At 39.2% G+C, this 576716-nt stretch overlaps 3 protein-coding genes, 6 long non-coding RNA genes and 1 other non-coding gene across 28 annotated transcripts; 5 read left to right on the top strand and 5 right to left on the bottom strand.

The window, feature by feature from the left end:
* Positions 1-164695: 164695 nt before the first annotated feature.
* Positions 164696-352352, bottom strand: LOC140697383 (uncharacterized). 11 transcript variants are annotated; one of them, XR_012074356.1, is made up of 6 exons: positions 352073-352352; positions 336308-336562; positions 307906-308083; positions 296345-296389; positions 169561-169641; positions 164696-166261 (listed from the first exon to the last, which is right to left on the bottom strand). It is a non-coding gene; the product is annotated as an uncharacterized lncRNA (long non-coding RNA). The 11 variants fall into 11 exon arrangements; XR_012074355.1 differs by having other exon boundaries at positions 296350-296389; XR_012074359.1 differs by having other exon boundaries at positions 296350-296389; positions 307992-308083.
* NPSR1 (neuropeptide S receptor 1) lies at positions 198866-336267 on the top strand. Of its 3 annotated transcripts, none has more exons than XM_006201884.3 (9): positions 198866-199042; positions 232538-232670; positions 293232-293335; positions 302606-302699; positions 308913-309114; positions 319958-320034; positions 329863-329949; positions 334791-334971; positions 335845-336267. In XM_006201884.3, exons 1-9 carry the CDS (start codon positions 198899-198901, stop codon positions 335933-335935), a joined length of 1113 nt encoding a protein of 370 aa, XP_006201946.2. In that variant the 5' UTR covers positions 198866-198898; the 3' UTR covers positions 335936-336267. The 3 variants fall into 3 exon arrangements, with proteins under 3 accessions (XP_006201946.2, XP_015092737.1, XP_015092738.2); XM_015237251.3 differs by lacking the exon at positions 335845-336267 and adding an exon at positions 335607-335698 and having other exon boundaries at positions 198899-199042; positions 334791-334970; XM_015237252.3 differs by lacking the exons at positions 293232-293335; positions 302606-302699 and having other exon boundaries at positions 198899-199042; positions 335845-335935.
* Positions 278639-279380, top strand: LOC140697554 (uncharacterized). Its single transcript, XR_012074703.1, has 3 exons — positions 278639-278723; positions 278993-279029; positions 279199-279380. It is a non-coding gene; the product is annotated as an uncharacterized lncRNA (long non-coding RNA).
* Positions 318269-318371, top strand: LOC116278829 (U6 spliceosomal RNA). Its single transcript, XR_004188187.1, has one exon. It is a non-coding gene; the product is annotated as a U6 spliceosomal RNA (small nuclear RNA).
* A 138-nt stretch (positions 352353-352490) lies between the features above and the next one.
* Positions 352491-384045, top strand: LOC140697382 (uncharacterized). Its single transcript, XR_012074354.1, has 4 exons — positions 352491-352568; positions 356208-356267; positions 383035-383147; positions 383818-384045. It is a non-coding gene; the product is annotated as an uncharacterized lncRNA (long non-coding RNA).
* LOC140697553 (uncharacterized) lies at positions 367439-372783 on the bottom strand. Its single transcript, XR_012074702.1, has 2 exons — positions 372716-372783; positions 367439-367609 (listed from the first exon to the last, which is right to left on the bottom strand). It is a non-coding gene; the product is annotated as an uncharacterized lncRNA (long non-coding RNA).
* Positions 375518-460127, bottom strand: DPY19L1 (dpy-19 like C-mannosyltransferase 1). Of its 5 annotated transcripts, none has more exons than XM_072964686.1 (23): positions 459567-460107; positions 446942-446966; positions 446217-446304; positions 444838-444975; positions 441426-441546; positions 440639-440732; positions 428704-428761; positions 421193-421284; positions 417395-417494; positions 415247-415324; positions 407230-407316; positions 405076-405135; positions 404433-404513; positions 399771-399872; positions 395255-395326; positions 393260-393309; positions 390364-390388; positions 389283-389402; positions 387267-387441; positions 386411-386510; positions 385126-385251; positions 378112-378299; positions 375518-376743 (listed from the first exon to the last, which is right to left on the bottom strand). In XM_072964686.1, the coding sequence occupies exons 1-22, from the start codon at positions 459862-459864 to the stop codon at positions 378143-378145; spliced, it is 2247 nt and encodes a 748-aa protein (XP_072820787.1). In that variant the 5' UTR covers positions 459865-460107; the 3' UTR covers positions 375518-376743; positions 378112-378142. The 5 variants fall into 5 exon arrangements, with proteins under 5 accessions (XP_072820787.1, XP_072820785.1, XP_072820788.1 ...); XM_072964684.1 differs by having other exon boundaries at positions 378118-378299; positions 459567-460106; XM_072964687.1 differs by lacking the exon at positions 407230-407316 and having other exon boundaries at positions 378118-378299; positions 459567-460106.
* A 2397-nt stretch (positions 460128-462524) lies between these two features.
* On the bottom strand, positions 462525-483000 carry LOC140697552 (uncharacterized). Its single transcript, XR_012074701.1, has 3 exons — positions 482870-483000; positions 481241-481346; positions 462525-462586 (listed from the first exon to the last, which is right to left on the bottom strand). It is a non-coding gene; the product is annotated as an uncharacterized lncRNA (long non-coding RNA).
* A 147-nt stretch (positions 483001-483147) lies between these two features.
* Positions 483148-505559, top strand: LOC140697381 (uncharacterized). Of its 2 annotated transcripts, none has more exons than XR_012074352.1 (3): positions 483148-483285; positions 485798-486035; positions 504999-505559. It is a non-coding gene; the product is annotated as an uncharacterized lncRNA (long non-coding RNA). The 2 variants fall into 2 exon arrangements; XR_012074353.1 differs by having other exon boundaries at positions 485777-486035.
* On the bottom strand, positions 490354-567852 carry DPY19L2 (dpy-19 like 2). 2 transcript variants are annotated; one of them, XM_031674310.2, is made up of 22 exons: positions 567335-567852; positions 564040-564064; positions 562633-562720; positions 560562-560699; positions 551040-551160; positions 548244-548337; positions 543872-543929; positions 542124-542215; positions 540075-540174; positions 526930-527007; positions 526081-526167; positions 522868-522927; positions 520319-520399; positions 518202-518303; positions 517082-517153; positions 514658-514704; positions 506354-506378; positions 503356-503475; positions 502322-502496; positions 499567-499666; positions 498099-498224; positions 490354-492415 (listed from the first exon to the last, which is right to left on the bottom strand). In XM_031674310.2, exons 1-22 carry the CDS (start codon positions 567711-567713, stop codon positions 492265-492267), a joined length of 2319 nt encoding a protein of 772 aa, XP_031530170.1. In that variant the 5' UTR covers positions 567714-567852; the 3' UTR covers positions 490354-492264. The 2 variants fall into 2 exon arrangements, with proteins under 2 accessions (XP_031530170.1, XP_072820784.1); XM_072964683.1 differs by lacking the exon at positions 503356-503475.
* Between the last annotated feature and the right edge of the window lie 8864 nt (positions 567853-576716).

Below are 576716 nucleotides of genomic sequence, written 5' to 3'. Positions count from 1 at the left end.
GACCTCGGGGCAGTGAAAGGTGGGTATGGATCGGGGTATGAGGAGAATTGATTTGCTCTCATTTAGTAACCCCATCAATAAAGCAGAGGGGCTGATTCAGCAGGCAAAGGAGGGTCAGATTTTATGCATGAAGTGAGATTCTTGTAGACAGCTTGTCATTCGGCCTGCCATCTTATTTCTGTCTTTTCTTTTCCTTGTCTTCTTGTGAGTTCCTTGGATCTTTTCATAGAATTCTGTTTTGATTTATCTGTTCTACATTTTAGTACATCTCTTGGTATAAAATTTTAAGTGATTTTTCTAGGTACCAGGTTGTACATACATAATTTATCAACAGTCTACTAATGTTGACATTTTTAGCAGTTCATGTAAGCTGTAGGAGCCTTATCTCACTTTAAGTTCCTTTAGCCTTTCCCATTTAAAATCTAATGCCTTACATATTTCCCCTACACACGTCCATAATCACATCAAACAGAGCTACGCTTTTTACTTCACACATCACACACAATTTAGAAAACTCAGGAGAAAGAAAGTGTAGGTACTTATTCATATTCACTCTCCATTATTCTTTACTCTTTCCTGATTTCCTACATTCCTTGCTTTATCCTTTCTTTCTCTTTCAAGAACTTTTTTAGAATTTTTTTTTAAGGTAAGTCTGTAGGTGACAAATTCTTTTAGTTTTCCTTCATCTGAGATCTTGTCTTGATTTCTCCTTCAGGCCTGAAGACTATTTTTCCTGGATATAGAACTTAGGGTTGACAGCTCCTTCCCTTCAGCACTTGCAAATTCTGGTGTGACTTCCTCCTAGTTATTCTGATGGAACTCTGCTGTCATATAAATTACTTCTCCCCTATAGATAAGGTGTCCCTCCTTTCTCACTGCTTTCAAGATTTTTTGTCTTTAGTTTTTAGAAGTTTGATTATAATGAGTCTTGGTGTACATTTCTTGGAATTTATCTTCATTGGGTTTCACTAATTTTCTTGAATCTAGGTTTACGTAGTGTGGGAAAATTCGGGAAATTTTTAGTCATTTCTTTGAGTATTTTTGTCAGCCCCAGCTTCTTTCTCTCCTTCTTCTGAGACTCTGATAGCATTCATATTAGATCTTTTGTTTTATCCAAAGAATATTTGTTTTATTTCAGCCTATTTTTCTCTCTGTTATTCAGTCTGGATAATTTCTATTGTTCTGCCTTCCTATTTGCTGATTGTTTCTTCTGTCCTTTTTATTCCACCGTTGAGCTCATCCATTGAGCTTTTCATTTTGGGTTTTGTATTACTCAGTTTAAATAGTTTATTTAATAAATAATTAAATAAATTTTCCATTTGGTTCTTCTATGTGTCTTCCATTTACTGCTGAAATTTTCTTCTTTCTCATTTATTCCAAGTGTGCTCCAAATTATTCACTAAACCAATTTTATAATGGCTGCTTGAAAATCCTTGTGAGATAATACTAACATCTGTGTGATCTTGGTGTTATCATCTGTTGATTGTCTTTTCTCATTCAAATTGACATTTTTTCTTAGTGTGATAAGTGGCATCTAATTGTATTTTCGGCATCCTGGGTATTGTGTTATGAAACTTTGGATCTTATTTAAATTATTAAATTTTCTGTTTCAGCATGATTCCACTGACACCAGGCTAGTGAAAGGAGTTTCCCCTTTGTTACTGCCTTATCTGATCTTCATTTGACTGTGATTTAAATGAGAAATTTTTACTGTGTTAGACCACTAAGACTTTGAGATTGTAACAGCAGCTAGTATTAACTAGCCTAATACTTTAGGAAAACGTATTTGTTTATCTGCTGTGTACACATCACGGAGGCATTTCTCCATTTGTTTTATTAAGGGGCACAGTGTAATGTGTGGGTAGGAGATGTGGGGATGGGGGTGGGGGGTTTAGAGTGAGGGGACAGCAGCTTCTTTCTGAGCTTCTTCAGGGGTATTTAGTAAATATTTTTCTACGCTCTATGTGATTATTTTCCTGGACACTCCCCCTGCCCTCAGGAGAAAGCAATCTCCAATTGTACCCTGGTGAGGACTTTGCTTCCTGGGATACTATTCTGCCGTCGGGCCCAGTGCAGCAGCCCTTGTGGTCTGAAGACAGAATGGTACACCCCGCATTGAGGAATGTCCTCTCTTCACTGCAGAATCCAGCCTGCTGTTTGTAATAAGCCCTGAAATCTGTGTGCGGCAGGTGCTGCTTACTTAGGGACTGTGTCGTGAAGCACAGTCGTACTGCTGTGGCGCAGTGGAGCGGGGAAGACCGTTCAGTGACACAACCTGCTTCTCTCTCCCACTCAGATCCTGGTTCTAGGAGAAGGGACCCAAATCTGCTCCTCTCCAAACTAGATTTTCCTCTTATCCCTGATTAAAGAGAGAGAGAGAGAGTAAGGTGACTGCCCATCCCCTCTCCTGAGGCTGGGGTCCAACCATGAGCAGAGGGCCCTGTGCTTCCGAGCAAGTAAAATTAGGTAGAACGCATTCTGTAACCTCAGAGAGTATTCAGCAGTAAAGTGTGTGCTTAGCATGCACACGGTCTTTTTTTTTTTAATTTTATTTTTTAATTGAAGTGTAGTTGATTTAAAATGCTAGTTTCAGGTGTACAGCAAAACAATTCAGTTATACATGCACATATATTTTCAGATTCTTTTCCATTATAGGTTATTACAAAAAATTGAATCTAGCTCCCTGTGCTATACAGTAGGTCCTTGTTGTTTATCTATTTTATATAAAGTAGTATGGGTCTGTTAATCCCAAACTCCTAATTTATCCCTTCTCCCTTTCCCTTTTGGTAACCGTAGTTTGTTTCCTATGTTCAGGAGTCTATTCCTTGTAACCAGTTATTCTTAGATATGCGTGCTGTGAGGTGACATCACATTGGAGGTTTTGAAGTCAGGCCTGCTTGTTTTCAAATCCTATCTCCACTTCCTTCTAGCTAGTTAATGTGAGTATCTCTCGACTTCTCTCATCCCCAGTTTCCTCAGCTCTAAAATAGGACCTGTAAGACCTGCTTCTCAGGGTGGAATTAAAAGAATAACATGGGAAGCACTTAGCTCTGTGTCTGGCACATAGTTGATGCTCAATAAATGTTAGTTTTCAATCCTTTTCCTTTCCTATTCCCATGAGGTCTTCTGGGTCGAGCACAGACACAACTCTTTCTTGTGGCCCTGCCTGCTTCAGTATGTACATTTCTGGGTGTACAGCTCAAGACTTCTTTAACTATGGTTGTACAAACTTAATAGCAAATAACTTTGGCCACTTTAGTCAGTTATGCCCTTGAAAGATGCCCCAGTCCTGCTCCACCACATATGCCATTGGATCAAGACAGACAGAAAGCAACAGAATGGACAAGGCACTAGACTTGGCGTCAGAAGCCCTGGATGCGAATCTACTTTCTAGCTGGAGTGTTGGTTAAATTAGAAATCTCTCCAAACCTCTGTTTACTTGTATGGAAAACGTCAGTGATAGTTTCCACAGAAAACTTTGTGAAATGCAAAACCTAGCATAAATATAAAGTATTTCGGTACGCTTCCAGGATGCCATTTTTTTTCTTCCCGTTTGCCTTGTTTTTCTGTATTGTCAGGTGTCTGGTGCTACATGCATCTTCCTTTTTTTTTTTTCCAATAGAGGTACTGGGGATTGAACCCAGGGCTTTGTACATGCTAAGCACACACTCTACCACTGAGCTATACCCACCTCCCTTCCCCAGGCCCATTGAGCAGCTGTGTTTTGCAGATTAAGGGTAGTGCTTTGGCTGGGTCAGCCATCCATGCCCCTGGATTCACACCATCTTTCTTTGCTCACTTCAAGAATGCTTTGACTTCAACGTATGCAACCTTAAAACATCCCCATCAAAGCACAGCACAGGGAGAAAGTACTATCTTTCCACAAGATTTTATGTTTTGTACACTTGTATCCATCCATCCACAGATCCCCGATGTGGTTTATACATCTTTGCTGAGGTTTAGCAAAGTCTCACCCCAATCCCGTGCTGGCCATTTTAACAAGAAGAAAAGTCTAAAAGTTAACAGAGCCGACAGACGTGAAGTACAATGTATGAATAAGTTGTCAGAGATATTGTTACCTGGGGAGTCATCTGTTTGAATTTTCTGACTTTACTTAAAAAGCCTAACCACCTTGATGTTTGTTTAAACTTGAATTCGATTCCATTAAGGGGTAACTTTCCTGTTGTCTCACTTATATGTTAACAGAGTTTTGTACATTTGAGAATATATTTTCTTACAGTCGGAGACTTCTGGACTTCTGCTTTATTTCACAGCTGTCTACACTTGAGGCCATGTTTTTGGACATCGAACTTTGAATTTTCCTGCCTCCAGCCTCTTTGGAACCAACTCAAGTTCTCCTGCAAAGCTATACGGGGGCTCACTCGGCGAGCACAGTACCTGTTTCCAAGGAGGAACACTGACTTTTGACAAGAGAGTGAAATAACATTCTGGAAAGCTCATGTTCCAACTCTGTTCTGACTCATTAGTTCTCTCTACGGGATGCCTCAATGATCCAAATCATCCACCCGCCTTCAAACAGGCTTTCATTTCTGGAGTTGAGTTTGGTTCCTCGGTGTGTTTTCTCTGCTGTCTAGCGAGCTTTGCTCAGTCTTTGGACTTCGACACAATGCAAGCTCGTGTTCAACTCCTGCTTCTGCTTTTTTTTTTTTTTCCTTTCTTTTCTCACTTGGGGCTCCTGAACTAAATGGATCCTGCACAATTTAGCTCATGCCTTATTGCAGCTGTTACCACTCTGCTCCGAAAAAGTTTTCCTCATATTCGATTACTTTGTCACTCAGGCTTATCGTTACGTTGACATATTATTCACTCCTGTGTCTCATTACCTTAGCATTTTGATGTGCTGTTACAAAACAGCAAACGTATTTGATGTCTTGAAGTCCTGTGTGGAAAAAAAGAAGGGTTTATTTGTAAATTTGTCACTCTAACTGAACACTTCGCAAATCTGTTCTGCCATCATTTCCTTTCTTTTGATTCTGTTTAAGAAGCAAAGAATGGTACCTTTCTGGGGACTAGTAAAATTCTTTTACACAATGATAGATATTCCAGGAAGAAAAAAAGTCCACTTATCTCTGTTTCCTTCCTTTGCTTTCTTGCTTTCAAAGGCTTTGGTGGGATGCTGATAGTGTATGAAATTGGTCAGGATTTATTTTTAAATTTCTTTAACCAAGGAGGCTTTAATCGCTTCCCTGTAAGAAAAATTCCATATTCCATTAAGTTTTTACTAAGGGGAACCGTGTCTTATTCTACCTTTAGGTTTAATTTTCCTGATTTCATCCTGTTGTTTCTGGTTAGATCCTGAAGGCATTTTTTTACCTGGTTCTTTGTTCACTGAATTTTAGAACTGGAAGAAAACTTAGAGGCTGTCTTGTCCAGCTTCTCAATTTTTCAGATACCAAAATTCAAGGTGTCACAAAACTCGTCTTAGCAGAACTGAAACCAAAGTTCAGGTTTTCAGATTCTCAGCCCAGGTCTCTTAACCTCCACGATGTTCAAGGACACTGAGTATTTCCTGTGTTTTGCCCAGGTTCTGTGAATTCTCTTCTTAGAATGTGTCACTTGGATGTGCCTCAGGCCCCTCAATTTGCTAACTGGTTTAATTTCCCTTTTCAGGGATAGGGCATTTAAAAAAAATTTTTTTTATTGAAATGTAGTTGATTTACAATGCTAGTTTCAGGTGTACAGCAAAGTGATTCAGTTATACATATACATACATACATATATATATATATATGTTGTTTTTTTTTTCAGATTCTTTAGGGGTAGGACATTGGGATAGCTAAAGACTGAGAAGGGTGTTCATTGATTCAGTTACTTCTTGAGGCCAGGAATGACATCACATTCATTTTGGTAGTTCTGAGTACCATTCCTTGTACATAGAAGGTTCTCTATAAATACTTATTGAAGAAGTGAATGAATGAAAAAAAAAAACACCGCTTATCTTAACAACCTGTGTGAACTATGAGGCATGTGAAAAAGGAAAAAGATTTACTGACATCAGCGAAAATATAATCTTGAAGCGGAAAACACAGGTGGAAAGTAACAAAGTAAGAACTACATTTAATTGCCAAAAATGAGAATGCTATAAAAGTTCAAAAATGAAAAATGAATACAGCCAGAATCAATAAAAATATAGAGAGTGTGGACAGAGGAAACATCAAGACATGTTATGGAAAATGGGGATATGTCTTCAGTTTGAAGGGACTATCTTCTTGACAAATAAAGAAAAGGGTAATAAAGGGAAAATTTACTTTCAACAGAGGAAATTGAGAAATAGAGAAAAACACCTATAACCTAGGGAAAAGATGGAGAGAGAGAGAAAGCAGAGATTGTGTGACCAATTCAAGTAAATTCATGAATAATAGATCCATAGTTTTTAATTCATAGTTTAAAAATATAAATTATTTTATTATGTAAGTTTTAAGAGCATCTCATGAATGCACTCCAGGGCCTTTGTCTCACTGCTGAGAATTTCTATTGAGTAGGACAAATAACTTTCTCAAGTAACTCATTTATTATAAGCTGAAATTCTCATTAATTCTTTAAGTGAATTGGGGAGGGGCAAGTGCATTTCTTTGCTTTTGATTCAAAACACGAAGTTACTACTGAATTTGGTAAGTGGTTTAGATTTTTTAGCCACATATGAAGCATCTCCTTAGAAGAGACAGAATACTGAATGGCTTCAGTACTGAAGTCTGCCACCCTGGGGGGCCTGGGGCTTCGGGTGATTCTCAAGGATGGTAACACCCCTTCTCTAGGGGCGTTAACTTCATCATCTCCATCTGAAAAATGAAAATTCTATCCCAAGTCCTGCTTCTCCTTTGGAACAGAGGAAAGGCACTGGACGGAAAGCCAGAAAGCCTGGGCTTTGATTCTGGCTCTAGGCCTGGAACAATGGCATTATACTTCCTGAGGCCTTGGTTTCCTCATCTGCTAAATTAGAGCTATATTCTGAGGCCTCTTTCTCTCTCTGTATTAGTTAAGGCTCTTTGGTTACAAGAACCAAAGGAATTCACTGAAAGATGGAATTAGAATCTACAAAGAAGTCACACAGCCAGGCTTCAGAAAGAAAACCTAGGAAGAGTCAAGGTTCAGAGGAGGAGGATGTAACAGCCCATCCCCTGAGGATGCTTCATAAAGATGCATGTCACCCCCACATCACACCACTTGAGGTTCAGGTTCCCAGTACCAAGCATTTGATTGTCCAACACATTCCTGGGCAAGGGGTGGACCTCTAACCCTGGCAAGGCCTAGCCAAGGCTCTCTTCCCAGAAACTGGATTTCAGGAAAAGTGACTGAAATAACACAAAGGTAATGAGAGATGCTCCCAGGGAAGTCAAGGCTGCAGCTTGTAAGGACCAGGTCCAAGGTCTTGTCTCCCAGTGACTCTAACATACTTTTCCTCCCCCAGGACACACACATTTTTGCTAGAAATAGTAATCACATTTTGTGTTAGACAATGTTCTTCCTCCATCAGATACAGATTTTGGAGATGCTTTGGTCATCTATTGCTGCCAAAAAACCATCCCCAAACTGGTGGCTGGCTGAAGACAAAAACCATGACCTTGGCCATGATACTTTGGGTCAGGATTTTGGGGCTGAGTGGAGATGGCTTATCTCTGTTCCACATGGTGTCAGCCAGGGAGGCTGGACCACAGCTGAGGCCTCCATAATGGTCTTCCTCCCGTTCCTGGAGGCTAGTGCTGTCAGCTGGGGAGCCCCAAACTACATCTGTGCTTAGTTTCTTGCCCTGCCCAGCCTGCTTCGCTACTCCCTTACACACAGTTCCCACCTTAGTCCCTGCATCCAGGGAGCATGTCTAAATCCCTCGGCCTCTAGGTCTTCACCCGCACGTGAGAGGAGTAGGGCTCAATTGGGTGTCGAGGTCCTCCAGGCCGGGCTTGGGCAGGCTGCCCTCTCCTGCTCCCCTCTCTTTTTCTCCCTGAGTGAAAGGGGAGTTTTCGCTAAATCCTGAAACCCATACTGTCAACAAGCAGCAGAAAGTACATAGTCTTTCAAGTCACCAACATCTAAATTTACTTCTGGCTACAGGGCCTTAGACCTACTCCTTAATTTTTCTGAGCTCCAGTTTCTCCATCAGAAAAATGGGGATACCCGTGTCTACCTCAGATCATCATTATGAGAATTAACTGCAATAAAATATGTTTCAAAAACATTTAAAATAAATAAATAAATAAAATATTTTAAAATAAAATACCCGAGGGCCTGGTACATAGAAGGTGCTTAAGAAATATTCTTTTTCTTTTTTCTTTTTTTTTTCTTTTGCTCAATGGCTCCATCCTTCTGGGATATTATATTCTCCTTGGGACAGAACAGATCAAAAATCCCAGAGCAGTGCATTTTCCCATGACATGGCTTGATGAGCAACTCTGCTTAAATGGTGTTCCTGGAGAGTATGGTGATTCGGTGTTGAGTGTCAACTGTTGAGATTTGATGCTGACTCTTAACCCAGGGCTATGGTAGGGTCCCGAGATCCATGATTCCCTAGTATTAAAGGAATAAAAATTATGTAATTGGAGTTGTTTTGTTTCCAAGGACACAGAATTCAACAAAGAAAAACAGATGAGAAAAAGGATTTCAACCTTTGTCGTATTCTTTTTTTTAAATAAATATTTCTTTTTTATTTTATTTATTATCGTATTATTTAATTATTTTATTTTGGTGGGGAGGGGAGGTAATTAGGTTTATTTATTTTTAGAGAGGTACTGGAGATTGAACCCGGGACCTCATGCATACTAAGTATGCACTCTACCACTTAAGCTACACCCCACCCCCACTCGTCATATTCACTAAAAGAAACATAGGTCTACCAACCCCATTCCTTCCTCAGTTTAGGCTCTGCAGGATTCAAATCAAAAGCTAGTTCTCACTCCAAGTTAAAACTTCATTAAATGATGTGCCTATTTGCTTCAGAGTCAATAAAATCTCAAGACTAAACTACAGAAATGAAAACCACAAATCTGTTCACTTATTTTACTATCAGATTTCATACCCACTAACTGATAATTCTTTCTTAATTCTTAACACTTTGAATGTTTTGCCAATTAACAGCGAGCCTGACTCCTTTCTTCCTACAGGCAGCAAGCCGCAGTTGCATTTAAGTGAGGGTTCAGACTGCCTGGCTCCATGGTTGAATTCATCCAATCCTGGTGCCATTGTGAAGAACGGCCTTTGAGAGCCATTTTCTATAATATATCTCTTGGAGACACTGCCTTCTCACTCACATGGCTCGCCTGACCATTTGCGTTCCTTTCCTTCACGAGAGAGCCACAAGCCCTGATTATTCAGTTGTGAGACTGCATGGGACTTGCAAGATTGTTCCAGGATCATTTGTTAAGCACCGAGCCTCACGCACCAGGTAGCAACTTGAACCAACTTCCGAAGCATTTATTCTTAACTTACACCCATTGCAGACTTCCTCCGTGAGTTAGATAGCATGCAGCAAGGGAGGTTTCACACAGACCTAAGACCTCACTTAGTGAACCACAGAGAAGTTACAGACTGGGGCAAGTTTTTGTACATAATTGACATTGTCACATCCATCATTTAAGGAACCTTCATGCTTCTTAAATCTCTGCTCTACTTTAGAGACAATACCCAGAAAAATAAATAAAAGGGACACTATACATATTCAGCCACACTAATAATCAAAGAAGTACTAATTAAAATAACTGCAGTATTTCTGTCCATTAACTTGGCAAATTTACATTAAAAAGGGAATTTGTGGAAATGGGTACCAGCACACATTTCTGACCTGGGTATAAATTAGGACAACTATTGAGAAGGACAGTTTGATGGCCAAACCCTCAAAAAGAAATTATGTGACCACTTCAAATAGTTCCACTTCAAACAATAACCCTAAAGAAATAACCAGAGACATGTTCAACAAGCTCTTGGCAAAGATGTTATTGAAAGTGTCATCTTGAACAAAAAAATTGAGATGAAATGACCAACACCAAGAAATTAATTCAATAAACAGCAACACATCCATTCAATGAAATACCATACACCTGTCAAAAGTAATTTTTCAGAAGAATAGGTGAGAAAAATAATTGTTACAAGAAAAAAAATTACATAAGGGCACAATATGGTGGCCATTTCATTTAAACTAATCAGAAGGGGAGAAGGTATATCCCAGTGGTGGGGCACATGCTTAGCATACATGAGGTCCTGGGTTCAATCCCCAGTGACTCCATTAAAAAATAAATAAACCTATACCCTCCTCCAAAAATAGTAATAAAAATTTTTTTAAAAAGTAATCAGCAACACATTTATATATAAATATTCTCTGTGGGTAAGTATACATGTATACATATGTATGTATCTGTACATGTATGTATGTGAGTGTAACACAGCATCTCTTTCCAAGACCACATCACTAAACTGATCCTGTTTCCACTCTGTGTCCCTCCAGTTAATTCTCCATAAAGCAGTGAGGGTGACCTTCTTAACCAGATCATCTCACTGCCTTGCTTTAGATCCCTAACACCTTCTTTTTACCAATACTTTCAAGGCCATGTGTGGTACGACTTCTTTCCATCTTTCTGGCCTCTTCTCTTTAACTCTCTGATTGTAACTGAGGTTAGGTGCAGGGGTGGTGGACCAACTTCCATGTTCCAGAGTTGACTTTTTTTTTTTTTAACATATAATCATTACATGTTGTGTTGGATCCCGGGATGAGAGGGACCAGGAGACAGATTACGGAGGAGGGTAGCAGAAGGAGCCTCAGCATCTCCTCTGAGGGACAAGCCCCACTGGGGAACAGCCAGAGTGCAATGTACTTTTTTTTTTTTTTTAATATTGTGGCAGAAAAAGCAGAGGAAATACAGCCGGGAGACCACTAGCTGGAAATAGTTGAAGAAAGAACTTTGCTGGCTTCTCAGCCTCTGAATAATTGTAAAAGAAAGAAATCCATCATTGGAAGCACCAACTTACCAAGCACTTACGAGGTGTCAGCTTTACCGCTAAGTACTTACCACACATCACCTTGTATAACCCTTTAACATATCACAGGAATAATCATTAATCCCATTTTAAGGATGAGGCAACTGAGGCTCAGAAAGGTTAAGTTACTTTGTCATAGTCACTTAGCTAAATAGCAGCAAGTTGGGATTTGAACCCAGCTTTATGAGCTGCTAAGCTCATGGTCTTAACCATTTGGTTACACTGACTCCCAGTGGAGATGGGAGTGGCAGAGGTTTGGCAATACTCCCTGGGAAGAGGCAGGGAGGGAGGTGACCTTCTCTGAGATAGGTAGTGACCATGAAGACAGAGGAATGGGAGTGTCACTAATACAGGGAGGTGCTAGCTCATGCTTGAGCCAGGCACCTGTGGGGTGTGGACATCTGAGGCAGGGAAAGGGCCACAGTTTCCAGGAAGCTACTGGAGAGAAGGGATTGCAGGAGAGGAGAACTGTGGTTCTTGCTGCCAAATTGATGAGCTGAGCTTAAATAGGTAGTTTTGTGTTGTTCTTACCTTTTAAACCGTGCTTCTAATACTTGATTTTTGGCACCTCTTGTGTTACAGAATCAACATAAATATCTGTATTAAAAGAAGGGGGGAAACCATAACCTCCATGGATTCTACTTGGGAACATAAGAGAATAAATGCTCCAGCGTGGCCTCCTGCCCTGTGCGCCACTTTGTGCTCATCCCTGAGGATGGGAGCTGGAGCCCAGCCTAAAGACGTAAGGAGAGGTTTGGGCAGCTGTAAAGCAGAGCTAAATTGGAGAACCAGGAGTCTACTCATTTAGGTTAGGAAAACATATTAATAATTCTTTCTGTGCAATGAGAGTGATGGGAGAGGATGAAAAACCGGAGGCTGAGTGGTTCTACCTAACAAATGAATAGGAATTTTGAATGTTTCCCCTGGTCAGCTGACATGAGAGAAATTTATGACCCTGGGGGCATGGAGATGAAAGAGTAGAAGAAAGATCTTAGTACAGAGAGTCAAAGTGGATCCCAAACCATGAGCAGGCATAGCTGGGACATTGAGAGGAAGATACCACCTTATTGGTGGCATCTCTTTCTGGTTGTGAAAGCCAATGGACTTACACCACACGGTTGTCTGGTATTTAAGCTGTTTCTCATCCTGTGCTTTTGTAGCATGTAAGAATTTCAGAAGCTCTAAAGTCAAATGTGCAAAAAAAATCCTTTATTTTTTTCTAAGGTGAAAATGATTACTATATTTTTGTTGAGCCTCCATCTCAACCAGGGCCAGAAAGGTAGGCTAATTCAATTTGATAATCAAGAGGTTTCTCTCTCTAGATTTGCGTCTTAAGTTTCAAGAGACTTAATGGAGCCTCAATTCATCAGGAGAGTAGGGACATGCATAGTAGGGATTGCATTTAGTTGCAAATATGAGAAAAACCAATAATTAGTGACTAATAATAATCAGAGATGTGAGTTTTCTCGTGTAATAAAAAGACTGGAATCAAGGAGTCCTGGGCAGAGAGGACAGCTGTAGGATGCCGTCAGGGACCTACGCACTTCCTGTCTTTTCATTTGCGTGTGGATTTTGTCCCCACGCATGTCTTCTCGTGGACACTAGGTGCCTGCTTTGTCTTCAGCCCCTTGTTTCCATTCCAAGAAGAAAGAAGAGGGATAACCAAGGTCAAAAGGCACATACAAGCTGAACTAGTACCTTTAGGGAAAAGTTTCCCAACTTCTGCTTGTATCTCAGTGGCCTGAATTGTGTCACCTAGTCATTCCCTGCTTGAACAAAGTTGGAAAATGTAACTTTTTCTTTAACATTTCCAAACAAAATGGTTGTCTGGTAGTAAAGAAGAAGAGATCATGACCATTAGGCAGGCAACCAGCCGTGTCTCTCAGGAGCATCACACGATCCACATCAGCATCCTTTGAACACTGTTACTCCTCAGCCCCCGGCAAACGGTCTCTATTTCCACGGACATTTACTTTCCTTCTCCACTGAGACATAGTGGTCTGAGATTATCATGGATTTTGTGCTGGCATCTGGGTGGATAGACGGGTGATATTGCTGATTTGGGCATCCAACACAAGAGGGGACCCAAATGCCCCATTTCAAAAGCAGCTCATTTGAGTAAGAAAACCTCAGTAGTGTTTAAGACAGTCTCTTTGATTGCTACTCTTCAGACCTGGGCACTGCAGTAACACTTGCAATTTACTACAGGCTAGAATAGATCTAAATCCCATGGAAAATCAATTGTTTCCTCATTTGATACTTACAGATAACTTTTAGCATTTAATTAACCTCAGAACTGCAAACAACACTCTGTAAAGTCTATGTCTTTGAGCAGAACAGTCTTGATGATGTCCTTTTGTTCTGGGATGTGAGTTTCTTTGGTCAAAAAGACAAACACATGACCCATTTTCTCCAGCTATTGAAAAGCAGGTCTCCAAATAATTTAAAGACAAAATGAGGCAAGTTGCTTCTGCCCTCTGTCGAGATCAGAACCTGATTTAAAAGGAATAAATCACTATTCTTAATATCCTAGTGATTATCAGTCTACACATTACTCCAAACTTTCCTTAAGCTACTGTCTGCTGGGTCAAAGGAACACTTTGGGGTCAATACATCTGTACTGTGCTTTGTGAATTTCTTCTGGGTTAGTGATTACTGAGGCTCCTGTAGGATTCTCAGGCAGCCTGGCTGTCCAACATCCAGCACTTTCTTCTGATAGCACTGGATTTGCAGCAACTTCAGAGAATCCTTCCCAAGAAATGGGTGTCTCTGCAGGTCCTGGACGACGACACAAGGGAAGACTGTCCTCATTCTTAGAACTCAGAAAGGAGTAGGATTCCTCTGGGAGGGTCTGGGGAGCTGTGAGGACTTGAGAGACTAAAACAACCACTATTCACCTCTTTGCAGTCACAGACTCCTCATGAAACCCACACATCCTCTGCCCTGACACACAAATGCTCTAGGTTCCCCTTTTGAGTATTCTTTCAGGGGAGTCAAAGAATGAGTTAGGGTCAGGTTGAAAGCCCATGCTCCTAGACACTTGCTCTGGCAGGACGTGTGACCGTGTCTCACCTATCGTGGCATAATTTGAAGTGCAGTAAGGAAGAAAGGCTAAGAAACAGCAGAAGACAACACGTGGAGAATAGGGTCTGACCTGACTTCTGCCCTCAAGGCTTCTGATCTTCAGAACTACAGCTTTCACCCCTCCCTCAGTGCCCATTCAGTCCCAGATGCCGGGACCAAGCCGAGCACTTGGTCTGCTCCATTCATTCACCTGGGGTCTAGATTTAGGATCAAAGTCTAGGAACCAAGCTTGCCACACTCTTACGAACATGTCCTTGCCGTATATTCTGTTTTTCAGGCCTGAGTCTCATCTTTTGCCCTTTTGAAGTTTTAGAGTCCTGTCCCCACGATGTGAATGGGTCTTGGATTTTTTCCTATAACCCATCTCTAGACTTTCTGTGCTGATGGCCCTAATTACAGGCTGATTACAGTTCTTATTGCTTCCAGATGACTCCAGGGGAAGGTGCCACCAGTGAGCAATGGACATTTCTTAGGTCCTATGGAGTCTTTCAGGTTTAAGTTGATTAGTGAAATAGATGCTCTGCTGATCCCTTTGTACCTGCTGTCCTTCCCTTCATGAAATGTTATTCTGTCAGATTCTGTTGGAGGCAAGGTCATAGCTCCTGTCTTCAAGATGCTTACACTCCTACTGGGTAAAAAAGAGACATATAATGTCACATACATCGTGAGACTAAGATAAACAGTCTGAAGATTGTGATACACAGAATTCTCAGAGGAGAAAAACAAAAGAAAACTGGCTTTGAGCCAGAGGGCCCAGGAAGTCAGGGATTTGAGCAGAGTCCTAATGGATGGTGATATTTCCCACAGGACAGCCATTCTCAATCTTTTCTGTTATAGACCTTTGAGCATGTGATGAGATGGGGGGAAAAAAGGGAGCTGTGGTAAAACCAGCTCAGAATTAAAAGTTAAGGTCCTGGATTGCAGCCACATTATCAGAGTGACCTGGACAAGTAATCTATCAAAATGCATCTTGATTATTTTATCTATAAAATATCATTGAAGGAGATATGACTGGATAATGATTCAGGTCTCTACTTGCTTTAAAATTATATAATTCTGTGATCTAGGTCATCACCATGGATAGAGCCATACTTAGGTTGTTTCAAAGAAATAACACTCTCCTATCAAAAGACAAAAATAACCTTTCTACCTCATCCCCCAGACTGTAAAATTATTGGAAAATATGTGATACACACAGTGAAATTTTAATGAACCTATCATTTTGCACATATTTGAACTTCCATCATAATATTGAAGGCTGACTTTTGTTGAACAATCAATACTTGTCAAGCAAGTTGCTAAGTGCATTGCATACATTATATCACTTAAGCTTTGCGTTAATTCAATGGACTAAGTGCTATTGTTGTTATTTCCATTTTACAGATGAGGAAACTAAGGCTTGGAAAGATCATATTACTTTTCTAAGGAATCTCAGTTGGATTTGAATTTAGATATTCTGACTCCACAACCCAGGTATCCCATCACTGCTGGGGCTTATTTTTCCAGTGGAGTGAGATTTTTCCTAACTAGCTTCTAATGTTTCTTTAGGTCACAGATGCTTTGAAAAATCAGTTGCATTTCCAGTCTGTAAACTTTCATCCAGAAAGATAAATATATATACACTCACAAATACATATGCACACTTACACACGAACACATACAGATCTCTTTTCTATACACATCAGGATCCTAGAAACTCTTTTGTGGTCTATTCCAAAGACTTCAGTTCAAGTTTTCGTGCTGAAAGCCAAGAATAGCTGGAGTAGATGGTGGAAGGTCAGGATTAGTTGAGAGCACAGGTGCCTTGCTCCACCCCGGGTTGGAACAGGGGTAGAGGTGACAGAAGATGCTAACACAGGGTCACCCCACGAGAAACCATCAGCCTGATGAGGTGGCGAATATGCCACTGTTTAAGGGGCAAGGACCTTGGGACTCACTTTTGAAAACAGGATCCTCTTTCACCAATCACTTTTTTTTTTTAACCATGAACCTTCTTGGCTTGTCCCCAAGTACAGTGCATCCCTAGAAGTGACTTAGGCCTTTCAAAACCAATCCTAGCAAATGGTATTCTCTCTGCTCAGTTTTCCTTAGAATGAGACGTGGTGTCAAACTTAACTGATTAATAACCAACACCCTAAGAGTAAAAATTCTCAAGTGAGGTGTAAAAATTTCAGCTCAGTTTTGCCTTCCCACTCAGAAGAACCCCTTAGAAATCGAGGCTGAAATACGCGTCCTAAGAAAACATCTTCTGCTTGGTTTTCCGCCTCTCGTCTGGTTCGTGGCTATGAGTTTTTGTTTAAGGCCAACGAGGTGCAATCTTTGCGAGGGAAGGGTGACATGTTTGTCCACTAGGGGGAGACTTGCCCACACTTATAACGGACAATTCTCGGGGTGGCCTTTCCCTTGCTTTAGGTAAGAATTGGAACTTGATTACCGCGGCAGCTCATTTACCACGTTTCCTTGGCTAAGCAAGGCATTTTCGTTTGATTAACAACATTTTCTAGTTCATGTTCAACTTTCAATTTGGGAAGCGATGAGGAGGGGGCGGGGGATGATTATTATGCAGAGAAGGTAGTGACTTCCTCCTCTTTCCGTGACCTCCGAGATGCGCGCCTCCAGCTGGACCCAGGAAGGCGCCAGCAGCCCGTGCCTCGCGCGGGAGAGACAGCGCAGCTGCCGCGTCGCCAGCTCCGGCGTGGGCAGCGCAGCGGCCCCAAAATACGCACCCTGCAGCCAGCCCTGCCGGTGCCTTTTTTAGATCGTTTCCGGCCAGGCTGACTCAAGCAGCCAAGACAGCAAAGTGTACCTGAGGCGATTGCTGATGGTATTCACACATCTTTATTTTCTTTTCTATTTTTTCTCTCCTATACTCTGCCCGACTTCATCCCTTTCCATCACCTCTGCCAACTTCAGCCTCAGGCCCCAGAGCCGCCCTTGGCAACGGCCAGTCCTGTGATTGGTTCTCAGCAGCAAAGGAGCTGGTGACTCCGACCTTGTCTGAAGGTTACTCCCCAAGTTCTTGAATTTTTGAGCAATGTGCATCCAAATTATGTCTGGAGTTGTACCTGTTCTATCAAGATTTGCAATGCACACTTGCGCCTCCACGCTTCGCTGAGTTTTATTTTTCAGACTTTCAGAAGTCATTTGAATTGAGAGAGTTTTTTCGTCATTAAACTAGAAGGTGGATGGCATGAATGTCACATCCTGTGCCCACCATTCTTACTCCTCCTTTCATTGAATTTGTAGCAGGCATACACACTAGAGGACAGTCAGGGGGCTGATCTATATTTCTATTTTCTTTTATTAACCTTAACATGCGGTAGTTGACTCAGAAGAGAGATTATCCTGATGTGTGTCTAGTTTCCATATCTGAGGATGTATTCCTAATTTAATATCTACCTAATAACTATTTTTTTTACAGTTGTTTTAAACCAGAAGAAACTGTAGGTATTTTGTCTTCTAAGAGGAGAAGTGTAGTTCATATCAGTGTGGAAATTAACCCAGTCAGCTGCTACCTTCCCATGGCAGGGAGGTGGGGAGGGAGGTTCAGAGCAGCAGTCCGCGAGAGGGGGACATTGGTAAGTGTGTGGAGAAGGCATGTCTTCAGTGTTTGGCAGAGTCATCAGTGGTGGCAGCAGCTTCATAGACAGCAGTCCTGGGTCCCTGCTCAGACCTCAAATTTCCAAGTAACAGCAGAGGACTTTTACTTTTGCTTTCCCATCCCAATGAGTGATAGCAGCTTCTTGATCTTAATCTCTGAGTGCCTCTAGCCAGAGGCCTGGAATTTGCTTGAATTTCTGTACAGAGAACAGTTAAGCTCTTGCCTGCCCTGGTTTCATTCCACTTTCCAGACAGCTGGTTGACAATTCTAGCTTTCCCAAACACACTTATGAAGGAAAGATTGTTGTTTCTGAAGAAATAAGACCAGAGAGAATCTGAAACAAGGGACACTAGGCAACTTGGGGGGCTGAAAACAAGAGGGATTTGGTGCTAGTCTACAAATGGAACAGGGATACTCAGTCAGCTTTACATAGCCTGTTTCCAGATCACTGGCAAATAGACACTACCCCACTGCCCTGCCTCAGACTAGAGTCATGGTCATGGTCTCTAAAAACCTGAGCGTCTGACGCCCAGACATTAACATTTGGGGGTGCTCCAGTGAGAAGGCCACCTATGTCATTTCTTTAAACTACATGCATTTGTTATTCTGAATTTTGACTATTTTTCAGTGAATGAGAGCATAGATTTAGGCCAGTAGTTGGAGCACGACATAAGGTGGAGGGGTTTCAAGTCTGAAGGTCCTGCAGTCTTGTTGGAATAGTACAGCAGGGAGGAAAAACTTGATGCCCCAGGAATGAGTGGAAAGTTGTAAGAGCCTAGTCCTTGAGAAGATGAGAAGGGATGGCTGGAAGGGTGTGGAAGAGACGATGTGAAAACCAGGATTCCGGAGCAGCAGAAAATCAGAGCAAAGTGAGGAAGATTAAGCAGCCCAGGAATTAGCAAACCTCTCAGGGAAGACTGGACATTTAATAGGGTGTGGACATTAATAATACTGATGGCTTAAGCAAATCTTCGCTAGATCTTAAGGGGCAGGTGACTCATTTCACATCTGGGTTCATTCCTGTCTGAAGGGGAAATGGACCATTTTTTTTCTTTCTTTTTTTAAATTGAAGTATAGTCAGTTTGCAATGTGGTGTCAATTTCTAGTGTACAGCATAATATTTCAGTCAGACATACACATATATATATACACACATATGTATATTCCTTTCCATATTCTTTCTATTATAGGTTACTATAAGGTATTGAATATAGTTCCCTGTGCTAGACAGTAGACTCCTGTTTATCTATTTTATATATAGTAGTTAGTATCTGCAGATCTCGAATGGAAATAGACCATTTTAAGCTGTTCCTAATTAAAAATTTGTCTACTCAATGTTTTCACCTTAGCCTTGCCTTTTTTAGTTTTGTCTTTTTTATATATAGTGTATGTGCTGGCCAAATTGGCCCAAAGGAAGCCCCTTCCCACAACTATTTATTGAATGAATAACTAAACTGGACTTACTCACTATCTCTTTGATCCTGCTGGAACACCCTATTCCTGCAGTCCATGTTTTCTTGGATCTGCACTTCTGTGTCCAGGGTTATGGTTATTTGTGAAGTTGTTAATATTTTCCCCACTAACATGTGAACACACTGAGGACAGTAACTATATTTTATTCCCTTTGTTTACCTAGAATGGCCTGGCACATTATCATATGTACAGGGAGTAATCAGTAAATAAAAATTTGCTCTTAATTTAATTTCCCCACCCAAGTGTTAGGACTCATTAGTGCACTGACAAAAACCAACTGGTGTCCTGTTACAGGGCGGCCTCCTTCTTTAGCTGTGGAACCACCTCCTAAGGAGCCCAGATTGCAAGTAAATACCTTCCTTTATCACTCCACTTTCATGATTAAGAAATTTTTTCAAACTCAACTGCCTTCTTCACAGCTTTTGCAGAAGCACACATACCTGCAAAGGCACACATGGCACATAAGCAAGTATGCACTAACTCACATGCGTGCTCATTTGCACATGCACACACACACTTTCTCTATATATACTAAAACTGAATCCTGATCAGTTTTTTTTAAATCAGGTTTATTGTGGTATAATTTACATAGAGTCAAGTTTATTATTTTTAGGTGTATGTTTCTGTAAATTTTGATAAGCACATTGTATGAGTTAGGTTCTCTAGAGAAACAGAACCAATAGGATAAATTAAAAATATTTATATATATGAAAGGATTTCTTTCAAGAAATTAGCTCACACAGTTGTGGGGCTTGACAAGTCCGAAATCCACAGGGGAGAGCCTATAGCCTGAAAATTCTTGGGCAGGAATTGATGCTGTGGTCTTGAGGCAGAAATTCTTTCTTTCTTTTTTTTTTTTAATTGAAATAGAGTTGACTTACAATGTTGTGTTAGTTTCAGGTACACAGTGAAGTGATTCAGCTATACATGTATGTGTCTTCAGTTTTGTTCTTAAGGCCTTTCCACTGATTGGACGAGGCCCACCCACATTATCAAGGATAATCTCCTTCACTTAAAGTCAGCTGATTGTAGGTGTTAACCACATCTACAGAATACCTTCATGACCACTCCTAGATTAGTGTTGTTGAAGACCTGGGTACATAGCCTAGCTAAGCTGACACTGAAGACTTACCAGAGCTGGCACGTAGTTGTGTAAGCACAACCATAATGAAAATACAGAATGGTCCCCCCATCCCGGAGAATTCCCGCATGCCTCTTTGTGATCAGTCCTCCCGGCGCCACCCACCCCCAGCCCTGTCAACCTCTGATCTGTTTTCTCCCTGTATTTTTGTCTTTTCCAGAACATCGTATAAATGAAATCGCACAGTATGTGATCTTTTGAATTTGGTTCCTTTTGCTTAGTGTGATGCAAATGAGATTCACCCACATTGTTGCGTGTATCAGTAGTTTGTTTCTTTTTACTGCTGAGAAAGTTCCCTTGTTTTCCCTTAGTGCCTTGATTCTAAATTAGTTTTGTTAACGGGAGAGGTATTATCTCTTATAGTTCTCTAAATCAGGCACATTGCAGAAGTTTGGAGATATACAGGCATGCAGATTCAATAAAAAGACTGGAAAGTTTTCCTAGACATAACCCAATGAGAAATCATATATGAAGCACAGTGCCCCACCCCCATGCCTGCCCAAGTATTTTTTCTTGGGAAAAAAAAAAAAAAGAATGATTTCATTGACCACATAGAGTCAAGGCATTTTCAAAGCATCAGTCATCGTAATCTTTTTTTTGGCCATATGGTACAGCAAACTATTTCAGGACAGACTCAGTTGACAGTGATTGTCATCATGGCTAAAGGCTACGCCACAAAATCAGATCAGGAAAGGGTTGGATTCCTGAACTGGTCATGAAGATGCTAAAAGGCATAACACTGCTGATCAGACCAGACATGGCAGATGGTCAGACATGACAGACCTACATGTTACAGCATAGGTGTCAATCACTCCACGTAAAGTGGAAGTGTGACTTTCAGCCACATGATCTGACATAACAGAACTCCCTGGGATCTGTGCTCAAGAAGTCAAGGGAAGTCGAGGCTCTAGTCTGGTCCAGGTGGGTCAGCCCCTCTGTATTTAGTGGACCCTCAGTCTGCCATGACTAAACTCCCTCCCTGTCTGTCATGTAGGAGTAGAGCCTTTTAGATGGAATCTGGAGCAAGATCTGAGCTATGAGCTCAGTACCAGAGCTGTCCTCCTGTTTTATATTGTTGATGTGCTGAGCGCTGGGCTCGGGTCCTCCTTTCTCAGTCAACACATACTTATCCAGAAGTTTCTATGTGCCCCTCATGGTGCTCAGCCCTGGGGATATAAGAACAAATAAGAGTCTCCTGGTCCCTATTCATGGAACATAAATTCTGTTGTGGACACGTGTACAATCAAGTAATTGAACTAACACCTGAAAAATCATAGACTGTGGTAAGTCCAAGGAAGGAAACAGATGAGGAACAGAGGTTCAGAACATTCTAGATGGGTGGCAAAGAACTCCTCTCTGAGACTTTTGAGAAAAGCCAGAAGGAGGATTGATTTTGGGGGAGAAAGTTATGGACAGAGGGAGCAGCATGTGTAGAGGTCCTGATGAGGCTAGGTGCAACTGGAACAGACTGAGCGAATGTGAGAGGGACGTGGGACCGGTCAGAGCAGGTGTGAGATCATTAGCAGCCTGTGGGCTGTGATAAGGAGTTTGGGTTCCCTTCAGTGAAAGGGGAATGCTTTGGAGGGTTCAGAACACAGGGGTCAGATGATCTGATTTATGTTTTAGGAGGGTTATTTTTGCTGCTATGGCAGGGTGTATTACAGTGAGGCAGGACTGAGGGGGGCAAGAGCAGTTGGGGTGCAGTTGCACAAGTCCAGGTGCAAGGTGATAGTGACAATAGAGGTAAGAGGGATGGCGGAGAAGATAGATTGGAAACTTGGGAGGGACGGATATGCCCTACTAAAGGACTGTGAATGGGGAGTAAAGTGAGGCAGAACATGGACTGATTTACAGATCAAACCTCGTGGTAAAGACTTTTGATGTTTAATTAAATGTGGAAAACTGGCTCAATCAGTGTTTGGAGCTCGACAAAAATGAATTACTATTTTGGGATTCAAATATGTAATTACTAAGATTTAAAGTTATGGGAATTGATGAGCTTACTTCCCCAAAAGAGAAAAGAGGGCTCCATACAGAACTTTGAGGAAAGGCAGTACTTTATTCAGATAACAACAACAACAAAAAAAGAGACCAGGGATACTGAGGCTAGTGGGATAAGAGAAAATCCAGGAGAATGTGATGGGAAGGAGGTCCAGAGAGAAGGGCTCCGACAATGAGGGCGTCATCTGTGGGGTTGAATTCTGCTGAAGGAATGAAGTTCTAGAAGCTTCCTTTGAAGCTCAAGGGCAGCTTCCTTGAAGAAGGGAGAGATGCCAGAGCCTGAGGAGAAGCCAAAGAGCAGCTGGATAGGAAAATCCCTATCAAACTGATCCCACAGGGCCCCTGAGAACCTGTGATTGAGGTCCAATTTTGTTATTGTTAACTATGGCTTAAATCAGTGCCATTTGTGATTTATAAGAAACATATGTTTGGTCATTCAGATGACCAAGCTATACTTCTTATGTACATTTGGTCTTCATCCTTGTTCCTGGCTCATAGCTCCCCAAACTTGGGGAATTTCTTGAGCAATAAGAGCGGTGGAATCATCTTTTGTTATAATCTTTGATCTCTTGCCCTCAGTTCCCGAAATTATTTCAGAGCCATAAAGGTGAAATGGATGTCTTGTTACTCATAACAAGACCCTTTCCACCACAGCTGGGTTTCTGTTAATGAGTGACTTTTGTAAACACCTAAATATGGGGGGAGGGGTTGCTGGATGCTGGAGGGGACCAACCCCAAGTAGAGGGTTGAAACTTTCAGTCTCATCTCCTAATTTCTGGGGAGGGGAGGAGTTGGAAGTTAATCAATTACCAATGGTCAATGACTTAATCAAGCACATTTATGTAATAAGGCTTCCATAAAAACTGGAAAGGAAGGGGTTTGGAGAGCTTCCCGGTTGGGGAAAAAGAATGCTTCTACATGGCACCATGCTGAACCTCAGCTCCAAGAGGACAGACTCTCCTTTGTTCAGGAACTCGTCTTATGTTATCTCTTTATCTGGCCATTGATACATATCCTTTAATATCTTTTGTAATAAAACAGAAATCTAATGAGTCAACTCGCTTTTTGAGTCCTGTGAGCAGCTCTAGCAAATTAATGGAACCCAAGGCTGGTGCTGTGGGAACCTCTCATTAAGGGCTAGTTGGATCTGACCTTAATTCCTAACTCTACCACAAGTTGGCTGTGTATTCTTATTCTATTCTTAGGCAAATTGTTCAAATTTTCTGAATCTCAACTCCCTGATCTGTAAAGCAAGGTTGATATTAATATTTATCTATATACTTATTCTAAGTTATGCATTAACTAAGATAAGTAAACAATTTTGAAAATTGCAAAGTTACATGCAAGGTTAGTGTAGTAGGAATGACTCCTAGTCCACAAAGAGATGTGTAGGAAAAATTGTGTTTTATAATTTTACTTTATATCATTTAATTCTGAATCTGAAAGGGTTGAAAAATCAACTTCAGCCATTATTCAACTTCTGTCTCCTCTCACTCTAATAGTCAAGATTCTTAAGATTTTCCATAACACCCCAACATTGCTTTGGTACCACAGATCCCACTGGTTACTATGGAAACATATGATTCCTCCATCCCAGCATCTTCTGTGCCACACTTGAGTGAGGTACAGCCTCCCCAGATAAACTCTGCCATCATCCTCCTAGAGGGGCTCCTGCAGGGGATAAAGCTCAGGCCTACTTGAGGAAGGAAGGGACCCCTTTTCCTCCTCAGCCTTGGCCAATCATCCTTCTCTTTCCTTCAAAAAACTTCAATTTCTGTGCCCTCCTTCTGGGACTCTTCACATTTTCTTCTTAAAGCACTTCGGCTTTTACAAATTTGAGAAAAGCCATTACCTGAGAATCTTCCTGTTCTTTTTTGCTTTCAGTTCTATTGAAACTCCTAAGATAAGGATGCTCCAAGGGACCTGGATGTCTCTGGGGAAAAAATTAGGAGTTGGGAAAGGACAACCAAAGCTATTTTAATAAACCGTGTTCCATGACGGTTGCTTTTACTAATTTGCATGGGATCTCCGGTAGTCTTGTTGGACCACCTGCTTCATAAGGGAACCGGCCAATTCAAGACCTTGGAAAACATTGGCTTTAACCATACAGGAGATAGATGTGAAAGTTCCAATTCTTTAAAAGAAGATGCGTCTAAATACCAAGCACTGAACAGGAGAAACTGGTCCACTTGTGAATGCAGGTACTACCTTCTCTCAACTGGGAGAAGTGCCAAGTAACTAGGCACCATTCGAGGGATCAATACGTATTAACTGAGCACATAAATGGATACTTAAAGCCAACTTCTTCCAAGAATGGCTGTGGAGCAATGAAGCAGATTTCCTGATGAGGGCCTGGTTGTCATGCTCAGCCAACCAAGGAAATGAGCATCACATGGACTAATTGTTGGAGTCAGTCCTACTTGACTAGACAGTGGTCCATTTGGCTGAGCACACAGTTCCATTCTCACCCAAGTTTCTGTGCCTGAAGCAGCATTAATAGAGATCTCATTTAAAGCACTGGCCTGTGAGTTCAGAACAGTGACAAACTGAGTGTCACTATAGGATGTGTGCAATTCGTCAACATAAAGTCCCCAAGGAGATGCCAGACTCCAGCAGAAAAGCCATTTTCCAAAATTACTATGTAATGATGAAAATTTTTGCTCATTATTCTAAGATCAAAATAAGAAACCTTGAAATATTACCTAGTTTTATTTCCTGCCTCCACGGAGCCTGAACTTACCACAGCCTTACCGATGTTTATCCCAAATCTCCAAACAAAGGAAGTCTGGTGACATACAAAACTCCTCCCTTTGCCTGCTGCCATCTCTGTCTATATACACAAAGGTTGTAAAATCTCAATTTTCATCATCCCAATTTCTGATCATCTCTACTCCCTAAAATTTCCAGCCCACTTCCTCTGCTATTCCCACTCTCGTAATTTTCAGCTCCCCAAAACAATCAATCTATTAACCTTAACACACTTTCTCCGTTAATCTCACATCCTCACTTCCCTAATTATCCCACTTCGGTTCCATAGATCATGATAATCACTCTTGTACCTGATCTCAAGACTACATCACCCCACTTGGAAAACACAAAATCTGGTTAAATCTCCATTTATTTAAATGCCTTGAACCAGTAAGTCTCCCAGCTTTTGTTAAGGAACTCTCTGTGCTTGGGGCATGACTCCATTGCCCTACAGACAGTTCACAACTCTATTTTAGCCTTCACTTTCTGTTTGTGCACAGCCTCAAGGTCAGCCAGAGGTGAGAGGTTAGGACTTTTCTGAGATTTTTTTTTCTGAGCATGTGCACAACTCTGCATATGTATGAAGCCTTTTAGATTCTGTAGAATATGTCAAAACTTTTCTTTTGAAATCTCATTTCCAAGCTTCTCTTTTTAAGTGTTTTGATCAGCTTTCCTTTTAAGTGTTTCTGATAGTTATTACACCTTAGGCAGCTGCAATATTAAACAATAACCACCCGTTGTTTTGAAAAAAAAAAAAAGAACATGCTGGTAGCAGTGAGCAAACTCAAGTCAGGTCAAATAAAGACAAGCCCTGTGAGCTGGGGCTCCTAGGTAGCTGTCACGCAAGCCAGATGACAACAGTTCTTGGGAACGGGGCTTTTCTCGTGGCTCCTGACCTGCTCTCCCCCTCCCCAGTGGCTTCTGGGCCACTGCTGGGTTTTTACGGAACTGGGGAGAAGGAGATGAGAATAAGGCAAGTTAAAACATTACAGAGCTCAGTGTTCTTACTGAGATTTGTCTGTTTTTCTTAAATAAACATTCCTCAGATTTCTGCAAACCTTTGATTAATTTTCAGAACTCTGAGAAAGTTAAATTTGATTTTTGCAAGTGTTCTCATTGCTTTCGTGGAGGAGTGGAAATTTGGAGAGCCTTACATTGTCATTCTGAGCACAGTATTACTTTTCATATTATGCAAACCCCATGCTTATCTCCCATCTTAAAAATTAAATCCCTTAACACCACATCCTCCATATTTATTCTTCTCTTTCCATTAAAGAGGTACTGCCCCATATTTCTTCTTCTCTTTCCACTAAGACTACTTGAAAGAATTGTCTGTTCTTATTTTCTTCTTTCTCTCTTCCAGTTCACTCTGTAATCACTGCAGTCAAGCTTTTGTCCTGACTTTTTTTTTTCACTATAAAAAAATCTCTTATCAAGGCCACCCATGCCGTTCACTTGACCAAACTCAATAGTAATTTTTTTAATCTCCATTCTACCCAGTCTCTTAGTCAAATTGTTTACGAATACTCTCTCCTAGGATCTAGTCTGAGACCTTCCCTCTTCTCCTTCTGCATAGTCCCATGGGAATTTATATCAACCACATGCTAACTTGTAGTAGATATCACTAAAATCTGAACCATGAATTATAGAGAATAAGATCTATAGTTGATCAAAGCATTGGGGTACAGAAATGTCAGTAGGGTTATTACCAGAACGGAAACTATGGGAACTCTGCTCTGTGATGGCAGACTAGCAAGAGGCTTACTGACACACCAGGCTTCTTGACAGAAGTTATGAGAACGTTGACATTAAATGGACAGGCCCCAGGATCGTGTATATATAGATACCACCTAGAAACCGTATATAATTTAGCTGATACATTATTGTCCATTCATTGTTTTCAGGAGTTGGTGAAGCTCTTAGCCAGAAAAAGCTACGGAATTATCTTTTTTTTTTTTGCCTCCAAAGCACAGCTTTCTCTTTTCTATTAATCACGTTCAGATTCTCTTCTGTGTATGCCACACTCTGTGTTTCCATATTAGTTATGCAGGCCTTTGTATTTTAAAACGGAAAATGCTCAGCCTTTTCACCTGCAGTTGCTGAAAGTTCAGAAATTAAATGCCCGCTAAGCTCCTTCATTCAATACAAAGTCCCTCAGGGGGTGACCTTGAGAGTGTGGTTCACGGTACTGCAGGCCCGGGAGGCGATCGGCACAGACTCGTATTTGTTGACTGAGTGCCTGCTGCCAGTTACGTGTCACTCGGAAACGCCACTTGAGTTCTGTCTCACGTGCTCACAGACTGTGGCCACTGGCTCCGCCCTCCCCCGGGCGTGCCGAGCAGCAAGCGGGGACTCGTTTTGGTGGGAAGACTAACTTTCAGGTTAAGTGTAAGATCAAAAGGATCAACAGCAGAGGCTCTGGGCTTAAAAAGACCTGAACCGTGGTGAGAGCACTGTTGGGGGGGATCCATTTCCTCATCACAGTGTTGAGGTCTCAGGACTCGTTGATCCGTAACGCAGGATCTCGTTCCTTGTCCTGTTCAGTTCTGCACCAGCAGAGGGCTAGTCCCTCCAGCTGCAGTGCCTCACCCCCTGTGGGTACTGACTCCTTTTATCTGCTTTCACTCACTGACTCCAATTCCTGTCAAGGAATTCTCTTTACCGCCTTTTTTTTTCTTTTCTACTGCCTTCAACAGAACAGTAGAGTAAGTAGTAACTATTTCCCATACCCAATGTTAAACTGTGAAGCCATTGCTCTGAGTTGGAGAATGCTCTTGAGGCATTACTGCCAGAAGGCCACTTTAAAAAGCAATCATGGCCCAGAAACATAACTCTTCTCAGGAGCACCCATCCTGTCTTATTTTTTCTGGGTCCTGGGCACAGTTAGCATCCTGTGCCCAGTTTCTGTGTCATCCTAATCAGACCTCTGAGGTTGAGAATTGGTAGCAGCAGATTGCTAAGAGTGTTATTTGGAAGTAGACAATCCTTTCTTCAATCCTGTGTTTGAAAATTCAGTCAGTTTCATCCCAGGAACCCACTTGAATATGTAAGCTCTATTTTCATGTTCATTTGGAGGAGACATATTAGGTAATCATTAATTCCAATCAAAACATTCTTTCTCTGTAATCTGTTTTATTGTTTTTAACTAACACAAAGATAGATTTTAAAAGTCGTTTAAGCCTGTCAAAGGAAAACATAATAAACTAGATAAAAGAAGCTCTCTTAGATGTATTAATATCTGAAGTCTTCTGAATGCATGCTACTAGATACAAGTTGTATTTTAAGTAGCCGTAGGTTACAAGGACGGGGACTAATGAATTGTAGAGGAAGGTAATTAACTTCCTGCAGTCCATAGAAGCTTGCTTTGTGAGACCCTCTCTGACATTTACTTAGAGAAGACCGGAACGTCTGATTAGCATTGTTGAGAAAACTGCCCACTTCTCTTCTATTTTCAGACTCCTTTCAGACTGGGGGTGTAGCGATAGCAGACTGTGGAAATTTTGGAGTGGATCAGAAAAGGAAGCTTGGCATGTCAGAAGCTGTTTTGCTATTAACCAGCAGTGGTGTTAGGGACAAGTCATTTAAACTCTCTATGTTACAGTTTCTTTATTTGTAAAATGAGGGGGTGACACACAATGGCCACATCTTATGATAAATGATCCAAGCATTCTCATCCAGAGAAAGGCATATGAAACATTGTAGGATGCTCCACAGTTCACGAGGGTTTAAATAACATTTAAAACAAAAATCAAAACTGAACAAACTTTCTGACCCAGATAACTTATTTCTCTGACTTACTAGAGCATTAAGAAAGGAGAATGACAGATTTTCCTTAGGCAACTGACATATTAAACATGCTCAATGTGTGGTTTGAAATCAAAACACAGTTTAATTTTTATCTCCCACCATCCTTTTAAACATTACCCCCTGGTGATAATCTTTTACCTGTGGTAATCTTTCTTCGGCAGGCTCGTGACTTTTTCTTCACTCTTAGGAAACAGTGTGACATTTGCTTGAAGTAGCAATCACTCTCAATTTGGAATATTATGAAGGCTAGCTCCTTAAAGCCATCAAAATGTCAAAATTGGAATAACACGTTCTTCCCTGTACCAGTGTGGACCTGCTTCTCGGAACAGAGAGCCTGGTCCTGCTAACTTCCCCTACCACTTGTGTTACTCTTAGCGAGGTCTTCATGAGGAAGGCTTAGAAGGGTAAGAGGTGTAGGGAAAGTCTCTCTAGGCGGATGGCGTTGTGCTTTATGGGCCCCACAGCTGGTGAAAGCTGTTTACTGATTCTCCCATAAAGTGCTTTCAAAGACCCCTTAGAGGTTTCCTATTGGAACTCTCTTTGTTGCATTTTCCTCGACTCAGGCAGGAACATGTTTAATCTGAGTTCCCAAATGAGACTCCTTTCTCAGCCCTAGGTCACCTGTTGTTATGCTCCCAGCTCCTCCGCACCACCCCCCTTCCAGCTTCTCTTCGCTGAGGTCCCCTTACTCCTCCACTGGACAGGACCTTGGACAGTTCCATTCCCGCTTCATTCTACCCACTCCTCTCTCACTGTGGGAAAACTATATCCTTTGCCCCTACAAACCCTGGGAAACCAGTCTAATCTCAACGAAGCAACTGTTCAGGCCTCCTCTTTTCTTAAGATTTCTGGGGCAATTCAGACCACATTCTAGAGCTGTCTTTACCTTCTCAATTGTACATCAGAGACCAGTCTCTTCTATGTTTCTTAATAGAACAGAATTTCAGGCGACAGAATTTCAGCACTGTCTGAGCGGACATCTTGGAGACCACCTGCTGCCTATTCTAAGGGCCACTGCCTTGTGGGTCTTTAGGCTGGTGCCTCATTTTTGCCTTATGATGCCATACATGCTCCCCCAAAGAGAAACATAGGGAAGCAGGAAAGACAACAGCAAAAAAAAAAAAATCTTTCTTCCCTGAATTCCTCCCCAAAGCTTCTCTCTGATGTTCTATACACCTTTGAACTCATGCAAGTGTCCAAAAATTTAGGGATTTCTATTAAGTATAAATTCTGCATTTGAGAGTGGTGGGTAGGTTTGTCTCTACCATTTCAATCCAATATTTATTGTATTGGTGCTTCAGTTGAAACTAATTACAGGAAGATTCTCATTCTAACATCCTGTGACAATGACATTAAGCTCAGGGCTGACACACTACTAGAAAAAAAAATTTGAAAAGGTAATGAAACAATGGAAAACATTTTAATTACCCTAACATAAACTTATGCTTTTATTTTGGGGTCAGTAAAACCATACTTCTTCTTTTATAGCTGTAATTTCATTGTACATATGCTTTTACAATGTATTTTTTTTAACTTATTCCTCACAAACATTTTGTAAAATCATGCTTGGAATTTTAATGTGTGCATATTATCCCAGATAGTGACATGCCATTCATTCATCAGAGACCCTTTGAATGTCTACTCTGTGGCCAATGCTGGTTCAGGGGGTGGGGCTGCAGAGTTAAAAGAACTGAGTAAGCCCTCTGTTTAGGGAAGTGCAAGTTATTATGATGCAATATGGTGTTTGCCACAAGATACTTAACCCATATGAAGTGGGAGCAGAGAATGGAATGTATTTTTTTTTTAAAGGAAGTTAGGAAGGAATCACAAAGGAAGCATTGAGTTGAGATGTTTATGGAGGGTGTGTGGGAGTCTGTTAGGTAGGCAAGCAGGAGGAAGTCACCCTGGTGGATGGAACAGTTTGTGCAAAGGCTTGGAATTTATTTTGATCTTATATGAGGTGTGAGTGTTTTCTTTTTTCTTTTTTTTTCTTCAAAACTGTTATTGAATTGTTCTAAAATTACTCATTAAATAATTCTTCTTCCTCAAGAATAGAGAGTTATATTGGAAAGCTAGCTTTATTATATATTAAGTTTATTGCATTGCTTGGTTCACATATAATCTCTCCATGCAGTCCAAGGACTTACATTCTTTTGGGAGGGTCAGTACCACACTTCTTAAAGAACTGTTGCTTTTTAATGGTTACCGAATAAGCTAATCTACCTTCATAAATTCTTTGCCAAGCATTCTTTTCTAAATTGCTCTAATATCTGCTTAAAAGAACATAGCTCTTTGATATTTTTAGATATCAAAAATATTTTTGATATTTCAAATACTTTTAAGACAAATTTGCTTCAAATTTTTAGCTGAATCAATCATCAATTTTATGACATTCTCTCTGCCTTTGGCTTTAGACAAAAATCTTACACAAAAGACTTTAAGCCAAATCCTACAGATTTTGTGAAAATGTTTTGCTGCTGTGATTGCTAGTGTTTTCTTTAGGTTTATTTCTTCACACAAGCCTAAATGCATGACTTTCATAATCTAAGTAATTTCAAAATATATTTTTAAAAAAATAAAAAGCCTGGGGTTTAGTCTGAAACTTCCAAATGTGTAATTTGATCTATTGAGCAAAATTACTGGATAATTGCCCACTTTTGTACTTTACATATGGAGGCATTCTTATGAGCATTCAAAGATGGTTAGGCCATTATTTTTATGCTTGGTGTTAGGTTTACATAAATTTAACTCCACAGATTTCTTCCTTTCCTTGCTGTTAAAGCTCAGAAGAAAATATATTCCCAAATAACACATACAGTGTAGTGGACCTATTCTGGCCAACTTTTGGGTTCATATGTGCCCCCAAAGTACCTTATCAACAGCCAGGATGGGTCCCTGGTCACTGACTTGCATACAAGGAGAGTGAGGGGGAGGTATGTCACACATACTCAAGAGTTTTTCTCTTATTTTGGAAAGTGGGTAAGACAAAAGTTTTCAAAAGATATATACTGTGCAATAGGTGGACCCAAGCAATACTGCCAAAATGACAGAGTGGCTTTGGAGCTTCAATACTTCTGCTCTGAAATAATTCCAGAAATAGTAGCCTTGCCTTAGACATAAGCATTCCTGCAAGGCTCGTGTCAAGCATCATCCTTGAGTGGCCTTGGAGGTAACTTACCCAGATGTAGGGAGATGAGAGTTTGAAAGAGCATGATATATGTCACACGATAGCAGAGAGCACCCCCCAAAACTCCAGTGAGACTAACTTAGGGGCTCCCTAGTTTAATTGGATGAGACCTAGAGGGGGCTCAAGGTCCTAGGAATTCCTCTGGGTTAATAAACAGGGAGAAAGGTGCTATTAAAGCTATCATTAAAGGAGTTGATAATATTTGTTTCTACACAGAGACTAATGAGATCTGGTGGAAAACGAATTACATGTAAACACTACTTGAATAACTTACGCTTAATAAACATTAACTGAACTACACTGGTCCCTTTCACCAAGTTCTGTAATTCTAAATGATTTTGGAAAGATAATTCAAACAAGTAACCTTAGAATGTTTTGAGAAACTGGCAGCATCACATAGTAGAAAACACACTGAATTGGAGTCAGAAGGTATTGCTTATACAAGTTCTTTCACTAATTTGAGGCACTCATTTCACTTCTCTGGCCTCATATGCCTTATTTGCAAAATGAAGAAGTTAGGAAATGTGCCACAAAATTACACCAGTCTCATATACGACTATATATGCAAAATCCTTCAGTAAAATGCTAACAAATGGAGTCTAGCAGTGTATTAAAGAATAATGCACCTTGACCTTGGAGGACGCTATGGTCTGAATGTTTGTCTAACTCTAAATTCATATGTTGAAATCCTAACCCTCAAAAATGATGCTATTAGGAGGTGTGACCTTTGGGAGGTACTTAGGTCATGAGATTGGAGCCCTCATGAGTGGGATTAGTACTCTTAAAAAAGAGACCCCACAGAGCTCCCTAGCCCTTTTCACTCTGTGAAGGCACAGCAAGAAGACACCATGTTTGAATCAGAAAGCAGACCTTCACTAGACACCAAATCTGCCAGCACCTTGGTCTTGGACTTCCCAGGCTGTAGAACTTTGAGAAGTAAATTTCTGTTGTTTATAAGCCACCCAATCGCTTGTATTTCATTACAGCAGCCCAAACAAACTAACACAGAGGGTTTCCTTCAGACACAGAAGAAGGGTTAAAGGTTACGAATTCTGTTAATGGAATTCATTACATAAATAGTTTAAAGGAGAAAACCATAGGGTTATTTTTATAAATTCCAAATTATATCGGGCACTATTGAGCACCCATTGTGATAAACAAAACAAATCTCTGTGCATGGTAGATTCCTCCTTATCTGGGTAAAAGCTAGAAACCAACAACAAATATCAATGAAGAGCCTAAGGCAATCTTACTGCAGTTGGAACCAAGCCTAGAATGTCCCCTGAGGTAGGCAGTCTGCAAAGATACCACTCAATGGACACATCTCCTGGTAGTCACACTCTAGTGCAGTCACTCCTACGTTGAATCTAACCAGCCTGTGACTCTCTTGATAAGTAGAACACGGCAGAAGTAATGTGGTGCTAGCTAGAGGGCTATGCCTTAAAAAGACCTGACAGTGCACACTTCTGTGTGCTTGGAAGCCATCCACCCATGTAAACATCTAACTACTCTTCTGGAGAGAGAGGACACTGGGAGAGGACCTGGAGGATGAGATGCCACATTGGAGAGAGACTCATGGAAGGTTACAGGCCTGTGAGTGAAGAAGTCAGAACAGTAGGTAAAACCTGCCATTGTGGTTTTGTTGTAGTTGCGAGGAGAGGCGAGTTCATGGTCCTACTACTCTGCCAACTTGATTCAATCTAAAAACTTGCATTTCAGTGACTGCACCGAAGGCTAATCAGCTACAGTGATAAAACCATCAAGACATTGGTATAAGACTAGAAATATAAATAAGTGAAACTCAATAGGGAACCCAGACACAAACCCAGACATCTAAGGGAATCTAAGGCATACACACACACACACACACACACGTAAGTGCATACACATATGTGCAAAAGGAAATCAAATTGATGTAAAAAAGGTGAATTGTGTACACAACACAGGTTGTTGCTTGGACAACTAGAATTCAAATGTACAAAAGGAAAAAAAAAAGACTTAGATTGTCCCCATCATAAATAAAAGTAAATTCTAGACAGATAAAAGATTTTTAATGTTAAAAACAAAACTCTGAAAATACTAGGGAAAAACAGGCAAATATTTTTTGTACTCTTGGAATGTGACAGCAATTATAAGCAAATAAAAAGTTCAGGAACCATAAATGATATAAAAAAATTGACTAAATAAAAATTAAAACTTTGGCAATATAAAATTATACTACAAACAAAATTAGATGATGAACTGAGGGAAATATTTGCAACCCGACTGACAGAAAGATGGATAATGTCCTTACTATACAATGTTCTCATAAATCATTAGGAAATGATGAGTACCCTGTAAAAATGAGAAAAGGCTATGAATAAGCATTGTACAGAAAATGAATAAAAATATCTCGTGAAATCATTACTAACCAAAAATGCAAATTAAAAAACGAAAGATTTATTTATTTATTCATTCATTCATGCCAATGTTAAACAGTTTAAAGAATGAGAGCATTTGCTTTAGGAAATGGTCACTTCTAATTGTTCTCTGGGGTTCAAGATCACTTTCTTAAAAACACTTTTTTATTGAAGAGTAACAGACAGTGAAAAATGTTCAAAACCTAAATGTAATTCTTCTTAAAATGTCATGAAGTAAACATCTCTATAATCAGCATCTGGTCAAGAAATAAAACCTTACCAGCATCTCAAAAGTCCACTTCCTGGCCGCCCCAATACTACCCCTTTCCTCTTCCAAGGTAACTAGTATTCTGATTTCTAGCTTTCCGGTTTAGTTTTATCCATCTTTGAATTGTACGTTAAGTGGAATCATTCTTTTATATCTGCCTTGTTTCTCTCCACCTTATGTTTGCAAGATTTATCCTTGTTATTACAGATAATTATAATTCTAATATGTTAAATGTTGGATAAAATTTCGCTGCTTGAATATATACAATTTACCATTCTACTCTTGAGATCCAAGGTGCTTCTAGTTTTCAACCATAATGAATAATGATTCTTTGAACATTCTTGTAGGTGTCTTTTGTGTATACGCGCAAACATTTCCGTCCATTCCATACCTAGGATTGGAAATATGCAGAGGGAACATGTATTTTCAATTTGAATAGATAATAACAGACTGTTTACCAAAGTTGTACCAGTTTCCATTTCTACCAGCAATGTGTAAGGGTTCAAGTTGTTCCATATCGTTGCCCATTTTTTTGGTCACTTTTTTTAACTTAAGCCATTCTGGCTTGTATATAGCTTTAATTTTCATGCTCTTGATAACTAATGAAGTCAGCACCTTCTCATGTATTTATTAACCATTTGAATAAACTCTATAGGCAAGAGCCTATAGTTCAAGTACCTTGTCCATTTCGCCTTGTTTTTCATCCCGAGTGTAGGAGTTCTTTATGTATTCTGCATGTAAGCCCTTTCTTTTAAAGATGTCGCTAATATCTTTTTCGATTCTGTGGTTTTCTTTCTACTCTCTTAATGATCTGTTCTAAAAAGAAGTTTCTAATTTTAATATAATACAGATTACCCATGTTTTCTTTTATACTCCAATTCCTCTGTCCTGCAAGTCATGAAAATCATCCTCTATATTATCTTTTAGAATTGAGCTGTTCATTTCAATAGCAACTAACCACATGTGGTTAACCTGAAGTTAAATTAATTGAAATTAAACAAAATGAAAAGTTTTGTTCCCTTGTTCATTCTAGCCACGTTTTAAGGGCTCAGTAGCCAAAGATATAGAAAAGTCCCATCATTGCAGAAAGTTCTGTTGGTCAAATATGTTCTAGAAGGTCATTTTGTTTTGCCTTTTGATGTGATGGCAATAAGAATGTGGGTGGGAAGCTTGTGGGAAGAAATGTGAGAATGCTAATCTTCTCATCTTTAGCAGGAAGGCAAATGATGTTCCCTAAAATGAACACAAGTAGAAAAATTTGTTTTTATGACATTTTGCCATTTAAAAAAATCATGTATTCTCTTAGCTTTGGAAGGAATCTTTTAGAAAATATTTCCATTGTGAAGAAATATTGAAATAAAGACTATTAATTGTTTCTGTGTAGCTCATCCCTTTTCCTTCCACTAAATTCATATACAAGTGAATTTATAGTTAATTTTAATTATATGTTTATAATTAAATTTAATTATATCCTGAGTTAGGATGACCTCCGTTAACAAATTCCATCAGACCCCTGTTTTCCTTCCTTTGACCTCAGCCTCCTTTTCTTTGTTTTTCCTTCTGCTATTTCCTTCTATTCCTCTCTCTCTTCTGAACCTTGACAGAACCACAAAGCTTGCAAAAATAGCTCTTGAAAGAACTGTTCTGTAAGTTGCTTGAATGGGATTGTACCAATGATTCTGAGCAACAAGCATGAGAAACCACAACATTCTCTACCTCTAGCAACCACAAGTTGTCAGCAGTAAGAGATTTTTTAAAAAAGCAATCCAGGGAAAACCACAAGGACACATACCCCTCCTTTTCTTCTGTAAAACTCCAGTCCTGCTTTGGTCTGGGGAGTTACCTGGTTTTCAGGTTCTTCCTGATATGCATCAACTAATAAAGACTGTCCTTTATTTGAATCACTTACATTATTTGTTTCCTTAACTTCATGTCCTGGGGCCTGAAAAAATATCAACTTGGGAGTAGAATGTCTGGTTTTTCCCAGAACACAAAGATGCCATCAGAAAACCCCCAAGTGTTGCTTATAGGGTGCACATTTACCAAGCTGTGGCAACTTCGTCATCAAAAAGCCTCAAAGCAGGTACCACTTAATAACTTTTGTTAAAAGATAGCTGTAAAGTAAAACAATGACTGCAGTAGTATATGCTTATTTTTTATTAATTGTAACACACGTGTGATAGTTGATACAGGTGGTTAAGTGTTGTTTCTATGAAGTATATACTGAATTTTTATTTATGTGAGCAAGAATGGGTGCATTTTGGGGAACTGAGAGCAATCAAAATATTTCTGGGAGAAGAAAGGATTTTATTAAGAATAGGGAGAACTGAGGGAACCTGGTGCTCATACACAACAACCAGGTGGAAAAAGAATTCCAAAGAGTACATCAAAGATGCTGGGCAAGCCAGAGGACCAAGGGGAAAGCAGACTGCATAGACTAGATCCTCATCTCATTAATTACAAAATCCTGGGTAGGGCTTTAATCACAGTAAGATGTGAATAAAGCATACTCAAATTTCTAAAAATGCTAACAGACTATATCAAAATTATGAACAAATTTCAGAAGATCGTGAATTTTGCACTGTAGCCCAGGGTACAAAAAAGCCAAACTTTTCTTTTGGTGCAGGGAGAGTCGGTTGTTCAAAGGGATGAACTTGAAAAGTTCCATTTGCAAGTGAGGGTTGATTGCAAAAAGAGGGTCTTAGGGGCACCCATCTGGCTTTGAAAGAGCTTGGACACAACCAGATCTTGTGCCATGACCAAGAGTCGGTTATTTAGTACTCCGGAACCCATCATCTTGGCAGATTTCTGGGAGATTGTACTTTCTTTTCAGGGTAGTAAGATTACTATAATCCTGGGGAGGTATAATATAAGTACAGAAGAAAGTGAAGAAATAAATCAGAATCACAGTATCATCACTTTCGTATTAGGGTAAGTAAAACCTTTAAAAATAAATTTTAAAACCATTCTAATACTCCGTGAATGTTGTCTGTTTTCTAGGTGATTGATTCAATTCGAAAGTTGACAAAATAGACTCAACTGTATTGAAATGTTTTGGAGAATTTGGTTAACGACATTTGAAATCAAGGTTAAACGATTTAAGAGAATTCATGAAATGTGTAAATGTTTTGTGTTTGCGATGTTTGAAGTTTTAGAAATGTGGTAATAATATATAGATGTATAGATTTTATCAGACTGAAAATTCAATAGAGAAGCCAGAACTAGAAATAGTCTTCACATTCAGGTTTGAAATGTTCACAAAACAAAATATGACTTTCAACACAACAACAGATATAATGAAGGGTTAGGGATGAGGAAGTCTTTGCAGTGATGGGACAGCCTTGAATCCTCATTACAGTGACAGTTACTTGGCTCTGCAAAGATAAAATTTCATGATACTATACACACCCCTAAAATACATAATTTAAGGTGAGAATGTGTAAAAAGTGATAAAATCCAAATAAGGTCTGTACCTAAGTTAATAACATTACATAGATGTCAATGTCCTGGTTTTGACATTTTTTACATATTAAAGTAAGATACTATCATTGGAAGAAGTTGGGTAAAGGAAATTCTCTACACTATTTTTGAATCTTCTTGCAAATCTTAAACTATTTCAAAATAAAAATATTATAAAGAGCATATAGAGAGATAATAGTTATTGCATTAAAACAGGCATAGACTATCTTATTGGTGCAGACAGGTGGGTCCGCTGAACCGGGGTCAGCTTCCCATCGTCCCTTCGTCTCGTTTGGGTGTTCTGCCTGTGAACTCAGGTGTTGGCATGGCATAAGGGGTAGGTCGTGCTGAGTCTGATAAGGCAGCTTATTATTTTTTAATTTTTAATTGTTATTAGTATTCTGGTAGGATTTAATGCGACAGGAAACAGCTATAAGCATAAACACCACAAAACAACCGTATATAGTAATTCTTCCCTCTGGTTGATGCCTCCTTGAAAAATTAATCTTCTTGCATCTCCCTAGATCATTTCTCCCCACACAAAAGCTTTTTGGTTATTAAGGATGCTACTCTTCCATTTAAAACTACCCAGTTGTTTCCCCTGGCACTTGGATAAAAAATATTAGTCTCCCTACAATGTCTCAAAGACTTATAAACCCTGCCAACAGTTGACATTTTTAACCTCATTTTGTAAACGCTCCCTCTTCCTCAGAGCACCTTAGCTGCCTCAGCCCTTTGGCTGTTCCTAGCACACCCGCGGCACCCTCCTGTCCCTGGGCTTGCATTTACTGCTCCCTGGGCCATGTGGTCACATTCTACTTAAAGAGACCTCACTTGGCCCTCTAGATAGACGGAGTCTTTATAGAAAGAGTCTACTTAGGTAGCCAGCTAGAGTCTATGCTAGACCACTTGTACGTTTTTCTTAATAGCACTTATGACTAACTGATATGATTTCTGTATCTATTTATTTATTTTTATCCACCTGTCTTGATCCACAGAGCCTAATACATAATTGATGCTCAATAAATACTTTTGAATGAATAAATGAAAGCTCCTATTCCTGGTGCTTATTCTGGGAAGTGTTAATAGGGGTGATGGGCCTCATTCTAATTCTTATATTTCAGGGCAATTTGATATTCTATGTCTAGTATAAGTTAATTTTGTGACTGAGTTTAAAAAAAAAAGTATGCCCACATACACGTACACTTATGCTTGGAAAAATAGGTGACTACAAAGGTCTTTACAGCTTTAATAACCTCTGAGCCTAGATTTTCCAAATTGTTCTCATAAGGTTTAAGGAAGGATGCATGGCACAGCTTAGCTCTAAACGGTAAGGTATCAAGGTAGAATCAGTGGGTTCCATTTTTCAATTATGAATTAATGTAGAAGCATGAATCATAGTCAGTGTCTACGAGCCTACCCAAGGATCCCTTAATAGACAGATTAATATGTGCACCTGTGTTCCTGCCTTTAATTCCTACAAAGAGTAGGTCAAGGACATCAGTTACCTCTGGACACCAGTCAGGCTTGGGAGAAAATAGAGGTGATAACATTTTGGAAGGTAGAAGTGCATACTGAGGGAGTGTGATGACTGTTTGCAGATTAATTCTTTCCTTCTCCAGATGGTCTCTACATACAGGGGAGCAAAATATTTGCTCCTATATCTTGGCCCTCACTTTGAGCAGAATTACTGTTAGGTTTGAAAGATGTGACTTACCTGCCTGAGGTAGGAAGATAAGAGCTCAAATAAAGTGATCATTAAATTTTTGGTATGTCTTTTCCTTTTCCATACATATTTAGGCATTTTGCAAAGATATAGACAATATACCAAGACAAGATTAAACCAGAAGATGAAGAAAGGGCCAGAGAGGCATGAATATGCAATGGAAACAGAAGTGAGGGTTAAACAAAACTGTGCCTCTCAGAGACCCACGCTCCTTGCAAATGGGGTGCAAACATTGGCTGTAACCTTCCACAGATCTAGTAAAGAGAAACTAAATCAATGACACTTTTTGTAATATTTCAAGCATAAGTTAAATCAAATCAATTGTTTTGTCAATTCACAGCTATTCCCCATGGCAAAGCAGAAAAGGATTTCTGAAAGCTTTTGTAAAGAAGATGCTATTCTTAATCTTGCCATGATGTTTAACTTCATTTCTTTTAATGTAGGGCAATGGCATAACTCCAAGATGCAATTAGGTTGAAACAATTATCTGGCAATGGGAGTGATGGTGGAGTGTGAAGTGGGGGTGGAGGCTGTGAATAACACTTTAATATAAATACATGTGCCTTTAACATAATCATATACATTTTCTTTCAGTCATTCCAGGATGGAAGTTGGCAGGCATATTTTTTTTTTTTTCCTATACCAAATTAGAATCAGCCCCCGGGACTGAGGGAAACAGAGCTGGGGAGACTGGAAGTCGAAAGCCAGTAAGAATGATTATTTCTGCCTCACTGGTCAGGCATATTTTGAGCAAATGAGTCAGCACCGTGTGAGAGGGATGTTGGGGCTAGACTTTATCAGAAGTTACGTAAATTTTTCAGAGTGACTAAAACTGATCTGGCTAGTTATTTAAAGCTTTGGGGAGGAGGACTGAGGAGATAGGAGGACTGAACTTATTCTGTGACCGGGACAGCTCTGACTGGGCAATTTCTCTGTCCTCGCTCTCTCTGGAATGCCCTCTTTCTGGGATTTATAAGTATCACTCTCTTAGGTATAAGTTGCTCATATTGGCCAAAATCAAGCTGTCAAACCATCCTTCCATATCAGATCAGTTAGTCGCTCAGGGCATTTGCTGGCCCTAAGGGGTAAGGCTATCTTGGTGATGTGTTGTGATTCTTTACGCATTGACTAAGCACATAGTATGCACTTGATATGTACATCATTCTTAAGGAAATGGCAGAGATCAAAACATATTTTCTGTCCTTGAGACATTCAAAATTTAGCAGAGAGCCTAAATTTGCTAGATGGGTAAATTCATAGGCGAGGTGTTAACTGTGCGAGAAAGAGTAGGAGGCTATGAAGGGATGGAGATGGGTAGAAGAGACATGCAGGGTGAGAAAGCGACATGGGGGCATGAAAAAGCCTGGTGAGCAACAGAGTTGGATGAATTTGAATAAAGAATAGTCTGGAACACTGTCAACGCCCAGAAGAACCTATTAGTTTTTAAAGAAACACTTACCTGTACTTTAATAGTCCAAAAAGTAAGCTTTGGTGCACAAAGAAATCCTCAGAAATAAAAGCAGACAAATGCTGTTATAAGATTGAGGCTGGCTAATCTAAGTAATATAACATCGTAATGTGATATATGATATGATTGATATGATAAGATACAAAGCCAGGAATTCCTAAGGAAGAATGTGTTACAACTGCTAGGTCTACCTATTTACTGTTTTTTGTTTGTTTGTTTGTTTTTTAGTATATGTATGTATATATATTTTTTTAAGTTGAAGTTTTGTCAGTTTACAGTGTTATCTATTCACTGTTACCTGTCTTCTGTAGGTACAGCCCTGGGGGGATCTAAGGTTAATATGTTATGTCATCAGGGTGTTGGTGCAATATTACCGGCGTAATTGAGGAGATTTCAGTGAAGAGACTATTTATAAAGTTGTGGTAGGGCTAGAGGAAACCAGCAAGGGACCGTGAGGGCCCTGGGCCGTTCACATTTGGGGGCTGTTACTGCTCTGATCGCTGCCCGGGCAAGGGGATGGCGTGGTCCTCAAACCCCAGGAGGAGCTGTGGCTCTGGGTGAAGGCAGGTCAGCAACAGTCTGTGGCCGTCGATGGAGGGACAGACCCTCAGCCGACCTGTGACCCACGAGGGAGCTGACGGAACACACCCCCAGGCCCTCCCTCCGCTCGATTTCCTGCGCATGTCTCCTCGTAACCTGAAACCAGAGGGCACGGAGGCCCAGGTGCAGTCCCTAGAGTGCAGCCTCTCAGGGAGCAGGCAGAGAAAGATGGAGAAGGACCCTGGAGGAGAACGCAGGGCCATCCAGCCCCCATGGGGAAGGCCAAAGCTCATCTTCCTCACAGCATCTTGGGGGGGTCCCATTTTATTCACCTTCATGACATCTTTGATTATCATGACACCGTGGGGGTGCATTGCCGGACACCTCTGCAGAGCTTAAAGGGTCAGACTCCCCACGTTTCAATAAGCTAGGCATTCCGTGATACAGAGTTGCTGCACGCTCTAGCTAACTCATTCCCCTTCATCCTAAGCGCTCCTGTCCCATAGGCAGTGGGCTGTCATGATTTTCTCAAGTGCTGGTGACGTGTTTAGGTACAATATCACAAACCGGGTGGTGAATCGCCAGATGACAAGGAAGCTTCCCAAGACAGGTGGCTCTTGTTAAGTTACTGCAAATCTATTTGTCTCCTTTACCCCAAACCAGCATTCGCCCACCAAACCCCTAAATCCCAAACATTTCATCGACCTGCAAGGGGATAAAGAGTAACCTGTCTTTCATTATAAGGCAGCTTATAAATAAACCTCCAAATAATATATTCAGAAGTGTGCTTCCGAGGTTAGTATGACATGCCAGATGTGGGGAAGGGCGTTTTCTATGAGAAATGTGTTTTGAGAGAACAAGGGAGCGGAGGAGGGTTGCCTTGGAGAAAGTGTTACTCGTCTCAGAGGCCTCTGGCCAGGATACAAAGAGAGTAAGGTGGTTAAAGAAACATTCTCACCTTCAGAGATGTTCACTCTAGTTTGGTTTGAGTTTTAATATCTTAAGGGTGAATTCTTAACCATGACCTCTCTTATATAAGAAATTTCCACTATTATCTTCAAAATAAAGTCTGGCTTTGCATTTCTATGATGCTGGGCCAACAGGACGTAAAACATCAACACTCATTGCAGTTCATCCCCCCACCCCCAAGAGTCTACGTTCTGGGCTTCAGTCCTCCTCAGGCACCACGGCCAGACCCCCTCCCCATCCGGCTGCCAGGAATGGAACCACGTTCCGGTGTTCGGGGAAACCACTGCCTCCATTCTCTTCCATGCCCTGGGACTCCTTCAAAGGCACTCCCTCTCGCTTCTTCTATGTAGAATAACCTCAGAGAGTTTAGATTTTCTTAAACACTAGGAAGAGGCCCTGCTCTCCAGAAAATTAGATTTTAGAGTCCTGCTACATGGTGAGAATAAAAATTTTGAGTAAACAAGATAAAATACCTCTCATCCTTTCCAAATCTTTCCAGACAGAAAGAACAAATGCAAATTAATATCCACAAAAGTTCTCCTGCCATGGTGGTCTTCCCCAGCGCCCTCCATGCTGGGTGAGCAAGAGTGCTGGTGTCTGCAGCTCTGATGAGCATGAACTGTAAGGCACCATGCTAAGCCTTGGGGTGACAGAGAGGACTCGTATCTGCTGCTGCCAACGAGTCTGTTGTCTAAGGGGCAGAAGCCATGCCCACGATGACAATACCTGGGATGAATGCTATGTTGGACGGAGGTCTAGGTGAGAGGAGGGGACTGCCCGGAGCCATCTATCAGAGGAGTAGCAAAGATGGGGGATGTAATATTTGCACTCCAGATGATGTCAATGACCAAATGATTGACTCAGCAGAATTGTTCAGGGACAGAAAGGACAGCTAAAAGTTAGCAAACAAAAAAGACCCAGCTTTTCATGGGAACAAGAGGTGTCACTGGCCGAGTTCCCTAGGAAACAGACTCTGAATCAGATTTGCCTGCAGAAAGGTTGTTGGGGAGGAGTCAGTACAGGAAGCACACTTGTGGGGGATACAGACGCAGGACTCAGCAGAAGTTAAACTGTAAGGTGGTTGTAGCAAAGGCCTTGGTAGATGTCACGGGGACCTCTAGAGCTGGGATGGCTCTGCAGAGGGGTCTCATACTGAAGCAAGGGAGCCAAGCCTTTACAGGTCCTCAAGTGTCAAACATAGGAAGGGGCTGTTCATGGCAAAGGCAGTGGCGGATGTAACCTTGGGAAGGAAAATTCCCTTTGGCTAAAGGCAATGCCTGGGGTTCCCTTAGCAGGCAACACTCCCCCAGCGAGAGGAGGGAGTGCTCTGTCCTGAAGGAGGAGACCTGGGGAGCGGTGACCCATTGCATCCACTCAGCAGCCAGAGACCAGCACTGCTGTGTCATGTCTGGTGGGACAAGAGAGGACTGAGTATCAGTTAGGGTGTGCTGGGCCGTGCTGCCGTAACAGGTACTCTCAAGTCTCAAGACAGACCAAAACTTGCTTTCTTGTGCATGGCATTCTTTTTCGAGGGTTGGGCAGTCACTTGTAACTTAGGGATTCTGGCTCTTGCAGTCTATCCAGAGGCACAGTAAAAGAGAAGGAGGGAGAAAGGAGGATCATGTGAGGGGCTTTATATCCTGGTCTGCAAGTCATGGACCTTGCTTCCTCCCATGTCCTTTGGGTGAGATCCAATCACACAGGCACAACTTAATTGCAGCAGAGACTTGGGAACATACTCTTCTACGTGTCCAGAGAAAGGAAATGGGGCTGGTAGTATCTAGCCAATCAGTGGCTCAGGCAAGCTTGCTCTGTGCCCAGTATAAGGCGGGATCACTGGGTAGCATGGCTACCTAGCATCCAGCATTAAGCAGGACAATTCAGGATTTTCCCTTTGTTTATAAGTGTGAATACTTAAAATTATCTTTCAGATTTGTTTTCTTTAGCAACACTGAGAATTGCTCTAACATTATAGAAGCTTTCCTAAAACTTGGAAAAAACTGATCAAGCATACATTGCAAATTATTTATTAAAATGAGCCAAGCAATATTTCTGAGCTACGAACAATGTCCCCTTTCTGACTGTAGTTTTGATAGTTTTGTGCAGAACATCTGTCAACCTAGAAAGGTAGGAGGGATGCTAGGGTGGGGGTCCCTAGGGTGGGAGGGGTTCATCCACAGACTCTTGCACTTTTCCGAGGAGTTTGGACATAATTCTGAGGGCAATGGTTAAGTCTGAAGCTTCCAGCAGGATGGTAACCTGATACCTCCCATCTGGTGTCACGTAGAGGCAGGCAACACACAGTGATTAGGTCAAGTCTGATACATGAGATCAGAATGTGTGTTTGCCAGAAATGTATTTGTATGTGTACTTTAAATCAAGATATCAGATTATCACTATTTATAACAATTCAACTTAACCCAAAGGAGAATTCTTTGTGTAACCCTCTTCCTTGAGCTACTTCCAGAATTAAATTTAATCAAAGGAAGCCACTTCTTTTCAAGAGAGAATTTCAAAAGTGTCTGCCTAGCAGGCAGTCCTCTGAACAACTTTCTCCCTCCATCAGTGAAGAAGGCGGGATGTTTCACCCTCTTCCAGACAGCCTTTAGGAATGTCTTACCCTATTTGGAAACCCAGGACTGCAAGACTCTTCCAGCAGCGATTTGATTTCTAAGGAGAGGCCAGGTGAGCCTGTGTCTTGACAGGAGGGAGCGATGATTCCTGAATCGCAACATTGGCATAGCCCTCAGTGACCGGCTTCCTTCCACTCATTAGACTTAGCTGGAAATGAACATCTGGCAAGAAGCTCATCCATGTATTCCTCCTTCCTCCCACTCCTGAAGAATTCTGACTGGGGCCAGCACTTTACTGCTGTTGGTTCTATATTTTACTGCAGGCAATGACTGCCTATGAGCAGGGGCCTCGCCTTCTACGCATTGTTATATGCACCACAGTATTTGGCGGCGCTCCTCGCCCTCTGCAGGGGTTACATAACTGTTTGTCACAGGGGCCGGAGTGGGAGGCAGGCTTGTTTCCTATTGCTACCTCATGGGGTAAGATCACGTATCGTTTTTTGGCCTCATCTAGAAGATGGAGAGGTTGGACGTTCTCTAAGCACCTTCCAGCTCTCAAGTTTCTGAATACAATTCAGTCTGGGGAGAGATGGTGGTGTGATGCCACTTCTGGAGTCTGGGAGATCTGTATTTGAATCTCAACTCTGCTACCGGCTGGGTGACCAACGCATGTCACTCAAGCTCCCCAAGGAAAACATTTTCAATTTTGTGACTTTCTGGTGAGGAATGTATGGCATTTAGGCAAAGAATCTGACTCACCGCAGGCATGAAACACACACAGATTTAATAACATGAGACTAGGAGTAATACTTGACTAATACTAGATGTCACCAAGTCCAGAATTTCTAAATGCAAATTAATGATGTTGGTAAAAGTATCTTCTGGTTTTTGGTACCTACTGTGGCTAGACTCTGGGGTTGATGCTGGGGACGAAAGATGCCTAAGTTTGCTGAGAAATCAGACAATTAAATAGATGGGTATAATCAATTATAATGAAATGCAACAGATCAATTTTTCAGTATTATCTTCAGAAAGCCAGGAACAAAAGGCAAAAGAAAGAAAACAGTTCTGAAAAGTAGGAACCATTTTACCAAGAGGAAAGCCAGAGCACGGTACTTTTTAATTAAATATTTGAACAAGACTTTGTAAGGCTGACCCTGGCTTAGATTTCCCTAATCCAGTGACGCTACATGTGCTAGTGTGTGTGTGTGTGTGTGTGTGTGTGTGTGTGGGTGTGTGTATGTGAGAGAGAGAGAGAGAGAGAGAGAGACTTTGTGTGTCTCTGAGTATGTGTGACTTTGTTTGTGTGACTGTGTATGGGTATGTGTGATGGTGTGTGTCCATGTCTCTGTGTGTGTGTGTAAGACCCTGTGTGTCTCTGAGTGTGTATGACTGTGTGTGTGACTGTGTGTGTGTGCGTACGTGGTGACACGTACTCACACACTTGCCCCTTTCTGGCAGACACGCCCGGGTTCTGTGGCATGTTCCCACAATCCCCTGGCAGGAGGATCAGCATCTGCCATCTTCTCACACCAAGAGCAGCAGAGCACATCGATGTAACAAGAAAACGCCCCCCTCAATCAGCTCTGGGTAAAGGACAGATGACAAATAACTATATTTCTAAAGCTGGGAACACTGTCTGCATCTTCCAAGCGATGCTGGTAAAAGCTTCACTCGCTTGTAAATACAGGGACTCAGCTGGCACAAAGAGGTGGATTTTCCCAGCGAGGTGCCCCTAAATGGCACCTGCCTGCCTGAAAAAGACTCATGAGGCACTGAGTTAATTTAGCTGTTGTTTATACCCTGCTTGGCCCCCTAGCTGGGTCCAGCCCTGGAATATAAATGTGGGCTGAGGCAGCAGGCTTCATGTACAGAAGGTCTGGGCATCGCAACCCGCCCTTTGGGACTGAGCTGATGAAGATCGTGGGCGGGGCCTCAAAGAGCTCGCCAAGCTGCCAGCCCTCCATCTCTGCGGACTGTGGAAGTCTACCGCCGACCTCGTGCTTTGGGAACTTTGTATGGCTGGGTGCTATTTGGAGACATGATTTTATTTATTTGTCTTCACTTTCCTCTCTTTCCTCTCTAGCCCTTTCACACAGACTGTTTGTGCTTCATTTGCACAGATAAGGTATGTGGCTGGACAGAAAGCCAAAATCACAGGCAAGAATAGCTGGTGTTTTGTTTATACGCATTTACAGAGAGTCTAGGAGCTTGGGGAACAAGTGACAGGGATGAGGGGCATTCAGTGGCAGAGGCAGAGTGACCTGGAGAAGCAGAAGAGAGAGTCTGGCTCACATGTGTCCTCCCCCAGAGTCCACAAAGCCCTGGGCTGCAGGAAGAGACAGTGGAGTACAGCTGTCCTGACGCAGTGGGGTTCAGCCTGGCTTCCAGCAGCACCTGGATGAGGGGACAAGACCCCAGAAGGGAATGCTGTGTGCAGTGTCTGAGCAGAGAGCCGTAGGTGATGTTTCCAAAAGATGCAAGCAGAAAGGGATGACTGGCATCTCCAGCATGACCCAGGTGTGCCCAGGACCAAAGACCAGATGTCCCTACCCATCACTCACCAATCCATCCAGGCTTAACCCTGAGGATGACCAAGGTCCAGTTTCACAATAGGCCTGGTGTGAGGGAGATGCTGGAATAAAAATCGGGCTGGCTTCTATAAAATAGATGCAATTTTTTTTTGCATACTTGAGTTTGTGGGCTGGCATTTCTAGCTACTCCATATGGATAACTAATTTCCTAGATTAACAATTGGTTTTTACTGTCTGCTTTGAGGCTGCTCTAGGAAACTCTGCTCTTCACACCAGGAGAAGGAGACCCCAGCAGATCCAAGAGTTGTCCTGGGACTACAAGGACTATGTGAGCTCCACCTGGTGGGCGATGCACTGATCTTCCCTTCCCTGAGGTGTTTGCTTTTGTTAGTCAGTTAGGACAGTGCATCCTGAGGGCACAGTACATCTCTAGCTGCCATCATCTCATTCAATTTCTGTTGGTTTTTCTTTTGGCTTAATAACTTTGATCTCTGTGATATCAGGGTAGCACATGTGTGTGGGGTCAGGTGGGCACAGTTCCCAGAGACTGCTCTCTAGAAAGGCCTGGGGAACCATTTGTCTACATTCTTCTCCTTCCTCCCTCCCTCTTTCCTTCCTTCTTTTCTTCCTTCCTTCCTTCTCTATTCCTGTTTCACTCCCTTCCTTCTTGCTTTAATTTTTTCCCTTTTTCACAATTACCGAGAAGCCTGCAATAGAACATATTCTGTGATCTGTGCTGGCAACACAGTGACAAGCAAGGTGGGCCTAGTCTGTCCCCTTTTGGAGTCTCTGTTTCTGTGGGGAAATAGAGATAAGTAAACAGGCAGTTACTGTCCTGTATCATGAATGTCCGTATATAGCACCCAGTGCTAAGAATCTCAGAAAGAGGGCAGGAAACTTGGTCCTGGGAGGGGTGGGAACCAAGAAAATCTTCCTAGAAGAAATAATTACAAAACACTAGCCAGATGTAGGGGGTTCAAGGTAGAAGAGAAATGTTAGGAAAGAGAGAATGGCAGAGCTGGGAAGAGAGGGAAAGCGAAAAGTGTTACATGTATTTTAAAAAATAAATATATATATTTAGTGAACCTATAGTGCTTACTACTATAACCAACCTTATGGAGTAGATCGTATAATTATCTACATTTTACAGATAAGGAAACTGAGGCACATGGAGGTTAAGAAACTTGCCCAAGAAGTTCAGTGTGGCTGCCCCTGCCATAGAGTGACTGCCGGTACCAGGGCGTCACAGACATTGTCGGGTCGGTGGCACCAAGAGCCCAAACAGCAGGAATCCAGAAACAATGTTCAATAGATTGACTCCCAAGGTGGGGCCTCAGTGGAGAAACAGGACCCTCTGATGAGGACCGCTGAGTACTGCTCTGCCCTAGGCCCTGGGCCCAGCAGAGTCAGTTCTCTGCAAAATTCCCCTTTGCTCCACGCACTTCTCATTCCCTCGATCCCTTATTTATGCTAGTGGTTTGCTGAGCAAGGCTTTTTCACAGAGAGAATCTAAATGGGAAACTGCAGTCAAGACTCTACCCAAATATCATACACTTTGAGTAAAAGAATTCTAAAAAACAATCCTTAACTAGCAGATACATCAGGATCCTCTCATGAATAAATTAAATAAAGCATAGTTCAGATAATGATAACCCACTTGAAAATAATTTATGTTTCAGATTTGGTAATCCTGGCAGCCCACCCCAGTGGTAACCCACGTTCTCTGTTTTCTTTTGTCTTACGGCTCCACCCCCTCCCCCTTTTCTGGCTGATGTTCTCTTGCTTTGCAATTTCCCTGACTTATTTATTTCGTTTACTTGATAAGGTTTGGTGAGATGAGGACACATTTAAAAATAAAATCTTGCAAATAATATTTGGGTAACTTTTGAATGTTGTGATCGTACGCCTCTATTGGAAGTTTGGGGATGGTGCTGGACACAAGTAGACAGGTAATACGAAACTCTACCAGAAGTTCACACCCTCCATCCCTCTTGATTGACTCCATATGCTACGGCAACAGACTGTTTTTAAGTTGTGAGTCCTTGGGTCATTCATGGAATGATTCTTCCTGGACACTTTACGCCGGAAGAAAGAAGTTTCCAGCTTTGTATCATCTGGGAGTCTGGTCCATTTCCTCCTTTGTTCCAAACTATTTCAGAAAATTTCTTCTCTCTTTCCCCTCATTTGTGATTTAAATAAGCAATAGTACCCAGAGGCTGAGTAAAGAGAAACAAAAGAAGAAATTATAGCTTCACTAATTTGTAGAGTGGAAACTCTACTTTGAATCACTAAGAAGGAATTAAGAGATATATACAGGGCTTGGAAGTTCAATCCTAATGCTCTGTTCCCTGTGCATTTCTGTGCTCTGTCCCTCAGCATTCCTGTCTGGAGCCTCCAACAGCATCCAAGGAATATGGTAGCCCAAGCAGTGGTGGTCCCCCAGATGGGCTCCCAGCCAATAGCCGGGTCGACCTCGGCCTGCGTGCTGCTGCTCCTATACAGCTGTACCCACGTGGCGGTCTCAGATCAATGCTCCTTTCCTCTGCCTCTTTCTGGCCCTTCTGGGATATGTCCACTCCAACCAGAGCAGACCCAGACCCAGGTACATTTATCCCTAAACCCAATCCTTTGGAGCACCTGATGTCCAAGCTCATGGGATCTGTCGCACAGGGCAAGTTCCAGGCATGCTTGAAGCCACTCGTGTGTATTATTCCACTCTCTCTTTTCACCTTGCCCTGTGCCAGTCTTCTTTCAGGACTGGGCTCATGCCTCAGTTCCCCGGACAAGCGCTCTTGATCTCTACTTAGACCAGTGCTCTGTCCCATACCCTGGAAGTATGCAAGGTGGCCATGTTGCTGGCAAATTTCCAATAACCCTTTTCTCTCCGTGGTGACTAGATGCTGCTGCTCATCATCTCTTGCACAAACTGCTGTCTTGTGAGCAGAACAACTACTCCTTGGAGCCACGATCTGACCATCTGCTTGACTTCTTTCTGTGCTGTATAGCACCCACCACTCAGAATTCTTCTTGGAAACAAGAATTGTCTGGGTCATAGTTGAGCTCCTCCTTTAAGTTTTAGACACTGAACAAGACCGTCCCCGTCCTGCCAAGTTTCCTCCCTGGTCCCCCAGTACACATATTTCATCCTTTTGCGACACGTTTCCCAAACAAGCCTTCCAATGTCCCAGCATGCCCTGCACTGGCACTCCATGAATGACGGCTGCCCTGGGCTCTTTGGGAAAGAAGATAATTGGATTTAAGATTTAGTTCTTGCCTCTCTTACCTTACCATCTAAAGAGGCGTTTGTTATCAAGACTTGTTTGGTGGAAGATGGAGCAAGAGCAGTGGTAAGAAACTCCAGAGACCCTCTGGACCCGGGTGAGGGTTTGTAGAACCAGGCTTCTCAGTGGGACATGCTCATTCTGTCTGTCCTGGGGGAAGACAGTTCCAGAACTCTAGAGAACTCTCGTTTTGTGCTGAGTGGAGTCAGTGGGAACGGAGCAGGGAGATTTTACTTCTCTTACCATCTCCATTTGCACCTCTATGCAAGCCACTCAAGGTAAACATAAAATCTATATAAAAGCAGTGTGATGGAAGCACAACTTCAAACACAACAAATTCCCTGCTGTCTTTTGAAATGTCGGTTTATGATTCTCCTGCCAGGCTCCCCAAGTCTCTCCTGGAGAATGCACTGCTCCAATCTTTTCCTTCCTTTCAGAAAATGAGTCCTCCAGTTTCATTCTGCCTGGAATTCATGCCTTCTTCACTTGAGAAATTCTTCATTTGCCAAGTCCCTGCTCAAAAGTCATCATCTTTATAAAATTATCACTAATCTGGGTTTTCGCCTCTGTTGGGGGGACTTCCACAGACTTTTGTTAATATCTCCACGATGGTGCTTTTTATATTTATTTTAATGTATTTTGCTACAGGGCTATATTTTATAAACTTTGTAACCCCAGCAGTTTGCAAGTGCCTGAGGACCTAGTGGGTACTCACTTTTTAAAATGGTGACTGAAACTGGACAGGACACTCTCATGCCCTTCGAGAGACTGTATGAATTTTTCCTGTATCATATTTTGCCTCTCACTGTCACTTGGCTCATCCAGTCTCTGAACCTGGAATGTTTCACTCCCTCCTCCTCTGCCTGGTGAACTCCTGCCCATCCTTTAAGACTTGGCTTGGGCATCACCCTCCAAAACTTAGGAAGACTTCCTTGACCCATCCACGTAGTTTTAGATACTCTTTGTTAGGAGTTTCCATAGAACTCCGTGAGCACACCTGGAGCACTACTGTACATTGTTCTAGATTATCTACATGTGACTGCCTCTTTTGTGAGACAGTGAGCCTCAGTGGAGCTCAGTTAAGCAACAAGGAAATATTTATGGAATGAATGAACAAGTAGAAAGTTTTTGTTGACTACCACACTTGGCCCCTACTCTTAAAATTCTAGGAAAACCTGCCCACAGGAAGGACCACTATCTTGAGACAGTTTTGTAAAGCTCTGATCCTTAACATCTCCCAGTTAGAAATCACAAAGGAAGCTGAAGGTAGGAGCAGGATTTCCTTCTGGAACTCTCAGCCCTGCCTTTGGGCTTCAGCATTTACAATTCTAGGCTTGAATTTAGAAGAAGGCGACTAGATTGAATTGTGTCACATGCTGCCTGCACTCAGTTGTAGTTCAATTATAATTTATGGATCACTTTGGTCATCGGGGACCATTATCATAACCAAATGCCATGGCCTTATTACAGCACCTGCACTCATCCATCTTGCACAAATGGACAGTCAGACACTAAGCACCCATTGAGAAGGCTGTTCCCAAGCTGTACAGGTTAATGCTGATCTCTGATGAGTCCCAGGTTATGCCTCTGGTCTGACATTATAATTTGTGTTCCCCTTTTAGGGAAGAGAGGACAGCACAACCTGTTAATAGGATTTGCATAATTTTTTTCACCTTCTCAGGTTGTTTCAACACCCCTCTCACTTCCCTCTAAAGACTAAGATAATTTTTTCCTCTTTTATTACATTGGTTTTTCCTCTTTTCAAAAATCTGGCTAGAGTTGAGAATCAGTTCCTATTGTGCCCTATATTTTATTGTCATCTGAAGATGGGATTACTTGTGGGTTTTTTCTCTTCTTTAAAACCAATCTATAATAGCGAAAATGAGATTTTTCAAAACCAGTTTATGGAGGTATTAGTGGCATATAAAGAGCTGGGGTTTTTTTGCAAAAACTTGATGGATTTGGGGGTACATATACACCCGTGAAACCATCCTCACTGTCAAGGCCATACATATACTCATCAGCTCCCAAAGACTTCTCCTGCCACAAAAATAAGATTTATGGACTATGTAATAGCATATAGAGATATTATATTTATCTAAAATACTAGTTCTGTATTCACAGGGGAACAAATCATTTAATTAAGAAATAGAGTCTCTGAACTAGGAATAGACTTACCATATGACCCAGGAATCCCACTCCTGGGCTTGTATCCAGAAGGAAATCTACTCCAGGATGACACCTGCACCCCAATGTTCATAGCAGCACTATTTACAATAGCCAAAACATGGAAACAGCCTAAATGTCCATCAACAGGTGACTGGATAAAGAAGATGTGGTATATTTATACAATGGAATACTACTCAGCCATAAAAACCGACAACATAATGCCATTTGCAGCAACATGGATGCTCCTGGAGAATGTCATTCTAAGTGAAGTAAGCCAGAAAGAGAAAGAAAAATACCATATGAGATCGCTCATATGTGGAATCTAAAAAACAAAAACAAAAACAAACAAACAAACAAAAACAAAGCATAAATACAGGACAGAAATAGACTCACAGACAGAGAATACAGACTTGTGGTTGCCAGGGGGGTGGAGGGTGGGAAGTGATAGACTGGGATTTCAAAATTGTAGAATAGATAGACAAGATTACACTGTATAGCACAGGGAAATATACACAAAATGTTGTGATAGCTCACAGAGAAAAAAATGTGACGATGAGTGTGTATATGTCCATGAATGACTGAAAAATTGTGCTGAACACTGGAATTTGACACAACATTGTAAAATGATTATAAATCAATAGAAAATGTTAAAAAAAAGAAATAGAGTCTCTGAGAGGTGTTTTTTCCCCTGTAAACATTAACAGATGATTTGGAATATGACGTAACAGACATTTTGCAAGTTGATGTGTCTTTCTAGGAAGTTATGCCATCCGAAAATCATTTCCTGTTTTGTTTTTAGTTAAAATGTTGCAGTCTGAAGCTAAACCCATGATAAGCACTTCCCAATCCCATCGAACGTGTTCCAAGTGGCCTTGTTTGGTTGTAAAGGATGGAGGCTAAGCTCAGAATAACTCAGAAATAAAGGAAGCTTTATCTCACCTGGCAGGGAGCTCAGCCTCATTGCACCTCATGAGAGCAGGGCTGGAACTTGCTCAACTACACAGCCTCTCTCTCGTGGCACCTGCTTCTCACTGCACTTCTGCTAAGGGCTTCTCCATCGACTAATTGGCATCTTTGTGCCCCGCTCTTCTTGCTTTGATGTTATACATGTACACCTTGAGTTGCCATGTCCTCAACTCAACATCATGAGTTTGATTTACCATCCACCTCTACTTCTAACCCAGGTTCATAACTGCCAAATTCCAGATTCCCAAAGAATGGAACGTGAGCAGCCCAGCCCATCTTTCTGAGCCAGATCTCACAAGTGAGTGGTCACAGGCCAGTCTGTACACGCTTCTCTTTGAGTAAGACGTTCAGCGTTGTTCCAATTGGCTGTGACAGTAATAAGGTAACATAATATGAACATGACCTATTTAAGCAGAGGGTCTGAAGATGCAAAGTGCATTACAACAGAGGTGGCTGAAGCATGCATTTATCATTAGCATTTGTTTAGGTAGGAAAACAGTGTTTGTTTGGGCCTATATATCTTTTCTACGTGGGAAACAAGGACAGGTGTAGTCATCACTCCCCATGACTTTCAGAGCGTTAAGATCCTCCAACCAAGCAGTCTCAAGAGACTCATTTAGAAAACAAAACAAAACAAAACAAAACAAAACAACAGAACTGGAACTCCAATCCCAGTAACTCGCTTGAAAGTGACAGAAGTGCATTTCAAATTAGCTTTAAAGCCAGAAGAGGGTTTGATGCCCACACGAATCAGTCACAGGAAGGAAGGGGTTACAGCTGACCTCAGAAATTCCTGGCTCCGGGCCTGGAGGCCTGTCTCCATCTCTGACTTTTGCATCTCTGCACATTGGCTTTATTGCTCCCAAACCAGTTGAGACTACGTGGATCATCTATCTGCTCAAGGCTCTCCCACGTCCTTGAAAATTCATGTTCAGAGGTGAAAGGGGATTGAAGAAATCCTGGGGAAGGATTCTGATTGACTCAAAGCTTAATTACACACTGTATCATCAGAGTTCTTAAGAGAAACAGAATGAGTAGGATGCATATATAAGTACACATATTGTAGAGAAGGCTGGTGGGCTGGAACTCAAGCAGAAATTAATACTGCAATCTTGGGGCAGAAATTCTTCTCTGGGAAGTCACAGATTTTTCTCTTCAGGCCTTCAGCTGATTCAGTGAGGCCTCCCCATGCTGTCAAAGGTGGGACAACATGCTCATGTTAGGTGTTAATCACATCTACAAAATACCTTCATAGCAACATATAGAGTGGTGTCTGATTAAATAACTGGGTACTATAAACTAGCCAAGGTGTCACAGAAGACTAATCATAGAACATGCCCGCCCCTTTGTTCAGTTAATGGGGCAACAGGGAAATTGGAAGAATTCAGATCATTTGCCTACCCATATAGGTCTTAGGTGGGGACTCAAGCAACAGAAATAAGATCGGTACAGATATGAACACCTGTAAACTCGTAAACCACCTCACTAGAAGCCCTAGAAGCCGGGCAGCACCGTGGAATGTGAGAACATGGGGACGCTTGCCCCGCTCAATTTGTAATGGCAATGCAGTCTCAACACATGCTTTGTTTTTGCTTCTTGTCTTGCCCTTTTGACAGTACTTTGCTTCTCATAGTCTCCAAGGATTAATGAAATGTGCAGGAGCAACAGCACAAATAAATTCATAATGCAAAGTATTTATTATCCATAGATCACACATACATTAATAATTGACAAAAATTAAACATTGTGACAATTTCCAAGCAGCGTTTGTGATTCGTGCCACTTTTTCTCCAGGTCAGAGTTAGCCATCACCAAGTCATCCAAAGGACGTATTTTGAGTGCAGCTGGATTACCGTGGTGGTGAACAAGCTAGTTAAAACCCTTTATTTCTATCCTTCTTCCCTTTATTGCTTATTAATCTACATATCTACTTGAAACGGAAAATAAGAGTTTAAGTGAATTGCCCAAGGCAGAGTATTCTGACTTCTAGTCCAAGGCTACTTAAAGGTTCACAAACCCCCAGCATCATCATCATCTGGGAGATCGTGAGAAATGCAAAGCGCTGGGTTTATTGAATCAGGTTCACTGGGCCATCAGAACCACTGAACCAGTCTTGCTGAGTGTGGCATTCCGGAATCTGTTTTAAGCAAGCTCTGTAGGTAACTCTTATAAACCACCAAAGTTCAAGAAAACTTAAAGCTACTTATCTTTACTTAGTCCATGTATGTTAGATATTAATAAACCTTGCTTTAATTTGACTATTTCACTGTCCCAGATCCTCTCAGAAGAACCTCTTTCTAAAACCCTGAACCCCTCTGTTCTGTGTTGGAAGGCTTCCCGATACACCAGTCGGTCGGCATCTGCACTGCTCTAAGGCAGTGGTTCTCAGTTGGAGGTGATTTTGTCCCAGGCGTTTGGCAGCGTCTGTAGACATGGTTGGTTGTTATGACGTGAGCGGGAATGACACTACTGGCATCTAGTGGGCCACGGCCAGGGGCGCTGCTAACAATCCAGGAATGCGCAGGATAGCTCCTTAGAATGAAAATTATCCAGCAGAGAATGTTGATACAGTGCTGAGGCTGAAAAACCCTGCCCTGGAGAATCCTAAACAATTGATGATCGAGACGCCTCAGGATGACACTTTGACTTGCTCTCCCCCTTCTCCACCCCCCACATTATTTATAGCCACTTAGAAATGGCAATGTTTGCTTGCTAGGCAGAGAAGTATTCTGATTTTAAACTTGATTCAGCAAAAGAAACTGCCACTTGACAGTGGAATCACAATATATCACTCTACACTCATCCATTATCTCCCTAATTTTTTTCACATAACGAATGAAGCAACATCCTCATTAATATTTTACATAGCTATGTTATACACTGAATAAAATGCATGCCCTTTAAAAGTCATAATGTCCCCACCAGGACTTGTATATGATATTGTACAATTTTTCTTGAAACAGGGATCTGGCTTGGAGAATGACTTCAATTTGTTTTCCAGACACATGTGACATAAATCACTATTTCACTGACTCTGATCACCGGACCATTGCTGGCCTGCAATAAATGTTTCCCAGCCTGCAAACCTTTACCATGGAAAGTTCTTATTTTTTAAAAGTTATAAACTGAAATGATGACCTTTGACAGGCAATGAAACTTGCAGCATTACTTGCTGAAGTTCTAATTTTCACTCTATCTTGGCAATAAAATAAATAATTGAATAGAGAAAGTGTAAGATAAATAGTGCCCATCTTAGCCCGGTATCACCCAAAGCAGAGTCGGAGGTAAAGGTTTATGATGAGCAGTTAACTGGAGAATGTGATTGCAAAGAAGAGAAGCAAGGGATGGGGGAATAAAGCAGGGAAGGAGGGAAATTCAACTGCACTAGAAGCTGGCTACACCGTACATTGGCCACTCAGTGGGCAACTGGTCCCTTCATACCATGAGCCTTTGGGAAGCCCCATGAAATGTATCTCAAACTCATCAGCTTGGGTAAGAAAGAGGGAAACAGTTCTCTGTTAGCTGCCAGTCTAATGGGTCAGGGTTGTTGTACAGGATGCCTGCTTATTTGTGAGTGCTCACTGTTCTGGGGATGCCCAAAGATAGGAAGCGATAGGGGCTTAAAGCAAAAAAATACTAGGTTGCACCTGTCAAAAATTTGTGGAAGACTGCAGAACTTGCCCCTGAAGAGGTACCTACAGTGAGAGGTGAGGCCAAGAGTACTAGAAGAGGTGAACAGAAGGTGTTTGCAAAAGAACCCTTTAATGATGTACTTATGTGAGTTGAGCTATAGTACCCATACATCTGTTGTATAGAAGATGAGTGTATAGATGTCTGAGACACGTGCTACACCCCTGTAAGTATAGGTACGCACACACAGGCATACATACATGCACACATATCATGTACACATACAACTGATAAGAATAAATAAATAAATATCTGTACACATGTTAAGTGCTTATATAATATTTGATAATGATAATGATAATGGAGATTTTCAATATTTTTCTTGTCTAAGCTTAGCATTGCCTAGAATGTATGGTTACTCTTATTTTGACCTCATTTGAAGGGAGTTACCAGTTGACACTGAAATACATAGCTACTCTTCTTATCAGAAGTTCATGACAAAGTATGACTTTCCACTGGCTGCGAGCTTCTTGAATTCTTTGGATAAGAAATTCAATATTGACTTTTTCTGCTGTTTAGACTTAGAATCTGACTACTTCTATTTCAATCCTGTCTATATAACATAACTAGCTGTGTGACCTTGGGCAAGTTACTTAACCTTTCTGTGCATCAATTTCCTCAATTGTAAAATGGGGACGATAAGAGCACCTACCACATGAGATTATCATGGGAACAAATAGTTAAACATGAAAAGCCTTCAGCTTGGGGCTTGGTACATAGCAGAAGCTCCCAGTACCTTAGCTATTCCTAGCTGATAAATGTTAGCTTTCATTATTGTTTTTATACATGCATATCAAAAGCATATGGAAGAGAACAGAGGAAGAGAGAAGATGGAATTAGGTGGCCTAACTTTTCTTGCATCATTTCCTACCAATAAGCAATTTCCAATGTATTTGTAAACTGAGCAAACACTTTAAATTGCATGTCTTTGGTTTGTTTTAAGCACTTGCCTATCCTAAGTTTTATTCAGAGATAAGCTTCTAATGTATTTTAGAGGGCATTTAGTATGTCATTTGAGAATTGCTGAGTCACACTAGGGAGTTACTGAATGGAACAAAGCCTTTCAAGTAAAAATCCAAGAAATGTTAAAAGCTAAACGGGAGCTAAGTGACTCTAGGTGAGTGGACTTGGAGATCACACTTGTGGCCAGAGGGTAGGAAAACCCTCAGATAAGACAAATCAGAAACATTCTGTGAACCTGCTCTAAGTCCTATTCTAATACTAACTGTACGAAGCTAGGTAGGAGAGTCTCTAACTCGAGGAACTCATAATAGTAATCCTGCTACTTAGCTTTACACCAAAAGTATAAATAAGGTATGAATGAACCACATGCATAAACCTGCTTTAGGTGTAGAACAAAATAAAATCGACAGATCAGTAGAAGTGCTGTATAAATGGTCTCAGTAAAAATTCAGCCAAATTGATTCTTTGGTACAAAGAATATGATTCAAGGAGGATTATACAGGGTTTTAGAATTAAGGCTTCAGTGTGTCTTGGTTCCCATTCACTATTAGATATAAAGGGCAGCCTGGGAGCCAAGTCTAGGCTAAGCCCTATTCCCCTAGAGAAAGAACATTAGTCCAGCCCAAGTCCTTGAAGATGAGAGGAAGACTCAGAGGGGAATTGGGAAGCCGGCTGTTAAAGAGTGAATGTCGTAAGGCTCTTACAACTGGAATGCTCACATTCTGTCTGAGGGAAGAAATGTCACATTTAACTGAGCACCTACTATGCACCAGTTTGCCAACTTCTTTATAAGAAATGTGTCATTGTTTCCATTTTATATTTCCAAAGACCTCTAACATTCCAGAAGTTAAGTTAGCCCTCCTTGAAAGATTATAATGATAGTAAGTAGCCAAAGCAGAATTGTAACCCCTACCTGTCTGGCAGTGCACATCATCAGACTGCTTTTTCCTCTGGGTGTAAAAAAGTGAACACCAGCTTGCCAAATGCACAATTGGCCTATCACGGCTAACAGGTCAATGACCGTGTGAGGTCATGCGCAGTGATTTTGTGCCAGCCACTTCTGAGCCCTGACGCTGATAGAAAAATGCTCTTGATATTTCAGAGCCATGAGTTTGACAGGGCAGATGGAACAGCTGATATCAATTAGAAACATAAGTTAGGATTTTCTGGCCAACTTAAAAATAAATTGTATGCATAGCCATCCACAAGTTGGAGTGGGAGTCATTTACTGAATCAAGTAATTGCCTCTCAACGGCTATCGCAAGTTAACTACCTAAGGCAAGTGAGACAAAACACCCTCGAGAGAATTGTGTTTGTTTATCCTGTTTAAGTAGGCTTTTAACTGTGGCATGTCCCTCTGCTTAACCTCCTTGACCTTTAAAGTCGATTCTATACTTATTACTCATGTTGACAATAAATAATACAAGGCAAAGAATTGATCTTCTACTAAAGGTAAATTATGTGAGCGGAAAGAGAATGGTGACGACAAGTCTCTCCATATTGTCTCTGTCCTCGGCTATATACCAGGCTAAGCCCACAGGTTCCTTGTTTTCCAGAGGTATTGGGGTTGGAACAGACTTCCTGCATCAGAGTCTTAGAAGATTGTCACTGCTCTGCAACCTTGGGGAGACCCTTAACCTCTCTGATCCAAGGATCCTCATTCAGATGTAACTAGCATTCATTTACACACTTTGAAAGGGGCAGGAATTTTCATTCATATCCTCGTTTACTTACTGTATGCACCCTGCCGCAGATCCTGCCAGGCTGGTGGTAGTGTCCCTGCTCTTCAGATGAAGAGACTAAGGTTTAGAAATGGAAACCGTTTTGCCCCAGGTTACAATAAAGAACTCAGGTCAGCCGACCCCCAGTTCCATGTGCTGCCTGCTGTATAGTGGGTTGGTCATAGTCCTCTCCACCCTGGTAAAATTAGAATTTTCTGGTTTCAAATTAGTAACAATCAGCTGTTAAGACTGTGCAGACTTGATCTTCTGCTTAGTGAACTTTGCTCTACCAGCAATCATCAACAACTTTGATCTAACCTCTCCCCCTCCCCATCATAGCCAACTTCCTCCAAGGCCTTTCTTTTGATTCTCTGTTCTAAACTTTGCCTCTCTTTTCTCCTATTCTCCATCCCACTGCCTTCATTCTGAGACTGTCTCCTTGACCTCTGTGAAAACTTTCCTGGGCCCCCATCTCTTCCGCCTCCCGCCAATCTACTCTCTTTGCACCGTTGGCGGCTTGGCTTTCTATATTACAATTCTCTCTGCCGTAAGTAACCCTTGACTCACTCTCCATGAGTCTTCCGGGGTCAGGTCTTGTAAAGCCTGCATCCCGTCTCATCCCAACCCCAACAATAAGTCAGCTGTCTTCAGGAGTCTAGACACCCTGTGCAGCTTCACGCCTCTGCACGGTTATTTCTGTCTAGAACTCTAGTGTCACCTTACCAAAGAAAGAATTTTCTTTATCCTCGACAGCTCAGCTACCTAAAAAACTTTCCTCCCCCTCCTTTTCCTCCTTAATAACACCCACCTCCCCCTTTACTCAGATCTACTACTCACCCACAATTGTTGACTTAAACGGAGATTGGAGTGAAGAGTTTCCCCACAACTGGCAAGCAAGGTGAGTAACATAATTCTCTTAAAACCAACTACACAGGATCAAGGCAGAGAAATGCAAAGTCAACTTGAAGAGATAGAACAGTTTCTAAGCTTGAAAGATTGGGTTATAATAAATCTGAAACCCTTGGGGCAAGATTTGCCTTGGAATTCAGACAGTGCTTTGTAATCCAATGACTATACCATATGTTCTACATATAATACCCTAAGCAGAATGTGTTGTGAAAATCATCAGTGTTTGTGCAATGAAAGCATGAACCTCACACTAAGAAGCATAAGTAAAGATTATAGTTTCATGTTATCTCAGGTCAGAGTTGCCCTCAATTTACTACAGCTTTTGGTTTTCAGAGCTTTGAGGGTTTCAGAATTGTGAGTTATGGGTTATGGACTTGAATATCTCTAAATAAAGACATTCACCATAAGAAAGGGAAGAAATCTACCATAGAAGGACAGAAGAGGGAGAAGCATGGAGCCCTTGCGAGCAGAAGGCTCTTCAGCAAGAGGAAGGCTTTCTTCTAATCTGATCCATTGTCAAGGGCATCTTGTAAAAATTTTTTTGAAGAAGTGTTGGGCTGTCTCAGCTGAGATCATTAAACAGCTTACTCCTCTGAACAGCCTTAGTCCAGTTCCCTATGTCCCGAGCCACTGGATTTTTATCAATCTTGGCATCTATAAAATACTTGGAGAAGACAGTATGCTTTTCATAACGTTAAGAATTCCTATTCCTGTGATGTGTACACACACACACACATTAATTTGGCAAATATGTACTGAGAATCTGGATGAGCAGATGACTCTAAGCCTGGCCCCGGACCACATATGGTGAACCTGCTGACATGATAGATGTGGTTACCCTGTGAAGTATCCTAGGAGCCAGGATGCTGGGTTCCCTATAATGCTTAGGGCCCAGCCTTACTGATGCAAGGTACCTGGGAGGTTCCTTATCTTATTTAACTGTCTACATTAGTCATGCTTATTTTAATTATAACAGGTGTCATTATTCCACAAAACTCAAGGTACAAGTAATGGCACTTAAAAAAAATAGTTCCCTTAGTTTAGGCAGGAATTGGCTTGCTCCCCACCTCTTCCTTCCTGACATTGTCAAGAAAACAAAAACCAAAACCTTCTGTAGAACAATGTATCTGTGGAAGAGACTGGGGGGATGAGGGGAGGGGTTTAGCAATCTGCTTTACACGAGTAAGAGTAAAGGTCCCTGTTTGCAGTTGCTGTCACCACCATACAAGGCCACTGCCACTCTCTGACTTTCCCCTCAGCTGTTCCAGCTCTGCTCCACCTCAGCAACAAAGCTCGTGAGGCCCTGCAGAGGGAGCAACAAAGCTCGTGAGGCCCTGCAGAGGAAGGCGAGTTTCCACGAAAGAGATTCTCTTTCCTTTTGCCCAGGCTCCCAAGCCTCAGGCCCTGAGTGCCCAGTCCTTGGAGAACCCACCCACCCACTGGCCACTTTAGCCTCAGGTCTGTTATCCGAGGTAAGCTTTACTCACGCGCTCCAGGATGTTCTTGGAAAAGAAACTGCAATCTCGATTTCTCATCTTAACACTTAAGGAGATACTTTTATTTTAAATTCTTAAAAACACAAATCTTACCACCTACCCACCTTGGAAAATAAATCTAAATTCTTTTATAGGGCCTGGGGTCCTCAAAGACTCAGGGACATTTTTTTATTCAATCATGGTCTGTTCTTTTTATGTCTTAGGGGGAATGAATCTGAGAATGTATTTAATTTTACCAACATGCCTGGAATCATTGTTGTATTTATGATGCTGGAAGGAAACAGTTGCCATAGTCAAATTAGAATCATCAGAGGACGACAATAAAAGGACTGTTTACAAAGGGATAGGCAATTGGTTAAAAAAAATCATAAGGTATATGAGTTATCTATTGCTGTATAACCATTTACCTTAAAACTTAGAAGCTTAAGACAACCACAGTTTATAAACTTGCAGTTTCTGTGGGTCAGAAATTCAGGAATTCAGGAATACCTAACTACAGCTTAGGTAGTTGTATCTGGCTCAAGAAGCCTCGTGAGATTGCTGTCAAGCTATCAATCAGCCAAGGATATGGTCTCATCTGAAGACTTGACTATGGATGAAAGCGCTGCTTCCAAGCTCACCCACAGAGTTGTGGGCGGACCTTGATGCAGGGTCTCCCACAGGGCTCCTCTGGAACATGGAGCTGGCGTCTCCCGGGCCACGTGGTCCAAAAGAGAGTGACCAGGGAACGAGTCATAATCTTTTTTTAACCTTATCTCAAAAATGACATCCTATCTCTTCTGCTCTATTCAATTTGTTAGAACTGAGACAATCATTCTAGCTCACAGTCAAGAGGAAGGGGTTATACAAGGGTGTGAGGACTAGGAAGTCCGACCCAGGGGGCCATATTGGAGGCTGCCTACCCTACAAGGGATTGTGAAATATTCCAGGGTTAGCCGTAGCTGAGCTGTTTCCATCCCTGGGGAAAAGGGACAAGGAGAGAGTAGTTTACAGAACTTAGAAGGATAGAGTTATGTGGAGAGGGCAGCCTTGAGAGATATTACATCCTTGGGTCAAGAGAACAGATACCTTCAGATGACCCCACAGGGAGAGAGCAGGTGAAATAAATACTCTGATGCCTTTTATTCTCTCTCCATCTCTTGATGGACCTCTAGACTGGCAGAACCCAATCAGATGCTCTGAAGCAAGAGAGTGCCTAGATGTGGTCCCTACAGGTCAGCCTGAAAGGGCAGAGTGTCTCTGCAGGGAAAAATAGAAGATACCAGAACATTATACTAGCATCTGGAAAATTTCCTGTTAGGGACATTTAGGTCCCAGGGAACCTGTATTTAAAAGATTAACTTAGTGTAGCACAGGGAACCATATTCAATATCTGGTAATAACCTATAATGGAAAAGAATCTGAAAAAGAAGATATAAGTATTTCTGTATGTAAAATATGTAATCTATATGCATCTGAATCCCTTTGCTGTACACCTGAAACTAACACAATATTGTAAATCAACTATAGTTCAACAAACAAGGTTAACTTGAATCATTATTTACTTTACTTAAAGCGTGAGTTATCTTAACAACTGCATTTTAAATTCCTGGTCAGCAAGGATGGAGCCATATTTGTCCTTGAACATGATGCATGGATTTGCCTGTGCCAGCACAGGTTCTCAAAAATCATAGTATTTGAGAACTGGAAGGAATCTTAGATTTTATTTAGTAAACACTTTTTATTTTAGGGATGAGAAAATTGCTGAGATGTTAAATGAATTGCCTAAGATCACACAATACTAAGCCCATGTGTTCCAACACTACCTGTAATTTACTAATTCCTTAATAGTAATGATAATGATAACACTGCCAGTCTAGAAGCTTTTAAAGTTTACAAAGAGCTTCCGCCCACATCATCTCATTTAAATCTCACAATAACCCTGAGGTACTTGGAAGGTAGATATTATTTCCATTTTACAACTCAGAGTGACCAACACAGATGTTAGCTACATTCAATAGAACAAAAAGGGCCGTAATAGGCATAGAAAACAATCTGGAAGTTTGGGGCTTACTGAATTCAGCTATTCAGTCTCATCACATAGGATTATCTCCTCTAATTGGCTAAGGTAATTCTCTAAACTGCTCGATGAGAAACCAAGATAGGATTATCCTGTATGAAATGGTGAATGTAGACTGAGGTAGATCTCAGGGAATCTTCTAAGAGGAGAAAGGGAATCAGGCAGCCCTGCTAAGGGGTTAGCCTTCTCTACCACTGATGGGAGTTCTTCCCGTGCTTCCTGGTGATGTATCTACAACGTCCTCCCGGAAGCAAAGCCTCTACCCTATTGGGGCAATCTACACAATGAACAAAAAACCCCAGCAGGCTGGGTAGGGGGGGCAAGAAGACGGTCTTGGGCAAAACTGTGTAGAATTTGCAGCCTATACTACTGTTCTAGTTATCAACAGCTATTCATCAAATCCCAGAACTTAGTGGCTTAAAATAACAACCCTTTTTATTATAGCTCACAATTTCATGTGTCAAGAATTCAGGCAGGGCTCTGTTGGGCAATTCTCCTGTTTCACTTGGCAATGACTGGAATGGTTCGGTGATATTCAGCTGACAGCTGGTCTGGTCTGGAGGAGTCAAGGAACTTCATCCACATAATCAGTGTCTTGATGGGGATGGCTTCAAAGCGGAGCTCATCTCTGCCACACTCCCTCTCCGTGTGCTTTCAGGGCCCTCTATGAGGTATCTCCAATAGTGGAGTTGGATTTCTTACAAGGCTGTTCAAGACTCCTGAAGACTTAGCAGGCAGTTGCTAGCCCTTCTTCAAGGCGAGGCCCAGAACTACAGCATTAGTTCAGCTGTGCACTTTTGGTCCAAGAAGTCACAGGTTGACCCTATTCAAGGAGAAGTTTAACTGACCCCAGCATCTGGTGGGAGCAGTGCCAAAGAATTTATGACCATCTTTTAATCTTGCACAATTCTCACCATAAACTGCTCCCATTTTCTACATTTTTTTTCATAGTTACTCCCCATTCCAATGTTTCCACAATGATAATCTGAAGGAAATAATGAGAACACAGACCAGGGGTAAGTAATTTTTAATCCTAGAAAATGCCCCGTCAGTTGGGACGACTGATCTCTCTAGTGTAACTGACGTGTGTCTCATTTCACCGACCTGGGTTTAAGTGATGTAATGTATTCATAACCTTAAATACAATGCTCTTCGTCCCTCTAACCAGCCACTCCTCTTGCAATTGTTTACAGATTCTCCATCCCAGATATTTCAAGAGTCCTCAGGCTTGTTTGCCCAGGTCTGTTGCTCACCTCTCTTTGCCAGGAGCTTGGGGCTATCTTTCTAAGCAGAATTTTGCTGGAGTGGCTGTTGCTTCTGTCAGTGTCTCGGTCTCGATACTAGTTCACTTTGATCCCACCTCCTGCAGCAATGTCTTGGCACACTTTCTTAAGGGAATGCATTACTGCTGTTTCAATCCCCATGATGCTATGAAAGAATGATCCTTTCCAAACGAAAAGGACAAAGCTTCTCCTTATTTTTATCCTTACACAAGACGTGTCCCATTGTGAAGCAGCCCAAGCGTCCATTATTACCATACTTTTTATTTCCTACACAGGTCCCCCAGGGTTGCTGATGTAACCAGAGACGCTGGCCCTGGATGAGTTCCAGCACCTGCCTGGCCACATGTTATGTTCGAATTCCCCCTTCCAGACTTTGCTCAGACAATTGTGCTCCCAATGGATCAGGGTGTAAATTTCCCCTTTACTTATGGTGTGTTCTCTCCCAGGACCGTTACCTGCCCATTTTCCCTCCACTAGCTTCTGTTAGGACTTGCCATCCCCTGATTCCCTACTGCCCTTCCTGTAACGTCTCATGTATGTCTCTATGTCCTGGGCCTCAGTGTTCACAGGGTTCCTGACCTTTTTTCTTTAGTTTCCCCTGGGGACCTCTCTCAGGCTCTAGATCAATCAATAAATGCAAACAGGTACGTGATGTGTGTATGCACGTTTGAGGGTGAGATATAGTGTCTAAATCCCTTCGACAGAAGCATCTTTGTCCCAGTCCCTGTCCCCTAAAAGCTTTAGATTCTTGGGTTCCATTCAAACCATGTATTTCCACATTTGCTTTACCTTTGCCTTGGCTACAAACATGAATTGAGAGAAAAATAATTTCTGCATATATTTCCAGTATAAAGATACTTCTCTTTCTTCTTTATTTCTCAGGGGACTAAACCAAAACCTGGTGTCCCTCGAAGTCCATTCTGATTGGTCTGGTTACGAACACAGGTGCTGAGCATGGAGTAGGGCCCACCTGCTGCTCCTGCCCAGCCTGGGGTGGAGAACGGTGATACAGGGGTTGTCCGATTCTTTTAGAGACTGAAGTCTGGAAAGTGTGATTCCCAGTGTTCCTCCTTGATTCTCAAATTTGGTCACTCCTGTGAATGGGAAAGATCTCTTGTCCTCCAGGGGAGGATTTGTACTGTCAGGAGTTACCACCACTTCTGAGGACGATCACAACATCTTGGAGACCCTAGAACATACCACGGGCAGCATTAGCGTGTGAGTTTGCCCCACGTCCCTTCTTCTCCATCACACATGGAGACAGCATAAGATGGGACCCCAGCACAGTGTGAACTGCCTCCTAAAGTCATTAAGTCTTATAAACAGTTAGATAATTCTAATCGTACATTAATCATCTGTGTCTGATTTATTTCATCAACATGTCACTCAGTTAATTACCATTACACGTTTCTGAGCTTTTGTAGCATGGTAAATGTACTCATTATGAAAAGCTCTGGTATTTGGCACTGAGTGTTCTTTTGCTTTGTGCTTTTTTTTTTTTTTTTGGTATCTTTTTTTTCCATCAACATCATCTCTCCCCTTGTCACTCTCACTTGTGCAAACATCCTGATCTCAGAACCAAATTAGATTCTGTAAAACTCCCCAAGCAGTTTCAAAGAAGAAAGGAAGGGGAAACTGATGGCAGTTAGAAAAGAAATAAAAGGGCCTTTAGAAAAGCCTTGCCACAGCCCTCACCGCAACCCCCGTACTGTCTGCTCGCAGAATGTTCATGGTAGGTTCCAGTGAAGCTTATCAATGTTGTTTAAAAATTTTTTTAAACAAAAACAATGAAATAAATTTTTTCTTGTTATCAGTGCAATACACACTCATAATAGGAACTGTGGAATTTCCAGATAAGGAAATGGAAAATTTTAAAAATATCATCAGGACGTAAATTCTGTTAACACTTTGGTGAATGTTCTTCCATGTTTTTTTTTTTCTGCGTATATAAGTCAATATGAGGGCATGTGGATCACACTATACATTGTTTGGTAACCAACCTTCTCATTTGACAAACTATCTTGAATATTTTTAGTGTCCATGTGAACAATGTTTTAGATCTTCAGTTAAGATAAATTACAGCATTTCATTTTACGGATTCACCATTGATTATTCCACTGTTTACTTAATGATGAAAATTTAGGTTGTTCTATTTTGTCAGTCTTACAAATACTGCTATGTGGAAAATGCTTATAAATACATCTGAAAATCTATAAAATCAACACCAAACCCCTACTTGCTATTTGGTCTGAGAGTTTGCACATTTTAGGAATTTTGATACATAGCACAAGTTCCCTCAAAAGTGGGTTCAGGTTGCCTTGGGTAGGAGCAGTATACACAACGAACATGATTACTATTTCTAAGCTTTGCCCACCAAATGAAAACTGGCATTTGGTTGCTCTGTAATTCTTAAATACCTGGTTAAGTTGAATGTTCCCTACTCCGTATTTTATTATTTTTATACCTTCTTTAGTGAATTGTTTTAGCATTTATCTGATAAATATTTAGATATTTATCTAATTACTTTTGAATAAGATATTTATCTATTCAAAAATACTTATCAAATACATAATATGTGTCAGATGGATTTTTTGGTCATTCTCTTTTCCAACTATCTGTTAGGATGTGTCTAGCAGTCTTACTGATTTGATTCAACTCTTTATGTAGTGAGAATATTACCACCCCTGTCTCTCTTATATATGCCATTTTCCAGGGATTTTTTTTACTGTCTTTAATGATTTTATGGGGTTTTTTCCCTTATGTACAGAGCTTATATTTTTAATATGATCAAATACTCAATGTGTGTGTGTGTGTGTGTGTGTGTGTGTGTTCATACTTAGAAAGGTCTTTACCATGAATAAAGAAATAAAGGAAAATGGGGTGTTCAGAATCATTAAGCTGATGCTGTGGCTTCAAAGATTCTTTTATTAGATGTTAGAGATTGGTGTGGCTATAATTATTTGGAAAGTAGCTTAAACATTATTACAAGCTATTCAGAAAGCTGTTGATTTCTGATAGTTTGATGGAGTCTGAGATTGGCCTAATTAATATTAAGAATGAATCTATATTACATTCTTGGAATTGTAATTACATTTGGGTAAATGTCTTTACCTCATCACAGTCCCTCTGTCAGCCTGATCTAATTCCACATAAAGTGAGAAAATGGAATGGAATAAAATCAAATTTGTAGCATTATGGAATACAGAGTTCATGAGTTTTGCTAAAAATTTCTTAGCATAACCTGTTCATAGTGTAACCCACTTATTCAGGAAAGCCTTCCCCTGACCCCTAGCATAGAGTAGGTCACCCTCTGTCACCTTATTGCGGCTCCTCATTCCTCTCTTTCAAGTTACATATGGAAATGGCAATTACTTAGACATTTGTGGAATCACTGATTTAATGTTGGCCTCGGCTGTGCCACGAGCTCTGCCAGGTGCACCTGTTTGGCTGATTACTATAAGCCCAAGACCTAAAACAGTGCTGGTACTGAAGAGTGTGGGTGCTCAGAAGTATTGAATAAATATACAAATGGGCCCTTTCTTTGTGGATATGGGACCTCCATCTCACCTTTTGTGTCATGTGGAAGAAAAGAGAGGAGAAGAAACTGACAGTTTACTCTTTGGCTTAACTTTGCTGAAAGAAGAGAGAATGAGCCACAGGTGTGCGATGGCACTGCAACTGGCAGTGATTCTAACCAGACCACAGGGTGCTGCAAACGAAGGCCCTGGGCCAAACCCAGCCATGCCCATTCATTTGCACATTGACTATGGTTGCTTTCCTGCCGACTCCCGAGTTGAGTAGTTGCATCCAGGCTGCAAAATTTGAAGCATGTATTATCTGGCCTTTTACAGAAAATTTTCTGCCCCCTGCATTAGATGAGTGAGTGGGCTTACTCCGGTCATAATTCCCAATAGTCATATTGGCATTACTTCTCGATTCCTCTTTTGTACTGCATTGAGGAAATCCATGATCGCATGGCTTGAGCCCACTGTGTGGACTTACCTAGTGAACAGGGGAGAGCGAACTTGCCAGCCCAGGATGTGGCTGACCTAGGGAGGCTGGGGACAGGCCTAACAGGCTCCTTTCTGGACCTGGAAAGACAGGAGAACTCTATGTAGGGCAGTAAATCTAGCAACAAAAACCTAAAGGCTGAAAATTTCATATGCCAAACTTCTGAGCATTTTAATCTGAGAGAGTCTTTCTCTTACAGAAATGTGCTGTTTGTGGAATTTAAAGATCCTGAAAAGACTGTCCTCACTCTCAATACAAACTTCCTACCTGTTAGTACTGGGTCCTGTTGGCTACACATAGGAGCTTGTCCTCAGGTCTTAGAGGCTCTTGGAGTTCTCACTCTAAACCCCAGGGGCATTTCCCATGCAGGGAACTTTCTCTTTCCTCCATGTAGCTACTCAGTATATCCACTGGACCTCCTAAAACTGCTACCTCTTGTTTGGATTTTAAACAACCACGCCTGATGTGTGACATGATGGAAGGCCAGCAGAAGTGTTAGATGGTGCCAAAATCTCACCAGTGGAAAGATGCCCAGAAAGACCCATGTGGCTTTTATAGGCACAAGGAAACCAGGCAAAGGAAAGCTAAATAATTCTCTTTTAGCTATATTTTGAAACCCAAACACTAATTCTAAGGTCTGGTAGATAAAACTGGACTATGTGGCTTAGACTAAAGATTCAATGCAGTCTTCCATTTCCCCATTTGAAAACAGTATCTGAGCTGATTCAACACAACCTAATGCTCTATCACCCCCAACAAAGTTCTAGAGGCGGTGGATGTAGCAAGAGATAGACAGCAAGAGAAAGTACCAAACCTGCCTGGACTTCAGCATGACATAAGTCCATAACGAGGTTAGAATGTCAGAGAAGAAGAATGTCTGAGGCGGTCATAAGATAGTGGGTATCAGGTCAGGTTCCTACTCACGCCACCCTGATGTAGGAGGGAAAAGAAACAATCAGCTACTCCTGACCTTCTGGTGCCCAGTGATTCTATCCATTGGAAATAGGGCCCATTAGATGTCCTGGAGCCTGGCTTTTGAGATCTGTTTTCCTCCTACTTTTGGAGGAGCAGGAATGGAGAAGAGTTAATGAAACCATTTCCCCTCCCATACATGCCTGTACTGTCAATCAGGAAGAGGCTATTTCTTTGAACTAAAGTTGCAAGGGATAGCAATAAAAGGAAGAGGACTTGATTTCCATCTATTATTCACAGGGACCTCAGGGGCAGAGTGACTCACCAAAGACAGGATTCAGATGCCCCTGGACATTGGGGACAAACGTTATTTTTATATCACTCCTTTAAGTGAGAGGAAAGTGGGACACAGGACAAGAGCATCTCTGGGGCCCTCACTTGCTGACTCTTTGATGTCTGAAAGGCTGGTAGAGGTAGGGAAATTGCCTTTAGAGGCAGCTACACTGACAGTGAGGCATAGTCACCAATAACCTGAGCACAGAGGAGGAAAAAATCTACACAAATCACGAACTCAAACATGAGGACATCTTACAGCCGTAGAATATAGAAACTTATATTTCTGAATAAGTTCTGGGAGTCAAGACATCAGGAAGATGGAGAGCCATGTTCAAGAGATTTGGCTTTAGGGGGAAAATAATGCAGGTTAGCTTGACATCCCCTTTGGGAAGAGTCCAATCCCAAATGGTTAAAAGTCAAAACGTTTTGGTGTTTGAAGTTAACTCTTAGCTAAGGAACGTAAAGAAACTGCCTCATAACCATAGCTAGTATGGACAGTAGTTCCCCAAACAGGGCCAAAATGGGATTCACAGCCTAAATGCCCTTTAACTGCAACCAGCTACTCACCCATAGTGGACACAGGGTCAATATTTTGTCCCAAGAATCCCATGTTTCTTGTTAACTTTTGCCAGTAACAGGGCGCTTCTGGGAACAAAGGAGCCATGTAAAATAGATCTTTGAAGAAGAAGAGGAAAGGGAGGAGGTGGAGGTGTCTATCTGCCTTATGCGGCAGAATTCGTTTGGATTTGCAAGTCTTCTTTCTTTCCAGTGGGGTATTGGGAGATGAGCACCCCATGTCCCTGGAAGCATCCTCTCCGCCAGGACTGCCTGGCTCTGCTGGCTGCCCGGCTCCGCTGGCTGCCCCGCCACACAGACCCTCTCACCCAGGGTATTTCCATAGTGTGCTTACCCTCAGCGGGGACCACAAGGTGGGAATATTTGTTTGACTGTTTATTGCACAGATACAGAATTTTTTTTAACTTAAGAGCTATTTTTTGCTCAGCAATAGAGTTGATATGATAATGAAAAATAATAATTGCAATAAAATCATCTGTTTCACAGCCTTCTCTTTAGGCCACAGTGGATACACCCTCACGAACTCTGCGTGAAACAGGCACAGCCAGCTCTGCTGAATGCCAGTTTTGGGGTGACTTTTCTCCTCCAGGCTTTTCTGATGAGTTGAGTGTGGACATCCTGGGCTCCTCACGATCTTCTCAGTGCAATGGTTTCTTTCCCTTGGGTTTTCATATTTTTAAATTTATTTCTTTGTCTGCGGAGGCATATCTTGAAGAAATTTTTTTCAAGGTAAACCCTAGCATATCTAAGATTATCTTTCTGTCGCTTCCACATATGAAAAAAATCGGCTGTGTATAAAATTCTTCAGACACAATTATTTTCTTCAGAATTCTGCAGCTGCTGCAGTCTTGCCTTCTAGTGAAGTCAGTTCCTGTTTTAGAAAACCCGCAATTTTTGCCTGGAAGCTCCTGGGAGTTTCCTTTTTTAAAACGAATTCATCTTATTCAGATACTCTGCTAATACGTATTTAGGTGTGCACCTAGTCTCCTCAGCTTGGTCTGGTACATGTTTAATATTTTGTATGTAACAGAATTGGATTCGGGGGGGGGAGTCTATTTCTTTCTCTTGGTGCAGTTTATCTAATTTTTGTATTATTGCTTCTGTTACAATGTCCTACTTTCTTCCTAGAATGACACCTATAATTTTATATGATGATTTTTGTTGGCTGCTTCTGCTTTCTCTTGCTTTGTCCTCCTTTTTAAAATACACGTGATTGCTTTTTAATCTTGTCTGGCCGTAAGACTACCTGTTTTTCCAAAGATTAAGTCTTTAGCATGAATGCCACTTTTCCTTTTGCTGGGATTTTTTTTCTACTGTTCATTTTTGTTGTTGCGAATTTACTCATTTTGGGGGAGGGGCTGGGTAATTTAGGTTTACTTATTTATGTATTTAATGGAGGTACTGGGGATTGAAACCCAGGACCTCCTGCATGTTAAGCACATGGTCTACCACTGAGCTATACCCTCCCCCTGACTTGATTCTTGTCTCTGAAGCTTATCCCATCTCGGCGCCTAGAGCAGAGAGGGTAACTGTTCTTAGCCCCAACATCTGTTTACTTAGGTGCTGGCTGCATGTTCCTCTTAGCTCTGGGTCAGCTAGATCAAAGATTGGCCCAGTTTTTTGGCTATTAAGAATAAAGCTGTTATACACATTTGAGGACACATTTTTGCATGAACACAAGATTTCATTTCTCTGGGATAAATTCCCAGGGGAATAATTACTGAGTTGTATGGTTGTGGCATGTTTAGTTTATTAAGAAATTGCCAGGCTGGCTGTATCATTTTACATTCTCATCAGCAATGTAGGAGTGATCCAATTTCTGTGCATCCTTGCCAGCATTTGACGTTGTCATTATTTTTCATTTGATCCATTCTTATAGACATTTAGAGATTTGTCACTGTGGTTTTAATTTGAATTTCCCTAATGGTTAACGATGCTGAATGTCTTTTTATGTGTTTATTTGCCATCTGTATACCTTCTTCAATGAAATGTCCCTTTATATCTTTTGCCCATTTCCTAACTGAACCACTTTATGTATTTTTTTTTGAGAATTTTAGGTACTAGTCTTTTCTCATATATATGGTTCACAAATATTTTCTCTCTCTCTCTAACTTGTCTTTTTTATCTTCTTGAGATAGGTTTTTCACAGGGCAAAAAATCATTCATATCGATGAAGTCTGATTCATCCATATTTCCCCTAATAGATCATGCTTTTGCTGTTAATTCTAAGAGCACTTTGCCTAGCCCTAGATCATGAAAATTGTGTCTGTGTTTTTTAAATAGAAGTTTTATGGTTTTACACTTCACATTTAAATCAGTGACCCATTTCGAGCTTTTTTTTTCTCGTATTAGGTGTGAGATCTAAGTTGAAGTTCAGTTTGTCGCCTATGGATGTCCTACTGCTGCAGAACGTGTGTTTAAAAAGTTATCCTTCCTCTATTGAATTGCTTCTGCAACTTGGTCAAAAATCTGTTGGAGATATTTGTGTGGATCTATGCTTGCGTTCTCCATTCTGTTCTGTTGCTCTGTGTCTATCCTTTTGTTAATACTACGTAGTCCTGATTATTCTAGTGATAAAACAAGCCGTGAAATTGGTAAGACAGATTCCTCCTACTTTGTTTTTCTTTTCCGAAAGTATTTTCACTATTCTATTCCTTTTGCTTTTTCTGTATAAAGTCTGTAATAATCTTGTCTATATCTAAAATCTTACCTAAATCTAAATGTAAATAAAAAATCTTGTTGGAATTTGGATAGGAATTGCGCTAAACCTATGTTATCAGTTTGAGGATAATTGACATCTTTACTGTGTTGAGTCTTGCAATCCAATAGCGTTTCTATCTCTCCATTTATTTAGATTTTAAAAATTTCTTTTGTCAACATTTTGTAGTTTATCACATACATGTCCTATACTTGTTTTACCAGGTTTACACCTATTTCTTGTTTCTTCTGAGACAGTATTACGGCAGGTAGTATTATATTTTTAATTTCAGCATCCAGCACGTTTGTTCATAAAAGTGGAATTTGTCTTTAAGGACTCATGTTCTCTAGTTTGCCACACTTCCCATCACTTCCCACCTGGCCTCTGACGATGTTTTTTCCATGTTAACTTTGTGGATTTCCAGTAATTTGGACAGAAAACATTCCTGAAAACTTAAAATTCAGGATAGTAGATTTTTTCCTGTATATGACCCCACCTAAATCACTTTAAGTTAGAAGAATGTAATCTCTAAAACTTAACCCAAGAATTTTAGGTAATAGAATTAACAGCCAAAATTAACCGCGGAGAGCCCTCCCCCAGCCCCACCCAGCTCCTACCTCTCCAAATCTGAGTACAGAAATCCCTTCTCCTCAGTAGGGCTACCTCTTGGGCAGGACACCTTTAAAATGACTTTCTGGTCATTTCTGGCAGTCTCCCAGGCTCCCCATTCTACAACATTTGGATGTTTTTCTACACTTGATTTGGCAGAATTAAGAGACTTTTTAAAAACATTCTGCAGATGCTATATACCATCTTTTTTTTTTTATATATATACCATCTTTTGCACTGATGCTTCAGCTGAAACATAACTTTTATTTTTAGTGTTTTCTTCAATTTTTAAATAAAAATTTAATAACTTTAAGTAAATTTACCAAGTTGCTCATAATCCAGTTTTAAAACATTTCCATCACCTCAATAAGATCTCTCATGACCATTTATAAACTTCCAAATTCAACATTCCATTAAATATGCACATGTAAATGGACAGTGTTAAATTTAATTTTTTTTAAGTTTTTACTTATCTTGCCTCATGTATTTTGACATTCTGTTGTTAGGTGTATATATGCTGAGGAGTTTTATGTGTTCATGTCTTTGATTCCTGTTTCCTTTGTGTTCTGCTGCTTTTTTTTTTTAATGCATCTTTAGTGTTTATCATCAATCCTTATTTAAGCCTCTTTGGCCTTTCTCCCTGCTGTGGGGGAGTTAGTTCTGCTTGTCTTCTATATTAATATGATTTCTAATAATATTCATTCTACTCTTTACTATGTCCAACCAATAGATTCACTTACTGGATGTGGACGTTGGGCTCCTGGCATTCACATTAGGAAGCTTTATTTCTATGCCACCAAGTGTTCTTGGCAAGCATGTCTCCCCATGTTGATATCAAATCCCCTCTGTTCCTTGTTCCCTGGTGGCACAGCTACCTGGGACAGGCGTCGTCTGAGAGTACTCCTTCTTTGATTATTCACTGAGGATAATTATTGCTGGTTTTCAGAGATAAGAAAACATCAGTGATGTGTTCTCTAAAAGCTCACGTCTGCCTCTCGCCTCTAACCCCTGCTCCTCTGAGATGGGGCATGTTTCTGAGGATTTGAGAGCTTGTTTGTTTATTCCTCTTCTTCATCTCATTATGTCCTTGTCTCAAGTTGATATGTCTGTCAATGCTTAATTCTCGTTATTACATCTTTTAATAATAATTACAGAAAATTCTGTATTTTTCTTAAACCATTGTTTAAATGCAGAATTATTACAATATTTCTGAGGAGGGTTTTTCTTCTAGTTAAATTATTTTTAAATGGCAGGGTCTCTAAAATAATGACTACCTAGTTGATGCAGGACATTTTTTGATTTATCTGATTTTGTGATATTATACTTCATCTTGGAACAATATCATAGCTTCCCTCTGGGAAGCATAAGAATTAGAGAATTTTGGTTGCAGGCAATGGGAATCAATTCTCAATAACTTAAACAGAAAGTAACTTATTGGGAGGAACCGACAGAAAGCCTGGACAGAGGATCCGGCTCAAAAACAAGATGGAAACCAAGGCAACTCTCTGGCTATGCACACCAGAAATGGACAGTCTTAGTGCGGCTGCTGAAATGAATGTGCTCCAATGATACTATTTGATCCTCAATCACTCAGCTCAAGATTCAAAGTCCTTCCTTGCATGAGAGCCTTCGCCTGGCTTGGGAAGGCCAAGCAGGGCATGGTGGTTTACCTCACTAATATTGTGAATCACAAGGGGAAGAAGTTTCCCTAAGAGGAAAACAGAGTGCAATTACCAAAATAAAAGCAGGAAGAGGCAGGACTGTGAAAAACAGCAGAAGTCCACTACAAGTTTTTAACTAGGCATCTCAGTTTTAATTGGAGGGAGCCATGCTACGTGGTCTTGGTGAATAATTAAGGGAGAAGAGTGGAGGGCTGACACTTGACTCTGGAATCTCCCTCTCCTCTAGGATTATGCTGGCAAATAACAGTTTCTATCATCTTGGATTTCTTTATGTACAGTTAATGCCACCAGTTGACACACATCCTGTAATCTGTTTTACCTGAGTGCACTTTTCAGTAACTTTTGTACTTGTTTTGGAATTGTTACGCTTTCAAGATATAATCTTAACATACCCATGTTTGTCATGTAGGCGCCATCATCTGTGATGTCAGTGACCAGTGAGATTCTCAGATCTTTGGGTCAGATGCCCAGGAATGGACACAGATGCTCTAAACTCCCCTTCTCCTCCTTCAAGACAACATCACCTCCTCAGAAGGTCCTCCTTCCACTGTGTTATCTAAGTGAGTCATTATATCTGTCCTCACTGTTTAATTTCTTTGTAGTCTTTATCACAAGTTGAAATTATTTTGCTTATTTGTTTACTTGCTTATCTTCGGGCTCCCTTGGTGAGAACAGGCACCATGGCCCTCTCACTCACCTTGTATCCCCAGCACTTAGCACAGGACCCTGCACACAGGAGATGTTCATCTTACTGGAATGCTCATGCTGCTGCTGGTTAAATTTGAGCCCCCAGTAGGCAATGCAGAATTTAAAACATTTCATTGTATTTGCTGAGGTCATGCTGCCCTTCTATGCTTTATAAACAACTATCTAGCACTTTATACCCCTCATTTTTTCATTCCAAATTCCTCAATAATTTGACTTCACAAAATAATCATAGTCAGTAGAATCATTTGGACAAATTTTCTTATTGCACTCTGCACTGATCAAAGTAAAAATAAATGCCCTGACATCTTGGAAGAGTGAAATGTATTATACACTATCCATTACTTACAGGAAATAATGATTGTGACTTTAGTCTCACCTAATTACTGTCTGAAGATACTTCTATAGATAAGGTGAAAATTGTACCCTGGAATTTAAATGGCATCATTTGACATTTCAAGTTACTGACATTTTTTAAAATTAATTATAGTGTCAAGGTAATGCATGTGACTCCATTTCCAACTACTTACTTTACTGGGATATATTCCACTCAACATACAGATTAGAGACCTGGTGGGGTGACAGTGGAGTCCCACAAAACTGTTTATGTAACAAGTTATTTCAACTACATGATATATTCTCATGTGAAGTAATCCAAAGATGTGAAAATATGGAATTGTAGAAAAGATTATAAATTGTTTGTTTTACAAATGATATCATCTATTAAAAACTGATTTGCCACAAGAATTTCCACCTTCTGAACAACTTATTGCCTAATAAATAATAAGTGACTAACTTGCTTGAGAGGAAACTTGTAAATGAGAGGAGAAAAATACCACCTAAATTAAAAAAAAAAACAGCGAAGGTCAGGAGTTAATGGTTATTCATTCCTCTAATCAAGTAACATTATTTGAAGACCTGCTAGGTGCCAGATGCTCTTAGGATCAAAAATCAGATGTGAAGATAAGTCATGAGCTACACAGGCGCTCATGCAGATTTTGTGCTGCAAATTCAGTATCCAAAATCATGTAGTTACGTCAACGGCAAATTTTTCGTTTTGCTTTGATGGGGAAACACAATGCACATTGTGTTCAACTAAGACCCAGCTCAGATTTGCTAGGGAAGATAAAGACAGGCCACTCAGATGGAAATGGCCTGAGCTCTTCCAGCCACCAGCTGCCTTTGGTCACAAAGAAATTTGGCTTTGTGGGTATTTCAAACCCATGTGGACACGCAGTTTTTCTCTTTCTCTCTTGGCATAGGGTAAAATGTTACAAGAGTTCATCTGTTCTAAGCCTAGATTTGCTACCCAGAGGTGATGTCATTTTGTTGCATGCTTTATGTGTGTACATGATATGTAGAGGGCGGCTGTAGGAGAGAACATAAATTGAATCAAACTGTATTGTGTATGCATGTGTGCGCTCGCATGGGCGTGTGCGTGTGCACAGGTGCTAAGTTGCTTAGGGTATTCATATTCACCTAGAACCATTTCGAGGTCTCTAGGTAAGTGCCAGATGTCATAATGTCATGAAACCCAATAAGAAGGCAGATCACATTGTTTAATTAAATTACCCAATTAAGGTTTTTTGTTTGTTTGTTTTGTTCTGTTTTGTTTTGCCTTCAATTCTCCCTGAGCCTCTTTTAATAAAGGCGCCTACTGCTTATTGTGGGTTGTGGGGTTTTATAGTAGTTGGAGAGGAATTGCTAAGGAAGAGATTTTAAAAAGATGTTTCAAATTAGAGATGAATTTAGTCAATGTAAATCTTTCTAGTGTTTACTCCTTGAAATTAAGCTCCAAAATTCCCAGTAATTCTTCAATGCTGCTGGATTATAATTATTATGGGGAGGCAGAAGATGTAAAGATTATTTTTGACTAAGGAGCTGGGGAATGCTTCATGGAGAATTTGCCCAGCAGAGAACTTGCACTGTATTATTGCTGCAATGTGATGTGATTTTTCTAAAACTCGTTTTTGAGAGAACTCAATTTGTAAGAACTCACTTTTGTATTAGAAGTAGAAGGAAAATTATAGACAAAAATAGTGTAGCCCCTACTATTTATAATAACAAAACTAAGTGCTAGAGAGGGAAAAAGGACTTATCTATGATTATAAGTAGTTACTGGTGGTGTTGGAACTCAGGCATTCTGTGCTGTGACGCACTTTGCAGCTACGTTAAATGAAAGTAAAAACACTGGCCATGTGAGGAACAGTCTGGCATCACTGAGTGGCTTCCCCATTATGTTTGGAGAGCCCTATCCAGGGTGGATCCAATATGATCCATTTTTCTCTGGTAGGTGAAGAGGCTTCTGTCTATATATGTGAAGTTGCATTGATGTTATGAGACCTAGTTTACCAGCTTCGCTTCTGTAACAACTTGGTTTAAAATTACAGCAGACATTTTTGCAGCCATTCATCCTGTGCTCTTCTCATCAGCCAAAATTCCTGACTAGTAAATTTTGGAATAATTAAGATTTACCCTAGGGAAAAGACTTATGTTTTGACTGGAAGCTGAATTCATGCTTGCTTTGTGAGAGAAAAGCATTGCGTATTTAAAATGTTTAGCAGGACTACTACATCCTTTTTTTATTATTCATGATTTTTTAAAAATGCACGTTATATATTTACTATGCACAAGGTACTGTGGTGGGTCGAGCATAGTAATAATTAAACACTTAGGAGTGAAAGTGCATAGGAAGTTTCCAGCACATGGTAAATATTCAGTAAGTGCTACTTTTTTGTACCTCAAAGTTTTCCTGACATGTAACAGTCATAGTACAAGTTTTAGTTCCCCCTTGTATTCTGGTTTTCCCTGAAAATTATTAAAATATAAATACAACAGCCTAACAGCTGTCAAATTATATATGCTGTCAACATTCCTCTCTTAAACAAATGCTCTCTCTGGGATTGAATTCATCATCTTGATTTTAGAAAACTTTGTCAAAAACAATTCAAAGGAAATAAAAGCTATCACCGTGAGAATGAAAAATTAGATAAACCCAAGACTTGGAGTGGATATAAAATTTCCTGTACCAATTCTACTAAATTGTTTAGAAATCTAGATGAATTGGTAAATTTCTGGGAGAATATAAATGGCTAGAATTGACTCAAGAAGCAGCAGAAAACTTAATAAGTTAATAAGGAAATTTTAAAAGTTGTTTATGAACTATTTCCAAAAAGATGCTAGACTTAGATCATTTTGTAGCTCGACTTTCAAATTATTAAGGGATGTAGTATCATCCCCACGATATTAAATTGTTCCTTTGTACATTGTATATATTCAGAGTAAGTTAGAGTTTGGGGCTTTTGGCGAAATTATGGCCAGAATTTCCATGAAGAGTTAGAGAGAAGACATAATGTCCTGGTGTGGGAAGAGGAGCTTAATTAACATTATTTTTCCCTCAATAAATAATGTCTTTTTACAATTTTTGAAATACATATATTCAAAAAATTTGAAATATGCACATCATATATGTTCAATATTTTGAAATATATATATCCCTCCTTCCCATTACAGTGCTATAGAGACATATATCACTATATATATATGACAAATATAATATTGTAAGTCAGTATCATAAGTAATATCTACTTAAGTTGACTTACAATATTATATTAGTTTCAGGTGTACAACATGAGGTTCGATATTTTTCTGCAATATGAAATTATCACCATGGTAAGTCTAGTTACCATCTGTCACCAAACAAAGTTTTTGTATTACTGACTATATTCACTATGCTGTGTATTATATCCCCATGACTTATTTATTTTATAGCTATATATTTGTACTTTTTAATCTCTTTCACCTATTTTGCCGTCTCCCCATCCTCCTTCACTCTGGTAAGCACCCATTTATTCTCCATGCCTGTGAGTCTGTTTCTGTTGTGTTATGTTTGTTCATTTGGTTTTTATTTGTTTGTTTGTATATATTCATTTCTTCTTTATATTCTTTGTAAGTATATATTCTATACATATACATATATTCTTTGAAAACTAGAGTGTGTAATTAGAAGAAAAGAATACGTGTACTTGAGGCAGTTGGGCATCAAATAAGTGATGTGAATGTGAAACCATGGAGCTGATGGCTATTAAAACGAAAACTATGAAACTGGTCTTCATTTGTCAGTCTTGGGCTGAAAAGGAAGGCAGAGAAGTCAGTTATAAGCTTGGTGAACCAAGTCTTCCTCAGTCAGTTCCAATGAAACCTAACCTTAACTGGCATTTAATATGCTTCCACATGCCCAGAAAGTTTAGACCTACGAAGTTAACCACGGTTTCTGAGCAACTCCCTCAGTTGTGTTAAACATAAAATGTATTTGACATAAATTACTACCATAATTGGGATTAAGGAAAATTAGAGTTATGACATCTCATTTTTATTTTTTTGTGACTTGATCATGTTACTCATTTCCCTATAAAATTCCTACACTGTCCATAAGAGTAATTAAAGCTTTATGTGAAGTGATAAAAGGCAAAAATGCATTGGAAAAAATACATATTATACATATTCTTCTATATATATTCTATCCTTTGTAAGTATGTATTCTTTATATATATTCTTTGTAAATATATATTTTTTTCTTCTCTATATATTCTTTTCTTTTTTATTCATTATTTATCAGTGGACACTTTGATTCCTTCTGTATCTTGGTTATTGTAAATAATACTGCAGTGAACATTAGGGTGCACATATCTTTTCAAATTAGCATTTTTGTTTTCTTCAGATGAAAATCCAGAAATGGAAATGCTGAATTGCATGTTAGCTCTGTTTTTAATTTTTAAGGAAACTCCATAATGTTTTCTGTAGTAGTTGTACTAATTTACATTCCTGCGGAAAGTGCATGAGGGTTTCCGTTTCTTCAGGTCCTCGCCAGAACTTGTTATTTTTTGTGCTTTTGATAATGACGGGTGTGGGGTGATATCTCCTTGTGTTTTGATTTGCATTTCCCTGTTGATTAGTGAGTCTACTGAGGTGATCATATGATTTTAATTCTTTGTTTTGTTAATGTGGTATATTGTATTGATTGATTTGTAAATATTTAAGCATCCTTGCATACCTGGAATAAATCTCACTTGATCATGGTGTATGGTTTTTTTATATGTTGATGAATTCAGTTTGCTAGTATTTTGTTGAGGATTTTTGCATCTATGTTCATCAGTAATTTTGGCCTGTGATTTTCATCTTCTATAATGTCTTTGTCTGGTTTTGTATCAGGGTAATGCTGGCCTTGTAGAATGAGTTTGGAAGGGTTCCTTTCTTTCAATATTTTGGAATGGTTTCAGAAGGTTAGTATTAACTCTTTTTTAGATGTTTATAAAGCTGTCCAGTCCTGGACTTTTGTTTGTTGGGAGATTTTTGTTTACTGATTTAATTTCATTTAATAATTGATCTGTTTCAATTTTCTATTTCTCCTTGATTTAGTCTTGGAAGATTTCATGTTTCTGGCAATTTCTCCATTTCTTTTAGGTTGTCCAAATTCGGCATATAATTGTTCATGGCAAACTCTTATGATTCTTTATATTTTTGTGGTATCAGCTGTAATTTCTCTTTCATTTCTGACTTTATTTGGGCCCTCTCAATTTTTCCCACCATGAATCTGGCTAAAGTTTTATAAATTTGGTTTAACTTTTCAAAGAATTAGCTTTTAGTTTCATTGATCTTTTCTATTTTTTGTTTTGTCTTTATTTTATTGATTTGTCTCTAATTTTATCATTTCTTTCTTTCTGCCTTTGGACTTTGTTTATTCTTCACTTCCTAGTTTCTTAGGTATAAAGTTAGATTGTTTATTTGGAAGTTTTCTTAGGCCTGTGTTGCTATGAACTTCCCTCTTAGAACTACACTTGTTGTGTCTCATAGATTTTGGAAAGTTCTGTTTTCATTTTCATTTTATCAAGGTATTCTTACTTCCTCTTTGATTTCTGTGTTGACCCATTAATTGTTTAGACATGTATGACCCTTAAATTGAATCGTCAAGGTCAGACCTACATCTTCACATTTTTGCACGCTCAACCCTTAGTACTATGAATTGTAGGATGCCCTAAAAGACTCTTCTGTGCTTTAAAACAACTGGAAAATGTTATTGTGAAGACTTCTTTTCCTATAACACAAAAAAGAAGCTGTAATCAACCATTTTTCAGGTAGTCCCACAAAAATCTATTACTGTATTTACATTTTGTATGGTTTAGAAAGAAGGGAACTCCAGAATAATGGAAATGGAATAAACAGCTTGGGCTCAAGGGGTCCTCTAACCCAGCTAGGTTCCCACAAGGCTACTTTTTACCGTGTCTTGTGTTGAGCTATACCCTAAATAACTACTCAAGTGCCCTATGTTAATCATAGTAAAGCTCTATAACTTTGCAACAAACCCTTTCTTCTGCTCTTTCTTACTTCTGCCAGGCTTTACAAAGCCGTGTGGTTCGGAAAGGACACATATCTTGCAATAATTATTTTCTCTGGGTTCTTTAATTCCTAACTAATTGAATTGAAATGCCTATTATATAAAATAGGATTTTATTTGGTTACAAGTGGCATGAAATATGAAGAGCTTTATTTGCCTCATGTAAGGGCAGAAGTCCAAGTGTAAGGCATCCAGGGCTGATATGCTAGCTGAACAATGCCATCAAAGATTCAAGTTACTTTATCTTCCTGCTCTGCTGTCCGCAGCCTGGTGCTTTTATGCTGATGTCACAAAACCATGGCTTCACTGCTAGGTATCATGCCTGTGCTGCAGGAAGAAAGGAAAGGGAAGGAGAAAAGAGGTGGCAGAGGGCTCAGAGAACATGCCATCTGGACCTGATCCCTTTAAATCCACTTCCCCAGGTGTCTAATCTATAGACTTCATGTTATATCTCATTGGCAAAAAAATGGGACACAAGGATGCTGCTAGCTTCTGGGAGGCTGGAGGTATATTTTCACTTTCCCATTTTGATTGTAGATAAAAGCAAGGGCTATCAGAATGGCTTTTCAATGGTCAATCCACAGTAACTGCCCTTCTTATGTTTGAGTCTGGAGACATATTTGCTTAAGGTAAAAAAAAATGAAGACTATGTTTCTTCCTCTCTGTTATATGAAATACAAGAAGTTTAGAATGGCCAGTACATGTTGGGATACAAAAGAGACTTATCCTGGCCCACACTGTATGTCAGACTGTAAGGCTACAGGGAAAGATAAGATTAGCACATTCATGGGAAAAATAGCAAATACTCATACCAATGTCTTCTGTCTCCTCCAATAAAACTCCTGCTGGATCCCTTGGTCACATGGTAGTTATGAAATTGTGTTGGGCAGGGAACAGAATTAGCAGGAAGGGGCAAGTGAGGTTCAGCTTGTGAAATCATTGTGAAAGTCTCTTTCTCTCTTCAAGACAGGCTTCATGGAAGACTTGACCTAAGCAGAAGGGCGGAGCGGAGAATGAGCCTCCTCTGGCACAATGTGTACTGCGGGCTGAGTGCTCTTCTAAAAGTCTTGCAGTCACTAACTCATGTAATTCTTAGGACAGCTCTTGTGATGGACACTATTATTATCTCTGTTTTACAGATGAGGGAACAGGTTTCTACGAGGAAGTTAAGAAGTTTAAGAATCTTACCTGGGACCTCACAAATGCCAAGTGGCAAAGCCGGGGCTTGTCTTCAGGTGGGTCCGGCTCCTAGACGGGCAGTGTAACCACACCCCTCTGCTGCCTCGCCTGCCACCCAATTCCCTGTCATTGTGCTGGGCAGACGTTCCCTGCACTTCTTAAGTTTACTCAATAATCTCAAGAGGACCCTTCACCTATGGGAAATCAGTTCTAGTGGCCATAACCCCTTGAAGTCTGTGAAAAGACCTTTCACTCTGTGAAGGCAGGAAAAGAGCTTAATGGCATGAGCTAAGGTGCTTTTGACTAGACTTGGAGAATGTAGAGGTCTGGCCACGTCACTGTAAATACGTTCATTTTCTGAACCACCTTTTCTCCCTTGGAAAATTTAATAATAGGATGAGATGATACATCAGGGCTTTATGGTTTTAAAGTTGGACGGTTCTGTTATCTGGTAGATGCTTGAAAATGTTGGGTAGGGCCATACCTCAGTTATGCCTACAAATACTGATAATTCATCCTGCAAATAGGTGTGCATAAACACGTATCCTGCATTTCCACCAAAAACAAAAGTGTTTCCTGATCCAAATCTATAGAATGATATTTAATGAATATTTGCACAACACGGAATTTGGTAAATACCAGTTTTCTAATTGTACAGTGTCACTGAAACTTGATAAAATGTGGGGACCTTTTTAAACAAATGGAGCTATACTTTAGGTGTATGGTTCTTCATGGGAAGTGGCTCTTATTTGAGAGACAGAAATTAGATCCTTTCCTCAAAATATACATATGTACATACACATACATTTTTCCCACAGAACCATCAAAGCTTACCCAAGTCTTCTAGGTTAAAAACTTCTGCTTTATATGTTTTTCTTGGTGAAATTGCGTATTTTGTTTCTGAGCAGGTGTAATTTTGGATTTTAGGCCCTTTCTCTCCTCTCTAACAAATGCTCAGATTCACCCTACACCCACATGGGTTTCTAAGTACAATCAGCATAGCAATACATATGTTAAAAATGTTGTTTTGTTAGACGATAACCTAAAATAAAGAATATTAAAAAGGGAAATCTTATTGCAATGATATTCTCAACCTGCTAAAATAGTTACTTGTCTTACTTTTAGGATTATGAGTTTTACTCTAACTTATCTCAGCCTTCTCCCTATATTTGGCACGTTAGTCTGTCAGTTTCTTACTGATAATAGTTGTCAGTACATAATTGAATAATTATGTTTTAATTTATTCAAAATTCTACTAAGTGCTTCATATTGTCACTCATATATATTAATACCATCTGAAGCATAATATAACATTGTATTTACTAATCAAAATATGAAGAATCACAGAGCTGAAAAATACAAAACAACACCACAAAACTGAGTTCTTGCCTGCCTGGCATATTAGTTTGGTAGCACTGCCATTTCAAAGTCCACAGACTGGGTGGCTAAAAAAACAGAGCTTTTATTTTCTCACAGATCTAGAGGCTAGAAATTTGAGATCAAGGTATTGGCAGAACTGGTATCTCCCTCCTTGACTGGTAGATGGCCATTTTCTGCTTGTTTCTTCATTTGGTCTTTCCCTCTGTGCCTCATTTTGACTCAGTTACCTCTTTGAAGATTCTATATCCAAACATGGACACATTCTGAGGTGCTGGGGGTTAGGACTTCAACATACACATTTTAGGGGAAGGAACACCATTCAGCCCATAACTTCTGGAAATGGAGAAACTCTGCCACTGAAAAGTCCCTGTGATGAAGAGGAAGGGCCAGGTACAGGATAAACAAAGGAAGTTTGCATACATAAGGCAGGATTCTGAAGGGCATTGTTCAAGTTGGTCCAGGAGAGGATTCTGTCTCTCCCTTGAGATGGGTCTGCATGGTTCTGGTTCACCCCACAGAATCCCAGGCACAGGTCTCAAAGGTGAGCCACGTGGGGCTCCACAGGGTCATAGCCCAGGCACTTTCAGATGCACATGCTTGAGATTTGGCAGATTTTTCCTTTCAATGTGTTAATATAAAATTCTGCAATTTCCTAATGCTTGGAAATCTCTTGCCAAAACAAACTATCAAGATAACTTGTTAAAAATTAAACAATCCTACTGTTTTTTCCCACAGTTAAATCATATACAAAGACAGAAAACTCAGTTTAAAGGCCCAGCTGAGTTCCCCACATCAACTTCTCTGGGCCTTGGTTAAGTCCCTTCCTTTCATTAGGTTGCTCAGTTGGAGAACTAAAGCTCACAGCACACAAAGTCTTTCCTACTTACAATGACCATGATTTTGGTGTGGAGATTCTGATAGGCAATTTGAAGGAAAAAAAGATTTCTTTGTTATTGACTGATCAGAATTCTCTTTTATTTGTTCCAAAGTACTTTAATTCTAATTGAAGGCTTAAAATATCGTAGTACCTTCATTTTGAAGATGGAAAATAAGGAGACAGAAGAAGTGTATCATCTGAGCACGAAGAAGTTAGTCTTCAGACTTGGGTCTCACTTGTTCTTTCTTATTCTCTAAACTTTGCCGTAAATGTTGCAGTGGTGAAGAGGGTTGCTTCTTTTTGCAAAATCTTCGAGTCAAAAGTATCACACACCTTTTGGGAAAATTCAGGTGGTAAGAGATAGCCGGCTACATCCTTACAGCAAAAGACTGATCTTATTCATCAATCTCTCTCCAGCTGCCCACATTAGGTCAGTCTTATGCATAGAACGTGGTTGGCAATTATTTATTTAGTGATTAAATTTCTGATGCTTATCCAGTTGTATCATTTCTTGGGTGTCAAGGAAATTTCCATCTCAAAGGAAAAAAATATAGAGATGCACACAAATATAAGTGAATGGTATTCAGAGCAAAAAAGATTTACCCTACAGTGGCTGACCATATCTGCTAATTAACCAACCAGTTAGCAAGCAGAACTTGGGGAAGAGTCTCGCCTCTACTGGTGTTTGAAATTAGCATGTACTTTGTTTTCCATAAAACAGTTTTTGATCAGATAAGATAATATAGTCACCTCCTATATTTTCCCACTCTGGAATGTTTTGGTATACATGCAGCTTAAACACTCATGCTCTGAATCAAATCCTCCACCTTTTTATTTCTGTACAAGTACTTGAAATGCCCCAAGCAGAGAGGTTTGAAAGGTCTTAAAAAGAGGCCAGGCAGGGTCAATCTGGTTTCAAATTTCAATGTGGGAAACTTGCTTGCTAAGGGAGTGAGATACTTTACAATCGAGCAACTAAGAACTGTGGGCCCCCAGGACAAAGGTTGGTAAGCACAGGAATTGAGACCAGTTTCCTTAGCCTGTCCGAGGCTGGATGCTGTTAAAGGAAATCTAGGGATGGGGTAAAATAGTAGAGAAAAAAATGAAGATGGAAATTCACTCAGACATAAATCAGATTTTATTTGAGCCCCTAGGCTACTGTCTCTGGAATCACCTTGTTCTTGTGGACAGATTTTATTTCTTGTTTGGCATGTTTTAGCCCTCTGGCCTCCATTTCAGATGCCTCCAAATCTGGTTGCCATGACAACTCATGGTTTTGGGTAGGGAAGGAATCCACACACAGCCTGCTGCAGCCCTTCTATCTCAGGTCCTGGGGGCCCTGGCTCCACTTTTCCAGCCAATCTGGCACAGGGGAAAGAACATGATGTGAGAAAACTCAGGCTCATGGGAATAACCGCTCCCAACACTCCAACAGTGCCCTATAAACTTTCTTTGGAAAGGGAGCTTCAGTAGAATTGGAAGTCAGTATGTCAATAACATATCCACTGCTCCCAATTTGGGGCAATGCAGTCTTTAAATATTCAGATATTCACCTATTTAAAATGCTCAGTTCCATCAGTTCTGGATGGATCTTGGCACAGTTGCATTTCAAGCCAGGCTATGAGGATTGGGAGACTACATACACTGATCCTCTCCAGAGTCACAATTAAGCAAAAAAAAAAAAGTGGTTTTGGATCATCTGAAGAAAGTAAATTTTTTTCTATTTCTTGAGTAGCCCATGAATTCTCACGGGTAGAGGTGAGAACAGTGGCTTGGAGTTTGCTGTGATGCCACTCTGTGATTTATTTATTTCAGAACCAACTTACATGTGTAATTCTGAGCACTCACTGTTCATGTTTCTACTCATGACAGCAACTCACAAGAATGTATTAGTAGGAAATACTTGTCCCTTCTTTTTCATGTTTCTTTATAAGAGGGATTTTTCTCTACCTTCAAAACATGGAGAATGTTAAAGCCATGCTTCTGAAATCCTGAGCTGCTGCTTATTCACTTTTCTCTAGACTAGGAATGACTTTTCTGATGAGTGAAATTAATGAGAACCTGTCTATCTGGCCATACTTATGTGAGGCCTGGTTCATGACATGGAAAAGACAACAGAGAGCCGTCTTTGGTCTTCTCTATTCTGCTAGTGCCTGAGATTTTAGGGCAGGCTGTGGTCCTCAGCGTAAGTAACTGAATAAATGAGCTCTGAGTCTGTTCAGACCCAAGTCTCTCTGCAAGTTTGTGTCAAGCTCTACATTTGGTCTAAGTTTAGGACGAGATCACAGAAACCCTCCTTTATGTTCCTGGGTGCTCTCCATTTGAATGTTATCCAAGGAACTCTATGCTTTAGGAGTTATTGGGCCTTCATGAATAATGATGCTTTGATCCTGCACTTGGCTGCTCTGATTTATTGGTTCTCTAGTCAGTAGGATCTGGCTGGAAGGAGGCCCCAGTCTTCCATTAGGACATAACAGGTTTTGACAGTCCACAGAAAGTATGCCTTATCCTCAAAAAGGCAAAATGCTTCTGAAGATTTCTTCAACAGAATGGAAGATATGGCTAAAATTCCCTGCTCATCAAAATTGCAGGAAAAGCATGGTGGCTCAAATCTGGAGAAATTAAAATTTGAGAAGACAGTCTGTGGAAGCTATCACAGAATTTGCTACTTTCTGAGAACCAGTGTTATGTTTTATTAATAGAACTGGAGAGAGATTCTGGAAATGCTACTTATTATTTCTAAGGCATATTTAAACACACCTGGATTGTCAAGGCTTCTGATGTGAATGGTAGTACAAAGCTATGTAATTGAGATGATTAGAAAAAATTAGAAAAATGGAGATGATTATTAGTGACTATATGATTTTGTGAAGAGCCTTTGCATCAGCAGGAACTTCTCCTTTCTGACCTTTTTTGTGGTAGTTTTGCATGTTTGTGGTCTCATTTTTTTCCATTCCTACTTTTCTTTTGGATGCTGTTTAATATTTAGGATCATTCCTTTCTGTCCATTATCCTCTCTTCAGTGAAGTTTCTTTAATGGATGATGGGAAGGTTGGCAGAAGAATGATCCATGTGTCTTGTTTCTCTTTCATTTACCAAGATCCTTAACTTTCACTTCTTTCTTTCTTCCTTTCCTTTCACTCCATTGCCTCTGAGGCATATCACACCTTCTCTACGTATCTGGTTCATCCTCAGAAGCAATGCTTCTCCAAACCTTCCACTTCTCATCTCATAGCAGGAGGTCCAGGGAATAGAATGTAAGAGAAAGAACCATTCGTGGTCCATGGCTGGAACCAGCATGTAAGAACTCTCCTATGTATAATGCTGTGCCAGTTGTGTTGGCAGAAGATGTGCTCTACCAGAGACTCCTCATGGATGATTAAAGGAGTTAACAAAAAAGAAATAATCAAAAATCAGTAACAGAACCTCACATCATGTCTTAACACTGTTTCCTACACAGGAGAACTACCTAAGACATTCACGTGCTGCATTATCTTTGCCTGGGATTTGAGATGCAGTTTTGTGGTTTTTTCCCTGAACGGCTCACATTCTTAAAAAGTTTGTTTGGTTGCCTCGGAATAGAATTCTCAATGGTCCCAGCTGCACGACTGGGTAATTCAGGAAGCTGACCTCGGTGCATCAAAGGCTCCCAGAATGCACTGCTGTTTCTATTACTATTTGGAATAGTTGACCATTTTCTCTATCTTAGAATGGGAAAAAAGATACCTATCAGAGGACTTGAAGAAGTAAAGTATTTTTCCTTCTTTCTTTCATTCACTCAGGGAGTAGTATACACACGTGTCCTCCCTGAGAACCTTATTAAAGCACGATCTTCATTTAAACAAAGATGACTGGACAAAAATTCAGTGAAAGGATATACAGTGAGGATTTAACACATTTTTAATTGTACCACCAAAACAAGATGGGAATGTGGGTTAAAAATAATATGTAAACATTATGAATTCTGATAAAGTAGGCAGAATACACCTTTTAAAATGTGAGAAGGAACAGAAAATTAGGAAAATAGAATAACGTCATTGACTGATGTATAGGTCATGGAAAGAGTCAACAGATACTACTTAAAAGAGTATGGGAGACTAGAAGGATAAGGAAGTAGCAGAGAGGAGATTGAGGGCAGTATAAACAGTACTCTAACAATAGGAACCTTTACAATAAAAATACCTATTTTCCTTAGTACCAAAAGCAATTGAGATAAAGCAAAGGGGACAAACAAGACATAGAATTAAAGCTGAATTGGTTTTGAATTTAATGTAATAAATTTCCAATGAGTTTTTTTTTTTTAAGCCTATCAAGTCGATGCTAAATATCACACAGGAAAATAAACTCAAGATGAGATAGGGCTTTGCGTGGAGACCAGCCCTACAGATACTAAAACAAACTACAAAGCCTCTATAATTAACACAGTGTGGTGCTGGCTCATGAATATACAGGCAAACTAACACAATAGAACAGACCAGGGGTTATCAAATCGCAGCTCACAGGTCAAATACAATTCACTACCTGTCTTTGTAAATTAAATTTTATTGAAACACAGACATGCTCATTCAATTACATATTACCTATGGCTGCTTTAATGCTTGTTAAAGTGTTGAGATGTTGTGTGACTGGGACTACAGGGTTCACAAAGCCAAAAATATTTACAATTTGGTCTTTTACAGAAAAAGCTCCCTGACCCCTTGAGTAGACTATTCAGAAACAGATCCACAGATTCAACTACACAGAAAAAGCTACTATATGATAAAGATATGTCAAATCACTTCAGCATTGATAGTTTTTTTTAAATAAATGGTGTTGGACAAATAAGTAACCATTTGGAAAAAGGTAAAGTTAGGTTTATTTGCTTTACATACCTACAAACTCCAAATGGACTAGAGATCTAAATTAAGCCTCCCCGCCAAAAAAAGTCAGAAGCCATGAGTGCTAGAAGAAAATACAAATGAATTCTTCTCTAATCTGGGTATAAGAAAAGGTTTCCTAATTATGACTAAAAATTCAGATGCATGAAGAAAAGACTAAGTTCAACTACCTAAGAACCAACAAGGTTTGCATGGCAAAAACCTTACAAGCAAACTCAAAGAGACAAATGGAAAACTGGGATAAAACATTTGCAGCTTGTATCATAGATAAAAGCATATTGTCCTAGTTTATAAATAACTTCTAAAAATTAAAGTAAGAAAATTTCTCTAGATACCCCAATAATCATATACTTCAATAAGGAAATAACACTTATATGGTATTGTGGCCAAGAATATGTAACCTGAGTATAATAATTAGAAACATCAGACAAACCAGAGATGTGAAAAATTCTATTTGAAAAAGGAGACAGGGAAATTGTATTCTTTAAAGTGTCAATGTCTTAAAGGACAAGGAAAATCTATGGTATTGGTCCAGATTGAAGGAGGCCAGAAGACATGTGACAATTAAAAGCAAAACGTGCCCCTAGGCTGGATACCGTACTGAAGGAAATGCTATAAAGAATATCAGGTCAATTGACATCAATGAAATACAAGTTGTAAATGAAACAAAAACATTATGGTAAATTTATGGAATTGGTAAAAAGGTACATGATTGTTTTTGTACTATTTTTGTATTTTTATTATTATAACTTTTCTGTAATTTTAAAACTATTTCCAAATAGGAAATTTTTAAAAACTGATAAGGAATCCATATCAGTGTTTTGGGGTTGGCTTTCTCTTGCCATCCTCTTCCCCACCCTTTCAAAAATGAGGAATTAGCGGGATATAATACTCCAGTGAGTAGCGCTTTCTTAGGGTGATACACAAAAACAAACAGACCAATGGAACAGAAAAGAGAATTTATAAAAATACCAAACACATGGCCACTTGATATTTGACAAAGGCGGTATTTCAGTGGAGTGAGGAAAAAAGATTAACCTTTCAATAAATGGTGCCAAGTCACTTGGATATTCATTCATATGAAAAAGAAGAATAAGGAGACTGAAAGGGGCAGGAGAAGAGGAAAAGGACTGGAGATCCCCAGGCTCACACAACAGAAGAAAATCAATTTCAGGTGGATTGTCATTCTGAATGTGAGAGGTACAACAAAGTGTAACGAATAAACATAAAACATAAACACTCATCATAAAGGAAATAACTGATAAATTGGATCACAATAAATTTAGCAAATTCCGTTCATCACAATTCATTTTAAAACGTCTAGCTAAAGACAATGTAAGCTGGGTAGCAATTGGCCTCCTTCAATTTCCTCCACAAAAGATACAAAACAACTTCGTAACTATGGAATTTCTACATACAACCATACCTTCAGCGTTAATTGAAGACAGGGAATGTCAAAACTGAAAAGTAGTCATGGGTGGAAAGAGAAAAATCAGCAAATCCCCAAGTATAATCCCTCATGCTCCCTCCAGCTCCCTCCCTTTTCCCTCCAGCAAAGGCAGAACTAGGCAAATGTGGGGAAGAAAAAAGAGGAGGGCTAATAAGGAAGACTGGGAGTTACCTGGATCAGTCACTAGAAAAATTAGCTCAATCTGAAAAGACTGAAAATATTCCAAGGCGTGGACTACAGGGCAGATACTTTTAAGTATAGGTGACTTCAATGGCCAGGCCCCTGTCTGATTTAAAGGGGCAGATGCAATGTGTAAAGGGACAATTGTTATTCAAAAGAGTAAGCCTGATTGAAGGACAGCCTTTGTATGCACAGGTCCTGGGACAGAACAAAGGGGAAAAATACCCTTTGGCAATTTGGTAGTGAAGGGGAAAATAAGAAAATAGGAGAAATATAAAGACAAGACAAGCGAGAACTACAAAACCGGAACACTAACAAACGAACTAAAACAAAGCAGTCCACTCATGCACCCGGGCTTTGCTGGGAAGAGAGAAATGGATGCCATTAAACTAGGAATCTTGTAAAACACCAGGATATAATAAAAATTAGCAAACAGAAGAAAAGCACACAGAACTACTGCAGAAAATAAGGCATGAAATACCACATACGTCAAGTAAGGGAAAACACTCCCCAAAAACAACCATGGAGCTGAATATAACTTTAAGTTTTAGTCCAAATAGAAGTAAATGAAAAAAAATAAAGAATTAAATGTAGTCAAGCATTTGAAGAAATGAAAAGTCACCTTTTTTTTGGAATGAAAAGTACAGTTTTTATTATGCTTTTAACAATGTTATATGCAATCAGTTTTCTTTTTTTAATTTTCTTTTTTAATGAAGTGTAGTTGATTTACTATGTTAGTTTCAGGTGTACAGCAAAGCGATTCAGATATATATATATATATATATATATATATATATATATATATATACCAGATTCTTTTCCATTATATGTTATTACAAGAAATTGAATAAAGTTCCTTGTCCTATACAGTAAGTAGGTCCTTGTTTTTCATCTGTTTTATAAATAATAATGTGTACCTGTTAATCCCAAACTCCTAATTTACCCCTCCCCTGCCTTTCCCCTTTGGTAACCGTAGTTTGTTTTCTATGTCCATGAGTCTATTCATGTTGTAAATAAGTTCATTTGTAATATTTTTTTTAGATTCCACATGTAAGTGATACCATAGGATAGTTGTCTTTCTCTGTCTGACTTACTTCACTTAATATGATAATCTTTAAGTCCATCCATGTTGCTGCAAATGGCATTATTTCATTCTTTTTTATGTCTGAGTAGTATCCTGTTGTATAAATATACCACAACTTCTTTATCCAGTCATCTGCTGATGGACATTTAGGTTGTTTCCATGGCTTTGCTGTGAACATTGGGGTGCCTGTGAGTTTGTCATATATGACTTTTATTATGTTGAGATATGTTCCCTCTATGACCATTTTCTAGAGAGTTTTTACCAAAAATGGATGTTCAATTTTATCAAAACGTTTTCTGGATCTATTGAGATGATCATATGGTTTTTATTCTTTAATTTATTAATGTGGTGTATTGCATTGATTAAGTCACCTTGAATCAAAAATTCTAAACTTAAACCAGAATGGACAAAAATAGGAAAAAAAAAAGTGAGGTGACTGAACTCAGAAAAGCAGTGGAAGAAAAAGACAAAATTTTCTTAGAAATGAAGAAATAAATTGCAAGAGCCCAAGGAAGAATAAACTCAAATAAAAATTTAATAAGAGGCACTGAATAAAGGTGATAAAACAACCAAGAATATAAAAATTACATTATGAATGAAGTAAAAAATTAAAGTCAAAAAGAAAGTAATAGAAATGAAAGACTGGCAGAGAAGCAATAATATTTACATTACTGGAACACATAAAGAGGAAAAATAATGGAAGAGAGTTAATAATTAAAATTATAATTCACAAAAACTTTCCAGAAATAGTAAAACATCTGAATATACACATTAAAATGCTTCCCTGCATACCTGGGAAGATTAAACCAGAATGACTGACTCTGAGACATAGCCTAGTAAAATGATTAGATTTCAAAGATAAATTCCCTGTGGTCTCCAGGCAGAACGATAAAATATTTACAAAGGCAAAGGAATTAGACTAACAGTTCCTTTCAAAGTTAGCATGAAAGCAAGGCAGCAATGGAGCAGCACTTTGAGAAAACTTAGTGAAAGAAAATGTGAAGGGTTCTATATCCAGCCAAGCTCTTCTTCAAACATCAAGAGATATGTAAACAGTTTTTAAACATAAAAGAACCTGGGGAACACTGAGCTTATCCTCAAGTATGAGGAACATAGTACGGATGAGTTTTGTCCAAAGTGATTACTGGGGAAAACTCAGCAAGAGAACTGAAGTGAGCATTATAAAATACATACATGTACGTATGAGAGTAATTGTGCTTGGATTGGATTTTTAAATAGGTATAGGTGCAAAGGTAATTACTAACAAAAATATAAATTTTCCTAAATACCAAAAATAGGAAATATACACATACATATATATTATATATTATTTATAAAAAGTAAATATATGTATATAAAACACATATGCAAAAGAATACAAATCTCATAGAGAAAAAAAGCATAAAATATAAACCAAAATACACAGAATCATAAAACATTATGATAGACTTGAGAGAAAACATTGGTCATAACAAAAAATAAATATTAAACAAATAAGACTTCCAGTTTGGTTCACAAAATGTAACCCAACTTTGTGCTGTATTTAAGAGACACACTTAAAATGATTCAGAAAAGCTAAAAATAATGGAATGGACACACTTATACCAGGCAGATGGAAACAGAAAGACAGCAGGGTAGCTGTGCTAATATCAGATGAAGAATTCAAGTCCAAAAGCTATGATATGACAAAGATGGAGACTTTTTAATGACAAAGTCTGCAATGCACAGTGAAGATGTAACACATGAATATCTATGCATAAATGAAGGAGCAATCTTTATGAAACGGAACTACAGAAAGTGCAAGGAGACATAAAGACACACTTATGATAGAAGACTTAAATATACCTCTTTCAGGGTAAGACAGATCAAGAGGACAGAAATAACTAATGAGACAGAAGGGCCAAACAACATAATCGAATAGATCACGTGGATATATATCACACCCTCCACCACAGTGATAGAGGTGGCATATTCTTAACTGACCATGGCACGTTCACAAAAACTGATCATATTATATATTGAGAAATAAAGAAAATGTCAGTATCTCCCAGAAAGTAAAAACAGTGCCAGCAGCACTCTGATAACAATGCAGTACAACTAGAATTTACTAAAAAAAAACAAAACTAACAACAATAAAGGGAAATTCTCTTCCACCTAGGAATTTTTAAAACTTGCTATTGAAACCTCTTAGGTGAAAGGGGAAATGCAGAGTGAAATGGAAGAATTTTTAAAAACGACAGTGACTATCACCACGTGTCAGAAGCTATGGTAGGCATCTGAAAGAGTGGCCAAATGAAAACTGATACTCTAACCACATTTACCAATAAAACTGAAAGAAGACAAATAAGTGAATTAAATTCCTAACTCAAAAAACAGAAGTAGAGAAGACAACAGTAATACAAATTTAAAAAAGACACAAGGGTGCTCCCAAAATAGTCCCTTCCTGGTTTTTAACTATACAAATGAATATTTTCAGTAGTATCAGAGAAAATAACAGTATTTGCTCTGAAATGGCAACCTGGTCTTTTAGTAATTTCTGTTTCGTATATTTGTTCCTCATACAATCACAGCGGGCCTGAGCAGCATTTTCTCTAATAGTCCTTGTGGTCTCAGCCTGCCCTATGAAGACATTATCAGATGTGCAACTACTGCCTAGTGAAACAGTGACTTTTTAAATCTAAGAATGATGATATGTTTGGGAGGTTTTGATATTAACTGAACTGCTATGCAATGACTTTTAGGGGAAAGGAAGAGCAGTTCAAGAGATTCAGAAGGGAGCCTTTTCCCTTTGCTGTTTCTTTTTTCCTACACTTGTCTTGTAAGACAGCAAGGAGTTAGAACGAACCTTTTCATATGCCAGTCTGGGTAAGTGGACTTACCCAGAATTGAAATGACAACAAGAGTAAAGCTACCCCAGTGTAGTTAACTACAGAAGGCACAGGTGTCGTCCAATACGGATGCAAGGATCATCATCCAGCCACAGAGTCAAGAGAACGGCTCGCGCCTGATCGAGCACAGGGATTTCTTTGTGCCCTAAGTTTTAGTCTCATACCTTCTTGAAGAAGAAAAGCCACATTTGAGAATGATCATAAAGATGTGCATCTTAGTTAACTTCGCATTAGTGTAAGTAAGAGGAGGAGAAATTGGGGAAAAAGGGGAGGGAGGGAGGGAGAGTGGGAAAAGGGAAGAAAGGAAACCTCTCTGTATCAGCTCTTGCTAAATGTTTTTGCATATGTTATCTCATTTAATATCCCCCTACGTGGTGTGAGGAACATGACATATCTCCTCCCTGTTTTAGATTTTAAGGCTCTGACTCTGAGAGATTCATAAAGTCGTAAAGCTAATAGATGACTGAAGTACAATGTAAATTCCTATTCTTTTGAGTCCAAAGCAGGATACTCTTTCCATAACTCTGCCTTTGTATCTTTCTCTTCCTCCTATTCTTCCCTTTTTCACTCAGTAAATATTTACTGCCTGCCAGCGTGCCAGGGACTGTTTTAGGCACTAGGGCAGAGCAATAAGCCAGACAGACAACAGTTCTGCTCTCACGGAGACCACAGTCTAATGGAGGAGACAGAAAATGAATGGACACATAACAGGAGAAGTATCGCATCATAGTACGTGATGGGAAGATTATTAAGCTGGCATGCTAAGAGAGAGAGTGGCTGGGGTTCTGCTTTAGACTGGAGGACAGGGCAGATCTCTCCAAGTTATTCCAGGCATAGACCCTCATGAGGAATGAACTTGTGTGTCTGAGGAGCAGAAGGAAGTCTAATGGCTCTGATGTGTAGGGAGCAGGGGCCAGCGATTAGAAATGAGGTCAGAGAGGTTAATGGAAGCTTGATCTTGTGAGAAATTGTAGACCAGAATAAAGATTTTGGCTTCTATTTTGAAGTGGGAAACCTTTGAGTGTTTTAAACTGGAATTTGTTAGAACCTGCTTTATGTCTTGAATTGACACCTGAGCAAGTGGGATTATGATAAAGTCATTGTAAACCATCTCCACCCAAATGGTGGAGCAAAGGAAACTCCCACAGATAGTATCTTCAGTAAAATAATGGGCACTGCTCGGGAATGCCTTCATGAGCTCCCAGGTCTAGGAAAGGGCACCGGCTGCACACACATACAGACAAATCAGCCTAAGCCTGCTCTCAGAATTATCCAGCAAACACTTCCTGTCCAAAGGACTAAGCCTCACTTTGAGGGACTAGTGATAGGAAAAGGATTAAAAATTGAACAGAAGACAACAAAGGTGGGGTTAAGGGGAAAAGGAGCCCAGAAGAAGCAGATCCCAGGAAATACTGAGCAGGAAATTTATCCTAATTAAAGGTCTGAGCACTGTCTTGGAAGGTGAGACCTTTGAGTCCCTGATAAACACAAGGACGGAGGCAGAAAACCTCCCTGAACTAACTAGATCCAGCTCTGAGGGGGGAGGCTGGTGTACACTGAGACCATTCATTTGGTTCTTCTCAGTAGCAATAGGGAAGCTCTTGAATCGTGAAGCTGGAAAATCAACCTGACCCATCCCTTTCCCATCACAGGAAAACCTATCTCAGTTAAGCATGGAAACAAAGAAGGAATATGACATAACCCCTTACAGAGTTATAAAAAAATAGATGAAAATATACTGAATAACATACTGATAGACAATGAGAATGTACCAGAAATGTGACCACAAAGCAAACAAAAACTGTAACCATATTTCAAACCAAGTTAAAAGAAATTGTAAAAATGACTGGAGCTTTAAAATTGGCACAAATCAGAACTAGATGAATTTAGAAGTGATATAGTCAGGCAACAGGAAGATATGAAATGATTTGCTGCAACCTGGATGGGCCCAGAGATCATCATTCTAAGTGAAGTAAGCCAGAAAGAGGAAGAAAAATATCATATATCACTCATATGCAGAATCTTAAAAAATGACACAAATGAACTTATTTATAAAACAGAAACTGACTTATAGACAGCAAACTTACGGTTACTAGAGGGGGAAAGGGGGTGGGAAGGGGTAAACTCAGAGTTCAAGATTTGCAGATGCTAATGACTATATATGGGATAGATAAACCGTAAGTTTATACTGCAGAGCACAGGGAACTATATTTAATGTCTTATAGGAACCTATTATGAAAAGGAATATATGTATGTATATGTATGACTGAAACATTATGCTGTATACCAGAAATTGACACAACATTGTAAACTGACTATACTTCAATAGAAAAGAAAAAAATATTAAAAAAAAAAGATATGAAATGAGAACTGACATAACACAGGAAAGGACTTTATAAGAAAAAATTCTGAAATGAAGACCAAATGAGAAGGTACACAGAAAGGAATAGACATCACGGAAAATATAACGGGGCAAATATGGAAAGTAAAGAAAAGTGAAAAAAATCAAAGGGAATTTTTTTAAAGGAATAAAATAGATTTGAGGGAAGGTGATATATATGAAGGTCCAGGAAAGGAGATCAGATATTCATATAATTGGAGACACCGAAGAAGCTGTGGAACAGAATAAATATTTTAAAAAAGCATAATTCAGGAAACCTTTTCTAAAATAAAAGAAGCCTTGAATTTTCACATGCAAAGGGCACATCATCCTGTACCTTGGAAACATAGCCCAGAACATTCAACAGAGAGACATGTTCTAGTAAAAATAAAGGACTTTTAAAAAAGAATCTGAGAATCCAGGCAAAGAGCCACATTATGTATGAGGGAAAGAAAATCAGATTTGGATGCTATCCTGACAGCCTCTCCTTTTTTAATGTTAAAAATAATGGAAAAACATGTTTAAGGTATTCATGGGAAAATACGACCCAGGATTTTATATTCAACAGAAGTCTCCTTTAATTATAAAGGCCACATTCAAACAGCTAAAAGAATATGGAAGGATGCTGTGAACATTGATCCCATGAGCTCTTCCTGAAAAATCTACTAGAAAATGAGCTTTAGACAAACCCAGATGATTGAAGAACCTTCAGCTCAAAGTCTGAGGGTGACTACTGAATACATTCAGCTGCGAAACTAAATTAAAACACAGGTTCCTGGTTACCAAAATATTGAACTGTTTACACTTTGACAATGTAGAGATAAACAAACTAACAAAAATGTGTGAGGAGAAGGGGAAGATTCATTGAAATGTAAGAAAGTTATTGATTGTATTAGGTGCATGAGCTGGGAGAAAAATGATAACCTTTGAAGCTGATGAACAGGTCATAGAAGTTAAATATATGTAAAATACTCTCATTAACACTAGATAATACTAGGTGACTAAAATTGTACAGTGAGGAAGAAGGAAGAAAGAAGGAGAAAAAAGATTACCAGTAAGTTCCATATTGGTCATACTGGTAAGTGATACTATCCAAGGAAAGGGAAGACTAAGCGTATGCTATAAAGGTTAGTAACCATTAGTATAAACATACAACCTTTTCTAAGCACACGCACACAACCCTTCCTCACAAAAGAGAAAATAAAGCAGGCATACAGTGAAGAATTTTATTGTATTAATAAATATACATGGTATTATCTCACCAACTAAAGAACAAGATTTTCAGACAAAGCAAAATCCAACATTATGCTTTATTCCTGAAATGCACCTAAAATAAATTATTCAGAAAGGTTAAAAACTAAAGGATGCTCAACTATTTACCAGGGACCTTCAAAGGAAAAGAAAATAGAGAACTTAACCTTGTTACCAGATAAAATAGAATTCAGATAAAAGAGTATTAAATGAAACAAAGAGGCACACATTATACTGCTAAACCCCACAAATTACAATGAAGATATAATAATTGTTAATATCCACGCATTCAGTAACAGCATCAATTTTCATAAAGCAGAAACCACAGGGAAAAGAGAACCAGAACAAACACACACTGAAAACAGAAGACTTTAACAGTCCTCTCACAGACAGAGAGCCCAGACAGAGAGAGATCAAAGATGTAAAACTGATAAGGATATAGAAGGTCTAAAACAATTTATTAATTAGTATGGAATTTGTTGATCTATTTGAATAATATTCCTTCTTTTCAGTTGCATGTGAATTACTTATGAAATTGATCAAATAATTGGTAGGCTTCAAAGAAAATTTTAACAAGTCCCAGAGAACATCTGAAAAAATACGTATGTACATTTTATATACGTAAAGCATTCCTGTGCAAAACTGGCATTTAATAACAAAGTAAGAAAACAAAAATGTCCTTTCATATGGATAATAAAAAGAAATAAATGACCAGCTTGGTAAGGGCTGAGACCACAGAAAGTGAATGACTGTATTAAATGCTTTGGAGACAGAGAAAAGGGATTTGCTGATGGATATGATAAGAACAGTAAATATAAAAAGCAATGAAGGACAGGTCCTAGATTCTGGGCTTAGCAAATGGGGGATCAGTTATTATTGAGGTGGAAGAAACTGGAAGCAAATCTAGTGAGGCCAAGATGGTAGTAGTAGAACTCAAGATTCTATTCTGATCATGTTAAAAATGAGCTGCTTCCTTTGGGAATTAGACATACTCATTTTTGTTGCAGGCAGCCTATCAGATGTTCCTTTTGGGCACATTCAATAATCTTCCTTAAAGGAGTTCTGGTCAACACATTTCGCTCCATCTCATCACTTCCCCCAAGTAGCCTAGGGTTGCAGTGTTTCAGGGCCCCATGTATACTGCTGATCTCAGCAGCTGCCCAGCTGGCCCACCCCTTGGTCTTGCTCTCTGGCTTGGCTGGTGACTTCTCATGCCTTCTCCTCCTTAATGGCATCTCTGCAGAACATAAGAAAAGCACATTGCAACGATACAGCATTAGCTCTTGTTAATTGTGAAGCTCTCTTTTGTTTTCAGTATCAGACACTTTACATCTGCCTTCCCTTCTTCACTTTGGCTTTCAGCAGCTTTTTGGCATCTATTTGGAAATGTAAAAAATCTTGTTACCTGTTAGTGTTGGAAACAGGTGAGCTAAGATGAATATCTTACTGTTACCCAGAGTTAAATTTGATAGCTTGCTTGTCTGCTTTTCTTGAGACAGAATCAGTTTTATTTACTTCCTTGATGTTTGGTCATGTGTCATGAAATCCAGTGCAGATTCAAAGGCCAATGATCTGAGAAAACCAGGACAAGAACCAGAAAGGAAAAAAGGGAGCCTGCACTCTACTACTTGGGATAGTAGAGTGGTTTCTTTTCTTTTATTTCCTTAATTTATCTTTTCAAAAGGCATCAAGAATATTTCTTCATAATTCAGTTTTCTAGGGTACACAAGAAATTCAGTACTTTCCTTATTAACATCCGTGTCCTCAGGTATATTTCCAACGCAAGCCAAATGTTCTTCAGTTGTATCTTTTGATTGTTGCTTCCTTTCTAATTATTGTGATTTATTTTTCAAGAAATTCGTAATTCTTAAATGGATTTCCATTTATTATCTTCCCATTACTCTGATCTTGAATTTTTTTCATTTTTTTTGCCATTTTCCCCTGCATCATGAGGCAGCTTCTTAAATTTGACCTTTATAGCTCTTATTCACGATGCTGAATTTCTAATTCTGTCTTCTAATGGAGACAGCTGTTGAATTTGTCTAGTTTCCTTATAGCATCCATGTCCCTTTGAATTTCTATTCTAATTTTATCTCTTCTCTGATAATGGCTTTGTGTTCCTGCCTTGTAAAGCTGGGTTTGTTCATAAAATCATTTTTTGTGATATGATTTCCTCCAAGTCTTTAAAATGATGAGAAGCGACTTATCTGGATCTGGTGTTGGCCAACAGTCAGGTTCTTGTGGCTTGGCTTTCCCTTTACTTAATTGATTGTCACTTTAAAATATCTGTATTTATTCTTCTTTCTTGGAAAACATACACTATTGATGATAGGATATATAAAAATCTTGAATGGCCAGGATGCACTGTGGCATTTTTCCAGAGGACAATATAGCACAACATCACAGTGTCCACCTGTCACTGTCCGACTCCTTGTCTTCTATCTAAGCGTTGCAACTGCTGAAGCTATTTGACTAAGGAACGTTGGAGTGGAGTGGGGAATGATGTCTCTCACTACTTCAAAATAATAACTTACTGGGGCAGAGAAATAGATGTGCTGCTTTCAGCAGATAAAGGTCTGAATTTCTGATCTGAAAGCAAAGATGTGAGCGAGAAATTTCATATTCTTTGTACTTCAGGCAAGAATATTTCCCTTCCCTTAGGTGAAAACCATATGCCAATGTCTCTTTCATATTCTAATTCTTATTTCTGCTTCATATGCTTTTAATTAATGAAAATGCTCCCTATGGTCTGGCAATATGTTGACTGTCAGCCTTAGTTTTAGATGTAATTGCAAATTATAATCATTTCCTGAGTTCCCATAGGTAGTCCATTGGGAATTGGGTAAAATTGAATTAAAGAAAGCTAGCCAAATGTTTTAACATAATAGTAAAAAAAAGTATTTCAACAGAAATATAGGATTTTCTTTACACATATATCTTATACGGTAGAGAAAACTTGAAAAACATAAGAGAAAACAGGCAGATTACATCAGTAACACTTTTATTTACTAAATTAAATTTGCAACATATAATATTAATAAAATAAAATACCAGAGATGCAGGTATTAATCCAGTGCTGTAAGCACATTGTTATAATTTTCTGGGAAATGGAAACAGAGCTTTTGAGATACATGAGGAGAAACTGAAAAGAACTAAAATAATAATAATAATAAATCATAATACAGAAATTGTAAAGAGGGACTTAAAACCAAAAATTAGAGGCTTCTAGACACCTCCTGTCATCCATAGAAATTATTAGGAAATAAGAAAAGGATATTTAATCCATTTTTTAGCTTTATAGAGGTGTAATTTTCATACATTAAAATTCATGTGTTTTAAGTGCACGGTTTGAAGGCCTTGGTAAATGTACACAGTCTTGCAGCCACCAGCATTTTCAAGCTTAATGATGTTTCTACCACACCCCAAAAGCCCCTGACTCTCCTTAGCAATCAATCAAGGCCTCCAGCACTGACCTCTGAGAACCACTGCTTGGTTTCCAGTCACTATAGTTTTACCTTTTCTAGAATGTTATCTAAATGAAATCATACAGAATTCAGGCTTCTGTGACTGGCTTCTTTTGCTTCCATGTTTCTTAGGTTTATCTATATTGTTAATGTTTTAAGAGTTTGTTCTTTACTGCTGAACAGCAGTTCACTGTATGGGAAGCTCACATGTTTATCCACTCAGCAGTTCATGGACGTGTGCTCTTTAGAGTTTCAGGTTATCATGAACAATGCTGCTACAAATACTTGCATAAGCTGATCAGCAGACACGGATGTTCATTTCTCTCGGGTAGTGAAATTGTTGGGTCATATGGTGAACTTATATTTGACTTTTAAAGAAACTGCCAACATGTTTTCCAAAGTGGCCGCACTGTTTTACATACCAGTTAACAATAAAGGAGGGTTCCAGTTTCTCCACAATTTATTAACATTTGATATCATCAGTTTTTCTGTGTTAGCTATCCTAAAGTTGAGAAACACACTCAAAGGCAAAGCATGCTTGCATGGTCTCTCAAAGCTTGCTGGGTTCCCTGGGGTCTCACACACACACGGAGTTAGCAGTCAGCCGGGTGTGCATGGAACATTTATTATCTGTTCTACAGATCTCTTGGCTCTCATTACCAAAATCTCCCGGTAAATTCTTAGTTGCTTTGCAACCTACTCCACACTAAGTCCACACACTCTGTCTGATAAAGTGATAGGTTTGAACTACCTAAGTGTGGGAGGTGTGGAAATGGCTATATCGTAAGAAGGCTTACAAACTCATCATTACTTGCCAATGAAGCGTCAGTCAGTCATTCCTGAGTAAACCTTTAACTGCCTTTGGTCAGTTCCCTGTGCCCTGAAATTTTTGTTTTTAACATCTTTGTCCAGTTTATTCTTGTTGTCAGGTGAGTGGGAATCTTTTCTCCTCTGCTCTCCCCTCTATATTACCTACCGCTACCTGAAATAGCATCGTTTGTCCATTTTTGTGAAGCGGAAAGAGTTGTGTACACACACACACGCACCCACACCACACATCCTTACCTTAAAATGATCTACGTGCCATGTTGTATCTGCCTCAGCCAGGCTGTGCAGGTTTTGAAAAGCAGTGAGGCTGAGGCTAAGGAAGTACTGGAATTAGGTGTTTTCAGTGCATGACCACAGGCTTCACACACACGTGGTCAGGAGAAAGAGTGGAGGAGAGCAAATTAGAGCAAGAATGATTTTACCTTGAGTGTGGGAGAGGAGTCAAGAGGAATACGAAGAATAAAAATGATGAATAATTTCGTTATCTGTGGATGTCTTACATGTTATTTTAGAGATAATGATGGTCCATTACTCTTTGTCTTCAGTTATGATTCTAATATAAAAGAAGATGGCCAAAAGTAAAATTAAGAATAAAGAGAAAGTTCCTTTGTTAAATATTTGAACAGGCCAGAGGGAGAAGTTAAAGAACTTTCTTTTCCTTCAGCGAATTTTGAGTAGACAAAATAGTGTCCTGACAAGAATTGGAATCAAATTAAGATAAACCTGACAAGTATCTGATACTATTTCCGGTGTAAATGACTATAAATTACATCAGGCTATAAATTGTGAGAAGATTCAGGATAGTAGTACTTAGCAATTACTTACACCTACGACTAAGTATATAATGGATTACTATGACAGTACTAGTTACAGTTATTTCCTACCTATCTCAACTTATTAATATGCAAAACACATTCTGTATTAGAATTAGTTAGTTACTCCTGGATCAAAAGAAAGTATTATCTAGCCAGTATGTGGGTTTTAAGAGAAAAAACTGTATATAGGCAAAGCCTTATTATTGTCATTACGTATTATGTGCTGCCTACCTCTTTTAGGCTTTGGCCACTGTATCTTGTGCTTTTTCATAAAAACAATTCTGCTTCTGAGATAAATGAATCTTCATGGATAGGTTAAAAATGGGCAAATCACTATGTACCCTGAGTATTCTCAGAAGGGTAAATTTGTATGTAGGTCTGACAATGAAAGGAAAATTATATGTGTAACACACAGTTGGCCCTGATAATAGATACCAGGAAATCTAAGCGAGGCCATTCTAAATGGAGAAGAAGGGTGACTCTCCCACCTGCGTTTTTTTTTTTTTTGCAATTCTTTGCTGATTATGGCTGGAATTTTACTTTCTCATTTGTCTACAGATTTTTCATTTAGTTATATTAATGATATACCTAATTCCCAGTGCTTTATATATTTTGAAACATTTTCATTTGATTTGTTTGATCACAACTCTGCTGTTATCCTCAGCACACAGATGGATTTCAGAGGCGTGAAGAAAGAGAATTACTGAGTGGGTGTATCAGTCAGCGGCCAAAAGTAAAATTAGGTAAAACCCAGAAGTTGTGCTCAGATATATTTTTAAGCTAAGGGAAATGGTTTTTTGTTGTTGTTGCTTTTTTTGTTTTGTTTTGTTTTTTCTGTCTTGCACGCTGATGCAAGCTCTAGAGAAGAAGTTTCTTTTATAGTCAGAAAAATGGAGACATTCAGAATGGTCAGTAAGAGGTATCTCCTTTCTTGAATGCATTGTTAGATGCAGACACACTAGCAAGAGATGACTCGTGCTAAAGATTAAGAAAATTAAGTCCTGGGTAACCATCCACAATGAGGAGAGGTCATTTTAGAAAATTCACAAACTTTTCATTTGTTTCTGCAGTAGTGTGTCCATGTACCTGTCTGATGCCTTTACCAATGCCTAATTTGACTATAGTTTCCTTTCCATGTATGTTTATTCTCCTACTGAACTATCAAATTACTGGAGGCAGAGTTTATGTTATGAATTTCACACAGCACTTACCATTATGCTTCGCACACGGCAGTTCACTGCAAGTTCACAGGACTTGTTTGTTAAATGAATTAATTACACAGCCTTATTCTTGTTTTTATATTATAATTACATTTCTTTGGTTTATTGACAAGAACTGACAGTTTGGATAAGCTAAGAAGAAGGCATACAATAGAGGGACAGACCATAACGAACTGATGTGATATGTGGGGGAAGAAACAGTGACATCAGGGAAAAGAACGAAAGTCAGAGGGAGAACTGGAAGTCACAGGAGGAAGGATGGAGTTATTCAGAAAAAGCTACGAAAGGCACTGATTGGACTTGACCTGGGTTAGAGAGCAAAGAAAGGTATAGAGGGAGGGCAGGGAAATGCAGGGAAGTGAATAAACTTGAGATCTATTTGGCTGGATATAAGTGATTGGGATAGGGTGGTGTCAAAGAATGACCCAGTTTTCCAGTTTGCACAACTGGTTGGAGAAAGGCACTATTCACGGAGATGGAGAATATCCCTGTCTCTCTAGGTAATGCTCTCACCACTCATCCTGAGATTTAGGCTCCTGAAAGAATGGGGTGTAAGTGGAGTTGTGCAGGGTAACAAGATGCACTGGGAGGCTGCTCTGGACTTGAAATATTTGTCCATTCAAATCTTTTGAGCTGAATTAGACCAGTTGTATGTCCTGCTCCCACTTTGAAAGCAGGAACCATGAAATTAATAAAATCATTTAGGTTTTACAAGCTGTGGTAGTCTCAGAACCTTATACAGGTGATTCCGGGCTACTGAACAAGGACTAATTCCAGAAACACCTACACGCTACAAGCACGTTGGGTCTTGACTTTTTTCTATCCATCCCCTCTTATACTCAGCCCATCACTTGTAAGTTGCAACATTCGCCATGTCCTGGTTACTACTCCTGGCCTCGGGTGGTCTATGTGATTAACGCCGAGTTCTAAAAATTCAAGGGCAGTATTTTCTGTTTTCCTGAACTGATTTATGTACTTTTTCTAAGTGGAGCAAAAATTTATTTTAAGAAACATTTTGAGTTTAAACAGAGCTTAATTTTTCCTTCTGGTTGGTCTCTACATGTTTAGAAAATGTTTTGTATTTTAGAAACCCAGGGTATAATAAGAAATGACTCATAAGTTCGTAAGATTTGCCTCCTTGTCTGGAAAAGCCTACTGACTGACTATACCAATATGGTCCTTTTAGAGGAACTTAGATCTTTTATGATTTGACCTCAGGGTACAGATGGGGAGTAAAAGTGCAATAGACACCGGAACTATGTGAAAGACAAAGGCTTCTTGGAATTCATCCATAATTTATTCCATAAACAAGCATGGACTACCTACTCTGTACCTGGCATCAAGGATACAAATCTGAGTAAACAGTATTTTTAAAAGTCAAGAAGGAACATGCCGTCTCATAGGGTGGGCACGTGCCATTTATTGTGACCCCTCCATGATATCTCAGTGATAACCCAAACGGAGCTGAGCTTTTGTGTAAGAAGTGGATCAGAGTAGCAGACGGAAAGGTTCAAGAATCCGACCAAGAGAGTTTCAGATTGCCAGGCTTGAGCCGCTCTCTTTAAGGCCCCTTCTCAAAAGCTGTCTGAATCAGAGTCCCAAACAGAATGAAATTTTGGCTGGGTTCAGGTTCAGATCAAAAGATATTTGGAATGCTGATTCAATAGCTATAAAAATAGATTTGTTCCAGCCCAAATTAGTTCACTATTTTTGTTAAAATTTAAATAGTTGAAGGGAGGAAAGAACACTTGGGTTTGTTTTGAGGCTTTCGAGAAGGCAGGGCACACAAGGGGGCTTTGTGAAGTGGGTTGTGTCAAGCCCTCGACGGCAGGGAGGGCAGACAACTAGACAAGGGAGAGCACAAAGCGGGCAAGCACACGGCTTCTCAGGTTGGTTTTACTCTCAACAGACTTGAGAACAAAGCAGAGCAAGCCTGCCAAATTAGCTGGCACAGAACATTAAACCAGGATGAGGAATTTTTAAAGGCAGAAAAGACTTTTAATCAGGAGGCCGTACCCTGAGGGAGATCAAAAGCCCAATAGATACAACTGTTATGATGGAACTTAGTGCTAAAAGGGTCGTTTGGATAATTAAAGCCTCGTATGTGTCTTCTACTGCCTCCATCCTTAGATGCGCCTGGACAGAACAAAGGCCTCTGTCCACATAGGGACCCTGTTACAGGGCCCATACTGGCTGACAGTATGTAGTCTGAGGAGGAGGACGTGTTGGCCACCAGTGACAACACAGAGGTTACAGCCTGGCAGCCCATGGGCCAGATTTGACCTGAAGATAGGCATTTTTTGACCTGTATAGTGTTTAAGATTCCCATGATGTAGTGAAAAAAAAAAAAAAACCCAGTTCTATGACTTCCATTGAGAAACCAGACCTGGAAACTCTGGTCCTAAACTGCGTCCTCGCAGCTGCTGGCTGGCTCTGAGTGGCATCTGTCCCCTTTAGATGGGACATGAACTCTCTGGTTCAGCACAAGCCTAGTGCTTGAATTACTGCTTATTTTCTAAGTAATAACCTCTATATCCATGTCTGCATACAAATGGGAAACTAAACAACTGAAAATGAAACAAAGAAGATCATACAACCTTTCCTACCCTGGGGTCCACTTCACCTGCCTAGTCTCTGCTGCAACATCTGATTCTGTCACTGTTGACCTAAAAAATGCTTCGCTAGGAACTTGCTGGGATTGTATGGAAGATGCCCATGAACTTCACCCTTTCAGAAAATAAAGCCTGATAAAATTTTTACTGTGTTTTTGCCGGAAAGTGCTTGTTAACCTCCTATTTCCTTCTTGGCTTACTGACATGAGATGAGTGTGACAGGGAAGAGAGAAAAAGGTGCTGGAGGCAAACAGTCTTGGTTTAAATTCCAGCTTTGCCAATAATCATGGGTAGACTTGAGTGAAGTCACATTCTTGCCACAGCTTCCTCAGCCCCAAAAATAGGTATAATAAAAAATTTTTCACACAATGTGATTCTGATGATTAAATAAGGCATGACATAGAGTGTCTAGCACATAATGACTGCTCAGTAAATGACATGCTATCAATTACGATCAAATGATTTTATATTCCAGCTCCAGATTTAACCAAGATTTTATGACAATAAAATTAGGTAACCTGAAATAGGTCAGGTGCAAATGGGCTCTGCTGCGTAGCTATGTAGCCCCCTCAAGAATGTAAGAGAAATAAGATTGCTTGTTCAGATTAATAAAATTAGTAACAGTGGATTGGAGCAAGAGTCAGCAAACTTTTTTGTAAAGCTCCAGACAGGAAATATTTTAGGCTTTGCAGGCCACAGGGTGGCTGTCACAACTATCCCTCGTAGCATGGAAACCACCACAGACAACACAGAAATGAATGAACGCAGCTGTGTTCCAGTCAACACTGTGTTTATGGGCACTGAAATCTGAATTTCTTATCATTTTCACATGTTCCAAAGTAGTATTCTTTTGATTTTTTCTAACCATTTAAACAAGTAAAAACTATTCTTGGTTCTTGGGCAGTCCAAAGTCAGAAGACTGGTTGAAGCCGATCATGGGCCATAGTTTGCCAACTCCTGCATAGAACAGTAATACAAAAAATCATAATAAAAAACATTCTAGCTTACAGAGATAGAATTCACTTAAGGCTTTGTATCTAAAGAATCAGAAGCAAATTTTGGCAAAGTAAATCCTATCAATACCTGCCTAACCCCGAGCTCATCTGGAAGGACTGGCTGCCCGCTCTGGAAACTGAAGTGTCGGACTCACATGGCCTGATATGCTGATCAGTGTTCAGATCGTGCCAAACTCCCCTCACTCACCAACGGTCCTCCTTAAGCATATTTGCCCTTTTTTTTTTTTTTTTTTTTTTGCTTACAGGGAGGAAACATACTGGTCAAGCTGACCCAAGTATCTATTTTGTTTGACAGCTATTTCTTATTGCCAGTGTCTAAATTCTGATTCTGAGTTACTCATCAATCTTTTGTAAGTCCTTTTATTTTTTCTTTAAGCCCGAATCAGCATTTCAAAATCCAATTAACTCAGGGATATATATGAGAGTGTTTTTATGAGCCTACATCATGGCTGAGGGCCAGGTCCTCCACACTGGTTAATTTATGAAGCTAATCTCACTATAAAGGTCCTTTCCATGTGGCCAGCCAGCCTTCCAGAGTAAGACCGACACTCACGCTGTGCCACATCCTCTCCATCCCAACTTCAAACTCTTTAGAAGGTTGGTGTGGGGATTCGTTGAGTTACTACGCGTAATCCTGGTACTTGGAAGTGCTCCGTTAGTGTTCACCATTATGCTGCACATGACCACGATGATTGACAGCTGTTGTCCCTTTACCCTGGTATCTTAATTATACCCTTTAACAGGCCTCACTCCTTTTTTATGTTCCTGATACTAAGAGATTATAATTCATTTGAATGGGTTGCTAGGACAGAGCAAATTACATTAGACTATCTTGAATTCTTTAGCTAATTTAGAACTCCTCCAAAATAGCTCATCCTTCCACAGGGTGTCAAAAAGTGCTTTCTGCTTATGATCAAGGTCACATTTAGAAGAAAAGGAAAGGGCCTCCAATGCGTTGAGCGCTTACTCTCTTCCAGAATCACTAGGCTTTAGCATTTTTTGAGAATCCTGTAGGTTGGTGTAGCTATTCCCTCTGTATCGACAAGGAAAATGAATGAAATCATGTTCCTAAGGTCACAAAGCTGGGATGTCATGGCTCCAAGGTTTGAATCGGAATCTCTCTCTTTCTCTTCTTTTTAAAACAGTATGGTTCCATTTATGCGCACATTCTTTGTGCTACAATTGTCATATAGATTACACCTAAATATGTTATAAACTCTACCGTACAATGCTATAATTTTGCTCTAAACTACCATTGTCTTTTCAAAAAATAAAGAAAGGGAAAAAGCTAATGTTTGCATTTATAATCACACAGGTACCATTTCTGATAGGAATCTGTGTCTCTTTGGCTTCATGCCTGAAGGTTGTCTGCTGCAAGATGACAGGCAGCTCTGTCAGGTCCCCAAACTCTGATTCTCTGTCCTTTAGGCTTAGACATAAGACTGTTCTACTACAGTACAAACCTTCGCCTGTAGAAAGGGACAAAAAAATAAAAAATAAAGAGTCAGTTGCCCACAATTTTAAAGTAGTATTAGGAATAACTACTATTTACTTAGGGCTTATCACATACCGGGATTCCACTCAGAGCTTTACAGGGACTTTCTCATTTAATTGCATTACTGTTAATAATTAGCAGGAAATCTCATTAGCTCCAATTTGTAGACAAGGAAACTGAGAGAATGATAATTTTCTCGATACAAAAAAGCTACTAAGAGACTGAGCTGAGATTAAAATGCGGGTCTGTCTGCCTGCAGAGCCTGCATTTTCGCCAAGATGCCTCCCATTATTTTGTGTTCTGTGGTTGTAACTACAATTATTATATTCCTGTGTACTTACTCAAATCAAAGAACACAAGATTCATCTTACAATACGCTAAGCAATGCTCTCACATTACCATATATTCACAATCCTAAGGTAATATCAATTATAAATCAATTATAAGGTGACTTCCAATTATTTCTGATAGAAAGATTCCCCCAAAGAGGTCTTCAGTTTTTAGCTTTTTTATATATACATAAACTTTGGGCTTTTTTTTTTTTTTTTTAGTGGAGGTACTGAGGACTGAACCCAGGACCTCCAGCATGTTAAGCATGCACTCTACCACTGAGCTACACCCTCCCCCAAACTTGGGATCTTAGATTAAATAATTACCTCATTATTTTCAGTCTATCAACTTACTTATGCATACCTATGCATATATATTTAAGTTACCATAGAAAAGCATGGGTTAATTTAGAAATTTTTTTTTCTTAGTCTTGCACTTAATGAAATGATTTTGTTCAAATTTTTCATGAGCATCTTTAACACCAGAGCTGCATCCACACTAGAACCGCTTTTTGAGTCATCTAACATGGTTTTCCAGAACACATTATCTTCATTTCCATATAAGTAATTCGACATAGGGCCCATTTTGAGGGTTGTTTGTTTGTTTTTGAGTATGATGGTTCCACTGTAAAAATTTTCCCAAGCCACAAGCATTCATTTTTAAAATTTAGGAATTTGTTTTTAATTTGTCATGTGATCTCTTTGACTTAACAATGAACTGTATTGCGTTTAGGTACCTAAAAAACCTTTACAACAGTATCTATCACTGGCAACAATGAAGGCAAACCCCAGGGCTAATTATTAAACCTATCAACACTTCCTTTTATCCGTCTCCTTTTTTATTTTGAAACAATAACACACTTAGAAGTACTAAAGCTCACATGATTATTTGGAGGCTTAAATGAGACAATGTGTGAAGATGCTCTGCACCCAGTAGGAACTCAGTTATTGTAAGTTCCAGAAACCAATGCACTGCAAGCAACTGCCGAAGGCAGTATTCTGACTTCTGTCCTTTGGGGCTACGGCCCTTTTGCCCTTGTTGGAATCACTTGATGAACTATCTCCTTTATCACCGAAAGACTGAGAGACAGTGCACTCAGCTGGCTTCCAAGGCTGCTGCCTGCTCGCAATCTGGTCACGGTAACTTTTCTTCCAAAATAGGTCTTAAACTGCTCCTCTTGGTTTATTTTCCTTTATTTCTCAATAATAATCATTAAAATAATAATAATAATTTTTCTGGTCTAGGTAGACAGATACAATCTACAGGCTATTTTACATGTCTTGTGGTATTTAAATGCAACAATGAGATTGCAGCTAAGGTATCATTAGCTCTCATTTTCTAGATGAGAAAATTGACGTGCAGAAAGTTTCAATCAGTTTCTCAAGTTCCCAAAGCGAGGATCAAATGTCTGTCATATAAACTCCTTTGCATTCAAAAATGAGTCCTGTTGGACAAAACCCACGGGGACTGCAGGTATATTCAGGAACACTGTGCAGTATACACACCCTTTCCCTTTTCTCATTGTCAAAATCAGATGGAATGAAAATTAAAAGTTATAATAAAAATTATATGAAATGGATTAAGACAATGCTCTATAATTTTCTACAGAGAAACAAAATACTTTGCTGCCCAAACAGCATGTTCTCTGAATCACAAAGTGAGGGAAAATCCCCAGACAAACCCAGTCAGACCTGGCCGTCTGGGCCTCTGGCTTTTGAGCATTATTTCTCCATCAGAAGACCCTTTACCTTTGTCCATCCACTTTCACCAAACTTCTGCGCACTCTTGAAGAGCCCAAATCAAAAGTCATATCCTCTATCAAGCCTTTCTCTACAACCCTAGACATAGGTAGATGTCCCTTCTCTGTGCTACCATGGGTCTGTGAGATCCCCGGATGCTGGGACAAACATTTATTCATTATTTGCCCTGTGCCTCCACTCTACGTGGTGGAATCCCCACGTGGTAGGTATTTGACGGAGTTCTCCCCAGGGTCACACATATGGTCTGGGAAAGACTTATCCACGCTCAGCTCCAGGGGTGCCTAGATTGTCTTTACCAGAGAAAATCATCAGTGTATCCCGTATCCAGTCAACATGTTTGATCCTTGAAGGGCAGGTGGTCCAATTCAGGTCAACAAAACATAAGACATTTGCTACAGGTTTCTAGAAAGAACAGAAACTTCCTTGCTCTTCAGGGAGAGCCAAAGGAAAAGATGAATTCTCATCCTCTGGACTCTCAACCCTCTTAGGTAACCTCCAGACACTTCACACTCAACACCTGCCAAGCAGAAGCCGCCACTCTAATCCTGCTCCTCCCCCTGTCTCTCCTGCGTTTGTGAACAGCACTCAGAGCATCCAGGCACTCTGGGACCTCCTGGTCATCATGGGTTTCTCCCTCTTCCTGACCCCATAATTACTCAAACGATGTCTCACCATCATTCCTTCTAAATATTCCTATAATTTCTCACTTTATTCTTCCTTCCAGCAAAATTCCACACCAATGACCACTTAAGGCTTCCATACTCTCTTGCCTGATTTTAGGGACATAGTGCCTATTTTTCAGACTTCTATGGCTAATTCTACTGTCTTCTTCACTGGGTCCTTTAACTTTGTCTAACCTTCAAATGTTGGAGTAACTTAGATGTTTTCAGGTATCAGTTCTAGTGAAACTTTTGGTCTTTTCCAGTCTTTCAACCCACTCTCTGGGAGACTTCATTCATTACCTCCAGCTTTAAGGATCAGAAGTATGTTAAGAAGTTCCAGCTTAAATACCAGAAGTAAAGAAGTTCTTGATTTCTATACTTATTCTCTTCTTGGAGTTTTACTCTTAGGTATCCACTTGTTTACTTGATGTCTCTATTATAATGCATTTCAATCGGCATATATTTAATATGTTCAAAATTAGACTTTTAATTTCGTCTCACCTAGAGTAAATTACCACCACCTTTCATCTGACCACTGCTGTAATATCATAATTGTCTTCTCTGCTCCCTCTTTTGCAGCATTTTTACCCAATCCAGTCTTCAAACAGCACTGAGAATGGGGATTGCTTTAAAACCACTCAACTCCTCATTGCTCTTCCAACAAAATCTGTGTTCCCTACCTTGGCTTGCAAGCCTGCTACATGTTCTGGCCTCTGCCCACCTTCCCAATCTCAGTTTGTGCCATTCTACCCCTTGGGTTCTAAGGTGAAGCCACACTGGTCCCACACACATGAGTTTTGTCCTGCCAGAGGGCCTGAGTGAACTGTTATATCCTTAGCCTGATAGGCTCCTCCCACCACTTGCTGCATGGCTCCGCCTCTCATTCTTCAAGCCCTAGTGTAAATATCACAATTTGGGGGATGAGTCCACCTATCTCTCTAAATCAGTATCATTCCCACCTCATTATTCTCCATCCCAGTTTCCTGTTCATTTCCTTCTTAGCTTTTTCTTCTGTGCAATTACTAATTTATTTATTCCTTATTATCCACCTCCTGGACTGGTACACATCACTGCGCAGTGCACTCAGTGCCAAGTCACTAGGCCGTAGGGTCTCACACTTTGGAGCGAAATCTTAGCTCCAGTACTTACTGTCTGTGGAAATTAAGCAAGATTTCTAACATTCTCCATGCCTTAGTTGCCCCATCTAGGAAATGGAATAATCATATGTAAACTTACTGGAGTAAATGAAAATTAAGATAATACACCTATAGCATTTAGAACTGCATTTAGTACAAAGTAATTACTACTAGCAGTAGTACTGCTACTCCTGATGATGATGATAGTAGGAAGTGGTAGCGTTCAATAAAACTGTTGAATGAATGAATGAGTGAATAAAGGTTCAGATTTATACTCTTGTGCAACTACAATGTGTCAGGCTTCGTGCTATTTGCCACCAGCAAAAAAATAATGACTCACTCAAGGCTCAGATGGTGGTTAGCATTTTTTAGCAATAAAATCTTTTAAAATTAAGGTGTTTACATTGTTGTTTTTAGACATAATGTTATTATGCACTTAACAGACTACAGTCTAGTATAAAAATAACTTTTATATGCACTGGGAATTTTTTTAAAATTGTGTGACTTGCTTTAATGTGTTATTCGCTTTATTGCAGTGGTCTGGAACCAAACTCACAATATCTCTGAGGCATGTCTGTACTTTGTTATGGACCCAAGGAACATGGTTTGCATGGGAAACATTTAGGAGATGCAATCCAGAAGAAGCAGGCGACAAAAAGCCACAGGGAAATATTTACAGAAAGTTCCATGTTCAACTAGATAAGAGACCAGATGTTACCACAAACTGCTCCATGTTTGAAAATTTCTTCTACAGAGTTCTGGCCAGGAAAAATAGTTGGCATCTTCTTGAAAACACGGGTAGTTTTAATACTGGCAATTAGATACCTCAGTTTCTTTCAGTTTTCATGTAGAGCTACCACTTCTGTCAAGCCAGATGATAGCAGGTTTGGTCATGTTTCAACACAAATTGGAAATGTTCAAAGAACATTGAGATTGTAATTCCCAGTGAACCTTTCAGTTTTTGTCCTTGCTTCTATGACCTAAATTATGTTCAGAAAAGGAAAGATAAAGTCGTTATCTTTAACCATATGCAAATTTAGAGATCGTCTAGGGTGGACAAGTGAAAACTTGTCCTGGAAACATAAGGCTTCCAGGCAACCAGTTATTAAATCCTTTGGGTTAGAGTCAAGCCAGACGTAAGAGGAAGAAGAATTCTCTAGCAAGGATTTAGGATTAGTCTCTGTGAACGAAAAAGGAAAGAATATTTGGCTTACTCTTATACCATGTAAAGCAGCGCAGCCCACTGAAATGGCCCGGGCTGGCGTGGACAGCAGGCCCAGATGCTGTTGGCCCACATAGGCTAGTCTGTGCCACAGTAACAAACAAGCCCCCAATCTCGGTGGCTTCACGAGAACAAACATGTTTCACTTCTTCTTCATGTTATATTGCCAGACAGGTAGGTCGTGGGGCTAAGCTCAAGGACTCCAGCTGATAGAGCCTCCATGTTAAAATATATTTCCTTGATCAACTAAGCAGTATTTTTATTCAATGTATGTTTATTGAGTGACAGCAGTGTGCTGGATCTAGAGATACAGCGGAGAACATAGCAAAGGGCCTGGCTGTGTGAGCTCTATATCCTAGTAGCTTTAGGCATATTCTTTAATCCTCAGGAGCATCCCCATGAAGAAGGCAGTGTTATCATCCCCATCTTATCAATGGGGAGACTGAGGTATGGAAAAGTCTTACACAGCCAGTAAGTGGGAGACCTAGGGTTTGCTCCTTGGCAGTCTGACGCCAGAGCACATACTTTTACCACCATGCTTTGCTGCCACTGCTGATGCCTAATGAAGACAGACATGCTTTTCTGTTCCCAACAAATGAAAAAGGGAGCTAAAGAAAGTGGATGTGTACTATGGTTAAGTCAGATGGAGAGCCACATGCTAAACTATGCGCCACATTGTGCCGTATGCAATAGCACTAAGGGCCTCAAAGCTTCAAGGTTTCTACTAGCTCTGTTCATTACACGGATGGGGACGTTAGCTCCTAAGGTAGTGAGTTCAAGGGTCTGCTTGATAAGACTTGGCTCGTACCCTCAAGCCCACATTAGGGCGATGCAAGCTCTTGGCACCCACATGGCATACACTTGGGTCCCAGCCTAATACCTGTGACCTTGGGCAACTTGCTTATCCATTTAAATCTTAGGTTCCTTTTTACATACGAGTTAACAGGACCTTACCAGGCACTAGTTCAGGAAGCTCGAAAGAGTGAGGATTACGTATGGAACAGGAGGATGTTGAGAGGGTTATGTTCACCTTAACGGCCCACAATCCTTTTCCTTTGCCCAGGCTAACAAGTGCATATCCCAAGTTTCTCTCCAACATCTGCTCTGTCAGGCTTCTAGCATTCGTCTCTGTTCGAATCACATTCTGTTTAATTAACATCAGAATCTAATCCATGATCACTACAGGGGAAAACATCCACAAGGCAACACTCCTTTGCATCCCTGGTGGTGTGTAATCAAAAAGAGGGTATTGACTGAACCTGTGCCAAGTCCTGCTAGACCAAGATGTAATCAAGGGAACATGGAAACTCATATACAAGCAACCCAACCACCATGATTAAGAGAATTTTCCTTCAAAGGCTATTGGTCCCCTGAAGGAAGAGTATCAAGCACTACGACAGTGAAAATTTAGGACATTTTGCTCTCAAGGGGCTCAATTATTTCTAAATATATTTTCAAATAAATGAGACTTTCTTAAACCATTTATCACCATAGCAACTAAGCTGGCAGAGTTGGTGGGAGTTTTAGCTTCTATCAACTGTGAAATATGCTTGTTGCTTGCAAGTCTGGAGGAAAAAAAAGTGCTATGTTGAATAAGCAAAGCGATAAATTCATGAAGACTCACAGGAAATTAATGAATAAAGGGATGGTGAAAGCATTTCTAAAGAGGTACAATCTTACTCTGAGAGTTTAATAATAAAAATCCATTAGACAAAACCTCATTATGCCCCCAATTTGATTCTCTCTTAAGTAAAATAATCCTCTTAAAATACAAATATTTTTCTCTAATCATACATGCCAGCATATGTGGGGCCTAAAAGGCTGTGGCCTGGAGATCAAGAGATTTGGGTTCTAGTCTCAGTGCCAATGCTAATTAGTACTGGGCGTTGATTAAGACTTCACATGGACTGTTTCCTTTTCTATACGATGAAAGGATATGAGATTCTGTTATTCATCTTAGATAAGTGAGGTAAACACTAACTTCTAAGACTTCATTATGACCTTTAAAAATGTCTTTCTCTGCACAGTTGTGTTTTTTTTTTTTTTTAAGTTCTGGGAAATGAATCAGGTTTTCCAGCTCGTGGACTACATGCATGGGTAAGACCCTGACTCCCCACTTGTCTTTGCAGAGTTTCAGTCAGCCAAGGGGAAGGCAGGTTGACCACTCCAAGGCATTTCTGAAGAAGGGTGGAGGCGGTTATTAACATGTACCGCACAACTTGGCATTTATGATGCTTTTATATGTTATCTCCTTTCATCCTTGCAACCTTGTATGTTAGGGATCGTGATTCCCAGGATAGAGCCAAGGAAAGAAAATGCTTAATCTACCTGCTCATTGCCCCACTACCAGCCAGTTATGGAGCTGGGGCTTTAATTCACATCTGCTGGACTCCAGAGACAGGACTCCCCAGGCTGCCTCTCCTTTGAAACCAGCTGGTTCAAAGGCGCAACGCAGTGGAAAGAGGCTTGATCAGGGAGTGGAGACCTGAGCTTAAGTTCCAGCACAGTCACCTACAGCTGTGTGGCTTCAAGCAAGTCAGTGCTGTCCTTGGGCTTTAATCTTTATCTCCAAGAGACTGGTCCACGTGGAGTGACCACTTCTTGAGACAATGGGCATCCTCAGATGAAAAGGGATCAGAAAGGCATCCAAGAAGGAGTAGGAGGGTGAGAGCTGCAGACCCACCAGGGCCGTGGGTATTTACTGCAGGAAGGCAGAGAGGTGACCACGTGTGGGAGAGCAGGTTCAGCCTTTTGAAAGCAAGGACGAGCTTGGGTGGCACAGGTTTTGAAAGGGGTTCATTCAGCATTCACAACTGGAAACAAAAGTCAGACACTGAAATAAAATAAACTAGAAAGGAGCTTTCTGGCAGCTGAAGCAAGGGTTAGGTTGAAAGCAGCAGGCTGCATTCAGCTGTCTCTATATGTCTCTGCAGGTGAGTTACTTTCAACTAAACCCAGTGTCCACACACGAGAGGGGCAGAAACTACTGGAGAAGTAGACCTTGCTTAAGTTTTCTAATACTGTCTTTTGTGAGTTTTCCTTTACAAATTATCTCTTAAATCATTGATAGCATTGATAGAGTATGTTCATTGGGATCACCCCACTTCCTTCTGTTTCTGTGCCCTCCAAGGGAACAGTCAGCTGCAGTAAAGAGAAGAAAATACTGCCAACCCTCACCTTGTTCCCACACCTTTTCATCCAGGCTTAGTAACTCTACCAAACATAAGCCCAGCTCTAGCTCTCTAACTTGTAAATTAGAAGCCATTGGATGCATTTCATTAATATTATGCTCTGAATGCAAGTAGAGAATGCTTTGAGAGGAATAATGTAGTACCAAGGTCAAGGACCTGGAATCAGCCAAAGGTGGGTCCAATTCTGACTCCATTATCTACTAGTCATGTGACCTTAATAAATTACCTAACCACTCTGTACTTCATTTTCTTCCTCTGAAAATGACTAGGGAAATTTTAACCACTGTCAGTTTCCCGAAAGTAACTGTAGATCTCAAAGCAAAAGATAAGACAAGGAATCAAAGATGAGAATTCTGGGCAGAAGTTGGGGAATAAAATTCAAAGCAGGTTGAAGTCTCAGGGCCAGAACATGGATGGCGTTACGATCTTGGGTATCTAGAACCCATCCATGGGTGTCCAATTATCAGCCAGTTGCAGAAGTGTTAGCAAGCCTGATGTTGTAACTGTTCACATTGTGACCAAATCACTGGGACCAAGGAGGAGAAGAGGAGGCAAGAAGTCTTCAAACTGTGAGAAGCAACAACAAACGCTTCCAAAGGTAGAATGATAAAAAGAGGACTATGGGAAGGAGCTCAGGTGCAAGTTGCTTTAGGAATAACCCTGTTCACTGGTACATTCCAAGGGGCTACGGAGGTGGAAGAAATAATGCAAAGCCCTCCAGTTCTTCTTGTTCTTTTCTTAGCTTTAATGTCACGTATGTCAAATATGACACTCACACGGTTCTAAACATGGCATCCAGTCAGGCACCCCTCATGCCTGAATCAGGAAGAAAAAGGGAGGCTTTTGTGTAGTGCTCTTCTGAAACTAGCAGAATCAGAGAAGGTGCGATAGCTCTTCTTCCTCCCGCGGAAAGGGGCGCTCTGCCTCCGGCCTTGCGCCCTCTGTTGGTGCTGGGTGAGAGCGCATCACTCAGCCTCCTTCGGGTCCTTGCCGCTTTCTCCTAGGCAGCTATACTCCCAGGCCTGGGTGCTCTGGGCCAGGATGTCCAGAGTCCTCCACCCAGACCCAACAGCGGTAAACCGGATGGATAATCCAAAGAGAGGCTACAGCAGCATCTCTGTATAGTCGTGGATCACTCTCGTCCCTGTGGCTGGGCTTTACACTAGCATAGTTAATAACCATTCACCTAGGCCAATTCCGAACGCAAGTTCTTTTTTTTTTTTTAATTTTGTTCTACTTTGTATCTTTTTCATTTTTATTTTTGAAATAATTCCAAACTTAAAAAATTACAAACATAATGCAACATACTCTCATACACACTTCATCCAGATTTAGTTTCAAGAAGCAAGAATACACAAAGAATTCTCATGTATCCTTCCTCCAAATTCACTACTTGTTAACAATTTGCCACACTTGCTACACTGTTCCTTATCTCATGTAATTTCATACATATATATGTATATGTAATTTTTCCCTGAACCATTGGAGAGTCAGTGGCGAACATCATGCCCCTGTACTTTTAATCTGTATGGTATATATTTCCTAATAACAGAACATTCACTTAATTATTACAGTAAAATTATCAATGTCAAGAAATTTAGCATTTACGCTGTACTATTTTTTACTCCACAGTCCATATTCAAGTTTTGCTAATTTTCCTAACCATCTCCTCTGTAGCATTGTTTTTCCCAAGAATCATGTTTGCTTTTAGTTGCTGTACCTTGTTCGTCTCCCTTAACCTGGAACTATTCTTTCATCTTTCATTGTCTTTCATGAATAACACTGACATTTTCAGAGAATACAGTACATTGCACATTTAAAAAAAAATTCTTTTCCAGTTTGAATTGACTGTGTTTCCTGATGATTCAATTCAGGTTATGCCTTTTTTTTTTTTTTTGCAAGAGGTGTCAGCTTTATCCCTCCCACCTTGTCCCTTTTCTTCCCCCTGCTCTACAGCACATTCTCTCTAGAAGATGGAAGGTCCTACCCCATCCAACCTCTTTCTCTAAGCATAAATTCCATAAGAGAGAAAAGAAAATAGAACGTGAAATAACTTTGCTTAAAAGACCTTGGTGAGTTGGGGTTGGGAGAAGAAGGCAGTAGCTTCCAATTTAAGTATGAGATTTCCAAACGCTTTTAAGAGGACGATTCAACAGGAGAGAAGAATGTCAAATTGGACTTACATCATGCCTTGGATGGTCTACCAGGGAGTGATGACAAGTGTTAAAGAGGAGACAGTCAATGTGCTGTGACATCTATGATGGTACATAACCCTGGACTAATTATAAAGCAAAGGTCTATGCAGGAAACCAATTGGCATCTCTTCCAAGCAACTTGGAAATCAGCAAGAAAATGTAACTCTTATTTTAGCTGTCATTAAGTTGGGAGCAGGAAGCTGGTGGACAAACACATATGGAGGGGCATAAAAATAAAACTTGGATGATGCCAGGAGAGTGGTAAAATGAGATGGGATTATATCGTCTTAGAAGCTTATTCAGTTTAGTGCAGAAAATTCCCACACAGAATCCCAGAAAGATGGCCCATGCATGATGCTGTTTGGTTACAGAAAACTTAAAATGTTATAAGACATCTAATTTATCATAGGTCCACTCTAGGACAAGAATACCTGGTCATTTCCATTGAGAGTGATAATTTGATCACCCTTACTATGCACTCCTCTCTAACTCATGTCTGTCCAAGAGGCCATGAAAATATACTAGAGATCCCTGGATCCTGGGCAGGGTACTGTTCACAATTCAGAACTTCAGAATTTTAGAAATTCTGGAGAGTAAGCAAATGGGGTAAAGCGATTGGCAAGCTCTTATACATAGTATCATATACAAAGAATAATACAGCTGGGAAACAAGTGGGTGTAAATACTTAGCAGAATTCTAAGCTAGAAGGGATATGGGTGGGAGGCAAGAGTGGACTCTGAGAAAGAAAGAAATCACCTTGATTCAAGAAATGTTCCAGGACTGAGACTACAATTCTCACCCCAAAGTTATATGCGGATGTTTTTCTGAGGCTAGAGGAGAGGGGGTGTGGGAAAAGGGGTTTGCATTAGCTTCTTTGAGTTTGCACATAACATACTGAAGATTCCTTAGCGTGGCTATGCCATTCCTTTTCTACTCTTGTAGGTAAGAATAAACAAATAAACCAGCAGATGAAAAGATACAGCTGTTCAAAAGAAGGGGACTAGAGGTAAGGGACTGGGGTAAATATCAACTTTGTAATTAATATTTTCAATGAGATTCCAGATGACATTGTAGAAAGAAGATGTTAGAAAAGAAATATCCCATATCGAGAAAATATTGTTTCATATAATAAACCTAATTCCTACATTTTAAAAAACACTATAGAGGCAATCTCTAGCAAGTTGGATAGTGAACGAAACTGAGAAGCTGATGAAAACTGAGCACAGAACATTGTCTCCGAACTCAGAGATAAAAGACAAAGATAAGAACATAATAATAAGCAAAACAACAAAAGACTGTGAATAATGATCCAGGGGATCCAACACACGTGATATATGTAGCACAGGAGGATGGAATGGAGGATAAAGAGAAGCAAAATCAAAGAAATAATTGAATAAAAGTGTCCCAAGTTGAAGAAAAATTCAAATCTTTACCAGAAAATGGATTCTCAAATATCAGACGACATTAATGATAAAAAGAAAAGAAGTTTTCCTTTTCAACAGAAAAGAAGTCAGTTACAGAGGGAAAAAAAAATCTCAGGATAAAACAAAACCTCTACTGCACTGAATACTAAATGAAAGTGGAACATTTCAATGAGATCCTCAAGGAAAAGTTTGCATAGCTTTTTAGGGGAAAGAATTCTATATTTGCCATTCTATAGTTTGTGAATAAAATCATTAAGATACTCTCACATGTGCAAGGACACATTGCCTTCATGAAAATATTATCCAGGAAATAATTGTTCCACTTAAAAATAATAATAACAACTCAGGAAAAATAAAGATGCAGAAGAAAAGAATAGATATAAAATAATATAACTACTTAGAACTAGACTTATTGCCCAAATAATTATTGTAAATATGTTTTCTCCCCATAGGAGGCATGGTTTATTTTCTTTTTCTCCTTAAAAATAAGTACTTTTTAAATCAAAGAATAACGTGTTGCTTTAAAATACATAAACAGAACACATAAAGTTAACATGCATTCCCTGTTTCTACTACCACAATCTGAACTAAAATCCATTAGTAACCATGTTCTTTTTATTTTTAAGTTTCAATATGGTTTTGCAACCTGGTAAAAGTGTAAAAACATTTTTTGAAAAACAGTAAATAAAATTAACACAGTTGTTCCTAATGGTAATCTGGATGTAAGATCCCAGATTATCCTAATTAAAATTACTAGGAGGAGGAGGCAAAGATAAATCATAGATATAGCCTACATTTTGCAGTTCGCCTAGTGGACATGAATGGATAATACTTCCAATCACAATACGGAAAATAGGCTTAGAGAACTTGATTTCTTATTGAAATAGAAACATCGAAATGCTAATTACTGAATAGCTAATATATAAATATAAAAAGATGCTAGAAAGAAACACCTATGTGATATGACAAAAGCTGTTTAATTAGAAAAGTTCAGGCCCAGTACCCTGTCATCACGGTGGATTTTATCTTCAGTGGCCAAAGCCAAAGAGTTAAAAGTGACACTGATCTTGACTGAACTGGTGGGTGGGCTGAACTTCAAGGACGTACATGGCGGTCACTCCTGGCATGAGAGTCAGTGTGACATGGAGTCTGGAATGTGTTGGTCCTTCTCGGACCTGCTCCCTTACTGCCTCGTATGGCCTAGTAAGAGGCCCTATTCTAGAACTGCGTATTAGCAAATTAGCCATTATAAAGAAATTGTTTTGCTTAAAACAAAACAAAACAAACAAAACAAAACTGGATACCCATCAGGGAAATAGGGGTGGAGTGTGCAAGTAATATTTGGTGTGCACTCTGAGCTATGCAGAGATGTTGCTGTAGTGTCTCTTCAAATACATAAGTCACACTAATCATTTCAAAATAAAAGGGCTTAAAGTCAGCTTGAAATTTCTTCCTTTAAATGTAAAGGACCCATGTTTCTTTAGGTAGAGGAATGTGGATGCGAGCATCCTCTCTCTTTGTATTAACACAAGACAGGCTCTGATGCATCACTTGGTCAGGGAGAGTTCAGAAATCAGAAGCTAAGTTTAAGAATTGCTTAACTGCTAAAAAAAGACGACTTCTAGAGACAGATTTCCAATGATGGCCAAGAGAGGGATAAAAACATAACTGGTCACAGCAATAAATCAAATAACAAGTAGGAACAAAGCTGTGTAATTCAAATTGATGCACATTTTTTACATTTTTCACATTTTTGCAATTTCTGGGAACTTCTTTTGTAACCTTGGTTTAGATACACAGCTATCCCCAATGCTTATTCTCAGGAAAGTTTCAGATGTAATTATGCATACACTAGTGTGAATGCAGAGCGTCCTCTCTGCCAGAGGCCTTGGCACTGTTAAGTCTCATTGGTTATCGCAGAATTGAAACTCCTGGAAATCCTGAGGAAAATTCTAAGCATAAGCAAAGTGAGCAAGAAAAGTATTTTGAAGAGCAAGAGATATTTTCTGATTGAAAACTTATTCTTCGCATGGAGGTTTATAACAGCTTTATTCATAATTGCCAAAACTTGGAAGCAACCAAGATATCCTTTAGTTGGTTAATGGATGATGAAGCTTTGGTACATCCAGCAATGGGATATTATTCAACACTAAAAAGAAATGAGCTATCAGGCCATGAGAAGACATGGGGAAACTTAAGTGCATATTCTATGTGAAAGAAGACCATTTGAAAAGGCTACATACTGCATTATTCCAACTATGTGACATTCTGGAAAAGGCAACATTATGGAGACAGTACCAAGATCAGTGGTTACCAGGGATAGGGGAAGAGAGGGATGAATAGGCAGAACACAGAGGATTTTTAGGGCAGTGAAACTACACCATATGATACAAGGATGGATACGTGTGCCATGATACATTTGTCCAAGCCCATAGAATGTACAACACCAAGAGTGAATCCAAAAGTAAACTGTGGGCTTTTGGTGATTCTAATGTGTCAGTACAGGTTTATCATTTGTAACGAATATATCACTCTGGTGAGGGATGTTGATATTAGGAGAGGCTGAGTGAGGATAAGAGGTGTGTAAGAACTCTGCATTTTCTACTCAATTTTACTGTGACTCTAAAACTGTTCTAAAAAATAAAGTCTATCTTTAAAAATTTCAAGCATCAGCAAGTGATCAGGAAAAGTGTTTAGAAGAGCAGGAGCTATTTCTAAAAGCCTCTGCATTTATACCACTGGTAGCTACCATGCTAATACCTCACAACTCAGAGCACAGTCATGGTGGCTGTGGTCAACATGAGTTAGTTTACTTTATTGGTTTATTAACATCAGCTGTATAACCTTCAGCACATCATTTAACTTGTTTTCTCTCTCCTTTATGGGATTGTTGTAACGATAGAAGAGCATGTATCCTGACAGACCAGTTCAGTGGACTAGCTATTGTGATTTTTGTCACTGCTTAATACATCCCCGAGAAATTTTACAGGCAGTAGAAGGGAGATTTGAAAACAGAAGAGAAGAATTGATGGTTTTTAGTACCCACAACACACACGTATATGTACACACATCCCTGTCCTCTGGCTGGCTCATTGAAAGCCCGGTGCATTTATGGCAAAGCCTTCCCACCGCAAAACGCCATCATATGTCAGATCTCATGGAACAGTTAATGGTTCATAGTGGGAGCCCTAGCACTTTAGTCCTCTGTTCCCTGAGATGTTAATCTATTCATCAGTTTATGTAAAGGAACCAAGACAAGAAATAAATGAGAAAAAAAAAACAGCAAAAAAAGGAAGGAAAGAAAGAGGATATGTTAGGAAATTTGTGCATAAATAATAAAAGGGTGGTTTGTACAATTATAGAAAAATGAGGTGTGGGTATAAAACATTTGACCTACAAAAAGGGATTGTTTTCCCCTTCATTAAAGCTTTTGTTGTTGAAGTTTGAAAAATTTTTTAAAGTTTAACAATATTTACTAATTATCATGCTCCAGAATTTGCATCTATTTTTAATCTTTTTAAAATACTGTGCTTTTCGAAATCAGGACTATTGTTTGACAGTTTTGTTATTCACATTTCTCCATGACTTGCCCCAGCCAAGGTTCATCTTCTGCAAAGGCAGTCAATTACTGAAGGGGTTCTAACCATGCCCGAGCCCAGCCCAAATTCCTGTCAGATCCCGCGTTCTGGCCACATTTGCAGGATGCCGTCTTTCTGACTTGAGTGCACAAAAAAATGAGACTGCTTACAGTGAGCTTTCATTCTACTTGAAGGAGGAATAACAAGTAATCTGGATAATTTCTGGTAGATTAAAGTTCTATGAATAAAATAAAACGGTGAAATGGGATAGAAAAGGGGAATGCAGGCACAAGAAGGAAGCTTTTTGAAAGTGTAGCCAGGGAAACTCTACGGGAAAGTGATACTTGAGTAGAAACTTGAGTGAGGAAACAGTATTTCAAGGAGAAGATTTTCAGGGAGAAGAACTCCCTTTAATATAAAAACCCAAAGCAGAAATGAGCCTGAACTGTTCCAGGAGGATTAAGACAGCCATGCTAGCTGGGAGCACAGGGGGTGATGGGGAAGTGGTTCAAGATGAGGTCTGGGAATCAGGCAGGAACAAGATCATGCAGGGCTTACAGGCTACGCTAAGGGGCATGAATTTTATGCTGAATATAAAGGAAAGTCATTAAAGAATTTTACAGTGGGAAATAAAGTTTTCGTATTTCTGTTTCACAAAATTACTCTGATATATAATAATGAATTCCAGGGGCAAGAGATATGCAAAAGACCAGGAAAGAGGTTATAGCTGTGGACCAAGCAACTGAGGATACAGAGGTGGAGTGTCAGCATTGAAAATGGCGCAAAGTTGTTTGCTAAGGGAAACGTTTCAGAAGGGTTTGGAATAGACACCGTGCTGAGGAACTCATGGGTGATTTACATTATTATTATTATCATTGTTATTATTCAAGAAAAGATATTGAATTTTATGCAATATATCTTCAGGATTAGTGGAGATACTGTTATAATTTTTTCCCTTTTGATTATTAAAAGTTATTTAATATTAAGGAATTCTTGCATTTCTGGAATTGCACTTACTTGTCTTGCTCTATTAATTTCTTCAGAGAGCTACTGCATTTTCTTTGTTAATACCTTACTTGTTGATTTTTACAGTGATAGATGTTCACAACTGACTTGTAATTTTTATCTTCATGGGATTTTTGAAGCAGTATTCATGTGTGCTTAAGAGTTTAGAAACTTTGGATTTTTTTTATGTCTGGATTAAAACATTTTATACGGCTTTAAGTAACCAGTTTCTTAATAGTTTGGTAGAATTTGCCTGTGAAACTCTTTGACCCTGGTGCTTTTTGTTTAGGTGTAACTTAATAACGACTTTTTAAACATCTTCTGTGGCAATTAGTCTGTTAAGGGTTATTTTTATATCTTCCAGTCAATTTTACTAATTTATATTTTTCTAGAAATGTATCATTTTTAGCTAGGTTCTCGAATTTATTGTATAAAATTAGGCTTGTTTCTCATTATTTTAATTTCCTCTATATTTTTAGGTATTTATTACCCTATAATATTTCATATTTTTACTTTTTATTTTATTATTTAAATTTTTTCAGAGCCAGCTCTAAGATTTATGTATATGTTCTTTTTCTGTTTTCTAATGTAGTTTTTCTTTTTCATACTTTGCTAAATCTAGTATTTAGCTCTCCTTACATTTTTCTATTTTCTTTAACTTCTTACTTCTGGCTAAATTCATATACTTCCCTTCTTTCTTAGTTATTGGTATAAGTAATTAGTACCCCAAATTTTTCTCTGAATATTGTTTTAGCTGTATCCATAACTTCTAATGTAGGGTGTTTTTACTAACATTTCTTTTCAATGTTCTGATTTTTTAATTAAGTATTTTTTTAACAAAAAGTTCTTGATGGAATTATTTTTAGTTTCCAGGTGTATTACAAACTTCTAGATGTTATTTTAATTTTCCAAGGATTCTGGTTTTGATATTTTTTCTATTTTAGTTTTTAAACTAGTTTTGTTGAATTGTGACCAGAGAATATTGTCTGTACCTTTCTACTTTGGGGGCTTAATTGATGCTTTATCTGTGGTCTAATACATGGTCAATTAATGTAACTGTCTCATGGACTCTGTTTTCTGGCTCAGAGATCAGTGTGTATTGTTTAAGTAATAATGTAGGTTTTATATCCGTACATATGTTTAATCTATTTAAACTGCTGTGGACTGAGAGAGGTGAATTAAAACCTCTGTCTAATGTGTTTCTGCCCATTGTTGCTGGTATTTTTAAAATATATATTTTGCCTTATGAAGGTTGATGCTTTGTTCTCAGGTACATGGATATTCAGAAATGTTAGATCATTACCATGGATTTTAACTTTCACCATTGTAAAGGGCTTTCATGTTTCTCAGTTAATGCCTTTAGTTTGAATTCAACCTGTGAGACACTAAGATTTGGACGTTTTCTTTTTTTTTTTTTAATCTGCATTTGCCTTTTATGCCTTTGCCTATTCTTCTCATTTTTGTCCTTTCTCAGCCATTCTATTGAGTGTGCCTCTTCCGTGCAGTGCACCTTCCTGTGCTGCTTGTGATTCAGTCTGATTGTCTTCTCATTTTAATGTGTGTCCTATTTAACTTTTTTGCATTTGTTTCTTTTATTATTTTATGTCTCAGCAAGTGATGTCTTTCAGTTTTTTTCTGTTTCTTTCTGAGTATTTGAGAAGTTTGTAGCTGCTTTATTTAGATATTATATTGTCACTTAATTCTCTATTTATGTAAGTAGTACCTGCTGATTGTCTACTAAATATGCAATGACAGAATTAGCATACATTTGATTCTACTCCCATTCCTAAAATAACATGAATGAGTTGGAAATATCCCAGTTAAAAATTTCATCTGTGAAGAAAATTTAAGATCTATTTTTCAATCAAATAAACCTAAAGTCCAGTGTTATCAAAGAAAAGTAGAAAACCAAGTCTTAAAATAAAGAACAGAGAAGCAACTTTCCTCCACACACTGCTTTGGGAACACACAAGCTAGTGGGGGTCTTCAAGTAAAATTTTCCATCCCTTGAGCAGTTACGTCCTTTCCAAAGTATCCCTGGACTAAAAATTCAATTAAGCTCGATTTTTCTGGGTAATAAGCTAGTTTTCAATGACTTTTGAATTAATAGCTTTTCTGTAATTGGCAAGAAGAAGAAGACTTTGTGGTAGAGGAGTTTCAAGAAATAAAGACCAAAACTAAATGGAAGATTTCCACTTGCGTCTTCCTTTCCTTGTTTTTCCAATGAACACGTGGTGATTCTTGGTTTAGAAATTTATCTGAACATTATTGAGTGGAAACAGAAGTAACAAAAGTATATATAAATAATCCTACATATATAATAATATGTATAATATCAATGTAACATGATAACCAATACTTATTGAGCACTTTCCATGGACTGTCTTTTTTAATACACAAATAAACCTTATGGACAAGGTCCTATTAGCACCTTACATATGAGAGAAATGAAGCTTAGAGAAACTGAGTAGCTTTATTAGTGATATGTTTACAAGTAGAGCTGTCTCAGCTTCCCATTTTATAGTTCTCTATTTGGTGACTTGCAATTTGTGTTATATAAAAACTGAGACAAAAAAGTCTTTGAGACACTTGTAAAAGCATCAATTTTATTACCAAATGTATATTCACTTAATAATTTTTTCCATTTCTGCTCCCTTTCCAAAACTTCACCCCATAATTATAAAATAGATGGTAGAAATCTAGCCAGAATGTTCTTTGTTTGAGAGCTAAGCTTTCCAGTGCAAACTGTCCATTGTTCCAGGACCGACTGTTTCCTTCTTTGATGGAGATTTGAATGAATCATTAGGAATTCTCCAGATATGGCTTTTATTGGTGCACACATGCCAGCTGCGTCTTCCATTACAAAGTTGCCTTTGGGATGCTTACCTTCCCAGCTGAGCAGCAGTCCCTCTGCCCATTCCCTCAGCTCATAATCATGGTGTTTTACAGGAAGCCGACTGATTTTAGCATTTCTTCAAAGTATTTCTATTGAAGTTTATTTCTAGCTCATTGGACACACAAGACTATTTCTTTGGCTGTCACATGTAGTGTGGCTTAAAACAGGCTTTTCTTCCTTTTTATGAATCTGCCATATTTTTTTCTTCCTCCATGGAAAATCTGTAGACATGGTACCTTTAAAAGTATATCTCCCAATTCTCCTACCTACGCTTCTAGATATATTCCCATTCTGTGCAGAAGAGGGGCTGAGGTAAGGATGGAGTTGTCAGATCTCTAGGAATACCAATTTGATTGTTCCATGGGGTGGGGGACAGAATGCACGTAGTGGATATGTTTATTTACCTAGATCTGAAAGTGTGCATGCCAAGTCCAGATTTATATGATCAGATGACATGTGATTTATCCTGGTAATTGATAATTCAGTCAGCCACAGAGATGTATGGGGATGTGTGTCTCTTCTGGTTTGGGAGGGAATGTTTCCGACACCAGAATGGGAATACTAATTTGAACACTCGTGTTATCTATCCTTCTGTTGTCCACGTTTCTCCTAAAACTTTGAGCAGAGAGTTAAAATCTCCAAATATAATTGGGGATTTGTTTACGTCTCCTTTAGTTGTGTACTTTGAAGCTCTATGATTAGGTACATAATATTCCAGGTTGTTATGCCTTCTTGATGAATGGACCCTTTTATCATTAGGAAACATTCCTTTTTACCTCCCGTAAAACACTCCTTTTCTTGAAGTCTATTCTATCTGATATGAATATATAATGTTTCCAGTTTACTTTCAACTAGTATTTGCATGCACATTATCTTCTTCCATTCTTTTACTTTTAACCTTTCTGTACCTTTAATTTTAACTTGTATCTATTGTGGGTTGCATATATGGATCTCTCTTTTTATTGAATCTGGCAACCTTTGCATTTTAACTGATTATTTACTCTTTAATTAATAACATAATTATTAATAAGATTGGGTTGAAGTCTACCGTTTACTGTTGTACCGACTACTACTTTTCTCTACTTAACTCCTATCTTTTTGTACTTTTCCTTATCCTCTGGTTTTTAAAAAATTAACTGAATACTTCTTAGTATTCTATTTGATCTCTTCTATGGTTTTTTGACTATTTTTATTTTCTTTTTATTTTTAGTGACTTCTCTAGAAGTTACAGCAAGTATCTTTAACTTACCATTGTCTGTCTCAAATACCACCTCATATATAATATAAAATGCTTACAACATGTTTCCTTTTGCTTTCTCTCTTATGTCTATGTATATAATAAACTCCACAATTCTTTGATATTATTTTTGCTTGAAACAATTATGAAGAAATATTTTATTGAGCAAAAAGTCATATTTATTTACTTATTTAGCATTTCTAGTGCTCTTGATTTTTTTAAAATGTGGATCACAGTTTCCATGTCATGTCATTTCCTCTCAGCCTCAAGAACTTCCTTTAAAATTTCTTGTAGCACAGGTTTGACAGTAAAGAATACTTTCATGTTTTGTTTATCTAAAATATATTAATTTCTCCTTCACATTTGAAGGATTTTTTTTAGGAAGGGTATAAAATTCTGAGTTGACAGCTTTTTGCTTCTATTTCTTTCAGTACTTTTAAGATGTCATTTCATTATCTGTTTACTTGCATTATTTCTGATAAAGAGTCATCAGTATTTCCTATCATTGTGTCCCTGTATGTAATGTCTCTTTTCCTCTGACCATTTTTAAAATGCTCTTTTTTATTTTATTTTATTTTGAGAATCTCTGTTCTCTTTTAATTTGAATAAGTTGACTGTGAATATGCCTACGTATGAGATGAAAGAGAGAGAGAGTGAGAGAGAGAAGTTATTGTTAAGTGTGGAATGCTTCCAAGCTTTACTGTACACAGCTAAGTATTTGGCCAAAGACATAAAAGGATCTCTGAAGACTTCTGAAGGTCCTCACTTTGCTGTCACCTTCTTTTCTGTACACTGTACTGCAAACTTCAGTCAACTCAAAATCCTTCATATCTATTTTCTCTGCCCAGCAAGCTAAGCTTGCTGCCCTCTGGGCAACACTTTTCACTGTGGAAAAATAGACACTTGTATATTGTCAGTAAAAGTGTAAGTTGACAGAAATTCTTACTGAGTGCAATTTTACAATATCCATTACCTTAAAAATGCCAATATCCTTTGACCTTACAATTTCACCACTGGAAGTGAGTCTCAGACATACTTGTACATATATAAAGTGATATATATGTTTATGTGTGTAAGATTATGCTCTGCAGTATTATTTGAACTTGCGAATGACTGGAAAAAACCCAAACTTTCCTATATTGGCGAGTACTCTTTAAATCACTGTATCTTCATACATTAGCATGCTATTCAGCTTTATAAAAAAACAGGACTCCCTTCATGCACTATATAGAAAGATCTCGAATATAAATTTGGTGAAGAAAGCCAGGGGAAGTACAATTGTATATAATATGTGTAAAAAAAAGGAGAGGAAAGAAAAAGAATATTCTTTTGTAATAACTTGTATTAGCAAAATAAAATTCTGAAATGAACATTAGAACCCTTGGGAAAACATGTGAAAGTGGAGAGAAATGTATAGATGAAATATTTTATTATTAATTATATATGCATTTAAAATTTTTAAACTATGAAAATTGTACTTATCAAAAATTTTAACAAACACATTAAAATCGGTATCATAAATCACTAATACATGCACAAAGATACATCTAAGAGGATTCGAGATGGTGGCACAGGAAGATCTTGAGCTCACCTCCTCCCACGGATACAGCAAATCTGTAACTACATACGGAATAATTTCCTCAAAAGAGAACCTGGAAACTGGATGAACAGAGCCTCCACAACAAAGAGAAAAGGACAGCAGCAAGGTGGATAGGAGAGGCAGAGAAATGGCCTTACCAAGGGAGAAACCATACCCCAGCCACAGTGATCCACAGTCAGGAGGGTTCACAAAGGTAAGACTCTCTGCCCTGAGGAGAGAGATTCTAGCTCCACATCAGGCAGCCCAGCCCCCAGATCCTGCCCAGAGGAGATAAGCCCCCAAAACACCTGGCTTTGAAAAACAACAAAGATTATGTCCAGGAAAACTATGGAAGTGCAGGGAATGGAAAACCCTCTCTTAAAGGGCTCGTATATAGACTCACTGTACCCCCAAACCAGGGCAGAACCTCCAGATTGAAAAGCTCATGGACCACAGGTGAAGGAGATGCAATAACTAAACTTTAAGCATCTGCTAGAGAAACACAAACCATCTGGGATGCCACCTGGGGACTGAGATGCTGGCGGGAGCCATTTTACCATCTCAGGCCACCTTGCTAATGCTGGTTTAATTGCACTGTGGTCAGATCAGGCCTTCATACTTTTTTACTTTGAAGATACTATAAAGGTTTTCTTTTTGGCCTACAACATGATTAACAGGATTAATTCTCTGCTTACAGGAGAAGACCTTTGTTATATATATATATATATACACTAAATGAAACCTTACAATTTTTAAGTTCCCTTGTAATCTCGCCTAATATTTAATCTTTGATCTTTCACAGTTTGGAACATATCTTTTAAAATCTTTAACTCCAGTTATTATCTTACTACTTTTTTGGGGACAAATATTTGAGACAAAAATTTCCATGCTATATAAACCATTACATGAACGCACCTGCTCTCTTAGGAATCTGACCTCAGTGAGAACAAGCAATAGCTTAGCAGGGAGGCAGATTGACAGACACTTCAAAGATAGAGAACACTGTTAGTATTCTTTCCTATGTGCTCCTTATTTTTTTGGCCAAATTTTATTTCCACCCAGCAATATATAAAAAAAAACAAGTTTTCTGTGCTTTAACATATGACTAATTTATTTCAAATAATTATCAATTAAATATAATTCCAACACAATGAGAACCCTAAGTACAAAGGCTCCAAGAATTTCCACTTGATTTTAGCATATTTGTGTAAATGACCAACCTTTCTTAACAAAGATTTTCAGAAGAATGCACTTTTGGAAGGCAGAATCATGAATTGAAATATACTGCAAATAGCACTTGTGATGTCAAAGCAACCAAAGCTGCCTTGTGTATGCGGATGTCAGAGAAAGAACAGATGGTTCACACCACTTTTTTTAATCACACCACCACTTAGAGGGCATTATCTTTGACAATGACAGGCACAAGTACAGTCAGTGTTACTTTTGCCTATTATGTGAATGTCCTCTTTGTCCAGAAAATAACCTTCAGTTGAAGCAACACTGAAGCAAAAAGTCAATCCCGGGTTCTTCTAAAGTCAGGTGAATGGAGACAATGTATGGCTATTGATGCATCTGCAAGCAGTGTAGGCTTTGGTTTGTACAAAAGGTATTCTATATATCTTGTCAAGAGTATTGTGACTTTTGTTGAAATGGTTTCTGCAATTATAAATAGCCACGCCTGGTAAAAGATCTTTCCATAAAATTATATAATGTTAGATAGGATGGGAATACTAGAGGTCATCTAAAATGGTATCAGTTAAGTTCATTGTAAGAAACAGATGGCAGGTCTAAAACAGAGTAATTCCAGCAGAGTTTTTAAAAGACAACAAAGTACAAAGGCAAAGTAAATACGCAGAGACATGATGAAGGATGGTAGAGTGCCCTGGGTTTAGTAATAGTGAGGCGTTCCTGCCACCCCTAAGCCTGAAGAAATAAGGGGAGGAAGTGGTTACTTGCACGGGAAGGGATACCTACATGGAGAGTACCAACTCAAAAAGAGTTGTGAACTCAGCTGAGGGACATGGCCAGCTTCATAGTAGTACCTCACGGGAGCTGAGGGAATAAATACCCAACTTCACTCTCCCCGCTTTCTCCCGTCTCCTGCTGGGTCTCCCCATAGTACAAACCTAACTGGAAATCAGCAAGTAAAGGCACCTGTAGGTGTTGTTTATACAAATCAACCTCCTAGGAAAAAGAGCAGGGTGCCGAAGGCTGAAGACGGACCTAGGAAGGGCAACAAAAAATATACAGGACATGATCAAGTGATCTAAACTTTCAGATTAAGACTCTCTGAGTCCCAAGTTGATGAACTGACTTGTTCATGTACAAGGAATTTAGAATCAGAACTAAAACCATAGGCTCACTCTCAGCCTAGTCCTCATGTGGAAGCTGGCTGAGTCCTGTTCCAAAATATCTTGCTTTGGGGTAACTGTAATGATTGGAAAGAATCTGATGAGACTCCTGGATCAAAAAGGCAAAGTAGGCACATGCAGTCTTTTCTCACTGTGTTCTGGTGATCAGTTGCTGTGTTATAAACCAGTCCCAGAATTCCAGCACTTAATGGCAACAGTTTTATTATGCTCATGGATTCTGTGAGTCAGAAATGTAGACAGAAAGCAGCAGGGGTGACTTTTCTTTAATACCCAATGTTTGGGGGCTACCTGGGAAGACACAATAGATATGACTGTGTACCCAGTACAATGACTACAGTAAAAACACTGACAATCTAATATTAGCCCAAGTATGGAGGTACTGGGAATCTCACACATTGCTGATGAAAGCGTAAAAGGGAAATGATTTTACAAGTGTTTGGAAATTTTCAATAAAATTAACTTTACATCTTCTTTATGATTTTACATTCACTCAAAGGAATTTGCTTAAAAGAGAGAAAAAACATTTGTGCACAGAAAGTCTTTTACAAGAATGTTCCTAGTAGCATTTTTGTTGTGATTGTGGTTGTTTTACGTTAAAAATTAAATGGTTTGTTCTCTTAATATGAACATATGCACAGCTGGTACATTTGAGAAAATTTAGAAATTTTCCTTCTTTATTTTTTAATTGAAATATAATTGACATTTAGTATTGCTAGTTTCAGGTGTCCAAAATAATGATTTGATATTTGTATATATAAAGAAAAAAAATCACCACAACATCTAGCTAGCACCCATTACCACACATAGTTGTAAATTTTTCTTGTGATAAAAACTTTAAAGATCTATTCTCCTAGCAACTTCCAAATATGCTCTATATACATTACTATCAATATAGTCACCATGCTGCACATTACATCCCCATGACTTATTATAAAGTTTCTACACCTTCACGCATTTCACCCACCCCCACTCCCCAACCTCCACACCCTCTGGCAACCATCAATCTGTTCTCTGTATGTATGAGGTTCGTGTTTTTCTTTTCCCCTTAGATTCTGCATATAAGTGAGATTATATGGTATTTGTCTTTCTTTGTTTAACTTATTTCATTTAACATAATGCCCTCAAGGTCCATCTATGTTGCTGCAAGTGGCAAAATTTTCTTCTTCTTTTATGGCTGAATAATAATAGTCCACTAATAGCAGTTTTACTCACAATACTGTACAACTAGAAACAACCCAAATGTCTATCTGCAGGAGACTGAATAAATGAATTGTGATATATTCATACAATGAAATATTACTCAGCAACAATCAGGAATATACTACCGAAATATGCAATAACATGAATGAGTCTCAAAAACATGCTAAGCATAAGAAGCCAGACATGAGAGTATATACTTTTAGGTTTCACTTAAATGAGGTGCTACAAAAGGCAAAACTCATCCACGGTGCTAGAGATAAAGATGTGGCTACTTCTAATGATTGTGGGGCACGGGTTGAGCCCAGAAATTTGGGGGATGATGAACATACATATGCTATCTCTTGCTTGGGGGTAGGTAGTGTTGCATGAGTATATACAGTTGTTAAATCTCACCAAACTATATGTAAATTAGACTTCAACTGAAATAAGAAAAACCAGTGAGTTAATTTTCAAATAGTAATGACAAAAGAATATCCCCAGAGAAAATGTATCTTTAGGTTGACTCTGATGAAATGGCCACTGAGGACCCAGAACAATCAATTCTAAGCCCAACCAGTCAATCATTCAAACCAATAAAGGTTCTCTGAGATATGAAGTGACTCACAACTGGTTTTCTTCCCCACGTACATTATTGGGAAGGTGATTAAAATGTTCTAGCAAAATAAGAGCATATGAAAGAGAAAGACATGGTATCTTAAAAAAACAGTGCATCTAAGGTAGGGGAGTAGTGGAAGACATCTCCCCAGTCACAGTTTTACGGTTGTGTAGAGAGTGATTTGTGCAGGTGGGAGGACGAGGAAAGAGGATTTCAAAAGGGAGGTGTCAGGAAAAGAGGTGGATTCTTGCGACATACGGCTTAGAGCAACTTAAGGAGGTGATAAATGTTCATTGTGTGTGGAAGAAAAAAAGAAGGCAATCAGTCTTAGACTTGAAGGAATACAGCCCCTATAAAGAAGTTCGGAATCTGCTGTTCAGTAGATTGAACAGTAAACAACTGTGGCCATTCTTGTGGTATTTAAAATAATTTTGCCCTCAATTTTAGAAGGATCTTCTAGAATCTAACATCTTCATTTAAAAAAAAACAAATTCACCAAATGCTTCAGTTTCAAATCAACTTCTTTTCCTTCTGTTTAATTCGTATAAAAATAAATTTCACACCTTCTTACCAAAAATATTATATTATGTAAATTATCATCCCATTGTTATCAAAATCATTTCTCAGACTATTTATCTAACCATCCATCCTTCTGTATGTATATATGCACAGAGAGCAGCCTTGAATCAGGCTTATCTAATGCTCATTGTATTTCTCAGTGGTGGAGTTTGGGTGATTTTTTTAAACTCTCATCCTTCTAAATTTTTATAATGATTGAATTTTTACAGTAAGAATGTATCATTTCTGTAAAGGCAATGAAGAAGAAGCTTTAATAAAAGAATCTTCACCAAAGCGTGAGAAATACATTATAGCTTAACGCTACATCGGATGCTGTCATTTTCGCAGGGAAAATTCAAAAACCCATCTGCACAAGGTGGAAGCATGGGAGCTGGCAGGCTGCTCATCCGTCTTCACTGCTGTACTTACGGCCTCAGAAGCTTGGCCATTGCCCTTGCAGCTATGGCCGACTCTCTCCCTCACTCTTAACGCCTCCCCTTGGAAGAAACTGTCATGATCACAAAGCACTGCAGCCAGTGCGCTTGGTGCACGGAAACAGCTGCTTAGTTGTTTTGCCCTCCGCTCCAGTGGAATTCAGAGAGAGACAGGAAACTATCTACAGGAGCAGAAGCAAAAGGGCCTCCATCAGTTATTATCCTAGTGAGGTTCATGTAACAGTAAGAATAAAGCTTGACATAATCACATAAGAAAGTTAAGTCCAAAAAAGAAGGAAAGAAATGCAGACAGGTGGTGGGGGGGGTTGTCACAACCAGATGCTTGTTCATTCAATGTGTTCCATCCTTATTTATCAACTATTAGCTTGTCTGACACTGTGCCAGTTGCTGGGTATGTAGGGTGGACAGAGTAGACCTGTTTCTTGCCTACTTGTCATTTTGGTCTAGTGGGGGAAAGAGAAAATAATCAAGTAAGTAATTGAAAACCATGGTCCATGCTTTAAAGGAAACAAACAGACACAGAAGCAACCTAAGTGTCCATCGACAGATGACTGGATAGAGAAGATGTGTTGTATATATGCCATAAAAAGCCATAAAAAGAACAAAATTTTGCCATTTGCAGCAACAGGGATGGACTTGGAGGGCATTATGCTAAGCGAAATAAGCCAGACAGAGAAAGACAAACAGTGTATGATATCACTTATATGTGGAATTTAAAAAATGCAGCAAACTAATGAATATAACAAAAAAGAAGCAGACTCACAGATGGAGAGAGCAAACTAGTGGGTACCAGTCAGGAGCGGGGAGGAGGGGCAGTATAGAGGCGAGGGAGTGGGAGGCACAAACTTTTGGGTTTAAGACAGGCTCAAGGATGTATGGGGAATATAGCCAATGTTTTGCATAAAAAATTTTAAAAAACACTGTAAGAAAAAAATGTCTCAAGTGTATTCAACTCTTTTCCATAAAAGGAAATATGAGCTGCTTTATAGGATCCTTTTTATGCCATCTTTTTTAAAATTCTTTGAATCATACCCTCACATTCCGTATTTGTTTCCATTTATTTTTATACCAAGGAGTACACAGAGGAAAAAGCGTCAATTAATACTGACTCAAATTAATTCTTTTTCTTAAGATTTGTCAGCATAGCTATAAAGGGCAATTCCAAGCAATTTATGAATGTATTTTTTATTGGTACTCCATAAGGGCAATTTTGTTAGGGTAGATGTTTCCATTAGTCTAACTATAAAACCAGAACAACAAAAACCCAGAAGAAATATATGGTGCCTTAAAGTATGAGTGTTTCTACAAGAATACTGACTAGTATTTTGAAGGGAGTCTTTTGGGTCCAATAAAAAACATGTAGGACTAATAGCAACAAAGGAAAGAATCTCAAGATATGATCATCCTGAATTAGGGTAGGCCCTAAATCCAGTGACAAGGGGTCTTCAGAAGAGAAGGGAGAACACAGAGAAGGCCACGTGAAGATGGGGGTCAGTGTCAGACTCAGGCTTAGAGCCAGCAGAGGCTGGAAGGGAAAAGGATGGATTCTCCTGTAGAGCCTTCAGAGGGAGTGTGACCCTGCCCATACCTTGATTTGAACTTCTGGCATCCAAAACTAGCAGAAAGTGCACGTCCGTTGTTTTAAGCCGCCCAGTTTGTGGTCATTTGTTAGGAGCCCTAGGAAAGTAATATGGTTGGCAGTGTTTCCACCTGTTTTCCTTTCTCTGATCCTTTCTCTCTCAGAATGACCTAGAATCAGCAGGCGATGGAAAGGGAGAGATGACAAGGCGGCTCTCCAGAATAAGAGGTTTGGATTAACCCAGCCACCCATCAAGGGGACACCAGCATTGTCCCAAGGGCACAGCCCAAGGCCACCTAGCCCTGGTTTATCAAACTCTCTTGCCTGGTGTATTTCAAAGAAATATTGCGTTCTCTATCTCTAGTAAGTGCTTGGCTCTTGAAAAACTCTCTCTTTTTAATACTCTGTGATCCTGGTATTCCTGTTTTGCTATCATTTAAACAACGTATGTTAAATCTCTCAGGAAAATGGGTTTTACTTTTGCATTGTTTTATTTTGTTTCATCCATCTTCCCATCCCCTTCAGGATGCTGTCCATCTTTGAATTTAGACCTATCCAGACAAGACTCACCTCAGGAAAAAAGATTTTGGCTTTAGGAACTTAGAGGAGGGTTTTCAACTCCAGTTCTCTGAAGTGGCTTCTACCTCCTTAAAGGAGCAGAAATCACTTTTAATGCAACCATGGACCATTCTACGTGAAATCTTCTTATTTCTACTGGCTGTGCTCCTCTGGGGACCCCCATCAAGAGGTGCTTCCCTCTGCAGGGACATAAAAGGGGCGTCAGACACATCTTCTCAGCTCCCTGGGGAGGTCTCGTGTGACTTGAGGACAGAACTGCACTCTGTGGAACACAGTGAAGGGGGTCAGGTGGGTGGAGTGGGTGGAGTCTGTCCAGCAGGACTCTGACTGTCTGACGTCCTGGCTGGAAGGAGGAGCTTCGCACCAAGAACAGGGCAGCAAGCAGAACCAAGAGCGGAGAGAGGGAAAGACAGCAAGAAACCAGCTAAAGAAGGAGCAGAACATCATTGTGACCTGGGCTAAGGAGCCAGGACACAAAGGCAGACGGAATGAGAGCAAGAGAAAGGAGGTGCGTGTAGTGGGAAAGGACTGCACAGACAGGACGTGGAGGACAGCTGTTGTCCACAGCCCGGACCTTGGTACCAACTTCCATGTCCCAACAGCAGGCCAGCTGGAGTTCAGGCGACAGAGCCACAGCCCACATGTGTCCAATGACAGGGGCTTGCTCACCCACCTCTGCAAGTTAAGTCTTAACCAGACCAACTGTTAGAACCTTAGACAGAACGTGACCTTTAAGACAATGCAGTAAGATGCAAGCTCACCTAATTGTCCTCAGAAGTTTTGGGCCCAACTACCGTTGGCACCACAGAGCATCATCAGTCCCAGCCCCATCAGAGAGAATATTCTAAACTGCTTACTTTTCCTTCATTTTTTCAGAAGTTCCCAAACCTGGCTACACATCAAAATTACCTGGGAGAGCTTCTTAAATTATAGCTTCTCAAGCCTTCCTTTACCTGAGTACCTGAGAGTAGGGTGTAGAAATAGACATTTTGAACACATAGTCCCATGCACTCTGAGATGAACTGTCCAGTGGAAACTGGGTTTGGGGAACCACTGTCCCTACTGGGATGGGCTTGAGAGTGAGGCCCTGTCTCAGTCATGCTTTCACACTCACCTCCTGGTCCAGTGCATGGAACGTGAGAGCCCCTACAAGTGCTCTCTGGCCTGAGCTGAACTAATGAATGCACATCCCAAGTGCAGTCAAGATGCTTTGGGGAACTCCTGCAGGAATCAGTCACACCAACTAAGGGACATTCCAGCGGAGAACTGAAAGATAAGTAGAAGATTGCAGGCAAACTTGGGGTGGAAGGTAAATAACTTCCTAAACAAGAAGTGATTACAAAGAGGGGATATGGAAGAAGTTGGGGGACAGGCTCTTGGGGACACCCCGCCCTGCTCTTCCTCACTAGGCACTAAAGTATGCGAGGCCGACTCAGCCAGGAGAGTCCCTGGGTCCAGACGCAGGGGCTGATTGTCAGAGGCATGTAATCTATCTCTTTGACCTCTTAAAGCCTCATGCATCTCCAGTGCCAAATGACACTTTCTTACTGTAAAACCTTTTCTTTCTTTTTTTTTTGTTTTGGCTCTCCAGCCCCATCCTCCTCACTTGTTGCCTGCCCTCGGCCCTGTTCTCTGACTTTTCTCTCCTTCCCTCATGGTGCCCAGAGTCAGTCTCCTCTCTGTCTAGGTCTCTGTGGTCCCTTCCTGAAAATCTCAGCTCTACCACAGAAGGGAAGGGAGGAGAGGGAGGAGGTTGTGAAAAGGGGAGGAAGGCAAGAAGGAAAGGAGAGGAGGGGAAAGAGAGAGGAAGGAAGGAAGGAAGGAGAGGAATGAATCTTTATCAGGCACCTGTTCTGGGCAAAGTGCTTTCCTATAAGGTCTCCTGTTTAATCCTCATGACCAGCTTGTGAGATAGTTATTACTAGGACCACTTTCTACAGGTGCAAACCAGTTCAGTATCACATGCCCAGTATCACACAACGATTTGCTTCTCCCGTGTAGATACCTGCTAAAATGATTTGCCCCAGAAGACACAATTTCACTAGTTGCCTCCGATCATGTATTACCAACTAGGTTTGTATTTTCTTGTCACCAGCAGTGATTATTAAATGCTAATATTCTGTTGTCTTAGAATGCAAGGCTGCAAGAGAAACATTTCCAGGGTCAGTTCCTTGTTGATAAATATACTCAAGGAAAATTTTGAAGGCTTTTCTCTATCCAGAAGCAACTGCGACAGAGAGAAAATCCCCAGTAGAGTTTTGACTCACTTCCTGGTTTGAGAGCTTCACTCTGGCTGGAGGCAGAGATTCAGTGAAATTCCTCAGAGAGCAGAGTATACTGGCTTCTACCATCTCAATCAATTATTCTTTAAGGACTCTTTTAGAGAATGATGTGTTTCTCTCAGAAAAAAATGTTCCATTCTTCCAATTGCCTAATAAAAAATGGGGGCAGTGGGATCAGCCAAAATATGATACGATGCTGAGTATGGAATGACAAGACAGGCCAGTAGTCTCTCGCCTGAGAGGATGAAAATGATAAAGAATAAGCTCACACATCTCATTCCCCCACAGTCACCAACGCCACCCCCCCCCCATCTCCATGGCATCCTGTCTGTACTTCCAAAAAGAGTGCCCGTCGGCTCCAAACACACTCCCTGCCTACTTGCCTGTCTGACACATATCAAGTCCTCAAGAATTCTTTTTCTTTTTTTTTGAAGGAAAAGGAGACTTTTTAAAATTGAAGTGTAGTTGATTTACAATGCCATGCTAGTTTCAGGTGCGCAGCAAGGTGATTCCGTTATACACATCATTTTTTCCTTCTATATCAATGATAGAGCTAACCCGTTTCTTCTTGGTATGACTGTGTGAATAGCTGTAAAGAGAAGGAAAGTAGAAATTGTGTGGTTCAGTCTCTGATGCCTTTCGCATACTCTCTTTCCCTTTCTGTTGGCTGGATACATATAATGATGAGGCCCAAGGGCTCCCTGAACCCTAAATAGGGGAGAGCTGCCTGTCATACAGAAAGACTCATCTCAGACCACAGTGTAAAGAAATACACTTTTTTTTGTATTTGGTATTTTTTTGTTTAGGTAACGCAGCCTTCTAAATCCGTAACAATAGGAACATGGGTAATAGATTAAATTTGTAACAAATATTATTCTTTCATACACCAACACGGGGTTCTGCCACACTGCTGGAATTCTAACCCGTAACTTTGTAAATCAATGTTAATTCGGCCCAGCTTAAAAGTTTAAGTCTTGGGAAGTAGTCTGAATCTCACCTAAGTTCACAAAGAAACCCTTAAAGCATTTTAAGTAGGGAAGTGACAAGATTAGATTAGAATGCCCAATAGAGCAAGATCAAAAGCAGAGAGACAAGATTGCATGCTGTTGGTGGAATCTGGCCCTGGCAGTGTAGACAGAAAGTGGCAGATGTGTTCAAAACACATCTAGAAGGGAGAAGGGGAAAAGGCAGTAAAGAATGAGTAGTGTGAACATTTGAGAGATGAGTAGACACAAGAGCCTGCTAAGGAGATGCACAGAAAGCATCTTGAGAAGCAGGAAGGAAACACAAGGTTGTTCTGCACAAGAGAGGGAGCCCAGGAGAGAGAATTTCCAGGAGTGGGTTGTATAGAGAGAGAGAGGTAATGAACGCTGAAGGGCAACCGAGCCAAGCATGAAAAGGTGCCCATTTGATTCAACAGATGACACCCAAGCCACAGCACAGTGAGGCCATGGTGGGGATCACTAACCCGCATTATTGTAGCTTGAGAAATGGATATAGCATTTATAATGGATATAGGAAATTAAGAAAACTCTTTCAGGAGGGTTGGTTATGGCAGGAGAAGTAGGGGAGTAGTCAGAGAAAAACATGGATGGAAGGAGGTTTTTTTGTGTTTTTTTTTTAACTTGTTTTAAATGTGAAAAGAATTTTTCAAATGCCATTGGGAAGGAACATGCAGAGAGGACAGAGAATAATCAATGGAGCAAGTCCCTGATGAGAGAGCTGTCGGGGGTATGGATGCAGGGTAGACAGGCAAATTCACTGTTGGCAGGACAAGGAAATTCTTGTATTACAAACACGAACAGTGAAAAAGAAGTACAAATGGAAGTAATTTATGTTTGGCAGATTAAATGTAAATGGAAAAACCAAAGCAAGGAAGTTTACGTTGTCGGCAGAAAAGGAAAGAGAAAACATCTATTAGGACTGTTAGAGTTCCTGTTAGTTGAAGGGAAAGCAAAATGGCCCTACGTAAGGGCAGTTTGGAGGAGAAACATACATGAAAATGATCTAGGCAGGACCCAGAGTAAAATTTCAGAAACCATATAATCCAGTGGTTGAAGACATGGGCTTTGAAATCAGAGAAACAAGGTTTTACATTCCAGTTTTATTGCTGAATAACTGTACAACCTTGTACAGTTTGCCTGACCTTCGTGCGACTCTAAGTCTTGCTACCTGCAATGGGATTACGTATACAAAACAATGGCAGTTTGGGGTAGCATGTTATTAGTCATCAAAATACTTTTGGCATCATGATTATCTGTCAAAAGTATTTGAGCAACTGAAACAAGCACAGAAATGCAGGGATTGGGGTAAGGATGGAGAGGCAAATGGGATAGCTTCCCAGAATATTCAGGAAATGAACAGAGATTTAAACACTAAGAAATCTGGTGAATATGGAGGGCCAATAGAAGTAATTGATGTTCCAGAGTGAAAGATCAAAGAATTAACAGAAGCTGTAGTCAAAGATGCACATCCATTCATTTGCTCTCTTTATGAGTTTTCACACAGTACACCCACACATTTATAAACCACCCACTTCTGCTATATAAAAGAGGAATTTTTCTTTCACTTTTACAGTGTTGAACCTGGTTGATAGCTCAGAGGCATATGATACATATTTCCGTTCATACACTTTTCAACTTTTAGAGCTAGAGTTTATCTTTAATAATATTTTAATTTTTTACAAAATTGTGTCCCAGATACGTTTCAACCATCACTTGTCATTTGCACAAAAACAAACAAGCAAAACAGTAAACTAGCAAAACGGCAAACACTGAAGTTACCACTATTACTGAAATCCCTGTTACTTCAGGAGCTTTTTTTTTAATTTAATTGCATAATGATAGAGACTGTAATTATCTACAGTATGTAATTACAACACTTATTATTGATATTAACAGCTTAAAGCTTGAACTTTCTTTTCCATTAATGGAAGCACAGCAGTTTTCACATTAACGTTAAAGATAAAATGTATGTGTTTTTTCTGCCCACTAGCTAAAACTTTGGGGCTGATCACACTTGTATGGCAGGGGCTAATTGCATCAGAATACTCTGATGACCTGGAAACATCTATACATAATTGAAATGACTCCCTGCAATGCAGACAAAATCAATGACAAGGGATCCATGCTAGAGTCCATCCAGGCAATTTTCTAATTACACAGATAAAGGAAAAGCCTCAAGTGTCAAGGTTTGAGCGGATGACAAATATCTTCTTCATCAAGTCCCACCTCAAGGTTGAGAAATCAGACAATGTTGTCAGATGGATGGAGAACACCAGAGTCCTGTCACTGATAAAGCTGACTGGGGAATGCAGCTTAGAGCGGGTGCCCAAGGGGCATCCTGAACCATCTGCTTCTCTCAACGCTACTCTCAAAACAGAAATTAAACTTGCCAACCCGATCGCTCACAGAGCTGGATGACCTCATGGTTCCCAGCAGAGATACAGACACCTTACTTGTGACAGAGGAACAGAGACGGAATGTTCCAGTGGAAGAAAAGTCACACATTGGGCACCTCAGTGCTGCTGCACATGACTCCTCCTTCCAGAAGACTCGCCTGAACTTCTTACACGCAGCTCAGGGCTTAACAGGGAGGAAGCAGAAACCAACAGTCCTCCTAAGGGCTTGCCCCAATGCAAGCACAACACCACTTCTACCATATTTTGTTGGTGAAAGCATTCGGACCAAACCCAGAACCAACTGAGTGGAGGGATAAATGTCACTGCTCGATGAAGAACTGGCGGGAGTGTACAGGGAGGGAAGGAACTGATGGCAGTCAAGCTATCGCACGCCCTCACGGACCTGAGGGTGCCTCCCGGTTGCCTCTGCGTACCAACTTCAAGTCCATCTACATGGTCTGCATGTTTCCATTGAGCCATGTTGCTCTGGGCTCTGAGGGCAGAATAAAGGGAGCCACAGCACGCACAGGATTAATAAAATCCTCCCCTGCTATGGACTCTTGCCGTTCTCCGACTTAGAGACTGACATCAGGCTTGTCATGCTCTGGTTAGTCAATGAAAAATGAGTCTCATGAAAGGTGAATCAGTAGAGCCTGAAGATTTTATTTGCAATAAAGGTCTCACATTCTTAATGCTTAATATAACCTCTCGAGTTTGAAAAGTTGTAAGAAAACTACCTTAATATATGTTATGATTTCTTCATTTTTACCTTTAAAAAAGTATTTTCTCATACATTTGAAACTCCTGACAGTCCTACAGGATAAACATAGATTTAAAAAAGTGTTAGACCTGAAATAAGAACTTAGGCCTTCTCCTTTTAAAATAAAACATTTTGCTTGTTCGTAAAAGTAAGAAATGTTCCCGTAGAAAATCTGGATCTACAAAAAGCTTTAAGAATTTAAGAAAACAAATTCCCCGTAAAAGCACAACTCAGAGACAAGACAAGCATGATTACCCGTGTGATTTAACTTCCAATATACTGATTTGTTTCCCCTTAGTTACCAGCAATAAAAAGCTCTCACAACCTTCATAATCGCATAAGCAGTTTTTCAGTTGTCCCCATATCATAAAACAACAGCTAGGAATATCTTTATTTCCCTCTGTCATTAAACACTCTTCAAAACACAGCTGGTAAATCATACGTTTTTTAATCTGACTCTATAAACTGATACATTGTATAATATCTGGAAGTAATAAAAAGAAGTAACAAAAAATTAATTTTAAAATTCTCTGCCTACTACCCACAGCTAACAATTGCTATCTTTTTCCTGTTTTTCCTTCCAGAAGATAAAGACATACAGGTAAAGATATTGAAAGTGGTGTATACATCTCTCTCTATATATATGTATGTGTGTGTGTATATATAGTATTTACAAAAGTATAATCATAGTGTACACTGATTTGTAACCTTCACTTCACTTTTACTGACCAACACACGATGAATATCTTCCCCATGGTCTGTCTTTCACAATAACCATCCCAGCCAACATGTTACTATGAACATTTTCAGACACTCAGAAAAGTGTAAATAAAGATTGTGCCTTGTTGCCCATACACGGCCACCCAAATCCTACTGTGGATGACCCCAGTTCTCATCACTCTTTGGTTGAGAGTGTCCCTGGGACTCCCTCCCCCTGGCACTCCTGACCTGCTGTGCGGGGCTGGGTGGGTGCTGCACAGCCTCCTGCAGGCAACAGGTACCCCCGGACAGTGCAGGACCTCACTTGCAGTGGCACTGGGGTAGATGAGGGTCTGTGGGTGGGACACCCCCAGGGTCAGCTGCAGAAAGAAATCATCTCCGGTTAAATGGCCCACGGTTAATGCTCTTCTTATCACGGTTCTTGGAAGCCTTTCTCTGAGGTGTGTAGAGCTTTCTGACTTTCTTAAGGCAGTTGCGGGAGAAAGGTTTTCTGGTTCCAATACTGTCAGTTTGAGGCAGTCATTTTGAGATTGGCTAGCATTCACTGTACTGAAAAGAAACTTTATTTTTATTCTTGAAAATGGTTGGGATCAGTCTTTTAGCCTGACACACATAGTCTAGCCTTACACACATAGTCTAGCACCCCCCAATACACTTGCTATTCGAGTACATCATGATCCTCTAAGAAAGCACGGACATTTATACCCCCAAAACATATTGACCATAAAATGTCCAGCAGTTAGGGGAAAAACACTGCACTTGAATTCTCTGTGACACTACCTCAGTGCCTGTGTCTAAGTGGTACCCAAGCAGCTGCAAAGAGATGGAAAAGGCTGCACAGGCTTCCTTAAGAGTTCACTTCCCACGAGGTGGAACTAAGGGACTCCAGAAAGTTCCTCCGGCCATCAGGCGGTGAGCTGCCACAGTCTCTCACTGAGCAATAGAACGACCTTAACTCTGTCCTCTTCACCTTAACTCCTGAAGCAGAGAAGAGCTTTGAGCTTCTCCTTGAGAAAAACAAGTCACAACTGTGACTTTCCACAGCGCTGTCCTGATGCTGTTTCACTTGCATTTCAGTGCCCTTTGTGTGAAGTCAGGGGACGTGTGACCGCTCTCTCCCACGCTGGACAGCGGGGTTCAGAAGCTCAGAACGGTGTTCAAACCCAGGTCTTCTGACACCTAACTTACTGCTCCTTCTGTACCAGCATCCCGATCTCTTCTCAAAAGCCAGGAGAAAACTGGTTAAGACAAAACGCTGACAAAGTAGGGGGCATAGCTGCTTTATGAAAAACCACTCCCATGACCGCGTTCCTCCTTCCACAAGGCGTTGGTAAAATGTGCGCGGCCTTCAAGGAATTTAAGTTCAATCTTCCTCCTTTTTCTTGTGTAAGTCCCTGCAAATTGAAACCTATTTTGATCAAATGATTGAAGGGAGCAGTGCGCTTGTACCAAGGTCCCTTAACTCTCATCCTGCTGAAATAAAATTGAGGTAACTGCCCACCTGAGAAACTGTAGACAAGTAATAGGGCAGGGCCCATTAGTCGGCTGGGCGTTTGTTTACCCCGGCCTGCTTCTGGCTCTCTGAGGACCACCTCCTCAGCCTTCAGGCCACAGAAGAACCTCAGTAATTTACAGTCGTAAAAGTGAAAAATCGCTGCATGGAAGTGAAGTAAATGAGTTCTGTGCAACTAATAGGAAATGATTTTTTCCCCCTCTCACAAAGTGCTCAAAGGAGAGGAAAGGAATAAATCATGCAGTTTTCAAAGGGCTGTCTCTTCTCTGCTACAGATCGGTTAACCTGAGTTCCTGATTTACACTCAGGAACCTGTCATTTGGCCAGTGTCTCCCTTTCATGTTGAGTTCCCTGGGGTCACATGGAAATGTTTTTCTGGAAGGACTAGGGATGTTGTTTATTGGGCCAATAATTTTTTTTTTTTTAGAGTGAAGGTAGATGTATTCAGAGAGATGCACACTCCATAGACAGAGTGCAGGCATCTCAGAAGGCAAGAGATAGTGAGAGTGGGCCAATAAATGTTGAATCACTTTCCTTTACTTCTGTATGCATTATCTCCACAGCGGTGGGCCACCTTGACTTGAATATTAATTTGCTTTTGATAGATTAAAAGTTTACACCAGAGCCTCTGGCACTCAGCAACTATTCCTCCCAGTGAGTGAAAAAATATAAAGGCAGATAGAAAGGTGGAAATTCTGAGAAAGTAAACTTTTCCCCAAATGAAACAAATACGGAAACTCACATTTCAGCCAATTGTTTTTAATCCCACCCTAATATATTTAGGTCCAATTATTTATTTCCCTTGATCTTAATTAAGCAAGACCTTGAGACTCTCAGGCCTGCCTAATGACCCAAAGACAGAAATTCCAGAAACTCAGCAGTCGTCCATGGGAAAGTGGAGAAAATCAAGGTAAGCAATTGTCATGATTTCCCTAAGAGACCGAACACAAGCACCTATCAACCTTCCTACTTTATTGAGTTCCAGGATGGGGCTATTTTGGATCTACAGCATCGAGCCTTTTATCTGCTTGAAATCCTAGTCAATGTGGAAAATTGAGACAAAAATCTGATAGTCCATGGGGTGATGTGGCCACCTTGGGGGAAGGGACCTCGCAGCCTTGTTGCTTCGGATGTGCAATAAGCCTGTGGTGTTAATATACTGTGCTTCATCTATGGTACTTTCTTTTCCATCTCTCCCTTCCCGACTGCTGCAACCACAAACCTTCACATTGCTATCTGCATCTTTATTTTAATAACAACTTGTGCTGCTAACAGTAAGTACTTTTCAGTTACCCCAGGGAATCACACAAAGTTAGAGTGGAAGAAAAAATTTGGAGATCACCCAGTACAGTCTCTTCCTGTTTCAAAATCAAGAAACCAAGCTCAGAAAGTAAGTAATTTTCCCAAGGTGTCGCTACTTGTTTTGACAGAAGATCTATCCTGATCTGACTCACCACTACACCCTTCCCTCACATGCCACTGCTTCAAAACATTCTTAGCCACTGGAATCTTTCTGCAGATGAGGAAGGCAATACAAAAAGATAATAATTTCAAAGCAGGGGTGGGTCCTGGAGAACCTCATTCTGCCCGAAGGCATGGCTCTAAGACCCCTGGGAAAGGTGATGAAAAGAATATTTAACCCTTGGTAAGACAAAGGCACCAAACAACCAAAAAGATGCACCAGTTACCACCTGTCAGGCAAATGCAAACTGGCTGATTACCACTCTGCCTCCAGGGGTCCACACCAGCACAGTTTGTAAACCACTGCACTTAACCACGTCAGCAGAGATGCAGGGGGGAAAAGTTAGCCTTCTAATATTTCATCAAGCAGAAATTTCTAGAAATTGGACTTTACAACATTGCCTGATAGAGCCCTTATGTCCAGTCACTGATGAATCAGCATCAATTTCCCTTGAAAGAAACTACGTAACAGTATAGAGCTAAAGTTAGTGTGGTGCTTCAGCCAGGTAGGATAAACTCAGTGCGGAAAATAATAACTTTACTGAACTGCATTAATCCATGCAAAATGGCAGGCATTTGAAAAAAATAAAGTTTAATATATAAATAAATATTTATGTTTGAAATAAAGTTTCAAATAGATATGTGTTTGTGTGTGTATATGTGTAGGTGGTTCTGAAAAGTAAAGTGACAACTGGAAAATACTTGTTATGAGTCATGCTTTTTCAAAAAGGAGTTAAACACACACACAAAAATCCCAAGACATCTCTCCATCACTTGGCAGATGGGAAGAACCAAGAGGCTGAATCAATGTTATTTTCACTTACATCAAGACTCTACTTTCTCTTAGTTGGAACGGTAAATATAGGAAAGAAAGTTTAGAATATCTGGAAAACAAGTAAGTAGGTTTGAATGTCTAAAGTTTTTCACTGATGCACTTCCTGGTTCCTGTCCTGGGGTGTCCATCTCATTGCCTTTGTACCCCAAAGATGGTGTCATCCAGCCTGTCTGACTTTTCTCTTCCAGCTCAGTTGATGATGCAGAGGACAAGTCATGAGACCACAAATCAGAAGGTCAGAGATCCAGTCCCTGTTAGATCACACTCCTCTCCTGGTTCTTGGAAATAATTAATCTTTAGGAGACTCGGTCTCCTCATCATGAAGGATCTTTAATTGGTTTGTTGCTAACTGTAACAGCTGGGGACTATAAGTTTATCGCTATTATTAATATTTCAATTTTGGGACAAATTTTATTTAACAAACAGTTACATAACAGTTATGTATAGGGACTATTTTTAAAAGTTCTGTAATTATTAACTTATTTACTGCTCAATGCTATGAAGTAAAACATCCCCTTTTACAGATAAGAAAACAAAAGCATAGAGGTAATTTTCTCAAGATCACACAGCTAATAATTAATAGGGTTGAAATTCAAACCCAGGTAACTGACTACAAAGTTCCTGTTCTTCCTTATAATTACGCTGTACTGCATCATTGAAAGTAAAGTACTATTTTTAAAACATTTCTTGACATTGTAGAAACTGAAAACTAAATCACCAGCCTCAAACAATGGACTGGGGGTAGCTGGGAGCCAACAATCAAAGGGTAGAAGGATTTCCCTAATCTCCTCTTGACTGCTGGAATTGTGGAATTGTGTAAGTATTTAATCCTCTTCATGTAGAGTGTTAATTTTTAGCAAGTGGGTGCCTCCTAAAAGTCTGAAGGAATAAACTAAAGTGAGTCTTAAAGACAAAGCTGTATTTTAATTGCACTCTCTGCATTAGCAGAATGATGAATGAGCAGCTTTATAGAGAAGACCAGCTCCCACATTCATTGGGCGCCTGCCCAAGCTTCTTTGTGTATTCTCATGAGACTGCTGATGGGCAATATATAATCTGCCTCCATAAAGCTCCAAAACTGATCAGAACAATTAATTAATTAAGACAACCACAAGGCTATTCAGTTCCCAAGGCCGAAAATTTGCTATCTATTTTATTTCCCATGCCAAATTATGTCCAGCCAGTGTATCAGAGGTTCTGCAATAAAAACAAATAAATAAAATGCCACCTAGATAGATATACCTAGAATTTAATTACTCAAATCTTTCCCCTAATCATATTCCAGAGAGAAATTAAAGCTTGAAGATTAATAAGACCTTTGCTCTTTATAGTCCAAAATTTATTCTGTCTAATCTTGTATTCTATTCATCTCAGCTAAAAGAGTTATTCTAGAGCCTTTAACATCATCTGTAGTGGCTTCCTGCAGAACTCTCCAGAAGCCACTCGCACAGCTGACTCACCTCCCTCCAGCTTCACAGACCCCATGTCGCAGTGTGAAGACTGCAGTGGGTTCCCTCTCTCCTCACTACAATGTGTCCATACGCTTTCTCATTTTCAGTGTCTCTGCCTCCCCTTCCCAACTCCCCCCTACCTCCTTCCCTATTATCCTGAACAACAGAACTAGGATGGAGTTGAAATGCACAGATGTGAAAATGTTTCTCACCTCCTGCTTCTAGGTGGTCAGAGACTTCAGTGGATGCTCCCACTTGTTCAGAGAGGACGAGCAAACTGAATGTTTGATACCCCCCTTTTTCTGTTATTAAGTAAGGATAAACTCCAAAGGTTTCCATTCTTCACAGATCTCTGTGGTCCATCTCTGTGCCAAGATGTGCTAATTTTGCCTAGCAAGAATCTACTCCTCCTGCCTTCTGGGAATTTCTGGTCATTAAATATGTTGGGAGAAAATAAATGACCATTTTTATGCCGTGCTTCATTAAGAGAATCTTGGTAACAGTGTTCTCAGGGACCATTCCGCATAATGAGACCGGCTTGGTTTTGGAGCATTGCTTTATAAATAAGGAAAGTAGTTTTACTTACCTAAAACTATAGTATCAGTTTTTCTACTTCTCTAATCATCGCAGCCATCTTTGATAAATAACTTCTGACATTTAAAATGCAGCTCTTAAATCTCCCTTCTCATTAAAAGGGGGGAAAAAAAGAAGTTTTGGAAACAGCCATCCCTCCTGGCCCTATTACTGGATGGATCAATTTTTAAATAAATGCCCTCACTATGGAAGTAGAACATGAATATTAAAGAGCATTTGGAAAACCCAGAAAAATAGGCAGAAGAAAAAGCACACTTAGCTCCATTATCCAAGAAGAAACCATTAATAACACTTCCATGTTTTTATTTATATTGCTTCTTAGATTTTATGCTTATGAAGTATTTCCTCAGACTGAAAATAGGTCAATTACCCAGAAATTAAGCTGTTCATTTAATGTAACTTTAAATTGCAATTCTTTATGAGAATGTGATTCTAATAAAAATCACCACGGGTTTCTTCTAGAACCTGATTCACTCTAAATTGAACCTAAAGTATAAACGGATGAGAGTACGTAAGAAAATCTTTTGAAACAGCAAAAAAAGGAATATGGTAATATACAATAAAATTAAAAATGCACGTACTCTTTGGCCTAACAATACAATTTAAGAAAACTTTCTTTAACATGTGTAATAGCAGCATGCAAAGGCATGTATTTTGGAGTAGCTTATTTTGTTCTGGACCTGCAGGTACAGAGCACTGAGCTCATCGCGCTTCCTAATTCATGGAATATTAACTGACATCATCCGTACATGGGAGGATCATCTCTTGTTTTTGTTTTTCTTATTAGCTTGTTTCCTTTTGATCTCCAGTTCTCATTCCCCCCTCCCTCCTTCCCCAGTAACTAACACACACTGCATTATAATAATCCAGTCTTTTAGGAATGGCACCTAAATTGTCTGCAGGATCTCTATATCACAAACAACGCAGCAATGAACATCCTCATGCACTTTTCCTTATGGATCTATGCGCAAATTTAGCTGGGACACAGGGGAGAGAGAGCAAGAGAGACTTATTTTTGCAAAGTACTTCTGAATTGCTTTTCATATTGCTTGTGTCTTTTTCACTCTCACCAGTGGTCCACGAGGTTATTCCTCTCATTCTCACCAATACTTGTTACTCGCTTTTGTTGATGTAATAGGAGTAATAGAGCAGTTCACAATTGTTTTATTTCACATGCACCTGATTAACTAATGACTTTATCACTTCATATACTTAATAGCCATTTGATTTTTCACTGCTGTGATTTGAGTATACATGTTCTTTGTCCACTTTTTCTTTTTGGTGTCTTGACTTTTTCCTAATGGTTTCCTTTTCAACAGAATGAAATTCCTTAAAAAGTCTAGATTTTAATCTCTTGCCAGTCAGATTTGGCAAATACTGCTCTCCAGTCTGTTGTCTGTCTATTAATTTTGTCCATGGTGGCTTTAACTTAATAGAAACCTCGGCTTTGATATAATTCAGTCTTATTATTTAATATTGTGGGTTATATATTTTTGGATCTTCTTTAGGAATATCCATCTGACTTGCAGACAGATAATCTGCATTTTTTCTATTGTCTTTATATTTGATCTTTAATACTTAAAGTCCACTGGAATTCATCCTTGTATTTTGCATGATGTATAGTTCTTTATATAGTGAGCTGGTTTTCCCAGCATCTTCCATTAATAATCTGTCTTCTCCTCCATTAATGTGTTACTATCTTACATTAAATTCTCCCAGATACATGGCTCTGATTCTGACTTTTCATTGAGTTCCACTCATCTACTTGTACCTGAACCAGTAAACCATCTTTTCTATAATGTCTTTGTCATTAGACTTGTTATACTGTAGGCAGAGTCCTCTTTGTTTGCTTCACTTAAAAAAAAAAAGAGATGCAGGGGATTTCTAAATATATGAAGTAAAAATTGAAAGAAATAAAAGTGAAAATATTTAAATCTGTAATCTTAATGGAAGACTCCATCATACCTCTGTAAGAAGCCAATAGAATGATAAAACTAAAATATAATAAAATATGTAAGATCTGGAGGCTGGAAAGTCCAAGATCAAAGTTCCAGTGAATTCAATTTCTGGTGGAAGCTCTTCCAGTTTAAAAATGACTGCCTTCTTGTTGTGTCCTTAGAGAGCAAAGAGAGAGGACAGCTCTCTGCTGTCTCTTCTTACAAGGACACCAGTCCTAGGGGGTTAGGGCCCTAGTCTCATTTAACCTTAGTTACTTCCTTAGAGGTCAGACTAGAGGTTAGGGCTTCAACATATGGATTGGGGGGGAGGGACAAATATTCAGTCCATAATTATGTTCATAAAATCCCCTATTACCTAGTGTCAGAATAGGCAGTTTAAGACTCAAAATAAAGTTTTTAAAAATGTATAAGTTCTTAAAACATTTTAATACATTTTAAAAGTTTCTACATGGCATATATATATATATATACACATACATACATATATATGTATATATATATAAAAGTCAAATTGCAAACTTGTAGAAAGCACTTGCAAAATACAAGTAAAGATTTAATATCCTTACCATACAAATAACTCTTCAAAATGAAAGAAAAATTTAAAAATTCTGACATAAAAATGGGCAAATGACATGAACAGAAAACTCACAAAGATCTAAAAGTGGTTCTTAAACATATGAAAAGATGTTCACCCTTACTCATAGATAATAAGAGAAATGCTCACTGATGTATTATTTTGAACCTACCAGTTTGGTAAATATTAAAAAGTTTGACAACAACTAGATTTATATTTAGCTATGATGCTCCCAAATAGGAAGTACTCTGATCTTTATGGATCAAATCTTCCCTAAAATAAACTGATATAAACTTCAGGGAAACAAACAAAAAAATTTAAAATAAAAATTAATTAATAATTAAAAGCTTGACAACAAATTCCGTTGGCCAGGTTACAAGGAAACAAAGCACTCTCCTACACTGATAGTGTAAACTGTTACAACCCTCAGGGGAGGGAATTTGGCAATTTGTAGCAAAATTACACACGCATTTATATTGTGCTCCAGGCTTCCCACTTCTAGGAGTTTACGGTGAAGTTACACCTCAAACAGAATGAAAATATATATGCCAAAGTTATTCTTGACAGCTTTGTTTGTAACTGCAAAAATCTCGTAAACAATCTAAATCCCCATAAACAAGAAAGTGTCTGAATAAACTATGATACATCTACACAATGGAGTATCATGTACCTATAAAAAATAATGACAATGATACTAAAATACTGATACCTTGTGTGCACTTAGAGAGGGATCAGGGAAAGGGACCTGTCTGGCCACTTTTGGGGCCAAATTATGCGGTCGTCTCAGGGAGTACAAAGGGACAAACTTAACGGTATGGTGGACGCCTTGCCTCTATTCATTTATAGGTCTTGGATCTCCAGTAACCCCAGGCAGGACAGTTCAGTGCACACTGTAGAGAGCCTAGCACTTGACTTGTGAGAGGATCACCTGCTGGCACTGAGTATGGACCCTCCCTGAGCCTTCCTGTTCTGAGAGTGATGCTACCAAGTCAAAATTCTAGCGCAGGTAGGTAAGCACCATGCCCAGAGGTAGAAACAGTACCAAGGTTACCCTCCTGTTGGAAACCAGTGAATGAATATGCTTTCCAAGGTGGGGTTTCCATCAGACACTTTTGCCCTTTTCCCAAGGTTTATACCCTTTGGGAAGCTTACTTGGAGGAGTGAGGACATTGTCAAAAATTAGTGATAGAGAAAAGGAGCAGGATTCTGTGACATGGAAAGTTGAGTATGTATAGTAACTGGCCTCCTCCTTTCTGAAACCATTTAATCAAGAAGGAACAGACTGGGCAGACTCTTTCCTAGGAAAGTTCTAGAGAAAGGTAAAGGGGGCCTCCAGCAATCCCTGCAGTGGAGGGAGAAGGAGAAGAAACCCCTTCAGTAGAGAAGCTCTTCCCTGGAAAATAAGCCTTGAGGACACTCAGGAAGTCCTGGAGTGGACAGGACAGATCCAACCTGGAGAATGCAGCAGGGGAACACGCATCACGGAACCGGCAGGAGTTCTTCCTGCTTCCGTTTATTCACCCTTCACATCTCAACTTCCGGTTGCAGTGCTGTAAGGAGACCCTGATGTTCTGAGGACAGGGATGCTGGCTGGTTCTTAGCAAACTGCCATCGCTTCCTTTGAAATGGTTCTTGAGCAGGTGAACATCTGAGATCCCTGCGGAGAGTGTGCGGCACGTGCTCCCTTTCCTTTGGGCCCTTGAATAGTCTGGGAAGTCAGCTCTTCATCCACAAGGAAAAATAAATATTTCAGTACCTAAGTTTATGGAAAATTTTAGTTTGGTAAATTCAATTCACACCCCTCCAAATGAGAGGAAAGAATCATATTTTCAATGAAACTCTTAAAATTCATTGTCTTGTCTCATTAAGAAACAAAATGCAAAAATCCATCAAGAACTTAGGTTCCTTTTATATGAAAGGCTACTGTAGAAAATAGTATAATAAGAAAACTCAAAATGAAAGAGAGCTGGAGATTATACTAATAAATATTCAGCTAGCAAAATACCCTCATTGCCATATCTCCCTTGCTTGGAATAAAAACTTGAAACAGTAGCTGAATGAAAGTATAGATCAAAATAAATTGTTTTGAAATATTACAGGAACACTATCCATCATAAAGGTCACAATTCATGAAAAGGACATGTTCAAAATGAGTTTTCTGTACTCAGCCTGACAAATTGTCTTATGTCCTTATCTTTGAAAAGAGTTTTAAAGAAGACAAGGTTTTTAAATTTTTTTTAAATACAGTTCCCTGTGCTATACAGTAGGACATGTTGTTTACTATTTTAAATATAGGAGTTTATATCTATTAATCCCAAACTCCTAATTTATCCCTCTTCCACCCCCCTTTCCTCCCTGGTAACCATAAGTTTGTTTTCTATGTCTGTGTGTCTTTCTGTTTGAAAGAAGTTTGGTAAATAAGTTCTGTTTGGTAAATAAGTTCATTTGTATCATTTTTTAGGTTCCACATATAAGTGATACCATATGATATTTGTCTTTCTCTGTCTTACTTCACTTTTTAATAGTTTGCTCTGTCCTCATTTTTTGTTCCAGTCAATATTTTTATTAATGATTGGGACATGGATAGCAATGGTACACTGATCTAGTAACCGTGGCCAAAGAGTAGGGGAGATCAGTCTGGCTGCCCCAGAGCATGAGAAACAGAGACTGGTAATATACCAGAAGGTGGAACCAGGGTTCCATACAGACCACCATACTGGCCGGGAGTCAGTCTCTATCAGCCAGGTGTGTGCTTGTTTGCTTGCAAGTTCAGTGGAAATCAACAATTCCGTGTGGCTTCCAATACAGCTGATGTTAAGTTTTAGGTTCGCATGGTATCTGAGAAAAGAAAGGTCATAGCCCCAATGGATGCTGAGCCCATCACAGAGTTTTGTTCTAGATTCTACCTATGAACAGTTATGCAAATTGGAGCCAGTTCAGAGGAGGACAGCTGAGACGGTGATGGCATCACAGTACTGTCACATGGGGAGCTGTTGGAGAAACAAAGATCTATGGAAGACATGATAGGTGTCCTCACATACTTGACGAGCTGTCATACAGTGAGAGGACAAGACTGCCTGCTGCTGCAGAGAAGCTGGCCGCACGTCTGAGTGAGGTGAAGGAAGACGAAAATACAGAGGCTACTGGAGTAGGAAGTGAACGCCCCAACATAGGGCTCAAACAGACAAGCATTTGGTAGGGATGTTTTGGGGGATTCTTGGGTTAGAATGTTAGAAACATTCTTGGGTGCCTGGATGTGGCTGAAGATTGAAAAGACTGGCTCAGGAAGCTTCTGCAAAATTCTACAGGGTGATAGGTATCAATCGGATCTCCTCTGATGTCTTCCTCTCACTGTTGCATGAAAGTTCGCTTTCTTGTGTGCTGCCTTCTTCAGTGATCCCAGACATAGAACTCTTTTTCCTTTTTTTTTTTTTTTAAAACCCTCTAACAGTACTCCCCACATTCTATTCTGCACGACACTACTTTGCTTACTGGTCGTGTCTTTCCCATCTGATCTGGGTTCTGATATGTCAGGAAAAGGCTCTCACTCCCTGTCAACTGTATGCCCTTTGCCTGAAAGCTTCGTGTCAGAAGTGAATGTGTGCATCTTCATAAATACTTACAAAAACAACTCTGAGAAAATAGAAGAATCTGCTTTGAGAAAGGTGGGCAGGGCTGGAGGGCTGGTTAATAAAAGACCTTAACTGCTTGTTATGCAGAATGAAAAAATTAAGAGAACAAGCCAAAGCTTCATTAAAAATATTTTCTGAACTGGAAAATACCCTTTACATGTTGAGGAAACCAGTGTCTCTGAGGTCAACCATACCCCTGCTCAGGGATGAAAAGAATAGAAATCAGGAATTCAGAAACACAGGGCAGGGACTCATTAGAGCATTGATAGAGCCCCAGCGTTCTGATTACACCGCGTCTCAACATACTGGACAACCAAGCCCAAGCCAACAATTGTCAGTTTTCCAGAATCATTAAATGGAGAATCCAGTCCAGCCATTTCCTGAATGTGCAGCCTCTTCACGAAGTTCTACTTAGGTCTACCTGAGGCCCAGAGTTGACTTGCAAATGTATGATCGTCACTGCAGGGACAAGTTACGGGATGGTTCTTCCAGACTCTGCAAGCACTGGGTGAGCTGCAGCTGGGGACACGGCCTGAGGGAGCCGCCAGCCTTGCCCCCATGCTTACAATGGTTGGGAGAAAAGCAAAAGTGCAAATCTTAGTAAGAACAGGTATATCTGAGACTGTCTGAAGTAGTTTTTTAAATGTTCTTGTAATGGCAGAATTAGAATGTGCTTTGATGTCATTGTTTGGAATTAACTTTAATTTTTAATAATTTATGTCATGTATTTACTACTGTCCATGTATTTACTACTCATCAACATCACATTACACAGAGCAGGGGTTTAAAACAGGCAGAATAAGGAGTCTCTGGCCTCAGCTCTGGCCTCAGAGAGATTATAGCCCCTTTAGGGTGTAAGTCTGGGGTTTAACACAAGTTGATGTTAGAAATAAGGGACAGAGACGAAGGCAGAAGAATTGGAGTAGTGAGTTCTCTTTTGCAGTGTCTATGCTGGGAGGACCAGGAGCTGCAGGCAGGCTTCTGTAAGGGTGCCTGAGCATCCTGAGCTGCAGGGTCCAGGCAAGTATTAGAGCATGGGTACCAAACCACAGTCTAGGATGTCATGGCAAGAGAATCCAGGCTCCTGGATCCAGCACGATCCAGCATGGCTAAGTTGTGCCACACTACCTGCTGGTCTGACTGCTCATAGCAGGAGCCCACCCAGGGTCAGCAGATACCTGAACAGAAACTCTCCCTAGGAACCTTCTTACACTGTTGATGGGAATGTACTTTGGTGCAGCCATTATGGAAAACAGTATGGAGATTCCTTGAAACACTAAAAATACTTACCATATGATCCAGCAATCCCACTCCTGGGCATGTATCTGAAGGGAGCTCTAGTTTGAAAAGATACATGCACCCCAATGTTCATAGCAGCACTATTAATAATAGCCAAGACATGGAAACAACCTACATGTCCATCAGTAGGTGACTGGATAAAGAAGTTGTGGTATAGATATATACACAATGGAATACTATTTAGCCATAAAAAAGAATAAAATAATGCCATTTTCAGCAACATGGATGGCCCTGGAGATTGTCATGCTAAGGGAAGTAAGCCAGGAAGAAAAAAAATCATATGATATCACTTACACATGGAATCTAAAAGAATGAATTTATTTACAGACACAAATGAATTTATTTACAAAGTAATATAATTTTTAATATTGGAGTGTGTGCCAAACTGCCACCCATGAGCCACCACTGCCACATCTGGCTAAACATCTACCTGCAGGTTCCTGTCTTTTGCATTTAAATAGTTGAAACTGAACTAACCTGCTAGCCCTAACACACCAAGTAAGAGGGAGACTAGCTTATAAGTATTCCAACCATCCTCCTTTCTCTCAATCTCTGCTATCAAAGCCCCAAATTTCTTCAGCTATTTCTAAGAATTAAATTATACACAGCTCATTCAGGCTTGAGGTTCCTTCTACTGGGAATAGCAATAGAGAAAATGCTCTAGAACAAAACTTTCTAAATATTATCTATCTCAAAAGAGTGAAAAGACAGCTGGAGAAAACCTGCTCTGTAGGAAACTGTTTTGAAAGGTAATTAGGATTTGTTCATCAACTTACTAATATTTCTCTAATGACCTTATAACTCTAACAGGTCTCTGATGTTCAGTTCTATTGCATCAAAAAGGAGCCAAATGAAAGAATATGAAAAGGAATATATGTATGTATATGCATGACTAGGACATTGTGCTGTACACCAGAAATGGACACGTTGTAACTGACTGCACTTCAATTTAAAAAAATTTTAAAAAGGAAAAGGAGCCAAGTAAGTACATGCTATGCAAATCATAGTGCATGCAAACTCTTTACATGTTCAGTCACCAATTTATCTATTAGTATTATGAAAAAAGGGGTAAATATTTATAAGGAAAATAAATGCTAAATGTAGGGAAAAAAAAATCCTTGAAGAAAACAGCCCAGGAATTCCTAAATTCTACTAAGGGGGTGGCGGCCACAGGAAAATAGATACAAAGTTCTAGAGTTGAGAAACCACAGACAGAGGTCTACAGTTAGAGACAAAGGCAATGCAATGTCTGCTCAACATTTATTATTGCTCATCTTCACATTTATCATCAAAGGTAATCTTCCTAATGACAGCGAAAGGGAAATGCTGTTACTCCAGTATCACTGATGAGGAAATGCGGGAACGTCAGGGTGAGACCTCACAAGTCGGTACAACTGTCAGCGGCAGGATGGAGTGAGATTCCGTGCATGGCTTGCTTCATTTCACGGTTTATCCTCTTTCTGTTAAACTGTTCTGTGTAGTACAGAAAGGAAGCCTGGCTACCACAGACCACTGCTGACTCCAGAATGCTGTTGTTCACGTGTAGGAAAACCTCTGGAAACAGGCACAAGGCTCTGAGGGGAAAGTGTGCCTGGAGGGGGAGGATGGCTACCCTGGGCTCATCCCACGAGGAGATGGGAACACATCGGAGTGGTTTTTACACATTTTCGGGACTCGAGTAAAACAACTTTAGACTGTGGGGCAGAAAGAAATGGGTCGGGGGTAGAGGACATTTTTTTCCCTCAGTTCTTAATGTTTTAATTTGGAGAAAAATTCTTTTTTTTAATTTATTATGAAAAAGAAAGGTCCCTTAGGACCACATTGTGACTTTTTTTTCTATTTTGTCAGATAAGTAGAACTCTACATTTTTTTTTCACTCTCCTTTTCTTTATGTCAACAGAAAACTAAAGCTGTTTAGTCAAAGTATTTGAGGTCTTTCCATCAGTTCCTCCAAATCTTACCATTTGTTGATAGGAAATACCTTCCCCTAAAGCTCAAGTCTTCTCTTTTACAAAGGCCTGAGTGAGAAACAGTAATAAAAAAGACAACACTTCCCGTTGCACTAGGTTTGAGGCAATCAGTCACAGGCTTGCCGCAGTGTCCTCTGAACTCTATCTGGGCTTTGGTTCCTAAAACTAGCTTCTATCTCCAAAGTTCTTTAGGGGGAAAAAAAAAAGCAATGGATAAATGAAACCTTTTGCAAAATGTTACCAGTTTTAAGTGATGGCACTAAGCTCAGGTCTTCACATCTGTTGTCTCATTTAATCCTTAAGACAACTTATTGTCTCCTTTTATTAGAAAGAGACATTGAGAAATAGAGGTGGCAGTTAGCTTGCCCGAGGTCAAGGCCTCCTGAGAGGTCGAGCCAGCTTTCCCTAACCTGTGCACTTGGGCAGTGCAAGGATTTTAGAGCCACAACACTTGGGTTCAAATTCTGGTTCCATGAGCTGTGTGATCTTGGGCACATTTCTTAATCTCTCTGTGCCTCAATGTCTTCATCGCCAAAACGGAAGACAGTAATAGAGACAGTAAGTCACAGGGATGTCATGAGGATTAAATGACATAATACAGTTAAAGTTCTTAGATCTGCCATCCTTATCTGGTGTGCCAGGGAGCCTTCAGGGCACCACGATGAACACATAGAAGGTTGTTGGGATACTTAAAATTCTCAAGGGAAATGCAGTGATGTCTGACGTCTGTCAGACATTGAGTGAAAATGCTAGTTCAGAGTAGCTCACGGTTTCAACATGCGATCACACTGCATTCCTTTTGATGATGGAATATCTTCACAAAGCTGGGTTTTCAATTAACCCTGTGGGGAAAAAAAGAGGCAAGTACCACCTGAAAATCAATGTGGAGCAGAGACTGAAGGTGGCAGGGTCTAATCTGATCCCTACATTTGAGAAGTTGTGTAGCACCCAAAAGGCACCCCCATCCAATTATAAGTAATTGTGTTATTTTTTAAATGAAATGAAAGTATTTTCTTTTAATGCATGGATGTCATTTTTTTTCAAATGGCTACTTAAGCTGTCAGGACATAGATATATATTAAGTTGTTGAGACCTAACTACTTAGTAAATGGATATGATGTGTATTTCTTTCTGCCCAGATGTGCCATGAAAAAAAAATTATCATCATGATGAATGCCATGGAATGAGAACGTTTGGCAGCTTCTGGCTTGGAGCAATTCCCGGCGAGTAGTCACGCCATGTATGTCAGCTGTTTTCATCAACCCCCACACTGTATGGAGTCTCATACTAAGTTCTGCCAGTCCCGTGTGACTAATATAGCTAACATTTGTGTCTGCAAACTGCCTAAACAGAGTGGGAGAAAGAAAGGGACCAGTATTTACAGCTAAAGACGTAAAGCTGGGGATGATTTGTCCCAGATCACTCAGCTCACCCCTGTGGTGCTGAAACCTCCACAGAGAGCAATTGTTTCTCTGAATCAGGCTGTTTCTTCAGCAAAAAAAAAAAAAAAAAAAAAAAAAAAAAGACACAGAAGAAGAAAAAAGTGTGTTACAACAGATGAAATTCTTGTTCCCCATCCCATCCCCTGGGGACGGGGGGAGTTGAGCCTCTTCTTTCATTTAATTATCAATTCATTTGAAAATGTGTGATTTAACAATTTTAATGAGAGTCACTCTGCTGATTAGGAAGACACATTGCCAGAATTAATTTTCCTCTCTGACTAATTGGAAAGGCTTAAAGTAAGCTCCCAACACAGAACTCTAGGATTCAAATCCCCATCTGTTACTTTTTACCTCCGGGAGATTCGTGCCCCACAGAGATGGGAGCCTTCTGCTGTCTTTTAGGAACCACGAGACCTAGCCTGGGATGCCAACTAAGGGGCAACAGCTTGGCCATTTTAGTCCAAGGACCCAGTAATTCTGTTATTTTTAAGAAGCAAGGGAAAACACGAATAAAAAATTTCACTTGACGCAGATAACTGTTCTAGAGAAAGAGCCTTTTCACTGATTGTTTCTAGAAGCTTCCTCGAGGGGTTTGTGTTTTCTTATTTGTTTGTTTATATTACTGTTTATGTTTCGCCTTCAACATTTGGGAAATTGGTTTACCTTTAATGTTTTCATAGCTTCCCTGGGGTCATCCCCAGGGAACGCTTCAGTTTATACCTGCAGCAAATGGCATATCCGCTACTTCAAGCAGCGGGTAAGGGGTTCCACAAAGGTGCTTTGAAAAGACAAGGTTATGGGCAACTTTCAAGATCCAGCTTTACACCTTCAAACCTCTGCACTCATTCATCCATCCATCCCCGCACTAGGTACCTGCAAAGGACACCTTCTGACACACAGTTTCTGTCCACAGACTCAGTGCTGAAGTGCCTTCACCTGTTACTTGAAACTTCTTCCTTGCCCTCACCTCACCTCCTTATGACTTCATTTCTCAGACCCTTAATTATGGCTGTGCTCACTGATGGGGACCATTGCCTCCCTGGCTATGAATGGTTTTCCTCTCGTGAGTCAAAGGTAGTGCTGGACTTTTCATCACAGTGTCACTCTTGCAAACCATTTTAGAACAAGCCATTCTTAGGGTTAAAGCCAATGTCAAGGATTTTTATTCCATGGCACCTACAGTATTATCTATGATCATTTTTATTATTATCAACATAATCTATTTGCTTATTAGTCCCATCACTGGAATCTTGTTTTCTGGTTGGTATAAGGAGAGACTTCCAGAATTGCTGCAGGAATTAAATGACATGCTGAATATAAATCACTTAGCCCAAACTAGCAGGCTCACAATTGTACCTTTGTTATCATGAGAAGTGGTACCACCTCTTCACCCAAAGTAGACAAGGGGAAACTTGGAGTTTTCAGTAGCCAGAAAGTACCCCCACACATGTAGGCACTCTTATCACTGGACCTGTGACCATGTTACATTACATGGCAAAAGAGATTTCACAAGTGTCATTAAGGTTATGGACTTTAAAACAGGGAGATTACCCTGCATTTTCCAGGAGGGCCTATCCAATCACATGATGGCTTGTAAGCAGTGAGAAACTCCAGCTGGAGTCAGAAAGATGTGTGGGAAAGATCTGAAACATAAGAGGGCCTTAACATGCCATTACTGAACAGACCACATGGAAAATATGAGAATAAACTCAGGTAGCTTCTGGGAGCAAAGATCTCACCCCAGCTAACAGCCAGCAAGGGAATAGGGACCTCAGTCCCACAACCACAAGGAAGTGGATTCATCCAGCAGCCTGAATGAGCTGGCATGCAGATTTATCCCCCGAGCCTCCAGACAAGGAACAAAGCTCTTCCCACACCCTGATTCCAGCCTTGGTAGACTCAAAGCTGAGGGCCCAGCTGAGCCACTCTGTGTCCAAACTGCCAACCTACGCAACTATAAGGTAATACGTTGGTGGTGTTTTAAGCCACTAAATGTGTAGTCATTTGTCATGGCTGCAATAGAAAACTCATACAGAACCTGCATCCTGGATCAGGTTGAGGACAGAAAGTGACTTCCAAGGAAGTACAGAATTAAAGTCATCACCTAGTGTTCCCCCTGAGAGCGTGGTGGGCAGGGCAGCACCCAACAGCATCAGCCACAGGGAAGTGTCAGGGGACAAGGCTCAAAGCCAGAGGGACTCAGACAACAACTCTACTCTTAAAGGTGCTGATGGCTTCAGCCAGAAGAACTGTGAGACCTCTGGTACCAGGGATGAAGCAGAGAGAAATGGGGAGGTGGCATGCCAGCTGGTAGGACCCAGCCAATGGTCAACATTTTGTGCAGTAGTGGCCAGGGAAGCATACGTTGCTGCTCAGAATAATAAGGTTAATTAGCAAGGATTGGTATGGCGTGCCCATAGTGTCACAAATAAACAAATCAGACTGGTTTTCTGTATTTCTTGCCCCTGCGTGTATTTGTGGGGCTCCTTATTTAGCACTTTGCTAGGCGGATCCTCTACTCCATGATGCCTACATAAAGGGATAGAACACCATTGTCTCAGAGAAGGTAACTTCAAGATCTGAGACTTCAGACACATCCAGGTCTGGTTTCAATATCAAAGCTCACATATCTCCCATAAAGTTTACCGTTTCCCTTCATCCCAATATGTGATTTATGACAAAGCTCTCTCTGTACCTACCCTTTCCTCCAGCCCACAGTCTGACAGCATCATAAATTTAATGTTGTTATTTTCTTTTATAAGGAACAACATCACCAGTACCTATTGGAAAGAAAAAAAAAAAGCATCCATGATCTGGCTCCTGCCCATCACGATTCTGCTCTTGGAAAGCCATGGTGAATCATGGCTTCATCCTTCCTGCATTCTGTTTTCTATCAGAAATGTAATTCTTTCTTCCTTGTCTAACTGATTTCGACTCATTCTTCAGAATTTAACTCAAGGAATTTCCTTCTGAAATCCTTTCCTCACCATGACCCATTCATTTATTCCACACATATTGTGAAAGTTACTCAAAATTTTCCAGGTGTTAGGAATATAGGGGTGAGCAAAAATGAAATAATCTCTACCTTCATGAAGCTTATATCTAGTGATGAATCAAACATTAACCAAATCACATATAATTACAGGTTGTGACGAGACTGCTGTGGCAGGACGATGATGTACCAATAATTTAATAAAGAAATTACCCTGTGCCTTTTGGGGGCTGAAACTGACTTATTAAGAAAAAAATATATAAAGGTAATTTATCCGTCTCCTCCCACGGAAAGCTATTCAGGCTTTATGTGTCGTAGTTCAGGGCACCCATGCCCTGGAGATGGAGATGCTGAGTGGGGATGAGGTCCAGGCCTCTGTTCTGGAAGGTCTACTGTGGAATAGAAACATAATAAAGTATCATTTCATACCGCTTCAAAACCCATTGTATTTGACACTTATAGCACATCTCAGCTGGACTAGCCACATTCCAAGTGCTGGTAGACACATGTTGTGAGTGGTTACCACACTGAGACACAGTGGACGTCAACACAGCAGAGGTATTAGGACGGGTTTTTCAAAGTGGGGTTTGGAGAGGCGAAGCTGGTGCTAGAAGACAAAGGAGTTTCAAAGACAGTCCCCAAATGGAAGTTGGAGTTGAGTTCATGAAGAGTGGTACAGGGGAGGAGGAGCTTCATGTGCTTCTGGGTAACAGAAACTAAGATCCTTTTTAACATTATTTTTCCTGCAGTAGGAAGACTTCCAGCTGAGATGGGTGAGTGGCAACTCTGGCTATCCACACGAGACCCCCAGGCCTTGATATCCTGGCAAAGACCCTGGTGAGCAAACTTTTGGATGGTAAAGAAGCATAACTGTAGTCGTTCACGGAGCAGTAGTTGACGGCAGACAAACCTCAACATCGGCATCACTCAGCAGAAGGGGCCAAGCTGACAACACAGATCAAGGAAACAGTCTGTCCCCCATCTCCATCTAAATGAACTCTTTTTCTTGGCGACTGGGGCTCCTGAGCTGTGTAATATGTTCTTTAGAAAAATAAGAGAGATGAGATTTTTTTTTTTTTACACTCTAGAGGTGTCGGAGCAATTCATCCCCCAGTAGACATATAGAAAAAACTCACGTTGCTTTGAGAAAGTCAGAATGTAACTTAATGCAGATTATATGTAAGAGAAGACCTCCTTGAGCAAGTGGCATGTACCTGGAGACCTGAGGGATGAGGAGGAGGCAGCCATGAGAAGAGGTGGGCAAGGAAATGTGCTTCTGACAGAGAAGATAGCATGTACAAACGCCTTGAGGTAGAAAGAGGTTTGTATGCTCCAGAAGCTGCCAGACACCCAATGAAGATAAGTAAGAGGGAAACAGTTCAAGATGAACTGGAGTGTTGGAGAGAAACCAGATCATATATGCATATAGGATTTGTTAAGAGTTTGAAATTTATGCAACATGCATTGGGAAGGCGTAAGCATTGAGAGGATCAGATTTATGTGGAAAATGTTCATTCACTCTGGCTACTATGAATGATTGAGATTTGGGAAAGAGTAAAAGCAGGGAGACTGACAGTCAAGACAATCCGAACAAGACAATGGGAAGGAAATGCTATAGGTATGATGTTTGTGTGCCTCCCAAATTCATTTGTTGAAGTCCTGACCCCCAATGTCATGGTGTTAGGAGGTAATGCATTTGGGTGGTAATTAGGTCATGTGAGCGGAGCCCTCACAAACGGGATTAGTGACTCTAGAAGAAGAGATACGAGACAGCTTGCCTTTCTCTTTCTACTCTCCAGCAAATGAAGATGCAATGAGCAGACAGCCATCCACAAACCAGGAACTGGGCTCCTACCAGACACTGTAGGCCAGCACCTTGATCTTGGACTTCCCAGCCTTGAGAACTGTTAATAATAAACGTCTGTTGTTTAAGCTACCCCGTCTACAGTAATTTGTTATAGCAGCCTGAACTGACTAACACAGGAAAATTCTGAGATCCGTTTTGAAGGTGAAATCAGCAGGACCTGGTGATGTATTGGATGTGGGGGTTAGGAAACAGAGGGTGCCAACAGTGACTCACAGATTTGTGGCTTAAACCACTTTGCTACTTTATGAAAATTGAGAATCCAAGAGAAGGAGCAGGTATAGGGCAGATTAAGAGTCTGGTGTCCTGTTTTTGTGCTTCCATGGTACCCAGTGCGTGCTCTCCTCAATGGCTTATTTGTGCTACATACCTAAGGGTTTCTTGACTTCATATCTTTTTATCTTTGACTTTGTATCTTCAGTGATTATGCAGTATGATATCTAGCATATAATGAACACACATTTGTTTAATTATATCCCATTTTCTTCTTGCTTTGTGAGATAAAAACCCCATTCTCACATGACATACAACATCCTGCATGAGCTGACCTCCAGCAACCTGTTCAGCCTCATTTCTTGCCACACCTCTTCACACACACCCGGTGCTTCAGCCTCATTGACCCTCTCCCACCCTCAATGCACCAGGCTCCATCACAATGTCTTAACACAAAGTTCTGTTCATCTGTTTGCCCTTTCTCACTTCCTTCATAAACCTTCTCAAAGATCACTCCTCTTCAAAGATTTTTTCAGCAAATCCAGGTTGGACTCCCCACAGAATCCAACAACACTCTTTATGCTTCGATCAGCACATCACTCTTTATGCTTCAATATCAATTTGCAAGTTACTCTGCATTAAAGTGTAAGCTCCTTAAAATCAGGGGCTGTGACTCGCTCATCTCTCAAATACTGGTACCTTGCATTAGACTCAGCAGATGTTTATTGAACAAATGGATAAACGATATAGTTAGAAGGGGAAATTATTTCTGATGAACAATAAAAAAAAAGTCAGAAGTCAAAAGGAAACAACTTAATGTTCTGGTAGCCAAATGGAGAGTGTCAGGAAGGCAGTGCTGACTCCGGGAGAGAATTTGGAAACAATGAACACATCTACGCATGCATTTACCTTTTGACTCAAGAATCCCACCTCAAGATCTAGCCTGAAAAGAAATCTCCAAAAATATGAAAAAGTACATGCATTTGGTTATTAATTGTGGCATTCCCTACATAACAGAAGTCTATCAATGAAGGATGTTGATCACCCACACAATAGACTATAATGCGACTCTTACAGAGAAATGTGATCTCTGTGACCTGATACAGATGGTTTCCACAAAGCAGTGTTTATAGCATGCTATTTTCTGTGTAAGAAGAAAGAGGAATTAATATATCAATGCTTTTAGCAAACAAGAATTAAGTATATGTCTATGTTTGCAAAATGAAACACAGAACCGATGAACCAGAAACTTAAGAAAACAGATATCTCTGGGAGTCATATGATAATAACTTTTCTTACAGTTTTGACCTTCAGACCATGTGAATGACTTACATGTATTCCCAACATAAAATTAAATGAGAAAGGAAAAAAGAACAAATTACAAAACTGAACATGAGTGGAAATAATTTAAATATATCTACATGGAATTTTCAGAATGTGAAAATGTCATGGGAAAATAATGGAAACTTAGTTTTAAAGACAGTAAGAGACTTTACAGTCAAGTACAATATGCCAACTTTGAATGAATTCTGGCTAAAAACAAACAGTCACAAAAGATTAGGGACAACTGAATAAATCTAAATATACTGAATATTAGATAACATTAGGAAACTGTTAGTTTCTTGCATGTGATAATGTAGCTAAGTTGAGGACTATCCCACATTGAGGAGGTGTGTGTAGATTTATTTAGGAGTGGGGGATCATAACTGTAACTTACTTTCAAATGGTTCGGCAAAAACAACATATATATTTATTTACATTAGAAATACATATATGAGAAAGGAGTGCAAATGTGATAAAATATGAGTAATTTTTAACCTAGTTGTAATTGCACTATGCTTTCAAATTTTCTCCATGGCTGAAATTTTTTTTATCATAATGCATTAGGGGAAAATAAAGGATTTAGGATACAGTATTAAAGTCGATGGCATTAAAGTTTACATAAAGTTCAAAGTAACCAAGATCTAAGAAAAGATTTAGCACAAAGGTGGTGATGGTGACTGGAGACATTATACTGTCAGGATAGAAGTCAGAGTAGAGAGGACTGGGAAAGGAAGAAGGCAGTCGGAGAAGCGCACTCACTCCGGAAGAGCTGGAAGCCAGAAAGGAGGAAATGAGTTGAGTGGCTAAATCAAGTACCGGATCATTGATTTTTAATAGAAAAGATAATATCACAGTAATTAAAGGAGCTTGGAAAGAGATCGTCATAACACACCATCCCTCATTCTGCACTCGTGTTTATTAATACTGCCATACTTGCTATTTTATAGTCAAGTTTCACTACATAGTATGTCAAGTATTTTCTGTATTCAGAATGGCTTCATGTTTCATTATGCTTTATGTACCGTCATTCATTCAACTACTACCCTATTAAACATTTAGGTTTCTCCCTCCTTTCTTTTTTCCTAAAATGAGTGGTACTGCAATGCATAGGTCTGTGTATATTCTCCTCCTAATAGACTATTTCTTTGGTACCAGTGAACAGGAATAAAACAACTGGAGCAGAATGTGTCTTATCACGCCACCTCCCAAAGTGTTGCTGTCAACAATGAACATGTCTGTCTGTTTGACGTCACCATCTCAGACGCCACGAGTAATCAATGGTAAGCTTGGGCAGGTAGGTAACCCTCCCTGAGTCTCTGTTTTCTCATTTGCATAGGTTTGTAAAAGACAAGCACAGAGACTCTCGGTCTCATCTGTAAAACTGGCCGTGTAGAAGATTGCGTCTTGTCTAAATATGTAACATTACATCTTATTTATGGTAAGTGCTCAGTAAATGTCCTTATCAATCCCAATGCCCCCTTGAAAAGACCAAAGAAAACTCAAGTCTCAAGGAGGGAGAAACAAAGAGGTGCCACATCCTCTGGGCAGAATCATCCATGAACCTCTAAAGTAGATGAGCGGGCACTAAGATAAAGCCCAACCAACTGATGAATAAATAGATAAGAAAGGACAGCATGTCCCAGAAGTAAATGGAGTGTGTCGCCAGCAAAACTCATTAAACTATCTCTGTCTCAGAGAAATGGGGGCTGAAGGCCAGCTCAAATTGCAGCAGTTGGAAGAGTGGGAGGAAAGTTTTAACCTCATTAGTGACTTCGGGAAATGCACTGGCTGCCGTGGAGCCCTGAGCTCTGGGATCTGAGTCACTACCGAGCCGTATCTGCCCAGGCAGTGTGCTAATTAAGTAGCACAGAGGCTCAACCACAGACAGTACTGGTCACAGGCAGTGCCGCATTTAGAGAAGATGGGTAGGCTCACAGTGAACACAGGTAGGGAGACACTTCAGAGATTATATAGGGAAGGTAATTTTTCTACCTCTGGTGAGACAGGAGCCAGAAAGTCCCCTGAATATTCTTAAAGATGCCAGCCTGCAGGGTAGGAAGAGATACTCTGGCGTCCCTTAGGGAATTTCCCTCCACCAAGAACTGAGGGTATAACCTCCCTACTCGCCCCGGAAACACTTGAGATAGTCTCACCGATAAAGCTGAGGAGTAATCTCGCTGTCAGCTTAATGTCAGCATATTTGGACTTTCTGTGTTTTGAAAGTCTAACTTTTTAGCTTGACTACAGAACCCCAATAACAAGAAGGGGACACTAGCTTTACATCTAGCAGAGGAAGTGCACCAGAATTGGTCTTGTTCTAGCTGGGGTTCCGGATCCATGTGGGGGGACCTGGGAAGAGGTCGGGTGTGGAAACTGAAGGAACTGAGCTCCGAGAACCCAGGATGAGGCCCAGTTGGTGGATCTCGGTTCTCAGGAGATATGAGAGTCCTCTCCTCATTCAGGCCTCAGGAGCTGATCATGGGGCAGGGCCACTTTGCAGTATGTACCACATGGCAGTGGAAAGTTTACAGGCAAACTCTTCCCGTGGGTGTGGAAACCACACTGATCCCTTAGCCGACCTCAAAACACCTAGGTGTTCTCAGACAGTACAAAGGAAGCCACCCAAAAGAGATATTCAGTGTTGTGGGCTTGAAAATTATTTGGAAAAATATGTAAACCTCAATAGTAAAATTCACTGACATCCAACAGTAGCTCCTTCCAGACACATCATGGATTCTGGTACAGAGTCATAGGCGCTAAAGGTGAGGCAGTCCAGGGAGCAAATATTAAGAAGTCAAATGCATGAGCGATCTGAGCGTGTGGGATAGTTGGCCTAAGTGCTTACTTGGTGTGCTCCCAACACCACTTAGAGCAGGGAAGTAGCCCCAGATAACTTTTGTCTGCACCTGCACAGGCGGGAAAGAAGCCAAGCAGGGATGTGCTCTGCAGCCTGCAAACACCTCCCACTTAAACCCATTCCAACCCATTCCTGCACGTCACAGGCGATCCGACCTCTTTCTTCGCAGAGTAAAACAGACATACCACAAACATTGCCTTCTTTTGTCTGGAACAACATATCTGAACAGTTATCTAAAAGTTTCTGGCTGAATCCTTCTCAGCCACTAACACAGAAACTAAATAGATATACATCTCTCAGTTAAGGATGAGTAGAGAAAAGGCTGCAAATCTAAAAATCATCCAATGGTTCCAAACAAAGAGATCGTTCTGAGAAATCAGAATAAGTGCTTTCCACTATAGAGAAAGTCAAAGAAAAGTATGTTAGCAACTTTTATTTATATTTTCAAAAAGATTCAAGAGAAACTTGTATCTTATGAGAAGTTACAAATCTGGGATAAGGAAAAATTATCTTCAGATGATCAACATAATTAGGGTGAATATGTAATGGAGGCTGTGACTGATAAAATATGCGTTTTTTAAAAAATTGGACTCCATTAATTGAACGAGAGGCTTAAGAAATTTTCTCCGAACAAGGAAAAAAGGAAATTAACATGGTGAATATACTCAAAATAGACACAGTTGAAAGGACCAGGAGATTTCATTCACCTACAACAGGATTTGGAGAAGGAAAATATAAAAGAGACAGAAGTAGAGCAATAATCAGAAAAATTAGAAGAAAATTACCTGAGATGTAGAGAAGCTTCAACTTTCAGATTAAAAAAGTCTCACTTACTGAGTATTTGGCAAAATGAATGTAGAGACCCAACAGCCAAACTTAATTGAAATTCTGTTTTCAAGGGAGCCTGAGAAATGTGGTTTGCATGATCACTTTCAGCGTTACCAAGGATAAGGACAGGGAATAGATCTTAGAACAAATGGGAAAACTAGCACAGATTTATTCCATAAACAAAGTATAATTTATTATTAGGAAGTCTCTTAAGGCAATTTATCATATAAATAGATCATCAAATAAAAACCATAAAAAAGATGCAGAAATGACACTTGAAAAATATCAATAAAAGGATTAAAAACAACCATACTTCAGTTAAATACTAAATACAGTCCCATTAAAGTTCAGAATGATAAAAGACTGTTCAGTATAATTGAATTATTCAGTATTGTTTTGGATATTTTGACCAAAACAATAAGATCTTTTCCCCTACCAGAAAGCAAAAGAAAAAAGAAAAGACAACATTGAGAGCTATAAATTTTAGAAAAGAGAACACAAAACTACCATTATTTTCACACATTGTTATTATACACATATATTTGTCCCTTAAAATTTAATTTGAGAAATAATTTTTTTTCTTAAATCAATTGGAAGGAAAAAAAACATGCTACACCTGGCATGCACTAACAAGTAGATCACATGGTTATATTAAAAGAAAAGCTGGCATGTAGAAGGACTCATAAAATGTTAGTTATTATTGGCATCATCTCCCTCATTATTACTCACTTTGGGTAGGTATTTTAAATGTTTTAACCTGTATTGAGGGAAACTGGGCCAAATCTGGTTTGAAATAAAGCCATAAAGTCAAGGTTAGACTAAAAGGCAAAGATGTTTACTGTAGCTTTGTTCATAATGGCAGGAGATTGAAGCACTGCAAGTGTTAAGTAATGAAGCAATATTAAATATATTACGGCATATGCATAAAATGGAAAAGGTTTCAGCAGTTGAGTCATTGTCAGCCAGGGTCCAGTCAAGGACTTTATAGGTGACAGAAGAACTGAACCGAGAAGGCGAAGGGGATGATGAGGCAACACAGAGTTCAGCAACACGGGGAAGACACTACACCTGGACTGACAATGGGAAGGAAGTGGTGTCACCGGATCCAGAAGTTGAGACCTTCCTAAGGGAGAGAGGCTTCCAGTGGGAACCAAAGCAAGAGAATCTGGGAGAATCTGGGGCCAGAGGAAGGGGCTGCCCTACTCTTGCTGCGGGTGAAAAAAGAGACTTATCGCTGTCAGAAATAACACTCAACGCAAAGAGGAAGGTGGAGAAATACACTGGCTTTTCCTTTCCAAGCTTCCACCAGTTCCTCACTTTAGTGAACCTACCTGGAAATTAGAGGATACCATTTGCGATAACGTAATTCCCTGCAATTCAGAACAGAGTAGGAAAACAGAAAATGAATCTAAGAGGAAATGGGCAATAAGCCAACGTAACTATTCTGTGATACTATGGATGGGGAAAACATTTTATTCTTGATATATTTTAAGCAAATAAGCAAGTTATAAACATTTATATATTTCCAAATAGGCACATAAATACACACACAAATACTTAAGCACACAGAAAAACATCTAGAGAATCTAGAGAACACACACACAGATATTAATGTTAGTATCATCTGAATGATACTATTTTTGGCTTATCTGTATAGTCTATTCTAAAATAAATATATAATACTAATGACAAAATGATAAAAGGATAAATGTGTTTCTGTGTTTAAGAAAAGAGCAATTAGATTGTTTTCCTTGAATATTGGATATAAAGATGAGCTATCTTTATATCCTTAATGTGAGAGCCTTTATGTTAGAGGAAAAAAGAGCTTACATTCGTCTACCAGCATGAAATACAAAGCTGCATCCACTGATGCTGACCATCAGACAAACTGTTCAGTGTTATTACTTCTGCTTGCCCTTTTCTACTCCCACATATAATTAAAATAATAAAGTATCTTACATCTGATTCCTTTTTCTCTCTTTCGACAGTGCATTATGAATCACCTCCTTTGAGAACTCCTTTCACATTTGTTTCTTTTATTATCATGTCAACCTCTATAATTCAGGTAGTTCTATGATGGTTCTCATAGTTAATAACATTTATTTTATTAACATGTATGCTCTGTCCCTTAGATTTTAATGTCGTTTCTTGTCCCTCTCCTTTACCTACCCATCCGTATTATTTGAATAGTATTAGACTGTAGATCTTGCTTGGGAGGATAATTCTGAACCAGCCTGAAATAGTAAACTGAGAACCCCTTACTTCTCCATTAAAACCCAGTTATCCTTCTAGGTTTGTCTGAGTCAGTATCCAGTCAGAAGGTAGCCATCATCGTATCAATTATTTTTACAAAAAATTTAATGCAAAGTATAGTTCGTTAGGTTTTGAAGAACTGAAAATGTAAATAAGGGACAGAAGTATTATAGAGGTTGTAACTGTAAGAACGAGCATCTATCCCCAGTGTTGGGAGGACAAGAGAAGGAACTGGGGATGCTTAAGAGGAGGGGTCCCAAGGACCTAGGATGGATGTCCTCCTCTGAGAGGGTACAGGCTTGTAGAAGGCATCAGAAGAGCCGGGACTCAAACCTCTGAGCAGGTGGCCCTGGTCTGCCAGCACTTCTACCCCTGAGGGGGATCCCACGAGGCTGGGCCTACAACAACCTGGAAAACTACTGCTCCTAGAACTCCCTGCCACTGCCAGGGTGAACATCCATTGCTATGGTGTTGCTAAGATGAACAAGAAACGGACCTGAAGAAGCAGGGCCCTTCTCTCTCTTCCAGGCAGCCACCCTCCCTCTAGCTCCCTCTACTGGCAGAGGTAACAGTGAGCCAGCTGACAAAACAGATAAGGGATTTGCAGAGACCCAGTTCCGAGTTGAGTCAAGGGAAGTGTTACCAAGCTGAGAGACGTTAGCAAAAGTCCTCCCACTCAGCTCCTGTCCAGAGTGTTTGCAAATAATAGGACTCTATGCCTATTTCTGAGAGTGAAAAGGAGTACTGGGGACCGAAGCTGAGTGAAATCAGCTTGGAATAAAACCTGTGGGAGTTGTTTACCCTGATTAGTGAAATAGCGAGACAGAACCACCTTCCCCCGACTCCGCCAGTGCTCAAGAGGAACAAGCTTTGAATTTCCTGATGCTGAAAGGTCCTTATACCTCGTTGTTATATTTATTTGACTCTCTGAAGTTCCTGATACTCTTTTAAATCTCGTTTCCTGTTCTTAATGCCCATTGAACCAGATACTAATTTTGAGTTTCTGAATTTTGACCCTGAAAGAAGGTACAAAGTCTATTCACCCTCTGGCCTTCTAAATGATATCCCCTCCCTTCCCCAGCAATACAGTGGCCCATCTTACTATACCCTTGCATCCTGCATTCCCACAGACCTGAGTCGGTCTTAGAGAGCCTATTTAGCCATGCATTCATCCATTCATTAATTCAACAAGTGTTTGCTTGGAACTTTCTGTGTCGGACATTTTTTGAGACACTGGAGATACGGCAATGAACAAAGCAGACCAAATCTCTGCTGGAACTTACATTCTAGTGGGGGTGGGGGGTAAGGGAGAAAAGCAGGAGCAAGGCAGATAAAGCATAAATACAGGATAGAAGCTCGGGGAATAGTAAGTCCTGTAGAGAGTAAGACGGCAGTCTGGGAAGATACAGAGTAGCGGGGTTTAGAGAATGATCAAAACAGTCTTTGAAAAAATAACAATTGGACAGAGATCAGAATGATCAGAATGATCCAGCCCTGAAGCCAGGAGGCTGATGATACTGACAGTAACACATTTCTCAAAGCTATTACTGCAACCATTGTTCTAACAGCACTTAAAGTATCTGTGGCCTGGTCTTCCTGGCAATGCATTTTAAATGTTGATCAAGCACCGTTTCCACTTCAAAAAGCCTTATGTAGACAAAGAAAACACAACTACAACTATTTCTTTCTTTTAAAGCTTACACGATATAAATTGTTTCTTTGTTGAAATTTTCTTGGCAGGAGCTTCTTAGAAGCCAAGTGGATCATCTAGCTCCAAAACGTACATACATTCTCTTTCTCTTACATTCTGGATCTGATTAGAGACCTTATTCACCATCTGGCTGAGTTGGGAGAATCCCAAAAAACTGGAGTTATGAATTGGAAAAGATAAGTATCTTTCTATATGCATCCTCTGTTATTATATTAGCATAGTGAGTGCATGATCTGTACGATTTCCATGTGCGTGAAAGAGGTACTCTGCTCCCTGCCAACCCTTCCTGTTTCAAAGCAGAAAGGACCCTAGAGATCAGAGGTTACAACTTCAAACTCAAGAGGACCCCACGGTTCTAATATGATTATGAGAGCATAAGGTGCTCTTTCAATTCCTAAATGTTTTTAAATAGATGCTAAATATGTAAGTGTTATTTGACTTATTCACTTCCAAAAGACATTTTAATTTTAATGCACACAACTTGACTCAATATGGATCTATGGAATGGAAACAAATGGTTAATGATTAAAGTCTCATTACAAGCAAATAACAGAAAAAACAGTGAGGAGAATAATGAATTCTTATCCAGGCAACATATGGTTGTTAACTACAACAGACACATGAGCGTGTGCTGTGTTTATAAATTTTTAATTTTTCAAAGTGTTCCAAGCAGCTCAAATTAATTGTCAACGTGTGTTATTTCTTAAAACACAGCCTATCTTTTGATTCACAAAATAAAATTAATTTTTTTCACTTGAATATTTAACTGATGTGGATAATAAGATGTCAACTGTGTAGAGAAACTAATTTTATCCAAATTATGGGTAAATTACTTTCTAAGTCAATGATGTTTATTTCTTTCAAAAGTCTTGCCTGTGTTACTTTCCACACAATTCTTTTTACGTCCTGATCTATCTTTTAACTTCCCAAGGAGCACTGTGCAGCCGAGATGGGACAATGCCGAGTACAAGGCTCATGATTGATTTCTACCTTCTCTTGTTTCCAGTTTACTCTCTATATTTATCGATGATGGTGGTGATGATGGTGATGATGATTTCTTCTATTTCATTCACTCAAATGTCATTTAATTTCCTTGCACTAGAATTGCTTTTATACTACTATCACATTTATTACCTCATTTAATTCTCATATCAACTCTGGAACAAGCAGGGCAATAATAGTATACCCACTTTTTTAATAAATACTATAAGAGAGATTAAGTAATTTCACAGAATTGTAGTTATTAAGGGCTGATGTTCAGAATGGTACCCAGATGTCCTAACCCCCAGCACACAATGTTTTCCGTGATGTTCTAGGGGAAATAATCTGAGTTTTGATGTTGCACATACCTCAGCTGGAATTCTCTCTCCTAACTAGCTAGGTGAACGTGATGTAAGTAAACTTTAAAACTCTCTTTGAGCTTCCGTTTCCTCATCAGCAAAATGGAGATAATAAAAAATACATACAAACTACTTGGCACAGTTCCCAGTGCAGCCGAAGGTTTTAACAAAGTAGTTGTAGTGAGGATACCATTTTAGTGCCAAGCAGATGCTCTGTAAATGCGGGTTTCTCCCTTTCCAGGCAAGTCACATCAAGGTTCATTGCAAGTGAGATTGTCACTTAATGGGGACTGACAGAGAAAAACATGTTTACAAATTAAGTTGAGCAATTGCAACTAATAACATGTACTGAGCACCTGTTACGTGCCACACACTGTCTATTCTAAAGTGCTTTATATGTAAAAGTAGATACTATTACTCTCTCCATTTTACATATTAAGAAATTGAGTCACAGATGGGTTAATAACTCCCAAGATCACATACCAAAGAGGGATGGAGCTGGGATTTGAACCAGTTAATGTGGTTCCAGAAGCCTCCAAGTATAGGCCAATTCTAATAGCAATACTATATCCAAATTACATACAAGAAATATAAGCAAAAAAATGCAAAAAATCCCTACGGAGGAGAACACCCTCTTCTGTTTTATACTTCTGTATAGTTCTGTATAACAATCAGTTTCTGTCTTTGTATCACTTAACTATCTAAACTTAAAAAAAAGAAAAACCAACATTGCCAATATCTTGACATAAGGCAAAAAGTTGCTCCTGGGAACAGGTTGATCAACTATCAATGAAAATATTGTCTTTAAATGGTATGATAAAGGAGAGGAAAATTTTCCTCAAGTAAGTCAGAATGGGGTTATACCACTGCCTTGCTCAAAAATCTCCAATGCCTTCCTTTTACCTACAGAATCAAGTTCAGATTCCTGCCTGTCCCTCGGGACACTCCAAAATCTGCGAGCATTTAGTTTTTATCTCCCGCAACTCACAGCTTGAAGTCTCCACATAAGTTACTTTCAAATCTTATCTCGACATTTCTCTAGTTCCTCTACATCCAGAACATCGTCTTTTCTCTCTCTGTTGTCCCTACCCATCCTCCAAGGCTCATACACAACCGGCAGAATTTCTCTGAGTCACTCCTCACTTTCAACACCTTCAAGGGGTCCTTTGCTCTTGACTTAGGGAGCACACCAACTACTCCAGTCATTCGCTGTTAATCCTCACATTGATTGAGCATCTATGATGTTCCAGGTGTTCTAAATGTACATTTGTATTTAATCCTTACAAAGACTGGTACGGACATCACTGTCTTCATTTTGCTTAGAAAGATATCGAAGCTGAGCAATCTAACTTGCCAAAGGTAGACAGTTATTGAGAAGTGGCTTGGCAATAAAAAACCAAAGTGGTCTAAAGCCAGAGATAGTATTTTTCAAAAATTTCCAAAATGAAATCTAGATTTTTACCTTTTAAGCCAACCTGATCACTTTCTCATGGTACTGTCTTGTGGATTACTCCGAGAATATACTAGGGTGCAGCAGGACTCAGTGCCCTGATCCCTCAGTGGCGCCCTTGGTGCGTGTGGCAAAGGCGGCAGGCATGCAGAGTGGGGAGCGCACCAAGGTCTGATGTCAGGAAGGAGAACATGTTGACTGAGCATTAGGTTAGGGTGCATCTCCCCTGGGCTTCCTTGTAGCCATCACCCAACTCAGCTCCTCTACAGTCATTTGTAACACTCTTCTTCCTTGCTGTCTCCCTCTGTCAAGTCTTTAAAAACCAGGCACTCATTTTCCAGACCCCCTTACAGCTGGGGGTTGCTGTGTGCTCTCGCTCTTGCCAGTCAAGTGGAAAAGGGGTAACTGCTGGTACCTTCATGAGCACCGTGAAAACATTTTCCTCTCAGAAAAGAGAGGCAGATAGGAACACACTCCTTCCACCACCAGAATTTTTTTTTTCCTTTTTTTCCCATACCATCCTTGCTTTTTGTTTCGGACACTGACATGTGAATGTATGATGATTAGGGATGGCAGCCGTCTTGTAATCATGAAGGGAGCCAGTTGTGGGCAACATGATGAAAATGGCTAAGAAGCGGATCAAAAGAGCCTGGGTCCCCTGTTGAGCTGAGTTACCAGAGTTACCTTGTTGAGTCACCAGACCTAGCCTGATACTGCTCAGCTCCAGCCCTCTGTGGTGTAAACAATATGTCTTCACGGTTTCATCTGCTGTGAGCTGAGTCTCTGCTCCTTGCAGTCCACGGCATCCTAAAGCTGATACACCATCAAATGGGCAGCAGCAGTAACTTCCTACATGCTTTGCCCTCTCTGGCCACGTAGCTATGCTCAGAACAAGGACGTCACTGAATTAAGTGACATTTTTATAAAGCTATAGAAGCAAAAGGCCCACAAATCTTGGAAGCCTTAACTTCTAATTGTTAGATCCAGGATTCTTGCAAAAATTCCTGATGGACACAGAGCCTACAGTTATACAGCAAGGCAGGAGGAGGAGAATTCAAAGTAGCAGTTGTTTCCTGGCTGCGCACAGAGATGATGAAACTATTCCTATAGAGAATTGGGAAAGAAGCGCAAGAAAATAGATGCTAATGCTGGGATCTGACTCCTGGCTGCCCTTTTCCGCAGGTTTGACCCATTAATGGGGGGTTGGATAAAATCGGCTTGGGGATCTGAATGCAGTAAAGGCTCGTACCACACTTTTCGTCCGGAACTCAGGGAGAAGACAGCCACGCAGACTGCCACACACCAGCAAAGGTGGACTGCTGAGGATTAGTAAGAGGGGTTTGGCATCGCAAGACCAACCCACCTCAGGCTGTGGAAGAGATTCACAAAGTTCCAAACTCAGGGGCCCAGAAGGCAACTGAGAATTAACAGCTGGTATGCAATCAGGGATTCACAACCCCATAGCAAAGACTCAGAAAGTGATGATGCCAGGGAAATGGGAAGAACAAGAAAGCCGAAAGAGAACAATTCAGAGACTGAGTGTAAAATGAATTACCCTAAAATGAAAAGACTGAAAAGATGAAGGGTGTTTTTCCTACTATAGAACAGAAGTGGTGTTTCATGAACTGAGTTGATTTCTATAATAAAGTTTCAGTTTTCCCATATGAGTTGGTGTTATAAAATTTAAAGTTGTAGCAGACAATTTGACATCCGTGCAATACAGTATGTTAGGACTCATCTATCTGAGCTAACAACAATTTTCCAAAAGAGGCACAAGCAGCAGGCTGCCCTGTTACCATCACGTCTGACTCTGATTTGTCTGAGCCAAAGGACTACTGACATGTGTTTTCATCTTGCCCAGGGGAAAAGCCCCAAGGTGAAGACCCTCGGGTGCAGCTATGAAGTTTCAGGCATGGATTTTACTTCACAGCCACAAAGAGGAGCACCAGCCCAGCAGAGGAAGATGGCTTGATCAGCCTTTCCACTTCTCACCACGTAGCACTCCCATGCTGAAGGATGGGTCCTGTTCACAGGAAGTCACATCACTTGACTGGATTTGCCCTGACACTAGGTTCCTAGGAAGGGACCTGCCTGCTGTGAGTAATATTTCATTGTTGACAGATAGGCTTCTTGGTTCACTGCCATTCAAAGTTCTAAAGCACTTGCAAAGAGGACATTCAGATTATGAACCAAGTCACATACGACTAAAGAGCTTAGAGCAGCCACCTGGTCCACTGCAGAATATTAAGAGTGACTATGGACCTGGGTCAAGTCCAGGTTCCATAACCTACTGGGTATATTACTCTTTCCTCAGTTTCCTCATTTATGAAAAAGGAAGGCATATCTGTCTCAGCATATCTTTCTGAAAATTGAAAGAACTTAACACATATAAAGCACTCAACTCTACTGGCCTACGGAAGAAATGTAGCAAGTGCCAATTTCTTTTCCTCCCTTCTTTTTGTTATTTCGTGCTGTAAATTTTACCTTATTCTGAGTGTAAGCACAGTGTGTTTTTGCTAAGGTTGAACATCCATGGTGACTTCATCCGTTAGTCAGTCGGATGCATTTCATCATCGGTTATACCCAGGAGCCCCTGTAGGTGCTAACAGGACCACTAAACATTAAACGCTGAGGTGCCCACCTGTAATCCACTTAAACAGCTGGAGATGCCTCCACTGATACTCATTCAGCAGATGTTCCCTCTGTATCAAAAGTGTGCCAATCTCATCCAAAAGGCCAGAGAATTGAAGAGGGGAGAATACAGCCTCTGTAACACGTGGAAGAGGTAAAACAGGGCAATAGGGGGCCAGGATGAAGGATATCAAGCTCAAAACCAAGACTCAGAAGCAAGGAGACTGTATCAGACTGTTCTCAGTAATTCAGGTGGGAGATGATGGTAGCCTGAAGTAAGATTATAGTGGTAGAGTAATGGTACAGATGGAGAGAAATACATAATTTCAAAGAAGCTTTGAGAGGGCCACTAGCAGGCTTTGATCATTGAACGGATGTCAACAGCAGGTCAATAGCAGGTGGAATAGAGGAGGTAAACATGACCACATGATGTAACCCATTAATTCTAATTGACGGCCTGAGTCGGGGAAACACTTCTCTAGGTGACTTGTGAGATACCAAGAGGTGAAGCCACATTTCTGACTTCTAGAAAATTTATAATACATTTAAGGATATATAACAATTTTTCCTGTCTCCCTGATTTATTGTTTAAGGGCCTTAGTCAGTTGCTAGCTAAGAAAAAAAAGGCAGAAAAATTAAAAGGCCTTGGTATCTGGGAAGAATTTTTGGGAAGCCTCAAGAAAATCCCTTTGAAACCTCTGCATAATTGTTTTAGTCTTACAGGGAGAGTGAATGAAAAGAACACGTGGTGTCATTTACTTCTGAGCCAGGTACCCCAAAACCTAGGGGCACCAGCTTCATTTCTATAAAGACGAAGGTAAATTGTAATATCTGGAAGCGTTCTTTGAAAGTTACTCTTGGAGAATTATACTGAGTCAGACATTTTCATTTAAAGCCCATGTTGCTTAAAATTACACATTCTCTTTTGCCATTTATATGCAAGTGTGCTACATGAGAAACTACCCTATCAAAATCCCGAGTAAAGTAAAAGAAATTTGCTGTTAGGTGTCAGTGTGGGCCCTCAATTTCTGCCCTAGGGAAAGCAGAAGTGTGAAGATGCCTCCCTCAACTCCACTCACATCCCACAGTCCCCTTATCACATTTGTGCGGCCCTACCTCGAGTTGTGGGCAGTCTCTTCCTTTACCTCTTCTCATCACCAGGGATATCTTTTCTGCACCATCTCTGGGGCCCTGCGTCTGTCCAGACAGCTGAAAGCCACCACTTTCAGGCAGAGAGGCCAGATCCACTGTGGAACACAGTTGGCATTAGAGCTGATAGTGGGTAAAGGGAAAGGACAACCTGAATACCCCACTCCTGTTGCTCCACCTGCTGTTTCTCTGTGAAATTCATCATCAGTCATGGCCCCACCTGGAGTGGCTGCTCCAGAGAGTGTTGCTCCCAAGAAGCAGAGTGTAGGAAGATTTCCCAAATCTAGTTCATAGATCCAAAGCCAATTACGTTAGAATACAGTTGGGAAACAAATGGGAAGTTGGAGGAGCCAGGCCAAGCAGGAGCAAGTATGAGAATATAGGGCATGGGTCTGCGTTCTGAGGATGTAGGTTGGAGACCAAGTTAGAAAAGGCCATTGAAGAAGCACATCAAGTAAGCTAAGAAGCAATTAAGAATCCTCAAGGACTGTTCCCACCACTTACAGCCCAAGCAAACACACATGGGCACTGGTATCAATTGCTGAGTTACTGGGATGGTATGTTGATCGTGTCATTTGCCTTGGGAAGAGGGGCTTTGAAACCAGGACAATAGCTCTGGTTTCCAGCCAGACAGACAACCAGAAGCGTCCCAGCATATACAGAACAGGAGTCTCATTATCCTAGACTCCTTATGTCTTGGGCAAGACGTAATTCTAATTCACTGTTATCTTCACTCTCTGATTTTATACTAACCAGGGTCATGATAGCTAACCAAGCGTTCCCAGATACCCCACATCCAGCTAATAGCAGAGCTCACCGCCTTGGGGCAACAATTTGATCCCCTACACACACACACACACACACACACACACACAGACACACACACAATTTGATCCCCTAAACACACACACACACACACACACACACACACACTGAACATGATGCCTAGAGACATTCTGTTGCTAGTTCACTAGTTGCAGGAAACTGTGTAACTGGCTGGACTTACTCACACCAGGGACCGTACATCTCCTTGTCACCCTACCTTAAGAGTGCTAATCCCTCTTTTCTCTCTCGGATACATTCCATAGATCAAATGGCAGATGCCTTCTCTGCAACAGTTTTAAAGAAAGGACCTTCCTGGGGAGGCCTAGGTGGTCTTCTGAATTAGACAGAACCTCGTCTTCAGCTGACATATAAGGATACCCAATCTAATCAGCATGCCTTAGGTTTAGAGCAAGACATTTTCTCTTATTTGAGTGACAGGAGATTGTGTTTATTAATTTTGTTTTCAATGAATGCACCTCAATACTGTTATTTCTAAGATTCTTTACAGCATTATAATTTAAAACAGAGTTCAGTGTGACAATATGGAGCATGATGTTTTCATTCTGGTACAAATTTGTCATCTAAGAGTGAAGGGAGAAGAAGAAAAGCTGACAGTTCAGATAAGAAGAAATAATTGACTGAGAAGCTCTTATACTTGAGAAAGATATAAAAGTAGAAATTGAAATCATTAACATGAACTGTGGACTTTGAAAAAAACCTTTACTCTAAAACTGAAATGACTCAGCTATGCCTGATCTGAAGTCAGGGACTGGAATATAAACCCACAGCCCCTGTGGTCTGCATTCAATCTTTATACCTTCTCCCTAAATATAATTAGATCTTCCCTATAAAGTAAAGGTGCCAGATCTTGGGATAGGAAAGTAAGATGGGCCTGGGACAATTTGCAGTTGGACAGTGGTGATCTATTTAGACATTCTGGAGGCAGTAAAGAAATAGGTAAGTAGAACGACTTGAGTAAGGGCTCTTACAACAGAGCATTCAGACGACGAGAAAAATAATCATTATGAGTCACTACAGGAAGATTAATTTATACATAAGCCTTGAATCCATGATAATACTTAAAAATAAAAATTAACTGAGGAATGCTAGGGGAAGGGAAACTGGATGAAGGTGGTCAAAGATACAGACTTCCAGTTATAAGGTCAATAAGTGCTAGGGACATAATGTGCAACATGATTAATATAATTAACATGGCTGTATGTTACACAGGAAAGTTGTTAAGAGGATAAATTCTGAGTTCTCATCATGAAGAAAAATGTTATTTTCTTTTTCTTTCATCTTATATCTGTATGACATGATAAATGTTCACTAAACTTATTATGGCAAACATCTCATGATGTATGTAAGTCAAATCATTATGCTATACACCTTAAACGCATACAGGGCTGTATGTCAATTACATCTCAGTAAAACTGGGGAAAAGGAATTTAAGAAAGAAATCACCAAACATAAAAAAAAATTAACTGGGGAATGCTAATAATACTGTGTTAATTGGAATCAAACAACACACGTGAAACGTTAGTATTGTTTACAGTAAGATGGGTTATTTGTCAAATAATTAAGAGAGTCTTACTCTGAAGTTCAGTCAATCCAGGTTATCCCTGACAAACTGATTCCCTTCTCGTGGAGGTTTTAAAGTGCAAAGCATTCCATGAAGAGAAGAGGTCTATGTTCATCTCAGAATCTAAACAGATTTGTTACTGCTTTAAGCAGCAGATTATGTGATAGAGGTGATGCTATGTAATTTTAAAAGTTAAGTCATAAAAAGCTACCTAGTTGTACCTTTTGGATCCTTGAGCCACCATGTAAGATGTTCAGTTACCCTGGGGTCACCATGATGTGAGGAAGCCCACGTCACATGGAAAGACTACATGTAGACACTCTGGTCAACAGTTCCAACTGAGCTCAGCTTTTAGAGTCATCCCAGCCCAAGTGCCAAAAATATAACTGTAAAGTTCTCAAAAACATTTCAATCTTCTATCATTTAAATTACCCAAAGTTTTGAAGTTCTCCCATGGAGGCCCCAGACATCATAATGACAAACCATCCCTGCTATGCCCTGTCACAATTCCTGATTCACAGAATCTGTAGGCCCAATAAAATGATAGTTGACCTGTGCCACTAAGTTCTGCAGTGCTGTTACACAGTGATATGTGATCAGAACATCTCTAGACTTTCAGGCAAGAACAAATTATGTGATTAAAGTCTCAGGTATTTATGAAGTGTTCTTCCATATTGTTATGCTTTTGATCGTGCTTAGTGTTTGAAATGTGTAATGTATTCCAAGATAAAAGTCAAGTAAAGCAGGATGATAACAGCTCAAGAAAATTCTACTAAGCATAATCAAGTTTGAACCAGAGCAGAGTATGCATCAAAACAGCCCACAGATCTCCTTTTTGAGACTGAACTAATTAAAGTTCAGAAAGAAAAGTCCCAGAGATCTGATCATCCATATTCCTGCCACCTTCCTGCAGTTCTCAGTCTAAATGCTAATCTAAATCTTCTCTTTTAAAGAAGGAAGCAACTACTCATCAGTATATGGAAATGGCAAGGCTGTACAGACTTCATCCCTGCCCAAGATAATAAAGCTATAAACAACAAACAACACTTATGGAAACAAGAATATATAAAGAAGTCGTACAACTTGTACCATATGATCCAGTGATCACACTCTTCGGTATTTACCAAAAGCTTATGTCCACATAAAAACCTGCATGCATATGTTTATAGTACTTTATTCATGATTGCCAAAACTTGGAAGCAATCAAGATGTCCTTCAGTGGGTGAATGGATACACTGTTGTATACTCAGATAATGGAATATTATTTAGCACTGCAAAGAAATGAGATATCAAGCTATGAAAAGACACTGAAGAATCTTAAATGCATATTACTAAGTGAAAGAAGCCAATGTGAAAAGGCTACATACTGTATGATTTCAATTATATGACATTCTGGAAAAGACAAAATTATTCAAAAACTATTCTCTTCTAAGATTAAAATCAGAGACAGTAAAAAGATCAGTGGTTGCCAGGGTTAGCAGAAAGGATGAACAGTCAGAATACAGATTTTTAAGGCTGTGAAAATACTCTGTATGATATTATAATGGTGCATACATGTCATTAAGCATATGTCCAAACAATAATTTAAAGTATGGACTTTGGGTGATTATGATAAGTCAGTGTAGGTTCATCAGTGGTAACAAATGTACCACTCTGGTGAGTGATGTTGATAACAGGAAAGGTCATGCATATGTAGGGGGAGAGAGTATATGGGAAATCTCTATACTGTCCCTTAATTTTGCTAAGAACCTAAAACAATTCTAAAAAAAAAAAAGTCTTTAAAAATAGAATAAAGGGGAAAATAAATGGACATTTTAATGCCTTTTATTTTTATGGTTTTAATTTATTTTAATTTTTGACTATGGAATAGTCTTACCTGGTTCAAAAATTAAACTAAGTAAAAAGTTAAAAAATAAATATATATTTACCCTACAACTCAAAAATCCATAATAGAAAACGTTAGCAAACTTCTCTGAGTTTTCAAAAAATCCAGTAGACAAAAACTAGTAAGTAAGGAAATTGAGGTTCTAAAGAATACAGTAGAATTAATGTGGGTGCCTGACACATATGCATATGAAAGTATCTCTGTGTGTGTATTTAATTGGCTTATAAATAGAATTCCATGGATTCTTCATAAAAATATGAAATTACATTGGATTGAACAAAAATAACAACATTTGGAAGTCACTCACAAGTAATTCTTTGTTCCAAGAAGGAATCAAGACACATATTACATACACTGTAGGAAACAATGAAAATAAGAGTAATACATATCAGAATCTATATGACATAGCTAAAAGCATATTCAGAGGAAAATTCATTGCCTTAAACATGAAAGAATGAAAATAAATGTTAAACATTTAATTCAAGGATTCAGATAAAGAACAGCAAAACGAAAACAGAAGAAAGAAAAAGAAAAAGCAGCAATTATACTTAAAGAATATATTTTGAGGAAATTATCAGACAAGTACTCACAGATGATTGTTCAGGGCAGTTTCTGAAAAATCAGATAACAAATCTCAGTTATTATAAGGATGACTGACTAAATCATTGGAACATCACATATTAGCATTAGAGAGAGAGACTAAAAATGACCATTTTATTTGATATAAAAGCCTACAATATGTGAAATTAAAAAGCAGAATGCCAAGCAGAGTGTATGGTATGACTCACTTGAGGACTGAGGGACATATTAGCAGCTAACATAACTTGTGTCTTTGCATGTTCAGATATTTATTTCGAGTAAGCCAAATTTTACTGTTATAATTAGAAAAATACAATCCTAAAAGCAGGGACTGCTATGTCATATTTCTTCCAATGTCCACTTTAAAGTAGAACATTGCATTCCATTTCTTTAAGGAATATATCTCTTAATCACCGTGACATGAGTAACCTCTCGTACCTATTTGAGCAAGCAATTACCAGATTTAATACTGCATTTTTCTTTTCTCCAGGATCCCAAAGATTTATTTCTGCCTTCAAAGCAATTTTCTCTCTGAGGATACTATTATCTCATACTAATGATTTAGAGCCCTCACTACCACAACAGAATGCAAGGCAAAAATAAAGGGACTAGGGAAAATTAACCAGTATGGACTCAATGATTGTTTCTAATTCTGTTTCTCTACTTGGAAAAAAAGGTCTCCTTTACCAAGAGCTCTCTGCAGTGTTAAAATGGGGAACTTTCACCTACTTTAAAGTAATATTCTGGGAATTAAATGTTGTGATGAAGATCAAGCACTCAGCACAGTGATTAGGTGTAATTTCCCCTATTCCTTCCCGTACATCCTCTCCTACTCTTACCACTATAATTAAAACCCTTTTATAATTATAACTCTCCTTATATTTACATAAATTCTAAAAGAGGTACTTAGAGTAAAGGTCCAAGGGCAGCAACTGTGAAATATTTTACTTAATAACATTTGCAGCATCATGATTACTGCATGCTTGGACATTCAACTCCTTCCTATGAGAGAAAAGTCATGGAGGGCAGAGTGTCTATTAGCACCTTAACCCTGAGAAAGTTAGTCTCTGCAGGTGATGGCACATTCTGGTATCAGAGAATCAAAATCCCTCCAGAGGAAGTTAATTTCCTTTGTCCTAAACCCGCTTAGTCAACCATTCTCCACCTTGATAGAAAGGAAGAGCTGCGTGCTTCATCCAAAGTAATTAAAAACACCAAAACCCAAATTTAAATCTCAAAACTATGATTTTTGCTTCCTCTGAAATCGAAATACTAATTCTCTTCACTGTTCTCTTAGAGATGAACCACACTCTGCCTGTGTCACCTCCTGCTTTTGTGCTGTTTTACTCTCCTTCTGTGACTGAACCTGGAGTATCACATCTGTTCTCTCCAACAGGAACGTCCCCACATCACCTGCATAAAGTTTTCCTCATACAGCAACTGTTCACATAGATTTTTTTATGACCAATAGCAAATTCAATTCAGTACAATATGCATTTCTGAACAGTTTGGAGCTATCAAAGAACAACTCAGGACTTCAATAAGATTTTTTTTTAAGGATTGTGGCTAGAGAGGGAAAAGGAACCACTGCCAATAGGGAAAGGAAGACCTTTGCAATTGGGAGAATGTTCCCACCAGGAGATTTGCAAGTGTCTCCAGAATTAAAAAGAAAGGGGGGTTATGAGTCTAGAAAGAAGCATTCTTGGAGAAGAAGGATGAACAGAGTGGCATGGTCTGATAGCAGAGCCATCACCTATTCCATTGAAGAGCTATTAAGGAGGAGTTGTAAACTGGCTTAAATTGAGGAGTCCCAAGTTCAGCCTGTGGGAAGGACAGAATCTTTGCCTTTTTTTTTAATTCAAGTATAGTCAGTTTACAACGTGTCAATTTCTGGTGTACAGCATAAAGTTTCAGTCATACATATACATATATATTCGTTTCCACATTCTTTTTCATTATAGGTTACTACAAAATATTGAATATAGTTCCCTGTGCTATACAGAAGAAACTTACTGTTTATCTATTTTATATATAGTAGTTAGTATCTGCAAATCTGGAACTCCTATTTTATTCCTTTCCACCCCATTTCCCCCCTGATAAGTATAAATTTGTTTTCTATGTCTGTGAATCTGTTTCTGTTTTGTAAATAAATTCATTCGTGTCTTTTTAAATATAGATTCCACATGAGTGATATCATATGGTATTTTTCTTTCTCTTTCTGACTTACTTCACTTAGTATGACAATCCCCAGGTCCATCTATGTTGCTGCAAATGGCATTATTTTATTCTTTTTTATGGCTGAGTAGCATTCCATTGTATAAATATATCACAACTTCTTTATCCAATCATCTGTCTGGATGAACATTTAAGTTGCTTCCATGTCTTGGCTATTGTAAATAGTGCTGCTATGAACACTGGGGTGCACATATCTTTTTGAATTAGAGTTTCCTCCAGACACATGCCCAGGAGTGGGATTGCTGGTTTGTTTAACCAGTATTTTGTTCTGATTGATCAGTGGGGACTTAAGAACTTAGCTAACCATTTATGAGACAAAGAAAGGAACTGGAAGGTCTGTGTCTAACCTTGGAGGTATCCATGACCTCCAAGGAGGCATTTGTGAGCCTGATCTCATTCATGTGGGGAATGATGCTTACTTGCAGTAAGCTGTTTCTGGAACAAAAAGAAATGATTAACTTCTATGTTTTCCAAGATCACAAGGCTCAAGCAAAGTTCAATCTTGTCAGATGAAACAAAAAGAAATACACTGTCCACTTTACTGTTGATGAGCACTTAGTTTCCAATTAGGGGCAATTACACATGGAGTTGCTCTAGTCATCTTTACATTTTTTGGTTAACATAAGTACTCATTTGTGTCAGGTATTTTCCTAGCAAGGAAATTGTTGGGTCATACAATATGCATATGTTCAGCTTCAGATAATGCTGCCAAGAAGATCTTCAAAGTGTTTGTGCCAATTTACATTGCTGCAGCAGTGTATGATAGTTTTTCATCTTGCATATCCTTACAAACACATGGTATTACCTATCTGTATCATTTAAGCCTTTCCAGCAAGAATCTCATGGTTTTACTCTAAGTCCTGTAATCCATCAATGGCCCTCTTATTTTTGTAGAATCTCTAGGGATGAATTCAGGTAAGAAGCCAGAGGCCGTGTATAATACTTGAGGTTCTCCAGAGAACAGAACCAATAAGAGATATAGTGAGAGAGAGACAGAGAGAGAATGAACTGCTGTAAGGAACTGGCCCCTGTGATTGCAGAGGCTGAGCAGTCCTAAAATCTGTGGTCAGCTAACTAGAGAACTAGTGGAGCTAATGTGTAGTTTTAGTCAAAAAGCTGGCAGTCTTGAGACCCAAGAAGAGTTGATGTTTCTGTTCAAGTCTAAAGGTCTGGAAAGACCGATGCCCCAGCTCAGAGCAGTCAAGTTGGAGGAGTTTCCTCTTATTTGTGAAAGGATCAGCCTTTTTGTTCTATTCAGGTTTTCAATAGATTGAAGGAAGGCCACCCACAGTAGGGAGGCCAGTCTGCTTTACTCAGTCTACTGATTCAAAAGTTAATCTTACCCAGAAACATTCTCACTGACACATTGAGAATAATGTATGACCAAATATCTGGGCTCCTCACTCCCCAGTTGAGTTGAAACATAAAATTAACCATCATACCATATTAGTTTGTCATCTTGTCTGCAACCATTCCTTTCAACTGCTGTGTAGTATTCCACTGTAAATATATATTATATTATATGACAGTTATGTAAAATTTAAAATGCATTATTTTGTTTAATATTATACTTGTGCATTTTGTCTATAATGTCATATTTGCTACAGATTGTTCACTATCATTGATGTATAGTATTTTATTATATTATAACCGAGCAAGACCCTATGGGGCCTTCCTGGGACAGAATTCCCCATGTCCTCTGCTAGCCACCTGTTTGTAGAAAATCTTTAGCTTCTTAGGCCTTCCCAAAGTTCCAAAGAATTAATTTAATCAGAGAAGTGAGAAAATGCAGAAACAAAGGAAAACAGTCAAGCAAGACAAAATAATAATAGTATGGCCATCAAACAAAGTCAAGGACCTTGAGTTCCTCCTCAAGGGCTATTAATAATATTCTGAGCCACATCCTTTAAGCTTTTATGCAGATACCCCTACCAGCTGGAAAAAGTTACCTGTATGCTGACCACAAGCACAAAGACCCCAGACTTGAAACCAGAAGGTTGATGATGTTGACTCCCCATTAACTCACCACTAACCAATTATAAGAATGTCCAGGAGCTGATCACACACCCCACAACCTCCCTCCCTTACCCCATTTTTTAAAACCTTTCCCTAAAGCCTTTGGGGAGTTGAGGTTTCTTGAGCACTAGCTGCCCAGACTCTTTGCTTGGTGCCCTGCAATAAACCCCATGCATTCCTTCACCACAAACCTGTTAATAGACCAGCTTTACTGTGCACGAGTGAGCAGACTCAAGTTTGGTTTGGTAACAGCATGACTACAAGGAAATGTGTTTATCCAGTCTACTGCCGATGGACATGTAGGTAGTTTCTGGTTTAGAGCTTCTCATTGATTTTGTCACCATAAATATTTAGGTTACTTCTGATTTGTTTCTAAACAATGTTGCAAAGGCATCTTTTTGCATGTTTCCTTGTGCACATAATAGATGTTTCTCTTGGGTAGCAAGAGATGAAAAAATGATCCATCTGGACCACGAGTGAAGCGAAAACAACACAGCTCTCTCCACCTATTTCCTGTCCATGGTGTCTACCATTTTCTCTCTCTCCACTCTCACCACACTATGACTTAACCAGCTTCTGCCCTTTCCCAGAAATTTCTCACAGGTTTTATAAACGTTTATTGAAGTAAAATGTACCTACAAAAAAAGTACATACATTTTATGTGTGTAGCGCAGTGAATTTCTGTAACTTAAATACACGTACGTAACCCAGACAAAGAGACAGGAAATTATAGGCTGTGTAATTTCAGCTTTGCTGGGTACTGCCAAATTGCTCTTCAAGGTGACGGTGTTAGCTAACTCACACCAGCAGTGGGAAAAGTACACTCATTTCTTCCCATCTCTGTCAACACTTGGGGTAGTGAGGCCCTAGTTTTTACCATGCCAACAAATAAAAATTCTATCTTGCTTTAAGATGGTTTTCTTTAATTAATGGTTGAGCATCTTTTCCTGTTTATTTGCCTGTCAGAACATCCTTTGCTCATTTTGCTGTTGGGTTGTTGTCCGGTTTTGACCCTTCCCCCACAAGCCCACAGCTCATCCAGTTTTCTGGACAGCTCCTTCCTACTTGCTGCACCTTCAGCGTAGAGTTAACATCTCATCTCTAGAGCACTGTACTCTTCCCAGGCTAGATGGATATGCTAAAACCTTCTCAGAGATTTCATGGGGCTTTAGTCTTTCATGATCATCACTACCTCTTATACTAGGTGTTGTGAACCAGTGGCTGTGCATATTTGGCTCACAGAGAGCTTTCAGTAATCAGGCGCTATGCTTGGTTGAAACCCAAGCATCCTTTTGTTTCACACCTGGCCTGCTACCCTTACTCATGTTAATGTCATGCCTCCATTGGCACTTGAGATTTGACACGAACCCACGTAGGTTACAGTAAAAGTGTCACTGTCTAGGAATTTCTGAAGAGATGAGTTATCATCTCATTTCCGTCACCAGCTATGGGATCTTGGGCAAGTCATTCCACCACTAAGAAGCGGTCTCTCCTAGTGTAAAATGAGAATGTAAAGATACATCCCCTGCTTCCCTCACAGAGTCATTTTGTATGTCAAATAAAAGAACATCGAGGTGACGAGAGTATGCACCAGGCACCAGTGCCAGTCACATCACGAGGGGTGGCAGTCTACCAACACAGACCCCAGGCTTTTCTGAGAAATGCCCCCAGAAAACCCAGAGTAGAATCACAGGTGGGAAATACAAATGTGCTATCTGCCCACGTTTACTGAAATGATGTGCAGGCTACTAAGTGGTTGGGTGAGGACTGTAAGTCAGAAGGCAACCTCAGCTGAAACAAATGCATCATTATGATTTGATTTCAGAAATGCAAGCATGACCTGAATTAATCGACTGGCTGTTTAGTCCAAATTTCAGTATTGTTGAAGCTGGAGCAGAATTGGGGGGTGGGGGGGTCCATTCTGGAAGTTAGGAAAAGCATAACTGAGCAGGGAGGCCGGTCCAGGGAGCCACGTGGATCACTGTGGGGGCCTCCTACCTGCTCTGTAAGCAAGGGGCCCCGGCCCCAGGCAGCGATGTGGGGTGTTGAGGCTGTGCCGGCTGCTGGATCGATGGTAACAGCTGAGGAGAGAGCAGCACGTGGCTTCTCCCCGTCGTCAGGCAAAGCTCTTCAGTGAGGTGGGCTCCGGGAGGGCTCTATGCCTCTGCTCAGCCGAGCTCCAGCCAGAAGCTCAGGGAAGCAGAGGAGGTGCAGGGCTGCAGCTGCTGCCCGGCTCTCAGGAAAAGGCTGGCCTCTCTTCCTCCCTTGGCTGCAAGGACAGCCAGGCTCAACTCCACCTGAGCCATGCCAGCCAACCTCACAGCCAGCAGCCCCGATTCCAACAGGACCGTGCAGGCGCTGGACCCTCCGGTCCTTTGCACCGAAACGGCGACTTTCACTGCAGTGGTGGAAGGAGAGGAATGGGGCTCCTTCTACCACTCCTTTAAGGTAAGTTTCCTGCCTTCCACTCTGAACACTAATTTTAAATAATGGGACAAGTAGAATTTTAGAGACTCAGTTAAATGATCATAGCTGATATTGTGAATGGGTGTAGTTTATTTTTCTTTAGTAAAAAGAGTTTGGAAAAAAAACCCCGATGAGCTAAAGCAATGAGTTTTTCATAGTGTGCAAGGACTTTTATTGTAACTTCTTAAGACTTTTTTTTTTTTTTTTTTGCTGCTGCTGCTGCTGCTGCTGCTGCTACTGCAGATATGTGAATCAAGAGTAACATTTATGAGTGGGTGACTTTAATTTTCCCCCTTTCCTTAGGTGAAAACACTTTTAATTAATTCTATAGTAGTGCCTGAAATGTCTGCTTTTTGTAAGCGGTTATTGCTGTGAGGTTTTTGCTGGGAATATCAGAGGTGTGGAAAGCCCGAAGCAGTGAGAGACACAGCACTGAGGAAGGAAGGAAGGACCGCACTTTCTTTGTTGATCCTTTGCCTTGAACATCAGTGAGAATTAGATTCTTTAACTGTAGTTGGTGATATCACCATTTGCAACAAGTTGTCTCCTAGAACAGATGAGGAAATCAGCATTTGGTGAGTTTCACCTTCAAAGTATCCAAGGGCCACATTGAGGGAACGGTCCTCATTAAGCTAGTACTTTTCCCTCTTCTGCAATAAGACCGTGATCAGGAACAAATTGGGCATCTGGAAAATGAGAGTTACCTGCTTCCTGCGTCGGAATGCTGGGTCTTCAGGTTCTCTCACATGCTGCCTGATGGAGCATTCAGGCATTGCAGTAATTCCCAGATCTCAAACTGGTCTTTTATACCAAAAAGAAAAATACTTCAAGAAAAATTCTAGCAATTTTTTTCTCTTTGTAATCCTCTGGGTGTTCTGGAAATAATTTGGTTTGTACCTGACAAGTTAGAATTGCTGTAAGATCCACCTCTCTGCTGGAGCTTTGCTCCTTTGCCCACGCTAGGAATAAAACTTTCAGCAGGGAGCTGTCTGGGGAGCCAGCCTCACTGGTGCCCATCAAGGACCAGGAGACAATGGAGCAAAGCAGAGCCGATCAAGTCACCGAGGCGGATGCTCGGGACCCGTCCCTGGACGCCACATCCTAATGGAGGCATGCACACACACAGCCCCGCTGCCCTGCTCCACGACAGAGGACAGAAACTCAAATTGGAGTTTGTTACCATTTACCTTTGATAGAGGAATAATCTCCTCTATGAAATCAGCCTGCAGACCTAGAGATTCTATCTCGGAGAAGCCGGCTTTCTACACCCAGGAAGCATGCGGCTCCTCTCAGTGCTGCTGCCTCTGCAGCCTCTTTGATATTTATAGAACATGACAGCAAACAGAACGAAGAGAGACCGGCCATTGCAAAAGGGATAATAATCAGCAATAAGGCAGTTGTTCTGAGATTCAGGCAATAATCACCCTCAGCTGAAATTTCATTTGCTACTTTTCGAATATAGCTCCTAAGGGGATGTTTTGCATATTTGGACCAAAAAAAAAAATAATCCATGCTCACTCTCTTCCAGTGTTTGTACTCTGTTCTGGGGACACTGTCTCCAGGCACTAAGGAGAATCGCATCATTTTTATCTCATTTCTATTAATAAGTTTGCCCTCGGGCAGCTGGACCACTGGACAAGGAGAGAAGCAGAAAGAGGAATTATGTCTGGCCAGGAGCTTTAAAATGCTGTTTCATTTCTTGAGAGATGTAATCATTCACTAAAACAGTGACTTTTAGTTGCAGGACAGTCAGTGATGGTGTTTTGGGAACTAGCTTAGGTGTCTTAGTGTAACTTTTTCAGTGGTCCCCTTTGAGCACAAGTAGTTTTGATGCACTGCCGAAACAAAAACAGTTCTGATGCAAACTCTTGTTGCCTGTGATCCTTCTGCACCCTACTCAAGAAGTCAGAGCTGTGCTTCTTTACTGTCTCCCAGACTTGTCCCTTTAATCCCCACTGCCTTTCCAAATGCAGTAAAATGTAAAAAAAATTAACATGGCAACAGCAGTAAAAGTAGCAGAACAAATAGCCACTGCACTAGCCATAAACTTCACTTGCTGTGGGCTTTCCTGGTGACAGGAATCTCTCTAAATGACTTTTGTGAAGTATCTCACTTCTCAACCCGTGGTGTCTCCTCCCATCTGGAATGCCCTTCCACCTTCATCTGTGTTTATCTAAATTCTACCCTCTCTTTAAGGCTGCTCTTGAGTTGCTTCCTCCCTGAAGCCCCCTTGACTCACCCCTCCTCTGACTTCCAGCAACGTCGTGGAGTGACCCTCTTTCTTTCTCACTTAATCCAGCTCTGCCTTCCACTGCTATTTCAGTATGTGTCAGGAAAACGTGTAACAGTCACCTTTCCAGTGAAAGGAATGCCTGATGTTTGTTTCATGTTTTCTCCAGAAACCAACACTGTGCTAGGCATACTCAGTCAACACTGACTGCATACATGAAGTGTGGTGCTCTGTGTCTGTCATCTGTCAACTTGTTGTCAGATAGGGCAACAGAAAGCTTGCTTTCTCGGTGACAGAGGTAGGGGTCTTGTTAACCGCGACTCCACACATCAGCCCCTTGCCCTGCTGGGTCTCTACCAGCTGTACTCACCGAGGTCCTTGTCCACAGGCACATTCAGTTCATCCTTATTCCATTTCCAAGCCAAAGTGACCAAGGGATGTTATAGTTCCCAGAGGGTGGGGTTTGGAATTAGTCGGGCATCATACACTGGTACCTCATTCCCGGTTTAGCGCTGACGAGCTGATACCCAGCCCACTGCCACCTTACCTAGTCTCAGCTGTCTTGCTCAGTTTACATGCCTGAGCTTCTAATTTAGTTTCCTACCTAGCCCTCTAGTCCTTCTCTGAACCCCAGATCTCTCTGGGAGGGAGGCAAGACATCCCTGTCTAGATCTTACTAGCCCTTTCTTCACAAGCTTAGATCCTTTTCCTTCTCCCATCTCCTTCTCCAAATCCTTGTGCCTGCTCCTCACAGCTCTACCCTACTCTGCCATCTTGAGTATGTCCTTGGATTTCAGCAGGGAGGGCAGAGGTGAGTTCACCACTCCCTTCCTCTAGCATGGACTTCATGTGTGGTCCTGAGTTCAAGGTTCTCAGCTCAGGTCCCAGCTTTCTTCAGTTTCCAGTTTCTCACACATTCAAGGTCCCATCCAGTTCACCTCCTCAGTTCCTAGCCCTCAACACTGAGCAATTATATGGGCTTCAGGAATCTAACAGAAGTTTCAGGGATGACACCTGCCTCATCAGAAACTGAAAGGGGGCCCTGAATATAAGCCTGTTCAAGTAGAAGACAAAAATGCAACTCTCTTCTTAAGAGCCTTGAATTTTGCCGGTGAACTCGCAGTGTTTCCTGAATCCCTGATTCTTAATGATGAGAAAATCAATTCAAAGAGAGAGGGAGAGAAACCTGTCTGAATTAGTAAATTACCTAAATTCTAAAATAATGCAAATGAATTCAGCTGTATTACTCTCAGGTGGGGGAAAAACATGAGCCAAGAGTGCTAACATATTACCTAACAACGATATTTATTGAATTTCCTTCAGCAGGTAGTTGCAAATGATACGCAATTAATCTAACTATTGTTTATATGTAAATGGTTGCGTCTAAGTGCTTGAGGGTGATTGGACACAGTTTGCTCCCTTTGTCTGCGCACCCTCTGCCTGCCTGCCTGCCATCTTACTGTTCATTTTCTTAACACACCATTCCTCCATTAATATAACAAAATTAATTCCAGTGCAACCCAGATCCCAATTATCTCATACTAGACTTTAGGAAAAACTCAATTTAAGACGCTTAAGTGTACTGTGCTTGTTTCTTATTATATTTAGGTCGTCAACTCATTTCTAAGAACTCGCTCTACCTACTGAGTGTCAGCATTTTCACCTTCAGTGACTGTCATTCACTGCATAAATCAAGGGTGGTGTTCCTCTCTGCCCACTGGCCTGCTTCCCTGAACCCTCCTCCTCTTGTCCCATCACATCCCTGCAGGACTTGCTTGTCTCCCTTCCTGCCTTGGACTCCAGGACAATGCAGGTCAGGGATGCCCTTCCTGGAATCCAGGAGTCTTCAGTCCCTGCCCTTCCAATATATCTCCTGCAAGTTATAACAAGGGGTCTTGCATTTACATTATGCACTTTTTGGTCCTCTTCTAATTCGTTTCATTCAACATGTTCATTTTGAGTTTCTGTAGTGCAATATTGTAGCTGTTCATAAGGAAATCACTACTAGTTTTGCCCAGTTAAATAATCATTAAAGGTTTGCTACCACTACCTATTTCTGCTACGCACACCCAGCAGGCCACTTTCCAGTCCCCTGCCCTGGGTCAGCTCTATCACGTCCAAGTTCACTCCACGTCCTTGAGAAAGGCACATGTGTCACTGGTCGGCTCCACAAGGATGTTGTGCAATTCCCACGCTATGTACTCTAGTGTGTGAAAAAGGAAAACTTCCTCAACTAAAGTTCCCTTTGTGTCACTAATACATCTGATGGCAGGAAACAATCTTAGTTAATTCAGAATCAACTCAGAATTGCAGAATTTTCCAGCCTGTAAAGGGTTTCCCCATTTTCTGACTTGGGAAAGGGATCTAAGCTGTAGGAACGATGCTTCTGCAGCGCATTCACCTGTGTGTGGTGGGAGTGAGGGAGGGAGGAATCTGGACAAGCTGGCCTTGCCGGCTGAGGTGCAGAGTCCTGTCTGGCCTTTAGAAGTGGTCATGCTTGTTCCGGACCCTTGTCTGCATCCCCATCTGGCCCAGGTCAAGCTGCACTGTTTTCTGCTACAAGGTCCTTTTGTCACATTTCCTTCAGGTACCTGGGGGCTCGCATCTCCCTCCTTCCCTCTCTCAACCCTGCTTGAGTTTTTGGGTCCCTGATGGAAATAAACATTTGATGGCATCCCTCCCACCAACTCTGGACTGGTCCCCTCTCTCCCCACGTGGCCATTGTACTGTTCAGCTTCCTCCTCACAATAGCCGGGTAGGTCTCAGGTTCCTGCACAGTAAGTGCAGCTCAGCACCCTTTTAATCCTATGCTCCCAGACATAGTCTCTTCCTCTCTCTTTTCGTGGCAGCCTTAGGAGGGGCCATCCCACATCCTCTCCTCAGTGTCTAAGCCTCTCCACATCCTGTACCACTCTCGTACGTCTGTCGCTCCTGTCTGCCTGCTTTCTCAGTCTTGGGGAAACTGACTAGACTGTTTTCTGCCAAATTTATTATTCCAGACTCTCTGCTGTGAATGCTCAAAAGACACATCCTCTTGCAGAGGAAAAAGACACTTCTCTTCAAACTGTTTATGATATTCTCCATGAAGTATTTTGAAAGCCGGGAGCTGACTTGTTTCTCTCTGTCTGCTTTGCTAGAGTAAAGATTGTGCCCTGAAGGCAAATGGGGTAGAGATCTCTGGCTGCCTGGGCTCGGGGAGGTTTTCTAAAGGAAGTAGAAAAGAGCATATCCATTAATGCTTGCCCAAAAAAGTCACCCTGTCATCCTTGAAATAATTTCTTGTTGATATAGTGGGTAAGAAGGTATCAAGCCATGTACTCAAGTGGACAAGAAAGGTAACTTTATTTTTCTGTAACGGAACTTAGCTTCTGTCTGGAACTCTCAGTCTAGCTGATGGCAGAAGTAACCTCGTCATCCCCAAGTAAACTCAGCATCTCGAATCGTCCTCATCACTACAGTGAGGCACAGGCTGTGAGGTCCACTGCTGGGGTCAGGTCCCAGTTCATTACTATCTCGCCATGAACTTGGGGCCATTCACAACTACCTGTGCCTTGTTTTACTCATCCAACAAACGATGCTAATAATTAAATGTCCTTCCAGGGTTGTCGTGACAAGTCAAGCCATTGAATGCTTATGAGACCATTAAGAACAGAGATGGCCTGGAGTCAAGTGTTTGATAAACTAGCAGTTTTAGCCCCAGGAATTAGTTGTTCGACTCCTTTCCAAAGCTGCTTACTGAGAGATGAGGAACCACCACTATCCACACGGAAGAAACTTCTGGCGATTCTCAGATCGCTGTGGTTGCAGCTCTTCCACAGCCTTAATATGCACTAGGACCTCAAATAGTGGTGGTGAACGGACCTGTTTCTTTTCTTTTAATTAGACCATGAAAATGTAGAACGAGATATGTTGAAGATTCCATTTCATACTTTATCGCCCTGATACAGTGTCTAATTTTAACTATGCAAGCTTAATGGCCCATGACAAGAAGGGCTGTTTACAGAGATGAGAAGTGATGCCCTATCCGGAGAAGGAAGGGATGAGCTTCTACTGTGGCAAAAAGATTTTCTAGGCCACAGGTTGGCAAAACCACCCGAGGTCATGATGAAGTCATTAAAGAATAATCAGTGTTCTTTTTCTTTTTTTCCTCATGTCGATGGCTGCCTAAAAATGATGGGGGTCTTACACTAATCAGCACCTTACAGTTAACAACATGACTTTGTATGATTTCATTCAACATGAGTTCATCATTGACATGACTTGCTTTCATTAGCTCTAGGAGTGTTTAAAATAGAATTCTTTTTTTTAAAACTAGATGTGAATATGAAGTATAAGAGAAGTTCATGGTTTGAACTTTCTAAAAAATAAAATGAAAGGAAGAAAGGAAAGAAGAAAGGGAGGGAGGAAGGAACAAAGGAAGAAAAGGGGAAAAGAATATGATTCTACTGCTGAGTTTAGTCAGGATAGTTTAGCCTCTGAAACAATAAAAATTCAACCCTGAATCTCAGTGGTTTAATATATCAAGTTTACTTTCTCGTCAAATCCCAACTGCAAACAGGTCAACTCGTAGCTCTGCCTCTTAGAACAAGCAGTTTCCAAGGGAAATAGCAACACTTCTCTTACCTGCTTTGGCCTGAAATGACGCAAGACTGATTCCGATTCCAATGGCAAGAATTAATTAGCTGGTGGGCATGGGAAATGTAGCTTAACAGAACGCCCCAGTGTGGGGAACGTAGTTTTAAAGCTGGGTTTGAGCTTCACCTTCTGCACAATAACACCTAAACTCCTCAGCCTGGCCTTCTGACTTTTCACAGTCTGACTGGACCACCCTCTCTGCTCCTCTCCTCACCTCTTGTACCACATTGCATCGAATCTCTCACCATATTCCAAAGAAATAAGCTTCTGTTTTCCGTTGGCAGAAATGCGTTTCTCAAAGCTTTTTCTTCTGATGTCACATCTAGGCTCAATTGCCCCCTCTTCTGTGAAGAATTCAGATTTGCTTAGTTGTCCAGCATCATCCCTATCCTTCAAATCTCTGTGCAACAGGGTTCATCTCCCAACATGTGTATCCACCTGTACACACACAGACGTCAATGCAGACACACAGACACACATGTGCACATCAACACAGACACACACACAGAGATACACACACACACACAAACACACTAGATGTCAGTCATTTTAGGGCTACCTCTAAATGCCTGACACATAGTAGACAAATGGTTGATAAATATTTTGTGGAATGAAAGATCATATCAAGAAACAATCTGTATAGCAAGTTTATTCCTAAGGTCTCAGTAAATTCATGTGAACACATTAGAGTGGATAGAGTCTTAATCCTTATTGTACAAGCCATCGGGTTTAAATTTTAAAGGTACCATGATTTGGGGCAATTCCTGACAGCACAACAGGTCATATTGGCAGCGAGGCTGTGCAGGCAGATCTTTATTTAGACCTGAAACAAGCAGTACAAAGATCTGTCTGCTCCCTGTTTCATGCTGCCTGCTCTGGTTCCCTACCTGAGCCCTAAGACACTGGGCAGGTATTGGGAGAGGATGTTAACATTCACACCCCTTCTCTCCTTCTATGTGTTCTGATGCCTGATTATAGAAGGGCGGAGGGCACCACCTGTGACAACAGGATCTTCTCTGGTGGGGTGAATGGATCAGGCTTGTCTGTTACGGAAATGACAGGCCAGCCAAGAAACAAGCACCACTCGGAGGGTTGGAGTACTCAGATTTATTACGCCGGCGGGCTCAGAGAGGCTTCTGCTCCGAAGCTCTGAGCACCTCCAAGACGTGCACATGAGGTTTTATAGGGTTAATTACAAGCATGGGCTATTTGGCCAATAGGCATGGAACAGCTTTAGCAACATCATTATCACAAAAGTAGAGGCAGGGAGGCAGCAAACCAACATTTCAAGGTCAGATATGTCTCTTTGAAAATCCAGCTGGCTAGCAAAAAAAAAACATGAACAGGGAATCAGCAAACCAACAATAATTAACTCAGATTTACAAGTTAGCCCAGCAGAACTCAGATCAGTAATCTGACACTTGTTACACTTAGATTTGTGAGTTAGCTTGTTAGCCCAGCTGGGCTTTTCCTTTACATTCCCCCCTCTTGATGCTTTCACAACCCTTGTTGGAGTAAGCATCATCATTTACCTGTTGCAGGGGCTCATAATTGGAGGCTAACATCTGAAGTTTTATAGCCTCTATCCGCTCACTGACAAAGCGGGTCAGGAAGTTTAGGACACAGGGCCCAAACAGCAGAACTGCAAAAATCAGGAGTAAGGGACCTATGAACGGTGCCAGCCAGGAGGTCCAGCCCCAGGGGCCTGTCCATGGGCTCTTATCTAAAATATGTTTTCTCTTTTCCACTCAGTCTTGTAACTCTTGAACCATTTCCCTGACAATTCCTGATTGATTGGCATAAAAACAACATTTTTCGTTTAGGAAGAGGCATAGTCCCCCCTCTTCGGCCGTGAGTAAGTCCAGGCCCCTCCTGTTTTGTAAGACCACCTCGGCCAGACAGTCAGTCTGATTTTGCAGAGTTCCCAGGGTTTCTGTTATTCATTGGAGATCGTGGCTGAATTCACATTTAACAGCTGTGTTGAGCTTTTCTCAAGCTTCGGCCGTGCGTTGACTAGCCAGCTTCCGGGTGTGGCTAGAGCAGGGCTCGGCGATCCTTTTCTGGTCTCTCTTGATTTTGATCTTGAGCGGGTCTCCCGGGACACTCTCAATTTTCCAGGGACCCTCTGTCTGAGGTGCAGTCGCTCTCTTGACCCTGGAGTGGTGGATCCAAGGGATGATTCCTGCAACTTTAACAGCTGTAGGAGTAGTTAATACCACTAAATATGGTCCCTTCCATGTTGGTTTGAGAGGTTCCTTTTTCCAATTCTTCACCCATACCTGGTCACCTGGTTTATGGGGATGCACTTGAACCCCTAATGAAATGGGGGTTTTCTCTATCACCCAACCCCAAACTTCTCGTAGTACTTTTCCTAGTCCCAACAGTTGTTGGTGGAGCCCTAAATTTCCTATTTCTGGGGTGGGATTTCTCATCCTGACTAAAGGTGGCGGTCGCCCATAGAGGATTTCAAAGGGAGAGTACCCAATATTAAATCTTGGGGTGTATTTAATTCGCAACAGAGCCAGGGGTAGAATGTCCACCCAGGGGAGCTGGGTTTCTTGGCTGATTTTAGCTATAATTTGTTTTAGAGTTCTGTTCATTCATTCTACCTTCCCTGAGCTTTGAGACCGGTATGCTGTGTGCAGGTTCCAGCGGATGCTCAGTGCCTTTGCCACTTGCTGTACAATTTCTGACACAAAGGCGGGTCTATTGTTAGACCCGATGGAGGTAGGCATTTCAAATCGCGGGATAACATCCCTGAGAAGAGCCTTTGTCATTTCCTTTGCTTTCTCTGTCCTGGTGGGGTAGGAGGTGCAGACGAAAACCAGCAGGTACTTATATCCCTTACTGGGCCCAAGTTCAGTAATGTCCACTTCTAAATCTTCAAAGGGAGCCAATCCACATCGTTGTATTCCCATTGGCCCAGTGAGCCCTTGTTTTGGATTGTTTTGTGCACAGAGCAAGCAGCGTTGGGAAACTGATGCACATAGAGTAGGGAGATGAGAAATTAGGAAATATCGCTTTAAGAGGGCCGCCAAAGCCGTTTTTCCCATATGTGTGGCTTCGTGCTGTTGTTGGACTAAACGATAAGCTAGTCGTTCTGGGATGAAAACCCTTCCATCCGTCATGATCCACCATCCGTCCTTTCTTTTTTCTCTTCGTTCAGCCTGTGCCCACTTGTTTTCATCGTGACTATATTCTGGGGCAGTGGGTAGCTCTGGCGCTGCCACAACTTTAATTACTGAGTGTTCCCAGGTGGCTACTTCTCTTGCCTTTTGATCAGCTAGCCTGTTTTTCTGGCTCACAGGGTCATATTCTCTTTGGTGTCCCTTACAGTGAATAACGGCCACTTTTTTTGGATCCCATATTGCCTCCAGTAACTGTAAAATTTTTCTTTGTTTTTGATTTTTTTTTTCCAGCAGTCAAAAGTCCTCTCTCCTTATAGATGGCTCCACGTACATGCAAGGTTGCAAATGCATATTTGGAATCAGTGTATATATTGACTCGTTTTTCTTTCCCTTCCCTTAGTGCCTGGACCAGTGCCCAGATCTCTGCTCGCTGAACAGACCATCCTGGGGGAAGGGACTCTGCCTTTATTACCTCTCGGGTTGTTGTTACAGCGTAACCTGCTCGCCGTTGTCCATCTTGCATGTAACTGCTGCCATCTGTGAAAAGTTCCAGGTCTGGGTTTTGCAGGGGCTTGTCGGTTAGATCAGGCCTGCTTGCATACACCTCTTCAATGATTTCTTTGCAGTTGTGGTCAGGCTGCCCTTCCCCCTCAGGCAAATATGTGGCTGGGTTTAAGGTTTGCACAGTCTCTAGACGGACTCTTGGATTTTCACATAGAAGCCCCTGGTAGTGGGTCATCCTTGTGTTAGTTATCCATTTGTAACCTGGGCCGTTCATCAGGGCCACCACAGAATGGGGCACTTTTACATTTAAAGTCTGTCCCAGTGTGAGTTTGTCTGCCTCATTGACCAGGAGGGCTGTGGCAGTGAGGGCCCGTAAACAGGGTGGCCATCCTGATGCTACAGGGTCCAGTCTTTTAGATAAATAGGCCACAGGGCGCTGCCATGGCCCCACATTCTGAGTTAGGACTCCAAGAGCAGTTTGGTCTCTTTCATGTACAAACAGATTAAACTCTCGTGTTACATCTGGTAAGCCTAGTGCTGGGGCTTGGGTTAGTAGTTCCTTTAATTGTCTAAAGGCATTTTCTTGTTTAGTTTCCCATTTGAGGGTTTCTTTTTCTGATCCAGCAGTTGCCTCGTAGAGGGGCTTGGCTATTCTTGAAAACCCGGGGATTCAGATCCGGCAAAACCCAGTTGCGCCCAGGAACTCTCTCAGTTTCCTTTTTGTTTCCAGTCTGGGTATGGTGCAAATAACTTGTTTTCATTCTGGTCCTAGGGCTCGGTGTCCCTCTGAGATAATAAATCCCAAGTATTTGACTGTCTTTTTGGCCTGGACCGGCTGAGCTGCTAATATCTTGCATTGTCTAGGTCCATTTGAGCAAAACCAAATCCATGGGGGTAGAGTCTGGGCGATATTTAGCCAGGAGTCAATGTAAGGGAATTGATCTGGGTGGCCTGGGGTTCCAGTGATTATTTGATAGACTGCTCGCACTGTTGCTAGGTCCAGAGTTTCTCCTGAGGGCCATCCGACTCCAAAGGCCGGCCATTTAAGCTCACACAAAGTGCGGAGCCTGCCAGGGGTCATTCGAATTCCATAGTCTCCTGAGAACCCCTTTTTGAAATTCTTAATCATGCAGTCTAGAGTGGTGGGTTTTGACTTAGAGCCTCCCATTCTTTTTAGATGTTTAAGGATAATAGTTCTGTTGCTTTAGATGTTTGGGAAGGTAGCCTTTATATCTTTTTCTTCTTCACTCTTCAAAACACCAGAGTTCCCAGAGAGACTGCTCTCTTGTTGGGTCTATGAGTTGTTTTAAGGCTAACTTGGTCAGGGACTCTGGGTTCCAGTCACAGCTGATGTCTCTGGATCTCAAGGCCTCAAGCAGTTTCAGGGACTTTTTTCATTAAATCCTCTCTACGTTCTGAACTAAAGTATCAGGGGTGTGGGACTGACGGCAGACGGCAAAACAAATGGACTAGGAAAGGGACCTCCAGGGCCAGGCAAGCCCGGTCCTGAAGGAATTCGTCTTCTAAACTTGAGTCCTGGGGGTCTGAGGCTAGGCAAAAGGGGCACTACTTGGGTCAGTTCAGTAGGGGAACACTAAGTCTCAGGTGTTCTGTGACAGAGACAGGTAGGAGACTTTTTCAAAGAAATAGCATCCTAGCCACCAAGGGCACAGGGGCGTTGACTCATTGGCTGTCTATGTCGTTTTCCCTCCCAGTGTAGCCACCCTGTGCCGGTGTCGCAGACAAGACAAGGGAGGGTTTTCGTTGCGTCCGCCTGGCCGCTCCCCTTGCGGGGACGAAGGTGCCTCTTAGCTTTGGCGGGTCAGTATAAGCCGCTGACTCCGATCGGGACCCTGAGGGACTGATATCGCCCTGAGCCGTATGAGGTCACCACGGAACCGCAGGTTGGGACTCACTCGAACTCCGTAGCAGAATGCCGTGGAGCTACAAACTCCAGCCTGATTGCATGCTTCACAGGCCGCTCATTTACTCTCTCTCTCACACACACACACACACACACACACAGGTTAACAACAGTCTTCCCACCAATTCCAATATCCTGTTTCCTGGAGGAGGGGATCAGCCTCCTCTTCTGTCCACTGGGACAGGACCTGATTCCTGACCTGATTCCTGATTTCCCCGTCTGAAATACCATCAGACGGAGAGCCTGTAGGAGGGGATCAGCCTCCTCTTCTGTCCAATGGGACAGGACCTGATTCCTCCTGGGGGATCCTACCTTGTCCGGACGGCCACCTGGTGAGTTTGTCCGTCCCTCCACGGAGTCTGGCTCTGGTTGTAGCCCAGCCACCCGGGGGCCGAGTTGCCGTCACGAAAGAGAACCAGGAATACCGTCGGGTGGCGCCACCTCGTTCGCTGCCGGAGTCCCGTCCCCCGGTCGGCCGGAGCCACCAGTCCAGCGGCTCAAGGGGCCGGCGTGGTTGTATCTCGCTGGGGCCTCCAGAAATGTTACGGAAATGACAGGCCAGCCAAGAAACAAGCACCACTCGGAGGGTTGGAGTACTCAGATTTATTACGCCAGCGGGCTCAGAGAGGCTTCTGCTCCGAAGCTCTGAGCACCTCCAAGACGTGCACATGAGGTTTTATAGGGTTAATTACAAGTATGGGCTATTTGGCCAATAGGCATGGAACAGCTTTAGCAACATCATTATCACAAAAGTAGAGGCAGGGAGGCAGCAAACCAACATTTCAAGGTCAGATATGTCTCTTTGAAAATCCAGCTGGCTAGCAAAAAATCATGAACAGGGAATCAGCAAACCAACAATAATTAACTCAGATTTACAAGTTAGCCCAGCAGAACTCAGATCAGTAATCTGACACTTGTTACACTTAGATTTGTGAGTTAGCTTGTTAGCCCAGCTGGGCTTTTCCTTTACAGTCTACTAGAATCTCCATCAGGCAGTCACACGTGGATCCTGTCTGCTGCCTCTGGACACCCTAAGCAAAAAATGTGTCTGTTCTATGAAGGGTGAGAATGCAGCTGCCTTCTCCGGGTAGGACCCTCTACTAGGTACTAGGGAGCCAAAGAGGATGTATCACTGTCCATAGAGACTGGTAAACCAATGCTTTAATTCAACAAACATTACTAAGATGATTTCAGCCTTTTAAATTCTTAACACCTATAGATAAACATAAATATCTCACTCAACTTAATTTAAATTTTAAAACAAATTAAATCAAGCCTAAAAATAAGTCAAAGTATAATAAAGCAGGACACAATCCTTGAAATTATATTCTTTTCTTCCTCATATGTCATGTACCCCTGTGCCCTAACAAGGGGAGAATCACAGATGCGCTTAACTGAGTATTACCTTAGGCACTAGGGTTTCAAGAGATGAACAAAACAGGTACCTTATTCCCAGACAATTCTGTCTAATGGGGGAAAGAGACATTCAGTCAATAATTATGATATAAGGGAAGAGAGTGCAGTCACTTAGATAAGGGGAGAAAAGACAAGGGTTAGGGGAAGCGGCTGAGGGTGGTATAAACAAATTAAAAAGAAGGACTTCTGCATAGAAAATCAAGTTGATCTTCATTGAAGACAAGTAAAGGAAAGCTTTGGGTTTAGATGAAAGAGTTAGAGAGATAAAAAGACCCAAGAGGACCATTAGACTAAACAACATGGATTTTTTTCCTTACAGGGAAGAAGAACTCTTTGAAGTTTTAGTAGCAAAAATATTAACAGTGAAAACTGTGACTTGAGAGAGATTAACCATGCTGCAGAGTGCTGGAGGAGTGGCAGGGAGGGGACAATAGGGAAGGAGAGTCAGTTACGATGACCCGGTGAGAGGTGTCAGTGGTCAGTCAGACAAGGAGTGTCTGCAAGTGGACGGGAAGAGGCAATGGGACTTCCTGTCGGATCATGCAGGGTTTAGGGAATCAGAGAAGACTGGCAAAGGCAGGGAAGGAAGACGATATGGGAGTTAAAATTGATAAGCTGATTGTAAAATGTATATGGAAAGGCAAAGGAAATTGAATAACTACAATAATTCTAAAAAAAGAATAAAGATGGGGAGCTCACACTAGCTGGTTATGACTTACTATAATAAGCTACAATGTGGTATTGAGGAAAAGACAGAATCCACAGTGCAACAGAATAGATTCCAGACATAGACTCACTCATAGATGGTCAATTAATTTTTGACAAAGATAATAAAGGCAATTCAGTGGAGAAAAGCAAAAATGTTGCTAGAGCAAATTGATAGCCAAATATAAAAAGTGAACCCTACCCAAACCTTACACCCATAAAAATCAACCCAAAATGGAACATATACCTACATGTAAAACCTAAACTAAAACATCTAGAAGAAAATATAGTAGATAAAATTTGTGACCTTGGATTAGGTAAAGATTTCTTACATATAACACTAAAGGTACAGTCCATAAAGGAAAAATGTGATAAATTGGACTTCATTAAAATTAGGAACTTCTATAATTTAAAAGATGCTGTTAAGAAAATAAAAAGGCTAATCACATACTAGAATAAAATATCTACAAATCACATATCTGATAAATAATTTTTATCCAGTGAACATAAATAATTTTTAAAGCTCAAAAAGAAGAAAAAAAATCTCAGTTTAAAAGAAATAGTTAGTTTCAAACAAGCATATCACCAAATGATGAATTAGCACATAAAAGATGCTCAACATCCCTGGTCATTAGGGAAATGCAAAATAAAACCACAATGAAATACTACCACACAACATTTAGAATGGCTAAAATTAAAATATACTGACAATATCAAGAACTGGCAAGGACGTGAAGCAACTAGAACCATCATTCATTGTGGACGCGAAAGCAAATGGTAAAGACATTTTGGAAAGACGTAAGACATTAGTCTACATAAAAGCCTATAGGTCAATACTCATACTGGTTTCATTTGAAATTGCCAAAAACTGGAAACAACTCAAATGTCCAGCAGTTAGAGAATGGATAAACAAACCATTGCACAACCATACAATAGAATATCACATAGCAATAAAGAGGAATAAACTTACACATCACAACTTGGATGAATTTCAAATGCATTATGTTAAGTGAAAGAAGTCAAACTCAAAACGCTATATACTGTCATGCTTTCATATACATGATGTTGAGAAAACTCTAAAGACAGAAAATAAATCAGTGGTTGCCCTGAACTGGGGATAAGCAAGAGGTTGACTGCAAAAGGGTACAAGGGAATCTCTTTGGATGATAGAACTATATCTTGATTGTAACGATGGTTATGTCTGTCAAAATTCACAACTCTAGACATTAAAAGGGTAAAAATTTTTTTCTGTTTAGAGTATACCTTAATAAAACGTTTATTATATAGAGATGCACCTCGTGAGTGTAATTTTCAAGAAAATGTGTTTCATTTAAAAGTCGTGAATCCCCAAGTGACAGCAAAGTGGAAGCAGAACTGAAGCCTAGGGACAACCTGAAGTGGGATCTAGATTTAGAAGATTAGTGCAGGACTCAGGATGGAGGAAGCTCCAAAAGCAACAAGTATGGATCAAAATGGACAGAATGATGAAGGCCCCACTTCACATAGGTCTTTGCTCAAACGTCACCTCCTCAAAGAGTCTCCTTAAAGTATATGACATTGTGTCTATGCTTTTGTTATCAATCTCATGACGTCTGCGAACTATGCTCCATGAGGACAGGAGCTGTATCTTGCTTTGTCGCTGGATCTCCAGTGCCAATAACCATGCCCGGCCTTGACAAGACCCTTGGAATCTCCAAAAGTAAATGAACCGTATCATGGACTTAGCACTGTACTAGGAGAAAATGGCAACAAAGAATTCAGGACACAGCCCTAAGAATGTTTCCCAAGGATCGTCTTCATTCTAGAAAATAGACATCAACCATTAGCCATTAGGCATGAATCTTCACTATATAAAATCTAGTACTAGTGAGAAATATTGATGATGTTACCAAATTTTGGAAAACATCAAAAGCATTGGTGAAAGGAGGTACTATGTGAGCCTGGAAAAGGGGAAAGCATGTTCAGGAACAGGTCTCGCATGGGCTCTTTAAGACAGCAATGCTGTTTGGTTGACTCCATAGTGAGTCTTAACCCGCTTCTCACTTCCTAAGCTGAATATTCACTATCCTAGTCTTCCTTGCAGCAAAAGGTGGCACAGTTTGAGAAACTTAATTAGAAGTCTGTGAGATTTCTGATAAAGTTTTTTTTCTTTTTCTGAAAGAAGGGGAAAGACATGGCTGGACTTTTACTTTCTGCCTTCTTTCTGCATTGAATTTAGACATAATGCTTGGAGCTGCAGCAGCTATTTTGCAACCACAGAAGAAAAGCTAAGGCAATTTCAATGAGTTAAGGGCGGTAGCTCTCTACCTTCAGACTTCTTATTATGTGAAAAAAAATCTTTATTTGTTTAAGCCACTGTGAAGTGAGCTTTGTTTTATTTTTGAGTGGAACAGGTTCCCAGGTGATACAAATACGAAGTGCAAAACTATATGTTTAGGGTACTGAGGTCAAGCCCTTGAAAGTGGACCACTGAGAGTCAAGTAGACATTTCATTTATTCTCCTTTTGTGCAGTCCAGGGGCTGGCTCTGCTTCTGTTTCTCAACCTGCTATTATCTGGATTATGAAGGGATTGAACAGAGTTTTATACACATTGATTCAGACTGGATTGTATGTTTCTAAGTAAACAAGAAAGTTTCTCCTTCTTCCCATAGAAAAGAGCCTTAAATTTTTCAGAATGATTTCAGAAATGATGTAATTTTTCTTCACATTCCAGATAATGACAATGCCATTCACTAAGGTAATTTATGAGAAAAATACTAAAAGCTTTAAAAAAAAATTCATTCAAAAAACTACCCAAAACATTAGTTCATTTTTTTCATGATGGCTTAGCATGAGGATTTTTATTCTCCACCCTAAAGCATAAAAAATGACATCCTCTCCTGATGGTTTAAAACAACCACGAAAAGTGTGAGAAATGGGCTTTGGATCCTGAAGCCAATTTTATATCATACATCACAGGGTTTCTCTGGACCCGGGCAGCTGTGCTGTGGGAGCAAAACAGTAATGATGTCCCTGTGGGATGGTGAAATAGGGAAGGAGCCAAATCTCATGTGAGAGACGTAGTTTTGGGGGCGAGGAGGTAGGTAATCACAGAGGAAGTCTACTCACTCATCTCCTGGAACGTCCCCCCAACCCAGCGAGGGGTCAGGACTGAGAGAGGGCTAACGCCCTTGTCCTCAAAGAGCAGTCTCACAGACTCTCCATCCCAAAGGTGTCCTCCCAGGCTCTCCACCCTCCTGTTGCAGGAAAATGGGGCATGAGAGAATGGCCCTGTCCCAGGTCTCTGGTGAGTCCCTGGGATGCGCCCGACAAGTGAGGGTCCTTGACTTCGTGCAGGAAAGAATTCAAGAGGGAGCCACAGTAGCGTGAAGGCAGATTTATTCAGGGAGATACACACTCCCTTGACCAAGTGTAGGTGTCTCAGAAGGCCAAGAGGCCACAAGGCGTGAGGCAAGGGGAGGGAGGGTTAGTTCAAAGTACATACACACTCCATAAGCAGACTGCGGGCCGACTCCAGAGGTCAGAGGTCAGAGGCCAGAGGCCAGAGGTGAGAGGCAAGAAGCCACAGCCTCAGAGCATGGGGTCGTCTAGAAAAGTGAGATCAGCCATGAAGTGTGGAGTGGTTAGCTTTTAAGGGCTCTGTAATTTCATATGCTAACAAGTGGGAGAATTATTCCAACTACTTTGGGGAAGGGGCTGGGATTCCCTATACAGGCCACCACCGACGTTTTGAGTTTGTATGGTTAGCCTCGGAATCATCGTGGCATCAGGTGGGTGTGCATTTACCATGTTAATATATTACAAAGAGCGTATAAAGAAGCTCAAGGTCTACTGGAAGGGAAATCTTCCCCGTCCTGGGCCTCAAGGTCTGCTGGGAGTCCAGTCTTCAACTGCTTTGTCATTCTTTTAATAGTTGTGCCCTACCCCCTTCCCTCTTGTTTCAGCCCCACACTCCACTCACCCAGGCTGTTGCCCCATTGCCAAAGGTTGAAGAAACTTCCTGGGACTCATCCCCTTTTTAGTTCCAGTTTTGGAAGGAAAGAGACAGTTCTCCTACAGATAGAAGTAGGTGGTTGGAGAGAAATAAGAAGCGAGCATAACCTTGACGTGATTCACAAGAACCCAGATGAAGCTTTCCCACCCTCTCACAAACCGCATTTCTCTCTTCCCAGCCTCCTCTGCCTGCCCTCATCCCCACCAGGGCGTTCAGCTAGGACCTTGCATACTCTGCTTTAGAAATTTTTTTTTCTCCCTCTTTTGCCTGGTCCTCCTTTCATCGCAAAACTTTTTCCCTCAATAAACTGATTCCAAGTATTTGCATAAGAGCTATTCTGAGTAAACAAATTCCTTCCCTCAGGTGTCTCTCCCACAGCCTACTTAACCTTACAGGGCTATTTGCATTTTTAAAAAAACTTGGCTCCATGTAAATAAAATCCTACTCTCCAGAGCTCTCCAGGCAGGAGAGAGTACAGAAGGTGATACAGGGTCTAGAGGATTGTTAACTTCCTTGAAGAAGCAACAATAAAAGGGAAGAAAGTTCCCCTTCATTTCTTTTCTTCCAGCTCCTGAAATCTCCTTGCCTTGCTCCTCTGCCTGGATGGAGCTGTGATTCACCCAGGCCTGCAGCGTTCCAGGCTCTGCATTGGACAAATGATTTCCCCACGGTGCTCAGAATTCCATTTACATACAGGTATTGAACCTAAGTGTTTGCTCAAGGACGATTATTCACAACTCCTAATTTAATAAAAAAAAAATGAAAGAGAATGTTGCCAACGCCCATGTGCAAGTTTCCTTTCTTTCATCTAGTACCGTGGACTATTGCCCTTGGCAACACATAGCAATCCATGCAAATAGAAGGTAGTCTTTTGATTAAGAATAAATTTGATTACCTCTCCAATGCATTTAGTCACTGTTGAGAATTTTTTTTCACTTTGGTTGGGATAAAACTGCAAAAAGTATTCAAGAATACAGAAATAATTAGCCCAAAATAAAACTTAAAATAGTTTATTGAATGCTAACTCTGCCAAGAACGTAGTCTTTTCCATTATTTTATTTACTCCTTCATTAACTCAGGTTAAACTTTATACTGTGGCAACAAATAATCAGGTATTCTCAGAGAGCTGAAAACATAATGGTTATTTTCCACTTGTGCCACATGTTTATTACAGGTTAGCAAGGGGCCTCTGCTTATTGCAGTCACTTAGGGACCCAAGCTGATGGAAACTCCATCTCAGCCATGGAAGGAAATAAAAATGGAGTCAGTATTGCTAAGCGAGAGGTCTAAAGTGGAGCCAAGAGGCCATGGAGGAAGTATGACTTATGCCTGTTTCAGCCTGGGTGGAATCTGACCTTTTGACCACCTACTGTCCTAACGAAGGGCATTGGAACATCTTCCAGGACTCAAGATAATTATGGAACCCTTACTCTAACTTGTGACCGCCTATCTACTTATTGGACCCATATCTCTATCCTAAAACAACTTGTGATTTTTTAGGGCAAATATTTTCTGACTTACATCAATCACAACTGTTGCTAGGCAACTTTAACAACTTTGTGGCTTTTTGTCTTTATAAGCCCCTGATTCTTTCTCTTCCCCAGAACACTCTTTTAGTTTTACACCAATCTGTGTCTCCCAAATTGCAATTCTTAAGACCCCCAAATAAAATTCCTCTCCTCTTTGCAGCCTCGATACTGATCATTGTTCAACACAACACAGGCTTCCATGATACCAGAGTCAGAAGATAGACGGACAGACAGAGAGAACAGTGAACCCTGCACTGGCTCTTACAGCTTCTGCCCAGAAATGACATATATCACTTCTGCTCGCAATTCATTGGCCAGTGTAAGTTCAGATCTGATAACCCTGGAGTAGAGAAATATAATTCTCCCTCTGGGAAAGGCTGGGGGATATGGGTGACGTTGGAGAGGAAGAAATACTCCTCTAGCCTTCCAGGTTCTTCTGGCTGTTCTAAAAATTAAAATGACATGAAACAGATTAACAGGCAAAAACCAAACAAAATTTGATAGCATGTGTACATGGGAGAGACCCAGGAGAACCGAGTAACTCACCAAAATTTAAGGTGAGAAACTCTCACCTTAAACACCATCTTCATCTAAAGATGAAAGATGTTGGGAATAGGGGTTCTAGACTTCCGTGGGTGGAAGACAAGTCACATGGAGATGGAAAAGCAAAACGTTTGGTAAATAAATGTTCGCTGGGCCCTGCAGAGACAGTGGGACAGAGTGGACTCTGATCTCTAAGCCCGCGAGTTCCGCCACCACACTTAGACCACATTCTTTGCAGATATCACTGGCATAATAGCTCTAGTCTGGAAAACAGGTCATATACATATACATATTTTTTTTTAATTGAAGTATAGCCAGTTTACAATGCATCAGTTTCTGGTGTACAGCACAATGCTTCAGTCACCTGGTCTTTACCTAAATTCTTTAGGCAACTAAGGGGGAGGTAAAAAGAAAGGCTTCCTGAATCTTCTCTTTCTTAAAGTAATCAGCCTACATTAATCCTCACACCAAAGAGATACATTTTGGGGTAGCAAGTTTTGCTCCTTTACAGTGATCAGAACAGTTTCCTGCAATTCCTGCAGCTCTGAATTGGTCTTTATTATCCTTGATTTACAGAGAGGGAAAATGAGTCTCAGAGTAGACAAGTTCACACCATAGTTAAAAGTCCAAAATTTGAAGCCAGATCTGGTTCCAAAACACATGCTCTTTCTACCATATCAGAATTTCCCAAAGGATTTTCTATGAAACATCTAATTAGACAAAAGCCTAATTATGTGGGTTGCTATACAGATAAAAGGGGTCTATCACCAAAAATATTTGCAAAATTAGCACATATTATATATCATTGTATACAGAGGATGTATTAGCCTATTAAGTGTCTGAGAAGGCTTACACTTTAAAAATAATCTGTTTAATTCTGCTTAACCTGAATTTTCTAAATGTATTTGACCACAGGACATTACAGCATTACTGCTAATAATACACCATGGAGACAATGGCTCCTAGAACACACCTCAGGAAGGGCTCTGCCACATCATGGTCTCTCCCCAAGGAAGCTGCAGAATAACCTAACAGCAGCATCTCTTTGGGAAGACGAGGCCAAGAGGTAAAACAAAGGTCACACACCCATTCAGTGACAGTCAGGACAGGAACCATAATCTAAATCTAAGTCAGAACTCCTGGTTGGTTTATTGAGAGGATCATGAAGATGTGAGGATACTTCATAAACTGGAAAGCACTAGTCAAACTTAAGATAGTGTTAATTTACAATGCTAAGCATCACTGAAATATATAAAATACATGAATAAATGAAAAGTCACATGGTGCTCCAGGATAGAAAGACTAAATTTTGTGAAGATGTCAATTCTCCCCCAAATTACTTTATAATGTTTCAAACAATTTTAGTCAAATCTTCAATGTGTTTGTTTTAATTTGAGAAAATAATTCAAGAACTCATTTGAAAAAAGTAACCAAACATAAGAGATCTGAATATAAATGCTAATAAGGAAGAGGGATATTTCTCTGTCAGTTATTAATAAATACAAATCTGCATTAAGCAAAACATTACTGAATTAGCACAGTAGTTGATAGATTAATAATAACAAATAGTTTGCCCTAAAGATAAAATTATAGTTCAAATATGAACTTAACACTACAAAGAAACTACAAAAGTTAGTAAGAAGGAATGAATATTTTGGCAGTAAGACCGGTGGGTGGGTGGGTGATGATTCTTACCTCATGTAAAGTTGTAAAATCTATTTTAGTTGGATTATGGAACTACGTTTTTACAAAACAGCTAGAAAAAGTATAATTATCAGACTGATTTGAGGGTAAGCCAGGACTTTCTAAGTCTAAAAATAAAAATTTAAAGGGAAACAAAAAACTGAGAATAGTATATTCAATAAAAATAAATATATATAGTATTTTTATGTATATAAATAGTTATAACATTACATATAGAATATGTAATAATTATATTACCAACATAACGTGATTTAAACATCCTTAATGTATAAAGAGCTCCTAGAAGAAAAAAGGTATTTCTAACAAAAAAAAAAAAAAATGGGCAAAGAAAATAAGAAATTTAGATTAAATGCAGAGTTAAAAGAATGTATAAAAATGGTTATTTACTAGTGGTCTGAATAATAAAAACTTAATAATGAAATATAATATGAAACATATTAAATTGATTATGATTAAAGAAAAATGGTACATAAAGCACGTGACGGTCTTGTAGACTCTTGGTGGGACAGTAAATCAAGACAACTAACCCAATTTTTCTAGAGAGTAATCTGGTAATATACAACTAAATAATATATTTGCACTATGACTTAGAAGGTCTGTTTTCAGGATTAAACCTTAAGAATACTAAAGAAATATTCAAGAAATCTTTAGACATAGTCATATGTGTATTAGGTTGTTTTATTCAGTACGTATCTGACAGTAGAAGAGTAAAATTGAGACAGAATCATAGGATGGAGTATTAGGAAATATTATGCACCTATATTAATTATTATTCCTCATTCAATGCTAGAGGTTTTCTTTTAAATACAATAAGCTGCCTATATAATATATTCCAAGTTTGATAGGCATATAAATATCTACATGTAGATATATACCCAGAAAATACAGAGAGGAATATACCAAAAATGGGAAAGGAAGGAATTCTCTCTGGAAGGTGGGTTTCTATCTTTGTACTTTTAAAATATTTTACTAAACCTTTGACAGTGAGCACATATTATATTTATTATCAGAAACAACAGAATAATATTGTAAAATACAGCATGCAATGTCTCAAATATATTTTGTATGTTGTACTTCCATGAGAGCAAATGAAAAGACCTGTTTCTTCTGCATAGAAATCTAAAGGGAGGTTCAAAAAGGCACCTGAGAGCAGACACCTTTGTGATTGCAAAGTAGGCCGAATGGGAGAAGAGGAGGTTCCAGATAATGTACTGGCCCCCAAGGATCACATGTTGAAGGGTCTGAGGACCTGCCAGAGTCTCCCTAGTAAGGAAATGTGTGGGAGAGGGGTGTGATCTTTAAATAATGAAGGTTATGCACTTTCAGAGCCCCAGAAGAATTAAGGGATTTAGTGGGGGCAATGCAGTGATCCTCCCATTTCGTTTCTTTCTCCCCTTTCTCCTATTGCTCCCCTTAGAATTTTTTCCCACTCCAACCCCCAATAGATATCTTAATAGTGATTTCTGAATTAAGCATGCAACCTGTGCATTATCTATTCCTTTAAAAATCCATTGTCCAATTGTGTTATTTTTCTGTTATCATTGGGATAGGCTGAACCATAAACTGCACTTGGATTTCCCTGTCAAGCAGAGAATTGTAGGAAGAGGATTAGACAGAGGCAGCCATCAGGCTTAGAGGACCAGCCTGGCTCAGGGGACTGGCCCCTGCTGGGGTAGCCAGGACTCCTGAGCACTCTCCCAAGGTGATGTGGCCAACTCCATCGAAATCCAAGAGGCTCAGGTGGAGTGGGAGTGATGCTTGGAATCAGGCAGGTGCCTGCACCTTTGGCTAGGCCCCCAAGTGACTGGTGAGAAATGGAGGGACTAGTGTTCAACCCTGGGCTGGGGAGGCTTGCAAGACTCAGATAGCATGTAGGGGACCAGAAATGCAGGCAAGAGAATGAGAGGACAATGGAAACCAAGGCAGATGACCAGCTGCCACTGGGTGTACACTAACTCTTTAGCCTTTTCAACTCTGCAGACCAACCCAACTCAGATGCACAGAAACTGAAGCTGCCAGGAGTAGCATTTTAGGACGGTCTCCCTGGAATCCCCACAGTGAGCTCCTCTCATGCCCCTTTCCCCTTCCTGTTCTCATTCACTATGACGTTCAGCTCCGTACCCTGGCCTCACATCTGCCTCTGCTCTTCCCCTTGCTAGCTTCCCCGGTTTATTCTAGCTACTTTATTTTCAGCCTCCTGGGCGAACTGTAAATTACAGATTGCAGACATCACAGTCTGAGCTGGGAAAAGCCCTCAGGGAGAAAGTTCCTCTGATACTTTCCCCTGTTCAGTAGTTTCTCCAAAATAAAAAACAAAGTCCCACAGGCTTGTTTTTTTAATTATGTGGGTCATGAGGAAAAATAATTTCTTGATATTTTTATTACATAGTAATTTACTTTGGTTTCGACGACATTTTAGAGATTTGGGCCTAACTTATCCAAATGTTAGTTTTCTACATTTCAAGAGTCTAGAGCTCAAATAGCAATTTAAATGTTAATCTCAGTTGTTGGTACATAGAAGACATGTCATTCATTTGTTCAACAAAAATTAATGTCTCCCTGGGCTTGGAGCCCAGTGGGTTTTCAGATGATTTCTAGCATCTGTGGTCTGATATACTAAGGGAATTCAGATGGAACCCCATAATTTAATTGACTCAAAGCTCCCAGGACACTCTATTTGTGATTAATCTGGAGGTCCTTTTGAGACTCAAAAATCAATCACAAGATAGGATTCACATTAAATGAATATAGGACACTGGCATTTTTGTTTCTGGTGAGATCCAAGGATTCACTAGTAACAGAAAACTCAGTCAGTTATGCAAATGGAGCTCCTGATCTGCACGGAAACCTGATAGAAATGAGAACAATTGGGCCGTGGAAAGTTAACATTGCTAATTAAATATAAAGTATGACTCATGGTAGTAACAATAAAATACCCTAGACCAAGAACTAACCCTTTCTGGTCAGAGTAGAAAGAGCTGATGCAGTTATTCAATGTGTCCTGGAGGCTAAACTAAGACATTAGGTGGTGAACTGCTCTCCTGTTCAGCCCCAGTTTGAAGGAGCTGAAGCTGTATTCTGTCACCCATGATGATGGTGTTGCGAGGGAGGGCAAATTAATTCAGTTAATGAAGACAGTTGGAGAATATTCAAGACAGAGAGGAATCTTTTCTTTTGGTAGCAAGTTCTTTAACTCAGGACAAAGACTCAGAGTGGACTCTCTCCACTTTTGAAAGAGTTGGTGTTTAGGACACAGGTCCAATTTCTCATTATCAGCCTATCTCTGCTCATGTGAACATGATGTTCATGGATGGCCCCTATCTGTCCTTATTAACCTGCAAGTTTCCAGTCTGCCATTACTCCTACTGTGGCTAGGCAACCTACTTGTTTGCATGGCTACTTCTACTCATTTTCAGACTCAACCCAGGTATTAATTTCTCTAGGATGTGCCTTTTGACCAGCCATGACCAGCTCTTCCTCAAGTTCTATTTCATGTCTCTTATTTCGGATTCTACAACATCTCCATTACAGTAGTTCACCTTGAAAATTTTTTTATATATGTATGCCTCCACCATCAGACAAGGAGCCCCTGGTCTTAGCCTTCTTTCTGTGGTCCTATGTAACTTCTATGGAACTATGGTTGCCAAAGTATGTTGAACTTTGCTGCTAGATTCTCAATAAGTGTTTGCTGAGCTTAATTATGTAGAATGCAAACCAGTATAATCATGTTCACAGCAACATGATTTCAAGGAGAATTTCCGACTTCTGGCCCAAGTATCATTTCTACACCAACGTATAGGCCTATGCCAAGGCTGTCCCCTCAGGGTAAATGCCTTCCCCCTTTTATATACTGCATGAGAGTTCACAGATTGACTCTTAGTGCTCGACAATGTGGGTTCATCTCGGCAACCTCAACAGACCCAGGCTATGACAATACCTCCCATCCCACACAGGATCTCCTATTCTTCATGCAGGAGGCCCCCCTGCTAGCTTGTCCCACCAGCCCCTCGTCAGAGGGTGCAACGTGCATCCCTGTTCTAGACCCCTGTTAAAATGAAAAGCCTTACAAAAGTGTAAGACTGGAATTGACATTCACACTTACGTGTAGCTTTATGTAAATTTCTAATTTTTTGAAATAGTAATTAATAAAAAATCTTGCTGTATATTTTTTTCACAATTGAGTATTAGGAATGAAGGCTATCCTGGAAGTAATCCAAGATAGAACTCCCACAGCTGTATGCAAAACAGCTAGGAAAGATGAATGCAGATCGGTGGTTGTGATGACAATAATTTCATTGCGTTTTCAAGAGTGCCTCCAAGCTGGGTTACTGGGAGGGTGGTTAAAATGCAGGTTTTTAAAAAGGGCATCATCAGGAGGAGGTGGGGGGAGAAGCCAAGGTGGGCACTCCTGAGCAAGCCCAGTCCTACCTCCATGCCTCCTGGTTGACCGCCTTACTGCTTGTTAACCACCTGGCAGTGCTTCTGAAGCAGCAAGTGGGGCGAGACACAAGTTAAAAACTGAGACTCCTGAATGAGAAGTTTCCAACTGTTCAGAAATGGTCACTGCCCAGGGGTCTACAGATCCTCTTAATGCTTCTCATCCCCCAAGTCTAATTAAGCAACTTCGGGAGCCCAAAGCTTTGCAGTCTGTTCCTAACTGTCTCACTTTAAATTGTGTGCTCCCTGTGTTACAGAGTGATTCACCCTCAATGGAATTAGACATTTTCTGATTTCTGCTTTTGAAATCTCCAACCCACGTTGGAGGCAAATTAATGAGGCTTGGAGCTGGCCTCAGAGCCTGGGTGCTGTGAATGACAGGTGACACACGGGTCTCAGTGACAGGACAGCAAAGCTGCTTTGCCTGCTCGCTGAGAACTGAGGCTGAATCATAACCTTTCTGAGACTTCATTTCCTCCCTTGGGAAGCGTGATGTATTTGTTCCTTCCTGTGTCTGAGAGATTCATCTTCAACATCACAGAAATAACAAGAATCATAAAGTAAACCATGAAAATGTAAAGGGTACAGAAAGCTCTATGATCGCTGGGGCAGATGATACAGCTGCATTTTGTGTGATATTTATGACTTCTGTAGTGTGGAAGCCACACATTACTCCCAAGTCCATCCATCCAAACACAGATTGAGTATTGACTTTACTCTAAGTCTTGGGGAAGACAGTCATGAAACCAGCTCCAGAAACCCAGCTTCCAACAAGTTTTGGGTCAGAGGGAAAATGAAGATCTGTTTCCCGGTTGATAATTGAAAGTAAATGAGGCAACTATGCTATCTCTGGCCCAAAATTCGAGCAGAAAACCACTACAGAAATCTGAGTGTGGACTTTTCAAGCAAAGCCATGTTCATATTCCAGCTGCATCACTTATGCTCCAGGTATCCCAGCTAGCAACTTCTCTGAACTCCACTTCCTTACCTATAAGATTGAGGACAGTGCCATTTCACTGGTCAGGCTGTGACGCTTGGCACACGACAGTCACCAACAGCATTTATTGAGTACCTATTATACATCACAAACTAAGTCAATCAGGAACTAGATTCATGTGATTTGATCAAATTATGTTAGTTCATCCCCATTCACCATGTGACTGTTAAAGATAACTTAGAGTGTTGTTTGTTTTTGTTTTGTTTGTTTTCAGTTTCCAGGACTCCACTAGAAAAGAGGATTATTATTCCTTAGATTTGAGTAAATCATCTCTTCCTCTCTAGACAAGTCAGACATATCTAGTTTCAACTAGCGTCATCCAACTAAATGCCTTGTATTTCCTAAGATAATCTGCATTTCAAGTAACCTTTCTGGAAAACTTATAAGTATCCTTGCCCTTGTCATCAACCATATATCCATCCAACAGATATTTAGTAAGCACTTTCTATGGGAAAGATAAAATGCCAGTCCGGAGTGGTGAGCCAGACGTAGTGTCTGGCCCCCTGGAAATCGTTTTGACTCTGGACTCCTATCCCATGGAGTCAAATCCCAGCTCTCAGCCCCATAGCAGCACCTGCATGGTCAAGAGAACACTGCAACTCATCCCTTTCAACCCTAGGTTGTAATTTTCTGATCTGCAAGGAGCTAACGTCATTGCGTGACCTCATTAACTTGAGATTGAAAACCAATTAGTCATGAGCTCATAGCTATGTAACTGAGTTGAAAACACTCTAGTCTTTAGTCACTGAAAAATTCCAAATTCACCTATTCTGCTCAATATTGAGAATCTGGTTTGAATGTTTGCCTCACATGACCACTAGGGGGCATTTAATCCCCAACTATAATCTGAAATCGGTCTGAGACTGGTGGTGTGACACCATTAGTACCTGTGGGGAGGGGGCACAGGTGGAGTGCCTGTTAGGCTCAGGTGAAACTCCAACAAACTGGAACTGAAAATAGGATGAACAGAGTGAATTCAAGCATAATTCTGAAAAGGTAGTAAGTTATTTATAATCACTCCTCAAATCTGTACGTAGTCCATAAAACCAAGAGAGAATTCGCCAACTCTTATTGCCTGTGAACTATACATCCAGCACTGAGCTAGAAATCTCCATTTTTATCATCATAACTATCCATTACAAGTATTCTGAGGCATATTTTATTTTCATCTTCATTTTATAAATGACAAAACAGGCTCAGAGAGGTTATCGTTTACTGATATATCACACATCTAGCAAGTAATAAAGAATCCGATTCAAAGTCAAGCTGGGCTGAAAGCCCACCAAATTTTCTACCAAACTGCTCACCTCTGTGATGCTCAAATGCCTCTGAAGTTGTTTCTCCGATGCACATTTTCCAATTTTCCAAATTTCACAATATCCCAAATCTTCATATTACCTTGGGATGTGTGTGTGTTTAGGTGCATGTGAGTGCATGGGTTAAGAATGCTATGAATAAAATGATATTACAACTACGTAACTGTTTTCATACTTAATGACCTTTGTACAACTTGATGAAACAGGATTTAATTTCGGCTGGGTATAATTTATGCAATCTACATGTTTTAATCTCCTTTGTAGCACCAGTACTTTATATTGTAGACAATTAATTGATATAGAATGAATTAACAAATAAACGTGGATCTGAGAAAGCAACAATAGAGAATTTTCTCCATCTGTAAATTTCCTGAAGCCAATGAGTTAAGGTGAGATTGTCTTCCAGTAGAAAACTCCAAAGCAGAAGGAGCAGACCTAATTTCACAGGATTTGCTCAACCCACCCCACAGACATCATCTAATTCCAAGGAGAATAGACACTGATCTGTTTACAGAGCGCCCTGGGTGGACCAGCCCAAAGCACAGTTACTGGCAGCTCCTAAGAAAAGGCTCAGCCAAGCCAGCAACGACTGCACCAGCCCTCCTGACACCTGACCTTCAATTCACTGATACATCTAACCGGGATAATTTGATTTGCAGTGTTTGTCACTCTGTGCTCCCAGCAGAGCAGATCTGAACCCCAAACCTACTTAGAAGAGACTGGATGGCTAGGTTGTGATTGTGCGGGACAAAGATGAAAAAAGCAGCTACTCCATGCCCACTGGTAGGCCCACTAGAGAAACTTGATTTCTGCAAATCAGCATCGTCACCAATGCACCTCATGAAAAGCAAATCATTGATCCACTTCAGTATTGCTTTTCTGGAAATGTGGCCTGACTGTACTCACCGCAGGCAGTTAGTCATGTATTGAAAGGGGACATGGAGAGAGGTATATTCTGGAAAAAACACTGATTTCTAGCTCAAAATTACCCTGGGTTCACTTTCTAATTCTCATCCAAAAGGTCTTCAGAGTGTAATTTTAGTTGAGAAAAAAATTCTGTGTCAAAGGTAGAAAATTGAGGAGATTGACACCCTCCTGCTGGAAGGTCGGAGGAACCTCTGTAAGGTTCAGATTGTAAGGTGGAGAGCAGATAAGCTGCCTGAGGGCAGGGCAGGCAGGCTCACTTATTCTCTCCGTGAACTAAGAGTCTCTCTGGAGAATCAGGGATGGGGGCCGACCCCCAAGGAATCCCAGAACTAGAGGACTCAGTCCAGAACCTGGGGCTGAGGCAGATTTCTGTGGGAAGTTCACCAAATGTCACAGACTTCAAGGAGACTGGTGGCCAGCTGTTTTCTCCCGGCTAAATGGATGTGGGCAGCTGGGCAGGCCCCAGGATGGTGCAGGTGAAGTCAGGGGTCTCAGCGAGGAAAACAGTTCTGTATCCACTGCCTTCCTGACACCCTCTCATCCCCTGCAGAGTACCACACCTCCTCCTTTGTCTGCTTCCAGACACAGCTCTCTCCCCTCTCTCCATAGAGATCTGAATTTCTGATCTGACAAACATTGCAAGCACTCTAACTTTTCCCTTCCTTCCTCCTCTGAGGCTGAAAGACTTCAGCAGAGATTGACTTAGTACAGGTTGAGTTGGAAATAAATTACCCTCCACCCCACCCAAGCTGAGAAAATTTACTGGATGTGATACAGTGTTTTGTAATTCAAAAAAAAAAAGGAATTACTTTAAGGCATTGAAATGATTCTCCCTAGGAAACAGATTTCCTAAGAGAAACAGGAGAAAATCTTGGAAAATCTCTCATTTGCATTCTCAGCAGGGCTGGAAAGGACTATGCAGACCCCTACCTGCCACACCACCTGCTCTACGGGCTCCTTGATCTCTTCTGAACCATGAATACCCCCAGGACACCATCCTCTTCCCTGACAGCACACATGTCCCAGTACGTATACAGATGCCTTGTGTAGCACCCGCATCATCTATCAGCACCTAGTGTCTACGAGACCTCCTGCTAAGAGAGAATTCCAATCCTAGTTTCTTAGGTTGGTCCCAAGTTGCTCTGCAGTTTTAAAAGCTTGGTCCTCCAAGTTCAAACCACTTATTTATGTCCTACCACCTACATACCACTTGCTGAATGGGGAGCATCAGTCTGGTACTTAAAGGCTTCCCCTGCTGAACCTACTCCTGACAGCACTGTTGTCCATGGGTCTCAAAGGAGAGAATTCCCTTAGAAAAATTCATTCTCTCACTCCATTCAGAATAGCCCTTTTCATAATGATTACTTTCCATTCCTGATTTCTCCGTGCCACCCAGATCTTGCGCTAGAGAAATGAATGAGTCATCCAGAAAAATGTGACCTTTCTCATCCGAAAAGGACCAGAGAAAGAGTATATGGCCTGATAACTGAGCAAAGACTCTGCCCTCCAAAAGGGAGATGATGTAAGCATGCTGGAGGTGAGGTATCTGCCACCTGTGCCCTTCAGAGCAGCAGAGGTCATCAACCCTGTGGTCCTCCCCCTCCAGTTGTGCACCTACCCTCCCCCCAGCACCACCCCAATGCCTATCCTCCCTGACTTCCACCATTCTGCAGCTCTAAGGCCCTGACTTCCATCAGGGCCTCAGGAACCCATTTGTAAATCTGAGATGGAGAACTTTAATATCAGCTTGACATATATTTGCTATGGATGTGTGTGTGTGTTTGTGTGTGTACATACTTATAAGGTATAATTCAAAGGACTGGAAGGATATACAATGTAATCAAAATGATGTTTACTTTCTGAGAGAGGGGAAAAGATGGGAGGATGGAAGCCAGAGGGGATTTGAGTTTTATCTGAGTTGTTTTCAAAGAAGAACGTATTGGTCTGTTATTGTATAATTTAAAATTAATTTAGTATAAGAAAAAGTGCTGCCATGATGTCTCAGGTACTCAGGGAGGGTGTCAGTCAGGGTTCTTCACAGAAAACAGAACCAACAGAAAGATGGTAGATTGATGATCGATCGATAGATAGATAATATTATATTATATTGAAAGAGAGAGAGACTTATTTTAGGAAATCCGTTCACATGATTGTGGGTGCTGGCAAGTCTGAGATCCTTAAAGGAGGGTAGCAGGCTGGAAACTCAGGCACAATTTCTGTGTTCTCCAAGGATTTCTTGAGGAAGAATTCCTTCTTCTCTGGAAAACCTCAGCTTTTGCTCTTAAGACTCTCAACTCACTGGATGAGATCCACCCAACTTATGGAGGGTAAACTGCTTTATTTAAGGTCGAGTGGTGGCAGATGTAACCCCATCTACAAAGTGCCTTCGCAGCAACCATTGTACACCACGGTTTGACAGAACCACTGAGTGCAGAGCCTGGCCGGATCCACACATACCATTTTACCATCACAAGGGGTTTCTCCAGGTTCTTACTATCATCTCCTCCAAACAGCAGAAGCACTTTGAATTCCAGTCTTAGACGTGTGCATCTTACCAGGATTCTGCCCAAACCTTCTGGGCTGAAGTCTCTTGGCTTCCAGTTTTGGACTCACCGCTGGATCCCCTTGGCTTCATATTCACCCACCGCCCAGCCCGGCCCCAGCCCTGCGTCCAGCCCGTCCCAGTGCCCTGGGCCTCTGCTTATTTTGGGCTATGGACTTGAAACATATGAAAAGCTCCATTTGAAGAAATCATGGAAAATTTTTTATGGAGGGCTTGGCATTTTCAATGAGTAGCATTCCTGCTTTTTTTTTTTTCATTTTTACTAATTCTATGTTATTCAGTGGAACTTTAATATTATAAAATTCTGTCAAAGGAAAAAGAGTAAGATAACCCATAATCACGCTCCCCTAAAATAACCACCCTTAACATTTTAGTATACTTCAGTCTTTTTCTTACATGTATAATTTTGCGGAGTTGTAATCACCCCCAATATACAATTTTATCATGTTTCTCCCACTTATCATTATATTATAAGCACTTTTAATGTTGCCACCTAATTGTCATGCCTGTCATTGTTAATAGCTACATAATAGCTCAGTGAATTGAAGTGATTTATTTACTTAAGTATCCTGTTATCTTTAAACAATTTCCAATTTCCTCTTACAATGAATATGCACATCTTTGGGATTATAGTGTTCTTTTTCACACCTTGAATTCTTTCCTATAGATTTAAAATGGTTTGGTCAAAGAATTCCATATATACTGTTTTTGTCTCGACATACATTTCCAAATGGATTTTTTTAAAGGTTGCATCAGTTTACACTGCTGCCGGTGTAAATAAGGACCATTGTGTCTTTGTTCTCTTGAGAGTTGGGCTTCACAGGTGGGGACAGGAGACCAACACCAAAGCCTGAGACTTGCATTCTGTAAAAGCACCCTGGTCCTCACTGGTACATCGGTTTTGTATTGCTTTGTTTCTCGCAGACGGAGCAGTTGATAACCCTGTGGGTCCTCTTTGTTTTCACCATTGTTGGAAATGCCATCGTGCTGTTCTCTACATGGAGGAGGAAGAGGAAGTCAAGAATGACCTTCTTCGTGACTCACCTGGCCATCGCAGGTAAGTAACTGCACGTGCGAGAGGAATACGCTGGGTGCAAAATTCCTCTGGCTCCTAGCTTTCAATTATTTTACCAACAGAATCGGTGTACTGTCAGTCTAAAACTCAACTGCAAATTTGGGAGTAATTTCTATAGGGTTATAAAACCCAAATTTGAATTTCTCTTCCAGCAAATATAGCATATTTAAATTTTTACAAGATTCCAATATAAAAATAACTCTCTACACAACAAACTTGAAAATACCATTATCAGTGCTACCAAAGGGTTCTGTAGGCTTCCACCTAATACTGTATCATACCATATTATGAGCTTAAAGAATATATCCCAGTCTCTATTCAATAATAAATGTGAAGTCTCAAGGACTTTGCATATTTCAGTCTGTGAGCACTGCTATTGAAATGTGAGTGACGTGTTACACCCCTGCTGGGCATAGTATAAGGATCATACCCTGGATTAAGATGGTTAAATGTGGATTTGGAGACTGGCTAGTACCGTTGAAGAGTGAATACATCATACCTAGAGAGGGAATGATGAAATACTCTCAAATTTAAAAATGATCTGTGAAAGAAATACCCCCACATAGAAGAGTAGAGTCCAAATGGGAAGGGCTCATGTTCAAAAGGAAAACAGTGCCAAGGAGAGAGTTTTATTCCACAGGCCAGAGAAGAGAGTGGGCAGATGGAATTCCCAGAGGGTCTAGCCCAAGACAGCCATGGAGTCCTGAGCTCTGGGAACAAGATAATTGTCATATGAGGTTAACTTGAATCTGACTATAGGGCAAATTCAAAAAAAAGGAAAAAATTGTAAGTGTTAAGTGCTAACAAGGAGCAATGGTTGATGACTATTAGAAAGAGCTATTAGAGGGAACCTTAATTCAAAAACACACATGCACCCCAATGTTCATAGCAGCGCTATTTAGGAAACAACCTAAATGTCCACTGACAGATGACTGGATAAAGAAGTTGTGGTATGTCTACACAATGGAATACTACTTAGCCATAAAAAGAAATATGCCATTTGCAGCAACATGGATGAAACTGGAGATTGTCATTCTAAGTGAAGTAAGCCAGAAAGAGAAAGAAAAATACCACATGATATCACTCTTATATGGAATCTAAAAAAAAAGACAAACAAACTTATTTACAAAACAGAAACAGACTCACAGACATAGAAAACAAACTTACGGTTACCAGTGGGGGGAAGTGGGTAGGAAGCAATAAATTGGGAGTTCTAGATTTGCAGGTACTGACTAATATACATAAAATAGATAAACAACAAGTTTATACTATATAGCACAGGGAGCTATATTCAATATCTTATAGTCACCTATGGTAAAAAAAAGAATATGAAAACGAATATATGTATGTTTCTATATGACTGAAGTATTATGCTATATGCCAGAAATTGATACAACACTGTAAACTGACTGTACTTCAATAAAAAAAAAATTTAAAAGAAAAAAGGAAGGGCTGTTAGGTACATTTCAACCTGTGCTGTGCTGTGCTCTCAGTTGCAGTTATGGCAGTGGAAGGTTCTTGGGAGTTTAGTCTTGAGCCACAATATATGAAAAACATGACACACTAACTTCCAAAAGAACTTAGCCTTTCATTGTTGGTAGCTTGAAATCCCCACACTCCTTAACAAAGTGTAGGAGGCCCATTTGCTTGAGCTGGGCTACTGTTGCCAGGGTGAAAAGCAAGGGCACTACTGAGATATATAGAGATGGTAAAAGGAGCCTGAGTCACAGAAGTGGGACTTGTGATGGAAGGAAACTCCTTCAGCCTTTCCCCATTTTTCACTCCTAGGATTGTAGCCATAAAGGGTAATTAGGATTATTTAGCAAACTAAGAGGAAGAAATCCCTGGATTAGGGTGTAGTAATTTACTTTTTTTATTAATATTTTTTCAATTACAGTGTTGTAACCCACATTCTTTGGAACCATGTGTTCTTTCAGAGTGAAAGAATTCAGAGGTGGCAAGGATATCAGCTTAGAAGTTAAAGTGTTGTCCAGAATAATCAATAAATGAATAATGGCAATTTTACTATCTGTTGTCAAAGAGAAAAGTTGTGTTTTCTATTTGAATCCATAGTCTGCTGTATCAATCTGGACTTAACTTTTCATGAATGTTCTAGATAGTCTATATTTTATTTGTTTATTCCCTCGGGGAAAAAAATTTAAGGAGTCAGATCAGGAGCATTTCACGTGAAGAATTCTTGGAGAGAGAAGCTTTGCTTAGGGTCTGAAGTTGGCCTTACTTCTTATGTAAGATGTTAAAATTTCCTTCATAGATCTTTCACCATGATCTCAGATCCTTCACTGAGGGAGTTGAGAATACATATGCACATATATAAAGTTTACTCAGGTAATAACTAAAGGATCCTGTCCTTTGAGATAATTTATATAAATTTGATTTGAGTCCCCTACCTTATGTTCATGTCCTCCTCAAGATTTTTTCAAATTTTTTGGACTTAACTTTTTACTCATCACTTCTGGGTTTTGCTTCCTAACTCTGCTAAACTCTTGCTCTCTTTTCACAGGCATCTCAGTTTCCCTAATCTTTTTTTTTTTTGAGGGGTTGAGGAAGTGGCCAATGTCACCGAACACAAATTTCACCCATTTCAGACTTTCCTACTTCAAATCCTTTTGGGGAGGCATCAGGAATTTATATAAAGGCAGACAAGGTTAGTGGTTCCAAGTTTTGGAAAGGGCCAGATTTGGCAACATTTTCAGTTTTCTATTTTATTCAACATCCCAAGTGGATATATGATCTTTTAACACATCTATTCTTCTATCACCTACTGTACAAAATTACTCTTTAAAATACACAAAAATGTTCACAAACTCACCTCTTTGGATGGATATTTTGCTTTGCCAGTATTTTGGTTATTCAGATTTGGGTTTGACTCTTAGCAATTCTACTTCCTAGCTCTGTGGCTTCTGGAAAGTGATTTATTTTCTCTGATTATCAGTCTCCTAATCCAAAAAATAAAGATACCTCTCAGAGTTGTGGAGAGGATTGAATGAGATAATAGTTATGAAGTACCTAAGACAGTGTAATGCACATAGTAAATGCTAGATGTTAATGCTACCACCATAGTTGTTCCATTCATTGAAATAAAATGAATGAAATGATTAATTTCGAATCCTTTGAGTCAATTGCTAAAGAGTGAGTCTTCCAAAAGGCCTGAAGTTCACTGCAGCCCTCAACTAATTTATTCTTTTATTCAAGACAATGTACTTTGCTCCTTTGTGTCTTTGACTCTCTGGTGTTGCCTTGAAGGATGACCAGATTCTTTCATATAAACATATTTTTAAATCATCAGATTCAACTGACATCATCAGTAACACACATATGCTCTTCTGATGGAGAAAAATAAGCTCTAAGTGTTATTGTTGGATAAGGAAATATTAATGCCCTTCATTAAAAAATATTTTCCTTCATGACTCACTTCCTGAGAACAGCCTCCTACTTACATACCTTTATCCTTGAGTGACTCTTCGAGGAACATTTTGATTTCCATTTGGTCTCTTACTCATTTTATTGGTGAATCAACTGGAATTAGATTCAGCTGCATATCTATAAAATCCAGATAATGGTAGCTTAGGTTTACAAGGATTTATTTTTACTGTATGTAAAGAATTCCGGAGGTAGACAGTCTAGGGCTCATATTGTGTTTCCTTATCATTGGGGACCCAACCTCCTCTATATCTCCACTCTATTAAAGGATTTTCATCCTGACGGTTGGCTCATGGTATGGATGGCTCTTGGTTCAAGATGGCTGCTAGAACTCCTGCCATTACTCCCCAATTCTAGTCAGCAGAAAAGAAGAGGGGAGGAAGGACAAGAGGGGCTCATGCCAGGTATTCATCCTCTAAACTGGCATTCTTGGAACTCCCACCCATTAATTTTTGCTTGCATTTCATTTGCCATCTCTAGTGAAGAAAGAGCTGGTGAATGTTTTTATTTGTTTGTTTATTGTTAACCCACTGGCCAGAATAAAATCAGGTTTCTTTTTCTAAGGAAGAATGAGAGAGTAGAGGTAAGTCGCAGTCTCTGGCGTAGCTGGTCTTCCATTCTTCAGCTTCCTTCGAGAATGGAGAAGTTTAGACAGTGAATCTGTTTGACCACCCACTCCCCTGCTTTGAAGATGCTTCCTCCAGATTGTCATTCTGTCTTTTTCTGACCTTTTATCTTGGCGGGCCAGCACTTTGCACGTTGTCCAAACATGCAGTGACCCATTGGATGACTGTCTCATTAAGTATTAAACTCCTATTGTTGACTATTTATATCCCCACTCCCCAATCTTTAGCTATTATCAGCAATCCTGCAATGAATAGTCTCACAATTACATCTTGTGAGAATTCTTTATTATTTATTTAAGAAAGTTTATAGAAGTGAACTTACTGCATCAAAGGAAGACACTTTTTTGACTTTCATAATTGCTCGATGTTCTTTTAGGTCACCCAGGACAAAAAGATGATGGAAAATGTCATAGGACAAATGCTCTAGAAGACACCAACACAGATCCAACATTGAGTCTTGTTTAAAAAGGACCCTGAAACCCAAAGTTTGTTTTCTATGTCTGAGAAAACAAACTTATGGTTACCTAGGGGGAAAGGGGACGAAGAGGGATAAATAAGGAGTTTGGGATTAAACATATACACACTACTATATTTAAAATAGATAAACAACAAGGACCTACTGTATAGCACAGAGAACTATATCTAATACCTTGTAATAACTTATAATGAAAAAGAATCTGAAAAAGAATATATATATAGCTAAATCACTTTGCTTTATACCTGAAACTAACACAGCATTGTAAATCAACTGTAGTTCAATTTAAAAACAAAAAAAGGACCTTGAAAACAAAAGCTTTATTGGCTTGCAATAGTTACAGAAACTATGACCAGTTCTTTGAGCACAAGGATTCCTTGTTCATCTGTTAATGTTCAGCCTGCACCTACTCAAGTATAATTTGCTTATTTTAAAAAACAGCATTTTCTTCTATCCTAGCTAGTGTATCAGAGAAGAAGTCACACCTAATTTGTCTTTTTTTCCCCACAGTAACTATAGCAGCGCTCATGTATTTATGAAAACAAAGCACACATCAATTATCAGACATTTGAATGGAAGAATTGTCTTAATTTTGCATCTGTATATTTTAACTCACTTCCTTCTTCTCCATATTTCTGACCCCTTCAAAAAAAAAATCTTACCTAATTCTTCTCTAGATCTTCCATTAGGAATTTTGACTGTAGGTTTAGTCTTGAGAATGGAAAGAACCAGAAGACCTTGAAACTGCTATTTTGGCACATTCTGCAATTTTTAGCACTTTCATTTTGACTATTTTCTGGATGACTTTTAATGCCTGTTTATATTTTATGAGCTAAAGTGCCAATTAAAATTTATTAGTCATTTATCATCTTCAAGGCTGACTTGTCTGTTTTTATTCAAATGCAATAAAGAAGGGGAGTTAATGAGAGTAACTCCCATTGAATGTTCAACCAAGGAAAGATAGAAAACATTTTTTGGCACATATTCAAATAACGTTCTTCTTCTGATAGGACCAAATCTTCTTATATTGGTGGAAATTAGCTTTGTCTCAAAGCACTTCCTGGAGAGCAATTTATTAATAAACTCAGGAATGTGCCACCCTCAAAACCTTCCTGTTAATTATCTGACAGCAGGGAAAATTGAGAGGTTCAGCAAGGGAAATAAGACCAGGAAGACTGAGGTGTTCAATGCCTTACATGAAGTTCACTATCACTTTTCAATGCTGATTTCATCCACTTTTTCCCTGGGTTTTTGAGTTGCATACTCTGTTCATTTATTTTAATTCTGTACATTCAATTATTTTTTAATTTTTTTAGCTATATTGAGATAAAATTGATGTAGAATGTGTATAAGCATAATGCACACAAAGTAATGATATATGATTATTGCAAGACTGAATTTTTTTCTGAATTCATAAACCTTATGAGATAATTCTTACTGTTTTTATTTTCCAAATATTTTAGTATTGAGTTTATTTCCTCTTTCACACAATAACCATTTAGTAGTTTTGAGCTATTTTTATTTTTAATTTCTAGATGAGTTTATTTTTCTTTAACATTTTATAATTCACATTTAATTTTATTGTTTTGCAGTCAAAGGATAGTTTTAGAAGGATTCCTGTTCTTTGGAATTTACTAAAACTATCTTTGAGGTATAACATGTAATCATTTGTTTTGAGAAGTACTTAATGTATACTAAAAAATAGGACCTAATAATTAAAGTTGTGGAAATAAAAAAAAAAAGAGCACCCAAATGAGAAAAAGCAATGGCTGTTTATTTAGAGCTTGCTATAGCAAGGAAGTCAGCCACTTATTTGTGTTGGCAGAGACTTAAATGTAGGCAGAGGAGTGGAAAAGCCTTATAATGGCAAAAAAGGGAAGACTTCAGCTGTGCCCTGATTGGAGGCTGTTGGCTTGGGAAGCTGTAGGCAGGCTACTTAGAAGCACAGCATGCTCTGTGATTGGTTAGCATTGCATGTTTGGCTTTCTCTGGTTGGTCCTACGTGGGAAGCAGAGTCAGCTATTAACTAGGGAAGCTGTCAGTCATTAATCAAGTGCTGGCTATTTGGGGCAGATCATTACAGCAGTTACTGTTTGGCTTTCTGGACTAGTTGCTGCAGATAGTAAGCTGCCTTCCTAAGCTAGCTGCTACAGGTTGTGGAGCAGAGTTCCATTTTTATACATAGTCTGGCCATTGTCCATATGTATATGGTCTCCCAGTGTATTCTTTGCACTTATCTGTCTGAATTTTCTCTTATTAATTAATAAATCAAATTTCCTCTATTTGCATATATGTACGTCATGCTTATTTGGTACGTCATGGGTGACTAAAAGTGCTGTCAAAAACTTTCATGCTTTCTCTCATTTTTTCCTAATATTTTTTATCAATATTTATTTATAAATTTTAACATTTTGTTACTTGGTTTCTAAAGGCTCATGACTAATACATCTTTTTTTTAACATTTTTTATTTATTTATAATCATTTTACAATGTTGTGTCAAATTCCAGTGTTCAGCACAATTTTTCAGTCATACATGAACATATACACACTCATTGTCACGTTTTTTTCTCTGTTAGTTACCATAACGTTTTGTGTATATTTCCCTATGCTATACAGTATAATCTTGTTTATCTATTCTACAATTTTGAAATCCCAGTCTATCCCTTCCCACCCTCTGCCCCCCTGGCAACCACAAGTCTGTATTCTCTGTCTATGATTCTATTTCTGTTCTGTATTTACGCTTTGTTTTTGTTTGTTTGTTTGTTTTTTAGATTCCACATATGAGCGATCTCATATGGTATTTTTCTTTCTGTTTCTGGCTTATTTCGCTTAGAATGACATTCTCCAGGAGCAACCATGCTGCTGCGAATGGCATTATGTTGTCGGTTTTTATGGCTGAGTAGCATTCCATTGTATAAATATACCACATCTTTATCCAGTCACCTGTTGATGGACATTTAGGCTGTTTACATGTTTTGGCTATTGTAAATAGTGCTGCTATGAACATTGGGGTGCAGGTGTCATCCTGAAGTAGGGTTCCTTCTGGATACAAGCCCAGGAGTGGGATTCCTGGGTCATACGGTAAGTCTATTCCTACTCTTTTGAGGAATCTCCACACTGTTTTCCATAGTGGCTACACCAAACTGCATTCCCACCAGCAGTGCAGCAGGGTTCCCCTTTCTCCACAGCCTCTCCAGCATTTGTCATTTCTGGACTTTTGAATGACGGCCATTCTGACTGGTGTGAGGTGATACCTCATTGTAGTTTTGATTTGCATTTCTCTGATAATTAGTGATATTGAGCATTTTTTCATGTGCCTCTTGATCATTTGTATGTCTTCCTTGGAGAACTGCTTGTTTAGGTCTTCTGCCCATTTTTGGATTGGGTTGTTTATTTTTTTCTTATTGAGTCGTATGAGCTGCTTATATATTCTGGAGATCAAGCCTTTGTTGGTTTCATTTGTAAAAATTTTCTCCCATTCCATAGGTTGTCTTCTTATTTTACTTATGGTTTCCTTTGCTGTGCAGAAGCTTGTAAGTTTCATTAGGTCCCATTTGTTTATTCTTACTTTTATTTCTACTAGGAGAAAAGTTTTGAAATGTATGTCAGATAATATTTTGCCTATGTTTTCCTCTAGGAGGTTTATTGTATCTTGTCTTATGTTTAAGTCTTTGATCCATTTTGAGTTGATTTTTGTGTATGGTGTAAGGGAGTGTTCTAGCTTCATTGTTTTACATGCTGCTGTCCAGTTTTCCCAACACCATTTGCTGAAGAGACTGTCTTTATTCCATTGTATATTCTTGCCTCCTTTGTCAAACATTAGTCGACCAAAAGTTTGTGGGTTCATTTCTGGGCTCTCTATTCTGTTCCATTGGTCTAAATGTCTGTTTTTGTACCAGTACCATGCTGTCTTGATGACTGTAGCTCTATAGTATTGTCTGAAGTCTGGGAGAGTTATTCCTCCAGCCTCTTTCTTTCTCTTCAGTAATGCTTTGGCAATTCTAGGTCTTTGATGGTTCCATATAAATTTTATTATGATTTGTTCTAGTTCTGTGAAATATGTCCTGGGTAATTTGATAGGGATTGCATTAAATCTGTAGATTGCCTTGGGCAGTGTGACCATTTTAACAATATTGATTCTTCCAATCCAAGAGCATGGGATATCTTTCCATTTTTTAAAGTCTTCTTTAATTTCCTTCATCAATGGTTTATAGTTCTCTGTGTATAATTCTTTCACCTCCTTGGTTAGATTTATTCCCAGATATTTTATTACTTTGGGTGCTATTTTAAAGGGGATTGTTTCTTTACTTTCTTTTTCTGTTGATTCATCATTAGTGTAAAGAAATGCAACTGATTTTTGAATGTTAATTTTGTAACCTGCTACCTTGTTGAATTCTTCAATCAGCTCTAGTAGTTTTTGTGAGGACCTTTTAGGATTTTCTATATATAGTAACATGTCATCGGCATATAGTGACACTTTTACCTCTTCTTTTCCAGTTTGGATCCCTTTTATTTCTCTCTCTTGTCTGATTGCTGTGGCTAGGACTTCCAGGACTATGTTGAATAGGAGTGGTGATAGTGGGCATCCTTGTCTTGTCCCAGATTTTAGTGGGAAGCTTTTGATTTTTTCACCGTTGAGTACTATGCTGGCTGTAGGTTTGTCATATATAGCTTTTATTATGTTGAGATATGTTCCCTCTATACCCACTTTGGCGAGAATTTTTATCATAAATGGGTGTTGAATTTTATAATATATCTTTAATATAGTTTTAAGTGGTTAATATTATACACATGCACACACACAATCCTTCTGGTTTCACGTATCAATTTGCTTAAATTTTACTTACGGGATATTAATATTAAATAAGTCTATTTACTTTTTATTGCATTTGTTTTCTAAGCAGTGGATTAAGCATTTTAATAAAGTCTCATTTAAAAATATATTTATTGCATTTGTCTTCTGCTTTGTGACTATACTTGCAGTAGTTATCAACAAGTATTTCTATGTTGGGATGTTTCAGTGCTCACCAGCGTTGGCTTCCCCATTCTTGGCTTCTTTATTTTGACAGAGCTTCTAGTTTTCTGGAGTACTCTGAGTAATAATTTTTCCCCTTTCAGGATGGGTTCAGTAGTCTCAAGCATCTGGCATTAATGAAAAACACTTTCTCTTGCTCTTCCAACAATGATTATATATGCAGAAATCTTGAATTCACAACTCAAATCGCCATAGGTGTTGTTCCATTGACTCCTGGCATTTCATGTTACAAAAGAGGTCTAAAGTCAGCTGGAATTTCTTCCTTTATAGCTTATCAAATTTTTTATTTTGTTTCTATACTTTTTTTTTCTTAGAGGATTCATACTTTTGCCTGGTTATATCTATTTATTGATCTGTTAGATCATTTCTGCTTTTGGTCTGCAGATTAAAGTGATTTCTTAGCTCATTTTACATACATCTGAATATTGATTATCTTCTATTTGTTCTGGTGTGATGTTCCAGAACACTAACTACCCACACATAACTCTGGTCCTTCTCTCCCATCATTTAGATATCTTGGTCTTATTCTTCTACATTTGGAAAAAATATTAAAACTTTTTCTAATCATTGATTTAATTTTGATTAGCAGCGTTAACTCTGCTTTTTAATGTTCCTAAAGCATATTAAAAGTTGCTTTCCCTATGAGCAGTTTCAAAACATTCATTCTTTATATTATCTAGTGCCTTTCTATTGCCGTCAGCTTCTCAGTATTTTTCTTTTCACAACTTATCTAATGTCTTATTATCTCATTGTTCAACTTTTATGCCATAATGTCAGTTTTTCTAAAATGTAACAAGAACGCAAAACACACTGCTTAATATTTAAGGTACGTTTCCTGAACTAAAGGGATTTTTTGAATGTACATTTTTTTTCCTGGCTTTTGTGTGCTCTTTTCTGCTTCATGTTATAAAAGCTCTCTACGCTATGACTCACTCAACCTACCAAAAGTTGCTTAGTCGGCTAATGTGTGAATAAATGTGCATGCCTTTATCTAGATTATTCCTACAGTGGCTGCACAACACCATCATTGTTTCCTGCTCTGAGAAGAGATGGTCTATGTTTGTAAAGAAAATCAGTTTCTCTTGAGCAGGAAAAGAAAGTATTGTCCTATCACTATAGGAATAATTTAACTAAAAGGAATGAACTCTTATCCTAGGAAAGCTTTTTTCTCCTTTAGAGAAATTGGATTTTTTGTTGTTGTTCCCTCTCTTTGCTCCACCAGTAGCACACGTGTGACCCGTGAAGTGCACTTAACCTCACTAAGACGTTGTTTTCTCATCTCTGAAATGAAGGGGTTCTCTGGATGATCTTAAGAGACCAGAAGGGATCTGGTTCTAACAGTCCTGTGCTTCTAATTAGAAATTTCCAGTTGTAGAAATTGAGGGGAATTTTTACATCTTCGGATGTCTGCTAACTAAACAACTTTTGTTATAATGAGAACAGGTCACCTTTATGAATTAGCTCTGTTGCTTAATAATGGTGGTTTCTGGCTCCTGGTCCACATAGAAGGAATGTGGCCAATAGAATGTAATAATAATAGTAACAGTATAAGGTTGACTCACTCCTCTGTTGTTTTCTGCATCACTGCACTTCCCAGATCAACACACTACAATTCCTTTTGTGGCTTATTCCTTCCTTCCTTCCTTCGTCACTCAACAAATCTTATTAAGCACTCACTATGGTGAGGTTTGGGTCTAGGTACTAAGGTCAGTGGTTATAAGTTATATTTGAAACAATAAAGCAACAAAGGGAACAATCTGCTTTGGTCATGCAAAGTTCATTGGCAGAATAAGCCTTGGGCTTGATTTGATTTAGCAATTCAGGAACGCCAGCCAGGATCCTGTCTCTGACGTAGTAGACAGCATCACTCTCAGCCTTGCTCCTTGTCCTGGTTATAGGATGCTGTATTCATTTACCAGGGTTGCAATAACAATTACCCATTGCAGCCTGGGTGGCTTAAACAGCAGAAATTTATTTTCTCCCGTTCTGGAGGCTAGAAGTCCAAGATGAAGATGATGGCAAGTTTGGTTTCTTCTTCTGAGGCCTCTCTTTTTGGTTCGGTGAAGGGGAAGTCTTCTTCCTGTCCAGCTCTGCCATCTTCATAGGACATGAGAGCTCCCCCTTCTGGCCTCCCAACTCCATTTTAATTGAGGTTTCTATTTATCAGTTTTTAGGCTTCATTTGATCTTTCCTCAGTGTGTGTGAATGTCTGTGTCCTAATCTCCTGTTCTTTTAAGAACACTAGCCAGATGGATTAGGTCTCATGCACATGACCTCATCTTATCTTAATTACTTTTTTAAAGGCCCTATTTCCAAATACTCTCACATTCTGAAGTTCTGGGAGTTAGGACTTCACCAAATACATTTGGGATGGGAGGCACAATCCCACTCATACTAATGACTCCCGGGGAACTCCTGTCCACGTGCGTGCAGACTGTGACTTCTTGAAGCTTTCTGAGAACTGCAGGAAGGCACCCCTCCCAGTAGTGCTTAGCAAACCTCTACCTGCCCTTCACTGACCTAACTTGAGCTAGATGCTCATATTTGAACTAATCAGTGTGAACAAGACATACAGTTACATGGATGAGCCCAGACTGAAGTCAAACGTCCCACTCCTAGGGATTCAGCTTTTCCCGAAGCACACAGTCTGAGGGGCTAGGATAGGTATTTGAACTAAGAGCCAGTGCTTACCTAAAGAAGTAGATGTGGGAGAGGTAATCTTATTACAAATGGTAGGGGGGAAAAGACAGAGTCCTAATCCTCAGGAGCTTCTATTTAGGGGAGGGGGAAAGGTTTTTCTCAGGGCTTCAAGACTGGAGCTGCTGGACAGTTAATGCCTGGATTCCACAGCAGGGCAGAATATACCACTGCCCAAGAGCTGGGAGCCTTCTGAATATCTTTGAAGAGTAAAAATATTAAAACACCACCTGAGAAAAGTAATATTTATGAAGTTATAAAGTCAGCCTATTCCATTCAACTCAGGGGAACTTACACAGATCAGCTAAACTGCTGTTGTGTTTGTCTCCCTGATACTCATAGAGGAGGGTGAGTTTCCAAATGGATATTGACAAACATCATCTCTTTCAACTTTATACCAGCCTTGTGAGATAAATATTCCCATTTTCCAAATGAGGATAGTGAGGCTCAGAGAGTGTAAGTGGCCTGGCATAATCCTTGAGTGTCTTTCGTCCTCCACCACCACCCCTCCATAGTGTGAGGGAAGCAAGAATAAGGAACGTGGAGTTGCAGGGGTGTCATTTTCCCCAAGAGGCTTGAGAGCCACCAAGCATCTGTTCAAGGGGTCACCCCTGGAGGATTTCCCAGCGTAGAGTGACTCAGTATACAGACAGACACCACTACAACTCTGTCCTGTGCAACCCTGTTCTTGGCTCAGCAATGATCAGCTCCATCCTGGATGATCTCTGCCAAAATGTGTAACATTAAAAATTGTTTCCTGTCTCTAATTTTAATAATTAAGGAAGTTTTACAACTTTAGTGACTTTCAGTTCAGTTTTCTTTGGCTTACTGCTTCTTGGGCAATAACAGTGTGATCACTGTTTTACAGACAAAGCTTGGACGTGATCTATGACCAACTTCTTCCTCCATTATAGTATCATTGCATGCCTCTAAATGCCTTAGGTTTTTATACAATTGGGTCACTGTCTCAAAATTCAAGAAATCAACACTTGTGTTTAATGTATGTCCTGATAGCAGACTTTTTCGGCCAATCCACTTCACAATGCTCTGACTCATGCTGCCAACTGTTCACCTGATATGTCTAAAAATGCCCTTCTTCAAGCACAGCTTTCTGCACCTCAGTTGATGCCTGCACATCTTTGCAGTTGCTTAGAATAAATATGAAGTAAGCCTAGATTCCTCTTTCTCTCACACCACACATCCAATTCATCAGAAAGTCATCTGATTTCAAAATACATAAATGCCTGAAATTCAGCCTCTTCTTGCCGTCTCTATTGCTTCCACTCTGTTCTGAGCTTTCTTCATCTCCTCCTTGGTTCCTGCAACATCCTCCTACTAGGTCTTCCTGCTTCTACAATTGCCTCCCTGTAGTCTGCACCAAGGATGGCGAACTATAGTCCATAAGTCAAACTCTGCCAACCACCTATTTTTGTAAATAAAGTTTTATTGCAACACAGACAGGGCCATTTGTTTACATATTGTCTATGGCTACTTGTGTACTAAAATAGCATAAAAATGAACAGATGAGACACAGATTGTATGGCCCACAAAGTCTAAAATATTTACTATCTGATCCTTTAAAGAGAAAGTTTTCTGGCCTCTGGAATACTCTCAACTTCGCAAACTAAAAGGTCCTTTTTGAAATAAAAATCAGATCACGAGATACCTCTGCTCACACCTCTCCTAGACTCCCCATTTTACCAGGAGTAAAATTCAAGAAGTTTTATGAAGGCCTTTAAGGTTTTATGATCTTGCTTTTCCATTACCTCTCTGACTTCTTCTCCAACTGCTATCTCCCTCATTCACTCTCCTCCAGCCCAAAGGACCCCCTGCTGTTCTTCCAACATGCCAGGCACAATCCTACCTCAGGGCCTTTGCACACGCTGTACCTTTTGCTTAGAGAGCTCTTTCCCCAGATGTCTGCGTGGCCCACTGTCTCATGTTCTTCAAATCTTTGCTCAAATATCAGTTTCGTATGGGAGCTTTCCCTGACTAACCTAATTAATACAGCCTACCAGACCAAGACCCTAGAAGTCCTGAGACTTCCTGCACTCTGTTCTATTTTTCCTTTCTTTTTTCATAGTAATTATTACATTCTACTATACAATAATTTATTTATGTATTGGGTTTATTGTTTGCCTAACTCCCTAAAATATAGGGCAGGGATCTTTATTCTACAAGAATCTAGAAAAGGACCTGGACACAGAGTAATCATTCAATAAATATTTGTTGAGGAAATGAATTAACAAATGAAAAATGAATATAATATATTTACAGGTCTTAACACTCTGCTAAGCACATTGGGGAAATACACACATACACACACACCCCCCAATATGTAACATGTTCCTTTACCTCAAGAATTTATCATCACATACACAGTTGAAGGAATTCAGGAAAAGTATAATGGAATGTAATTAGCACTAAAATGACTAGTATAGCCAAACATCAAGAGTAGATTAGAGCAAAAGAGAACAAAGTAGGACAGAGGTGTTTAGGAAGGCTTCGTGGAACACCACGAACAGCTCCCAGAAAAGTGGAGAGAATTAATCAGACTGAATTAACCAGTTGGTGGCAGGAGGAACTCACAGCATTTCATATCAAGGGCACAGCATCAACAAAGCCAGGGAGATGGGGAAAAATAGTCCTCACCACACCTGCCGCCCAGCAAATTCTCAGTCAGCCCTAGCTCAACAATCCAGTGTTGAAGTTTTGATCTCCCTCATCTGATTGATCATCAATCAATCAGTTAATCAACGGGCCATTGAGAAGCTTGGTCTAATCCTCCTGGACAGTCAGTGAAGAGAAGGCAAGCTATGGAAGGAAACATGGAGCCTTCTGGAAGACACCTGGTCAGACAGTGCTGGAAAAGTACAGGTGAGGGGCAGTGGTTAGTCGAGCCTCTTTGTATGTGGATGTAGGAAATCCTGGTGAGCATTCCGGAAGCCCCAACCCCAGGACGTGAAAGAGAAGAAAAGAAGGTTCCCTTTTAATAGTTAAATTTACTAAACCAATCCATGAGGGGAAAAGGCAGAGTCTTCTAGATCCACCGAAATAGTTACTTTACTGTAACTTAATCAGTGATATGCAATCCTCTAAATAGGTAATATGATAATGTAATATGCAATAATATGTGTATGTATGTATTATATGTATATACATATAATAGACATATCTATTTAATATATAGATTATATATAGGTATATATTTATTCTATGTATATCCAAACATTAGATATACACATTATATAATATCTATCTTTGTGTAACTGTGTATTTAATATATACAGAAATTATATAATAAATAATGTACAGAATACAGTTTATAATATATACATTATATCATATATAGAGAGGTACATATTTATCTGTATGTCTGCATATCACATATCATATCATGTGTATCTGTAGAGATCTATAAATTCAAAGAGGCTGACAATTTGAAATTTTTTAATAAAAAGAGAGAAATTATGGAATTAGTTGTCTACTACTGGCCAAGAGAGATGTCCTAAGTCAGGGCACTAGTGTGGTGTTCTGTCCTTTGAATCAAGGACATGTCATCAGGCCTCACCATGATTATGTATCCATTTGATCGATCAAAGCTCACTGAGCATCTACTATGTACCAAGCTGATGCTAAGTGTCAGGGATTGGGATCAAGTGGTGAGCAAAGCAGGCAGTGTGCCTGGCCCAGTGGAAAAGAAGTGGGTGCAGATTTTAAACACATGCTGGTCGAGAGGGTTTGAGGGTGTCTCTAAGACCAGCCACCGGTTCTTGTTCTGATTGTGTGATCATGACACCACCCTCTGATGACTACTTAAGCCTCTCAGACAGACTGTTATCAGAAAACTGTGAGTTTTTTGGAGAAGTGGCTGCGGATTAGAAGCCTAATTTCTGGACCAGCTGTGCCAAGGACAAAACCGCAGACCCCGGCAAGTTCACCACCAGAAAGGCACTCTGTAAGCCTCCTGGAGACCAGCACACAGAGGTACCCTTCTGTTGGCTACCCACCCTGCTTCAAAAGACATTTTTTTCTTGAGCTTTTTTTCTTTCTCCCATTTACATCACCTCTTTCTCTTTATCCCCCTCCAAGTCTTCCCCTAAATAAGCCTGCCTTGATGTACCTTGAGTTCATTTTGCCAGCTTCTCTGTTGTTAATTGATGTTTTCACTGCCTCTCTCTAGATTTTGCTTTGTATCACAGCCTGCATTCCCCAGAACTGTTTTTTTCCATTTACTTCCAGGTCACATTTGGCCACTGAGGGGTACAGACATGAGATCTGGAAGACAGATGAGGAGAAATCAGTTTCCCCAGTGGCAGGTCTGACAGAGCATAAGCAGGTGGCAAACACGGGATTAGCATTAGCACCTTCTAAGCAAGTTCTTGGAAATTACCTGCTTTCCTGGTGCTTTCAAAGATTCTAGAAGTTTGCAGACTCCTGGTAAGCTCCTGCAAACCGCCTGCTTTGATGCTGCAGGCAACTAAGTTCATCTGCAGTAGCTTTGTCGCCGTTCAGGTGATTTTTGATTTTATGAATTCAAGTTAAAGCTTCCCTGAGCCTTCCAAAGTCTTATCTAAAAGCTTTCTTACTTGGAAAACCTAAAGAGGCTACTTCCTGGCCAAACCTGAAAAGTTCAGGAGGTTTGTGTAAGGACTGTTCTTAGTTATTTTTGACACTCTCCTCAAGATCCTTAGCCTAAATATACAATGGCCTCCCTTCAATGAGAGGAGTGAAAGCAAAGGAAGAGAGGAAATCAATCCACTGTGAATTACCTATTCCTAGATTCCACTATTAGTAACTCAAGTGCCCTTTATACTTCCTATGTTGAAGTCTCAAAGACTATAAATAATCAGAAGCTTGAAAATAAGTCCTTCAGCCAAGAAGAGAAAGATCTTTTTATCTGGCCTGGTATTGGATAACTGAGATGCTCTCCTTGGCCTGCCGCGTGGTTCAGTGGGGGAAATACTAATTTGGGGTCTACTGTGCACAAGACTCTCTGGTAGGCCCAGCAGGGAACAGTGAAGTTAGTAGGAAATTGTCTTTCACTGGGGGGCTTCCGTATAGCAAGAAGAAATCAAAGTTGTTCATCTAAATGACACAAGGCCAGGGAGAATGTCATTAAAAAAAAAATCCTTAAAAGCAAGAGCTAAGAGGATTTCAAAGAAGGTGAAACTATATTCTCATAAAAGAAATCAGAAAGGCCTTTCTGGAAGAGATGGATCTTCAGTGATGGGCAGTTTCCCCAAAGGGATAGGCTGGGAGCTGTTCTGGCCCAGAAAACAGGATGTCAAGAGGTATGCGCTGTTCTCGGAAGACGGCAAACAGGCTTGCTTGACTAGAAAATAGGGGCTCCACGAAGGCGTGAGTGGGTTTATAAATTTATGCACTAGAGGCACCTCATAGCTTCCAAGGCTAGTGGTTCTTATCATTGTGCAAATAATCAACTACAAAAGCGTTACAAAAAAAAAATTATGTTCAGGCCCATACCAAACATCGGATTTAATTGGTCTTGGGCCAAATCAAGGCGTTAGTAGTTTTTCAAAGTCCCCAGGTGATTTCAATATGTACCCAAGGTTGAGAAACACTAAGAAGATGCCCATGAAATGCCCAGCACAGATCCTGCCCACGAAATGTTAGCATTTAGTCTCGGCTCTCTTTGTCGGGAAATCTAAGACTTGAGCCCAGGCTTCTTGGAAAGGCATCCCTTCCATTGCCCCCAGCAGCCTGGAAGTGGTGGATGAGACCATACTGCACACTTCCTGGCACCGGCCGAACATTCCAGTCAATGAGGACTTTGCAAAAGCACTGATACCTGGTCGTAGCCTGACCAGTGAAATCAGCATCTCTGACGTGGGACCCAGGCATCAGCAGTTTCCCCATAATTATTCCACAAACATCCACCACACACTCTGCTTTCTATTTCCCCACTGTAATTGACTTGTAGTTCTTTACGCCATTTCAGTTTTCACAATATGCCTAGTATTACAGCAGCTTGTTATATATTATCTCTTCCACTGCACTGTGAACCACCGGAGATCAATGTTTTGTTTCATATTGTTTTTATACATTTTCTTCCCCCTTGCACTCAGAGCCCACCTGAGTTCTAACCTATAGTATATATTTAAATGATATTAATTTGTTGTCTAAAGCCACAGATACCCATCTGAAACTCTTCAACTTCTCCAGTCTACTTTTTCACTTGCATTCCTTGTCGTATTTTCTTCTGTTGTTGTTTTATTATGTCCTTATTTCACACTGTAGCCAAAGTGATCTTTTCAAAATTCAGCTCCATTATTGAAGTTGGTTGGTGGGTATAATATGGACAATGATATGGTTAGCATGCGTGTTACTTACAATGTTTGGTCTATTTTTTGTGTAGGTGAGAAGGCACCCACAACTTATAAAGATCCAGAGTGATTAAAAAATGTACCCAAGGTTAAGAATCACTGTTCTAGGGGTAGGCTGAGGTCAGACTGAAGAAGCCTGGGACCAACTCTAGGAGTTGGGAGTGTAATAAATTAGGGAACTGAGTCATCACTGAAGTCTTTGAGCAGAGGTGCAACTGAACTGGAGATGTGTTTAAGTGTGCAAGCCAAAACACAGCATGGGGATATAAGAAGGAGACTTAATTACTTCTGAGAGAGTCCTTTATTCATTTCTCAAAGGATGTATATAATCATCTCAGTTCTGTTTCCAGTTTCCTTCCTTCTATAATTATTTTTTTCTCCATTCACTTGCCCTGATAGCATTTTACTCATTTGAGCATCTGTCAAAAGGCCACATTTCAGTATATTAATTCTCTAGCCGAATGTTACAGCTTGACTTCCCATCTGCTAGTTTTATTAAAATATAAATGGAAAAAAACCCTCTACATTATCTAGGAGACCCATGTGAGCAGCCTGGCCCCATTAGGTGTTGTCTGCAGTAGAGATGGATTACAAGCGGGCGTGATCTTAAGGACACAGCTCTTTGGTGGTTGTTAAAAGAGACCAGACTGGGCAGGGAGGGTGCCTTGCTGATCAGTAACTACCATCGCTGGTCCCCACAGCAAATAGAATTTCAATTGTCAGAACCATCCTAGTGGAACAATAGAATACAACTGTGAATTTAATAATCTAGAAGCCAAGGACATGGTTTCATTTTTCTGAATGAATTTGCATCTCTTGAAGGAGTTAGCATATTGATAGTTTTGCTGGCACTGTCTTGTGATGTGGGGACCAATGCCCAAAAACATTCCAGAGAGAAGATAAGGAAATGAGGTTAAAATATCAGCTGGAGCAGCCTCTGAATTCCTCCTTTGTAGCCCACCTTCACCTCTACCCCAAATTAAAACTTCTAGAAGAAAAAAAACATGTATTTTTAAAAATTAATAATTTATCTCAAAGGCAGAAGGTGAAATCTTCAGGGGCCAGAAATAAAGAGCAAATCCTTAGATGGGAAGGCTGGGGGAGCGGGAGCCCTGCAGAACACAGTGGGAGTCGAGATGTGACGTTTAGCTTCTATTTCCCACTTCTCTGAGGGGAGGTCAGGGCTCCAGGACAAGGGCAGGGAACTGGGCTCCCTGAATGAAGCCTGGATCTGGGGAGACTGCAGTGTCCAGGACTAGGAAATGTAAACTCTCCCCGCTGGCTGGGGAACCAACCATCTGTCCAGGCCTTGCCCCAGCTCCCTCCGGATATGAGAACCTCAAGAAATAGGATCTCATGCCTACTGTGTACCAGACACCAGGTGCCATGTCCACTGGACACCCTAGGGGACATCATTCATATAAACAAAGGTCCCCTATTCTGGTCACTGACTGCTATGTGACAAACTATCCTAAATGATAGTGGCTTAAAACCTTAGCTTATTGCCCCTTATGCTTCTGAGGGTCAGGAAATCCAGCAGGACACAGCAAGGTCCATGAGGTGGACTCCCGGATGTCTGGGACTCGGCTGGGAATAGCTTAATTGGCATGGCTGGCATGGTGACACTGGCAGCTTAGCAAGGACTTTCAGGCAGCTTCCTCAGGTCATCTTCACATGGGTGTCTCCCGAGCTTGGAGGGTGGCAGCTGGGTTCCAAGAGCACCAGGTAGAAGCTAAAAGGACTCCTGTGGCCCAGGCTTAGAAGTCACAATGTGCTGCTCTGCCACATTTCATTGGTCAGGCATGAGTCACAGCCAGGATTCAAGACGAAGTGGCCACCAAAGGGTGTGAATAGCACAAAACATGGTTCATGGGGGGAGTGGATTTTCAGACACTAGTGACTGCACTACTGGAATCAGGCAATGTGTCCATACTTGGCTGTGGTTGTGGAAATCCTGTTGTAAAAGCCAAACAGAAACATGGATTCAGAACACGACAACCTTCAGAAGTGATCGGAAAACTATTCCCATAGAAGGGCTTCTGCACAGTAAGCACTCGCAGGGCTTCCTCAGAATTCCCAAAGGTGGCAGATCCCCTGCAAGATGAACTCGGAGAGAAGGCAGACGTCACTTAGCAGAGCTGGAATGTGAGCTCCATGGCTGACTAAGTGGGGGTCCACAGAGTCATTCCCCATCTAAGACCCAGTCCGTTGTTCCTGACTAGCCTCAGGAGTGAAGCAGAGCTGGGGCCGGGGCTAGATGGGTAGGTGGGCTACCCCGTGACTTTGGCTATGTATCAGGGAGCGCCGCAGAGACCGCGAGCCAGATGGATGAAGATGCACTGTTTCTTCAAAGGACATATGACTACATGCACGTTCATAAGAAATTGTTCTAGGGTCACAAACCTCCCATCTCAACCGAGCAGCAGTGATCTCTGAACAGAAGCCCCAGGCTAGCACAATTCACCGTGGAGACAAGTGCTCGGGTTAACACCAATGACAAGTCCAACTGTGCTGCCTCGGTCTGGAGGAAGACTGAGGGCAGCTGATTTGAGAAAGAGGGTGAGGAGAGCCTGGCTGTCAGGACAGGCATTCTGGGTTGTGGCAGGTTTCTCTCTGCCTGGCTGATGCTTCAGAATAGAGCAGAGATATCTGACGGTTTCCTAATTCGGGCTGCTTGAAAGGCAGCAAAGAAAGAACACTTAATTTAGAAAAAATCAAGAAGCTCAAGTAGGTAAAGGCAATGCTGTCCCAAGCCAGTACTGCTCTTGGAATTAGTACCCAGGAATGTGACTCCAGAAAATTCTTCTCCCAAAGAAATCCCCTTTTTGACAGCCAATCAGGCACAAGTGGATTATAAAGTAGCTCACGCAATGAAGCATTTAAGAAAGTCAGAAAACCATCATTTCTTTGGAGGCTCTACCAAGGAATTGTCAGTCAGCCTTACAGAATATTCTGTGTGGTCTTATCTTAAATGTGTGGCAGAAATAATCCTTACCTTCTGGATGGGGTCATGTAATTTGTTCAAGCCAATGAATTGTGAGCAGAAGTGACTGTGCCACTTCCAGGCTGAAGCCATGAAAAAGTCCCTTTAAATCACCCTGCCTGCCTCTCTGTTGTCAGTAACGAGTGTGGAGGCTGTGCTGATGCATCGGGGTCCTGACAGCAAAGCAGCCTTGACGGCGCTGCATTTGGAGACTGTCTGCAGCATAAGCATCATCTACTCTTACTCTAGAGACTTGGCGGGCTCATCTTTGTAGCCCCAGGGGTGCCCTGATGCTGGACATGCCACATGGGAAGGCCACTCCTGGGGGCAACACCAGGTGGGAAAGTTCGAGTGAGGTTAGTGGAGGCAGTCCTAGCATATACCTCCAAGAGGAGAAAGTTGAGTCAGAATGAGGAAGCTGGTTAAACTTGAAGAAGGCAGCACAGACAACCAGGAGAGCGGTGATGATGTGGGTGGCATCCTGAGTGGAGGCACCAGGACTGGGCACCAATCATGCCTGGGGCTGAGCTGTTCAGATCTCAGTTTACAGATGGGTCATACACACCTCAGGGCCCACTCAGCTGAGAACAGACCTGAGAGGTAGATTGTACTCTAAATTCTGTCGGTAGAGAGTCTTCTTACTTGAATCAGGAGACAATTATAACAACGGCATTTTCGTCCCTCCACCCTGGGAGGAAACAAGCAGATGTATGACATTTACCAACATATAAAATGATGGCAAACCTCACACCCCTCTAGGCACTTTACCTGGTGCCTTGGAAGAGCCTAGCATCATCAGGAAGACACTGTCTTCCTACGTTAACCCATATCTGAGAAGAGCAGGAGAGTGTACATATTGGCAGCAGGTTCTGATTCAAATCCTGGCTCTCCCATTCTCTACCGGGAGAGCTCTCAGGGTGACTACTTGACTTCTTCCTGCTCCAATTTCCTCACCTGTCAAATGAGTAGTTCCTTTTTTGTGAGGTCAGTACAAGAATTTTATTGAATCAGGAAGAAAAGTGCTAAGCACTGTGTCTGATACATGAGCCCCAATAAATGTTAGCTATCATGATTTAATCAGAACTCTTTATAAAGTACTGGACAGGCATCCTACCTGCCCCCACTTCCTCCCTCTTCCCATCTAAATGCCTGAGCCAGATCACTTCTCCCCTCTCCACACCTGCCACAGTTCCTGGGAACACAGATCTGCATGGTGGGGTCTCGCTCTGGGATGGGAGCAACGCAGCGTAAGGGTCCTAATTCCTTCCTCTGTCTCTCGATACCAAGTCTCTGACTTGCCACTGTTCTTGTCTGCTTCACACGGGGACTGGGGTGTTCAGGACCAGATTACACGGAGCCCTGTGGCTGCTGTTCTGGGAACGGAGGCTTCTATTGTAGGGAAAGAGGCCAGACAATTCCCCTCCTTGGTGTGCTTTACTGGATACCAGAAAATCCCTACTACCAATAACATTTTTATCACCTGTCACTTCCTGGTGTCTGAAATTCTGTAAGGCAGGGCACATTCATTCTAACAAAACAAAAACATTCTAGGGAGAAGATATATAGCAACACTTATCGTTCACACACACCTCAGTATAAATTAATTTCTCAAATTTCTTTTCTGAAAGCAAGTTAGAAAAGGGGGAGATATAAAAGAGGATGAAAAGCCTGAGGATTTGAGAAGGAGCTGAGAAGGGAAAGGATCCAAATGAGAGCCCTGGGAATCCCAGAGACAGTCTCTACTACTTGGTGCAGGGCTGCTCTGAATGGGCCATGCCCCCAAATGAGAATGTACCCCCAGGAGCCCCGTAGGGTTCTCAGGGTCTCACCCTAGGAAGAGACTACTTTCAAATCCTGGGATGGCAGCATGTATATGGTAATCTGAGGAGCTATTCATCAGCGAACAAGAAGCAATCAGTGTGCACATCCAGCAGGTGTGAGCTCTGGAACCAAAGGCATTTTTATTAGGACGTGTCCTGCAAGGGGAGCCTTGAGTGGCCTCAAACATGTCAGATGGCTGTCCACCCCTCTCACCCCCCAACTCAGTTAAAGGGCTTAGTACCCCGGGGCCTCTCAATGTGTCCCTGTCGCCCTCTGGGGGAGTGTAAGCACAGGGATAAACACAATGATGATCAAATCCGGCTGGGAATTATTCTGGTACCATATTTTAAAGCAGGAGTTTTAACTTTTGTTTATGTGGGTTCACTTATCCCTAGTTATCATCTTAGAAATTTAGTCGAGAAATTTAAAAAATATTTTTGTCAATTTATTTAAAATAACAATAATAAAATGTTAACATAAATAACATACATTATGAAAAGTAATTGTTTTTTCCAAAACAAAATAAAAAAGATGATTGCATTGTTTCTTCATTGGTTAGCTGTGAAATTACATGTGTGGCTTGGTAGGAAATACATGTATTTGATGTGTGTCCCATCCCTCGTGAAATCCCTGGAATTTCCTGAGTGATGGGGTGATACAAGCACCTGTTATTCATAACAAGCTCCTTTCTACTATACCTGTGTTTGTACTAGTGAGGTGACTCCTGGAGGGCCCCTAGGTAGCTTCAGGATGGGAGTTGGTTTCCAGAGGAAACAACCCTGCAATTAAGGGTTGGGACTTTCAGCTCTACCCTCTGCCTTCTGGAGGGGCTGGAGATTCAGTTCAATCGCCAATGACCAATGATTTAATTAACCGTGCCTATACAAAGAAACCTCCATAAGACACCCCTAAACAACAGGGTTTGGGAAGCCTCCTGGTTGGTGAACACATCAAAGTGGTGGACGGCGGTGCTCCTGATGAGAGTATGGAAGCCACGTGGGTGCCCCACATGCCCCACTGTGCATCTCTTCCATTCCTTGACTTGTAGCCTCTGTAATAAACTGGTGAACATAAGTCAAAGGTTTTCCTGAGTTTTCTGAGTTGTTCTAACTAATTATCAAACAGGGGCAGGGCAGGTTGTGGGAACTCCCCAATCCGTAGGCAGCCAGGCAGAAGTGTGGGTCACCTGGGCACCCACATGTGGCTGACGTCTGAAGTGAGCAGTCTTGTGGGACTGAGCCCCTAACCTGCAGTGTCTACACCAACTCTGAGAGTCAGTGTCAGAACTGAGTTGGACTGTTGGATACCCAGCTGGCATCAGAGAATCAGACGCATTATTATATAGCCTCTGGAAAACTCCACACGAGAGAGTGAGAGTGGAAATAGCAAATAAAATCCTAGTGTTGTAAGAATAGTTTTGACTTTGCAGACTCCTCTGAAAAGGTCTCAAAGTACCCCTGGGAGTCCCTAGACCCCACCTGAAGACCTCTGTTGTAGAGGATTGTCTTCTGTGATCGGGCTGTTCTGAAACTATCCATTCCTTGGCTCCCTGCAAGTCTCAGAGGTCCAAAAAAAGGCTAGAAACAGCTTTTTCATAATTAGGAGCACTCTTAGATTTAAGACGAAGACTCAAAGGAGTCCTGGAGTTTGTAGAATAATTATGAATTGGAATAGAATAGAATGTTTGCAGGTGTATTTGCTGAATCTCCATGTTTGTGAGTCTGGGAACCGGGGAGGAGGCAGCTGTGGACTAAGGAATACAGACTGCAAGTAGCTGGTTCTGCCACTTCACGGCCACACGAGCTTGGGGAAAGTCATTACATCCTTCCCAGATTTCCTCATTTGCAAAATGGAGATAATATCCAGGCACTTTGCAGATGTGACCTAATTTAACTCGCATGCACATTCTACACACATGGCCATGCAAAATCCGGGAGACCCTGAACCCCTGTTACAGATGGGAAGTCGCGTTCAACAAAGTGCCCAGTAGACACAAAGTGACAAATTAAAATCCAGGTTTCTTTGACCTTGAAGCCCACGCTTTTCCTAGCCCTGCTGGCTTGGAGAGAAGGTGTCCAGGGTCAGCAGGGAGCAGAGAGAGGCGGAGGACGGGGTTTGTTCTGTAAGTTTATCCAGAGCCCATGGCAGGTGGTAACTATGCCAGGAGTGAGTACTCAATACAGTAAGTGCACGGGGGAGGTTTAGACACCAAGTAGAAAATGGGATGGTAACCTGGCTGGTTGTCAGAGGGCCGTAGTAAGGAGAAAGCCCTCAGAGCACACGTGTGGGGAATGCAGACACCTTCCCACCCCTGCACCTCTCGGGCAGAGATGCGAGGGAGGCCTCTCCCTCTCCTTTTATTTAGATGCTAATGCCTGATGTAATTTGCTGCAAAGCCGTTTTCTCTCTTGTGACTTAGTTAGGAGAATGGAGTCAGATGGTTAGCAGGCTAGGTTGTTCAGAGCTGTGTCTTGGAGCAGCAGGTGACCTAGAAAAGATCTGCCCTAAGAAAAAAAGCGGTAACACGCAGTCCCTGGATAATGATGATATTCTGTCTCTATGTGCTGCTAAGAAGTTTCAGAAATATTATGGGAAACAAGAAAGGGATTCTTCATACAGCTGGCACCTTGCTGAATAAATATATATGTCATACCTGATTCTTTAATGAGGATTCCAAACACATTCTCACACTGCTGCCAGTGTCTTCCTACATCACAAACAGATTGTTTTCATTCTCTTATGCAAAAAATCTAGATGGACTTCCAGTTCAAGATTGTGCCTGGCTAACAGCCCTCAATGCAACCTGTCCAATTTTCTCACTTCAAAAATATGGGGGGGGGGGAATGAAAACTCTCATTACTATTGAAAACTATCACAGACAGACAATCTAATGTCAGAATCAGGGAGGAATTGACTCTACTTATGAAGCAGATGGAGCTGCACTGAGCAACACCAAGCCAGGGAGCCCTCTGCATCACACAAAACAGACTGTCAACAAATGCAAGACCGATGTGCTGTCTGCAGCCCCGTCTGACCCTCCAGACAAGGAGGAGCTCATCCTTAGATGCTGCTGGGCTGGGAGGCAAGCAGAGGAGGGACTCTTGACCCCATTAACTACTTTCTAAAAAGGAATACAAGTCCTGGGGGGAAACACGGGCAGGATGTAGGAGCTGACTCAGAATTTAATGTGACCTGCAGTCCCACAAGTGAGGAGCTGGGTGTGTGAGCTGAGAGAAGTCCCCTGGTAACAGTCTACAACGGGAGTTGGTGGGAATTGTGCGTGGTTTGTTGGAGGTTTGGGGGGACAGGGTGTCTGTGTGTGCATGTGTCTGATGTGTGGGATGTGGTGTGGAGTGTTGTCTATGTGTGTGTGACACACTGAGGGGGTGTGTGTGTGTATGGTATGTATGTGATATGTGATGTGATGTGTTGTGTATAAGCATATACATATGTGTGTGGTATATGTATGTGGTATGTCTCTGTGTGTGTGTGTGTGTGTGTGTGTGTGTGTGTGTGTGTGTGGTCTGTGTGGATGTGAGGCATACATGTGTGTGGTGTATGTATATACCTAACTACCTTTATGAAGAGTCCTAAAGAATCAGGCAATTGAAGGAGAGGGAAGACTTCCTTTGGATAAAGACCCATAAGAAACTTGGAATTGGCCTGGAGCTATTTGTGCTCAGTTTGTACGCTGCCTTCCAGATGCAATAAAGGATGTTTATTATTGGTTCACCATGTGCTGAACAGAGAGCAGGAACAAGAGTAATTCATTTACCATACCTGTTTCTGAGCATCAAATCTGAAAAGAAATCTGTTTATTTTTAGAGAAAAATAAAAAATCCATCAAATAATTTGGAACTATAGAAACATACTTTATTCTAAGAAAAACGAAAGAACATCTGGAAGGCTCAGAAGAAAAAGACATCTCTAAAAAAATATACCTCAATGACTAGAAAAACAGAGATTTCAAGGAAATGTTTTAGTGTCATCCAAAGATGGAAGAAGGTGTACGTAGGAACACTGTCATAAGCAAAAAGGTGGGGAGAGGAATGGAGGAAGATGGTGTGAAAGGAGTCACCAAAACAACACTTGAGGCAATGACAAATGAAAAAGGCCCATTCGTGGTGCAGAAGATCCCATCAAATAGCAGAAGGACAGGTTTGAGAAGTCTTTCCAGATGCCAAGGGAAAGGATAAGAAAGTCAAACACAGTAAGAGGAGATAGAAATGGAAGACCACAAAGAGTATTCCTGGAAGACAAATGAAAATGAAAGAGAAAAGCAGAATCAAGTCTGTAACAGAAGAAATCTTTCCTGAGCTTGAAAAGTGGGGGAGAGAGAGACCTATGTAAGCAGATTGCAAGAGCTCACCATTTTCAGGCACGATAACTGAAAAGATACCCCACCTCCACCATCATCCAGTCACATCTTAGCAAAGCATTTTTACTCATTCACTCAAAAAACACTAATTTTATGTGCAGGCACTGCAATTATAATGGTCAAAGGAAAAGTCCTCAAAGATTTAGGTAGAACAAAATTGTTTACTTACAATACCCACAGTAAACCAAACATCACATCATTATAAGACATCTCTCATCTTAAGGGGATAGTTCTTGGCTCAGGGATTTCATAGGCTACCAAGTTACCTTTCATGTATGAAGGTAACAAAATGACAAATGCAGGTCTACAGCTGTTACGGAACCGAACTTGGGTACACTAGCCCGCCTTGCAGCCAAGCCAATCTACTGACAGTGGGTTGTGGTGAAGGAAAGTATAGTATCTATTGCAGAGCCAAGCCGGGAGAACAGCAGCTCTGTTCAAAAGACCCAAATTCCCCATGGCTTTCAGGTAAGGGTTTTTTAAAGACAATGTTAGGGGAGAGGATCATAAGAGCATGATCAGCTCATGGACCTTCTCCCGATTGGTTGATGGTAAGGTAACAAACAGGGTGATGTTTCAGGAATCTTAGTTATCAACCTTCCAGTTCCAACCTGTCTGGGGCCTACATGCTTGTTCTCAGCATGTAGTCAACATCTTCCCCTGGTGAGTGTCTTAATACCTGCAAAACAACTCAAAGATATGTGTCAGATTGTTGTGTATGTCCCTTGAGGAGAAACTAGGACTCTGTTTTATCACTAAACTACTGTTTCTTGACTGCTTTTCCTTTGTTTCTGCATTCCTTCACTTCCCTAATTAGTAACTGATTGAGTCTCTTCTTTGGAACTCAGAGAAGGCCTAGGAGACTATAGACTTTTTCTACAAACAAGAAACAGGGGGCACAAGGGGCTTTTATCTCCAGGAAAGTCCTGCTTAGTTTCACAGTGGTGTAAAAACCATGGCATTAATATTAAATGTTAAAAAATATATGTAAAGGTATCCCACAACTATTGGAGAGTTGGAGCAGAATTTAAGGCCTAAAATTGAAGTCATGTATAGAGGCCCTAAAATTGTTAAAATACAGATCATCATAAAGAATTGATAGATGTGGTTGTAAACTGAACATTTATATCAAACATTATATTAGAAAAAGAATATATATAAATGTACCATTAATTCCATTACTAGAAAAATTACCCATGGAATTATTTAAGGATGGTGTATGGTTTCTAAATAAGGATATAAGTTACAATGTTAGTTATAAAGTGAAAAAAAATATTAAGAGTAAAACAATGGTGGCATTGATTATATAAACAATAGTTTTTACCTATGATGGAATAAAAGAGAACAATGTAAATAAAGTCCATTTATAGGGTAATAAGCTGTGATATTGTTATCCAAAAACTGGGTTCACCCATTGATGGGCGCCAAGCCAAAGACTGGGAGAAGGAAGGATTTATTACTACTTGCAGCAAGTAAGGAGAACATCAGAGATCTTTCCCAAAGCAGCATCTCCCTGAACAGCAAAATTGGGGAAATTTTAAGCTAAGGGTACAGTCATATTCATGAAGCTTGGGCGGTGGTGGACAGAATCCAAGATTCAATTGATTGAAGTCTCAAAGGTCAGAAAAAGTCAGTCATCATCCCTTAGGTTCCAGCTGATCTGATGATTAAGGGCTTCAGGCTAATCTTTTCCATTGAAACAGAACTGGGAGACTTTAACAACTGAAATATTATCTTTGTTAATATCACATCTCTCGCCTGATAGCAGTCATTTGTTTCTGCATTCTTTTGTTCCCTTAAGATCATTAATTTCTGAGACTTGTTCAAGGGCAAGCACTGAGGCAGGCCTTAGATCACAAAATGGCTTAGGCCAAAAATGGCTTCTCTTATGTCAAGAAAGCCATGTCCTGTTCTCTTTCTCTTGAAATCCCCTATCCTACCTGTTTACAATATGTTGTCACATAAAAAAGAAAGTTAAAACCCAGTATATACAATATAACTCTGCTTTAGGAAAAAAACACACATAAATAGAAAATAAATTCTAGAAATTCCTGCAGTTAAATGTTAATAGTTGCTATATCTAGATGGCAAGATTTTGCATGCTTGTTATTTCCTGTTTTATCCTGGTTTGTTTGACTCATCTGTATTCTCCAGTTTTTCTGCAAGTTGCACGTAAGAGATTTCAAGAGATGACATAATTAGATCTTCAAGGGTAGAGACAGGATTGCAGGGCTGGTATAAGAGACAAGGTAATTGAAGCAAATCAGATGAGAGATGATGGCAGCCAGAAGCCAGACAGTGGCAGTGGGAATGGACAGAAGTGGGCAGACTTGAGTGATTCCAAAGACAAGGCTGATTAGGATGGAGACTGGTGAGATATGGGAGTGAGGCTGCAGATAATTACAGTGCGGTAAGAAATCATGCCTCCTTGGAGTTTAAAGGATAAAGAAGAGTCAGCCAGCTGGAGAAGAAGGGAAGACCTATCAGTCGGAAGTGTGCCCCGTTATTGGGCTGTCTCACAGCGGCCTTTCCCAGCCAAACTGCAAACACACCCACTAAAGTTGAATTAACATTTTCACAGGAGGAGGAAAGCACAATTCCCTCTGGAACCTCTCAGCACATTATGTCAAAGTGAATCCATCCATCCTGGCTGTAGCAATCTCCACATGGGCTGCCCAAGGCTCCTTTGCAGAAAAGAATTCGTCTCTGCTTAGTGCCTCATTTACACCTGAATGGAGAACTCCTAGGACGCCTGGACCAGCCAAGCAGAGCACAGTTATTATTTCTAGGAAATTTTCATTTGACCCCTGTGACTTATAATAACAAGAGTGATGTCCCATTGCCCAGTAATAATCACTGTGACCTTCACTGGAACTGAAGGGTCCTTTCCCCAAGGACCTGCTCCAAAATACCATCCAGCATATGGGAGCTCCTGTCAGAACATGAAGATTCATCATACTGACAGGTTCTCCTTGAGGACTCCAAGTGCCTGCAGATTTGAACAAAGCATCCTTTTACATGCAGGAGGAAGGAGGCACAACTTTCTAAATGGCAGAAAATAAGGTGGTCTATAATTACTGATCTTTAGCAGACATTTGAAGTTGGAATAGATCAGTGGGATTTTCATTCCAAATCTTCAACAAAATTCTTTATCAAAAAAGGACTTCTTTTTCACTTGACCTATTCAACATTTCTTACCAGTTATAATTTATAACACTAACAATGATAATAATCATAATGAAATAATATGAATGTTTCTTAGTTTGCCAGACCCTATTATAAATGTATGTCATTTTATCCTTACAGCAATCGACAGGAAGAAGGTAACCCAATTTCTACAGATGTCAGAGAGAAAATGTACCCATTTGATTGAACCAAAACCCATCTACTGCCCACACTGAAGAGTTAGGGGCTTTTATTTGAAAGAATATGCTGTTATCAAGGAAGACCCATTATATTTATTTGTTTTTTTAATACCTATTTTTTTTATTGAAATATAGTCAGTTTACACTGTTGTGTCAATTTTGGGTAGATAGCATAATATTTTAGTCATGCACTACATACATATATTCTTTTTCATATTATTTTTCATTATAGGTTACTACAAGGTATTAAATATAGTTCCCTGTGCCATACAGTAGAAACTTGCTGTTATCTAAGACCCATTATACATTCACTTTGACCCTTGTCCTCACAGTTATCCAAACCTGAGCTGGTTTCTCCAAAAGGATAATTAATATTGACTTTCTCTGCATCACCTTCTATAACCAGATCTGGGAAAACGGCATAACAAGCATAAAGGAAAAAGTCTAAAACAGTGAAGACATATTGCCACAGACATTCAGAAAAATAAACCTGAGAAAGAAAACATATTATGTAAGTTTTCCCTTAAGAGTTTGGCAGCCTTTGTTCATAGTTCGATATAAACTCATTTAGTTCTACCAATAAGCCCATACGACTTTATTTCCTGACATCTGTTCTCTCCTCCCAGGATCTGGAAGCTTTCTTTCTTCTGATAAGTGTAAAACATTTGTGGGGGTAAGATGTATTCAGAAAGGGAGAGAAAGCAAACAGCCTGATTCAATAGGTCTGGGGGGAACCCAGGAAGCTGAGTATTTTTTAACTACCCCCTCAAGATTTTTCTTATGCAGATTGTTTTGGAACAATGTTTTGGGAATCTCGAGTGGGTATCTGGTGGTGATACACACAAGGTGGTCAGGAACACAGCATCATAGGGTCTAGAGTCAAATCCCAGCTCTTTGTGGCACCAACCAGGTGAAGGTGGCAAGCCAATTAACTAAGTCTCAATTGTACCATTTATTAAATGGACGTGTTAATAATATATAAAAATTAATGAGATCATGTATGTCTGCAAAGTGCTTAGCGTAGTGTCAAGATTACAGTAGGTAATCAGTACATGGAAGTGATTATTATTATCATTATACTATATGAATAGTTAGATAGTAATATAGCACGCAGTGAAGCCCTCATTTATTGGACAGAAATAATTAAACACAAATCCCCTTATGTCTGTTCCCAAGGGGTTAGATGAGAGAAATGTCTAATGGTAACAAACCACAAGTGTTACCAAGCTACCCAAATTAATAATCCACTTAAATTCCACTTTTAAAAAGAACCAAGAAGGGAGGGGACCTCTAAAACCCTTCTCAGCCCAAAAAACACAGCTCTCAAAACAGCAGACTGCCAACAGCTACAAGGTGCCTGTAGATACAACCTTCATAACCATTCCTGAAATCACACATATTCCAAAAAGCGAAAATGTCTCTAAGGCTAAAACCTGGTAATTAAGACTCTAAAGCCCAAGAAGGACATCACAATCCATGTCATAAACCCATAATAACACTTTTGGAGAATTTACTAAGTCCCAGCAACTGTGCCAAATCCTCTACTGGAATTAGCTTATTCTGTTCTGACAGCCACCCTGGGATAAGTGTTGGTTGGATCTCCATCTGTGATTGAGGGTACTGAGGACAGAGAGATTAAGTAATTTAGCTAGGCGGCACACCTTGTGGACAGTGGAACCAGGCGATACCCAGAATATCACATCCCAGAGCCTGTGCTCATAATCAGAACCCTCACACTGAACTCCTTGTGTAGCAAGAGAATAGTAGGATCCCCAGAATGTGGGCAAAACCCAGTGGAGAGACTGCTTTCTGCACTGTGCCAAGCTAATTGTTGTCACCAGCTTGGTAATAAAAAGGAAGTGGATAAAGAGAATGAGAAGATAAGACACAGACTGGGAGATGACATTTGCAAAAGATACATCTGATAAAGGAGTATTTGCCGAAATATATAAAGAACTCTCAAAACTCACCAGCAAGAAAACAAACAACTCGATTTAAAAAATAGGCAAAAGGCCTGAATAGACACCTCATCAAAGAAGATACACAGATGGCAAATGAACATATGAAAAGATGTTCCACATATGTCATTAAGGAATTGCAAAGTAAAACAACAGTTAGATACTGCTACACACCTATTAGGATCTCTGGAGATTGCTTAACCTTACACGTGAGAGGACAGAGAGGGAGAAAAATCCATTGACTGATCTCTATTTGCCTCTCCGTGTCCTGAAATTTCCATCTCTTTGTGAATATAAGAATCAAAGGATGGCCAGTCCCAGTGAAGAGCTATATCCCTGAACTTCGCAAGATTGAAACATCTTTAAAAACATAGACCAACCTCTGATAGAAAAATCAATGAACACATACAAAGTTTCTGTAGTTCAAAAGAAAACTCTCTAAGGAATTTAGCTAATGCTATCCAATAAGACAACAGAATAAAAGGTGTAAGTGAAAAAAATGAGTGAAATTACCAGTTTGCAAATGATGTGACTATTTTAGAAGAAAATCTAAGATTGTTTGGAAAACTCATTGGTCCTAGTAAGAGATTTAATTAAAGTAGCTGATTATAAAATGAACCAAATAGAAAAAGCAATTAGCTTTTTCTATATACTAGCAATAACCTATTAGAAAATATAATTAAAAACTAAAGATTGAATTTTCAATAGCAACCAAATATAAAATGCATATGAGTACACATTAAAATAAATGCAGTGACTTACATGAAGAAAATTACAGAAGTTCACTTAGTGACACAACTGAAAATCTATTCAATGTTTCTGGTCAGAAGACATCACATTGTAAAGACTCCAGTGAAAATCATAGTTCCATGAAATTCAAATGAAGACGTCAATTGATTTTTTAATTTTAAAAGCAGCAGATACTATTTTAAAGCACATCTGGAAACACATATTTTTGATATTTTCCAAGAAATTTGTGAAAGGGAAAACACTATATAAAATGTAATTGCTCACCTTGAAACGAGGCTTGGCTTAAGATTCAAAAGTGAAGGAACAGAATGAAAGGCCAGAAACAAATCAAATATACATAAGACTTTAGGATGTAAGAGAAATTCTTCGAAATGAACAGGAGGAAGAAAAGGTGGCTGAAGAAGCTGGGCAGGGCAGGGCAGGACGTGTGCTCCGGGAGCTGGGCGCGCCGGCCTTCCTTCACGAACTTTACAGTGCTGCCTTCCGCCCTCTGTGCCTGCTCTTCCCTCGGACTTGAAGTCTTCCCTGAAAGCTATTCCTGGTCTCTGTTCAATGCTCCCTCCACAGTGAGCTCTTCCTTGGCCTTCCTAGCTGAAATAGTATCCTGTAGAGGGTTTGAGGGATTTGGGGGCCAATCAGTGAAAAAGAAGTGACCGCGAGGTGCCTGTAACACACACGAGCTTTCTAGGAGACGCTTTGACGAGTTTGCACATGAGCAAGTCCCTCACAAGCCACAGGCTGTCCAGCTGCTACAGTGTAGGGCTCACTGTTCAGAAAAAAAGGAAGGTAAGGCCGGAGTGGGATCAGAGAGGGGTTTATGTGTCTAGGTGATGTGTTTCAGCAGCACAACAGGGAGTCTAGGGTCTGGGAGCTACAAAACTGACAGCATCCGCTTGGGGTCTTGATGGCTATAAAGCTAAAAGATTTTGGGCAGTTTTTCAGAGTATACAAAGCAGGCAGGCTGTCGATGGCTACAGACCTGTTTATCTGGGCTATATTTAAAGAAATTGGACATAAAAACTTGAGTTTGGTGGCAGTAGGCTTTTGAGGTAAGGGCTCTCAGCCTGTTGTGAAGGAAATAAGCAACCTAGGAGCTAGTATAGAGACCACCTTTAGCCTGTTTATATAACACACTCCCACCCCATTCCCTAGCTTCTTAGCCCACTTCCTATTTTGTTATAGCACTTATCCCTCTGTGTCAAAATCTACATTATTTGGGTTTTGTGTTTATGCTCTGTTTTTCTCATTGGAAGGTTAACTCCATGAAGACAGGAACTGCGTCATCTTTGTACATTGCTATTTCCTCAGCACCAAAAAATTGAGTGCCTGAACAGAGTGGGTACTCGAAAAACATTTGCTGGAGGAAGGAAGAAAGGAAAGGAAGAAAGGAGGGAGCTATACTAAAATAAACATCAAGATAGGTTTAAAATTCCAATATAAACATGAACTTGTATTTAGGAAAAAATTTCAATAATGAGGGTGGGGAAGGATTTTTCTAAGTGTGACATCAAGGTGGAAATTATTAAGAAAGACTAACAGATTTGAATAAAAAATATAAAACAGAAAATTTAAATCATGAAGTTAAAATTTTTTTAATAAAATTATAAATTAAAATATTCACAATATGAGTAGTATTTGCATAACTGATAAAGGGTTGATGTAATCACCAAATAAAGACTTCCTACAAATCCATAATAAAAAGAAAAAATAAACACAAATATGTGAACAGGTAAGATGCAAAAAGGAAACGCATCAGACCATTTTTACTAAAATCTGAAAAGGTATCAAGAATACGTTAGAAAGTTTATCTCTGGGTCATACTTTGCTTTTTGGTACTTTCTAATTTTTCATCAATATATATTGCTTATGGAATAAAAATAGTAATTGCACATACAAGATAAATAGTGGGGTGAACCCCTGGCTCCCAGGCAGGCCACTCATGGAAAATGATGTTCCAATACTGGAGAACTGCCTAGGTCTGTTGCAACTCTCAGTAACATAGAAGAGAGGGTAGTGCTTCTCTGCTTTGGATGAAGGCAAGGGGATGAGACTTAATTCTGCACAGAAGGATCTTGAAGTCCCAGCTGAGGTTTTCCAGGTGCCCAGTGGAGGGAGGGATCGTAGGCAGAAGAACAGAGTGTGCTAGAAGGAGAGGGGCACAGGACGGCACGGAGCACAGCAGTCCTGATAAAAACAAGCAACACTTTGAAGTCTCCGTTTCCAGAATTCACACCTGGCACTTAAAGGCTCTTAGGTAATAGTGCTCGGGTCGGAGTTCACCTCACTGGTTATGGGTAAAAGACAGCATTTTTTTTTATGAAACTTGCAAAGCAAGTGTTAGTAAAAGTAAAAGCAGATTTCCCTAATGTCTTACCATAGGAAGTGCTGAGACAGACCAGGAGGGTACTTTCCAGGGGAGGAACCCAGCCTCCCCAGTTGCTCACGTTTATTTATCAAGGGATAGAGCAAGTTTATCAGTGAGGGGAAGGGCGTGGTAGTGGCAGACCAAGGACCACTTGAACACTAGGCAGTATGGTGTAGATGTCAGTCGTTTACAGAAGTTTAGGAAAGCCAGCTGCCAACCTGAGACCCACGGGAGTTGAATTCAGGTGCAGCTCCACCTCTTAACCTGGGGAAAACCCACTGCCCCCACTGGCTTATCATCCAGACAACTGAGTGAGAATTCCCAGGGTTGCTTTTGGACTATCCTGTGTATCCATAACAGAATCTTAGGGTCACTTTTGTATATTCTGGTATCCATATCAGAGGTTCATGACATTCTGTGGATTTTAATTTCACTGAGGCTAGATTCGATCACCCATGCTTTAAGGGTAGTGTGCAGAGCACATTGCTAAACAAATGAGTGAGGTCATCTACACACCCAGTAGTCACATCTTTACTAGACAACTTTTTGTATATTTGTCAGCAGATACACATGCACACTTGTAAGATAAGGCTGTTATTTCGTGAAAAGTAGCTACAGAAATACTGTTTTGTGTTAACTGCCAGTGCTAGATGGCCATAAAGAGTGAGAGGTCAACAGATCTTGGACAGAAAAGAGAAGTTCTGGATAAATGACAAAGGAGAAAAATATTAACTCATGTATCTGTTAAAGTTTGAATGATAACAAGTGCAACATTTAGAAAGAGGTAAAGGTGATTCATGAAACTGTTTTAATGATTGCCTGAATAATTCAAAAACTGCTCATCCAGTTAGAGATAAAATAAATGAATGATAAAATAGTGGTTAATGTAGAGTGTTAGGAGGTGTTTGGCCCTTTACAGGAGCCCATGCACAGCAAAAGTACCATTAAGGCTTTGAATAGCATATGCTGAAAAATAAAAGCTGGTTGGAAATTTTAAAAATATTGTTTCTTTATAGAATTTGGATAATAGGTCTTTGTGAGGAGAGGCCTCCTTAATCACACCTCTGTACAAATGTGGATTCTACAGGAATAATTAACATCATTCATCATTCGTGGTTAGTATTACTGTAGAGATGTAATGCAATATTGTGTAGAGATTATTTTTATGACAAAATATACTATAATTGCTATTTAATTACCTTAGTTCTGCATTTATAGAGTCATGGAAGTCACAATTTTTTTCAGTTATAATTCACTGCATTGTATGGAAAATATTATGTGACATTCAAGAAAATGGAGTTTAACAACTGTCAGGAGATATTTCTCTTATGAATATCAAAGACTACTTTGGTACTGCTACAGAACAAACTGAGAGGGGAAAGTCATGGGAAATGATAGTCAGGAGATGGGAGGTAGGAAGCCAACCTTGAGGTTGAGATTCAAGCCATGCTTAGGGGTGAGGGTCAGACGGCTCACAACCATGGGAGTCATGGAATCAGATGGGTTCCTCTGGAAACCAGTTTCACTGAAAGATTCCCCTGGGAATGGACAGACAGATTGGAGCAGGACAGACAGGTAAGAAACCAGACTGGAGGAGTCAAGGTGACAACTCAGGAGACTATTTTCATAGCCCTAAAAAGATGATAAGGATCTCAAGTTAGCCTTAAATCTGGTGGTCCTCAGTCCTGGCTGGATATTAGAGTCAGCTGGGGAGCTTTTGAAACTACAGATTCCTGAACACCATTCTAGGTCAAATATATCAGAATCTCTGGGGGTGACTTCTGGGCATCACTATTTTTTTTTAAGTTCTCCACCTGATTCTCATCCAAGATGAGAGTCAAGAATGATGCTCTGAACCACGCAATGGCAATAGATGTAGATACATTTTTTAAAAATTTAGGAGCTAAACCTTGATGATGACTGAATGATGGAAATGGTGGAACAGGAAGTATCTAACATCAAGGTGTAGGTCTTGGACAGCTTGAAGTATCTGGTGGCACTTATTAAGATGGAAAATATGGAGGTGGAAAATATAGAGAACCTTCTCAAAATATGTTTCAAGCTTTGAGTACAATGCAAAGCCTTAGAATAGCAATCATCAAAGAAAGCCTCTAGTTATTTGAAAAATAATTCTTTGCTAGTGTTGGCAAAATTATATTCTCTCATAAGTTACAAGAAAAAATGACTCAGTTATAGATGCCTATTCTCAAGGGAGATCTGGATATTAAAATAGCAACATCTCATTATGAGGATTTTGCCCCTATCTGAGATGAGATTCATCATTTCCTTTCTTTAAGACTGAGATGGAGCATCTCCTCTGAGGACAGTGTTTCTCAGCAAATTGGTCTCTATGGCTATGAAGTTTCATAGAAATTCTTAGGTTTCAGTCTTCTTGAAATCTCATGTCCACCTGCAAATGTATTCTCTGTTGCGGGGAGCTGCCTCATGGATTGAAGGTCTGGTATCCGGGAGTTAATAGCTCTGTTTACAAGACTCAGCTCTGGGAGGATTCCCTGTCCCGCCACCTCTACGTTCTTAAGATAAAGGATTAACAGATAGGAGTTTCTGTGCTTTGTTCTTTGCCCAAGGAAAATAAGATAAGGGTAAAAACAGGACTCCTTAGATTGATGATTGTAAATGTCATTCCTTGAGATAAACATGAGTGTAACTGTAAAAGAATCTATGTAATCTTTTTGGTATTCAATGTTTCTTCCTTCTTGCATACTATAAAAAGAGTTGCAGAATAAACTGCGTTGGCGGTGTCTGGCCTTTGCTTTAGCAGGTGTAAGACTCGTCCCTCTCGACCCCATTCTGTGTCTGTGTGCTTTCTTTTCTTAGTCGTGTCGACCGCGTCTTCGGATCTGTTCGTTTTGCCGGCAGGCTCCGGCACTCTGTCATCTCCTACTGATCTTATCTTTCTCTTGCTTGCTCTCTCATAATGGTTGTATTTTTCTCTGAGGTGGTGTTTCTCTCAGGGAGGCTCTCTCCACAAGGAACCCCAGCAGCATCAGGGGTACATTCTCCTTAAAGCTAGTAACCAATCAAGATGACCATGGGGTCAATAACACTGACTGGGTTATGAGTCCACACTAGGTGCAGGGCATGGAGTCATTCACCCAAATCAAGTGAATGAAGATCTCCTCGGGAAAAGATAATTGAGATACTGTCATCAAAAGAAGAAACAGATGTAGGGTAATCAAAATCAACAGATGACCAGTCAAACCTCAGTGAGTCTCTGACTTTACACTTCCCTGAGCCTCACCAGTGCAGGAATAATCTGTGGCTGACTGTCCCCTCCTCAGTCTTCATGAATAGCCACATGCGGAGGCAGAGATGGTCATGCTTCCTGGGGAGGCCCTGGAGGTTTCAGGGAAAAGACAACCCTGGAGGTCAAAGCTGAGATGAGGGCCAGCTTGTGCTGCTCATGGCAGGGCCATCCCTCTTGTTTCTTATCCCAGAACCCTGTTCCTCTCCTCTTTTTTTGCTGACTTCGGTAAATGAAGGAATGAATAAATGAATTACTAAGTAAATACATATTTAGATGCCACCCATATGGTCCCTACAAACCCTGTGCCAGCCTTCCTTCTTTCCTCCAGAAAAGAAACTGAGTGATTATTGGACTATGAGAGCTGGGAAAGTGAGAGCTCTCAACTCAAGATCCAGAGAAAACGGAATGAGGCCTGAGAAAAGCAATGCTTAATGAGTTAATTTCCAAAAGCATAAAATAGAGCTTTAAAAATGTTCATTTCTTTGAAATAGTAGTTAAGGTTTTGATAATCTACCCTGAGGAAGTCATATAAAACTGCTGATAAAGCTTTTTGCAAAGAAATTTTGCAGAGCTATTTATAAAGCAGAAAATTGTAAACAAATTAAATGTCCAACATTGAAAAAACAGTTAAATAATATATGCTGAATCCCCTCAAAGAATATAATGTATAATTAAAAATAGTTTTAGTAATAAATTTGTAATAATATAGAAAAAAATCGCTTGAAGTAAATGAAAAGCAAGATAGAAAATTATATATGTGCCATGAACTCCAGCTATACAAAAAGCCTTCCATAGAAAAATTAATGTAAATAACTAATGTTTTTCATGATGATATAGCATATGATCTTCATTCTTTCCCAACTTTCTACTTTTCACTAGTTTCCATATTTTTGGTAAGCATAATCAACATTCAGTTCTCCATCATCTTGATTGACCTGTCAGCAGAATTTGACACAATTGATCACTCCCTCCTCCGTGCAGAACATTCCAAACTTGCTTTCTGGAATACCATACTCTCCTGTTTTTTCTCCCACCCTATTGGTCCCTCCTTCCTTGTATCCTTTTTGTATTCCTCATCTTCTCCCTGATCTCTTGGTGCCAGGCATCCCAGAATTTGGTCCACAGACCTCTTCTCTAGTCACACCCACTTCCTTAATGATCTCACACAGCCGCACAACTTTACATTTCATCTACATGCCAACAAATCTCCCATTTACATCTCCAGACTAGATCTCACTCCTGAACTCTGAACTTAAATATGCAACCCTACTGTACATTGCTGCCAAAAGGTATCTCAATTCATTCCTGAAACTAATTCCTAATCTTCCCTCCCCAAACCTACTCCACTGGGATTCTTTCCATCTGTATCAGTCGAGATTTGATCAGGAAATCAGAGTTACTCTAATTATTACTGAAATAAAGAGATTTAGTAGATAAATTGTACTTTCCTAAGTGTGAGCAGAGCTAGAAGAGTGAAGATCAAGAAGACTAAAGTCAAGGAGACGTATAGCTGAAGTGGTAGAGCGCATGTTTACCACTTGCACAAGATCCTGAGTTCAATCCCCAGAACCTCCTCTAAAAATAAAGAAATAAACAAACCTAATCACCTCCCTCTCAAAGAGGGTGGGGAAAAAAAGGCTGAAGCCAGAAAGTCAAGGAAAGATTCCCCCAAAGCTAGTGGTTCTTAAACATTCTTCAGGGAACTGCAGCATTTCTTAAGATCTGTGGCAAAGCTCCCACCAATCACCTGCAGAAGCAAAGCAGGCTCTTCCTGAAGCCTGAGAAGCTACTGTGAACCCTGCAGTTACTCATGCATCTGCCTTCTATGGCTATGGACCTCCGTCAGTTTTCCTTTTGAAATTTCTCGTGGAAAAACTCCAACCTGGAACCATATAGGGAAGGAAAATCTAGAAAACCTAGATTCTTCTTTGCCAGGCGGAAGAGTTTTTCTTTCTTGACAATTTTGACAAATCATTATTTAGAATTTTAATTTTCAAAAGTATTATGCTTGTCTTTGTTATTATTTCCTGGCTTAATTTCGTCTATGTTTTAGATTTTTTTGAAATTGGATGAAACTTGACATATGGCATAATGCGTAACATTTTTATAATGAGCTATGTGCCTTTGAAAATACGTGTTCTCCAGATTTGAGAAGTATTATTAATTATTTACATCAGGTCAAGGTTGTTTCCTGTGTGATTCAGAGTTCCTCTATCCTTAGTGATTTTTTTTATCTACTTGATCTATAAATAACTAAAAGATGCTGCTAAATTCTGCAGTTATGGTAGTGGGTTTGCCTAGTTCTTCCAGTAGCTTTATTAATTTTTTACTTTATTTATTCTAACTGGTTTAGAATCATGACATCTTCCTGGTGAATTAAACTTTCAATCAATATTCAGTAACTTTTTATCTCTAGTCATGCTTTTAACTTTAAGGACTGTATCTTATATCGATGTAGCTACAGCCTCTTCCTTTCAGTTCATATTTGCCTGATATGTTCTTCTTTATTCCGACATTTTGCACTTCTTGGTTTATGGTGCATCCTTTTCTGCATTCCTGAGAGCAGGCATTCATGTGTCTAGCTTTGTGCCCAGTTTGACGACCTGCTACAAAAGGGTGAGAGACAGACCTCAGGATAAGAGGAACAGAGAGAGCAGAGGAATTGGGAAGAAGCCCTGATCCTGACAGCTGGCAGGGATTCAACAAATGTTTGTTGAACTGTCAGAGTGAATTGGATGGCCAGGCCTTCCTAGTGTTGGCCTTGGACTCTGATAAAGTTTCCCCATGACTTCTTTGTGCTGGAAACTCTAGGTGACCCATTAAGAAGCCCTGATCCCCAAGTGCTCTGCTCGTGATGAAAAATCCATTTGGTTTGTGATCCAAAACAACATCCACTATCTCTGTGAAACCATTTCCTCTTCCTAAATCTGTAATATTGTCTGAAAATAGTCTGAGATGTGTAAAACTAGGACTGTGTCAGGTTTCCTGTATCTGAGACTGGTATCCTTCATTGATTATATAAAATTTCTAGGCACCATCTCGTTGAAAAATGCCTCTCTTCCATTCTCTTTAATATCTCCTACTGGAACTCCAATGAGATGTTTGTTTCTCGTTCTATTCAGTACGTCTTTTAACTTATCTCTTCTTTTTTTAACATTTTTTATTGATTTATAATCATTTTACAATGTTGTGTCAAATTCCAGTGTTCAGCACAGTTTTTCAGTCATACATGGACATATACACACTCGTCACATTTTTTTCTCTGTGAGCTACCATAACGTTTTGTGTATATTTCCCTGTGCTATACAGTATAATCTTGTTTATCTATTCTACAATTTTGAAATCCCAGTCTATCCCTTCCCACCCTCCGCCCCCCTGGCAACCTCAAGTCTGTATTCTCTGTCTATGATTCTATTCCCGTCCTGTATTTATGCTTTGTTTTTGCTTGTTTGTTTTGTTTGTTTTTTAGATTCCACATATGAGTGATCGCATATGGTATTTTTCTTTCTCTTTCTGGCTTACTTCACTTAGAATGACATTCTCCAGGAGCATCCATGTTGCTGCAAATGGCGTTATGTTGTCAGTTTTTATGGCTGAGTAGCATTCCATTGTATAAATATACCACATCTTCTTTATCCAGTCACCTGTTGATGGACATTTAGGCTGTTTCTATGTCTTGGCTATTGTAAATAGTGCTGCTGTGAACATTGGGGTGCAGGTGTCATCCTGAAGTAGGGTTCCTTCTGGATACAAGCCCAGGAGTGGGATTCCTGGGTCATACGGTAAGTCTATTCCTACTCTTTTGAGGAATCTCCACACTGTTTTCCATAGTGGCTACACCAAACTGCATTCCCACCAGCAGTGCAGCAGGGTTCCCCTTTCTCCACAGCCTCTCCAGCATTTGTCATTTCTGGACTTTTGAATGACGGCCATTCTGACTGGTGTGAGGTGATACCTCATTGTAGTTTTGATTTGCATTTCTCTGATAATTAGTGATATTGAGCATTTTTTCATGTGCCTCTTGATCATTTGTATGTCTTCCTTGGAGAACTGCTTGTTTAGGTCTTCTGCCCATTTTTGGATTGGGTTGTTTATTTTTTTCTTATTGAGTTGTATGAGCTGCTTATATATTCTGGAGATCAAGCCTTTGTCATTGTAACTTCTCTTTGATATGCCTCTTTGTCTCTCTCTACTGCTTTCAAGGTAATTTCTTGAGACCTCTCCACAAGCTTACTAATTCTGTTTCATCTGGTTCTAGTCTTCTCTTTAACATATTTATGGAGATACAAATGTTAATTATTACATACTTTTTTGTCATTTCTAAAACTTTTATTTTGTTATTGTTTTAATATGCCTGGTCAATTAGAGAGTCACTTTTTAATGTCATCCAATTTATAATCCCCTGCTTTATTTCTTGTAATATATTTTAAATGTTATATAATATTGTTTTTCTGATATTTCCAATATATGAAATCTCTGAACACCTGATTTCTGTGTGTACACAGATGCTCATGTTTGCACAGTGGAGTTGTTCGAATTCCATAGTACACCCATGAGAGATGAAAGTAAAAAAAGCAAATAAAGTCTTAGGATTATTATGAAAATAGTTTTGACCTGATAGATTGAGAGTCTCAGGGACCTTTAGAGGCCCTCAGATCACACTTTGGAATCCCGTCCCTAAAGCATCCATTGATTTAAATGAATTATTTCTCTCCTATGCATTGAGAACCACCTGTGGGAACTGCCCTTGACACTTTAAGGAAGGTGCCGATGTTGAAAACACAGAAAATGAAAACTCTCATCATTTCCCCTAGGTCTTTGTTTTCTCTGGAACTCTGGTTGAGAAAGACTGCAAGCAATTAAAAAATATATCTAATGTAATGGTATAAGGTTTTTGCTTCTTAACCAATGTGTTTTGCCCCTCTCCTGCTTAGAATTTCTATCACTACATCATCCTCCACTTGGACAGCTATATCATAAGGTTTTTACTACTACAGTGAAGGATTATCAAAGGAACATGAAAATAAAGTAGTCTACTTCCTGGCTTTTGAATATCAAATGATTTGGAAGAAAAGATGAAAAGCCAGGCTACCTGGATCCAGGAATGGGAAAGGGTGAGGAGAACATGTGCAGGAGATAGGAGCTGAGAAATCAGGGCATTGCTGAGACGGAGACCTTGAGACCCGAGCCACTACAGGACAAATGTGGAGAGGATACGGGAGGGGAGATGCAAGTTGGAGAAATTCAAGAGCAAGAGGATCTGTGATTTGCGCTACCTACTTTCTCAAGGGCAGTCCAGGGAGTGAGTGAGGCACTGGGTTCCCCTCTCCATGAAGCACTGAAGGTGAGAAATGTGTTTGTAAGTGTCTAGACAGAGAACCTGAAACAGCCACATATGGTCTCTGCACCCGGCATTCTGTTCCAGGGACAGAGAATATATTCTGAGCAACCAAGGGCAGAGAGAGCCAGTGGCCTAAAGGAGTCCCACAGTTGGATCAAGGAGGCTCCTTGGGGACATCATCTCAGTAGATCCCAGTGAGGATAAGGGATGACACCAAGGAACGAACACACACACACACACACACACACAACTTGATATTGAGTAAGCTTTCTAGAACTTTAAGAGGACTGCAGAGTCACGAGAAGAATAAACACTTAATTGATGGCAATTAAATTTCGACATCCAACAGAGTAAGTGTTCATAGTAGCTATTAATTTCAGTTTCAGAAGATGACGAATGTTATTTTTCTTGCACAACTACAAACAGAAGTATAGCAAATGCTTAGATTCCAGGATCCCTTAGCTGGGAGGAGAGGAAGAGGAGATGGAGAAAAGGGATCTGGGTACCACTGCCTGGCTGCTTTCTTTCTATGGGGACCGCATCACAAATGAGGCCCATCATGGCTTCAGGAATGTTTTCTGCCTGGTTCTGCTCAGCAAGGCTCTCAGCCAGAGAGCATAATTGATGTGCATAGAGCTGGGGCCCTTGCCAGCTCGTGAAGCAAGGGCCTCTAATTCAGAGAAAAAGGAGTTGGGCCTCTGCCAGTCATGTACCTTTTATGCTTCATATGGGCATCAGTCAGACCCTGATTTCAGGCTGACAGACCAGGAAAAATAAAACTGTCAGAATGCAGGCACGGTCTTGATGGGGACTGTTAGCCTGGTAATGGAAGTGAATGTTATTGCTCTAGGCATTTGCACAGTATCTATTGATCAAGCCGCCTCAACTTCCTGCAAGGTTCAAGCAGTGAGGGTGGACAGTTTAGGTCTCACATCACAGCCTCTGCACACTCAGGCTGGGCCACAGTCGCTGACATGGCTTGAGAATGGGGCAGGGAGTCCCCAGTGTGACCAAACAAGAGGCAGCCTCCATCAGTGTGAGACAGGAAGGGAGGCAGCTGGGTTTTACTCACAGCTCTGCCACCACCTTGCCGTGTGACCTTGGGCAAGCTGCCAGCCCATTCTGTTCCTCTGCAGTCCACACTGCCTGGAATCCCTCCATTAAAGAGTCCCTCCTGGGCCAAGGTTTGCTGCCCCCATTAAAATGAAAATGCTGCAGAGAGAACTAACAGCCTTTAAGCCATTAGGCCCTAAGAATCAGTTTGTCAGTTGGATTTGTTTACGACTGAGAGCTCCTTGGTTTTGGTGGGCTGATTTGGGGGGCAAGAGCGGGTGGGAGGAGGTTAAGTGGAGTGTTGGCAATCTCCTGCCTGGGAGTAGGGTGGAAGATGCAGGGAGGGATCCTAGTGAGTCATTCTAGAATCGTAGACACAGGTGCATCCATCTCTCCACAGTGCCTGAATCCCTGACAAATGGACCAAGGACCTGGGGGTAAGGCAAGCCACTTGGAAGCTCCAAGATATCACTGAGAAAAGACCCTGAGCCCAGCCCTATGTTAGCCGGAAGTCTAATGCTCCTCCCAGGTGACAGCTCTTAAGGGAAGGTGTGACAGGCACATACTAAAGTCAAGAGTGTGACCTTGAATCTTCTCTTCTCCTAGATAAATAATATCCTGTACTTTTTCTGCAACCCCAACAAAGCTGAGCCCCCTTGTTGCCAGTCAAAGCCTGATGTGGTGCCCGAAGAAACCCCCAACTTCAATCTTCAGGAAACTTTGCAGAGGCAGTGGCATCGATCTGTGGTGGTAAATTGCATGAAATATGCCAAAATGTCTTAAATCTCCTCGGGGTCCATCTATTTACCTCTCCTATCAGCTGTTCAGAATCTCCTCATTCTCTATCTCCTAGGCTCTCCCTTGTCCCGAATTTCCTCTTAAACATTCCAGGGGAAAAGGGAAGGGGACAGAAAGAAAGTGAGGAGAAGGAAGGAAGGAAAGCTTACGTTATCGAGACCCTATTATGTTCCAGACACTTATGACATTTAATCTTGACAAAGTACAACTACTTCAATGTTGTAAGGTAGCAGCTGAAACTCAAAATGTCTAAGTAATTTGCCCAAGGTCACAGAGCAATTAAGTGGCAAACAATGGATTCAGATAGTGACTGTGTCACAGGCCCATTACACTCAAAATAATTCATATCCTCCTGAGAATCTGAGAACCAAGCCCTGGGGACCCTGGGGTGGGGCATTGAATAGGGCAGAAAGTGAGGAGGAGCCACGCTGCTCATCACAGTCTGGCTCTGACAATAGCAGTTGCTCCAATTCAAGTTCAGTGTTATCTCCTTAGAAGGCTTCCTTTATATTCCTATATATAAAGGTTTCCTTTATATTTCCTATATATTTCCAGTGAGAAGTTCACAGTCTAAAAATGGAGGTCTATTGAATATTTAAAATTTAGGCCTCTGGTTAAATCTTTTAAGAAGATTCCTGCCATGCTTGCCCTTCATCTTTTGTTTCTATTTAATTCTAGTGTCCAGAAATTTGCTAGGTGTTTGGGGGAGTGGGGAAAGAGGAGCCCAAGTTTTGAGTCTTATCCATGAGTCTCTCACAACTCATTGGAAAGACTAGTAAATTAAATGATATGCATATTAACATATTAAATGAGATGTACACATTAATGATGAGGGACAACATGTGCTTCATATGTTCACAACTTCGCAGGTGACACTCTCTCTACGTGAGTGCCCATCTCTTGCTCTGGTCTGTCTAGCAAAGCCTTGTTCATTCTTCAAGGTGCAAAGCACCTCTATGAAGCTTGCCTTATCCTCTCAGTCTGTACTCTGGCAGATTTGATCGGTTACCCCATCCTTGGTGCAGATATCATGCAACACCGTGCTTAATTATTCTACATGCCTCCCTTTAACACTAAGATGTGCCAAGTTGAGGACAAGAATGGAGTTTTCTTTCTTGAATTCCCAGCACATGGCAGGGGATCTGAAGCCTCGTAGTCAGCAATCTGTAATTACAGACTGATGGTGATTTAAACAAGCACTAAATGAAGTGATGCAAATCAGGGTCCTCCAGGGAAACATGGCAGACACTTCATGGAGCAGGTGGAGCTGGAACTGGGTGTTAGAGAATGGTTGTTGCTGCTGCCAAAAGTATAGGAGAAAGTCACCAGCTAGAAGGATAAAACAGAATAAAAGACCAGAAACACAAGGATCTCTTTCCAGATGTTTCATGGTGGTCCTGGTTTCAAATATTCCACTCTATTGTAGGACATTGCCAGCTTCAAAATGAGGAAAATTGTTTCTGAGACAGTAGATGTTATTCTGACTCACAAGCCCAGGTGAATGTTCATCACGAGCAGAAGGCCTGGGTGGCCCAATGGGATACCTGGAGTTTCAGACACAGAGAAGGCAGGGATGACTTTATCCAGGGCCCAGCCCAACACTAGGAAGAAGGCCCAGAACGCTGAAGACCCTAAATTCACTTTGACAGTTCACCGAACATTTGCAGAAACCTTGCCAGGTCAGAGAAGGCCACCCAGCATCGGGACTCCTGGTCTCCTTTGCTCTGCCTGCCCTTCTGAGACCTACTGGCCCCTTTGCAGCAGGTGGTTGACTGCACAAAGGGCTAGGTACATTGAAACCTGCTCTCAGAAAGAGGATTTTTAGGGCAGCAAAGGGCAGTCGTGATGGGTACGTGTTAGTATACATTTGTCCAAAACTCTAGGATGTACGACGCCAGGAGTGAACCCTGTGTAAACTATAGACTCTGGATGATTACAATGTGTGTGTGTAGCTCATCTTTGGTAACAAATGCACCTGTCTTGTGTGGGGTGGGATAGTGAGGGGAGGCAGTGGGGGCAGGGGGTGTACGGGGACTCTCTGTAAGTCCACTTCATTTTGCTGTGACCCTAAAACTTCTCTGAAATATAAAGTCCTTATGGAACAAAAGCTTGCTCTCAAGAAATTAGAATAATACACACATTATACACAGGCAGACATGTTCTTATATATTCAGGGACCATCTCTGGATATTCTGTTTGATGGTAAGAGTGGCTGCTTCTGAGAAGGGGACTGAGTGATGAGGAGGCAAGAGTAGGAGGGTGTCTTTTATTTTGTTTTTATTATTTTTATTGAAATATGAAGTCTAATCCTGTGCATGTATGACCAGCATCAGCTGATGAATATTCACAAACTGAATACACCTGTGTAAGCAGCACCTAGTCAAAAAACAGAGCATTACTAGCTGCCCCCAAGCCTCCTCCCACCAGCTTCCCACCATCACCCCTCTCCTCCTCGTAGGGTGATCCCAGAGGCAAAGAGTTTTCAGCTGACTCTGAACCTGATCTAGTCAGAATCTCACAGTATGTGTGCTTTGCTGCCTGGCTTCTTTTGCTTAGCATTTAAGAGATTCATCAACATTGTTGCCTGTAGTTATAGACTGCTCACTCTATTGAATGGTGTTCCATTGTATGAATATACTACAATCGATTTCTCTATTCTAATGATGGGCATTTGGGTCATTCCCAGTTTAGAGCTATTATGACTATTACTGCCTTGAACGTTTCAGACACATTGTTTTGTGAGGCATTTATTTTTATGACTTGTACTACTTGAATCTTGTATTGTGTGCTTGTATTACTTTTTTAAAAATACAAACACACATTTTAAAAACACCTTCCAGGGCATTTTAACTTACTCGGGTCAGAGACTTGGCTCCTTCCCTGCTGATAAGTAAGCACCACAAATTGTAATAATAGCTAATATTTACTGAATGCTCACTGAAACAACTCTTTGCAAAACAAACAAACAAAATCCCAAAGAAACCTTTTTATTTTCTCATTTAATTCCCTATATTACCTGAGCTATAGGTATTCTTCTTACTCCCATTTTTTGACCTGTGGAAACTGAAACTGAGGGAGTTTAAAAGTCATAGTTAGCAAGTGGAAAGCCACAGTACAAACAAACGTCCCTGACTCTAAAGCTTGTGCTACAATCTCCAAGTACACAGCCTGTCAGACAGAGCTGGTCAGACATGGGGAGGAGGACCTGAAATACAGCCGCTCCAACTGCCAGTTCAGCCCAGCCCAACAGCGTGGATTGTTCTTTTCCTCTTTCATGTCCTAATTAATCAAATCCTTTTGAACACAAAAGAGAGTGAGATTGGATTTTTGCTAAGATGAAAGAAAAGAATCTGTTCCCATCTGGTACCTTCAGAACTCTCCAATGTCAGCCAGCAGGGAGCACTTCGGTGCAACCTGCATGGTAATTGACTAATTCCCAAGAATGTGGAAGATTTGGCAAAGTCACAAGCAATCTGGATCCACCAGCAATTGGGCGTAATGAAAAGAGCAGGAGTCTAAGGTCTAGAGTGAGGTTCAGCCAGCTTTTCCTGCTAAGGGTCAGATATTTTAAGCTTTGGGAGCCATATGATCTCTGTCTCAACTACCCAATGCTGCCATTGTAGCTTGAAAGCAACTGCAGACAATATGTGGATGAATGGGCATGGCTATGTTCCAGCAGAACTTTACTTGTGGATACTGAAATTTGAATTTTGTGTAATTTTCACGTTCCACAAAAACATTTTTTGATTTTTTTCAAAAATTAAAACATTCTTGAAAAAAGATTCTTAGCCTGAAAACTGTACAAAAACAGGTGGCAGAGTCCAGGGATCTGGGTTTGAGTCCTGGTTTTACCATCTGTTATTTCCGTGGCTTTCAACACATTACTTAAATTCTCCTAACTTCATTTCTCTCTTGGGAAAGTGATTAGAGCAGGTAGCATGCTGGTCCTCCTTTGTGGCTGGCACTGAAACATCTGCTTTACTTAATCCTCGTAATGATCGCAGATGCAGAAAAAATTATATTATTGCCTTTCTTTGGACAGTTACGGTGATGGAAAGAGATTATGCAATTTTGTAAAACTTAATTTTGCCTGGCCTAGCCTTCTTTGTTTATTGAAGTTGACACTTATCACATGCAGAAGTTTCTATGTTGGTTCAATGACAGTGTTTCTCCTTCTTCTAAGATTCCGTGTTGTTGTTTGTTGTTGTTGTTGTTGTTGAGTATCTGTAGTTGTACTGCACATTAGCGTCAATTGTTTCGTCTAATCGGAAATATTCTGAGGGGAGGGTGTAGCTCAAATGGTAGAGCACATGCTTAGCATACATGAGGTCCTGGGTTCAATCCCCAGTACCTCCTCTAAAAATAAATAAATAGGCCTAATTACCTCCCCCCACCAAAAAATAAAAATAAAAAAATAATAAAATAGAAATATTCTATTCAATTAGAAGTACGTAAAAGTCCAATTTACATTTCCAAATCCACTGAACCAAAGTTGAATGCACACTGTGAATGCTCACTTGTTCTGTTTGCAGGGTAGACAGTTTGGCTCAGATGTACTCATACAAAACACTGCATTAAATATGATAACATATGTTAATTTCCTACCACAATGCCCTGCACCAAGGTAGTCAGCCAGTATTTGTCCCCATCCTCCTTGGAGACAAGGATCTGACTCAGAGAGCTATTTCTTAGGAAAGGTGTCTCCTGGAAGGATGAGGCCACGGCCTCATACAACACACTGGAACCAACAAGCCTTTTGCAAGGAAGAAATCCAAAGTGTCCCAGGTGTGAGTACTAGCTCCGGAGCCCCACCAGCTCTCTCATTCCCAGACCGACCCATCAGTTCCTGCTTTTGTCAACCACCCACGGGGCTGGGCACTGCCTCGTCTCACTCTGCTGTTCTAGTGACTCCCCTTGGCCAAAATCATCCAGCTTTCTTCTGGCTCTGCAAGTTGGCTCTGCTAGTCTCCCCCACCTGCTTGCTCTTACCTTCCCATGCCTCCTCCTAGCTTTGGCTCCATTCTTCACTCAACACAGACCTCTCCCTTCTGCCCCAATATATTATGGGCAGCTCAGACTCTGGGAGTAACTCTGATCGTGGACGCCTCAGCTTGCTTTATAAGAATAGTCTGGACAGAGCAGTTTCATTGTTCAGAGTCCCCCAAGAAGCAGAAGAGTAGAGTAGTGAGGAGAGAGCCTGGACTCTGGGACTTCCTGCCTCGTTTGAATTCTGGCTCCTCTACATACTGACAGTTGGGCAAGTGGCTTACCCTCTCTATGCCTCAGTTTCTTCATCTGTATGTAAAATGAGGGTTATATTCAAGGCATCTACTTCATAGGATTGTGGTGAGGATTGAATTAGTTCTTATACATAAAGTGCTTAGAGAAACACACAGCACATGGTAAGCACTATATGCATTAGCTGTTGTGATTTTAGATTTGCTTTTTAACAGCATCTATACTTCAGCTCCACCACCCAAAAGTGTGAAGTGCAGTGTCTGGTGGCCCTTAAGGAACAGATATCAGTTTGCCTGCAAATGTTCCTCTGAATAAGTAATTATCACATACGTTGAATAGGAGTTTGCCCAGAAGAACTATACTGGTCTGAATGAGAAGAAACTCGCAAACAGTTATACAACTCACTTTCTAATAGAGCAGCACCCTGTGTTCAGCATGTCACATCTGCAGTCCTGTGCAGAGTTCACAACTGCTGCATCCTGCAGGCTCTGCCCCAGAGGCTGAGGGACCAGATCATGTGTCTTTCCCACCAGGACACTTTGCATTGTTAGTTTCTCATTTTGACATGATTTCACAGTTACAGAAAAATTTCAAGAATAATACAAAGTATCCCCGTGTACCCTGTCCTCGTAATCCTCAGATGTTAACCTGTTCCACATTTGCTATCATTCCCTCTGTCAGTCTGTCTGTCTGTCTCTCTCAATCCGTTCACCCAGTCCACCCATCTATCCATCCATTCATCTATCCACTTAAATATGTACGACTCCGTAATCTACAAACTGCCTTAAATTTCACCAATTGTCCCAAGAACATCCTTTACATCCATGCATCATCTCATCACAATAGCCCTATAAATCCGGGACTCTTATTATCATATTTTTACAAAGAACCTGATGTTCAGTGTGGTTAGTAACACACCCACGATGGCACAGGTCCTACATGGGAGAGCCAACATTCAAAACCCTGCAGTCGGGCTTTAGGACTCATGCTTTATCCACTGCCTATAACAGGTAAGGCATAACCAATAAAATGAGAAACACAAAATAAAATATGAGAGTCATGGAAAATAAACCATAACTACAGAGACAAAAAAAAACAAACAAATTCAGGCTTTGAGATACTACGAAGTTAATGGAGCTGAGTGTATTTCATTCTGTGCTCCCTACTAGCCAAAACCAACAGCAAAACTCCTCAGATATGAGTCCTTCCAGCCTCAAGGGAATTGCACTGCAAGATGCTTCCTGATCACGAACATTGATTCCATGGAGCCTTATATGCAGGACTTTGATAATACTTCAGTAAAATGTTCTCAGCAACATCCTTACAGTAAGTGAATCAGTGATTCTTGCATACTTCAATAGTAGCCAAAAATATGAAGCCCGTTGGAGCACAGAGGTAATGAAAAGCGCCCACCGAACTGAGAAGGCATTTGAAAATGAAAACCGAGGCAAGCAGCTGCATATAAGCAATGATCAGTTTATTATAGAGTAACTTACTCACAGGGTGGGATCGGGATCAGGCAGACAACTATCTGGGAGCCTTCACAGCTGCGCTCCACACCGTCCAGGAACCACTGGGACAATTTTATAGTTAACCCAGGATATGGGGATAGGTACTTGGAAACCGTGCATTCCTTACTTAAGATTCATGAATGGGTAACTAGTCTCGTGAGTGCTGGGAATACACCAGTGAAGGTTTTCATCATTGTTTTGGGACTAACAGCATCTGGGCTACCTGGTCCTAATGATTATTAAACAGTATCTGTTAACTACAAAGCCCTTGATGACAGAGAGGTGATTCACTGCATAGTACAGTCCTGGGTAGGGTCAGCAAAACAGGATATTTGCTAAGATCTTAGATTGTGCAAAGAAGCGGCCATAAAGACCATCCCAAGACAATGAATTGATCTTGTGTCCCTTCCTGCCTTACCTCCTGTTGCAAGTTGGGTTCTTTGGGAAACGGAATTAGGCAAGCAAAGGTTTTGGGGGAAGTAACACCTATGAGAAGAAAAGAAAAGAAGCCGGGTTGATCAGCAGGACCCATCAGAGCAGGATGGCAACCCAGCAGCTCTGCCAGCTCATTAAAGGATTCCCAGGTTGCATGGAAATGACTAGACCCTTCTACCTACATCTCACTCAGGCACTGGCAGAGCTCAGAGTAAGAATAGCATGATCTTAACTAGAAAGCTGAGGCAAACCTGCGGGAATCTAACAACTAGAGGATGCCACTGAACCATAAGTTCTGGAAAGCTGGACAGCAAGTTCTTTCCTGAAGAGAGACCTGAGCAGTATGTCCCCATGTCTGCCTCATGCCCTACAGACCTATACCTGGTTGCAGCAAGATGAGATGGGAACCAAATATCTCTTGCTACAATCTACCACTTCCATCCATTTCCATCCCAACCTGCTACAACCCAGCTGTCCTTGGGCAAAACGAAGGAAAGAAAGACAGTCAAAGAACTCATCTCTTGGATAACTGCAAATGGAACTCCCTACTTCCACATTAGATTTCTAAACATCCCAGGTCATTGATGTCAATTCTTCTTGCTAGGAAAACAAAACCTCATTAAAAGAGGAAACAAGTTGTCCATTTTGAGTCTCATGTTGTCCAATGATAACAGCACAACCATGCCTCAAGAAATTTCCCCTTAAAGGGGAGTGAAGAGGAGAAATAGCAGTGTCTCAAAGCCTTATTTTCCCTTGTCTCATGGAAATATTTGCCCTTGCCAAACCTGGTGTTTGCACAGATGAGTGTTAAGAGTTCTTCACCACTCAGCAATGATCAATGACCCAGGCTGGCCCACTGGCCCCATTCAATGAGATTCTTGGCTTTTGAACACAACAGAAGCAAAGGGAATAGGTTTTAGGAGGACTTAGGTTTCCTTAATTAGACACATGATTTTTATTTGTTTGGTGGACCAATGGAGAAAAGAAGACATTAGTGGCATTTTTATGACTTGTTAAGACTAATTGAAAAATCTCATGAACAAAGCTTTCTGTGAAGAGAGTGCTCTAATGAGAATGGATGTGATGATTATTTACCTAATTGAGCAGTAATGGCTGAGGTGCAGGCCACTTTCCCGGGATTAATAAAGAGCCAGGGAGTTGACAATTTAGGCCATTAAGCTCAGCTAGTACTTAATCTTGGTGAAGGGCACAGTGCCAGAATCATATTAGTATTGTAAAATGAGCCCAAAACTTAAGAGACTCAGGAACTTACTTTTTTGAAAAATAATTTTAATTGGCAGTCAAGCACCTGACATCAGTTTGGGCAATGCAAGCTCTATCATTAAACAAACTTTCACATAAGGTCCTCAAATCTTGTTCCATTTAGAGCGTTCTCAAGCATATGGTTGTTAAAAAAGAAAAGTGGGAGGGAGTGGGATCTTTAGTAATATCAAAAATAGTTTCTTGTGCATCTGCAGGCAGACAAGCTAGTATCACCTCCCCTGCTTTAAAAACAAAACAGACAACACTAAAGACATTGAGTTGAGATAGAAGCATCATAAACCCTGGGGATTCACAGTTGAAACTGTTACCCAGAGTGTCCCTACAGTAAAACCAGGGCACTTCTCACCCATAACACCACAGTTGGAGTTAAAAAGGACTGACCTTATCAAAAATGTCAATGTTATCATAAAAATTGTGTTCTGCTCTGCAGGGGAAAGTTCAAACATCAACTCAGAGCAAGCAGAAATCTAAGAAATGGTGCTTCAGCCTGCTCTCTACTCAGAGTGAATCCTACACTGGTGGCCTTGCATTTTCAAGAAGTTTGCAAATCTGTTTACTAGGCCAACATTTCCTTTTTTATATAGCAAGCACTGAGTATCTTGTAAGACACCATGAAAAGAGATGAGACTATAAATATGAGTAAGGCACACCCCTGTGGTCTTGCCACCCAGCAGAGACCTTAGAATCCAAATTTTTTCAGAAATCTGCTTGGGGATGAAAATGTCCAATCATGTTCCTTCTTCCAGCATCTTGATTCTGTAATCACTATCTTAATCTCCGCTGAAGGAGATGGTGAATGTGGCTCAGTCTGCTCTGTGGAACCACCTCTCCTGTAGCTAGCCAATCAAGCAACAGCAATAATAATATAGTTATACACCTAACAGAAAGTCATCAAGCTTTTCCCACTTAATAAGACAATGTTAGGGTCCGAAGATATGAAGGTGAATTAAAAAATCTCTATCTTCCCATATAGTAGAATCAGAAAGAAGGGAAAAAATGTGTTAATGTGTTACAGGTACTTCTTCAATAGTAGGGTAGGGGGAAGCCCAGAGGAAGAAATCAACCAATCTCAGTAGTCTTCATGAAGAAGAAAAGGAAAAGCATCATAAAGGAAGTAAACTTGAACTAAACCTAAAAGAGTTAGGAAATGCCCTTCAGGTGGAGGTGCATAAAGAACCTCCCATATCAAGGGAACAGCATAAAGAAAGGGGCTGGCAGAATGAACAGCTGGGGATGGTCAAGGAGCAGTAAGGGGTTCCCAGTAGAAGCTGTTGCCAACTGGATTCACCAACACTCTCCACTCTTTCTGCAAAACACCGTGACTAACTAACATCCATGACGAGATGGATAGACCCTAAAAAGCCTGTTCATTTCTGCTCCCCACCCTTGGGTTATAGGAGTCACAAGTGTTTGTTCCCAACCAGTTTATGCCAGTTGTACTCATTTACATAATTAACATATCAATTATAATGAACGTAGACAACACAGAAGAGTTGTTTCTGTGAAAATTAAGTTGAATACTTTGAAAGAATTGACTTTTTATTTTTACTGAGTCACTAGAAGCTGCAGTAGAATTAGGCTCAGGGAATGGAACTATAAAAGAATGAAGGCGGATTATAAAAATTCCTACAATGAGATTCTGCCTCAAATTGCTTTGCTGATATCTCAAGTTCTCACTCTAATTTAAAGAAACCAGAACTGGAAATCATAAAAGATGCATTATGGTTTATTTTATGCACCAAAAGAAGATGATGTATAAAATCAAATAAAAGTCTTGGCCCTATGTTAAAGAAAGGACAAGCAAATGCACATTTATATGCTATGTTAAGATATTTTAAGGTGGGCTTGTGGGTGTCCTTTCTATAACCAACGTTTTGACCAACTAACTGGATATCAGCTTTAATGTGCTGTTTAAAAGGGTTTCTCTTACAGTATGAATTTAAAATGAAAGGAGAAAAGATCAGCTTGAAGAGGGAGGCAGGAAGTCACAATAAGGCATTTGAAGTTTATTCTGTAGACCAAAGGTTGGCAAACTGCAGCCCACAGGCCAAATTCAGCCCTATGCCTATATTTACAAATAAAGTTTTATTGCAACACAGCCATGCCCATTCAGTTAGAGGAGTGTCTATGGCTGCTTCCACACCACAATGGCAGAATGAAGGAGTTGGTGCAGAGACAGTGTGCATGTATACAGGAAGGTTTAGGCCACGTCTGCAGGAAAGGCATGAAATATTGCCCTCCTGGAGTCATGTTTCTCAGCAAAACCCCCAGGCCCCTGTGAGACCAAATACTGGTGCCCCTGGAGCACAGGGACAGGAACAGAAACAACAATAGAAACACTCAACTCTTGGGGATGGGGGTACAAAGCAGCTGGTCCAGGATACCACACCAATACCATCAGAAGTCTCCCACCGCTAGGGGAAGAGACTGAAACTCTCTCCCACACAAGATCACCCCAGATCAAAGGCAGGAGTGTGACTGCCACGGGAGCGAGGAATTGGAACAATGAGAGTGTCCCACCCTCAAGGCCCAGGTACACAGGTCTATGTGAGACTGAGGCTGAGTCAGGACAAAATATAGCCCCACATCCACCAGCACAGCAAGCATTGAGCAACAGGCAGTACAGCCTTACAGGAATGCAGATGCAACAGAAAGCCAAGAGTGGAGCATTAAAACCCTCCAGCACCCCAGCTCCCATGCTAAGAAAGCATCCAAAGAGGGCTGAGGATGACCAAAGCAACAACAGCATTAACCATTAGGGGAATGCTAATCGAAGCCACGGTAAGAGGCCATCACATACATAGTCCAATGACTGAGAGAAACATACTGACAATACCAAGTGCTGGCAGGGATGCACAAGCACTGTATCTCAGACTTTTTGGTGGAGATCACTGCGGAACTCTGGAAAACCGTTGGGCTGTTTCTCATGAAGTTAAGCAGATACTTGCCCTATGGCTCAACAATCTCACTCCTGGATATTTACCCTAAGGAAATGAAAACTAACGTTCATGCAAAATCTTATCCATGAATGTTCATGGCAGCTTCATTTGGAACAGCTGAAAACAGGAAGCAAATAGAATGAGATTATCCTCCCGTATCACAGGAAGCACCACCATCTACAAGGGATACCAAGCCAGGACTTGAAATATATTGTCAACGTTTCCCTCTATCTCACCTTTAAAACTTCTAATAGTCACCAAATCCTCCTTATTTTACCTTATACAGTACATCTCAAATCTGCACCTTGTTCTATAATTTTACTCCTCTTTGACATAGACTAGGTACCAATCTCTTTCTGGACATTCTGCACAATTTCCTAACAAATCTAAACAGTAATTCCAGTATTGAACCTACCAAATTCACTCCTCCCACTCCCCAACCACCACAGTAACTAAAGAAATCTATGTAAAACACGTGCCTAAATACATGAACATTTAACTGTTCACTCAGTATATGGAGAAATGAAAGCTCCTCTAATGGGCACATAAGACTCTAAAATTCCTAGAATCTTATCTCTCCAGGACCATTTCTTGCCTCTTTCAAGCACCTATTTTAGGCTTCAGCAGTAACAAACTGATGTTGTTCCATATGCATAAGCTATTTGGTTCCCCATCTCCCTTTCTCTCACCTCCATGACTTTGTTCATGCTGTCACCTGTGCCAGAATCAATGTACTTCCTCCCTTTCCCCTGACCTCTCCTTACTGATCCTTCAGGGCTCAGCTCAGGTGTCACCTCATTTTGACTTCTTCCCACTCTACCCATATTCATGCTCCAATTGGGAACCCATGTTCCTGTTTCCAAGAACATATCAGAGACACAATAAAGCCCTCTGTGAGCCAGTTTCAGCTTTGCTGAGTATAACCATTTCCTAGAATCTTTCAGGGAAGACATTTTTAACAAGCAAGAGTCATATGTGGAAGTGATTAAGCCTGTAACCTGTTCCCAAGGTCCTGTTAATGACCACTTAGGAAAGGCTTATTTGCAATGTACTCAGTTACTTAGGCAACTAAATAGCTTTTACTGATCAGATAGAGCAGCATTTGCTTAATAGGAGATAACAAACGCAGTGGCACAGGCCATTGGTAGTCTCCTCCCAGAAGTGGGTTTATTTAGGACTGAACTCCAGGAGAAAACAAAAAAAGAAAACATTTTTACTGGAGTACATTATAATTGTTCATATAGCCACTTAGATCTAGAGAAACATAAGCTTGGGTTTTCTTTTTCTGATTATTTTTAAATTAAGGAATAAATAAAACCCAAAAGAGAATATCCAAGTAACTCCGATGTCTATCCCACTCATTCATCCAGTCCATCCCTGCCAGGAAAAGCTCCATGAAATTCTTATTTGATCAAATCACAACCCACAGCTCTAAAGACATCTGACTTTCTCAGTTAGAACTTCTCTGACTACCCAGAACTTCGTGAGATTTCTCTTCTCCAATCTTTTGAAATTTTGCTGTCATTCCGTGTGCTTGCCAATGCTTCTAATTGTTGTTATCTATAGAGAAACAAAAAGGAAGAGGCAGACAGGCATAAGACAGGGAGGGCCACATGGTCTTTTGTGGTGGACCCTACCATGAGGTTAAGGAAGTCTCCTGCAGCAGGGGAATTGTCAGCTAGAGAGTGAAAGGGGGACAACAATTCAATAGGCTGAGAAATGGAAAGAGGCCATTCCAAGCAGAGGGAATGTATCTCTGCAAACACAAATGTGTGAGCCATGTGATGTTTAATATAAAAATGACAGCTGGGGACTTGGCAAGAGGCAGCTAACACCAGATCGTGGAAGGCTTTGATGCTAAACTGGGGACTCAGACTTAATGTGAAGATGCAGAAAGGGAAGATTGACCCTCCCAGTTCTCTGCAGGAATAAAAGGGACTTCTGTGGGCAGAGTGGCCCTATAAATAAAGAGAAATCAGAGCAGGCAGGGCAGGGAATGAGGGAAAAGGAGGAAGACAGAACCTCATGCCTGGACATTAGTTTAGGGAATAAGAGAAAACAGATACGAAAAGAAAGGAAGAGAGAGAAGGAGGAGGAGGGAAGAAGAAAAGAAGGAAAGAGGGAAAATAAAGAAAGAGGGAAAGAAGGAAGGGAAGAGAAAAACACACATAGTGTGGTGAAGACCATGGACACTGACATCCAAAAGACTGTTACAACTCTGATTAGTATAATTCAGTCATTACCAAAATCCTTCCTAAGTGGCTACATCCGAGTGGTAACAGGCTCCAATAATAAAGTCAAAACTCCTGCCTTGCCTTGTATTTCCTCAGTGGCCACCTAATAAATTAAAAAAAAAATCTCCCCAGGAATTTATTTCTACTGTGGCATAGCTGCAAATTTGAAAGAGACTGAACTCAACCACTGTTTTTGTTAGATTCTTTCACAGGACTGGTTAACATCTTGACAGATATCATTTGGCGATTCACTGGAGACTTCATGGCTCCCGATCTGGTGTGCCGAGTGGTCCGCTATTTGCAGGTATGTGGCACCTTCCAAATGTGATGAGACAAACTGACACCAAAATTAGCCCTTGGATTCTCCATAAGGAAAATAATATAAAACCCTGCACTCCAATGCAACAAACTGCTCACTCCCTCCTAGTGGACAGGACAAACAAAATTTGTAGGACTTTAAAAAAATTTTTTGTTGTTAAAAATAATACATGTGTAAAGAAAACACAAAGAAGCAATAATAAGGACATAAACATTCATTTCAAGCATTAAGTAAAATTTCTGGGTCCCTATTAAAGCTTTTGACATATTCTGGTTGTCTTAGTCCATTCAGGCCACTACAAGAAAAATACCTCAGAGCAGATGACTTATAAAAAACAAACATTTATTTTTCACAGTTCTGGAGGCTGGAAGTCCAAGATCAGTGTGCCAGCATGGGCAGGTGGGGGCCTTCTTCCAGACTGCAGACTTCCCGTTAATTCCTCCATGGCAGAAGGGGCAAGGGAGTTCTGCTGGACAGCTTTCCTAACAGCACAAATCCCACTCATGAGGGCTCCACCCTCATAACCTAATCATTTCCCAAAGGCTCCATCTCCTAACACCATCACACTGGGTATTAGGATTTCCACATGTGAACTTGAGAGGGACACAAACATTTGGCTCGTACATAGCACTGGGTGAATAATCTCCAGAAAATAGGCCAACTTTCTTTTTTTTTTTTTTTGGCTTTTTTTCCCTCAAACTAACCCAACACTGGCTACTGTCTTTTTGAAAAACTTTGGCAGCGTGTTAGAAAATAAATATTATCTCAGGTTGTTTTAATTTGCATTTCTTGTATTACTACCTAAATTGAACCTTTTAAAAGATCTATGGACATTTAAATTTCTTCTTCTCTAAATTGCCTATTATCCTTTTTCAGTTCTTTTATAGCTGGAATACTTGTTATTTTCTGTTACTGTTAATATCTATTTTTAGATTAAAGGTGTTTACGCTTTGCCTGTTGAGCATATTGCAATGAAAAAATATAAATGTAAGACACATATATTTGGTGTAAAGTATTATATATGTACCATATACATATATTATTAATACATCATATAGGTATATAATATAGATTGTATACTTCAATTAACTATGGAAAGAGTGAACTATTTCATAACTGGCATTAAGATTGATGTGTTCTGTTCTGAGTTTTTAAAATTATTTTTCATTAATAAATTTCTATTCTGATACCAGTACTTTAGGTCTAAATTATTGTAGCTTTATAGATGTGTAGTGCATCTCCGGAAAGGCTTAGCCTGCTACATTATATTTGTTAGTAGGATTTTTAGAATCTCTCATCTATATTTTTAAGTGAGATTACAATTTCCATTTGTTCTATCATATTCAGATCTTGATAATGGAGTTGTTCTATCTTCAGAAAGCAAATAGAGAATAGTTACAATTATAATCTTTTTTGTGCTCTGATGATAACCTTGGAAGTTTAGTAGATGTGAACGATCTCTTATTACTCTCTGGGCCGGGTATTTTCTCAGGGGCAATTTTTTAAAACATATTTCAATTTTTCTTGAGGATTTTTGCTTCCTTGTAGATAAATGTTTTCAATTACTTGCTGCCTCAACTGCTGAGAAACAAATTATGCTAATACTTAGTGGCTTAAGGCAGTGAACATTATCTCACAGTTTTTATTAATCAACAATTCTGGGACAGCTGGGTCTCACAGATGTAGCTAAAGGCTTATCATAAAATTCAGTCAGATGTTGCTTGGGACTACAGTCATTAGAAGGTTTGACTGGGACTGGACAACTCATTTTCAAGTGGTCACTCACAGATCTGGCAAGAGTGCTAGCTTTTGGCAGAATACTCAGCTCTTCTCCCCGTGGGCATCTCACAAGTATTCTTTAGTGTCCTCACAACACAGCAACCAGCTTTCCCAAGAACAAGCCATTCAAGAAACCAAGGTAGAAGTGGCAATATATTTTATGAACTAGTCTCTGAAGTCATACACCATCACCTCCACATTATTCTACTGGTCACGCAAGTCAGCTCTGATTCATTAGGGTGAGAAGGGAGCCACAGAAGTGAAACCTGGAGGCAAGATATCTTGGAGGCTGGCTCCACACTTACTTTCACATTTTTCAAAAACACGGTATGATTTTTTTTCTAATTGTTAACTATAAAATGCCTTCTTTATCAAGAATTATTCTTGTCAGTAATATTTTTTCTAACACTATTTACAACGACTATTAAGATAACACTATACGTAAATACATTTTGGTAACATAGCAAAATGGTAGAGTCAGAAACTCTGTTAATTCTCTTCTCTATAAAGGCACCAAGAAAACTTAAAAATTGTCAAAATCCAAAATTTAACAACCTAGAAATTAACCAGAAGTTTGCAACAGTCCATGGGGCATTTATTAAATAAAATGGCTGAAAACAAGAAATCAATAGTGAAAATCAATGGAATCATAAGCTAGTTCTTTGAAGGGATAAACTTCTAGCCAGGCTAATCAGGAAAAGAAGAGGAATAGCCCAAATTACTAACATCAAAACTAAAGAGGGGCCATCACTACTGATCACACGAACATTAAAAGGACAATAAAGAAAACTTATGAACAACTTAGATAAAATGGACCAATTCCTTCAAAGACACAATCTGCCTAAATTTACATAAGGAGAACCAGACAATCTGAAAAGACCTGTATCAATGAAGGAAATCAAATCAACAATTAATAACCTCTCAAGAAAGAAAGCACCAGGCCTAGATGAGTTCAATGCTGAATTCTACCAAACACTTAAGAAAGAAATGACAATTAGTTGCAATTTTTTTTCCAGAAAATATAAGCAAGGTGAATACTTCCTGACTCATTCTATGAATCCAGTATTATCTTAACATCGAAACCAAAGACATTACAGGAAAGGAAAACTACAGACCAATATTTCTCATGAACATACATGTAAAAATTCTCAACAAATATTAGCAAATTGAATAAAAGAACTTATAAAATGAATTAAAGAAAAAAAAAAGAAATACCTTACATTCATCTCAGAGTGAGGAATAAATTCATCTGTGGCAAACCTGAAAAAAAAAAACAGAATTACACACCATGACCAAGGGGGATTTACTCCAGGTATGCAAGGCTGGTTCAACATTCAAAATTAACTGAGGTAATCCATCACATCAAATATAAAAAACGATTGTATGATTATATCAATAGATACAGAAAAAACATTTGATAAATTCCAATACCCATTCATTATAAAAACTCTCAGCAAACTATGCATAGAGAGAAACTTCCTCAACTTGATAACAAACATCTACAAAAAACCTACAGCTAACCTCATACTTAATGGTCAGAAACTAGAAACTTTCCTTTTAAGATTGGAAATAAGGCAAGTATGTCTCTTCTCACCACTTTTATTCAGCATCTTACTGGAAGTTCCAACTAATTCAATAGGACAAGAAAAAGAAATAAAAGGTACACAGATTGGAAAAGATGAAGCAAAAACATCTTTGTTCACAGATGACAAGTTTGTCTTCGCAGACAATCAAGTGAAAATAGTAAGTTTGCAGAATTAAGGTTAGTACACAAAAGCCTTTTTTTTTGTATGCCAGCAATGAACAACTTGAATTATAAATTAAAAACACAGTACCATTTATGTTAGCACCAAAAATATGAAATATTTAGGTCTAAATAAAATAAAATATGTGCAAGATCAATAGGAAGAAAACTGAAAAATTCTGATTAAAAAAAATCAAACAATATCTAAATAGATGTATAGATATTCTATGTTCATAGATAGGAAGATTCACTATTGTTAAGAAGTTAATTCTGCCCAATGTGATTTATAAATTCAATGCAATCCCAATCAAAATCTCTCCAAGTAATTTTATAGATATGATCAAACTCTAAAGTTTAAGGTAAAAGACACAAAATAGCCAACACAATATTGAAAAAGGAGAGCAACTTTGGAAGACTGATAGAATCAGATTTCAAAAATTACTATAAAGCTACAGAAATCAAGACAGCATGATATTGGCAAAAGAATAGACAAATAGATCAATGGAACAGAATAGAGAGCCCAGAAACACACAAAAAGTCTAACTGATCTTTGACAAAGAAGCAAAGACAATTTAATGGAGAAAGAATATCCTAATCAAGAAATGCTTCTCGAGAATTTGGACATTCATGTGCAAAACTAAATAAATAAGAATCTAAACACAGACTTTACACCTTTCACAAAAAATAACTTAATATGAATTGTGGATCTTGATGAAATATGCAATATTATAAAACTGCTAGAAGATAACATAGGAGAAAATCTAGGAGATCTTACATTTTTCAAATTTTTTTTTTAGATACAACACCAAAAGCATAATCCATGAAAGAAAAAAGTGAACACTTAGGTTTTATGAACATTTAAAGCTTATCCTTTGCAAAAGACACTTTTAAGAGACTGAAAAAATAAGGCACACAATGGGAAAAATGTTTGAAAAACAGATTTGATAGAGAATTTATATCCAAAATATACAAGGAATTCTTAAAACACAACAATAAGAAAACCATCAACCATTGTCAAAACGGTCAAAATATCTGAACAGACCTTTCATCAAAAAAGATACACAGATGACAAACGAGCATATGGAAAGAAGCTCAACATTATATGGCATGAGGGAATTACAAATTAAAACACAATGTGTACCACTACACATCTATTAAAATGGATAAAATTTTTAAAAAACTGACAGTATGAACTGGTAGTGACAATGTGTAGCTACAGGAAGTCTCATTCATTCCTTGTGGGAATGCAAAATGGAACAGTTACCTTAGAAGACAGTTTGGTGGTTTCTGATAAAATTGAGCATACTGTCATCATACAATCTAGCAATTGTGCTCCTAGGTATTCACCCAATTGAGCTGACAAATGATATCCACATGAAAACCTGCACAACAATGGTTATAGCTGTTTTATTCTTAATTGCCAAAATCTGAAAGTGAGATATTCCTCAAAAGCTAAATGGATAAATAAACTTAGATACATCCATATAATGGAAGTATTATTCAGTGATAAAACAAAATGAGCTATCAAGCCATGAAAAAACATGGAGGAAATAAACTGTGGTATACTCATATCATGGAATATTATTCAGCATAAAAACCAAAATGAGTTATCAAGCCATGAAAAGTCATGGGGAAATCTTAAATGCATATTGCTAAGTGAAAGAAGTTAGTCTAAAAAGGCTACATGCGTATGACTACCACTATATGACATTCTGGAAAAGGCAAAACTATGGAGACAGTAAAAAGATTAGTGGTTGCCAGAGATTTGGAGGGATTGAATAAGTCAAGTGCAAGGGATTTTTTAGGACAGTGAAACTCTTCTCTATGATACTATAATAGTGGGTAAATGACATTATGCATTTGCCAAACCTCATACAACACAAAGAATGAATCTCAGTATAAACCATGGACTTAAGTTAATAATAATGTATCAGTATTGGTTCATCAATTTTAAAAATGAACCACACTAATTTAAGATGGTTATAATAAGAGAAAGTGTGGGGAAGGGAGGAGTGCTAATACAGAAACTCTGCCTTATCTGCTCAATTCTTTCTGTAAAACTAAAATTATTCTAAAACATAAAGTATATTGATTTTTTAAAAGTCAGTCCAGAGATCCTACTTTAAATGAATCCAATCTGGTATATTTTCTAAATAAACACTTTAAAGTTTCCTGCATTTAAGTCTTACTTTTCTGCAAGTTTTTTTTTTTTTTTGGTTTCATATTTCCTGGGTCATTTTTGTCAGAATTGAGGGTAGGGTAGTGAGAATTCAGACATATGTCCTCAAGCTGCCATCTGTTCTCCAAATGGTAGCCCATATGTTGTTGATGTGTAGAATTTTCATTGTTGACATTTATGAATTGACTATAATTGTACTTTAATTTCCTTCTTGACTCAAGCTAATTATAAGGGTGTTTAAATTTCGAAGTGGTATTTAAAAAAAATGATACTAATTTCAGCTTTTTTATTGCTGTTTTAAAAATGTGAATTGTGTAAATTCCACTTTTTGGAATCTATTGACGTTTTCTTGGTAGTTTAGTTTATGACTGATTTTTAAAATACGATCTAGATATTTTACAATATTGTGTATTGTTATTAGAGTTTGTTTAAATATTTCTACCTATGCATTACTGTGTTATTTCCCTCTGCAGAACTTTGAACATTTTAGTTACACATATTTAGTGATGTGTTACTTGTTACATCTAGGTTTATTAGTATTCTGTTGCCATTGTGTATTGTATCTATTATCAGTATAAAGAATCCCTTTATTCCATGTAGTGCTATTTGCTTTGAGTTTAATTTGTCTAATAGTAGTATTGTAATAAATGCCTTCTTTCAGTTTTTAGCTTCTCAGTATACTTTTGGACATTGCTCTCTAAGTCTTTAAACTTTGATAATCTTTTGATTTTAGAGGTTTCTCTTCTAAACAGCATACAGTTGGACTTTGGGAAGAGGTGTATAATTAGTCTTTGTTTTAGTGAAGGAGCTCAAGCCATTCATATTTATTTTGACAAACAGTATTCGGTCTTATTTCAATCCCTTCATTTTAATCTTTCTGTGTTAATTTTTTTATTCAATTATTTTCCTTTACTATTTGGTTTTATTTAATTGTAGTAGGTTGAAGAATGGTCCCCAAACATTTCCAAATCCTAATTCATGAAAAGTATGTATGTCACCTTATATGGAAAAAAAAAGTACTTTGCAGATGTGATTAAAGATTTTGAAATGGGGAGATAATTCTGAATTATCCTAGTGAGTCCCAATACAATAGTACATATCCGTGTAAGAGGGAGGCAGAGGAAGATATGACACATAGACAGGAGCAGCGTTGTAACCATGGACTCAGAGATGGGATTGGTGTGACCACAAATCAAGGAATCCTGGCAGCCACCTAAAGCTGGAAAAGGCAAGGGAGGAATTCTCCACTGGAGCCTCTGGAGGGAGGGTGGCCCTGCCAACACTTTGATTTTGACCCAGTAAAACTGATTCTGACTTCTGGTCTCCAGAAATGTGAGAGACTAAATTTATGTTGGTTTGAGCCACAAAGTTTGTGGCAACTTGCTACAGTAGCCATAGATACTAATAAATTTTTTCTCCATTTTTAGTTTACTCTATCACAGCTTATCTTTAACATTTAAATGTAATACGTCTCTATCAAATTAAAAACCAAAAAGTGTCTAAAATGTCTAAATGGAAATTTAACGTGATTTCTTCTACTCTCTCCCTTCACTCAACTCCCCAGATTCTTCTCTGAATTATTTTGTAACTATATTCATAGTTATTTTATAAACAGTTTGTGTTTTTTCTGACTCATTGTTTACCATAGCAGTGATTATTCTATCCCTTTTTCTCTTCTTGAGTTCTTAATTTTGAAACAAACAGCAGAAATATTTCCTCAGGAAAGATTTTTCAGAAAGAGTAGGTGATGTTGTATTTCCCTTCTTCTGTATCCAAGAAAATTAATCTGTGCCTTGGCACAGAAATATTTACAAAATTCTTTTTCATCTATTTTATCTTATTTTTATTTATTTTTATATACATGTTCTCTTTCATATTTGAAATTCTTGAGTCATAATTTTTCTTTCAAAACTCTAAACATTTTGTATACTGTTCTCTGGCATTTGTTTTCATGGAGAAGAGGCATGACAATTTGATATGCATTTCTTTTAGATAATCTTTAACATTTTTTAAAAGCCTGCCTAGATGTTTGAAGACCCCTGAAATTAAATACTCTTTTTGACTGTATCTCAAAGTGGATCCCTTTTTATTTACTCTGCCTGCTTCTCTGGGCACTCGATTGTGACCATTCCTCCTGCTCGAGATTTTGAATTTGTGTCAGCTATTTCACTCAACACGACCGCAGATGGCAGAGATTCTTGTGACCTTCTCATCACAGCATCCTAACCCATAGGGTTCTGCACTTGGGAGCTCTCTTTTCCATCCTCCTCTGATGCCATCTCCTCCAATGAGTGTGGCCCACCTTAACAATTCTGAATTCATGGATCACACATAGAAATCCCAGTCTTCTCTAAGGAGGCAGTCATCTTATTTTGGTGGTTGTTGTTAAATTTGGCCATCTTTTTTCTCTCTGACTATTTATCACCTTTTTAGCAGAACAAGAATTTCTTCTTATATCCCTCAGGAGCGCCTTCAATCTCTGATCAGTCTTCAGAATGCCCTCCCTGTGGTACCTTCTACAACACTGGTGCTGAGGTGCACTTGTGGTAGTATTACAGAAATAAAAATAATAAAGAACAGTGATTTAGTAGATTGGTATTTGAGCCAGGGAAAGAATAAAAAGGTACAAGTTTAGACTAAGGTTATTACCAAAGTCATGTTATTTCTATTTCATCTTAGAAGAAATTCAGACATTCACACTTAGACTTCAATCTTCGAGTTACTTTTCTACCCACTCTGAATTTCACCCAAAAGTTAAAAAGCCGTGACATGGCTGAACTCTTGGTAGAAATGAGACTCAAAGTTATCTGGAAATTTTCCATCTTGATCATCCTTTCAGAGATATTTTATTTAATTACATTTTGAGTGTGCTCTTCACATCAGAGATATGAACCTCTTATCCCAATTCTCTCGTCTGCAACGAATGAAAATATCACTGTACACAGGATAATTAAAAGGCATGAATAAGCTTAATAAAAGAGAGGGTGGGAAGGTGGAAGAGGAGACCCAAGAGCTGACCCTAGTGAACAGCTCTGTGGGAGAAGTGAATGAGGATGGGAGCTCGGAGAGTGTCACTGCAGACGGTGATAAATGATTCAAAACAGCGCACGGGCTCCCTGAAATCCATCCCTTCTAGCTACTGTCATTGTCTCTCAACAGCTCACACTGATAAAAAGCAAATGGATGTTTGCTTCTATTATTCTGGAATGTCTACTGTGGCAGAGAAAATTAGTATAGCTTTAAAAGTCAATTACAAACAAATATACTGTGCATATGTCAAGGGGGACTGATCCTTGGAGAAAGAAGCCAAGTGAATGAGGGAGCAAGTGAGAGCTGGAAGCACTCTCTTACAGCTAGCGGTGCAAATGCCAGCACCGAGAGCAGCAGTCTTCTTCCCGACGTGGGGAGTCAGTCACTCCTGTTGGAACCACAAACCTCATCCGTCCCTTGGTTCAGTGCCCAGGTTTCTAAACAAACAAAATGCTCTTCTTTCCATCGTGTGCATTTCCTCACTTCTATTAAGCCACTCACCTCCTCTCATTTCTGTCTTCAGGTTGTGCTGCTCTACGCCTCTACCTATGTCCTGGTGTCCCTCAGCATAGACAGGTACCATGCCATCGTCTACCCCATGAAGTTCCTGCAAGGAGGTGAGCTGCTCAACCAAGTGCCATTCTGTAAGGAAATCATCCTTGGGTGAGGGTTTTCACTTACATCATCTTCTTCATTATGGTTCTTTTCTTCCTTCTTTTTCCTCCTCCTCCACTTCCTCCCCCAATTTATGAGTCTGATTGTCCAAAAAGATGTAGGAAAGAAAGCTCGGGTACCTGGAAAAATGCCGATGGCTCCCATGGACGTCCAAGAGCCACTAGGAAAGGTGCTTTGCTGGATCCACTTTGTGACCATTTACCTTGACGCTGATGCCTCCAGTTTTTCTTTTTTTAAGGGAGTGTTGACACACATCCCCATGCAAAGAAGTGAACACACCCACTTTAACTTGTTCATTTTTCAGAAAGAAGCACTTTGCCCTCCTTACTCCCAAACCATAGAAATAACTGGAAAGATGTTTTGAATTGATAATCACAGTGGAAACAAGGAAAACCCTCCTTGATCTAGAGACAGTGAAGAAATTCTGAAAGAAGGAAGCAGATGGGTCAGAGGGAAAGCTGAAACCACACAGCCCACAGCGCCCACAGCACCCACAGGTGATGCTGCAGCAATGCAGGAGAAGTCTTCCTAAACAGATCGTGTAAATGCCTGGAGCAAGAGGGACTCAAGGGAACTGCCAGGATGATTCCTGGAGCACAGTGAGGAGGGTTCATCACAGCACATCTCCCTTCCCACTGCCCTCCCCCTTCCCAGATGGGCAGCAGGGATGGAGGTCTCTGCTTCCAAGTAGTGGAGATGCTGGATTTACAGGGACAGAGCAGTGACACCTTGGAAGGGTGGTGGGTACCTGGTCACAGGACTAATTGCACATTGCTCTGCCCGCAGAGCCCACTTGCCTCCATGATCCCCTAAAGCAAGTAAGGAGCCAACGTACTATACTTTCTCAAGCAGCCTCTGAAAACTGATAAAACAAAGAACCTAATATGAAATCTTGACTACAAAAATGAGATGCAATCAAATATCATTAAAAAAAAATTTCCACAAAAGCCAAACTGTGGAAAATAGATAATACGTTTAAAATACCATTCTGCAGAATTTACACCTAAGGAAGCAAACTTAATAGAGCAAGCAGAACTTTAGAATAAGCAGAATTAATGTCATCAGATAATATTAAATACATCAGAGAGTATGGGCCCAGATACTCTGAATGACAACAGTATTTAATTAAAATCTAAAATCTGCAGCTCTTTGATAAGTTCTACTTCTTGGTATCTTCTCTGGACAGACACTCACATGTGTGCAGGCACACGCATGTGTTGTGTGTTGTGTGTTGTAGCACTGCTTAGAATAGCAGCAATTCAATGCTAACGCTGGTGTCCCTCAGTGGAGGAGTGGCTAGCGTCCTGTGTAGAAGTTTCAGTGGCTTAGATTTATGAACGGTATACTATGCACTACTCATGACTCCAAGTACTTTATGTACATTGAATACTTCAGTCCTCACATCTCTGGGAGGTAGGTTCTATTATTACCTGCATCTTACAGTCTGGGCAATTATAATTCAAAGAGTTAAAATAGCTTGTCCAAGGTCACACAGTTAGGCTCAGGGGCAGGATTTAAACCCAGACAGTCCAGGTCTAGCTCAGGTGCCCTCGATTACTGTACACCCTGCTGCTCAGTAAGGATGTGGTAGAGCCATGGACAATGACATGCATCGACATAAAAATATCTACAACATATTTTGAGTGGTAAAAACAACATACAATTGTACATGCAGTATGACAACATTAACATAAAGAAAAAACACGAACAGTGCTAGATCTTGTGTACAGACAGAGAGAGACAATCAGGAGAGAATGCAAGAAAAAGGGAGGTCTCAGAATTATAAACAATTGCCTTCAAGGACTGCACACCAACTTGTCCACACTTCTGGTGGTGGGGGGGACTGGACTCTCTGCAGACCCACAGGGACTTTCATGCCATAAAGAATTTTTTATACCAAGAACATATAGATGTGTTGTGTGCAATTAAAAGTAATGTTAAGATAGAATTTACACCTGCTTCTTAGGCTTTTGCTAGGTTATGTGGGGGGGGGGGGGCTAAAAGCGTAAGACAAGCACCAAGCTCTCCAGGCACGGTCATGCTCTAGTGATTACAGCAGAGAAGAAGGCAGGGGATGGGATGAGGGGAACTGGGGGAGACATTTTATGATGTATGTATGCAAAAGTGTGATACCCTTATTCATCCATCTATTTTGTTATGTCTGGCAGGCTCCAGGAAGTATTGTGTGCAGTGTACAAAAAGACACTAACACCAGAGTATTTTAAGGTAAAAAAAAAATAGGAGTGAAGGGAACATAAGTATGAAAAAATGTGTGAGGGGGTGTCCCAGGACACTTGCTGGAAGTAGAGGCTTTGGGATCCACAGCCAGGAGGGAAATGTGGTCTCACCACATTCATTAGATAAAAAAATAAATCAACTGTTTAGCTTATGGGAAATATAACTGATTCTTGGAGATACTGTGCAATATTAGGAATTGTGTTCTAAATTACAGGAAAGGCAGCAATGAACATTATAGTGTTCTTTTAAAGATGTAAGGCAATTTATTTCCTCACTATAAAATTAATAGAGGCTCCACGTAGGGCACTTGGAAAATAATCATCTTTAATAGTTTCAGGGAAAGATGCAAGCTTGGAAAAAGAAATTAGCCGTCTTCCCCTCCCTGCCCAGTCCCAAATGAAGTCATGGAAGAAACACAAATAGGAGGAGACCTGCAGCTGGACTGGAGCCAAGGAAGGAAGCCACCTGAAAATCAGAAACTTCAAGGGATTCCCAGCACTGGGGAGCCGTATTTGATACAGATGCCACACCCCCTGGGAAAGCTGCATGGCCTTTTAGGAAGTTGAAAAGATCCTCATGATTATGCGGTGAGGTAGTGGGTGGAACAGGTCGTGAAGGGTCCAGGGAACCCTCTGCTAGTGTCATCTTGGTGCTCCAGCTGGTGGGAAGCACCAAGATGTGGCAGCTGTGAGGAGCAGGGTTGGGGGTTTCTGTGGCTGAGCAAAGAGCAGGCGGGAGAAAGAGATTCCCCACAGAGCAGAGTGTTGAGTGGAGCCAGTGGAAGCCGGGAGGGACTGTCCTGTGGCTGAGCACGCACACGGCAGTGAAGCCAAAGGAAGGCAAACAGAGAGAAAGGGCCACATGTTACTGATGTTTTACTGCTTTTTACAAAAGCAGTAATTTCCTTAGCCAGCAACTCCAGAGGAGTGGAAAATTTTAAAGCTATGTAGGAAAATTAAATATGAGAATAATTAGGAAAATGTCAAGTAATAATACAGAGTGCCAGATATTAAAACAGAATATGAAACTTTGATAATTGAAACAATAGGATACTGGAAGCAGAATCACCTATCTAAATCATATAGAATACCAAATCAGTTAGAAAAGAATGAATCTGTCAGTGTACAGTGTTAGACTAGCTGTCTAGCCATTAAAAAAAATTAAATCACTACCTGTCACAGCTAATTACTAAGTAAATTCCAGTTAGACTGAATATGTACAACTGAATCACTATGCTGTACACCAGAAACTAACACAATATTTTAAATCAACTATACTTCAATTTTTAAAAACTGGGGAAAAAAGTAAATTCTAACTGGATTGGAAAAGTTAAAATTTTAAACATGAGAGGATATGGGTTTGGGTAAAACTCTCATCATTTTGGTGAGGAAAATATCTTTCTAGGAAAACACCCAAAGCAAAAAACAGTAAGGGAAATATAGTTTTTACCATGTAAAAAAATTTAGTTATTTATACAAATAGAAAACATTGTAAACACACTTTAAAAGCAAAATGACAGGAAATACTTGTATATGGCAGGCAAAGGGCTAATATCCTTCTTATAAAGAACTCTGGCATAGAAAGAAGATCATACTAATTGAAAAAGTGAGTGGAGGACATGAACAAATTTTTAAGAAACAAAGAAATACAAATAAATGAACAATACGTAGAAGTGCCCTTTTTGACTACTAAGTGAAGAACTGCAGGATTGAACATTTGGTTGGGAAATCTTACCAACCAGATAACAAGATTGGGAGGAAGAATCCTCTCAGTGTGGGAAGAGTGTAAGGAAACAAGCACTTCTGTCCACTTCCAGAGGGAGCCATAAATTGCAGACAATTTGGGGGGAAGTTTAGCAACATCTTCCCAAATCTTCAGTCTCTAAGAGTTCACCCTAAGGAAATAACCAGAGCATTGCAAAGAGATGTATATGAGTTATTTATAATAAAACATAATTGGAAACAATTTAAATACTTAATAATAGGCTATTGATAAAATTGGAGTTTAGTGTAACCATGGGGGGAAAAATGTTATTTTATCAGTGCTTTTTAAATTGCACTCCACACACTGGCCCCCGGAGAGTTTATTTTGTGGTCCCACTCTAGGACAGATGTGGAAGGTTCTGGCTGTCTCGGGCCTCAGCCTAGCTACCTGGGCTTCCTGCACTTCTGCCAGTGGAGGTGAGGTCGCAAGGAAAGAGGCTGGAGGGTACCAGGGAGGAACAGGAGCAGCCAGCCAATGGAAAGAGGCCAATCAAGTCAGGCAAATGGAAATCGGAGAGGAGTTTCCAAAGAACCCAGGAAAGTTCCTCAGGAGATGAAGCATCAGCTTTAAACAGCAGCCAGGCCCATGAAGCATGAGGCAACTTGTGACAGTCAGTACCAGCCAAATAACAACTCTCCTGTCCCCTCGCCCCTCCTCGCTCCCTGAAGCCCAGCTGAGAGAAGCCCCAAACCCCAGACTCCAGGTTCTTACCTGATGCAGGCCCACCTGAGCAAAGAAGACATGACTTGAAATCATCTTAGGAGTTTTGAATATTGTTATCTGGAATTTTACATATTAATTTTTAAGTCCACTACTACACTGAAGCGCTGGTTAACACTTACAGAGACTACAGGGCTTTTTAGCCACCTATGAATGATCACTGACATCAAGGGGCCTGCCTGAGTTTTCAGCCAGGAGCAGGTGAGCTACCACCCTCCCAGGATCACTGCCTACATGCACAGGGACAATGGAAAGGCCTAAAATACTGCTACTGTAATTCTACCCCAAGACTGCTGCTTGTTCAGTGTGTCAGTAACAACTGTTTTCTAAATCTAATACCAATTTCAGAGTGACAATTCAGCAAAATCAGAAACTTAGATCATTCTCCCCAATGTTTCAGACTCAAGATTCTAATAGAGTCCCTACCTAGTTTCTTCTAGAATTTTTCTCACTTCTTACAGCTCCTAGACCAGGCCCTCTGTACCTTTCTGGCCCCACCCGAAGCCATGCACCGGTTTCCAATTTGAAGGCTTAGAGGCGGAGGGAGATCGCCTGTCTCTGGATGGAGGAGGCCCGCCGGCACCAGTCAGCACAGGCAGCATAGCTACAGGGCAGATGGAGATGAAAGGCTTTAATAAGGGCTTAATAGAAAGCATCACCTCATACAACTGTTTTTAAAAAGCATTTTCATGTGTATCAATTTTCTCTCTCTAGCCACATCATGACCTCGTTAGGTGGGCAGAGTGTGTATTTTTTTTTTAATTTATAGAGAAAACTCAGGCCAAGCTCAGAATATCACATCTGAGAGCCCACATCTAGTGTGAAGGGTCACAGCTACCAGGCTTCGGGGTTTGGCTGGAATGAGCCCTGCTCTCCAGAACCAAGTCCAGTGTTTTTTCCCTGCCCTACAATTTCTGCCCTGTTCCTTCAAATAAAGGAAGGCTACTTAACATTTGGCAAACAGCTTTCAAACACTGACACAGTTCTTCGCAGAGCTAGGTATGATAGAAGGAAGAAAGACAGACCAAAGTTCCCATCCCTGCCTTTGAGGAGGGACAAGGTGCCAGAGACAAGCATTTGCCCAGCAGTTTACCAAATATGCGCGATACAAACTGAGCTCTCCATAGTCCTTTAGGAATGGATGCATCAACATCTCAAGATGAGCAGGTAAATCAGGGAAGAAGAGGAGAAATCTGGGGGCACTGACCTTATGCCAGGTAGTGTGCTGACTTCTGTGTAGGCATTCTCTTTTTAATCCTTACATCAGCCCTAGATGCAGGTCTTACTATACCCATTCTACACATGAGAAAACTGAGGCTCCGAGAGGGTCTAGAATACCTCTCATACAATGATCCTTTTCTACACTAGATGCCAAGTGTGCTCCCAAAAGATGTTCCTAGATGCCCAGGCATCCCTTTCTTTTCTGTGAGCAGAGAAGCAAGCCAAGGTCCTCATCGTGATTGCCTGGAGCCTCTCTTTCCTCTTCTCCATTCCCACCCTGATCATATTTGGGAAAAGGAAACTCTCCAATGGTGAAGTACAGTGCTGGGCCCTGTGGCCTGACGACTCCTACTGGACCCCATACATGACCATCGTGGCCTTCCTGGTGTACTTCATCCCTCTGACAATCATCAGGTAAGAGGCCAGCAGGCCAGACCCACACAGGGGCTTTCCTGGTCTGCCCACTGCTGCTCTCCTCCCCAACAGGTCACTCATTGTTCCTGGTGTCCTTTGGGGAACTGGCTAGACCACGAGATTTTATCTAAAGCTACTATGTGCTAAGTGCAACTCCTCCAAAATGGAATAAGGAGGAGGAAATGAACCTTTTCTGAGTGTGTACAGTGGAGCAGGCATTGTGCTAAGTGGTCTACAATTATCCCATTAACCACACTACCACTCTTTGAAATAACTAAGATTATCTCCATTTTATAAATGATAATTCACAAGCTCAGAGAGGTTAAGCAACTTACCCAACGTCACACAGGATTTAACCCCAGGTTTGTCTGATTTCATATCCTGTTCTTTCTCTAATATCATGCAGCCTTTCAAATGTAAGACCTAGTACCAGTTTCAGAGATCTTATACTATAATCGAAAAGACAAATTTGAAATAAAGCTGAACAAAAAACATAGTACACAAAAATGTGCTAGAGCATGTATGCAGTGAGGTCAAATAATGGCAGAGGACACTCCTTGGATGCATCCTTTGAAGGAGGGAAGGCTCCAGATAGGAGAAGGGGAAGGTGGAGAGAAGGCAGGTTCCCTGGTGACTGGAGGTCAGAGTACACGTGTACACAGGAAAGGACCCACAGGCAGTGCCAGTGGAAGAGAGTTGGAAATAAGCTCTTTCTGGGCGGGGTAAGGCACAATTGTAAAGGGCCTTAGTAACCAAGTCTGTTCCCTTTGTCCTGCAACCAGTGATGGGCCAAAGGTGGTCTTTCAGCAGAGAAAACCACAACCAGTTGGACAAGGCAGGGTCTCACTTGTTCACATGGCAGGATCACCTCCGAAAGGGTGGCTCTGCACAGGTGGACGGGAGTGGGAATTTCAGGGAGATACCTGGCACGTTGAGTACGTACATGGGCTTGCTGACCCTGCACCTTTTGAGTGTCCATATAGTGTCACATAATTTGTCCCAAGCAAAGGAAGATCAGCCTTTGGTTTTCAATTGTATAAATAATGCTGTGATAAAAAAAATCTTTGTATTTAAAATTATTCATGAGTCTCTGATTATTTCCTTAGAACTCATTCTAGTGGAATTACGAGATCAGAGATCATGCTCATTTAAAGCCTTTTGATGCATATTCATAAACTGCCCTATAAAAAATGTGTATTCCTGCCAACAGCAAAGAAGAGCTCTGATTTTTCTTCCCCTAACCCAAAAGAAGGTGGCATCATTTCTTCATTAAATCTTTACCGAGCATAGAGGCTTAAAGAAGTATCTCATTGTTTCAATGTGCATTTCTTGGATTAAGTGGTTCGGTATTATTCAAGTGTTTTCTGACATTATAGGAATCACTTGTTCTTGCTCTTTGCTCATCTTTAGTGTCCTAAGATACTAAAGCTAAAGAAATGTTATCCATCACGTAGTCCAGCCCCTGAACTTTTCACCAGTAGACTTAGGACTAAAAGAAACGAAATGACCTGCTCTCCATCAGAGGTCAAGCTGGACAGGAGCAGAATGATTCCCGCAGTCAGCCCTGCAGCCTTGCTGAGATTGGATACCATCCAGTTATCTCTGCTGAATCCACAAATTAACGTCTACATTTTATTTCAACTTACTGTTCTCCTCTCTACCAAGCTGAACCTGGGAGGAAACTTGAAGGGAAGATGAAGGTTATTTAGACAATGAATCAAAGGTAAGTAACAGCCACTTTCAAAGGAGCACATGGAAGAGGAGAGAGGCCAGTCGCAGAGTTAAGAAAGCACTTGGAAGGAAGTGGCTCATGCCATCACAGGAAACTGACACATCGATATCGGTGGCAGCAAATGTCCCTGCATCCCTCCTGATTGATTTCCCATCAGCTCCTGAAATCAGTCAAAACCTCTGCTCAGCAAGGCAGGTGCAGCCATGAACCACATGGCTCATAATGTGCTGTCTGGACAGATCCCTCACACTGGCCTTTTACTGCCCGAAATTTCCCCCATTAGTTTGAGCTGCCTCTTCCCACAGGGACCTCTCCTCAAACCTGCCTACGGCCCATCTTGTGCTTTTTTGTAGTATCCTTGGAAAAAGCAAAGTCTAATTTAATGATTAAAGGGAATGATTTTGAAAACGGGTTTCACTCAGCCTTCACCAAAGTCTCCCTAAGTCCTGCTCCTGGCTCTTTGCCTCCAGCTGGGGCAGAACCACGAAATTCAGTGACTTCTTCTCTCCTTGGGCTTCCCTGAAGCATTTCATGGCTGATGAAGTCATCATCTTTACTCTTCCATGGTCAGGCTTCCGCTGGAGAGAGAGCTCCTCTCCTCTCGGGGGATGCGGGAGATGCGGGGATGAGGCATCACCCCCCTCTCTCAGCTCCTCTCCACTTCCTGAACCAAGACCAGGCCCAGATGGAATTTTGTGGGGAATTTGTTTTCCAAGCAGTTCCTGGGATAAGTTGCTATAATTTCATCTGTCTCAGAGCTAAAGCTTAACTCTTTTTTTCTTGACTACATTTTGGTCCCCTGAGCTTCTATTGCTCATGGCTCTTTTAGAAAAGGTTAAACTCTTAATTTCAAGATTGAGTAGACAAGATACAACTCAAATAAGGTGTTCGCTCACTTTATTAACCATACCTCCTGCTTTATTGTCCCTCATGCATGATATATGTATATACACAGAGATACACATGTATATTCTTACCAAATTGATAGCAAAAAATACATATATATCTTGTTTCAATTTGCATCTCTTTCATCACAAATGAGACTGAGCACATTTTATGTTTGTTTTCAGTTTTGCTTTTTAAGTAAATTATTTATTCTTTTACCCATTTTTCTCCATTTTATTTTCTCTGTTCTCTCTCTTTAGGGATATTATTTATGTAAAAAATTTTCCTGTTTTTGTATGTTGAGGGTATTTCCCTAGTTTGTCATTTGCCTCTTCATTTTGAATATGGCTTTATTTTGCTTTCAGCTAATAAGACTAACATCATCAAGGAAAGGGGCAAAATTGTGAATAACCAAAATTAGAAACAAGAAAGCCAATGACCTGATTTAAAAAAAGAGTCATAGGAAAGCACTTTGCAAAACTTTATATAAACGCATGTGAAAATATGAATGAAATGTATATGGCTTTTCTGTAATATATAGAAATTTTACATTTTAGTGTATTCACATCTACTCACATTTTATATTTTTTCATTTCATTTCTTTCTTAGGGAATTGTCCCTTTTACATACTTACCTATACTTTTTCTTTCTTATGATTTATTATTTTAATTATTTGAAAATAATTTGTGTTAGGAACACGTTAAAAATATCACTTTAAAAATACTTTTACTTGATTTTGATGTTAATATGAATTCGAGACCTAAGTTATTTTTTTTTAATGCTGGATCATTTGTCCCAATATCACTTACTGAATAATTTATCTTTTCTCTATGGGCTAAAATGGGAATTCTATCATATGTATATTTATATTACAAATGCTCTTATTGTTTCTGAACTCCTATTCTCTTCACTTTATTTTGCTTTTATTTTCTCTATTCTCTATCTTTAGAGAATTCTTTATACAATAACCTTTTTTAAATATGTTGCAAATATTTCCCTAGTTTGTTATGTTTCTTCACTTTGAATTTGCTTTCATTTTGTTTCCAGGTAATAGTGACTGACATAATTAAGAAAAGGCAAGAATACACAAACAACTAAATTAGTGGTTTTCCTGCCACTAATAGCAGATTGGTATAATTAAGTACTGTACTTTGTATACATTTATTATCTGGTAGGTAGGACAAGATGACTCGCCTTTTCCAGACTCTGTGGCTATTCCTGGGGAAGCTGCTCACAGACTCTCCTGCATCCACTACTCCAGCCTTAGAAACCATCTTTCGTTTCCCAGACGCCCCACACTCCTCTCACCTCGTGCCTTTCTGCACATCATCCCTTATGCCTGGACACTCCTCCAGACTCCTCCTGCCTTGCTTCTGGCAAAATGATTTGCATTCTTTGCCCCCCATTTCAAACACAGACCCTACACGGAGCTATCCCTGCCAGTCCTAGAGCACAACCTGCCTCAGCTTGTCCGTGTCGCCGTCAAGGCTTCATGGTAGTGTCACCACCTGCTTGTGTGGTTGTATCTCTTGAGTACAGGGGCTGCTGTTTCTTAACTTCTGGACTCCAAATCCAGCACACAGTGGACACTTCGTAAGTGCTGGATTAAATAAACAACGCAAATCTGACTGAAAACTTTGTCCACCAGATGGAAGTGTCATGTCACTTCATCACACACACACACAACCCCAATATGGAAATTTCTGATCATTTAGTGCCTAGATCAGTTTTTGGCATATGGGGGGCACTCCACAAATACACGCTAAGGGAAAGAAGGAAGGCAGAAAGGAGAGAGGAGGAAAGGCAGGGAGGGAGGGAAAGAGAGGAAGTGACATTGCCAGTGACACACTCTCACGAGAGCTCTGTATGAATAAAGATTTCACTGTTCTGTCATTAATCAGATCAGGCTCCCAGGACTTGAAACCATAGTGACTGACAATAAAGGCAATACATTGTTTTTCTGGGTCAACACAACTCCTGTTTTAAAATTCCCTTGACGTAGCTGTTTGACTTGCTGGGGAAGGTTTTTAGCCCTGGTGTAATTGCTTTACTTTAGCTGTGGTGATTTTCTTGCTACCTAATTGATTTCTCATTCACCGATCATTTTTACTCTATGAGACAAAGGTAGAGGCATAAAAGATCCATAGCCAACAACTGCAAAGGAGTAAGTGGAAAAGAGCACATTTGTCATGGAGCACTGATTTGTGTTACACGAAGAAAATAATCTATTTATTTTGCTTGGGGCAAGGAGATCAGACTGTGAGAAAGCTCCGTGTTGAGGTCAGTACAGTTCTGTGGAATACAAGGCCATAGTGGGACCCCAAGGTCCAAGGCAGCACTACCCAAGGCATAAGGTTAAGGCCAAGGTCAGATGACCCATTTCAGCAGTGAAGGAAATGACATCCTTTATATTATTAACTGAGGGGTGGCAAGAGTTATGTCCTTTGAAAAAGCCATTATCACTAGTCTGCTAGGTTATGGTAGATACTTATGACTGAATTTTCCACATCCATTCCACTCTAAGCCACTTGTGGCAGCCCCTCCACTCCACACGTGAATGGCCCAAGAATGGCCACGTGATCCAGTTCTAGCCAATGAGATGTGAGGGAGTGTCTTCTGAAGAGCTTGTGGAAAGATGTCCCCATTCTTAGGAAACAAATCCAGGAGACAATGGCTCCTTGCCTTCTTCTGGACATTGCTGTCTCTGGACTGACTTAGGAAGACACTTACACTGGAAAGAAAAGAGAAAGTGATGGAAAGAATCCAGGTTTCTGAAGTTCAGCTTTGATTCTTTGAGGTTGCAATCATGAGAGATAAAAAATGTTCTAGTTGCTTAGACCAATTTGAGTTGGGAGTTTTCTGTAACTTGCTACAAAAAGTATCCTACTGGTACCCAAGTGCCCATACTTGCTGGTTCCAGGTATCAGTGGATTCATCTGAACTACTGAAGTCATCAGAGTGAATGCTGCTTCTGGGACATTTAGGAAATCTCAGTTAATTCAGTGGTAATAAGGAGGTATGAAGAGTATCCCTTTGACTTTCTCTGTCCTGGGAGCCCATCAAACCTGATGGCAATGGACTGTATATATCAGGACTTTAAATTTTTCTTAGATTGTTAAGTAACAAGAAGTTCCTACATTTTCTCCCCAAAGTTGGTTCTGCCTTCATATCTCCCTGAGCCCAACTACACAACATATGCTTCTGAGCCTCTAACCCTTAATGCTTCTTTCCATTTATTTATTATTTCTAGAAATACCTACAGGTCACCCACCCTCTACCAGACACTGGGGTAGGCACGGGGGATACAAAAAGAGCAAGACATACATCATTTTTGAGTTAAGTAATCTTTCTGTGTAACCAAGAAGGCAGCCAATTACAGGAGGTGTTATAACACAGTGTGATGAGTGTCATGATAAGGTAAATAGAGAGTCCTTTGACATCCACAGCAGGGGGTGCTAACCTGGTCTAGGGATCAAATAAGGTATTCAGGAAGTGGCCAGAATCACAGATAGCGTGTGTAGTCCCGAAACATCCCCCAGAGGAGTTCTGTGCATCCTCCTTGCTCTGATACAGCCTCACGTGCTGGTTAACAAGCCTTAGAAGTCAGAGGACCCAGGCTATGGTCCAGCTTTGCCATCTACTAGCTGTATGAACGCAGGTAAGTCACCAAACTTCTAAAAACTGAAGCTTTCTCATCTAGAAAATGGGAATAATAGTAGCACTGACCATATAAATCTGTCAGAGAGATTAAATGAGATAATCTCCATGAAAGGTTTGGCATAATTCTTGGTTGACTGTTATGGTGAGCAAATCACTACCATTGTCCTCACAACATCTCATCAGAGCTTTGGTGGCCAACAGAACTTGATTTGAATTTGGTCTCTGACACCTCCTAGTCATGGGACCTCAGCCTTGTCATCCATAAAATGAGGACAATAAATTTTTGTTCCCATAGTTCATATATGAAATCATACAAGGAGAACTTATGTGAAACAGAAACCGTGATCAAAATATATTAGGCATTTATCCTACAGTGCCCAGCACCATCATAACCAATGGAGTTAATGAGATGAGGATGTAAAAAGCACTTTGTACAGGGACTGGCTTAATGCTGACTCCCTCTCTCCTGACCACTGTCTACATGATTACTGGAGTGAGAATGGGGCACCTGACTCCTGTTCTCAATTTAGGATCCCTGCCCCAAATAGCTTGAGTTGCTTCTGGAGCACATTCTCTCTTCTGTATCATCAGTCCACTCTACTGTAGCCATTTTACAAAGAGATGGGATAAAATTTAAAGACAATTTCATCAGTATATACTCCCATAATGGGCACCATCTTCTACTCACTCTGGTGCAATAGCTTCTTGTCTACTCTTTGCCCCCATTAAATCCCTACGCCACACCACAGCCAGATTCATCATTTTGTGGGGAAAACTGGTAAGCCAACAAAAAAGTATGATATGAAAGATAAAAATCTTCCTCCTCCTTCTGCCTTGTCTCTCTCCTGAGAAGTAGCACTGTTAAGAATTTCTTCTATACCTTCTAGGACTATTCAATTCATGTACCAGCCTATACATATGTACAGAAACAAGTTATGCATATCGACCAATGCCCAATTTGGGGGAAAAATGTTGATCAATCATTTCACTTTCCTGTTTAGAGCCATTCAGTGGATTTCCATTGCTTCTGGATAAAGTTCATGACCTCCAACCCTGCACACAAGGCCATGTGTGATTTGGTCCTTGCCTCATTCTCCATCCTTATCTTAGACTACACAAGCTGCCTTACTCATTGAGTTTCAGCCACACTGGCCTTCTCTAAGTTCTTCAAATGTGAATGCTCCCCCTTGCCTCAGAGCCTTTGCACATGCTGTTCCCTCTGCCTGAATGATCATCCTCTTCTGCATTTTAAAAACTATTTTATCTTTCAGATCTCAGCTAAAATTTCACCTCCTCCAAGAAGGTTTCCCTGACCCCCAGAGCAAGCCAGGGCTTCTGTTATATACTGTTGTATCACCCTACATTTCATCTTCATAGCATTTTGCTCCTTTGTAATCATATATTCCTGTATCCTTATTTTATTGTCTATTTCCCCAAATAAGATGTGAGCTCCAGGAGGGCTGGGACTCTGTTTTACCTGCCATAGTATCCGCAATGGCTCAATAGGTGCCTGAGACAAAGTAAGTGCTCAAATAAACATAGTGAAATTAATAATGAAGGAGAGAGATACTTTTGACCAGGGAGCATCCTTAAGGTCCCTGCTAGGAGAAGAGAAAAAGGACCATGCCAAGAGAAGCAGCAGCTCCCCCACTCCTCCTCCCTATGCTTGGCCTCTAATGAGATCTACAGAGCACAACTGGACAACAACCTCAGGCCCCCAAATGAGGCAACGGTGGAGGCAGTTGGCTGAGATAGGGCCTGCGGCCCCAAGACTGTGCTGGGCATCCAACAAGTCCCCAGGCCTGTGCTAAGTCCTGCAGGGGTTATGAAAGGGGCACTTATGGTCTGAGCAGAATGCTCTCCATATGACTTGAGAACAGAAAAAACTTTTTATTCTATTTCCTGAGCCTTCCTCACACACAGTCCGGAACCAAGACCCAGGAAACGGCCTCAGGCATCCTCTTAAGTACTAAATGCCACTTGCAAGGTCTTCCTCTGGCTTGGGCTCTCACACTCTCCCTCTGCTATGTGATGCCTCCATGAAGGCCATGAAGGAAAAAGGGTCTATGTTTGGACAGTCTTCCATAAAATCAAGAAATAAAACAACCAGTTGCAGGGAAGGGATACTTCTCTCAATCTAGGTGACCCTTCAGGTTTCCGATTTCTAAGAAACTTAAAGAAAAGCTATGCCTGTTGACAGAGTGGAAATGGATAGACAACATGAAAGAAGTTGACCCAAAAGGATGGAGATGCTGTTCCTCTGCCACATTTCTGAGAATGGGCTATTTCTAGTCTACTTGATCTTTAAAGCTATGACTGCCATAGACAAGGCTCCGTGTACCGAGTGTTATACCAGCATGGAGGCCCTGAGGTAGGTGGTGCTGACTGTCACTGAGAAACAGAGACAGCTCAGAAAGCTTTCATAGTAAAGTAATATATAGTGAATGAGCTAAAAAAAAAAAAGCATTTTCAGGAAGAAAGCAAAGCAGACACACAGAGAAATGGAAGGCACTGGGACTCATCTGCCCAAAGTCAACCGCATATGAAGCATGGAGTCTGGGTTAGTTGAGTTGGCTACTCCTGTCATGATGTGGGGAAAGGTGGGTTGAGAGACATGGGATGCAGGGAAGGAGGATGTTGACGATGGCTGTGAGGAAGGCAGAGGCTGATTGTGGGAGGCTTTGAAAGCTCTGCTTGGGAGACTGGATATCGTCTTGTAGAAAAGTGGAGGCACTGAAAGGTTTTTAAGCCAGGGAATGACCCTCTGTCCCAGAGCTCCAATTCTGATCGTAGTGGGGGCGTCGGTGAAGGAGCAGAGTGAAAGTGTTTAGGAGATTACGGTACTAATCAGGCAAGAGATGATGGAGGGGGTGGGGCTTGCTTTGGCAGCACATACACTAAAATTAGAATAATTCAAAGATGATCAGCATGGCCCCTGCATAAGGATGACACATTAACTTGTGAAGTCATGCATACTTTTGTGTTTAATGGGTACAGAGTTTCAGTTGCGGAAGATAAAAAAGCTCTGCAGATGGATGATGGTGGTGTTGCACAACAATGTCAATGTACTTGATGCCACCGAACCGTACACTTAAAAATGGTTAAAATGCTAAATTTTATGTTATGTTTATTTTTCCACAATAAAAAAATCATCAAAATATTCAACAAAAAGATATTAAAATGGTCCAAACGGATGCAAAAGAGCAGGAATGGAGAGGAAGGTACAGATGAGGGAGGTATTTTGAAGAGACAATCCACAGAGCTTGCTGATTAATTAGATGAAAGAAGTCAGCAAGAAGGGAACTAATATGATTCCGAGTGCTCTCTGATGCATGACTGTTGCACCCTGAGAAGTGGCTTGATTTGGGTAATAAACTAAAAGGGCACCCTACTTACTAGTTTTCCTGGCTTAGAGTAAAGCTGGTATTGGCTTTCCACTTGCCTGATTGGTCCTAAGGATATGAGGTCAGGGTGACTAAGACCCAAACCCCTAACACATAAAATCTTTCTTAGTTTTCCATTGTGTATATGGTTGATGGTCAATAAATATTTGAATTACTGATCAGTTAAGCACTGAGGTTGCCACTGTAATACATGATTAACGCTGGGTGCTGTTGTAACGTTTTCTTGTATTTCATTTACCCGGGGAAAAAATTTCCCTGCTTTAACAAATATTCAACTTTGGCTAAAGAATAGACTCCCTAACAATTTTTTTTCTCTTTTTTTCTTATGTAGACATATAAATTCCAGAAAATCCCTGGGCAGGTATATGAGAAGGAGTGAGGATGCTCCACAAAGGCGCCAAGCCTTCCTGGAACACTCAGAGGGGCTCTCTGATCAGGGAAAGGCAATAAGAAGCAGAGAGTTTTCACACAGTCATTAATTAAGTTATATTCTAAACTCATTAAAAGCAATTAGTGCTTTGTCAGCTACTTCAAACTAGAGCTCTGATTTTTTTTTTAACCTAGTGATTCTCAAGAGGGAAGTTAGTGCAGTTTTAAAATAAAGCAGTGCTTTGTCTCAAAGTTTTTAGTTGAGGTTCTTAAGATATTAGAAATGTCAAATAACTAATTAAAGAAGGGTATAAATGTCTATATTTATCAAAGGGGACAAAGGATACAAAATTTGCTAATGCTCTGAGTCATTAACACTTTTTTTCTTCCTGTTGGGGGCAGATTATATCATGTAAAAGTAAATGTGATATTATGTGAAAAATGAGGAAGAAAGAAGGGAAAATAAATGACATTTATTGAGCCTCTGCTAATTTTCAGGCACTGTGCACAGCACTTAAAATGTTGTTACATTAGATTACTAAGAAAATCTTGAGGTTTGTATTATTAACTCAATAGTCTTTGACTGAGAAATTGTGTAACTTCACCAGGTCCAAGCCTCCTTGCTTAAAAAAGTAGCTGCAATCTACTGCGACTCTGTAATCAGGAAATATAGAGAGGGACAGACCATGGTTGAGAGACCCCTGTCCCCACACCTCACACTCAGGGAACTGGGGGTGGTCCCACAATAGGGACCCACCAGCCATTTAAATATTATCTTTGGTCCTTTCCACAGTGTCATCTATGCCATTGTGATCAGAACTATTTGGATCAAAAGCAAAGCCCATGAGATGGTGATTTCCAACTGCTCAGGTAAGTCTCTAATCTGCATTACCCAACTCTTAGCTGATTTTGCTTCTGCAGACGTTTTCCTCTAGCAAACAGGAGTTTGAGCTTTCTGGACACAGCAAGCCTGCTGTGTTATACCAAGGCCCAGCTGGCAGGTCAGACCCACCAAAGTTGTCCAGGGCAGACTCTGCCCTTCTCCACGTGGCTTCCCTGAAAATTGACGGAGGGGGACTTTGGGGCTGGCCAAGCTGTTCCAGAAGAGTCCCTCCAAGCAGCCTTTGAGCCAGGATCTGAGGGTCGCCCCACTCTCTCAGGTCTGGCAGAGAAGCACCCTGAGGACTCGGATGAAAATAGAGGACCGTGCAGGGAGGATGCCATACATTCAGCAAAACACAAGGACAGACATTTCTATTTGGCTTCAATTTACAAGAAAACTTCCACCCATCCGGAGAACAGTGCTGGACCCCAAGCCAGTCAAGGCCTGGTCCGTGCCTTCCCCACCGTCCTACCACATCACCTCACACCAGAATGAGCCCGAGACTACCCACTAAACCATTCCCCAAGTCTCATCTTTGCAAACCTTAGTGCAGAGCACTGCCTACACAGTAGCTACTGAGACTTGGAGACCCTGCCTGCTTCCTAGGCAGACACTGCTGAAGCTGAATGAGCTCGACCTGGAGAGAACACAGCAAACCAACAGCCCCGAAAGAAAAAAGAAAGGGCTCCTAAGGGTTCTGGTTATTATAACGCAGCTAGTTCTGAAGGAGGGGACTGATTCTGCTCTGAAGGAGCTTCCATGCCTCCTTCCATTCCTCGTACAAATCGAATGCACATATTCACACACCCAGTCTCTCTCACACACACACAACCATATGCACACACATATACATACTCACTCACATGTACTCACGAGGACTGCAAGGTATAACACTGATCCCTGGTGTAAGAAGAGCTCATTTCTGTTCCAGATATGCCACTAAGAGATGTGTCACCTTGCAAAGTCATTTTGCAAATCTCTCTAATGTCTCTTCTTATAAGTACACCAATCTCATCATAAGGTTCCTGCTCTCATAACCCCATCTACCTCTATTTCCCAAAAGCCCCATCTCCAAATATGATCACATTGAGAGTTAGGGCTTCAACATATGAATTTGGGGAGGACACAAACATTAAGTCCATAACAGGGGAAGAGTCGGGGAAAAGGAAAAGAGACACAGTGGAAATAAACAAAGACCAACCAAATGAGAACAAAGGCTGTTTATTCAAAGCTTGCTACAGCAAAGGAGTCAGCTACCATCTTTTGCTGGAAACACAAGAGCAAGCAGAGGAATGGGAAAGCTTTCTAGAGGAAGAAAGGGAAGGCCTCAGGTGTGCCCTGACTGGTGGCTATTGGGGGAAGATTTAAGTGTGCTAACGAGAATCCATCCTATGTGATGGGTTGGGGGTGCATATTTGGCTTTCTTGGGTTGGTTTTACGTTGGAAATAGGGGCAAAAATTAAAGAAGCTGTCAGTTATTAATCAAGTCTTGGCTATGTGGGTATTCTTATTTGGTTTACTGGACTGTGCGATAGAGACAGTGATCTGACTTCCTGCAAGTCTGACCTGTACATAGTAGGTTGCCTTCCTGGTCTGGTTACTGTAGATAATGGGTTGATTTCCCTGAATGGCTGCTGCACAGTGTGGGTCAGAATTCCATTTTCATGTACAATCTGGCCACTGTTCATTTGTGTGTTCAGTCTGTCAACACGAAGTGACAAGACAGAGCACCTACTGTCAGCGAGTTCACTTGGTCCTTTCCATACTTTATCTCCCTGCATCCTTACACCACACTGCGAGGTAGTGGTATCACCTATTGTTTACAAAGGGAAGACAGGCTGGAAGGTTAAGCAATTTTCTTGTTTTCGTAGGTAGCACATGACACAGTGGATTCAAATGCACATATGATTGGCTAGAAAGCCCACGTTTTTCTTCTCTACATCAGGCTGCCTCTCAGAAGGACGTTACAGAAGGGAAGGTGGTGAATGACTGAAAAAAGAGCTCAAAATTTTAAAAAGTTTTTTTTGATTAAACAACCCAAACTCAGGATCATTGGCATGGCTTCTCTTCCACCAGACTCCCTCCCGTGCTCTGTCTTCAGAAAGCTATTCCAGAGTCATCTCCTGAACTGTTTCATTTTGATGTATTTAAAAATCTAAAGGGTGACCTAATTTTAAGTAGGCGGCGATCTTCCTGTGCTGTTGGATTTAAATCAGATTGGTTTAAAACCCCGCCCTGTGATTTCTGCCAGTTGCAGGAGACTGGTGTGCCCTCCTTCCCTGTCTCTTGGAGTGCATACCCTGTCTCACCTCCTACAACCCCTCTGTTCCCTCTGCTCCTGGTCCAGCGAACCGTGGAATCCACCTCATTTTTCTTATGTTTGAGGTGATGAGAGGTTTCCACATTCTATCAGCCACCCCATCACCTCATGCGTCTCCCACACCTTTTTTCGCAGCAGGCCTTGCACTGCTGCAGCTGGGCTCCTGTCTCTCTCTAGAATCTCCCGTATCTCCCTGCTACTCGATTTTCCAATTCCTGTGCTCTTGGGTTCTCCCATCCTCCAGTGCTTGAAATATTACAGAGCCACACAGAGATCTGATATCCCACTGATAAATAGTATGCTGTGACTCCTGCCGAAAGGTGGAAATGGCTACAGTCTGTTTTTATTCTTTAATACAAGTTTGTATCTCTGTGACGCCTATTTTTGAGTTGTGTGTATCTTCGTATCACCATCAGTGACCCCCCTCTGGAATGAGGAGCAGATGGTAGTCTCAAAAGCCCGTATCACCTTTGTATCTTACTCATAAGTGGAACTCATTTGACTTTTTACCTGTCATTAGAGCCAAGCAGCCCTGGAGTTGGCTGGTAAACAGGGTCTCTGGTGGTGTAAGCATGCCAGGACTAGTGCTCACCAACAAGGGGACATAAGCAGTGATTAGTGTGAACAGAGCTCACTTTGTAAACATGGCCTGCAAAATTCAAGCCATCATTAACTTAATCACTCCTCTTTCTGGCAAATGTGTCTATTTTCTCCCCCTCAAAGGCTGACAGAAAGAGAAAAAAAAAAGAACTGTTTAAAAAACGATCTACAGACTATCCCACAAACAAATGCTTGGAAGGAAAAAGGTAGAGCAGATGAGGTTTCCAATCCTGTAGGTTATTTTTCATAAACGTCCAGGGGTATTTACTCCTATAAAACAGAACACTTACTACATGGAGGCAGGAGGTGGGGAGGTGAACCCATGAAATAGACTAAATTACCACATACCTGAATATACCTGCATCTGGCTGTTACGTCTTAGAAGATATGATGCAGTGTGATTCACGCTATATCCAAAGTGCATGTTTCCAATTAAACAGGTCAGAATGAGGTGGAGAAAAAAGTTCTGGATTAAGAACTGGGTTAGAGTCCTGTTCACTTCTAGCTAAATGAACTTAAAATAAGCCCACTAGCTACCTTTCTTCATCAGTAAGTGAGGGTAAAATGGCTTCTCTGCAAATACATTCAGCAAAAGATACAAAGAACTTTATGGAAAAAATATAAATAAATGAGGCTTATAATATGTTCATGGATAGTAAGATTCAGTGCCATAAAAATGTCAATTCTCCCCAACTTATCTACAGATTAATGCAGTTCCAATTAAAACTGAAATGGGACATTTTATTGAGCTTGACAAGCCAATTTTAAAATATACATGGAAATTTCAAGAGCCAAGAAGACAGTTCTGGAGAAGTAAAACAAGTTAGCAGAGGTTTACTATACCAAATATTGATTTATCATAAAGTCAGAGTGATTAATAGAGTGCGGTATTGATGCAATTCAATAGAAAAATGGAAAATAAAACAGCCCCCAAACACACCTGCATAGATATGAGAACTTGAAATATGTCAGAAGATCAGAGGGAAAGAAATGAAATCAGAACTTCACTACAATCCTTAGGCAAAACTAAATTCCAGGAAAATTATAGACTTAAATGTGAAATGTAGGACTTTTAAAAATTTAAGAGAAAATTTAGGGTGTTATCTTTATGACATTGGAATCAGAAAGGATTTCTTAAACAAGATACATTAAACCATAAAAAAGATGGATAAATTTGACTCTGTTTATCTTTAAAAGTTGAGCCAAAAAGTGGGAGAAGCTATTTGCAACATATAACCTGGGAAAAGATTAGGATCTCGAATGTATGAAGAACTCCTAAAAATCAATTAAAAAAAAATTTTTAAAGATAAATAGAAGAAAAAGGAGCAAGACACAAACAGCCACTTCACAGAAGGGAAAAGAAATGGCCAAAAATAAGATTCTCAGTCTCACTGATAATCAGGAAAGTGCACATGTAAACTTCAATTAGGTATCATTTTTTCACCCACAGAATTGGTAAAAATTTTTAAGTCTGTTATTTCTAAGTATTAACAAAGATATAAACCTCATGGTTTATTTAGCAATATCATTTCTAAAAATCTTAGCAGGCTTCTGATTTATTTGCTTCCAATCAGCTTCACATGCCAGCAACCACATGCAAAGTCTTTCTGAAGATCATTCACAAGTCTGACTTGATTCTGTGCTTCCTCATCCAATTCTTGTCTCTTAACTGAATGGAAGCTAGCTTGGGACCATTCGAAACAATACGTGGGAGGCCACATCCTTAGTTTGATCTTCTCCAGAATGATTTTTGATGGGTCATTGTTGGTTTAAACTTCTCAGTGTTCTAACTTAATCTGGGTACCAGGGCCGGCTCCATCGGCACAGGACCTGCACACTCAGAGGGTATACACGTTTGTGCTCAGCTCGCATGTTTATTTTGTTCTGGGCCCCACAAAGGATGTAGCCGGTGCTATGAGAGTCTAGAAGCAATTGACCCTTGTAACTCTGTTAAGATCCCAAATTTTAACTTCCTTTCACTTTTGTTCAGAAGGCAACCAACTCTTGTCTGAGTTTGTCTCTTTTTTTCTAATACTTTGCTAAACACAGCTGGTAGCAATCAACACATACTATTAACATTCAGTTTACCAACTGCGATTGTTCATTCTGTGTCAACTTGATTGGGCTAGCCAGAGAGCTGGTAAAACATTATTTCTGGGTGTGTCTGAGGGCGTCCCTGGAAACATTTGAATCTGCAGACTAAGTAAAGATCACCCTCATCAACACCTGTGAGTATCAGCCAATCCACTGAGGGCTTGAACAGAACAAAAAAGGCTGACACAGGGCAAATTTGCTTGAACTAGGACGCCTATATTCTCCTGCTCTCGGACATTGAAATTCCTGGTTCTTGGGTCTTCAGCTAGGACCAAGATTTACACTCCTGGTTGCCTGCTTCTCCAGCATTTGGATTTAGACATATACCATCATCTCTGCTGGTTCTCATGCCTTTGGATTTGGGCTGAATTATACCAATAGCTTTCCTGGGTCTCCAGCTTGCAGACAGCAAGCAGATTATGAGACTTAGCCTCCACAACTGCATGAGTCAATTCCTACTATAAATTTCCTCTTATAACTATGTATTTATATGTATTTCTGTTGGTTTTCTTTCTCTGGGGAGTCCTGATGACTACGCCACCTTTGTCCCCTGGGGGTCCAGTCTCAGTAGGCAGACAATCTGCCATCGTAGGCATTCGTATGTGACACTCCTATCCAGTGGAGCTCTAGTGTCCCAGCTTGTCCTACCAGTCTCCGTGCCACCTGCTGCCCTCCCACTAGGCCGATGTCACATATTTTAGGTTTTTGTTACGAGAGCACTGCATATGCAGCACCAATCTCTGCTTTAATTAAGGAAACACTAGCACCTGTAACAGACAACACCCCCAAATACAACAGCCTTAACAAAACAGGGGTTTGTTTTCTGTTCAGTTAAAGTCCAACCGACAGTAAAAGTTAAACGGAAGGACACACAGTCACTCAGAAACTCAAGCAGACGGAGATTTCTGCCACCCTTAACAGATGGCTGCGGAGGTATCGCTCAGCGTCAGCATCCAGCAGGCCAGGGAAGGGGAGAGAGGGTGAAGGATTACTCAGGCGGTTTATCTGAGCCAGGCCCGGGAACATATACATGAATCCTTCCCATGTACCCAGACAGACTTGGGCACAGGACTGACTACACCCTGCAGAAAGGGAGGCTGAGAAACGTAGTCCCTCTGAGTGCCCTGAGGGCAAAGGAAAGGATTTAGTGGACAGTTAACCTGTCTCTGCCACCATTATTGGCTTGTCAGGGTTCCTGGTTCCACCTGCACTGAGTTGCTGAGGAAAAGAAGAGGTTGTGATTTAGGTGAGTTAGGTCAAACCTCCTCATGTCTAGCTATGACCTCCTGTTTGTTAGAGGGTCAAAAAAAACACCACTCGAAGGAAGTGGCAGAAGTCCTGCAGCAAATGAGACATAATGTCCTGCTAAAAATATTTAACATTCATTATAGCTACAGATAAAGAGGACACCGATGATTAGAAACTGAAAATGAATTTTAAGTTTTAAAAATTTTAGAAGTCAGGCAAAACTCTTAAAAATGTTCAATTTTTAAAATCAACCTGAAGAAAACAAAATTCCCAACATATGAAAACGTATTTCTTTTAACATATTACTGGGTAAACTTCCTTGTTAACAAACAAACCACCGGCACTCATTATAGGTCCACTGACAGTCCCCCAACCCACCAGGAATAAATTCTGCTTCATTTAAAATCCCAAGACATCAACTGCTCCCCCTTCCAGTGCTCAGCTCACAAGAATGGGTTCCCACTGGCTCTACCATGGGCATGAAGCCCCAGGAAGGTCAGAAGCAGGAACCGGCCACTTGGAGACTAGCGTGGACCCCTGCTAGGGAAGCATCCTTTAAGTAGGACAGCCTACGGCAGCATGCTGCTTCCAGTCCTGAATCTAATCAACCCACCGCCTCTAGGGTACCCCCCCATTAATGCACAGTGACAGCTGAACTTAACTGCTTTTCGCTCCAGCTCAGCACCAAGGCCTGGGTAGAAATAATCCTTTTATCTCCCAATAAAGGAGAATTATCAGCATTTTGTAGCTCAGCTCACTTTGAAGGGCCATCTTCAGAAGCTGGAGGCTTTGCATTTCCTAGAATGGTCAGATTAAAGATGCTTTTCACTGGTCCCACTGGGAGATTGAAGGGCACGAGTTGATTATACTGTCACCCAGTTGCCCTGTGGAAAGGACTGCCAGTTTCCATTTTAAACAGATTTCAGAGCACAAATGTCATTCTCAAGAAGTTTTCTGAAAAGCCAACTAAGTCTTCAGAGCCGCACTGTTTAGGAGCCAACTGTCAGTCCAGCAAATGCAGATACTTTGAAAAGATATAATTTGATCCGCTGTCTTTTTCACTTGCCTCCCATGGGTATAATCCCACCCTGATCGTTTTTTGATGTATATAATTCCTATATACAGATAAAATTGTATGATAGCCTATCTAAATGTAGTAATACCTTCTGTTCACGTCCATAAAAGCAGCTCATTCTCCTCCTGAAATACCATTAAAACCTCATTCATCACAACTAATAAGGGAACTGACATTCTCAGCATGGGGCTTGGCATCCTGAATACATTATTTTTATCCTCAAAATAACTCTGTGAGTTTGGTGTTCTATACTTCATTTTTGAAATTGGGAAACTGAGGCTGAGAACAGTAGGCAATTTGCCTAAGGTGACATTGCTGGCAGTAAGTTGTAGAACTGGAGGGTGCATTTAGGTTTGACCCTGAAGTCTGTGTCCTTCCTAAGATGCCACCTTGGAAATCAGGAGTTTTCAACCTTGGCACTCCCAGTATTTTGAACTAGATAATTCTTTTTTATGCAGTGGGCTGTTCTGTGCATTTGAGGATGTCGAGCAGCATTCCTAGATGCCAGTAGCACCCACCCCTAACAGTGACAACCAAAAATGCGTCCAGACATGGCCAAATGTAACTCCAGGGGGCAATACTGCCCTCAGTTGAAAACCCCTGCTATAAATGCTTCTGAAGCATTTGCTTCCTTGTACCACAGAAGTTCTGTGGTTCTACAAAACGCACAGGATAATTTGAAGGGCCTAAGAGCGGCCTTACAGGCGAGACATTAAGAAATAAAAAATCAATTACAATTAGCATTTCAGTTCATTGCACATAGAAAGCCCCTTATTCCTATTATTCCTATTAACAGTTTGTCCTCTCCCATGAGTAAATGTTCACACTGTGAAAATACTCAGAAGTTTCAACAGCTTGCGGCTGCCTCAGAAATTCAGCCCAAACTCCACAGCGTGACAGTCAAGGTCATCCCACTTTGGCCTCAGTTCTCAACACCCTCAAACCCAGTGTCCTTTCAGGCTCCCGCACGGGAGGTGACTCACTGAGGTCTGAACACTTCTGACATTTTGTTTCCGTGCCTTGGCTGAGGATGTTCCCTCTGCTTCACGTGTCTTTCCCAGTCTCACGTCCACACCTGCAGCTCTGCCTTGGGAATCTGCCTCTGCCATGTGACCTCCTCTCCATAATGGTGAGGGGTTGGCCCCCTTCTTTGTTCATAGCTGGTTTTCAGACTTGGTCCCTCTCATCTCACCCAGCCTAGTGGAGGGTGTGTGACATCACCTGCCGCAGTGGAAGTTCCATGGGAAGAGGAAGTCTGTTTTAGCGTATTTGGTTCAGTCCTTATCTCTAAGCAGATGTGCTCTGCTTGGTGGGTTGGGCTGCATGGGATTGGAGGCAGGTAGAATAAATAGTGCAAAGGTAAATTTCACACCAGTTTCCACAGGGATTTAAATACACTTCCAACATGAAGTCTGAACAATGCGGTGAGGACAAGCAAGCACCGCAGTTGGCCTCTCAGGTACAACGCCCTTCTCCATGTGACTTAGGTGCTCTAGGTGGGCCTCTGACCTGGGCCACCAATAGGGTTGTGCCCCTTGAGCCTTAATCATGGGCACTCAACTGAAGATGTGTGGGGCCGGCCTTCGTCCATGCCTCTCTCATTGAGGGCCTGCTCTGGGACAGGGCCATAGGCGTCCACAGGAAGGGCGCTTTTCCCAGTTTTCACAAAGGCACCATACGGGCTGATAGAAGCCCTGACAGTAAAGTCTTCCACCTTGTATCACCCTGATACCGTATCAGCATCTCCAACCCCAAATTTGCCATTTAACTACTACTTCTACTAAGAACTGTTGCTCTGAACTCTGCCCAACCTAATCAACATTTATTTTACCACTACTTCTTGGCTTGAGAGAGGTTTATATTAATTCATTCAACACATGTTTATCAATCATTCACTAAGTTTAGAAGATATAGGAGTGAAGAAAACAAAGTCCGGGTCTCCATCAAGCTTGCATTCTAGTGGATTCTTGTATTTACCCCTCACATGTTTACTATCAAAGAGCAACCAACATAGGATTAAAGTTATATACAGGCTCCTATTTGGGACAGACTTTTATTATATCCCTGGCTTGAGCTTTTGTTGAGAATGGAGTTTCTGAGTTAGATGAACAAGTTAGTCTAGGGTAACGATTCTAGGAAGAAGGCTTTGCCCTAAGTTGCTGAAGGGACCAGATGGGTGTCTCAGCATCGCCCACTCTGGTCTCACGGCTAATTCCAGCTTCAGCTGACTCAGGGCAAACAGCCAAGCCTCTTGAGAGTCTGGATGTCCCAATGCATTTGCATTTTATATTAAGCTGCAAACTGAGCAGTTTCCAGCATTCAGCCCAGAGTCATCTTTACCCTGAAAATGTCCAAGGAGGTCCTCCTGGACATACATGAGCAGGATGTAAGTGGTCCCATGGCACTGTGGGTCTAACCTACGATGCTCTTATTGGCAGAAACAGCACTTCTTTTTAACATTCTCCTTTGTATCTGCAGATGGAAAGCTGTGCACCAGTTATAGCCGAGGGCTCATCTCAAAGGCAAAAATCAAGGCCATCAAGTATAGCATTGTCATCATTCTCGGTAAGCGGCGTCCCTCCTTGTGTTGCAGAACCGTGTGGACATTCCAAAAGCAAACCCGTACCTAGAACCTGGTAGTAGAGAGCCCACATAAGTAGAGAATTTGTATATGGGCACTTCTACCTTTGTCTAATTAGAGAGGAACGTATGGAACTTACCAGTCCACCTGGGGCTCCTTCAAGGGTCCACATTTGGTTTCTTACCCCTCTCTTTATGAAAATTGTTGTCCATCACAGCCACGTGGTGGATAATGTGGAGAAAATCTAATTAGGACATGACTAGCTGAAGAGAGTGCTCACCATCATGCAGCTGACCCAGTTGATTTCCTTAAGGCACACTCCCCAGGGCTGAAGTTCAGCCTCCGGAGTAACACAGAAATGGCATTCCCTTTCTCCTGAATATTTAGCTTCAAGGTCACTATAAATTCTTCCCTAACAGATGCCTTCTCTCTGCCCTCATGTCACCTTCCCTTTCCTTTTCCTTTCTCTCTACTCTTAAAACCCATAAAGTCACTTCACCTCAGGGAAAAAAAAAAGGTATTTCTAGAGCACCTAATATGTGTCAGATTGGTGTATGTACTTTGTTATTCTCAAAACTTCAAAACTTCCTCTCCCTTACAGCTTCTCAGTTAATGATCTTGATTTTTATTTCACTAAGAAAACACTATTAGAACAGAACTTCATTCTCCTGCCTTCACATCCATGGACCTATCTGCATCTCTAGTATGTGCTCTGTCCTTTCTCCTGCTGTTGTGAGTAAACTGACTCTGCTTCTTTCTAAACCCAAGATGCTCACTTGAGCCCTGTATCTCATTCCTTCCTGCACTCAAGCATTCTGTTCCTCCCATCACGTCTTCTCCCCCACAGATGTCCCCCTCAACCGGATGATATGCACATAAGTATACTGTCAATAGCTCCCCCGATCAAGTCTCCAGTAACGGACCGTCTTCACCACTCCCTTTTCTAGCACAACTCCTCTGCTTCTCACCTCTCATTCTTTGGAGCCTATCTCTGTTAGCTTTCTTCCCTATTCCTCCAATAAAAGCACCCTTTTCGAGGTCACCACAACCCCCAAAATGCCAAATGTCAATTTTTTGGTGTGTGATAATATATGCTATATTTGATATGGTTTAAAAATTCTACATATCAAATTAAAACAGAAAAAAATAAATTTGTTTGGTGTCTTCAGTCTCCTAAAAGTGATGTTCATTGACAATAGAAATTCACTAACTCAAATGTCAATTCTCAGTCTTCCCCTTACTTGACTTCTAAGCAACATTTGATTAGCCCCTCTTTGGCACACTTTCTTTGCTTGTAAGTTTTATCTATGATTTCTATTTGAAATCACTATTTATATTTCTAATAAACTTGTCATACTCAACACATCAAACCGGAAGTCTCGGCATGGGCTCCTACATCCTGCAAAGTCACTGTTCCTCCTGTCATCCCCAATTCAGTAAATGACATTATCTCTCACCCAGTGTCCACACCAAAAACCTAAGGGTCATCTGTCTGTCTTTATTCTATTTCTCTCCCACCCCACATGTCTAGTCCACCAGTAAGGCCTAGAGGTTTTACCTACCAAAGAGATCTCAAATCAACCATTTCTCACTATCCAATTACTTCCTTGGTCTAAGCTCCCACTAACTTCTGCCTGCAACCCTGCAACTGATCTCTTATTCCTTCTCTGCAACGCAGCCAATGTGATCCTTTAGAAAATGTAAATCAGACACTACCACTCCTCTACAAGCCCACTCCTGGCTCCCCATTACATTGGAGTAAAATCCTACTTCTTCCCATGTCTTACACAGCCTGTGTGATCTGTCCCCCAGCCGTGTCTCCGGTCCCATTTCCCCACTCTCCTCCTTGCTCATTCTGTAACAGCCACACTGGCTTTCTTGCAACTTCTTCAGAATGTCAACTTGTTCACACCTGGTGCTGCTTCCCCCTCCCAGAACACTCTGCCTTCAGATGGTGGCAAGGCTTAGTCCCCCACATCATTTTGTTTTCCAACACCACCACCTCTTCAGGAAGGCCTCCTTGGCAAGTCTTACATAGCACTCCTCTAGTCTTTGCCTTATTTTTCTTCGTATTTCTACTTCTACCTGACAATACAGGATATGTATTGATCTGCTTATTGTCTGTCTCCCCTGCTGGCATCATAAATCCATGAGAGCCATCACTTTTGCTTTTGTGTTTCTTACATTATCATCACCAAGTCCTTAAATAAGTCCTGCACACAGTAGGTGCCTAATTAAATCTGTGGAGTGAGTGAATGAGGATATGCAAGAAGGCAAGGGATTTGTGCCACTTCCTTTTTATTTAGCTCAAAGACTACCCCTCCCTACCCTCCTTGCAGCTCTTGGAAGCTCTGGGAAAGCACAGGTCTCCTGTTAGCTCTGCTATTACATCAAATCACCAGAACAGCCCACATCATCTTTCTTAAAACGTGACTGCAAAATGCCATGCAGACCACACGCAGTGTGACTCTGCCAGCAGAACATACTCACAAAACAACACTGCAGGCAGACCTGGGGAAAGAGCACCTGCCACCTACCAGGGCTCAGAATCCTTCCCCAGAGCTTCTGAAGTAGATCAGAGATTCTCTTGCCTTCCCAGACAATGAGAAGCACAGATACACATCCCCTGCATGTTGAGCCAGGAAACACATCTTATACATGTGTTTCGGAGCCAATGTGGCCTTCTGTAATCAGGAACCACGTGCCCAGGCGCTGGGGGTCCCTCTCGTCAGAGAGCAGGGGTGCCCACAAGCAGGTCGGCCAATGTCAACAGCCCAATCAAAACGGCCCTTCCTGTGACGAATATTTTGTTACGCCTCTTTACCATGCTGAAGTGAAATGTATATATAAAACAAGCTACCTAAGATAATTCTTAAAAGACCAATATATAATATAAAAGAGGAATAGAAAGAAAATAATTTATAATAAAATAATGCAGATTTCAATATAGAAATACATGGGCACAGCCATACTAGTAGAATAATGAAGTAGTCAGTCAGATGTAGCACTAGCTACAAATGAAACCCAGTACAGGTGTGTTTCATGGAGACATAAAAAATAAAGCAGTACTGCTGCCACTGACTTTATTTTCTGAGCAGAGGAACAAATCCTGCTAAAGTTCTAAATTAAAGAAATTAATCTTTTCTCCTTTTACAAGGGAATTGCATTTCTGGAAAATTCAGTATATTCAAAATATTGTGTGCATCTATAAGACAGAGTTAGGCTGCCAGACTGGGGTAATTATAAACAGGGTTCCCTGCTACATGAATGTCCAAATGAGCATTCAAAGAATGTGAGGACATGCTTAGGACTGCCTGCATCGCGCAGGGGCAGGCACTCGTATCCCTAGGAAAACCGGAACCCTCCCCCCAAACACACACACACACACAAATACATAAACACACATTTTCAAAATTCCTCCGCAAAGAAGCTCTGTCCCTCTATGTCCCAGAAACACTATTCTGGGCCAATGCCAGGCTTCACCACCAAAGCCCAGAATGTTCAGTGGTCTTTGTGTTTGGATTGCTCTCCTTTAACAGATTGCCAGGGTCTGAGGGGGAAAAAAACATGCGTCAGTCAGAGATTTATGGAGGAAAGTTGGTTTCTTCAGGCGGAGGGCAAAAGAAGCCTGAATTCTCCGAGGAAAATCCCTATGGGCAGAAAGGGGCAGAAGGAAGGTGGAAAGGATGTGGAGAGAAAGTAGGAGAGCCCACGTGTGTGTCCAGTTAACCCCAAGAAGGTTTACCTCTGTGTACGTGGTGTTAATCTGGGTCCTCCATAGATATAAGACATATATGTGTAAAGAGATTTACTATAAGAAATTGGCTCACATGACTGTGGAGCTGAGGAGCCTCAAGACCTATAGCCCCAGGAGAGCCAACAGCACTGTTTCATTCGGAGTCCACGTGTGAAGGCAAAAGCAGCTCAGGGTCTCAGCCAGAAGACAGTCAAGCAGAGAGTGAAGCCTCTCCCGCTCAGCCTTCCTGTGCTTTTCAAGCCTTCAGGGGACTGGATGAGGCCCATCCACAGAGGGGAGGACAAATTCTGATGTTAATCTCAGCCAGAAACACTCTCACAGGAACAACCAGAAATAACATTTAATCAAATATCTGGGCACTCCAGGACCCAGTCAAGGTGGCACATGGAACTGGCCATCATGCTCCGGATCTCCACTTCCCACCCCTTTCCTCTGAGGATTTGGATCCAAACAGAATCAGGGTCTCTCTCACACACACACACACACCAATTGATTTGGAAAGGGGTCTAAGGTGGGTGTTTTCTGAAGTGGCTGATTTAGAAATGGAAAAGAAAATCGAGAGTCTTGTGATTCAGGCAGGCTGTGTTTTGAAACATCAGGTACCACCCGTTCCTCCCCCTCTTCCCCTGGCTACACCCTAAAACCAGCAGTCACTATCTGCACAAAGGGCTTCCTGTTCTGTCTTTTCCCACAGTCTCCAAAGGGTTTTGCTGGATTTTCTCTCACACTGTGTTGAATGAAAGGCTAAGGCCATGCTGATCAGTTCCTAGCCTTTCAATAAAGAGTTACAACAGTAGTCAAATCAGACCCTCCCTTTACAGACAGAGAAGCTCTAGCAAATTTACTCAAATTTAGAAATGTATCTATGCAATGTGCATGCACGTACGTGTGTGTGTGTGTGTCTAAGTAAACATGACACTAATGTCAACACACACAACTGTTCTAAATATTCTGGAGAGATTCCAGGTGCTAAGGAACCTCCTCGCGGAAGCTCCTGCCAGGGCCATCACGGGGAGCCCCCCACGGGGCTGTGGTCTGCTGCGATGCTAATGGCTGTCTTCTCCCCAGCCTTCATCTGCTGCTGGAGTCCATACTTCCTCTTCGACATTTTGGACAATTTCAGCCTCCTTCCAAACACCAAGGAGCGTTTCTATGCCTCTGTGATCATTCAGAACCTGCCAGCCTTGAACAGCGCCATCAACCCCCTCATCTACTGTGTCTTCAGCGGCTCCATCTGCTTCCCCTGCGGGTAAGGGGCATTCCTGCCCGGGAAGGACATGCTCCTGGCCAGGGCACTCAACGTGGACGTGTGTCTTCCTCACGCCAGAGCTCCCTGGCAGGTTATAGATGAGACATTTGAGGGTCAAAAGGTTTCTGCCAGTGTGACAAATTCAAATCCAGCCCCGGCCAGGGCTCATGCTCTTTCTCCTGCACACATCACCTCTTATAGCAGGCATCCTAATCAGGTCACACATCAAAGACCTTTTTTTTTTTTTTTTTAGTTCAAAGCTTCTCCCCATGAGTTGTCTTAATGCAATGCCACTGTGGTAATGGCAAGACTGAAACTTTATTATCATCTTACAGATAAACAAATTAGGGCTCCCGAAGTAAAGGGACATTATTGAGATTATAAGAATAATTAGTCACAGAGCTGAAATCAAATCCCTCCCACAACTACTCAGTCATTTTGCTCTTTTTCAGCTGTTTTACTACACAAGCTACAGGGAGCAGGTGGAAAAATCCAAAGGCGATAGAATTGTAAAATGATTTCATCTTGGGTCAATGGCCAAGGTTCAAATCCTGCCATTGCTGATTCATAGCTACCTGGGGCCTAGGGAAAGTTACTTACCTTCCGTGATCCTCCATTTCTTCCCATGTAAAATTGGGCTAATAGCAGTTCCGACCTCTTGGCCAGTGATATTTCTGTCCTTTGGGCTCTGGTGCTGACCAGTGGGAAGGAGGGATGTGAGCAGTGAGGAAGGAAGGTGAGGGGGTTACATATAAGTGCTTAGCACAGTATCTGGTCCTTAATACATTCTCTATAACTATTATCTTTTAACATCCCTACTTCCCTTTTCATCAGGTCAAATTATTTTCCTTCTCTGCTCTATTCTTTCTCTAGGGAGCAAAGATCACGGGATTCCAGAATGACATGTCGGGAGAGAAGTGAGAGGCATGAGATGCAGGTTCTGTCCAAGCCAGAATTCATGTAGACCCTGGGGTAGTGTCAGGCTGAGCCCCATCAGCTCTCCTGGGTCTCCATCACCGCCTTGGGCATGTGCACAAAGCCTGAGCCAACTTCTCCACCCTGCACCTTTCATCACTCGGGGGATGCACAAGGCAAATGCCTTAATGTGTGTCACCTGCATCAGCAAGTATTGGTTAATATGAAGTCACCAACTATTCATACCAGCCAAGAGAGATGCCCCTTCCTTCCCCACTACTCCCAGGTGGTCGGCACCTGAATCAATGGACAGAGACATCACTGGCCCAGGCTCCAAGCTTGAGCAAGCAGAGGGGACTAAAGAAGCATAGTTGTACATGTGTCTTATAATTACAATTAAAGAAGTAAATAAAAGACTTACCTGGACCTAGATTTTCCTCCCATTTTTGGATTGAAGTCTCAGTAGTTATAGCCAAAGAGATGTTTGTCCTTGAAATGCCAACAAATTCATTTCCAGGCATTGATGCTTTGTGTCTCCTCTGCAGATGGCCTTGGTTGGCAGATGGATATATTGGCAGCAGCCAACCTCACAGTTCCATTGTATCAACAAATGATTTGTAGAAAGAACACAAATGCTGGCACTCCAGAGCAAGGTAGAAACTGAGGCTTGCTTTCTCTGGTAGGAAAAGAAACAGTGCAAAAAGTCAGGGGTCCCCAGCCTCCAGACTTTGCGAGGTGGGACCTGGGTTTCACACATGTCCTTTCAGCTCTCTGAAGTCTCCCCACCTTTTGCATTCTACATTTAGGCCGCTCTGGGCTCCATTCCTCACACCTCAAGGACACTTCTCCCTCTTTAGTTGGGAGCTACATTCCTGTGGCTTTCCCAGGCATGATGTTCCTGTAAGATCTTTATCATTTTCACATGTCACAACCATTGTCTATCTAATAACTTGGCCAGGAAGCACTGATGGGACTTATTTTGGCAAGTCTGGAGTTTGATATTTATAAGCATAACCCAAGTGAAATATGACTAAATGTTTTCTAGTCAAATTTTACCGTCAGATTTTTCCATAAGTGGAAGTGGAATAATTTAATTTGATTATATATATATATACATCCCCACCCACGGCTCTGGGATGCGCGTGAGCTCCTTATTTTTAGCCTCACAGACATTCTTGACATTAAAATCTCCTTGGCAAAATCCTCCTTCCCAAAATTATTCTGAGCTTAAATCTTTTTTTTTTTTTTGGTCTACTGCTAGTGGAGTTATTAAAATGTGCAATACATTTTAATAGCACTCCATTCCTTGTTACGGTGTCAACCCAAAGACTTCATGTTTAAGGTCACAGTGGCATTTTTCCCATAAACTCACTTTTCAATTCCATCTGACCTTAGGGAAAGCATTTCTTAGGCAGAAATCAGACCCCTCAGCCACCATATCTCTAAGAATTATTCTCTGAATTGGAGGGGCCTGAATAATCTAGTTGTATGTCCACACAACACAGAGACTGCCTTCCTTTCTGTCCAATCAGCTAAATGTGAGCAACTCTGGAAGTTCTGAGTGATTGAGAAGTGCTTTTTGACATTTTACTTTAAATCAAGATGTGCCACAGAAGACCCACAGCATGGCTGCATGACAGCCAATTAACAGAGGAAAATCTGGTGGGTGTCCTAGACGGCAAAGCAGGAGACCTGGGTTCTCTTGACAGATGCTTTTGATCTCTGTCAAGCTCTGGTCTGCAAAAGACATTACATGCCTACCTCATCCATCAAAAGATCCTGGAAGTTAAGGAGAAAGTCGAGTGAGGGGCTCTGTGCTCTTTAACAACTGTGACTGTGATTTTGTAGTTGTTGTAGTACCAAGTCTCCCTTGCCCAGCGAAGCCGGGAACTCAGTAAGATAAAGGTACAGGTTGCTGTGGGACAAACTGCCATTAAAATGAAACTTGCTTCAAATTGGTGTGGATTCGGGAATCCTCATTTTCATGTATTTGGGGAGGACACGTGATTTCAACACTATGGAACACTGGTAATTACCAGTCTTATGACTTTGGACAAATCATTTAATGTCTCTGAGCATCGACTGTCTCATCTGTAAGATGGGAGCAAGTAAGGCTGGAGCAGAGGTTCTTGTGGGTTCTTTACAGATACAGGTTCTGAGACTGTAATGGCTTAAATTACATCCGGAGAGTTAGAGCTTCTGGAATCCTTTCCCCGAAGACCAATGACTCTGTGGCTCAAAGCTGAATCATTTGCCCTTTAGAAGGTGTAAAGCCCCCCATCTATCACCATGAAGTCAGAGAAACATCATTTCTTAATAGGGAAACAAAGTTTGAGCTCCTGGAGGAAGTGAGCAGCTTAGTGTTGTGATGTCACTGTTTGTAGCCTGGGTGCCCAAGTCAGGGCAGAGGCCAGCAGGGTGCTCTATAAAATAAAGGTGCATACTTCCCACACCAAGATGTCAAAGAGGCCTATGGCTGCATTATCCCATAGCTTTGGGCACAGGTGAACATTTAGGATAACAAGAATAGGTATGTTTAGTATATATTTAACCAAGCTAGAGAAAAATAAGTGTTTCCACTTTACTGAACAAAATTACATATGAATAGTAAAAACTTATCTGCTTTCAGGGCTTGTGTGGGGCATAATTTAATGGAAGTTTAATTGCACCAAGCAACATCTCCTAACCTTCCCCCCCTAGAAACTGGTAATATCTTTTTAATGGCTTTAACTTGTAATTAATGATGAGGAAAAACGCATCCCTTTTCAAGCAAACAAACAAGCAGTTTAAACTTTCTTCCTCACATCATTTGAACAACTCTATACACTTAGACACAGAAAGGACTTTGCCTCTTCCATCTGTATCCACAGTGCTGAAAGGGACAAGCCTGGGTCTGCTGGGGAAACAGGAAAACAAAAATATTTTTAGTAAGAAATAAAGTGGTTCTGCTCTTCTGGAATCATCTTAGGTGAGCTGCAGGCCTGCTAGCAAAGACAGTTCTTTAATCACCTGATATGTGCTCACATCTCACTTTATATGCAGATCTCCCAGTGTTTCCTGCAGCTTTTCAATTGCACTCGACTGAAAAGAGATGGTCCTTTTTAGGCGCCAACCTCCTCGCTTTTGGAAAACTGAAAAACCTATGCCTCATTTCTCCGTGATTGCATTTTAAAAATGCATTATCCTTAACAGGGCTGGTTCAGGTAACATTTTAAAGGTGCAATTCCATACTTATAGAATGTTAAAGTGGATGGAGGTCTGGCTCATGCAGTCTCATGGTTTTCAGACTGCTCAGGGACCCCCAAGAAGGTCCAAGGAGGTGACAGTATTCATATTCATATACAGAACCATAGTATATATAAACCTAGAGGAAATGCATGTTTTCATTTCAAGAATGCATGTCGTGGCCACTAAAATAATAGAAATAAAGTATACAACTCCAAAACTAAAAGAGAAGGAAAACAAATGATAAAAAGTCATTCAAGCAGTCCAAAAGAAGGCAAGAGAAGAGAGAAACAGGAACATAAATAGTGGGGCAAATAGAAAGCACACAGGGAGATGATGGATTTTTATCCAAATTTATCAGTTCCTGTAATAAATGTTAGCCGATTTAATGCTCCAGTTAATAATCAAAGATTATCAGACTAGACTTGAAAAAAAACACTGTCTGTTGTTTGCAAAAGGCATGCCTAAAACACAAGGACACAGAAAGTTTGAAAGTAAAAGAATGTTCAAAAGCATGGAAACAGTACTAAAAGAAAGCCGGGGAGACTGTATTAATAAAAACTAAATAAACTTTAGAGCAAAAAGATTAATAGCATTAAACAGGCATTTCAAGTGATAAATGTTTTACTTGGTAGGATGATACAGTAATTCTAAATTTCTGTGCATTTACAACATGCGTTCAAAATACGTATTTTAAAAAGTTGTCAAAACTACAAAACAAACAGATAAATCCACAGCCATAGAGGGGAATTTTATTATACTTATTTTCAGGAACTGAAGTGGACAAAAATGAGGAATGATCTGCACAATTGGAACAACATGAGTAACACAAGTAGAGCACTTTATCCTTCCACCCCACAATAAACAGGATTTTCAAGTGCATGTGAAGCAGTTACAAAAGTTCACCACATGTCAGGCCATAAAAAAACGCTTCAAAACTTTCAAAAGGTTGGGGTCATACAGTCTGGTTTCTCTGATGACAGTGCGGTTATGCTAGAACTCAAGAGCAGGAATATAACTAGGAAATCCCCACATGTTTGGAAATTAGGAAATGTATTTCTCAATAACTATAGTCAAGGAAGAAAGGATATGGAATATTATACTGAATGATAAAAAAATTATATCAAATCTGTGGGATATGGACAAACATTTCAAGGAAAAGAAGACAAATTCAAAGTCAATGAATAAATCATCTATTTCATGAAGTTAGAAAAATTCACCAAAATAAACCCAAAGGAATTAAAGGAAGAAAATGATAAGAGTGGAAGTAAAATTAATGAAATAGAAAACACACAAAAAAAATGTTAAAAGCTCAAAAGATAAAATTCTGTCCTTTGAAAAAATAATAAGATTAATAAACCTCCTGTGAGATTGATCAAAGGGAAAAAAGAGACAAGGCACATATAAGCAATGTCATTAAGGATATTTGCTGTTAAGTCCTGGAGTCAATGAAGAGATAATAAAAGGATATTACGATCAAGTTTATACTAAAACAAACTGAAAATATAGATGAACAAGACAACTTACTATAACTGACGTAAGAAGAAGCAAAAAATCTGAGTGATAAGTATCATAACTATTAAAGAAAGGATATTCCTTCACTGGTGAGTTCTACTACCATTTAATTACAAAGCAACTCCGATTTTATGCACTCTTCAGGAGACTAGAAAAAGAGTGACTTCTGCAATTATTTATGGGGCTTAAAAAAACTTTAATGCCCAAACCCTACAAAGACATTGCAAAAAGGAAAATTACAAGCAAACTTTTGTCAGGAAAATAAAAACAAAAGTTCCAGTTAAAATGTTAGCAAACCAAATCCAGCAAAATATAAAAAGACCCACACTTGTGACCAAGTTGTATTCATTCTAGGAATGCAAAGTTGGCTTAATATTAGAAACTCACTCAAATAACATACTAATAGATTACACTGAAATAAAAATAATAATAGATAGATAACAATAGATAACAGGGAAAATGTTTGATAAACTTATTGGAAATCCAGGCATGATTAAAGATTTTTACAAGCTTGAGATAAAAAGAAATGCCTAACTCTAAAAGTTATGTATCAAAAAAACCTAATGATGAAACTTTGAGGTGTTCCCTTTGAAATAAAAAATGAGTGAAGATGCCAGCGTCATGATTTCTATTCAATATTGTACTGAGATCCCAGCCAGTGCAGAAAACCAAGCAGAAACTAACAATAAGAAGTAGATAAAAGGTCTAAGTTTTGGTAATGAATAATAAAAACCAGTATTATTGATATAAATGTATAGTGGAACATCCAAGATAATATACAATTACTAGAACTAATAATTCTATTGTAATGCTAAATAAGATAAACTATTAGAATTAATCATAGGGTCTAGTAAGTTCACAGGATACAAAATCAATATAAATATCTATATCATTTCCACACAACAGCAAGAGAGAGAGAATTATTTCTTAAATTATTACTTAAAATAGCCTTAAAAGATGAAGTTCCTAGGAATAAATTCATAAATGGTATATCTCTATGGAGAAACCATAATACTATTGAGAGGTATTAAAGAAGAACTAATTAAATGTAAAAATAAATACATCATGATTATTGTTTGGAACACCGAATATCATAAAATCATTTATTCTTCTCCAATCGATCTGTAAGGTTAATACGACAATCAAAGGTCCAGCAGGAATTTCGTAGAATTTGACAAAGTGCCTATAAAAATTTACTTAGGAATGCAGAGAGCCAAAACTAGCCAAGACACTCTTGACTAAGAAGAAAAAAATGAGAATGTTTAATTGACCAAATACCAAACCATATCACAAAGCCATAGTAATAAATATTGTGGTATTGTGTCAGAGTAGACAAATGAGCAAATGCAACAGAAAAAGATGCCTCCCCACAGAAGAACTGGATATATTTCAGAGGAAGTATTGCAGAGGAATGGGGAAAGGGTGTTCCTTTCAATACATGATGCAAAGACAATTGAGCATTCACATGGGAAAAAATGAAAATGAAAGCCTCTTGGATGATACACAAAATTGGTTCCAGGTGGCTTATGGATCTAACTACATGAGACAGAACACCTTGACGAAATAATGTAGGAGAATATCTTTAAGACCTCTGTACAAGAAAAGAGCTCTTTAAACGAAACACAAAAACTACTGCTCTTAAAGGAAGAGATTGATACATTTGATTACTTAAAATTAGAAAAGCTGTTCATCAAAAGACATCATAAAAAGGGTGAAAAGTCAAGCTTTGGAATGGGAAAGGACATTTGCAAATGACCAAGATCCATATTTCAGAATATGTAAAAACTCATGCAAATCAGTAAGAAGAGCAAAGAAGACAGAAAAATGGGCAAGACTTGACTTCAGAAAAGAGGCTTTCCAAATGGCCAATAAACATGAAAAGGTGTTAAATCTCATTAAAAGTCAGGGAAAAATAAATTGAACCACGATGAGATAACTAATATGCACCCACCAGATTGGCAAAAATTAAAAACTTCTGACAATATCAGGTGTTGGTGAGGACATTGAGTATCAGAAATTCTCATTCTGTTCTGGTAGATGAATAATTAGTACAACTATTCTAGACTTTACCTAATAAAATTAAGGATACATATACCCTGTGATCTTGAAATTCCATTCCTGAGTACAGATACTACAGAAGAGTGTAATTATGTGCACCTTGATATGTGTAAAATAGCAGTGATTATAAGAACCCCAGTTGGAGGCAAAACAAATGCCCACCAGTACAATAGACAGGGTATGGTATACCTCATACAATGGAATACTTTACAGCAACAAAAATGACCAAAAAACCCCAAAAAAACAAAACAAAACAAAAAACCACAGCTGCTTGCCACAACATGAAAAAATCTTTGAAAAGCAAATATAAAAGTAAAGATAGAGATACCAAAAGATACTATATGACTTCATTTATGTAAAATTCAAACCCAACCAAAATTATACTATTATGTTTGGCGGTGCTTGCACACATAAAGTGAAGCAGGAAACTACTTTTTATTAAAGCCGAGATCGGGGCACCTTTGTGGGGAGGGACAGAGCTGTGCTGGGACGGGAAGCATGCACAAGAGGGGCAAGCGAGGTTCTAGTTCTTGCTCTGGGTGGCAGTTACAAGGGTGTTCACTTTCTAATTACTCGTTAAGCTATTTATTTATGTTTTGTGCATTTTTACTAATTTGTGTTGTATTTCACAGTAAAAAGAGTTTCTAAAACTCTATTTTTAAAAAGTCTTTAGAACCATTATTCTGGAAGCAATGCTGAGAAGGGAGCCAGACTGGAAACAGGGAGGTGATCGGTTGGGTCTCAGTCACACAGGAGGAACAGCAGAGACGAGATGGCTGAGAGATTCGTCTGGGTTATTTTTCTGCATTCTGAGCCAACATGTATCATTAGCATCCAGTAATAGGAATATCGATGCCAACATTTTTCAAAATCTGCAGAAATATCTTGGCTCCTCCACAGAGCCCTGGGCGTCAGTTCAGCAGAAATCAGTACCCAGCTTCTGTTCTCTTGTGCCTACTGAGGGGGCCTGGAGTCCTTAAGGTTTTACTCCTGGCCTCCCACCTCCATGTCCTGCCAGAGTCTCCCCATTCTTGTCCCCATCCTTTCTGCCCTTCCTCATCTCTCATGTATAGCAAGTAGATCATACGCCTGCTAAGACGTTCCTCCCAGAGCGCAGCTGAATCAGCATTCGGGCGAGGATTTCATGTAAATAGGGAATACTTGAGGTGGTGTCGTCCTATCCCCAAAGAATTAATCACCAGCAAGTGGGTACTTTGGGCCCCTGGGAGGCGACTGGGAGAAATATTGGGGGCCAAAAGCATGTAACTCCTCTCCACAACGACTTGATAGGGTTTAAGATGGCTAATTAAATGGTCTCAAACCTGGCTGCATCGCAGAATCACCCAAGGGGTTAGAAAAAAAGTACAGATTTTGAGATCCCAAGCCTCATTCTGATTCAAAGTTTGGGACAGAGCCTGGAAATCTGTATGTACAGCAAGCAACTTGGGTGATTCCAATGCAGGGGGTTCTGAAGCAGCTCTTCAATGGGCCAGTGATCAAAAACATGTCGGTCATTAGAGCCCAAGTTCCTCATCGCCAGGAAGTGTGGGGGCCACCTTTGCTTACCTCTGTCCTGTTGCCCTGGATCCAATGTTAGGACAGATGTGTTCTCCTAAGAGTCCAACTTAATCACCTTGCAACCTCTTAGGTAAACTCAGGACATCTCTGATTTCTTACTTCCACTCTGGACTAAATGTAGGCAGTTTCCCCCAAGAAGATACCTTAATAGAAAGATACAAGGTAGTTTTGCATGCAGGTAGATACCCCAAAGAAAGTGAAGTGGGGAAGTATGGCCAGGTGTTTACGTGATGTCCGGGAACAAAAACGGATGCTTCTAAAGGGATGTTTTGGGGGCTGTAACGATATGTGGATGTGGCATCATCTCAAAGCCCTTGAGAACAGCCTTTCTTAAACTTTTTGGTCTTAGGAGCCCTTTACGCTTGTTTATGTGTAATATACCCATTGATATTTACTGCACTAGAAATTAAAACTGAGAAAATATTTAATATTTACTTATGAACTCATTTATAAATAATAATATAAAATCAGTACATATTAACATAAATACCTTCTATATGGAAAATAATTGTATTTCCCCTCCAAAAAAACATTTAGCAAGAAGAGTGACTTGTTTTAACTTTCTGCAAATCTCTTCAAGTTTGGCTTAATAGAAGACAGCTGGATTTTCAGATCTGCATTCAATCTGTTGCAATATGTTGTTTTGATAGAAATATATAAAGAAAATCAGGCTTCACACAAATATGTAGTTAGGGGGAAAAAGGAGTATTTTAATCTGCTTCTGCACTCAATCTGTTATGCTATTCCATGCCATGTAACCTCTGGAAAATTCCACTGTACACATGACAGAATGAAAATGAAAAAGGGAAAAAACATTCTAGTGCACTATGAAAATAGTTTTGATCTCAAAGACCCTCCCTGAAAGATTCTCAGAGACATGCCTCTTCCCCTCCCAGGTTCTGGACCACAATCTGAAGACTGCTGCCTTAAAGACAAACAATGTGCACATTTGTTTGCCAACAGCAATAGCTATTGCTTTAATATTGCTGTCTTGGCTGCAAAGCCGAGGCAGGGTGAGGTGAGTAGGCGAAGGGATCACGTGCATCTGTTTGTGAAGCTGGCTAACGCACTAATTATGGGCAATTATGATTGAGGCTTTGCTCCAAGATGACACCTCAGCAGGTAAACCTAGTGATTAAACCTGCCTCTGCTGGGGGCCAGAGCCCTCCTCAAACAAGATACTCAGGGCATGTCCAAGACTGGGAACAAGCGGTTGCTTGGACTGAGAAACAGAATGGTCAGTATTTACCTGAAAAGCTTTGGTGTTTATGGGGTTCTGATGGTGGGCAGAAAATAGCTCTCATTTGCTCAAATGCACTTGCTAAGGGAACCTACTCAGACCACACTGATTAATAGCGCAGTTGCCCACCTAGCAATCCTGATCTCCCACACTACTGTGTTTTTCTTTGCACCAGCCTTTATCACCTTCCAATATACTACAGAATGTACTAATTATGTTTATTGTTTATTGACTGTAACTCCCATGAGACAAGGATCTTTGTCTATTTTGTTCACTGCTGTATCCCCAGGGCCAGACCCAGTGCCTGGAATAGAGTAGGTGAGGTGCCAATAAATGTAAGTAGTGAGATTTACAGATGAAGGGGCAGAGGAGAACATCAGTGTCCTGCAAGCAGCCTGCGCCCAGGAGAAGGGGAGCCGCACATGCCCAGTTTATTCTCCCCATTAAAGCAAATAAAAGTTGAGAATGTGACATCTCCACATGAAAGGAGACGTCAGAAGTGGAGAAGCATCATCCACCACCGACTTTCCCCACTGTTCGTTCTCAACCCATCTGTACTTAACCATTAAGCCCACGGCCAACCAGGAGTGTGGCCATCTCCAGATGAGATCAGAAGTTCTACCCAGACCTTTCAGCTCCTCTTCCATCAGGCACTTCCCCAGCGCCATCCACTGCATCTGAGCCCTTTATGTCCCTACTGTTTCTCAACTCCAAGCCCCTCCTCAACACCACTCTTGATGCTGAAGCTGAGGCTGGGACTCAGCAAACCGCATTTCCCAGTTCCCTTGACAGTTGGTTCCTGTTAGGGAGGGTCAGCCAAAGGGAGATGGGCAGGAGATTGGGAAAAAGAACACAAAACGGGGGAGGGTGGGGGACTTCTTTCCTGTGTTCCAATCACCCCAGTCTTAGAGAAGGTAGCTGCTTTCTGCCGTTATTAATCTCTATGTTACCCTTTTTTTTTTTTTTTGCTATTTCAGCCCTCTCACACCTGTGTACCCAGTTTCCTGCATTGAGTCCCTTCTATCCAAAGAATCTTCTACAACCTCTTTCCCTTGGATGGCCCGATTGAGACAGCTCCTTTGTGGATTCTCCTGGGACCACTGGTGGACACGTCAGAATTAATCTCCAGAAGGCTCTTACATGGGTCAGGAAATCTTCATTAATTAAATATACTCCACTGCTAGAAATCCATTCCCTATTACACTTTCCATTCCTAATGATACCCTTCCATGCTGTCAAATATAGCTAGAGCAATCATACTTTGCAGGTCAACCAAAACAATATAGGTTTATGCCTGTTGTCCCAGCATAATTATTAATAAAGCCACCTTTCTCTCTCAAAACTATCCTAGTTTGGGTGACAAATTATATTATCATTCTAAATATAGATCATTATATGTTCTACAATGAAATTAAATGACATTAAGATACTCCAGCAATAAAATACCAATTACAAGATGTTCCAAGTTTGAATATCAACCCCTTCTCATCATGAATTTTCTGGGAAGAAATTAAAGTTCAATGATTAAAGTCAATGATTAAGTTAAAGTCCAAAGATATTAAAGTCCAAACACTTTAAAGTCCAAAATCATATTCTCTCCCCCTTGTGATTTAATGTTCAAGGAAAATTAGAGTCCAATTTCCTCCGAATATGTTATTCACCTGCTATGTTTTATTTCTCCTTGTTCCAAGGCCCTGCAACCAAATGTTGGCGATGAGGGGGTCCAAAAATAACCTCTCTCTTCCCCATGAAAGCTCTGAACAGATTATAAAACAAAGCATGGCAGAAGGGAGATTAAAGCAACATCCTTATTGCTAACAAATGCGGCTTGTGCCTACAGGCAAGAGAGCCTACTGATAATGAACTGTAGAATTAGGCTTTCCCTCTGTGGCGTATCAGCTACTGCTCACCACTGTCTGTATGCACCGCTCCTCCTGGGCACAGCTGCACCGTAAATCCCTCAGCCTCTTTTATAGGTAACTTTGGCCAATGGATTGTGAGAAAAGTTATGCATACCCTTTAGCATGAGCCATTAAAACTTCCCATGATTTATTTCTCATGCTCCCCCAACTCCATCTGCAAGGTGAATGGAGAAGACTTTGCAGGTTTAGAAAAGTGGGAAGCTAACAGATTTCTGGAAGTTGTTTCTTGTAGCACTTAGGCTCCCCTGCCTGATATCCCCACCAAGTTCCTGGAAGCACTGACCCAGGACAGGTTTTCCTACAGCAGGGAGTTAGCTGGGGAGACATAAAGGAGCAACAGAAAACGTCTATCCCCTGTGGACAGCCCAAGCCCAAGAGGAAGAGTGGAGCAGAGCTGAGCATGCTCAGTATAGTCTCCCCCACATTCAAGCCAATCAGATTGAGCCCCACTAGGTAGGACTGAAGGAGCCTCTTTTCAGAGACTAAGACAATCACATGCTACCATGGAAGGAAGTAGCTCCCCACCAAAAAAGTGTTTTCTTTTTACGCACCTTTTGTTTTGACCTCTAACAATCTTTCCTTTGCTCCCCATCCAGATTCTATTAGCTCTTTTCCAAGATACACACCCTCCTAACTTCCTTAGGCATAAAACAGAGGAGGGTCTACTTTTGCTTCTCTATTGTGACCAGTCCATGGAAGTCCAGCCAAATAGTCCCCTTTGGGCAACGCTGGGTTAAAGTTAGAGGAGAAACAACCCTTCTTGACCTCCTGCTCCAGATCCCAGAGTCCACAAAGGGTCATTCTCAGTAGACATAATGGAGGTTCTTAGCACATTCTTTAATTTTTTTTAAAGAATAGTGGCATCTGTTTACAGATCACCAGGCTATTTCTTAGGGAAGTTTGTGTCCTCAGCAACTCCCTGCTTCAGAGTCCACCTGCCCTGGGGATTACCTCCCTTTTCCTGAAATGGACAGAGAAGAGCTCAGCCCCTCCCCATGGCAGGGATGATGTTAGCTTGGGCTTAGTTTAGTGTCCTCGCCATGCCCACAGTCCTTTCTAAGGACTGTTGTCCTGCACAGCCTTTAATCCTCAGGCCAACGTTCAGTCCCATGTGGCCAAAGCCTCGATCTACAGGGGCTCATCCACAGACTGGTCAGCAAACTATGGCCAAGAGACCGAGCCATTTAGGGGGAATTGAAACCCAAATTCCATGATACAGGATTCAAATGGGAGAGGTCACAGTAGACCATTTCAAGCCCAGAAGACAGCAGGACCAGTGAGTAAGCAGAGGAAGTTGACTGATGGAGAAAGGACAATGGTGCAGTTGTACAGAAAAATGCAAATGAAGAAAGAGGGAGAGAGGCCTGAGGAGGGAGAGGGAGAGAACAGTTTGGAGGAACCCATCCACAGCACCGTCTTGGAGCCTGACAGTTATTCAGTTCCTTCCATGTCCATCCTTCTAATAACCCCCTTTTTCCTTGACCTGACTTGAGTGTGTCACTGGGCCTTGTCTAACCAGAACAATCCATTCCCGTAATTGTGATGTGACTGCGATGAGTGACCCGCTAGAAAACCATGGACATGTGAGCTGCTTCTTCCTACCTACCTGTCAGATGCCTTGAGTGACTAATTTTAGGCAGAGAGTGTGAATAAATTACAAAGAGTTTGGCAAGACTGGCACTTTGGGAAGAAAGGAGAATAAGATAGGTGAACCTTTGCTTTATTCTTTAGGTTACTATGAGGTTCAGAGGTTAGGGTGAAGGAGAAGTCACTCACAGCAAAACTCAAACCAGACAGAAGAATTCTCCAGGCCACGTGAAGAAACAAAGGAGGTTTCTTCAAGGACATCGTGGTGCTGGTAAAAAAATGAGCTGACTTCTCCTCTGCTAGGGAGAGGAGAACTAACTCCTGTCCTTACTCTCATCCTTCCCCCAGGAAGGAGATCCTAGCATCTGACCTGACTCCCAGTGCATCTCCTGTCCCCATCTTCAGGAAAGGCTTGAGGCTATTTGGGGCCTGGAAGCCAGGAGGTGGAGGGACAGGCAGTAGGCTAGATCAGCTCATCAGGCTAAGGAATACAGGCCTGGGGGCAATGCCCACTTGCCAGTAACATCTTGGGTCCTACTGAAGAAACACAGTCAAGTCCCCAATGACCCACACCTGTCACAGCTGTAGAGGAACATAGTCTTTCTTCCTGGATATTTCCTGAATCTCCCAAGGAGCAACAATGATTGATTTTCACCTGGAAATAAGGAGAGTCACTATGGACATCAATGAAGCTTCTTCAAGAAGCAATCTCTCTTAAGAAATTATAAAGCAAGCAGCTCCCCAGGCTCAGTGGCCTCTTAGCATAGGTTCCAGAAGCACAAAGTAGTCTCACATTCAGTATAGGAGTTCACTTACGTAAAGGAGGCACTCGGAAATCTGCAGAATGAATAAACTAATGACACACGTCTACCCCAGGTGGAAAAAGCCCATCAGTTTCATTAAAAATTTCCAATCTTTAAAATTTACAACATGGGAAACTATAATATACTGAATTATCTCAATCCCCTACCCCCAAAACAAAGAAGTGCGTGAGGAAATCAAATGAGATGAATCTAAGACTAACAGTTCAAACTAGCCAAATAGCCAAATAATCTGGTGTACACTGGAATATTATTAAATAGACCCCTGGTGAATTTCCTTTATTAAAGAACAAGAAGTCAGCAGGAGGAATACAGGTATCAGAAGCCCAGAGGGTGTGCTGGAAGTAAAAGTGAGCAGGGGTCTGGAATCCCTTATCATGCTCCACCAGAAAGCTGGGAAGACACGAGGTGGCAGCACCCCTCAGCACCCACCAGTCAGCACCCCTCTCCCCCCACCGTCCCGCCCCCAGCTCTCCCTTATGCCCACCTGGCCTATCTGGCTCTGAGTAACTCTGACCCAGCTAGGGAGTACGTTGAGACTGGGCATTTCAGCCTCTCTGACCAATGAGAGATGAGGGTCCCTTAGCAGAGAGTCCCCAAAGTCAAAGGAAGGGAATGAGATCTGAACATACAGCTGCACTGAACTTGGGGTACTGCAGGTGCTATGCTCTCAGTCACTGTGTCTGCCCCCTTAGCAGCTCCAGTGTAAACCCATCAGGATTGCTTGTCATCGTCCCCCACCCCCGCCACCTCCCCGTCAAAACAGAATATAGATGGGGAAGGCCTGGGTGGGGAAGGCCAGAAAGAGGGGCCCCGGCACCACTCCTGCCTGAAGGAAGCAGTGGCTCCCAGCCTCTCCTGAGCACCAAGGTTCTGGGGAAGCGAGTCCTGTAACGACCACGGAAAGAAGGCTGCCCATCTTGCCGCCCTCCAAGACAGGGCTGACACAGTATGGTAGCAGGCAGAACGTTCCTGAACAATAGCCTCTGGCAACTGCAAGGAGGAAATTGTCCTTCATCACCAGGTGGAGGCAAGAATCAGTGAAACAGGGATTGGACAATAAAACAATTCAAGCAAAACAATAAAATAATTCAAGGGGAGAAAACACAGACACAGTCATTCATAGTGCTTGAAAGTGGTTATTCTAAAACGCAGATTTGGTGACATCAGATCCTGTTGAAAATCGCTGCCTTTTCTCCATTTCCACACACCCTGCCTTAGCTCAGACCATAATTAACTACTGCTAGGATAATTGCCACAGTCTTCTAACTGCCACCAGACTTACCTCACCCCTCTCCCCTCACTGCTTTTGGGAATCGGCCCTGAACCTCTCTTAGGCGGTGGAACTGGCAGGGCTGGGGGTGCAGTGTGTGTTAGTTGACAGGAAACAGAAAGCGATGACTTTCTGAACCAGAACTCATGACTGTTGTGCCAAGTGTGCTAGATACTTTCTCATACTCTATTTCATTTAGCTTCATTGTGACATCCTCTAGTGAGCTAAATGGCAGTGTCTGCATTTTGCAGCCGAGGAAAATGAGACTCAGAAAGGATGCAAGAAATGCCCAAGCCACGTTGCCCTAAGTGGGCTGTGGGGTTTGAACGTGGGCTTTCTGACACCCTGTCTCATGGCATGGGCCAGTGGTGACAGTTCCCTGCCCTCGTCTGCCTTCCCCGTTCTCCTCAAAGCCCCTGTCACCTTCCGTCCCACCTGTCCTTTGTCTCCTTGTCTCCCCCTCCACTCTTGCCCTCCCAAGACCACACAGTTTGCTGTAGCTCCACCTCCATTTTCTTGAGCACAGATGAATAGACCTCAGCCTGTCCAAGGCCCACCAGTACTTCTGAGGAAGGTGGTGGGGCCCAGGCAGGGGCTGTGTGAACAAAGCCTGTTTTAATAGTGCTTTCAGAGCTGGCCTAAGCGAGGCGTGCAACAATGCCTTGCATTTTGTCTCTTAATCGTCCCCTGGCCTTTCTGGCTGGTTCCTGCCATTGAAATCCTGAAACACCCAGTGAATAAAGAGCTATTGTATTTTCTTCCTAAACAGAATTGGTCCTGTCATTCCAAGTACAGATGAGGAGCCTCGCCCTTTTAGTCAGTATTTTCAGTGCCGCTGTCCCTCCTGGTCCTCACTCTCTCCTCACAATCTCAGCCAGGTTTGGCCGGCAGCAAGAGCGGCCGCAGCTGGAGGCCTCCAGGAAGTGTGGGGCTTGACGCCCTCCTGAAGAATGGCTTGATTCCTTACCTTAAACTTGCCGAGCTCCAGGCCAGTCCTGGGTGGAGGACAGACAGGTGATGGAGCCGCAGGGTCAGGTGCCAGGTGATAGGTAGTTAGATAAATGCGGGCACCAGGCCAATTAGGTGGAGGAGACGGAGGATGGTCTGGAAGATGGCGGTAAGCCCGCCTCCAGCATTAAGGGGCTTTACCTCCTCTAAAGGAGCGCCAGCAAGAAACCGGTTAGACCCTGACAGCCGCAACCTCCCGGTAGCGGGAAGGACCTAATCAGGCACCACCGGAGGCTCATTGCAATGTAATTAGCGTTCCGGTTTAGGCCCCTCCCATGGGCTTTTCTCTGTGCATTATGGGTAAGGACATGCGCAAAAGGGGATGATCATGACTCAGCACTTCAGGGGTGCAAGCTGTCAATCAACCAAGAGCCCGCCTCTAAGCGAGGGTATAAGGGTAGGGGCAAAGACCATTGCTCTCCACCTTTGGATCAGACTGCCTCTCATTCTTAGGGGTGTGTATTTTCCCTTTGCTAATAAATCCTTTGAACTCTTTCGCTACACAGCGCTTCCTCTCCCGTTTGAATAATCTAACAAGTATGATAAGAACTGGGGTCTTTCCCCTTTCCCTTTTGGGGTAACAATCCCTTGAATCAAGCTCTTGAGGGCACCGGAAGCAGGCTATGCTCTTTGGAAGATGTTAGCCATTAGAACTGGGCTCCTAAGAGTTCAGTGTGTACAGGAATCCCCTGGTATGTTGTGAAAATGCAGGTTTGGATTCAGCCTGAGATTCTGCGATTCTAACCAGCTTCCAGGTGAGGCCAGTGATGCTGGTTGGGGACCACGTCTTTCCTCGCAAAGGCTTAGAGACTTGCCGAGCCCCCAGGGGCAGGATGAGAGCTGACACCCAAGGAGCATCGGGAGGCTGTGAGGAAGCTGACCAGCTGGAGTTGGCCAGGATGTCATTGTCCCCTCACAGCAGACACCCAGACGGAGCAGCAGGGTCCAGCCCTCAGAAAAGAGCTGAAGTGGAGAAAAGAAATGCTCAGAGTTGCTCAAAGAAAGAAAGAAAAAGGACGTCTGTGGTGGTATTAATTGGAAGGTGAAAAACAGGGTAGTGGGTGGACTATACGTCATTTGAGGCTTTACTAAAATGGGGTCACACATAGGAAGACCCAGTGGTGAGGCCAATCTACTGACACGGGGTTGTGGTGAAGGTAAGTGAAGCATTCTTTGTAAAAGCACCAATGCAAGGAGGACGGGGTGGGGGGCAGAGTGCTCATGCTCTAAAACCCCGACTTCCCTAACGGTTTCAGCAAAACAATTTTAAAGGCCAGATGCGGGAGGTGGGTGGCAGGGTATGTGGTCATCTCATGCACAGTTCTCTGATCGGCTGATGCTGAGGTAACAGGTTGGTCAGCGCTATCAGTCCCTAGGCCCCAGAAGATCTAGGGGCTCATGGTCACCAAGTAGTTAATTTCTTCCATTTGGTGGTGGTTTTAGCACCTGTAAAACAGCTCAGGAAGTGTGCGTCTGGCCCTGTGATCCAGGTACTTAAGAGAGGGGCCACAGCAGAGGGCATGGGGGAGGGGTCTGTCCTGAGAAGGCCCCATAGGGTCCTGCCCCATTACTGCAGGGAAGTACTCAGGTAGGTCAGGAGGCAGAAGAGGCAGAGAGGGAAGCCTGGCCCAGAGCCTTTATTGGTGTTTTCCCCAGAAGTGAGGGACCCAGCAGGGTAGGTACACTGAGTAAGCTTAGGATGGGAGAGTTTGAATAATCTCAGTGGGCTCTGGGTGTCGGGCACCAGGCCGTGGGGTGATGAAGGGCGGGAAGATATGGACGTGGTGTGTGAGGGTTTGACAGTGGAGAAGATGAGGGTACGGGCTCTGGGTTGGTTGGTTTGTATATCAAAGGTGCACTCTTGGGGAAGTCATCCGCCACTGCTGGGACGTGAGCCTCACCTGCTCACCTGCCTGAAGGAGCTTTTGTTCCTTAGGAAGGAGTGCCAGTGTTTGTTATCGATATGAAGAAACCAAGATTATTGCTTCTCTTTTTCCACTCCAGCTCAGGGGCTGTGAAGGGAAGGCTCTTCTGAGAGTGAGCAGCTGCTGGGAAGGTTCCCTTGTTCTTTAGGGGGAGCCACAGGAAGAGCATTGAAGGGCCTGCCTCTGGTGCTTCAATGTGGTGCTGGAACTGAAGGCACAGTCAGTGCTCAGGGGGCCTCAGCAGACAGTAAGACCTAGGTCCTCAGTGCCACCACTGAGCCACCAAACTAGCTATGCCTGAAGTCTGCCTACCTCAGAACTTCCTGTTACCTGAAAGAATAAAGTTCTTGAGGTGGGATTTCTTAAAGACAAATAGAGTTTAACCAATGCATAAGAATAAGGTTTTATTTTTAGTATCATGAAGTTTGTTTACAACCTCATGGGAGCAAAGTCATTGATATCTTCCACCTAGATCAAAGGTGTCTTTTTAAGTAAATGGTTTATTGAAGTGTAGCATACATTTAAAAATTTGTGAAGATCCTAGGTGTACAATTTGATGAATCGTGATAATGGGAACACACCCAGGCAACACCCAGGTTGGTCCTAGAAGTTAAAGGGCCAGCCAGGCATGGTGGGTAAAAGGAGTAATATATGAGTCTAAGTTGCACGGCAGGACCTTGTGAGGTATTCTAGGGAGGCTGTAAGAATACAGACTTGACAAACATGGCTCATTAGAACAAAGAAAGTCCACTCAGACTCATTCATTACGTGAGTTGTAATAGACCTGTCCTGCTTATAGACCTTGTTGTCTGCACCCAACAATTATATACCTATTAGGAATATAAAGTGGAGGAATCCAGGGAGTACAAAATCTAAGGTGAACAGCAACTTAGAAAAACACAGGGTAGTACACACATGTGTATTTTTTTGCTCTGTCAGCTAAGAGGGACGAAAGCAATGACACTCCAGTAGCCACAAGCACATAGTGATTCCTAATACCATCCTCTGATTCAAAAAGCCAGGGCTTATCTTGAGCTAATTCTTGGGCTGGGGCAGGAAATATACAAGATAAGCCTGGAGTATCATGTAGTGTCAGAAAAAAAGAAAGTTCTTGGCAAGGAAAAAAACCCACAAGGATGGGGGGATCTCAGAGGGACTCAGGAGCCAACTGAAAGAGCCTTCATGGCCAAGCTGGGACAATTTGGGCAACAAAATAAATAAGGTAGTGTTGGATCATAATCCACAGCATGAAATAAATACTCATGAGTCCACATTCATATAAAATAATTAAATACATTAATAAATAAGAAGAGACAAATCTTCCATGCAAAAGAATTCTAAATACTGTGTAGGTATTTCACTCAAGGATGTAGAGTACAACTTCCCATATCTTAAGTGTGGACTGCAGGTGTCGACTTCCTTCTAAAGATCACAGTAGGAAAAGGGAGAATAAATGAGTAACTATGCAGTAGAGAAAGCTGACAAACACTGCCTTAGCCAGGTGATCAAAGTCAGCATCCATAGTCGTAAATCATATTGATATAATGCACCCTTGATGTGATGAGAAGGTCACGTTACCTCTGTGGTCTTCCTCCCCAAAATACATAACCCTGGTGTAATCATGAGAAAACCATCAAACAAATCGCACTAGAAGGACATTCTGCAAAATCCAAAATGGTCATCAAACAAGGGAAGTCTGAGGCTCTATCACAGTCAAGGGGACCCTGAGTAGACAAGACAACTGTATCCGTTTCCTAGGGCTAATAACTAACCACAAATGAATGGCTTAACACAGCAGAGATTTATTCTCTCACAGTTCTGGAGGCTAGAGTTCTGAAGTCAAGGTGTTGACAGGGCCATGCTCCATCTGAAGCCTCTAGGGGAGGATCCTCCCTCACCCCTTCCAGCGCCTGGTAGCCCCAGGCATGCCTTGGGTTGTGGATGCCTCACTCCAATTTCTGCCTCCATCCTCACATGATCATCTTCTCCTGTGTGTCTTGTCACGACACCAGTCATGTTGGATCCCAGTGTGACCTCAGCTGCAGCAACCCCATCCCCAAATAAGGCCACATTCGCAGGGACCAGGCATTAGGACTTAATACATCTTTCTGAGTGACACAATTCAACCCATGAACATTCCTCACACCAATTGTTATTTCTGTTTTACAGATGAGGAGCCAAGGACTCAGAAAGGAAAAGCATCTTGCTCAAGAGCAACTGACTAGCAAGGTAAGGGAGGTAACAGATTGTCCTCTGAAGCCTCCAGAAGGAACATGGAGCTGCTGACATCTTGGTTTTAGATTTCTGACTTCCAGAACCGTAAGAGAATAGATGTGTGTTGTTTTAAGCCACCAACTTTGCAGGAATTTGTTGCAGCAGCTATGAGAAATGAATAAATCCCCACACAGTGCAGAGAGGGTTGATGGGGACATGGGGTGCTTTGGACTTTTGCCAAAACTTCCAGGGGGCAAGATACGTAGCAAATGGTGACATCAGGGCCTTGTGAAGTCCCCAGGCCATCTCTGGGTCATTCATCCACTTGGTAGAATGCTCTTTATGTTGCCAAATAGGTCATCCATCAAGGTGGTGAGGCCAGTGTTCACCAAGGGCCCTTTGGAATCCTCCTCCAGGTTGATGGCACTGCGTGTGTTGGTGCCAGTGGAGCACAGCCATCCCATCTGTCACCGGGCCTCTTAACTGAAGCATGACCTGCCTCACCCTGGTGGGCATACTGGGGTCTGTTCTTTCTTGACTCCCACCCAGAGGGAGGAAAGAGAGCCATAGAAAGTGAGTTCAGGCAGACTGTGGGATGCAAGGAAGGCCCTCTCCAGGCCCAGCCAGCCCACCAGGCCAGCCCCAGCAACACAACCCTGCCTAGGGCACCTGCCAACCACGGCTGGCATCTCAGATGCTTGCAAATTGAAGGTGAAAAGATAGGCTGCCAGCAGGCTCCATTTCTCCACTCTCTATGTTCCATTCCTTTAATAAAAGCGATTTTCAAGCTACCTCCCTGCAGAGCATTAGTGTAATAGGCTGAGCTCTGGCACTACCATCCTGATTCTTTCATTTGAAGCACATGTTCATTATAGACTTTCTTTCAAATAAATCATATTGCTGGCTCGAAAGGAGAATATTTCTCTGGGCTCACATGGCAAGCTAGGAGACGACAGCGCTGCAGTCTCTGTGACATGCCAGGCATTGGGACCTTACTAGCAAAAGCTGGAGAGAGACTGGAATCAGAACTGTATTCCTACTGTGTTTCTAAAATAATGACCACCCATGCACAGGTGCATTTTCTGTAGGGAATAGAAGTTGGCATGCATCTGCCCTGCTTGAAGGGGGCTGGACACCAGGCTGTAGGACAGCAGGGGGCAGGATACAGCTTAGGTCCTGCAAGGCCATATTAGGCAGCCTTCCCAGGTGGAGGTGAGCAGACACCAGAACCAGAACCTTCTGATTCCAACACCTGTACTCTCTCCACTGCCCACTCGGTTTCATTATTGGTAACCTCAGTCCTTTTGCTGAAGGCCCCCAAATTCCAACACGTCTCCTAAGGGTAAATGTAACTCTCCAACAGTCCCCCTAAACTCATGTTAGCTTTTTTTTTTTTAACCTAATTTTCTAAGTTGATCCAAGAGAGCAGACAATGGTCACTGATAAATCCTCATGCACCCCCAGCTCCCTTTGGCCGGCAGAGCTGGGCGGGGCCTCCGTCTCTGGGGAAGCCCAGCCAGCTTTCTCCCTCTTCCACCTCCACTCAGCCCAGGCCCGTAACCGGGTAGGACTCAGTTTAGGCTGATGTCTTAAATTTTCAGGGACAGGGAGTGAAGTCTCTTTTGGATTCCTACCTTTACACTAGAGCTGTTGCATCCGGCACTTAATGAAAAGGCGCATTGATTTCCGTTTGGCTATTAATTCTCTTGTGTATAAACCTCTTACCAGGTAATGACACTGAGAGGCGGGTATGGTTGAGCCTAGAGCCCTTAACAAGTCCCACAGCTCAGGAAATAATGTCGTAGGAGGTCATATGGCTGGCCTTGGTCAGTAAGCAACTATAATTGAAGGGAAATGAAATCAATGATATATCTTGAGCTGTCCACACTGAATTATTTTAAAATCATATCATGATATATGGGCATTATTTAAATGACTTGAAAATTGATCTTGAAAAACTAGTATATGCATTTGACTTGGGGTGGAGTTGTGGCCAATACTCACAGGACACGGACAGACCTCTGCGGTAGGCAGAAGAATGGCCCCCCAAAATACCCACATCCTAATCTCCATACCTATGAGTGTGCTCACTTACAGGGCAAAGGGGAATTAAGGTTGCAGGTGGAGTTAAGGTGGCTAATCAGATGACCTGAAAATAGGGAGATTATCCCAGTTTATGTGGGTGGACCCGACATAGTCACTGGGGTCCTTAAGTGAAAGAGGGAGGCAGAAGAGGAGAACCAGAGACATGGCACCTGAGAACTAGGCCTGACGTGCTGTCTTTGAAGGACAGGAAGAACAAGTTAAGGAGTGTGAGTGGCCTCTAGAAGCTAGAAAAGGCAAGACAATATATTCTCCTTCAGAACCTCCAGAAGGAATGCAGCCCTGCTGACACCTTGATTTTAGCCCATTTAGTGAGACCCATTCAGACTTCTGACCTCCAGAACTGTAAGATAAAAAAAAATTGTGTTGTTTTAAGCCACTGCGTTTGTGGAAATGTGTTACAGCAGCAGTTGAAAACCTCTCAACCTGAGTTTCTCGGCTTTAGTACTATTAACATTTGGGGCTGGAAAATTCATTGTCTGGGGGCTGCCTTGTGAACTGTAGGATACTTGGTAGGATCCCTCGCCTCTACCCACTAGGTGCCAGTAGAGGCCCCCTCCCCAAGTTACAGCCAGGAATGTTTCCAGGCATTGCTCTGAGGGGGAGAAGAATGGGGAAAACCACCCTGGTTCAGAACCTCTGCTCTAAGCTCACCACACTCGTCCATTTTAATATGCACTTGCCCCAATGTGGGAGTTTGGTCCCTGACCTTTTTTCCATGTGGATACTTCTGCATGAGGCCTTTGATGCCAATTGAAAATTAAGTACCACACAAAGCTGGCATTAATCTCTGACATCTCAGAGATTTCATCATTTCAATAAAGCTGGTTTGATGAGGAGAGAGAAAAAGGAATCTGAACATGCTGTTAAATAAAGAGAAGGACTTAGAACTGAGATCCAGATGGATACAAGACAAATTCTGCCCACTCCGTGACATACTCCTTATTATTTAAGCTGGGCTGGACCATGCATGTAAATAAGATGTGATTTCTGCTCTTAAAACCTCATTGTCTCATAAGGGAGACTCACATGCGATTAAAAAAAAAAACTGCAATAGAAATTAAAAGGACTATAAACACACCATGGTCATATATTCTGAGTCAGGAACCCAGGGTCTGGACACAAGCTGTGAAAAAGTATAATAACAGGACCAATATTTGAGATCAAAACTGCCTCAGAAAACATGTCCACACCACCGACAAGAGGCATACACAAATTGCTACTGGAAGCTTCCAGAGCAGAGATTCGCAGGGGCGAAGAGGAGGAGGAGCCGCAACCCGCACAGGAGAAACACGTGTACAAAGAGGCAGGACAGGAAAGCATGTGGCACATTACCTGGAGTTAATTGGCAATTCCAGATAGATGTGGCTGTTTAAAGAAAATTCCAAATATGCATAATACTGAAGTCTAAAAAATAGTGGGGGAGAGTATAGCTCAAGTGGTAGAGCGCATGCTTAGCATGCACAAGGTCCTGGGTTCAATCCCCAGTACCTCCTTTAAACAAACAAACAAAGAAACCTAATTACCCCCACAAAAAGTAAACAAAAACAAAAAAATAAAAGATAAAATAGGAATGATTTTTATTTGAAAATATGCTATCAGTCAAGAACTTCTTCAATGGTAGGCACTAAGGATTTAACCTAGATTCCTCTCTCTCCCCAATCACCCATGGGGTAATCTTGTGCAGAGTACTTCTCTGTGCTTCTGTTTCCACACCCGTAACACAGGACTAATAATGCCTACCCTCAGGGTCATTGAAGGATGTGTATATCCGGAGTAAGTGCTTTATAACTGTTCCTATTAATATTACTGAAAGCGTTACTGACAACAGTGCTTAAATAATGGGTAGACCACAGTTCAGCCGCAGGACTCCTTGCTACAGGGCGGGTTTGACCCCCACCAAGGCACTGGTACAGGCTGCCAGACTCAGGAGTGGGGATAGCAGCCCTAGCGTGGAGCACTCCAGGGCAGGCACCTGGAGGAGCACTGCGAGGAGATCCAAGCCTCCTGAAACAGTGAAAGATGACTGTGTTTACAGCCTCTCACCTGTGCGCCCCGCAGTCTCAGACTGAGAAGTCCCTGCATGTACTGCACACGGCCCTTATAAAGAGCCGTCATAAGGACTTCTCAGTTTACGGTCCAGATGGACACTAGGGAGGAGTGGAGCCTGTGGTGAACTGGAGGTGCAAGTGTCTTCAGAAGGAGGTCACCCCTCAGTTCCAGCCAACTTGTCACAAGAATTTTAGCAAATCTCATTTTTAAAGAGAAGCTGGAATTCAGAAATTTTGTGGCAAACTTCCCAGGCTTTAAAAAGACAACTCATTGGTCTGTAAGACAGGCTCAGCCTACAGACCACCCTTTTGAGACCACAGGTTAGAAGCTTATGAAATAACCTTTCTTGCCATGGCTTTTGATGTAAGAAACACCACCAGCAGGAGTCTGGGTATTTTTCTTATAAGACTCTGATGAGCCCCAGAGGAAGAAGTTATTTCTGGGTTTCTCTGGAAGAATCCATATATTGATTAAAGCAGTGTTACTACTTTACCACTTTACTGCTACTTTTACTGGCTCAGCTGGCAGCTCGCCATCTCTTCAAGGTCAGGAGGCTGGGAGTCATCTGCTGTCTCCTTCTGGTCCTCACATCCAATCCAGGATCAGGTCCGAGAGAATGGACCACTTCAGTATCTCATAGTTCTGTCAGCCCCACTGATGTTTCAGGTTGTGCCATCCTGTTGCTGAAGCCCTGCTGATGCTTCCTAACAGGTCCTTGTGCTTCCGCCTGACCAGGTCTTCCCAGACATTCCACTCTGCAAACTTACCGTCCAAAGCATACATTGTATAAGCTTGTGTCATTGCCTCATGGAAACCACTGAAAGACTCCTTATCACTAGCAAGTCAAAATCTGAGCTGCTCGGCATTATCTGCATATCCAGGGAGCAGTGAATAGTCACATATTCCTGAGTGTTGGGGGGCAATAGAAGCCCGGAATATCAGGTAGGGGCCATATTGTAAAGAACATTGAACGTCACACTGAGAAGTTGGGCTGCATTATATAAGCAATGCAGAGAGTTATGAAAGGTTTGAAGCAGTTGGTCTAAATTTTATAAATGTCAGCACTGTCTGCTTCCTTCATAGCACTTATCAATTTGTAATTATTTCATTGACTTAAAAATTTTTTCCATATCTCCCATTAAATTTCAAACTAAAGAGAAAAGGCATTATGTATTTGTTTGCATTCATTTCTCTACTACCCTATAAGTAACTGGAACATAGTAGGGATTCAATAAAAATTTGTTGAATAAATGAGTAAATGAATGATGAATGCAGGGATGAATGAGTAGAATGAACACAAAATTAACTATGGGTTTCGTTCAACCCATACCTCACCATTCCTGCTTATATAAAGATCTTTCAGACACATATTAAGATAGAATGTGTATCACAGTGAAGTTTCATAATGCAGGACGCAGCAGCAGTGACTGGACATTAATTATGTGCATTTTTATTGAATGAAGCACAATGCAGAGCAGTGACTAGTAATTAATTAGAGGAATAAGACCTTCAAATGTGCATGCATGCCGCAATTAATTGAAAAATCTGCTCACTGTTACCAGGAGCATAAATGCCAAGATTTTGTATTCAACTTGGTTGATAAGCATGAAAGATCAAGAGAATTAACATCAGACTTTATTCAAGCATGCCTTCTTTTAATTCAGATCCTTTAACAATTTAGCTATACACTGAAATGTAATCAGGGATCTACTTTGAGTAGTGAGATTTTCTCTATTTTCCAAATTTTCAGTAATAAGCATGCATTACTTTAAAAAAATCAGGAAAACAGTAAAACCTTAAGAAATGATTCCTAAGAAGGGAATCAATTTATTGTGTGTAGTCTGAAGCCCTAGTTTTTTCAAATCCTTTCTATACCATTTTGGTCCTTAGAATCATGAATTTTTAGACCAGGTGGAAATTTTGTAAGATCATCTCAGATAGCTCTCTCATGTTTCACAGGTAAATTTTTGACGACCCAGTGTCCCTCCCCTACTGCATGTAATTCTAGTAAAATTGTCAATCATGGAGATGGGTAGGGTGGGGCAAGTGTAGAGAGGCTGAAAAATAAGATCTAAACTAAACAACCAGAGCAATTTAAATCATTTCCCTAGAAACAGTAATTAGCCTGGCAGTGTTCACATGACTCAAATGGCCATTCAGATTACTTTTGCTGGGGAGAGGATTATTCTCTGTGTCAGTCCTCAAGCGAAGGAAGATGTGGGTCTGGAATGGCCATTCATATCTCGAATGACAGATGTGCCTGGCCCAACTCCTTGGACTTCCCAGAAAAGTACTAAGCCAATAAATTACCCCTTTTGCTGAAGGTTTGAATTTATTTTCTGTCACATATATCAGAGAGAAGTCTTAATAAATAACAATCCATTACTAATGCCATTTGTTCCTATTTATTTATTTATTTTTAAAGAAAGGCAGACTGCCTCATGCAGCACCTCATTTGGATGTGTCTGCAGTCTTGGAAGCTTGATTACCCTCAGTTCCCCTGCAAATGGACATTGAGGTCTTGACTGGAGGTTCTAGCAGGGGCCTGCAGCTGCTCATATAGCCTTGACTAAAGGCTGGTTCTCCTCTGTAAGTGAAGGTTGTCCTCTTCAAACAAGCATGCAGCTTTGGGAGGGAGGCACGTGGAGGGCCAGATCAGCCAAATCAACCCTAGCGATCAACGGAGTGACAGAAGTCACAGTCAGACCGCCCTCACGTTCTGTCCTCTTTATTAAGGCCTCCAAACATGAGGACTCCAAAATATCCCTGGGTCTCCTATCTCTATGATTGTTGTGTCTCCAGTAGTGATAGAAGAAAAGAATTGCTTATATTCAACTTAAGTTTTCTGCTATAATTTTAAATTAAAGACGTTTGCTTCTACCTGAGACAGAGTTACAGGAACTGGATTTACTCTCCTACTAAAATAACCACCACCACCAAAACCAGCCCCTGAAAAAAAAAAAAAAGACAAAATACATGAAACAAAGATTTTCAAGTCACTGGGTATTAGGCAATGAAGGGCAGTGATCCTGGAGACAGCTAACTAATGAGGTGAGCCCTATAATTGCCTCCGAGTACAGCCTTGAGAGAGTTTACAGTCTGCAGCCTGTGAAGGGGAAGCCAGATAGAGCCCGAAGGACTCCCTGAATTGAGAGTCTGGAAAGATGAAGAGGGCTAGAGCTTGCAGGACAAGTACTGCAAAGGGGAGAGCTGCCCAGACAGCAATCTATAGAGGTTCCTTCTCAGGTATTCAGCACAGCACTGATCAGCATATGCATTTAAGCAAACTACCCAGTGCTGGGGGCGGATTAGAGAACAGCGCCCAGTGCTCAGGCAGGACTGTGAACAGTGCCTGTTCCTACCAGCCAGAGAGAAAAACATACTATTCTTGCACATTGGGTAGAGCATCCAAGAAAATCATGTAGTAGAGAATAAACAGTCCTAGACTGATAACAGCTCTGAACCCACCTAAAAACTCATAAAAGCAAGACCTATAAGATCTGTTTCAAAGTAACTTATTTGCATCCCAGAACAAAGTTCAAGGATATTTATAGGAACATAAAAATAATCAGCACCAAACAGGATAAAATTCACAATGTTTGCATCTAATCAAGGATTATCAGATATGCAAAGAAGCAAGAAAACATGACCCATAATGCGAAGATTAATCAACTAATAGAAACTGACCCTGAACACAGAACTCTCCTAAATTCACATCCTCATTTCCATTGATTTTTATTCTCATGGGACTCACTTTCTTCAGGACTTGTGCTGCTCTTCATACTTTACCCTCCATACCCCTCTAGCTTCTCCCCACCTTCTCCAGCTGCGTAACTGAATGCCCAGGACCAATTTCATTAGGTATCAACAAAGCCATAAGTGGCTTGACTGCCACCTGCTCTACTAAAGGGCTTTTGATTGCTTACGAAAACTTGCACATTATCCTTGTCCTGGAAAGTCATGGTGCATATTAGCGTATTAGCATATTAAAGGCTCTGAGAAGGTCATTACTAAAGGATTCTTTTATCCCAGCATTTCCATTTTTTTTTGTATAAAACTGCATCTTCTTCATTTTGCATACTTTAATTTCAGAACAAAATTAACAAACAAATTTAAAAAACCCATGATACACAACACCCAAACCTTGTATCAATATGGGAAGGGATAGGGCTTGAGGCCCTTGTATCCTGCCTTAGACAAAAAAGACAGAAACAAAACCACCAGACATCAGTAGAAGTAACCAGTCGGGCCCAGGCCTCCCTAACTTATTGACTATAGGGGTCTAGAAACAATTTGAAAAAAATGTTTTTCCACTCAACATTCCCATTTTACAGTAAAAAAGTTCAGAGAATCAATTTCCCTAAGAACACACAGAACGTTAGTGTCAAAGTGGAGACTGATGCTGAAGTCTTCCAGAATAAGCCCAGTGTTCTTTCCTCAGCATTCACCCCCAAACCTTGGAATTCTTAAAACCTTCCTTAGGAATTTCCTATCCCTCTGTAAGCAAGCAGGACCGTGTGGAGGATAGACCCTGTCCCCATGCCCTCTGTTTTAGCTCCTCTCTGAAGTACCTACACACATAAAAAAAAAAAAAATTAAAAAACTTAAAAAAAAAAGAAAAATGAAGTACCCAGAAAACAGTATCTCATGCCCATTTCTTGAGTTGTTTTACTGATGCTAAAACCTCCACCAAATGGAAGAAGTTACTACTTGATGACCATGAAGCACAGAGCCCCCAGACCTACTGGAGCTTGACACTGCCCTCTCACCTCATCATCAACTAATCTGAGAATTGTGCATGAGCTGATCATACACCCTGCAACTCCTCTCCTTCTGGCCTTTAAAAATGCCTCCCTGAAACCCATCTAGGAGCTCTGGCTTTTTGAGCATCAGCTGTCCTGGACTCCTTGTCCTGCATCTTACAGTAAATGCTGCACTTTCCTTGACCACAACCCAGTATCAGTAGATTGGCTTTACCAAGCGAGCGTGAGCGGACCCAAATTTGATTTGTAACACTTTCAAAACCAGTTTCACAGCCTACAAAGCTTGCCTTTCACTCCCAAGGCTTTTTTCCCAGCATAAAGCTCTACAACTCTAAGAGTCAGTGGATGCCTGCGCGTCTGTGCAGGAATCAGATCTTCAGATCGTAAGCCTCTGCAGGGAGCACAAGCTCACTGCGCAAACACCCTGTGAAAAGAATGCTGTGCGTTCTCAGAGGTGGCAGTTCTCCTTGGAACTGGCAGCCATTTCTCTGTCATCACTTAGTCATTTTCCTGTTCAGCTCAGAAGGCAGCCCTGGCTCTGCCGGGAGTGACAGATGCTGTGCTGAGCAGAGCCCCGGCCCATCCCAACCAGCCCGGCCCACTTTAAGCAAAGGCTGAGTGAAGGGGGCAGATGTGGAGCCAGACTATTTTGACAGGAGATTGATTTTCTCCTCCCTTCCTCCCTAAAGCTTTTTTCCTCTCCTTATGTTTGGATGAATTATTCCTGATCTCAAAGAAAAGCAAAGAGGAACAGCCAGAAATTATTCTGGAGGGGATGTGGAGACACCTGGGAGGAGAAGCACAGGAAGAAAATCTCTGAGGTTTTCAGTATTAAAAACGGTTGTGATCAAATCCACCCTGATGTGCTCACCGCTGCTGGGCCCTACGATTAAGGGGAGGAGACTTTTTTTTTTTTTTAACGGTGTCTGCTATTAAATCTTGATAGAGAATTCATTTCAAAGAGGTTCCTGATCTTCTTGTTGGAAAAAATAACCTAACAGAAATGTTTGATTATGAATGTGAAGCCCCCCTGGGAATAGCTAACCTACATAGAGAAAAGGTTAGAGAAAAGAATTGAAATCAGGACCTCAAAGAGATACCAGCACTGCCATGTTCACTGCATTCACAGTAGCCAAGATGCAGAAACAACCTAAATGTCTATCAACAAGTGAATGGATTTAGCAAATGTGGTATATACATACATTGGAATATTATTCAGCCTTTTGAAAAAGATGGACATCCTGCCATATGTGACAACACGGGTGAATCTTGGAGACATTATGCTACATGAAAGAAGCCGGCCACAGGCCAAATACTGCAGAATTCCACTTATTTAAGGTATCTAAAATAGTCAAACTCATAGAAGCAAAAAAGAGAATGGTGGTTGCCATGGGCTTGTGGGAGGGGGAGACAGGGAATTACTAACCAATAGGTATAGAGTTTGTTAAGCAAGATGAAAAAGTTCTAGAGGTCTGCTGTACAACATTGCACCTAAGGTATTACACTCTTAAAATTTGTTAGGAAGGCAGACCTCATGTTAAGTGTTCTTACCAAAATTAAAAAGAAAATAAAGTTAGGCAAAGAGGAGATAAATTGCTCTGCAAAATGAAGGCGAATTCAGGATTTAACCAGAAGGGGCTCACGCTAGTGGCTGGGATTTGGAAGTTGTTGACCAGAGGAGGTGTTACCGGAGAGTGAATGTGTCGTCTTAAGATCCCTTATCCTTTTCCAGAGAATGGCAAAAACAAGCTGCCTGTCCCAGTCCGATCTACAACAGCGGGTGTGCTCCTACCCAGTCAACTTGGGATAAAACTGGCACACCCCTGACCTTAATTCTGGCTCTCCTTGCTGGCAGAGTGTGTGACTTACTTATTCTACAGTGCTTCCCCAGTGCCTGGCATGCAGCAGGTATTCAATGTATGTGTTCAATTGCAACAAAAAATGAAATTAAATCCTACAATTTCTGTCGTGGAGAATATTCTACAAAGCTCAAAAGTTGATTAATTGGCCTGAGATCACATAGCTGGAATGTGACCCAGATCTGCCCCAATTAAGCATTTATTGAGGACCCTCAGCCAACCTCCCAGTGACCCTGTGGGGGCACCACCCCGCCTCCGCACACTTCTCCCAGTCAAGGTCAAAGGTCCCAGTGCTCATGGTGAGTTGGCTTCACATAGTGCCTACGGGCAGGGAATGTCTTGCCAATTCTTTTCCAGTCATGCTAAGATTCCAAAGTCAGGGTGAAATAGCAAGCAATGGGAGGCCAGGTGAAAGGAGAAATCAATAAAGGAGTCAGTCGTTTATTAAAATAAAAAATAAAAAAGAATGCTTTGCACACAGACTAGGAGCGATAAGGCCTCCTGGCTTCAGGAAATTGATTCTTGGCAGAAATCTTTGTTCACATAGGGATCCTTTGGTGGTAACAGAAGCTCTGTGTGTCTGAAATAAACAGGGAACTATAGTAATTATTTGCACAAGTGCAGAGTGAATGTTTAGTCATCTGGAACCAGAGATGAGTTCAGTATGAGTAAAAACAAGAAGCAAGGGGCACCAAGAAAGACACTTCACTAGAAACCCTGACGTGGCCTTGTGTGTGCCCGTGCGGCCAGGGATGGCCAGGGAAGAGGCTCTTTCACTCTTTCCAGCCTGTTGCCTTCCTGCCCGGGGCTGATGATGCCGCAGCATCTCAGCCTCCTCGACCAACTGCTGCTATCACCAATCACGGTAGGAGGTAAAGGAGGAATTGGCATTTATTACACTCTGACTACTGAACTTTTACATACAGTACCTCATGCAGTCTTCACAATAGCCATGTGAGACTGGCATTGTTTCTTTTCTTTTTTTGTGGGTGGGTGGGTGGGATTAACTTTTGCTTTTATTTGCCAGTGTAACTTAACTACAGTGGCTTGCAAACTTTTCTGACCTAAAAAACACATTTTATATCACAATCTAACAACTACACACACACATATGTATATAACTGAAACCAAACTTTTGCCAAAACTGTCTACACTGAGTTTTCTTGTTTTTAAGACTTTTTTTGAATCAATTTTAGGTTTACAAAATTGACAGGAAGGTCTAGGAAGGTACATATATCCTGTCTCCATACATACGCATAATCATTATTTTTATTTACCAGAGTGGCACTGGGTTGTTTCTTATCCCCATTTTACCCAGCGGGAAATTGGGCTTTCCAGATGTAACTGACTTGTGTCAGTCTGGATTCCAACCCACTCACTGTGTTCCCAAGTCCGTGTTCTTCCCACCACACCAAGAACCAGCAGCCGTGGGCTAGGATCCAGGGAGCATCTCTCTAAGTTCCGCTTTCCTACTGAGCACTAGCGTGAGCTTGGGCAAGTCAGTCCCTCTCTCAGAGCCGCAGCTTCTCCATTTATAAAAAGATGTTGACTTCAACTTTGTCAGCAAACACTTTCTTCTAATAGTTGGTGGTTCTATCATCCTAACTGGTCACTGCTGGCCTTTTAAATGAGACATTTGTTTCCTTCCTCCCTCTGGTCCCTTCACATTGAACTGAGAGCCATCGTGTGCCAGGCACCAAGGGAAATACTATTTACAAATTGCGATTGCAGGAGAAATTGAGGATTTCCTCTGAGCCACCCGCCACAACTACTGTGGATTGTTCTTTTCATGTGTATCAGCATCTGAGATTGTCTATTTTTTCAACATTGAATTATTTGGTGAAGAAAAATTATAAAATATGTATGAAGTATAAATAATTACAGTAAAATCACATCCACATACCTATTTATCCAATTTCAAAGAACATAACCTTCAATTTTGAAGACCCTGGTGTGCCTCCCAATCTCTGAGAGATGGCCACTAATCTAATCTGATACTTAACCATTCACTTGCTTTTCTTCATATTTTGCCATATTTTAATCTCTTAAAAATATGTTGTTTAACTTTACATGTTACTGAGCTGTCTATAAATGAACCCACATCACATGTATTCTTCTGCAAATTAGATTTTTGTTTTGGCTTAACAATATTTCCCTGAGAGTCATCCATGTCATTGTCTCCAGCTGTTTTACTGTTTGACATACTCAATAGGAGCCTGCTGTCTGACTATACCTCAGTGTCCTTATCCAGTCTGTTACACACTCCAGAGACACATGCAAGTGATTTCCCAGTTTTCTGTTATTATGAACACTTGACAGTGAACGTCTTAGACATGTCCCCTGATGCACATGTGTAGGGATTTTTCTAGGGTATAAATCTAAGGAGTGGAGAAGCTGGGTCATAGCATGCATCATCTCAAATTTATCAGGTAATGTCACTTATTTCCAAAATAGTTACGTTCCACAGGGGGTGAAGATTTCATGCCATCCTCCCCACCTTTTCCCAGTACTTCAAAATTTTAGCTAATGTTGTGAATTATAAAAGCTGTCATTGTGGTTTCATTTTGCACTTTCCTGATTATGAATAGGGTGGACTTTTTTTAAAAAAAATTACGGGCCACTTACGTTTCTTTTTCTGTGAAATGTCATGTCTTTGGTCATTTTTTCTAATTCTGTATTCTGGATACTAACCTCTTGTCAGGTATACAAGTTGCAAATATCTTCGGCACATCACGGCTTATTTCACCCTCTTTATGTTTTTTAGCGAATAGAAGTTATTAACCATAACATAGTGAATCGATTGATCCTTTCCTTTATAGTTAATGTTCTGGGGTTTTACAAAGTACTCTGAGGAAATCCTCCTTGAGGACATAAAGATACTGTCCTATACTGTCCTCTAGGTTTTACAGTGTGTCTCATACTTAGGTCTTTTATCTATCTGGAATTTTATGTTTATGTATGACATGAGGTAGGGAAACAACTTAAGTATTGGTTTTCCATCTAGATAACCAATTGCCAGCTTCATTTATTAAATACATGCACATGTTTGTTTTGAGCTACCTGTTATTTTAGTCAGTTTCCATATCCCTTTGCCAATACTTCTATAGCCATTGTGATAAATCTTTCTAGATGGTAGGAAAAAAATGCCCCTACCTCATGTCCTTCAGATATGTCTTGATTATTCACCCATAAAAATTTTACTTTCAGCTTGTCAAGCTCTATAAAATGCCCTAATGGTATGTTGATGAAAATATAGGTCAATTTAAGATGACCTGTTTTTACATTTTATGCTCAGTTTATTCCTAGGTTCTTGTTTGCATCTTTGTTGGTGAATGTAATAGACCTGGAATCTTCCTTTACTGTATTAACTCCACTCTGCTCTTGGTATTTAACGTTACAGTGGCCTAAAAACTGGAGTTCTCTTACTTCCTTTTCTCTGGGTGTTTGTACAAGATTGAAATAATCAATACTTGAATGTTTAGTAGAAGAGGTTTGTCAGGCTCTCTGGATTTGTTGTTTTCTTTGAGGGGAGATTTTTAAATTATTAATTCAATTCCTTTGCTGGGGATAAGGCTGTTCCTAATCTCTCTTTCTTCTTGGGTCAGTTGTATTTTTCTAGGAATTTAACCATTTATCTAAGTGTTTAAATTTATTGGCAAAGTTGTTTATAACATCTTCCTCTGATTACTCTCTGCAGCTTCGGTAATTTGCCATTTCTTTTTTTTTTTATGCCTTACTTTCTCTTGATTATGAATTATTTCAAGTAACTAACTTTGGCTTTGTGGATTTTTTTGTTTTCTATTTCATCAATAGGGGGAGGGGTATTCTGCTGTTCTCTGTCTATATTCCTAACACAGACATGTGAATTCATTTTTAGTTTAATATGTGCATTTTAGATTAAGTAGAAAAAAAGTGTATTTCTTGATTCACTTTAATTATACCCCACAAGTAGTTTATAGTATATCATTTTCCTATTTCTCTTCAAATTTTTATCTTAGATTCTTCTTTGATTCATGAATTATTTAAAACTGGTTTTTAAAATTTTGTATTGATTTCTGACATTAAGGGTTTAAGCATTAATTTTTTTGCGCATCACTATTTGGCCCCATGTGGGATCAATTTTTTCATTCATCAAATATTGAGCACCCATATATGCCAGGTACTGAAAACAGACCAAAAATTCATGCCTTCCTGGAGTTCATACTCTGTCAGTTCTTGGAAATGTCCCACATACTAGAAGAGAAGGTGTATTTTTCATTTGTTCAGTGTAGTTGTTCTATATATGGCCATTAAATCAGGATTACTTTTCTTATTACTCAAATCATGTATATCCTGACTGACTTTTTTACCTGTTTATTACATCAGTTTCTAAGAGAGGTATGTTAAAATTTCCTGCTGTGTTTGTAGTTTGTTGCTCCTGTTTTTAATTACTTCCCTAGGAGGCATATTCTTTTTAAAGACAAGAAGATTGATTCTCAGATTAAGAAAGATGTCTTATCTTACAAAGTTTGTAAAAAAAAAAAAAAGGACCCAGGATTCCGTTCTAGTCACCTCAATTATGACAATATTAATTGCATGACTACTGTCATCTCTTTTGTCTAACATCCTCATCTAGCGACAATAAGAGTCTCTCCCCATCCTTTGGGAATTCCCTCCTCCCAGACTTGAATCAAATTCCTAATCAAGAGTTTCTTGCTTCCTGGTCAGCAGTGAATGTGCCAGTCCTGGCACTGGCCATCATAGTATCCTGGGCCACACAACCAAATCCAGGCCAATGAGAATCCTTCCTCTGGAGACGTATGTCTTGTCATTGCCATTATTGCTTCCCAATAGTTAGCTGGTCCCAGCCATTCGTGTATCAAGGTAGCTAGCTAAGATAGAGGTTGATTTTTGTTTAGCTATTTACCAAGGACGTTTTCCTTCTATATATGATACTAATCTCATCTGAAGAGATCCTGCATTTCCTTATTATTTAATCTCCACAGCTGAAATACATAATCTTTCATTTCTTTTAGTTTAAAAAAATAAATTTTAGTGTCATCTATAATTTACTGCATGGTTGAATAAAGTATGGTTTATTTTAAAAAATCATTAAGCATTACCACTTGCTAGGCACTGTACTAGATTGGAAATGGAGTAATATATACGTCCAGTCTGAAAGGACACAATGCAGTAGAAAAAGTCATGTTAAATGTGTGGAATTTAGGGGTTATAGGCGTGTGGACAGTGGGGGCAGTTCACTCAGCCAGGAGGTAGGCAGTCGGGAGGCTTCACAGAGGAGGTGACATTTGAGTTAAGTTCCTTCTTGAAATGAAAACTGATCAGGAAAGCATATTCCAGGAAAAACAAAAATTAAACATCAGCAAAGAGAAGAAACATGATTCTCCACGCTAATATTAAATTGTCAAAGTGATTTCTAAAGTAATTTTTTAAATCTTTTTTTGTTTTTTTTTTTTTGGCTACTATGTTCCTATTTCTCATTGACAATCCAATCAGGATTTACAAATATGTGGTACCTATGCTGTCATTCTCCCTCCCACAATGCCCACTATGGCGTGGCGGCTATCTCTAACTGAACACAGAATTCTCTCCTTAGAGAGTCTACTCAACATTAAGTTCCATGATTAATAAGGCAGAAACAGCCAATCATTATTAATAAAAGTGTATATGAGGGAAACTTGTTTACCATTTCTAATCCGATGGGGCAGAGACGTGGGAAGGGTGGATATCCAGACATGAGGCAGGGAGGCCTGGCTCTAAAATGTCACCTGGGCATTTTTTAAAGTTCTAAGTCTTAGGCCACACCCCAGACTGATTAAATCACAATCTCTAGGGGGTGGGGGAAGGGCTCCAGTATTTCTGAAGCTCCCCAAATAATTTCCAGCATAAGACAAGTTTGAAGATGACCACCATAAGGGGTCTTTGTTAGAAAAAGCCAAACTCATCACAGATTTAAAGAGCTGGAAAGATTACCGAATTGCACTTCCTAGAAAGAGTATGTTGTAGGGCAAGAGGGAGGCCTCTGAATCTGGACTCTGGTCAATAAGCAGATACCAAGAGTGAAGACCTGATGGGGCCTGGCCCGAGAGCAGGGGCATCATCAGCCAGAGGGCAGAGCCAGAGATGTGAGCTGTGTCCAAAAAGCTGAGCTGAAGAGCTGGCCTTCAGGTCCTTTTTTAAAAAAATTTAGTTTTCATGGCCTGATGCCAAATCTTCTTAGAAACAGTCATTTCTTATTTTCTTTTTCTTTTCTTTTCTTTTCTTTTTTTTAGAAATGGGTAAGTACTAAAGCTTTAAGAGCAATCAACATAACTCAATGAGCTTAATTTTTGCTACAATCAACTTTCTTTCAAGATATTATATTTGCATACAGGGCAAAAAGAACCCAGGTACTTAAAAATCAATGAAATTATATTATGGTGAATTAAAAAGGACATCTCTATGTAAACAGAATAAACTTGGTAGCACTACAGTTCATTTGAAAATCATTTTGACAATACATCGCTTATTTAAAGTAATTAGAATCTGGGGTTAGATAACTGAATACAGAAAAATTGCTTTGAAAGCAGACCCAATATCAATACTATCTTAATCTCTTTGCAAAAACAAACAAAACCAAATCTTTTAATTACACTACAGTGACTCAAAATCTTAAGAGAAAAAGTCTTCAACCCTTCCATTCATTCCGAATTTTAAAATCTCTCTCACAGGAGGAAAGGTAATAGGAAAGAGTTTTCGAGACCTTTCTGTAACGTAATGTCCTTTTTAACTTTGAACGTAAAAATGTATTTGTACTGTTACAACATTGTGAAAGGAAGATCAGTTCAAGAATGTAATAAAGTTCAAAAGCAGCTCTTCTTTTTCTGTACAGGGAACAATTTTACTGATTTAAATTAGAAACTTCTGGTTGGGGGGAAGGAGAAAGGGAAGGCCGAAGAGGGAAACAGGTGATCCGTGAACCAGAGATGATCCTTAACTGGTCTTAAGATAGGACTTCTGGGGCCAAAAAGTAATCAAGTGGAAAATGAAGTTTTATAATCCACACACATCACTGACTCTATTTTCTTCTAGACAAAGTAATTTTACAAAAGTTTGATGTCAGAGGATTTCATTCTTCCCATCTCTGAACTGAAAACAAATAGGTCCAAGCTGTCTAGTTTACAGGTTCAAAATATTTAAATGATCCATAACTCGCCTATTCAGCAAATACCATGCAAATAAGCTATATTAGTATATGATTAATATTACCTTATCTATTCTTCACTCCTTGCAAGTTCCATTGAAGCATGCCCCCTAAGAGACAAAAGAAAGGACTTCGTAAAATTCAGTTCCTAATATAGGGACTCTCTAGCCTGTCCTGGTGGGATCAGTTTGTCAGGAATGGAGCGCCCCCTAAAGGCCAGTCTTCCAGAGATTTTCTTCCCATCCTTAGAGCAGTGGTTCTCAAGCAGTCCCTGCAGGAACAGCATCAGCATTATCTGAGAACTGGTTAGAATGCAACTTCTGGGACCCTATCTATCTGTCTTACTACTTTTAGGCTTTTATAATAAAATACCACAAACTAGGTATCTTATAAAAAACAGAAATTTATTTCTTATAGTTCTGAAGGCTGGAAGTCAACAATCAAGGTGACAAATGATTCAGAACCTGGTGGGAGCTCCCTTCCGAGTTCATAGGTAGAAACTTGAAGCTGTAATCTCATACAGTGGAAGAGGCAAGGGAACTTTCTTGGGCCTCTTTTATAAGGGCATGAATCCCATTCATGAGTGCTCCAGCCTCATGACCTAATCACCTCACAAATGTCCTACCTCCTAATGCCATCACCTGGGGGAAGGGGAGGGTTAAGATTTCAACATATCTTGGGGGGACACAACCATTCAGATCATAGCACCATCTTAGGCCAACTGAGTCAGAAACCTCTGTGGTGGGGTGCAGCAATCTGTGTTTTAGCAAGCCTTCCAGGTGACTCGGATGCACACTAAATTTGAGAATCACTGTTCTCAAAGATATCAGAGAATGAAGGTATCACTGTGTAAAAAAAATTAATCATGCAGGCGTGGAGTAAGCTAGATTGTCTTTCCTCAAAGCAGATAAAAAATTAATTAAGCTGATGCTTGTATGAAGCAAATACATGGAGCTGTAATTTAGGAAATACCAAGAGACCAAACTGTGGTTTAATGTATGAGGAAAAGCTTCCAGCAGTTCTGGAATTAACCTCAAGATATGGCTTTAAAGAATGACCGTGTCCCTTGATTTGAGTGATAAAGTACTGTAAGTGTGTAATGTCACACGTACAGGAAGAGTATGGGGAACCTCAGTACCTTTATTCCCACTGAGGAGGAGGACTAAGGAGTTTCATGGACCTTCAACCTCTCCCCCTTATTCTGTACTGCAATCTGCCACAAACCAGTTCGTGGTGATCTAACTACAGAGTGAGCTGAGGCTGAACATGTCCACAGTCAACGAGGAAATGAAAATAACAAAGAAATATTTTCCATATTTTTCGTAATTTTTTTATTTTCACATACATAGTACATGTAAACAACTGGCATAAAATTCATAAAAATACAACACCCCTAGGCAGTATCACTTTATTCCTGATACATCCTTTCATTTTCTCCTTAATGTCATTGTCCTAGTTTAACACTACACTTTTCCTGCTAAGCATTTTTTGAGGCTTATCTTTTTATAGAAACACTGCCCCAACTTTGTTTTTTTATGTCATAGCAATAGCTGTTTTTATCGCCTCCTTGCTCATCCTTACCTTCCTCATACTAAAGCAAAAATATTTGTAAATGCTAAAAATGCGTAAAATACTGAGCTTTAATACTGTTTTGTCATGTGTATCGAACCTACTACTACTCTATGTTGCCATAAAAGATATTTATAATCTACAGCACCGGCTGCTACCAGATGTGACCAAGGCTGAGTGTGCAGTGTAGCCCAAGGCCTCTGTTCCAAACTGACTGGCCTAAAATATAATCATAGCTTGCTGGTGGAGTCACATTAATAAATAATGTTACAAAAGGAGTCTTCTGGAAAAAAAAATTAATTTGACTACTTTTATCTTTTACCAGCATATGAAACAGTTATAACAGTACTTTAATGTTTTTCCTTTATAGAATTTCCAATCATTACATGTGAATTTACTAGAAGGGGAGTTATTGAAAGGTGTTAAAAAAAAAAAGAATAACTTTAAATTAAAAAAAATTGTAACTGCTGGAGATACAAAACATGTTTAGGTGAGAAACAACGGCAAGTAAAGCAAAGCACACACTTCCCCTCTTCCTGCTGATGGTAACTTTCGTCCTCCTTGGCCTCCAGTGCCCACTTCCCATTTTCTGCATTGCTGCATCATTGCGCAAATTCTACTCTTAATCCACAACTCCCTAGACGCTTCCCTGTTTTCTGAAACTGGCAAAAGACCAAGGAATAAAAGTCACCCAGGAAGCGAGAAAGAGGGGGCGGGCAATCGTGAGGACGGAAGGATGCTCCCTGGGAAAGGTGGGCTCTGGGCGACGGGGGGCTGCATACTCCTGTCTTGGCAGCTGTCTGCTCTAAGCAAGCTAGCGCTTCCCCCAGACCAGGCTTGTCCTTGGGCTCTGGTGAGAAGGCAGAAAAAGAACAGCTCTTCAGCGGCTCCCCGGACTGGGCACTGGAAACCATCCCTGAGGACTCAGGTCTCAAGGACAATCCACAATGAGGTTAATCTGCCTGTGGTTAATAAAGAGAACACTGTGTAATTAAACGTGTAGTCAGCCAGAGGCACGGTTCGCTTAGAACTTTAAATCTTAAAACCATTTCTCAGAACTATGAGGATTCACTGTTTTGAAGAATCTCATTTCACAGAAATTAACTTCTAAGAAACAAAAATTCATATAGGAACTCAAAGCAGGTTTGGAACCATTTCAAAATAAAAATAAATAAGGAAGAAAAAAAGTAAAGAGGAAGGCTGAATATATTCATTCCTCATATTGATACGGTTTTGGGAACCAAAATTATAACATAAGGCTTAAGGCTTTGTCTTATTAAAGACAGGCAATTTTAAAACTAAAATATAAAAACTCCATTCACTTATCATTATTCATTTACTTGTTTGACAGAAAAATTAGTCAAATTTTATTATATCTCAATAGTAAAAGAAAAATTACCACATACTACAGTCTACTCTTCCACTGTAAATTATGTCTACTCAAATATACATTAGTTTCTAGATGCATTATAATTGGGATTGTTCAAAATAGCTTTTCTTAAAACTGCAACTATACGTGAAAAAAATTTTAAGTGGTTTAAAGGTATTAAAATATAAACATTTTAATAATACTAAAAATGAGAAAAATACACAATTGCCATTGAATTTTTTAAACCAATAGTAAGTACTTGGTAGCCAACTAAATGAGTAAATAGCACTTATTTGACAAAGAATGTTGAGAAAGAGAGACAGATAAACTGACATACACACTAATGCCACATGGTTGGTAGTTACAGGAATTTGGTCCTAACAAGGAGGTCCAAGAGCCTGGATTAATAACAGACAGTAAATGCTTCATTAACAAGAGTAACAGAGAATAAAGGATAGCGAAGAAGTGAAATAAACGTATTTCCAAATAGCAAGCACCCATGTTTGCCCCATCTACTCTTACTGGAGTTGACGACAGGGGCTGACATGACTGCGGAATTTAGAATAAGCACTGAAATGTTCAAAAGATGAGAGCAAGAGGCAGAAAAACAAGCAAGGGGCATCAGTAGTCCAGGAACTACAAAATCAGCCCCACAAAGTTCAGAAGTGACTATATTCTCATATCACCCTTGTCATGAACCATCATATTTTTTCATACAAGTAGCTTCGCTCACTTTAGCACAAATATTTAAGTCAAGTACAAGCATATACTCATTTGCATAGCAAATTTTAAGGGGTGCATTGAAATAGTAACCAATTGATAAAGGTTTAAGTATTTTTACAATCAGAATCACATTCAAATTGACCCAATAAGACGTTTTCTATTTGAAAACAGTTACCTATAAAAGTTTTGGGGATTTGAATTAAAAACAAGGTATGAGTTATTAGCAAAACATGAAAACCATTACTGGTGGACTTCTCTGCAGGCGGTGGTCATTCCTCTATGACTTCTAAGACTTTGTAAACGCTGTTCTGGAAGACAGTGGTGAAGTGAGGCTTGGACTCCTTTACCAAGAGGTTACACAAGGGAGGTTTCCCAGCATTAGCAGGGTCTTCCACATCCCAGATTTCGGGCATACTGCAACCCGGCCTAGACAAATTAAAGTGCAGGTTAAAAATCAATGTACATTTTATAATGGGAGATAAAGCACAGCACACCTTTTATGTTTCTGCCCTCATTTCATTTCTTCTACTTAAATTAACTTAGTTTTTTAAAAAAATCCTATCATAGTTATTTATATTTATGTCAGCTACCATAAATCCTTTTTAGAACAAGGTGAACCCAGCAAAGGTGACTATGAAAAAAGCAAAAGACATATGAAATACGTGAATTCAGGTGGTGGGGCACAAGATCTCTGTAAAATTCTGCCTCAGCTACTTACCAAGAATGTGGTGTTGGATAGTTCACTCTGTCTCAGTTTCCGTTTTTGTACAGTGGGAAGTACCCAAGACATTAGGGATTAAGAGAGATACTGAACCAAAACACCATGCCCAGCACACAGTTAGAAGTAATATATTGACTTAGAAAATTATACAGGTATACCTCGAGATACCGTGGTTTGGTTCCAGACCATCACGATAAAGTAAATATTGCAATAAAGTGAGTTCCACAAATTTTTTAGTTTCCAGGTACATATAAAAGTTATGTTTATACTGCAGTCTATTAGATGTGTGATAGAATTACATACTTTAATTCAAAAATTCTTTCTTACTAAAAAATGTTAATCATCATCTGAGCCTTCAATAAGTCATAATCGTTTTGCTGGTGGAGGGCCTTACCTCAATGTTGATGGTTACTGACTAATCAGGGTGGAGACTGCTGAAGGTTGGGGTGGCTATGGCAATTTCTTAAACTAAGACAACAATGAAGTTTGCCACCGTGACTGACTCTTCCTTTCATGAACAATTTCTCTGTAGCATGCAATGCTGTTTGATGGCATTTTACTCAGAGTAGAAAAACTGAAGCTCAAACCCCACCACTGCTTTGTCAACTACGTTTATGTAACATTCTGAATCCTTTGTTATCATTTTAACAATCTTCACAGCATCTTCACCAGGAGCAGATTCCATCCCAAGAAACCACTTACTTTGCTTATCCATAAGAAGTAACTCCTCATCTGTTAGTTTTATCATGAGATTGCAGCAGTTCAGTCACATCTTCAGGCTTTACTTCTAATTCTAGTTCTCTTGCTGTTTCCACCACATCTGCAGTTACTTCCCTCACTGAAGTCTTAAATCCCTCAACGTCATCCATGAGGGTTGGAATCAGTGTCTTCCAAGTGCTTGTCAATTTTGAGATTTTCACCTCTCCCCATGAATCCCTAATAAAAATGGCATCTAGAATGGTGTGTCCTTTCCAAGAAGGTTTTCAACCGACTTTGCCCAGAGCCACCAGAGGAATCACTAGCTATAGCAGCTATAGCCTTATGAAATACATTTCTTAAGAAAACCTGGAAATTGAAATGACTTCTTGCTCCACGGCCTGCAGAATGGATGTTGTATTAACAGGCATGAAAACAACATTCATCTCCAACAGAGCTCTTGGGTGGCTAGGTGCATTGTCAATGAGCAGTCATAGGAATCTTTTTTTTTTTTTCCTGAGCAATAGGTGTCAACAGTGGGCTTAAAATATTCAGTAAACCATGTTGTAAACAGATGTGCTGTCATTCAGGCTCTGTTGTTCCATTTATAGAGCATGGGCAGAGTCGATTTAGCTTAATTCATAAGGGCCCTAGGATTTTCAGAATGGTAAACGAACACTGGCTTCAACTTCAAGTCACAAGCTGGTTTAGATCCTAATTAGAGAGTCATTTTGTTTTTTAAAACTTTGAAGCCAGGCATTGACTTCTCCTCTCCAGCTATGAAAGTCCTAGATGGCATCTTCTTCCAGGAGAAGGCTGTTTCATCTACATTGAAAATCTGTTGTTCAGTGTAGCCACCTTTACTAATTATATTAGCTAGATCTTCTGGATAACTTGCTGCAGCTTCTACATCAGCACTTGTGCTTCACCTTGCACTCTGATGTTAAAGAGACGGCTTCTTTCCTTAAAGCTCATGAACCAACCTCGGATAGTTTCAGACTTTCCTTCTGTAGCTTCCTCATGTCTCTCAGCATTAACAGAATTGAAGAGAGCTAAGGCCTTGCTCTGGATTAGGCGTTGGCTTAAGGGACTGCTGTGGCTGGTCTGATCTTCTATCCAGACCACTCAAACTTTCTCCATATCAGCAAAGGCTGTTTCACTTTCTTATCATTCATGTATTCAGTGCAGTAGCACGTTTAATTTCTTTCAAGAATTTTTCCTTTTCAGTCACAACTTGGTTAACCATTTGGCACAAGAGGCCTAGCTTTTGGCCTGTCTTGGCTTCCGACATGCCTTCCTCACTAAGCTTAATCATTTCTAGTTTTTGATTTAAAGTGAGAGATGTGTGACTCTTTCTTATGTGAATACTTAGAGGTCACCAAAAGGTTATTAACTGGCCTAATTTTGATACTGTTGTGTCTCAGGGAATAGGGAGGCCCAAGCAGAGGGAGAGAGATGGGGGACTGGCTGGTCTATGGAGCAGCACTTATCCATCAAGTTCATCATCTTATGAGTACGGTTCGTGGTGCCCCAAGTAATTACAATAGAAACATCAAAGATCACTGATCACAGATAACCATGATAAATATAATAATGAACTTAAATATTTCAGGAATTACCAAAATGTGACAGAGAGACACAAAGTAAGCATTTTTAATTTATCAAATCCAACCTTACCCCCACTAATCAGTAACTGATACATACTTTCAAATCTGTATCATCTATTTTATAATCACCAATGTAATAATTGATTCAGGGAAGAATAAAAACTGGATGCAAGAACTACCTGGTGAAAGGCTACTATTTATAAAGGAGATCTGTTTCCTTAAAATGGAGAGAGTTGGGGGATATACTTTAAGTGATCAAACTTATTAACATCATCAATAACAACAAAGTGACATGTACCTCCAGAAGTGACATAATAGAAAGTACACAGCACCTTCTATGTAGTATTGGTTTGTTTTTTTTTTAAATTAGGTACTTATTTTGTTGCACTCAATCCTATGTAGTATTCTTGCCAAATTTTGTCAAAATGAATCTAATCACATGGAATAAATTAGACAAATCCAGATGTGGGACATTCTTACAAGACAGCTGGCCTGGACTCTTCCAAAATATCAATAAAAACAAAAAAAGTAAAAGGGATTTCACAATTTTTATGTTTTTATTAATATTAAAAACAGAAAAATACAAGGAAAAATTATAATATTTGACAACAGCTTATGTTTTGTCATAGTTGCTTTACTTTTCTCTATAAGAGAAAAAATCTTGTCTAGCAATTCCCTTTTATTCCCAATGGCAGTCCCACTCCCCTGCTTTCCTCTGTGAGCCCACAGTATGACAGGAATGCGCACACTTTCTCCTTTTCAATAACATCTGTAATTTAAAGGTAACTAATCATCTAAAAAGTGTCAGAATATAAACCTATCAAAGTAAGTAAGTGAAACTCACCATCATCTCCAATGTCACTTTTCAGAGGCGGCTTCTATAAACAATCCAGCACACATTCTGCTAGGTCTTTTTCGTCCACATTCAGACATACAAGCATACAAAAATATAGGCACAGACATACTTATATACACAGATGCTCCTGGGTTGCTTTTATAAAAATGAGGTTAACCTGGGACTCCTCACTTAGCAATAAAAAGAGGCCACTGTTCCATCTCAGTACATAGAGCCCTACTTTATCTTTCTTAATAGATGCTGTACTTCTATGTATTATTTAACCACTCTTTTATGGATGGGTATTTTAATTATTTCTCATTCTGCCATTATAAAACAATGCTGATATAAACATTCTGTGCCAACTTTCTGCAAACTAAACTTCTAGAAGCAGCACTACCGTTATGTCAAAAGGCTACACAATTTTCACTTTGCCTCTATCAAATTATCTCCCCAAAAGGTATTACCAGGGAGTGTTCCTGTGAAGTGTTCAGTGCACATTTTTTTGCACACCCTCAGTGACACTAGATTCTACTGACATATGAAAATATGACTGCGCTTGAGTTTTCTACCTTTTAATTTTCTCACATGTGCCAAGGCCAAACTGTTACTACAATGCAGGCCAGTGGGAGTAGAGAGTGAAACAGATTGGAAGTAGAGAACAACCCAGCTCCTGAGTTCAGCTGCCTTCAGGAAGAGATGAGGGCAAAGAGCTGCCCTTGTGAGCTCTGTCTGCCTCTGAATAACATCCGTTAGTCTTTTTTGAGTTTCCCGAAGTTTCCCCAGCCTAGCTGGCTACATCTTTACAATAGCATTAGTGAAAATCTGAATAATTTTTTTTCTGATTTCATGTATTTTAATTTTATGTCAACTCTATTATAAGCATTAATGAGAAAGAAGAAAATGGAATTTAAAAAGCAGTTAATTAACAAAAACGAGTACATGTATGTTCACGTACAACTGAAGCATTCTGCTGTACACCAGAAACTGACACAACATTGTAAACTGACTATACTTCAATTTAAAAAAAAATCCAAAAAAAGAAAAAAGTAGTTAAAAACTCTTCTACAACTTGCATTTGAGTATACTTTCATACTTGTATTTGAACACAAATATTTAAATATTTAAGGAATAATCAAGCACATAATTAAGCCACTTTGTAAGTGACAGAACACAAATACTGAGTCCACCAACGTGCCGAGTGCAGTTTAAGCTCCAGATAAATATTAGTCCCTCCTCCCTTTCTTCTCCTATTTGAGTTCCCCGTTTGCTCCCCTGTTCTGACATATTTTTCTTTTCCAGTCACTGTCTCAGGCTGGCATAACTGGATCAGAGACTGAGGGCCAAGGCAGTAAAGAAGATCCCAATGCTGGTAGAAAGCTCTGTCCAGAAACTCAGTTCTTGCTACTGCAAATGTAAGCACTAAATATTTGTCCTTCTTCCCTCTTCCCTTTATCTGAGTCCTCCATTTGCTTCCCTGGCAGGGGAGCAAGCACTGCTATGTTTTGTTCTAAGAACTGAGCAAAGGGCACCTGTCTAAGGTTCCTGAGACTTATTATCAGTCTGACTTAAATCCTGTAGTAGATGGAGAGTGTTGCTTAAGTTACCGAGTGGGGAAACCAGAGGAGAGAAAGCCACTTCCTCAGCTCCCCTCGCCTCCATGCCTGATGGAACAACACCACAAGGGCAAGTCAAGGTCCAGAGGGGAAACAGCACCCACCCCACCCCACCCGACTCTCAGTCTGAGAGCCCGTCAGCGAGCTCTAAATGGAGATGACCACAAGCCAGTTAATTCACTGCTGACTCTGTTTAGTGTGCAAGATTTATTGCCGTGCTTCCTAAACTTGTCTTCTGATCCCTTCTTGTATACAAAAACCCGTGCTCTGCCCATCAGAACATGAACTCCTACAGTCACGCAAATCCAAGGAGCTCCATCAGCATCTTAGAACAAAGCACAGCAACCTCTGCACTTTCCGCATATTCAAAACACCATGAGGGGGGTCCAGGGGGAGATGAAGAGCCCCGAATCAAGGTCCACCCCTGGCTTGGGGAAGAAGGTCACGACACATTATTTTTATGTTCCAGTAACCTACAGGTGTCTCAGGCTGGCATCACTGAACTGGAGAGTTGGAGAGTGAACCCTGAGGCATAAAGAAGATCTCAATGCTGGTGGAAATCTCTGCCAAGAAACTGAGTCCTTCCGACTGCAAGTGTCAGCCCACCATTCATTTATTACAATGTCAAATCGCTGAGAGATATGTATGGCTTTTTGTCCTATATCTATATAACAAAGTTAAAGTACATAAATTTCATATATATTCTTATGTTCATAAGGACTTAAAAGCATTTTCCGAATTATGACTCTAAGAACGGTATTTTCTATGGACATATTCATCAGAAAATCACTTAGCAATCAACAGTTGTTTGAGTTTCTTTGTGTGTAATGCTGATAGATACTGTGTCACAGAACTATTTTTACCCCTGAGTCAACATTTAATCATTTTGTCTTAATACCACTGTGTATCATTGAAATACATGATGTATGAGTATAGATAAACCAAAGACACAGCAATCTCCTGCAGGCTTCTACTTAGTCATAGAGTAGTGAGAATTTTTAACATAATAGTATTCCATGAAACATCCTTGATTTCTGATAAAACTACTCCTTTCTGTGCTCCTCATGGAGTGAATGCTTTGGTATTTTAATAGCAAGCTGTCAACTGCTGTCTAGTCACCGTGGTGCAACATTTCTAAGTAGTCAATTTTAGAATTCACATTTGCTTTTAAGATCTTACTCTTGTTGCTATACTCTGCTCAGTGAACTTCTGTCTGGAAATAGATACTTATAAAAACTATAAACCCAAGAGAATATGGGTCACAGGAAAATTAATTATAATCCCATTCAAATAAGGTGTGAAACAGCAAGAAAGAAGCTTCACTCCAAGTTGCTGCTGGGAGGGGTCCCATGGTTCACAAGGTATGGTACGGGGCCGAGATGTGGTTGGGACAAAGCTGCCCGACTGACTTCATTACAGTGAGACTCTCCATTATTTGGTTTCAGACTCTGCATGTCTTTTGAAAGAAAATATACCCAACTTTAAATAGAAGTTTTTTTTTCTTTTAAATCAAAGGCAAATACGAACAATTTGGGAATTTCTCGGTAAATGCTAATAACTTTAAGGTAATGTGCACATGCAAATCATTATAAAAGAAATAGATATTTATAATGACTAGAAAAGAAAAAAAACTCCAAATAATTATTGAAAAAGTTTTTTCCACTTAAACTTTGCTAACTAGTATATTCACCTCACACAAACGACTAGTAAAGCACTTGCGACGAGACTGAATTAACTGTCCGATGAATATAAAATACTAACTGTACTGAATACTCACTTGGATCTTCTTATACACCAAGACTCCTCCAGAATGTAGTAATTCACTTGTAACTTTATCAATTCTCGCTTCACTTCTTCAGCTGCTTTTCGACTATACATTGAATATACTATTTTCGTTCTGGCTCTTAAAAGAAAAATAATTGGGCAGAAAATGTTCAAGATTAAAAGAATGCAATCAACCCACTTGGAAGTAAGCACTGAATGGGACTAGAAGGAAGACTCTGCAGAAGAACCAGGTCAAGAGAACACTCTTCACAGGAGTTCCTGCTACAGGGCATCGGGGAGGTCAGTTGAAAAAGGCAGAGGTAGCACAAGAGTCCTGGAGGAAAGGTTCAGTTTAATGAATCTCTTCATTTCCAAGCTTAGTGTTTTGGTTGGTTTGTTTGCTTGCTTTTTTTTTTTTTTTTTAGTTGTGATTATGTGCTTGCTTGTTTCTGTTTTATTTTTCCATCACTCTATCATAAATAAGAGTATGAGCCACAAAAACACAACTCCAGAACGACTGTAAAGCTGCAACAGTTCCAACTTTGATAATCAACAATTAGCATTAAATGGCTGTTTTAGCCCTAATTAAAAAATAACCATAAATTATACAATCGCTCTAGAGATCAGCTTGCTAAAATTGTTTTTTTTCATGAAAAAGCTTTTTATTTATAAAAGGTATGTGCCACTGTTATACAAAATAATATATTAATAGGATTCACCAATAACTTAGGAAATGACTAGCTGACCAACCTAGAAATTGCATGAAAATTAAATCTATTTCCTTTTCAAAGAGAACACAATAATCTAATTTATGAAAAATAATAAAAAAAAAAAACGTATTTTAGTAGGCCATATTGGTGAAAATCAGGATTAAAACCCTCTTTGAATAGGATTCCATTACAACTGACTACTCAGAATTCAAGAATACCCCATATGAAAATCTTAGTGAAAACTACAGGCTAAAGAATCTTCTGGGAAACTTAAGGATTATGATAACTAACAAGGACCTGGGTGTTTTAGAGCCCTGTTAACCTACAGAAAATAGACACAGTGTGATTTCTTTTTGCTGCCCAGGAGGGAAGATAACCCCAATGGTTATAGTTTCATTGTCCTATGGAACCCTGACAGTTTGTATCTGCCTCAGCCATCTCATTTCAGCATTCTTCGCCCCCTAACTCTGTAAGTCCAAGTTCCCCATAATGTTTTTGAAACACTTTGCATTATTTTGGTGGTTCCCTCACTCACTGTCTACTTGTACAAAAAATTTGTTTCCAACAATATGAGAACTGTGTACTAACCTCAGACCTGCATCTTCGTAATGTGGATGATTCACAACGGGCCGAAGTGCGGAGAGTTTAACACTTGCCATTGTGGGCATTGCACCCGCAAACACTGCGTCTGCAAAGAAAGAGGAAGGTCTTAGGAAGACACTTGGTGCACGTGACAAGGGGTCTCCTTCTGGTCAACTTAATTACTTCCCAGGTGAAAAAGCTGGGCCCGAATCATGACCTAAAGATTCAATGGCAGAACCAGAATGAAGTCGGGTAGCTGATACAATGCTGGTCAGCAACCAAGCCTGGGTAAACTGTTTTCCTTAGAAGACAGAGCCTCACCATCTGTCTCACAATTGAGGATTTCTGTTTCTTTTGTTTGTTTTTAATGTCTTTTTCTGTTTTAAGGAAAGAAGTAACAAACCAACTAGGAAAGTTTTACAGCACCAAGGAATTCTCAAAGATGATTTAATATTTAGTCATTGATACTCAAATGACAACAAGATCTCCCTTCCCATATACGAATAAAATATCACATTCCATGAGTTCATTTCAAGAAGGAATGTGAAGAACTAAGATTAAAAATTAATTATGAAAATAAGCATAACATAAATCATTTTATATTGTACCATGTAAAACTTTGGATACATTTTGAAAAAATTAGAGTTTATGGAAAATAGATAAATAAATTACTAATAAAATACGCATGACATTTTCTTTGCAAAACATGTAAGATTGATGTCTGTTTCTAGATAATCTAGAAACAACACTGCTTAGAAAAATTAAGAGCATTGGAAGTAATTCAGGTTTAGGGTTTTGCAGTGGTATATAAAATTGTGGAGAAAACCACAGCTAAAATAATATGACTTTTTTTTTTTTTTACCTGGTTTAGTACTATATTTGATCCATTCTATGAGTTCTTCTTGTGGCAGATTGCTGAACTCCCCTACAATATTCCACTGGGTTTGTAGATTTGCTGAACCTTGTATTGACATTGCTGCTAACACAGCAAAAACAACAGCACCAGGATGTACTTTGCAAAACAGCCACCCAAAGAGCTGAAACCAGATTAAGAGCACATTGATAACTGTTAGTACAAAGCAGCCTGCATCCAATAAGCCCAAGTTCTCAGAGAAGAATGTAGTCTCTGCTAGAATCCCAAAGGGTTAATCATTCTAAGGAAAAGTTCCAGGAACAATGACCTGAGGGATCAAAAGAATTCTGCCATTAGCCTTATACAGGTGGGATCCGATTTAAGAAAGTCTTCCCTCAACCTGCTCTTGCTCCTTCCAGATTTGGGTGAGGCCAGGCCTACACACATAATTTGCCAGGTCCAGTGCAAAATACAAATGTGGGTTGATTAAAATTATGAAATAGTTCAAAACAGCAGCAGCCTAGCATCTATCTAGGTGCAGAGTCCTTTCTGTTTTTTTTAGATTTTGGTAGTAATTTTTTTTTTATTGCAGTATAGTAGGTTTACACTGTGTTAGTTTCTGGTGTATAGCACAGTGGTTCAGTTTGTGTGTGTGTATATATATACACATATATATACATATATGTATGTGTGTGTGTGTATATATATGTATATACCTTTTCATTTCTTTTTTCATTATAGGCTATTACAAGGTATTAGAGTTTCCTGTGCTATACAGTAGGACCTTATTGTTTACCCAGTTTTGTGAAGATTTTCCTTGTAGTTCCAATTGTACAAGATCTTCTGTCAAAGTTCAGGAGGCACGCTGTGAGAATGTTCCACATGGATGTATTTTTGGTGTATTCATGGGAGAGGGTGAGCTCCGTGGTCTTCTATTCCGCCATCTTGAAGCCCCTCCCAGAGCTGTCCTGAGTGCAGGTCCCTGTGCGATCACAGAGGGCCCATACCTGTGAAGCCAGCCCAGGGCAAGGCTCACTATTTCTCTACCATTAGTCACCACGTGGGGTGGGATTTAAGATGAGAGGCTTCCCACCATCCTCCTTTCCTGTCCCAGCCTGGAGGAATCAGGAACAGTGGCCACACTCCCTGGTCAGCCTCTGGAAAGCAGTGCCTCCCTGGTACAATACCAACATTCTGATCGGGAACCTTGGGGCTGACTACTTTTTTCCATCTTCAAATAGCTCACTCTCAATAATAACACTCTGTTATTCTTTCCTTACCATTATTTCTCTACGTGTCTGTAGAGCTGGAAATCAAGTGTTTTGAGGGCATATATATACTTTTGCTTTTTGATTTTTTCTATCACTCTACTCATTATCCCTGGAACATGGTGTAGATGCTTAGAAAATACCTGCTCAATTTAAAAAAAGTAATGCTGTTGCACCTTGGCTAGTTGATAACTGAAAAGGTGGCACTATGCAGAGGCATAAACCTGTGAATACAGAGCAAGGAGGTGGATATCCAGGAAAAATAGCCAGCACATAACCAAGATGGCTTAAACTAAATTTTAAAAAGTCAAGTCAGGGATGTGCATAAAAATGGATACTCAAATAAATGGAACAACATTTTAAAGCTGGACATCAAAAAAGAACATATAATTTAAATGTACTTATAACTTGAAATCAATTGTTAAAAGAGTTCTTTGTGAAATGAATGTCAAAACCCAAAAACATTTTCTTTCTACAATTAAGCTCTGCTTTCCGTCCACATCTGTAGTTATCATTCAGGAAGTCAGCCTGCACTGATTGTTTATTGTATGCCAGGAACAGTTTTAGAAGTTAAAAAGATAAATGATCTGTTTTGGCCCTTACCCTTTAGGAAAGATTAGTACAAAACCATGAAGAACTTTAATTATAACAATTTTAAGAACTTGGGGTAATTCAGTATTATTTTAGGGCCACTCAATAACAAAGGCGGGGGTAAAACTATCCCAGCAGGTATAATGCCATGTAACAACCAACTCACCTGTCTTGAGCAGATCAAGGAAGCCATGACACACATGTGTGGCGTCAAGAAGAGTTTCAGTCTCATAATTAAAATACCAAGGACCGTATATGCTAATAGTTGCAGTGCGTGATAAACCAGCTGAAAGGAAGAGAAGATACTTTCTACTCGTATTTGTGAAAATTAAAAATATATTGTGAAACTGATGAACATACAGAAATGGGTACTTTTTTCTTAGTAACAAAAATTTGAGTTTTCTGAGGTAACTAGTCTTAAAATTCACCTTCAACCTTCTCCATTTTATTAGAGGTCTAAAATTGTAAAGTCCCTAAGGCAAATGGTTCTACAGTTCTTCTCAGAATCAAGCCTATAGTTAATAAAGTCCACATTTCTGAATCTACCGTGGCGCTACCATCAGATTAAGGTAGGAAAGTGATAAACAGAAATAACCGCTATTTAAGATCCCAGAGCTCCACCTTAGACCTGCCATCAAAACCAGGAAGAAATATGAAATACAGTATTATGAACTGTAGTCACCACACTGTTGCTAAGAGTAGGTAGACCTTAAAAGTTCTCATCACTAGGAAAAAAAAGAAAAGAATTTGAGTGACTATGTATGGTAATGGATGTTTAGCCTTATGGTGGACCACAATGTATGCAAATTTGAATCATTATGTTGTACATCTGAAACTAATATTATAAGTCAATGACACTTCAATTAAAAAAAAAAAAAAGAAAAACCTTAGGTTGAATCACCAGATGGGAACAGCAACCAGTCACATCTCTGAAGCCTCAGGGCAAGGTGAACAGAGAGGAAAGTGATCTCTGATCATGAAAAAGAAACTCTGCACATGCATCTAAATGGGCTCCAGCAATGAATGCTATGACCATGAGGACGATCAGAGCCGACAAGGACCGTGTGAGTTCCCCACTTAACTGTCCTAACAAACGAATGGTCATGTTGTAGTAAAAACACATACAGGCCTATTTTGAAGAGAATCAGTGGCAACTACCAATACACTTAGAAAAATGGAACTAAAGGAAAGTCCAAATATACACAAACATTAAAATAAGGTAAATTTTGGTAATACTAAGTCTTTACCTCTCCATGATCAAACTGGTGTTTTCTGAAATGGAAAAAGAAATACTACTATTAAATCAGGGAGTCACATGTATAAACCTGGAGTTCAAGGGAGAAGTCTGGACACAAATGTGTGACTGGATAACACATACCTCCTCTATCCGAAGCACTGATCTATTTCCAAGACCTAGAACAATGCCTGGCACATAGATTTCATTTTTTTTTTTTAATAAATGAACAAATGACCCAATTAACTCCTAATCCAGGCACATACAATCTGATTTGAGAACCTGGTTTCAAAAATACTGATGTATTAATCAGCAGTAAAAATATTGGGTAAATGAAGGAAGTAAAATGGATCCTTCTTTATTCTTCTTTTATGCCAAGTAAAAGAGATCAGTTATCATTTATTGAGCATCTATGATGTTCACAGGATCAGTAAATTCCATTAACTCTGATCTTAGAACTATTATCCCAACTGACAGCCAAGGAAAGCAAGTAAGAAGCCATTAAGTGGCCACGTCAGGTCTATATGTTGACTGATTCCCGAGGCAACATATTTTCTACTTCATCATGCTGTCTCTATCCTACTTAACCCCCAGGTCCCTGAATAAAGGAGATACTGGTATTCACATCTTGATAATTAAACTGTACCTCCTACCCCTTCCCTTTTTATATCAGCATATGACTTTGGTACTCATACAAAATGAACTGTCAATGTGCCATCAGAATAAGCTCTGATCCTATCTGAACTGAAAGTCCTATGAAGCTCAGTGGTTTCCCGTAATTATTTCTATAGTTGAGTTGTTCTTGAAAAGACTGCTTTGTTTCTGTGAAAAATGCCACTTTTCTCCTTCAGAGATGCTTACTACAGCTGTAACCATAGCCCCTTTCCAAGCTCTCAAAAAAATTTCATCTCAATTGAAGAGGAATTATGGTATTATATACCAGAAGCTTTTTCCTTTTCCCCAGGCCCTCAAAGGCATCGGGTAGAAGCAAGGGCACAGTTACAGTAAGTAGTTTCTAAATGAGAACAAGGATTGTCTCAAGAGAGCGTGCAATAATTTATCACTGGTTGGAGGTGAAAGAATATACAAGGCTGTGTGTGTTATAAAAGAAAATATATAGATACACAAATTCAACAATCTCTACTTCCCCAAAAATCCCACAAAAGAATGAAATGAGAATTAAAACTTCCTTTACTCTACCCTCTAATCTCATGCTTCTAACAGTTACAGGTTTTATCCTTCCAAATTCCCCCTATGTACACATCAACATACAAAATTTTTTTATTTTAAATAAAACTGTAATCATCATATATATACACATATGTATGTATGTATGTGTGTATGTGTGTGTGTGTATAGTTTCATCATTTTTCCTTCAAGGATGTATGATGAAATATTTCCATAAAGAATTCCACATTATAACTGGGTCATAATTAAACCAATCCTATACTGGTGGGTATTTTGGTTGTTTCCATTTTGCACATTATACACACCACCACAGTGGGCATCTCTGTACCACTATCTCAGCATTTCTGTGAGCGTTTCTAGAGGACACTTACACACTGTGAAACTGCTAGGCTAAAACACAGGCACACTGTGTTGCTTGTATTGCCAAACTGCCCTCCCACCTACTTCCTCCCACCCTGGCAAGCACTGGGTACTATTAATTTTTACAAACTTGATGAGTAAAAAGGTTTTCACTTTATTATGAGATTGAGCACTTTTTTATGTATCTATTAGTCATGCATAAGTCTTTATTCACTCAACTACTATTCTTTCCTATGTGCCAGGCACTGCATAAAAACTGTTGAACTGAACAGAAATGACCCTTCCAACCCCTTCAGGAGACAGGCAACACATCAGTATGTAAGTGTACATGGTGATAAATGCTGAGAGAGAGAATAAAAGGGTGTGATGGTGGAGAATAACAAGCAAGGAGATAAGAGGTCTACTCAGAGACGATGGTCAGGAAAGGCTTCTTGTAGGAGGTGACTTCGAGGTAAGAATTAAAGGAGTTAGTCATGCAGACCTGGGCTGTGGGAAGCAGGGGGCACAGTTACGGGCTTAGGGCACAACCACTGCAAGACTGCAGAGGCAGGAAACAACTCATCAAGGTCAAAGAGTAGAAAGGAGATCCGTGGGACATGAGTGTGGTGAGAGAGGAAAAATGGCATTTATTTTTTTCTCAATTGCCTATTTGTGCCTTTCATTCATTTTTCTAATGGGTTTTGAGCATTTTAAAAATTAATTTGTAGAAGTTCTTTACGTATGATGGTCATTAGTCCTTTGTCATATATTGTCATTTTCCCCGAGTTGTATTTTTCTGTGAACAATGCTTACAGTATTTTACCAAACCAAAGAATTTATCTGGTCAACGTTGTCAATCTTCCCTTCTAGCTTACAGGTTTTACGTCATACTTAGTAAGGCATCTCTAACCCTAAAATTATAAAAGTAATCTCTTGGTTTTTTGGGGGGGGGTGGGGTGTCATTTTTTTCTATATTTAAATCTTTGCTCCATCTGGAATTTATTTTATCCAAAAAGTGAGGTATGAGTACACTTTTACACTTCCCTGCTCTTTTCTCAAAAGGCTGTCCATTGGCTCTAAAACCATCAATAGAATAATTTATTTTCCCTGCCAGCTGAAGCACAAAGCTGTGTCCTTCAAGCATAGATTAGTGTAGGGTTACTGTCAGATTGTACTGGATGGGACTTGGAGTATGAATAAGTGATGTACTGAGCTCTGCACAGATAGGGAAAAAGTGAGAAAAGCAAAGAAGGGGGATGACAACAATCAAAAATATTAATTACCAAATGTTGAGTGTATAGCATGTAACTATAAAATTAATACACTCTAAATATCTACTTAATAAATGGAAGAAGTAACAAAATTATTAATAGCATATTTACCTTATATGTGTCTGTTGTTTAGTTAAGACACCCCACATGTCACTAATAATCTGCAAATAGATTTTTAAACATTTTATAACAGCTGTTTTGGGAAAAAGAATATTTCAACTAACACATCTTCTAACCTTTCAAAGTTTTACTTACTCAAAAATATGCAAGTATGGAGATAAGAGATAACTCAGAAAATAATAACTACAACAACAACATGTTATGTTTGTACAATATGTAATTATATCCATACCCAAGAACCCTGTTCAGGTAGAACTTTTTCCTCATTTTGTAAATGAGCAACAGGCTGAGAAGGATTAAATAGTCTCCCTGAAGGTGGACAACAACTAAGAAGCACTGATGGGCATAGAAACCTGACCTTTTGGCTTCTGATTCACATTTAGTGAATTCCATCACGCCCAGGTTGCTGGCAATGCCTCTCCTTAGTCATACACACATATGAACTGAAGTACTGGCCCAGAGATTGATAAGCACAGCTAACTAAACACTGTGCTTTTATATTTAGCACTCACAGTGGCGGGGGGGGGGTCCCCTAATCTGAAATCCTATTCTCAATGTGGATGTCCTCTGTGACATTGCTGTTAGGTTTTAATTCAGTCCTTACAAGAACCACCAGCTACTGCTTAAATCTATAACACATTCGTAATCAGTCCAGATCAATGCTGGTCAAAAGCCTTAACTCCTAGAATTGCTGATAATTCTAAGGAACCAAAATAAGTATAATCTTATTTCCAAGTAATAGGCTTTTAAGTCACTGAAAATAATTATTCTCTTTCCGTTAAATCTTTCTTCTTTAAAGCAAACATCCCAGCTTCTTTAACCCAATCTAATCATTTTCATCACCTGTAGCCATCCAGGGGGCTATCTTTTTTTAATGCATTCTGGATTGCCAACATCTAGTATTTTTTTACTGCCTGCTAGGTGTACAGCCACATAAAGTATGCAAAGGAAGCACAGAGCCTGACCTACAGCAGAAACTGACTAACCATAAACTGGTGAGATTTGAAAAGGGCTGTAGGACTACAGAACTGAATACTACGCAACGCCCAACGAGGGGGCAAAGGTGCAGTCTGATTCTTGCTCTTCCTTTGCTTTTTAAGGGACATGATGTGAGGCTGGTAACAACCTCTCTGACCTATCAATTTTGTATCTGTCAAAAGGGGGACGATAATATCTGTGTACCCCACAGTGCTGCTGAAGAACCAATTGAAATAAGGCATGTGAAATGTTTCAGATTACAAACATAGGATGTGAGCAGTAATTATAGTAAAGAATAGTCTACAAATGTATGACATTGTGTTAACACAAATCATAGCTACAAATCAAAAACTTTTAGAGTCTAGCATTTGTTTTTGATTACAGATTAATCTCAATTCATTCTCCTAAAACACTTGTAGTTACAGAGTTCATTAACTCTTAAAGGAAAAAAAAGAAAATATCACATCCACTCTTTGTTAAAGATTGGAAATTCCCCAGCCTGATTTATACCTGGACTTAAAATTTCATTATCAAGGCCAAGTTGGGAATCTATTTTATCAAGTTTAGTAATACATTGTTAATATTCTATTTTTTCCTTTTGATTAATAATAAACTCTATCCAGAAGTTAGTGACCACTGCACAAATGACTTAGAAAGGCACATTTAAATATTTTAGGGAAATATTACATAAAAGTTGAAAATGAGTCAGGAATAATTTACATAGGCAAAAACAACTGTATCAGTATGGTCTCTCTGATCATATCTTTCAAAATACATAACTATCAAAATTTGAGCGTCCTCTTCCTAGATCTACTTTATGCTGGCAACTAGCACAATATTTTTAAGGCTTATCAGTGTTCATCAAAGGCCATTAGTGAGACAATATAGCATATATTTCAATAAATCTATATAAAATATGATGTTAGATTAACACGTAGCCTAGTAACTATTGTGAAGGAACAAGGAAATGTTTTATTACGAGAAAGTGCTCTTAAGTGAGAGACGTACCTTTCTAATGATTGCAATAAACACAACAAGAACAACTGGAAGCAATAATGTCTTTGTATACCTCAGTGGAGTCTGAAATTCAGAGAGATGTTTCGTTAGGGGAAAATGTTATATCAAGTGAAATTTCAAATAATGAACCAAGTGAATTTTAAAACATGTAAGTAAACATGAGCTTTCACCCATCTAGGGTCTAATCTACCCACTGACTCCATCACAAAAATGAAGATGCATTTTCATAGAAATAAAATTTCCCAAAATGTTGGGTTGAAAACACTAACAAATACTGTCCGCAAACACTTATAAATGTAAAATGTGACTAGAAAGATTGCTGTTTACTTTTGCAACTACTTTTCTAACAAGAGAGCCCAACTTAATATTCACCTAAGGTCAGTGGAACTCCTTTAAAGGCATGAGATTTACCTGTGCATTTTATGGGGGTAAAAATCTTAACCATGATCTATTATTGATACACACACACAGGCACACACTAATGACCAATGTTTACAAAAGGAATAAAAAACATTTTTATATTTTCTTTAGAAACTTTGTTTGTTTTAAAAGCTCTATGCGTTGAAACCCTATACATCTCTCAAAAATTAGAGGTCACAGTCTTAAACAATCCTGGGCTTGAAATTTCTAAATTGCAATTGATTTGCTTATTACCAACACATTCCCTCACAAAAATAATCTTACATCATTAAGTAAAATAATATATGCTTTCCCAAAAATGTTTATAAAGAGAAGTCTAGTTTCAACCATATTAAAAACACTGGTGTATTTTAACTACAAAGTATACAGTAAATAGCATTTTCTGATTTTCCCTCTCTTTAGTCCAATTCTCTCACTTACTATTCTGTATCAGACAAGTAATTTTGACAATTTATTATACAAAATGCATTCTTCATGAGTTGGAAATCCCATTAAAAGGAGAATTTTTATGTTTTTATTTTACTATTCACCTTTATAAACATTTGCATAGTATTTATTATTTTAAAACATATAAATATATTTTATTTATAAATTTTAAATAGTGTCAACCTATGCAAAAATCATATAACTAAAACTATTTTATTATTTAAAAATTAGACATTTGCTAATAACAATAAATATAAGAAAAGTAGTAAGATACAGATCTTTACCTTAAAAAGGAAGTGTGTTAAAATTGTGTTAAAAGTACATAACAAAATTTAATACAGTTCAAACAATTGTAATATTATATTCTAAAGTTTGTCTAAAAGGTGCCTTTTAATACTACTCTTGAAAAGAAAATCAGATTAGCATCAGACTTTTATAGCAACACTTCAGACTAGAAGAAAGCAAGTTGTTTAGCCTACTCAAGGAAAGATATATGAGCCAAAGATTTTGTATCTAGCCAAACTTTCCTTCACACATAAAAGCCACTGATAAAATAGTTCGAACACGCAAAAACTCAGGGATTACTGCTCCCTGAGCCGTTCTTGAGGAATCCACTGGAGAGCAAGCTTCACACAACCAAGAAATAGCAGGAGGGGCTTCAATCCTAGGACTCCTAGTAAGCATTAAAAACAATGACCTACAGAACTATGACAGTGATGGGGCTACAGCGGTGACACAATATATAGTATGAGTGGTTATATGTGCTGACACTGAAGATACTGTGGGACTCTTAAAAATGGGGTAAGGGGGGTAGCATATAGGAAGTAAAATAATCTCTCTGATTATGATATCACAATACATTAGAAATGGGTGAGAATGGGCAAGGGGCAGGAAATGACTAAGGTCAGTATAGCTCTGAGGAGGAAACTGATAGAATGGATGACAGCTAATATACACAAGTATGAATATAAAGGAAACAAAATTATAAAACTTCCTCAATGCCAAAAGATACAGCAGAGAGAGGGTATGCGCAAGAACAAAAGCAAAGGAAACAAACCACACAGTGAGAGGTGTGTGTGTGTGTGTGTGACTGTGTGTGTATGTGTGCGTGTGTGTGTGACTGTGTGTGTATGTGTGCATGTGTGTGTTCTATTAGAATTACAAGTTCTTTAATCTTAATATTTCTTTGTAATTATTGATTTTATTCTAAGCATGAAAGTTATATATATATATATATATGCTCATTGTAAAAACCAGAAAATGGAGAAAAAATAAAGGAGACAATAAATTTTACATTTTAATTAGTTGTCAGCATTTTCTCCCCAATGGACTGCATGTTCACATCCTTCACTCATTTCTCCATATTTAGGGGGATGAGGCTGTGTTTTTGGTGCTGGGGAAGGGTGAAAGCCCTTGGTAATTTTTTTTTTATTGATTTGAACAAGCTCCTTTAACTAATTACATTAATCCCTAGTTTCATTTGTTATATTTATGGTAAGAATCATCCTAGTTAGTGATCTGCTTTTTAATTTTTTAAATATTTAATGTACAGATATTTTTAAGTTACATGCAGACAAATCTATTAATCATTCTCATATGCATTTTGTACTGGTATTATGCTCATTAAAAAATGAAGTTAATATTCACTGACATGTTTCTCAAATTAATTTTTCAGGCTTCATTAATATATAAAATATTAATTAACGGAAATAAAGTTTGGTGTATAATATGATACAAGGTTTTAACCTGACTCCCCTCCCCAACTCAATTTTGCAAATAATATCATGAAACAATGCATCTTTTATCCACTGATCTGTGGTGCTCACTTCATTTCATACCAAGTGCATACACATAAACACAGTTAAGGACAGACACATGGGTCTATCCAGCATTGCCTATTTTTGGCCATAAAAAATGTTCCTGTCTTGGAATCTTTGTACTTTAAATACTATTGCTTTCCTCTAAAAGGCATCTAAAAGGCAAAGATCCCCCTCGTTGTTTTTGCTTTCTTTTAACAGCATAATACAATTAAAAAATGATTATTGTGGAAATTTTTAAAGATGTAAATTACAAAAAAAAAGTTAATCATTGATTATCTCTCCATCAAAAAAACCACTGTTAAAATTTTGGTCTCTTACACTTTATTCGATGTGTGCTAACTATAGGTAATGAGATCGGACCGTTTCGCTCACCCTACTATACATCTTAAGTGTCCTTCCATATCAGTACAATGTCAAGTTAAATTGTTCCCTTTGCCCCACCATATGGACATATCACACATACAATGGATGCCCTCTCTGAACCAGCACCATGCTCAGTCCCTGTGCTGAAGATGCTTATGGAGACAGGGAACAGCAAGCTATAAATAGCTTTGCCATTTTCTTCAAATCGACTGAAGTCGTGCTGTGCCTCAAAAAACAGTTCCTTCTACCACATTACTGATGGCTCACAGTCTCAGGCTGTAGTGGTGTGTATATTCTCCATGTTAAAGGACTTCCACTGTGTCCTAATTTATCTGTTGATGTTCGCCCTCTCCTTCCTTTACCAGCCCCTTGAAGGAGTATTAACCTGCTATAAGTATGCATTTTAATGTCTTGCAAGACACTTTTCCTTACTTTCTTCCAGCAGGCTCAACACTATTTGTACACTTTATCAGCCATTATGTGTCAAAACCATTTGCCAGACACAGCAAATGAAGACCGATAGGTGACTGGAGTAAACAGTGTATTTGCAGAACACCCTCAACTCAGAATGTCTGGTTGGTAAGAGTCTGCATTGTGACGCACTCTCCTCCGCTGGTCTGTAACTCAGGATGGGGCTGACCCAGCGGGGATCAAGGGGAAAGTGAATATATCAACAGAGGACAGTTGGGCAGTTTCATATATAACACACACAGCTTTGAAGGACAATGTTTCACAGCTACTAAAATGTCATCATAAATCAGGACCACATGGATGGTGTGAAAGGACACACACACATATATATATACACGTTTGCTAAACCAAACTAGCTCAAAAAGTATTGCAAAATAGTATTTAATACAAAATATCTTAAAACATCAAAGTGCGTTCCCATGTATCTCCTTTGGTCCTCACAATATCTATTTGAGGCATACTACCAGAAACCAGTGAGCTAAGACTCAAAGAATGAGAGTCACTTGTTAAAGAACATCAGGTAATATTACAGACGTCTGTTTCACAATCCACTAAACTACTCTCTGGTTTCCTTCTAAACACCTGAGTATAGTTTTAGAAAGAAAAATGTTGGAATGAAAAACTTATCCTCAATGATATTTCAAAGCAATGAGATCATTCAAACAACCAACCACACAATAAGTGGAAATGTAACAGCTTGAGAGCTTCACTGCACTAATGCTATCCCTGAAAAGAGGCAACTTGAAATGCCTCTGTGTTTACTCATCCAAGAAATTATTGCTAGACTGAGTGCACATTTCTAAATTATCAAAATGAGAAAAGACCATACATTGCAGGAAGTTGCACTAATGTAAATAAGAAAACCTTCCCCTAAGCTGCCAGATTTTCCTTTTCTTTCAAACTGAGATAAGAGCACAGAGGCAAGGACCTGAAGTGACAGGAGCACCCTTTATAAAAAAATGAATGGGCCAAAACCTAAGGAAAGAAAAGGAGAAATCACATCTTACCTCCTTTTCCATAAAGTCAAACTCTGCTGCGCAGGTATACAATAAAGTATCAAAATCCTTGTAACTGAAGAATTTTGATGTTAATAGGTTGCCGATATGAGCCTAGTAAGGAATAAAGGGAGGTACCATTAGATTATGCCGTATATTGTAAAAACGCATTTTTATCTTAACAATACGTAAAAAATGTTTCCACTACATGACAGAGCTCGCTGTTCCCACAGCAGCTTGCTTCTTCCTATTAAAGAAGCAGTGATGGACCCTTCAGCTTCACCGTCTCTTTTCTTTTGCTGACAAGTGATAGCTCCAACCACACTCTGCTTTCCATGCTCCATCATCAGCTTTCCAAAGGCTTTATCCTTGAGTTTTGTCTGCTCAAGGTGCTAAACCTGGTGAAATCACTACACAGCATCGGGCGGGCTTAGTAATGTACACTGCCGTCTGTCAATCACAAAAGGACAATGTATGACAGAGTAAAGAAAAGCAAATGTTAACTCAGTTTTTCTGAACAGGGGAATGAAAAGACTTTGAAAGAAGTAGAAAATGGGCAGGCCTTGGAGCAAAACATGCCTTTCGGCAGACAATCAGCGTCTGTGTAATTCTTCACGTGTTGCCAAGTGCTCCCACTTGCATCACCTCTCTACTTCCCACAGGAAGCCACCCCAGGAAGCTGGAATTATTTTCATTTCACACATAAGTAAACACTTGCCAAACTCTGAATTCACTGTTGTTTAAAAGAACCATAGGAAAGGGGGAATCTGTATCTAAAGCAAATCAGGGCTAAATAATACCTACACGAAGCAGGGGCCTGGGGGTGAGGAGGAACTAAGGCGTGGTGGGGTGTGCTGAAGAATCTCAAGCCTCTGCCTCGTGGGGAAGAGATGTGTGCTGATAAGTTTAAGAAATCAATAGGGAGAGTATATAGGCCTAAAACAGCATTAGCAAACTACCCATCCAATGAAAAGGAGAAGAAACCTAAAAAGAAAGTGAAATGGTTGGAAAATCTCAAATAAAATGAAAGAAGTCCTAATATAATGATAACTACCATAAATATAAGAGTTTTTTTATATAATTAAATATAGTTAAATGAAATTGACAGATACTCAAATTGGACTTAAGGGGAAAAAATTCAGTATTACATTGTCTGTAAAAGACATACTTAAAAGTATGCAGAAAGGTTGAAAACAGAAAAGGAGAACAAGGTATACCAGATAAATAGAAGAAATCTAGGCAAGCAATTGTAATGTCTCATAAAACTGAATTCAAACAAAAATACATGAAAAAAGACAATAAATGACATTATATGCTGGTAAAACAAACAGCAAGCGAGGTTATACATGTCAGGAACATATCTGCAGTTAACAGTATAGATTCAAAGTGCACAGAAGAACAACTAAAAAAGTTGTAGGAAGAAAAAGACAAGCTGACAGTGTTCATTGTGTTAGAGTTCCCTCTAAAATAGAAAAAGCAGATAATGTTAGCATAAAATCTGAATAATATTATTAATAAGCTCACAGAGAATACAAACTTCATAAAGAGAGACTATATCTTATCCTCAAATACAAGTGAAATATTTTTAATGTTCACATCCCATGCCACAAAACATTTCAAAGAAATGATATAATACAGATTACTTTTTTCTAATCCTAAGTGCAGGAAAATTAGAAAATAACTAGGAATGGCTTTAAAAATCCTTTCAGCTAGAAACTAACATAAAGCTTAATAATCTTTAGGTAAAAAGAAAATCACAAAATAGTTAATTTGTAAGACATACAAAAAAGTACGACTTGCAGAGAAATTTATAGATTTAAATGCATTTATCAGAAAATAAGAAAGGCTGAAAACAAAAGAGCCAAGCACATTCCCTCAAGCATCAAAAAAAGCTACAGAACGAACCCAAAGAAATGAGAAGAAAAGAAATGAAGATGACAGAATTTAATGACAAAGAGAAATACAACAAAACCAGAGAGGACTTTTAAAAAGTGGTACTTTGAAAATATTAATGCAATAAATAGAAAGTAGAAAAATAGCTAAATAAATAGCTAAATAAATAAATAAATAAATAAATAAATAAAGCAGCTCTTGATAGATTAATATAACATTCATTCCAAATCCAAATAAGGAAAATTAAATAAAAGAGCCTAAGATGATTTCATATACATGCAAAAATTTCAGTAAGAATTTTTCGCTAACTGAATCCTACACTTTTTTTAAAAAACATGATCCATTTGATAACATACATGAAATGGGTGCATTTCCTCTAAAGACATAAAGGACCAATAACTGTCTAAAGAAAGTGGATTTGTAGTAGGAAAATCCTCCTAGGAACAAAACTCCAGGCCCCGAGGGCTTTGCTGTCAAATTCTACCAAACATTTAAGAAAAGCAGTATCAATTCTACACAAATTCTTATTGAACACAGGAGACTAAACACTTCCCAATAATTTTAGGAAGATAGCATTACCTTGAAACTAAAATCAGATAAAAACATTACAAGAAAATGAAACAGACTAATACCTCTTACGAGTATCAGCAAAAATTCTAAAAAATATTAGCCATCAAATTCATCAATATACTGATAGACAAATACATTGTAAGCAAGTGAGGTTATCTGAGAAATACAAGGCTGGATCAATACTCAAAAATCAGTGAATATGGGGACTTCCAGATATGGCAGAAGAAGAAGTTAGTAAATCTCCTCCCCCAATAACAACTACGAAATTGGACAAAACTGTCAAATACCATACTAGGCTCTAGAAACTAAACAAAAGGAAAACAAATTGAGAAACATTCATTCATAAAAAGACTGATGAACTCTGGATGGAAACAGTGGGAGCCTGTGGCATTTTTCCTCAGGCTGCTCCCAGCCAAAACGAGCACCACCACCGCTTCTCCCACCTCGGTCAGCCCAATAGTTCTACCAGGGTGGGGCTGGCCATGAAAAGCAGAACCTTTGCTACTGGAAGGAGCTGACTTGTTTGGAGACAGAAAGCAAAAAATCTATGCACTGTCAGTAAAAGTAGCAAACCCAGTGGGAAAGGAAAGGCGAAAGGTCACAACTTGGCCAGCTTAGGGTTACAGTACTGGTTTGGTGAACAGCAGACTGGCAGACTGGCTACAAATTTTACAGAGATTCTAGAAATGAGACAACCTATAAGATTAAGTTCTCACATTACTGGTGGACTGGAAAGATGTCCACATACGCTGGTGGATGCCAGAGAGCCCAAGCTCTCTACACATCCATGACTGACTAGGAGGTGGTATGCACATTCATGGAAGACCCAAGAAGGTGGGAGTGACAGATGGAAAAAGATGGGACAAACTTGATGTTCAGATCAGAATTAACATAGTATGTCTGAAGGCTATCCTTTAAAAAAACCTGCTTGCAAGGCTGACCCTTGGCTGATCCTTGGCTGACATCAGGGAACTTGGATTTCAGAAGGCTCCCACCACCCTAAATGATAAGAGTGGTTTTATGCTGAACACCTATATTCCTTCTGGGAGTCTGGAACTTTGATACATACTAAGTAGAGGGTGTGTATGTTATCAGCCCCCGGTAAAAACCTTGGGGTACTAACCACTAAACTTCCCTGATAGAAAATTCTACTGCCAGGCACATAACAGGTACATGTTAAATGAATGAATGAATACATTTTAGACTACACTTTTAAACTTTTAAAAAATCTTTCCACAGGTTGTAGACCACTCCTCACTCCTTTAATAGTCCAGTTATTTTCAACCTTTTTTAAACAAAAAATTCCTTTGTTCATATGAAAGCTTATATAAATGTCCAATATGTAAGAGATTAAAGCCAGACTACCTTGGGTGAAAGAGGGATCAGCAGGGAGACTGGGAAGGAGATGGACCCCACTGAAGAGACCTTCAAGTCCCAGGACTTCACAGAACTCAGTTTCAAAACCACAGCTTTAATATATTACAGGAGTAAGAATGATAGCCAATTAAACTACAGGAAAAAATATGTGGTTGGTTTACTTCACTCTTTCTGTGTTGGTGTGTTGCTCTCTTTTTAATTTAATCAATGTGCCCACCAAAACCTCAAAACAAAATAGGCAAAGCAAGTTATAGATAGGAAGAATCCTTAAAGTTATAAAGCAGAAATCTCCTCATTTTATTTTCTTTCCTACCCAATTACCAAAAAGGGCAAAACAAACAGCAATACAAATGTCTCTTAGTAAGACTAACCTATAAAATTGCCTATAAATAAACTTTTTACAAGCATTGGCAGAAGACTGGAAGAAAATGAATCTACAATATGATCTATTGTTTAAAAGGCTCTGAAGGTGGTGTTCTTTTTTTTTTTTCTGTTACAAAAGGAGATTATAAAGAAATCAGAGAAAAATAACTGTAAGGCCTTAAAATTTGAGTGTAAGTCTCTAGAGCTTTTCCACCTTAGAATTTTTAAATCTTTGTGATATAGAAAGACCAATAAAATAAGAGAATTGTGTCAGGAAATTAATTCTGGAGAAGAGAGACTATATACACAGTCACACTTACTTTCTATTAGAGTAAATAAATAAAATAACAGGTGAATAGACTTCACCTTAGAATTTAGTTTAAATAATGGTACTTTAATAACTCAAGTAATTCATTCTTAGCCTTTTCTGAATATTTCAAGTCTTTCAAGTTTAAGCAAAAATACACTTACATCATCTGCAATGCCAAAGATCTTAGACGTCAAATACTTGAGTATGACAGTTCCAAATAACCAAAAACATCCTTGGATAACCTACAAAAGAATAATACAGCAAAACAAAACTAAACTGATGCATCATATAGCCACTGCATAGACATAGCCTAGAAAGAAAACAAAAATAAATGCTATAATCACATGTGAAGTAATTATCTCCATACCCAAGAGAAAGTGCTAAAAAAAAAAAAAGCACCTTAAATTAAAATAAAGAATGTTACTCCAAAATCAAGGGCTGTAACTAAAAAGAAAAATATACACATATAATCTTATTATAAAAATTAATATACTTAATAGGAGATTTACACAGCAATTGCAGTTAAATTCTTCTACTAACAGTTTCTTACACATGCACTGTTCCTCAGAAAAAGCATGAGTAATAAAATACATAAAACTGGAATTCTTTAACTACCTGTCCAAAATTAATCTTAACTTGCTTCACGAAAAGGGCAATTTTGCACATTAAAATCGAGCCCTAATATGTTATAAAACTGTTATATCCTCTGCATTATATAAGTCATTTCCTTGAAAGTAAAACATAAATCCAATGATATATCTTAGAGAAGGAAAAATGTAGACATTCAAATAGATTGATTCTTACCCATAAACTAAGTTCAGATACATTTATTTTCAGAAAGTGTGGTTTCACTGCCAGTAAACCCTGCATGGAGAAAATAACACAGCATGCAGTTAATACGTATAAATACAAATTCAAGCACCAAAAAATACTTCTAAATAATAAGACTTTCAAGAATCTAAAATTCAGCACACTGTCAATGTTCCACATAGCATCACCACAGCTCACTGATTTCAAGAAATAACCCTACTTTAGCCTAAGTATTTTAGGTCATATTAGTCACTTTGTAAAGCTGAAAACAGAATCGCCATATGTAAATTTCTATGACTGATTTCTATGACTGGTTCTGATTTACTTAAGAACCAAAAAGTATATAATTTCAGAATTTTAGACAGGTCATTAAGATTTTCCATAAGCTAAATATTACTAACTCCTTGAATAAACTACAAACGAGCTTTTAATGGATCAACTAAATACTTCTCTATCAAATCTTGTAAGTCCAGGCACATTATAGACTCCCAAAGTACAGCACCTATGAAGATCTAAATCTACTTCCAGCTTGGCAAAAATACGGTTAGAGATGAAAACGTAAATACATGAACCCAAATTAAATCTTTTTGGATGTTTCTGAGAACACAAAATGTGTTACAGTTAAGGTTTCAAAGTGGTAACTAGAAATAAAAACAGGCAAATGTGTGTTTATAGTTAAATATGCAAAAACATGCTATATTCTGTAACTGTTACCATCATTTATTTTTATACACCAGAATATATGAAATATGCGTAACGCTTAGCCCATACCTAAGACACACCTTGGTGTCAAGAATCTAGGAGGAAACCTGACACACTGTAGGTGCTCAACTGAACTGAAGAAAAATTTCTTGCAAAATGTACTTAGATTGGGTTTTACTGATATGCAGTCTTCCATTCAATGGTTTATCTGCAAACAAGTACCAAGAGTCACGTACTTCAGCTTGAGTAATAGCAGGATTTCCTCATGTACATACATAAATACAGAATTGAGTACATTGCCACATTTCCTAATTACAAAAAGAATTCATGACTGCAAGTTATGCCTAATATTAAAGCACAGCAACTCAGTTAATGATTTTTTGGTCATTGTTGGAAACACAGCATCACCACATGCTAATAGCTAATTTCTGTGCCTAAGTATACTGAAGTCACATAGCCTGAAATAAGTGGCAGTCTAGATTAGGAAATGGGATCTTAAATATATATTATTTATAAAATAGAACAAAGAAATAGGAGATTCCAAATTTGTTAGTGGATTCCAGAAATCAAGAAAGACAAAACGATTTGAGTTACTTAAATAATTATTTAAGAAACAGAATACATTTCAATTAAGACAATGCAATATGCTTTTGTCTATTAAGAAATCAGCCTAATACCAAACCACATGCATGTTAAACACAAGGAATAGCTTCTTTTCTCTTAGATTTGTGAAACACTGTAATGGTAAAACCCACTGACAAAAAAAGCTGTAACCACCCCTGGAAGTCCTTAAATTTAGAAAGACTTATATTTAGAAAGTCATCTCGCTAAAAGTGGCAGAAGGAGTTAGATGACGCTTCACCTTTTGCTCTAATTCTTTAAGACAGTCTCCCTCTAATCTAAATCTGTTCTTGATAGTGATCTAGTAAAATATAACTGAATCATCATCTGACTTAAACTATCTGAATAATTAATACAAATAGACATGAAGGGAAAAACTAAAAAAACAAGGTCTCAAGCCTGTTATCACAGTGGAGCTAGGAGGAAAGATGCCGTGAGATGCCAGAGAAGGGGGAGGAGGCCAGAGAGTGGAGAGGAATAAGATAAAAACTGAAAAGAGGGGAGGAAAAAGAAAGAAAGAGGAAAGCCTAGAAACCATTCTAAAATGAACCCTGGGACCAAAAGTTAGGTGACAGAAAAGATGAAGAAAGAGAAAGGACAGATTGGGACTACAAAGGAAAGCGCTATGTTTTCCAATATTAACTTTTGTTGTGCTTCTTTCCTGTTTTGGAAGTGAAAACTTAAATACACTATCACATATAGATGAATTCAGTAAGACACTTGAAATAGTTCTTGTAGAAAACCCCACATGAATCTCAAGCCAGTGATAAAGAAACTGATAAACCATTAGTTTCAAAAACAGCTGTGCACTTAAGGAACACTTACCCAAATAATTACCAAAGAGGAAGCATAATAAGAAGTTAATAACATTGAGTTTCCAAACATCAAAACAAAACAAAGTGCAAGAGAAATCTGGAAAAATCCAAGAAAAATATAATTAATACACAGAAAACAGTTTACAATGTGTCAATTTCTGGTTTACAGCATAATGCTTCAGTCATACATGAACGGAGTATACTTCAATAGAATACATATATACTAAAAAAAAGAAAAAAATATACAGAAACCAAAAAATATTGATTTTTATTCTGAAAATTGCACATGCCCATGATAAAATTCAAACAGTTCAAAAGGGAATACACAAGGAAAACAGCCCATATTCTATGCCACACTTCAAACCCCAGAGATCAACATCACCAATTCCTATGCAGCCTTAGAGACACTCACATGTACAGATTCTAGTCTACATTTTTTTAAAACCACAAATGGAAACTTGGCCCAGAAGCTATGCTATTGCTTGTTTTTACTCTTAGTTTCAAAGAGTTTTCCGTATCAATCCAAATCAATCTAACTCATTCCACTGAATAACTGAAAAAAGTACTCGACTCTAGGGATGTACTATAATTTATTTAACCAGTCCTCTGACTACTTCTGAACATGTGTTTTCCAGTTTTGTTTTGTTGGTGGTTTGTTCTTCCTATTACAAACACTGCTATGAAAAACATCCTTACATATATCTCTTATGTACATATCAACGTACTTATGGGATAAATTACTAGAACAGAATTAATGGATCAAGGATAAACACGTTTTAAAATTTGAGAAGACACTGATAAATTGCCATACAAAATATTGTACCAATTTACTGTGCACCAATAGGGCATGAGAGTTCCTCCTGATACACACTCCTGCCAACAGTGTGAAGTATTCTTTTAAATATTTGCCAATCTAATACCAAAAAAATTTTGCCTCATTGTTTCCCTTTTCCATTCTTTTAATAGTGGGTGAAACACAGCGTCTGTTCTTCTATTTGTGGTTTATACCGTTTTGTCTGTGTATGAATTCCCTATTTCTAGTGCCCATTTTTCTATTGTGTTCTTGTGTTTTCCTTAAGCACTCTCTTCATATATTATAGAACACAGCTCCTTATCAAGCAAACATATTATATTTTTCCCAGTTTATTTTTATCTTTCTTTGTGGTATTTCTCTATATAGTTGTTTTCTAAATTTTTGTTAGATTTAACACTCATTTTCTTTCACTCTTTGTGATTTAACTCCATTATTATGAAAAATCTTTAAAAATAATCCATGTTTCCTTCCAGAAGTTTTATTTTTTGATCCACATAAATTTCCATGTGAATTTTATAATCAGCCTACTTCAAAAATGGACAATTTTATCATAATTGCTTTATTCCATAATGTACATTATGTTTTAGTTTATCTGTCCAATATTGAAGCTTTAGATATGAAAATAATACACGTTGTTTCCATTTCTTAGTCTTCTTTACATACATTAGTAGAATGTAAAGGTTTCCTCATAGATCCTGCATATTAAGTTTATTTCAATGTATATTATTTGTGTTGCTATTATCAGAAATCTCATATTTTCTGATTTTTTTATATTTAGAATATGTGAAATATGCATAATAAAAACATACTTTCATTGCTTTTAGTGGTTAATTAGTTTATTAATTTGGATTTTTTAAGTATTCAAAATATCACTTGCAAACAATGAAACCTTTTACATCTTCCTTTCCTATTTTTGAAATTCTTATTTTTTAGTCAACTGTATTAGTTAATATTTATGCAACAATATTAAGTAACAAGAGTGGCAGTAGGCATATTTGTCAACTTTCTGCCATTAATAGGAATAGTTTTACTGATTCATCATTTTGTGTGATACTAGCTTTTGGTTTTAAGTATATGTATGTATTTAAAATGTCAATGAAATATTCATCTATTTTCATGTAATTTAAGATCTTAAAAATCAGAGATAGATATTGACTTCTCAAACGCTGTTACAGCATCAAAGGTAATGATCATATTGTTGATCTTTTTTAATGTATGAATATGATAAATTATATTAATATAATTTTTAATGTTAAGCCATTCTTGCATTCTTGAAATGAGTTTAATGTCATATATTTTTCTGATATGCGAACTAAATGTTACCAATCTGGGTCCAATAGAAATTGATAAGAGGCCAGATGAGAATTTCAGGCAAGGCTTTACTGGGGTTTGTGCTGCAGCACAAGGGAGCAAAAGCAAGAAAAAGGTAGCCTTGCCCACTCCTGGAGAGGAGCTGCTTGGTTCCTTAAATGGGGTAACAATGGGGGCAGATCAGGGGCTGGGCAGGAGGCCTAGCTTAGTTGGTCTGTCCACCCAGTGAATCTGCCATGTGCAGGGACATGTGCAGTACCCAGCTTTTTGCTCCCAGAACCTCAAAAACTTGTAGTTTGTTTTTTGTATCTTATTGCTCATAGTTGCCCCAACTGTTCATGTGTATAGTTATTTCAGTCACTTATAGTTTCTTTGTATCCTATTGCTCAAGGAGACGTTTGTCCATGTAGCACTCCGGTAGACCACCCCACATCCCAGCCTATCTCAAATGGGTAAGAAACCAAACTCTCAAAATTTTATGACAATAGCTTTTTCCCTTACGGGTCAAAATTTAAAACAAACTAAAACTTTCCTAATCAATTTTGGCAAAAATTATAAAGATACCATCTCTTCGAATAAACAGATTCATAACCAAGAATCATGCAAAGCATCGCCTGGGTATTCAAGAGAAATATAAAATAGTATTAAGAAAGGAGGCACTAACGGTCTGGAGAGAGATTTGGGGTCCATTCCCAACTCTGATCACTTCTCTGCTCAAGCCCTCCAAGGGCTTTGATTCTCACTCCAAAGAAAAGCCAAAGGCCTTTCAAAGACTTACATGACCCTATAGGGTCTGTTCACTAGCCTCTGGGAACCTTTCCCATCTCACTCCAATCTCGCCACACCTCGCAGACCCCAGGACACACCAGAGCCCTTAGGCTCGTTGCTTCTTTTGACCTAATGGATGCCCCTCATCTATCCCCATGTGACCTTCTCAGTGAGGTCTTCTTTTCCTACTCTTTTAAATTACAGTCTCCCTACCTACTCAGCAAATCCCACCCTCCTCACCTGCTTTATTCTCCTTAATAGTGCTTTCTCCCACCTAATGTGCTAAGTTTTCTTACATATTTGGTTTATTTCTATGTACACCAGAATATATAAGCTCCACAAGCAAAGGGAGTTTTAAAATTGTTTTTATCACTGCTGTATCCTACGGACCTAGGACATGTTTGACAAACAACTGGTGCTCAAAAACATCAGTTAATTTAAATGTGAAGAATAAAATTTTTAAAGTATATTAATACTGAGAAAATTGAGAGGGTATAAAATGGAGAGATGTTACAAATTATTTTTGTATCCATATATCTTTTTTCAGTATCTATATTTTAGCAGATTAAAAAAAATAAAACATTGTGAACAACTCCATGTCAGTGAACTTTTTAAAAATTTTGAGGATATGAGATAATTCCCAGCAACATAAAAGTGCTAAAAAATGACAAGAAAAAAAGCCTAATTGTCCTATTATCATTAAATAACTTAGATTAGTAATTTGAAATTTGCCCACAAAGAGAACAACAGGTCTATATAGTTTAACAGGCAAGATCTGCCAAATTTTTGGGGAATATTCCTCCTAATCTTACACCAACTCTACCATAGACAGAAAAAGTAGAATCACAATTAATTCCACGGGGCTGGAATTCTGATACAAAATCAGGCAAGCGTAGCTGGAGGATTCTGGGGAAGGGCAAAGCAGAGAGCACTAGGAATCTGTCTTCCCACCTAGACAATTTGCAACACGAGGAATCTATCTGATGGAACTATTTTGGAACTCAGGAGTCTATCAAAACTTGCAGCTTCCAGAAGAACCCCTGGATGGGAAATCATAGTCATTTTCAGTAAATTCCAGCTCTTAGTTCACCAGTCGCTACCCATCCCTCATAAACGAGCCCTAATGCAAAGAGCCACTCACCAGTTTAAAAGCACAGGCAACAAAAGCAAAATCACAAGTGGGACTACATCAACCTAAAAAGTTTGTGCACAGCTAAACAACAATCAACAGTATAATATGAAGAAACAACCTACAGAATGGGAGGAAATATTTGCAAACTATATATCAGATAGAGTTAATATCCAAAACATATAAGGAACTCTTCTTACAAGTCAACAGCAAAAAAACCACAAATAATTTGATTTAAAAATGGGCATAAGACCTAAACAGATGTTTATTCAAGGAAGCTGTACAAATGGCCAATAGGTACATGAAAAGGTGCTCGATGGCATTAGTCATTAATAAATGCAAATCAAAACCACAATAAGACATCACCTCATATTTGTTAGAAAGATCATTATAAAAAAGCCAAGAGGTAAGCATTGGTAAGAATGCAGAGAAAAGGGAACCCTTTTTCCCACTGTTGGTGGAAATGTAAATTGATACATCACTATGGTAAACAGTATAGAAGTTCCTTAAGAAATTAAAAATAGAACTACCATATGATGCAGCAATCCCACCTCTGGGTATATATCTGAAGGAAACAAAAACAAGATCTTGAAGAGAGATCTGCACTCCCACGTTCATTGCAGCATTATTCACAATAGCCAAGATATGGAAACAAGCTAAGTTTCCATCAATGGGTGAATGGATATCGAAAATGTGATATATATACACAATGGAATAGTATTCAGCCAAAAAAGAGGAAGCCCCAGTCATTCACTTCAACGTGGATGGACTTTGAGAACATTATGCCAGTTGAAAAAATCCACTCAGGAAAAGACAAATAAAAGTGCATGATTCCACTTATATGAGGTATAAAGAGTAGTTAATAAAGACACAGAAAGCAAGCTGAGGGTCTCCAGGGCTGGGGAGGGGAAGGACAATAGGGAATTATTGTTTAATGAGTACAGAGTTACATTTTTGCAAGATAAAAAGAGCCGTGGAGATATGATGATTGCACCATATGAGTGTACTTAATACCACTGTACACTTAAAAAAATAAGATAGTAAATTTTATGTGTATTTTACCATTTAAAAAAATGGATAAAAGTCCTTTTTGGAGACAATTCCATATTTGTTTTCTTTTCTGTAACTATAGGGATTTAGGAGTTCATAAAGATATTCCACAGTAACTAGTTCCATAGTTAGCAAGTGACATCACAAAGCATCTATCTAAATTTTACTACAGACTAAAACTGTGTAATGTTAGTGCTTTTATAACTATAATTTTGAGTCAAAGTCTTCATCCTCAGTTGCCTATGTGACTGTGTGATCGACAGACTCTAAATGCTTAGCAAGTATTCGAATTTTCACTGCAATGTAAAAAAAAATCATATTAAACAGTTTGAGAAAAAAATAAGTCGAGTAAAAAGAGATAACTACTGTCCAATCTTATTCATGAATAGAGATTTAAAACCTTAACAATATAACAGCAAGTGAATCTAGCAATATATAAAAATTATGTTTAGCCCAGAAAAGCAAGGTTTCTTAATGTAGAAAACCAATTAATGCAATTCATCACAGTAACATATTAAAGAGGGGAAAATACACAGGATCATCTAGGCAGATGCAGATTAGTGAAGCTGAGCCTTTATTAATTTCTTTGAAAAAGTGCTCAAAGCATAATGAGGACAAGTCAAAAGGACAAAGAAGCCAGCAGGCAGCAGTAGGTCAAATCAGGAACAATCTAAGCATCAAAATAAATTATGAAAATAGTGGATTATATTGCAGCGAATAAAACAGACGCCATTGTTTTCTTGGATGTAAGATAATAATTGGTGAAAGATTTAAATACGAGTGACAAACAAAAAAAATAAACATAAAGGGCCTATAAACATACCAAAAGATGTTCAAGTTTATTAAAAACCACAGAAAATATAAATTAAGGCCATAAGATACCATTTTATACTCTCCAGGTTGACAAAATTAAACAGGATATAGAATAACAAGAACTGTTAGATGTCACTGTTTGAAGTGGTCTAATCACTTGTGAAAAAACAATGCAATATTAAATTGTGAAGTTGAACATGTATATAATTTACCACCTAAAAATTCTACTACTAGGTAAATACCCTAGAGAAAATACATATGCCCAGGAGGTATGTGTATGAATGTACAGCATTATTCATAAAAGGAAAAAAGAGGAAAAATCTAAATGTCTCAACAAGAAGATGGATAAATAAATTGTGCTTTATTTATACAATGGAAAACATAAAGCAACGAAAATATCAAACTCCAGAAACATACAAATTTCAGAAACCTGAGTGAAAACATAAGTCTCACAAAAGGATATCATTTTATAAACCTTAAAAACAATACTAATATTTAATAATTAAAGTATATTATTTAGGAATAAGTATATGGTAAAGTCATAAAGATAAGAGGTTAACTATAATTTAAAAAAGTCAGGATAAGGGTTAGTTATCTCCAAGAGAAGGGGGATGTGTTCAGGACACATAAGGGCTTCAAAGTAATAATGGTTCCACTTCTCATCTGGAGGGTAGGCTCTTGGCTGTCCATCTTATAACTCTGCTCATAACTTCCCTATATATTATAAATGTCCTTTTATATAAATCATTAGAGAATAAAAAAATATGGCTGTAGTATAAACCCTGACAGTTTTGTTTTCTTTTTTATAATGTAAATGCCTGACTCAGCTTTTATTGCGGAAGCATCCACTTCAAAGACGGCTATCTGTTGAATAAGCATACTGCCAGCCACCTGGCTAGACAGAGTCAGGCCACGTGCTCCCACTGAGGTGCCTTTGTGTTAGAGACCTTGGTCAATTTCAATAACTGACCATTTGGGCCAGTCTTTTCTCCTCCCGTGATTTAAATCCCCAGTCTTACGTTTTAGATTCATCAATAAAGAATGAGCCCTCAAAACCTTGGGCCCCCATCCTGGACCCCATAAAAGCAGAACCCTAGGTGCATGCTCACTCCCTACCCCTCCCATGGTCCACCCCCGACTCCTCCCCACCCCACCCCCAACCTAACTCTATGGCCCCAGGTGTGCTGTGTAATTTCCAGGTCCTATAAGTAATAAACCTTTATTTTTTTCAAAGTTTCCTGATAGTTATTGCCAAAGGGCATCTTGGAATCCTAATAAGAACCACAAGTGCCAGTTCAGCCATAACATCGGTTACTGACAGGCTGAGACAGCATAAAACAGCGGCATATTATAATTACATTAAAATGAAAGGAAACAGAAAACATCAAAAATTGTAAGAACTAATGCCAGAAAAGACAAATGTTTTGAAAGAATCAATACTTATCAAAATCAACCAGCCAGCCTTGGGACCTTTTTTCTAGATGTTTCATCAACCTAGAATATTATTCTCCATGATATCTATGTAGGTGACTCCCTCTCCTCCTTCCAATCTTTGCTCCACTACCCTCTTCTCAACGAGGCCTCCCCTGACCACTTCATTTGACACATCAATCTCCCATCCCTTGATGCCGGCCCTTCTGACCTCCCTGGGATACCATGGCTTGTCTTTTCCTATAGTCTTTACCACCATCTAACATACTATATAATTTACCCATTTACTATGTTTATTATTTATCCTCTGTCTTTTCTCCTTCCTCCACTCTACTAGAATGCAATCCACATGTATGCTGGGATCTTTGCAGTTCTATTCACTGACACATTTCTACATGCCTGGATAGTTGGTGGTCCACTTCATTTTAACAGAAGGCTCCTGGATAATACACCATACCATGTTTCTTTTTCACTGATAATGTATAAGTCAGGCACAAACTCAAATCAGATAATATGACCCAAATTAAAATTTTTTGGGTGGCCTATTTAAAACAAGGTCTGTTAATTATGTCACAGTTTTGAATAACACTTGTTTTAGTTATGGAATTATGTTACAACTAGTTCCAATCATGAAAAAAAATCAAATAATAATTAGGAGTTTGTTTTAACGTCAAACTAAAAGAGGAAAAAAACAAATTTAAAAACCATTACCATGTGCATATAAATAATCTTCCGTAATTTGCATATATCAATGTATCCCACAACATATACTGCAAATAATGATGCAATCTGAAATTTAAAAAGAAGTTATGTTAAAAATTAAGATTATATATTTAATGAATAGATTTTAAAAATTAAGAAAAAATTCTTAACTTTGTCTCAATTTTATATTTATATGGAAAGTGAGTTCTTTAGTTTCCCTCCTACCCGCTAGTTTTTTACTAAATATGGTCAATATAACAAATATTGGTTGATTTTTCTCTTCTATACACAGCTTTCTCAATTAACCATGTAAATTATCTTTGTGGATTATCCAAAACAATATTCATTTTAATGCCAGAGTGACTCTACTGTCAACATGTACAATTACAAAGTGCCTTGATCAAAAAATATGAAAATTTAATTATAACATATGACAATTAATACATAATTGGGGAAGGTACATTAAACTAAAAAATAATTATGCAATGGATGTGTGTGTAAAAATACATGAAGTTCTGCTTGTTAGTCACTCTTTACGAGCATCTCCATTAGTATTCTCTTTCATTTATACAAATATTCAAATATTAGTCATAATCAAATTTATCAAATTTCAAACCAGGAGTACTTTCACTACAAATGTACTTTTAATTTTTTTTAGCAGTTTTGAAGAAAATCGTGTATATATATTCATATTCCATGCTCCTCCTACTACACAAGCATGGTTTAAACAAACTGCACAGCACCTGAACACTCTTAAATATATAACTTAAGTTCCATTCATCAAGTTTTTTATCCCCCCAAAATCTACAACAAATCTTCCCAATAGCAAGAAGAACAAGGTTTCCCTAAACCCAGATTTACCCACGAGGAACACTGCATTGCTGAAAGGTGACTGATATGACACTGTAACTGTGGGGAAGGGTGCGTTGTTATTCAACATAAACCCCACAGAGATGCACACTACTGCCTCCCTGCACTCCACGCAACTCCCCCCAACAAAAAACAAAAACAGAAGCAAAAGGCAGGCCACTTCCACTAACTGGAAGCAACAGAACCCTTTCTTTCTACCCCAGAGGCTGAGCAATACACAGCAGTCCTACAGAATCTTAAGGAGTGACTCTCAGGGACATTTTAAACCAGAAACATTTAAAATGTCGCCAAACTAAAGACGACAAAGGAGTCTTAAAAGACAAGATCAAAGAAAGAATTAAGTCCAAATAGAGCCTCTTTTCAAAAAAACGATAGAAGTACCTAACCTGGTATCTTGCTAGCGAGCAAGTAATGTGTTCAGAGCCTTATATACATCACCCATCTGATCCTATAACCACAACACAGTAGGTTCTTTTATTCTGTTTCACAAATGAGAAAATTGAAACCAAGAAAAGTTAAAGAGTTTGTCCAACTCAAGAATCTGGCTGGATGGAGTTAGGACTCAAATCCAGGTCTGACATCATTTCTCGAGCAAGACATTTCAAAGAACATTAAAAAGCAACTCTTAAACTGCTGTATACAAATATGAATACGGCCAGTATAATAAAGAAGGAGAGGTAGTGGTGTCAGGAAAAACCAGCACACACGTTACTCCCTTTCTCAGTTAGCTGCCTTCACCTTGCTTCATAAACCTCAATCTGAAGAGAAAGAGAGATAAGAGCATGTAGAAAGAGGACAGATAAATTACAGACTGGTAGGGCAGTTAGATAAAACATAAATTGTTTAGCTATTTATCCTATGTTATCCTACGTGAATTTATCCTGTGTATAAGAATGTACAGCATTATTCACAAAAGAAGTACATTTTACTCAATACCACAGTCTACTTAATAGCAATTACATATATATATATATGTAATTATATATATATATATATATATAAAATATAGCACTAGTCTTCTTCTAAGCACCTAATATATTGAATAAAAAAGATAAGTATTCTTATAAATTTGAGTTCAATAAATGCACTCTACTAGTAAGTAAATAACATCCATTGATAAATAAACTTTACGTATTTCCCTACCCTGAAATTTCTTTTGAAGTATCAGCTAAAAAAACATTTTAGGACTTAGAATCATGCAATATCTCAGTTCTGTAACTTAGACAAATGAGTTCTCATAATCAAACACACTAAGCTTAATTCAGTTTAGAAATATAAGCACCTTACCTGAGTAAGAAGTACAAACTGAGCAAACTGCCAAGGAAGCATAAAAAACACATTGGAAATGCAGAGTGCAATCAAGCTTCCTCTGTAAAGTTTTGTAGCCCTTGAAAAGAGAAAATAAGTAAGTTTAACTAAAAAATATTCTAGTGTGGCTCCAAACTGCTGCCAATTAGAGTCTCTACACATGACCTGGTTATAACATCAACCAGACATAAAACGACCCAGTGGATTAAAAGTGATAACTCCTGACACTCCATTGTAACAGTTCTCCATGAAAAGTAAATACTCAACTGTGAAACAAAACAAAACAAAACAAAACAAAACAAAACAAAACAAAACAAAACAAAAACCTGCCAAGGAGAGAGGGGGCATCTGGGTCAGTGTATCCACTGGATTTTTCAAACTATATTTTGGTGAATGCATAATCAAACACAGTTAATGTGGCATTCAGTACATTCACTTGGAGAGACAGACAATGTCTATGAAAAAACACAGAAGCAGCAGATTCTAAGTGCTAAGTATTCTGCAGACAAGTATGCAAGAATTCAGGATATGGGCTGAGCCGCTGAGGGAAGTTTTGTGGAGGATACCAGATAAAAAAGTGGGGCCTGTGCAGGTAGGAAGTACGAAAGAGAAGAGGAGGCCAAGGCAGGGGCCATTCTGGAGTCACATTTAGAAGCTTCACTTTGGTCCTGACTTGTAATGCAGGGGATTTTTAGGAGGGTGAGGTGACTATTTCTTATGCTAGTTTTAAGAAGTACTTTTCTCCTAAGTCAGTGAGCCGATGCAAAGCCCCCAACATGCCCAACACCTTCACAAAGTGCAGTGTGCACTTTAACATACGGAGGTTACAGGGAGGTGTGCACTTTGGACATAGTAAAGAAGTCCTCCTTTGGATAAGCTGATCTGGGGCACTAAGCACTATAAAACACCTCTTTCCACTTCTCTAAATGTCCTTTCTCCAAAGGACATCCCTCTCTGCTATTCTAATCCAGCTCTTTCTATCATGCCTCTAAATCAAGCATTTTTAAAATCCAGATAACCTACTGAGTTACAAAACCAATTTACTAGATAAAACCCAGCAACTTGTAGTGGAGTGAAATAGAGTGGAAGAAAAATATGATTGCATCCTATATAATAAGGTTTATATTCCATGAAAGTTCTGTTTCAGTTGTTCATGTGCACACGTGTACGTGTATACCGGGTCACAATGTAAAATGTATTTCTTATCCCTTGTAGATCACAGTCAAAAAGTTGGAAAGCCACTGTCTAAAATAAAGTATTTCACTACTGCTTTTGAATACTGAAAATGATTTTCATTTTATGAGTAACAAAAGACAAAGATCTCTGAGCAGAATTTAATAGTCATCAGTCAGCTGGGTGCAGAACACAGTGGGGGAGAGAGTAACAATGGAAAGCAGAGGAATTCCAACCGGTGATGGCATGATCCACACAGCAGTGAAGCACGGTAACGAGACTGCAAACATAAGAATATTGCCAGGAACAGCCGAGAACTAGAGAAGGCTGTGGTTGGTGTTTTATTACATAATTTATACAAAACTGAATTTCTAAAAATACTTAAAATTCAAAATTGGACAAAACTAATTTGTTAGGACAAAATGTCTTTCTAATCGTATTTATAACTGATTTTTAGCACTAGGAAAGCCTCTTTTCCAGCTGTATAACAGTATCCTCAGTACCAGCAACCCACAGCAACGCTGCTTGGCTTCTCGTCTTGCCCAAGGCATTCATCCCGTCACCCACCCCACATCACGAGATGTCATCTACATTGGAAAGCGAGAGCTAAAGGAAATAGCTACTCTACCAAAGGAGACAAAATTCAGTAATAAGGATGAAATATCAGAAGACTTACATTACCAACAGAAATGAGGTTTCCATCCTTCTGAAGAAAGGCAGGAAGTCTGCCACAACTCCAGGAAAAGAGGATGTGGTTTTCTGCAGCAAAAAGGACTGCAGTTGCCAAGAAAGCAGAAAGAAGATGTCAAGTAGAAAGAAACAAGGAGAATGAGAAAGATCTTAAAGGAAGGGAATTCCCCCAGCACTTTTCTATAAAAGTCAAAAAAAAAAGTAAAGGCAGGAATGAGGAGATGGATGAGGCTGAAATGACAAGGATTAGGAGGCTAAAGAAAACATAAAGAAAGAGCTTACACAAAAGCACCCAATGAACAGGACAGAAGAACCTAACAGAAAGCAGCCCTGAGGCCAAGAAACAGCAAGGGGAGCAACTCCATGGTGGTCAGAATGGCAGCCCCCAAAGAGGCCCATGTCCTCATCCCTGGAAACTGTGCATGTGGTACAGTACACGGCAAAAAGGAACTAAGGCTACCAATCAGCTGAGCTTCAGATGGGGAGAGTAGCCTGGATCATCTAGGTGGGTCCAAGGTAATCACAGGGTCCTTCAAAGTCGGAGAGGAAGGCTGGAGTAAAAACTGACCAACGAGAACTCAATCCGCCATTGCTAGCTTTGAAGACGGAAGGGGCCACAAGTCAAGGAATGCAGAAAGCCCTCCAGAAGCTAAAAAAGGCAAGGAAATTGATTTTCCCCTACTCTCTCTGGAAGGTGTGCAGCCCCGCCGACACCCCAGTCTTAGGAGTAACCTACAGAACTGTATGCTGTAACACAATAAATCTCAGTTTGTGGTGATTCGTTATAGCAGCAGCAGGACACTAGAGAACCTTCACAGCACAGCCCTCAGGCTGCACGAGAGGAAGCAGCACTCAGCAGGCAGAGCTGCACAACCCACAGCTGCTCAGATCAGAGCGGACCAGCGAGGGAGTATGAGACAAAGCAGAAGCTTGCTGTCGCTGGGTTTCAGACAGCAGCAGAGGCAGAAGAAAAGCAGAAATTAGAGACTGATGGCCATTCCTCTAGCTGCACTATATTGGAGAAGAAAAGCCAAGATTGAGAATGTGGATGTTGAAACACAGCATGTGCAGTGGGGCATCAGCTGTTCGTACAACACGATATTCTCTCCTGAAGTGTTCGAGAAGAAAACGTCTGTCACGGTGCCCTGGGACTTTTTCTATTCTATTTTTCTAGTTTTTCAAGGGCTTCGTTTTGTTTTATTTTCACTCTCTGAATCAAGGCAGCATCTATCTAAATTCATTATCTGTCAAAAGAAAGGGGAGGGAACTGCTCTGGGTCCAACTCTCTGTCCTCTTGTGTGGAACCTGAATCTCCGTTAGTTCTCTAACTGAAGGCCAGAGAAACCTGGGAGAGCCCAATTCAATCCTGAGTTTCCTGCAGGAATTCTCCTAGCATACCTTCACCTACTCAGGTGGTTGCTTTCCTTTTACCCCTACTATCCAGTTCTCAGGGATGCTAAACAAACGTGGAGAGAAGAACTAAACGTATTCATGTACCTGACGACGCTTATTCTATAAACTGTTCTTTGCTCTGAAGGGCTGTATCTCACAGGATACATGTTACTGACATCAGCCTTCCCCCTTGTTTATGTCGATTTTCAGAAGGCCATGGAAACAGAAAACTGCTTGGGGAAGCGGGGATGGCAGAAGAAGTGGAAGCACACCTGCTGCTCCTCGAGCAGCATCTATGCACCACTAAGGGAAGAAAGGAGGCTAGAAAGCAGGTTAGGAAAATGTTTTTGGTAGTAAATGCTTTGAAGTTATACTCTTAAAATATCTTTGTGCATTCAACCTAGAACAGCATCACCTTAATTATTTTATTATACTGTTTTTATAATGGAAGTTTAAAAAAATTCTAGCTTAAGTTATTCAATGCAAAACAAGCAACAAGTACTAAAGGTAAGTCAAAGTCACCTGAGAATATGAGTCACAAGCAACATCTGAAGTACGAGGAATGGATATGAGAAGCTTTCACGGAGAGGAGGTGTCCACATCACCCGGGTACACTGAAAAAGAAATCACAGTGTGTGGTATCTTTGCTGAATTTGTTGAATAAGACATACCAAGTGAAAGCTGCTGTTAAGTTTTTATTTTTTCACAACTTAATAGTGTGCTGGGAAACAAACTACTAACTTTTCTACCAACAGCAGCAAAACTGGGAGGAAGACACACATGGCATAAGATCTTGTGAAATAGTAACATCATGGATTGTCAACCACAAAGTACTCAAAAACTTCAACTGTAGCCCAAAAGGAAAGCAGGGAAAGTACCAGCAAGAAAATGTTCTGCCAAAATTAAAAACATTACATTTGAATTGGTTGTGAAAATTAACTACAGTTTGTCTTCTTTCACATGAATTTCAGCAAAACTATCCATCACCAACACTTTAAAACTCTCTGTGGTCATCACTGTTAGTATCTTTATTCACAATGCAGCTTAGAAGGAGCTCTCCATTTTTGTTTTTACTTCTTTGGCTACGCTATCGTGGGCTGCAAAATATTTTAAAGTGGCACAGGGGATCAAATAAAATAACAAAAGTCCTAAAATAGCCAAATATCAACCTTTCTGAAAAGCTTACTTTGGACTTCATTAACTACTGCAGTATCTCAGTTTTGGTACTCAATTTTTCTCCATATATATTAAATCTATTAATAAATCTATCTTTCAACTTAAAGAAAACTGCATTGGATTAAATGCAAACAATTTGATATTACTGCTACTTCGCTAGTCACATTAGGAGAAATCATTACATCTTTCAAGTTAAGCAGGGCTACTTTAAAGACCATATAGAATTACAAAGACCACAGTGGAAACAAGCCTTTCCTTTATTTTAGCTCTACCTCAAACTATTAGATATTTCTACTACTGCTATAGAAAGTCTGAGCCAATTTAAAAAATTTTTTAACAAACTCACCATTCTCTATTATATATAAACTAACATAAATATATATTTATAAATGAACTGTACATACAAGAAAACATAAAAAGGTTGAAAAAGCCTTTAAAATGCCTATTTATTGTTACTGAAATGCAATGTTAAATATCTGTTAGTTTATTAACTAGAGATTTCAGTAAGATTGATAGTAGAGATATACAACCAAAATTTATAAAGCTACCAATCTCTCTGCAAAAACCAACAAGAAAATATTTAGCTAGATAATATACAATTTGAGAATTTTCTTCCTATAGACTCTTCACCCACATTCAGTTACCAAATTCCACCATGCTGTCATCTCTTAGGAATTCATTTCCCTTAATAATGGAAATCAATCAGTTCTCTAAAACTCAATTCCATCCTCTGCAAAGTAAGGATAAGAAGGCTCAATTATAGATTGTAACAAAGAGCAAGGTCTTCTCCTTCTAAAACGTTAAGAGTGAATGAATTAAAATGTATGTGAAAATGCTTTTTATTGTTTCTCCAATAGCACAGGGTACTTTATTAGATTGGGTACAAACATAATTGCTGTTCCAGATGAACTCATAATATGAAGATAGTAAATAGATTTGCTTTAATCATGCCTTAAGTTTAAACAAATATTTTTTTTCTTTAACTGTAATTTTAAATGGAAAATAAGTCTGCAGTTCTCTTTATAAATTGACAGTTTAAAATACCAATGTACTTTAAAGGCATTATCTTGAAATGTAAGAATTAAAGGAGGAAATATACACATGTGAACTGCCTCAAAAATGGTTACACAAATGTATTCTGACAAAGAACAAGAAACTCTTTAACTGTGAAAATAAATTCAATAAAAATTGTATACTGTTTAAGCTGTCATCATCCACTATGTAATTTTTACCACACATTTCACAGCAGTGAATAATACTGCAACATAATACTGCCTAGATAATGATGACAACAGGCTTTTAATTTATTATCTGCTTGGTAAAGGCTGAATTTTTTAATCATTTACTCGAGAATCAAAAATGGAGGAATTCTGGCAATAAACAGACTCATTTTTCAACCTCACTTTCAAATAGTTTATTTATAAGAAATCTAGCATAATCTAATTAATGTCTTTTCACGATTCAAAAACAGGAGTAGAACTGACTGGTAAATTATCAGTTATAGTTAGTATTAGTTTCGAACAGATCATGTTTAGGTCTTGTTCTAAGAGTTTTAATTAGAATTGACATTTGTAGGATCAATTGTAACTTGTTGGTATAATTTTGGGGTTTAAAACAAATTACCCCACCTCTGACTGCTGCACTGCTATATTAGCTATAATATTACTTTAAATACTACATTTACAAGGGATTCTAAAAAAAGATTTCTGACCACCATGTGTATGGCTACTCTTTTTTAGAGAATGATATAGGTTTGAGGATTCAGCTATTCATATGTCAACCACAAAAAGGTTAGGTGAAACTGCCATGGTTTGAACATCTTCTATTTGACATTACTAAGGGCAGTCTCATGGTTTAGGTAGACCCTTAGCTTGGGCTTTGTAAGGTTGATGGCAATGCACCTTGAGAATAAGCTAGGTAACTTTCTTGGTGTTTCTGTCTTTTTCTGTACCACATACTGATATGCTGCCCAATTAACCATCAGTTACATAGGTCAATTTGAATTTGTAATACAATTTTGGCTCACACAGGAATTAATGTTACAGTGATATATAATTGCTATTATTAAACTTTACTATCTTAATACAGAATTTCTACCAGTTCTATGAAAAGGAACATTTATCTTTTTTGTCTCAACTTCTGTGAAATCAGTCAGCTTTGCTGGATAAGCAACAAATTATATCTTCATGACGCTATCCTTTTTTACAATGACTCAAACTTGACCATTCTTACTGATTTAAAATAGAAAAACTATCTGACAATGTTATCAATATCAACTCTACTGCCTTTACCATGTGGTTATAAACTTCTCAAGGTTATCAACATAATCAGAATTCTGTCTACAATTTGAAAGTATTCATCCAGATATAAAGGCAGTATAAATACAAACTGAAAAAAAAATTCTGTGTTCTCAAAATGGCAACCTAACAGAGAAGCAAAAATAATTTAAGTATATTTTGAACTGTTTTACTTTTGATCTCTGTACCTCAATTGTAGAATATAACTTAAACAGAACATAAAGAAATCTTAAACCATACTTAGTACGTTTGTGATTGGTAATAGTATTAGTGTACTAATTCTGAAACTATTTTGTGTGTATTATAGAATAAAGCGAATAAGTAAATACATTTAGATTGTGGGGAGGAGGGAGATATAAATATGGAGTGGGGGAAGGCAGAGTTTAGAATACTAGATTATTGAATTAGAATTATTGGAGGAATCATGTGAATTAATAATTTTTACTAAAAGGAACTAAAAGTGATTACATCCAAGCAGCAATAAGCACACCACATACCCTGCTTGTGGTCTCTAAAAACCATTTTCCACTAACAGGATCCAAGAGTCCTTGAAAATAGATGGTTATACTCTGGGGACAAGAAACTACTGGTGATCTTGAAACACCTTTTTGTGCAAGAAAGTAAGTATTCAAAGAACATTGAGGACACAACAAAAGGGCAAAGAATAGTACTAAAAAAGAACTATAAAATATTTCGGAATTAATCTAACAAAAAAATTGCAAGACATAAATATTGCTGGAAGAAATTAAAGATTGATATAAACAAAAGAATATCTACGTTTATGAATGGGAAGATTAGTTAATTTAAAATGTCACTTCTTCCTTAATTGATGTAGCGATCCAAGGCAATCACAACTAAAGTCCCAGCAGGTTGTACATGTGTTTGAGGAAGGAGGAATCATGGAAAGCTGACTCTCAAACTTACACGGAAATGCAAAGAACCTGGAATAGTTAAAGCAATACTGGAGAACAGAGTTGGAGACGTTCACTACCAGATATCAACTTTATAAAGACACAATATTTAAGACAGTGTGATATTGGCTGAAAGATAAACAGACAAATGGAACAGATTTGCGAGTCTAAAAATAAACCTATAGATACACAGTTACTTGATTAATGACAAAAGCACCACTACAATTCAGTGGGGAAAAAACCGGTCTTTTCAACAAATGGTACTAAATTAACTGGACATTCAGATTGGGGAGAAGAAGCAGTGGAGAACAGCCAAAAGGCAGGGAGAACTCACAGTATCACACAATGCTTAGCTTCCAGGAACTTGCTGAAGTTGAATCTAGCATTGGACTGAAACTAAAAAGCTGAAAATTAACCCCTTCCAAATCCAATTGCTGGTAAGAGAAAAGAGATCATGCCTCGTGCTGAGCGTCTGGGAAATTGGAGATGGAGCCAAAGGGCAGAAATCTCCTTCATTCATTTGAAACTAGACGTAAACTAAAACAAATTAAAACTGCAGCCCTTCCCAGCTTAGAAAACTCATGGTGGGAGCCAACTGCTTAGCCCTTACTCTACATGCCTGACATAGGAAAAGATATTCCCTCTCTGGAAAAAAAAAAGAAAAACAATTATCTAGCTCAGGCTTTATCATTCTTTTATACAAAAATTCTTACGTAAAAGAGAAAGCAATGAGACAAGCAAAATATATAAATATAACTCACAATCGAGATAGATCCTAGTTTTTCAATTTTAGATTTTTTAGAGAATAATTCTAGTCAATAGAATTAAATCCACACATAACATAAATGCTAGAATTAGAAGACAAGTTTAAATAACCATAATAATTAGGTTTAAAATTGTAGAAAAAATGAATAGAATGGGTGAACAGATAGGAATTTTCAACAGAGAAATGGAAACTCTAGGAAAAAACTAAATTCAAAACCTGAAATTTATAATATCTAAAATGAAAAATTCACTGGACAAGCTTAATAGCAGATTGAATATAGTACCTGTGAACTCAGGGACATGGCAAAATAAAATATCCAAATAGAGGCAAAGAGGAAAAAAAATGAAAAAAAGAGGAAGTGTGTCAAAAACCTATTGGACAACATCAAAAGTTGAACATACATGGAATTAGAATCCTCAAAGAAGAAGAAAATGGGGAAGACAAAATATTTGAAGAAAAGATATTTGCTAAATTTCTCAAAGCTGTTAAAAAATCAACCCACATAACAAAGATGTTCAGTGAACTTTAAGCATGATACATACAAAGAAGACCAAATCTACATTCATCACCATCAAACCAATAAAAATCAAATATAAAGTTTCAAACCACCACAGAAAAGACACATTACATTCAGGGTAACAACAGTAATAAGAGTGATAGCTGACTTTTTATCAAACAATGGAAGCTGGAAGACAATAGAATAAACATTTAAAGTGCTGAAATATAGAACTATCAACCTAGAATTCTTATCTAGCAAAAAGACACTAAAAAAAAAAAGGCAAAATATGGACATTTTTAGACAAGCAAAAGCTAAGAGAATTTGTTGGCAGCAGATCTTCACCACAATGCTAAATAAAGTTCTTAAGACTGAAGAGGTATTATGTCAGATGGAAACCCAGATCTGCAGGAAGAAATGAAGAACACCACTGAAACCCAAATTCAAATGTCCAGTTATTAAAGATGACTAGCAGTCAATTAGCAAAGATTAGGAGATACAAGGGGAGGGAACTATGCAGGGCATAAAGCAAATAGCATGTGCAAAGGCCCTGAGGAAGGAAAAGGAATGGTGCTTTCTGGGAATTGGAGGAAGGAACAAAAGTAAGACTGAAGCAAAGAAAAAGCCCTGGACAGTGAAGAGATCCAGAAGGAGCCAGGTCATGAATGACGTTGCAGGATAGTTTTCAACTACATTAGAAGCTAGTTTTCAAATCTACACCAACAGATTCAGCCCCAACTAAGACTAGCACATACTCTGTTTTTGGACTTTGGGAGTTAATGTAAGTTTAATGTAAATTCACACATAGGCACACCACTCAACACTCTGAATAAATAATCTTGCCCTTAACACTACTTTTCAAGTTAATGTAAAAAATACTTAAATCATGTCACTCTTCTGCAGGTGAATCTCCATGGCCTTTCCATCTCCTCCAGATGAAGTTTACAATGACTGACAGGACTACAGAATCAGCTCCTTCCACATCCCACCTCCCGTTATTCACTGTCTGGCCTTATCCCTTCCATTCTCTGTTCCTCTCACAATGGGGCTTCTCCCCAGATAAACCAGTACTCCCTCACTTTAAGCAGAAGATTGCCCCACTTTCACATGATTATCCACAAGGACAGGGGTCTTTGTTTTTTATCAGCTGACACATCCCTAGTATCTACAAGTCCTGACATACAGTAGGCCCTCAGTATGTTATTTTAATTGAGTTGAATAAATAGAAGGCCCAGAATAAATGGCCAAAACCTTACCAACACTAGAAAGGGAAGAGAGGAAGGGAGGGAGGGAGAAAGGCAGAAAGGGAGAAAAAGAAAAAGAAAAAGAAGAAAAAGAAAAAGAAAAAGAAAAAGAAAAAGAAAAAGAAAAAGAAAAAGAAAAAGAAAAAGAAAAAGAAAAAGAAAAAGAGAAAAGAAAAAGTCCCACAAATTGGCAAGAAAAAATTTCATCATAAAAAGCTGAACAAACCTATTTCACATATAATGAATTTTTAACAGTCAAAATTTGGAGAAAAATATTGTATTTAGTTTTTTTAATGTACTCATAAATGCTTTTCAATCAGCATGCTAAAAATCCTGCAGCATCAACCCATGCTATATACATCTTATGATAAAACATTTTAAAGGCAAAGCAAAATTGCTAGCTTTCATCTTAACAATAATTCTCAACAGGGACAGAATCAACATTTAATAAAAAAGCTTGATATGTAAAAACAGCATTTTTTTTTTTTTACAAAAAAGAAATCATGGTGGGTCAAATTAAGTGACTTGCCCAGGTCACTCAGCCACTAAATGGCAGAGCCATGATTTGAACCCAGGTAGCCTGGGTCTGCAGTACATGCTTTTTACAATGCTGTTCTCTTTAGAAAGCCCTTGGATACATGCAAATTTATAGGTATAATAAAATATTCTGCAAAGGATACTTAAAAGTATATCAAAGTTTAAGAAGTGAATTAAAACAGAAACATATGCTGTAGCTCCTACATCAAAAAGTTACCCCCACACAGGAAGTTAACAATATCCATGGCCGGCTTGTCTTTATTATAGTTAAAACATGAGCTTTCACAGTTTTAAATTATATATAGAATTAACACAGACCCACTATTTCTTCAAACCACTAAGAGACATATCACATAAAAGACGTAATGGTCATGAGAAGTTCACTTAAGACAAATATGAATGTTTAAAATCTGAATCAAAATAAGAGCAAACATTTAAAGAATGCTACTATAGATTAAATTTAAAGAAATTAAAGGAGAAACCTATATTTCTATATGTAAAATCTCCTAAAATTTAAAAAAATATTTGACTAACTACCTAAAGGAGAAATTTGAATTTTTAGAAGGAAAATTCCCTAAAGACGGAAAATGCTTGTTGACTACCCACCTCTCCGTGATTGAAAAAGAAGCACAACACTGTAACCAGGCCTCCTAATCGGCTGCCGCTGGAAAACAGAATAAGAAAACGCAACTCAAATAACAGAACCGGGTCAATCCTAATAAACTCTGAGGTAACATAAAGTGATAATCTGCCAGGACTACAAGTTTTAGCCACACCAGAACTTATTTACAAAACAGCTTATTTCCTGTAATGTATTATTTGTCAGAACAAGTTTCAGTTTTTAAAAAAACATTTTCCATCTTTGAAATGTACAGGAAAACACACAAACTGACCAGGAATAAAAAATTCTTAATAGTCATGTTACCGTGCATCACATAACCTAATCTTTCTTGTTCTTTTTTCAAATCCTTTAGTACCACATATTTATTTGTGTCCCTCAGTATTTCTCAAAATATTTTTCCTGGTATATGATATATATACATTCAAAGAGGAGGTGGGAAGAACTACAGAAAACTGCTTTATGGTCATAAAGCTGGAAATCACCACACTATCTCCTGCTCTTGGAAATTCACAAAGCACGTTAGCACATCAAACATTTAATTAATTCGGAATTTCCCAAACCCCATCTCCAAGCTACTTTTCTATAGAATATGATTGGCAAACACTAGTTTACAGATAAAATTTTATCTTTTATTTGTTTTCAGAAAATTTTGAAATACAACAAAAATATCAAAATATGGCAATCTGGCTTTAAACTCCAAAGAAACTACAATGGTACAGTTTGGCAGTACTAACAATGAAACTTTCATTTGCTCAGGTAAGAGTGAAATATGTCCCCACTCTCCCTCCACCCTGGCCAGAAGCATATGGGTAGGGGGGAAAGTAAGGCTGTTTTTAGGTTTGTCCCATCACTTCTTTCATCTCTACTCTTGAGGTCTTCTTACTCTCTTTAGCTCATGCCGCTTTCTCATTATTTTACCCAAATATCCTTTCTTCTTTCTATCCATCCAACAAATATGTGTAAAACACAGATAAGTAACAAAGAATCTGAAATACATATTTTAGGTCATTATTGTTCTGATGTATGAATGAGGAAACACCCAGGAGATAACATGAGATGGCAGAGATAATGCACGTAGTGAGCACATACATCCTCCGACCAACGCCAGAAGGAGACAGGAAGGGCCAGGATCCCAGTATAGGGGACCTGAGGCTCAAGAGGAGGGTGAAGTCTGCATGTTTAGTGGCAAGTAGTTTATGGAGCTGCCATTTTCCTGACAGAGTCGGGGCACAGGGCCACTTGCTGCTCAAGAGAAGAGGTGGCAGTGGTAAAGGTTTGAGAAAAGGGGCATGTCTGAAATAATACTGGCGTTTAAGGAGGGAGGTAAGGAAGGAAAACAGAAAGGCTGCAGGGCTGCCTTTAAGGGATCAACTGAAGTTCAGGACCACAAATTCATAGACACTAATGGTAGGACTGTGTGATTTTTCTCCACTGGTTATTAACCTGGACTGGCACGAATGAAATATAAAGAGGCAAAGAAACAGCATATTTGGCCAGACAGTAGTTGAAGTGATGGGTCACCGAAATAAGAAGGACAGATAAAGGAGCTGAGAAGCAGCACTGGCCAGGGAGCGGGTGTCAGGCTCCTCTCCTCAGAGGGGCGGCGTAGCCACCTCAAGAGACCAGCAAACAGGCCAACTCTAGCCCTCACTGCAAGCGATGAGATGTCAGAAAGGTTAAGAATGAGTTATGGGTTTAAATAAATAATTAAGATATTTAAATATTAGATATTATATAGATATTTATTTTAAAGATCTGAATTTATTCTAACAGAAGTCCATATATTTAGAAAAATGGTTTCCTCTTGGCCATCTCCCCGAATCCCATTCCCCTAAGAGAATCATTTGTGTGTGCCCATCCTTCCAAATCTTTCTCTATAACCATGCAAACATACATCTGTAATGTGACTGTACTGTTAACATCCCTCTGAACTGTTTCTTTCTAATTAATCTATCATGAAGATTATTCTTAATCAGTACCCAAGGCATTCTTTTAAACAGATGTCAAATATTGCAGTGTACAAACATACTGCAATTTGTTTAGCCCCTTCTGTGTTATTGGTCACCCAGCTGTTTTTCACTCCTTGCTATAATTTAAAAATGTTAAAACAACATCTTTGTACACGTAAAAATGGATGCTTTTATTTCTAACAGATAGACCTAACTGTGAGACTGCCAAGTGAAAGAATGTGAGCTTTCCAGAAAAGGCATTGCAGTCTACACCCCCAGCAGGGTGTGAGGGGTCCATTTCTCTATTAACACGGCACCCAATGTGCCCAGATCCTTTTATATTTTGTCCACTGGATGGGTGAAAATTTTTTTTCTCACTGTTATTTTGATTTGTATTTCCTGACTACTTGTACAAAGCACCATTTTAGTGTTTTGTTTTTGACAATGTTCATTTTCTCTTCTGTGAATTGCCTGTTCACATTCTTGTCTTGTTTTTCTGCTGGGTTCTCTGCTTCCCTATTTAAAGATTAGGCACATCAAGTTTTTACTGTCATATGGGTGGCAAAAATCTTTTGATATACTTTATGGTGTCTTCTGTCAGAAAAAAATTTAAATTTATTTAGTTAATTTTATAGTAAAATGTCAATATTCTTCTTTTTCCTTCTGCATGTCCTGTCTCATCTGTAAAGGTCTTCCCCACCTCAAAATTATATAGTGCTCTACAGTAACATAGGTTATGGTTCAGAACCTTCCATGATTATAGACAGTAGCTTACCTAAGCAGGGAGGTATATTTTTGGTAAACTTTCATGTCCTGCATAGCCAGGAGGGGAGAATAAACTTTGTTTATCTATGAGGAAGGCTCTAAGTTACAATCACTAGGAAATGATGTGACTTGCAATAAATCTAAAATCGTGTCCCCGGCATTTACCTCCCTACCCTCTGATTCTTGGAGAATACCACATAGGTCATTTTATTTTGCTAAACAAAAAAATGTAGTAATCAGAATATTTAAAAATTGATTTTTTTCCCATTACAGTTGATCAGTTGATATTTCAGCATTCCCTAGTGGTTAAAAAAAAATGTCTTCTGCAATATTACTACCAACTGTCAGAAGATACGAACGTTCCTATTATGCAAATTTCAAAGCATTCTAAGCTGGCTAAACATTTACCACATTTACTCATACGTCCCATTCACCTTTTGAGCCTTGATTTCCTAAGATATAAAACAAGGGGTTAAGAATATAAAAGATCTTAAAAATACTTCCCAGTTCTAATGTTTAATAATTTTATAATTCTCTTCTTTCCCAAATCCTTAAGTGAAGTGGATTCAAACCAATCATCACATCTTGGTAGGCTTCGTTCAACATCGAGGTTTTCACCTCTGTTTACCAAAGAATGATGAAACATGCAAAGCTCAAAGAGAACACAAAAGTAATTATAGCTAATTCAAAATGATCTTAAATTACCCATGGAATGAGTTTTCTTATTGTGTAAATGCTTAAGAAAATTAATATGAATAATTTGGAAATAAATCAATTAAGAGAATTCCCAGTCTTGCGTTTGAGATGTAAGCTTCAGCACCTGCTAGCTGGATGAAGAAATGCCCACCAGGCCTGGCTGAGAACTGAGCATCCTCCCCTAAACTTTGGAGTGGGAATACTCTGGAGCATTAAGGGAAGAGAAAGTAAAGGTGAGAAAGCATGAGGATCAGGAAGGCTGAGAAAGTTCTCAGTTGGGTCCTTTCAGGCTGTTACAAGCAAATAATTAATGCCTAGAATTTAACTCTTTGTCTGTCAGGGCCAAGACAAAGAATATTTTATTTACTACATTGTGAACTTTCCAATTCATTCCTGCAGCTGTTGAGACACCTAACACAGAGCCTCGCCCAGGGCAGAGATTCAAAGGGTATCTGAAGACAGGTGGAAACATTAAAACTACTCAGGCAGACAACACCTCACATCATTGCTACTCAGACCTCCAATCCACTGTGAACAACTTCCTTCCCTGGCACTGTCTGCCTCTGCCCAGATGCTTCCTTCTCCTCCTGCCTTGGAACCTCACCCTGCCCTGAGAGTCACCCCGTCCTGCCCCAGTATGGCTTCAGGCCTGGAGCTGAGGCCCACAGCCTCCTCTATTATCACTTTCAGGCTGCTCCCCAACTCTTCCTTAAACCCTGCTCATCTGACTTCATTTCTCTCACTTGCCCTCCTCAGAGCTGTCATCTTCCAACACTCCAGCTCATTCCCCACTACTCACAGCTTTCTCTCGCCCCACATGCACACCTACCTTCTTAATTCTCTGTTGAGCACCTCTGGAGAAAATTACACCTACGTGCAAACCTGCACTGTCCTAAAATTACCAAAACAAAAAACACCTGTCTATCACAAAGCCTCATGAACTCTGCCTCCCAAACATCTCGGAGCTTGTCCGCTTCTCTCCATCCCAGCCCCACTACACTAGCTCAGGCCACCGTCCTCTTCCACACAGACAACTGCAACGCCTTCCTGAGCAGCTTCACCACATCTAGGCTGGCTCGTCCTACAATGCATTCTCTACAGTAAGCCATCATTAAAAGTGAATTAATCCAATCACACTAACGCTATCCACTCAGTCCTTCACTGGCTTCCACTGCCCTCAGGAGCAAATTCAAACCCCTAAACATGTCTCAAATGGCCCCCGCATACACTTCCAGACCCCTTTCACTATTCTTCCTCCTACACCAAAACCTGTTCTCCAGATACACTGTCCTTGTCACAGTTCTTCAAACTCAATCACACCAACGAAAGTCTGCAAAATGGCCTGGTGTGCAACAGGATTGACAGCAGAGGTAAGGCAGTCCTAGGGAGAGAAAATGCTGGGGTGTCCCAGGGACACAGAATGCTAGGGTGCAAACAAAGAAGTACGAGAACGCCAGAGATATCCTGAAGAAAGAAACCAAGAGGATTTTATGACTACTCAGATTTCTGTGGTAACTAAAGGGAAAAGCCATGGATAGCTTCTCAAGGTCAGACCTGGGCAACAAACGGTGAGGTTAAGTGTAATTTGCTGAGACAGTGACATAAAAAGGGGCATATTTTGTAGAAAAGACACCAATATTTTCAACCAATAACTTTCATCAATTAATGCATGCTGAAGAGAAATACTTACCTTTTAAATATTCATACACAACTGTTAGACCAAATGATTAAAGATGTACTAGCAAGCCAAGTTAATAGAACATTCAAAAAAAAAAAAACCCCAAAAAACAACATGGAGCTGGAAAAGTCTGAGCTGGCACAATTCACAGCCTGCTTAAGACACATTTTTAACCAAAAATCCAGCCTGCGTAAACAGTAAGTGCTTGATTTTTTTTAATGAAGAGCCAAAAAATGTCAAAACAATGGAAGCAAAATTAGCATAAAGAATTAGAAATTCAACAACTTCTTAAAGGTGGGGGTTGGAGGAGGAGTAAGAAATTGATATAAAAAGTTAGTCTATTCTGCCACAGAGCCTATGAGTCTCTTCATAGGTGATTTGGGTTGGGCCATGAGAAGACAGGGTAGGAAAACTGGTTATATTAACTATGACAATTCACTTCAGGATAGAAAGAGGGGCATTAAGCAAAATTAAAAGGGAGGTGTGACATACAGGTTTGAAGACTAATCTTTTAGGCCCTTAAGGCTTCTGGAACCTATCTAGAAATAAAGTAGCTAAAAATTTCTGGTATCAAAGAAGCCACAATGAACTTCGAATGACCAAAGAAGATAACAGAGAAGAACAGAAAATCAGAAGGTGATTTTCTTTGTACTCTGTGACTGGTTGGCACCTCATGTGGGAGAAAAGGCACTTTCTGATGAGTAGTTGTACCTACCAAAGAATGGCCAGCCTTTTCTCACAACAGCTGAGAAGCAAGGGAGAACTGAGTGGAGAGAGAGAGAGAAAGGTAAATATTCAAAAGAAAAGGAAGAGTCAGGGACAGATCAGAGATACTGAGCAGCACACGTTAAATGTAGAGAAGTTCATAGAGAAGATCATTAAAAATTCTCAAAAAGCCACCTTCATGCAATAGAGGGAATGGAAAAGAGGGACAGGGAATACTGGCTCCTGCCTCAGGGAGTGCAGCCCAGCCCTCACACCTCCATGTCCACAGGAGGTAGGGGGCAAGAAAGTGCCACTGGTACCTAGTGTCACATGTGCACTGAGTGATTAAGAATCCAATGTACCCACGCGACTGTCCGTCTGCAGAGGTTGCTGAAGCTCGTAAACGAAGGGGCTACAAGATGATCACAATCCCATCGTTTTATAATAAAACCCACTAGTCAATAAGCCCCATCCATCTTACAGCCTTCTAATTGGCTTTCACAAGCTACCTCGTTCTTAAATACAGATGTCAAGCTAAGGATCACCAGGCTGTGAGGAAGCTTTCAATGAGAAAACAGAAACAAGTACAAATTCAAGGGGGACCTGGAGGTAACAGAGACAAAGAAAGAAGCAGAAGAAAACTTCAACTTCAGAATTCTTTAGGAGAATTAGAAATCGCATAGAAAGTACAATAAAACATAACAGATTACATAAGGGAGGGGGAAAAACTAGAAAACTAGATTTCAGCCCAAGAGTTCCTTATTCCAAACAGTAGTATTTTGAGAAAAAGACAACAGAGACAAGAAAGTCATCAAAGTAATAATACTAGAAAGTTTTCCCCAGAACAGAACGTAGGTGTCCAGATGAATAGAGCCCACAGTGTCCAAAGAAAAGAATGAAACACCTACCACATCATGACCTTTATTTGAGGCATGCAAAAGGAGAACCTCAAAGTTGCCAGAGGGGGAAAATGAGCCACATACAAAAGGAACTGATGGCAGAACAACACCCGACTTTCAAAAAGCTATATTGAATCTTAGAAGTCAGTGGGACAAAATCTGAGGAAAAATAAAATACTAAAACCAGCCAAACTAGAAACCAGGTGTAAAATTAAAGTTCTAACAGGCAAGCCTAGAGAACGGGCAGTCTAGGGTGGAACCAGAGGACAGAGGGCTCGGGGAGGGAGGGAGGCCCCAGGGCATGAGGGTGGGAGAAGGGAAATGATGAGTTTTATACATTTGGCAAAATATAAAGCAAGTGTTTTGTCGTTCAGTTGTGGTTTAAAATTAATGAGTACATAGAAAACTAAGGAAAACAAAATAATAGGCAATTATTAACTATAGGAAAAAAATTATTACCACATAAACAATCATTTACCCCACTTGACTCAGCAGTGAGCAACATTCAAATGGTCATAATAACATAAATATGGACAACTGGTTTCCATGTTAATATCACTGAGATTTCAAAGATCTAAAAGTGATTTCTCTGGACAAAGGGGTAGGTGGGTGGTGGAGACAGATGGGGCAAGAGACGGCTGCTGTATTTCATCACAAAAACCCAGTAATGCCAAGGTCATATACAGGCACACAAAACAATGACAATTCATTTTAAAAACATCTAATAAGTTTCATACCCAGTTATAGAACATAATAAAAAAGAAAGTTCAATAAACTTATTTGGGGACCTGTTGATATTTGTCAGACCAAGAGCTCTGAGTAAAAAAATCATAGAAGTCTTCCAGATAACATTAAAACAGATGTTCTCACTCATCACCAAAGGAAATAAAACAGTGCATTTTATTAATTTTGGCTTGAAAGCTACTAGAACAAAAACTTCAAAAAACAGACTGAAACATCACAAACCATCAGACTATGGGACACAATTCTCCCTGGAGGAGGATGAATCAGGGAGAGACATGCAACCACAGAAATACATATTCAAGGAGAAAGAAATACTACACATAGTGTGCTACCTTCCATTCCAATTTGTAATGTGCTGACAAATTGATTCCAAGAAAAATTAATGGATCACAAGATCACATGTATGAGAACTAAAAATGGAGCAAAACAGGATCCTGATAAACAGCAACATTAGAAAGAGTAAACTTCTACGTGTTAAACTAAAATAAACAATGTCTAGAGTTTTTCAAAACTAAACAATATAGCTCATTTAAGGGTATATACATTGGTGGTAAAGTTATAAAGAAAAACAAGGGAAAAATTAGCCCCAAAGTTAGGATGCCATTTCCTCCACGGCTTGGGAGAAGGGAAGGAAATACATTAAAGAGGAATTTTAAGTGAATGAAAGGTTCCACTAATGACAAGAATCTTAATCTTAGTGATGGGTACATAGGTATTTACTTAACTACTGTTTAAAAATATATGTAAAGATTTTTATACAATTCCATAGTTTGGACATATTTCACACATAAAAAAGGTTTCTAAGAGAGGATAGTGGATGATTTAGTAGATAGTGTACTCAAATCACAGAGATGCCCTTACTCAATAACATAAAATGGCCTAGTGAGAGAGAATTCCAAATTCCAGAATAACACTAAAATCAAACTACAAAGAATAAAAGCATCAATGTTACTTGCTTGATTTCTGCCCTTGGGATCCAACAAGAAAAGTTTTTGGCATTTATCCATAAAAGAATTTTATTTTCCAGGAATATATGAATCTCCCCCCAAAAGAAGCAATAGGGACTTTCCTAACTGCCTGCTAACTACTACTACTGTCTTGTGGTCCCTCCTCCCTACAGAACAGAGACTTACACACAAGGGGTCTGGAGAAACTGGCCTCCAGAAACTGTTAGTCTGTGGCTGTTAGGCCAGAAACTGTTAGAGTATCTTGTGAAATAAACAACTGTAACTATGAATGAACAACATAGCTTTTAGAAAATAATTAACAGTTGGTATTTAAAAATATATATTAAAATACTGAGAATTCCAGATAAAAAGGTACATTATGAATAGGTTGTATTTGCAAAAACATCTTACTTCATCTTCTCAAGTGAGAGCTTGGCAGCCCAGTCACATTTCACCATTTGGCAATGTTTTCTATTTTCCCTTCTACTTCCATTTCAGGTGAAATGAAATGGCTTATATGACTTAAGAAAACTTACATTCATATTATTTAAAAACAAATATATTTCTGGAGTTTAAAATGTCATACTCAATCTGCCTGTAAACTTCTAATCTGCTAGACAAATCTCAACTTTTATTTCTCAATATATAACACAATTTACAAAAAAGTTCTAAACTCAATTGAAGATATCCTCCTTTTTATTCTTACCCTACATGTTAAGAAGTCTAAAGTTTATCCGACTTTAAGAAATTAGAAGGGTGACTAACCTAACCATCAAGGAGAAAACATTAAGAACTACCTCGTAATCTGAGACTTTTAAAAATGTTCATATCAAGAACACTTAAACATGAAATGAAAAAAAAAATTGATAGAAAAAATGATGGAAGACTTGATTCAATATACGATAAAGCAGGGTCACTACCAGAGTACAATGTACACGCATGCCCCTGGGGTGTAGGACAGCAGTCAAGGCTTCCCAGAATGCAAGTGACTGCTGGATGCACAAGAACGGACGCTCATTTGGGGATGGGCGGGGCTAGGAAGAACCTATAGTTTAGGATGTGTCTGGACGGACTAAAGAGATCATTCAGGGAAATGAAAATGTGTGACCCTCCTAGAGGCTCTATATCCAAGCACAGCTCCAAAGAGGCCACCAGGTACAAGAGTCAGACAACAACGAAGGGGCCAGCTGCGGCACAAGGCAGTAAAGTGCGTGGAGCTGAAGCAGGATGCAGCCCCAGGGCCGGGAGAAGAACCAGAGGCAGCTATTTGGAAAGACCCAAATCCTCTTAAGGTGAAATTACTCTGTCCTGCTACTCTAAGCAGAGAGCTGTCTGCAGATTTTTTTTAATCCTATAATAAGAAATGAGACTTTACCACTCAGCACATGCACATGTATACACATATATACAATAAGCAACAAAGAGAAGTTTCTCTAAATAACAGCTACATTATAAAGTGTGGTATCCTTTATTATTTACATTTGTAATTTTTTCTTTTTCATGTAAAAAATAATTGCTGGGCCCAACTCACTAAATTGATTTTAAAACCCACGACTAGGTTAGGCCCAGCAGTTTGACAGACTCAGTGCTGAGGGAGTCACTGGCTGACTATGGGGACAGGTAGAAGTCAAGGGTTGCACAAGACCATATCTCAGCCTGAATCCTATCCCTCTATTGGTCAAATTTCTGATTTTCTTCACTTGCTATGGAAGAGGTTTCAAACCAGCCTGGCATTAAGGTCATCCATCAACCAGCCCAATTCACTTTTCCAATTTTAATCTTCCATAATACCTGCTCAATAATCTGCATCCCAGTAAAACTATTCTGCTTGCCACACTCTTTCCACATCCCAGATTTTCCACCTTTATCTCTCCCTGGGACTCTCTTCTCCCCCACCTATCCAAAATGCTCTGATCCTCCAAAGCAGAGCTGAATCAACTGCTCCACACAGAACAGAACAAAGTTCCCCTGCCTCCAGAACTGTAAGCACTTCAGTCCTTGCTGTCTATCTTCCACTGACATACGCCCACAAGCACTGCCATCACTCACCTCACCCCTCACCGTGCTCTCAGAACCTAAACACACAGTCTCAAAGAGAGACTGCTTGGTATGCACCTCATGTGCTGACGGAACAAATGAACACTCAGCTCCCACGGAGGGAGACCACTGCGGAATGGGGACTAAGAAATGTGGGTCGGGGCCCAAACCACCAAGAACTGCTCAGCTAAAGCCAGAACCTCCAACCCTCCACAGCAGACATTGTGCCTTCGGCCTCTGAAACAGTTGTTATCATAAGCATTAGAAGAAAATGATAACTGAATGTTTACTTTACTAAATCTTTAGAAATTCTTCTTTCAATTGAAAAAAAAACAGCTTAACTATAGATTAGCAATTTAGTAATAACACCATGTTCCACATTTTAACTTCTCTTACTTAAAATCTAATCTCTCACATGTAATAAAACTATCCATAAGACAGCTTGGCAGTACTTAGCAAAATGAACAGATTCCCCCCAAATTCATCTAACTTTGGCTTGTCATGAGACAAGGCACATTGGCTTTCCTTTCCTTCAAGTCAGCTTCCTCTCCAGATACTTATGCTTAAGTTACTTCTGTGTGTCTTGTTTCAAAGAGAAATTTTTTCATATCATCTTTTAATCATGAATTTTCATTTCAGTCTCCCCCAATTACATAATTAAAAGAACTTTCTTAGAGCAAAGTCAGAAATATTAGCATCAAAGTATCTTAAATCCATATGCAAATGTATTTTAAGTTGATGTTCTAATAGCTTCCTCATTTGACAAATATTTATCAAGCTGACTGCTATACACGCAAATGATGAGCTAGGAATGCAGTAGATCTTTGAGGTACTAAGCTGAGAATGCCACACTTCCAAAGCAAAGAAGATAACAGGATAACAGCAGATTTACATACATTAACCCAAACTGAAAATCATATACACATATGCTATACCTCTGTACCACAAAGAATCAGTAAGCAGTGAAAAAGAAAACTCTAAAGACACTCTGAAGGTAAAATAGTTCAAACAAGTAAAGTCAGGAATTGTCAAAAAAAAAGAAGGTGAAAAATAAATACAACTCAAAAAAATTGTCAATTTTTTTAGGGTTAGGAATATTGCTCAACCATGAAGTAAATGAGGTCAGATATTAAATATCTGTATAGAATATATCTCTATTTTAACATCAGCAAAATAGTCATTAACATCATTTGACAGTGAGTGCTCCTTTCCTCTATATTTTATATAAACAACATAGATTGCTTATGTTGAAAGCCTCTGAATATTTAGTATTTATCAAATAATTCCCATCATGCTCTACTTAAACCTTTAAAATTATTTTAAATTTGGGTGGCTATGCCAATGATACAATCATTCAAATGGGAAATAATTTTGTATCTACATGTAAATACATTAGAAATGACATTGTTATAAAACTGAACATCTGAGTCAATCATCTCACTGTTTTACTATTCTCGTATACATTATTATAAACACATACTTTAAATGGATAGTCTTACCTTAAATATGTGCCATATATGAAAAATAATGCCATCATTAGTCCATTTAAAATAAAAATCACAGCAACATAAAAGCAAGCAGGATCTCCCAATCCTTTAAAAATTAAAAAAAAAAGTTCAAACTATAAATTAATTTATGTGTCTGACAATTTATATTAAAATATGCTTATTTTGAAAAGGACTGCCAAATATATTAAATGGTTGCCTTGGTTCCCATATGAGCACATGACACTAGCATGGAACATAGATGAGAACAGAGTAGTAGCTACAGTGTTTTTAAACAGGGCTGCAAGTTCATGGACACGCCTCGTACAGAGGTGGCGGTCTATTCCCCTGCTCTCAAGACTGGTTGGGCTTGTAACTACTTCAGTGGACCATAGCAGAAGCCGTATTTCAAGAGCCCATGCAGTATCCAACTTGGGGCCCTGAGCTGCCACATGAAAAGCTCGACTACCCTGAGGTACTATGCTATACAAAAGCCCAAGCTGCACAGAAAGGGCACATGTAGGTGTCCCAGGTGAGTCTCAGCTGGGCCAGCCTTGCAGGTACTCCAGCCCAGGAGCCACAATCTAAGTGAAGTAGCCTCTGGTTAATTCCAGTCTTTCCAGCCATTTGAGTCCAGCAGAGTCCTCTGATATTGTGTAAACAAACAAATCGTTCTATACCCTGCCCAAATTTCCCAACTTAAACATTCGCTAAGCATAATGAAATGGTTGTTTATACCACTAACTTTGCAATAAGTTTATTAAGCTGCAACAGGTAGCCAGACAATATCATAGAAACTTGCCTTCACAGCTTTCAATAGGGCTGAGTCCTTCTCCTCTGGTAACTGTCCAACATATCTTGGTTTGAATACCAATCAAGTCCATTATTTTGGTATAAATCCTGTACCAGCTGGCTAAGATTACCTATTTTTAAAAAACAGAGACATTATAAGAAAAAATATAATCCTCAAGAGTTTTCTTACTAGAATATTTCGAGATATTTTGATAATTATCAAATTTTCCCTTCCTGTGCCATTCACTTGGGTCTCTTTAAATCTTGTAAAAGGAGCCTCACAATCCCCTACATAGATTCTTCACTGGTGGGTCTTCATCCGTTCATCCATTGGTAAGAATAAAATATAACAAGAAACATGCAAGATTTATAATTTCCAAATGCTATAAAAATCTACTAAGGGGCATAAAAGAAGAACTGAACAAATAGAAAGATACTCTGTCTTCTTGAATAAATCTAATTTTTTAAGATGTGAATTCTTCCTCAAATTAATTCATAAACGTAAAACAATGCTAAGCAAAATCCCATGTGTCTACCTAGACATGTTATATAGAAAAATAATAAAAGGAAATAACTGAAGAAAATGTCCTACCACATAATAAAATTTGTTACTTACACTAATTAAAATAGTGTGATGCTGGCACAGGAAGAGCCAGACAGACCAAAGTAACCATGGCGGAGTAGTGGGGAGCCACCCAGATCCCTCTTCAGGGATGAGGCACTCATTGCCCCAGCAGCTGGGAGGGTGGGTGGATGGCTGACAGCTCTGGGCTGAGTCTCTCTCTGGGAATTACCCTCTGCTGAAAAGTGTAAATTCACTAAAAGTCACACGCCCTACCCAAGGGCAACTGCATCCAATGTCTAACTAGTCAATAGGGAAAGATGTAAAGGCCAGGGGTTCTTGCCTCAAGGCAGGACAACTGTGCAAGGGCCATCCCAGCTACAGAGCTCCCCAAGGGATTGGCTGAAGCTTCTGTTGTGACTGTATCACAGCTCATGTCCTCCTTCTGCCTCCTTCCTTTATCCCCTTTCAGATATTGCCCCCAAGGGCACTCCCCTGTACACTTCCTGTATGCAGACCTCCATCGTAAAGCCTGCTTCCCAGACTTCAACCTAAGGTAGTACTGAGTACAAAGTCTAAAAGCAGGTGCAAGCATACATGCAAAATAATTTTGTTTTTTTAAAAAATGAACAATTTCTATTTATTTCATGATATTTAATATTATGTTATAAAGTTAATGCTAATAGTAACTAAATAGTTAAGTATTTTAAATGTGGATCTTGGTAGTATTTCAGTTAAGAGAGATTTATTTATTTATTTATTTATTTTTATTGACATATAGTCAGTTTACAATGCTGTATTAATTTCTGGTGTACAGCATAGTGATTTAGTTATACATATATATTCCTTTTCATACTCTTTTTTCATTGCAGGCTATTACAAAGTATTGAATATAGTTCCTTGTGTTATACAGTAGGATCTTGCTGTTTATCTATTTTATATATAGTAGTTAGCATCCGCAAATCCTGAACTCCCAATTTATCCCTCCCCACCTCCTTTTCCCCCTGGTAGCCATAAGTTTGTTTTCTATGTCTGTGAGTCTATTTCTATTTTGTAAATAAGTTCATTTGTCACAAAAGAAGCAGGGAGAAGATGGACCACTCATCTTACACAGAAGACCATTTTCAAAACATGTAAGGTTAGATTCTTACCCCCAAACTGAGCATCAAAACAAATTCCAGATAAGTTAAAAATCTAAGTATCATAACTATAATTATAATAATTAATAATGAAGTTTCCTAACATTACGAATGAATGAAAAACTGTAAATTTAAAAGATTCATACACATTTCTGAAAAGAAAAAATACATTTATATCGTACTATACAAAGCTAAATAAAAGGCAAACAAAAAGCTGAAGAAAATGTTTTACCCATACGGCATAGTACTAACATCCTGCACATAATAAATGAGCTCTTAGAAAATTTCAATAGAAAAACAAAGACCATGAACAAGCAATTATTTTTAAAAGTGAAAATTCATTTTTAATATTTAGCATTGAATAAAATATATATGCATACATATATATACAGCAACGAACAAAACATATCATGTAATCTCAATATTTTTAGCCTGCTAAACCAGCAAAGATGCAGGGAAACAAGCATCTTCAAAAACACTGCTAGCTGGAACTTCCATCAATATAACCTATCTAGAAAACATTTTGGCAATGTGTACCAAAATCATTAAAGCATATATTCCATTGAACAAAATTGTTCCACATCAACAAATTTATAATTTAAAAAACCATAACAATGTGTGTAAAGATTTCACTTCAAGGATGATTATTGCTGCTTTAGAATATTTTAAAAGTTGAAAACAACCAAAATTTTCATAGAAGATGGACTAAATAAACAATGGTAGATGTATATACAGCCATAAAAAATGATGCTGTTGAAAGAAAGATGACTTAGGAAGATGGCTTTAAATACTCTTAAAAGACAAAAAACACTTATGAAAAGACATGAGCCATGTGATCCCATTTCTGTAAAAGTCAATGTGTACACAGTTATAGAAAACATTCAATACACAGTGCATTAGTTAGAAAACACTGAACCTTGGTGGTTATTTATAGGTCTGCATCTCCTCCATCTCTATTTCATGATTAATCAGTCAGGCTAACTCAATTGGTCTGGAAGTTGGACTCCTCTCACTCAATGGGAAAAGACCGAGAGCTCTGCTCAGTGCTGGTACTGAGCCCGGCTTGAGATACCACAGAGACCAAGGCAGCCGTGGCCCTGGCATCAGACCGCATGCTGACCAGCAGCATCAGCACACTGAGAAGGAGGAACCCAGGGAAGTGTTCTTCATAGGGGAACCTTATTCCAAGTCAAGGAGGATGTCACTGAGAATGTTACATGCCAGCTTGGCCCTGGAGAATGCATAGGGATGCATTAAATGAAGGCAGGGATGGTGAAGGAGAAGCCCCCAAAAGTTACTGATACCATTGCCCTCCTACCTCACCTCCTGGTGGACCACCCCTTTCCTCCCCCCTCACAGAGGAAAGTACATTCAATTAAATGCAGAATCCCGGATAAGGAAGAAACATCATTTGGAAAATGACATATAAAAGTAATGGTGTTCCCCTGCTATAATCCCTATTAAACAAAGCAAATCCAGATAGTTTTCACATTTTCTAAACCATGCAATCATAATAATCATTCCCATAACGTCAGCTAAAGCCCCTCCCAAAATTAATGATACCTTTTCCATATTCCTTTCTAAGAAAAGATACACATTTTCTTTAAAAAAAGAAGATAAAATTTAATATATTGATTTATATCTTAGATTCAGAATTAGCATTTAATATAAACAATACTTTCAAAAGTGAAAAAAAAATCACAATTGAAAAAGTATCTTACCTCAGGGTAAAGATTGAACCTTTTTAATGTGTTAATAACAAGGGGGTATTCAGTCAGCTTATCATTCATAATCATCCATACTCCATTCAAAAATGAGGGTGCTTCCACAATAGTCTTAAAGTAGGAATAATACAGTCCCTGAAATAAATATATGTTACAGTTATAATAAAAACTACATAACTACTATGCCTCTTATTAGCTATCAAAAGAACTTAAATACACTGTTTTTGAAAAAACAAAAAAAGCATTCATGAAAATAACAGCTACAATTAATTTCACAGGTTTCTAATCACTAATAAATCCTCAGGTTTTTAGTATAACCTTGTCTTAATTGAAGCAACTGAGCTCAAAATAGCTTCAAAAATAGTTTCCATATTTAAAAAATAACATAACTCAGACGCATCCTCCCTTTAAGAAACCCCTACAACCACCCACACTAACTGAAGTGTTGGAAAAGGCTACCTTTTGAACAGGATGAGTGACTGGTTTATAGGGAAACTTAAATTTACCATGAACCGAGCAATCTTCCCTAGCCAAAACTGTTTCCCCCTAACTGCTTGTTTGCATCCCTAAAATGGTACTATCAGCATCTTTCCTCTAAATTTACATGTAAAAATACAAGTATATTAGGAAGGCTACACATGGATGCATTACACATAAATTACATTCACATGCCAACCAATTTTACAGACTATTTTCCTTTCTTTCAGCTCAGCATAAGAGAAGAGCCCTGCAGGACTGGGGCTAGGAGGGTGGAGGAGAGGGACAGCGATAGTACCCCCATTTTGAGAAAAATAAAAAATTTTTTACTTTGGCATGCTACTCAGGAAAGATATCAAGGTTGGAATAATACATGGACAAAAAGTAAGGAAGTACTAGAAGCTTTTGAGGGAGAAGTGGCAGCACAGGGCAAGACATGAACACAGAAAACAAAATCATCTCTATACAACTTTGCTGAGAGCTGCCGCAGCAGCCAATAGCCTTAGCTGTCAAGCTCTAAACTGGGTTTAAGGCTTACAAATATGAAAGTGATTTGCCTATCCAGAAAAGGAAAAGAATGGTTCTTGATACCATGGTATTTAGCTCTTATATCACTATTTTTTAGAAATTTCCTACTGTACTAGGTTGAATAATGTCCCCTAAAATTTTATGCCCACTAGAACCTGTGAATGTGACCTATGCAGAATCGGATGGGTGTGTGAAGAGGAAGATGAAAGAAAAATGACTATGTGTTGTTGAAGTTGTTGAAGCTGGGGGATGGGCACGAGAGAGTTGTCTAGTCTTTCTACTTTAGAATATCTTTGAAAATTTCAATGATAAAAAGCTTAAATTTTTTAGATTCCTAAACTACTACAATAAAATACTACATGAAAACGAACCATTTCAGTGCGAAAAGCCATCTCCCTTTCCAATGTTGAGAGGTGAGAAAAATGACGATCATTTTCAAAGAGGTGTGTTATATGGCTCCTGTAAAAACAAAACGGTAAGAAAGGAACAGTGTTGGAACTTACACTATTTTTAAAAGAAACTCTAAAAGCAAAAATAAAATTACCTATAACTTTGCAGCTAATTGTACAATAAAACTCAAACACAATGGTATCCATATTTGTTTTTTTGCTCAGTATATCTTACATTTCCACTAAAATTTCTCTCTATAAGAAAATATATTCAAATTAGTTTTAAAATTAGAATGAACCAGGATAATGATATTTTAAGCCAAGTACAATAAAATTACAGATTAAACCATAAATGTCACTGGGTTACCATTTCAGAAATGTCTGATTAATGAAATTCATATTTCTTTCTATCCAGAAGATTAAAAAAATTAATCTTCCTCTCAACATGAACACTATATTAATGTTAAGTGAAGGAGAGTTTCAAATGTAACCTCTTTAATAATAGATCTCTTTTTATTAAAAATAGCATTATTCTGACCCTGATTTATCAATTAAACTGCATTTCAGACTATTTTGTTGCATGTAATAACATATATTCATTCTTATACTAAATTTATTCCTATATATGTGTATCTATATATGTGAAATAGCTTTGGTAAGTTATAAACATCTGCATAAGCTACACCATAGGAGAAAAACAATCTTACCAGTGCAACACTGCTGCAAAGGCAGCTGGAAGGAAAAAGAAACGTTAATTATTATTTTAGCATAAAAAAAAGTTTTCACTTTACAGAAAAGCATTACAAAGGTAAGTGGTAAAGGCTGGGAAGCGTAAATCTTGAACATTTTGGAACTGGGCAAAGAACAGGGACTTTTCAAAAGAAGTCCTAGTGCTCTGCTTAAAATACCAACAGACAGAATTACAAAAGAATTAGACATATATCTACAATTTTCATTCACTCACTCATTCAACAAAAAAAAATGAGGGACCATTATTTGCCAAAAACTATAAAAGAAACCCTTGGATGGGAAGCTCCACAAACACAACTGCAAGAAGAACAGAACCAATGGAGAAAGCAACAGAATAAAGAAATACTGTGACCTCGGGGAACAGGACTGGGGATGGAAAAAAGGGAGGGGGGAACTACTACTTTTTATATACTGCTGTAATATCTGAATTTTCATAATAAATTTTTACTATTTTTTAAATAAATTTAAAAGGAAACAAGTACAGAAGAAAGAGATGGTGAGGAGAAAAAAAGAAAAGGTAAGAGAGAGAAAACAAATTAGTACAAAAGCCAGTCTCCTATGAGAATCAATAGTTTGCTTTCTGTCCAAGTACAAAGAACATATTAAACTGAATTCAGAAAACACCATTCAATTTTCTTTTATCACAAGATTCACCTTATTGTAGGCTTCTGATTAAATAACTACTGAGGAACTGAACTATGAAAATATTCTTAGAAACAAAAACAAACAGCTCAGATCTTATTAGCTTATTCTTAAAGAACTATTTACATTTTTTAAAATTAAAAAATACATTTGCCTAAGAGATATTAATGGTCACAAAAGACACAGTTACTCTTTCTGGGTCACTGAAACTGCAAATATTTAACTAAGTCTATCATTTGACATTTGTTTATATATGGTACTTTGATCTTTTGAAATTTTGATTTTTTTCTTGTTAACAAATCTGTCATCCACTTTCTTTTTGGTTTCCACCTTTAAAGACTTCACCCCACCATAATAAAATATGGACTTTATTTTCTCAATGACCTAACAATCATGCTCTGAATAAATCATTCTTCTCTCATAGAATATAAATGCCAATATTATCATACTGAAGACTTGTCACACTTTGGTAATCCCTCTGAGATTACAATTGGGATTTCATTTATAAATTAATATAGGAAGAATCTCCATGTTTACAATATAAATCTATATGTTCATATCCATAACCATGATATGTACATTTAATTATTCAACTCACTTTTCAATTGCCACTGACAAAAACCCTGTCAGTAGCACTAATACATAACACTTAGTTAACTCATATTTCTTATTAAGTCTTTACTGGGAGTTTAACATTTATTTGCCTGCTAATATCTGTGAAATTTTGTTTTCATTATACTTTACTGTGTATTGTTAATATATATTTTTGAAGTGTATTTATTTTGTAATGCATTTCTTCTTGGCTCATTTACTAAACTATTAATTCCCCTAGGTTTGTTTTTTTTGGTTTATCATCTTCAATTCTTCACTTCAAATAATATTTTTAAATGATAATTTCGCTTCTGTTTATAATTTTACTATTGGTTTCTTCTTCCTGTCTGACAATAATAATAAAATTCTAGACTAATACTAAATAACTCTGGTAAAGAAGGACATCCAGTCTTCTGCTGACTTTAACAGAAATGTATTTTACATTATGCCTTTAAATTAGCCTTTTACTTTCACAACTCTGAAGTAATAAACAGGATTTCTAAAGATCATCATTATTCTACTTCCTCAGAGCACTACAATTTCTTAGAAGGACAGAAGGTACAAAGTGGCTTTTCGTGCCCTCCTTTAATTTCTTTAATTCAATCTATGCAGCACTAGAATGGACAACTTTTGGAGTTCTTGGCATTTGAAAGACACTCTTTCATAGTCCCCAGGGTCGATTCATAATCTGCCCAATATTATGAATTTCTTTGTTCATTTCAATTTAATAAAAATAATAAAGCAGTTAACATTTGAATTCTTATTACCTGTCAGGCATCTTTTAAGTGCTTTACTGAGCTAACTCAATAAATCCTCACAGCCATCCTATGTGATAGGTACCGATACTTCCCTAGATTACAGAAAAGAAACTGAGACCCAGGAAACATTAGGAACTTGCCCAAGAAACAAAGTGGGTAAACAGAGAAAAGGAGGTTGGAGGCAGGAATTCTGATCTAAGATCCCTGTCACTGCATGGCATCCTGTGGAGGATGGAGGGGACGAGACGAGGCCAAGGTCTCCTTACTCCTTCCTTCTTTTTTTTTAACTTTAAAGATAAAAGAAAAAAGTAACAATTCATCTGTAGATAAAGGCAGTATGTTTTATAGCAGCTATTAATTTTTATATAAAATTGTAGAGCTATGTTTTAATTAATTCAAACTTGAAATAAATAATACTTATATGTCATTTGAAAATGAAAGCCCTAGTAAAGCAGATACTGCCTTGTCAGCATACAATTTCAGCACAAAGACATAAAATGACAAAAACTTCTCAAGGCATCATTAAAGAGCTTTTCTGGACTTATTGCCTACAGAAAAGATTATAAATGATTTTTTCTAAATGTATTCCAGTGATTATCAATCCAGTGTATAATCTTTTGAGATTGTCACAAAATTAATAATCCATTTTTCCAGGTTAACATATATGCTATTTTTGTCATTCTAAGGTACTGAGGCAAATACAGCATTTTAAAAAAATCAGAACATAAAAAAACTTTCAAAAAATCCAAAACTATTCTATAAGAAAAAGGTGTTCAAGAAAAGAAAGTTTGCTTTGTAATCTGATTCAAAAGATTGCAATCCTGTGGCTGAGAATTCTGAGAGGCTCTTTTGTTTTGCTGGAAGCACACAAATTACCAACACTCTGAAACTAAATTGGCCACTCCTTCCACTTTCTGATTAAAGAAATTTTGTACCAGCTTATATGTCACATTATGTCAATTTTCAGTCTTATGGGACTTGAGCTGCTTCTTCACTGAAAATTATTCTCCTGTTATTAGAATCTTGTTTAAACAAAATAGAATGTAACTCCCTGAGGGTAGAAACAATGTTTTACTGAACTTTACTACAGTAGTACTTAGCGGGAAGCGGAGCACATAGTCCAACTCAAATGTTTGCTGAATTAATGCATGTAATTTGATATAATTAAGAGGGAAATAAAATAATCCTAAATCATATCCACATAATAAACCAAAGTTGAATGTACTTTGATTGATGGATAGCTACATACACACATACACACACACACACTCATGTACATGTAATAGTTTTTTTTTCAAAAATAGAAAGTCCCCATGATTAGTGCAAATTAGACCCCTCATCCACTTGCAGTCTTCTGCCTATCCTCAGTTCTCTGCACCACACCCCAGTGCAGCAGAGTTGGGTTCCCAAGGTCCTGCCCCAGCTCATGCTCCCTCTGAAGCACCTCCTTCCAGCCACAGCTCCCCAGGCCAGTGGAGTCTTTGCTGTAAGTTTAGTGTCCTCAGAAAGTGGGGAGGGGACACCCCTGCCCCCTCCCCATGCCTGGCCCGCAGTAGTCAGATGCAGCAGGAGGGCAGAAGAACAGGAAAGAAATAGGAGAGGAGGTTCTTCCCATACTGTTCTGCTCAACCCTCAAGGGCTCCTAAACCCTATTCCTTCTCCAACCAGCACGCAGCCTCCTGACTGCTCTCACCAACTCTCCCAGCTTCCTCCCCAACCCAGGTCGCCCTGCCCCAGCAGGTGACTCAGAAGTCCTGGGCTCCTCTGCAGACCTCACCCACTCACCCAATTAGGACTGCTGCTAAGTCAAGCCCTGAGATCAGCTTTTTGAAGGTTCCTCAGCTGAGTCTTTTATGCACTAAAGTTGGAGACCCACTGTCCTTTCTCTCTTCCTCCTCCTCAAGGTATGAGAGCCAGAACCGGGAAGCCAGGGTGGACTACTTCTCTCTTTGCCTGTCTGTCCGTCAGTGGTGACCTGCAGGCCACCCTCCTGTGACTGCAGCCAGAGGCAAGTACTCCTGACCACAAATACACACATATACAGCTTCCCCCCATGTTACAGTTTACCCCTTACACGTGTACTTCATAACTAGTGCTTGACTTAAAATTCACAGAGTACCTTCACAAGCTCTCTCATTTGAGTGTCACAACAGTCCTGTGAGTATTCACTCCCATTTTACAAATGAAAACCTGGGCCTCCCAAGAGGCTCCTTCCCCAAATGCAAGAACCTGGACCCAGAGGTTCTAATTCCAAGCCTGCTTCTTTCCACAGTGGCAGAGCTGCCTCCTTTCCCACTTGTCAGCATTCAGTGACCTCATCTAGTAACAATATTTACATGGACAAATATATTCTAAGTCCAAAATGACTTGCAAAATTTAAAAATACAACTTATTCTTAAATTGAGGTTAATCCATACTTAAAGCATTTTGTGGAGTTTCAGCCTCCCTAATGCTCAAGTGACAAAATAACATAAAAAGAAGTTAAGAATTCTTCTTAATCTACTAGACGAGGTTTTCAAATCAACCTTGATAAGATCTATACTCAACCCCTTCCTAATATTACTAACAACTATTCTCAAGGGTCCATTCAGAGTTTGGTAGTTTCTTTCCAGAAGCTGAAGTCACCAGTCAACAGCCTCCCTGTTCTATACCAGCAATCCCTTCTGGAGAATGAAGTCAGTTTCTGAATGTACAGATTTAAGCATCTCTTCCCCTAGTCTGAAAAGTCTCATGACTTTCCATGGCTTACACCGTGGAGCCCACATTCTGGCCTATTTCCAGTTAATCCCATCACAAACCCTTCACGCTGGCTGCAGTGGGCAACAAGCCCCTCAATACCATAGTGTCATTAAGGCTCCTGCCTGAAAACCCCTAATTCAGCCTTCAAAGGCAAAGGAATTCAAATGTGGGGTTTTGTGAAGCCTGTCCTGCCACCATAGCTATTACACCTTTATTAGAGCACCTTAACAGCTAGTCATGCACACAACAGTTTCCTCTGCTAGAATGAACACAAAGGCCTTGAGGCTGAGCTTGTGTTTAATTTACCTTGACATCTACATCTTCCAGCATTGTGCCTGGCACCTTGCTGGATTGAACTGTTAAATGACTATCATCATGTAAGAGAAATTAGAGAACATACTCAATTAAGTAAAAACCTAAACACCTAAAGACAGTATCAAGCAGGGAGGGCATAACTCCGAGGTAGAGATGCTCCTTCTCACGCACAAGGTCCTGTATTCAATCCCTAGTACCTCTGTTAAAAATTAAGTAATTAATTAAACCTAATTAACTCCCAAAAAAAACAAACAAAAAACATAAAGACAATATCTAAGCATTCCAATCTGCTCAAAGGGTTCCCGTCACATAGGGTAAAATAGATATACTACAACAAAATTAATATATTGAAAGAAATCATATTTTTAGTCTACAGTGCCTAGAATAAATCAAAGCTCAGTTTCTGTGTGGTAAACTAACAAGTGAAAAGACATTCTTTAGGACTCAGTTTGGGAAAGAGAAAACAGTTGTGTATACCACAAGCTAAGTTCCTTCCTTCTTTCTAGCACCTAGATTTTTGTGTGTTATTAAGTGCTTTAAAGTCAACAAGTGCCTAAATGCCTACTAGATGCACAACACATTTTCCTAGAAACCAAGAACATTGAAGAAGTATCAGCCAACATCTTTGTCCTTAAAGATGAAATCTTTGAGAGATAAGATTTAGATACATAAAATAATGAGAGAACACATTAAGGCACCCAAGCAAATAGCACAAAGTCTATGAACTGTAAGAAATCTGAGAAGGCAGGTCAATAATGGCCTTCTCAGGGCAGGGTTTATTAAAGTTGGATTAGAGGTTGTGGGGAGCAGGATCTCAGAACACGGTTACAACTTAGGTGAGGATTAATAAGTAGCCAGAAGAGAAGACAGCTGCAATAAAGCCGAATGTGGACTCTGATCCAACAAAAAAGAATTCCCATCACTAACACTGCTGATACAGAATACACATGATACTGGTAATAATGAGATATGTATTAAAGGCCTTCTCACTGTGTACACAGTGTGACAGGCTGTCAGAGGCTGTGAACACCAGGAGGGGAGTTTGGCAGAGCTACTGGACCAGTGGTACCAAGAATGGGAGCACCAGAGGCCCCCGGGCCAGTAAACTCTGTGCTCTGAAGAGACCATTCACCCCAACACTCATGCCACACACATCATTTTCTTTGTGTGCCATGATATAAAAAAGATTAGGAAGCAGGAGGCTAGTCAAAAGAAACAGCAAGTTTCAGAGAGAACATCATAAGGCAGCAATACAGAGAGATGCTGATCTAAATCCTGGGATTTCATTAGAATCATCAGTGGCAATATATAAAATTAGAGATATTTGAATATTAATCCAGGGCTCCTAAATCTGAAACTCCAGGGATTTTTTTTCCTTTTAGTACACAAGTGATTCTGATGTACAGTCAAGGCTAATTATCACTGGTACAGAAATGACTGGAGCAAAATCTCTGAAGTTGCTCACAAAATTTGATGTAAGAATTGGCTGCTTTCTTAATGCCTCTGAGCAATCATTGTGAAACAAAAGCTTTAGTAAATCTAATGGAAAATCTGTAGAAGCTGCATCTCTTCACAAGAGAAATAGAGATCCATACATACACAATACAGCCCCAGGCCCATCATATTAAGCACGAGATTTTAACCAGTTTGTTAATCGATAAACCGCTTAACATTTTAAGGTTATGGTTATGGATTCCCCCCAAACTGCAAACTGCCTTGGGTATCACAATGTCATGCTTATCTTTTAAATGATCAAGAAAACTGTGATACCGATTTTCCCTCTCTTTTTTTAAAAATAACAATCCCAAGCAACCAACCAACACAATCAAAAACAATTCAGAATTTAGTAGTTTTCAAAAAATAGTTATGCAAAGACAAAATGGAGATTGACCAGTTGACCATAAGGATTTAACAATCTGAGCAATTCTCCAAATAAGCATCAGCCACCAAAGTAGTGCTCTAGCTAAAAAAAAGTTATCAGGTCTTGGAACATATGAGGTCATCTTCCCATTAAAGTCTCTTTGACAGTTGCCTTAGATTGTAGATCTGAAACCTACAATTTGACAGATGAGCTTATCAAGCCAAGAGACCTTAACTTTAATCCCAAACTTTACCCAGTGAACTCACTAGTGATGTCAGGCCATTCACCTGGCCTACTTTAGTTTCCTCAGATGTAAAATTCGGGGAGCTAACTTTGAAGTTCTAGATTTCCATGAAATTTCCACGGAGATCAAAGATGAGAAGACTGACAAACCAGGTCTGATATTTAAAAAAAGAAAAAAATTTAAACATAATGGAAAACAGTAGCACTCTGCTAGTTATGTAAGTGCTTTATGATTAGTATTAGAACGTGGGGAAGAGATTTTGAGGGATGACATTTGCAGCACTAAAAGGCTGCATTATAAGATACTGTGGTTACCGTTAGGAAGTAATGGGAAATATGATGCAGAGCAGTAGCATATTAAGCAAATTAGTTGGTGTGAAAATATGAGTTAAAGCCTCACTCTTCTCAATTACAACAATATTCTCAAATTAAAAATCTGTCAAGATGGCAAGTTTTCAAAAATTATTGGCCAAGTGATTTATAAACTGTATTTAATATAAAGTTTGTGCTACTGTAAACTAGAAGATAAAATCACCTCCATCCTTGGTCACTACAATGAATCACTCAGAACTTCTGTGACTGATTTTGGTGACTGTGCTATTACGTTAACATCTGCTGCTATGATTAAAACTGCAAAATGCCATCCAAGAACCAATTATGTGTAGTGACAGTCCTGAAAAACACACCTGACAATTGGTCACTTTGGAAAGGAAATCAAATAGGAGGAAATATGCCAGGCAAGCATGAAGACATGTGCACTGCTAACTCAAATGCATTCAGGGAAAAAAAAAAAAAGACAGTAATGATGCTGAGAAAATAAAAATAAGTATTAAAGCAAAAATAAAAGTTACAGTAGTTGTAGATTTATGTACTCTAAAAATTGATTCTTGCACTTCTTAAATTTATCCCAATTCAATGGTTTTTGAATTATGAAAGATCATCCATGAAGAACTGATCTTTCCTATGAAACAACACTGCCTTTTATGGGATTAAACAGCAATGTAAAGATCCTGACTTAGAAAGAGATGTAAATTTTACTAGCTTTGATGACTAGTAATAATCAGAATGGTAACGAAAGAAAACTAGCAGACTCTTCCACAGAAGAATAACGTTCTAATGGTACATGGGTAAAGTACAATCTGATGGCAAAAGATGAACCAGCAAAACAAGAATTTAGGACTAAACATATAAATTATAAAGCCTAAAGCTGTCCCATTTGGAAACAGGTGCACGTGCTTGTAGTGTCTATGATGATATAAATATCTTATTAACATAAACTTTAAGAGACATTATAATACAGCCTAACATGCTAAGTGTAAAACTTATAAAAATGATTATAGTTCAAATTTCAGCAACATCCAAATACACACACGTATATAATAAAATTTTATCTGCTTTCAGTATTGATGCCATGTTATGAGCCAAAAGTCAATCACAAGTTGGTAATATATCCTTATATTTACATGAACTAATCACATTTGTTATGCATTTGAGCACCATGAATATCACATGTTCAGAACCCTTCTAATCATATCTTTTAATAACATATGTTTAAGTGATTGTAAACATTCTTTAAAGTTGACCAGAAGTCTACTTTAGAAAGAAAAAAACTGGTTTTAAACATTGGAGAAATTCTATAGAAGTCCAGATACCCATCCTATTTGCTGGCTTTCCAGGAAAGTATATTTAATGTCTATGTATTAACACTGTCAGAGGTGGTGCTCAGGTATGTCTAAGTGCTGGCTTGCAGGCCATCTCACAAGATGGCCAGTGGCCCCTGCACCTATTGGTTTCTCAGCTTTTCTTGTCCTTTATGACACCCCTAATATGCTCTCTTTGCACTTCTTATTCCCTTATCTCTAGTTATGATCCCGCTCTTCACTGAAGAAGGAAGAAACAAGAAAGCTAACTCTTACTGAGCACTAAATGTAGAGGTTTCTCAGAACTGGACCTTGGGACTTCTTATCTCCTCTTGCTATACTCACCCTAGAGAAGATGAAATACAAGCATAGCGGTAAAGAGCATGAACTCTGGAGCCACACTGCCTGGGTTCAAATCCTGACACTTTCACATTCTAGGCTAGATGGCCTTGGGAAAGTGACTTAACATCTATGTGCCTCAGATCCTCCATCTGGTAGAATGAGTATGACAATCAGTGTCACGGTAAGGAAAGAGTGACGAGTTAAATGAGTTTGAGATAAGCGAGTTAATTAACCTAAAGCACCTAGAACTACGCCTGGCACAAAGTAGACCCCATATCAGGAGAAGATTCTATCACACCAGTTCCCATGAATTTAATATCATCCAAAGCTAATGACTCCCTCTTTTATGTTTCCACTCACACTGCTTGTCTTATGTCCCACCGCCCACTTGACATTTCTACCTGGACATCTCACAGATGTCGCAAAGGTAACATGTCCAAGACAGAATTCTTGATCTTCTTCCTTAAATCTGTCCCCTCACCATACCCCTAGTTTTCCCCATCTCCGTGAATGCTACTCTAATTAAAATGACAGCCATATTAGATGATAAATGGCAACTCACAGCCCATTTGGGGGAAAGAATAGAGATTAGGAGAAACGCTGGCAAACTGGACTGCCTGTGCTCCCACTGCACATCTCTCTCTGGGTTCAGCTCCGGGGGGGCTCCTCTTCCCCTTCAGGCCCAGCCATGGCCGCATCTTCCCACTGGGGACAATCCCTGGGTGCTTCAGTGTCCTTTGTGGGTTCCTTAAATCTGCTCACACTTTTGAAAATAGGCCACTTATTAAATGTTTCCTGCCAAGACACTGACATACGTACATAGTTTGACAGACAGACGTATGGATAAACGTCCAGGGTTGGATTTTCAGAAGTGTTAGCAGGTTTAATGTAAACTGTGCTACTTACTGTGGGTTGTGGTCAAAAGTTGGAGAAACATGTCTTGGTTCTTCTTACTATACCACTGCCTCCCCCTGGCTCATATAGGGAGCTATTGGGTTAAAACTTCTAAAAATAAACATTTCAAAAATCCTTCTTTTTGATTGTTACCATTAAATAGTAAATAATATCCAAAAAAAAAAAAAAGGGAAAACATGTATGTCTACTAAAATTGATTTTTTTTTTTAAACAGGGCTTAAGACTGCCCAACAGTGGAAAGGGCCACCTTGGTAGGTAGTGAGTTCCCCATCAATGCCTAGCACATGTGGAGAAGACAAGAGAACTGATCAAGGGACCCCTAGTCAGTCTCTTTTTTAAAAACTGTGCCTGTAACAGGAAGCCTCAAATTGTAAAATTTCTTCCTAAACATAAACGGAGCAATTTTTGTCATAGCAAAATCCCATACTAAAAAACCATACCTTGTCAGATCTCATTCTGGGAGGAGGAAGGAGAGTGGAAATGAGGCAGCTTTCAAAAATGTGTAAACTCTGCTCCTCTTTGCAGGATCTGAGGGTACAGATCCAGAGAAAGAACCAAACATCCCAGGTCTAATCATTCTCCAGAACCATCTTTTAAGCTGCCCCCATGGCCTCATGTTAATGGTTAACAAGGACAGGAAGTCTCTAGACCTTGGTCTGGTCATCTAACCTCCATCCATCTGATGGCCAGTGCCCAGCATAACCCAAGAATGTGGGACAGCACCTTCACTGTACCTCTTCCAATATCCAAAGGGGTAAGTCAAGTAAAGTGTCATGCTGTTATTTTAATACAAAACTGTGCTGTACTTAGGTATGAGCATTACTAGATTCAAATATAAGCCATCCAATATAAGAAGATTCAAAGGAAACACAATTACAAGCAAAGAAAATATGCACAAAAGAAAATGGCAACAGACACTATTCTGTGATTTGTTATTGTAACCTCCCTGAAGAGCTGAGGCCATCACATATTTCACTACAAAGTGGTTAATATTCATAGTGGCAACTTCATTCTGTCACCAGCTCTCAAAGGCATGTGTTTTTTATAATAGTAACTAAAACTTGTAAAATGCTCTAGACACAAAGTGTCCAGCCACATAGTACCCACCCCTTTTAGTTCTGCTCCTCAAGACATGCCTGTGGAGTAAGTAGGGCAGGTGATAATCCCATGTCACAGAGAAGGCAAGGTTCACTAAGGAAATAACTTGAAACTTAAACTAAACTTAACCACTGTGAACTGGATCAGGAGCCTGTTTCATCCACTGTATCATGCTGCCTCCCCAAGGTGAACTTATCTAACCTGCACACCGGCAGGATTTTTAAAGCTCGCGACTGAAAAACAAGAGAAATGTACTGAAAATGCTGAATTTCTCTAGGCTTGAATCTATAATAGAGAAAAGTAACCCAATAGTACTATCAACCTTTCTGAGCTCATTAAAATGTGTGTGCAAGGGGGAGCGAGCGCGCGCGCGCGCGCGCACACACACACGCACACATACACACACACGGTGATGACTGTGGCTTTTTATGATTGAGCGGCTTCTAGTGATGGCTGTGATCTCAGGGGAAGCCAATTGTTTTGTTCTATTTTCCTGGTCTATATTAAACACCGAAGTCTTTTGGGTCACTAAGGGAATTTGAAAGGATAGTAAGAGCTAAATCACGAATAGTTAAATAATTTAGTAGCCAAAGCCCATTAATGACATTATATAGGAAAGGCAGTGTTACAGCATTTTACTTGCTGACTTAGAAAAATTAGGCCGATTATCGAGACTGCTATAACTTCCCTTATCTGAATGTCAATCAGGAAACAAAGGAAACCTGAAGTCGGTCCACAACATGTGAATGTTTCAACTTTATTTTTTTTTTTCAGCACACCGTTACATATCATCCATTTGGTCAAAACAGCGGGAGAGGAAGGGAGCCCTCCACGCCAATCGTTCCCAGGTCAGCAGGAAGGATTAAGGCTCGGGCTCCCAAAACACAATACAATCTGGAAAGTGACGTGCGGAGGGGAATCACAAATAAAGTGCCACCGGCGATGTTTGCAGCCAAGAAGAAAAAAGCATGCTAAAATTTAATTATAAGTTTAGCAACTTTCTAGGACAGGGAACGTGCGTTTGCTTTGAGTTCAACAGAACTGCTTCCAACCCAAAGCAAACCATCCTCCCGGGCAGGGGCCGAAATAACGGGAAGCCGGCCAGCCCGCGCCAATCAGCAGCGCCCAAGTCTCGTTAACGCAGACCTGCCAGTTCGCGGCCAGGCCGGGCAGCTGTTGATCTCGGGGCCATTTTTTTTTTTTTAAAGCAGAGCCAGAGAGCGGGTAGGAAGGGAGCGAGGAAGCTGAGCCGGGGGAGGGGGAGGGGAGGAGGAGGTAAGGGCGTCCCAGGAAAAGTCGGAGAGGGCTGCAAACTGGCGGGGACCGGCCGGCGGGGCTCCGCGGAGCGGAAGCCGGAGGAGAGCGCAGGGGAGGGGGAGAGGGGGCCCGCGCCTCAAAGTTCCGCGTCCCGGCGGCGCCCGCGCGCTGGGCTGCTCACCTAGCAGGAGCGTGGTCCAGGTCCGGCCGCGCCCCGAGCGCCGCAGGCCCAGCGCCCCGCGCAGCCCGACAGCCAAGCGCCCCCCGAGGCCGCCCCCGGAGGGCGGCGCGGGAGGCTCGGCGCGGGGCCCCTTCCTGCCCGCGGCGCCCTTGCGCCGGGGGGACGGGGGCGCGCGCTCTGGCCCGGGCTCCCCGGCGCCGACGTCTGGCGCCCCCCTCAGCGGTGACTGCGAGGCGCGGGGCGGCTGGGGCGGCTTGGGGGCCGCCTCCCGGTGCTTGTTCCGCGCCTGCAGGACCATCTTAGCATAGTCGCGCCCGCTCGCTGCGCGCGCCCGGACGGCGGCCGGGGAACGGCGGGCTGGTGGGGCGTCCCCGGCGCCGCTCACTGTCCGGCGGGCGGGCAGGCGGGCGGAGGGCGGGCCGGTACCTCCCCGCGGGCGGGGAGAGCTGCAAGGCCGGGCGGCGGCTGCCTGCCTGGTAGTGCGGCCGGGAGGCGGCGCCGGACTCGCGCGCCCGCCGCCGTTGCCGCCGCTCCGGTTGTCACGGCGACCGCGGAACGCCGGGGGGCGGGGGCGGGGACACCCTGTGAGCGGCCCCGGCCCCTCCCCCGCCGCCCCTCGGCGCCGGACGCGCGCTCCCGGCTGGCCAGCGCGCACGCGCGGACTTCCGGCGCGGGCGGCGGCCGACCCGGGGGCCGACCCGAGACCCCGTCCCTGTTTGGGACTCAAGCGGGGCTCGGCTGGGGCGAGGGCGGCGACCGCCTTCCGGGAACGGCTGTCCTTCCCTTTGGGAGCGGCCAGGAAGAAGGGAGGGCCCGCTCGAGGCGAGGGCGCTGGCCGAAGTTTCGGACCGGATTAAGGCTGCAAGTGGAGCCCAGTGAAGCCCGCGCGGCCTCAGCGACTCGTCGCGGGGGCGGTCGAACCGGGAAAGAGGCGCTCGGGAACGACCACGGCGGGGCGCTGTGCGTGCGCTCTGGAGCCTCGGAGGCCCTGCCGCTGGAAGGCGAGCCGACCAAAGTCAGGCCACGAGGTCACATTTACTCCATAGTGTGTGGCCTCTCAATTTAGAATGCTGCCGAGTACAGCTTCCCCATTTACTGGTGCGACAAGCGGGGCATCCTGATTTAAAATGGCAGCGGAATATCTCAGGGGAAGCTAATAACGGTCGAGACACAGTGTGAGCCTGACATTAAAACCGTAAACTGAAAACCAGGATAGAAGCCCAGGCGGAGGGATATAAAATTGAACGGACAGAGAAGGAAAGATAATCAACAAGTATATTCTGTTAGTTTCAAATGCTGTAACTTTGTGGCTTGAAAGAAAGCAGGAAAAAAAAACTTTATTGGCTGATAAATACAAAACTTTAGTCGAAAATATATTTTCTTTCACATAGCAACGGATGGCATGTCTGAAGGAAGCCCAGTAAGCTTGGGAAAACCGGACAGATCCCAGTTACCCTCCTCCCCTCTACCCTACGCTCGCATTCTTTGCACAAACCCTGCAGCTTCATGGATAACGGAGAGATTCCTTTCCTTGAGATGTCCAGTGGGCTTGCTCCAAAGAGTTATCCTTAATTCCCAGTTTTGTAAATGAAGCCACGTCGTTCTGATTATCTCCATTGTAATTCCAGGGGCTTCACGTGGGCTGTGAATCCTCGCCCTTAAGTTTCTCTGCCCAATGATTTCTTTATTTGAGAAAGTAAATGCCGGCATCTATTCACTGTTCAGCCTTCTTAAAGGCAATGGATTATTTTGTAAAGGGAAAAAAAATTGCCATGCTAATTAAGGATCCCTCATACTCTGTGTATTTTGTGAATCTTGATTTTGAGATGTCTTTTAGAGAAGGGAACAACTATTTTTAGACACTTTTTTTTTTAGTGATTGAAAGTGATATTACAGAATGCTTGGGTTCTGAAACAATGTGTCAGGTGGATCCAGGGTTACCCTCTTGGATTCATCTGGTACCATTTAACCAGAGAAAACACTTGTTGAATGAATAAATGAGTGATTGAGTGAATAAATGCATGAGATAACATAATCAAATGATAGTTCATAACGCTGTGTTCTGTAGCGCACTTGAAAGTCACTTAGTTCTAGCCCTCTTCAACAATGCTCTCGAATTTCTGGAGGACAAAGACTCCTCCGTACTCAGCCTCATATTGTCAGCCTTACCCAGAGCCTGGCTATTAAAGTTTGCTGAATTTAATTGAAAGAGGAACACTTATCGTTTGAGGCACACCCAGTGGATTTTGATCAGTTCTTTGCTTGGCTACCAAGTGGAGACTCCCAGAGAAGGGCAGTCTAGAGTATTGGTCAAAAACCATGGTAATTGTAGGCCCATGTTCCAGTCTATGCTCTGACATGTACCAGCCCTGTGACCTTGGCCAAGTTATCAGACCTTTTTGAGTCTCAATTTCCTCATCCTTAGAATAAGAATAATTTAAAAAATTTTTTACCATACTATATAGGTGTGTAAAAATTAAATAAAACAATGTATGTAAAGTATGTAACAATTATTTCCATCAAAGTAATTGCTCAGTAAATGTTCAGAGTAGTGAATGATGAACACAGAGGGTGGCAAGTCCTTCCAGAGCCTGAGGCTGACAGTCCAGGATGGATGTGAGGGTGCAGGGGAGTAAAATGTGGAAGAGCAAGGACAGCTGTGTGATCTTTGCATCAGTCCCACACTCTCTGAGCTTCAAGCTTCTCAGCTGTCTGAGCAGTTGATCCTTTCCTGAAGTTCCCTTCTTCACACACATGCTTTACAAATGATGACCATTTGGCAGGTCATTAAGCCTGGACAAAATAGTAGGCAATTCCTCTTACCCCTCTCCCTCCACCTCAAGAAAGGAGGGTGTTTCTCACAGGGAGGGTGCTGGAGCAGAAAATGGAATAGTCATGAAGGTTATGTGCCAAGATTTCATTTTGTCTTTATAACTCTTGAGATCCACAAAAGCAGGGAACTAATGCAGTTTATTCATATCGGTATCTTTAGGCCAAGGGCTGCCACATAGTGGTGGATGCTAAAAAGAGAGGAAGAGAAGGAGAGAAACTGAAAGCTGCATTTAAAAAAAAAAAAAAAGCTGCACTTTAAAAAACTGTTGTGCACAGATGATCCTATGAATCAATTCAAGATTATGATGAATATAGATTAAGTATTATAATTACTGACTACCTTTAATGTACTTTTAGGGGGGAAATTCTGAGGATAGAAACCCAACAGAGCAACCACTCATGAAGAATTCCTAGTCTGGTCACCAGGGTATAAACCCAGTTCTTTTCTCACTAAAAACTACACTTTGGGCATTTGAAATAAAAAAATAATTTTATAAAAACTTTGGAGATGGAGAAAGAGGAGATTAAAAGGAGGAAGTAAGCATAAAATAATAGAGAAAGATAAGTAAATGCCCCCCAAATAAAGCTTAGCAATATTAAAGTTTAGGGACCAGGGAAACATTGTTAAATGGACAATGAAAAGCAAAATTTGGTCAAGGAAAGACTATGCTAAGAATCAATTTCCTTACTTCTTTACATTGGCATTTTCAAGGCCCTATTTAAAACTTCCAAATTTCCCCCTTTTCCTCCCACTCGCTTTCCTTCCCACAGAGTGACAGCAAGAGGAGAATCTTTACTCTGGCATCTGTTTCTCATTTCCTTGGACTAGGTCACTTGATCTCCTTATTGCAGAAGTGTCTTGGGGTCCAGTTCTAGATTTTGACAGTTGTCTCCCTCAGCAGTTGCTCACATTAAGAGAGGAACCTGCATAATCCAGGCACACTTCACATAAACCTAAAATAGGTGCAACAAAGTATATCTGTATAACATGCAACTTTCTGCAAAGCTCCAACATTAACTTGTCACTGTGTTATAATGTATTCCTTTAGTCTCTGGTGAGAACAAATGTAAATTGCTATTTTATTGCTTTTCAAATTTTATCTTCTGTCTTTCTGGTAGTTGACCTTGTAATTTAAACTGTTCATGCTCCAGTGAGTGTTCCTGAGACACTCAGCGAGTTCATTATTAGTCCTAGTTACAGTACATCGCCAAGAAACACTCCATCACGGAGGGGCATGTCTCCCTAAAATGCAGTTCCTGTTACTGAGGGTTTACTATGTCCTTGGTGCCTTAGTAGATTTTAGAGACATTAAAAATTCACATGCTAAGTTCCCATCCCCACAGGGCTTAGAGTTTCACTGAGGCAAGTTAAGCCTCAGTGAAAATATGGTTATTTAGGGAAATATGTGATTCAGAGCACAAGTGCTGAAAGAGTTCCAAAGAGAAGAGACCATGTCTGACACAACTGACGAGTTTTCAGGGAGGAGATGAAACCTGTCTAGGCCTTGTTGGAAAAATAGATCTTGTTTGAACAGAAGGAAATGTGGAAAATGCATTATAGACAGAGAACAGCATGTTTCTGAAACCCTTGTGTGCCTGGCCCATAGTAAGTGCTAATAGGAACATCTTAAATCCTTTTTGGAATGAGGAAGGGAAGAAACAACTAATGTAAGTTTGAGGAATAAATGAGTAAATAAATGAATGAAATAGTGATTGGAACTTGAAATGCTTAGAGTGCCCGAACATGGATCCTGGGTCCCAGAGCCCCCAAATCTATCTACACCTGAGCAGACTACTCCCTGAGGGTCCTGAGCCCTCCTCCCTCCCAGACACACATACACACACACCTAGGAAGCCTTAGGAACACTGGGCACCAGTGATTCCACCACTAGCCTCTAATTTGGGCAGGGACTTGATTGCATCCAATGGGCCTTCACTGACTGGTAGTCTGAGCCTCCCTCTCACCTGCCCCCAGACGCAGATAAGGTTGGGGACTGATTTATTTGGACACTTGAATGGCCAATCTCCTGAGCCCATTCTCTAGGGTAAGCACCTGGATGTGTCACACAATTTCTCCTCTCCCACCTAAGCTGGTTCCTCGACCCAGCCTTATACCTGTTGTCTCTGCTTCCTCTATTCCCAGTCAGTCAAGCCCATGGAAGTCTGTCACTGTATCTAACACTCCACCAAACTGCTCTCACTGAGATGGCTCACAACCTCCATGTTGCTAATTTCACAGGACATACTGGTCTTTGTCATCTGACCATCCCTTCCTTTGGTTCCTCTGACACACATTCTCTTGGGTTTTGTGTCTCTCTGGCTATTTTCAGTCTCTCTTGAAGGCTCCTTATATTCACCAAATCAACATTTAGTCCCCTAGGGTTCAAAAATGAGCCTTTCTTCCTTTTACCCCGTATACATTCCCTGGAGGATATCATCACTGCCCTTTTGCTGGAGATTTACAAACCTGTGTCTCCAGCTTAGATTTCCTGTCTAAGCCTCAAACCCATATTCCCAACCACCCATTCAGTGCTCACACTAGGATGTCTTCTTGGCCCTTCAAACCCCCAAATCCAAACCTGCTTCTTTTCTAGTTTCCTAATCTCAGCAAATGATACCACGATCTTCCCTGTTCCCCTACTCAGGGAGTCATCTTTATTTCTTCTCTTTTACTTCCAACATCCAATCAATCACGGAATCCTTCTGATTCTATCTTGTACTTCTCTCACAAGTAACTACCTTTCTTTCCATCCTCACTGCCATGACCCGCCATCATTTCCCCCATGGGTTTCAGCAGTACCTCCAACATGGTCATTCTGCATCTTCTCTTGCTGCCCATCATTCTTCCAGAGAACCATTTCTAATAGGCAAATCTGATGTCACTCCTTTTTCAAAAATCATTCAGCTTCCAAACTCCTAAACATGCCTTGCTAGGCATTCATGAACCATGCCGTATCATACCCTCTCCCTGCTTTTTCTTCTCCAGCCTGATCTCCCTCTGTTCCCCAGTACTCTGTGTCCTCTATGCCCCTGGACCTATACATATGCTCTGCTCTTGAACTGGCACACTGCAGTGCTGCCCAGCCCCTGGCAGTTCTCCTGGATAACTGACTCATCCTTAGCATCTCACTTAGAAATCGGCTCCTGCAGAAACTTTTCTGTCCTTCCTCTCACCTCACCCTGAGTCATACATCTCATAACCAAGACTATCCCCTGTCATCTCATTTACCACACTGTCTATTTGCTTGTTTATTTGTCTGACTTCTCTGTTAGACTTCCATTTTTCTTCTTTTAGGGAAAGCTCTGTATTGGGTCAGGTTCCCCAAGAAGACTCTAGGATAAAAATTTGCATGCAGGTGCTTTATTTTAGGGAGGGGTTACTTTCAAGAACAAAGCCTATAGGGAGTGAAGAAACTGGAATTGGGCAAAGAGAAATTGAACCGCAGTGCAATCTCAGCAGACACCCCTGCCAATCCAACAGAGAGCTCTGGAGCTAGGATGGCCCCTCACGGTCATCCCAAATTGTGGTAGGGGTCTCAAGCCTTTGACACCACATCAACTGGTTATTGGTGATGGCTGCTTACAAGGAGTGGAAGAAACTTGGGCAGGACGTTCCATAGAATGTGCACAACTAAGAGCTAGTCCCAAAGGGGAGTCAGTGGTGAGCCCTGAGCAACCTACACCCCTGGCTTCAGACCTAAAGGGGAAAAACTCAGTGCACACCACAGCCCCCACTGCCAACATCATGTGGTGTCTCAGGGCCTGACACTCCACAGGTGCCCATTCTGCCTTCGTAGGTAAATGACTGAATGCACGATTAGATGAATTAATTAAACAGCAGAACACAAGGTTAGTTAGAGTAAATGAATTGAGATTCAGACTCTTACGAAAGGACAAAATTTTCAATCTGAAAACAGGGAACCATAGTGATCAAGAGATTGATGGTTGTAAACAGGATTTGAAAAAATAGCAAGTAGACATGTTCTGAGTATGTGAACTTGTGGCATGTGGGTGGGGGGGATGGCAGAAATGACAGCAGGGAGATGGATGGGGAGAAAGCCCAAAGTCTGGGAGGCTGCTTCTGTAACCACTGTGGTGAAGGATAGAAGGCCTGTAATAGGATATTGAGAGTGTGACCGGACAGATATGAGACCAGATAAAATGTTAAACTAATGCTTTGAAAGATATTTATGATTAGGTGTACTTGATCTCATTTATCAGTTATAAGCAGAGATTCACCACTTGAAATGTCAGGATTATAAACTGGATGTAAGTCTAGCCTTCAAAGATATTTAATATACATTTCTAAACTATAATTATTTGGGATTAATTTTGCAGATGTATTTCAAAATAGGAGATTCAGTTGTCTCACTTCTCAAGCAGCTATTAATTCAGCTCATCTCAGCTTATGCCACTGACCCTGGTTTGTTTTCAGAAACTAACAGTGAGACAATAGCTAGGGACCACACATTGCCATCACAAGATGACCTGAAGCTGGCAATGCTCAGCAATGCTGGAGGGAGTGAACGCCTCTCTGCTGCCTGCGGAGTAGCTCCGTGTTGCTACAGAGTCTGTTTTGTCCCAGGCAATAGCTAGGGAGGAGTAACAGGTAAGGAATCTTTAGCTTCTCAGAGAAAACTAACTAACATGGGTTCCAGCACCTGATTTTGCATCCAGACAATGAACATTGTGTCTGGAGTCAAGACTGAAGTGCAAAGTGTGGTGAAACAGCTCGCTAGCCTTGGCACCTAGCTTGAGTGCACGCCCACTTCCTGGAAGCTTTATGAGGGCTGCCTGATATGCATTCTCTGCAGCCTTAGGAGGAATTGGGACCTGGTTGCCACTGGTCCTGGGTTAATGAGAGAGTAGGGGCACAGAGAAAGTTTATCCTGATCGTTTCTAACTTTCCCCAAATGGCATATTTGTTGGGTACAGTGGACAAAGGAGCAAGAGGTGGCAGTGACTGGGAATACAGCCCAAAATTCCATCCTTGTTCCCATGACTGCACATTCCATGGACTCCTATCCACATTTAAGGAGTTTCCAACTCAGGATGGGGGGCGCTGGTGAGGGGTCTAGTGCTGTTAGTGGTGCTTTGGGGCCCGTGCTTTTCTTGACACTGTTCAGAGTGTGAAAGTCAGAGAGGGTTAAGCTAGGCTTCCAGATTCCCCTGAACAGATGCCAGAACGACCCACCCAGTGAATGGACCCAAGTGCTGTGTCTTGCATTGTGTAGAATTTCATCACACTTGGATGTAGTACGGCTTTGTGAGCAATCTGGCACAGCCTGCTCTGAGGGTCCTTTGGCAGCTCATTACAGGCTGACATGCTTGATTGACACACAGACTAGATGTATGAATCTCCCACCATGAAATAAACACAACCAGGACTTTAAGAAGTCACCTGTGGGTACTCAGCAACAAACTTCTAGCCTGCAATATTGTTTTGTTCATGGGAGTGAGGTTTGTGTGGAAAGTCTGATTTGAGTTACTGATACAAAACATAGAGAATGACATAATACAAGATCAGCCTTCAATGGCAATCCTGGACAACCAGAGCAATGCTTGGACATGCTTGAAGCCCACTCCAGCCAGAGTGGATGCACGATGAAATGAGGACATTGGGAAGTTAAAAACTTTTATAATTCATTATATACAAAATAAATAAGCTACAAGGACATATTGTACAGCACAGGAAATATAGCCAATATTTTATAATAACTTTAAATGGCATATAATCTACAAAAATATTGACTATGTTGTATACCTGAAACTAATATAACATTGTATATCAACTATACTTCATTAAAAAAACACTTTTACAAATCACCAAGTTAAATGCAGTGTTAAAAAAAAAAAACTAGTTCACCTTACTACAATCTTACTATATTCTAAATTTCTTTTCTTTCATGACTTTTTGGAGAAATGCATGTATTTCAGAAGCCATTGAGTGAATAAGATGGTTGAGGAAGAAGGAGTATGGTGAGACAAGAGGAGTTCTGAGGACCTTAACAAGGACGGCCCTTAGAATGGAGAGAAGGCAGAGAGAGAGACAGAAGAGGGCAAGGTAGGGGACAGGCAGCTCAGTGGAAGCACAGAGGCAGAGATGACACTGGTGTTTGGAGTACTTCAACCAGCTGAGTGCGGTGCCTCTGAGGAGCTTCCCTGAACCCCTAGGACAGGCCACCTGCTGAACCCCAAGCTGCCTCATCACCACTTTGCTGACTGTTGGGATTTTGTGCACAATTTTATTTCAAAGATGGCACTGCTGCTTTAAAAAATAAAGTCAAGCAAAATATCTAGGAAGCTTGCTTGAAATGCAGATGACTGACCCCTGCCCCTAGAGAGTGAAAGTTGAGGTGAGGCCATAGGTATAGCCTGTCTGTCTACCCAGGAGGTTCCTGACCACACCTAGTAAAACCTGGCCTCGATGGTGGTTTATTACTCATTTGCTCCATATGAATCAGTTCTGAGCGTTTGGAGGTCACACTCCCCAGTAAATAAAAATTCTTTCTTTTGCTTCTATTTTGCATTTTTTGAAGACAAATAAATATTTTCTCAAAGCCCTCTATTACTCATATTTAATAGTCTGTACATTTGAGAAAGAGATACTCAGGAGAAACAAAAGAATTATGCCTGTAGAAAAAAATGAAAAAGCGATAGAGGTGCATTTTCCCAAAGTTTATCCTTCTTCTTTCTTTTTGGAGTCGTATTTTGGAGAATAGCTATTAATGTCCATAATAATTTTTCTTTAGTAGTTTAAGATGGGTCTTAGAAACAGGTCTTAAAACTACTGTCAAGAAAATGAGGTAGGTAACAATAGGTCACGTACTACTTATAAAAGTTAAAAGATTACCCAGATATATTATTTGGGGTTCTGTGGGAACTGTCTCTGGTGTCACCTGACCTTTTCTTGAAAACTGAAGTGGTGGTGGAGAAGCAGAGGAGATGCAGGGAAACACCCACAGCTGCTCAGTGTGGACCCACAGGCCCACGGGTTGCACCCCCGGAGCTCTGGCAACGTTAACGTTACCGAGGAGCCTTTAAGGAATGCCAATGCCTAGACCTCACCCACAACAGTGAAATCAGAAAGGGAGGGCATCCGTCCCTTTTAGAAGCTCCCCAGGCAACTCTGCCAAACAGTGAGGCTGAGAGCCACAACTTTAGGGAAAGAATTGCTCTTTATGTTTATTCCTTAGCTATATGATTGATTTTAACATATATTCAATTATCTTTATGCAGGGTCTGTATAGTAAAAGGGAAATACAATGATGTACAAGGAATACAGGATGTCACTCCAATCAAAACAAAGAAGTGGCTTTCACACGTCAGAGGCAGATCTTGCCCGTGGCCCCGGTCTCTACTTAAGTCCCTCTGCTGCAGCTTCTCCAACACTTAGATCAGGTCACAAATTTTAATCTAATCTGCAGAGCATAGTAGTACACGGCCCTGGTTGGAAAACAGTTTGGAACTTCAACCTGGAAAGCCAAGGATTCATCTCCTAAACACCTGCTCCTCCCCTCAGCCCAGCCCTGGCTTTGCTACAGCTTGGAAACCCTGAGCAGGAATCTCCCCCAGCCTCCACCCCCTCCCTGGACTGGCCAGAAACAGAAAAAGCCTGAAAATGATGGATGTAGGGAAGGAGAAATGAATCAAGGTGCAAGTATGAGGAGCCAGTGAAGAGAGTCATGAAGTATTTTGGAGAAAAGCTCCTTGTGCCAAATCTCATTTTTCCTGGAGCTACCCAAGCCCAAGACACATTTCTGGAGCCAGCCAAGGAAGAGGCCCGTGGAATTTTAAGCATCTTGAAAACAAACGAAATCCAGGCCGAGGCACCCTATGTATTTGCGTGCAGGCACGATGAAACACAGTAATGATGTATTTGTTCTCTGCACTTAAAGACAAAATGACTCGTAAAACACCAAGGAAAACCCCTGAAAAAGGGAACGGCTTCCAATAACAAATAATAGTAGCTGCTATAAAACTAGCCTTGTCCAGATCTCAGGCACTGTTCTAAGTCTTTTATACACATTATTTAATCCTCCCAACAACCTACAAGGTGCATATTTTTATTATCCCCAATTTGCAGAGGAAAAACCACAGAGAGGCTGAGTAACTTTCCCAAGGTCATTCAGCGGGTTAGAGGAAGAGTTGGAGTAGGAACCCAGATGGGGCCAGTCTGCCTCACCCTTGACTCTATACTGTCTTGTGTGGTGGAAAGTTCATAAAAGACAGACACCATGAACTGTGATTTCCTTTAAGAGCTAAAAATTGCTTCCTTCAAAATAAAGTCTATCCAACAATTACAGGCTTTCACAAGAAAGTATGTTCAGGGCAACTGAGTGTGGCAGATCACGGGGATTAACTTGAGTTCTCTTTAATTTGTATATTGTTTTCAATATAAGTCGTTTGCAGACTTGGAAACTCTATTGTTAGTAACAAATGACTTGCACCAGTGCTGACAGCCCTTTGCAACACCCCAGCGGGTTGTGACACCACCGTTGTGGGAACCACCAGCCTGGAAAATAGGCCTAAGCAGAAAGATATTTATGTGACTGAGTCGGAAAAGGCAGCTGGAAGGTGCGTGAAACTAGACATCAGCAGTTTGTGTCAGGCCTCCCAGCTTAGTGCCTTTCTGGAAAAGTGGGCAAGAATAGTAGCTGGCGGAGGCGCAAACATCTCCCATTGTTGTCACCGAGGCCATAGAGAGAAGCTCTGGGGCACCCTGCGCCTGCCAAGATTAAAGAGTAAAAGTCCCAGAAGCCACAGCATTTACTGTATAAGATCAAATCACTCCTGGCTGAGAATTCTCCCCTTTGAAACAGCAAATGACAGGCCCTGGGGGAGGAATGAGCCACTTCTCCTGGGACACCTGGAGGCTTCCCCGTGGGAATTTTGGTCTCTTGACAGCCCAGGTCAGCTAGGTGACTTTGGTTATGAGTTCATCTGTAACAGCCCCATTTATCCTCCCTTCTCCCCCAAAAGATCTAGCCTAAGAAATATTATTATATTCATTCAACAGGTGGAGAAATGGAGGTTCTGTGGAGGTCTTGAAGTGTATCTGTAAATTCTCTGACACTCTTGCCTTCAAGAAGAGGGATCTACATTCCCTCCCATGGAACATAGGAAGGACTTCCCACCACCTCCACAGAAACAGTGAGGTGTGCTGGGTCACAAAAGGCCATTGACTTCTACTTGTCACTTTACTGGGAAAAGTACCCTTTGTGTAAGAAGTCCAGCTGCCCTGAAGCCACCATGCTGGAGAGTCCAGGGGATCACACTGTGACGGGGAGAGGCGCCCAAAGAACCCCGGATGTTCCAGTCCCTGGTTGTTTAGGATTCCCCAGGCTGGCCCCAGATGTACAAATGGAGTAGAGTTCAAGAAAACTAGAGCCAGCCACTGTGTGAGGGTAACAGCAAAAGGACCCAAAACTGCCTCGCTGGGCCCCATCAACCCCCAAACAGTGAAAGATAATAAAAGCTCGTTTGTTTTATGCCACTAAGTTTGGAGTGATTTGCTATGCAGCAGGCTCTAAGAGAAGTCACTTTCCAAGATCACTCAGGAGCTTCCCAGTGGAGCTGGGGCTGGAATCAGTTCATTCCATTCAGTGCAGAATTAACCAGACAGCTGTGGGCCCTGAGGACCAGACAAGAACAAGGTACCAAGCCCTCTGCATTCTGGGTCTCCTCCTTCCGCCTCCTCCTCTAGGCAGCTCCTCCTGGCTGGAGGTGGGTGGGGTGGATGAGCCCCACCACTGCTGGTTTCTAAAAGGAACTGGCTCCAGTGCACTCTGGCTATTTCTCTGCACCATGCTGTGTGCAGGTGGCTTCTGGCACCAAGAGATGCCAAGCCTGCTGCCAGCTTTGGCTTTCCCTCTCATCCTTCTCTGATGAGTTGGTTGGCTGTGTTTGCAGCTGAAGGCAGACAGCATTGCAAAGGTAGGTGGGAACCATACAGCCTGCCTATGGAGTGTAGCTTGGCTCTGATGAATTATGCCCAGTCCCTGGTTTCACATTTGGCTGGATCTGCAGGAAATATATGTGTGTTCTGGGCCCCAGCTGATCTTTTAATCTAGCTTCTGTTCTAAGGTAAACATTCTCTGTTAAAATTGTAAATATTCACCTGCTTCTTTCAGATAGATTGGTAAAAGGGCATAAAATAGATAAAAATCATTTTTACTCGTAATGAGCTCAGGGCTGCTGGGTAGCCAGCATTCACCCAGCATCCTAAGATTGTCTTGCAAGGTGGGAGCATTTACATAGAAAACCACAGGAATGGTGTCCTCTAGAGTACAGCAGTGCTGTGGTATTACAGGCTGGGCAAAAAGTAAGTAATCTTTCTCATTTATGGGATACATATCTACATATATAGATATTTATATGTTTTTTTTTTAAAATCCACATGTTTCATGAATTAAATCAACAAATATTGACTAAATATTGATTTGATTAAATATAAATAATGAGAACTAGCTTATTTTTGCCTATCATAAAATAAAAGTCCAATTGAAAGATTCATTGCCAAATTAATATTTCTGCCATTTAGGTTTCCTTTAATCAAGGAATTCCTGTACATAAAGAAGAAAGGTAGGGGAGGAAAGGGAGCCTCAAAGGCTTTGTTGTCAGGGCCATTTTACTGTCCTGGCACCTCTTCTCTTGGGAGGTCTTCTCCCCCCAGGGGTCTATTCAGCTCCCCGAAAAGTCAACCCATTGTGGCCCAGGCTCTTCTGCTTGTGCAAACAGGCTGCTGCAGGCTCACTCCTCACCTGCTGGTCTTTTAAACTCAGGCTCCCCACCCTACTTCGGGCCTGCTTTATGGAGCACCACTCCTGCATCTCCATCCTCCTCAAGAACTGGCCACTGTGGCTGCCACAGGTTCTGCCCTGCTCCTGCTGGAACATGGCTCTTTCTGCCCCAAAGTGGTAATTCTGACAAATGAATAGCCTGGCCTCTCAGGGGGATAGAAAGAAACCAGTATATAGTGAGTACCTTCTAAACGCCAAGCACATGTCCAGCCACTCTCTCTCCTAGCTGTCCTAGGATTAATCTTTTGCAGAGGGGGTGACAGGAACTTACTTTGCCCTTGGCAAGAGCCAGACCTCAAACTCAACTCTGGCTGAATCAGAAGTCCCTGCTTCCCATATATCCAGAGGAAACTCTATTTAGAAAAGATACATGCACCCCAGTGTTCATAGCAGCACTATTTACAATAGCCAGGGCATGGAAGCAACATACCTGTCCCTCAACAGATAGCTGGATACAGAAGGTGTGGTATATATATAAACAATGGAATACTACTTAGGCATCAAAAAGAATAAAATAAGCCCATTTGCAGCCACATGGATGGACCTGGAGATTGTCATACTAAGTGAAGTAAGCCAGAAAGAAAAGAAAAACACCATATGATAGCACTCACATGTGGAATCTAAAAAAATGACACAAATGAATTTATTTACAAAACAGAAACAGATTCACAGACATAGAAAACAAACTTACAGTTACCAGGGGAGGGAGAAGGGTGGGGTGGAGGGATAAAGTGGGAGTTCAAAATTTGCAGATACTAACTACTATACATAAAATAAACAAGGTCCTGCTGTATAGCACAGGGAACTATATTCAATACCTTGTAATAGCCTATAATTTGAAAGAATATGAAAAGGAATATATATATATGTATAACTGAATCACTATGCTATATACCAGAAATTAACACAACACTATAAACCAACTATACCTGTTAAAAAAAATAAAAAGTCCATGCTTCCCAGAGACTTGCTGTCTCTATGTTCCCTGATGGAATCTTTTCTTGTAAATGGTCATACCTCATGGTGTCATGAAAGTAATTAGAACTCCCTCAAGAGCTAGGTTAAGCCTGATTCAGAGAACACGGTTCTGGCCACCATGCTCCTCCCATATGGTCCCTAAACTGGCCCTGGACCCAGACTCTATCCACTCTACTCGTTACTCGGCACTTTTCTGGGGGTCTGCAGCAACTGCCCACGGCCCCTCCCCGAGTGTGTCTTCAGCCTGAGCTCTAAGGCTGATATCTCCACCAATGAACCTCCAGTTTCTCCAAGGGCCTAGGTGCCCTGAGAACACAGGACCCCTGGTGGCCTTCCTAGTAATAGCGACCTTTTCATCCCTGGTACTGGTAGTTCTTGCTGCCCACCCCCACAATTAGGATGTGTCCCACACTTCTCAAGTTGTAGGGGTCCCCTTTCTTGCTTTGGTCAAAAAGGGAGCTGCAGAGCTCTGATGTCTGTGCCTGCTGCCCAGCTCCACAACTGGGGCCACCTTCCTGTGAGGGTGGTGAGACAAAGGAGGAAAACAGCCCCAAATACTGGGCTTTCTTCCATTTGTGACTTTTCTCTCCAACCTACCTTCTATTACTTACTTTTCAGACTCCTCCAGTGGTTGGGGTTTTTGTGTTGGTTTTAGCCATAATTAGTGAGAGAGAGGGATACTCTAGAGGGCGGCTTTGCCTTGGCCGGCAATGGCAGTGGCCGTAATATTTAACACCTAATCATGATTGAATTCTATATCCAACTCGCATCTCCCCGACCTTCCCTCTTCAGGAAGGCTTTCACAAATGCTGAGTAAGTGGGAATTTCAGAGACGTTGTGGGAATCTGACTTCTGTTTTTGCTGGGAGAGGTGCTGAGAACTTCTTTGTGGAAGCAGGGCGGGGGAGTGTTGTCTGTGAGTCCCCCTGTGGCTCCTTTATAAATTGGTAGCTTCAACCTCCCACAAGTCATAATGATCCAGTGTCCCATCCAGTACTCATATGTGTTTTTAAGTGTTTATGTTCACATTCTGGAAATACACGACTACTCCCATCATTGCCTGTAATACTTGGTCTAACTGTTGGTTTATTTGTCCATTCCCTTCTTGAGGGTCCTTGAGGGCAAAGAATTCATCACTGTCCTCTGAGCTCCTTCCACTTTCTGGCACATAGCAGGAATGTGATCATTTTTTTAAACTGTCTGACTTTGCCTTAAAATTGACTTTCAGATTCCTGGCATGAGTGCCAGCATTTTTCTTGTCTGTTAACCATGTCTGATAATAATAATCCATCACACATCTCTGAGAACTTTCCTATAATCACAGACTCTCATCCCTGAGAGAGGGGAGTTTCACAAGCATCAGCATCCTGGAGCTGGCAGACGTGGTGGCACTGAATCTTCTCCACTTCAGACTCAGGTAAACTAAAGCATGGAGGAGCCAGGTGTCCTTCTGCTCAACCTAAAGTTATTCATTACCATGAAGAAGTTGAAATGGAGAATCTGAGTCAACATAGACTCCTGCTGGCAGTTCTGATCTCAGCTGCCCTCGGCTGCCTAGCAGACAGCTCAGTATACACTTACAAGCACTCATCTTTACTTTTGCATTAAGATCTCACTTAAGAATAGGTTTTCTGGCTTCCTTTGTGTCCCTGGCTGCATTAATAACCAAATGTGTGGTGTGCCCTACTCCACTGACATCACTGGGCTTCCCCACTGCATATCATTTTTATCCTATTGTGGAACAAAAGCCCTAAAAATATTTTTTACTTAAAAAAATTTACATTCTGCTGGCTTATGAGTGCAAGGCAATTTTATGCTATTTTTCAAGTCTTTTACATACTTGGAGAGCTTGGCCTTCAAGAGGGATCAGCAAGATGTCACATCAGCCATTCACCTCCATGTTCTAAATTGAGCGCCTGCCCTGTCGAGCTGAATGCTACATTTATCAGATCACTGGGAACAGCTCCACACCCGCAGGAGCTACACTGAACCTCTCACACACCTCACACTGTCACAAAATTGCCTCAGATAGGGATTTGATTTCCTCCAGAGCATTTTAAATGCCAGCAAATGGGCACTAGTAAACAAGTAAACAGGAAATGCTACAAAGAAAGGCCTGTGCCCTGGACTTCTGCTTGATGCTAATTCTGTGCACGAGCCGACCCAGCGGGGAAATCCACAGTCTGGACAGCAGAAACCTGAACGTCCGCACAAGGAAGCAGAATCCACTCAAGTCTGCCAGGGAGCCCGGCAGCTGTGGGAAAAAGTGTCTCTGCAGCTCCCCACTTCTTACTGTGGGGACAGAAAGCAGAGGGTCCTCTGTGGGCTGGAACCTGGGTGCCTGCTTCCCCTTCCCTCTCCACTGTTGCACCAGCAGAGACTGGTTCCCCGCCCCTAAGTTCAGCCTGCCCTGCCCCCCTCCCAGGCCTACACCAACCCTGAGGACGCTTGAGACAAGAAGAGCGGGGTAATTCACTTGGTCAGTAATTTTTGAAACAATTCTTGAGATGATCTTTGGATCCTAAGTTCTTTGACTGCAGGGTATGTATCTTGTTTTCTCTCACAGTAGTTACAGGGCCCTTATTCTCAGCCAGCTATTCTTCACCCTTCAATTCCTTCATCACCTGGTCCCAAATACTCCTGGGTCCCTAACTTTCTAGATCTCCAGTTCTGTCTCCCCCTTAAATGACTCCCATCTAGTTTGGTTTTGCTTTGATTGTATCAGTGAATCAGACAGACCTGAGCCTAATTTCCAGCCTTGCCTCTCTCTAGCTGAGGGACCTTAGGAAGACACTTGACATCTCTGAGACCCAAGTTTCTCATCTGTGAAATGCTACTAAGTCGTTCTAAAGACTAAACAGATAATGTATAAAGTGACAGTACAGAGTAGGCCTATAAATCATAGATGATTATGATGATGATGAGTAATTTTAGTAATATCTACCTGTCCATTTCCTCCAGGTCTGTTGGCCTGGTTTCCAGTCTCCTCCAGAATCACCTTTCTTAATCACACAGCACTGTAGCCGTAAGTTAAAGAATCATTCCTTGGCCCAGCTCTCACATGCAGATTTATTCTTCACTTTCATCTAAATTTGGTAGTCATCCATGGATTACTGGTCCTACCCAAATTACTTCTCCTTTTTCTCTGCCTGACCTGTCCTTTTATTTCCTAAGTCTATAATTTATTTACAAGGGAGAGCAAACTTGCACAATATAAACTCTGCTTCACTCAAAGGTGAATTATAATACCTTGTATTATTCAGTAAATGACTGGATGTTGATTGTTTTGTGCCTTTCATCTACTAAAACAGTGGACTAAATGGTTTGAATACTCTAGAAGTAGATTGTTCTATTTTCTCTACCTAACTGATGAGCTCTTTGGGTCAGAACAGATATTCACACTATTAAAACTACGTTCTATGGTTTTGTGGGGGTAACCAATAATGATAAAGTTTTTATTGTCTTTGGATTTGAGTTAGTTCACATTTACCTCTGAGGTGGGAAGACTTTAATGGTGCTGCCACATGGAGCATCAGACAGAGGTTAGATAGAGATGGACTTTATACTGAGCCTCAAAAGCAATGACTCCTTACCTGGGCACTAGAATCATGACTGCATTAGTAGCATGGAGTCATCAATCTATGACTCCAGTATGGCTACTTAATCAACTTGATGAAGATAATCAAGGTATAGTTAAAATGATTGGGCACACATAGAGAAAGAAATGTACAAAGTTCACTCTAGCATTAATTTGAGCAAAGGTATTTGCAACAAACCATAGGCATTCTATTCCCATTTCCCCTCCCACTAAAGGAGAGGATAGTTCTTTTCAAGTAGGGCTTGCTCATCTCCTTTCTTTCTGCATGGTGCACGTCATTCACGTCCCATATAGCTCTAAGCTGGATGCATTCTTTGTGTCAAAACTATTTTTAATTACTGTATGATCATCAAATTTCAAATTTAAAGAAAAGATTTTCTATGCTATGCATTGGTAACAGGCTCTCTCCTTTCTCCTCTTTTCTTTCTTCCTTCCTGCCTTTCTCCTCTACCCTCCACATTTCTTTCTTCTTCTCACTTTCCTTCTTTTTATGAGACATAGGCTGTTAAGTAGGTGTTGTAGGTTGAATTATGTCTTCCCAAAATTCATATGTTGGAGTCCCAACCCTCAGTACCTCAGAACGTGACTGTATTTGGAGAAACAGTCTATCAAGAGGTAATTAAGGTAAAGCGGGGTCATTAGGGTGGTCCCTAATCCAGCATGAATCTTCATACTGAACATCTCATACTGAAGAAGAAAAGATTAGGGCACAGAAACATACAGAGGGAAGACCATGTGAAGAAAATGGGAAAAGATGGCTGCCTGCAAGCCCAGGAGAGAGGGCTCAGAAGTCAAGCCTGCCAAAACCTTGATCTCAGACATTTAGTCTCCAGAACTGTGGGACAACAAGTTTCTGTTGTTTAGCCCACCCAGTCTGCAGTACTTAGTTATGGCAGCTCTAGCAAACGGATACAATAGATGTTCCCCAGGGGTCATCTCTGTGTGTCATTTCAGTGCTCTGTGTTCTGATGAATAGTGTTTGTCATCTTCCTTTGTGTGTAGAAATGGGTCTCCAATGGGCAAATGCAGAGTCAGTATTAAAAACCTACTATGATCTTGGGTCTTAGAGGATTTAGTCGCAGTGATAAGATAACACACATCAAGCTAATGTAAAGTACAGCTAATAAAATATCAAATGTGATGTGTGGAACAAGAAGCCTCACAGTGGTTCAGGGAAAGTTCATATTAAGTGGCCAAGAAAGGCTTCAACGTGGAAAGATTTGGGCTGGGTTTTCAAATGTGGGTAGGATTTGGTAGAGGAGAGGGTGGAGAAAAAGGAGAAAATATTATGAGTCAAATGTGAACACATTCTGAAGACAGAGCAAAATCTTCTGGTTGCATTTGCTTAGGTGAGCAATGGGAGATGAGACTGGAAAGGTAGCCTGGGACTGCGCTGTGCAAGGTCTGCAGTGCCAAGTAAAGATATTTTCCCTGTAAAGAGTGGGAAGCAGTCAAGTTTTGAGTAGAAATGTAGCCTGATATATGGCAGCCAGTATTTAGGAAGATTAGTCTGTGATGAAATGAAAGGTGGTGCAAAGGGAGGAAATGCTGGAGAGAAGGTAGGTACAAGGTGAGAAGTTCCTCTCGTTGTCCTTTTACAAAGTGAAAGGGAATCTAATGAGGATTGTGTATCTGAGAAGAAAAGGAAAGGACAATTCAGAGACCAACAGGAGCTCACTCCCAACAAGGGTAGAGGAGAGTAAGGTGACTGAATTTTCAAGTTTTGATTAAAAAGTCAAGATTAGCCATTATTATTTCCATTTTATTGATGGAAACACCAAAGCACAGTAGATTTGCCTATGAGTATTCAAATTATTTAAGCCAACATAAACAAAAGTTCCTACTCATTTGTCCTCATTGGTAGGTAGCCTCTATCACACTGTCTACTGCCATGATCTCACTTAAAAAATATTATTAAAATTTCCCTTCCCAAATAACTCATATCTTTATTTTTGCCATCTATTTAAGCCTTCATTCGTATTCTCACTGGCTCCTTTACCCTCAAAACATCACATCTATCATTTTTCATTTTATCAGAAGCACATGGAAGTGGTGATGATTCCTTCAGGAAAAATGTATTAGCTGCAGGTACCACAAAATAGCTTTTTAGTAAACACCTACTTTAAAGACTCTATGATGGCACTTAATCTCCTAAGTAGCCTGTGGGATAGACAGTATTATCCTCATTTTATAATGATTAAACGGATGTTTATACGGATTAAATTGTGTAAGGTCACATGGCTAGTAAGTGGCAGAACCAGGGTTCCAACCCAGGTCTGCCTGATCCCACGCCCACGCTTCTGTAGCGTGACCATTGCTGATAGAGATGAAAGGATCAAGAAGACAATTTGCCAGGGTTTTTAGGCTAGTTCTTCACTGTTACCACTATTTGTGTTCTTAGAGTACTCGAGATTTTTTTCCCCCATCTTTTAAACATTGGGTTGTTTGTCTTACTATGAGTGGCAAGAATTCTTTGTAAATGTTGGACACAAGTTCTTTCACATGTATATATTTAAAAAATATTTTTAGAGTAGTTTTAGGTTCATGGCAACATTGAGAGGAGGATAGAGTTTCCCAGTTACCCCTGTACCTATGCAAGCATACATCGCCTCCCTCATTACCAACACCCCCCACCAGGATGGAATATTTATTACAATTGATGAATCTACATTGACACATCATAATCATCCTAAGTCCACAGTTTATATTAGGGCTCACTCTTGATATTGTACATTGTATGGGTTTGGACAAATATATAATGACTTATATCAATAATTACAGTATCATACAGAGTATTTTCATTGCTCTACAAATCCTCTGCACTTCACTTTTTCATCCCTCCTTCCCACCCCTTTACCCTTGGCAACTACTGAACTTTTTACTGGATCTATAGTTTTGCCTTTTCCAGAATGTCATATTGTTGGAATTATATAGTAAGTAACTTTTTAAAGATTGGCTTCTTTCACTTAGAAATACAAATTTAAGCTTCCTTCATGTCTTTTCACGTCTCAGTAGCTTATTTTTTTTCTAGCACTGAATAATATTCCATTCTCTGCATGTATTGTTGGTTATTTATCCATTCATCTACTGAAGGACATCTTGGTTGCTTTCAGGTTTTGGCAACTATGAATAAAACTGCTATAAACATCCATGTACAGGGTTTTGCGTGGACATAAGTTTTCAGCTCCTTTGGGTAAATACCAAGTAGTATGATTGCTGAATCATATGATAAGAGTCATATGGTAAGAGTATGTTTAGTTTTGTAAGGAATTGTCAAACTGTCTTCCAAGGTGACTACCATTTTGCATCCCCAGCAGCAATAAATGAGTCCTTGTTGCTCCACATCCTCACCAGCATTTGGTGGTGTCAGTGTTCTGGACTTTGGCTTCTGGGAATTCTTTTAACTGTGTATGGTTAGACACACAGACAGGGAAATGACTGTCAAGAAGAAAGAAGTTTACTCACAGTTCCCAAGAGGAGGGGCACGCCATGCTACACCACATGAGGAAGCAAGACCCATCAGGAGACAGGGAGGTTGGGGGAATGTGAGCAAGATGCTTGGTGGTAGTTTCTGTAGGAAGGAACAGGCAAGCAAGGTAAATAATTTTAGGACTGGCTAATTTGAAAATTTTCGGCAGGCTCTGGGGTAAAGGGGTTGTCCCTAGTTGTCTGGTACCTGGCCCTAGGGTGATTAGGGCAGGTAGATAATGGCCTGGAATCTGACAGCATAAATTAAGAGTTTGGGATTAACATATACACGCATTATTATACATAAAATATATAAACAACAAGGACCTACTGTATAGCACAGGGAATTATATTCAATACTTTATAATAACCTGTAATTGAAAAGAATCTAAAAAATAATATATATATGTATACCTGAATCACTTTGCTGTACACTTGAAACTAATACATTATTGTAAATAAACTATACTACAATTTTTAAAAAAATTATTTATAAAAAAGGTGATGAGGGTATGAGCTGCATATGAAAGGTGTGCTTACAGTAGTTTGTGACCTCTAGGGACTAGCTAACTCTGGCAGGAGCAGTCCCTTCCAGGTCAGCAAGTCTCCAGATGTCAAAGCATCAAAATATAGAAAATAAAAATCATGGTTAATACACTGTCCTTACCACTGCTCCTTCTGTCACCAGCCATGTAAGAAGTGCTTACAAAGTACTTAACTGAGTTAAACTGGATTGAATTTGGGGTCTAAGTGTGTTATTAAAAACAAAACAAAACAAAACAAAACACCAACATAAACTGGGAGGCTTGCCTTGCAAACATACTAAATGGAGACTTCCTTACTTCTCAAGTGACTGACAGCATATGCTGCTAGACAGTCTACTTGCTACCCATTTTCACTTTCGTTTTTCAACAATGAATATTTTCATTATTTCATTTATCTCCTAAAATCTCTTATGAAGATAGATGTCTCTAAAACTCCAGCACTTACATATTTCCTACATGAATCTAAAAGCTTCTGCTGGTTTCACATTTTTGTATGTTTTAAACTGTTTTTCTTTTCTCCTCCCCCTGAAGTAAAGGTGTTAGTGCCAATGAGCCATTCCCAGATCATGGTCTTTTAAGAGCCAAAAGGCCTTGGAGATCATCTAACCTAGAGTGAATTGCCTGCAAGAGAGGCATTCTGCTGGTCAGGTAAGAGAGAAGTAATTGCAAACAGAAAAGATAGGTATCTATCATGAAAGAATAGATTCCATCTAAGCAATACTGTAATATACTCAGTTTTTTTTTTTTTAATTTCAAGACCCCATTGATTTTCCTTATTTGCCCAGTTCTGGTTCTCCATGGAAACCATGAGTGTGTGATCTGTTAGTATATATAAATTCATTCTGAAAACATTTACTAAGTGCCTGTGAGAGCCAGGCACCTAGCTAGGTCTTGGGCATGCAAAGAAATGGCTTTCCTATTAAAGCATGTTTTGTGCCCCTAGGGAAAATTGTCAGCTGCAGAGCCCACTGGAATCCCCAGGAAAAATAAGATGTAATCTAGGTGACAAGGTCTAATCTCTTCTATTGTGCTTAGTCTAATTTCACTTTCCTAGAGGGGGTCCTGTGCAGAGGCCTCTCACCTGACATGAAGGATCAGAGTTCCCAGCGTGGAACCGCTGCACCTAGCACCTCAGCTCAGGGACTGTGTGCAGAAGCGCCACAGACAACAGTACAAGTGAAGATGGCGGCAGCTGCCGAGCCGCGTGCAGAGACGCTGCACCTCGGGCTGTGACGTGGACCCTGAGCGGCACGACTGCGCCTGCGCAGCAAGAGCTCCGCCCCCTCCCCTCACGAGATTCCCTATGACGCAGCCCCGCCCAGAGCCTGCTGCTAGAGCGTGAGCTCTAGAGCTTGAACTGGCACGTCTCCATTCTCTGATCATAGACTGAAGCTTTGCTTCTGAACCGAACTTGGTTCTGTTCTGTTGGCCCTGGCGACACTGGGTAAAAGGACCACTGCTGGGGCCCAACTGGAAAGGACTGGAAACGAAATGAAGGTTAGTATAGAGTGAAAGGCACTAAAATGTTGTCGATTCTGCTGTGGGAATAAATTGCCAGTTCTGGTAGAGGAGGGATTCAAACCCAGCTTTAATTTAGATACTAATATTTTGAACTCGATTCCCAGAGCACCTAATAAATAGAGTGTTGGGTACTTAAAAAATAGTTAAGAATATCCTGATCCATTTTGGGGATAATTTATCTATTTAGTAGGAGCAGCAAACAGTAAAAGTGGCCTCAAGGGATCACTCACCACTCTAAATTTTTCTAGTTATTTTCCACGTTATTCCTTCGTGCAGTATTTACTGAGCTTTTACTATGTGCCAGGTACTGAGCTGGGTGGAAAACAGAAATAAATAAGACACAAATTCTGTATTTAAGTAGTTCATAGCTCAATAAGAGACTCCCAAAGATAATCAGATAAATGATCAAACAACAAGGCAAGTGGACTATGGAGGAGCTGGTCAGGACTGGCTTCCAGGAGGAGGGGGCTTCTGAGCAGAGACTGAAGGGTGAGCAGGAAGAGGAAGTGGGAGGAGAACAGGTGATACCTTAGTGAACTGAGGGGAGAGTCACCACAGGCAGGAGAAAGATGCTGGGGACGTCAGGCAGTTCATTGTTGCTAAAGTGAAAAGTGCCATGGTGGGCGTGTCAGTGGTCCTGGACAGAGAGGAACGGACTAAATCAGACAGAAACTTCTAAGGCATCCATGGTGGGAAACAGGTGGAAGAAATAGCAGGGATGTGGTGGGTCAGGGAGTGAAAAGCCAGGAATGCCTCTTCTGTCACCACTTGCGAGATAATCACAGCTAAAAAAAATAGTGAAGTTCATGTTAAGTTCTCTTTGTTTCTCCCTGGATTTCTCCTATTTTTAATTAAAACACATGCCAACTAGCTTAACACTTTTTGTAGATGTTATTTTATGACAAATGTTATAATATTTCATAGCCAGCAGATGGCACTAGGATATATAAAATAAACATTTTGTCCACTTAACTTTTTTAGTGGGCATTCCCTCCTACTTATTCCAAAAGGAACTGTTTTTATAATACAGCAAATCATTTTGTTAAGGATGAGGAATAAACAAGAACTACATTTCAGATTAAGATAGCTTTGCTTTTTCACAATATTGTAGAGAGCATCTCATAAAGCCCAGACATTCATTTAAAATAACTGAACTTGGCTAGAGTGATTTTAAGACCAAATTTCAGTGTTTAACTCTTCAAAGAAGTGTACGGTGTGTATTTACTACGATTCAATGGTTTGAAGACCTGGTTTCTATCATTCGCAAAGGACTCTTTTCCATTCTGGGAACTCTGAGGTTTGACTAGGGCCCGAGTGTGAGAAAGAAAGGGCATCTCTTAGGCATACAGTCCCTTCTCCTGACAGTGGCTACCATGCTATAGCCTTATAGGGATTACCCTGGGGACCTCAGGAACTTCTAAAAGGAGAAGTGGTACCATCTCTGCGTGGTCAGGAAAATTCATGGAAAACTAGCATGGGTGAAGGAGTGAAACTAGGTTTTCCTATAGTCAGTCAGGCTTTTTCATTTTCCTAAGCCTTGCACACACAGAGAACAGCAGAATCTCTCCAGAATCCCAACAGACTGAGACGAAACCCTGAACTTGCTCTGCTTGGAATTTGGGCCAGCAATCTGCCTGGGTTAGTTCAGATTCTCCAGGAAACAGATGCTGAGATAGAGTCAGGAGGGCAAGAGGCTTATGAGAAGGGATATCAGCTGTTAGAGGAGGAGGGAGCTGGATTGGGTGGGAAAGCTTTTTGGCCATGAGGCAGATCTGATACCTGTGACAGGAGGAGCAAGCAAGGAGAGCCTGGGGGATCTGACCAGGTCTTTGCTTACTCGGTATGGAGCTCCGAAGAAAAGGTCACCTGTTCGAGAAGTCCAGTGCTGGGCAGAAATGGGACCCTGCCTTGGCCACTCATTGGCTGGGCACTGCCTGGGAAGAGTGTGACCTCGGCTTGAATGCTAGTGGAGGACGTGGAATGGACTGCAGTTGGAGGCTCCTGCAGCTGGACCAAAGAAGATCCAAGGGGTGGTGTACCTTTGTGGCTGTCACACTAGCCCCTTTAAAACAATCAATATTCATGTTGAGATCCCCTTCATATCCCTTAGGTCTCTCTTGGCTGAACCTGTATGAACAGGCTGTTTCTTTTCCAGTAGTTGAGATGCTGTTTTTATATAGATGTTAACTCCTAGATTCTTGGGTCAGGATTCAATCCAGATTACTCCATGAAAGGGCCTTCAGCTTCATTTGAATAATCTCAATGTCTATATATGAATTACACATAGCTCTTTTATGGAATTAAAAAAATAAAGGCCATTATCTATAAGTGTTCAAAAGTTACAAATGGATTTTAATCTCAGGCAAGCATAATAAGCGAGTCGGTATTGGCAAAAGCTCCTCGAACATAAGGCAAGGTCAGACATAAGTGATTTGGTTTTTAGCTCTTTTGGGTTAATAATTCTCAGATCTTCCTTGTTAACATCCAGGTCGAAGTTGACTCAAAGTCTGGATTGCATGTGTAGTACTTTATAATGCACTTCCACGTGGAGCATCTTGTTCGATGTTCACAGTTCAGTGAGGAAGGTATTGTTACTGATTTACAGATGAAGAAATGAAAGCTGCAAGTTAACAAATTGGAGAATAAAGCATGTACTGTTTTCCCACTCCAGAGGCCTTGCTTCCTTTTAGGCCCTGCTACTTGCAGGGTCTCTCTCCAACTTAACGGTAAGTACCTCAACATGCAAGTGCTCTCTCTCACTAAGCCTGAATGCAGTTCCTGAATTGAGCCACCTGCCTCAGTGGTCCTGTGCTGTTGCACATGCTGCCCCCATACCTGGAAAGACCTCCCTGACCCTGGCCCCCTTTACTTGGTTACTTCCTACCTTCATTTTAAGATCTGTTAGAAAAATCTTACGTGAAGGGACAGGATCCGCTCACGTGTTCCTTCTGTTGTGCTCCAGCACTGATCACAGAGTGATTATCACCTGCTATCTGAACAGACTCTTGTATATCGTATCCATACAGTTGGTAGTGTATTTTGAAAAGATCAAAGAAAGGACTCTTAAGAGAGTCAAGGCATTCAAAGAGTATTAGATATCAAACACTAATACTTGGTAAGATCTCATTTCAAAGAAAAGCAATGAATCCTATTGAATATTTCTGAAACCCATGCTAGAAATTTTGCTTTAGAAAAAAGAAATCTCTTAATGGGTGTATGCTACTATTAAGTGGGTACATTTTGTATTTTTCTAATCTTTGTAGTTAAACCATGGGGGGAGAAAAAAATAAAGGATAATTTAACACAGTTCAGGAGAAACAGGGAGCCTAATATGGAGTTCTAATCAATGTCTGCTGAAAGCTGAGTAATAAAAATCTTGACCTTTTCCAAAAAAAAAAATTTTTCCCTATACATTAAATAACATGGATGGTAGATATACAAAGGCTGGCAAACACTCTGACGGATTGCAAAAACAGAATTCTCACCACAGGGAAGCTATCTTAAGGCCATGAAGAAGTCACATTATATCGCACATCTTATGTTTTTTCAAACGAATCAAATAATTACTGTGAATTTTAATGCAATTTATGTGAATGATGTCCTTCTTCAAAGGCTTATGAACTTTAATATAATCTCAAAGAAGCTATAGCGCTCCTGAAAGAACATGGAGTTTCTTTTTGTTACTGTCTTGAATTTTCCAACGTTCCCGTAATGAACATGAAATATTTTTGTGGAAAAACATTTAAATAAGAAAATAAAAAATAATAGTCACTTTCCATCCAGTTGATGCTGTTCAATAGAGGCACTGTCACATCATCTGCCATTTGAAGAAACTAAGTAATACCCTGTACAAACGGAAGTTCATCTACAAGTTGAAAATTTCTTTGACTAGCTGGACCCCAATCTGATGATGCTTGTTTAAGCACTTTAGAGCTACTGAAAAAGAATCCAAGATTTAGGAACCACTGATGTGGTAGCAAAGCTCTACTTTGGAGGGTGTAAAATTTATCAAACATTATTAAGTATACGTACATTTTAATTATAAAAGGAATACTTATGTACTTAACACCCAGTTAAAAACTGAAACAGGAATGTTCAAGCATCCAGGTTCCTCCTGGATTGTATTCTCTTAGAAGTGATCACCAGCCTAACTCTTGCATGAATTATGCCTATGCTTTTATTGTTTTGCCACACATGTATCTAATATTATTTTTGTTTTGTTTGTTTTTAGGCTATTTACAAATGGCATATAAATTTACACATATATATACACACACCACCTTGGATAACTTAGTGTTTTATTCTTCGCATTATATTTGAGATTCATTCCTATTGACATGTGAATAGATCATTTTAATTCCTGTACAATATTCCACTACATGGAAATAGTTCATTTCATCCATTCTGCTGGTGGTCCGTTAGATTGTTTTCAGCTCCCTTCACTGGGTACAAATAATGCTTCCAGGACATTCTTGTAATTATTTTCCCTTGCATATTTACACAGACATTTTTTAGGGTAAAATTATTGGTTGCAGGGACTACATACTTTAAAATGTATTAGGCAATAACAAATTATTTTCCAACATGGCTGTACCAATTTATACTGCTACTACAATTTGATGAGAGTTCTTGTTGCTCCCTGTTTTCACAAATTCTTATTATCAGACTTGTACATTTTGTCAAATGATATTTTCATTTCCCTAATTTTCTTCTGAAAGTTTTAAAGTTCTGCCTTTCTCATTAAAGTCCTTGACCATCTTAATTTGGCTTTTGTATATGAAGTTATATTCCTATCCATTCTTTTTAAATTTTCCTTGTATTTATCATGGTTAATAAGAATTTTCAGAGATTTTTTTCTTCTCCCTTATCTCTAACCCCACCCCTTTTGAGGAGACTCAGTGGATTTATCAAAAAATATGAACAGGGCCCCAAGGAATATACTTCCTAAATAATAAGAATATAGGTGAGTTTTTATTGGACAATAGTGGACACGTATAAAGCTCTGTTAGTTCATGGGAGACCAAAAACTACTTAAAATTTAATAATTCTGTTTTCCTTATACTATAAAAAGCAGTCCATATTAGATCAGTAATAAGGTTAAAGAAGTTTCACACATAACAAAATTTACAAAGTTGATGGTGTCCAAACATGAAATTATGGTTAGTAAATCCTTATTTAAACAGCTGAAGAAGCATTGAGAGTTTTAAACTTGGTATTTAATGTTAAATAGGCATACTGGATGTGGCACAAAGTAGATGACGATTTTACACAGCCTGAAGCAAAATCTCCAGCCTACTGAGTAGTAAGAATACACAAGCTCATATGGCAGTTATCAGCTTCCCTTAACAGTGAATAACAAGACAGAGTTGCTGACAGTGAGCGTCTGTAACACCATCTCAGGGCTAGGCGGGGCATCCACAAATGCGGGTGAATGTCAAGAGGTGAGACATGAGAGGAAATGTATATGCATAAGTACCCAACCACGCAAACCATGGTATCAATGCAAATTAAAGTAATAATGAGTACCATTTTGGGTTGTCACAAATTAGCAAAAAATATTTTCAATAAGGCTAACCAATGCGAATGAGTGTTGTGAGAAGAGCATTGTCATACACTGATTATTGGTGGTACATACAATCCTTTGGCAGAAGTAATTTAAGGCAAACTGCTTTGAAGGCTTTATAGGTATCCACAATTTTTTTAAAGGAAATTTAACTTTATGGAATATACCTTAAGGAAATTATAAATTAAAAAGAATTCTTAATGTACTAAGATATTCATTGCTATGTTCTATATTTACCTCCATGTAGTGGCAAAAATGGAAATAGCTAAACAAAAAGATATATTTATGTACAGAGATATCCATGCTTATATTTATATACAAAACAGGATATTACATAGTCTTTAAAAATAGTCTTTGTATAACAGTTCCATATTTATTATATGAAGAACAAAGCATACAATGGTTTATATTAAAAGAAGAAAACAAGCAAAAAAATTATGCCTAAAGGCTGGAAGAAAACCATGAAATGTTAATGGTGCCTGGTGAATATTTTCCCTTCTTTCAAATTTCCTGTTTTTTTCCAAAACTAATTTTCCATAGTAAGTTTGTGTTGCTTGTATAATAGAAATGTAGAAAATATAAGCATAATTTTATTATGAAAAGTACTGCTTTTTGATGTGCTATTAGCAGCAAGAGTGCAACACATATTATTCACTGAAGCTGTACATCAGCTTCTGACAACTGGATGAGGGAGGGGGCGGCTCAGCTCGTGCACAACTCACTTCTATCATGGTTTCAGGTAAGTGTCCAAAAATATAACCATAGGAAGATGCTTCCTTGCATTGAGGAAAAACCTATCCATCACTCAACCCACAACATTCTTGCATAGTTTTCAGATTTAAAAAAATAAACAACATATGGAAGCAAGAATCCAATAGGATAATTCATATAAAAGTAAGTAACAGTTCGGTATTCTTGTTTACTGACACTAAATAAAGGTAAGACTATTTGGAATTATGAGATGAGATAACCTATAGTGTAACATATTACTAAACTGGTTATTAGCGGGTGAGGGAGAGGGAACAAAAGGAACTAACATTTGTCAAGTGCTTGTATGTGCTTTAACACATTATCTCGTGAATCCTAAAATGACCCTGCCAAGTACATACTGTGAGTTCTTATTTACAGGTGAAGAAACTGAGGTTGATAGGGTCAAGTAACATGACCAAGCATAGTGCCTGGCATACAGTAACTGCTCAATAAATATTTTTGGATGGATGGTAGGTAATATACCTAGTCAGTGGAAGTGTCAGGATTCAAACTTAGATCCGTCTGGTTACAAAGCACACATTATTTCCACCACACTACACTGCCTTCTGTGTGGGTATACCCAGAATTGTTTTAAAATGGCTAAGAAAGATCACTGCCAATGTAAATATGGTTAATAAATCCAGGACACTATGATTTCTACCTTCATGTCAGAATGAATTCAATTTCTAAATGTATTCTTGGTAAAGAACGAGGAAAGAAAACACACAAAGGATCTTCAAGGGCTTTTTTAATGTTAAACATAAATAGCACATGAAAATAACATGAATCCACGTTAATAAATTATATTTATACGAAACATTTTTAGTTAATACATTTTTAGTTAATCCATTTTTGTTGTTAAATTCTACCAACTTCTTTAAAATGTTGCCTATGAAAAATGTGTTAATTTAATTTCACGAATGTTAGAGGTTGTATCTCTTTTCCCTTTTTGCCTCACACTGACACCAAAACAAATTGTTTGAAAATGCTAAAATAAGTAAAATATGTCATGCTCTCTTAGCTGATTTGTATCTTGTATTAAAATATTTTACAACTATAAAAGTTGAAAATAATTTTGTTTCCCTATATATAAATCCATGTAACTATATTTATATTGAATATTTTATTAGTTAATACAGTTCTTTTACAAAATTCTACCAACTTTTAAAAAATATTTCTTATGAAAATATCATCCAAAATGTATTTCAATTTTTATGAATGTTAGGTATCATGTCTCCTTTTCCTCTTTGCCCCATACTTATAACAAGATGAATTATTTGAAAATGCAAATATAAATAAAACTTGGTATGCTTTCTTAGCTGTTTTGTATCTTGTATTAAAATATTTTACGACTATAATAGTTGAAAAATAATTTTATTGGTCTTCCTGTATATATTTTATATATATATATATAATTTTCTACTATTATAAATGAACTAATCTATGGAATTAAGTCATTTTGTTATCTCAAATGTAGAGGGTCAAAAACATAAGGGAATTACAAGAATTCCAAGATGATTAAAGAAGATGTACATTAAAATACTACAGATATGGCATATTTAATATATACCAAGCAGAGAGAGGATGTTTATCTTTCCATTTGGCCACAATCTCTTCAAGATAACTATTTACCACTTTTCAAAGCATTATTATTGGAAGGTTTTATATTGGGGAAGAGGATTTATAAAACATCACCTTCCTCATCCAAAACCAAAAGAAATGAAGACTTAAAAACATACTATTACAAAAGATGGTGACCAAAAAAAGAGACTATGTCCAAGGAGCCATAGGGCTGTCAAGATGAAAATGCCTTTGCTTCATTCAAGACCTAGACTCTTACAGTCTCATTTGATACATTTAACTGGATTTTCTTTTCTGATTATGTTTAACCCCTGAATTTGGCTGCGTCCTGTAACAATTTTTACTTTACTTGGATATTAAAAGAAAAACCACTGGATTCCGAAGACAGATTAATAACTTGGTGAACTTAAGTTGAGAACTAATCAGTGTTTCGAAAATACCTGGTTGGATAAATAAATTTAAAGAGATTCAAAACATTACAAAATAAGCTTTAAAAAAAACTTTAAATGATAATAAAGTCATTAAAAGCTATTAAAGATCTTTCCTGAAGGCTAGTAAAAGCAAAAACAACCTTAAAAAACTCATGGTTACAAACAAATTTTCTCACAGAGGTAAAGAGGTTGTGATCAGTACTGGGATCTTAAGGAAGTGTCATTTCAGAAACTGCATTAAGTCTGTTCTAAGTGGTTTAGAGTTTGAGCTGGTACCTCCTGGTACTAGAGAAAATCTGAAGTAATTCACCTAGTTGGATACAAAAGGACTTACAAATCCTTGACTTATTAAATTTCTTTGTTCTTTTACATATATATTTTCTTTAAAACTTTAAGATGAAGATTTGTTTATGGAGTATGAAATGATTTAGTCATTTATATGACAAGCTTAATAAGGTGGACATTCAATTGAAAATAATGAAATAATTTAATCAGAAAAACTTTAGATCATTTTTATTATCTTCTTTTTAAGGGTCCCTTATTAAAGCTTGTTTTTATTAATGTAAATAAACTAAAGTGGCTATCTTTGTCACACTTCTTTGCACCCCGGTGTAAAGGGTGGTCTTATTCTCAGTTAACCTTTAATACTCTGTACATACTATTCTGAAACACTGTGGTGAAGTAAGGCCTCGCATCCTTGAGCAAGACGCTACATAAGGGAGGGTTAGCTGAGTTGGAAGGGTCTTCCACATCCCAGATTTCAAGCATACTGCAACCTGGTCTGAAAAAAATAGGCACATATACATCTATATTAAAATGTATTCATATCTAGATGAAATATAATTACTAAGTGTTTTTTAGTTTTTAGAGACTAGTTTATTTAATAAATTAAGGATTTTAAAGCCTCATTTCAAAAAATATAATTTCAACATTTAAACTAAAAATCGAAGTATGCTGCATTTTCATATTCCAGTTAACCAAATAACCAATATATTATTGAATCAAATAATCACGGCTCAGTGTACATTCATAAATATATTATTTATGAAATATAAATGAAATATAGTTTCTAAGTGATATTGCCATCCAAACATAAGGCCCATTTATAGTAGAAAGAGACAAATTAAAGGAAAGTTAATTTAATTCCTGATGAATTTCATATTTTTGAGCTTAAGTTGACTTGGATTAGCATGAAAACATATACAGCCCAAAGCAGGGAAGGGAAGTTCTTATGCCAACTTTATTCCCCTCAACCCTTTCCCCTTTGGGTAGTTCTATGAGTGGACTTGAATGAGATAATATTTCTCACTACAGAATAACCCTGAATGACAGTCATTAAAGGGAAGAAGTCAGGTAAAATTGGTTTCTATTTTTTTTAACAGCTATATTGAGGTATAATTTATGCACAATAAAATTCACCCATTTTACGTGTAAAGCTTGATAAGTATGGCAAATGTGTATAGGTATGTAAGCACCACCATAATTAAAATATAGAAAATTTCCAACACCCCAGCAAGTTCCCTTGTACCCCTTTAGGGTCAATCCCCTCTCCCAGACATAAGCCCAGGCAACCGCTGATTTCCTTTCTGCACCATAGTTCTGCTTTTCCAGTAGATGCTATCTAGTACATATCTAGTACACGTAACACACATGATTACTCACATGGTAGCATTTCTATCCTTTCTCCTTCAACCTTTCCTTCATGTATTCTTACTTAAAATGCAGCTTTTATAGGCAGAACATAGTTGGGTTTTGCTGTTGTATTCAGTCTGTCAATCTATGACATTTGACTGGAGTGTTTAGTCCCCATTCACATCTGCAAGTACTGATATGGTTTGATTTAGGATTGCCATTTTTCTTTTTTTTCTTCTATTTGTTTCGTATCTTTTTTGATCATCTGTTTCTCTTTCTTGATTTCTTTTTTGTCAAGTAAAAACTTTTTCTTATACCATTAATTAATCTATTGGCTTATTAGTTATTTTTTGCATTTTTAAAGTGGTTTGCTCTAGGAATTATAGTAGGCATCTTCAATGTATCACAATTTACTTAACATTAAAATTCGATTAAAACTGGATTATTTCCAAGGAGGAGTGCCAAAAGGGCACAGTAAGGCCCTGAGCTCACCTCCTCACATGGGCACACCAAAATTAAAACTATTTACAGAGCAACTATTGATGAGAAAGACCGGAATCTAGCAGAAAAGACCTTATACAACTAAAGATATAAAGAAGGAACCACAATGAGGCAGGTAAGAGGGGCATGGATGTGGTAAATCAAGACCCATATACCCAAGTGGGCAACCACAAATGGGAAGATAATTATAATTGCAGAGCAGCGAAGGATCAGGGCCCCACATCAGACTCCCCAGTCTAGGGGGTTCTGCTCCAGGAAGATGAGCCCCCAGGACATTTGGTTTTGAAGACAAGTGGGGTTTACTTCTGGGAGAGCCAGAGGGCTATAGGAATTAGAGACTCCACTCTTAAAGGGCACACACAAAATCTTGCACACTATGAGACCCAGGCAGAGCAGTGATCTGAAAGGAGCCTGGGTCAGACCTGCCTGCTGATCTTGGAGAGCCTCCTGGAGAGACAGGAAGCAACTGGAGCTCAGCTATTTTGAGGACCTTGTTCTATCATGTGGACACTGGTGCTGGCAAGTGCCACTGTGGAATTCTTCCTCTAGTTAGCACTGGGATCTGTCCTCACCCACCAGCCTGTTGGCACCAGGGTTGAGACAACTCAGGTCAAGCAGCTATCTTGGTGGGGACACAGCCCTGCCTACTAGCAGGCGAGCTGCCTTAGGACCCCCTGACTCCCCTGGACACACCCAGTGGACATCAGCCCCAGGACTGCCCCAGAGCCTGTCATGTCAGGACCCAGCAGGCTGACACTTCTCCTGGGACTCCCTGGCCTCTGGCTCCACTCACCAGCTAGCCAACATCAGCTTTGGCACACCCTGGACCCTGTACCCAGGTGCCTCAGCATCTGGCTTCACTCACCAGGGGCCAATAGCCTCCACACAAGGCAGGGAATGGCAACCACCAGGTCTAGGGGTCAGCCATGCCTACCAGACCACTCACAGTTCTCAGCCTGCCACAACAGAAGAGCTCACACAGCAAACACAGGGGGTACCCCTGAAGCTTATAGCTCTGGTGACCAGAGGGGAGTGCACTGCTGGGACCTACGAAGATGTCTACGAAGATGTCTCCTACGAAAGGCCATTTCTCCAAGATTGGAAAACATAACCAGACTACCAAATACATAGTAAAAATAACAGTCAATTAGGCAAAATGAGGTGACAGAGAAATATGTTCTAAACAAAGAAAAAAGATAAAAGATAAAAACCCCAGAAGAATAATTAAGTGTAGTGGAGATAAGCAATCTACCGAATAAAAAATTCAAGGTAATCATAAAAGATGCTCAAAGAACTTGGGAGAAGAATGGATGAACACAGTAAGAAGTTTAACAGAGAGACAGAAAATATAAAGAACTAAACAGCTATATAATACAAAAACTGAAATTAAAAACTACACCAGAAGGACCCAATGGTAGATTAAATGATACAGAAGGATGGATCAGCGAACTGGAAGACAAAGCAGTGGGAATCACTGACGCTACACAGAAAAAAGAAAAAAAATAATGAAAACAGTTTAAGAGACCTTTGAGAAAACATTAAGCATACTAACATTCTCATTTTAGGGGTCTCAGAAGAAGGAGAGAGAAAAAGGGGTAGAGAACATATTTGAAGTCATAATAGCTAAAAACTTCCCTAACTAGTGAAAAGAAATAGACATCCAGATCCAGGAAGCACAGAGAGTTTCAAATAGGATCAACCCAAAGAGGTTCACACCAAGACACACTGTAATTAAAATGGCAAAAAATTAAACATAAAAAGAGAATATTAAAAGCAGCAAAGTAAAAGCAACAAGTCACATACAAGTTTTGAGCTACTATGAATAAAGCTGCTCTCACATCCTTGCTGGAGAGATGTATTAATTTCTCTTGCTTAAATTCCTAGGAATGGAACTGCTGAGTGATAAGGTCAATATACACTTAAAGTTTTTTACGACGCCTCTAAATAGTTCTCCAAAATGGTTGTATCCTTTTCACTCCCATTAGCAATGTAACAGATTTACAATTATTCTGTATCCTCTCCGTTTGGTATTTTAGTTTTAAAATTTTTATCTGTTTAAGAGTATGTGTATTGGTATCTGTTGTGGTTTTAAATTGCAGGTCCTGAACATTAACAGTATTGAGCACCTTTTCATGTACTTATTGGTCATTTACACATATTCTTTGGTGAATTATGTTTTTCCAAGTCTTTTGTCCATTTTCAATTGTATTGTCATTTATTATTAATCTGTATAATTTCTTTATATATAAACTATACTTGTAAGTTCTTTGTCAGATACATGCTTTCAACGATTTCTTCCAGTCTATGGTTTGCCTTATTATTTTCTTAAAAATATCTTTTTGAGGAAAATATTTCAATTTTGATACATATAGTTTATTGATTTTTTTAGTGGCTAGTACTCTGTAGTCTAAGAAATCTTTATGATTTTTACATTTAGCTCTGTAATCCATGTCAAGTTAATCTCTGGGTATGATGTATTGTGGTATGAGTCACGGTTTAATTTTTCTTCTATATATTATATCCAGTTAGATCAGCAACATTGTTAAAAGACTCCTTTTCTATTCAAGCAAAAATAGTGTTTTTAAATTTCCTTTGTGGTTTTTTACTTCGACCCACAAATTATCCATAAGTTTATCACCTAATTCCCAAATATGAATAGACTTACTAGGTATCTATTTATTACTGTTTTCTATTTTAATTCTGTGCCATTTTAAATCTTTTAAACATATTGAGACCATTTTTACAGCCCAGCATGTGTTTTCTCTAGGTGAACATTCCACATGCCTCTTAAAACAAATGTGTATTCTGCAGCTGTTTCCTGCTGTGTTCTGTGTCAGTTGGGTCAGGTTATTTGATAACATTTGTTGTTCATCTCTTTTATATCCTACTTTAAAAAAAACTAAAGTACATTCAGTTTACAATGTTGTGTTAATTTCTGGTGTACAGCATAGTGATTCAGTTTTATATATATATATATATATATACACACACACACACACACACATACACACATACACACACACATATACATATATTCCTTTTCATATTCTTTTTCATTAAAGGCTATTACAAGATATTGAATATAGTTCCCTGTGCTATATAGTAGGACCTTATTTTTTAAATGTATCTTATGTTAGTAGTTAGAATCTGCAAATCCCAGACTACTTTTTATCTACTTTTCCCGGTAGAGAAAAGAATGTTAACATTTCTAACTATGATTGAAGATTTGCTTATCTTTTTCTTTTAGTTCTACACATTTTTATTTTGTGTTCTTTGAAGCTCTGTTTAGAGGTATGCTAAATTGCTACATATTTTTGATGAATTAATCCTTTGTCATTATAAAATACTCACTTTTATTTGTGGTAATATGCCTTGTTTTAAAGTACACTTTGTCTTACTAAATTTTTAATTAAATTAATATGATAAGAATGTACAATATGATATTCCTATTTATTCCTTTGCAAGGTAACATTGCTTCCTAGATATATATATATATATATATGTATATATATATATATTATATATGAAAATTAGATACAAAAATTAGCTACTAAAATTTCTAAACTTCGCTCTTCAAAAATCTATTATAGCCAATTCTTAATTATCTATGAGAGAAATGAAAATTCTTAATGTTAAAATTAATACAATTAAGGACTTCTTAAGTCAAGGAGACTAAAGAAAGGCTTCAAGATACCCGTTACACATCTTAGAATATTATGTACTTCTAGAGATTCAAAATTTAGAGACTAAAATATTTTAATTAGAAATGTTGTCTTACTACGTCTTTTTGAATTATGTGAAACTTTTCTTATGAGTCCTATAAATCCACTGTAATCCAGCTTTAGTAGTAGAATGCCAATACCTCACTTTGTTGTAAATTCAAATCTGTATTTCATACATCTAATAAAAGTTACCATAAAAATGTGAAAATTATGGAAAAGAGCTACATTTAAGATGTCAAAATTAAAATGAAAAAAATTAGGATACTAAAGTACGCTGTAATTTTTGAAATTGGATTATACTCAAGTAATAGTATAATTTTACTTTCCTACATGAAATAATTTTAAATAAAATACCAGGGTTGGGGGGAGGGTATAGCTCAGTGAGTGGCAGAGCACATGCGTAGTATGCATGAGGCCCTGGGTTCAATCCTCAGTACCTCTATTAAAAAATATAAAAATAAAAACAAATAAACAAATAAAACACCAGAGTAAAATTTAATGGAATTAATTTAAAATGAAAATTCTTAAAGAATCATGACTGCTGTAATAAAGTAAAACATTTGCTGCCTAAAAATAGACCGTATCATATAGCATAGGGCTCATACTCACTTAGTTCTCACAACACACCATGCCTCCTCTAAAATGTAGTAATTCACGTGTAACTCCAACAACTTATCTCTCACTTCTTTGGCAGGTTTTCGACTATATGCAGAATAAACTATTTTTGTCCGAGCCCTTTAAATTCAAAGAAGTTAAGTTTTTTTTACATAAATGATAATAGAATAGACTAAAGAAATTCTGCTAGCAAATTAAAATCTCAGTGCTTACCGGATAGAGCACAGTTATATATGACCCCAAGCAGCATGAATTATTTTGGGGATAGCAATTTCCACATTCCTACTTATATTTTGCATGTGCCAAAACTTACAGCAATTTGAATTGTGCAGGTAGTGATTTTTAGCGTATAAACCAATTTAGAGCCTAGACACAGGTAGCAGCATAACAGTTCAGAACATAAAATTTGCTTTGCATAAGTTGTAATGAATCTGGAACACATTCAGATAGGAGCCAAACATAATAAAAATACAGATTTCAGTACATAAGCTCGTCTTTAGAAGCTCTGAAAAGCATACATGTTCAAGCTGAATGTAGCAAATAGAAAAATTAAACAGTGGACATCTAGGTAGCAGTCAGGTAGAGAAAGCAACTTAACAGAAGCTTGAGAGACAAGGATATTTACCAAAATATGGTACAACAGATGATTTAACCCTAAATGGGAGTTTATAAAATCCTGAACAAATTACCAGTTATGCATTAGACTTTTCTTAGAATTTTAAGCATGTGGGATGCCCTATCTCCACAACCAGACATAAAACTTTAAATAATTTAAAATTTTACCTCTAATAATAGGCCAAAAACACATTAAAAGAAAATGCTTATCTTGACAATTACTAGAATGATTAAAATAATTTTTTTAAAGTCAGTCATTTAAGGAAAGCAAAACTTTCAGACCCCAGTGGAAACTAAAATTCTCATCATCAGCTAGCAAAAGAGCACCCCAAATTTTCATAAAAGCACTTAATATAGCAAATTTCATGTACTGTTTCTGTCTGTTAAAAAAAGGCTAGTCATTGGCCACCAGTAGGATCAAGAATGGTTTCTTAAATCAGGCAGATGGCTTGTGGAATCTAGAGCAGCGGCTGGCAAACTACGGCCATGAGCCAAATCCATCCCTCTTCTTATCACTACTACCTAGGAGTTGTACTAGAATGCACACACCCGCAGAAACACACAGAGGCGACTCATAAATGTGACACAGTTTTTCACTTTGAGCAAAATCACCTTTTGCTTTTCTTAGTTTTCAGAGGTTTACTAAGGTTGCTTTAGGTCAACAGGTACATACTGTAATTTCTGGATGGTTATTATACATTTTTAAACTTCTGGCATGAATATGAGGATGAGAGTGTGTGTGTGTGTGTGTGTGTGTGTGTGTGTGTGTGTATGTAAAAACTGTCCCTATTCCTGAGTCAGTAGAAGTTGCCAGTGCATCTGGTTGAAGTGTTCTGTAGGTTCCCACCTCAAGTCTGCATCCTCATAATGTGGGTGATTCACAATGGGGTGAAGAGTGGAGAGCTTGACACTTGCCATTGTAGGCATGGCACCTGCGAAAACAGCATCTGCAAAACAAGATTATAGTCCTTACCAATATGTTTTAAAGAAAACCAAAAGTTACTCATCTATGATATTTGAACCCAAATTAAGAAAGATGAAATATATTTAAATAATAACATTGTTGGCAATCTTTTTCTTCACTTAATATTTACTGTCTACATAATGATAACAACCAACTTTTGTTAAATGTTATCTTTGTTACAGGAGCTGCTAAATACTTTTACTAGGAGTACACAATTCAATCTGCACAGTTTTGAAATGGGTTCTGTTATTCTTAGTTAAGTAACTTGCCCAAGACTGCACAGCTGGGAAGTATCAAGGCCCAGCCTCTTAGCCACTTCACTACAGTGTCCTGCCATGTTCAAGCACTATGCTAAGAGACAGTACTACAAAGACACAAAGGACTGGAAAGAATTAAAATTTCATATCTTGTTCCAATAATTTAAAGTTCTAGGAACTGAGAGATTGTTATAAAGGGCAAGTCTTATGGTATATGTTTTAAAATGACTTCTGTGGGTTGAAAACTGTAATCCTGAGGACTAGTATTGTTTTCTTCCTTCAGATTGTTTAAATACTCATAACTAAGTTTCCTTAGTTCCTGCTTGAGTTTATAAACTTACACATTTCATCACATCATTTCATTATGTGTGAGCAGTACTTTCTGGAGTAACAGCATGTATAAATGTATTGCCTTTGGTTATAACTAGTGATACAGCAAAGTCTACTACCTGGCTTCAGTTTCAGTTCTTTCTCTTGGAAGACAGAAAGACGAAACACTTACTTTCTGGCACTTTTGTATAATAAATGATTACATAATTAGGATGGCTACTATCATTTTTAATCAGCATAGTAAAATAACTAACAACAAGGCATATTATTCAGCTCTACTGTAAATAATTGAATATTTACTTTCAAATAAAGTAAGCATGCTTTAGAAGCATTCTAAATGTAACTTTGAATGGAAATCTCTTTATGTGCTTTAAATTTGAAAGTATATAAATAAATTGAAGTATATGTGTATCTATTGTTTTAACATTTAATAATTAATGATGAAAAACTCCTAGGTTAGAACAGTGGTTCTCAGTCAGAAACGATTTTGTTTCCTGGAGACACCGTCCACTTCTGGAGACATTTCTGGCTGGCACACTGCAGGGGAGAAGTGCTACTGGCATCCACGGGTAGAAGAAAGGGATGCTGCTCGCTGTCCAGCCAATGCACAGGACAGCCTGAATGTCAACAGTGCCAAGGCTGAGAAACCCTGGGCTAGCGGGACCCGAAGCCCAGGGCCAGGATCGTCCAGAAGAAACTAGGTAAGCCTGTCCAGCAAGAATTGGAACCACTGAGAAGAAACCACCTGCAGCAGAGAGAGAAGGGGAGAGATACCCCCACCAGCTTCCTTCCTCTTGGCAGTAAAGTAAATATGAGCAGGACAGGGAAAGAATAGGATTTTTACGCAAATATTTAACTCTCCCCTTAGCCTACTGCATGTATTAGAAAAGAGCATCCCTTCTGAAACTTGACAGAGCCTCACTAACACAAGACTCGGTAAGTGGCCCATAGGCTGGATCTTAGTTCCCACTTGTCCTCTCGCCTGAGCACCTTTGTGTCATGCACAAACTACACAACCTTACAGGTAGACCTGAATGTAAGCCCTATTACCACCTTTACTATAGAACTTCATGCTGCTTTAAATAAACATGTGGTAAACATAACAGAACTCATAACACAGGGATCAGGAAGACTGGTAAGAAGAAAGAAGAGGTGGCTAAAGACGAGGTAGGAGTTTGTGGGAGTTATCACTAGAAGGGTAAGCTGCCAAACACAGGCTCTCTGTGCCAGGAACCTAAGACAAACACTGGAACAAAGAAAGACACAAGAAAAGATGAAAAGAGCAGGTACTGTTTAAAGCTTTGGAAAAACAGCTGTAACTCGGGAGGGACAAGGGGCAGCAAAGGGAGTAACTACCTTGTAATTACTACAGGAAAAAGGCCAGCAGAGGATTAATTCAACAATTCTGATTAAACTAGCTTGGGAGCTCTAAGTGATGAGGTATTGTCACCTATAGCCTTTGAAAGCCATAGACTAGCAAATACATCTGAGTTAAAGCTTATCAAAGATTACATTAATGATGGCTAATTAGTGAAACGATGACTGCCAAATAAGAGATAAAAGAAAATTGGCTCAAAGAGTCACAGGATAAATTTAAATAAACCATAGCGAATAACCTGTGCCAGAGAAGATGATTAAACATCAAAAATTGTCTAGGACAAGATTATAGATTACTTACAGAAAATATCACGGCCCGTCACAAGGTGTGAAAGTTTGTTATTAAAAATTTTTTTCTTTAAAAATTATTGTTATTGTTAAAATACAATAATAGTCTCAGAGTTACAGCACATAATTTGTGAACGATCATTAATTTTTTATGTCAATTAAAATTCTTTTTGACACAAAATGGCTTTTTTGAAAAGGTTTGATTTAATGAACACTGCAATTAGCATGCTCAAAATCTGTGAAAGTATGAATGCATTTTAAAATGTCATACATATACACACACATATATATGAAATGATAACTATACAATATACATAAATGTATATATAACATACAATAATTAAATAATTTTTAAAAACTAGCTATACATATAAACAGCTACATACCTGGTCTGGTATTGTATTTGATCCACTGTATTAGTTCTTCCTGGGGCAAATTATTAAATTCTCCTATTATGCTCCATTGATTATGGAGGTTTGCACAACCTTGTAATGACATCACTGTTAGAATGCCAAAGATAAAATTTTCAAAACGAATTCTGCAAAAAAGCCAGCCAAAGAGCTGAAATGAAAGAAATGAAATTTATTTATAATTCCTATATGAAGAGTACTATTGGGTCAGTAATACATTCTCACCTTTCTACTTAAACCAAGCTGGGTGAACATTTGATACAAACAGTATACAGAACTATCATCAGCCATTGTTTAAAAACAGCAAATATTTTGGAATTACAGAGTCCAGTTAAAAAATTGAGCTTTCTTTCTTTTCAAAAGAAAGAAGGAATACCTGATCCTTCTAGTACTGATTTACTACCAGGGATGCAGATTAGCAAATCACAATTCTGAAGCATCCTGGAACTAAATCCTGGAACATCTGGTTGCCTTTTATGGACATCTCGAATAACTAGGGAAACCTCACTAGTACTAACATGTATATTCCTCTCAGGAAAATAAGTTTATGATATTCTAAGGCAAGACACTCATAATCAAAACTAAATAAGGTGTTTCTAGAAGTACTTTGGTCCCAAAACTCCAGCTACTTTGTTCAGCTCTTTTGTATGTTAGATACAGTAACAGAAACCCAAAATTGACATTTTTTCCTAGGGATTACTGGAGCCCAACAGGACAATATTAGGGTAATTACACTGCATCCCCTCTGGCTTTATAAGAGCACTTGAGGGTAGTTTTGATGGCCAAGAAACTCTTACACAGACCTCAACTTCAAAAAACTGTATTTGTTGATAGGATACTAACAGAATTTGCTTTTCTTACTCTATAGTGAATCTTGAATTAACATTTAAAATCACTTAAGATAAAAACACCTAGTGCTTTAGTTTTGGATTACTCAGCAAAGCCATGGTAACTACACTGCAGTTGCTATAGTTGTCATAGCTGTAGTTATACAAGAATGAGTGCCTTACCCGCCGAGAGCATATCAGGGAAGCCATAACACACATGTGAGGTGTCAAAAACAGCTTCAGCCTCATAATTAAAATGGCAAGGGAAGAAAATGCAAAAAACTGCAATGTGTGAAAAATAAGCTATAAAAACAAAAAACAAAATGACATTTTCACTTAATATTTTTAAAAAGTAATATATGTAAAATAAAGTATGTTAACACTATTACCATTCACTAGGATAAGGAACTTTTAACTTAGTAATAACCTACTAGTATTTATTCATTCATTCAACAAAGATTTATTAAATGCCTGCCATATGCCAGGTGCTGTTCTGGGTGCTTTGGACAAAACAGCAGTGCAGTGAGCAATTCCTGTCCTTGTGAGGCTCACATTTTAGTACACTTAGTAAGGAGAGACAGACAATAAACAGACATAGCCAATCACAAAATCTATTATCAGTCCATCAGAAAGTGGTAAGTGCTATGGAAAAGGAAGCAGAGGAAGGAGACTGGAGTGTAGGGTGTGGTGGGAGGCCACAGGTGGGAGAAGTTGCAAGTGTTAAGTAGGATCATGAGAGTGGGTCTCTTTGAGAAGATGGTATTTGAGCAAGGTCCTACACAAGGTGAGGAAGGGAGCCACAGAGACATGAAAATATGGGATGCTTCACAAATTTGTGTCATTCAATCAGCAACAAAAATCATAACACAAACTAGATTATTTTATAAGTAGCAGAACTGTATAAATATTTGGGCTAATTAGTAGGACACCCTATTTTGATTAAGATGGAATTTCACTGGGCAAAGGTTTCAAACAAAACTTTCCTGACAGACATATTCATAAAATATCAACCAACTTCTACTAGAAAAATGGACAAAGAATTAATGCAATCAAAAGTAAGTGCAACTATTCATGATCTAACTCACTAACAGTCAAATTAAATAGTAAAGATAAGAAGATATTTTATCTATAAAATTGGCAAATATTAAATTAATACTGAATGTTTGAGAGAAATGCCATGAAAAGATACACTGAAATAATGGGTACATTTCTGTAATTTAGCAATATTTATCAAGACCCTAGAAAAGAGTCAACTCCTTTGCTTAAATTTTGGTTCCAGGAATTTAACTTTAGGGAAAAATCAAAATACAAAAATGCTTCTACAAAGATGATCACTGAAGTGAATTTTTAGCAGCAAAAATAGGAATAATGTAAGTGATCAATATATAGGAATAAGCAAATTATTGCATTTCCACATGTATACAGCCATTAAAAGATTATATATTGGGAGATTATTAAATGGCATGGAAATGTTTTCAGAGTATAAAAATCTATACTTACAGAACAACATTAATTCTGTGAAAATCATCTATGTATGTATATATATGCACAGGGAGCAAAGGCTGTTAATATACCTAAAAAGTTAACAGAGGTTATTTCTGTTTTTCTGCATCTTTCAAATTTTTAGAGCATGTGTTATTTTTATAATCAGAAATATATAATTTTTATTGAAAACAGAATGTCAAAAACTGTGCCTAAAGCTGTTTGTTCCCTATTAAAGTAATAATGTTTAAAATGGACTTTGTTAATTTCTATAATAATTCTTGAACCCAAAGTTGGAATGTGGAACATTTATTTCAAAATCAATCCTTCATTTTTTTTTTCAGTTAAACTCATCTTTGGACAAAATCGGGAATATGTTGTGGAAAGAAGAAAGACAACAACACACTTCATACCCAAATCGGTCCTTTTGTTCAGAACCACTAAATCACAGATTGGTAGATTATGTGGGCCACCTACTTTAATCATCTATCCAAACCAGGGATCTCTCCCATAAATCTATGAATTGAATATTCACTATTTCCTGAAAATGAATATGCCCTAGAAGTACCTATTACAAAGATGGGTAGCTGTAAATGTTAGAAAATCTTTTCTAAAACTGAACTAATGTTTTCCTGTAACTTCCACATCTCTAGAACTGTACAAAATTGGTCTAAACTCATTTGTGCATGACAGTTCTCTGTTATCTAGATACTGTAATTATGAGTTTGCACTACCAGACTTTTATCCTTAGAAAGCTTCCTACCTTTCAGCTGAATATTCAGAAAACTTAAGTTATTAGTTGTATGTTGTCATAATTCAGCTTGTTGGAGAGCCACCTGCTAATCAGGAACTTCTGGTTTTAACTTTATGTTAGCAAAGAATTAAACTTCTACTGAGGTAAGGCATTTCAGTGTTAGTGTTTATCTCTGTAACAGCTCGTATCATCTAATTAACATAATTTTCTTATTTGCAAAGTGGGAAAAATATTATAATGAGAATTAAATAGTACAGTACAATGGCACATAGTAACTTCAAAAATATTAGTCATCATCATAAGCTATTTCTATTAAGTTCAAATTTGTAACTTTGTCATTTCTCTTAAGGCTCAAAGTTCTGTAATTTAGGAAGTCATATTTCCAACTCATGCTGATCTTTCCCTTGTACGCCACAAAATAATTTAGCATCATAAAAAAATGCTATCTTGTTTTGTTCCCCACATATTAGACATATTTGTTTTGTTCCCCACAATATTAGACATATTTGAGGGTAGGAAAACTGCTATACCATCTGTTGTATCCTGATAACACTGCTAAACTTGTAACTGACTGACCACCAAGTCTGTATGTGGCAGAAAGCCACCAGTCACAGGGCCACGGTACCTGCCCTGATGGTCTGTAGCTGAATAGCTCAGTGGGCTAGAAATTGATGTTTATTATTATTGAATAAGTGAATGAATGAATGAAGGTAATTTAATTGTACTCTGTGGTCATAGATCAGCCTTCTGGCTGTCAAGTCCCTACTACTATTCAAAACTGAGAGCAAATTAAAAAGTGGGAAGGATCAGCAGAAATATACCACCAGTGCTGAACCACTTAAGCACTGCTGATGGTGTGTCAGCAGCAAGGTTATACCGTTGTGAATTATCCTTGAACTAGAATATAATACACAAATCTAGCAAAGACAAAAACGAAAGCTTTACCTCGCCATGTTCAAGGAGCTGTTTTCTGGAATAAAACAAAAATATTCTCTATTTACTGAATGTCCATTATACTATGATTACATCAAAATGAACTTCCATTTATTTGTTCTTATATTTTAAAAATGTAATTCTTTCTAAACTACTTAGGGGCATAAATAAAAATATTAGACAACATTACTAAAAATTACAGCAATTTAAAAGGCATGATTTAAAGTCATCCTATTTAAAGTATGTCAAAATGCTGTTCTTTGCTTAAGATAAAATAGGTTTTACTGACTGCTGAGGGCTGTACCTCTGGAGAGATAAATTAATTTTTAAAATTTTCTCTTAAATATTCAACTATATACAGGATATACAATGCTTTAGATAAGCATTGCTGGGACTTTTGAGTTGTTTTCACTTTTCATAATTATAAACAACATGAACATCCCTGTACATAAAACTCCGTGAGCATCTCTGAGGATTTCTTCAGGATAACTTTCTAGAATAAAAGTTACTGAGTAGAGCATAAAAATATTTTTAATATCAGAAATATTGTCTAACACATTCTCCAAATATATATTTCTAAAAATATTTAATGGCACATCTACTGTGTTCTAGGCACTGTGCAGTGAGCACAGAGTGAATAGCATAGATACTGTTCTTATTCTCATAAAGTTTATGTTAGATTCAGACAAGAGGTATGAGACTGCCTATTTTATTGCTCCACTGAAAAGACTCAATATTTCAGTTTTATAAAAAGGCTATGCAGAATAAGAGGCCTTCTCACATGGATTTTGGGCTTGGAGAGAGAAGTATGACAGTATATAAGTAGGAAAGTAAGGGGTATAAGAAGTCCAGGGGCACACACAGATCCAGTAAGTTTTATAAAAACAGTAGTTGGGGGAAGTCCTCTTGAAATGGTAGTGAAATAACCAAGTTATTTTGCCACCATTGCAGCTCCTTCCTGACTTACGCAGTCAAGAGTGGAGTTGGGAGTGGATGAATGGGTTCCCACTTGTCCTGAAATCTGCCAGTCACAGCAGAATTGTGTATTGAGCTGTTGCATTTAAGGGAGAGGTCTAGTAGGTAAGTAAGTATTATAATCACCAAGGGCTCCAACAACAACTACTGATACTAATAAATCTAGTAACTGATTTAAAATACCAATATACAACCAAGTCAAGAGACACAAATAGGATGAAAGAGAAACAGTAAGATAAATGAGCAAATGAACTGACCTCTCAAGAAAGGGTAAATACAAGAACTAATAGAGTATTACATGAGTAATTCCAATTATTATTTTCACAGAAGTTTAAGAGGATATTGCATCCATACAATTAAAACAAGCTGTAATAAAAAAGTTTTTAGAAATTCTGAGAAAAAAACATTTTTGCCTAATTTAAAACCTCAAAAGAAGGCTGAATAGCAGAATGTACACAGCTAAAATTGATAATGTTGAAGACCCAGTCATGGAATTCTCTGAGAACATAAGAGGAAAAAAATAGATAATATGATAAAAGCAATAATTGATTTTCAAAAAAGAGAAGATAAGCCAAAAAATGAGAGAATAACAATCCCATAAACTAAAGAAAGATTTGAGTGCTCAGATTAAAATGTACTATGAATAAATATTTGAAATGCATGTGCACACGCATGCACACACACACACACACCCTTCAAAACATAAATTTCCATAGAGCAAAACGTTGTACAAAATTTCTTATCTGTAATGTTCAATGGTAGAAAACAATGAAGCAATATCTACAAAATTCTGAATAAAACCCAGAAATATCTATTAACTATTCCATCAATCTAATGTGACGGCAAAAGAAAGGCATTTTTCAAACAAAAAGGCATTCAGAAAGTGTGCTGTCCCTATACTCTTTCTAAAAAACATCATTTGAGCACAGGTACTCTATGAATCTAAGACAGAGAAAGCATGAGATACAAGAAACAGTTAAGAACCAGTTTATTTGCCGAATAAACTAGTAAAATTTTGGAGTCAAGTCCATAAATTGCTTTTGTCTTTAATCTAAATGTTCAGAGAGACTTCTTAAAAAGAAAGTATTATAAAATCTAGCTAAAATTTCAGATTCTTTCAGAGTAATATGGGAAGTGAGGGTAGGTCAGAAGGGAAAAGTGTTTCAATAGCACACTGGTGAAGCAAGCAAGTCTCTACATCCAGAGTGCCTGATTTTTAATTTAAAAAATTATTTTGGTTTATATGGCCACAAGGAAACATCCATAACTAAATAGGGTTATTACAACTAACAGCAAAAAAGATCATTTACCTTTGAGCCAGAAACAAAACAATAACAAAAGACAAAGCCTATTATCACTGTAATTATTTAAAGTTGTTATGGAAGTTCTAGCCAATACAGGAAGACAAAGAAAAAAAGAGACATATAATCACTGAGTAATTATCATTATTTGTAGATTATAATGACCATCTGCCTAGACAATCTAGAGAATCAACTGTGAAACTAAAAGTAAAAAGAAAGTTTGGTAGTGTTGCTGGATAAAAATTCATGTATAACAATCAACATTTTTCTATAAACTAGCAATGATAAATTAGCAAATATAACTTAAAATTGTCCCCCACTGAAAAAGGAAAAAAATCTATATAATCCAGAAGAAAAAAACGTTAGTAAGGCTCTCAGAGGGAAAAAAAAAAACTATAAAGCTTTAATAAACTGTAAGAATTAGAACAACAGCAATAATCATAATACTCTGGTGTTTGTTCTGTTCGCAGTTCTAAACTACTTTCACACATTAATTCTTCCAATACATACAGTAACCCTGTCAAGTTGGTGTTGTTATTCCCATTTTACAGATAATGAAACTGGGGCACAGAGGGGTTAAGTTACTTGCCCACACTAGTAAGTAGAGATATACCTACTTGGTATGGATTGGAAAATCAATTATATAAAGAATAAATTCTCTTTGACTTAATCAAAAGCAATTCCAATAGACTATGATGAGTGCCTGGGGCTACGAGGATTCTAGGCACATTCATTCCAAAGTTTCCTGGAAAAGTGAATGTAAGCAAATGTGAAAAACAGTAACAACAAAGAGGGGAGGGCTGAAATAGTTGTTCTGACTCAGAAACAAATAGATTAAAAGAGAATCTAAAAATAGTATCAAGTACATATGAGAATTTATTAGTATGTGATTAAAACTGATATTTCAAATGACTGGGGAAAAGATTATACAATATTGCATTGAGACAATACCTAATTTGAGGGGGAAAAGGTAAATTCCTAAAGGTCAACATACTGCAAAATGAGTGCAAAATTGCCACTATGTGCACATCCATGTCTCATAAATTGTCTCCACTGTGGGCTCACAAGTGTCCCACACCCTGGAGCCACTGTCACTTCATGAGTGCTGATGCTGCAGTCCTTGGCACTGTTCCTGCTCTGCACATGCCCACACCTCTGGCTCCACACCCACCACTACCACAGGCCAGCTAGAACCATCGGATCCCAGAGCTGCTGTTGCTCTCCAAGCGTACAAGCTCCAATCCCCAGCAACATGGCTGTTCCATGCGTGCTCATCCATCAGTCACCAATATCACCACTACCACAAAGGGCACTCACAAGTCAGAGCCAGCGCCAAGGGGTTTCTCCTCAGCCACAACATCCCCTCCGGGAGAAAAAGAGATCAGGTGGTCCCTAGCAGCTTCACCACTGCAGACCTGAATAGCCCTCACCACTACTACAAACATCCATCCATCTACAGGTGCCTTTGTTTTCTATGCACTTAGGACGGTGGCTGAAAACATTTAGTTTATCAGTAATGAAGCCATTTCTTGTGAAATGTATTACTAAAACAAATTACCATAAAAAATTAAAATCATTTAAGGGACACTAGAACATTTTAATTAAGAATTAAGAATCTTCTTGCAAAATCAGTGTAGTGTAGTAGGAAAACACATAGATTTCAGAATTAGGAAACCTGGTCTTTCCCTGGCAAAACCAGTTTGTAAAGTCTGGAAGAGGTGATTGCTTCACCAAATGCAGCAATATCAAAGCAAGAAACATGAAAAATCAAGGAAATGTGACACACCAAAGGAACACAGTAATTCCCTAGTAACCAATCCTGTAGAAGTGGAGATCTATGAATTGCCGAAGAATTTCAAGTAATTGTTTTAAGGAAGCTCAGTGAACTAGAGAGAACATAGAACTAATCAAAATCAGGAAAACAACACATGAGCAAAATGAGAAGTTCAATAGTGAGATAGAAATTGTTGAAAAAAAGAAACCCAAACAGATATTCTAGAGGAGAAGAATACAATGAATGAAACAAAAAATGCAACAGACATTATCACAGGCACACTTAATCAAGCAGAAGAGAATCTGTAAACTTGAAGACAGAACACTTGAAATTATCCAGTCAGAGAAGATAAAGAAAAAAGAATACAAAAGAGTGAAGAAAGCTTACATGAATTATGGAACACTATCAAGAGAAACAATATTCACAACTGGGACCCCAAGGATGAGATGAGAGAGAAAAAGGGCAGAAATCTTATTTAAAGAATAATGGCTGAAAACTTGCTAACTCTGGGGAAAGATATGGACATCCAAGTCCATTGATGCTCATCAATGCCAATACAGATTCAACCCCCTCAAATTCACTAGATACATTATAATAAAACTATTAAAATCAAAGACAAAGAATGAATTCTGAAAACAGCAAATCCCCTCATATAAGGGATGCCCCTGTAAGGTTATCAGCAGATTTCTCACCAGAAATCTTTGAGGCCAGGAGAAAGTGGGATGATATACTCAAAGTGCTCAAATAAAAAATCTGCCAACTAAGAATACTTTACCCAGCAAAGCCATCCTTCAGATGGAGGTGAGAGAAAGACTTCCCCAGACAAACAAAAGCTGAGGGGGGCTCATCATAACTAGACGTGCTTTGTAAGAAATGCTAAAGGGAGTCCTTCAAGCTGAAATGAAAGAATGCTAATTAGTTACATGAACACATATGAAAGTATAAAACTTATCAATAAAGGTAACTATATAGTCAAATTCAGAATACTCTAATACTGTAATAGTGGTGTGTAAATCACTTAACTCTCATATAAAAAAGAAAAGTATTAAAAAATAAATACAGCTACAATAATTTGTTAATAGGTTCAAAATATGAAAAGTTTCAGATTGTGACATCAAAAGCACAAAATGGGGAAGGGGGAAGTAAAAAGGTAGAATTATCGTATGCAATTGAAGTTAATTTGTTACCAGCTTGAAATAGATTGCTGTAACTATAAAATGTATTATGTAAATGTCATGAGAACCACAAAGCAAAAACCTAGATACACAAAAGATAAAGAGAAAGGAATCAAAGTATTCCACTATAAACAATCACCAAGTCATAAAGGAAGACAGCACCAGAGGAAGAAAGAAAATACAAAACAGGCAGAAAACAATTAAGAAGATGGCAAAAATAAGTCCTCATCAATCAATAATTACTGTAAGTGTAAACTGATTGAATTCTCTAATCTAAAGATATAGAGTGGCTAAACCCAGCTATATGCTGCCTATAAGAGTCTCATTTTAGCTTTAAGGATACACATGAGGTAAAAGTGAAAAAGGTGACAAAAGGTATTCCACTCAAAAGGAAATGAAAAGAAGCCAGCGGTACCTAATATATACATATAAAATCAGGTGAAATAGATTAAGTTGAAAACTGTAACAAGAGACAAAAAATAAAGTCACTACATAATGATAAAGGGGCCACTTCATCAAGAGGATATAACAATTTTAAATCTATATGCACCCAGCTTTAGGACACCTAAATATATTAAGCAAATATTAATAGATAGGAAAGGAGAAACAGATAGCAGTTATTATTAACTACAGTTAAAATATTGCATTGTATATTTGGTATTTGCTAAGAATGTAGACCTTACGTGTTCTCATACACACAAAACTCTGTGACTGTTGAATGTGTTAATTAACTTGGTTGTGGTAATCACTTCACAATGTTTATGTATATCAAATCATGTGTTGTATCCTTTAAATATATGTGTATTTATTTGGCAAAAAAATGAAAGCTATGAAAGAGAATATGGAGAAATATTTTTATGATGGGGGAAGTATTTCTATGCACAGAAAGGATAACACAGGAAACAGAAAATGTACAGTTGTGATTGTATAGAAATTTTAAGCTTCTATAAAGCAATCACCATTAACAAACTATAAATTGACATCCTAGAATAAACTATATTATACACAAAGTAGACAAAAGATTACAGTCTGTAATATTAAAAAAAACACCACAAATCAACCTTCTAACAGTCAAAAAGGAATACAAATAGCTAACAGATATATGGAAAGAAGAAAAACTTCAATGGTAAGGCTTGTAAAATAAAACGAGTTACTTTTTAAAAAACTATCAGTTAGAAAATATTAAAAGTTTAACAATACTGGTGTTCATGGAGATGCAGAACATGGACACTCTTAACATTATACGTTCTCAGCACTTATCAAATTGTAAAGTATTCATATCTTATGATCCCATAAGCAGCCTCATTTAAAATATTCCAAATATTAAATATTCTAAACACTGAAATAAGTGTGCAAACGAATATGTACAAGGATGTTAATTACTTATAGCATTGGTTGTTATGACAAAAAGATAAATATAATCTAAACCTTCACTGATGTAGGAATGGCTTAGTAGACAGTAGTCACTCATGATGATAAACAATAAAATGTGCAGGCTACTACAAAGTATGAGGAAGACCTAGGTAGATGTCCAAGATATGTTGTTAAAAGAAAGTAAAGTTACAGAATAATACCATTTAAAAAAATACATTGTGTTTTTGGAATTGTTTTCTGGAAAGATACATACAAAGCCACTTACAATCAGTACCAAGGAGGAATGCATCTAAGAGAGGAGAACATTTCCTCTTTTCCTGATATACCATTTTGTCTGACTGTGTTACTACAAGCATGTACAGTTGACCTTTGAACAACATGGAGGTGAGGGGCACAGTTGAAAATCCAAGTATAAATTACACTCGGCCCTCCATATACTTGGTTCCTCCATATCCCAGGATTCAGCCAACCACAGATCTACTAGTAGTGTAGTATTTACTACTGAAAAAAGATCTATGTATAAGTGCAGTTCAAATTCATGTTTTTCAACAATCAACTGTGTAATTTTTGTGATTTAAAGGACCCCTCTGCCCATATACATAGAGAGAGCTATCACTTTCAGGAATGTAATCACCAAGAAAGACCTCCTTATTTTGAGTTAAGTGTCTTTAACCAATTGGCCCCCTCAGGTCTGTCCTCTTCCAGACTACATCTTCTCAAATATTTGAAGACAGCTGCCATGAAGCTCTCAATCTTCTATTATCCAATTAAATATCCCAAGTTTTTTTTTTTTTGCAGTCCTTATGTGAATAGTTTTCAGGGCTCTAAAAATACTCTTTTTAGAATGGCAAGACACATTCCCCTGAGGTCCATCTGAGTAGAACAAAGTAGGGTGAATCTATTTACCCTCTTGATTTGGAAATGATTTCAACAAATGAAATTTGTACCATTTCAACCGTAAGATTCTAATTAGTTCTTCTGACAACCATTCAAAACTGTTTGCTGAAAATATAAGCATGGGGTATAGGATTCATGGAAACTCTCTGTACTACGTTCACAATTTTTCTGTAAATCTAAAACTGTCCAAAAAATAAATTTTGATAAAAACAACCAATTTAATGGACATATCTACAAACATAAAATGTAAGTTGAGTTAAGATTTTCCTCAGAAGGAAGTTTTCTTCACGATTTACTTCTCATGCCTGTAGCAATGTATGATTTATTTGAGTTGTTATATTTTCTCACATATGTTTATATCATAATTCTAGTGACTACTAAAACTGCAAAGAAATGTGATAAAACAAATAGTTTTAACCATAAATGTAGGAAAAAAACTATTTCATGAATATTCAGAAAAACTAATAAGTATGCTTTCTTTGAAGGTTAAAAAAAGAATTGTCAAAATAAAACTTTAGCTTACTTCTTTTTACTGACTTTAAATTGCAGTAGTATATGAAAATTAAACTAGATCAATTTAAACTGAGTTAATTCACAAATATAAATACCTCCAAAACAAGTCCAAATACACAAAAGAGAGATAGCCATAAGAATAATACATTCAATCTTTTTTTTTAAGAAAACATCTAAGTTTGGTGCATGTCTCCTTTTTAAATCATAATGCTGAAGTTTAATTACATTCATCTGGAAAACTGATATTACAGTAAATTATTTAATAACTGAATATGGTATGATTTAAAAACAACTATGATATAATTACCTTAGATAAGTGTTTGTAGATAACACACACAAAATATCACGAAAGGCCTGTGAATAGAACCAAATCAATGAAACTTCTAAGGAATTAAGCTGACATTTAAAATGCCCTGATTCATTAATATAAACACCCCCACTAGGAAGAAGTCTTCTTATTGTTAAAGTGAGTTCTCAGGAACAGTTTGATCCCAACTCTACCTCAAGCAGATAATTTCCTGAAGTTGTAACCTCTTTTTCCATTAAAAAAGAAAAGTATTGGAGTAAATCTTTCAGCTCTAAAATTCTAAGCTTTTATATGTGGATAACTTCTTACTAGAGTTTAAGTTTATATTGTACTGGGAGACGGGTGGGCTGTAGGTGGGGGATTTGCTTCCACAAAGGCGGCAGCTTCCTCCAGGTACTTGGAGAGACTATTTTATCTTGACCTTCCAAGTGAATTAGGAATCTCTATCTACACAGTCTATATTCCAACTTCACTCAAAACTCCCGATTACTATAAAATTAGCTGTGGCATATCTGCTTCCCTGATCTATCTCAGCCTAGAGGGACTGCTACCGAAGCCTTGAGAACACTTATCAAAATGTACCAGATGGTGATGAGGGAGGGAGAGAGGAAGGAGTGAAGGGGAATGTGGATGCCAACTTTGGCCAAAAAGACTTTAGCAGCAATTATACACAACTTAAGATAAACAAATTAACGGGGAACTTGAAATTTTGCACTCTACATGATACGTGGTTTGTAAAGTCACAGATAAATTCTGAAAAAATACATAGTTAAATTTGGACTCTAATGTTAAATGAAATCTAAGTTTAGAATTTTTAATGTCTCCCACTGATTCAAGAGCATCCTGCATGGAAGAATGTTTCAAGTAACATAAATGAGATTACAATCATTTCGGCAAGCAAAAGTCTATTGAAAGGTATAGATAATAGAATATATCCATTTATAGGAGACCAAGATTCAATATTGTCACAGGAAAATTATAGTAGACATGCCTTCCTCCTTTCCTTCCCAGAAGTGATTCCACACAAGTAATAGTTAAATGAACACCAGAAGTATCCTTGAGATGGAAAATAAGCCACAATAGAATGATAAAGGCTGAAGGGTTTATGTGGATGCAGAAAGGAGTGAAGCTTTAACAGCCGCAGGAAGGCACGGATGCATGAGCCTGTTAGTGCACATGCATGGTTCGAGCTGTGGTGTGTTTTGGGGCTAGTATTATGTTTATGAGTCTTGGATCTTAGATCTTAATTTTTTTTAAATAGTTAATAGTAGATCTAGTTATCATTTTCTCCTGTGCTAGATATCTCCCCACTGAATAGTTAATTCCTGCAATAGTCCCTCCAGGTGGAGCCTTGTAAGAATCCCACAATTTGCCATGATGGACTAGAGCAGGCTAGTGGAGAAAATCTGCAACTTGAGTTAGGTAGGGCCAGAGCAATGGAGAGCAGCCATCTTGTGTGTAGTTTACCCATGCCTTCTCATTACCTCTACCTGCCCTGACTCTTTCCAAGTGGTCCCTAGGGAACTAGATTAAGGGTAAAACAACAGAGATATAGAGGAAGATGCCTTTCTCGGTCATAAATTATTCATAGTCTATGTGAAAACAAAGCAATGAGAAATGTGGGAACTGCAACTACATAGAGAAGATATGCAATTTGACTTTAAATATAGAACACTGGCTTCAACAGGACCAAGCAATAGAGAAATAATGTTACTGCTATCTGCTTAAAAGCACAAAATAAATACACACTGACTTAATGTAGGAAAACTTTAAAATGATATAAATAAAGATGGTTCAAAATTGCTAAAAACTGCGGACCCACTGTCTTTAATCAGGCTTTCAGATAAACCACTCCCAGACCAAAAAGATCTTCCAGTGTTATTTTAAACATTATTTCTTCTATTGTGATAATAGTGTGAAAACAGTGAACAATAGAGAATGATTTTTTTAATGGCTATAAAAATTTCTCCTATTCATTTCTCAGAATGGATCAATATTTCTTTGAATGTGCTTTATATGTGAAGGATACCAATGTGGCCACTGTACTTTTCTTTTATAGTACCTATAACAATTGCAACTCTTTAATTATTTGTTTACTCTTCCCTCCCTACTCCAAGACCATGAGTTTCAAAATAGGGGTGGGCCTGTCTTATTTGTCAAGTGTACCTACAATGTTAATGTAGTTCTTGGTACATAGAGAATAATCAACAAATTTCTTTTGAAAGAAAAGATAAAAATAGCTTTTCAAACTTGGCTTTCAGGGAAAAAAACCCGCACATAATACTAGATAAAGAAAAATCCGAATAAAAAATGTTTTGTAGGGAGGGGAAGAGGTCACCCTAAAAAGACAGAATTCTGAGCTATTAACATTAATCTAAGTCCTGGTCTTGAACCCAAAAGCAAGCAAAAAAAATTTTTAAATACCTTTTTAAAGATAAAATAAGTAATCATCATAACAACCGGAAGCAATAATGTCTTTGTGTATCTCAGTGGTGTCTGAAATATACCAAATTTTTCAAAACATTTATTAAATTTTACATTAAATGAGGAAAAATCTATATCAAATTAAGTGTCAAAATACAATTTTGTAAAGGTGAAAATATCTTTGTCATTAACAGAATACATACTTATCAAGTTGCATCTTCTAATATAAGAAGCAAAATGATAAAAAAAAGTTATAACAAGTATATCAAAAAATTTAGTGATAATAACTATTCAACCGAAATTAGCCATGGATATTATTTTTTCCTTTCTTTTGGTTTTATCTTTCCCTTATTTATATAATAGAAAGTTTTAAAATGTATGTTTACTGATCCCTGGGCCCTAGATTATCATTTCCTGGGCTGCAAAATTCTATTGCTTTCATTTGTGAAACTACAGAACTAACAAGGGAGACAGTTAGCCTAAGTAATTACTGTAAGTATAAATAAGTACTAAAATAATATCAGCAGTCAGATAATTCTCATGAATGATAGCAGAGAGTGATTTACCATGTAACTAAATTACATATCTCTTGAAGGGAGGAACCAAGTCATTTTTCTCTCTGTATTCCTATAGCATACTGCCTCACAGATAATTAGTGGTCAGTAATCAATTTTGAATGAATTGGATAGGTAAGAGAATAATACAAGGTTAGTAGTATAACTTTCTTGGCAACATCTTATTTTAAAATTTTATAATATTTGGGATATTTAGTGAAATTTTTAAATAACAAAAATGAGAATGTGGGTTTATTTTTCCTGAGTGGTCCCATACTTCCAACTGATCTAGATTATTACAAGTAATTGAACTGTAATGATAATAATTCACTGTGGGTCATATAGTATGTTATGCCCTCTCCTTGGTAGGGGCCATTGTTTACTGATTTTACACATAAGAAAACAAGTGAGGAAGGCCATATGACTAGCAAAAGTTACCATAAAAATGATAAAGTAAGTAAGTTGGGTGTTTCTGAATAAAAATTTTGAGTTTCAGATTAAAAGGAAAACTTAAGAGCAAGAACCCATCATATCCATAGAGAAGGGAAAAAAAAGAAATTTCAAACCGCTTTTTCCATGAAGTCAAATTCAGGAGCACAAGTGTAAATTAAAGTATCAAAATCTGTGTATCTTAAGATTCTGGCTGCTATAAGGTCACTCAGGCGTATCTGGAAAAAAATAAAGTAAAACAAATTAAAATTACACAAATAATTATAGTCAATAATAACTGGTTTGATGTAACAGTAAAAAAAAAAAAAGTCTAAAAGGAAGATAAATCCAAGGTACATAGATGCCCCTCAAAGAAAACAAACAACAAAAATACAGTGAACCATACATGCTATGCCCTGAATTACAAAGAAAATAAAAACAAAGAGAAGTATCAAGAGAAATGAAAAGGAAAATGAGGTCAGGAAAAATAAACAGGGAAGACGAGAAGTGAGCTAAAATCAACATTTGCTTGACACAAATCACCATGCAGTTGATCATGAAACTTTATAATCAGATCATTACCAAGAAAAAAAAAATTTCATGTTAACTCCTTTCACTACAAATTGTAAATCATCAGCAAATTTTCCATGTACTGTCATTTTCACAAAGCCTCAGACACTGCTCACAATCTTTGGTGTTTCTTGAATTTTTCAGACATACATTCAAGCCATTAAATATGAGAGTTATTCTTCGTAAGAATGATAACTATGCATACCACTCTGATTTCGTTACTTGATCTCCAAGGCCTTTAAAATAAACACCACTAACCAAATCCAATGCAGAACTCCTATTTTCTACTCTTTATTTATTACCTACTTCAGTGAGACAATTATTTTCACACTGGTTTCTCAGAAGGCCAGAAAAAGAAAAATATCTGGCATTAATGCAAATTACTTTATAAGGACATGAATTATTTTATATCAACTTTGATGACTATGGTTTTTATTTACTCATGATTCCCCTTATCTACCAGTACCAAGGATAATTTAGAGTTGACTTAATTTTTCTAATTTACAGTAGGCCTGGTGACTAATAATAATTTAACCAAACCACTTTAGTTTCACGTCTGTCTCACAGCTGTCACACAGAAGTCACTTAAGAATACCAAGGGAATGTCTGTGTGTGTTTAGGATTTGTAAAGAGTTGGGTGACAATATGGAGTAAGGCAAGAAAGAAAAATCACAGGTCAATTTAGTAGATAAAAAAATAATTTAGAGGTAAATATAGTTTACCATAAAATATATATCCCCTACAGAATAAAAATTAAGAACAATAAAAAGAACAACAGCAGCAAAGAAACCTAATAAACCACTATGCAGAGGTAACAATAAATGGCAAATAAATCTTTATATTTTGAAATTGTATTTAACATGAACATGTATCCAGGCTCAAATCTACTGGACAGTGATAACACAGGGCCTTTTAGAGAGTAACTACCATAATCCATTGTTAAAGTTGAAGCAACTTCAGCATGAGATAGGGTCCTAATTGAAGAGTGCTAGATAAGGTGAATTTCAGAGTGGGTTATTGTATGCTACACTCTTCTATGCTCATATCCAAACACAAAGTGCTGAAAATGAAAGTTAAATTCATGCATTATTTTCTATTCTCTAAAGAAATTAGTTAATAGGAACTTATGCTTTTAAAAGGGCCATTATTTAAGGTATTAGCCTTAAAACAGACAGAAACACCATGCATGAGGGATAAATGGTCCATATGTTTTCTAGAAGATGAAAAGATAATTTTTATCATTATCTTTATACAAGAAAAACTTCAATAATATCAAATCATATCTTAATTTTAATCTATGATTATAAATAAAACTATATTGAGATTTTAAGTTCTATATTTCAAAGCTGAGTACAGACTGCTCATATGTTAACATTTACAACAAACTAATAACTTACTAAATAAATTATTTGTATTTTAACCAAAATATAAGCAACTACTTAATATATTTTTTTTCCTGGAAGGCTAAGTCAAAATTCATTGATACACTTTTTTCTTGGTGGGTTGAAAAAATCACTGAACTGCAGAGTTTCAGTACAGACTCTGCCAGTAAATAACTATCTTGAGACCTTGAAGAAGGCACTTTAACCTCTATAAAATGAAGAGGCAAAAACAGGTGGTTTAAAAGTCTTTATCCAACTACATATTTATAGAAATTTTAATGTTTTAGCTAGAAAGTACTTACATGGTCTGAAACACCTAAAATTTTAGATGTCAGAAATTTCAAAATGATTGTTCCACAAAACCAAGCACAACCTTGAATTACCTAGAATACAAACAAAATAGATAGAAGGCTGAGGAACAAAAGGCCCTGCATCCTGGTAATCAACAAACCTTCAATTAACAAGTCTTAAGTGAGAGGGAAACACAAACTTAAAAATTTTTTTAAAATATGATAATGAAAACTACACATTAGAAGCTAAGGGAGACATATAAAACAATGATCAGAACAAAACTCATAACACCAAAAACTTTTATCAATAAAAATAAGAGTAGAGATAAATTAACACTTTGACTCAAATATCTAGATAAAGAATAACAAAATAAACCAAAGGAAACACATGAAAGGAAACACTCAGGAGAATATTCTTCTATTGTATTTACACCTATCTGTATCCATCTTGTTGTCTTTGCATTCCTGGGATGAACCCAATTTGGTAAGAATGGACTATCACTTACATATACCTATATGGCTGTTCTTGAGTTGTTAACCTTTTATTTTGCATTTTTATCCATAGAGTGTTTTCAGTCTAGGTGGAATTTAAAATCCATGTTCATGAGTAAGAATAAGCTTAACATACTGTCCTTGCCTGACCTTAGTACTGAGATTTAGATTATCAGTGAGGTTTCATTTCCCTTCTTGTAAGGGTTCTCATTCCTTATGATACACACTGAGTTCCTCTTGGTGTTTTTGAGTAAATTTCATAAACCCAGTTTAATATTTACCTCGTAATCAGAAATTGGGATCTCCTATTAAGCACTGAATTTCTTCCTACTGAGGAAAACTGTCAAGTGAATCACTTAGGTCTGAAAGTACTTGCTTAGGCTTAATGTTGTAAATATTTACCTTTGCTAAAGATACATAAAAGCTAAAAATAGAGAATACTTAATACCTAGGAAGGTGAAAAAAAAGAATCTTTCTTGTAACTTACCACATGATAGCAAGGAATATGAAAATTAGATTATGATCAATCCTAAGTGACCATTTTTTCTATATACTGTTTCAATGCCATTCGATGCAAAAACCTAAGAACCTCCTCATCTTCAAGTTTTCCAATTATGACAGAGCAAGATATGCAATACAATCTTTATTCCACAAGCATGTAAGAATTACTTGGAGTAACAAAACAGGTGTCTTTGTAAGAAAAAGTATTAGTTCACAAAATATCTTTGCTTTTTCTTTTGACTGTCTTCTCAAAAAAAGCCATAAGGGGCCAGAATATCTTTTGTGTTGTTTAGATGACTACCATGATTCACTTTTTCCGTTTGCAAGATATTGACAGAATTAATTATATCAGTTTCAAAATACAAATATAAGCTGAACATTCATTATATTTTAACTTTCTCTCTTAGATTTGTTTCTTTGAAATTCTTATGTTGAAAACTTAATTTTTTTCAGTCTAAAATTGAAAATATTCAAGACAATAAATTTTCCTCTGAGTACAACTTTGGCAGAATCTCCTAAATGTCCACAGACACTGTTCTATTCACTGTCATTTTTCAATGATTTGTAATTAAGATTTTGACTTTCTTTTGAGTTTAATTATTAAACAAAAATCTTTAAATTTTGTTGATTTCTTGGTTTACTCTTAAAAAAATAATCACTGTCGATTTTTCTGAAGTAAAAAAAAAATCATATATTAGAAGGATCATGTCAACAACTTAAGTGTATTTTCACCATCGGGGATGAAGAAGTGCTTCCAGCAATGAGAAACCGGCAATTAATTCCGTTTTGTTCTTTTGTATTCTAAGTGGAAATCTACCTTATTATCATACCATAACTTTTCCAGTTTTACCCTATCAATATATGACATGTAATTACACAGTTCTACAACACAGCAGATTTTATTTTTTAATAGGGATACATTAAAGACCCAGAGAAAAAGAATGAATGTCTTCTGCCTGATATTACAAGAATTAGTAGTTGCAGTGCCTACCTACTAATGTATCTATTTTACTTTATAACATAACACATAAACATAGAGGTAACATGGGCCATCCATTTGTCTATTTGAGAAGAAGTCAAACAAAGATCAGGTAGTGGCTGAGCTGAAATAAGAAGGGACTGGGAGATTGTAGGGAAAACATTAAAAGGCTAAAAATAATAGAGGCTAAAGTTGGAAGCTGAAGGAAAGAGACATGATGGGTAAATATAGAAAAAAGAAAAAGGGAAAGTGGGGACAGAACTACAGACTGAGTTATGTTGAAGAGAAGGTTAGTAAATCTAAAGAGAGAAACTCAAAGTAAATAGAAATAAATTTAAGAAGCAAGGTAGTAGGTGTAAAGCAGAATGAAAGGTAAAGGAAGAAAGGACTGAAGGTAGCACTGAAATAAACTAACCTCTTGAAAATGACTTGTAGATGTCGATAAGGACTATTTCCCACCTTAACTAAGTAGCTATTTGTAAGATTTATTCACTATAAATCATTCAATTTTTAAAGTATGTCATCTGTATTCAGTTTATAGAAAGAAAAAAAAAATTGAAGAAACTGTGTTAAAAATGTTGAACCTTACCCAAAAGTGGAGTTCAGATACTCCCAATCTTTGAAGTTTATTTCTCTTTAGAATTATCACCTAAAATGCATGATATAAAATAAAACAATTAAATAAAATTAACATTTATAGTTCATATGAATGATAAATTTCAAAAATTACACGGCCACCCCCTTCCATCTTGGCTATTACCAGCCATTTTCCTTCTTAATTGTTGATTTTTCCAAATTTGGACATGGAAAATTTCCTTGGAGTGAGAGCCAAATGCTTTGTAAACCAAAAAGTTGACTCTAGAATCAACTTAATTCCTCACTGAGTTACTTAGGACATTTTCTGCAGAGCAACACTCTGAGGAGGTAGATGGTATGTGGGAGGCACGTCCATACAAATGTATACGTCAGTTACCTAGCAAAATAAGTGGTCTAAAGTAACACGAAAACCCTTCCTCTCCAAACTCTCAAATATTTTAAAATGTTAAAGAAAATGCCTAATTGAATTTATAAGAAAGAAAAGGAATCTTCCAGGTGTCAGAGAAAAAAAGGTCATTTTAAAAACTAAAACATTAATTAGGAGAGAACCTATGGCAGTCTTTGAGGCGGTCTGTAGAAGGGGGCTACAAATATGGGCTTGTATTAAAAGGGAGGGCAGCAGAAGAGAACTTGGGACTATGAAAGAAAGGTAAGAAATTAGAATTAAGACTCATGCATACAGCTGGGGTTCCCCAAAACCATACCCTTAGTGCTATCACCTGAATGTTTATGTCCTTCCATTAAATCCATATGTTGAAATCTTGATTCTCAATGTGACATATTTAGAGGTGGAACTTCCGTGAGGTAATTAGATCATGAGGGTGGAGCCCTCATAAATGGGATTAAGGGCCCTTCTGAGAAGAGACATGAGAGAGATGATGCCTCTCACCAACGTGTGAAAATACAATGAAGATATCTGTCTACAAAGCAAGAAGAGAGCCCTCACCAAGAACTAAGTCAGTTGACACCTTGATGTTGGACTTGCCGGCATCTAGGACTAAGAAATAGACGTCTGTTAAGCCAACCAGTCTAGTATTTTTGTTAAAGCAGCCCAAATCGACAAAGGCATGCAGGGAATGGAAATACTCCTCCTACTGTTTTACAAGTTGATAAGGCATTTGTTTATTCCCAAGTTTGTGTTGGGGAAAAAAAAAGCTTCCAATGAGAAACTGAAATCTTAGGCCTGTGTATTTTTTAGATTTGGAGGAGAACTTTGCATCATCTAATTAGTCCTACGTGAGCCAGGATTCCTGAACTTTCAACAACAGGAAAATATAAATGCACCAGATTACACACTGCAAAACTGTTTGTAAACACGAAATACAAGAAGCAACCCAAATGCCCAGACATAGAACAGTGGTTAAATTATCTATAGAGCATGCAGAAGAGAATATATACTATGAAATTATAGGAAAGAATAAAGATCTCCATGAACAGATATGGAGTAATATCCAGGATAGGTTGTTAAGTGATACCCAGGATAGACTGATAAATCAAAACACAAAACATAGTGGTATGCTGCCTTCATGTAAGTGAGAGATAATATTTAAAATAGATTTCTATCTAAAATGTCACCATTTTACCATCCCTACTGAATTAATGGATCTGGTATTAAGCACTGATGGCTGCTATCATAAAACCAGAGTCATCAGATAATACGTGCATCCTGATTATAGACTTGCCAAAGGGATTAAATCTGAACCTGTCGAAGTTTTAGACCCAATAATTAATATATTATAAATACAGAATACAAAGGAAGACGTAAAGCTACACCATGAGGACTCCGAGAGAAAAACCAAGACAAAACCCTTCACATGTTCAATGGCCCAGGTTCTTCAACAAATAAATTTTCTGGGGGAAAAACCAAGGAGACATATTGAAAACCTGTAGCTAAAAATAAAAACGTAAATGCTGAAACTATAAAGAAAAGTTTGATGTGATTACCATAGTCAAGACAGACACTACTGTTTTAGAGGAGTGCAAGGGAGTCATAATTGAGGCAGGTTACAGGGAGGGCTTCTAGAATGGTTAGAAAAATTCTAGTTTTGACTTGATGGTAGTTTAAGGATGTTTGCCAAATAGTTCACTTATCAGTAATTATCAGTACTGGTCAGAACTAAGTCAGTATATAAAACATTTGTTTTAAGAAGTTTCCTATATCTGTGTTATATTTTAAAAAATGTTTTCATAAAAAAAGGTGGATGAGCACACTATTATAAGTCCTCTACTTTGTAACGCTGGAAAAGTTTGACAAAATGTTGAAAAGAAAGAGCCTATGTCTTTTGGGAGAGAGAAAGAAGAATACTTACTATGAAGCAAAAAAAGAGTTGTGGGGGAAAAAAAATTAAAACTTACATCCCAAAAGATTCCACCAATGCACCATACATGGAAAAGTGCTGTATTTTGGTATTTCTGTAGTAAGTGTCATTTCTGATTATTGTGGAAAGAGAACATCCCAGGAACATTCCAAGGGGAAGAACATTCCAGGTTCTGGCTTATGAATACCAGAAATGTGATTATAAGGTAATAAAACTGATTTACTGAACCACCATTCCAAATATAACTTCAAATGAGTGTTATTTCATCAAAGTAATTCACATGAGGAAACTATATACCTCTCTAATTATGTTGCCATTGCTCAAAACATTTCAGAACTCCTCTTTACTAACAACTTTCAGAGAAGTTGCAAGAAAATTGGTCTTATTATTTTATTGTCATGCCCAATCACCCATCTTTTTCACAAGAGTTTGGTCGTTTCCAAAAATCAAATCCACCCTTGAAAGGTGAAGATTTGCCACCATTGAGGATATTGCAAAGAATGTGCCACCGTCTGTGAAGGCAATTCAGAGGAGTTCCAAAAATGCTCTGGGCAATGGTAGTGTCACTTCAATACGTATTTAGCCTACTTGAAGTGACTTCCGAAAGAAATAACTAATTTTTATCATAAATTAAGGCATACTTTAAAAAGTAAGCCTTATTACCTTATGAGTTCAAGAAAAATTTACTTGGGCATTGCCTTAAAAATGTAAACTTTCATTATATTATTTTTCAAGGATGAGACAGGGAAAAAGTATTATCTGGGGAAAACTTTTCATGTGAGTAATAATCCAGAAAGGGCCCTGTTTAGTCTCCTAAATCTATGAGATGGGTAAACTGCTATTTGACAGGTTAAAAATAAATCTTCATGAGCTTAAGAAACACTTACCAATGTCATTAACAAAGATGAAGAATAATAAGACGATAAATACATTGGATTTCCAAACATCAACACAAAACAAAGGAGAACTGAAATCTAAGAATTGAAGGAAAAAACACATTTTATAGTCATTAGACAGACAGCATAATGTGTCTTTTTCTGCAGGGATGTATCATTTCTAATACAAATTTTATTTGCATAAATAAGATTAAAAGATAGATCTTGACCAAGTGATAACAGAATTTCAACATATTTATAGATTCTAAGTATTTTCAACATCATAAATACTATATAGCAGAATTTAATTTTTTCTCTATTTGCAACTTTGTAGAAATAAAACAGAAAAAAAACTATTGTTTCTATTGATTCAATAATGGAGAAAGACTTACTTATAAGTCTTAGTTTTCTAATCTTATTTTTTGTTGAACTACTTGAATATTTCCATCACTAATGAAGGTTTATTTTATGTTCTTATCTAAAAGATTTTTAGTTTTTATTTTCCTAAGGGAGATGTGTTTGGAGAGTAAGATAAAAACAATAATGCAAAACATCAGTTTTACAGAGTGTTACACTCATGCGACGTGTTAAAAATCTCAAGCCTCAGGGAGAAAAGGCAGTTTCAAAAGTAGTGACAATAATAATAAAACAAAAATTTTTAAAAAGTTTCAGAGAATACAAAACATCTATAGTTAAGAGTATAATCTGCTATAACATGGCATTTGGTTATCCTCTAAATATTGTCAACATCATATGTATTAAATACAACTTGAGAGGAGGTATATAAAACAGAATCACTTCTGTTTTATAAACCCTGAGATCTTATTTTAATATATGACTTAAAAATATCAAGAATGTTACCATGTTCATATAGATGATCTTCTGAAATTTGTTTGGCTCAATGTACCCCACAACATACATAGGAAATAATGAAGCTATCTGAAATAAAAATATAAAAAAAGCAAAAAATTAAATGTAGAAAAGCATTTCACTATTCATAAGCATAAGAAGAGAGTTATAAGAAGAGAGCTATATTTCCAATAATGATAGTCACAGTAATGTGAGTCAGCCTTTTCACTGAGAACTACAATAGCTAAGAAAAAATATTTATATGTAAGCCACAGATTACTAAGAGGGCAAAAAGAATTGGGAATCTAAGACTAGAGAAAAGATGGAAATCTACAGAGATGAGCATAATATTTTGGGTCATTTTTCTCCCAGAGGCATCTGCTAATTCTAAAAGAAGCGGATGCCTGCCAGCTGAGAGGCAGCTGAGAGATTTCTACAAGCTTAGTAGTCAGGGAAACCCCAAAATGGGGTCCCTGCTAAGTCCCCAAGCTTTAGTTTGTACTTCAAAGGGTAATATGATAAGAGAGAACCAGAAATCAAAGTAGCCCTGGGAAATACTGAAGCTCACCTTTGAATTATCTCAATCTCTGACTGCATGAGTGATTAAAGATTGTTAGTCCCTATATTTGCCTATGGGAAGCAATTCTAATTTTCTCTGAAAGAAGTTTGTATCATCTTAGTCTCAAATTAACTCTACAATTATTCATATACAATGTTCAATACCACATCAAAACTAATCAGATGTAGGAGGAGATAAGACACTACCACTAAGACAATAGAAACAGACCTACGAAGACTCTACATCTAGTTTAGGGGTCAGCAAACTTTTTATGTAAAAAGCCAGAGAGTAAATATAATTTGTGGGCCACATACAGTCTCTATTGTATATTCTTCATCTTCTATACTCTTTAAACAACACTGTAAAACTGTGAAAACTACTCTTAGCTCACAAATCACTCAAAAATATGTCTGGAAAAGTTTGAAAATTCCAAGAGGCTACTGAAAGCCACACACACACACAAAGAACAAATTAAAAAGGTACAACAAGTATTAGAATGATCAATAATAAGTCAAATATGGGTTTAAAAGCAGGTTAAATATAGCCAGACAGAAAAGTGATAAATTGGAAGACAGGTCAGAAGAAAGCATAAAATGGACAAAAGGATGAACAATATATGAAGAACAGAAGAAATGTAGAGCACATAGTGTAAAGACCAGACTTCAATCTCAGAAAGGGATAAGGGAATTAAGTAAAAGCAATTATTTAAAGAAATTATATCTGAGAAGTTTCCAAAATTTATAGAAAAAAAAAATCAAGAACTGATTCACAAAGTATGAGCAGCCTCCAGCAAGGGATAAATTAAGACAAACAAAACCTGACCACACTTAGGAATATAATGTAAAAACTGCTTATAACCAAAGGTAACTAGAAAACTCTTTAAAAGAGTCTGAGACTAACTGACTTTAAGATTTACTATAAAGCTGCAGAAATTATGAGAGTATGGCACTGGAGAGAAAAATAGACAAATTGATCAATGGAATAAAAAAGAGCCCAGAAACAGATCCACAAAACTACAGGCAACTGAGCTTTGACAACAGAGCGAAGTAATTCAAAGGAGAATTGACAGTCTTCAACAAATGGTGCTCAAAGACTTGGACACTCACACAGCAAAAAAAACAAACAAACTACAGACTTAACACCTTCCAAAAAATTGACTTAAATGTATCTTAGACCTAAATGGAGAACATAGACAAAAAACTTCTAAAAGATAACATGGGAGAAAATCAAGGTGATCTTGTTTAAGGATGAGTTTTTAGAAATAACAACAAAAGCATGATCCATGGAAGAAAAAACTGATGAACTGAACTCCCTTAAGATCAAAAACTCCAGCTCTGCAAAAGACACTATTAAGAAAACTAAAAGACAAGCAAGGGATTGGGGAAAGATCTTTGCAAAACCCACATCTGATAAAGGTCTGGTATGCAAAATATACTAAGAACTCTAAAAACTCAGCAATAAGAAAACAAATAATCCAATTAAAAAAATGGGCAAAAGCTCTGAGCAAATAACCTAACCAAAGAAGATATACAGAGGGCAAATAAGCATATGTAAAGATGCTAAGCACAATACTCCACTAGGGAATTGTAAATCAAAGCAACAATGAGATACTGCTTCTAACATATCAGAATGGCTAATATCCAAAAAACTGACAAAATTGGCAATTTCTTACAAAACTAAGCATCGTCTTACCATACAAACCACCAATCACATTCCTGGGTATTTACCCAATTGAGTTGAAATCTTATGCCCACTCAAAACCTTCACATGGAGGGAGGATATAGCTCAAGTGACAGAGTGCATGCTTAGCATGCATGAGGTCCTGGGTTCAATCCCCAGTGCCTCCTCTAAAAATAAATAAAACCTAATTATCTTCCCCCACCACCAAAAGAAAAATAATTAAATAATACAATAAATAATATATTTTTTAAAACTTCACACCAAAGACTAGAATCAGCAAAGACTAGAAGCAACGATGATGTCTTTCAAGAGATGGATGGATAAACAAACTGTGGTACATTCATACAATGGAGTATTATTCATCAATAAAAAGAAATGAGCCATCAAATCATGAAAAGACATGGAGGAACCTAAAATACACACGGCTAAGTGAAAGAAGCAAGTCTGAAAAGGTGACACACTCTATGATTCTAACTACATGACATTTTATTTTGGCTATATTTTATTACATTAAAAATTGCAGAGCTCTGCTGTGAATTACAGTGTTAACATTTCTTGTACTAGTAGAGGGCTGCATTCACAATAATTATGTCTGGGCCCAGGAATTCTTTTTGGGGGGGGGGCCTCTGAAAAGTCCCATGCAATTTAACATTCAGCAGTAACCAGATTATGCATTTATTATACAAGTACAACAACAATGGATAATTCATTCAAGAATCCCAAAGAGATGTTTGATTTAAAGAGGTACCAGTTGAATATGGTAATACTTTCAAGTAATAACCAATTTCCCTGAATATAGTTTTCTAGAACTTTTTTTATAGCTTAGTTGCCTGGAGCTTAAAGTACAGTTTCTTAGAAAACAATACTTTAAATTCAAGTCCATTCAATGGATGCTAAAGGGTCAATGCTATCTCCACCCTAAAGAAACTTACTTGCCAGTGGTGTGGAAAAGAGCAAATTTCCTTTCAACACAGTATCAAGTGCCTCATAGAGCAAGCTCAAGCAAGCCCATCAAATCTCAGAGTCAAAGAATGCATAAATTGTTACAAGTTTGTTTATTCGATAGATCAACTACCCAGAATTCAGAAGTTGGTGCCTAACAAACCTCCTGTCATTTTTCTCCCAGCATAAATACCTCACTACCCACCTCCTCCACAAAAATAGATGGGGAAGGCATAAAGTGGTTCCAACTAAAATTCTAGCTAATGGATAATCAGAACTTTACTGGATTTAAGAAATTTACCTCTTTTTATTAAGCTTAGAGTCTCTACCAAGGACTCCTGTATTATTTTTTTCCAGTTTTATTGAGAGATAAGTGACCTATAACATTGTGTTAAGTTTAAGGTGTACAACATATTGATTTGATACATGTATAAATTTCAATATGATTACCACTACAGCATTAGCTAACACCTTCATCATGTCTCAAAATTCCTATTTCATTTTTGTGGTGATAACATTTAAGATTTACTCTCCTAGCAACTTTCAAGTATATAAAACAGTATCATTAGCTATAATCATGCTGTGTGTTAGATCCCCAAAACTTATTCATCTTCTAGCTGTAAGTTTGTACCTTTTGTCCAATGCCTTCCTATCTCCTCTACCTCTCAGGTCCTGATAGCCACCATTCTCCTGTTTCTACAAGTTTTACTTTTTTAGATTCCACATACAAGTGAAATAATACAGCATTTTCTTTCTCTAGCTGACTTATCTCACTTAGCATAATGCCGTCAAGGTCCATCTATGTCCTGTGGCAGGATTTCTTTCTTTCTCATGGCTGAATAATACTCCATTGTATGTATATGAAGCGCATCATCTTTATCCATTCATCTGTTGACAGACAGGTTGTTTCCATACCGTGGCTCTTGTGAATAATGCTGCAATAAACATACAAGTGCAGGTATCTCTTCCATATTCTGTTTTCATTGCCTTTGGATATTTACCTAGAAATGGGATTGCTGGATCACATGGTAATTCTATTTTAAATTTTCTGAGGAACTTCCATATTGTTTTCCATAGTGGTTCTACCACTTCACATTCCCACCAACAGTGCATACGAATTCCCTTTCCTCCACATGCTCACCAACAATTGTTTTCTCGTGTCTTCTTGATATTAATCTCTTATCAGACATATAGACAAGTGAGACTGCATCAAAATAAAAAGCTTCTGCATAGCAAAGGAAACACCAATAAAGTAAATAATAAAGAAGGTATACAAATGGCCATTAAATATATAAAAAAACACTCAACATCACTAGTCATCAGTGAAATGCACATCAAAACCACCACGTTATATTATCTCACAATCGTTAGGATGGCTAATACCAAAAAACAAATGACAGCAGGTATTAGGGAGGATGTGAAACAAAGGGAATCCTTTTACACTGTTAATGGGAATGCAGAATTGTGCAGCTGCTATGGAAAACAGTATGGAGGCTTCTCAAAAATTAAAAATAGAAATATGGTATGATTTAGTATTTCTACCTCTAAGTATTTATCCAAAAGAATGGAAAACAGGATCTTGAAGAGATATTAGCATTCTCATGTTCACTGTAGCCCTATTCATAATATCCAAGATATGGAAATAACCAAAATGACAATCAATGGTTGAATAGATTTAAAAATGGTTTATACACATACAACAGAATATCATCATCCTTATAAGAGGAGGAAATTCTGTAATATGCAACAATATGGATGAGGATATTATGCTGAGTGAAGTAAGCCAGCCACAGAAAGACAAAGACTGCATGATTCCATTTATCAGAGATAATACTCAAACTCACAGAAGCAGAATAGAATAGTGATTGCCAAGGGCTAGGGGGGAGGAGGAAATGGGAAACTGCTAATCAACACACATAAGATTTCAGTTATGCCAGATCAGTAACTTCTAGAGATCTACTATACAACATTGTGCCTGTACATAACAATACTGGACTGCATACTTAATAATCTATGAAAAGTGTACATCTTATGTTCACTGCTCTTGCCACATTACATACTCACAAACAGACTTAAAAAAATTTAAGGCCCGTTGCATGAAAATAGAAGGACTACACAATAACTGTGCATATAATAATGTTGCATTAAAATATTTAAAGCAAGAGTTCACAGAACTAAAAGTAGATACAGCAAATTACTATTATAGTGGAAGACTTTAACAATTATTCTTCCAGTAACTGAAAGCAAACAAAAGTAGTAGAGACCTAAAAGATTTGAATATACAATTAAACTCTGCCTAACATATCTAGAACCACATACTTAACAAATACAAAACAACCAATCTTTTTAAATGCAACAAAAATAGAAAATACCTGTGAAAAAATTTAATTAAAGATCTATATGATCTCTAAAAATTAATATAACATTATTGAGAGAAATTAAGAATTAAATAACTAGATATATATTATGTTCTTTGATCAGAAGACACAATATTTTAAGGATCTCAAAAATTTTTATTTACTGAAATCACATTTTTCATCAAAGTGAAAGGGAAAAGAGTATGCATGTAAATTTGGGAATGGGGACAAGTCTAGAACATAAGTTTTAAGAGGTATTGGGTAAACGAATACAGTTGCTTTCTACTTGTCTCCTGTTGAGTCCAGTTCATTTAATTAAACAGTTATAGTTGTTAAAAGGAAGTTCATAAACTCACTTTGTGAGGAAAATTAATCTTGATACTAATTATGAAAAATGTATCATATAGATTCTTATACAGAAAAGCAATTATGTAATAGAGGAGACTCAATTAATTATAGTTTAACAAAAGGTACAGAAGTATTCTTTAAATGTGCACTTCTTTTGTTAACGCTGTGTTAAAGTTGGCGGCATTTTAGCAAGCAAATAACATAATACAGCCAAGTGTGTAGCCTTCAAGAGAGGAGTTCAAAGACCCCAGAGATGCAACAAAAATAAATGGAAAGTGTTGGTGCTCTGCAGTTAGGCAGACTTAATTTTAACTTAATCTTTGAGCCTTAGTGTCTCCATCTGTAATTCTAAGTTAATAATACCCGTCTGCCTAGACTCCTTGAGGATTAAATGAAATAAACTATAATACTTAAGTCTGACATATATTACTTTCCCTTTCCTTCCTTTCATAGACTAATATTGTTAGGATATGCAGATCTAGACCACCCTTCATAAATATCACCTTTATGCTTTGGCTAAGAAAAATACTTTACAGGTGAAAATTCTGCTTAATTACCAAAATGTTGCTACTTGAATCACTGGTTGGAAAGAAAGCTCTCTCATTTAGAGTCAACATTCTGTTGTGAAAATGTAGAAAACTGACTAACTTCTATTCTTGCCTTCAGATGAAGATTTCATCAAACTTCTGTGGATACTAGCCTCAAGGTAAGTAGGTCTGAGGGTAGGTCAAAATTTGTTTCTAGGAAACAGTAAAAATTTTTAAATCTGTTCAAATGCTTAGACCAATTTTGCTCCTGAAATCAGAGATGAGTGCACACATTTTAAATAAAAATTTGTATAAGAAATAAAATCATAAAACCCTTATGTAAGCTAATTTTTGACTCTGTTATTTTTAGTTTATATATATAGACTTTAAACTATATTTTAACCACTGTGGCCACAATAGAGACTGTCAAACTAACAGGGAGAAATCAACTTGTAGACTGAGTTTATATTAGAAGATGCTAGGTCAGACAAAGCTTTCAGAAAGAGAAGTTGACATTTTTAGTAAGAGCAGCTGCTTCTATGTCTGGGAGAAGAAACATCAACTCTTCTTGGAAAAAACCACTTTAGTGACCTCTTTTAGTTTGCAGATCAAAGGCAAATAGGCATTCACTCTTCTTAAACAAAAGGTTTATCTGGCTTGACAAAAATTGTCCTTCAGACCCTTGGTGTGTGAAATTTGATGTTCGGTAAAGACCAAGGAACTGGGGAAAAAATTCATAAGGAATCAGGAATCTCCTGGGGGGAAAACCTTTCTGAGATTCACCAACATTTGAACATCTTCAAGAAACTAATATAATCCTAATTTGGCAAGACAGGACCCCAAGGACCTTGAAAGCAAACACACTGTGTAGGTGACAGAACTCTGAATTTGTGAGCTCACTCAACACCAGAACTGTAGAGTCTTTTCTTAGGAGAAGGTTAGTTGTGCCCCTAGCATTTAGCTGGTGCTGAAACTCCTTACGACTCAACTCAGCTGTCTCAGCACTGCAGACGTGCTATGAGACATTCACATGAAAGAGACTGGTGGCACTCATAAGTGAAAGCATGGAGTTCAGGTCAGTTTCCGCATTAAGCACCTGGCATCTATGGCTGGTAGCAGTTTTCTGTCTTCAAGAAGATGAATTTGAGTTCTTGATGTCATTGTCAAGCAGGGGGTCTTAAGTTCACACTTGGCCTCAGGTTCATTCAGAAAGCTGTAGGACTCTTCAGGTATTTCTCTTCATTGGGAACTCTTAAAGAAGTCTACGTAGTTGCCTTACCCCAGGTGACAGCTCAGGAGCAAAGAAAGAAGACTCACATCATGTAAACGTAGACGTCACCTTGGCTTAGGAGCTCCGTAGGACACGGAAAATTCTGCAAGGGAAATGACACTTAAGAGTCGCCTCACTTAAGGAAGTCCAGTCACGCATCCCTTCAGGAAGAGCTTCACCTGCAACCCCTCCCACTCGCATGCAATCGGGCAATCACCAAGTGATGTGCCTCGTCCGCATCACAGTCATGTTGCACTAGCACGTTTCTTGGGGAAGAGAGCTAGAAGGTAAAGTGAGGGTCAAATTCTCATGCAGAAGGAGAAAGTGTTTTGCTAAACAGAAGTGTGGTGGCATCCACTGTGTACCCAGATTCCTGAATCTTCCAGATACAAGTAGTTTCATCTCTGGATTCAATGGTGAAGCAAAAACATCTAGTCCTGATCCTTGGCCCAAATAAATGGCTGAAGGGTTTATCATTGAAAAAGAAACTCCAGGAAGGGAAGAAAATAATCTTGTTATAAGAAAGAGGAGGGCATGGAGTCACATTAATTTAAATATTAAAAGAGATGAGAGATGTGGCTTTATACATTATCCCAAACAAAGAAAAAGTTTTATAAAGAAAGAAAATGAAAAATTCTAGTTTTATATAAATATATTGATACTATCTCTTTCAGAAATAATCTGTATCTTTATTACTTCTGATTTTATAACCTCCTTCCTGCAACTATCCCTTCTGCTTTCCTTAGTCATAACAATCTTTCCTACATAAATGGGAATTCTTGAATAAAATGTAAGAAAATAGAACATATTATAAATTAAAATTCAGTTTCTGAATAAGTCACAATTTTTCAGTTTCTTAAGAATGATAATGCCTAAGGTCTTCTAACCTCCTAATAGTCTAGGTTTCTACAATTGTCACTTGTCATTTTTTTCTCTTTAAAAGATAGCCAATCCTTGACTCCTTCACCCTATTTATCAGACAATATGTGCAGGAGACATGAACTAATTTTAACCTAAATCTATGAAAAATATAATCAAGAATATAAGTCTTAGACTACTCCCTGAAAACAACTTTGAATTACCTTTATGTTAGCATTAAAAACAAACACACACACAAGCAAGCAAAACTTTATACGTTAGTTAAGAAAACTAAAAGCTGGAAGTTATGTCAGCTTTATAGCAGTATGAGACGTCCCTCTTTTCTGCCTCCACCTTTTAACAACTAAAATTTGGCATCCACCCATGAACAAAAGTGCTTCTGTGGGAGTTGTGGGATCCAGCATCATACACCAAAGGCCCCAGGAGGAGTTGTGCCCACCTATGTATCAGGTAATAGGCAGACAGACCTCAGCATAGGCTGCGGAATAAGCAGGAGCCAGTGAACTGGCCCCAGTCCCTCTCAGCTATGGTTGAAAATATGGAGAGTGCTGACTTGGGCAGATACTCACAGATAAGAGAGCCTTTGCACAGTCCAGTCTTCCCGAGGAGAGGCTCAAGCACTTCAATGGAGGAAAAATATATATATAAGTTTGGATGCACTGGAGAGAGTTAAGAGGAACTTTGCCAACACTGCCCTTCCCTCAAGGTGGCATAGTGAAAGCCTGAACTAGCCAGTGGCAACCTCTCCCACACTGGGGAAAGGAAGAATGATGAGTATGTGCCTGGCCTCCCCAGCTGTGCAGGACATTGCTGGGAAAAAAAATTTCTCTCCTGCAGCACTCAGAGTAGTGAGGTGGGATCTCCTTGACTGGGGAAGGTAGGAGACTGAGAAAGAGGCAAATAAGAATATTAGAGGGCATTTAAAAAAGGATGCAGTTCCTTCTGGTTGTGTTCAGGAAACCTGCCCACCAGCTGCTGAGGAAAGCCAGCAGGCACTCCTGACACCTTCTGAGTGTTAAATTCACACTTCCTTCGACTCTGCCACTGGCTCCTTGTGCATGCTCCTGAGTGTGGCAGCAAGAGCACGCTCTGGTGGATAAGCTCATATGAAAAACAAGGCAGGGTCTGTGGGCAGGGGAGAAACTAGAGCTGTAGCACCACCTTCTGGAAGCAAAAGAGAGGTTTACAGCAGTCAGCCTGCTAAGATCTAGAAAAGACATACACGCTTAATAATTCTGCCACAAAGAGGGAGCAAGAAGCGTGAAGCAGGTATGTCATATAAAGTCAGAGAAAACCCCAGATATAAGTAGGGTGAATGAAGACTATCTCCTATCTGAAGGCAATTAGTAAAAAAATGAACTGCTACTTGAAATGCAAAAACAGCAACACGAAACTTCAAGGAACATGAAGAATCAAAGAAATGTGACATTACCGAAAAATCTCAGTAATTCTCCAGTAACTAAACTCAAAGATGCAGAATTCTATGATTAACCTGAAAAAGAATTCAAAATAGCTGTTTTAAGGAAATTCAATGAACTGCAAGAAAACACAGAAACACAATTCAATGAAATCAGGAACACAATACATGAACAAAGTGAGAAGATTAACAAAGAGATAAAAATCATAAAACAGAATGAAACAGATTCTGGAACTGAAGAATTCAATGAATGAAATGAAAAATGCAACAGAGTATCAACATCAGAATAGACCAAACAGAAGACAGAACAGTGAGTTAGATAGGAACTGTGAAATACTCTATCAGAAGAGGACAAAGAAAGAAAGAATGAAGAAAGCCTATGTGATCTATATAAAAACATCAAATGATCAAATATCAGAATCATTGGAATTCTATGAAAAGAGAGGGAGATGGGGGCAGAAAGTTTATTTAAAGAAATAATAGCTGAGAACTTCTCAAACCTAAGAAGAGATCTGGACAACCAAATTCTCAAACCTAATAGTCCATTATTGCAACTGAACGAGACCTTCTCTAAGACACACTATAATGAAACCGTGAAAAATAAAAGACAAAGAGAGAACCCTGAAAGTAGCAAGAAAAAATATATTGTCACATATAAGGAACCCCCATTATGCTATCAGTATAGTTATCAAAATAGTATGGTATAGGCTTAAAGATTAACATATACATCAATGGAACAGATCAAGTGTCCAGAAATATACCCACACATACACAGTTAACTAATACTTGAGAAGGAAGCCAAGAACACTTGGGGGAAAAATAGTGTCCTTGATAAATGGTGTTAGGAAAATGATATTTACATGAAATTGGACTTCTATCCTATACCACTCATAAAAATTAACTTGAAATGGATTAAAGACTTAAATATAAGACCTGATGCCATAAAACTCCTAGAAGAAAACATATGGAATTAGATCCTTGGCATTGGTCTTGGCAATGCTTTTTGGATTGTGGCATCAAAAACACAAGCAACAAAAGCAAACAGCAAGCAAGACTACATCAAACTAAAAAGCTTCTGCACAGCAAAAGAAATAACAAAATGAAAAGGCAACCTATGGAATGGGAGAAAATATTTGCAGATCATCTATCAAATGAAAGATTAATATCCAAAATGTATAAAGAACTCATACAACTCAATGACAAAAATACTGGTTAAAAATGGGTAGGAAACAATAAATATTTTTTTGAAAGAAGATATCCAAGTGGCCAACAGGTACATGAAAAGACAATCAACATCACTAATTATCAGGGAAGTAAAATCAAATCCACAATGAGATATCCTCTCACACTTGTTAGAATAGCTGTCATCAAGGAGACAAGAGAAAACGAATGTTGGTGAGCATGTGGAGGAAAGGGAACTCTTGTGCACTGTTGGTGGGAATGTAAAGTGGTGGAATCACTATGGAAAACAATATGGAGGTTTCCTCAGAAAATTTAAAATAGAATTACCATGTGATCCAGCAATCCCACTTCTAGGTAAATATCCAAAGGCAATGAAAACAGAATATGGAAGAGATACCTGCACTTGTATGTTTATTGCAGCATTGTTCGCAAGAGCTGCGGTATGGAAACAACCTGTCTGTCAACAGATCAATGGATAAAGAAGATGCGCTACATATACATACAATGGAGTGTTATTCAGCCATGAGAAAGAAGGAAATCCTGCCACAGGACACAGATGGACCTTGAGGCATTATACTAAGTGAGGTAAGTCAGCCAGAGAAAGAAAATACTGTATTATTTCACTTGTATGTAGAATCTAAAAAAGTAAAACTTGTAGAAACAAAGTAGAATGGTGATTACCAGGGGCTGGGGGTGGGGGAATAAGAGAGATGTTGGACAAAGTGTACAGACTTGCAACTAGAAAATGAGTAAGTTCTGGAGATCTAACACACAGCACAGTCACTTTAGCCAGTACTGTATTATAGAATTCAAAGGTGCCAAGAGACTAGATATTAAGTGTTCTCACCACAAAAATGAAATAATATGACTTGATAGAGGTGTTAACTAACACTATGGTGGTAACCAGTTCGTAATCATATTGCAATATAATAATGCATCAAAACAACACATTGTACACCTTAAACTTACATAATATTTTATGTCAATTATATTAAACAACAACAAAAAAAGAAAAAACTCTAAAAGCCTGGTATATCTTTTGAATGGACAGAAAATCATTAAGGTGATATCAGAATTACCCAAGAAGGTACTCAAACAGTTTCATCAGCACCACTAAATTAGTATATTTGCTTGCAAGGAAAAGATGTACATTAGAAATCTATTCTACTATGTTGGCATATGCAAATAATGAAAACCACAGAAATTCTGTGTTAGTTATAGACCAAATATAAGGAAATAAGGCAGAAGAGATATTCTAAACATGTTTTAAACATGCAGCACCAATTAAGTTGAGGTTATAATTTCAGTCTTTGTAGACAAGTGGCAACACAAGGAGTCCTGGCAGAATTCTTCATGGCCAATAAAGAATATTATATTATCAGTGTTTATTAGTTAGGCGGAAAGGAATTCTAATGAAAAATCATAGGAGGAAATTTTATCAAAATTGACCTTTTACTCTGCTTCCCCAGCTCAGTTTCTTACCCTTAGTTGTTTGGTGAAACAGGATATGGCCTTAATTCACTCAAGTAATACCACGATTAAAGCTCTGAGAAATGATGTCCAGTAAGATTTTGCTCTTCAGACAAAATGGCCAACATTTAGCTGGAACAGAAGCAGAAACCTCCCAATTTGAAGAGTCAAATTGGCCCTTACCATATTGTACAGCTTGGCACCCAAAATGATTCCTCAAGTCAAAGGAAAATCTACAGGCAGATTTACAGAGATCATCTCAAATACCAATAGGAAAAATTATGAGTTAAAATAAGAGGAAAAAGTCTTTTGAATGCTGATCTTTCCTATCTGCCTAACTTACCAACACATTAACAGAAGGTAGAACTACATGATTAAAAAAAAACCACACTTATGTATGTGAACTTTATAATTATTTCATATTTTTAAAATTTATTAGGGCACAAAATGATTACATTTTAAAATTGCTATGGAAACAGCCAAGTACATATTGCATTCAACTTAAATTAGTTTAAAATCATCTCACCTGTGTAAAAAGTATAAACTGAGCAAATTGCCAGGGAAGCATAAAAGCAACATTGGAAAGGCAGAGTGCAACAAAAAATCTTCTACTGTTGTTCAAGGTCCTTAATGGAGAGAGTTGACACCAGTAAGTTTTACCATAAAATTGGCCTATCATTGAACAGAAAGACTAGTTGCAAAATGTTAAAATCTAATGTTACCCTTACCTTTGATGTAAGACAACAAAATAGTTAACTTTTAAAAGCTCATTAAAAATAACTTAAAGTATTTGGATTCCAAAAATGCTTATTATAAAACAACCAAAATTAGGGATTTAAATAAAATGTTGTATCTAGTTTATCAGTAAGTATTTTAAACATACAGCACAGGGAATTACAGTCATTATCTTGCAATAACTTTTAATGAAATATAATCTGTAAAAACAATGAATCACTATTTCGTACACCTGAAACTAATATAGTATTGTAAATCAACCATATATTCAATTAAAAACGGTAACTATGTATAAAATTAGAAATTTAGTACTCCAGCAAGAAGGTCAGAAAACAGAATGTGAACTGTCTTTGCATACCTTGAGATATTTACCTATACGAGCAGCAGCAGTTTTCATGTAACACTACTTTTATGTTTCAAAAAGCAATGAAGAGAAGTATAAGTGCTGGTGAAATAATATGTTAACAATGATAAGAAAAATTTAAAGAGATTTTAAACAATCACTTTAAAGAATAATTCTGGAATACAGTTAAACTACTGCATATTGAAGTTTAAACTGTCCATCCTGCAATTATGAGATATATTAATAACCAATACCTTTTACCACAGAAGATTTTTACTATCTTTTAGAATATGAAAAAAAGAAATGCAAACATTTTGTGTATATTATAAAACTGTTCTTTTTATAAAGGTTGTACTGGATTGTGATAAATCCTACTACAGTATATAAATTTTCAAAAGAAAATTTTTAATGTTCATATTGTTAAGTAGTATTATCACAAAATATACTCATTAAGTACTGTTATCTTATATTTATAAAATCCAAAAATAAACTTTCATGTAGGTAACAGACCAGAAGTTAGCTGTTTCCTTCTCAAGCTTGGTAGCCATGCAGTATGCCTCTATTTACTTTCTTCACGCTGACATACAAGGGCATTAAATGTCTGCACGGCAGTGTGCTAGGTGCTCCATGGTTAAAGAGAGAAATGTGGCATGGTCTCTATTTCCAGTGGCATTTTAATATATTAAGTGTATATTTAGACATTTGTATATATGTGTTTTATTAGCAAATTTATAATTTTAAAAAAGAAAGAAGACGTACATAAATGATTTTAATATAGGCAGAACCTGATAGGTACTAGGAAGTAAAGTATGAGGTTCTCTCGGAGTTTGGAGGAGACAGTGATTAGTATTTCATTCAGTGAGAAATCTCATGAACGTTCAATGAAACCTATTTCTATGATAAAGTTATTTATAATATTCTACTATTTATGCTTTTGTTGTTTCTCAGACTTCTTAAACTTCTGAAATGCTTATAAAATTAACCCCACCTAACAAAAAATGTGTCCAGGGAAAACAGCTAAGATGAAACTTTGGTTGAGCTTCTAGAAACATCAGTAGTTCAGAAATACTCATAAACATATTATAGATAATCCTTATCTAGCTAACCTAACATTTTTCAAATTCATTTGTGCATAGCATACTTTCTTCATGCTCCATCAAATCCACAGGTTGGAAAACAAAGTCAGCATACAAATGTGTTGAAGGAAAAAAAGTAACAGTTTCTCAAAAACCTTTGAGCCTTTACCAAATATATATTAGCATATACATTTTGATTTTTTAAAACTTAACTTAGTTATCTAAAACCTGTAGCCTAGGCTCTTACATAAAAAGCAATTTTTCAATAGTAATTTTAGACTTTTTTAAACTGGAAACACAATTTAATTTTGAAGTAAATTTTTTTAAATAGAGCCTAAATTTAGTAATTATAACTTGATAGGTTGAAGTATTTTTAAGACACTTATGACTTATCTACATTTGTTCTGTAAATAAAAATTACCTGAGAATCATAGTTAAAATGTACATCTGAAGTACCAGAAATGGATATGAGAAACTTTCCCGGAGAGGTGGTGTCCACATCACCCGAGTAGCCTGAAATCAATAAAATGCTTACTTTACCTTATGTTCCATTGCAATAAACATCATTAATTTAAAAATCATGGATGGGTTGGTTTTAATAATTTTAATACTAGGGTCATTTATTTCTGAATGCCTAGTATAGCTTTTCAGTTTTTGGAATTCTCCTAATAGCACATAGCCATTAGGTAGAGAGCCATTAACTAGCAAGTACAGACACAAGCGAAAGATATCATCAGGCCAAACATAAGGAAACCCAAAGGACAAACAAGATGCTAGGTATAGAAGCAGTGAGGATTCTGGAAATGACAAACCAGATCCACATTCCAGCTCTGCAGTGATGACCCTGGCATCCCAGGGCTTTGGGATGTATACATGCTCAGAAAAACATCTTAAACAAATGTCACCAAGGGCATTCACAAACACCAAGAGAGTTTGTACAGGACACAAACTCTTAAAAAGAGTAAAGACACACATCACAAGTAATGAAGATTGTCTCTGAATTTGTGAAATAAACCTTTGAAAGAGTTAACTATAAATTTCTAAAAACAACTAAAAACTGATTATTTCCAAAACACATGGGCGAGAATATTATAAAATTTTATATCAAGAATCTGAAATTCTACAAAGAATCTAAACTCTTATAACCTTGCAAGAGTCTTAAAATTTATTGCTCCTCTTCCAAGAAACCAAAATTATAAACCTTAGAAGATGAATTATAGAATGTATAAAAAGGTCAACTCATAATGCCAGTCGTCTGGCATACTCCAGGAAAAGGTCTTGTCTTTACACTAACGCACTGGTGACTGACAACGTATTTGTTTGCTTTAAGTTAATATATTTAAGATACTTATGTATAAATTTTTTATGATTCCCCTGTCTAATTGATTTTTAAGTTAACCAAGTATCTACCTTTCCCAATAGTAATAGATAAAGACTTCTATCCCAATAACCTGTGCCATAACATATTATATACTTCGTTTCCAAAAACTAGCAGTCAGATTCTTCCACTTTCCACTGCCATATCCTCAGCATCTAACACAGGAGTCTGGCACGTGTCCTGTCCTCGATATTTTGTTGACTGAATCTATCCTATTCATTCAAGTAAGTTTCCATGAGCTCTTTTAAGGTGGATCATGTCTTGTTGGGCTGAATTAGTTAATTTCTATTTTGCATTCAGCATTTAGTGTTATTGAAAGGCAACATGATATAATAGAAGGAGGTGAGGTTTTAAGTCAGACCAATGTAGAATAGGAAACCCAGCCTTATCACACAGTAAATGTGGAATCTTGGATAAGTAACTTAACTTACTCAAGTCCAAACTTTTATTTCATATCTTCTACTGTGAGGATAACAACTCCTCCTACAAAAAGTTTGGTAGGAGTAAATGAGATAATGTGTATGAAGTGCCTGAATTCAACAAATACAGTATTTTCTTTTTCTACAAAATATATGTACTGTATAAATATATATACTAAAAACTAGACAAGATATTTCACATCATAAATTCTAATTGTTATGTAAAAATGTGGATCAACATGATTACAATACAAAGTTCTTTAAAATATTGTGAAGTCCTAACTAACATGCAATTAAATATAGTTTTGACAAATTTCCTTGTTCCTGTACCACTCCTTCTATTACTTAAACATTATTTTCTAAAAAACAAACCTCTCCATGGTTGAAAAAGTAGCATAATACTGTAATTAGACCTCCAAGGTGAGTCCCACTGTAAAAAAAAAAGTATATAATCATAATTCATATAAAATATAGGGAGTTCTTCACAAAATTATCTTAGATTTTAAACTGTCATAGTACTAAATCACATAAAATAAAAGCAAAAGTTTTAAAGTACCCACGTTGTAGTTGATGTTTTAATCTTGAATGCACAAGCATACAAAGTGTCCATATAAAAATAATCTGAATCTTACAATTTCTCATATTTAAAATATTTTCTAAGTTAAAATATTAGGTGTGAACATAAAATAATTTTTAACAAACAGGCCAGAACTTCAGAGTTTATGTTGCATTTTTTTTAATATTCTGAGTAGAGGCAAATTTTTGTCATTCCCAATTGGATTTCAGTGACTGAGAGATGAAGACAAGAGTCTAACAGTTTCATTTAGCAGTAACCAAACCATCTAAACTACTGCAAATATGCTTTTGTTGAAAGCCCAAAGAAACAACAATGTGGAACACAAAACTCAGATCAAGAATGACTGATAATTATCAAAGATTAAGAACCATCTCTTAAAGTTGCCTTTTCTTTAAAGTATTGTTCACCATTGTATACACAGCTTCACACTTGTAAGACAATAAATATTGGTTGAAGGATTGACGAAAGGAAGGAATGAGTTCAACAAAACAAGCAGAGGAAAGCCAATGGGAAGTAATTTACCTTTAAGAGATTTTTCACTGAAGGAAATTCAAAGGACGTACTTTGGAAAAAAAGAAATTGAGAGGAGGAAGGCATGAGAAGCAAGAATAAACGCTGCATATAGACACTAGGAACATGTGGATAAATCTAAGGTAGGTTTGACAACATAAAAAAAAACAACAATGACTGCTGTAGAGGGTAAAAGGGTTACTAAACTATGGTCATAATTCTAAGATTGAGGGGCTGTTTTCAAGCAAAGTGTTCTGAAATTTCTTGCACTGATCAGAAGAAGGGGAAGGATATCAATTAATTCTAGACTTGATCAAGTTAGAGATACATGCTAACCATTTATCATTAAGCACCAAAAGAAAAGAAATGGAATGTCTACCTTCCAAGTTAATGCCAGTCGGGGAGAATGGCCAGGGTAAGAAATACAAAATTTCCCTCCAAATTCCTATTTCTTTTGTTTCTTATATGCCATAGTTTCTAATTTCCTCACAGTTTTGGTGACACTTTTATAGCCAACAAATGTTACATTTACACATCTTTCTTAGAGACTGGAGACTTATAATATATATGATATTCCAGAACTTTGTAGCCAATTTAGAGAATTATCACCTTTTGGGTAGCTCTCCCAGTGAAAAGCACTAGTTTTTAAAATGTCTTAGCCTTGTGTAACATTTTCCATATTTGAAAAACCATAAGTAATACAACCTATTTTCAAAGATAGAAATTTTTAAAGCCTGTATCATAATCTCAAAGTAATCCTTTTCTCTCAAAATACTGATGAGCTTATATAAATACATTTTTCTTATATGGCATACATATAGAAAAGAGCATAAAAATTTCTAGATAATTTATAGAACACTTATAAAGCAGGATGTCCTTATAATCTCTGTTAAGTCATTGAAACAGAAAACTGATCACACCCTCAGACCTCCCTTGTCACCCCTTGAGACAGCCACTATCCTGAGTTTTGTGATTATCAATGTAACTGCTTCTGTAAACGTATCAGACTACCATTTACTATATTCAAAATTAACGCAAATGGAAGTTTGCAGCATTTTTTAAAATTTTGTGCCTGCCCTAATTCTTTCAACATTGTATTTGTAAGATTTTTCCATGTTGATGTTTGTAGCTATAGTTCATTCATTCTCATTATTGTATAGTATTTCACTATATTAATAAATCTACAATGTGCACATTTCTCTGTTGAAGGACATTTAAGTTGTTTCTAGTTTGGAGCTATTACAAATAATGCTGCTTTGTTCTTATACATATTTCCTGGTAAACAACGATGACTGCTGTGGAGGGTAACAAGGTTACTAAACTATGGTAATAATTCTAAGATTGAGGGGTATACTTAGGTATATTTACTTGATTCATTTTTTTTAGCTTCATCTATTTATTTATTTATTCTTATTTTTTGTTGAAGCATAGTCGATTTACAATGTTAGTTTCAGGTGTACAGCAAAGCGATTCAGTTATACACATACATACATACTTTTTTTTCAGTTCTTTTCTATTAAATTGGAATTGCTGAGTTATAAAGGTCAGTACATCTTCAAAATTACTAGATAATGCACACCGTTTTTCCAAAATAGTTGTACTAATTTACATGTTCACTTACCAAGGATAAAATTCCTTTTCCCAATCTAGTAGATGTGAAATAGTATCTCATTGTGGCTTAAATTAGTATTTTACTGATAATGATGGTGGTCAATTTTACATATGTATTATTGGCAGTTTGGAATTCTTCTGGAAAATGTCTGTTCATAAATATTTTGCCCATTTTTCAATTGGATTGTCTATCTTCTTAGTTTTTTCCTACTCCATGAGAAATTGTTTTGTATTCTCAGCACCTAGAATAGTGCTTCCAATCACAGCAGGCATTCAATAAATATTTATCAAATGAATGAATGTAAGTCTGGATACTATGCTGGATATATGCTTTGCAATATCCTTTCACAGTTTATGGCTTATCTTTGATTCTATAATATCTGAGGAACTTAAATTTTTTCCATCAAATTTATCAGTTTTTCCTTCAGGAATGGATTGTGTACCTTGTTCAAGAAAGCCTTTCTTATTCCAAGTTACTAATGATTTTCTCCTATGTAACATTCTAAGCATTTCACAATTTTACCTTTCATATTTGATCTTTTAATCCAACGAGGATTTATTTTTTTAAGTTTTGACTTCTCTCTGCTCCATATCTCCCAATTATTCCAACACCATTTATTGAGAAGCCTATCCTTACCCACTGATCTGCAATATCGCTTTATCATAGAAGTGTATACAAATGTACATTTCTGCTTCTGGGCTCTACTTTAGTCCAATGATCTATTTGTTTATCCCTATGCCAATATCACATGGTCTTATTTACATTTGTTTTATGATACAGTAATAATTATTTACAAAACAGAAACAGACTCACAGACATAGAAAACAAAATTATGGTTACCAAAGGGGAAAGGGGCAGGGAGGGATAAATTAAGAGTCTGGGATTAGCAGATTCAAACTACTATATATAACCCAGATAGACAACAAGGTCCTACTGTATAGCACAGGGGAGCTATATTCAATATCCTGTAATAACCTATAATGAAAAAGAATATGAAAAAGAATAGATACATGTATAACTAAATGAATATGCTGTACACCAGAAACTAGCACATTGTAAATCAACTATACTTCAATAAAAATAATTGTTGAAAGATTAAATCTAGATTTTTAACTTTAAATGTTATGCAGTTCTAAGAATAACATTTAAAGAAAGCTAATGATTCAGATAAGAATGTATTCTGCTGTAAGAAACAGAAAATCTGACAAAAAGTGGCATAAATAATATGGATGTTTATTAAATTATTCAACAAGAAAATAAAAGATAAGTGCTTATTGGCATTTGTTCAGCAGCAAAAGGATGTCAGGGCAGACATATGTGCTATGCTTATGGCCTTTTCCTCATGATCACAAAATGCCTGCAGCTGCTCCAAGTATCACATCCAAGTAAAAGCAGGAAGAAACAGAAAAAGGGCAGCAGAATCTAACCTTTTGTTAGAAAGGCAAATGCTTTCCTGGGTGTAACCAAGTCTGATTTTACTGGAAAAGCTAGCTCGTATGGCTTTCCCAATGTGCAATGGAGACTGGGAAGCAGAATACATGACTGTCACAGTCAACTTCAAACTATCACCTGAAATTAGGTGTTCTAATACCCAAACAAAATTGTGGTGCCATTATCAAGAAAGACATGCTATCAAATGTGTCTGCCACAAGTGATACACATTTCCTTTTACTGCTTTCTTAATTTTACACATACAGAGATTAAAATTAGAAATAATCTGCTACTAATGCCAAACAAAGATCCCCTCTAATGTTATAATAATTTTACATGTGATCTAGAGGTATTTTCATTAAAATCTTTGTTAAGGAATCTTAATGAGCTCAAAAATACCCCCACAAGGAAAAAGGGAAAGATTTTAAGATATATTAGTGACAACTCTAGTTTTTGGCTGCATGATACTTGGCTAAGTTTCTGAAAAACATAAAATCTACACAGTTTCCTACTATTAATCAATGAATCTCATTAATTATCCACTTGATTTAATCAATAAATGTCAGCAAGTCCTTACAATCCCACTGAATGATCTTTTAACACAGTAGTCTTACCTCAAGTATGTACCATATGCGAAGAACAATCCCATCATTATTCCATTTAAAATAAAAATCACACCAACATAAAAGCAAGCAGGGTCTCCCAATCCTTTAAAAAGACACAGATTGTTCAACATTTAATGAATAAATGACTATATAGCAGTTGGGTGCAATTATCTCAATGCTTTGTAATCAAGACCTCATGAACTTGTAGAAAGCATTTGCTTTTCAGATTGCTGCTCTATTTAATAATTACATTAGTGCTTTCCCCTTCCATGAGGTGTTGTTAGTTACATTTATACTTTATATTTTATTGTAGTTACATTTATAGTTTTCCCTATTATAGTATTATTGGACTGTTACGATTAGTTGGTGCTTCATTTTATTTAGGTAATGCTGCTGTTGTTCAGTATCCGGAACTGTCTGTAGTCACTTGATAAATTATAAGACAAAATCCATTGCATTATTTTTGTTTTTTGCTAGATAAAATCAATATATATACACACACACATATATGAACACACAATCTACTAGGTGCTTTACAATTACCATCTCACATAATACTCAGAACAAATCTGAGTTTACTAGGTATAAAAACACATTTTTTAATGGTTGAGAAAAACAGCATAGAAAAAGTAACTTGCCAAAAGTTATTTAGCCGTAACTGGTGCAGCCAAGATTGGAAGGCTAGCCTTTCTTCTACTCCTCTGACCATTCCTTTTCATTTTGTCCCAATAATTTCTCTTTCTTTACCAACCGCCCTTTAATGTTGGACCACCTTATCCTCTTCCATATGCCCTCTTCTCTTCTCAGTCTGAATATTCTCCTTAAGGAAATTCTTCCACTTCCATGGCTCCAATTATCATTTATATACAGAGGACTCCAAGTGCATGTTCAGATGAGAACTTTCTTCTTATTCCTATATGTGCATATGCAGGTAGCCACTTGACATCACCACTTTGGGGTCTCTCAGAGATCTCAAATTAATGTAGCAACTCAAGCCTGCTACTTTTAAAATGTTTCTCACCATTCTGAATGGAGAAACTCAGTTATTTAGGCCAGAGACCAGTGTTTCATAATTTCACTCTCCTTCCCATCTCCTTTCAAACAATTATCAAATCTTGTCAGTTCTGTTTCCAACTATCTGTCAAATCCATTCATTTCCTAGTTACTTTTCCTGCAATCATTTACTGAGAGCACAGTAATTTCCTACCTGGCCTCACTGAATTAACTTCTGTCTTTTACTAATATATTTTCCATATAATTGCCAAAATAATATTTTAAAAATAAAAATCTGTTAAAATTCAACGAATACATATAAAATCCTTATCAAGTAAATTGTCCTTCATTATCTGACTCTTGCTTATGTTCCAAACATCATTTCACATCATGTTTTATTCTAAATTTCTCTGCTCTAGGAAGCCTAGCTTTCTTTCAGTTCTTTCTTGCCTCAGGACTTTGGAATTAGCTGGTCCCTGTTCTTGAAACACTTCTCCTAACCTCAGCAACACTATTTTCTTACCTGTAGTATCCACCACAGTTGTAACCACTAACATCCCTTTTACTTTGTGAATTCTATAAGGGTAAGACCCCATGTTTACCTGGTTTATCTTGGGGTCCCAAGTGCCAACACTAATCTATCACTCAGTGGCAACTTAATAAATACCATCAATGTATATATATGAGGTGATTTTTTTCCATCCTTTGGAAAAGGTTATACCGTCTTTAAAATTTTTTTTAAAAGTTTGTTTATTCATTTATTTATCTTTAATGGAGGTACTGGGGATTGAACCCAGGACCTCATGCAGGCTAAGCAGGAGCTCTCCCACTGAGCTATACCCTCCCCCAAGGTTATACCTTCTAAACTGATTAAGTCTCTCATTTTATGAGGCATTTTCTTGTTTCCTTTTCTTTGTACCAAAAAAAAAAAGTCTAATTGCCCTCAAATATCTTCTACCAATGCTGTTTTAGATGCTACAAAGATCACCCAAGGGAATCAGTAAAATTGTAAGGAAAACGTGGAAATACAGACTTAGGATATATTTAAAGATCTGAATGTTACTGTACACAAGTCTACAAATCTATATAATGTAGAGAATATGAAGAAATTAAAAAAAAACTATGTGAGTGTTATACAAGTAGATACATGTGATTCTGAATAAGAGTTTCAAGGGACAGCAGTATACTCACATTGCAAATAGTGCTAAATTGAAAACATCTTAAATAGAAGTGACAATTACAGAGCCTGAAAAACTGTTAAGAGGATTCTAAAAGCAGTTCCTGGGCAAAGATACTGATGTAGAAGATATATGTTAAAAGTTTGTTTAGAACAATTCATGGACTGTGAGAGCACACTAAAAAGCAGAATTTCTAATGTAATCTATTATCATATATCTGATTTCAAAATATGTATGTTTAACTAAATTTTTACATTAACTATTACAGGTAGAATTCTGATTGTTTTATCTACATCCCCCAAAATTATGTATTCAAACTGCCCCGAAGCTTTTTTTTGGTACCTCCTTATTCTGAAATGGAGGAATGACTTACAATCAGGGTGGCCTTAAATTACAGTATATTAATATTGAAATTAAATTCCAAAATAATACTCATATTAGTAAGTTACATAGCCTTCTCAGAAGATTACTTTAAAGGGTAAGTACTCCTTCAGGTGAATCAGTTCTAGAGTGTTTTTAAAGAAAAAAAATCAATCACAGTAGTTTATAATAATTCTTAAAGTGAGTCATAACATTATAAAATGTTTATGTAAACATTACTGACAGTACAGCAGCATTTTAGGAAGAAACATGCCTTCACAGCTTTGAACTTCATTTAGAGGTTCTATTCTGGTCACATTCCAGCAGGTCTTAGTTTCTAACCCAAATAAATTCATTATTCCCATATATGTGCGATACCAGAAGGCTATAATCACCTACAAAAGGTAAAAGCAAAAAGATAATAGAGACAAATATATTATCTTCATAATTAAAAATTTTCCAAAATACCACTTTCTGATGGTTGACTTTAACATTATAAACTTTGACAAATTTATTTAAATCATTTTATGTGGGAAACGGTCATTTTAAATTATACCTATACACATACACTCTATGAAGTTGTGTGTTACTGAGTAATGCATATTTACAAAATTTATGTTGTGATCAACATCTTTGTAATATACTTTTATAATCAACTCTAACATAATTAACAGCAGCAGTAAAATCAAGCATAAAGTATATAATTAAAATATGATGGTAAATAATAGCAAACTACAAAGATTTACAGAAATATTTCATAACATTTCACTTATTTTCTTCATAGTCTAAAAACCAACTCATTATAGTCTATAAAACCATCTGTGCATGGAATAATAACCCCTGTGCTCATTAAATGACCAAGCAGATTTAATTAACCGATCCTTCCCAATCTGAAATCTACTTTAAAAAGTTTAAAGACAAGGGAAAATAACAACAAAAAAATTGCAAACAAAATGCTCATGCTTGGGACATTTTTCAAAAACTAATTTTATAGATTTTGGAAAAATAATGCAAGATCACTGGGGATAAAAGTTAACAAAGAGTTCAAAGGGAAACTAAACATCATCTAGAACTAACTACTTTTATATTCTGGTGATCATCTCTCCCTAGGCATATGGAAACAGGTAGCTAGAGTTTATTCACTATGTAATATTATGTATCATAAGATGTTAACGTAATATACATCACTAAACAATATCCTAAACATCTTTTCATATCTATTACAAATTTACTATTTTATCAATTAATTTTATAAAATAGACATTATGTTAAAATAAATTTTAAACACGCTTGATAAAATAAACATACTTTGTAAAATGAATTTTATAAACATGTGTGAAACAAATGAAAAAACAGGAAGTCTTTGCAAAGAAGGGGGGAAAGCCAGCAAAGATATAGAAGATATAAGGAAGAAATAAATAAAAATTTCAGAACTGAAAAATACAGTAACCAAAACTAAAATTCAACAGTGAACTTAACAGCAGAATTAAGGGGATAGAGGAAAATAATCAGTGAACTGATAGAACAAAATGAAATGTCTCAATCTGAGCAACAGAGAGAAAATAGACTGAAAAAAAATACAGTTCCCTAGGGAACCATGGGACTCTAACAAAAGATCTCACATTTGTGTCACTGGAGTTCTGAAAAGAGAGGAAGAGGAGGAAACCAAAGCTGGGCAAATCAAAAGTGAGATAAAACCTAAGAAATCCATACCAAGACATATCACACTTATGAAAATTTTTAAACAGCATACTTCTGAATACTTGTGAAAACTGAAAACAAAAAAAAAAGTAAGAAAGAAAGAAAAAAGTCCTGCATTCTGAAAGTAGAAGGATGGAAAAAGATGTATCGTGCACATTAATCAAAAGAAAGATGCTAATATCAAAAAAAGCAGACTTCAGAACAAACAAAATCGAATGCAAAGGGGAGAGAGTTTTCATATAATGATAAAAATCTAACAAGAAGATATAGCAATCCTAAATGCACGTGTACAAAACACACAGCTATAGAATATGTGAAGAAAAACTGGTAAGACTTACAAGGAAAAATGGACAAATCCACAATTATGGTTGAAGACTTCAATATCCCTCTCTCAACAACAGATACACTGGAGAACTACAAAACACTGATTAAAGAAATTAAAGGTGACCTAAAGAAACAGAAAGATATTCCATGCTCTGGGATTGGAATAATGAATATTGTCAAAATGGCCATACTACCCAAAGCAATCTACAGATTTAATGCAATCCCTATCAAATTACCCAGGACATTTTTTCACAGAACTAGAACAAATAATTCTAAAATTTGTATGAAATTACAAAAGACCCAGAATTGCCAAAGCAATATTGAAGAAAAAGAAAGAAACTGGAGGACTCCCAGACTTCAGACAATACTACAGAGCCACAGTAATCAAAATAGCATGTATTTGTATAGTATCTGTATTTGTTACAGACATATGAATCAATGGAACAGAATACAGAGCCCAGGAAAAACCCCACAGACCTATGGCCAATTAATCTTCGACAAAGAAGGAAAGAATACACAATGGAGAAAAGACAGCCTCTTCAGCAAATGGTGTTAGGAAAACTGGGTAGCAGCAAGTAAATCAGTGAAGTTAGAACACTCCCACACACCTATACAAAAATAAACTCAAAATGGCTAAAAGACTTAAATATAAGACAAGATACTATGAACATGTTAGACAAAAACATAGGCAAAACATTTTCTGACATAAATCTTAGCAATGTTCTCCTACAGCAGTCTACACAGGCAATAGAAATAAAAGCAAAAATAAACAAATGGGACCTAATTAAACTTACAAGCTTTTGCATGGCAAAGCAAAACAAAAAGGCAACCAACAGAATGGGAGAAAATATTTGCAAATGAAGAGACCGACAACAGCTTAATTTCCAGAATATATAAGCAGCTTATACAACTTAATAACAAGAAAACAAACAACCCTATCAAAAACTGGGCAGAAGACCTAAACAAGCAATTCTCCAATGAAGACATACAAATGGCCAATAGGAACATGAAAAAAAATGCTCAATATAGCTAACTATCAGAGAAATGCAAATCCAAACTACAATGAGGTGTCATCATCACACCAGTAAGAATGGCCACCATTAAAAAGTCCACAAACGATAAATGCTGGCAAGGGTGTAGAGCAAAGTGAACCCTCCTACACTGTTGTTGGGTACATAGTTTGGTAGAGCCATTATGGAAAACAGTATGAAGATTCCTCAAAAAACTAAAAATAGACTTACCATATGATCCAGCAATCCCAATCCTGGGCATATATCTGAAGGGAGCTCTAATTTGAAAGATATATGCACCCCAATGTTCATAACAGCACTATATACAGTAGCCAAGACATGGAAGCAACCTAAATGTACATGGACAGATGACTGGATAAAGAAGATGTGGAATACTACTCAGACATTTAAAAATAATAAAATAATGCCATTTGCAGCAATATGGACGGACCTGGAGATTGTCATTCCAAGTGAATTAAGTCAGAGAAAAATACCATATGATATCACTCATATGTGGAATCTAAAAAAAAAAAAGACACAAATGAACTTACCTACAAAACAGTAACAGACTCACAGACATGGTAAACAAACTTACGGTGACCAGGAGGGAAAGGGGGTGGGAAGGGATAAATTGGGAGTTTGAGATTTGCAAATACTAACTACTATATATAAGATAGATAAACAACAAGTTTATTCTTTATAGCACAGGGAACTATATTCAATATTTTATAGTAACCTATAACAAGAAAGAATATGAAAATGAACATATGTATATGTATGACTAAAACATTATGCTGGACACCAGAAATTGACACAATACTGTAAACTGACTCTATGTCAATAAAAAACAGACCAAAAAACAACAGATAATACTACACGGGAAATCAGTGAGTGCTGAGAAGACATCAAGGCCACTATACCACTATCATCCAACAGGATCTAATCAACATTTATAAAATACTTCATCCAATAACAGCATAATGCACAATTTTTCAAATGCCTACAGAATATATTTCAAGACATATGCTATTCTGGGCCATAAGACAAACCTCAGCAAACTTAAAATAATTTAAATGATACAAAGTGTATTCTCTAACCACAATGAATTTAAGCTACAAACTAACAACAGAAAGATAAAAAGAAAACCTCCAAACACTTGGAAACTAAAAACAAATTAACAAAAAACTTAAAAAAACATCCACAGACCAAGTAGGCAGTCTCAAGGGAAATAAAACATATTAAGTTGAATAAAAGAGAAATACAAGGTTTCCAGGTCCAGCACCTAAGAAGCTTGTAAGTTGCCACTCCGTCTAATAAGTAAAAAGTTGAACAAACTGGAAAAATCAACAATTCTTCTTAGATCCATAATAGAAGTGAGATTACAAGGTAAACTGCTCCCTAAACTGGAGACATTGACAGGCAATTAAAGAGAATCACAAGTTACTGGAGCAGAAACCCTCATGGAAACCAGATGGAGAGTAGGAAAACTTAATTGTAATTGATGAATGCTGGAGGCACAGCAAGACAATTCTGAGGATCAAAAACTCCAGGGAGACCCCATAATAGGGAGGGTGCCCACATATTTATGAGTTTCAGCTCTAGGAGATTACCAGGTTCTCACAGTAGAAATCAGAAAAAAACCTCCTGCTTCTGACAGGGAAGTGGTGAGGCGATCATTTTGAAACACACCAGAGCATTCTGTTCTTCTTAAGAAGGCCTGTCTTTAGGAGAAACTATTCTACCAGAGACTAACCTGCTGGGGTTTTATCAGAGCCTAATGTGCAAGTCCCCTCTAGCTGTCCATGTGAGAGAAGGGAAATATCCAAATCCAACCCACTCTAGCCATCCTGTTGCACCTAAATGGGGAGAAAAAAAAAAAAAAAAACTAAACCTGAGAAGCACTTGTTAAATTCACAGTCCAGAGGTACAGGTTCATAAAAGACTGAGACGTAATTATAGGATTATAGAATGCTTCCCTTACCACCACACTACTAAAGGACTATTTACAGCAGTTCTTTGTACCCAGTACATCACTGTCCAGCTATTAAGAAAATACTACAAGGCATTCTAAAAGCCAAAAACATAGTCTGAGAAACAGAGCATGCATCAGAACCAGAGTTAGATATGGCATGGATTTTGGATTATAAAATTGGGAGTTCAGGAAAAGTATGATTCATATGCTAAAGGCTCTAATAGATAAAAGTAAATAGCATGCAAAAACAGACAGACCATGTAAGCAGAGAGAGAAATTCTCAGAAAGAACCAAAAAGAATTGCTAGAAATCAAAAACACTGTAACAGAAATCAAGAATGCCTTTGATGTGCTTATTAGTAGGTTGGACTGGGCTGAGGAAAGAATCTCTGAGCTTGAGTGTATCTCAATACAAACCTCCAAAACAGAAAACCAAAAATACAAAAGACAAAAAAAAAAAAAAGAGAGCAAGAGAGAATAGAATATCCAAGAACTGTGGGACAACTACAAAAAGTGTAGGACACATGTAATGGGAATACCAGAAGGAGAAAAGATAAAGAAACAGAGGGAATATTTGAAACAATGACTAAGAATTTCCTCAAATTAATGTCAGATACCAAACCACAGATCCAGAAATATCAGAGAACATAAAGCATGATATAGGCCAAAAAAAAACCACACCTATAAAATAAGAATTACATCTGCCTCCTCTTAAGAAACCATTCAGTTAAGAAGAAAATGAAATATTTAAAGAGTTGGGAGGGGAAAAAACAATCTAAAATTCTTTATCATGTGAAATTATCCTTTCAAAGTGAAGGAGAAATACTTTCTCAAACAAATCAAAATTGAGGAACTTTGTAAAGATGTTCTTTAGAGAGATGGGAAAGATACAGATCAGAAACTTGTATCTACATAAAGAAAGAAAGCATTAAAGAAAGAATAAGACAAAATAAAAACTTTGTATTTTTCTTAATTGATCAAATGTATAACAGCTTTGTTCAAAATAATAGCAACAGTGTATTCATTTATGTATTGTTACGTATGTATGTATGCTTATGTATAACTGACATAAACGACAGCAATTATTCAGGGGTTGGGAGGGAGGAATTAGAATTATTTTGCTATTATAAGGTATTCATACTACCCTAGAAATGGTTTAGTGTAATTTAAACTGGTCCTGGATTCACTGTAAATGCATATTGCAAACTCTAGGGCAATCACCAAAAAAAAAAAAAAAAAAGAAAGAAAGAAAAAAAAAGAAAAAGGAAAAAAGAATTATAACTTTAATGTCAAGAAAGAAAAGAAAGTGTAATAACATAAAATGCTCAAATTAGAATCACAAAAGGCATAAAAAGTAGAATCAAAGAAGGAACAAAAAGCCAGGGTAAAAACCAGAAAAAAATGGTAACAAATATAGTAGACATCAATCCATTTTGAATGTGAATGATCTAAACGCATCAGTCAATAGACAGAGACTGTCAGAGTGGATCAGAAAACAAGGCCCTGTCATGTGCTGTCTACAATAAACTAACTTTAAATATAAGGACATATGTAGATGAAGAGTAAATGAATAAAGTAAGATATACTATGTTGACACTAAAAGAAAATCAGAGTAGCTATACTAATTTTATACAGAGCAGACTTCATAGTGAAAATGTTACCGAGGTAAAGAATGGTGTTACATAATGATAAAAGGACCAATTCTACAAGAAGACATAGCAATCCTTAATGTGCATACATCTAAAAACAGAGTATCAATGAAATCAATAAGCCTCTAGCCAGGTTAATTAAGACAAAAAGAGAGAACACAAATTACTAATAACAGAAACAAAAGAGGGGACATCACTACAGATCTTGTAGTTATTAGGAGGATAATAAAGAGATAATGAACAACCCTATGCCCACAAATTTTATAACCTGTGAATCACTTCCTTGAAGTGCCATAAGAAGAAATAGACAATCTGAATAGGACTGTATCTAGTAAGTAAATTGAGTCAACAATTACTAACCTTCTAGATCAGAGAGCAACAGGCCCAGATCAGGTCACCACTGAATTCTATCAAACTTTCAAAGAAGAGTGTATACCAACTCTCTAGATTCTCTTCCAGAAGACACAGTACAGGAAATACTTATGAACTCATTCCTTGAAGCCAGAATTACCATAATACCAAACCAGAAAAAGATACTACAAGAAAACTATAGAAAAATAATTTTCATGAACAGATGCAAAAATCCCCCCAAAATAGCAAATCAAATTCAACAACGTATAAAAAGAATTATACATCATGACCAAGTGGGACTTAATGCACATATATAGGGTTAGTTCAACATTTGAAAATCAATTAATTTAATTCATCATATCAACAAGCTAAAGAAGAAAAATTACAAGATCATATCAATAGATGCAGAAAAAGCAACAGACAAAATCTAACACTCATGATTTAAAAAAAATTCTCAGTAAACTATGACTAGAGGCATACTTCCTTAACTAGATAAAGAGCATCTACAAAAACCCTACAGCTAAAATCATATTTATTGATGAGAAACTTGAAGCTTTCTCACTAAGGAACAAGGCAAGAATGTCCCATCTCGCCACTCCTCTTCAATATCATATTAAAACTCCTAGCCAATACAATGAGATGAGGTAAGAAAAAAAAAAAGTATAGAGATCAGAAGTAAGAGAGAAAACACTTTGTTCACAGATAACATGATTGTCTATCAGAAAATCTGAATAAATCAACCAAAAACTCCTGGAACTAAGAAGCTATTATATCAAGGTTGCAGGATACAGTTAATATACATAAGTCAATCATCTTCCTACATATCAGCAATAAACAACTGGAATTTGAAATTAAAAACACAGTATTTATCAAAATGAATTTAAGACATGTTCACTAAAAACTACAAAATAATAAAAAAAAATTATACCTAGTATGTACCAGAAGGAAATTACCATTTAATTCATTCAACAAATATATTGAATTAATTCTATATTCCAGGCACTAGGCACAGTCATAAACAAAAGTCCCTGTTCACAGGCATTGAAAAATAGTAGGAAACAGGGTCATTAGTAGAGAATAAAAGAGGGAAAACAGTTTGGGAGAACTGGAGAGAGAAGAAATGAAACAGGCATTAAGGACAGGAGTTAGCAAAACTAAGTCAAGGGCTAAGTCAGGACCTGTGTCCTACTCTGGTACAAGTTTTTTACCCTTCCCCCCAGCAGTTTAAGGTTTTTTTCCGCATAAGGAATACAAGGGAGAAGGCTGCAACCAGAGTTTCATGCCTCTCCCTAAGTGGCTCCCCCAGGCTTTGCCACAGGGGACGCTTCCTCAGGACTCTTGATAATCTTTTGTCAGCACCCAGTCAGATCTGTGGGGAAAACCTGCAAGTGACTGTAAATTCCCTTATATCTGCAGTCCCAGGGGTCATACATTCTCTTGTTAACTCATGCTAGGCACTTCCCAGCTGGTGAATAATTTGAGCTAAGCTCTTTATTCTGGTGTCTAGTGGCAGAAGACCCACGTAAACAGATGTTTGTGTCCCTGTTCTTCTGGCAGGCACCTTTTTCCTTTGACTTTGGGTTAGCTGATTGCCCTACTACCTCAGCTCCCTGATAGTTTCAGGGAAAGTTATAATTTTGCAGATTGTCCAGCTTGTGTAGTTGCTGCTAGGCTGGTAGCACTGGTCTTTCTGCCTTTCTACATTCAAAGGAAAGCTGATCTTACATGATTAAATCGCGCTTTCTACCTTCTCAGTGCTCATACTTGGGAAGCTGATTACAGCTGAAGAAACCAACTCTGCTGACTGGTCTCATTCTAGGTTCAAGACCATGAACCTCAAATGAAGCCCTTGGTGCTACCCAGGAAACCCACTTTGCTTCCCAAATTGAGTCATTCTCCCATATCAGAGGTCAGCAAGCTTTCACTAGAAAGAGCAAGATAGTAAGACCTAAGGCTTTGCGAGACACATATAGTCTCTCTCTCATATTCTTTGATACATTTATATTTATCTCTGTGCATATATGTATTTACATTTAAAAAGCCATCATTGTACTTCATCATATTAACAGAATAAATCAGAAAAACCACATGATTATCTTAATAGATGCCAACTACAGCCCATGGCCTGTTTCTGTACAAACTGGAAGCTAAGAATAGTGTTCACATTTTAAAGATTTGTTAAAAACAACAATAGCAGAGACCATATGTGCTTCATAAAACCTATAATATTTCACATTTGATATTTTGCAGAAAGTATGCCAACTCCTCATGTAGGAAAAAAGCATTTGTCAAAATTCAACATTCAAAATAAAAACTCTCAGCACACTAAGAATAAAGGTGTATTTCTTCTACCTAGTAAAGGACATCTCTGAAAATCTACAGCTAACATTGCACTTCACAGGGCAAGACTGAATGCTTTTCTCCTAATACTGGGAATCAGAGAAAAGTATCTGCTTTCAACATTCTTATTCAACATTATAATAGATATCCTAGCCATGCAAAAAAAAAGAAATAAAAGGGACAGTTTGGAGAAAGAGAAATAAAACTGTCTCTATTTGTACTGACATAATTTAGAAAAACTCCTAGAACCAATGAGTTTAGCAATGTTACAGATTGAAGGTCTTTAAATTGAGGAGAGGAACTTTTGATACTCTGCTTAACTATAAGGATGCATACAATCAATAAACTTTAAAGGTCACCTCCTTTCTATAACATCACTGTGCTTACTTTCTATTTTTACATGATACAAAAAAATCCATCCGCAAATATTTGTCCCCAAATATTGCTCACCTCTGGATAAAGATGGAAGCGTTTCACTGTATTAATTACAAGGGGATATTCAGTGAGCCTGTCATTCATAATCATCCACAGTCCTTCCAAAAATGAAGGCGCTTCAATAATGGTCTTGAAGTAGGAATAATAAAGTCCCTTTAAAAGAGCACAAATTGTCAATGTAAGTGAACATTTGAAAATGTTTCTATAACTCTTTTTGAACAATTTCTCCTGAAAAAAAGAAAATGGTAGCAAGACTTCCTAATTTCTCCTCACTACTGCATTCTTGGACTCAAAAAATCATACATCTGCAGGTTATTACTGTGCTATTCTTTTATGTTATCTGTAGGTTTGAAAGAGTTGGAGGGGCGGTTAAACATTTTAAGGTGGTTTTCTAACCATACCTTAAAGTATGTATATAATATATTTTTAATTCCACCAAGCTTGATTTTTATCCCCACATCATGAGATGCCTAGACTAGGCTGAGATCTGATGAATTCTGGCACAGACATGACTTCATGTCCTTGTACATGTACAATTTTGCATACAGAAAATTACTTCTCTTTCTCCAACTCTTAAGAAATAAATAATGATCATAAACATCATGAGACCTAGTTCATGCTTTCATCTTACTTCGTAGCTCCATCTATTGGCTCTGTATAAAGTGAAAGCTAACTAAAAGTCAACTGTTGTTCATGACACAAACTCTGTGTCCTGGAAAAGGGATTATTTTAGTGCATTATTCCAGCATGTGAAATAATGACTTTATTACACCAGTAAAAGTGCTGTATAGCTAAAATTCAAAAGTTAACAAAAGCACGTTGTTTCAGATTACTTCATCAGTTTCCTGCTTTCCGTCCTAAAAAATAAAGGGCCACACAGTTGGTAATACATTCTCCCCAAAAAACATTAAAAATAATCTTCAACTCTATACTCACTCCTGCCTCATACAACTACAGGTATTTTACTTTTGATAGTTTAAGCAACACTAGTGACTACGAAATTAAAGATGTTTCAGCTGATATCTGAAAGAGCATTTCCTCATAGTTTTGATTAGTAACAAGAGATCATATAAAGATTTCTCTCTTTGGCTTATGACAGAAACAAGGCAATACAATGAAAGGAAACCTAATATGCATGTCTGTATTTAGAGATATATAAAAACATATAAATCTTATTAATAACAGCTATTACTTTTGCACCAGGTACTATGCTATGTACTTCACTCAGTATCTTCCTTCATTTTTTAATAAAATCCTGTAAGGCTGGCATTATTTCTAGTTAACAGATGAGACTGAGAATCCAGACAGGTTAACTGACCAGTATCACACAATGAAGCATAGAACTGCCATTCAAATTTAGTGATCTGTCATCAAAGCTCAGACTCTGCCATAGCTACACTCCTTATTTAATAATATTTTAATGCTGTCTTTGGAAGTAATACCTATATTAAAAATTCAAATGCTTTACAAATGCTAACATACCCTTTCTTCAGAGCTTTAAGGGGCTATAAGGTGAGATTTAAAAGCAGTGGCTGAGATAACTAGACTAGGTAAATTTGTAGACAGGGAGTCAAATAAAAGTCAGCAGGAGCTAGGTGAGTGGGGGGGCTAAGTGTTTAACAGGTACAGTTTCTGTTTAGGATAATAAGAAAGTTCTGGATGGATGGTGGTGATGGTTGCACAACATGAGTGTTTTTAATGTCACAGTCATATCATTTGCAAATATTTTCTCCTGGTTCAGTAGGTTGTCTTTTCATTTTGTGGATGGTTTTCTTTGCTTTGCAAAGTCTTTTAAGTTTACTTAAGCTCTATTTGTTGATTTTTGCTTTTACTTCTTTTGCCTTAGGAGACAGATCCAAAAAAATATTGCTACAATTCATGCCAAGAGTGTTCTGCCTATGTTCTTTTCTAGGAGTTTTATGGTCTCAGATCTTACATTTAGGTCTTTAATCCACTTTGAGCCTAGATTATAGCTTGAGAAATAGTGCAGTTCACCAAAAATTCATTTCAGTTCCTAATAAATTTTTACCTTATAGACTTACTATTCTTAAACCACAAATTCATTCATTAGAAGAAAGAACCTAACCATTTCAGTGCGAAAAGTCATCTCCCGTTCCAAAGATGAGAGGTGAGAAAAATGACGATCATTTTCAAAAAGTGTTACCAAATGCATCCTAGGCAAAAAAGAAGAACATGTTTCAAAAAAATTACTAAAGTAACGGTATGAACAAAGTATGAAAACCATAAAAAGGAAAAAGAATAAATTTTTATAATGAATACTGGGATAATTTTATAATTTGCTTACTAACTTGTATATTTTTAGGCATATATATGTTAGCATTAGCACATAGCTGAAATTCCTGCACTCTTTGGCTCTTCATTGTATATCTAAAACTCCTGCAGGTATTTTTATCCCTCCTCCCACTCCAGGACTCTAAATCAGAACAGAGGCATGTTTTTGTTAAGTTTCACAAGTTATTCTAATGTATGAGGTTTGAGAAATGCCTCTAATTGCTGAAAAGCTTTGGAATATAATTTTAAATAAAATTATCTTAGATTAAAGCAATTTTTAAATAAGTTAATACTACATAAAATGCCAAAGAACACCAGACTGTACTTTAAGATATTTTATTAATGCAACTCAAAAAAACAGCTGTAGGGACTGAAAATAGGAGCATGTGTGAAAAGTAAAATTTGTTATAGTCAGTAATTATACTATCCTTAATTTATATAGTAGATGCTCTCCAATGAAATAGAAAATAAAGCAAAATTCCATATAGTAAACCTGTCTAACACTCATCTTCATTTACATGTAGGACATATGCCAGGGTACCAATAGCTGCAGGAAATGTTTATGATCATTAAAGCCTTAGTTTAACACAGAAATCTCCCTGCAGACTAATGGTCAAAACAGCACTGTCCCAACAGGATGTGGGGCAATCTCATTCATCCCAAGAGTCGAAATCCTTGAGCTCAGTTAGAAATGAAGGTATGTCAGAGGAAAAATATTATTTTACATATAGTTTTTTTACAAATAGATCACTTGTATAAAATAATGTGCATGTGTATGCACACTGAAAGGCTCATTTAATTCTGTACTACCATTAGAGAGTGTTTATCTTCATTTCTACCTGATTTCCAAACGACAGGTGTTAACTAAAACTTTATCTCTAACTTTATGTCACTAACACTCAATTACTATAAAATAAAAAATTTTTACATGAGATAAACATGCAAAATACATTAGAAAATCTAGGTATTTAAGAAATATACTGGTGAATCCTTTGGTAAAGCAAAAATATTTTAACTCATAAGTTACTATTCCCCTAATGCACCCATTTATAAATGCTGTTTCACATACAAAGTTTTATATGTAAGCTGGTGCACATACAGATGTTCTATACACATACCAAGCAGTTATCATTTTATTATATGCAAACAGTGATAGCAATTTTTAATCCAAATGTTTTTATTTATTTCAAATTAGTCTTACCAGTGCAAAACTCCCACAAAGACAGCTGGGAAAAGAAAAAAAGAAAAAAGTCATTAAAAGCTGCTTTACTATAGTATACCTCTAAAACAAGTATTTAATAATTTTTAAAAAACCACTACAATGTTGTAAATTCCCAATTATGCTTCTCCATTCTTTTTTCCATATTCTTACCATCCTGAGCTCATTCCTACTACTCTTCAATATTCTTCCGAAGATTTACTTGTTTTATACCAAGATCAGCAAACTTTGGCTCATGGTCTTTTTTTGCATTGTCTGAAAGCTAAAAATCCTTGTTACGTTTTTTAAGGGTAGTAAAAATAAGAAAGAAGAAGAATAGGTAACAGAGACTGTATGTGGCCTGTGAAGCTTAAAACATTTACTACCTGGCTCTTTATAGAAAAAGTATATACTTACTACGTATGTTAACTTTCTATCATAATATACTCTGAACCACTTTAAAATTAAATCTATACCGTCCCTCTCGACTTGAAACAGATGCCCCTCTGATAGGTTTCATTAACTGTTAAGATACTCAGAGAGTGTCCTATTCGACTGTATTTATATCCTCTTTCTTATTCTCCAGACAATTATATAAACTGGCAAAAACTCTTAAAAATGATATTTAAGTAAATGATCAAATATCCTACTAAGTCCATCTAGCTTTCTAAAAATCCTCACAAGATTCTCATGTCTCTCACTCCCTCCTTCCCTTACACCACATTCCACACCTGATAAAATGGTTAAGGTGTAACGATGCCAATATTGTAAACGCATGAAGTGCTTATCTCCACTCCTTCCAAAGCTGTGATACAAAGCCTATCTCCTGAGCCCCTGTATCCTGTCTCTGTCAAGCTCACCTCTGAAAGTGACCCAACTTTACTCTTTACTGAGACGAAGATCATTTGATGCAAGCACTCCTAACTTCTCTTATGTCCACTACAACATTTCTCTATACAGTAATCCTTGGTTTTCTAATCTCTATCATCTCAGAAGAGGAAGCATCTTTTCTCTTTTCTACAGTTAGCTTCTCAAATTTGTGCCTTTTTAATTCCACCCTTCCCAATTATTCCAAGACTGCTCCATCAACCATTCCCAACTCTTGGAACCTCAATCGTACTGTCCCCTTAATCCTTCCCTTTAGCCTTTGATTTTCCTAAGCCTTAGAACACTTCTCTAGATCTAGAGGCCCTTCAAACTAGGAAATATTCTCTCCTCCACCCCCTGCCATTATTTAATAAGATTCTTAGCCACCTTCATTTTAATAAGTTCTTGTAACTCTTTTAAATGATCAATGACCTTCAGTTATCAACATCAACAGCCTCTTTCAAGTCTCATGCTTTTCAATCTCTTTGTAGCATTTGACCAGATTCTTGGATTTCTTCCTGTGTCATCTTCCATCACACCAACTCTTCCAGTTCTTCTATTTTTCTGACCATTTGTTTTTATATGCTTATCTATCTGGCTTTTCCTTTCCTCTCATCTCTTAAAACTAAGTATGGGGGAGGTGTTTCCCAAGTATCTTTACTTTGCCCTCTTTCATCTCTTCGCAATCTTACTCAATTTTTACTTTTTTTAAACACACTTCTACACAGATAATTCCTAAATCTATAATCCTCTTGCCTGAACATTCTCTCTCCCTTCTCTTTTCACTCTTCTACCTCACCACCTACCCAGCTCTCTCAATGTTTCCATCAATTCTCACCTCTGTCCTTTCTTCTCCATTCCAACCGTTGCTACCTTCTTAAGACCACTATTGCCTGGATTCTAGTATTCAATCATTTTTTCTGCTTCTTTTCTCAGTTCATATCCAGTCCATTTTACATACTGCTATCAACTTAATCTCTCTGAAGTACACTTCTGATCACGTCACTCTATTTAACAATCATTCAATGCCACTGTTGGGAATATACTAAACATTATAAAATTGCTCACTTTAAAAATGGTTAACTTTAATGAGGCATTTCACGTCATTAAAAAATTATTTTCCTAAAGAAAAGAATCAATCAGTGCCTTCCTACAGAATAAAGTTCAACTGCCTTAAACCCAGACTTGAATTAGATTCTCCGTGGCTGGTCCCAGCCAATATTTTAAACTCCCTATTTCTTCTTTTTTGTACGTTATTGTACCCTTACTTTCAGCCTTCCCTTGCTTTTGTATTTTCTTACTTCCGTGACTCTGATTATGCTGGTCTATCAGCCTCTTACACTTGTCCTCTGCTTCACACGTCCAAATACCAGTTTTTGTCACAATTCGAATCCCACCTTTTCCTAAAAGTCTCCCCTGAACTCATTTCCCACTTCCCATCCTAAAGTATTAGTTCACTCTTTTCAACTCTCATAGCACTTAATATACTCAGTCATCATTTCACCCAACATTCATTGAGTGCCTTCAATGTGCCAGTAGAGGGCGCACCAGAGCTTGTGTTTAGGATGCAAAACACCTAGGTATCTAACACCATGTGGACTCTGGAGTGGGATGTATGTGTTGCCATAATTAGACATCTGATAAAATCTAAATATGAACCCCTATCTATTTTTTCTCAAGTATTTCTAAAACACCCCAAATGTGGAGGTTCATTCTACTTTAATATCAGCAGTCAACTTAGGATAGAAAAAAACCCCACAACTTACATTAAGAGATAGTTATCTATGTTTCAATTTATATCAGCAGCCAGTCTGAGCAAGGACTGGGCTCAAAATTGATTTTAATGAAACAGCAACATTTAAGTTACCTCTTCAGGTATATAAGATGAGGAATGCAAATAAGAAGAAAATTTCCCAGTGTAGGCATCGAAGCTCCCCAGCAAGATGAAAGTCAATGAATACCAACATGGGGAAATATATTGCCTAATTTGACCTTATTTCCACTATTAAAGTTTCTCAGATAGTTAAAAGAACCGATACTTTATTTTGCTTTATTCAAAGTACAGAAAAAATATGTCTAAATCTCGCCCCTAAGAGCTAAACAATCGTTTTCACAACTTGGATAAATGGCTGCCTTGATTATGATGACATTTTGCTGGTAACACATGAAGTGATCACTATGTCTGAAAACCCTGGGGAAAATAAAAAACTAAGAGGGCTTTGAATTCTTCTCAACGATTTTCCAGAAATTACACCTTGCCATTATTCCTGCTAGGCTTGCCTATGAAACTGATCTTCAAGACTCACCAAAACCACAGCCAGCCAACCCGAGGCTCAGAGGGTCTGAGAGTCCCTTGGGTGAAAGCGGGAGTGCACTGGCCCAGAGCCGTCGGGGCTCCTGCCGACGGCTCTCCCTGGTCGGCTCTGCTCACCTATGCAGAAGGTGATCCTGCCCGTGAACTGACGTCTCTGCAATAGATGCACCTTGTCGCGGAGTTGCTCCAGGAAACAGCTGAGGAATTGGAAGCGGTCCAGAACAAGTGTCTTTGAGACCACCTCCAGCTGCATGCAATTCTGCGCGTTCAGGTTTCGGGTCCTTCGCGGCGAGTATCTCCGGGCGCCCCCTGGCAGGTTCCCCCCGCCTACAGGCAAAGGCAGCTGGGGCTTTTTCACCTCCTCCTTCGGTTCCTCCTCCAACTCCGGCTCCCCAGCTCCGGTGGCCCGGCGCCGCCGCTTATACTGCGTGGAGCGGGGTGAATGCAACGGCTCTGAAGCCGCTTCATTGAGCTTACTCCTCGTTTGCCCGACCATTTTCTCATAGTCCCTGTTCGGAGTAAGCTGGGACTGACTCCGGCAGGGGCCGGCCGAGTTGGGCGAGGTCCGCAGGGTCCTGGTTCCCAGGCCCGCTCAACGACTAAACCCCGCCGCCGTTGCAGGCCGCCTGGTCGTCAAGGCGACCGCGAAACCTGGAGGGGGGTGGGGGAAGCCCAGGCTGCCCCGCGCCGCTCGTGCGCCGCCCACGCGCGCCTCGCCACGCGCGTCCTCCCACGTGCGCCGCCCACCGCCGCCCAAGTGCGCAGGCTCTGCGTGCCGCTCGCGCCTCCTCCCACGAGCGCCGCCCAGCTCGCCGCTTGGTATCGCCCCCTGCTGGCGGACAAGTATGAGGAACTTTCTTAAGAGTTCATAACTTTCTTGGAGATTAGTGTTAGCTTCGTTATTTTTACCCAAAAGTTGCCTGTCTCGAGGTGGTTGAAGGGAAAGGACAATTAATTGAAAGAAATCACCACAGAAAGCGAGGGAGAGAAGTGAGCGCCTGCGATGCGCCCGGCACTTGAGGAGCATCTCACCTGGTCTCCCTCCAACACGTTGCACTGGGCGTTCAAGAGTCCGTCTCCCTCGCTGAGGCAAAGGTCCGAGGCCACAGGCGGCAGGCGCAGAGCCGGCGTGAGCCGGGTGAGTCTAACCCCAGAGCCTCAGGTTGACGCGAGTTCGGTGACGTCGCCTTTGAGGACAGCGTTTACTGACCCATCCTTGAGGTAAAATTATGTGTCCCAAACACAAGGTTGCTCAGAATTCCTCAGCAGCTGAGCGCGGAGCTGTGCTCAGCCCTCTCACGTTCCTGAACCAGAAACCACCCAGGACCTCATGATTGGGGAGCTCTTAGCCGCACAGACACCGCACAGCCGCACATGACGCCGCAGCGGTGGGCAGGGGCCGTGCGCATTTTCCGTGTCCGCTGCAGGCCGTGCCCTGGGGCCCACCCTACTTCTCCTCCCTTCTGTTTTACTTGGGCCCAACTCCCCAAGCCCCTTCTCCCTCATCTAGTCTACGTTACGGCTCACTGTGGCCAGGTTCATTTTCCTGATGTAACACCGCTCAACAATGTTCATGGCTCCCACTGGCCTACAAATAAAATGTAAACGCCTTGGGCTTGCTCATCAGTGCCTTCAGTAATCTGCCCCAATTGCCTCTTCAACTTTAATTTCCCACATCCCAGACACAAATCTTCCTTTCCAGTTTTTCCGACTGGATCCATGGTGAGAGACTCCGTAACTATCCCTTTGCTCATCCTGAAAAACTCTCCTGGAGCTTTCTGTCCAGCTTCCCCCCCCCCCCCCCCCCGTCTCAGTTCCATCACTTTCCGAGCCCCAGCCCCAGCCTTTTCTCCAGCCCATGTTACTTCCTCTACTCTGAAGGTCTAAAGCAGGTACCAACAGTACTAGTCATCTTATCACTTATTTAAATTAAATAAATGTTGTTATTAATCTATTGGTTTGTAAGATTTTTTCAGGGAGCACTTTTACATTCCTGGCACTGTGCTGGGTGCTTAAAATGTTTTCTTATTTAATTTATGTAATAACTTTGTACTAATTAGGAAACCTGGATCAAGGATGTATTTGCCCAAGTTTCAGCAGGTAAAAAATCGTCCACTACTGAGTTTAAAATACAAGGTATTTATGGGTGGTTGATAGAAATGTATTATTGAATAAATATGCAAACTTGAAATAAAATACCTTATTTTTATATGAGTATTTTAATACTGTTTTTGATCAAGTGGGATGCAATTATTATGTTTTCCTTTTTTATTAGAATTAGATTCACAAAATGAATTGATGAGATTTGCACCATTTTGTCTACATTAGGACAGCTGATTCTGGAGCCTCTTTTTTTTCTTTAATCTTTCAGTTTCCTTTATTATTATTGGTATATTTACATTGTCTGCTACTACTCGTATCAATTTTGGAGAAATTTATGTTTTTCCATAGACATTTCAAGTCAGCTGAATTATACACCCTGCTTTTACCTGAAATTGATATGGCCATCTGTATTTTTTTTTAAAGAATCCATATTTGCCCAGGGTTTATCCTTCAACACTATGTGATTCTAATAGATGTGTTTATTTTAAGCTATATCTTGTTGAATTTTTAAAAAGATAATCTGAAGATCTTTGTTAATAGATTATTCATTCAAGTGATTTTATAAGTTTTATATCTTTGTTTTTCATGAGAGGTGGGTATTTTTGTGGGAAGTAAGGAGTGGCTGCTACTGGAATGTTGACCAGATGTTTTCAGTGACATTTTCTTATAAAACTCCGAACTGAACTTTCTGATTTTGATTTCCCTCTCTTCAGTCTACTTTGCCTATTTCTTATGTTTCTCTTTTTGGTGAATTTATTTGTTTCTTGGAGTTTCCAGTTCTTAAAATCACTCTGTGTCTCACAGAATAAAGCATATTCTTACCCTTGGTCTAGCACTTGTGAGTACGAATCTGGTCATTTTTGACATTTAAAAATATTTTTTATAAGAATCATTGTACTATTATTTATAGAAGTGAAAATTAGAAATAATCTCTAGATTAAACAAAATATTACAGAACACTTATACAGTGAAGCATTACTAAATTGACTAAAATAATTTTGAATAGGAAAATGCTCATGATACAGTGTTGAAGTTTAAGAGACAAGATATGTATGATTCAGATATATAGTATATACACAGAATTAACTATGTTCCAGGCTCCATTCTAAATCTTTAACATAGAGGCCTCATATATGGAAGATTATCAGTGTGTGGCCTTGAGCTAGTAACCTAGCCACTCTAATTTTTATCTCCTCATCTGAAAACTGCTAAAACACCTAAAACACTACATGCTTAATGAAAGAAAAATTCCTATATCTTGCTCAAGAGTGACCATATTCAGAATATACTGATGAGTACCACTTCCAGTTAATGTTTTGCTCACCTGAATTTTTCTCATTAAATTATATGATAGTTCTGTCATCAAACAGTAATATGAGTTCTGGGTTCACTAGTTAATTTAGAAAACTAAAAGACATTGCCTAAATAATTATGCATTCTCTTAGGCGAGGAATAGATTGTGTGTGTGTGAAGGAAGATGTGACCCTTAGTTTTATTCAGTTGAATAGAGTCATGGCATGTTTTCATCTTTAGTAACTTCTCTAACAGTTTTCACTTATTTTGACCTAGTTATTTGAGCCATATTTCAGCTACGTGCTTATTAATGACAATGACTTAAATCCATGTGCCCAATACTTACTATGTGATGAACTGACAGTTAAGAAAATCATTGTTTTTGTTTTTGGTGAGGGAAGGTAATTAGGTTATTTATTTATTTATTCTTAGAGGAGGTACTGAGGATTGAACGCAGGACCTCATGCATGCTAAGCATGTGCTCTACCACTTGAGCTATTCCCTCCCTCCTCAACTGACAATTAAAATAGTGTAATTTGATATAATGCACTATATTATTGCATTATCTTATACTCTTTGAAATAAAGATATCTCGTGATTTAGCAAATTATTTTTCTTACATAGAGATTTCCCAATCTTTTATATCTAAAACTTGTCTCTGTTTTCTTAGTCTTTTTGTAAAGCAATTTGTTTTACCAAAAAAAAGCAGTGAAACTATATCACCAGCAGATGGCAGTAATGAATTATAAATCAGAATTTTAAACATTCAGGTAATTTTTAAAAAGAAAAAGATCACTATTCTTGTAATAGATCAGCTTAATAAATATGAAATGTAGAGAAATTCCAAATGTAACCCTACATAAAAATAATTACAGAGCATATTTCATATATCAAAATAATTAAGATATTTATTTTGGCCAGTGTTTGATTTTCTAAATAATAATAACTTTGCTTTCATTGATTCAGATACTTTTTAATCAAATTTAAACATTTTAATTTTGCACAAATGCCTAGATATAAATTCAAGTGGTTAGTTTAGTTATATCTGTATCTAGTTTGGCTATCTAGATTAGGAAAGATAGAGGTAGTTCAGTGAACATCATTTTAGAAATGTTAAGTTTTCCACTTATAATTTGATAATTTAAAATACCAATTTCATTTTAACTGACAAACTGCATAAGAGATGGGTTTCTGTTGGTTTTGTTTCACAGTTTCTTATACATTAAAGTGCTTTTTTCTCCTCATATGGTGCAGGGAGTTGGAATTGACATCCAAATGTTTATGTATCTCTAGTATCATCATTAGTCCCAAAGATGATAGCAAAATTCTTAGGAACTCATAATTATGCTAACTATAATTGAATCACTTATCCAAGATTTTTTAGAGCATTTTGATTTAGTAATTTTATTCATTCCAATTAAGAAGTTTTAAAAAGGTGAACTCAATGGGATTCATTTTTATACTTTTGTAAGACTTCCTATAAGTTTACAAAGATGAAAAAGTATATGTTTAATTGTATCTCTGTTTTTGTCTCAAAAATAGAATGATCATGGATATAAGCTTTTTGGTGGCTATTTATTTTCTAATTGGTCTGTTTTTATCTTTAAAAGATCCTTTCAAATTCTTCTTTAGTAAGTTGCTTCCACTAGAAGAAATGTCTTTGCACATGTATATTTTATAAAACAACTGCATCAGTCTAAAACCACTATGTATCTTGGATTGATTCATTTTTAACTAGCACATTTGCTGCTATTGAATTACTTTATAGAGCCTGTTTAAATTCTAGTTGGATGCAGGGGCTTTTTCTTAGGAGAAATTGGAAAGTCCCCAAGTTGTCATGAAGAATACATCTTGAATGTAAATGCATCTGTGTGTGATGCTTTGCATAATACTGTCTTTTCATCCGTAGGAGAAAAGGTATCTATCATAAACTGGGATTTCTAGGAGTTCTATTCTACTTCCTGGGTCCATGGGGGACCTATTCTCCTTTTAAACTGGAACCCTCTCAGCCACCCAAACTCAGTTTAGTTCCCCAAACCTATTTCAGATGAAATGAGACCCCCTTCACCTTGAACAGCCTTATATAGGCATGTTTCATTCAAAGGAAAGGAGGTAATCCATTAGTTAATTGGGAGAATTCCTTCACCGCCTGCATGGGAAGACTGCCCAGTTGCATAATATATGCACACTGATTTGAGGAGAAGGGTACTCAGTAACCACTGTTTAATGACTTAACCAACCTGTACGCAGCCACATACATGTATACATATACCACACCCCAAAAATCAATTTTTCCATAAACCCAGTGATGATAGTTCCATGAACAAACTCCAGCATATTGAGATTTTTAAAAAATTTACCACCAAAGTAACTAATACGAGAATTATTACATTTAATATAAATAAGCAGAGTCTTAGAATATATTAAAGAATGAACTGTAGTGTATATATATGGGAATGTTAAATGCAAAATGTAGCAAAAACAAATGATACATAAGGCACCTGTGTGCTATGTTTTATATCACATAATATTTTAGATTGACTTGAGATTTAACTTTATGACAGTGATAGAAGTATCACAGCAGGGTCGGACCCAGTATGTTCTGGGCAATACTTCTCTAGGTCTGATTTCTTCAACTATGAAATAAAGACTTTGGACTACAGGCCTTATTAAAGTCTTTTAAACTTATTTGATTCTAGTTAGTATTTGTACGTACATTTAGGTGGCTGGAAAAATATACCTGTTGAGTTATACCTGTTGAGTGCCCTGTATCAAACTCCCTTCTTAACAGTACTTCCCTTCTCTCCTCATCTATCTGCATCTGTGTTCTGATTCCATCCTGATGGTCTTACTCACTGCAGTCTACCCCACATTTTATCCCCCTTCCTCTCCTCAAGTTGCTACACCTCTCACTGCCAACCCAGAGGAACCAAGCCTGTCTCCAGCCCAGCCCCAACCTGGCCTCCACCCCATGCCTGATCTCTCTTCCTCTGGTTCTTCCCTGATTCCCTGTCCAGTCTCTTAAGTGCAGTGGGCTTCATTGTTCCTATTCTCAAATTACTTCTATCCTTTAGCAGCCTAAATGGTAACTAAAGTACAAAGGGAAGGGGAAACATCCATAAATAAGTAGTAAGTGTTTATATGAAGACCGCCAGGCTCCTGCTTTGGGCAGCAGAGTCCTGCTTTCACGTAGATATTGACCAATCCTTCAAAGGTAAATGTGGAACTGTAAAATTTCCTTCTCTGCTACAATCTGAAACTCTTCTCCAGACACTTACCAGTGACAATATAAAACTCATTAGGAGAAAAATTGTTGAGTTATGCTTTTATGTTTCTTAATTGAAGTTGTGTACCTGGATAGAGTAAAGACAATGTAGACTTTAAAAATTTTTTCTTAAAATGTAGAAATATTTGTTATGGGAGTTAGCACAGCATCTTAGTTATGAGTTCAGACAGGATTTGAATCCTGCTATCTCACTTACTATAGGTTTCTGAGCATTCAATTTCTCTAAGCTTCAATTTTCTCAAACTTCCAATGGGAATATTAATAGCTTCTACCTCACAGAGTTGTTGCAAAGATTAAGTAAGGTAATGTGTGTAGAGTATATAGATGTAGTGTTTTATAAAAGGTAGCAATATTACCATATCAAGGCTCAGGATGGAGAAGGAATTATTTATATCATCTTTTTCTTTTCCCGGGGGTCCAAAGAACCAACTACAACTCTTCCTAGGGGAAACAAAAAGGAGGAGATAAAAATAAACCAATTTAAACTGAGAGCCTAAAACCATGCAGTGCTATCTAATAGGCAGTATTAGCTTCTTTTTACAGATAAAAAAGAATTTTGAGTCAGGAAGAAGATCCTAGACTGCTCACTCTTAACTCACAAGATCACTCCCCTGGGAGTCCTCAAAGTTGACAGGTTGGGCCCTTAAAAATGGAAATAAAATATTTTCTGGATAGCTTTTTTATATTTTAAAGTAACAGCTTTAGTGAAATGTAATTCACATACCATAAAATATATTCTTTTATAGTGTAGGATTCAGTGACTTTAGTATATTCACAATGTTGTAGAACCATCACTGCTATCTAATTCCACATTTTCACCATCTTCAAAAGAAACCCCATACCCATTAGCAGTCATTTCCATTTCTCCTTCCTTCCAGCCCCTGGAAATCTGTTTTCTGCCTCTCTAAATAGCCCTCTGCGGGACATTTCTTATAAATGGGATCATACAATATGTGGTCCTTTATGTCTGGCTTCATTCACTTACCATAATGTTTTCAGGGCTCATCCATGTTTACATTTATCAGTAGTTCATTTCTTTTTATAGCTAAATAATATTTGATTATATAGATATACCAAATTTTATTTATCTGTTTACCAGTTGATGGACATTTGAGTTATTTCCACTTTTGTGGCTATTATGAATAATGCTGCTGTGAATATGCATGTACAAGCTTTTATGTGGACATATGTTTTTTATTTTCTCCTAGCTGTATATGTAGGAAAGGAATTCCTGGGTCATGTGGTAACTCTATGTTTAACCTTTTGATGAACTGATTTCCAAAGTGGCCACATCATTTGTATTCTCACAACCGATGTACAAGGGTTCCAGTTTCTTGCCAACACTTGTTATGGTCCATCATTTTGATTATAGCCATCATAGTAGGTGTGAAGTGGTATTTCATTGGCTTTTTAAAATTAATACCGTTTATTTCTTCGAATAGTGTTTGATTTACAGAAAAACTGAGCAGAAAGTACAGGATTCCCATATATCCCTTCATCCCCACTGTTGTGCACAGTTTCTCCTGTTATTAACATCTTGCAGTGTGGTACATTTCTTACAATTGATAACTAATAATGGTACATTATTATTAACTAACGTAACTCTAGTTTACATTATGGTTCACTCTGAGTTGTACAGTTTTTTGGATTTTGACACCTGCATCATGTTATATATCTATCTTATATCATACAGAATTGCTTCACTACCCTAAAAAGCCTGTGTGTTCCACCCATTCATCCCTCTCTTTTCCCAGACCCCTAGAAACTAGTGATCTTTTTACTATCTCTATAGTTTTGGCTTTTCCAGAATGTCATACAGAGTGACTGTACCATTTTGCATTCTCTACAACAACAAATGAGTTTCTGTTGCTCTTTATCCTTGTCAGCATTTGGTATTGTCAGTGTTTTGGATTTTAGCCATTCTAATAGGTATGTAGTGCGATCTCATTGTTATTTTAATTTGCATTTCCCAAATGACACATGATGTTGAGACCTTTTATATGTTTATTTGCCATCTTTATATATTTTTTGGTGTGTTGTCTGTTTCAGATAGATATTTTTGCGTATTAAAAAACTGGATTGCTTGTTTTCTGATTGATGAGTTTTAACAGATCTTTGTATATTTGAATACAAGCCCATTATCAGATATGTGTTTTGCAAATATATTCCCCCAGTTGTGGCCAATCTTTTCATTCTCTTAATAGTGTCTTTCGTAGACCAGAAGTTTTTAAATTTGAATATAGTCCATCATACTAACTTTTTCTTTAATGGACCATGCTTTTGATGTTGTATCTAAAAAGCCAACATTACCTAGATTTTCTGCCATTATCTTCTAGGAGTTTTATAGCTTTGCTTCTTGTATTTAGATCTTTGATCTGTTTGGGGTTAATGTTTGTGAAAGGTGCAAGGTCTGTATCTAGATCCATTATCTTGTATGTGGATGTTTAGTTGTTCCAGCATAATTTTTAAAAGAAGATTATTGTTTTTCCACTGAATTGACTTTGTTCCTTTGTCAGAGATCAGTTGGCTGTATTCATATGGATTTATTTTCTGGGCTGTCTGTTGTGTTTGTTGATCTACTTGTCTGTTCTTTCTCTGATACCATACTATCTTTATTAACATAGTTTTATATAATATTATTAATATATAATTATTATTATATAATAATATATAATTATTATTATTAAAATAATAATATATAATATATAATAATATTAATAGTTTTATAGTAAGTTTTGAAGTTGAGTACTGTCAGTTCTCCAATTTTGTTCTTCAGTATTCTGTTGGCTGTTCTGGATCTTTTGCATATAAACTTTA

Source organism: Vicugna pacos, chromosome 7 (genome assembly GCF_048564905.1).
Source record: "Vicugna pacos chromosome 7, VicPac4, whole genome shotgun sequence".
Taxonomy (NCBI): Eukaryota; Metazoa; Chordata; class Mammalia; order Artiodactyla; family Camelidae; genus Vicugna; species Vicugna pacos.
The sequence above is the reverse complement of the archived record's forward strand: the minus strand, read 5'-3'. Positions and strand labels throughout refer to the sequence as shown.

Coding starts and splice junctions, on each gene's coding strand:
- NPSR1 (XM_006201884.3), top strand. CDS start 198,899: ATGCCAGCCAACCTCACAGCCAGCAGCCCCGATTCCAACAGGACCGTG. Junction 293,336..302,605: donor GAGTGGTCCGCTATTTGCAG/GTATGTGGCACC, acceptor TTCTGTCTTCAG/GTTGTGCTGCTCTACGCCTC. Junction 309,115..319,957: donor ATCCCTCTGACAATCATCAG/GTAAGAGGCCAG, acceptor TCCTTTCCACAG/TGTCATCTATGCCATTGTGA.
- DPY19L1 (XM_072964686.1), bottom strand. CDS start 459,864: ATGGTCCTGCAGGCGCGGAACAAGCACCGGGAGGCGGCCCCCAAGCCG. Junction 446,305..446,941: donor TTTGCAGCAGTGTTGCACTG/GTAAGATTGTTT, acceptor TTGTTTTTACAG/GAGCCATATAACACACCTCT. Junction 417,495..421,192: donor CTTGTGACTCATATTCTCAG/GTGACTTTGACT, acceptor TCTCTTTTCAAG/GGCTACAAAACTTTACAGAG.
- DPY19L2 (XM_031674310.2), bottom strand. CDS start 567,713: ATGGTCGGGCAAACGAGGAGTAAGCTCAATGAAGCGGCTTCAGAGCCG. Junction 562,721..564,039: donor TTTGTGGGAGTTTTGCACTG/GTAAGACTAATT, acceptor TTTTTTGCCTAG/GATGCATTTGGTAACACTTT. Junction 522,928..526,080: donor CATCTTTGTTAATGACATTG/GTAAGTGTTTCT, acceptor CATGCATTTTAG/GTGATAATTCTAAAGAGAAA.